Genomic DNA, 523534 nt, shown 5'->3' with positions numbered 1-523534 from the left:
CTTGAATCACCACCTTGCTCAATCGTTGGCTCGGGCTGCTTGGAATTGGGCAGACCCTGAAGGAGCTGCTAACTAGAGGCTGTGGGCTTACCACATTCTTTGTACCTGGGCGGCAAGAACTGTTTTGAAGGGAGCGGCGCATATCTGCGTCAGCCATGGTCTAGCCCTTGCAAATCCTTGCATCAGGCAAATCCTTCTCTGCATATGCCCAGCTCTGGTTACCGTCCATCACTGCAGTTGGTGCTGGGCCGACAAGGACCCATAGCCTCCCTTCTCCACCATCCATTCTAAACTCCCCTTGCCCTCAGCTACCACCTCTGCTGGTCTGGTGGCTTAGCCAGTGATATGACCCAAACTTTCATCATTGAGGTATCTTAGCCCCTAGTAATCCTAGCCTTCTCAGGTCAGAGTTGCTCCACTTGTCTGTTCACGGTTACAGTGGATCAAAGGAGCACCAAGAACAAAGGAGTGCTCACACAGATCCTCTGAGTTCCGCAGATATGCCTCCCTGTTCCTCTTGTGTGAAATCAGCCTTACCTCCCACTGTTGATCAGAGGCAACCCATCTTCTTATCTGCTGGTCCCTGGCCACAAGGAGCTCAAGGTGCCCAGATGGCAGCCATAGTTTGTAATTCAACTGGACCTTCGCTGTGTCCTCTGGTGAGATCATGCTCCTATTAACAACCAGAAGCTCTAATGATTGAGGTGCAGCTCCAACTCAACCCCTAGCCCTGGGAACTTCCATATGCTGCAAGCATGGCCATAAAAAGACAGACAAACAAAAAACATCTTCACAAAGCATTGCCTCCAACTTTGTACTTCAGCAAGAATACACACACACACACACACATATATATAGCAAGAATATATATATATATATGAAACTAGAGGTAAGAATCATAATATATAATAGATTTTTAAAATAAGCAGTATTTCATCCATCAAAAACAAATCCATAAAGCGTATGAGCATAAAATCTAAACCTCTCAAAGTCACATTCACAGACCAAGCGATTATTATTAGTCCCTCTCTTCAAATAAAAATGAAGCCTATATCACAAAATCAAGATCAGGGCTCTCAGGAGCTGTAGTTTCAGGTTCAAAATATAATAAAATACATGGAAGTGTCAAAAATGAGAGTTCATTTCCTGACAGAAGAACATTTTTATTCGAACTCTTGACACGTCTGAAAAAGAAAAATGTTAGCGGTTTATAGACGATGACCTAGCACTTCTAATGTTCTTTGGCCAGGTCAAGCTTTAATGGTTTTCCTCTGCCACTTCTTTCTTTCTGTCCACTTTTCAACTTTTCAAAAATGTTCCTTTTCACTCCTCTTTCCATGTTTCTTTCAGTTTGTCTCTACTTCATTCACTTTTTTTTCTCCTTGGCACTCCCTTTGGTTTTCTTAGCTGCTGGGTGCCTTGGTTTCCTCATCTGTAAAATAGGGATGACAATAATAACTATTGCACAAGGGTGATGGGAAGATTAAAATGAGTTACTATAAGGTTGTTGAGGCTTCTCTAACAAAGGACCACAAACTAAAACAACAGAAATGTATGGTCTCACAGACCTGGAGGCTGGAAGTCCAAGATCAATGTGTTGGGAGGGTCAGACTCCCTCTGGCCTCTCTAGGAAAGGCTCTGTTCCAGGCTTCTCTCCTTATTGCAGATGGTTCCTTGGCTTGTGCCACATAACTCCAGCCTTCACATGGCATTCTCCCTGTGTGTATGTCCCCTGCCCAAATTTCCCCTTTTTATAAGGACACTAATCATATTGGATTAGAGGCTCACCCTACTCCAGTGTGACCTGATCTTAACTAACTCCATCTGGAGCTCTCCTGGTGCTAAGTAAGGTCACATGCTGAGATACAGGGACCTTAACATAGCAACTGGGGGCAGAGGACATAATTCAACCCATAATGATAGGGATAGAGTAGGCACAGGTAGTTGTAGAAGTCCCAGTAGGAGATCATAGATAAAGAGGGAAACCTGGGAGATGTTGGGAGACCACTAAAACCATCAGAACAAGGCAGGCTTGTTAACTAGTGGAGGTGCGAGAATTGCCTCAGATCACTGGGTGGGGGATGGGATGAGGCCTGCACTTAGATGCAGACCAAGGGCAAGTGTTTGAAGACTGCCCTTCAGCTGATTTGAATACACACCTTACTGGATACTAAGGAGGAGCTACTACTCCCAGAAAGAAAGAGGCGGGCCTTTCCAACCTCCACTCCCCTTGGAGAATAAAACTGGGGCCCACCAGATCCTCTGGCAGAGCTTTCTTGCCTGTCTGCTTGCACCTCTTACAAGTGTCCTATCCTAATAAATCTGTTTCTTGCCTATCACTTCGTCTCTTGCTGAATTTCTTCTGCCTGGTGGCATAAAGAACCTGAGCCTTGGGTGAGTCCAGACACAGGGTGAGTAACTTGAATTTAAAACCGTGGGTTCAAGTCCCAATCTGCGTTTAGGCTGGGTTTAAGTCCCGGCACATGGGTTCAAGCCCCAATCTGAGTTCAGGTGGTTAGTGCTGTCAGTTTCAACAACACAAATGTAAAGCACACAGAAAAATTCCTGACACATAAAAAGCACCATGTTAACACTTGCTATTACTGATTGCATGCTGTGTGTGGAGTACTGTGATAGGTACTAAGGCTGTAACTGTGAATCAGGTGCAGGTCTGTGCCTCAAGGAGCTCACAGTGTGATAGGATCTGTGGTAGAGGTGACATAGGAAGACTTGGTTTGCTTGCTCATGACTCAAGGCCGGGTGGGGGGAGTGAGAGGACATTCCTGAGACATAAGGGCTTTCAGTGCAAACGCCAAGAAAGTCTGAGTCAAACCAGGCTGAGTTATTCACCCTAAAGGTGAGTGAGATGGGAGGATACAGGATCAAAGAGGGAACAGAGGAGAGGCAGAGCCCTCTTCTTTCCCCCGGTGTCTGATATCTCCTGGTGTTTGGGGTCAGGAATAAAGACTACCTTCTCTAGTGTCCTCTGGCACTAGGCATGGCCATGTGACCAGATTCTGGCCAATGGAAAACAGTGTGTACAACATCAAAGAAATGTATTAAAGGGAAAGAACACAGCTCTCTTCACCCCTTTCCTTTCTTGACTAGAATTTGGATATAATGGCTGGAACTGGAGCAGCCATGTTTAACCACAGGTATTAAGGAACTAGAAGCCTGGACCCCTGATGATCATGGGGAAGGCATATACCTATCAGACTCATACATCTACACTTCATTTATGTCAGAAATAAACTTCCATTTTCTAAAGATGTGATTATTGAGGGTTTATGTCACAATGTAATTCCAACTGCTGCAGACATTAAACTTTGTCTTAAATAGTTATGAAAGGAGGTAAGAGGGAAGGAGAAGAAAGATCACAGGTAAGATCATAGGTTTGCAAGCAAAAGAGCCTAAAATAACTTCTGATGTCACAATAGAATGAACTAAATAATTGGGAAAAGATGTTTCTATTACAAAATACCTCTACAATTCTGCTCCCAGTTTTATCATGTGAGGGTTTTTCCCCCCACATCACCAAGCATTTCCCAGATATCACTTTGTGTCCTACAATTCAACTCAATTCTGATACTATCTACCTGGAAATGCATCTGATTGGAAATGCTCAACACCCTCATCCATACCCCACCCCCAGCTTGCTAGAGCAGCTCACAGAACTCAAAGATACATTTTACTTATTAGATTACTAGTTTATTACAAAAAGATACAGCTCAGGGGTAGCCAGATGGAAGAGATGCAGGGAGCAATGTTATAGGGAAGAGCGCCTCCATGCTCTCTCTGATGGTGTCACTCTCCCCAAATGTCCTTGTCTTCACCAACCTGGAAGGTCTCCAAACCCATTCCTTTTGGGTTCTTGTGGAGGCTTCATTGCATAGGCACAACTGATGAAATCACCAGCCATTGGTGATTGAGCCCAATCTCCTGGTCCTCTCCCCTCCCTGGAAATCAGGTGTGAAAGTCCTAACCCTCTACCCACAAGGTTGATTTCAGTGACAACCAGCCCCTATATTTTGATGGGGTCCAAAATATACCTCATTAACATAAAAAAAGACACCTTAATCACTTTCAGAAAGTTACCAAGATTTTAGGAGCTCTGTGCTAGATGTTGGATAAAGACCAAACATAGGAGTTCCCATCATGGCTCAACAGAAATGAATCTGACTAGTATCCATGAGGACTCAGGCTTGATGTCTGGCCTCACTCAGTGGGTCAAGGATCAGATGTTGCCATGAGCTGTGGTGTAGGTTGCAGACACAGACTGGATCTTCTGTGGCTGTGGCTGTGGCTGTGGCACAGGCTGGGGGCTACAGCTCCAATTTTACCCCTAGCCTGGGAACCTCCATACACCATGGGTGTGGCCCTGAAAAAAAAAAAGACAAAAAAACGCCCACAAAAAACTAAATACATATTTCCTATTATAAATCTCAATATCATTCCTTTTATAAATTAAGGGAACTCTCCAAGGGCTATAACCAGAGTGTTAATAATAGCTGACTGACACACATATGGTACTATTCTAAGTGTTTTAAATATCTTAACTCATTTAATCTTAACAATAACCCTTTGAGGTAGATACTCTATGTGTCCTTATTATCTAGGTAAGGAAGCTAAGTCACATAAAGATTATAGAAGATCTAATGACATCATCCAATAGATGTCCCTCCAGAATTCTAGAGTGGAAAAGAGAAAAGAATTGAGGAAAGGCAACACTTTAAAAGATAGTGACGGAAAATTATCCAGAATTAATAAAAATCATGTATCTTCAGATTAATGTTATACCAAATTCCAAGCATGTCTCTAAAACAATACCAATGTAAAAAATCATAGCTAACATTTATTAAGTACTTAAGAGTTAGGCACTATTCGAAGTCCATTATAAAAATATATCAGTTAGCCTTTCTAACAACCTCAGGAGATTGTTCTTACTATCTCACTTATTATCCCCAATTTGCAGAGAGGGAAACTGAGACACAGAGAGGTCAAGTAGCCCTCTTAATATCACAGATCCTGCAAATGGTGAAGTCAGGATTGAAACAGACAATTTGATTCCAAAGAATGTATTTTTCACATCACCCCATTGTGAAATCTTCTCTGGGGAAAGAGGTGAGTCTAGAATCTTTGAGTGGAACGCACGAGATGGCAGCAAAATGGAGGAACATTTCCAATGTCCAGAAGAGCTTGCTGTGATAATGGCAGGGCACTGTGTCCCATTGTCCAATATGGTAGATATGGGTAACACTGGCTATCGGACACTTGAAATGTGGCTGATGCAACGGAGAAAGTAAATTTTAAATATCGTGCAGTTTTACCTAATTAAAATTAAATTTTTTTTTGTCTTTTTGCTATTTCTTTGGGCTGCTCCCACAGCATATGGAGGGTCCCAGGCTAGGGGTCTAATCGGAGCTGTAGCCCCCAGCCTAAGCCAGAGCCACAGCAACGCAGGATCCGAGCCACATCTGCGACCTACACCACAGCTCACGGCAACGCCGGATCGTTAACCCACTGAGCAAGGGCAGGGACCAAACCCGCAACCTCATGGTTCCTAGTCGGATTCATTAACCACTGCACTACGACGGGAACTCCAATTAAAATTAAAATTTAAACACCCACCTGTGGCTAATGATTTCTATATTGCACAAATTAGGTTCAGAGATAATGAGAGATCCAACCTGAAGACAGGATAACTCATTAAACCTCAGCCAGAAATGACTGGGTGACTCGACTTTAGCTGAGAAGGTAGTGAAGTTGTTTCATGAACAAGAGATAGTCAAAATTACTCTTGAAGGAGTTCCCATCATAGCTCAGCAGAAATGAACCTAACTAGTATTCATGAGGACACAGGTTCGATCCCTGGCCTCACTCAGTGGGTTAAGGATCTGGCGTTGCTGTGAGCTGTGGTGTAGGTCACAGAAGCAGTTTGGATCTGGTTAAGGATCTGGCATTGCTGTGGCTGTGGTGTAGGTGGGCAGCTGTAACTCTGCTTTAACCCTTAGCCTGGGAACTTCCATATGCTGTGGGTGCAGCCCTAAAAAGATTAAAATAAAATAAAATAATAGTTAAAATTACCCTTGAATAGCTTTTAACTCCCTATAAAAAGCTGTATATATGTTTTGTTTATACCCCCTGTACGGTAGGACAATATGTCTGTGTAATATATTATGGAATATTTACAGTTAAGGAAGATGGAGAGAAACCTGCAAAAGGCCAAAAAGAGTTGTCTAGTAAACTGGGTGGAAAACCAAAAGGAAGATTGTCCAATAGGTTACAAGAAAGATGTGCTGCAAGAGTGCAACTCTATCAGATGTTGATAGCTGATCGCTCTAGTACCTACAGTGGAATACATACAAGGTAAATGCACATATTTTGTAAATATACTAAAAACATGTATATGTATGTGTGAATATACATTGCAAACTTCTTTGACAAATAAAATGTTTCATAGCTGCATAACAAATTACCACCAATTAGCTAAATACAACATCTATTTAATAGCTCTCAGTTCTTTATGTTAGATCCCCAGGCAGGCTCTCCTGGGTTTTGTGGTTGGGGTCTTTCAAGGCCAAAATCAAGGGGTGGGCTAGGCAGGGCTCTTATCTGAAGGCTCTGGAGAAGAATATGCTTCTAAGCTCATTCAAGTTGTTGGCAGAGTTTATTTCCTTATTGGTTATAGGACTGAAGTTGGCACTTTTTGTCTTTTTTTTGGGGGGGGGTTGCACCCTCAGCATATGGAAGTTCCCAGGCCAGGGCTTGAATCAGAGCTGTAGCTACCAGCCTATACCATAGCCACAGCAACATGGGATCCAAGCCATGTCTGTGACCTACACCACGCTCAGAACAACGCTGGATCCTTAACCAACTGAGAGAGGCCAGGGATCGAACCCACATCCTCATGGATACTAGTCAGCTTCATTACCACCGACCCACAATGGGAACTCCCTGAAGTCACCACTTTCTTGCTGGTTCTCAGCCCCTGGAAGCTACCATCAGGTCCTTTCCACATGACATCCTCCATCTTCAAGCCAGTAATGGGACATCAAGTCCTTCTTCTGCTTTGACTCTCTAGTTTCCTCTTCTGCAACCAGCCAAAGAAAATGCTCTGCTTTTAAAGGATTCATATAACAATAATAGATCCATCGAGAAAAATCTCCTTTTTTCCATACAGCATAGCATAATCATAAAAGTGATATCTCATTATATTCAGTTTCCACCCACATTCAAAGGATGAGGGTCATTAGAATTATGTCTCCCATAAGTATTATCTTATCTACCTTTAAAATGATATAAGATAGAAAATAATTGTGGGGTGAGAAGCCTAAAAATTTCCTAAATAGAATACTTTTTGAATCCATAATGTCTTGGAAATTAGACAGCTGAGATATGATTATACAGTATCTGTATTTATTTGTCTTTTTAGGGCCACACCCATGACATATGGAGGTTCCCAGGCTCGGGGTCAAATGGAAGCTGTATCTGCTGGCTTATGCCACAGCAATATGAGATGCAATGCATCTGCAACATAGACCACAGCTCATAGCAACTCCAGATCATTAACCCACTGAGCGAGGCCAGGGATCAAACTCGTGTCCTCATGGACACTAGTCAGGTTCATTAACCAATGAGCCATGATGGGGACTCCCAAAATCTATATTTAAAATTCAGCCAACATATGCTGAGCCTCATATGTATGGATTAAGATACAGAAGTAATTAAGGTGGACACAGCTCCTCATGCCTCCTCTTCACTATTCACTGCCCCCACTCCTTTGCCTTCATCCCTCATATTTAATCAGGCTGCAGCTTCAGATGCCTTCCAAAGATCAAGTAGGTAATATAAATGAGGAAGACAATAGGGGCTGGGAAGATGGAGGTGATTGGGAAACTTCATGTCCATCCAACAGGGACAGCAGGAACCCAGCTCCAGCAGGAAAGTGGGACTAGTCTTGCCACGTGTTCTGGTTATGAGAACAGAACCCATCCAAGTACCCAATGTAACAGTTCATGAAAAGGGATCTTAGGGCCAAGGCAAAGAAGTCTATTAATGGATATCCTCCCAAAAAACGGAGCCCAGAGCCATGTTGGAATTCTCTTGTGGTGCAGTGGGTTAAGGATCTGGTGTTGTCACTGCTATGGTGCGGGTTCAGTCCCTGGCCAAGGAACTTCCACATGCCATGGGCATGACTTGAAAAAAAAAAAAAGCAGAGCCATGCATAAAGAATAAAAAGCACTAAACTGGGAAATCATATGGGCAGGGAATGTATAGTCAGTGGCCAGAGAAGCTAAAACACAGGGATACCCAAATTAGACACCAGAAAAACCCTAAGCAATCCAGGTATTGTGTGCTATGTACACAGAGAAAATGAAGTAAAAAGAAAGGCCAGGTCTTCGGGATCAGTCTTAGAAAAGCTGGGGTTGGCCTTGTTGGGGGTGGTTTTCATCAGACCAGACTTCCTATGGACCTCATTTCTAGCTTTATCCTTCCTGCTTCCCTGCATAGAAAAGCTAACAAACAGGACCACCAGCTGGTCTCTGAAAAGAGCTCTGATCTGACCCTCAAAATCATCAAAGCCAACGCTCAGCCTGGGGCACCATGCTGCCCTCTCCACCAGCAGACATGCTCCACATCTTCCTGCCTCCATTAGAGATGCTACTTTTCTCACAAAGCATCCCCTGAACCCCCTCTCTCTAGTCTTCATGCTGTTTCTCCTTTACTTGTCTCCCAGGCAACTTTCTACTTCCCCTCAGAAACATTTCATATTTGTCTATAGATGCAGCTCATTCACCTGTATAGTCTTACCAAGAAAAGAAAAAAATTTAGTATCACTCTATGTCTTATATTTTAATATTACATGCCCCAAGAAAAGAAAAAAATTTAGTATCACTCTATGTCTTATATTTTAATATTACATGCCCCAAGAAAAGAAAAAAATTTAGTATCACTCTATGTCTTATATTTTAATATTACATCTTTTTTTTTTTTTTTTAGGGCTGCACCCAAGGCATATGGAACTTCTCAAGTCTAATCGGAGCTACAGCTGCTGACCTACACCACAGCCACAGCAAGGCCAGATCCCCAACCCACTGAGCAAGGCCAGGGATCGAACTCGCATCCTCATGGATACTAGTCGGATTTGTTTCCACTGTGCCACAACGGGAACTCTCTATCTTACATCTCAACAGTCTATGCCCTTGCTATGAAGTGTGGTCCATGGGCTAGTGGCATCATTATTATCTGACAGCACGTTTAAATACAGAATATCAGCTTTACGCTAGACCTACTGACCCAGAATCCATATTTCAATAAGTTCCCTGGATGATTCACATGTAAAGTTTGAGAAGCCCTGTTCTATGTACTCACAAGCCCAATCCTCTTGCAATATAGTCACATATATGTCTAACTGGAACCCTTTGATACGATTGCTTATAGTTTTTGGTATTATTAATTAGACCGTAAACTCCACAAGAGCAGGGGTTATGTCCGCCTTGGTTATGACTATGTTCTTAGTACCTGACACCAAGCTGGGTCCTTAGTAGATCCTTAATAATCAGTGTGGTTAAATAAGTCAACATGTATTGGCAGAAAATAGTTGTTTTTTTTTTTTAATGAGAACAAGAAATTATAGTAAAAGGACCTCCGTTGGTTTGCTTTCATCTAAGTCATACTTTAAAAATATATCAGATTTGGAGTTCCTGTCATGGCAGAGCAGAAAAGAATCTGACTAGGAACCACGAAGTTTCAGGTTCAGTCCCTGGCCTCACTCAGTGGGTTAAGGATCCGGCGTTGCTGTAGCTGTGGCGTAGTCCGGCAAATGTAGCTCTGATTTGACCCCTAGCCTGGGAACCTCCATATACACACTTTTTAGTGTGGCCCTAAAAAGCAAAATAAATAAATAAATAAAAATATATCAGATTAGCAGGTATTGATAATGTTCTTTAATTGTTCTGAATTGAAGTTCAATGCTAATGCCTTTTCCATTTTATTAAAATTAATGTCAAATATATTATTAAAAATAACTAGGCAGAAATTAATTTTCATTTTTTTCCCCCTGAAGAGTACAAACAGCATTTAGCTCTTTCAGTTTAAAGCATAGGCTGCTTTCAAGGGTATAGTAGAGATCAAAGGCAAATTTTCTACTTATTTCTATTTCTCAAATAAATAAGCCATCAGATGATAAAAGGAAATGCCCCCACAGGTAAGCGTTCCAACCATCAAGGGGGAAAGCAGATGGGTTGTCTGAAAGACTTGTACTCAGTCCATTTTAATTCTGTTTCCTGAAGTTTCTCTTCAAATTGGTGTTTATTTGCAAAACTTGTAGTGTATGAAATCTTGATTTACTGTGCTTCCCTCTAATTTTGCTTTCGGAAGACAAACATTTTTGCTTACCTTTGCTTGTGCGCTGTCTCAATAGCAATTGTCAGAACTCTCCCTGAGCAACAAACCCACCACACTGACCTCAGCAAGACCAAAAATGTCTTACACAGAGCTTGTCTTATTCTGTGCACGCCAACGGGAATGTTCAACTTCAGCAGTTCTCAGAGCTAAATATCATGAACAAATGAGCTAGACTGATGCATTTTATGAACTTTGGCACTTGGGAGCCCTTCGTAGCCTAACTGCCCAGCCTCCACTGCCCACTGCTCCTGTCCCTACCCTCTGTGCTCCAGTCACGCTTGTCAGTGTCCCGGACACACCATTCTCTTTAATGTCTCTACCTTGGACTATGATGTCACTTCTGCCAGGATCACCAAGACAGCAAGAATGAAGAGAAAATATTGCGTTGGGGCAATCCCAGATTCACTCCTTGATCTGTGATTTTGAGCAAGTTCATTACTCCAAACTATTTATTGATCAGAAAAATAAAGAGATTGCAATATGTAGGGGTCGGAACTGTTGTAAGGACCAAGTGAAATCGTAATAGTTAACATTTAATGAGAACGTTTTCCTTTTCTTTTGGCCATGCCTGAGGCGTGCAGAACTTCCAGGGCCAGGGATTGAACCAGCACCACAAGAGTGACCCAAGCCATAGCAGTGACAAAAACCAGATCCTTAACCTGCTATGCCACAAGGGAACTCTGAACGAGCACTTATTACATGGCATCATGGTGACAAGTGCGTACATTATCTGAATTAACACTTTTATCCATTTTACCCTTTGTTACCCTATTTTGGTAGCACTCTGCATAATGCGAAGTGACTAGTTTTTTTCAGATAACTTTCTTATGCATTAAACTATTAGTTCCTTGAAGACTAGGGAATTATTTTCTTATTAGACTTTGAATCAAGCAAACATCATGCCCAACACAAAGAAGGGGCTCAGTGAGTTTATTTAATGGCATTACTGATATTTTGGCTGTCTCTGCTCTCTCACCTTCCATCTTCAAGTGTCAGGTGTTCATCTACTGAAACAATCCTTACCTTGCAAAGTTTTTTTGAAAATTAAAAATAATAATATGGAGTTCCTGCCACGGCACAGTGGGCTGAAGGATCCGGCATTGCCGCAGCAGCAGCTTGAATCAACTATTTTTCAATAAAGCTTAACAAAAACTATAGGCTATACAACATGCAGTGTGATCCCTGATATAAACTGTAGGCTCTAGCTAATGATAATATATCAATACTGGCTCATCAATTGTAACGAAGATACCACATTAATGCAAGATATTAATTAGGGGATAGATTAGGCTGGGAGAGTAAGGGAAAAAATGTAGGAACACTATACTTTCCATTTAATTTTCCTATAAACCTAAAAATAGTTCTAGTAAATCAAGTATATTACTTTTAGGGAAAAATAAAAATAATAATGTGAACATAATATTTTAACATCTGATTGACTTTATAAGACTTAATATTACAGTCATCAAATATTTATTTATTTTAAAAGTTTTATTGAAGTATAGTTGATTTACAAGCTTGTGATAATTTCTGCTGTATGACAAAGTGATTCAATTATACATATACACACATCCATTCTTTTTCAGCTTCTTTTCCCACATAGATTATCACAGAATATTGGGTGGAGTTCCCTGTGCTGTACAGCAGGTTGCCATTGGCCAATCATTCCATATACTGCAGTGTGCATATGCCAATCCCAAGCCCCAGTCCATCCCTCCCCCAGCCTGTCCTCTTTAATAACCATATGTTTATTTTAAAAGTCTATGAGTCTGTTTCTGTTCTGAAAATGAGTTCATTTGTATCCCTTTTTTAGATTCCACATTTAAGTGGTATTCTATGGGGTTTGTCTTTCTCTGTTTGACTTGCTAAGTATAATAATCTCCAGCTCTATCCATATTGCTGCAGATGGCATTATTTCATTCTTTTTACAGCTAATATATTGTATATATGTACCATATCTTCTTTATCCATTCCTCTGTCGACAGACATGTAGGTTGCTTCCATGCCTTGGCCACTGTAAATAGCAGTAAATATTTGTTGAGCGCTTCTTCTATACTAGACACAGTGGTGGGCATTGGACTGCAGATGTGGAAGATCTCATCCCTATCTTCAAAGGACTTGATGTAATGAAAGACATAGAGAACAAGCACATGAAAAAATGCTCAACATCACTAATTATTAGAGAAATGCAAATCAAAACTACTACGAGCTACCACCTCACACCAGTCAGAATGGCCATCATTAATAAGATCACAAATAACAAATGCTGGAGAGGGTATGGAGAAAAGGGAACTCTCCTACATTGTTGGTGGGAATGTAAATTGGTACAACCACTATGGAGAACAGTACGGGGGTACCTCAGAAACCTAAATATAGAACTACCATATGACCCAGCAATCCCACTCTAGGGCATATATCCAAACAAAAAGGTCCTTGAAAAAGACACATGTACCTGCATGTTCATTGCAGCACTATTCACAATAGCCAAGACGTGAAAACAACCTATATGTCCATCGACAGATGAGTGGATTAAGAAGACGTGGTATATGTACACAATGGAATACCACTCATCCATTAAAAAGAACAAAATAATGTCATTTGCAGCCACATGGATGGAACTAGAGACTCTCATACTAAGTGAAGTCAGAAAGAGAAAGAAAAATACCATATGACATCATTTATATCTGGAATCTAATATAGGGCACAAACGAACCTATCTACAGAAAAGAAACAAACTCAAACTTGTGGTTGCCAAGGCGGGGGGATGGATTGGGAAGTTGGTGTTTGTAGATGGAAACTATTGCATTTAGAGTGGATAAGCAATGAGATCCTGCTGTATAGCACTGGGAACTGTATCTAGTCACTTATGATGGAGCATGATAATGTGAGAAAAAGAATGTATGTATGTATGTGTGACTGGATCACCTTGCTGTACAGTAGAAAATTGACAGAACACTGTAAACCAGCTATAATGGGGGAAAAAAAACTATAAAAATACAAAAGAAAAGAAAGACAGAGAGAGATAAACAGACAATTTTCAGGACAGTGTGAGATGTACAGGTATGCACAGAGAAAGCCCAGCCCACTCAATCTGGGGAAGAGTTCTTTCCCAGGGTGCGGGAGTTTTACTGCAGGAAGTTATGTCTGAACTGAGTCCTGAAAATAAGCAGGTAGAGGCAAGGCATGAGGGGAGGGGGTAAGAAGAGACTGCCAGGCATGATAAAAATAGTTGTGGACATGGTATTCAGGGAATTAGCAGTAGTTTATTTCTGCGGACAAGAGAAAAAAATGCTCTAAGGGACCAGAGGTGAAGCTGGCAAGGTAGGGAGAGGTGATATTATGAAAAGTCTTTGCATGCCCTGCTGCGAGATCCATTGATGAGCAGTCAGGATCCATGGAAGGAGTTTAAACAGCGGAGGGAAATGGTGGTCAGGAATGGCCTTGAGAATGGCTAGTATTTTGGGCACAGTTTCTTCTCTTTATTAGACCCTTAGTCTCTCTGCAACATTGCTGCTACCGCTTAGGTGTTTTATTTTGTTTTCCTGGCAAAGGTCTAGGTGCTGGCAGCAGGGGAAGATTTGGAATTGGAGATTTTAGCAGCCAAATGGAGATGACGAGGGGTGTGAAATGGAAATAGAGAAGATGGGTGTTTTTCAGCTTCTCAGGGCCCTTAGAGGCTGCTTCTCTATACCATGAGCTCTTTCCATTTCAATCCACTCTTCACTGTCTCAATCTTCAGGAAGGAAGTCATTGAACTATGTAAGGAATGATACAATCAAACATCCTTTTTTCCTTTAAATGTTTTTTCTTTTTCTTTCTTTTTTTTTATCATGTTAGAAGCATGTTTTATTTTTAAGATGATGAATCTTAAACCAAGTGGGTTTTAAGATTTATTTTTTATTTTTTATTTATTTTTTTAATTTTCCCACTGTACAGCAAGGGGATCAAGTTATCCTTACAAGTATACATTACATTTTTTTTTCCCCACCCTTTGTTCTGTTACAACATGAGTATCTAGACATAGTTCTCAATGCTACTCAGCAGGATCTCCTTGTAAATCTATTCTAAGTTGTGTCTGATAAGCCCAAGCTTCCGATCCCTCCCACTCCCTCCCTCTCCCATCAGGCAGCCACAAGTCTCTTCTCCAAGTCCATGATTTTCTTTTCTGTGGAGATGTTCATTTGTGCTGGGTATTAGATTCCAGTTATAAGTGATATCATATGGTATTTGCCTTTGTCTTTCTGGCTCATTTCACTCAGTATGAGAGTCTCTAGTTCCATCCATGTTGCTGCAAATGGCATTATGTCATTCTTTTTTATGGCTGAGTAGTATTCCATTGTGTATATATACCACCTCTTCCGAATCCAATCATCTGTCGATGGACATTTGGGTTGTTTCCATGTCCTGGCTATTGTGAATAGTGCTGCAATGAACATGCGGGTGCACGTGTCTCTTTTAAGTAGAGTTTTGTCCGGATAGATGCCCAAGAGTGGGATTGTGGGGTCATATGGAAGTTCTATGTATAGATTTCTAAGGTATCTCCAAACTGTTCTCCATAGTGGCTGTACCAGTTGACATTCCCACCAACAGTGCAGGAGCATTCCCTTTTCTCCACAACCCCTCCAACATTTGTTATTTGTGGACTTATTAATGATGCAAATATTTTTTCAACCTCTGTATGTGGTTAATATAAAACCAAGCAGCAAACAGGGACCCAGGTGTGTAAGTTTTTCTTACACACAGACCCTGTTAGCTGAAGATCTCAAAAAAGAGAAGCCGAACAGAATCTCTAGCCCAAAATCTGACTGCGGCTTCCTCAAAAGTGTTTAACAGCCTTTTCTGGAGAATTGAGTGGACAAGGTCATGAGTGAGACCTGGGAAAACCTAGGTCTTATTAGAGCTGGGACCATTGGCAGGTGGTCTGAGTGTAAGACATCCAGCAAGACTCTGGTTGGGAAGATGCTTTAAGTTCACTAAAGCCCATCTCCATTTCTGGAGTAGGTCAAACCAGAAAACTTCCATGGGGTTTAATGAGCTTCCTTAGCTTCTCCAGGCTGGAGGTCATGGGGATTGGAGGGGGGGGCCCACAGGTGGGCAGGAGAACAGAAACTCCATGACAACATGGGTAAGGAAATACAAATAACCTGGAACAGGCTTATCTATGCATTCCATCCTCGGGTATAACAACAGTATAATGATAGTCTATATCTTAGTGATAACCTGCATCAATTGTGCCTTCCTTCCTGAGTCACGTATCTCCTCTGTGTACTTGTAAGCCTTGGTATCTGGTACACAACTCATACATCATCGTCTTGAGGACGCACTTCACCTATCTTCTTACTTGCATTTTCTGTTTCCCTACAATCGGTATTGCACACCTGCTTATTTCTTAGTTTATTCTCCTCCCTCTCCCTCTCTCTCCTTCTCTCTTTCCTTGCTTCCCTCCCTCTCTTCAATTTAGCATGCCATCCCTTAACTTCTTTAGAAAGAATGCGTGAAAGGTAAGCTTTTTGAGAATTTACGTGTATTTTGCCTTTATTATGGATGGACAGTTTGTCTGAGTATAGAATTTTCAGTAGGAGATAATCTTCCTTCATTATTTTGGAGGCATTTCTCTACTGTCATCAGGGTTCAGGGTTATCCTTGAGAGGTCTGATGCCATTCAGATTCCTCCTCCTTTCTATAAGCTTCTTCTATTTAGAAGTTTGGAGCATTTTGTCTTTGTGTCTGGCGTTCTAAAATGTCTTGATAACATGCTCGGAATGGATCTGTTTCCATTCATTAAACTGGGTACTTGGGGGGGGGGCGCCTTTCAATCTGAAAAGGTGGGTCCTTCAGTTATTTTTCCTGTTAGGAGTTCATCTGATGTTTTGTAACTTTAGTTGCCTATTCATATTTAAAGGGAGGATAGCAAAAAAAAATGATGAGCAGCTCTGTGCTTTGGGGAGGGCTTGTTGAGCATAAACTTTACTGAGAGGTGATGTGAGTAAGCTCTTAGGGAATTCCACTCCTCACCCCATCCCACTTCATGTCACTATCTTTAGGAATTTTTTTTTTTAACTTGGGCTAGATATATTCCTTAGAGAAGTCTTCTCCAACCTTTTGTCTGGAGGGTAAGGCTTGATTTCTAGCCTATCAGGAATTGGGAGAAGATCTGAGTGTTTGGTGTGCCTACATTAATTAATCTCCATTTTCTCACTAGAGTCCCTAAGCTCCTTCAGCTTTAGAAAAAACACTGGGGGAGTTCCCATCGTGGCGCAGTGGTTAACGAATCCGACTAGGAACAATGAGTTTGCGGGTTCAATCCCTAGTCTTGCTCAGTGGGTCAAGGTTCCGACGTTGCTGTGAGCTGTGGTGTAGGTCGCAGATGCGGCTCGGATCCTGCGTTGCTGTGGCTCTGGCATAGGCTGGCAGCTACAGCTCCGATTCGACCCCTAGCCTGGGAACCTTCATATGCTGCGGGAGCGGCCCAAGAAATGGCAAAAAGACAAAAAAAAAAAAAAAAAAAAAAAAAAAAAACCACACTGGGTAAACCTCCACTTCTGTTAGGATGAGGGTAGGGCAGGCACCTAGGGAAAAGAGTGGGGAAGAGGGAATAAATGAGCTACTGCTCAAGTAGTTTCCAACACCCAGCCAGTTCTCTTATTTCAGCTTTTGTGTAATTTCACTTCACTTCTAGAGGATTTTGCAATGCCACTAACTTAGTGTTTGCTTTGATATTTGATACTCAGGTATCAAGTCCTTTATTGCTTCTTTCCAGCCTCCCAAATTCTGTTGGTATTGCTTCTTCTCCCCCTTTCCCTATCCTTATGAGTCTTAGTAGGATTTTAGAGGGAGTCAAATTAGGAACACATGCTTAATCCATCATTTCTACCTGAAACCAACTGTCGAACATTCTAAAAAACTGAGATTCATTTGTGTAATAAATATTGAATGCCTATGATATTTTGGGCACTTTGATAAATGCTGGAGATGAGCAATGATTTATCTGCCATTAGTATGACTGATGCTCTAAGGTAGTGGTTTGAAAGGAAAAGATCTTTTTCCTTGCTACCTTCCTAAAGTCAGAAATTTATTTTATAGAGGTTACTGTATGCTGGGGTTTCTTGGGCAGATTCATAACTGATCGTAATTTGAAACCACATAGTGAAGCCTTGTCATCATGTCTGATGTCACCCACCCATCTGCCTGACCCTGGTTGTGTTTCTGAGTGTCTCCAGGTTAATTGGCCTAATACCTAATTTTCAAACTGTGTGTGGTGTCAGGGCTGATTTGCCTTAAATAGCATTCGTTCTAAACACTGTAGAAGCAAAGATCAGGCGCCTCAGGCACTGGCTGAAGGATGAGTGTGCAGTTGTCTTAACAGAATCCTGACATGTCCCTGATTGTGTCTCTTCCTGGAGGCACTTTACTCTAGATTTTTGTCTTCAAAGTTTTGCAGTAAACTTCAATGATTACAATGGTTAAAAAGAGGCTAGGAGGGAGGCATAGCATTCATTTATTCATTCATTATTATTATTTTATGGAACTATAGTTGATGTACAATATTATGTTAGTTTCAGCTGTACTACATAGTGATTTGACATTTGCATATGTTATGAAATAATCACCATGGTAAGTCTAGTAAGCATCTGTCCCCATGCAACGTTACAGTATTATAACCTGTATTCCTGATGCTGTATATAACATCCCTGCAGCTTGTTTGTTTTATAAGAAAGGTTTGTACCTCTAAATCCCCTTCACCTCTTTTGCCAGCCCATCCCCCCTCCTCTTTGGCAACCACCCTTTTTTTCTCTGTGTCTCAGTCTGTTTTCATTTTTGATTTGTTGGTTTATTTTGTTTTTTTAGATTCCATATATGAGAGAGATCCATATGGAATTTATTTTTCTCTGACATATCTCACTTAGCATAATATCCTCTACATCTATCCATGTTGTTGTAAATGGCAAGATATCATTTTTTAGGACTAAGTAATAGTCCATTGTGAATATATACCACTTATTTAGTTAGAATTTTAGAATAGCTTTATTTATTTATGTTATAATTGATTCACAATGTTCTGTCAATTTCTGCTATACAGCAAAGTGACCCAGCTATATATATATGTGTGTGTGTGTGTATGTATATATATATACATATATACATTCTTTTTCTCACATTATCCTCCATCATGTTGCATCACAAGTGATTGGATATAGTTCCCTGTGCTGTACAGGAGGATCTCATTGCTTATTTCCTCCAAATGCAATAATTTGCATCTAATAACCCCAAATTCCCAGTCTATCCCACTTCCTCCCCCTCCCCCTTGGCAACCACAAGTCTTTTCTCCATGAGTTTGCTTCTTTTCTGTAGATAGGTTCTTTTGTGCCATATGTTAGATTCCAGATATAAGTGATATCTTATGGTATTTATCTTTCTCTTTCTGACTTCACTTAGTATGAGTCTCTAGTTCCATCCATGTGGCTGCAAATGGCATTATTTTGTTCGTTTTTATAGCTGAGTAGTATTCCACTGTGTATGTATACCACATCTTCTTAATCCATTCATCTGTCGATGGACATGTAGGTTGTTTTCATGTCTTGGCTATTGTGAATAGCGCTGCAATGAACATGGGGTGCATGTATATTTTGACTGAAAGTTTTGTCTGGATATATGCCCAGGAGTGAGATTGCTGGGTCATATGGTAGTTCTATATTTAGGTTTCTGAGGTACCCCCGTACTGTTCTCCATAGTGGTTGTACCAATTTACATTCCCACCAACAATGTAGGAGGTTTCCCTTTTCTCCACACCCTCTCCAGTATTTGTTATTTGTAGACTTGTTAGTGATGGCCATTCTGACTGGTGTGAGGTGGTAGCTCGTAGTAGTTTTGATTTGCATTTCTCTAATAGTTAGTGATGTTGAGCATTTTTTCCTGTGCCTGTTGGCCACCTGTATATCTTCTTTGGAGAAATGTCTATTCAGGTCTTCTACCCATCTTTCAATTGGGTTGTTTGATTTTTTTTGCTTGTTGAGTTGTATGAGTTGTTCGTATATTTTGGAGATTATGCCCTTGTTGGTTGCATCATTTGCAACTATTTTCCCCTATTCTGTAGGTTGTCTTTTTGTTTTTCCTTTTAATGATTTCCTTTACTGTGCAAAAGCTTGTAAGCACATCCTCTTTCCCATTTGTTTGTTGTTGGACACTCAGGTTGTTTCCATATCTTGGCTATTGTAAATAATGCTGCAATGAACATAGGAGTGTAGATATCTTTTCGAATTAGTGCTTTTACATTCTTTAGATAAGTACCCAGAAGTGCGTTAATTGGATAATGTCTTAAATTTTTGAGGGATTTCCATACTATTTTCCAAGGTGGCTGCATCAATTTACATTCCCATCAACAGCAATCAAGTGTTTACTTTTCTCCACATCCTTGCCAACAGTTGTTATTTCTTGTCTTTTTGATGATTGCCATTCTGACAGGTGTGAAGTAATAGCTCATTGTGTTCTTGATTTGCATTTCCCTGGTGATTAGCAAAGTTGACTATCTTTTTTTTTTTTTTTTTTGTCTTTTTGTCTTTTGTTGTTGTTGTTGTTGTTGCTATTTCTTGGGCTGCTCCCGCGGCATATGGAGGCTCCCAGGCTAGGGGTCTAATCAGAGCTGTAGCCACCGGCCTACGCCAGAGCCACAGCAACGCAGGATCCGAGCCACGTCTGCAACCTACACCACAGCTCACGGCAATGCCAGCTCCTTAACCCACTGAGCAAGGGCAGGGACCGAACCCGCAACCTCATGGTTCCTAGTCGGATTCGTTAACCACTACGCCACGACGGGAACTCCTATTGACTATCTTTTCATGTACCTGTTGGCCATCTGTATGTCCTCTTTGGAAAAATGTCTATTGAGATCCTCTGCCTAGTTTTAAAATCAGGGTGGTTTTTTGTTTGTTTGTTTTGTTTTGTTTTGATGTATGAGTTATTTGTATATTTTGACTATTAACCCCTTATCTGATACATCATTTGCAAATATCCTCTCATATTTCATAGGTCACCTTTTTGTTGATAATTTCCTTTGCTGTGGAAAAACTTTTTAATTTTGTTATCCCATATGTTTATTTTTGTTTTTGTTTCTCTTGCCTGAGGAGATATATACCAAAAAAAAAAAAAATTGCTAAGATTGATATCCAAGAGCATACTGCCTATGTTTTCTTTGAGAAGTTTTATGGTTTTAGGTCTAACACTTAAGTCTTTAAACCATTTTGAATGTATTTTTGTACATGGTGTAAGAAAGTAATCTAGTTTGATTCTTTTGCATGAAGCTCTTCAGTTTTCCCAGCTCCATTTATTGAAGAGGCTGTATATTCCCCACTGTATATTCTTCTTTCCTTTATCATAGATTAATTGCCCATACAAGTGTGGGTTCATTTCTGGGCTCTCGTTTCTGTTCCATTGATCTATGTGCCTGTTTTTGTGCAGGGGTATCACACTCTTTTGATTACTATAAATTTGTAATATAGTTTGAAATTAGGAAGCTTAATACCTCCAGGTTTGTTGTTGTTTCTCAAGATTGCTTGGCCGATTAGGGATCTTTTATGTTTCCATACCAATTTATTTATTTATTTATTTATAGTTGTATAATGATCATCACAATCCAATTCCATACCAATTTAATAATTATTTGTTCTACTTCTGTGAAAAGTGTCTTTGGTGATAGGGATTACACTGAAATCTGTAGACTGCCTTGGGTTGTATGGTTATTTTAACAATATTAATTCTTACAATCCATGAGCTAGGAATATCTTTCCATTTGTTTGGGTCCTTCATCAATGTCTTACAGTTTTCAGAGTAAAAGTCTTTTACTTCTTTAGTTAGATTTATTCCTATGTATTTTATTCTTTATAATGCACTTGCAAATGGGATTGTTTTCTTTCTCTTTCTGATAGTTCATTATTAGTATATAGAAATGCAACAAATTTCTGCAAATTAATTTTGAATCCAGTAACCTTATTGAATTTATTTGTTAGTTCTAATAGCTTTTTTTTTTTTGGTGATGTCTTTAGGATTTCTATATGTAATACCATCTCATCTGCAAACAGTAATGGTCTTACTTCTTTCTTTCAAATTTAGATGCTTTTTCTTTCTTTTTCTTGTCTGATTTCTGTGGCTAGGACTTCCAGTGCTATGTTGAATGAAAGTCGTCAGAGTTGGCATTCTTGTCCTGTTCCTGCTCTTAGAGAAAATGCTGTCAGTTTTTTTGCCATTGAGTATGATGATTGCTGTACATTTGTCTTATTTGGCATTTATTATGTTGAGGTTTGTTCCCTCTATACTCTCTTTGTTGAGAGTTTTTAATCACAAATGAAGGCTGAATTTTGTCCAAGGCTTTTTCTGCATCTATGATCATATGAGTTTTATTCTCCCATTTGTTAAAGTAGTACATCATGTTGACCAATTTGCAGATAGTGAAGAATCCTTGCATCCATGTGATAAATTCCACTTGCTCATTATGTATGATATTTTTAGTGTATTTTTAAATTTGGCTTGCTGATAATTTGTTGAGAATTTTTGCATCTATGTTCAGTGATACTGGTATATAATTTTATCTTTTTTTTTTTTTTGGTAGTATCTTTGTATGCTTTCTGTATCGGGATAATGCTGGCCTTGTAGAGTAAGAGTGGGTTTAGAAGCATCCCTTCCCCTGCCACTTTTTGGATTAGTTTGAGAAGTGCAGGGGTTAAGCCTTCTTTAAGTGTTTTGTAGAATTCACCTGTGAAGATGTCTAGTCCTGGACTTCTGTTTGTTTGGAGTTTTAAAAAATTTATTACCAGTTGAATTTCATTAATTGGTCTGTTCATACTTTGTATTTCTTCTTCATCTGATCTAACATGTCATTTAAAGCCAGCATTTTCCAGAAGTTCCCATCATGGCGCAGTGGAGGTGAATCTGACTAGGAACCATGAGGTTGCAGATTCAATCCCTGGCCTCACTCAGTGGGTTAAGGACCTGGCGTTGCTGTGGCTGTGGCATAGGCTGGAAGCTGTAGCTCTGATTTGCCTCCTAGCCTGGGAACCTCCTTATGCCATGGGTGTGGCCCTAAAAAAAGACAAAAAATAAAAATAAAAATAAAGCCAGCATTTTCATATTGATTTTCTGCCTGGATGATCTGCCCATTAATATAAGGGGGATGTTAATATTCCCTAATATTATTGTATTATTGTCCCTTTATTTTTGTTGATATTTACTTATGTATTTAAGTGCTCCTATGTTGGGTGTATTTGTAGCTACAATTATTATATTTTCTTGTTGGACTGATCCTTTATCATTATGTACAATTTTTCTTTGTCTATTGTTACATTCTTTGTTTTAAAGTCTATTATTTCTGATGTAAGTATTGCTACCTCAGCTTTCTTTTGATTCCCATTTACATGGAATACATTTTCCATCGCCCTCACTTTCAGCCTGTATGCATCTTTATATCTGAAGTGAATCTCTTATAGGAAACATATATATGGTTCTTTGTTAAAAATGCATTTAGCCACTCTAAATGTTTTGATTGGAGATTTTAGTCCATTTACTCTTAAAGTAGTTATTGATAGGTGTGAACTTATTGCCATTTTGTTCATTGTTTTCTGTGTTTGGTTTTGTTTTTGTTTTTGTTTCCTTGTTTCAGTCATGGCTCTTTTCCCTATAATTTGATGGTTGTATATATAACATTTATTGTCTTTTTTTTTTTTTTTTGGCCACACCCATGGCACATGGAGGTTCCCAGGCTAGGGGTTGAACCAGAGCTGCAGCTGCCAGCTACAGCCACAGCAACACCAGATCCAAGCCACGTCTTCCACCTACACCACAGCTCACAGCAATACCAGATCCTCAACCCACTGAGCGAGGCAAGGGATTGAACCCACATCCTCGTGGATGCTAGTCAGATTCATTTCTACTGAGCCACAATGGGAACTCCTGTATAACATTTATTGAGTGCTTACTCTGTGCAAGGCCTTAGCATGTCACATTTAAGCTCATTTAATTTAATGTAATTCCATAAGAAATTTATTAGCATGGCAAAATTCTCTCAGAACAAAGCAAGTTATTCAAGTACTTATCATTCTCTCTCTCTCTCTTTTTTTTTTTTTTTTTTTTTTTGTCTTTTTGCAACTGCGGCGTATGGAGGTTCCCAGGCTAGGGGTCTAATTGGAGCTATAGCTGCCAGCCTAAGCCACAGCCGAAGCCACACCAACACGGGATCCAAGCCACGTCTGCGACCTATATCACAGCTCACAGCAACGCTGGATCCTTAACCCAATGAGCAAGGCCAGGAATCGAACCTGCAACCTCATGGTTCCTAGTCAGATTTGTTAACCACTGCGCCACAACGGGAACTCCGTCATTCTCTTTTTGATCTCCTACTCATTCAGACTTTATACTCCTATTCTGCATTTCTGTGTTCTATTGTACAAAATCTCCAATCACATGTTTATGAGTGTGTGTTCTCAGGATGTATTGATTACCTTAGTCCCTCTTGTTTTTATATTTCCAAGAGAGGAACTTCATACATCTAGCAGCCCAACACATCTCAGCCACTTTGATGCAGGTGTGAGGTACCTGTGGAACAGGAAGAGGCCAGGCAGGATCACATCAGAACCAGCTTCTGTTTTTGCCTGAAAGGCCAGTGTCCACCAGTGATAACATTTTACTTGGAGAAAACTTTCTTTTGGCCACCAAATTTTGTTCTGACATTAAAAGAATGCACAGTCTCATTTGAAAGAATTGTGTCACTTGAAATTTCTGACCCTGACTATTGATCAGAGTCTAGGATGAACTGGGAAAAAGAGAAAGTTATTTCTGCTTATTATTGGTATCTTATATTAACAAGAAACAGAAAGACCTCTGGAGTGTTTTTTTTAAATATATATTGTGCATACATTAATTTAAGAAAACTACACAATTGAACAACTACAAGCAATAATGATAATAATAACAACCCCTTATTTTCCCATGGTACTCAGAGGTTACAAAGCATTGTTACTCACACTTTTGCCTCTAGATAGCTCTGAATTTGGTTTTCTTTGAGTTATTCCTGTATGACTCAAAGGCTACCTATGCATTTATTAATGACTAACACAATAAGCTTGCCCTATCAGCTAGCAATTTCCTAACCTCAATGGTTAAACATAAGGTTTATATGGAAAATCCTCCCCTCCTGCCCCACACCTTGTAATAATAGCACCTGAAAAAAATCGGTAGCACAGGAAGTGTGGCAAACAAGCTGCTTGAACCTTAGAAGCTGTACCTTAAGACAGAATCATAAAATTTCAGTGAGGGAAGAAATGCTAATGATGGACTAGTTCAAAACTCTGTTTAATCTTGTTCTACATTCCGATATTCTTCCTCATGGGGAGGCACTCTACTCTCCTGAAAACATTGCATTTCCTTGATAGCTGATTGCTCCCCAGGGCCAGAGGGAACTTCCTGTAGGAGAAAGGAAAAAAAGGGTTGATGGATAAGGAGTTGGAGGAAGAGAGGAGGGGAGAGATATGGGAACTGCCTTAGGGAGAGAAGAGAAAATAAAGTTTATTTTTTTAAGAGACGCTGACCCCTCACCATGAGTCTGGTGTAGTTAGTGCTGTGCTAGAGGAAGAAACCCACCATCATGGAGCTTATAGTCTGGTGAAAGAGGAGGAATTTTCACAGAAAGAAATTAAGTGTGGGGTGTACCACTGAAGTCACTGCTTGAACTCTAGAATTTTATTAATAAAATAAGGACAGGGAGTTCCTGTTGTGGCTCAATGGGTTACAAAACCAACCAGTATCCATGAGGATGCAAGTTCAATCCCTGACCTTGCTCAGTGCGTTAAGGATGCAACATTGCCTGAGCTGCAGTGTAGGTTGCAGATATGGCTCAGTTCTGGCATTGCTATGTCTTTGGTGCAGGCTGGCAGCTGCAGCTCTGATTTGACCTCTAGCCTGGAAACTTCCATATGCTATACCTTCGGTCCCAAAAAGCAAAAATAAATAAATAAATAAATTAATTAATTAATTAAAGACCAATCAGATAACTCTGGACACAGGCACTAAACAGAAGCCTACTGGTTAGCTTTGTGATTTGTCTAGGAAAGAACCGGCAATTTCACTTACGTGAACACATAATTTATTAACTGTTTGGAGGGGGTTGAAAATTAGGACCCCAAAAAAGTAAATCTGAGTGAGTCTTGAACTCCTGATCCCATTCTGAGAAAAGACCCAAACTCAGCCTCCAGAGTCCTCAGTTGAGAAGAAAGCCTCAAAGGGGCCTGGAAGTGCCAGACTCAGACCTGCCCTTCACCCTTTGCTGTGTGTCCACTCTTAACAACCTTCTAGGTGATACTTGGTTTTGAAGGCACATTTCCTCTGTGAAGTTTCCCTGAACACAGCCCCCCACCTTCTAGGTAGAGTCACCCACTCCCCCCTCGTCTCCACATTTACTGTGTACACACCTCTCTTATGTACCAAACATACCACACAGTGTTTGTAAATGCTCCATTTATACCTTCTCAGAGTTCCCATTGTGGCTCAATGGTAACAAACCCAACTAGCATCCGTGAGGTGACATGTTCGACCCTTGGCCTCACTCAATGGGTTAAGGATCCAGCGTTGCTGTGAGCTATGGTGTAGCCAATTTGACCTCTAGCCCATATGCTATGAGTGTGGCCCTGAAAAAAAGAAGCCCCCCCCCCAAATTTATACACTCCCTCTCCCCTACCCTATTGGAAGACATGGAGCCAGTCCTTGACCATTTTTGCATTCTTGGTGCTTCTGCACAGCAGCTAGCAGTCAATAGATGCTCAGGCAATTTTTGAGTGACAGGATGAATGATTGAGTGAATGAGTGAATAAACAAGTGAATGGATACATGATTGAGTAAATGAAAAGTTGCATAAAGTGGTAATATGAGCAAAAACTTCAAGTCAACAGAGTATAGCTGGGGAACAATGGCAAGAATGATGTGCTTGAAGCACATTTGGAAAGAGCCAAAAGCGAGAGGATTAGTGGAGTTAGGTTAATAATGGAGAGACTTGAGTGCCAGGAAACATGCCTTTATTTATTCATCTGGTCAACAAATATTTTTTGCAAAATTTTGCCAAATGGAGTTCCTGTTGTGGCTCAACTAGCATCCATGAGGATGAGGGTTCAATCCCTGGCCTCACTCATTTGGTTAAGGATCCCACTTTTCCATGAGCTGTGGTGTAGGTTGCAGACGCAGCTTGAATCCCGCATTGCTATGGCTGAGGTGTAGGCGGGCAGCTGTAGTTCTGATTGACCCCTAGCCTGGGAACCTCCATATGCTATGGGTGTGGCCATAAAAGGCCCCCCAAAAAAATTTTTTTTTTCCAAAAAATGTGATGTGGATCATATAAAGTTACAGTCTCTAGCCCAAGAGGGCACCCAGTCAAGGACAAAAAGGTGCCCTCACCAGCGCTAAGTGAAAAGCAAGACAGGCACAACCGAAGGGCACTCAGAGTTCAAAAATCAGTAAGTCACTTCTGGCTGTGCCCATAGTAAAGCACCCGAGCAGTCCTCCAAAGATAAGGAGACCAGCAGAAGGCTTGATATCAGCAAGGAAGCGGAGATGGGACCACACGAGGCATGGAAGGGGTATGGAGACTAGTTCCCCAAGGCTGAAACAAGTCAGAAAACAGTGGGGTGAGGTCAGAGTTAAGATGTAAGAAGAGGTTGGGTGAGACTGTGCAGGGTATTTGTCAGACAAAGGCAGTTGCACTCTATTCGAGAGGAATTAGAGAACGTGTGGTGACTCGCTGCCTGGGAGGGAAGGGCTAATTACTGTGAGCCCACAGAACTGTCAGCCCAAGCCTGGATAAAAAGGTGAGGTAAATTTTTCTGACAGGCCTACCTGAGGTTTTGAAAATCTTGACTCTGTAATTAAGCGTCCGATGCTGAGATTGTTTCTGAGGTTTTTACATGGTAACTTGGTCTTTGCCTGCTGCTCTTTCATTGCACCACGGATCCTGTCATTAGCATTGCTTGGTGTCCTAAGGCAGACCTCAGCTGAGACAGATAACCACTGACTGGAACGTGGTGGGTTACCTCCTCCTAGTTAGGACAGACTTGATCATGGGGTCAGCAAAGGGCTACAGTGAACTGACTACAGGAACTTTCAGTTCAAGTTCACGGTGCCTGGCGATGATTGCTGTTACTGTGAATAGCCATGGAGAGCTGTATTCAAATGTGGGAAAAACATTTCATTTTCCATAGTCTTGGAACAGAATCCAAGTATTTTTCAGGACTCTGTTGCTTGTAAGTGACAGAAGGTCCAAACCAGCTTAGTCTATACATTAAAGTTATTGGGTAGATACTAGGGGAGCTCGTGGAACTGAAAGAAAAGCCAGAACCAACTGAAGAGTCTGGGAAGATGGCTGAGTGGGGGGGCACCAGGAATCTGTCTCCTGACCTGGGCCATAATTGCACTGGTAGAATATATTTTCTTCTTCTTCTTCTTCTTCTTTTTTTTTTTTTTTTTTTTTTGTCTTTTTAGGGTCGTACCCACAGCATATGGAATTTCCCAGGCTAAGCGTCACATCAGAACTGCAGCTGCCAGCCTATACCACAGCCACAGCAACGTGGCGTCTGACCTGCTTTTGCAACTTACACCACAGCTCACAGCAACACTGGATTCTTAACCCACTGAGCAAGACTAGGGATTGAACCTGAGTCCTCATAGTTACTTGTCAGGTCTGTTACCAATGAGCCAGACAGGAACTCCTTGTAAAACATACCTGATGGAGCTATTTGTGAACTCTGGAGTCTTTTGAAGGCTAGCAACTTTCAGGGGAAGTTTGGAAGGTAAATTGTGACCACCTTTGGAGTTCCCGTCGTGGCGCAGTGGTTAATGAATCCGACTAGGAACCATGAGGTTTTGGGTTTGATCCCTGGCCTTGCTCAGTGGGTTAAGAATCTGGTGTTGCCGTGACCCGTGGTGTAGGTGGCAGATGCTGCTTGGATCCAGCGTTGCTGTGGCTCTGGTGTAGGCCGGCAGCTAACAGCTCCGATTAGACCCCTAGCCTGGGAACCTCCATGTGCCACAGGAGCAGTCCTAGAAAAGGAAAGGAAAAAAAAAATGTGTATATATATATATATATATATGTATATAGTGGCCAATTTCAGCTCCCAGCACACTGGTAGCTGCCCATCCCCCATTCCCAGTCCAGGGCAGGCAGCTGTGTATGTGTTCTTGGAGCAGTTTGCACACAGCTTTGGGAACCGGGATGGGCAAAAAGGACCTTGTCCTCCAAATAGCAAGGATCTGTTCCCTGACTTTTGATGCACCCTCTCATCACAAAGTGGTGGCAGCCATTGTTGTTGCACCTCCCCCATTGTTGCAAGACCCTCTCCCTCCAACCAAACTAACTTCTAGGCACTAGCCCTTTCCTTTCCCCTGTTTTTTTGTTTGTTTGTTTTTTGCCGTGCCTATAACTCGTAGAAGTTCCCAGGCCAGGGTTTGAACCGGCACCACAGCAGCAACCCAAGCCACTTCAGTGACAACGTCAGATCCTAATCTGCTGCACCTTAAGAGCACTCCTCCAGGCTTATTTTAACCTTTATCCCTTTTTAGGAGCCAGTTACTAAAGGCTAGGGCATTTAAAAGCACCTACGTAGAAGAGTCGCCACACATGCCCAGGGAAAGGTTTAGGCTCAGAAATGTCCTGAGAAGATCTTACATTTACACCTCAGGCTGATCCTTAGCACAGAGATAGCCTATGACAATTTACAAATCAAAAATAATTAGAAACAAAACAAAACAAAACAGCAAACCCCAGAGAAGGAGAAGAATCTTATTTCCAGAGTTAGCACACTATTAGGTTCTTATGTCCAATTTTCAACAAAAAAATTATGAGACCTACAAAGAAACAGGTGAGTATGGCCCATTTAAAGCAAAAATAATTTTTTCTTTTAAATTACAAAAAGGAAAGCCAGAATGAGGCAACTCTGGATTCTAGGAGATTACAACTAGGTTCAAGGCCACAGGGCTCTCTATTTATCCTTTCTTCATTCCTCCCACTGGTGGGGAGCACAGCTTCTAACAGCCCCAACCTCACATTGCTACATTTCTGCCCAGCAGGAAAACATGAGCTTCCTTCCCTTAGCGCCACCGCAAAATTCTGGATAAGAGCTTGAAATGACTTGGTTTGATTCATGTGTGCATCCTGGGCCAAATACTGCAATGGAGCCAGGATAGAGGAATTCAGCATGGGTTACCCAGACTCACTCCCCTGGGGGAAGGGGGCTGGGAATGTCGCCAGAAGCATTAGGGAAGAGGACGAGACAAAGACAACAGTTGCTTTGCAAAAGCAAAATGTCTTCTATAGATGCTCAGTTGATTTTAGCTCAAACCCTGAGAATTTCCTGATTCAAGATCCAAGGGCTCCAGTTTACGACTGGGTTCCACTCTACCCAGTATGAATTAACCCTGTCCCTACACTTCAGTGTGCCTTAATTATGTCTTAGTTACTTCTGGGTCACTGACACATAGTCCTTAAACTGTTTGGTTTAAAAAGTTGTTCCTTTTTGGAGTTCTCTTGAGGCACAGAAAGTTAAGTATCCAGTGTTGTCACTGCTGTGGCTTGGGTTGCTGCTATGGTGTGGATTTGATCCCTGGCCTGGGAACTTTGACATGCTGCAGGCATGGCCAAAAAGTTAAAAAAAAAAAACAAAAACCAAAACTTTATATCTATACATATAAAGGTATTCCTGTTTCTTTTTACCTCTAATACATTTTATCTTGAAAGACATCTATTTTTTAACTTTCTTAGCACAGAATAGAAACTTCAATATCTAAGAGCTAGGCTTAGGCTTTCAAAGACACCCCCAGTAGCTTTTATGAGGTTTTCCTGGGAATTGAGGCAGTAGCTTGGTTAGGATTCACTATCTGCTGGTCTGTAGCAGTCCCCCAGTGTCTGAACCTGGAGTGGGAGCACTGGGACCACTGCTGCTGGATCAGGGCTGAAGAGGGAACAGGGAGGAGAGTTTCATTGATCATTCTTAAGCATCCAATGTTACTTGGCTCCTGTTATGGGTTGAATTGTGTTTCTCCAAAAGTCATATGTTGAAGTCTTAACACCCAGTACATCACAATGTGGCTTTTATTTGGAGAGAGGGTTTGTATAGAGGTAATCAAGTTAAAATGAGATCTTTAAGGTAGACGCAAATCCAATAGGACTAGTGTCCTTGTAAAAGGAAATTTTGGGAGTTCCAGTCATGGCTCAGAGGAAACAAATCTGACTAGTATCCATGAGGACACAGTTTCGATCCCTGGCCTTGCTCAGTGGATTAAGGATCCAGCGTTGCTATGAGCTGTGGCGTAGGTCACATACGCAGCTTGGATCCCACTTTGCTGTGGCTGTGGTGTAGGCTGGCAGCTATAGCTCCAATTTGACCCCTAGCCTGGGAATCTCCATATGCTGCAGGTGCAGCCCTAAAAAGACAGAAAGAAAAAAAGAAAGAAATTTGGACACAGATGTACACACGGGGAGAACATGCTGTGAAGATGAAGGCAGAGATCAGGATGATGGTTCTATAAGCCAATGATCACCAAAGATTCACAACGAACTACCAGAAGCTAGGGGACAGGAATGGAACAGATTCTTCCTCATTGGTCCTGAGAAAGAACCAACTCTGCCAACACCTTGATCTCAGACTTCTTATCTCCAAAGTTGTAGGAAAATAAATTTCTGTTGTTTAAGCCCCCCTGGTCTATGGTACTATATTATGGCAGCCCTAGCAAACTAATAGAGATCCTTTGAAGCAAGAGTATAAACCTAACACCCTGCCCCTCCTCCCACTGTTGGAGAGCACACCCTCTCATTTGCCTCTTGCCCTATAAGCATGCCTCTCCCTGCCTTGTTTGGGCCTCCTCCATCCTTATTTTACTCCTACCTCACCTTCCAAGCCTTTATCTTCCCTTGCTAACCCTGTGATCCCACCATCCCCAGCCTCTCTTGACATCTGCTCTGGGAACCTGCCCCCACCCACCACTCCCTATCAGTCGCCATCCTGTATCAAAATCGGACCTGGAAGCTATCTGGTTCCCAGTGTGGGCTCAATCCCAGGTGTCTTTTTTTTCTTTTCTCTTTGCTTTTTAGGGCTGCACCTGTGGCACATGGAAGTTCCTAGGCTGGGGGGTCAAATCAGAGCTGTAGCTGCCGGCCTACACCACAGCCACAGCTGCAACCACACACCAACCGAGCCGCATCTGTGACCTACACCACAGCTCACGGCAATGTCATATCCTTAAACCAGTGAGCAAGGCCAGGGATCAAAGTCACATCCTCACAGAGTGTGTGGTTCTTAACCTGCTGAGCCACAATGGGAACTCCTGAACCCAGGTGTATTATGCACTTTCAATAGGCACTGAGAGGCAGAGCTCCTCGAAGGAGCAGTGATGGGGAGATAGTCCCATGGCCACAGTGGGTAAGGGTCCACCTGAGTGAGACAGGACTTTACATCACAGCATCATCATTCCTTGGCAACAACCACACTGGGATCACCAAAGCAATCCCTCTGGGATTTTGGGTAATTTATGTCTTCTCCTGGCTTTGGTCCCCTTAATATGGGAGGGAGTGAAAAAAAAATTATTAAAACAGGATTCAAGGCAGAAAGTTCTGGGATCTAGAGGTAGCTCGGATATATAGTGGTTGTGTGACCTTGCGGAATTCCTTCACTTCTTTGAGCCTCATTTGTAAAAGAAGAGTAATAAGTTTTTACCTCAAATGTTGTTATGAAGATTAAATAATATGATAATTATTCAAAGCTATTGAAAGCTGACATTTATGTACCAGATACTATGTTGCACAAATCGCTTCATTAAAAAGTGTTTTTTAGGAGTTACCATTGTGGCTCGGTAGTTAACGAATCTGACTAGGAACCATGAGGTTGTGGGTAGAATCCCTGGCCTTGCTCAGTGGGTTAAGGATCTGCTGTTGCCGTGAGCTGTGGTGTAGGTTGCAGATTCAACTCGGATCCTGTGTTGCTGTGGCTCTGGCGTAGGCGGGCAGCTACAGCTCTGATTAGACCCCTAGCCTGGGAACCTCCATATGCCGTGGGAGCGGCCCAAGAAATGGCAAAAAGACCAAAAAAAAAAAAAAAGTGTTTTTTAAGCACTTAGAATAGGATCTGGGTACGGTGGAGGCAAGAGATGGGCCACCCACGGAAACAGTTTTCTTCCTTATTCAGGTGTTTTGAATAAAACCCTAGTATATCAAATGTACTTGATTAAGAGCAACAAATTGCAACAAAATTTAAGGGTCCATTCAATTTTTCAATACTCTAACTATGCTGTATTTTATATTTCTTGAAATACAAATGACTCTCAGTTGGAAATATTTCAGAGCTAATGAATTTTCATATGATTGTACTTTGTTGTGGATTAAGCATATACTTGTAGAGTCCATCAAGACCTTAATTCAAATAATTCACTCAACATTATTCTATATCAGTGCTTCTCAATCAGGGACAATTTTCCCCACCAGGGAACATTTGGCAAAAGCTGGATACATTTGGGTTGTCATGATAGGACTGTCCCCCAAACAGAGAATTATCCAGCCCAAAATGTTAGCAGAGCCTGAGGCTGAGAAACCCTTGCTCTTTCTCTGTCTTTCATGTATGTATATAAAATAATATATTAATCATATAGTATTTATTATCATATACAATAATGTGTGATTATATTAATAATTTATAGAATATTATATAAGTAATCTATTGTATCATATTATACAATTAATATTGTATAATATACAGTGTTATACTGTATAATATTAATATAATTAATATTATAATATATAATATACTAACATTAAATACATAATTATTTACATTATATATACATCTTTTAAATATAAGATTTATAATATTATATATGAATCTTTACTATATAAGATTTATATTATATATAATCTTTTAAAATGTGTTATAGACAACAAAAATATATGTATATTTATAAAGTATGTATTATGTACCATATATAAAACATTATATATACATATATTTAGATATTTATATATTGTTATATATAACATAATTTAAAAGTTTATAATAATATGTAACATATATATTACATATTAATATAGGACATACAGTCATCCTAGAAACAGAAAGCAAGCCAGTTATAGAGTAAAACAACTTTTCCAAGGAAATCACTGAATGGGAGAGGAGGCGAGGAGACTGAGATTCAGTTCTGTGTCAGGAGAGTCTGAGTTGGGGCTGGAGACGACCGGGATGTCAGGTTTCTGAGCCAGTCAGCCAATTTTCCAATGCATCTGCCAAGAGCACAGCCCAGTGCGGCCTCAGCCGGGTGACCCATCTGCGAGCCTCGGCTGCTGAAGACAACAGAGTGCTCTCTCCTCGGAGAACTGGGCTCGATTTGCACACTAGCATTTTTGTTCGGAGTTGGCAAGTTCACAATTAGTGGGATTGTTTCAGAAAGCGTGCAAGTGCATGGTTGCTTCGTGTGGTTAATGTCTGCAGTGTGCTGAAAATAAAAGGATGGCTGGGGGAGGGGGCACAGAAGTTTGAATTATTCAAATCCATGCAGAGTTATACAGCCTGAAAGACTCCATTTCTGAGGCTCCTTCCTGCAGTGACACAATGTGTTAGATTCCACCAAGGACTCAAAAAATAACTCCCTTGCTTGGAGTTAGGAATTGAAAAGAGGTCTGTTACAGCTTGCAGGCTACTAGGTCATCATTTTTGTGATGGGCAAAAGGAAAAAATATCAGCAACGACACAGGATTGGACTCAAAAACATCCCTTGATCACTCCTCCACTTTCTTTTTTTTAAACATTGCATCCATCTTTCATTGTTAGTCCCACTTTTTATACAGTGTGTTTATCAGCAGTTGTTATCATTGCTTTTTCTTCTAATATTTTTAGCTAACATAAATATTGGGGTCCTGTCATGCCAGTATCAAAAGACTCACTCTGACAAGTTAAATTCTTTCTTTCTTTTTTTTTTTTTTTCTTTTTAGGGCCGCTCTTGCAGCATATGTAAGTTCCCAGGCTAGGGGTCAAATTGGAGCGGCATCTGCTGGCCTACACCACAGCCACAGCAACACCAGATCCAAGCACCAGCTTCAACCTGCAACACAGCTCACGGCAATGCCAGATCCTTCACCCGCTGAGCAAGGCCAGGGATTGAACTTGCATCCTTATGGATACTAGTCAGGTTCGTTACCATTGACCCACAACAGGAACTCTGACACGTTATATTCTTGTATCTCCAGAGAATGGTATCAAGGTCAGGCCACCAAGATGCTGTTTTGTGTTGGGCTTCCAGGTAGAGGGGGTGAATTGGAGTAAGATGCTTCTGGGTCCATGTGCTTGATCAACAAATATTTGATTGACTGTGCTCCCCACCTGGGACTCAACCCAGAGCTAGGTGCTATGAAATGTATGGATATATAAATAAAAAGCTAAGTATAAATATATAAAGGGAAATATCTGATATTTTTACTTTAGTGGGTTCAGAGGCAGTATTTATGGTGAAAGGGTGTTTGGCAGGAAGTGGATCACAAGAGTGTTCTATAGCAACCAGGAAACACGTTTCAGGCTTTCAGTTAATCAAGTTAGGAAGACAAATTACATTGATAGCAGAAAATTAAGGACTGCTAAATAGTTTGGTCTTAATTATCAGTGCAATGAAAATATATGAAAGGAAAAACCAGATTGGCTTGGGTAAAGGGGTACTCTGCGAAGCAGTTGAAAGTAAGACAGGATGAATAATTTATATTATGGAGACCTAGACAAGCTAAGAAGTCTGAAATTGATATCACACTCTCTCTCTCTCTCCATCACACACACACACACACACACACACACACACACACACGCTGAAGCAACTCCTCTGAGCAAGGAAAGGACCGTCAATAAAGAGCCGTAATTGTGCTGGGCACCATGCCAGGTGCTGGGGCCATGAGATGCCCGGTGTGTGGTACTTGCTCTGATGGAGCTCACAAAGAGGCGTTTTAGGAGCCCAATTCAGCTGCCATTCACAGGATGGATGGGAGGCCAGAGAGAAAGAGACCAACTATGAGGATGGCCAGGAGGAAGATGAGGACCTCGGCTGATGTGTTGGACTCAGGAGAGCAGAGGAAAAAGTGAGCCTGAGGTATCGAAGTGCCCGGAGCCTGGAAAAAGGGATCAAAAGAGAGGAAAGCAGTAAGGAAGGTGGGGATGTGGGGACAATGGCGGTGCCACCAACTGAAATGGGACACCTGGAAAGGCAGCCCATTGGAATGGAGGAGATTATGAGGTTTTGGAAGATATTGGAAGTGAGACTGTAGCAAGACGCACACTTTGAAATAAATAGTAGGAAGGTGAAATTATGAACTGATGCAAGATAGGTGAGAATGGATGACTTGTACAGGAACTGAGGGGGGAGAGGGGAGAGAGAGTTGGTGGAGGAGAGACAGACAGAAAAACAGAGAGACAGATCAGAGTTTTGGGAGCATCGTCTCTGGAGATAGGAGTTGAGAGGAAAGAGGAGAATCAAAAGTCAGAAAAAAGTCAAAAAGAAACAGGGAAATAAAGTGTTGCTGGATCTAAGGGAGAAAAGAATTTGAAGGAGTGGGTTGTCAGGGTGGTTAAATGCCAGAGAGGCCGAAAAGAATGAAAACTAAGATAAAGCCATTCATTGTGTAAGACTGCATTCTATAAAACAGTATGTGGGGGGTTTTGTTTTAAAATTAAATGACAAGTATCGGATATTAACAAGCTCTGAAAGAAAACATACATGCAAATGAACAACATCGAAGTCTCAGTGACCTGCAGTATCTTGTTTGGTAACAGTATCTTGTAATCACGTAGCATTTTTTGTTTCCAATGCCTCTTTGAATACGTCATTTCATCTGATCTTTTACAACATTCCTGGGATGATTGTAGCCTAAAAGGAGTCAAATTTCCTTTTCCCTCCCATCATTTACTTGCTCAGTTACAGTTTGCATTTGCACAGCTAAAAATAATACTAACAGTAAATTAACGCTCCAGCAACTTTACTGAGAAAAAAATAGGATGATAATGAGCATGAAACTCATAGTAATAATACCCAGCATTTATAGAGCATAAGGTGATTTCACAAATGTTATTTCGTTTTACCTTCAGCAGTTGTATAAGTCTCATTATCTCCATTCATTCATGTGGGCAGCTTTGAAAAGCCCATGCCAACACCAAAGACATTAAACAGGGCTAAACTAGACCAAATAAATGGGCTTTTCATGTTTAACAAACTTACGTTCTGCTAAGAACAATGAAGGAAATCTTATCAGAGAACAAGAAAAAAATCTAAACATAGCAGGACGCAGCAATTAACATATCCTCCTCTATAAGCAGACAGAATATAAAGGTGCTTATCTCATTGGAAAGCCTCATTTATGTTGGAAATTTTGTGGTCACAAATGACAAAACGCACCTTAAACTCATTTAAGGATAAAAAAGTGGCAGGCAATTTATTGGCTCAGTAATTGAAATTTTTAAGGGTAGAATTTCAGTATAAAGGCAGAATCCATATGCGGTTCACTTGAAAAAACAGCACATTCAGGACTTGGATGGGCTGTTTGTGCACCTACCACCTGTGTCTGTGCATGCATGTGTGTGCTGGGGAGTGGTGAGGGGCAATAATGAGAATAGCCCTACCTCAACTGCAAGGACTTAGAGAAGGGAAGGGCTGGTTCTCCAGAGGAAAATCCAAGGGCCTCCTAGAGGAAGAGAGAGGAATGGATACCAGGCAGACCACACCAACAGATCTCCAAATCACTCCTGACTCCAAATAGCATTCCACCACCCTCCTTGAAATTTTGCTATTTTTTTTTTTTTTTCCTCACTGTTGAAGACTTTGGGACCCAGGAGTTTCTTACAATGATACGGATACTCAAAGGTTAACAGCTATGCATTAGCATAATAGGGTGGCCAAAAAACACCTGCCTGAGCCTAACCTCTCTAGTGAGGTTCAGACGTTGGACCGCAACACCTCAAGCTTTGTTCACGAGGTGAGTGTTTGAAAGGAATAGCAAATGGTGCAGAGATAATAGCAGGAAATATCAGTTCCTCGCCTCGAAGCTTTTCTCTCCAGTCTTCTCTCCCCCCGCCCCCAGGCTGTCAGTCAGGACTCTTGGACAGAGTAGGTGTCCCGTCCATGTTAGCAGAATTGCATGCAGAACCGAATGGAGAGAATATACTGTACTATCCATGTTTGTGTGCTTTCCTCCTCTAAATATATGAGATTCCTTCTCCCTGTGATTAATTGTCTCCAAGGTGAGAAGAGTGGTGAGTCACGTGTGTACTCAAGGGCTCTGCAATCCAGTTGTGAAGAGAGAGATGAGTTTATGGGAATGACTGTTCCAAGCTGGGGGGAGCTCCTAGCACCACTCAACAGTCAACTCCAAAAAGGAGCCTAAGTCTTAGGGAGATTTAGCAGTCAGGCAGAGAGGGGTTGTGTAGCAGGTGTAAGATCTGATAAGTAAAAAGAAGCCTGACCCATTAGGAGATTTGCACGTAGTTCTTTAGGGCTAGAGAATAGTGCCTAAGGGCAGAGTGACCCAACTGAGGCTGGAGAAGAGAACAGGGGACAGGAGAGCTAAGCTTATTTTTATTCAAGAGCTTTAAAGAAATGTTCTAAAGAACTTTTAAAGGGCTCTAGAGAAATGTTTATTACAGACCGAATTCCCAAGCATTCTAGCATTTTGAGCTTGTGCATTTTCTGTTTGTGAGCTGAGAAAAAAATTACAATTTTAAATTGGATTTTAAAAATCTGTGGGAAAACTAATGCAAATTCCTCCCTGAAACCATTGCGCTCTGGTGCTCCTGGGCTGGCTGCAGTGTCGCGGCTTGGCCACAGGGGTGCAGTGCAGCTCAGCAGACAGTGGGCACCGGCGCTGACCGAGGAATGGTCTGGGGAGCAAGGTCCCAGGAAATCTGTCCGCAAAGGAGCGATTGCGGTTCCTTTTGAACTAGATGGAGGGCATTACACCCGCTTGCACCGCTCCAGGCTCCCTGCCTCCGCCATCCAACGCCCTTCCCCGCCAAAAAGAAAAACAAACAAACAAAAAAAGCTCCATTGTAAATAGTGTGTGTGTAGTACAAAAATGTTTGTAAATTGATGGCCCATTGCTTGCATGTTTTTCTGTAAACAGTAGCCTTGGCTTGTAAAAAACAAAACAAAACAAAAAACAAAAAACAAAAACCCCTGAAAATAACCAAAATGTCCAGTGGTTAAGGGCTGACAATATTTGCGGTATGTTTACACAAAGAAATATAATGCGCTTAAAAATTTTTATTGGAGTATAGTTAATTCACCATGCTCTACTGGTTCCAGGTTTACAGTAAATTGAATCAGCTATACATATACATATATCCATTTTTTTCCCGTATAGTTTATTACGGAACCTTGAGTAGACTCCCTGTACTATACAATAGGTCCTTGTTAGTACCTATTTTTTTTTTAAGTGAAGTTTTTTCCATTATTTTTTAAATTTTGAAGTTGAGTATTTATAGTAGTGTTCTCTAATTTGCGGATAGACTGATTTGAGTGTTTTTTTTGTCTTTCTGCCATTTCTAGGGCCGCTCCGGCAGCATGTGGAGGTTCCCAGGCTAGGGGTCCAATCGGAGCTGTAGATGCCAGCCTATGGCAGAGCCACAGCAACGCAGGGTCCAAGCAGCATCGGCAACCTACACCACAGCTCACGGCTGACCCTTAAACCACTGAGCAAGGCCAGGGCTTGAACCTGCAACCTCATGGTTACTAGTCGGATTCGTTAACCACTGCGCCACGGGCAGAAACTCCTGTTAGTACCTATTTTATATACAGTCGCATGTAGGTGTTAATCCCATCCTCCCAATTTATCCCTCCCCTCCTCCTAGAATGCACTTTTAACAGGTAGGAGAAATGATAATGAGAAAATGTTACATGAAAAAAAGCAAATTCCAAACATTATCTAGTGAATCCTAGTTTTATTCAAGTGTTTATATCATACATATTTGTGTAGAATTAAAACCCTGGAAGTTGATGGTAGAATCTCTGTTGATTTTTGTTTTCTTTTTTATATTGTTTGATATTTTATAAAATAGCAAATATGGATACTTTTATACTTAGAAGACAATATGGGAACTCCCCAAACCAGTAAGTAAATATTCATCTCACCATATGCAAAAGAAGAACAATTATTATATTATATTGTAAAATTATTGTAAAACATATGTATTCTAAAATTATTATAAAATAATTTTATCAGTTACATGAGGCGATGTTGCCTCATGGGTCTGATTCCATGTTTGCTTATTAACATTAAAGGATCTTTCACTGACACGGGCTAGGGACTGAGAAGTACACTCACAAGTCCTTAAAGGATAATGAGACCCAAAAACATACTAGTGGTGATCGTAGATAATTGTTTCTTTTCTTGAGAATGCTTTTCTGTATTTTCCATATTTTCTGTAGAAAGTATGTAAGATTTTATTTTAAACTATAAAAAGTAGAGACTGACTATAATATGAAAATAAACAGTTAAATGAATAGGAAGGGAGAAATACATCAGTTAGTCATTTAGAGAGACATTGTCCTTCTCCAGCATGAAAGAGATTTTACTTTGTCAGGTATAATTTGAGATATCCTTCATGCGAAAAAGGACGATTTTGATAAATATGTTTTTCCAATCATAAAACTTCAAAAATTCTAAACTTTGAAAACTTATTTTTGTCTTTTTAGGGCCACACCCACGGCGTACGGAGGTTCCCAGGCTAGGGGTGGAATAGGAGCTGTAGCTGCCGGCCCAGGCAGACCCACAGCAACACCAGATCCCAGCCGCATTTTCGATCTACACCACAGCTCATGGCAACACCGGATCCTTAACCCACTGGGCGAGACCAGGGATCCAACCTGCATCCTCACGAATAGTTGTTGGATTCATTTCCCTTGAGCCACAATGGGAACTCCTATAATGGTAAATATTTTGTTATAAATTCTTCCAGATAGATAAATACTTTTAAACAAAGTAGGAAACTATTGTTTTGTGACATGCTAAATTCACATAACTATATTACTGAACTCTCCCCCATGTCATTAAATACATGATTTTTGATGCCTGGGCTACGTACTTCTTTTAACATAAATGTACATCATAATTTATTTAACCAATTACCTTTTGTTAATAAGAGTAATGATGATTTTGGAGTTCCCATTGTGGCTTCACGGGTTAAGAATCCAACATACTGTCTCTGAGAATGCGGGTTTGATTCCTGGCCTTGCTAGGTGGGTTAAGGATCTGGCATTGCCACAAGCTGCGGTGTAGGTCACAGATGTAGCTTGGATCTGGTGTTACTGTGGCTGTGGCACAGGTCTGCAGCTACAGCTCTGATTCAACCCCTAGCCCAGGAACTTACATATGCTGCAAATGCAGCCTTAAAAAAAAAAAAAAGAATTAATATTTTAATATCTTTGTTCTTGTGTGTATTTGATTATTTTTCAGTAAATTTGCTAGAATTGACTTGCTGGGTCAAAGACTTTTAAGCTATTTGCCAAATGATACAGAGAAAATGTGTTCTAGAGGACCCGTTGTGGCTCAGTGGTAACGACCCCAACTAGTATCCATGAGGATGCGGGTTTGATTCCTGGCCTCCCTCAGTGGGTTAAGGATCAGTGTTGCTGTGAGCTATGGTACAGATAGCAGATTCAGCTCAGATCTGGTGTTGCTGTGGCTGTGGCGTAGGCTGGTAGCTGCAGCTCCGATTTGAGCCCTAGCCTAGAAACTTCCATGTGCTGTGGGTGCAGCCCTAAAAAGACCAAAAAAAAAAAAAAGAAAAGAAAAGAAAAAGAAAAAAGAAAATGTTTTCCAGTGTACACTTCCCTTAGTAGTATCTATGTTGAATATATAGTACCATAATAAGTCTTAAGCTAAAGTAGGGTTAGTTCAACTTTGTTCTTTTTTTCAAAGTTCTTTTCTTTTTTTTTTGCAATTTCTTGGGCCGCTCCTGTGGCATATGGAGGTTCCCAGGCTAGGGGTCCAATCAGAGCTGTAGCCACCAGCCTATGCCAGAGCCACAGCAACACTAGATCTGAGCCATGTCTGCGACCTACACCACAGCTCATGGCAATGCCAGATCCTTAACCCACTGAGTGAGGCCAGGGATCGAACCCACAACCTCATAGTTCCTAGTCGGTTTCGTTAACCACTGAGCCATGATGAGTGACTCTTCTAGGTCTTCTGCATTTCCATATGAATTTTATTTTATTTATTTATTTTCTTTTATTTTGTATTTTTTAATCTTTTCATGGCCGTGGGATCCAAGCTGCATCTGTGACCTACACCACAACTCACAGCAACACCAGTCCTTAACCCACTACCTGAGGCCAAGAATCAAACCCACATCCTCATGAATGCTAGTTGGGTTCGCTAACTGTTGAGCCACAACGGGAACTCCTCCATATGTATTTTAGAATCACCTGTCAATTTCTACCAAAAAAAAAAAAAAAAAAAAGACCTGCCATGATTTTGATTGGGATGCCATTGACTCCAGAAATCAATTTGTGAAGAATTGACATATTATTTAATTGTAAAGTTGTATAAGTTAGTTTTTAAAAATTAACAGTTTTTTTTAGAGCTGTGTTAGTTTTACAGGAAAATTAATAAGACAGTGTAGAGAGTTTCCATATACTCTCTCTACTCCTGTTTCTATATTATAATATAGTGTAATATATAACATGATATATTATAATTATAATTATATACTACATGATATTATTAATGATAGTAATTATATTATTTACATTATGAATTATTGTGGTACATTTGTTACCATTGATGAATCATTATTGATACATTATTATTCACTGAAGTTTATAGTTACATAGGATTCACTCTTTGTGTTGTAAATATATCCACCATTACAGTATCATACAGATTAGTTTCACACTATTGATTTTTGTGCATTGATCTTATATTCTAAAACCTTGGTAAAATCGCTTGTTAGTTATAGTAACTTTTTGGTAGATTCTATCGGATTTTCTATACCGATGATCATACTGTCTGATAATAAGAGCCGTTTTACTTCTTCCTTTCCAGAACCTGCAGTAGAATGTTAAAAAGAAATGTTGATCCATGCCTGCCTCCTGTTCTTAGGGGTTAATGCATTCAGTCTGTCACAGTTAAGAATGATGTTCGCTGTAGGTTTTTCATGGATGCCCTTTATGAAGCTGAGAAAGTTCCCTAGTTTGCTGAGAAAATGGATGTTGGATTTTGTCCAATGTCTTTCTGCATCTATTTGGATGATCTTACGATTTTTCTTTTTCACTTTAGGATGGTGGAATTACACTGGTTAAATTTCTGACATTAAGCTAGTTCTGTGTTTCTAGGGTAAACCCCTCTTGGTCATGATGATGTCTTATCCTTTTTATTGCTGAATTTAGTTTAGAATTTTTTCGCTTCTTTATTAATGGGGATATTCACCTACAGTGTTCTTGTAATGTGTTTATCTTGTTTTGCTGTTAAGGGAATGCTGGCTTCATGGAATGAATCAGTAATTAAATTTAAGTTTTCTGGAAAGTTTGTTGACAGTTGGTACTATTTCTTCCTTAAATGTTTGGTAGTCTTCAACCCGTAGAGCCGCCTGAGCCTGGAGTTGTCTTTGGGAGAGGATTCTTAACTCCATATTCAATTTTGGAAACAGATGTGTAAGGCAATCTAAGTTGCTTAGTTCTTCTTAGGTGAACTTTGACAGTGTGTGCCTTTCAAATAATTTTTCCTCTCGAGTTCCCGTTGTGGCTCAGCGATAACGATCCTAACTAGTATCCATGAGGATATAGGTTTGATCCCTGGCCTCACTCAGTGGGTTAAGGATCTGGCATTGCTGTGGCTGTGGTGTAGGCTGGCAGCTGCAGCTCCAATTCGATCCCTAGCCTGAGAACTTTCACATGCCACAGTGGCAGCCCTAAAAAAGCAAAAAAGTAAAGAAATTAATAAAAAATAATTTTTCCTCTCACTCACGTAGTTTCCTCACGTGCATATGCTAATCAATACTCGGTCCTCCCTCCCTGCAGCTCTCTCTTCTCTGCTACTCTGGCCTGGGAACTCTAATAACCATCTTGGTTTTCTTGGACTGTCAGCTCCATCTCAGTTCCAGGAGGTCCTCTGGGCTGTGCCCAGACCGTCTCCCTGCACAGCAGTCTGGAACCTGCTCCCAAAGCAGCCAGCTGCAGCGAGCATGGGCCTCCCTTTCCTTGTTTTCCATCCTCTAGGGATCAATTTCTTCATTGCCTGATGTCCATTGGCTTAGAAACTCTTGTCAAATTTTACCTTTTTTCTTTCTTTTGGGGGGTATCAGACTGAAGAATAAATCATGTCCCTGTTGCTCCATCTTGTATGGAAACAGAAACCCCTTATGTGTATTTATATATCTTCATGGCAAAACTTTTCCTTTTAACAGTCTAAAAATTCCTTATTTTTTTTTTTTTTTTGGTCTTTTTAGGGCTGCACGCCAGATTCTTAACCCAAAGAGTGAGGCCAGGGATCAAACCCTCAACCTCATGGTTACTAGTCAGATTCGTTTCCCCTGCACCACACTGGGAGCTTCTAAAAATTCTTAATTTACATTTGGTAGAGGTGACATATCTTTGAACAGCAATGAATTCTTTAAGAACTGCTTTCTTCTTCTTCTTCTTTTTTTTTTAAAACTGTTTGAGGGGTTCCCATTGTGGCTCAGTGGGTTAAGGACCCAACGTTGTCTCTGTGAGGATGTGGGTTCAATCCCTGGCCTTGCTCGGTGGGTTAAGGATCCAGTGTTGCTGCAAACTGTGGTGTGCTATACCTGCAGCCAGGATTTGTTTGACCACTGGCCTGGGAACTTCCATATGCCCCAGGTGTGGCCCTAAAAAGAACAAAAACTATTTGAGAATTTCTGATAAGTTCTTATTAGTTAATCTATGAAAGCACTACAAACTGTAGGGCTCTGTACAGTTATTAACTATTATTATTGTCATATATTCTATGCTATTTGAAACTTTATATTTTAGGCTTATGTTGTTCTGCTTTCACACAAGATTTAGAGGCAAATGAATAATGAAATTCAGGAAAACAGTATTATGAAATGCTTAATTTTGGTAACTTAACCAATTATGTTTAATGAGTTAAAATTTCTAGCTTAATGGTGAATCATTACACATGAGCATCCTGGTGAGGCCTATTTTAAAAGTTTATATTGAGGAAGATTTCTCTTAATATCTTGCCTTTACAAGTTCTAGAACTTTTGGAAATATTTAAATGAAAGGAAAGTTAGCAAAAATTATAGTAATTAGTGAACATTAAGGACAAAAATTAAAATACCCGTTCAGAGCTGCAAATGTAAAGCTGTATCTCTTATCGTGGTTTAAATTAAATATGCTCCAGTGAACACCAAAATCTATCAAGTTCAATTATTTTATAAATGGATGAAAAAATTACAAGTTTCCAAAAATGATGGCAGGAATCTCAGTAAGTGCTTTTGGAGTGTTGAACTCTATTCAGTTTTTTTTTTTTTTTAAACAATTGGTAATATCTCAGTGAATAGTTTAGCAAACTCTCAAAACTTTTTTCACCCATGGTAGATATTTTAAATGTGTCACATGAATGGGAAAAACAAACATGTTCATTCCTGAAGATAAGGTTAAGCCAGTGGGAAGAATTTCCCTTTCTAGAGAAATTCATTCACCCATTCTGCCACCCTTGGGCAGAATAGTGACAGCCAACCAGCCAATCAGCCAAAAAAAAAGAAAAGAAAGAAAAAAGAAAAAAAATTAACAACCAACTCTTTCAAGATCACCTCATTAGTATTCACAGGTAACTGTCTCCAAGGCTTTCAAGATAAATGAATTGACTATGACTCCTTACTTGAGAAAAATCCTATTCCTTTCATGATGAAAGAGGAAATAAAACTAGCCCTTTGATAGGTGAAAATTAATGCAATGCGTATTTTAAAAAAGTAAGTTTGCAAGTTGTCATAAACAAAATCAAACGTAGTAAAGGAACCAAGATTCTGAATCCAACCTCATTCTGTGTTTTGAGTCACAACCTAATACAGTTCCCACGTCCTATCAAATGCTATCAAATGCAGAAACCAGCGAGCAGGATCAATTGGACACCTGACAGCTTTCTGGTTAAGCAGTTGCAGACTCTCACACTGAAGCTATCAGGAAATTTCTACTTGACTTGAATAGACCTACAAGACTGACGTTTCTTCTAAGCAAAAATGATTACCGACTATTGTATCAATTTGGAGACTTCTGGGTTCAATGGAAACAAGCACAGTGTATTTCCTCCATGGGAAATGCATCACATCAGGCATAGAGTTTGTTCTAATCTTCTGCTTTTTCCAGACCCACATGTCTTGCTGCCACTGTGAGGGTGCTGGGCTCCATGAATTATTTTTTAGGAGGGAAACTTTAATCCTTTCCTTTAAAGAATTCAGTCATGATAATTCTATCACATGCTATGGCATGGATGAATCCGGAAGACATTATCCTAAGTGAAATAAGCCAGACACGAAAGGACAGATATTGTAGGATTCCACTTACATGAAGTTCCTAGAGAAGTAAAATTTGTAGAGACAGAAAGCAGAATAGAAGTTACCATGGGCTGTGGGGAGGTGGGGAACGTTGTTTAACTAATAGAGAGTTTAATTTTGCAAGATGAAAAGAATTCTGGTAACTGATCGCTGAATAGTGTGAACATACTTAACCCTACTGAGCTGTGCATGTAAAAATGGTTAAGATGGAAAACGTTGTCATGTGTATTTCACCCCAGTTTAGAATAAAAAAGTAAACATCAGTGGTTTCCTATTGCCCATAGCAATAATTCCCATTATTATTATTTAAATTCGCATTATTTTTTCATCAAGGCACACATAGAAATGATCACTAGCTCACTAAGGTAAATAAGCCAAGAAGTTCAAGGTCAGCGGTGACCTGCTGGGGTCTCTGTCCATCTCAGGCTTTATGTGTTTGCCCCAAAGGCTGAAAGGATCAATTGCTTGGCAACTCAATAACCTATTCACAGACCCCAGAAAATATTCACAGAATATTTTAATAGTCAAATATTAGAAATATTTTTATTTATTTTTTTCTTTTTATAGCCACACTTGTAGCATAGGAATTTCCCAGGCTAGGGGTCATATCAGAGCTGCAGCTGCCAGCCTACACCACAGCCATAGCAACAATGGAGCCCAGCTGTATCTGTGACCTACGCCATAGCTTGTGGCAATGTCAGATCCTTAACCCACTGAGCAAGACCAGGGATCGAACCTGCATTCTCACAGAGACTACATCAGGTCCTTAGCCCGCTGAGCCACAGTGGGACCTCCAGGAATATTTTAAACAAAAAAGTAGTGTATTGACTTATACGTCTAGATATTAACTTATCTATCCTATGGGCAAGTATGCTTTGAGAGGTGCAAACAATTTTGCTGGACTTGCACTTTTTTTTTTTTTTTTTTTGTCTTTTTGCTATTTCTTGGGCCGCTCCCGTGGCATATGGAGGTTCCCAGGCTAGGCGTCGAATCGGGGCTGTAGCTGCCAGCCTACGGCCTACGCCAGAGCCACAGCAACTCAGGATCTGAGCCGCGTCTGCGACCTACACCACAGCTCACGGCAACGCCGGATTGTTAACCCACTGAGCAAGGGCAGGGACCGAACCCGCAACCTCATGGTTCCTAGTCGGATTCGTTAACCACTGTGCCACAACGAGAACTCCCTGGACTTTCACTCTTGTACCATTTGACATTGCATCTCACCAGACGTCAGCTCCATGTTCCAGAAATTCTCTCTCAGCTACTCATGTTCAATGTGAAATAGAACTGCTTTGCAGAATGTCTAGCATTTCTAGTCCGAGCATTTTTGTCGTGTACACATAGGAAGAGTTCTTCTAGGGAAGTGGTTCCCAGCAGGTGGTCTCATGCTGCTTCTCAAGCTCTAATATGTTTATGAAACACTGGAGATCTTGTTCAAATGCGGTTTCAGTTTCCCTAGGTTTGGGTGGGCCCTACCTTTTGTGTCTTTAACAGTCTCTCTAACGTAGATGCTCTTAGTCCAAAGACCTTACTTTGAGTACCCAGGCATTAGGGGATGTTCAGAAGTGTGCAGAATCATTCCCCCCACCCCCTTTTCTGGTCACACCCACAGCATATGGAAGTTCCCTGAGCCAAATCTGCAACCTACACCACAGCTGATGCCACGCTGGATCCTTAACCCACTGCGCTGGGCTGGGGATAGAAGTCATGCCCCCACAGTGACCTGAGCCATGGCAGTTGGATCCTTAACCTGTTACACCACAGCAGGAACTCCTTCAGGAGTATGTTTTGGTTGATCAGGAACATGCCTAGCAACTCCCTCTGACAGGGAGCAGGGATGTAAACTTCTTGCAATGTGCAGGAGAGTTCTTCATAAGGAAGAGTTATTCCACCCAAAATATCAGTAGCTCCGCCTCCCGGTTCTCTAAATGAAGAAGCAGTGCTCTCAGGCCTGAGAGGATGAAAGCCTAATGTCAACCTAAATATTTTAGTTTTGGCTGCACCTATGGCGTGCAGAAGTTCCAGGGCCAGGGATTGAACCAATGCCACAGCAGCGACCCAAGCTGTGGCAGTGACCGTGCCAAATCCTTAACCTGCTGAGCCACCAAGGAACTCAAAAAGTCACTAACATTTTTGTAACACATCAGAATAGATTGTGACACAAGAAAAATTAAAACTACAGAAAAGGTTTAAAGATTATTATTTAGTTTTTCTCTTTCTTTTGGGAAGGTGAAAAATTACCGTTAATGTTTTTGCATCTATTTTTCATGTGCTTAGACCAGAAGACAACCTGATCGCAAATCCTGGGTTTAATCTTCAGAAAAGAGTTCAGAAGCCAGATTCTTCCTCCAAATTTTCTGGGGTGGTTCACGCTTCAGTGATACAAGTTTAAATGCTTGCGTATATGGCTGGAGCAGGTGCTCTGAGGTACTGGAGATAAATGTGAGTTCTCTGCTTGGTGGAAGCGTGCCAAATGTAGATCAGATTCCATCTTCACTGAACCCTTTTCTCTCATTCTCACATCGATTTTTGTTAGATGTTGGGATGCAGCAGTCATTATACTGGGCTCTGAACCTTAAGCCCAAATGGCATGGTCTGTGTTTCTGGGAGTATGTGTAACATTAAGGACGTGGGATATAGTCCCAGCCAGACTGGGTTCAAAACCTGGCTTAGACACACTCTTCATTGCGTGACCCTGAACACGCTGCTTAACCACTTAGATTCTCAGCTGTGAAATTGGACAACACTGGCTCCTTCTTCCTGGGTTTTATAAGTAATTAACAGGTGAAAAACATTTAGAATAATGTCAAGCACACAACCTGCATTCAGTAGGTGTTTATTGCTCCTGAAATACTCATTAGTGTTTGTTAAGGGCTAAGTTTTATATTGCAGAATAGGACGACAAAGGAGTGTCATAGTGCAGAGAACACCGTTTCATAATACATGTGAAATGGCTTCAGGATAAATTAATTGGGGGACTTCTACATAAGTGAATGCTGGCCAATAGTCTAGGTCAGCGGTTCGTACTTTGGTGTGCATTAAAATCACTTGGAGGGTTTGTTAAACCATAAATGCTGGGCTCCACCCCCTAAGTTTCTTTTTTTCTTTTTCCTTTTTTTTTTTCTTTTTAGGGCTGCACCTGCAGCGTACGGAGGTTCCCAAGCTAGGGGGTGGAATCGGAGCTGCAGCTGCTGTCCTACACAACAGCCACAGCAACGCAGGATCCGAGCTGCATCTGTGACCTACACTACTTATTGGAATGCAAATTCTAGGACTCTGCCCCTCACCCAGTGAATCAGAAACTTAGGGGGTGGGGGGATGGAGTCCCTCCCCCTTGTGGCTCAGCAGGTTAAGAACCCGACAAGTATCCATGAGGATGTGGGTTCAATCTGATCTACATTTGGCATGCTTCCACCAAGCAGAGAACTCATATATTATCTACAATACCTCAGAGCACCTGTTCCAGCCGTATACGCAAGCATTTAAACCCAGGATTTGCGATCAGGTTGTCTTCTGGTCTAAGTACATGAAAAATAGATGCAAAAACCTTAATGGTATTCTTTTGTTTGTTTGTTTTTAGGGCCACACCCGTGGCATATAGACGTTTCCAAGCTAGGGGTCAAGTAGGAGCTACAGCTGCTGGCTTACGCCACAGCCTCAGCAATGCAGGATCCAAGCCATGTCTTCGACCTACCCCACAGCTCAAGGCAACGCAGGATCCTTAACTCACTGAGCGAGGCCAGGGATCCAACCTACATCCACATGGATACTACTTGGATTCTTAACCCGCTGAGCCACAATGGGGACTCCATCTACTCTCTCTGATTCACTGGGTGAGGGGCAGAGAGTCCTAGAATTTGCATTCCAACAAGTTCCCAGGTGATGCTGATGCTGCTGGTCAGGGACCACACTTTGAGAGTCACTGGTTTAGATTAGTCCTCAACCTTGGCACGGCTGACATTTTAGACCAGATAGTTTTTTGCTATGGGGCTGTCCTGCGCATTACTGGACATCTCGCAGCATCCTGGCCTCCACCCACTTGCTGCCAGTTTTACCTCCTCCTCCTCCCCCATTTTGACAGCCAAAAACATCTCCCCGAATGTCCCTTGGAGGCAAAATTGCCTTCTCTTGAGAACCACTGGTTTAGAAGAATGAATTAGTAACACAGACCAATTTTTAAAATAGTTTAAAAAGTGAGCTGCAAAAAAGAATACAGACAGTAGGCATCCATGAATGCAAAATTTGGAAACACAAAATGATATATTTTTATAAATACAGAAAAGTATATATTAAAAGTATCAAAAACAGGAGTTCCTATCGTGGCTCAGTGGTTAACGTATCCAACCAGAAGCCATGAGGTTGTGGGTTCGATCCCTGGCCTTGATCAGTGGGTTGAGGATCCAGCATTGTCGTGAGCTGAGGTGTATGTCGCAGACTTGGCTTGGATCTGGGGTTGCTGTGGCTCTGGCTAGGCTGGCAGCTACAGCTCTGATTAGACTCCTAACCTGGGAACCTCCATATGCTGCAGGTGCGGCCCTGGAAAAAGACAAAAAAAAAAAAAAAAAGAGAGAAAAAAAAAGTATCATAAACATGGCATGGACACAGCAAAATCATGAAAATGGTTTCTTTGGGTAGAGAGGAAAGGAGATAGGCTGGATGCTCTGTCTGTACTGGTTGAGTGTGCTGTTTTATTGCTTAAACATTTAAAAAATTAGGAGCTCAGGGAGTTCCCGTTGTGGCTTAGCAGGTTACGAACCTGACTAGGTATCCATGAGGATGCAGGTTTGATCCTTGGCCTTGCTCAGTGGGTTAAGGATCTGGTGTTGCTGTGAGCTGTGGTGTAGGTCACAGATGTGGCTCGGGTCCCACATTGTTGTGGCTGTGGCATAGGCTGGCAGCTGCAGCTCCAATTTGACCCCTAGCCTGGGAACGTCCACGTGCTGCGGGTGCGGCCCTAAAAAAGAAAAAAAACAAAAAACAAAAAACAAAAACCAGGAGCTCATGTGAGAACCTGATCAGTTTTGTTAATTATGAGCCATAGGTATGTGGATATTTATTATACAATTCCCTGTATTTTCCTATATTTAGAACATTTTTTCCAAAGAAACACATACACACATTTGTAAGTTGAGGAACCGCCTCCATTACTATTTGTGTTTCTCATGTACTAATTGAAGTGCTAGATTTAGAGTCAGAAAGACCAGAGCTCAAATCCTAATTCCACCACTGATGAGTCTCTGACATGTCTAAACTTCAGTTTCCCTATAGCGGAGATGATGCGAGGACGATTGCTGTTTGAAGTCCTTGTTGACTGAAATTACACCCTTCTTGTGTTAGGTCCTGAGAGAAGCAGGATTAAAGACACAAGTGGTATGTTTTGGATTCTGCCTTGTGAGAGGAGATAGAGGGGGAGCTGGGAAGGGTGGGGAGCCCATCAGACCACAATGTCCAGTCTGATGGTGAACGAGCAAAGGAGGGCAGGTGGATGGAAGCATCCTAGACTGCTGTGTAGGCTGCGTAAGCTTTGGCAAGGCTGCTGGGGAGGCCTCCAGCCAGTTCCCTGCCTGCCTGAGGAGCCAGGTGTCTCTAGCAGTGGGCCTGCCTTTCTATCTCTATCACTCCCAGGCAGCCCAGGGATGCTTGGGCCAAACCATCGTCTCAGAGCTCGGGGGCCAAGTCCCAGATCAATGTGGTAGAGATCTGGGAGGAGCCCCGACCACGTGAATGCATCACATCATACTGACCATACAGCAAACCCTCAGTGAATAGGTACTACTAATGGCAGTACCTGAGTATACGGTAGTATACTAGTAGCATACTAATTAGTAATACAACAGTATATTAGTATATTACTAATAATGATATGCTTTTGAGTTTGCCTTGTCCTCAGAACAAACATGAGTACCTTTTCAGATTGGTACTTTTCCCGTTCATCCGTTGGTGGATATTTGGGTTTCTTCTACATTTTGGCTACTTTGAATAATGCTTCTTAGACCGTGCATGCTAAGACCATACAAATATCTTTTTAGGATACTGCTTTGAATTCTTTGGGGTCTATACCCAGATGTGGAATTGGCAGATTATAGGGTAACTATTTTTAATGTTTAAAATAATATTTTAACGTGTTTTCCATAGCAGCCGCACCATTTTACATTCTCACCACCAGTGTACAACGGCTCCAGTTTCTCCACATCCTCGCCAACACGTGTTATTTTCTGTTTTTTCATTTTTTACGATAGCGGTCCTAATGAGGGTGAGGTGGTATTCCATTGTGGTTTTGATTTGTATTTACCTAATGAATAGTGATGTTGAGCATCTTTTCATCTGCTTATTGGCTACTTTTACATCTTTTTTTTAGAGAAATGTCTAGTTGAGGTCTTGGCCCATTTTTTAATCAGGTTGAATTTCCACTGTTGCTCAGAGCAGTTCTTTTTATAGTCTGGATATTAAGCCTTTATCAGATACACAATTTGCAAATATTTTCTCCCTTTCTGTAGGTTGTCTTTCACTCTGTTGATTGTGCTCTTTGACACAATTTTAAATTTTGATGTAGTTCCATTTATCTATGTTCACATTTGTTCCCTGTCCTTTTGGTGTCATATCCAAGAAATCATTGCCAAATCCAATGTCATGAAGTTTTGTCCTGTTTTTTATGAGAGTCTTTTTTTTTTTTTTTTTTTTTTTTTGCCATGCCCACAGCATTGAGAAGTTCCCAGTCCAGGGACAGAACTCAAGACACAACAGTGACCTGAGCCACGGCAGTGACAATGCTGGGCCTGTAACAACTAGAACACCAGGGAACTCCTAAAATAGTTTTATACTCAGCTCCTATGTTTAGGTGTTGATCAGTTTTTGTTTTTGTTTTTTTGACAGTAAAATAAATCCAAATATATTGGTTACCATGATAAATGAAACCAGAGGAAACACACGTTTGATCATTTTTAATTAATTTTTTATAGTCATTGAAGATGTTTGAATAAATGAAGTGATGTGAAGTTTTTATGAGCGAAGGATTTAGTAACCAATAATAATCAGCAATAGGGGGCCTCATATATGTCACGTTCTATGTCGAGTGTTAGTCGCACTGAGTACAATCCTTTCTGTAAAAGGGCCTTGGTCAGCTTGAATAGTGGTTCTCATCTTTGATTGCCCTGGAATTAGGTGGAGAAGCTTTAGAAAATAGTGGTATCTGGTTTCTACCCCAGAGATTTTAATGTAATTGTTCTGGGATACAGCCTAAGCATTCACTGTTCGTTTTAAAAGCTCCCCGGGTAATTCTAATATGTAACACAGGATGAGAAGCACTGTGCTAGAGAGATTTCCACTGTTACAAAACGAAGCAACAGCTCATTGTGCGATGATCACTGTTTATTTGCTTTATAGTAAAAGACAGCTTGTAGATTTAAGAAAAGGGGAAAAAAAAGCATGTATCCCAATGTTTCTAATTCAGTGTATTGCCTGCCCCAGTATTCAGTGATATTAGAGAGACTTCAAGGATTTATACATTTTTAAAGAACTCTTAAATGATTAACTGCCTATGCTATTATTTTCATAACTGTATCATGCGCCTCTTTGATTCTGGCGATTACTTTTTCTTAAAGGCGTCATATTCTGTCTCCATGAAACACATTCAAAAGGAACAATACATGTAAACGAAATATGCTAAAGAACTGTAAACAAACCTAGAATAAAAAATGCAACTCTTTAGGGGCTCCTGTTGTGGCTCAGCAGGTTGACATAGTGCCCATGAAGATACGAGTTCTATCCCTGGCCTCACTCAGTGGGTTAAGGATCCACAAGCTGCAGTGTAAGTTGCAGATGCAGCTCCCAACCAATGCTGCTGTGGCTGTGGTATAGGTTGGCAGCTGCAGCTCTGATTCGACCCCTTGCCGGAGAACATCCATGTGCTGCAGGTGAGGCCCTTAAAGAAAAAGAAAAAAAAATGGAACTCTTTAGACTGCTGAGCTGAATGTCCAGACTACAGATAACACCCCCTTTTTTTGGGCATGTGAAAGTTCCCAGGCCAGGGATCAAAGCCTTGCCACAGCAGTGACAGAGCTGTGTCCTTAACCCACTAATCCACCAGGGAACTCAACACCTCTTATGATAAATTTTTAATTAGCTTTGGAAATGTCATCAATTATATTTTCATGAATTCTGTGAAACAGAAAGTGAAATTCATTGTCAAAGACCATGGACGTAGAGAAGCCTAAGGGAGGCAAGGGGAAGTCGAGGATAAAGGGAGGAATAAGAAGGGTTGCGTGTTTTTATGTCCTGTAAGTAAGCCCTAATGACTGAGATACAGAGCAGTGAACAGAACAGGCTTAGAGCAGGAAGTATTTTGATAACAGGACATCATACATGCCCTTACTTATGCTAGATCATTTAGTTTTCACTTTGCAAAATCATAGTGAACTGCAGGTGGCAAAATCCCACGACTATTGAGAATTAGAAGAATGTAAATTAGGTATGAGGAGGAGGCACCCTTTAAATATTTGCCCCTGTATTTCACACCAGTAGTCCGCAAACCTTACAGTATAGCAGAATCACCTGGCAGGCTTGTTAAAACACAAATTGCTGGGGCCTAACAGCCAAAGTTTCTGATTTGGTAGGTCTAGGGCAGGACCCAAGTATTTTCATTTCTGACAAGTTCACAATGAAGCTGCTGCTGCTTTGGGGACGGGGGAGGGGGGTGCACAATTTGTGAACCTCTATACTATAGGCTTCCTGAGAACTGTGTCTTCTACTCAACCTCATTCTTAAGATTTCAGCATATCTTTTAAACCAATTTTTGTGTTTGGCAGAAGGATTGCTTTAAAAAAAAACGCATTCCTTTGAACATGGTTTCAATCTGCTGCCTACTTTTATTTTTCAACAGAATAAAAATTCCTCCTGAATACATCCCAGGACTCACACACTTGGATACATGGCCAGGGTCTAATATGAGTTCCTGTAGTTCTTCGTATGGATGCATTTGATTTACAGTGATCCCTTTTCCAACTACAACAATGAGTTTTACAGGTTCTGCCACCTTTCCAAAATTTGGATGGTCAGAGCTGCAAATTACAGAAGTAGGAATTAAGGAGAAACAAAGGTGAATCGCAAAGAAGATGCTAGAATCTGAATGCATCCCTCCAAATGTTGCAACCTAATGAATGCCCTGGTGTTAGTGGGTGGAGCCTTTGAGAGGTGATTATGTCATGAGGGTAGAGCCCACATGAATGGGATTAGTGCCCTTATAAAAAGCCTGGGAGCACTCTTCTCCTCCATCCTGTGAAGCTGTGATGAGGTGTCTGCAACCCAGAAGAGGGCCTTCCCCAACCCTGCCGGCACCTTGATCTCAGACGCTCGGACTCCACAACGGTGAGAAACAGATCTGTTCTTTTCAGCCACCCTATCTGTGGTTATTTTGCGGTAGAGTCCAAAAGGACTAAGAGGGAAGCAGATTTTATTAGGATAACCTCTCGATTTCAATTATTCATGCACTTGTATCCTGTGAATAATCAAGAGTTCATGGTGGCTATAATTTTCTGTTGAAATTTTCTTTTTAAAAGCTCCACAGAGCAGCTTAATTATAATTTCTCTCTGCCTACTCAGAGAAAACTCTTGAAATTGGCTGTAGGTTTCCTAAGAATCTGAGTTTAATGTGTCATTTGGTTGCCTAGAACTGAGGATGAAGCATCCAGCGTCAAATTATGTACTGGGGCATGAAGAGAACCCAATTTGTGAGAAATCTGAAAGATAAACGGCAAGCGTTTTTAAGGCTATAGCCATAGATAAAGTAAGGAACAGAGGGAGTAGATGGCTTGGAAAATGCTAGTTTTTCCCCTTTATTTTTCAGAAAAAGGTTATTACCAACCAATTAGAATGGTAGCTCCTGGGAAGAGAAGAGAATAAAAACACCCTCAGATGTCATGAGAGCTTGAAGAATATGTTCAATGAAAGACTGAACTATTTCAGATTAGGAGGGGCTAGGAGCAGGGAACTTTTAACAAATATGCATGGACCCTCAACTAGAAAGAGGGTCCATGCAGTTTTCACGTGACAGGGTTTTGTGGCTGTCACGTGAAAACTGTGACCACATGGAAACAATCAGATATTTCACAAATCACACATTAAAAGCAATCTTATCAGTTTAGCTATTTACATCTGTACAGTCTAGACATGGTGATGTTACCGGATCTGTGGCTTGGTGTTCCAAGCCTATGGGAATTCTTGCAAAGCTGTTTTTTTGTTTGTTTGTTTGTTTTGTTTTTTTAAAAAACTTTTTGTCCAGCTAGACTAATTCCCATCCCTTGACTATAGCTAGCTAGCTCCATGTCATTGGTGATATCTTTTTCATAGGAGATGTTTTCTTTTCCAATTTTGACCTACCGAATATCTACAAACTCTATCAAGGTTTTGGTTAAATATTGTTCTTTGAAAAATTTTTAAATTGAGTATAACTGACATGTAACATTTTATTAGTTTCAGGTGTACCGCATAATGATTCAATATTTGCATACATCATGAAATGATCACAGTATGTGTACTTAACATCTATCCCCATAGGTAGTTATACATTTTTTTTTTTTTGTGAAGAGATCTTTTAAGACCTACTATCTGGAGTTTCTGGTGTGGCTCAGCAGAAATGAACCCGACTAGTGTCTATGAGGATGTGGGTTCGATCCCTGGCCTCACTCAGTGGGTTAAGGATCCAGCGTTGCTGTGAGCGTTGCTGTGGTGTAGATTGCAGATGTGGCTCCGACCTGGCTGTGGTGTAGGCTGGCAGCTGTAGCTCTGATTGGATCCCTAACCTGGGAACTTCCATATGCCACAGGTGCAGACCTAAAAAGCAAAAACCAAAACCAAACAAAAAACTACTTTCTCAGCAACTTTAAAATATGCAATACAGGTACTGTAAAACATAGTCACCATGCAGTATATTACATGCCCAGGATGTATTAATTTCATAAGTGGGAGTTTATACCTTTCAACCCCTTTTCACCCATTTCTCCCACCCCCAGCCCTTACTTTTGGCAACTCCTCATCTGTTCTCTATGAACTCAGAGTTTTTTTTTTTTTAATATATTCTACATGTAAGTGAGAATCATGTGATATTTGACTTTCACTGACTCTTTTCATTTAGCTTAGTGCCCTTGGTACATTCATGTTGTTGCAAATAGCAAGATTTCCTTTTTAATATATTCCATTGTGTGTGTGTGTGTATACACATATACATATGTATCATTTATATCATATTTTCTGTATCCATTAATCCTTTGATGGACACTTAGGCTGTTTTCATGTCTTTTCTACTGTAAATGTGGGAGGGCGTATATCTTTTTCGAGTTATTGTTTTCATTTTCTTTGGCTAAATACCTAGAAGTAGAATTGCTGAATCATGTGGTCATTCTATTTTTAATTTTTGAGGATGTTCCATACTGTTTTCCATATTGACTCAGCCAATTTACATTCCCACCAATATCGCACAAACGTTTACTTTTCTCCATATGCTCTCCAGTGCTTATTATTCCTTGTCTTTTTGATAGCTATCCTAATAGGTGGGAGGTGATAACTCATTGTGGTTTTGATTTGTATTTCTCTGATTAGTGATGTTGAGCATTATGTGATGGCCATTTGTAGGTCTTCTTTGGAAAAAAAGTCTATTCAAGTCTTTTACTCATTTAAATTTTCTTAATTTTAATTTTTTTAGTACTTTATTATTATTTTTAATTTTTTGACCTGTGGCACAGCTGTGGCAATGCTGGATATTTAACCTGCTGTGCCACACAGGAACTTCCTCCTTTATCAGTTTAAAGTCAAATTGTTTCTTTTCTTGCTATTGAGTCATATGGTTCTTTATATATTTTGGATATTAACCCCTTATCAGATATATGATTTGCAACTATTTTCTCCCATTTTGTTGGTTGCCATTTCATTTTGTTGATGGTATCCTTTGCTGCACAGAAGCTTTTTAGTTGATATACTCCCACTTGTTTATTTTTGCTTTTGTAGCCTTCAATTTTGTTGTCAAATCTACAGAATCATTGCCAAGACTGCTCTCAAAGAGCTTACTGTTCTTGTGTTATTCTAGGAGTTTTATGACTTCAGGCTTAAATTCAAGTCTTTGATCCATTTTTAGTTAATCCATTTTCATGCATGGTGTAAGATAGTGGTCCAGTTTCATTCTTATGTGTGTGGCTGTCCAGTTTTTCTCAATGTAATTTATTGACAAGACTGTCATTTTTCCCCACTGTATGTTCTTGGCTCATTTGTCATAATTAACTGAAGATAAATGTGTGGGTTTTTCTCTGGGCTCTCTGTTGTGTTCATTGATCTATGCATCTGTTTTAATGCTAATACCATACTCTTTTGATTACTATAGCTCTGTAATGTATTTTGAAATCAGGAAACATGATGTCTCCTGCTTTGTTCTTTTTTTCTCAAGATTGCTTTGGCTATACAGGGTCTTCTGCTATGAGCCACAAGGGAAGTCCTATAAGGGTCTTTTGTGATTTCATTTACATTTTGGGATTATTTGTTCTATTTTTCTAAAAAAATGCCATTGGAATTTTGATAAGAATTGTACTGAATCTGTAGATTGTTCTGATAGTATGAACATTTTAATGATATTAATTCTTCCAACACTTGATTACAGAATGTTTCCATTTGTTTTTGTTTTCTTCAATTACTTTCATCAATATATATAGATTTCAGATTCCTTTCACCTCCTTAGATAAATTTATTTCTAGGTATTTTGTTCTTTTTGATGCAATTGTAAATGGGATTGTTTCTTAATTTCTCTTCTGCTTGTTTTTCATTAGCATATAGAAATGCAACAAGTGTTTATATATTGATTTTACATCCTTCAACTTTACTGAATTTATTAGTTCTAACGGTTTTCTGGTGGAGTCTTTAGGATCCTCTACATATAGTATTATGTCATCTGCGGATAGTGACAGTTTTACTTCTTCCTTTCCAATTTGGAGGTTTTTATTTATTTTTCTTGCCTTACTGCTCTGACTAGGACTTCCAATATTAAGTTGAATAAAAGTGGAGAGAGTGAGCATCCTTGTCTTATTCCTGATCCTAGGAAAAGCTTTCAGCTTTTCACCATCAAGTGTGATGTTTGAGCTTCATTTTTTGTCACATATGACCTTTATTATGTTGAAGTACATTCCCTCTGTACCCACTTTGTTGAGAGTTTTTATCAAAAATGGATGTTGAATTTTGTCAAATACCTTTTCTGCATCTATTATATCTATTATTTATTATGTAATAGTTATATCTATTATATAACATCTGTTATATAACTTGAATTCTTCACTGTGTTCATGTCATGTACCACATTGATTTTTGTAAGTGTTGAACCATTCTTTAATCCCTAGAATAAATCCTACTTTATCATGGTGTTCAATTTGAGTTGGCTAATATTTTGTTGAGCTTTTTTGCATCAATGTTCATCAGGATTAATGGCCTGTAATTTTCTTTTCTTGTGACATCTTTGTCTGGTTTTGGTATCAGGGTAATGTTAGTTTCACAAATGAGTTTTGGTGTGTTCTCTCTTCTTCAATTTTTAATTTTTTTTGGAAAGATTTGAGAAGGATTGGCATTAATTCCTTTTTAAATGTTGTGGTAGAATTCACCAGTGAAGCCGTCTGCTCCTGGACTTGTCCTGTTGGGAGGTTTTTGATTCCTGATTCAATCTCCTTACTGGCAATCTGTCCTTACAGTCTGCAGATTTTCTGTTCATCATGATTCCATCAAGTAGGTTGTATATTCCTAGAAATTTGTCATTTCTTCTAGGTTGTCCAGTTTGTTGGTGTATAATTGTTCACTGGAGTCTCTTATGATAGTTTGCATTTCTCTGGTGTCAGTGTAATTCTCCCCTTTCATTTCTAATTTTTAAATTTGTATCCTCTCTTTTTCTTTTGATGAATTTAGCTAAAGGTTTGTCAATTTTGTTTTATTTTTTCAAAGAACTAGCTCTTAGTTTCATTGATCTTTCCTATTTCTTTTTAGTCTCTATTTCATTTATACACTGTCTGATCTTTATTATTTCTTCTCCTAAGTTTGAGCTTCATTCATTTTTCTTTTTCTGGCTCTTTGAGGTATAAAGTTGGGTTGTTTGAGATTTTTCTTCCTTCTTGTTGTAAGCATTTATTTGCTATGATCTTCCTTCTTAGAACTGTTTTTGTTGCATGTCATAAATTTTGATATGTTTTATTTCCATTTTCATTTGTATTGAGGTATTTTTTTATTTCTCTTTTCACTTCTTTGTTGACCCATTGGTGGTTCAGCACTGTGTTGTTTAATCTCCACATATGTGTGAATTTTTTAGTTTTCCTGTAATTTATGTCCAATTTCATACCATTGTGGTCAGAAAAGATGCTTTATATGGTTTCAATTTTCTTAAGTTTATTAAAACTTAATATTTGTAGCCTAATTTATGATCTATTCTGGAGAATTTACCATGTGGATTTGAAAAGTATTTGTATCTATTTTCTATGGAATGCTCTGTATGTATCTGTTAAGTCTATCTGGACTAATATATTTTTTATGGTTGATGTTTCCTTATTTATATTCTATTGAATGATCATCTATATCCATTGATAAAGTGGGATATTAAAGTTTCCTACTATTACTGTATTGTTGTCTGTTTCTCCCTTTAGGTCTGTTTATATTTACCTTCTATATTTAGGTGCTCCTATCTTGGGTGCATAAATATTTACAAATAACATATTTTCTTTTGGATTCATCCTTTTATCATGATGTAATGCCTCACTTTGTCTCTTATTGCTGTTTTTGTTTTAAGGTCTATTTTATTTAATATAAATATAGCTATCCCACTTTCTTTTGGTTTTTATTTCCAGGGACTATCTTTTTCTATTCCTTTACTTTCAGCTTGTATGTGTTCTTATATCTTAAGTGAATATCTTATAGGGAATGTATGGATGGATCTTGTTTTTCCTTATCACTTCAGACAGCTATGACTTTTGATTGGAGAATTTAGTCCATTTACCTTAAAAGTAACTATGGATAGGTGCACACTTATTGGCATTTTTTTTGACTTTTTTTGTTTTTTTTTTTTTTTTTTTTTTTTTTTTTTTTTTTTTTTTTTTTTTTTTTTTTTTTGGCATTTTGATGACTGTTTCTAGCTGTTTTGTAGAGCCTTTTTTCCTTTTTCTCTTGCCCTCTTCAGTGATTTGATGATTTTCCATGGTGGTACACTTAAATTTCTTTCTCTTTACCTTTTGTGTGTCAACTATAGGTTTTTGCTTTTTGGTTACCATAAGGCTTACAAATAACTTTTATTTATGATAGTCTATTTTAAGTTGATAACAACTTAAGTTTGGATACATTCTAAAATCCTATATTTTAACTCTCCCTCCACCCATACTTTATTTCATTTCATTGATCACATATTTTATGGCTGCACCCATGGCATGTGGAAGTTCCCAGACCTATGCTGCAGCTGTGGCAATGCTGGATTCTTTCCCACTGCCCTAGGCTGGGGATCAAACCCACATTGCAGTTAGATTCTTTTTTTTTTTTTTCTTTTTGTCTTTTTAGGGCTGCACCCATGGCATATGGAGGTTCCCAGGCTAGGAGTTGAATCAGGAGCTGTAGTCGCCAGCCTAAGCCACAGTTTACAGCAATGCCAGATCTGAGCCGCATCTGCAGCGTACACCAAGCTCATGGCAATGCCAGATCCTTAACCTCTGAGTGAGGCCAGGGGTCGAAACTGCATCCTCTTGGATGCAGGTCAGACTCATTTCCACTGAGCCAGGATGAGAACTCCTATAGCTGGATTCTTAACCCATTGCACCAGAGGGGGAACACCACACTTTTTATGTTTTTTTATTTTTTTTCTCTTTTGTCTATTTAGGGCCACACTAGCGGCATATGGAAGTTCCCAGACTAGGGGTCGAATCGAAGCTGTAGCTGATGGCCTATGCCACAGCCACAGCAACTCAGGATCTGAGCCACGTCTGCAACCTACACCGCAGCTCATGGCAACATCAGATCCTTAACCCACTGAGCAAGGCCAGGGATGGAACCTGTATCCTCATGGATACTTGTCGGGTTCGATAACCACTGAGCCATGATAGGAACTCCTTTTTATGTTTTTAACGTCACAGTTTACATCTTGTTATCTTTATCCCTTAACTGATTATTTTAGTTATAATTGTTACTACTTCTGTGTTTTGACTTACATACTAGCTTATAAATGATTGATCCAGGAACTTTACAACATGACATGATTCTGAATCATAATATATATTCACCTCAACAGTGAAATTTATACTTTCATGTGTTGTCTTAAACACTTAAGCATTCTTTCATTTTAGCATAAAGACATCTTTTTATCATTTCTTATAAGTCTAGTCTTGTGGTAATGAACTCCTTTAACTTTTTCTGCCTGGAAAACTTTATCTCTTCAGGTTTTTTTTTTAATTTTATTGATGTATGGTTGATTTACAATGTTATAATTTCTCCTGTACAGCAAAGTGATTCAGTTATACATGTACACACATCCATTCCCTTTCAGATTCTTTTCCCACATAGATTATCACAGAATATTGGGTAGAGTTCCCTGTGCCAAACAGCAGGTCCCCACTGGCCATTCATTCCATATTCACAGTGTGCACATGCCAATCCCAAATACCCAGTCCGTCCCTCCTCCCAACCTGTCCTCTTTGGTAACCATAAGTTTGTTGTCAAAGTCTGTGAATCTGTTTCTGTTCTGAAAGTAAGTTCATTTGTATCCTATTTTTAAGATTCCACGTATAAGTGATGTCATATGATGTTTTAACTTTCACTGTCTGACTAAATTCACTTAGTGTGATCATCTCTAGGTCTGTCTGTGTTGCTGCAAATGGCATTATTTCCTTCTTTTTCGTGGCTGAGTTATATTCCATTGTTTATAACTTCTTCTTTATCCTATGTCAGTGGACATTTAGATTGCTTCCATGTCTTGGCTATTTCAATAGTGCTGCAATGAATTCTGAGGTGGACGTATCTTTGCAAATTACAGTTTTCTTCAGATAGATGCCCAAAAGTGGGGCTGCTAGATCATATGGTACTTTTATTTTTAGTTTTTTGAGGAAACTCCACACTGTTTTCTATAGTGATTGTACCATTTACATTTCCACCAACAGTGTAAGAAGGTTTCCTTTCCTCTGCACCTCTCCAGCATTTATTGTTTGTAGACATTTAGGTTCATGTAAGGTGGTACCTCGTAGTTTTGATTTGCATTTCTCTAATAATTAGTGATGAGCATCTTTTCATGTGGTTTTTGGCCATTTGTGTGTCTTCTTTGGAGAAACGTCTATTTATTTATTTTATTTTATTTTATTAATTTAATTATTTATTAATTAATTTATTTTTTTGTCTTTTTGCCATTTCTTGGGCCACTCCTACGGCATATGGGAGGTTCCCAGGCTAGGGGTCTAATCGGAGCTGTAGCCGCCAGCCTAAGCCAGAGCCACAGCAACGCAGGATCCGAGCCGGATCCGAGCCGCGTCTGCAACCTACACCACAGCTCATGGCAACGCCGGATCGTTAACCCACTGAGCAAGGGCAGGGATCAAACCTGCAACCTCATGGTTCCTAGTCAGATTCGTTAACCACTGCACCACAACGGGAACTCCCGAAACGTCTGTTTAGATCCACCCATTTTTTTGCTTGAGTTGTTTTTTTTTTGATATCGAGCTGCAGGAGGTGTTGGTATATTTTGAAGATTAAACCCTTGTCAGTTGCTTCACTCGCAAATATATTCTCCAGCTTTGTATGTTGTCTTTTCAGTTTGTTTATAATTTCCTTTGCTATTGAAAAATTTATAAGATTAATTAGTCCCATTTGTTTATTTTTGTTTTTATTTTCATTGCTCTAGGAGATGGATCTGAGAAGATACTGCTGCAGGTCAGACAATATTTGGCCTCTTTTTCTCTAAGAATTTTATAGTGTCCAATATTATATTTAGGTCCTTGATCCATTTTGACTTTGTGTGTGTGTGTGTGTGTGTGTGTGTGTGGTGTGTGTGTGTGTATGGCATTAGAGAGTGTTCTTTTATGTATAGTTGTCCAGTTTTCCCAGCACCACTTACTGAAGAAACTTTCTTTTCTCCATGGTATAGTTGCCTCCTTTGTTGTAGGTTAATTGGCAATAGGGGTTTATTTTCTCTTACCTTAATCTGTTTTTGTACCAGTACCTACTATTTTGATGACTATAGCTTTGTGGTATAATCTGAAGCCAGGGAACCTGATTCCTCCAACTCCATGTTTCTTTCTTAGGATGGCTTTGGCTGTCTTTTCATGTTTCCCTACAAAATTTTTTTTTTTTTTTTTTTGGTCTTTTTGCCATTTCTTGGGCTGCTCGCACAGCATATGGAGGTTCCCAGGCTAGGGGTGGAATCGGAGCTGTAGCGGCTGGCCTGCACCAGAGCCATAGCAATGCGGGATCTGAGCCACACCTGCAACCTACACCACAGCTCACGCAACGCCAGATGGTTAACCCACTGAGCAAGGCCAGGGATCGAACCCGCAACCTCATGGTTCCTAGTCGGATTCATTAACCACTGAGCCATGACGGGATCTCCTTCCCTACAAATTTCATTTTTTGTTCTAGTTCTGTGACAAATGTCCTTGATAATTTGTTAGGGATTGCATTGAATCTATAAACTGCCATGGGTAGTACAGTTGACAATATTGATTCTTCTAATCCAAGAGCACAGTGTATCATTCCATTCGTTTGTGTCATCTTCAGTTTTTTTCATCAGCATCTTTAGTTTTCAATGAGCATGTCTTCTTTTAAGAAGGTTTGTTCTAGGTATTTTATTCTTTTTGATGTGATGATAAATGGGAATGTTTCCCTAATTTCTCTTTCTGATTTTTCATTGTTAAGTATATAGAAATGCATTTGATTTCTGTGCATTAATTTTGTATCCTGCAGTTTTACTAAATTCATTGATGAGCTCTAACAGTTTTCTGGTAGTGTCTTTAGGATTTTCTATGTATAGTACCATGTCATCTTCAAACAGTAATAGTTTTAAGTTCTTCCTTTCCAATTTGGATTCCTTTTATTTCTTTTTCTTCTCTGATTGCTGTGGCTGGGACTTCCAAAACTATGTTGAATGAAAGGACACAGAGTGGACGTCCTTGTCTTGTTCCTGATCATAGCTGGACTTGATAAGTTTGAATAGTTTTTGTGTGGAGTCCTTAGGGTTTTCTATATATAGTATCATGTTATCTGCATACTGTGACAATTTTATCTCTTCTCTTTCAATTTGGATACCCTCCCCCATTTGGATACCTTTTATTTCTGTTGTTTGATTGCTGTGGTTAGGACATCCAATACTATGTTGAATAAAAGTGGTGAGAGAGGGCATCCTTGTCTTGTTCCATATTGAAGCAGAAAGGCTTTCACCTTTCCTCTGTTGAGTATTACATGGCTGTGGGTTAATCATAAATGACTTTGATTATGTTAAAATATGTTCTCTTTATACCCACTTTGACAAGAGTTTTTATCATGGATGTTGGATTTTGTCAAATGCTTTTTCTGTATCTGTTGAAATGATCATGTGGTTTTAGACTATTCTTTTGTTAATGTGTTGTATTACATGGATTGACTTGCATATGTTGAACCGTCCTTTTGAACATGGGTTGAATCCCACTTGGTCATGATGTATCATCTTTTTCATATGTTGTTGAATTCAGCTGGCTAAAATTTTGTTGAGAATTTTTGCATCTGTATTCATCAGATATTGGCCTATAATTTTCTTTGTCTGGTTTTGGTATTAGAGTGATGGTGACTTCATAGAATGTCTTCAGGAGTGTTCCTTTTTCAATCTTTTGGAAAAGTTTAAGAAGGATGTATGTAAATTCTTCTTTATATGTTTGGCAGCATTCTCGTGTGAAGTCATCTGATCCTGGACGTTTGTTTGCAGGGAGTGTTTTCATTACATATTCAATTTCATTTCTATCGATTGCCTCTGTTCAATTGTTCTATTTTTCTTGATTCAGTTTTGGTGGGCTGTATGTTTGTTTCTAGAAAGTTGTCCACTTCTTCCAGGTTTTCAAATTTGTTGACATATAATTGTTCATTATATTCTCTTATTTTTTTTTAATTTCTGCATTATCCATTGAGATTTCACCTTTTTCATTTCTTATTTTGTTTATTTGAATTCTTTCTCTCCTCTTCTTGGTGGGTTTGTCTAGAGGTTTGTCATTTTTGTTTTCCCTTTCAAATAACCAGTTCTTGGTTTTATTGATTTTTTTTCTGTTGTTTTTTGATTCTCTATTTTATTGATTTCCTCTCTGATCTTATATGATTTTCTTCCTTCTGTGAACTTTAGCTTTTGTTTGTTCTTTTTCTATTTCATTTAGGTGGCAGATTAGGTTGTTGATCTGAGATTTTACTTCTTTTCTGAGGAAGGCCTGTATCACTATGAATGCCCTCTGAGAACTGCTTTTGTGGCATCCCATAGATTTTGAATGGTTGTGTTTTCATTATCATTTGTCTTGAGGTATTTTTAAATTTCCCTTTTGATTTCCTCATTGACCCATTGATTTCTTAGTAGCAAGTTGTTTAGTCTCCATGTAGTCAATTCTTTCCCTGTGGTTGATAGCTAGTTGCATGCCATTGTGGTCAGAGAAAATACTTTCTATCTTCTTAAATTCGTTGAGATTAGTTTTTTGCTCCAATATCTTGTCAGTCCTTGAGAATGTTCCATGCGTACTTGAAAAGAATGTATATTCTGATTTTTTTTAATGCAATGTCCTAAAAATGTAAATTAAGTCTAACTGTTCTATTCCATCATTTAGGATCTTTGTTGAATTATCAATTTTCTGTTAAAGGATCTGTCCATTGATGTTAGTGGGGTGTTAAAGTTGCCTACTATGATTGCATTTCCATCAACTCATTTTATGTCTGTTAGTATTTGTTGTATGTATTTGGATGCTCCTATGTTAGGGGCATATATATTGATGATTGTAATATCCTCTTCTTGAATGGATCCTTTTGTCATAAAATAGCGTCCTTCTTTGTCTCTTTTTTATGGCCTCCATTTTAAAGTCTTTTTTGTCTGATATGAATATTGCATATCCTGGTTTCCCGTCTTTTCCATTGGCATGAAATATCTTTTCCCATTCCCTTACTTTCAATTTATATGTGTCCTTTGCCCTAAGATGAGTCTCTTGTAGACAGCATATTGTAGGCTCTTGCTTTTTTTTTTTTTTTTTTAATCCAATCCTCCACTCTACCTCTTTTGATTGGGGCATTCAGTCCACTGACATTCAAGGTAATTATTGATAAATATGTATGTTTTACCATTTTAAACCTTGTTTTCTAGTTGATTCCATGTTTCTCCTTTTTTTTTTTTTTTTTTTTTTTTTTGGTTGGATGTTTTCCTTTTAATGTTGTGTCCTTTTTCTTTTTAGTTTTTGTGGATATAATCTTTGGTTTAGATTTGTGGTTGCCCTATTTTTCAATTATATTAACTTCTTCCTATATCTACTTGCTTTAGTCTGATAATCATATAGATTCAAACACATTCTAAAAAAAAAACTAGATTTTGCTTTCCTTCTCCACATTTTATGATTTTGAAGTCCCTTTTTAGCATCTTCATGTTTGTCTTTTACTGTTCCTTGTGTTTATTGTTGCTTTTACGATATGCCTTTTTTTCTTTTAGATCTGTATACTGGCTTATTTAAGTGACTGCTTTCCAATGTGACTTCTTCCATCCTATATCTTCTTACTTTTTTATTTAGAGGAGCACTTTCAGTACTTCTTTTAGAATGAGTTTAGTATTGCTCTGCTCTTTTAGTCTTTGTTTGTAGGAGAAATTATTTGTTGTTCTATTTTAAATGATATCCTTGCTGGGTAGAGTATTTTAGGCTGCAATTTTTTCCCTTTTAGAACTTTGACCATATCTTGCCACTCTCATCTGGCCTGTAGTGTTTCTGTAGAGAAATCAATCATAGCCTTACAGGGGTTCCCTTATAATTAACACTTTGTTTTTGTCTTGGTGCCTTTAGAATCCTCTTTTCCCCCTTTTTTATTATAATATGTCTTGGTTCAACATATTATATGGTTCAACATATTATATGGTTCAACATATTATATGGTTCAACATATTATGTCTTGGCTTGTTTGGGTTCAACTTGTTTGGGGCCCTCTGTGCTTCCTGTATCTTGATAACTGTTTTCAGCCATAATTTCCTCAAATATATTTTCAATCCCTGTCTCTTTTTCTTCTTCTGGAATCCCTATAATGCATAGGTTGACCTGTTTTATATTATCCCATAGCTCTCTTATATTGCTTTCATATTTTTTCATTGGTTTTCTGTTGCTGTCCTGATTGGGTGATTTCCATTATTTTATCTTCCAAGTCACTAATTCATTTCCCTGCATTATTCATTCTGCTCTTCAGTGCCCTTAACTCAGCCTACATCTCTGCAAGTGAATTTTTAAATTTTTCTTGGCTTTTCCTTATATTTTCTAGTTCCTTTCTAAAGTAACCTGCATTACTGTCATAGCTGCTCTTAATTCATTCATATTTGCTCTTAATTCCTTTAGCATTTTGACTATCTTCTTTTTGAACTTGGTGTCTGTTAGAATGCAGAGGTCTGTTTCATTGTTTGCTCCTTTAGGTAAATTCTCTTGTTTTATTAACTGGGAATGGTTCCTGAGCTTCTTCATTTTGCTTATATTTTTCTCATTCTGTGAGTTTAGGAAAAACAACTACTGTAGTCTTGGAGGGCTCTTTATATTTATGAGCACCCCTGGGTATTTTGTGAGTACTTACTGTCTATATTTAGGGTGCTATTTGTACTTGCAGGGAGATGGAGGCAGTGGGCAGGGCTAGTAGCCAGTGCCTGGTTGCTGGTCTCCTAACAGTGGCAATGAGCCATGGGAAGGTGGTGCAGGCTGCTCCTAGTTGCTGGGCTCTGGGAAGTGACAGTTATTTGTAGGTGACACCTGGAGAGTTTGGCAGTGGCAGCAGCAGAGTGAGTGTGTGTGTGTGTGTGTGTGTGTGTGTGTGTGTGTGCATGCGCACATTCCCAGGGAAGTGAGAACAGCAACAGGTGGTGCTTGGTTGCATTGCCTTCCTGTGTGCTGACCTCTGAGGTAACTGGGGCCACAGGTGTTACCTGTTCACAGACAGGTAGTGTCTGTGGTGTTCACCACAGTTAGTGGTGGTGAGCCACACCCACCTCTGGTGTCTGACATGACTGCCATGGTTTGCCCCTGTGGCCTATAGACCAGGCAAGAGACACCACTTTGTGCTTAGTCCCACTGCCCTTAGCCTTTGCAAGAGGTGCCCAGCCACCTGTAGCCCATACAAGAGGCATCCTGTTGCCAGTAGGCACTCTGCCCTCTGAGAGTCTGCGTGCACAGGGAAAGGTATTCCTATGGCAGTCTGCCCCTCATCCTCTCACCCTCCCCAGTTATGGTGCCTTGCTTCTCCTGTGGGCCCAGGCCTCCTCCTGGGTTCCCTTGGCTGTGGTGCTCTGCTCCCCAGCCCATGGTGTACAGCTCCCTAGCCTTTCAGGCTGTCTCTACCCAGAGAACCCCAGTCCTCTCCCTGGAACTGACCTCCAGAGCCTGAGTCTCAGCACTCAACCCCCCACCACTGTGGTGTCTCAGGCTGTGATGTCCAAAGAGGTGGTTCTGATGGTCTCCGTGGCTCTCTCTCTACTTTGTCTTCCTCAGTCCAGCTGCTGTGCTTTTCTCTGAGGCTTTGCGGTCCCTCTGGCTCAGCTGATCTCACCATCAGTTAGGTGGCTTCCCAGGGTATGGGTTCCTTTCTTCTTTCACAGCTCCCTCTCAGGAGTGCTAGTCCCATCCTGATTCCTTCTTCTTTTCTCTCTCTCTCTCCCCCCTCTTTTGTTTTATCCAGTTATGTGGAGGATTTCTTGCCCTTTTTGGAATTTTAAGGTGTTCTGCCAGTGTTCAGTAGATGTGCTCTGCAAATTGTTCTACATGTAGTTTTTTTGTTTTGTTTTGTTTTTTTTTGATGTGTTTGTGGGAGAAAGTGAGCGCCACGTCTTACTTCTCCACCATCTTTATCCCCCCTCCACTGGTTTTTAAAGGTAGTGTTTGGGGGGCTTTGTGTGTCTCAAAAGCAGGAGTTAAACATTGAAGTGCCTGATGTGGGATTCAAGCCCTTAGCTCCGTAGGGAGAAGCTCTGGTTTCAAGTCCCTTTCTGGTTGTGGGTTACCACACCAGGGTTGGTTTTAACTCTCTTCTACCTGCTTCAATCTGGGTTTTTTCCTCATTTGCCTGGTGTGTGGCATTTGCTTGCTAGTCTCCCGCTCCCCTGAGGAAATTATTCATGTATGGCTATAGATTTAGTGTGTCTGAGGGAGGAGGTGTGTTCAGGATCTTCCTAAGTCACTATTTGGCACTGAAATTTTCAAATACCAGTCTTTGAGACCTTCCCAGATATTCCTAGCTAAAATTACGACCCTTTAAGAAAGTCCTATAACTCTAATCATGTTATACCTTGTTTATAGTGATTCGGTCAGACAGTGTATTTTCTTTACTGAATTATGGTGGTGAAGAGGGTGGTTCTATGTTTATTTTTATGACTCCCTCAAGGATTAGAGGAATGTTTGGAATTTGGTGGGCTCTTGAGATGTGGGTAAAACATTGGAAGGAAGGCAGAAGAGGAAAATAAATCTGTACACCCATGGTATCTTCCTTACCCTTAAAGAATGTATTTATACTTAGAGATGTGTATTTACATTAATGTGTCATGCCATTAAACTGGGGACGTCTGGTGCTAGATAAGATGGTGAGCAAAGAATGGCTGCTGGCTCTTTCTCATGCACAACAATTCTGGAGACACCAGACAGGAGAGCTTCACAACCTGGAATATGTGGGAAATTTTCAACCTAATGAAAGACAACGGCCAAAAATCAACAGCAAATATCACTTTTAACAAAAACTTTAGATGTAGTATTATCTAGGCCTATGTTTGCTGCATGTCAATGAAACCCAAACAACAGTGTTTTAAACACCCAGGGCCTGGCTTTTCCACATAACAAGCAGGAAGTCAGAGGTGGCTGGTACAGCCCTGTGCATGGCCTCACAAAACTTCAGTGTTCTCGGCCCCTTCTCGCTCTCCACTCCACCATCTCACACCTTCACCTTTTCTTCTTATATTCCTAAGGTGGTTTCTGCCTTTTCAGGTACCATAGTCCAGGCAGGAAGAAGTGGGTGGAGAGAAGGGTAAAGAGATGTGGACCAAGCCAGCTGGGCTTGCTGGACAGATTTGTCTTCCTAACATTTCATTGGCTTGGACTGTGTTACACGACTTCTTTCAGTTGGTTCAAAGGCAGCTACATTTCATTTATATAAACAACATTGGTTTCTGTGAGAAAGGGAAAAATAAGAGACTTGAAAAGGAATGAATAACTAGTAGTGTCTGCTTTGTATTCACTTTGGGTTTGAGAAAAACGCAGTGATCCCAACCATGACCACTGCCTACTAAATTAGTACTTGATGTCTTGACTATTGCAAAAAAGTCAGAAATAAACTGGAGTTCCCGTCGTGGCTCAGTGGTAACGAATCCGACTAAGAACCACAAGGTTGTGGGTCCGATCCCTGCCTTGCTCAGTGGGTTAAGGACCCGGCGTTGCCGTGAGCTGTGGTGTAGGTTGCAGATGCGGCTTGGATCCCGTGTTGCTGTGGCTCTGGCGTAGGCCGGTGGCTACAGCTCTGATTCGACTCCTGGCCTGGGAACTTCTGTATGCCGCGGGAGCGGCCCAAGAAATGGCAAAAAGACAAAAAACAAAAGAAACAAACAAAAAAAAAACATGATATAACTTTGTCAAACTTCTGTGCCAGGCTGCAGAAACCATATCTAGTTGGTTTAAAAGAACGTAACTTCGGAGTTCCTGCTGTGGTGCAGTAGGATCGATGGCATCTTGGGAGCACAGGGATGCAGGTTTGATCCCCAGCCTAGCACAGTGGGTTAAGGATCTGGCGTTGCTGCAGCTGTGGCTTAGGTCACAACTGCGGCTTGAATCTGATGATCCCTGGCCCAAAAACTCCATATGCTATGGGGTGGTCAAAAGAAAAAAAAGTAGTGTGGAGTCTATGAAGCTGACCACATACAAATTTGGAATCTATGTATCTGGGAATAACACCCACAGGACACACCAGACACCTCTCCTGTGGAGAGGCCATGAGTGTCACCATTTGGTAGATGCTGTGTGGAAACTGACAATTCTACCAATCTAGGCACTGGGGATTATGGCCAGAATCTCTGCCACAGCCCAATCTCTGCCTTCTCTCTCCCTTTCAGAATGATTCTTCATGATGCTTTACCCTTTATTTCATTAATCTTCTTTTCAAAAGTCTGTGCTCTAGCTGCACAGGAGTCTGGAAAAAGCAAGTTTCTATCTTTTATCATGGGAGCTGGTGACTTAAAAGGAGAGAAATCTCTTTGAATATCTTGGAAGGATGTTTAAAGATGCTAGGTAGCCAGAAAGGGTGATACATGTCTGTTATAACAGAGAAGGATGGGCAAGAAAGGGACAAAATTCTCCTTTTTAGATGTTCATCATTTATATAGATACCTCTTCAAATTCAACCAGTTTTTAGAACTGAAAAGAGAGTTCTGCAAGACAGCCAGATGTGTGATCAATGTATAAAAATTCATTCTTCCTTACCGAAAATAACCTATTAGAAGTTTGTATAGAAAATATTTTAATAGCAACACAACATATAATATATTGAAATTAAGCTAATAAAGAATATAAAAATTATTATAGAAAATTTGACTATGAAAGAATTTTTTAAAAACCTGAATAAATGAAACAAAATATCATGCTAATGAATGAGATAATTTAACATTTTAAAAGTTTAATTCTCCCAAAATTAGTCTGTAAATTCAGTGCAATTTATTAAACAACTCCAAAAGGATTTTTTGAGGTAAATCAACAAAATGATTCTCAAATATATTTGAAAAAAAAGACCAAAAAAAAAAAAAAATGGAGTTCCTGTCGTGGCGCAGTGGTTAACGAATCCGACTAGGAACCATGAGGTTGCGGGTTCGGTCCCTGCCCTTGCTCAGTGGGTTGACGATCCGGCGTTGCCGTGAGCTGTGGTGTAGGTTGCAGACGCGGCTTGGATCTCGTGTTGCTGTGGCTCTGGTGTAGGCCGCGGCTACAGCTCCGATTGGACCCCTAGCCTGGGAATCTCCATATGCCGCGGGAGTGGCCCAAGAAATGGCAAAAAAAAAAAAAAAAAAAGACCAAATATATTTGGTGAATTTCTAAAGGCAATTTTGAAAAATAAGCCAGAGCAATTGAAATGGTGTCACAGGATCAAATCTTTAAACCACAAGGACAGGTTAGAAAGTCAAGAAACAGACCTGTGTGTATATGAGAATGTGTTATATGAGAGAGAAAACTGGAGGAGAAATGGATTATTTAGTAAATGGAACTAAGAAAATTCTCACCGTGGGGAGAAAAATACAATCAGATCCCTATTTATATAAAAGGAAATTCCAAATTTATTTTAAAAACCTAAAGATCAAATATAAGACAGAAGAAGAAAACAGAGGAGACAGTCAGGACAAGGAAAGATTTTTTTAATAAGAATTACAGGTTGGGAATTCCCGCTGTGGCTCTGTGGAAATGAATCTGACTAGTATCCATGAGGAAGCAGGTTCGATCCCTGGCCTTGCTCGGTGAATTGGGGATCCGCATTGCCATGAGCTGTGGTGGAGGCTGCAGACTTGGCTTGGATCCCACATGGCTGTGGCTGCGGCATAGGCCGGCAGCTGCAGCTCTGATTCGACCCCTAACCTGGGAACCTCCATATTCTGTGGGTGTGGCCCTAACCAAGCAAAAGAAAAAGTATTGCAGGTTGGGTCCTTTGAAACAAACTTAAGATAGAGATTTGTATGCCAGAAGTTTATTGGAGTATGCTTTCAGGCTAGACACACATGGTGAAGTGAAAGAAGCAGGATTCTGTTGATGGGGAAATTGAACTGGGGCAGTCTCAGCCCTTCTCATCTGGCCTGAGTAGACTCAACCACTATTTTTCTGCACAGGCCAGTCATTGGGTGCAGGCTGTTCCCCAAAAGTGGGCATGACCTAGGTTGAGGCAGCTAGTCAAGGGCAATGCCAGAATTTCCCACTTGCTCATCTTGGCTTATTGGATATAATGTGTAAATATCTCTTCTAGATTCTGCTTTCAATTCTTCTGGATGTGTAAAGATCTTTTCCAGATTCTGCTTTCAGTTCTTTTGGATATATACTCAGAAGTGGAATTGCTGGATCATATGATAATTCTATTTTTAATTTTTTGAGGAACTGTCTTATTCTTTTCCATCATGGCTTTACCATTTTACATTCCTACCAACAGTGCGCAAGGATTCCAATTTTTCCACACCCTCTCCAACATGCCTTATTTTGTTTTTTTTGAGAGCAGTCATCTAATGAGTACAAGGTAATACCCCATAGTTCTGATTCATGTTTTCTAAATTTATTTTTTAATTAAAGTGTAGTTGATTAACAGTGTTGTGCCAGTTTCTGCTGTACAGCTTGATTTGCATTTTTAAATAGAACTTGTTTTTTATGTCAAATTTTTATAATTATAAAAGCAACCCATATTCATTACAAAAAAGTTGGAAAATAGGGAAAATCATAGCGAAAAAAATCTCATGCTGTAGAGCAGAAATTTCTCACAACATTGTCCATCAACTATACTTTAATAAAAACATTTAAACAAAACCTCAGAATCCTGATAACTTTAAAATAATCAGTGTTGATACTTTGGTTTGTGTCTTTCCAGGTTTTTTCCTATCTGTATTTCCAGATGGCTGGTGCTAAGCCCTTCTGCCCCTTTGAGCAATTTAGAAAAAAATTATCTTCTTCTCTAGGTGAATACAGCCCTGTGCCAGGGTATGTGGCTTGGCAAGCAGAGCACAGCTAGATTTCAGATCTCACCTGCCCTTAGGGCAGGTACCTGATGCAGTGAAGAACTTGAAAAACTCTATGCTGTAGTACTTATCGTACCAAGGGATTTATTTCATATTTTTTATAAAGCTGAGATCATAGTATTAAACTATATTTGGATAGAATCTAACTTATTTATATTCATTCCTATTTATCAGTTAAATTGTTTCCAATGTTTTGATATTATAAACACTAGCTGAGATGACAATATTTGTAAAATATTCACATTTAGAATTATTTCTTTATGATAATATTTGTAGAAATTGCCTTGAAAACTAAATTCACTGAGTGTTTATTATGTGCCTGAGACTGTGCTCAGAAATATATGGAGAGACAGAAATATACAATCCTTATTCCAAACCAATGATGTAGGTACTATGGTTGCTATTTTTAGAGAGAAAGTAGAGGCACACTTAGAAATGTGTAAGAATACTTGGTTATTTCATCCAGGTCACAAAGCTGGAGAGCAGTAGAGCTGGGTTTTGAACACATGTCTATCAGCTGCACCTGCTCCAGAACCTGGGTCCTTAACATGCTCTGATGACTCACTTTAAAAGAGAAGAGAGATGGATTTGAGAGGAGTTCTAATATTAGGGAAGCCTTACATCATCAGTGGAGTAGACCCTGACCACTTGACAATTTCCATAGGAGTAAGAGACCACTCAAAAGCAGGAAGTTTTATGGAGTTCCCACTGTGGCTCAGTGGTAATGAACCCCACTAGTATCCATGAGGATGCAGGTTCGATCCCTGACCCTGCTCAGTGGGTTAAGGATCTGACATTGCAGTGAGAGTGACGTTGGTTGTAGATGCGACTCTGATCCTGTGTTGCTGTGGCTGTGGTGTAGGCCAGCAGCGGTACCTCTGATTCGACCCCTTGCCTAGGAACTTCCAGGATAATATTCTAACAGACTATATACATTATTTATTTCTGAGCTCTTTTTTAAGAAAAGCAACTTAAGAAGATAATTTAAATTTAGTTTTAATTGGACTACAAATGATAATGTTTTCATGATTTTTTTTTTTTAAATTTAGATTCCAAGCTATCTGGGTCAACAAAGAGATGTTTTGATGTTCCCCTCTCAGACCATTCACTTCGCTATGCTATAGCTTAACTTCCGTTTTCGTTAAGCAGAGGGTGATACTTTTTGTCCATTTTCTCAAAGAGATGTTAGGATATGGATTATAGTTTATGAGCTGTGTGAAAGAAGACTGTAAATATGTGTGTGTTAAGAAACTTCTCTCCTCTTTTCATGGATTTTGGGTCTTTTAAATATTGAATATTTTGAGAAATATATAATACAATTTAAGACATAATTACATTTCAAGTGGGATTATAGGAAGTAAAAAAAAAGGAAATCTTTTCTGGCTTCTGCACTAAAGAAATCTAATTAAAAAAAACAAATCTAATTTTAATTCTTCAACATGCAAATAACACACCTAAAGAGGGTACAAATAAATGAATGAGATAAATTAATGAAAAGTACAAGTTAGAAATGGTTGATATTATGTTATTAATATATGCATTCAAAACCAATGTACTTATTTCTAACTTCTTGATTAACTATTGTAACTTCTTAATTATTATAACTTCTAAAGTAGTAGGATTCAAATCAATGACTGTTTACTGGATGTGTGCTGTTAAAAATACACACATCTCCAAACCAGAACTCACATATTGCCAATGGGAGTGTAAATTGGTATAGCTACTTTGGAAAACTATTTGGCAGTATTAACTGAGTCCTATTGATGTATACAGCCTTGATTCTAGCAATTCCACTCCTAAGAGAATGGGATCCTGGTTATGCCAGAAATAGAGAAAAGCACCAAGAAGAGAATAAAAATACAGGGTCATTCTAGTATGGGTAACAATTATTAACATTTAAAAAAATTATTAATATTTTTAAAGTGAACCATATTTTTATGTACTGTTTTACAGCAAGCTTATTTTATACAATAATGAAAACATTTCCATTTATATCAATATTTTAAAAAAATCTGCCTATATTCTAACATGGCTAAACCATAACATATATTGCCTAATGCTTACCATAATTCTGTCTTGTGGGTACTTAGGATATTTCTAACATTTTACTACATTTATTTATTTTTATTTATTTTTTAATTTATTTTGGTCTTTTTAGAGCCGCTCCTGAGGCATGTGGAGGTTCCCAGGCTAGGGGTCCAATCAGAGCTGTAGCCGCCCACCTATGCCACAGCTACAGCCCTTGGGATCCAAGCTGTGTCTGCAGGCAACACCATAGCTTACAGCAACACCAGATCCTTAACCCACTGAGTGAGGCCAGGGATTGAACCCACAACCTCTTGGATGCTAGTCAGGTTCACTAACCACTGAGCCATGATGGGAACTCCCACATTTTACTGCATCTAAATAATATTGCTCGTAATGGACATTCTATATATAAACTTACAGTAAATATTTGAATATTAAATTCTTAGAAGTGAAATGTCTGGTTTAAAAAGTATGTACATTTTGGGAGTTCCCGTTGTGGCGCAGTGGTTAACGAATCCGACTAGGAACCATGAGGTTGCGGGTTCATCCCTGCCCTTGCTCAGTGGGTTAACAATCCGGCGTTGCCGTGAGCTGTGGTGTAGGTTGCAGACGCGGCTCGGATCCCGAGTTGCTGTGGCTCTGGCGTGGGCCGGTGGCTACAGCTCCGATTCGACCCCTGGACTGGGAACCTCCATATGCTGCGGGAGCGGCCCAAGAAATAGCAGCAACAACAACAACAACAACAACAAAAAAAGACAAAAAAAAAAAAAAGTATGTACATTTTAATTATTTGACATAAATTGCTAAAATTATTGTAATTTATACTCCTTTCAGCATGTAGTGATATTGTCCCAACATCCACAACAGGCAAAATTATTTTTTCTAATCCTTGCCAAATTTATTTAGTTGTTACTGTTACTTAGTTTTACTTAATATGGTTTGACTTTTTAAAAATACTGGCTTTTTAAAAAGAGACCTCTCTGGAGTTCCCCTCGTGGTTCAGTGGTTAACGAATCTGACTAGGAACCATGAGGTTGTGGGTTCGATCCCTGGCCTTGCTCAGTGGGTTAAGGATCTTGTGTTGCTGTGAGCTGTGGTGTAGGTTGCAGACGCGGCTTGGATCCCACGCTGCTGTGGCTGTGGCGTAGGCCGGTGGCTACAGCTCCAATTAGACCCCTAGCCTGGGAAGCTCCATATGCCTCGGGAGTGGCCCAAGAAATGGCAAAAAGACGAAAAAAATAAAAAAATAAAAAAAGACCTCTCTGTTCATCTCCTTTCGACTATTTTTTATTCTTATTCACTTATAAGAAGTAGCAACCAAAATTCTTTTATTATATATGTTGTAGATATTATTTTTCTGCTTTATTACAAGCTTTTCCTGTTTCAAACTCCTTTACCAAACTAGCAAAGTCTGATCATTTAATTTGTTACCTTGAGGAAGCAGAACTTAGGAGGAGAAACTTATCACAGACAGACGGCATTAGGTACTTTTGTTGAACTTTCTTATGTTTTCATTTCATGTCCTTTCTCTCCTTCTTTTCCTTCTCCTTCACTTTTAGTAAGACTTACTTCCTCTAAAACCATGACTCTGTTTCACTCCCAGAGGGTACAGTGGATGTATATGAAATTCATATTTGCAGAGAGGGAACTAACATTCTTAAGTGTCTGCCAGGCACTGTTCTAGACACTTCACTACATTAATTAACTTTGTGTGTAAAACAACCCGAATCAGAGTTCCTGTTATGGTTCAGCAGTAAGGAGCCTGACTAATATCCATGAGGATACAGGTTTGATCCCTGGCCTCACTCAGTGGGTCAAGGATCTGGCATTGCCGTGAGCTGCAGTGTAGGTCACAGGTGTAGCTCAGATCCTGCATTGCTGTGGTGTAGGCCAGTAGCTGCAGCTCCAATTCCACCCCGCCTGGGAACTTCCTTATGCTACAGGTATGGCCCTAAAAAGCAAAGAAAACAAACAAATAAGTCAGTATTATTTTCTTCATTTTATAAACTGAGGAATTTGAAGATCATTTGAATAAATCACATGTCCTTTCTTTACTGTCTTGAGCTTCTGGATTTCCCCTCAACCTGCTCCTTTTTTTTTTTTTTTTTTCCCTTTTAGCCTCACCCTTGGCATATGGAAATTTCCTGGCCAGGGATCCAATCTGAGCTGCAGCTGTGACCTATGCCATAGTTGCAGCAACACTGGATCCTTAACCTACTGTGCCACAGCAGGAACTCCCCAACCTGCTCCTTTTGAACTCCCATCTTTATTACAGTGAGATTCCATTCTTCCAGCAGCTCAGGCCAAAAACCTCAGCGTCATCCTTGTTTCCTTTCCTTTAGGCTCCTTATCCACAGAGGAATCCCTGTTAGCTCCTCACCACCACCCCTGTCTCCTGGTCCAATCACTACCCTCTTGCTCCTGGATTATTTCAATAGCCTTCTCCTTGGTCTCTGCTTCAGCCCTAACCCTTACCATTTATTCTCAACCCCATAGTGGAAGTGATCCATTTACAGTGTCAGAAGATGCCACTTTTCTACACATTGGGTTTTCTCCAATGGCTTCCAACTTGCTCAGAGTAAAAGCCTTGTTGATCTGTGTCACTCCTACCTCTTACTTCTCTGATTTCATCTCCACTCTCCTACCCTGGCCTCTTTGTTGCTCCCAGCACACATTCAGGCATATTCCTGCCACTGGGCTTTTGTACTTTCTGCGCTTTCTGCCTCAAAAATTGTCTGCCCAGATATCTTGTTTCCTAACCTCCTTCTGGCATTTGCTGAAATGTCACCTCCAGAAGTTTGCTTTGATCACCTATCTAAAAGAGTACTCCTCATACTCCTTATGTCCTGTCCCTGCCTACTTTTTCTCCATAGCATTTCTAACTATACGTCAGTCCACATATTTTTCTTCATCATCTGGAAGGTAAGCTCCATGAGAGCTAGGGTTTTTATGTTTTTGTTCTCTGCTGTGTCTGGAACTCCTAGAAGAATGCCTAGCATGTAAAAAGGACTCAGTAGTGACCGAATAAATGATACTCCTAAATTCCATTTGTTACAACAGGCCAAGGTGGCCTGCTGGGCAGAACTTCCCAGTTTCTACTCATCTCTCTATCTCCCTGTCCTTTCCCAGCTTTTACTTAGGAGCCACTTTTCCACATTTGTTATAGGTGGAAGGCTGGTGAATCCTGAGAGGTATTTGCCGCAAGTGCATTCCTGCTGCATCACCATGTATTGCTGGTACATAGATACGAAGAAGTGTGAAGCTTGCATCCTCTGATCACTGCAGTTGCAAGAGAGAATCTGAAACTACATATACTTGATTTTGGTTGTCTCCTGAAGCACTGAGAATTGAAGGAGGAAGTTACTTTCTCCAAAGGAGAATTTGGTGAGGCGCCAGCAGGATGCTGCTGCAGTGGGGGAAGCTCCATGTCCGCCTTTGTCCGCCTTTGTGGCCCAATGGGATCAGATTGAGGCTCACCTCAAGTTTCAGCCACACCAACCACAGGGCTCTGAAACTGCCAAGAGAGCCTCTAAGAATTTGTTTCCTGGATTTAACATTCAGAAAACAGAGTGCCACCCAAACACGCAGGGGGTGTGGGAGGCCAAGGAATGGGAAGGGGAGGTGGTGATGCCAGCTTGGCGTTGTTCAAGGTCTCTGAAGAAGAGCAGTAGGCAAATGTGGGGCTAGGACTTCCGAGGTCGGAGCTCTGGGAAGGATGGTGAGAGGACATGGGACAGTGCCAGAGGCTTTACCACCACACCCGGGCAGATTCCTAATCGGCTCTCCTCTTTTCTGGGAGTCCTGAGTTGGGGAAAATTCTTTTTGCTGTAGAACTGTCCAAATTAAAGAGCCCTTATTTTTAGGGGGAAAATTGCCATTGAACTGTGACACGTATGCATATACTCCAGGGTCCGTGTTGCATGAAGTCGTTTGACTTTCTTCTCTCAGCAGAACCCCCCAAATGAACGTGTTTTGGTTAGACTGTAAACCGTGTGTGTGTTCGTGAAGGGGTGACATTCTGAAACTGTAAAACGTGTGTGTATGTGTGTGTGTGTTCATGTATGTGAAAGGGCGAAGCTCCGAAGGGCGAGGTGCCCTCCATTCCTGGGCGGTTAAGTTTCGGTGGAAACTTTCCCTCCAAGGCTCCGCCTCCTTCACCTTGGCAACGGGGACTGGGGTGCAGGCAGCTCAAGCCCGCCCCACCCCCAGCACCTGGCGGCTGCGCGCCCCGGGGGCAGGGGCGGGGCTTGCGGAGGGGCGGGGTCTGGCGCAGGCTCCCTGGGCCACCCTGCAGGTTGGGCCCCGCCCCAGCTTGGCCCGCCGGGTGCTGCCCAGGGCGTGGGGTTGGGGGGGTGGAGGAGGCCGGAACGGCAAGGATCCACCACAGGGTGACGCGCCGGCGGAAAGTTGCGTTGAGACCTCCCGCCTGGCACTTTCTTCCCGGGACCCCGCTCCTGAGTTGGATCGGACACGAAGGAAACCGGGCCAAGAGCTGTGAACCACCACTGCCCCGGTGCCGACGACTGTCCAGGACTGGGCAAGGTGTCCGCTCCCCCTTCCTCGTGGTATCCAGCGCTGTTGGTGGCTCGGGGCCCCGCGTCCCCAGGACGTCGGCACAAACTTTCTGTCCCCGGACAGTTCTGGCGAGTCCCGCACCACGCGGGGAGGAGGAGCGGCGGCCCCTGTCAGGTACCTGGCGTGCGGATCTGAGATTTGCGCTGGAGGGATTCTTTTATTTTCGGGATTATGGGAAGGGGAGAGCAAAGGCGTACTTCCCTGCATTCTTCAAATGGGCGGGAGGAGCCGGAATTGGCATGGGGCCCCGCTGGGAATATCCCAAACAAGATCATTGTGTCGGCAAGGCGCTGCGACCCTCGAAGGTGGCTCCCAGAGTTTCGGACCGGGCGTTACTCGGTGACTAATGGGGGAGGGAGAGCTAGCTTGTTTTGACTGAGAAGGATAGCATCAGAGCTCTCCACCCCTTTCCTTGGTCCCTGGGGCCAGAGAGCTGGGTCCTACGGGACAAACTGGCAAAGGCGAAGAGATCTGGGGCTCAGTTTTCCTCTCCCAACCTCCTTGCTTTTCCACAAAAGGCAGAGGCGGTGCAAGCCTGAGGTTTGCAGCACTTTTCTGGCGTGAGGACTTACTTGTTGGGTGGCTCTTGCTCAATTTCATCCAGGTCTCTAATGAAACTGCGTTCAGGTTGTGGTTATTGATGATGTATGCGTGTGTGTGTGTCCAGCTCCGACCTTAACAAAGGTCCCTTGTTAATTCCACTTCTGCTAGGGAGTAGAGCTAGCTGCTGTCCTACTTCAAGCCCAGCCAGAGGAAGGTGTTGGTGGTAGCGGTAGCCTGTTTGTTGGGGACTTTGCGAATCACGTGGACAGATTCGATGAATTAGCCCAGCTCTGTCCCACCCACTTGAACCCATGCATTCTTAGTAGACCCGTCTTCCACCATTCAGCAGGAGGCCCAGCCTTAGCCTTCCAGGATGGGGGATGTTCCCAGTGGAGGAAGGAGCCCCAGACAGGAGAGACAGCCCTGAGGAGTAAACAGTGCTCACCAGTTGTTGCTTCCCTGTAGATTGGGTCCACTATCTGCCTTTTCTGGAAGGGTCCTGCTGTCACAATCATCTCTTTAGGAAGTCAGCTGTGCTGTGCTAATAGCTACAGCAGCTCTGATGAAATTATGTAGGTCATTGAAAAATAATTCCTGCCTAATCACCTTTATCCTGTTGATTAGCACGAGAAAAGATTTCCTCTCCTTAATGTACCATGCCTGGTTGGCAGGGTCACCTGCTTGACCTCAAGTTCACTCGTACCCTTGGCATCAGACAGGAAGTTTCCCCTGAAACTGCCCAAATGTAGCATCACACAGTCCAGGTCCACATTTGGAGAACTTAAGTGGTCTTTTCTGGACAGCGAGTAAGCAGAAGAGGCCATACATTTCCTCTTCAGTGCAGCATGCTTATTGGCTTTAGATAACTTTGCAGCTAGTTAAAGGCTGGTGTCTTTTAGTTCCAGTTAATCCCTTTCTGCAGAGCTCCTAAGAATTGTGTCGATGCTTGTCTTGAAATAAATTAAGTTTAGCTTCCCAACTGTCATTTGTCCTGTAGCCTTGGGGACAGGATTAAACTGTGTGGGGCAGGTGGAAAGAGCAAGAGAAACCGAGTGTCACTAAACAAAATTCAGCGAGAGATTTAGAGTGGTCTGATAATCTAGGCCTAACTACCCAGTTAGCTTCCTCTTTGCCTCTAAATAGAGACACTAATGGTTATGTCACTTTTAATATAGGACTATGAAGACCAGGAATGAAAGGACTGTTTTACTATAGTGTCAATAATGCATTGCTGGACAGTTCTTCACGATAAGTCCCAAATTTGATTTAAAACGCTTTCTTTTAAAGTTTTTTTTTTGCCATAATAGGAAGTCAGTAGATTATGTCTGCATGTCAAAAAGCAGATGTAAAAGTATGCAGAAATATAGAGGTACACCTTGGCAGAAGCCTGAGGAGTAACTTTTGAAATTATGTTCTTGTATTACTTTTAAAAAGAAAATTGGATAATGAAGCCCCTTCTCTCTGCAAATATAAAGCAGAATGGCTTTTTATGACTCCAGTTTAGATGTTCCATCTTTGTTCTATGTGCCTTTGTCTTGTAGGGCAATTTATAGGCCCTTTAAAGAGCTGGACCCTCAGAGTCTGGCCTTGGAACATGATTTACATCTGCTTCACTCTTACTCTGTCACTTCCAACTTTTCATTTTTAGCCTATGTAAGGAAAACAGCACTCAAGAGTGATCAGTAACTTCAAGGACTTCATTTATGAGGATCTCTTAGTGAAGAGAGTCACAGAAAGTAACATTTAAAAAAATTAAAAAAAATTTTTTTAGGGCTTCATCTGAGGCATATGGAGGTTCCTGGGCTAGGGGTTGAAACAGAGCTGCAGCTGCTGGGCAACACCATAGCCACAGCAATGTGGGATTCAAGCCTCGTCTGCGACCCACACCACAGCTCAAGGCAACGCTGGATCCTTAACCCACTGAGCAAGGCCAGAGATTGAACCCGCATCCTCGTGGGTCCTGGTCAGGTTCATTTCCACTGAGCTACAACAGGAATTCCTTTTTCATTTTATTTTATTTTTCATTTTTAGAAAGTAGCATTTTTATGGGAGTTCCCATCATAGCACAGCGGAAGCGAATCTGACTAGGAACCATGAGGTTGTAGGTTCGATCCCTGGCCTTGCTCAGTGGGTTAAGGAAAGGGGTTGCCTTGAGCTGTGGTGTAGGTGACAGATGTGGCTTAGATCTGGCGTTGCTGTGACTGTGGTGTAGGCCAGCACCTGTAGCTCTGATTAGACCCCTAGCCTGGAAACTTCCATATGCCTCAGGTGCGGCCCTAAAAAGCAAAAAAAAAAAAAAAAAAAAAAAGGGAAAAAAGAAAAGTATAGTGCTTTATGAGTAATGAAAGTGCTTTCACAGGTACCATATTTGTGCTTTGTGATGTTAACTGCCATTTTGTAGTTGGTGCTATTATATTCAGATTACAAAGGATGAAAACAGCTGAGATTATTCAGAGAAAATAAGGAATTTTAGGTGCGTTATGTTGTTTCTACATGTGGTGGACTCACACCTGAATTCAGGATTTCTGATTTAGAGGCCAGGCTTTTAATTTTTCTCTTGCATTTTGTGAAGTATTTGAATGTGAAATGGGATCTTATTTCTCATAAATTAAAATGTGTGCTCACTGAAAACAGGACTGTATAGAAACACATGCTGATACATACGTGTGTGTGTATGTAGTGTTTATATCCTTCACATCTCAACAGTATAGCTGCCGCCTGGGGGGTGGGATGGGGGAATAAATGCCCCAGTCGTTGGAATAAGGAACTTTTGATAGGGTCTATAATTGAAAAAAAAATCAGAAAATGGTAATTTAAACATGTACTTTACAAATATGGAAGTAATCATTAGATGAAACATCTCCAGGCGTTGAAAGCGCTTCTCTGGGGGAATGGAAATTAAGGGTGAAGAGGAGCCAGGCAGGAACCTGCTGTTTTTGCCCATGTACCTTATAACCAATTACCTTAAGCTTTATACTCTGTACATGTATATTATTTTTTTTAGATATCCTTTGGCAAGGAGAGAGTAAAGTTTTGTTCTCCAAATTTTAGAGCCGAAAGGGACCACAGAGATTCTTTATTCCCAGTTCTTTCATTTTGCAAGAGGACGTTGAGGTAGAGGAGTTGGATTGTTTCGCCAAGGTCACGGGACTGTGGAGAACAGACCTCTCCCCATGCAGGTTCACACTCTTCCCCAGGCAGGTGGAAATTTCCCCCCATCCTTGCTTGCGATTCCTCAGTATCTTTCCAGGCACTTCTCCCTTTCCCTCTAGTTTTTCCAAGTTTGAATAGGTTACAAAACTGTGGATTCAAGAGTAGGTAGTTATCTCTGATTCCTCATATTTCCATTATGAAAATGCTTCAAATAGTGTCCACATCTGCAGAATCTCTTGCTTTTTTAGGGGTGGTGGTGGTGTTCATTCTCCAATAGCTTTTAATTAGAGACAGAGACACTTGTGCAGTTTGTCTGCAACTCTCAGGAGTGGAGAGTGTTGCTCAGTTGAATCTGATGAATACAGGAGTTTGGGCTAAACCTTTATCCCTAGAAGCTATTACTAACTGGAGATGCTGAGGGGGCCCTTCCAATATCTATGTGTTGCTTGATTTTGAAATTTTGAGAATAAGGAAACAGTTTTCTTTCAAAGGATCAGTAGAGGCAGGTGATATTTTAGAACTATAATAGAAAAAATTTTACCACCCCGGGATTTCCCTTTTTATACATAAGGTTTTCTCCTACTTCCCTTCCGATTATAATAGTAACTTAAAACTTTATTTAAAAAATTTTTTTGGTCTTTTTTAGGATCATACCAGTGGCAAATGGAGATTCCCAGACTAGGGGTCGAATTGGAGTTTGAGCCACTGGCCTACACCACAGCCATAGCAACACCAGATCCAAGCCGCATTTGTGACCTACACCACAGCTTACGGCAACGGCAACGCCGGATCCTTAACCCACTGAGCAAGGCCAGGGATCAAATCCACATCCTCATGGATCCTAATTGGGTACATTAACCCTGAGCCACAATGAGAACTCCTAAACTTTATTTTTTCTGATTATGCACACAGTACATGTTATTCAACACTCAAACATTCCAGAGATACGTAATGTTGACAGTTAAAGTGCGCTGTGATCTTGTATTCTAGAGAATCTTCCCCCAACCTTCCCTATGTTAAAATATATTTACTATTGCCATTGTTAGTTGTGGGTGGGGTAATACGAAACACCTTTCTCCTTGGATTTTCTTTCTTTCTTCTTTTTTTTTTTTTTTTTTTTGTCTTTTTGCCTTATCTTGAGCCACTCCCATATGGAGGTTCCCAGGCTAGGGGTCCAATCGGAGCCTTAGCCACTGGCCTCCGCCAGAGCCACAGCAACATGGGATCCAAGCCGCGTCTGCGACCTACACTACAGTTCACGGCAACGCCGGATCCTTAACCCACTGAGCAAGGCAGGGATCGAACCCGCAACCTCATGGTTCCTAATTGGATTCGTTAACCACTGCACCACGACGGGAACTCCGGATTTTCTTTTTAACTTGATATATCTTGAAAATGTTTCCATGACCAAACATACAGAGCCTTCCGGCTGTCTAGTATTGCATCACAGGTTATGCAAACAATTTACTCTTGTTGGAAATTTGGATTGTTTCCCATTTTTCTTTAATAGGAACGGTGCTTTACAGAGCATCCTTTAAAATACCTTTGTGCACTTGTGTACATCTTTTGTGTCGGAAAGGTTTGGGAACGTGTCAGAGGTATGAAAGTGTTAAACTTCTCTAATTTACATGTCTTCCAGTTGTGTCTGTGCATTTTAAATTATATGAATAGCTTTTTTCTTTTTGAACGGATCAGACCGAAGATAGAAATTATCAATACATGGCAAGACTCTGAAACAAGAGGTCATGGTCACAAAAGGCCCTGAGCTTTTAGCTAAGGCTCACCCCATTTCTTCACATTTCAGGTTCTTTTTGGTTTTAATGGCTTCCCCAAGAGAAGATAGTAATTGATAACAGCTATAAAAATACTCTGCAGTTGTTGGATGAGCTGCTAATTACTTTTTATGGAACATAGTTTTAAAAAATTTTTTTCTTAGCATTATTCTAGGGCATGTCATTAAGGAATTCAGAGAATCAACTAGGTTTTGCCAAGTGAGTATATTTTAGTTCCTCTTCTTGTGTTAATACTTATCTCTGTTGAAATGTTGGTCATGGGTCAATTTTAAGATCTTTAGGCCTGTAGGAAGCCCCAGGAACCGATTTCACTCATCTGTGTGTGGAAAATGTGAAATAAGATACCTCGGCTAAATTTTGTAACTTGGGCTCCTTGAAAGCAGGAAAATTGCAGGAATTCCTGTGGCTAAGTACTTATTGACCATCATAGAGAGTTGATTAATATTTTCATGGAGTCTAAGCTCTGTTCATAACCATCCAATTAGATTATGCTTCGTTCTTCAAGATGAGTATCTTCTATTTTGTCTGTTTTCATGGAACTTGTACTTGGAGTTCATGATTTTCTTTGTAATATATAAAAATGAATATAAAAATATATTAAAAATATAAGTGTGCACACATACACAACCCTACCTGTACGTATTTGTATGTGTTTATATATATGTATATACACACACACATGAGTGTGTATGTGTTCATGCATAAGTGATATAAGCTATACTTTAAAAATATCATCATTAGGTCATTTGGCATGAATACTTTGTACATCCTCGAAAAGAGGATGATGTTTGCTGGTATTTATTAAGAAAAATGTTTCTTGGTATCTTTTTTTTGGCTGCACCCATGGCATGCAGAAGTTCCCGGGCAAGGAATTGAACCCAAGCCACAGCAGTTGACAACACCGAATCCTTAACCACTACGCCACCAGGAAACTCCTCTTGATACTTTTTGTATGAAAAAGTCCTTAATAAAATAAGAACTTGTTAGGATACAGGGGAAGCTTCATAGTTTGCATACAGTTCTTGAATATATATATATATTTTTTTTCTGTGGGAAGGTGCGGTGTATCTAATGTATTAGTTTTGACTATTGCCTATTCTCTAACATGGTCATTTTTTGGATAAGCTGAATATTTACAATCTCTCCTGTTTGTGTATGTTGTACAGTGGTTACACTTTTGCTTACTTTAAGCAAGCTGCAGGATTTAAATGCTTATGAAAAATGTGACAACAGGACTTTTTTTTTTAACTTTTTATTTATTTATTTATTTATTTTTCTTTTTTGGCAATTTCTTGGGCCTCCCTCGGCATATGGAGGTTCCCAGGCTAGGGTCTAATCGGAGCTGTAGCCATTGGCCTATGCCAGAGCCACAGCAATGTGGGATCCGAGCCACGTCTGCGACCTGCACCACAGCTCACAGCAACACCGGATCCTCAACCCACCGAGCAAAGCCAGGGATTGAACCCGCAACCTCATGGTCCCTAGTCGGATTTGTTAACCACTGCGCCACTATAGGAACTACGACAACAGGACTTTTATTGACCTTGATTCGCTTCAGGAAACACTGAACAATCTCTTTACTTGAGTTGTATTAAAAGCTTGATTGTTAGGAGTTCCCATTGTGGCTCAGTAATTAATGAACCTGACTAGTATCTTTAAACATGTGGGTTTGATCCCTGACCTTGCTCAGTGGGTTAAGGATCTGGCATGGCTGTGGTATAGACCAGCAGCTACAGCTCTAGCCTGGAAACTTCCATATGCTGCAGGTGCGGCCCTAAAAGACAAAAGACAAAAGACAAAACGAAACAAAACAAAACAAAACAAACCATAATGGTTAAGGCTAATTTCTTATCAGCTTGATTAAGTCAAACCTTCTCTGAGTTTCCTCCTTGTACTTCACTTCTCACTGTTGAGGACTTAGTATGTTTGATTTGGAAAGCGGACCCCACAGTTGCTCTTGATGAATCAGCTGGTAACTTGTTTAGGTGTCTGGGAACTGGTTGTGTTGCCCCCTCCCTCTTTTTCCCCCTAAAGTAATTCTACCTCTTTGTCATGTTTTAGGAGTGGTCATTCCTCCACAGTGAATCAGAAAACGAGTCAGTTTGATGAGGCTTTTTGACTCAAGCCTGGCTGACTCAACTGGCTGTGCTGCCAGCTTCTGTCAGGATGGGCATGCCAGGAACAAACTCTCAGCTTGGCTCCCTTCCTTACATGGGGAGTCCTCACATCTGCATCCTCGTTGCTGACCTTGGCAATCCTAGGCTTGCCCCTCCAGTTTGGATCCTGACGTCAAGTTAAACTGTAGGGTGACCAGAGTAACTCATCTTAATCACCTAGCCTGGTACCTTATTTTGAAGAGAATCCTGTACATGTGTTTCGTTGATGGTCTGCCTCTTACTATCACGTGAGCAGTTATAATGTTCTTCACCTTGTTTTTGTTTCCAGCTTTTCTTTCTGCAGTGCGTTTTCATGCCATTATCAGTTTGGTTTTATCCAGTACAGCCTTGCCACCTTCACTGGTTGTGGGCCTTGGTGCCTCCTAGGGTGAATCAGCTTAAGGTGTGATGGTTGAATTTAGGTGCCAACCTGATGGGCCTAGAGGTGCCCAGAGGTTTGGCAAGACATTCCTCTGGGTGTGCCTGTGAGGGTGTTTCTGGATGAGGTTAACGTTTGAGTTGCTAAACTGAGGAAAGCAGATTGCCTTTCCATTTGGGTGGGCCTAATTCAGACCATTGTAGACCGAAATTGAACAAAAAGGCTGAGGAAGGGAGAATTTGTCCTCTCTGCCTGCCTGTCTTAGAGCTGGGGCATCCATCTCTCTGTCTTTGGCCTCAGACTTGGACTTGAACTTGAACTATATAGTCATCTGTCCCACTTCTCCAGCGGCTGACTCCAAGTCTTGGGTCTTTTCAGCCTTCATAATCACTTGCTCCAATTCCTTATAATAAACCTTCTATCTGTTTCTCTGCTTCTGTCTCTATAAATACACACAGCCCTCCTTTATATATCTCTTTCCTGTTGGTTCTGTTTCTCTGGAGATTCTTGACTAATATGCAAGGCATCTAGCATCTGGTGCCCCGTGTACATCCTTTGCTCTGGCTGCTGTGCTGATCTGTTCTCCTTCTTAAGCACACTGCCCATTCTTTCTCCATTTCTGCTGGGCTCCTTCCCTTTCCAATTGCTTAAGTGAGTTCTTCGAGGCCCAGGTCAGAGCCTGTGGCCTCCATTAAGCCTTTCTTGGCTATCTTTTCTTGTAGAAATTTCCTGGCATCTGAATAATCTATACTGAAATTTTAGGAATTGAGTCATTTGCTGCCTTCTAGTGTTCTCTTTTATATGGTTGTTCATCCTCCCAGTTATAAACTCCATTAGGCCTTGGACCAAGCACTTCCAATCCTCCATAGTTCTTGCGTCGGCTCACGTTGCAGGTGGCCAGTGAGTGTTTACAGATTCTTTGTAAAAGCACTTAACTCTACCAGGGAAGGAAAGGCATGTGTGGGCCTTGTGTCTCAGCCCCCTGTCTTGAGCCCATGGCAGAAATGTCCAGTTCACTTCCCACTGGACCCAGAACTCTTTATCAGTGCAGTGCTCCAGGGAGACACTGCCAGTTGTTTGGAGTTGTTACCAGAAATGAAACATATATTATCCTTGACCTAGAACCAACTTTTCCTAAGAAAAAAAAGAGTCATATTTAAAGTCCTTTTGAATTAGCCCTTTCCTGAGGTACAGGTTTGTAACAGTTTTTGCTCTCATCTGCTTTGAGAGCGTATAATTCCCTTTGCCCTGCATCTGGCTGAGTCGTTTCATGTCTTCCTCTGTAAATATGTTACATAGCATATTTGCATCAATAATTTTGAACAAGGGTGAAGGGGATGAAATATGGAAAGTAAGCTGTATGTCCCTAGGCAGCTTGGATTTGTCGAATTTTATGCACATTTCCTTCAAGCTCTGTGTGATTTTCCTCATTTCTCCTGCAATCGATTGTAGTTTTTGAAGAACATCATTGGAAATCTGAGCTCATTTTGCTCTTTGGTCCTCCTTTTTTTTTTTTTTTTTTTTTTTTTTTTTTCCCTTTTTAAAGGGCCTCACGTGTGGCATACAGAAGTTCCCAGGCTAGAGGTTGAATCAGAGCTGTAGCTGCTGGCCTCCATCACAGCCACAGCAACTTGGAATATGAGCTGCATGTGCAACCCACACCACAGCCCATGGCAATGCCAGATCCTTAACCTACTGAGTGTGGTCAGGGATTGAACCTGCATCCTCAGTGGATACTAGTTGGGCTCGTGGCTCAACTCCCTCTTTGGCATGTCTTTCAGTCTCAGAGTAGTGCCAGCCCTCCGTGCTTTCCATCCCCCCACTCTGTTCTCCTGCACTTACCTTCTAACAGATTACAGTTTACTTATTTATTATGTGTGTTGTTGATCAACTGTCTCCCCAAATAAGGACATAAAGCTCCATGAGGGGGTAGGGATCTTGGCTGTATTAGTTTGGACTGTCTTTGGCTCTTTGTCGCAAGACGTAGTATCTGCTGCGCAGCGTTTGTTGAATTGAATAGGAATGTGCTAACCTGAAACCCTTCACCCCCACATCCTCTTTGTTGTCTAGGCTTTCTCATGAATCCTCTGGGCCCTCTCTTTCTTTTTTTCTCCTTGTTCCTGACGGTCCCTTCTATCCGGACCTACTTCCTAATGGCACAGCTACCTGTTCCCTAGGTCTGTGCCTTTGTAACAGCCACGTCAGTAGCAGGAGCACTTTATGTGATTATTTACAGCTACAGCTGCTGGTCTACACCACAGCCACAGCAACGTGGGATCCGAGCTGCATCTGCAACTTACCCCCAGATCCTTAATCCACTGAGTGATGCCGGGATCAAACCTACATCCTCATGGGTGCTAATCAGATTGGTTTCTGCCAAGCCACGACGGGAACTCCAATAGAGTGCTTTAGTATTCCTTGGCTGTTGGAATATGCACATCCATCGCTGTCCCATATCTGATCTCATCTGAAGTGCTTGTGAGTATGTGATGGCAATGAATTCTTTAGGGCCGGTCTGTCACCAGGGACTTCATGTTAGCAAAGTCTTGTCCCATCAGCGGAAGGTCTGGTCCTGTCAGTGGCCACAGTCCTTCAATGTGTGCTGGGCCTGCTCCCCCCCGCCCCCCCCCCCCGCCTTTGTGCTGCCGCCAAATTATAAATAAGGAGCATGCGTCATTGACAGTGGTTTCTGGCCTTCTACGAACAACCATATTTTCCAGAAAAGAGTGTGTATATGGTATCAGGTCCTCAAGTAATGTGGTAAAAATGAGAAAGGAAGAAAAAACAAAGAAACAGCCACCAGCCCCATCTATGGGACTTTTTAACGGAAAGTTCTTGGCTAGATGCCAAAACACTCTTGTCGTCTGAGCATTCATTGGGCAGCCGGGGTTCCATGTGGACCTGTTCAGCAGGAAGTGGAGACACAAACGTGGAATTGGAAAAGTTGGCCAGAAGGATGTAGACCAGGTAGAGATGAGAGCTGATGACTTGCAGGTTCTCTGCCAGTAAACTGTGTTACTGTCCTCCTGGCCCTTCTCGAGGAGCTAAGACGACAGAGCCATTTTCTTCCCAAAGGCCTACTGTTCTTGCCTCCAAGCCATGGGAGTGCTCAATAACCATTAGTGTCTAATGATGACACGGGAGTATTCCTCTGAGCACATGGAGAGCTGAAGACGTGTCACCCGTTGACAGGTGCTCACAAATCTCCTTTTGCTGTTTTGAATTATCCCCACCAGGGGAGATGTATACATCTTGTTCTGGCAGAGTGGTCTTAAATATTCATTCCTTTTACCCCTTACTCTAAGAGAAATGCCAGCATTTAGCCCTCAGGCTGCCAGGAGCAATTAGGGAGAAATTGTAGTATAACTTTTTAAAAGAAATTTTTATTACAGTTGATTTACAATGTTCTGTCAATTTCTGCTGTACAGCGAAGTAACCCAGAGTGCAACTTTGTAAAGACACTCATTTTCTGATAGCTCATGTATTTATGCATTAATTTATGACTTCTTTTTAATGGTAGACGGACATGTACTTTAAACATTTTATTTTTATTTTTCAATTTTTAATTTTATTCTTTTTATGGCCACACCTGTGGCATGAGGAGGTTCCCAGGCTAGGGGTCAAATTGGAGCTACAGCTGCCGGCCTACACCACAGCCACAGCAACACCAGAGCCAAGTTATGTCTGCAACCTACATGCAGCTAGAGGCAATGCTGGATCCTTAACCCACTGAGCGAGGCCAGGGATGGAACCTGCATCCTCACAGATGCTCCGTTGGGTTCTTTACCTGCTGAGCCACAGTTGGAACTCCCCATGTGCATTGAGGTTAGTGGAAAGTTAGGGGTTAAACGGAGGTCTTTGATCAGTTATACTCTCTGGGAAGTTAATTAGTAGTAAGTAGTTATTGTTGTAAGAGGCAACATGAGCATGGTGGAAAGAGGATGCAATGTGGACGCAAATCTTGTTCAAACGCCTGCTTTTCTATTTAGTAAATGGGTGTCATTGGACTACTTACTTTCCTACAATGAACCTTAGCTTCTTTATCTTTAAGCGGAGATAATAGTGCCCATCCCAGGAAGTTGCCGTGAGGGTTAAATAAGGTAAATAAGATAACACGTGTGAAATGTTTAACACAGACGTAATAATCCACACATGGTGGTTATTATTTATGTACTCATAGAGATTAGCACTGTTCTAGGGATTGTTTAGGAAAGAGTCTTTCAAAAGGTGTGTAAGATATTTGTCTGCAAGGCCTCAAAAGATGGTGACCTATTTGTATTTGGCGTGCAAAAAATCCAGGACTTGCGATGAAGCGTTATTTGTATTGAATGTAAGCACGAAAACCAGAAAGGTACAGGGCACGGTGGTTATGGTCTTTAAGAATCACGGTGGGGATTATATTAGGAGTCCTTTGGTTGTAAATTATAGAAATTGGAACTGTATGGCAGAAAGGGAATTCTTTGGCTGATAGGGCCATAGTGTGGGAGAAATGAGGAACTCTTGGAAGCCCAAACTAGCAACTCCTGTACCACCCAGACACCCTGTCTCTTATCCTGATTTCTCTCTGAGTCCGTTTCCCCTACATGGCCAGTGCCAGGGCTGCCAGCAAGCCAAGGATCACCCAGAGAGAGAGCCTGACCTTCTTTTTAGTCTCCATCTCGAAATCCCAGAAATGCCTCTGGCTGACCTTGGTCCCTCTGGTCAGGGGCACAAATGATTTGGTAAAAATTGATAGCCTCACATAGAAATACATAGATAGGATGGGGAAAAGGAACAGTCTCCTGAAAGAAAGACTGTGCCCTTCCCACAAGAAAGGAGGGCGCTGCACGCAGGAGCGGGAGGTGTGTTTACTTTTGAGGGGCAGAGGACAGCATAAACTGGTTTGAGGGTGAGACGCAGGTGTGCAGAGCACTGAACCAAAGGCTCAGAGTCCAGAATGAGAAGGTGGGGGTGTGTTAGGATCAGGAAGACTCACAGTGAGTGGTTTGAAGGGCTTGGTTGAGGAGTGTGCATTGATCAGATAGGGCATAAATCCTATGAAGGACATCAAATTGATACAGCCTTGTTGGATCCTGGCTCTTATTCTTCAAAAATAGGTTTCATATTGTGGCTGAGTATTTATTTATTTTTTAGATTTAAACTTTTTTTTTTTTTTTTATTACTTAAATGAATTTATCACATCTGTAGTTGTATAATGATCATAACAATCTGATTTCACAGGATTTCCATCCCACAGCCCAGGCACATCCCCCACCCCCCAAACTGTCTCCTCCGGAGACCATAAGTTTTTCAATGTCTGTGAGTCAGCATCTCTTCTGCAAAGAAGTTCCGTCTGTCCTTTTTTCAGATTCCACATGTCAGTGAAAGCATTTGATGTTGGTGTCTCATTGTATGGCTGACTTCACTTAGCATGATCGTTTCTAGGTCCATCCATGTTGCTAAAAATGCTGGTTATTTTGTTCTTTTTGATGGCTGAGTAATATTCCATTGTGTATATGTACCATATCTTCTGGATCCACTCCTCTGTCGATGGACATTTAGGTTGTTTCCATGTCTTGGCTATTGTAAATAGTGCTGCAATGAACATTGGAGTACATGTGTCTTTGCGAGTCGTGGTTTTCTCTGGGTAGATGCCCAGGAGTGGGATTGCTGGAACAAATGGTAGTTCTATGTTTAGTTTTCTGAGGAATCTCCATACTACTTTCCACAGTGGTTGCACCAATTTACAATCCCACCCACAGTGTACTAGGGTTCCTTTTTCTCCACACCCTCTCCAGCACGTATTGTTTGTAGACTTTTTGATGATGGCCATTCTGGCTGGTGTAAGGTGGTACCTCATCGTGGTTTTGATTTGCATTTCTCTAATAATGAGTGACGCTGAACATCTTTTCATGTGTTTTTTGGCCATCTGTATGTCTTCTTTGGAGAATTATCTGTTTAGATCTTCTGCCCATTTTTGGATGGGGTTGTTTGTTTTTTTGGTATGGAGCTGCAGAAGTTGTTTATAATAGGCTGAGTATTTAAATTGGTAACTTGAGGACTGAATTGAGTCCACTTGAGAAGTTACACTCATTTGAGTACAGACAAAGTAGTTTTGTAGACAAGAGGCGGATGCCCATCCTGGCCCTACCTTAAAAATGAGATGTTATCAAGAATTATCTTACTTTTCTTGTATATATTAAAAAACAAAACAAAACTGGGGAGTTCCTGTTGTGGATCAGCAAGTTAAGACCTAGACCAGTATCCATGAGGATTCGGGTTTGGTCCCTGGCCTTACTCAGTGGGTTAAGGATCTGGCGTTGCTGTGAGCTGTGATATAGGTCGCAGAAGCAGTTCAGAGCTGGCATTGCAGTGGCTTGTGGTGTAGGCTAGCAGCTGCAACTCGGATTTGACCCCTAGCCTGGGAACTTGCATATGCTGCAGGTGGGGCCCTAAAAAGAGCAAATAAACAAACAAAAAAACCAACTCTGTATTTCAGAGTAACCTGATAGATGGTTGGGACAAAAATCTCATTTTTAAGAAGATTTCCAGCTAATAATTACAGATGGAGTGATCTGAAGAAAATATTATCATTTTGTTACCCCTGATGAAATAATCTAGTGAATGATTATCAGTGACTCCTAAAACTATTAGGTCAAAGGCTGATGGAGAACGTGATAGTGATGGGTCAGGCTAATAACCCCTGAACCCACTGAGCGATCTTAACGTTATAAAAAGAGAAGTAAAAACATGCCCCCTAATTTGATGCTGTAGAGAAAATATAGAACTATCTCTGACATTTCTTTCCAAAAAAAACCTGAATGTGATTCTAATCAAGACGTTAGATCTAACTACTAGTTTATAGGAAACACAGGAAAAAGACGACACATGTCCAGCAACACCATAGAGATGCAATCAGCCAAATCCAGAATGTGGAAGTTTCTATAGGACGAGTTATTCAATTTGTTCAGTAAATGCAAGAAAAGCAAAGAAGGCAGAGGTACTGTTATTTTCCCCCCAAAGTCAGCGTCAGATAAGTGTTTTTATTTATTTATTATATTTTTATTTAGTATTTTTTTAAAGTGGCATTGGGACTTAAGTGACCTAACAATGTTTGAATCTTGGTTTGGCTAAATCATCATAAAGTTATGAATTATAAAATTATGAAACAATTTGGGAAATTTAAACTCCGGCTGTTAGGAGTTCCCGTCGTGGCTCAGCGGAAATGAATCTGACTGGCATCCTTGACATAGGTTTGATCCCTGGCCTTGCTCAGTGGATTAAGGATCCGGTGTTGCCATAAGCCGTGGTGTAGGTCGCAGACGTGGCTCGGATCCCGTATATGCTGTGGCTATGGTGTCCTACAGCTCCAATTCTACCCCTAGCCTGGAACCTCCACGTGCCGTGGGTTCAGCCCTAAAAAGACAAAACAAAAACAAACAAACAAATAAAATCTGGCTATTAGACAAATTAGAGGACTTTAAAAAAAGGGAATGATAATGGTATTATTTTAAAAAGAGTCATTCTTAAAGATACATACTAAAATGTTTTGCAGATTGCATGATAACGTATCAGTTTCCTATGACTATGGTAACAAAATTACCGTAGACTGGGTGGATTAAACAACATAAATTGATTCTCTCATGGTTCTGGAGGCTAGAAGTAGAAAATCAAGCCTTAGGCAAGACCTTGTGCCCCCTCTGAGATGCGAGGGGAGAATTCTTGCCTCTTCCAGATTATGGAAGCCGTCCTTGGCTTGTGGCTGCATCTCTGTGCCTCTCATACGGCCTTCTCCTCCTGGTAGGTCTGTGTCCCATCTCCCTCTGCCTCTCTCCTACACATGTGAGGGCTTACTTGGATAATCCAAGATAAATTCCTCCTTAAAAGTCCAAAGGTATTGTCACATTTTTTTGGCCCTCTAAAGTAATATTCACAGCTTCTGGGAATTAGAAAGTGATACATCTTTGCAAGCCATTTTTTGTCCTGCTCGTCTTAGCTGTGATAGATGAAATTTCTTGAAAATAATCCAGCAGAGGCAAGGAGTGGGAATGGAAGATTATGAATGGCTTTACATTGTTCATTCTTGAGCTGAGCGATGGCAGTTCATCATATTACCCTCTCCACTTTATGTTGAAAATTTCCGTAATAAAAAGTGAAAACCAACAAACAAAGGTGAACCAAAATGCCATAGTAATCAGTACCTTGCAGAATTGGAACATACCATATTAACCCCTGATAAATACGAACCTTAATTTTGTTCTGTTTATTAAATTTAGATATGAGGCATCTGATATTCATCCTGCAAGCATTCACCACTTTTTCAGACATACTTCTTTGTGCTTCTCAAGAAAAGTAAAGGATGGAGTTCCTGCTGTGGCACAGTGGGTTAAGAATCCCACTGCAGCAGCTTGGGTTGCTGCAGAGGGGCAGGTTCAATCCTGAATGGGTGCAGTGGGTTAAAGGATCCTGTGATAAGGATCAGGCATTGATGCAGCTGTGGTGTAAGTCACAGCTGTGGCTCTGAATCATTTCCTGGCCAGGGAACTTCCATGTGCCACGGGTGTGGCCATAAAACAAACAAACAAACAAAAAGTAAAGTGCGAATGAATGTCCCTTCACTTGGAATTTAGAGACTGAAGATGACCTGAGGCTGGGATAAGAACCCCCTTTTCTCTTCCTCACTAAGGTGCTGGTGAGCGGGTGAAGAAGTGTGGTTGACTTTGGAGACTCGTGGGCTGAAAAACTTATTACTGCATCTTTGTCAAGCAGATGAAATCATTTAAGGGTCAACATTTTTACTAGGTTTCAACTGTGTTTTCATGGGATCATAAACCGTCCAAATGAGCTGGAGCCTGGCACGTAGGTACACTCCCGGGTTCAGTAGTAATGAATATCTTCCTGTGAATTACTATTTTTCGTTTTATAAGGCTTGAGATTTTAATTCCTAGTTTTAATCTGTTTTTATTCTCTGTTTCCTTAAAAGCTCCCAATAATGAGATTTTTTCATGATTTCTCTTTCTCCCCTCTGTGCTGGAAAGATTTCAAGGCCCACATTTGAAAATAACCACCCAAGGCAGAGCACAGCATTTCTTAAAGAGCTATTGTCACCTATCAGAAGTATATTTCTTTTTTTTTTTTTTCTTAAGTAAAGGTGGGAACCGGGGGACTCAAGGTCTCAGGGACCAAGAGCCCTGCCTCAAGAAACCACACTGCTTTTATTGTGCTCTTGAGGATTATATCAAGCGTAAAGGGGGTTGTAGGTGCAGGATATAGGTTTTTTTTTTTTTATTATTATTTTAAAAGTCACTTAGCTGGTAAATGATTAAACTTTTTACTCTAAACTATAGGCATTTAAGAATCATTAGCATTTGAGTTAGCTATCTATGCATAGCATTTCAGAGAATCCTCACTGTGCTTCTGCAAATGGCATGCCTATTTGTGGCAACCCTGTGTGCCTAGGTTTGCACCATGGTTGTCTTTTCTAATGCATATTCTGTTAACAACCACTCATAAACCACTTCGTCATGAGGTTCCTCTTTCTCTTACTCTTTAGAGGACATATCATGCTTGTGCAAATGGCGTGCCAATCTGCACAGGTCCAGTGCACCTAGACCATTGTATTATGTCCTCATTCAGCTGACCCCCACGAATAACCCATGCCTTTAGGTCTTTGTTCTTAAGCTTAAGTCATTTACCATCACCATGACTGTTTCTCAAGCAGGAAGATGGGAAAAAGTAAGGAAGGATGAGATGGAGTTTTCAGCAAAGAGGCTAAGAAAATGTTATAAAAACATGTCTTGCAACAGAGACTCACCTGCAGGAGTGAGAGTTCTGAGCCTCACATCAAACTCCCACCTGTGGGGATCTGGCACTGGGAGAAAGAGCCCCTGGAGCATCTTGCATTGAAGGCCAGTGGGGCTTGTGCACAGGAGCTCCATGGGAATGGGGGAAATGGAGACCCCATTCTTAAAAGGCACACACAGACTTTCACGAGCACTGGGTCCCAGGGCAAAGAAAAGTCTCCTTAGGAATCTGGGTCAAACCTGACAGCAGTACTTGGAGGACATCCTGGGAAAACAGGGGTGAATGTGGTGAGTTGTGAGGGAAGGACATTGAAAGCAAAGCACTCTGGAATATGCAGCAGCCTTGCCTCTCTCTGGAGGTCAGAAGTATATTTCTTAAAATACCATCTTCTGGTGTTCCCGTCGGGGCTCGGTGGTTGATGAATCCGACTGGGAACCATGAGGTTGCAGGTTCGATCCCTGGCCTTGCTCAGTGGGTTGAGGATCTGGCGTTGCTGTGAGCTATGGTGTGGATTGTGGACGCGGCTTGGTCCCGAGTTGCTGTGGCTGTGGCGTAGGCCGGCGGCTACAGCTCCGATTCGACCCCTAGCCTGGGAACTTCCATATGCCTCGGGAGCAGCCCAAGAAATGGCAAAATCACAAAACAAACAAACAAACAAAAAAACCCCAAAAAACCCCTACCTTCTGCCCAAGTCAGGCTTAAGTATATATGTTATAAAGGGTGATGACTGCCAAGACACTGTTTTAGATGATTCACGTTACTTCACAGATACTTTAGTTCCTTAATGATTTTTGTTTTAAGGAAGGAAAACAAATTCATGTGCAGTCTCCGATAAAATACTATCTTAAGTCACCAAAAGCAGCATGTTGAAATGTGCATTTAGCCTTTAAAGTCAATTTATTAACATGTTGTGGTTTTATAGTCTTTCCTCAGTGATTTTCATACTGAATTTGTTTCTTTCCTAGTTAAAAGCTGCATTTTGAAGGGGTGGTATACATTCTCTTTGCAAAATCTCAGAATTAGACTGTCTTTTTTTAGCCCTGGTGTTAGAATGGAGCCGGTACATTTGTTGTTGATATCTGAGCCTCCTAAAACCTGGTGCCCTCCTTTGTGTTTGTTCTGAGTGTGATGCAGAATTGTCCTGGCTACATCAGACATGAGAACACTTGGCCAATTCAGTTTAGAATTCCACTTTTTGTGGTATATGGGTGTTCATAGAGTTTACAAGGCTGACTGTGTTTTGAGCTTCTCACTACATTGTTCTGACATCGTGACCTAGGCCTCCTGGAGAGCTGTATTTTTGGAAGGTATGGATTAGCGTGGTGCATTATAGTAATATAGATATAAAAATGACTTTTCCAAGTGGGCAGAGTCATTGGTGAAGTATAGATGTAAATCTGAGCCAGCCTCTTGGGCATTCTCGTTGCTTACTAAATGGCTTATTATAAAACTTGATGGAGATTATTAAATCTCTCAGCCATTCCCTCCTTTTAGAGTTGTAAAAATCACCTGATTTATGTACCTTGTAATAAAGGAGAAATAGGTCTGAAATAATTGAGAAAATTGTTTACATTTCACTTGATCTAGCATCATGAGAATCTGTTCTCCATTTTTTAGTGTGTTTCTGTGCAAGAAAGAAATATTTACTCAGTAATCATCTTTAAGATACAGGTTCTTTTATTACCTAGGTATCGCTCAATTTTTTTCAGGAATATACCTTTTTACATAAAAGGAGATACTTCTCTAGTTTTGTTTTTCTCTTTGTTACCTTTTCTTCTTCATCTGCCCGAAGATAAAATATGATGCAGAAATCCAACTGAAAAAGAAGTCTGACTTTTGTGTGATGTTTTTTATGTGTGCAAGTAATTAACCAATAAGGCATTCTTAGGCAAAACCAAAGCATTTCTTTGAGTAAATAACGAAGATAGGATACCATCCAGACCTTCACTGCTTTTACATCCTTAGTGCCTCTGAAATCCATGCATTTCTCTCATCTGGGTTAGCTCCATCCTCTCTTGTAGACAATAGCTTCTTAACCATTGGTCTTCTTGCATCTACCCCGTCCACTCTCCTATGTTGAGTGACATGTTGATTTCATGGTGCCCCTTTGCTTCTCCATCCTGTCTCTCATTGCTCTTAAAAAGTAAGTCAAGATCTTTAATGTGTACCAGGCTCTGTGAAGTCCTGCCTCTGACCTCAGCGACCTCATCTCTGACCATGCTCTCACCAGCTCTCAGGACCTCAGCTCCATGGTCTTCCTTTCATTTCTTACCACACCCATATTCTTTTAAAACGCCGCAGGGCCTTAGCATGTGCTATTTGCTCTCCTTGGAACGTCATCCTCCTCCACCCCCACCATCTTCATACCTCTCCCCCTCTAGTCCCTTTGCTTATTGAGTCAACTCCTTTTATCTCAAATTCAGGGAAGCCTCTTGACACCAGCTGGGTCTCACTCTTACAGGCTTGTTGAAATTAACTTTCTAGGCCCAAGACGGAACCTCTCTTGACCCGGAGGGGTCCCCACTAGCAACTGACATGTGGATGATGCTGGGGTCCCCAAAACTGCTCTACTTGACTAGAGACACAGTAAGTATATCCAATCAGCCAGTCCGCAAAGGCCAAGCCAGCTCTGGCCTGCTCACTCCAAACACGGTTGCCTGTGTGGCCCAGCCAATCAGATATGTTCTGTCTTTCTCCTCTTTGTTCTTTATTCTTTATTCCATCAAAGTTTTCTGCCTTCCGACCTGTTCTGCAGTTCTCCGAAAGGAGACTGTCCACTTCATGAAGTGTTAAATAAGCTTTATTTGTATCACCTACTTGTCTTCTTTAATCATTTAAAAATTTTTTTTTTTTGCCTTTTTTAGGGCTGTTCTTGGGGCATATTGAGGTTCCCAGGCTGGGGGTTGAATCAGAGCTACAGCTGCCGGCCTACACAGCCAAGCAACACCAGATCTGAGCCGAGTCTTCGACATACACCACGGCTCACAGCAACACCAGATCCTTAACCCACTGAGCAAGGCCAAGGATCGAATCTGCAACCTCATGGTTCCTAGACAGATTTGTTAACCACTGAACCACAACGGAACCCCCTTCTTTAATCATTTTTAATAGGCTTTTGCATCACCATATGTCTTTTCTTCCCATTGGACTGACTTATTAGCTATAATTTATGTGCTTACGTAAATCGTCTTCACGAGGGCAGGCAGTGGACCTGTTTTGCTCACTATTATCTCTCTAGGACTTAGTACAGTACCTAGCACATATCAAATGCCCCATAAAAATTTGTTGAATGAATGAATAACATGAAAAAATGGAATCCGATAGAGCTGTTCCCTAATTAACGCATAGTGCCTGCACCAAAGGCGGCATACGTGAAACGCTGAATGTGCCCTTCAGAGAGATCATGTATGGAGGTGGCCTGCTTGTTCCATAGCTGCTGCTGTTAGAGAGGGAGTTTGGAATAGTTTCAAAGAATTGTCTTTGGAAGTCATTTGCAAGCCACACAAGAAAAGCACTTGTCCTTTTGATTAAAAATAATACCCATCTTTCTGTTTCTCTTTATTTTCCAAATGGAGTTCCAACTCACAGATATCAAATTCCACTTTCAAAGAACCAAATTTGTCACAGTTGAATATTTCAAAAGAATGTTATGTACACGAAGGCAGCCTTGAAAGAGTTGCTCTAAGACATTGTGGGCATTGGCGGGCTTTTGGCTATGAGCAGGTAGTCTTTGAAGGGGCCAGTACTCACTCCCGTGGACGTGTGGGCTCTGCGGTTTCTGTGAAAATCTTGTACATAGTCACTCTTCACACTGTAAGGATGTCTCACGTTTGCTTCTGGCCATGAGGCAGAGGGATGCATATTACTTTGTGAAGTCAGTCATTCACTTCATCTCGGTGCTTTCTGTCCTCCATGGGCAAAATTCATCTTGCAATTTTTTTTTTTTAACCAGGAAAAAATGTAATAGGGACTTGAATAAACTATTATCAAGTGTTTAAAATCCTTTAGATGCCAAGTTCTGTGTTTAGGAAAAGTCCCTGTTAGTGTGAAAGATCACAGAACAGGGACCATGTCTGTCCACTGAAAATTACTAGGGATTCTTGCCAAGTTCTGCCATTCAAGATTATGTATTCAGTATTTTAGTTGATATATATATATTTTTTAGCCACTACTGCTTCACCTCTTTTGTAAAGTCTTTTTTTTTTTTTTTTTTTTTTTTTTTGTCTTTTGTCTTTTTTGTTGTTGTTGTTGTTGTTGTTGCTATTTCTTGGGCCGCTCCCTCGGCATATGGAGATTCCCAGGCTAGGGGTTGAATCGGAGCTGTAGCCACCGGCCTACGCCAGCGCCACAGCAACGCGGGATCCGAGCCGCGTCTGCGACCTACACCACAGCTCACGGCAACGCCGGATCGTTAACCCACTGAGCAAGGGCAGGGACCGAACCCGCAACCTCATGGTTCCTAGTCGGATTCGTTAACCACTGCGCCACGACGGGAACTCCTTGTAAAGTCTTTATTGCCCCTTTACCTCCTAATTTTGGAAGAAAGTTGCTTTGTGTACTCCCTCTCTCCTATACCTTAAATCAGCATTGATTTTAAGAGGGAATAACTGAAATTAAAATAACACATAGGAGTTTCTGTTGTGGCTCAGTGGGTTAGAAATCCCACTGGTGTCCCTGAAGATGTGGGTTTGATCCCTGGCCTCGATCAGTGGGTTAAGGATCTGGCATTGCTGTGAGCTGTGGTGTAGGCCGGCAGCTTTAGCTCCAATTCAACCCCTAGCCTGGGAACTTCATATATGCTGCAGTGAGGCGCTAAAAAGAAACACAAACACACATAAAACGTCTGTGCCTTTTAATCTATGGGAATGCCTTTGGAGATGCAGAACCGATAGCTGAACCGATGGCTGCAGCTATTGAGCAGCTCTTGAAGACTATGTTCAAGCAGGACGTTTGTCACAGATCCTTTCAGAACACCATGAGCACTGTGCTTTCCTTTCTCTCTCTCTTTTTGCTTTTCTTTTCAAGGTCACACCCATGGCTTATGGAAATTCCAGGCTAGGGGTGGAATTGGAGCTGCAGTTGCCAGCCTACACCACAGCCACAGCAACACCAGCCCCTCAACCCAATGAGTGAGGCCACATCCTCAAAGAGACAATGTCGAGTCCTTAACCCACACGGGTTCTTAACCTGCTGAACCACAACGGGAACTCCAAGCACCGTGCTTCTCTCTTGTTCACTTCTGGAAACATGCCCTCAACTCAGCAGGGTGTAGGTGCTCTGAGAATAGTAGGCAGCTCTGTAAGCTAATGAGGTGGGAAGCCTTAGCTAGGCAGCCGGGAACTTTTGAGTTCTCTTGACCTTTTATTCTCAAGTGTTCTTTTTCACCTGAGCAGCAGAGCTTTGGCTTTCATTGGCTTTTTGTTTGGTTTACTCCTTGCCAGTAAAGACTTCCATTTTCATATTGCTTCCATGCAGACAGTTCTTGCTTATGCAGATATATTTTCCTGCCCCCTTATGCAAATATTTTTTTATGCCTAGCAATAATATCAAGATTTGGGAGAGAAGGGTCTTTTGAATTTGGTCTTTTTAAGAGTGGTTCCATGCTAAATATCTTCTTTGTCAGGTCCCTGCTTTTTGTTGAATGAGGCTCTTAGAAAAAGATCTTGCCTTGTTTGTGGTGAAGCCTCATTGTGTCTTCTGCCTGTCTGCTGAACCTCTGTGACTCCTGTCGGTGACTGAGTCATAACCTCCTACCTGTTCAGTGACATTTCATCCATGTGAGTCCTGGCCAGACACTCCCTACCTCCCAGCAGAATTGTCCCCCAGAGGGATTTGAATGTGTTTTGAGTGACTCGCACTTACATGAGCACTGAGCCCTTGATTATTATTATTTTTAAATCATCCCGTCTTGAGCTGGGGTCATGTTATTTTGTAATGCACTTAATGGCTACAGTTCTTGTACTCATCACGTATCCGATGGTTGTGCTGTTTCCTGTGTGGGAAAGAGAATTGCCCTTCTGCTTGAGATAGTGCCATCTCGGGACATACTGCTCTGGTCCCAGGAAGTGTTAGGGATGGTGGCAGTCATATGCTCACGTCACCTGTGCTCACTGGATGAGTGCTTAAGGGCTGTAAGGTCATGAAAAGTTAGCGGAGAATTAATAGTGTAAACGTAATCCCCTACAGTTTTAAATAATGACCCTCTCGAGTTCAGGCAACATATATTAAAGCATTCTAACATGAGTGGGAACAATTTCAGACTGGTAAAGGAGGGGTAATAAAGGGTTTAGGACTGGCTCTTCACTTGGCTATGAAGTAAATAGGCTGCTTTGCGTGAGAGGAGGCTGAAGGGAGGAGAGGTTAACTAGCTGGCTCAAAAGTCACGTAGGTGGGCAGTGACAGAGCTGGCACTTGAACTGAGGCTCTGGGACAACACTACTTCATGCCACATGCTGCCTGTCCCTGGGCAGGGGGCATCGTGTGTCCTAAGACATGATACATATTCTTCTTTATTGACAAGATGAAACATAGTCAGATTTAGAAGATAAAAGCTCAAGTGGTTTATTCATTTATTGACCCACCAGTTCAACCTAATAGGAATTTGTCGAGGCGCCCACTTGTCCAGCACTATGCCGGGTGCCGGAGTGGGATGTCAAGATCACCAGGTATCAGGGCTTATAAAATACGTGTAAAAATACCTTCTCTACAAGATGGAATTCAATTTCCTGTTTATCAATTTATCCTAAGCTTTTGATCACCCATGTGCCAGGCACTGTTCTAGATGCTGGAGTATAGTTGAGATCAAAGCAAGCAAAGCCTGTGTTCTCACTGAGTGGACATTTAGTGGGAGGGAGACAATAAATAATTCCCCCGTTCCCAGGGGAATTAAGCGAGGGTGGGGTGGGAGAGTTGGCTGCGTTAGATTGCAGAGGTGAAGAAGGTTTGTTCCTCGCCCTGGAGGAGGTAGACATGTCAACAGCGAAGCACAGCAGGTGCCGTCTGTGCAGTGACTCCCGTGAACAAAATGACTGTGAACCTGAGGGCTGGCTGGAGTCACGTGCTGCCAGGACCAGGTGTGTGTAGGATCAGGGCCCTGGAGCACAGGCTGCACAGGGAGAGACTGATGGTAGGACTGTCTGGGGTTGCAGCCCCTTGGCAAGTGCGGGGGCAAGGCCAGAGGAGGAAGGAAGTGTTACTGCTCACAGCGAGGCTGGGGAGGCCTCCCAAGTGAGGTGGCACTTAAACTTGGTCTTGAAATGGGCAGAGATGAAGGAGAGGGCGTCTCCTGGCTCTACTCCCATGAACAAAAGGGGAAAGATCCAGCTCATTTCAGGAGTGGCTAGACCTACGGGCTTGCGCCCTGGCTAGAGGACAGGGTGTGCGACAGAAGAAGCTGTGGGTTGGGGGACGGGGATGGGGTGGGGGGCGGTTGGGTAGACTGGTTTGCTTCAGGTAAGCAGAGAGCACCTGCTAGAGGTTTTATGGTAGTAGAGCCTTAGAAATATTTCTCTTGCAGCAGGGTGTATAAGAAATTGGAGTGGGGAGAGAGGTGGTTGAGAGGGCACGCAGGAGGCTTGTTTGGCTGGCCCTGAAGTATTGGGGAGCTGATCCAGGAAGGTGGCCTTGGGGCTGGATTCAAGGACGAGGGGCAGTTGTGCAGGTAGAGATAGCCGGGCAGGTGTAGGATGTTAAGATCTGGTATGGGAGTGATGGAGGGGAAGGATGTCTGACCGCAAAAGGAAAAATGTGTTTGAGGAGTTCCTGTTGTGGCTCAGTAGTACCAAACCCGACTAGTATCCATGAGGATGCAGGTTCAATCCCTGGCCTTGCTCAGTGGGTCAGGGGTCCAGTACTGCCATGAGCTGGGGTGTAGGTTGCAGACGAGGCTCAGATTGGCATTGCTGTGGCTGGGGTATAGGCTGGCAGCTGTAGCTCCGATCCCACCCCTAGCCTGGGAACCTCCAAATGCCACAGGTGCAGCCCTAAAAAGACAAAAAAAAATGTGTTTGAGAGGACAGATTGCTTAGATTAGTTTAGGACTTGTGGGGTTTACGGTGCTGGTGGAACCTTGAGGTAAAAGCGTCAGATTAAGTAAAAGTCAAGGTGCTCTGGGTGGGAAGATGGAGATTGGGGTGATAAGTAAGTGGTTCCAGTAGTGGGATAGATGACATTGGCCAGGGACCGACTTGGTCAAAGAGAGAAAGGAGGGGAGGGTGGAAGCTTAGAAGCATCGTGACTGTGGCTCTTTAATTTTTGTTCTTGCACTTGAGTGCCAGTAATTTCTTAGTCAAACCGCACTGTTGGACTTCCAGCTCTTCACTCTCAGTTCCATCCACTGTGATGCTCAAACAATTGGGCTCCCAGGCTATATTATCTTGATTTCACTGTAGAATTTAGTTTTAATCTGGGGCAACATTAAAAAAAAAAAAGCCAGCTTTGTGACCTTCTGTGCTGTTGGGAGATTTTTTTCCATTACATTTGTGGCATTTCCATTACATTTGTGGCATACTCTTTCACAGTGAGTGATAGGAATCAGCTTGGCTTCCCTGGAGGCGTGCACATGTTTGTTCCTCATAGAAAATCATATAACTCATCACATTTACTTTTTTCACCTTGGCTGCTGGGAAGTCCAGTCTCAAATTCTCTGCTTAACTGTCATAACTGTGTTGGACTCAAATAGGTCTCCATATTTGAGTGCTATTCCAATCTCTTTTATGCCAGCCACAGTCTTTGTTTTCTTCTCTAATTTATGCTTTCATTTGTCATGATTTAAAAATATGCAGTGGTTCACAAATTTGCATGTCATCCTGTGCAGGGGCCATCTGATTGTCTCAGTATCGACTTAGTGTATGTGCTGCCCAAGTGAACCCTCCTTGGTCACGATTTTTACTTTTCTTCCCTAATAGACGCATTTCTCATAAGCCATCTCAGATTCTTTGTAGAATGAGATGAGGGCTAAATAAATAATGCCTCTATATTGTCCGCCGTATGAATGAGATATACCTAGACTGTTATATAGATCGGTACATAAATACAGGGATGCATCATATTTTAAATTCATACGTTCTTCATTCTCTATGAACTTTGTCTTCATTGATAGTTTTTAGGCAAATGGTACCTATGATCGCAGACTGTAAAACTAAATGAAAAATGATGCAACAGTAGGAACCAAGTTCCCGAGTAAATATTTGCACACTGACCCTGTCCACTCTGCCTCTTGATGAGTTATTCTTTTCCAGGTGTATGAATCTTTACAAAAGAATTAGAATTTTTTTTTTTTTTGTCATTCATACTGGCTGGTCCATTTGGAAACTTGGAGTTGATGTTATTAATGGCCTGGGACTAATCACTGGAATTTGAATTAATGTGATCTCAAAATGCTTTTATTTCCAATCAGTGTGTACAAATCCTTCCTCGGAAGACTGTCTAGTGTTTGTTCTTGAGCAATGAGTAGGCTGCTGGTTAGGTAAAAAGAATTGATTGCTTACTGCCAATCATTCCTAGATTCCATTGTCTAAAGAAAGATCTTTTCAGAGTTCCCTTAATGGTTCAGTGGTTAATGAATCCAACTAGGAACCATGAGGTTATGTTTTAGATCCCTGGCCTCGCTCAGTGGGTTAAGGATCCGTTGTTGCTGTGAGTTGTGTAGGTTGCAGACACAGCTCAGATCTGGCATTGCTGTGGCTGTGGCGTAGGCCGGCAGCTACATCTCAGATTGACCTCTAGCCTGGGAACCCCAATATGCAGCGGGTGTGGCCCTAAAAAGACAAAGACCAAAAAAAAGAAAGATCTTTTCTTTTTTTTAGAAGGAAACTTTAGCTTTCAGTGATCAAATGAAAACTAGACTCCTTTATAACAAAAGTCTTTTAAATTAAAATAGCCCAGAATTAATCTGTGATATCCCTGATTATTGGGTTTGCTCTGTGTAGCCTCCAGTAGAAATCCCCTCCCCCTCAAGTTTAAATTTGACAAAGTGTCAGCCTTTCTTCAGATGATCCTTTTGATTCTTATAAAGCCAGAGGACTGTGAACCTAAGCTGATATAAATTTAAGTGGTACAAAAACTTTGGCTATCAAATGAGATATTTTTAGGGACTTTGTTTTAAAAATAGTAATTCTTAGAAGTCACTTTTGTCTGTTTCAGACCAATGACCTACTTTCTGTTTATGTGAAGTGTTAAATGTTGGCATCAAAATACCTTTGTGTGGAGTTCCCTTTGTGGCTCAGCAGTAACGAATCTGACTAGTATCCATGAGGATGTGGGTTCGATCCCTGGCCTCGCTCAGTGGGTTAAGGATTCGGCGTTGCTGTGGCTGTGAAAAGAAGAGGTTACAGAAGAGGCTCATATCCTATGTTGCTGTGGTTGTGGCATAGGCTGCCAGCTGTAGCTCCCATTGGACTGCTAGCCTGGGAACTTCCATATGTTGCAGAGCAGCCCTAAAACAACAACAAAACACCCAAAAAACAAAATACCTTTGTGATTCTGTTTGTGTAAGGGTAAATGAATTCAGTTAAATACCACGGAGGAATTTACTTATTGGGACCTCATCACTTTCACCTGAAGAGATGCAGTTTTGCTAAATGTGTCCCTCATGCTTCAGGATCTTCTTTGTGAGCATTGCAGGTGTGGAGCTGGCAGTCAGGGTGGAACTGAGGCCTGCTTTTCTGCCTCGTATCCATGTTAGATGTATTGGTTTTCATTAGAGCTCCTCAGCCCTCCTCAAATTCACCATTGTTTACTGTAAAAAAAAAAAAAAAAAAAATCCTTAGGGTTTTTATTACGTTTAACAGAATCTTCTCTTAGGAACTATAGGTTAAATTGCTTTCTGATCGCAGTATCAAAAATAGTTGTTCTTTCTCTGAGCCACTGGTTTATTTTTACCCCAGAGACACTGACTCTTATAACAGATCATGTTTCCCTCCACATGGTGGCTGCAGCAAAGCCTAGAGTTCCTGCCCCACCCCTTTTTTTCTCCCTCCTCCCCCTGAAATGTCTACAGCACCTCACTTCTGGCTCTCACTCTACCTTGTGGCTACAGTCGTTCATACATTTTTATCTAATCCTACTAGTTTTAAAACCAGTCACAGTATCTTGTACCCATTTGGTGCTCAAGTAATAGCTGAATTGAGAATTGCTCGACCATTCAAAAATAGCTCCATGTTGGGCTCTCCATGGTGATAAGGAGACAGGAATATGTAGCGTGCCAGTGGACATATTGAAATGTGCTGACAGTCAGAGGGATTGTATGTCTGAAACTATGACACAATGAAACAGGATGCTCCCGAGGATGAGAAAGGGACTTTGATTAAGGGAGCCAACATGTGCCATTTTCCTCTGTGTGTCTTATCTGAACATACTGCTGTATCAAAGTTGGGAACCTGGCATCTCCTAACTTTACTCCAGTAAGAAAGATCAATCCTCCTCATCTCTGATAGGAAAAATGATAAGGAGTTTGTTAGGAAGGGACAACTTAATCAGTAAAGGTTTGGAGGTTGCTTTGAGTTCTATGCATACAAATAGTGTAGACCCACCTACTGTGTCATGCAGGTTGTATCACCTCCAGAACGGCTGTGAGCTGTGGCCAGTGATGCATGCACTCAGCTATTATTCTATATGATTAAATCCCAGCACAACTAAAGACTGTGGACAGATCCATGTGGTGCATTGTGATAATATGTGACATACAGTCAAAACTCTTTAATAGGAAAGTCCACTGAAATGAAATTGAACCTGGTTAACTGAAGGCAAAAGGATCATCAACTTTGGATACATAGGAACACTTTATAACTGAATTTACAAAATCCGTACCTGGTATGTTGAGAAAGGGAAGCTTTTTTTTTTTTTTTTTTTTGGTCTTTTTAGGGCCACACCTATGGCAAATGGAAGTTACCAGGCTAGGGGTCCAATTGGAGCTGTAGTTGCTGGCCAAGCAACGCTAGACCCTTAACCCACTGAGCAATACCAAGGATTGAACCTGCGTCCTCATGGGTGCTAGTTGGGTTCGTCAACCAGTGATCCATGAGAGGAACTCCAAGCTTTGTTTTTTAAAAATTAAAAATTTTCTATTTTATTATGATATTATATGTTACTGGTAAGCATCATGATTCTATTTTTCTAAATCTAATGTAAATTTTTAATTATCAGATGCTTAGAAAAAACTAAAGGAAGGAACTTTTTTTCATTGTATTTCCCTCTTCCTTCCCCTTCTCTGAAAACCAAAGCATAAAGTTTAAGTAAAACGAAAAAAAAAAAAAAAAACCCTGCCTTACCAGAATTTCATTTTTTAAAAACTTTGCCTAGGGTCTTGAAATAGTGTCTTTGAAGTAGTATTTAGTTGAGAACATACCTTTAAGGACTCTTCATTGAATTACTGAAATACCAATTACTCAGCATAATACTGATTATATAATTATAATAATTAATTATACTATGTAGTTTCAAATTTTCTTCTAAGGCACTTCCAGTGAAGCTTAAATAGTTGCATTTTTTTTACATACAAATATGATCCGATTCTCCTAGACCTAAGCAAAAAACCTAGACCTTAGTGTCCTATTTAGCATAAGGATTATGCTCTGTGGAGGTATGTATACTTACTCGAAGGGGGGTGAGAGGCTGTAAAACCACTCACTCTGGAGCCTGACTGCCTCACAGGGTTGCTGTGAGGCTTAAATGAACTTACTATTCATGACAAGGATTTAGAAGAGTGTCTGGCTCAAGTAAGTACTATAGTGAGTGTTTGCTCTTTTCATTATTGCCATATATGGCGAAGCTATTTATTGATGTAATAAAACTTTTTTTCATTGCCTCCAGTAGGGTTTGAAGTACTTTTGAAGTGACTAAAAGGGCTTCTGCTATTAAAAGTTACAAAAAGGAGTTCCTGCTGTGGTGCAGTGGGTTAAGAATGCGACTGGAGTGGCCTCTGTTGCTACAGAGGCGTAGGTTAGACTCCTCGCCTGGTTCGGGTTAAAGGATCAAGCATTGCTGCAGCTGCGACATAGGTCAAGGCTGCGGCTTGGAGTCCATCCCTGGCCGCTGACTTCCATGTGACCAGGGTTCAACCATTAAAAAGAGAAAGTTGCAAAAAGCTGGACAGTTCTGGAACTTCTGCCTTCAGTCCTGTTTTGCTCTGAAATGACCTTTCTTAAATTCTGTGGGCTTCTGTTTCTTTATCTGTAAGAGGACAGTCCCCTGGTGATGGGTTATTTCTTTAAGCCACAAGAATTCTGGGATGCTTTGATCTTACCTTCTGCTTAAACAAGGAAATTGAGGTTATATGCGTCAAATTCCTTTGACTTGGAGTGGTAGAATTTTAGCATAGTTTACTCTCTGGAATTCATACATTGTCTTAGCTTTAAGTAGTAGTTTTTTTTTTTTTTTTTAGATTTCTGTTTTATAACTTACATCTTTTTTTTTTTTTTCAAAAGCACTTTTTGCATACTTGTAGATGCTGTGTTTATTATGTTTACTGTTTGTGTCTGTATCCCTCCTTGAATGTAAATTTCACAAAGGCAGAGACCTTTATCCTTTTTTGTTCGAGTGTCTGGCCCACAGTAACCAGCCAGGTAAGGCCTTGATAAATATTGTTGGATCGATAAAGGAATCTTCAGTTGCCTAGTGGACGTTTCTATTATTATGATTTTCTTATTTCCACCAATGAATACTTTTCATGTTACCAAGAGCAAAATCCTAGAGAAGTTGACAGCCCTACTGGAGACAGCAAATTAGATGATTTTTCAGGCTATCCCCCTAATCCCCCAAGGCTTTCGGTGCAGAAGCAGTGCTGGAACATTTTCATACAAGGCAGGTGGGCCTGAATCTTCTCAAAAAGAACCTTTTGAGCCAGAGACAGAGGTAACTGCTCCCTGCCCAGGAAATGACTAAAGTTACCAAACCTTGCTGCTAAAAGCATAGCTTCTGCTGGGTTAACATTGCTGATGTGCTTCCTTTGTCATGAGAGTTCTGTTGGAGATTTCTTGTTGCTTCTAAACAAAGTCCTAGCTCTGCAGCCTGGCATTTGGTGGGCCTCCAATAACTTTGCATTTCTAGGTCACACCAGTACACCTTGTCATGTCTCTTCTCAGCTGAGGCCTCTTCCTGAGCATCTCCTAAGGCATTCCGGTTCCTGCTCTCACGTCCCTCTGTTGACGCTGCACAGTGTTCATCATTCACCAGGTTTTCCTCCTCCTTTATCTGTCCAAATCAGTCTTCCTTAATCAACTAGGGGAGCCTTTCAGCCCTTACTTCTGTGAAGCCATCTTTATCATACTCGGGGTGCCTAAATGTTGCATCATTCTTTGAACGTTCCATTTGCGTACTGATTGCTTTCCCTCCTTTGTGATATAACCATTTGAAGGAAGGGATTGATGGAGTAGTGGAGTTGGCAGTGAAGGTACGAATCACTGATCATAGCTAAGGCAACACCTGCTAAACTGGAACAGAGTTGACTTTGTCTAAGTGTATTTTCTAGCCTGTGATGATGTTTTCAAGGCCTTAGAAGATGCCAAGATCAAGACCTTCTTACTTTTTTTTGACACAAAGTGTCCTTTTATTTTTATTTTTTATCTTTTTAGGGCCACCCCCGTGGCATGTGGAGGTTCCTAGGCTAGGGGTCGAATCGGAGCTATAGTCACTGGCCTACACCACAGCCACAGCAATGCGAGATCCGAGCCATGTTTGTGACTTACACCACAGCTCACGGCAATGCTGGATCCTTAATCCACTGAGCAAGGCCAGGGATTGAACCCACAACCTCATGGATCCTAGTCACGATAGGAACTCTCAAGAATTTCTTTCTATTTCTTGAACCATCAAAGAACATTTTTTTTTTTTTCTTGCTCAGTTCAGATTAATCTAGATAATGGCATTCTTTGCCCTAAGTAAATCAGCTTTATTCATGCCATCAAAAGGGAATTTTTTGCATGGCTTTCTAATTTTTCAGGCTGATTGAAAAACTCAGCGGGGATACAAAGGACATTAATTTGTTCTTTTTCTTTCAAATCTTGCACCATTTGTTCCCTTGTTCCACATTGTAAGGCAAGTTAACATTCTCCTCCTTTTCCCCTTGTTCTGCAGTTTCGAGTTTACATTGAATACACTGTATGTTTACTTCTGGATTTTGACGTTTTAATTATTAGGAGCGCTTGATCACATGGAAGTGTAAGGGGTTCAGCGGTACCACACGGCCCCCATTTGTGCGGAATGTTGATGACAAGCCCTGGGAGCCCATTGTGTTCTGACAGACGATGGGTGATGGGAGAGGCAGGGTGTTCCCATGGCACAGCAGACGCAGCATGGTGGTGTCGCCTGGTTACCAGTTACGGTGCTGCTCCAGACAACAGATAGCTGCTGTTTCAGTCAAGTCTACTGCCTGCAAAGAACAGAGGCCCTCTCAAATTCACTTAAATAAAATAGAAAAAACCTTAAAGATGTAGGACTTAACACTCCATCTCCATGACCCCAGTGGACCCATTAGGGACTGTGAATGGCCTAAAAAGTCAGCAGTCCTGGTCACTTATCCGCCTCCCTCCTGCCTTTCCTGCTTCTGGTTTCCTTCTCTTTCACATGGGCCAGCGTACTGATACCTGCCATCATGGATGTGACCTTTTGGGTTTAGGCCTGTGTTAGCTACCTGTATTTCTCCTACATCAGATTCTTAAGAAAGACCGTTTGATTGGTTTCATTCAGCTTGTGGATCTGTTCCCCCTGGACTAGGCAGCTACCTTGGTTCTATGACCTGTTGGACTTGGGGTGGGAAGCATATAACACAGTACCAGTCAGGCAGCGTTTAGTGAGGTAGCACACCTCCTGCACTGGTTCTTTGTTTCTGATCTGTTCTTGCTGCTCTTCTATCCTTTTGTCTTTTGGTTATACATTTGGAGAGAGTTCCTCACTGTTACAGTACTTCTACTGAATTCTTATTTTGGTAATCATATTTTCAAAAATATTTTACGAAGTATTTTTCTCCATTTGTTTTATTTTCATGTGTCTCGTTCTTGTTTAATGGTTGTACTATCTTTTTTTTTTTTTTTTTTTTTTTTTTTTTTCTTTTTTAGGGCTGCATCTGTGGCACATGGAAGTTCCCAGGCTAGGGGTCAAATTGGAGCTGTAGCTACGCCACAGCCACAGCAATGCCAGATTCTTAACCCACTGATTGAGGCAAGGGATCTAACCTGTGTCCTCATGGATACTAGTCGAGTTTGTTACCGCTGAGCCATGACAGGAACTCCTTTCTTTCTGTCTGTCTGTCTGTCTTTCTGTCTGTCTGTCTGTCTGTCTTTCTGTCTGTCTGTCTTTCTGTCTGTCTGTCTTTCTTTCTGTCTGTCTTTCTTTCTGTCTGTCTTTCTTTCTGTCTTTCTTTCTTTCTGTCTGTCTTTCTTTCTTTCTGTCTGTCTTTCTTTCTTTCTGTCTGTCTGTCTTTCTGTCTGTCTGTCTGTCTTTCTGTCTGTCTGTCTTTCTTTCTGTCTTTCTGTCTTTCTTTCTGTCTTTCGCCTCATTTGGGACATGTGGAAGTTCCCAGGCCAGGGATGGAACCCATACTGCAGTTGTGACCTGTGCCACAACTGTGGCAATGCTGGATCCTTAACCCACCACACCACACAGGAACTTGGTTGTACTATCTTTTTGAATCTCTTTGAGTTGTAAAGCATTAACTTTTAAAAGTGCTCTTCTGTTTCCTGTATTGACTCTTTCTTCAGTGTCAGTTCTTCTCTCTCTAATGTTACTGATTTTCCTTGTAGGCCTAGTTGCCTCTAACTGATTAAGGATAAAGGACAGGGAAGAGTTTTCTCTACTGTCTTGAAAAGATCTTTATGTCGAGTCTTCCCCATCCCCTTGCTCCAACCTCTCCCTCAAGCAGGAATTCGCTCAGTGTGTACATGTGTGGGGGTGCGGCTGGAGTTAGTGAGTGGCCTTCTGGCCAGCTTTGCTTCACCCCAAAAATGCCCTAAGGGGTTTACTCCAAGGAACCAAAATTCACATTGAAGATCTCCGTAAGCCATCCCTCATTCCCTGCTGCCACAGTTGGTTCCATTCCTTTAGAGATGAACACCCAGATGTTTGTCTGTCCCTCCAGCTGGCCATGCGGCCTGCGGGCTGTGTTAGAGGGAGGGGGAGGGGAAGTGCTGACCGTCATCACTTCACCTTCCTGCTCACTACCTGGCATCATCCTGTGGACTCTGAGCCTGGAGCCTCCCTGGGACTTTCTGAATCAGGTGGTTTCCTTGGTGGCCTGTGAGTAGCAGCTCTGCCCTCACTGTTTCATCTGTCAGTACATTCCCCCCTCCTGTTTTGCTTTCCAGAATTTTGTTGAAATCTCTTGTCCATTTAAGGTTCTCTTGGAGTTCCCTTGTGCCTCAGTGGGTTAAGAACCTGACTAGTATCCATGAGGATGCTGGTTCTATATCTGGTCTCGCTCAGTGGGTTAAGGATCCGTTGTTGCCTCAGACTGTGGTGTAGGTCAAAGATGTGGCTCAGATCTGGCATTGCTGTGGCTGTGGTGTAGACTGGCAGCTGCAGCTCCAATTCGACCCCTAGCTTGGGAACCTCCATATGCCACAGGTGCATAAGAAAGGAAAAAAAAGTTCTCTCCCAGCAAACTCTTCAATCTTAGAGAATTCTTCTGTTTTATCTTCTGTTGCTTTTCCTTCATTAAGGATTTAGGTGGGACAACCCAGCTATCAACCATCTTGAAATGGAAACCTCAAGGTTATTCTTTTAAAAAATTGTATTTGGCTTTTATTTTATTTTTTAAACGAGAGATATGTTATACATATACACACATATATATGAAAGAATATAGATCAGTATATGTATAATTTAGAGAAAATGGAAAAAATGAACACTGGTACCTACTACATAGCTTAAGAAATGGAGCATCCCATTTTCAGTCCCTTAGAAACCCTTGTGTCCTTCCTTGATTGCATCTCCTTTATCCCCTCTTCCTCCTTTATTCATTATCCTTCATTTTTAAAGTTATTTCCTTGCCTTAAACAATGAATTTGGGAGTTCTGTGGTAGCACAGCTGGAGAAGAAGGGTCTGGTGTTGTCACTGCTGTGGCTCGGGTTGCTGCTGCTGTGTGGATGTGACCCCTGGCCTGGGGACTTGTGTATTCAGAGGTGTGGCCAAAAAAAGAAACAATATAAAGTGTTTAAAAACTGGATTTGGGAGTTCACGTTGTGGCTCAGTGGGTTAAGAATCTGACTAGATCCATGAAGATGTGGGTTTGATCCCTGGCCTCACTCAGTGGGTTAAGGATTTGGCATTGTCGTGAACTGCAGTGCAGACGGCAGATGCTGCTCAGATCCTGTGTTGTTGTGGCTGTGGTGAAGGGCGGCAGCTGCAGCTCCAATTTGACCCCTAGCCTGGGAACTTCTATATGCCATAGATGTGGTCCTAAAAAGAAAAAAAATGGATTAGTCTTATATATTTATCTCTAAACAATATGTTGTTTAATTTTAGCTTCTTTTACTCTTTGTATGAGTGGAATCATATAACTTGTACTTTTCTGTACCTTGCTGTTTTACTCAGTATTGTTTTTGAAATTCATCCATGTTTATTCATGAAGCTTTTTAAAATTTTACTGCTGTATAGCATTGCTCTTGCACAAATATACCATATTTTTATTAAAAAAAGAATATACCACATTTAATTCTCTTTTCTGCTACTAATGGATGTTTGTATTGTTTGTGTCATTTTTTGCAATCATGAGAAAGATTGATATGAACATAGTTCCTGTTGTGTATATGTTGAGTTTCTGTCTCTAAATGTATAATCCTGGGGTAGAATTGATGGGTCATAGAGTATATGCATGTTTAATTTTTAAAAAATTTTATTGAGGTATAGTTGATTTACAATGTGTTAATTACTCTCGTATAGCAAAGTGACTCAGTTATCCATGTATATATATTCTTTTTCATATTCTGTTCCATTATGATTTATCACAGGATATTGAATATAGTTCCCTTGTGCTATGTAGTAGGACCGTGTTGCTTATCCATCCTATATATACCAGTTTGCCTCTGCTAATCTCAAACTCCAATCCTTCTCTCCCCCATCCCCCTACCCCCTTGGCAATCACAAGCCTGTTCTCTGTGTCTGTGAGTCTGTTTTTGTTTCATAGATTTGTTGGTTTGTGTTGTATTTTATTTTATTTTATTTTTTTAAATTTATTTATTTTTTGTCCCTTTAGGGCCGCACCCATGGCACATGGAGGTTCCCAGGCTAGGGGTCAAATTGGAGCTGCAGCTGCTGGCCTATACCACAGCCACAGCAACTTGGGATCCGAGCCGTGTCTGTGACCCACACCATAGCTCATGGCAATGCTGGATCCTCAACCCACTGAGCAAGGCCAGGGATCGAACCCACAACCCCGTGGTTCCTAGTAGGATTCGTTAACCACTGAGCCACGATGGGAACTCCGGTTTGTGTTGTATTTTAGATTCCACAGATAAGTGATGTCATATGGTATTTCTTTATCTTTTTGACTTACCTCACCTAGTATGATAATCTGTAGGTCCATCTATGTTGCTGCAAATGGCATTATTTCACTCTTTTTAATGGCTGAGTAATATTCCATTGTGTGTATGTTGCATATATCATCTGTAAATCATCTGTATTTGTCCATCTGTTGATGAACATTTTGGTTGTTTCCATGTCTTGGCTATTGTTACATGTATCTTTTCGAATTACAGTTTTGTCTGGGTAAAGGCCCAGGAATACAATTGCTGGATTATATGGCAACTCCATTTTTAAGGAACATCCATACTGTTTTCCAGAGTGGCTGCACCAATTTACATTCCCACCAACAGTGTAGGAGGGTTCCCTTTTCTCCACACCCTCTCCAGCATTTATTATTTGTAGACTTGTTAATTATGGCCATTCTGACTGGTGTAGGTGGTACCTCATTGTAGTTTTAATTTTAATTTCTCTAGTATTAGCCATATTGAGCATCTTTTCATGTGCTTTTTGACCATCTGTATGTCTTCTTTGGAGAAATGTCTGATTAGATCTTCTGCCCATTTTTTAATTGGGTTCTTTTTTTTTTTTCTGAGTTGTATGAGCTGTTTATATATTTTGGAAATTAAGCCCTCATGTTTAATTTCACTAGATGATGACAACTCTTGGCCAGAGTGGTTGTACCAAAATAGACTACACTGGTGTGTGAAATTGCCTGTGGCTCATGATCTTAGTGTCATCAGATTTTAAATATTTTGGCCTATTTGGTGGGTATAGAATCATGTCTTATTGTGTATAATTTATGTGTATTCTAATGTACCTTATTTTTATTTTCATTTTCCTGGTTATTAATGAGTTTAAAGATATGTTATCATGGCCCTTAACCTTTCAGGCTTTCTCTTCTATGAAAGTTTGCTATGTTTTCCCTGTTTTCTCATATTGATGGCGGATGTTCCTTGTTTATCCTGAATATATAAGAGAGCATGCGTGTGTGTATCTATAATATGTGATGAAATTTATTTATTTTTGTGTGTGGGGGCAGGGTCCATTGCACCAGGAGGAGAGTGCAGTGCTTATGTCCAGTAGTCAATTTTCTTGCAAATAAGATTTTGGCATTCTCTCTTCTTTTCCTGTTTTTGGTTGTGATTCATCTTTAACAAAATTGAGAAGTACGTTTTGGCACTTTAAAAATTTTGGAGTATTTCTTTCATCCCTCCTCCTAATCTACCCCTATTGTGAAACAATTTTGGTTGGAAAAATATCCTTGATATTCAGTAACTCATAATGTCTCCTATGGAGTGCATACTATTCAAGTGGGAGTCTAGCACTTAAGATGCTTGATGCCTACAGATCCACTGGTTTCAGTGGCATCAAATGCAGGCTGGTAGTACCTGGCTAATAGAGGAGTTGGGTTGTGGATGCTGATACAGATCTCTGGTGCATTTTTTTTTCTTTTCTTTTTAAGGCTGAACTGCAGCATATGGAATTTCCTGGACCAGGTCACAGATGCATCTTGGATCCCAAGTTGCTGTGGCTGTGGTGTAAACTGGCAGCTGCGGCTCCAATTTGACCCCTAGGCTGGGAACCTCCATATGTTACGGGGCTGGGGGGGGGTGTGGCCCTAAAAAGTTTATAAAAAAAAAAAAAAAAGCTGTGGCCCTACACCACAGCTCACGGCAACACCCGATCCTTAACCCACTTATCGGGGCCAGGGATCGAACCTGAATCCTCATGGATTTGGTTCGTTACTGCTAAGCCACGATGAGAACTCCTGCTTTCAGTTCTTCAGGGTATATGTCCAGAAGTCGAATTGCTGGATCATGATTCTATTAACAAATTTTTTGAAGAACCACTGTCCTGTTCTCCATAGTGGCTGCACCATTTTTCATTCCTAGCAGCAGTGCATAAGGGTTCTAGTTTCTCCATAGCCTCACCAACACTTGTTATTTTCTTTTATATATATAGTAGAAATGGTGTTACTGGTATCAAAGCTTTCAGGTATAATGCAGTGACCTTCTTCTGTTGTTGGGAAGAGGTGATAAAATACGGCTTTTTGATTATCACTGGCTTAAGTCAAAGAGCTGAATCTCAAATGGTTGTGATGTGGCATTCTTTTTTTTTTTTTTTTGGCTTTGTAGGGCCACGCCCTTGGCATATGGACGTTCCCAGGCTAGGAGTTGAATGGAAGCCACAGCTGCAGGCCTACACCACAGCCACAGCAACTTGGGATCCAAGCCATGTCTGTAACCTACACCGCAGCTCACGGCAACGCCAGATCCCCAACCTACTGAGCCGTGGATACTAGTCAGATTTGTTTCAGATGTGCCACGATGGGAGCTCCTCTTGATTCAGGTGTGACATCCTGGAGGAAGCAGTGGAGTTACTGGTATGAAAGACTGGCCGCTGTTTTTTTTCCTATTTGGTCCAGAAACTTTGCTCCTGTAGTAACTTTGGGTTGGCTTGTGTGACAAAGGACCAGATACCCAAAAAGCAGGCGTTTCTCACTACAGAGACTGTGAAATAGCTCTTTAACCGAACCAGAGAGGCCAGCAAGTTTGTTACTTTTTCCTCCAGGGCAGGGTTTCATTTTCCTAAGTGTTTACAGCTGTGTTTATTTAAAACACTCCTGTACCTAACAATTACAGCCCTGTGAAGAAAACAGAGCAAGTTAGGCAAATTAGGCCTGAAAAATCTCAAGCAGAGGTTGTAGTAAAACACAGGAGGCCAGAGAGAAGCACAGAGACTTCTTCAGGGCATTTTTGAGATCATGAGGGTTGTGTTTGACTGCAGATGGTGCATTGCCCCCACCTGAAAGGTTATACTCAAAGAGGTGATGAATATTTATAAATACAGGCCTGAACTCGTGAAAAATGTGTGAAAAATGGAAAATTTTTGTGGGTTGATTTTTTTTTTTCTTTCTTTTTTTTTTCTTTTCTCGCCCACTTGTGTGGATATCTCAACTCCAGCAGCGTTTGTTGGCTTATAGTGGCAGAACAAAAAATCATTCTTTGCTGTGGTTTGGGACAGACAGAGCCAGCCAGTCTCTTTGGGAGGTCAGGTCTCAGTCACCGCTCCTGCTCCACTTTGCCATTCTAAACTCCAGTTTGCAGAGGTGATCATTTGACTCGGAAGCAGCCCAGTTTAATAATCACCAAGTTAACCCAGCATTAAGGGTTAACAGTAGCATCACAGAACCCAGTAAGTCAATTTTACACACACAACACATATTTTTCTTTGCAGTTTGTACACCCACTGGTTTGAGAATTCGCACTAAATATAATTAGAGCTATTGAAGCTAAAGAATAAAATGATGTTTCCTCTCCCATTAGCCAGTCGTATGCGTCACTGCAATAATAAGCACTTTGTCTAAGAACCCTGAAAACTCTGGCAGTGCCTGATAGGCTGTGTAAACTGAGATAACCGCTGCTGTCATTAAAGGCGGCAGGTCACCCGCCAGCAGGGATCAGCCCCTGGTGCTGGAATAGTAAAGCTGGATCAGGAGCCCACAGCTGATGTCACGTGCCCTGGCCTGGGGACGATGCCAGGAGCAGGCGTTGATTGCATTGCTTTCCAGGTCTGTTCCCCTTACTCTGGAAGTTCAGGGCCGACCCAGGGAGAAGCCATTTCTTCCTTCAGTGCTGTGGGCGTTTCCTGAAAGCCTTCTCAGTCATCCTGATCTGGGTCAGTGGGACTGCTGCTCCGTCTTTGTTACTGCACATAACAGCGCGCTGCCTCTGAAGGCCAAGAAGCTGAGGCCTGGGTCAGCTTTACTGTTAATTAATGGATTGAAGAGTTATTTCATTTATGTTTAGCAAATAGATGGGTGAACGCCTCTGTGTGTTGAGATCTGTGCTAGGCTCTGTTGAGGTCCACTGAACAAATGTGAAACTCAGTTGCTATTGCAAGGAGCCTGGGGTGTAAACACCATTGAGCCCTGGAGAGCTGGCCCAGGACCACCGGGAGGTGGGCATGTTGGGCTTGGAGGTCCATGCTCAGGAACCCTGGGGGAGCTGGTCGCTCAGCCTCCCCGGAGGTCAGATGAAGGCAGAGCAGCTGAGCAAGCCTGAGGGAGATGCCTTGTGCACGTGACACCGCCGCCTCCTTTAGGGAATATACCCTGGCCCTCTAATTGTCGTCAGGTACAGCATTGTTAAAATAACTGGGTCACTTTGCTGTACAGCAGAAATTGACAGAATATTGTAAATTCACGATAATAAAAATTTTTTTTTTAAAAAGAAGGGGAGTGTATATATGTATGACTGGGTCACTTTGCTGTATAGGAGAATTTTGGCACAGCATTGTAAACCAGTTATATACTTCAATAAAACTTTAAAAAGTGAAAATAAATAAATAAGTAAATAAATAAAGGCCTCCGTTGAAGAATGAGAGGCACAAAAGAGAAAAAGAGAAACCAGACCTGGATCAAGATTCTCTAAAGGAAATTAGCTTCTTCTTCTTTTTTTTTTTAATAATGATTTTTATTTTTTCCGTTATAGCTGGTTTACAGTGTTCTGTCCATTTTCTACTGTAGAGCAAGATGACCCAGTTACACATACATGTATACATTCTTTTTTTCCCACATTATGCAATTAGCTTTTAAAATGCTTAAATACATGTGTTAATAAATTCAATTTTGCTTAAACTAAAATATGTGTATATATATGACATTTTCCATCTGATAATGAACATAACACCTTTTTTTTGTAGAGCCGAAGACTTGGAAAACACACATTATAGACTACACAAAAGAAAAATGAATCGCCTATAATCCAGCTCCCTAGAAATAGTCACTGTTAACGTTATGACATCTGGGACCTTTTTTCCCTGTCATTGACTTTATATTTATTTAGATTCTCAGCCCAGAGGATGGACAGATTCCATAAAGGACAAATAGGAGGTGGATTCATACATGAGCAGTGTGTTGGTTACTGTGATGATGATTTTGACCTTGCCCACCTTTTATTTTACAATATTTTGCAAATTTTATATAAGCCTTGAAAGAAAGCCCATGTGACTTCATTTTAAAGTATTTTAAAGCAAATGACCTTGTTTCTGGAGAGAAGAAAAGACAGTTAACTAGAGCTGTGAGGCCCCCAGCAAGTTTTATTGACCAGAGAGATGGCCGGGAGCACTGAGAAAGAACTCAGGTCCCCCACCGTTTAGGGAGAGTTCAGTTTTATAGGGCAGGGGTCGTGTGTTGAGTCACGTAGTCATGCGATAGTGGTTGGGGTCTGGTCCAGGTGGGAGTTTTCATTTTTTAGCTGGCCAAAATTTAAATAGAAATGTCCGATAATGTGCTGAGGTGCTGGCAAGTACGGGCTGGAGCGGACCTGTAGCTCAGGATGACACTTTTATGGCTGGTTTGTTGTTGAGTTTCCACCTAAGAGACCTTATATTAAAGGGAACAATTTTCAGTGGACACACTTGTGGGAGTGATAGAAGGAGTTGGAGATTTTCTAGTGAAGAGATTTATGGTTGTTTAACTTTATGGTAGTAATACATCTCTGACGTGGATAAATATTTTTATATTCTTATTTTTTTTTAATGCTTTATTTATTTATTATTTTTTTGGTCTTCTTGCCGTGTCTAGGGCCGCTCCTGCAACAGATGGAGGTTCCCAGGCTAGGGGTCTAATCAGAGCTGTAGCTGCCGGCCTACACCACAGCCACAGCAACATGGGATCCAAGCCTTGTCTGCAACCTACACCACAGCTCACAGCAATGCGTGATCCTCAACCCACTGAGGAAGGCCAGGGATCGAACTTGCAACCTCATGGTTCCTAGTTGGATTTGTTAACCACTGCGCCACGATGGGAACTCCCATAAATATTTTTATATTCTTATAATGTTTAGTTTTCTTTGTCCTTTTATTTTTTTTAAAATTTTTTTGTTTATTTATTTTTTCTTTTTTGGCCATCCTGTGGTGTATGGAGTTCCTGGGCCAGGGATTCAATCTGAGCTGTACTTGAGATCTGTGCCGGATCTATGCTAGCAGTGCCGGATCCTTAACCCACTGTGCCAGGCTGAGGATCGAACCTGTGTCCCCACACTGCAGAGACGTGGCCAATCCTGTTGTGCCACAGCAGGAACTCTTTTTTGTCCTTTTTATAATAGTATTTTTTTTCCCAAACTGATGTGTATTATTAATAAGCTGTGTATCTCTTAATTATTAGCTGTATCTTTTTATCATTCGTGGAAACTTTATGTGGGCTAAGTTAGTAAGAAAAGTAAAATATCAAAGGCCAGGCAACTTAATTTTTTAATATGTGCAAAGCAGTTGATGAATTTAAGACTCGATATCTGACAGGAACATTTGGAACAAGAAATTGCCTGGGCAGTGCCCTTCACACTGGGAGGAGCCTGGCTTTTGAGGTCTGTTATCCAATCTGCCATTATTATCTTTTTTCTGTCCATTTTGTGCCAGACCAGGAAAGCTAACAGTGGGATTCCATGTTTTGTAAGAAGCTTGTGAATTCTCCATGTTTTGGGGGTTGTTACTGACGATAATACTTTGCAGAGTAGAGTTGATTCCTTTGTTTCTCCCACCTGGCCTGTATGTGTCTTTGACTGCTTGAGAAGTCTTGATCTTCTTGGAAATGGGTGACTGACTCCTTGCTCTGGTTTTTAAAAAGGCATTGTTTTTAGTATAGTGTCTGCTCTGGTTCTCTACTGTCTTTACTAGAAAAATCCCTTATAGTTCTGAGACCTTTTGTTTGAGGTAGAAAGGATGTCACAAACTCAGGGTATATAATGAAAATATAAGTATACAATATATAATGAGAATATAAGTGTATTATATATAGTAGTATATATAATATACAAGTATATATAATATATATAATACTATATATAAGTATACTATGTAATTATAATATACAAGTATATAAGTATATATAATATAAATAGTATATATAAGTATATAATATACATAATATAGTATATATAGGTATATAAGTATAATATACAAGCAAATATCAGTATATTATATATAGCATTTATATTATATATATAGCATATAATATGTAGACTATATATGTATAATATATAAGTACATAATATACAAGTATATATAAGTATATAATATGTAGTATATATACTATGTGATCTATATCATACTACATAATATATATAAGTATATACAAGTATAATATAAAGTATACAAGTATATTACATATAAGTATATTATATATAAGTATATAATATACAAGTATGTTATGCAAGTATAAGTATGTAAGTATATAATATATGAATATATTATACAAGTATGTTATATAAGTATATAATACACAAGTATATAATAAATATATTATATACAAGTATTTAATGAGAATATAAGATTCCAAGGAGTATGAGGACGGTGACAGGCTGGAGGATGCTCATCTCTTCAAAGGCAATAAGACAAAAAACATCCCAACAGAAAGTCCAGATTTGGCTCGAAGCCTACCAGTTTATGCCTGGTTATGCCAGTTGCCCCTGTAGTAATAATAGTGGTCGAGAAATTGTATAATGATAACAGAAATAGCCAACATTTTTTGAGTGCTTACTCTGTGCTGGGCATGTGTCATCTTATCCTGTCCTCATAGGAAAGGTAAGTACTATTATTATCCCCATCTTAGAGATAAAAGTGAGGTTTGGAGAGATCTTTAGCTCATGCCCCAGAGGTAGTAAGTAGCAGAGTCCAAACCAGCTTTGTCTGACTCTGGGTCTGAGTTCTGTGATGGATTCTGATTTCAGGCCAGAGAACTATGACTTATAGTCACTGGGTAGGGAAAATGGTGGCCGTCAGGTGGCTGAGCTACCTAAGGTGTTGGCAGTGGCCAGCTTTGTGGCCTTGGAAGAAGCAGCCAGGCCTGGGAGAAAGGGCAGTGTTCCTGGTCTCAGAGGAGGAGGAAACAGCAGGATTAGGGGTGCCAGGTGAAGGCTGTGCCAGGTGAAGCCTTCCCCAGGTGCCCAGGGAGCCGAGGCCTCGGGCTTAGGCTCTGGCAGCTGTGAGTAGGCTCTACCCTCTGGGGTGTATATTTCGTAGCATCGGCTTCCTAACTGTGAATGAGGGAATAGCTCAAGCTGGGAAGGAAGAGCTGAAATGTAGAGGTTGAGATGGAACCCAGGGCTTCCTGGCACAATACACCTTAAAACTAAGTGAGATTTTCCTAGGGTGGAGCGGGCTGATTTCTCTCACTGCCTTTTGTCCGACATCTCAGCAGCTCCTACTCATACCTACAGCTGGCTTTTGTGGGACAGGGTGGGTCTCTACCTCGACCACTGGCCTTTCCCATGGTTCTTAGTGGAAAGAACACATCCTTGCAAACCTCTGGCTGTTGTGTGAACCACAAATGAAAGGTGTGTTAACACAGCACCCTGAAACAAACAAGTCACTGACCTGTCGCATGTTGTAACTCTCAAAGCCTCTCTATGTGCCCAAGTGCCTGCAGCTCAAGGAAGTGAAAAGTAGAGCCCAGCTATTCCTAACCGGCCTCATGTGAACATGAACCAGAGGAAACAGAGCGGCCTCTGTGTGTAAACCTCACAGAGCCCTAAGGAGAAATGAAAAAAAAGTACGTGCGCGCGCGCACACACACACACACACACACACACACGGAAAAGTTAAAGGGCTGTATCTTGACATTTTTTTTTTCCCTAAGCAATGTGAATATACTACAGAAATGAGTATGTGAGAAGGTAGGATTGATGAATGGAGTTTGCTTTCTGTAGCCTAAGACTTTTAAATAGACACTGAAGGAGGAGGAAGCAAACTGAGAGGCAAGAAACCTGATAGGGCTGGGAAGAAGGGGGGCAGCGGTAGCACCAAAAATAGAGCATGAGCAGGTCTTAGGGAAGCCTTCCTGTCGAATTGTTTGATTGGTTTAAAGAGATGGCTTTCCTAGAAGCAACAGGAAAAACTGGTCCAGTTTGTTTTCAGAGTTGGAAGAAAACACTTTCGTAAGCAGCTCCCAGCTTTGCAGTGTTTCCATCGGGATATCATTTAAGAATTTGGCCAGATCTCAAGTGATTTATGTTTAGTACATAAGATTATCTTTCTGCTTCCTATGGTGAACGAGCAAATGGTTTGGGGTTTAGTTGCTGCTTTTCAGCCTCTTTTAATTGCTTGTTCAACGTAATACTACATTAATCTCTGTTATTTATTTCTAGAGTTGGTTTTGTGGTAGTGGTTGCTTTTTTTGCCTTTTGTCTTTATAGGGCCGCACCTGCAGCATATGGAGGTTCCCGGACTAGGGGTCTAATTGGAGCTGTCGTCGCTGCCGGTCTACATCATAGCCACAGCAATACCAGATCCGAGCCACGTCTGCAATCTACACCACAGCTCATGGCAATGCTGGATCCTTAACCCAGTGATGGAGGCCAGGGATCGAACCTGAAACCTCATGGTTCCTAGTTGGATTCTTTTCTACTGTGCCACGATGGGAACACTTGTGGCAGTGGTTTCTGAAGCAAGAAACCAGGACAGTGGTTGAAGCAAGAGTGGCTTAAGATGTTAGTCCCCTTGTTGTAGCTATACCCAAACTGTAGCTTCCTTAATGTTGTTGTTGGTAGGATGTGTGTTTGGGGGGTAGGGGAGAAGAGGGGGATGAGAAAATTCAGCTTTTGATGTTTTTCCATATTACAGGACACATGCTCAATTAATTATGGGACAAATGAAATAAAGGGAATCTTGTATCAGCTACTTGGAATGCTTAGGATTTTTCACATTTTCAGAGTTTGCTACCCCCCTCCCCCTTCCTAATATGGAAAGATAATTCTTTTTGAAATTGTGGATATCTAGTGAAAAATGACATTTCTTTCTTTTTCTTTTTCTTTTTTTCTTTTATAGCTGCACCTATGGCATATGGAAGTTCCTGGGCAAGGGGCTGAATCCAAGCCACAGCCATGCCCTAGGTTGTCCCTGCAGCACTGCTGGACCTTTAACCCACTGTGCTGGGCAGGGAATCAAGCTTGCACCTCTGCAGCAACCCCAGCCACTACAGTTGGGTTCTTAACCCAGCGCACCACAGTGGGAATGCCTGACATTTCTTTTTGGTGTTTGAGAATACATTTTTATGAAAATGTGAATGCTGACATACTGTTATTTCAAATGTGGATATGATTTTAATGTTTTAAATTTAAATAGTTTCTATAGGTCCCATGTTAAAGTCTTGTAAATATTAGGTTTCAGTATTTGTGTAAGAGAGGCAAGCATTTTAGAAATGATTGTTTCATTCTGCAGGACAGAAAAAAAATGTTAAAGTAATTCTGAGCCGAACATTTAGGAAAACAGTACATTATATATTTCATATTCACTGTGGATAAAAATAGTTACATCTAGTTAGAAAGTATTCTGCTGTAGTAAGCTCCCCCCATCCAGCACCTCTTCCTAAATCTTGAATTGAAGGTCTCTTCTTAAACTGATATCTTAATATTTTGAGTTTTGTATCTTGCAAGCAGTGCAAACCAAGCAAAAGATAAAATATATGGGGGTCACTCTGTCTTTCAGATTCTATCAGCTATTTTGACTCTAATTCTTAGACTGCTTGTGATACCTTGGCAGCAAGCCATGCACTTGTCATTTTATCTCATTACCATTAAGCCTAGTCCTGTCAAGAACAGGTTTACTAGTCTTTTTTTAATTGCCTGCTTAGAATTTTTCATTTCCAAAATCAGCCAAAGAATTTAAAATGGTGCTAAGTGTGGACCGAGGGTCAATTTAAAGTTCTGAGCAGACTAGGAACTCACTGAAGGAGGGAAGTGCAGAGGCGGATGGTTTAAGGCTATTGTGGACTGTTTGCATCCCAAAGAATGGACCGAGGCTTAGAAGGATGGGATATTGACTAGTACACAGTTTTCTTTTATGCATTTTTTGCATTTAAATGTGCCACCAGGGGTTCCTGTTGTGGCTCTGTGGGTTAAGGATTTGGTGTTGCCGCAAGCTGTGGTGTAGGACACAGATGTGGCTTAGATCTGGCGTTGCTGTGGCTGTGGTGTAGGCAGGAAGCTGCAGCTCCAATTTGACCCTTAGCCTGGGAACCTCCATAGGCTGCAGGTGCAGCCCTAAAAAGAAAAAAAAATGTGCCTCCTATTCTTCTGGGGAACTGAGGGCTGAGGGTTAGAGAATCAGAAGGTGGAGGAAGACCACCTCAAGATGAGTTGTCATCTGGAGGGGGCAGAAGGCAGAGGGATGTCCACCCAGAAAGCTAGAGAGAATGGAAGCTCCGGGGAGGGGGGACCATGGTCAGCGTGCACCTGCAGAATCAGAAGTGACCCAGCGAGGAAAGAAGGCGAGGAATAGGGCAAGTGGAGAGACGTTTCAGAAGTGGAAAGACTGAGAAAACAGGGCCGGTGACTGGAACAGCGTTGGGGTCTACGGCGGTGGGAGTGTCCGGATTTCCAGCACGTGGTCAGGAGCGTGGAGGCGCGGCAGTGGGCCGCTTGTTCTGGGCACTGTGTGAGGACAGAACTGGAAAAGCCCATGGGGACCAGGTTGTCCTTGGCGATGTATGGAGCCGCCAGCAGTGTGTGGGGCCTTGACGGGGATGGCAGACAGTGGCTGTGGAGACTCGTGTAACCCACCGGGCCGGTAGCTAGTCGAGTCAGATCCGAGTAGCCGGCAGGGTCGGTCTCTCTCTCTCTCTGTCTCTCTTCACCCCTCACCCAGGGAACGTTGGGAGTGGGGCTTACCTTGTAGTGCCTTGGGGAGGGGACTGATTCAGTGTTGTTCGACTCCCCCTCTTGCTGCCCTGGTCCTCTTGGGGGGAGGGGCAGCGTGGGGTCATGCTGTTCCTTGGCAGGGCCCAATTTGCTGGGCATGCATTTCATGTTCTGGATCTTTCTTGATTTTCTTTCCAGCTACCAAACGTTATGCTCACTCTCTCTGGTCTCTAGTCTCTCCAGATAACTGGGGCTACTTTAATGAAAACATCCCTCTTTCTCTGTTAATAATAGCATTCCTTCCCTGTTGGATGTTTGCATTCAAAAGAAGGCCTCACAGGATGTTGACTCAAAGAAATGGTGGCATTTGGGGCGAGTCTTTGGGTAAATATTCAGTGGAGCCATATGCATGTTTTACTCAGGGGAAGTAAACTTGAAGAAAAAAGGGCAAGAAATGACCATTGAATGTGACAAGGGTAGTCCTAGAGTGAACCAGGGCCCAGAGATGGGAGCCTGCAATTTGTCGGGAGCTTTCATTTCTGGTCAGGCTGTGAGCATTTGGGTTTAACAGCCTGGCTCACCAAGCATAAGCCAGAAGCTTCTTCTGATGTTTATCCAAAGGGATAATAGCCTTTCCCAAAGGGCAGGAAAAACCGGTCAGCTTGGGCTTTGTGAGAAGCAACATGGGATTGTATTTTATGAGGAATTTCAGGGAATTTTCAAGGGTAGTTTTGGTATTTGTAACTGCTGCCTTGAGTTTGACTTTGAACTCTCACTCAGTTCCCTGTGCCATTAGGTATGACTTAACAGCATTAATTGGCTGAGGGTAGGTCTTTCAGGGCCCCTCATGAGGTTCTTGAGATTTGAGGCTGTGTCACTCATCATTGGTAAAGGAACTCAGAAACTTTTTTTTTTTTTTTTTAAATAGCCACACCCATGACATATAGAAGTTCCTAGGCCAGGACTTGAATCCGAGCTACAGCTTCGACCTATGCTGCAGCTGTGGCAACACCAGATCCTTTAACTCACTGTGCCGGGCTGGGGATTGAACTCACGCCTCCACAGTGACCCGAGCCACTGCAGTTTGATTCTTAATCCACTGTGCCACAGCAGGAACTCCGCTCAGAAAACATTTTTTTGTTGAATGAAATAATGAACATAGAACATCTCTGCCTGCTGCCTTCTCCACCTGCCCCCCTCCTCTGTTGTCCCTAAAACAATAGTGATTGGTTGAAAGTAGGAAGGCAGTGGGTGTACGAGATCCTGATGGCTTTGAAGATGCTCTCACTGCCTTTTTTTTTTTTTAATACCAAATTGATATTTTCCGTTCCCTCAGGGCACCCCAGTCATTGAGGATAGTCCTGGCACCCCAGGAGTCGACGGCCCCCCCACTTAGAAGCTTCCATTTCCTCGTCTGCCCATTGAGGATGGTTTTGAACACCAGAATTATGAGTGACTTACAAGTTAAATCACATTAAAAGATATCTCCTCCCCAGAACCCCCCTCCCCCTTGCTTCATTCTGTCTTGCCAGCTGTGGTCCAGTTGCGGGCTGCAGCAATTAGCCTGTACTTTGTGCACAACTTGCCTGGAAGTTTACAAGTATGGGTTGGAAAGAAAAGTGCAGCAGGAGTTCCTGTCTCGGCTCAGTGGTAATGAACCCAGCTAGTATCAGTGAGGACTTGGGTTCGATCCCTGGCCTCGCTCAGTGGGTTAAAGGATCCGGTGTTGCTGTGAGCTGTGGTGTAGGCCAACAGTTACAGCTCCGATTCGGCCCCTAGCCTGGGAACTTCCATGTGCTACAGGTGTGGTCCTAAAAAGACAAAAAAAGGAAAAGTGCGGCCAGTTTAGCAGGTGGCCGTGTGGCTAACAGTCCTGAGCATGTGGCTTCTTGCTGTGTCTCTCACAGCATCACTGTGGACTCACTGAAAAGACCATGCTTTCTGCAGGGTGTCTGCTGGACAGGGCAAGTTTTCAGTTGAGATAATCACCACTGGAGTTGGTCTGTGTTTTATAGTCCATGTACAGAAGCTCATTTGCTGCCCACACTGAGCTGGGAAACTCCTGTGTATGACATCCAGACCTTCATACCAGACATAGATGTGATCTGACTGCTAAGCACTCATTCGGATCCTAATTTTAGGCTTTGGCCTGCCTCCTGGGCCTGCTTGATATTTTTATTTGTGTGATGTGCCTCTCAGTCTTTGTGATCGAAGACTCACAAAATGGAGGGACTCTGCGAGGTGATCAAATCTCGTGTACTTTAACCTTTTCCTTCCTTCCAAGGGACAGTAAAACCACTAATTTATGCCTCTCTGTAAATGAGAGAAAAGCTGAATTTCTAGTTCAGAGAAGGATGAAAGTGAGAGGCCAAAAGCCTCTGTCATTTCTCTGCTCCTTGCCCTCCCCAGCCCTTGAGGTATTTGGTTTTAACATCTGGGCTCTGTAGAGCTCAATTTGAAAACCACAGTTTCCCCCAGCCCGGGAACCTCCATGTGCCGCGAGTGAGGCCCTAAAAAGACCAAAAGAAAAAAAAAAAGAGAGCGAGAAAAGAAAACCATAGCTCTGGAACCATGGGTGTTTTGCTGAGTGTTAAGTGAATCTTCCTGGCACCAATTTGCTGTTTATTGCTTCCTGAAGGTAAAAATTTTAACACGTTACAGGTCCAAGTTCCTCCTTTGCAATTACCTGTAGTGCGAGTTCCCTGTAGACACTGGGTCATCAGGAAGCTTATTGTGTGTTGTGAACCTTCAGTCCAGCAACGTGCACCACTAAGTACCACAGATAAGAAGCTGGCCTGAGTGGTACTGTTTTAATTTATTTATTTTTAATTAATTTTTTCCCTTTTGATGCTGAGGATGGCATCTGCTTGAGACTATGCCTATGCCTAAGAAGTTGGGGGTGTCCTTCATGGGAGGGGCTCTAAGTTATAGATCAGTCGCTCTCAAAGTGTGGTCCCCTGACCAGCGGCCCTAGGATCCCCTAAAACTTGTTAGGATGGAAATTCTTGGCTACCCAGACCTGCTGAGTCAGGAACTTTTGAGGGTGCAGAGCAGAAATTTGTATTTAACAAGTTTTTCAGGTGATTCTCCTGGTCATTAAAGTCTGCGAGGCCCTCGTGTTGGAGAAGGCAGAGGTGCCCAGGGTTGGTTTGGGGGTGTTATAAGGCTGCTTCTCCCCCACCTACCCCTCATCCCTGTAAGCACTCTTCTTGCTTAGCTATGGAAATTTGCTGTTTTCTCAATCTTGTGTGAAATCCTGAATAACTATCTTCCAAACAAACACCCTAGCTCTGACTTCCAGTTAGAGTAGGTTACCACCCCTTGGTCCCTTTACGTGGACATTCTGAAGCAGCCGTTGGATGTGTGTGAACAGGGTTTTCTAGGTGTTAGCTGGAAGCTTGCTTGTTTATGAAAGGAAGTGATTTTCTGCTTGACAGGCCAGGGTCTCGTTTGTCTGAATGCCACTGAGAGGACTCGCAGCCCTTTCAGCTTCGTGTCTCCAGCGAGGCTCTGATGGAGGATTTCCTAAGTGCGGCACGCAGGTGGCTGCAGTCGTCCCGTCCACACTAGCAGCATCAACCTGCTCTTCTTCTCTCCTGTCTTTCTGATTAACTGGGCAGTCATTCCAGCCTGGAGCTAATCTCATTCCTAATCAGAGGCCAAGAACCAACTCCGATGTCAGAAAAATAAGCTTTTCTTGTGTGTATGGATATAACTTTTTGTGGATGGAGGGGCCATCTTTTCTATCACATTCTGGAGAGGATCTGTGTGCGCCCCTGCAACAGCCCCCACCCAAAAAAGGAGAGCTGATTAACTATTGCTTTAGCTGTCTTGAGATAAAAGTTTTAAGAAATCCTGGTAAGATTTGCAGCTGTTTGAGGTAAAAGACCTTTCATGGGATGGGTCCTACATCAGCCTGCCTGTGGGCTCCTCACATGTCCTCTGTGCAGAAGCAGAGGAAGCCTGGTTCCTTACCTGGTGGTGAGGGGAAGATTCACACTTGCTGCTGTCAACCACATGCTTGTCCAGGAGTTTCTTGTATAGTTTCTTGTAAAAATTCGATCCCGTGAGGTACGCAGAGCAAGAGGGCTATTGTGAATGACACTCAGGCTGAGAGAAAAGCATGACACAGCATCACTGGGTTTAATTGTCATCTGAAGCATCAGACACCCCAGCAGGCTTGTGCTCTGGTAACTTGTAAATACACCTGGGGGTTGCCTAGAGACATCTCCAGAGGGCCTTGTGGATAAAAGGCGGATCATTCATCTCACACCTGATGTCATCATGCCCTTTTTCTAAAGGGGATGGATCATGTTAAAATTGTGGGTTTCTTTTTGGCGGTTCCTCATTTTGAAACAAGATCTTATGGATATAATCTCTCCACTTCACAGTCAAATAAAAGCTGGCCCCAGCCCCTCTTCTTTTCTCCTCCCTGAGGATCATAGAAAACACCACCCGGTTGTATTTTTCAGCATGTTGGGTCAGGAGAGGGTGAGTACTTAGCAGCTGGTAGCATCACCTCATTTTCATTAGATTATTCTTGGGGTTTTAAAGACTAGTGCCCTTGTAGCTTATATTACATAGCCTTAAAATTGCACATAAAAGTTTGCTGTGGAAGGGTAGCAAATGTAAGATAAATTGGGAAGGTTAAGGGGAAAACTGTGCTAAGAGCTTCTCATAAATGAATTCCCATCATAAAAGCACAGCGATTTCTCCAAGTGACAAATTAACTTGAGATTGTGCTCTGCATTGTTAAGCAATGTGTGGTCGGGTAATTCCATTTGTGTTTAAGCCAGAGGTCGGTGCCTCACTTATTCCACTTGTGCTTTTTGTCTAATAGGGTAGAAAAGAGAGCTATATATATGTGGGTATTTAATTTACTCTTCCTTTGCAAATGCATTGTGTCATGATTCAGTCAGCACAGAGATTGTCGAGGTTAAGGCAGCCTGGCAGATGAAAGGTGCCGAGGGCTGGGGGCCAGCACATTTTCTGAAAGAAATATCTGTGCTTAGACCACTTCTTATAAAGATGCTTGTTGTGACTTGAATTATGCTTTCACTTCAGTTGGGGTCACTGAAAAGGACACCATGGTGTCAGTCATTCCTTTCACTTCCCGGGCACAGGGTGGGGATGAAAGGCATTAGCGAGTGGAGTGGTGGTTCTTTGTGTCAACAGGTCAGAGGTTCGATTATGAAAATTAACTTTGAGCAAGTGACTCTGTATTCCTGTCAAGAATATGCGTATTAATGTCATTTAGACTCTTTGGGGGGAAATAGAAGAGATCTGTATTCATTTTAGGGTTTGTACATCTGTGATTTGTTGAGCAGGAATGGGAATAAAGAGAAAGGGTTCCTGCCCTGCCTTCTTACAGTCTCTCTCGTGAAACCTGACAGATCATGTGAAAGCTCTTCATTTTTCAAGCCACTGGTATCAGAATTAGGAGTTCATTTTATTCCCCCCCGTCAAGATTCCTTGTATGTTATTTCTTCTTTTAGTGATTTTAATTTTTCTCCATTATAGCTGGTTTACAGTGTTCTGTCAATTTTCCACTGTACAGCAAGGTGACCCAGTCACACATACACATACACATCCTTGTATGTTATTTCCTCTTCTTCTTCTTCTTTTTTTTTTTTTTTTTTCTTTTTGGGGCCGCACCTGTAGCATGTGGAAATTCCCAGGATAGGGGTCGAATCAGAGCTGCAGCTGCAGGCCTACCCCCCAGCTACAGCCACAGCGGATCTGAGCCGCATTTGCCACCTACGCTGCTGCTTTGCAGCAAAGCGGAATCCCCAACCCGCTGAGTGAGGCCAGGGATCAAACCCACATCCTCACAGACACTACTTGGGTTCTTAAGCCACTAAGCCACGATGGAAACTCCTTCTTTTTTTTTTTTTTATTGAAGGATGGTTGATTTACAATATTAAATTACTTTCAGGTGTATAATATAGTGGTATGATATTTTTATAAATTACACACCATTAAAAAAAAAGGCATAATTTCTAACCCAAATCAGAAAAAATGCACTCCAGAGTGACCTTAATACAAGGAGGTCCATTGGTACTTAGCATTATTTAAAAAAGATGGAATGTGGCTGATGTATGTGCACTAAAAATAACAATTGGCATTTGAAGAGCGGTTTATAGCTGCAAAGAGCTTCCGCAAGCACCATACAGTTTCTAAATAATTGAGGTAGGTTCAGCCATCCCCATTTTATAGATGAGAAACAGCAAGATTAGGTATATCTTCCAGGGTTTTTCAACAGAGCCAGGACTCAAAAGCAAACTGAGATATACAAAATCCAGTGCTACTTTTGTTTTTATTTATTTGTATTTTATTGTTTATTTTTTATTGAAGTTTAGTTGATTTACAATGTTTGAGGTGTACAGCAAAGGACCTTCTTGTTTATTTTATATATAGTAGTGTGTATCTCCCTAATTTATCCTTCCCCCTCTTTCCCATTTGGTAACCATAAATTTCTTTTCTATGTCTGAGTTTATTTCTGTTTCATAAGTTCATTTGTATGATTTTTTTTAGATTCCACACATAAGTGATATCATATGGCATTTGCCTTTCTTTGTCTGACTTACTTCACTCAGTATGAGAATCTCCAGATCTATCCATCTTGCTGCAAATAGCATTGTTTCATTCTTTTTTAAGGCTGAGTAGTATTCCATTGTGTGTGTGTGTGTGTGTGTGTGTGTGTGTGTATCACATCTTTTTTTTTTTAATTTAATTTTATTATTATTATTATTTTTTCTTCTTGCCGTTTCGGGCGGCTCCCGTGGCATATGGAGGTTCCCAGGCTAGGGGTCGAATCGGAGCTGTAGCTGCCAGCCTACGCCAGAGCCACAGCAATGCGGGATCCGAGCCGCGTCTGCGACCTACACCACAGCTCACGGCAATGCCGGATCATTAACCCACCGAGCAAGGCCAGGGATCGAACCCGCAACCTCATGGTTCCTAGTTGGATTCGTTAACCACTGCGCCACGACAGGAACTGCTGTATCACATCTTTATCCATTAACCTGTTAATGGACATTTAGGTTGCTTCCATGTCTTGACTGTTGCAAATAGTGCTGCTATGAACACTGGGGTGCATATATATTTTTGAATTATAGTTTTGTTTGGATATATGCTGAGAAGTGGAATTGTTGAATCATAGGGTAACTCTAATTTTAGTTTTTTAAGGAACTGTCATACTATTTTCCATAGTGGTTGCACCAATTTACATTCCCACCAACAGTGTAGGAGGGTTCCTCTTTCTCCACACCCCTTTCAGCATTTGTTATTTGTAGACCTTTTGATGATGGCTATTCTGACTGGTGTGAGGTGATATCTCATTATAGTTTTGATTTGCATTTCTCTAACAATTAGCAATGTTGAGCATCTTTTTATGTACCTGTTGGCCATCTGTATGTCTTCTTTGGAGAAATGTCTGTTTAGGTCTCCTGCCCATTTTTTGATTGGGTTTTTTGATTTTTTGATATTGAGCTGTATGAGCTATTATATATTTTAGCAATTAATCCCTCATAAGTAGCATTATTCGCAAATTTTTTCTCTGATTTCCTAGGTTGTCTTTTCGTTTTGCTCACAGTTTCCTTTGCTGTGCAAAAGCTTTTAAATTTAATTAATTATTTATTTATTTATTTATTGCTTTTTAGGGCCACGGCCGAGGCATATGGAAGTTTCTAAGTTAGGAGTCAAATCGGAGCTACAGCTATTGGCCTACACCACAGCAACAACAGTACCAGATTTGAGCCACATCTGCAACCTATGCTGCAGTTTTCTGCAATGCTGCTTCCTTAACCTACTGAACAAGGCCAGGGATTGAACCTGCATGTTCTTGGTTACTAGTCGGGTTTGTAACCCACTGAGCCACAGTGAGAACTCTCCCATTTGTTTACTTTTGTTTTTATTGTTATTACTCCAGGAGATGGATCCAAAAAAATATTGCTGTGATTTATGTCTAAGAATCTATGTTTTCCTCTAAGAGTTTTATAGTATCTGGTTTTACATTTAGGTCTTTAATCCATTTTGAGTTTATTTATTTATTTATTTATTTATTTATTTTTTTGCTATTTCTTTGGGCCGCTCCCGCGGCATATGGAGGTTCCCAGGCTAGGGGTCGAATCGGAGCTGTAGCCACCGGCCTACGCCAGAGCCACAGCAACGGGGGATCTGAGCTGCGTCTGCAACCTACACCACAGCTCACGGCAACGCTGGATCATTAACCCACTGAGCAAGGGCAGGGACCGAACCCGCAACCTCATGGTTCCTAGTCGGATTTGTTAACCACTGCGCCATGACAGGAACTCCTGAGTTTATTTTTGTATATGGTATGAGGATGTCTTCTAATTTCATGCTTTTACATGTGCCTCTTCCATTTTCCCAGCATTGCTTATGCAAGAGATTATCTTTTATCCATTGTATATTCTTGCCTCCTTTGTTATAGATTAATTGACCGTAAGAGCATGGGTTTATTTCTGGGATTTCTATTCTGTTCCATTGATCTTTGTGTCTTTTTTGGTGCCACTGCCACACCGTTTTGATGACTATAGCTTTTGTAATATAGTCTGAAGCCAGGGATTGTTATTCCTGCAGCTCCGTTGTTCTTTCTCAAGATTGTTTTGGCTATTTGGGGGTCTTTTTATTTTATTTTTATTTTTATTTTTGACTTTTTAGGGACACATCTGCAGCATATGGAAGTTCCCAGGCCAGGGGTTGAATTGGAGCTACAGCTGCCAACCTGCATCACAGCCACAGCAATGTAGGATCCGAGCCGAGTCTGCAACCTACACCACAGCTCATGGCAGTGCTGGATTCTTAACCCATGAGTGAGGCCAGGGATCGAATGCACATCCCCATGGATACTAGTCAGGTTCATTACGACTGAGCCACAATGGGAACTCCCCAAATTTTAAAATTATTTTAGTTCTGTGAAAAATGCCATTGGTAATTTAATATGGACTTCACTGAATCTGTAGATTGCCTTAAAACAGTGTGGTCATTTTAACAATATTGATTCTTCCAATACAAGAACGTGGTATATCTTTCCAAATATTTTTTAAATTTTCAATTCAATTCAAATTTCTTTTATCAAAATCTTTTCTTTTTCTTTTTTTTTGGCTTTTCTAGGGCTGCTCCCATGGCATATGGAGGTTCCCAGGCTAGGGGTCTAATTGGAGCTGTAGCTACCAGCCTGCGCCAGAGCCACAGCAATCCCAGATCCGAGCCACGTCTGTGACCTACACCACAGTTCGTGGCAATGCCGGATCCTTAACCCACTGAGCGAGGCCATGGATTGAACCTGCAACCTCATGGTTCCTAGTCGGATTTGTTAACCACTGAGCCACGACAGAACTCCTCTTTTATCAAAATCTTATAGTTTTCAGAGTACAGGTCTTTTGCCTCCTTAGGTAGGTTTATTCCTATGTATTTCATTATTTTTGGTGCAATGGTAATTGGGGTTGTTTTCTTAATTTCAGTTTCTGATAGTTCATTATTACTGCATAGAAATGCAACATATTTCTCTGCATTAATTTTGTATTTTGAAACTGCTGAATTCATCGATGAGCTCTCGTAGTTTTCTGGTGGCACCTTTAGGATTTTCTATGTATGGTATCATGTCATCTGCAGACAGTGGTGGTTTTACTCCCTCCTTTCCAATTTGGACTCCTTTTATTTCCTTTTCTCTGTTGTCATGGCTAGGACTTCCAGAACTATGTTAAATAAAAGTGGCAAGAGTGGGAGTCCTTGTCTTGTTCCTGATCTTAGCGGAAATACTTTTAGCTTTTCACTGTTGAGTATGATGTTAGTTGTGGGTTTGTTGTATATGGTCTGTATTATGTTGAAGTATGTTTCCTCTGTGCCCACTTTCTGGAGAGGTTTTTGTTTTTTAAATCAGAAATGGGTGTTGGATTTTATCAAAAGCTTTTTGTGCATCCGTTGAGATGATCATCTGGATTCTATTCTTCAATTTGTTAATGTGGTATATCACACTGATTGATTTGCAGGTAGTGAAAAAATCCTTACATCTCTGGGATAAACCCCACTTGATCATGATGTGTGATCCTTTTAATGTATTCTTGAATTCAGTTTGCTATTTCGTTGAGGATTTTTACATCTCTGTTCATCAGTGACACTGGCCTGTGATTTTCTTTGTTTTGTGATGTCTTTGTCTGATTTTGGTGTCAAGGTGATGGTGGCCTCATGGAATGCATTTGGAAGTGTTCCTTCCTCTGTTTCTTTTGGAATAGTTTCAGAAGGATAGGTATTATTTCTTATCTTCATGTTTGGTAGAATTCACCTGTGAAGCTATCTGGTCCTGGACTGTTGTTTGCTGGGAATTTTTAAATCACACATTCAATTTCAGTTCTGGTAATTGGTCTGTTCATCTTTTCTATTTCGTCCTTGTTCAGTCTTGGGATTTCGTACCTTTCTAAGAATTCATACCTTTCCATTTCTTCTAGGTTGTCCATTTTACTGGCATATAGTCTGTTATGATCCTTTGTATTTCTATGGTGGTGTTTGTAACTTCCCCTTTTTCATTTCTGATTTTATTGATTTGGGCCCTCTCACCTTTTTTCCTTGATAAGTCTGGCTAAAAGTTTATCAATTCTATTTATCTTTTCAAAGAACCAGCTTTTATTTTCATTGATCTTTTCTATTGTTTTTTAAGTCTTTATTTATTTCTGCTCTGACTTCTTCTACTAACTTTGGAGTCTGTTTGTTTTTTCTCTAGTTGCTTTAAGTGTAAAGTTAGGTTGTTTATTTAAGGTTTTTCTTGTTTCCTGAGGTACACTTGTATTGCTATTAACTTCCCTCTTAAAACTGCTTATGGAGTTCCCTGGTGGTGCAGTGAGTTAAGGATCTGGTGTTGTCACTGAAACAGCTTGGGTTGCTGCTGTGGCACAGGGTCTATCCCTGACCAGGTGTGGACAAAACAAACAAACAAATAAACAACCCCCCCCCAAACCCCCCACTTTTGTTAGATAGGATTAGGAGTTTAGACTGGGTAATCTATAACAATTTCTTTGTTATGAATGCCTTCTGCCTTCTTCTACTGAAGTTTTCATTGTCTTCTTTGGTCTGTGGCCACATTGCATTTTTGCTCCAGAATTTTAATTTGTGGGGCAGAGACAGTGGGCATCTTGTTAGCTAATTGCCTCATAGACTGGCTGGTGTGGACTTGACCATTCAAAGTCAGAGCACAAGGCCAAAGATCCCAATTTCACTTTTTTTTTTTTTTTTTTTAATTGTTTTGATCCCAAGGGAATCAAAGGGTGCAGGTACAGAGGAGAATAAGGAGATGGAAGCATCTTGATTAAAGGTGCTTGATCAGGATCTCTGGGACCATATGCTAGTCAGTCCCCCAACTCATGGTGGTGGTCCTTACATTTCTTGGAAGAAGCAGTCTAGATTCAAATACTTGAGGCTAGGATAAGCCAGAAGCAAAGCAGGTCACTGCATTTTCCTAAAGTTAAAGTTCCTTTTATCTATGGGTCTCTGCTATCATTCTTTAAAAAACAAAAAACACTTCAGTGTGTTTTTTCCCATAAGGAAAAAAAAGCCAGCCCTCTGAATCCATGCTTTCTATGATGGTACCCAGTGTTATAGAATCTGTTTGGCTCTAAATAAAGAAGGTAAATTAGTTTCCACAGAATGTCAATCAGCTGTCCCAGTAAACACACATAAGTTAATGGGTGTTTTGAGGTGGTGTATTCACCTGTCTGGACAGTTGAGGACTGTGGACATATGTTGGGTTAGGAAATAACCTGAGTGATTATACGGCTTTTTGTTTATTGTAAAACATATTACCCTTATGTTAGAGTCCAGTGACCCATGATCTGACTTCAAAATACTTTTGCCTCAATAATTTTAAAAAGCCCTTTCCCTGCCATTTGGCTTTTAACATGTGTTCTAGGCCATGATTTTTTTTTTTTTTGGTGTCTTTTTAATTGAAATAAAATTTCCATAACACAAATGCCATGAATATTACTTGTCAAGAGAATTTAAGAAAGGTTAATTGACCCAACACTTGGTTCATTTATTTGAATTCAGTGGCTGATAGGCCAGGATGATATAAAGCCAGGTCTGTGCCTTGAAGGAGATCACAGCCTCCTAGGGGGATAAAAACTTAAACAGATATTAATAGAGACATGGACGAGGTGTCCTGTGAATGCAGAGGGCCTTGCCTGCCCTTTTCCTTTTTGAACCCACCTCTGAAAAGGGTGGATCTTTTCCTCTTGCTCTTTTTTTTTTTTTTTTTGTAGTAACTTGTCTTATTTCCCTATCTGAATATTATCTGTTAGGTTTCATATGAAAGTTTTAGCATTTTATCAGTGACTTTTATGCTTCTCCATATTTCTTGCTTCTAAGATTCAAAGGTGGAAATATAAGCAGTGATGCTCAATGTTAGTCTATTTGTTAGAATTCTAAAACATGCGCTTGAGATGAAATTTGATATAAAAAAGGTAATTTCAAATGTTGGAGGATAAACTGGGTTTCTGCCTTGTGTGTTTTTTCCTGCAAGTCTGTGGCAAGACTATTGGCCAGTAAACTCCTTAAGTCAGCCCTATATTGCACATATTTTTGTTGTTATTGTCTGTTTCACCACCACCTTCTTAACCCAAGCCCCCCAAAGTGTGATTCCTCTATTCTTTGCTTTGAAGTATCCTGACACTTCTTGTAAAATCTCTTGTGTGTTTGCAAATGATAATAGCAGTGCCTTTTCCTTTTATACTGGTAAATGAAGGATTAAGTGGGCAATATTTGTAGAGGGCTCTAGAATTCTTAGAAAAGGACTAAATAAAATGAAGCAGTATTATGCAACATTATTATATTTTCTTTATTATATTATTATATTTTCTTTTTCTTTATTTCTTTCTTTTTGTCTTTTTAGGGCCACACCTATGGCATGTAGAAGTTCTGGGGCTAGGGGTCGCATAGGAGCTCCAGCTGCCAGCCTACACCACACCCACAGCTATGTGGGATCCCTAACCTACTGACTGAGGCCAGGGATCGAACCCATGTCCTCCTAGATACTAGTCAGGTTCTTTACCACTGAGCCATGATGGGAACTCCAATAAGTTATTTTCTTGTATTAAGCTCAGTTTATTAAGGTGAATTTTTCGAAATACTAATCTTTTTTTTTTAAATTTAAGACATTAGCCTCCTTTTTTAATAATTAATGCTCTTTAGGTGCCCTAACTTCCCTATTTTAAGGCATTTCTGAATTGCCATTTTCTTCTCAATTTTGTAAAGTATGGTATCTTTTAAATGTTACTTCAAAAAACTCTCCTCTGAAGCCTCTTCCCTGGTTTATGAAATGTAAGAATTGACTTCAGTTGACTTCACTTTAATAATCTTGTTTTATTAAAATCTTGCAAAATGTTGGTCCAGTGCTAGAATATAATTTTTATAGCTAAATTTTAAACCGAGACCAGAGTTCTATTTTGCCTTTCTCCGTGTGAACTGCTTAAAGGGCAAACTTACCTGGTTACACTTTACAGTTTTACAGAAAGGTCCTCTTCCCCCTTTCACTATCTCGACAGCCGAGAAAGCCAAGGGAACAATCACAGACTGGCCTCGGAGAGTGGGAATTTGTTCAGTGCACTGGAATTTGCTTCCTGCCTGGTGTGAAAGCTTGTATTTGTTGCAGACAAAGTGACGTTGTGTAGAGAGGTGAAGAACAGGTGTTCACTCTGGCTTTGACCAAGGTGAGGGTTTGAGACAGGAGAGCTGGGCTCTGTAGGAGGTAACTGGGCACTTGACCAGTTTGGCAGTTTTGTTACCTGTCATTGAAACTAAGGGAGGGAGATAATACTTTCACAACTCATAATAGAGCTTTAAAATCTTTTTTTCTTTGGGTGGACGTATTTTAAGCCATTGAATACATTTTCCATACATTTTATTGCCTTCCATTTACCTTTGAAGAGAAGCCAGCAGAGAAATATTTAGAAGGTTATGAGCAACAATAAAAGGAACTGTTAGCAAAGTCCTTTTGTGGCATTCCTCAAGTGTGTGCTGGGAGAAAAATGACTGTAGTTTGATAGTAAAATGTTGGAAAATGATTTTATTTGCTGTTTAGAAATAACCTAAATGAGCCTTGCTTTTTCAATTCACAGGTTCAAAACATTTAGTTCTGCCTCACTAGCTCACATCTTTGCTCATTACTCTTTACACTGATGGAACTAAATGTGACACATTGCAGTGTTGGATCAGCCCCACAGTTTTAAAATACAGGATTTGATTGAATTCTGGGAAAAAAAAGACACTCTTCTTTAATGTCAGGAATGATTTGTGAAATTTTGTTTTTAGCCTGAAGTTGGTTCAAGAAAGTATCCCAATGATAGAAGAGGGAAAGATCATGAAGAATGTATAATTGTAAATTGCCCTACTGAAACCCCAAAAAGGAGTCTTAGTCTTTGAAGGAGCAAATAATTTTTCAAAGCCAAGTCCCTGGTGTCTGTCCTGGCCATAATTTGTCTAGTCCCTAGGGGAGTGTATTTCTGCTGCCTGTGTCTGCCAGCCCTGGTAGTAAACACATGTTTAATGGCCAGTCAGCCTTGCATCCAGTTTTATCCTCTGGTTTTCCAAGGACATGTGTGGATGAAGGTCAAAACTTTGTGATGCTTGCTGTGAGGCCCTTGGGTGTTGAGAGAAGAGAGCTGCCTTAACCTCATGCTCATATTTTCCAAGAAATTCTTTGAAGACCAGCTTTTTTATTTAAAACTTTTTTTAAATAAAAAATTATTTTAATTTAATTTTATTTATTTTACATTTTTCACTTTTTAAGGTTTACAATATTTGTGTTAGTTTCTGATATACAGCAGAGTGATTCACTTATCTATCCTTTTTCAGATTCTTTTCCATTATAGTTTAAATTATTTTTATTTTGTTTTTATTAGAGGATAGTTGATTTCCACTGTTGTGTCCATTTGTGCCGTACAGCATAGTGACCCAGTCATACCTATATATACATTCTTTTTCTCGTATTATCTTCCATTCTGTTCTATCCCAAGAGCTTGGATATAGTTCCCTGTGCTGTACAGTAAGATTCAGATTCTTTTTTGAAATTTAAATTTTAATAATGTATTTTATTTAACCAATCTATCCAAAATGTTATTTTTCCAACATAATATAACATGTCATGAAGTATCATTAATGAGATCTTTGGTATTCTTTTGTACTCAGTGTTTGAACCCTGATGAGGATTTTATATTTACGGTGCCTTTCAATTTGGATGACTACTTTTTTTTTTTTTTTTTCCTCTTTGCTTTTTAGGGCCACACCTTTGGCACATGGAAGTTCCAAGGCTAGGGGTCGAATCGGAGCTGCAGCTGCTGGCCTACACCACAGCCACAGCAGTGTAGGATCTGAGCCTTGTCTGTGACCTACACCACAGCTTATGCCAATGCCAGATCCTTAACCCACTGAGCGAGGCCAGGGATTGAACCCGCAACCTCATGGTTCCTAGTCAGATTCTTTAACTGCTGAGCCACGACGGGAACTCCTTTATCTTTATAAGCTGTAATAATATACTTTAACAAGTGAGAATTGTTTTAGGAATGCCAGAAGGGCTTAGTAGTGTGAAATTTATTAAAGACATTCTTCATCATGTTAAATATAAGTAGAAAAAAATCATATCATTTTATAGAAAAGGTATCTGATAAAATTCAGTATTGATTATTGATTTAAAAAAACTCTCAAAATATAGTGGGAAATATCCTTAGTAAAATATGTCCTTCTTAATCTAAAAACCATCTTGGGCTCAGTAGGAAATCTTAGACCATTGTCATTATTAAAGTCAGGAACAAAATAAAGATGTCTACAGTTTTCATTATTTATTTATGGTGTTTTAGAATCACAAGTTAATATAGGTGAACAGAGAGAAAAAAGTTATAAGGTATCATTTACAAGTAAATGATAAGAATATATAATGAGAATACCAATGAAAATCAAGTGAAAAACTGAATTGTAAAGAATAAGATGATTTAGGAGTTCCCTAGTGGCTCAGAGGGTTAAGGATTGTTGCTGCTGTGTCTCAGTCGCTGCTGTGGTGCTGGTTTGATCCCTGATCCAGGAACTTCCATATGCTGTGAGTGTGGCCAAAGCAAAACAAACAAAAAAGAATAAGGTAATTTATAAATGTGTCTGGATACCAAAATAACATGTTAACATTCATAGCTTTCATATGTCAACATAAAAAAAAAAAGCACAACCTGAAAGTTGAGAGTTAGGTTTTACTTGGGGGCAAAATAGGACTTAAGCCAGGGAACCAGCATCTCAGGTAGCCTGAGAAACCGCTCCAAGGCAGTGAGGTAGGAGCTAGGATATATAGGAGTTTTTGCAGCAAAGGGCAGGGAGCAGGAGCAAAAGAGGCCTTGGCTCCCTGAAATCATTGCTTTGATCTGCACCTCCCATATCAGGGCCAGGGTCCTGCATTTTCACAGCCTGCAGGACTCATTGGCTTTCGCCCTTGGAGGTGACTGCATTCACAGATGACCTTGACATTCTTTATCCTTGGCTACGGACCAGGCTGAAATACCACCCAAGGAGGAAAAGGGGGAATGTCAGGATATGATAAAGGTGCGGAGGGAGGGGTGCATGCAGCTTACACACGGTTTATAAGAGTTTGTTGCTGGTCTCGTGAAGGTCACTACCAGTCACAAGGAGCAGACATCGCCATAAAGGATTATAGTGTTTTTCGAGATAGGAGGAGGTGCAAGAATGGGGCACATAACATCTTTTCCTAAAAATATCTGACTCTCTGAAGGCTGGTTCTTTCAGTTTTCCCAGAGCACAGAGTGCCTCACTCCTGATGTTTACCCTGAGCTCGGCTCAAGGGGTGTTGTGGGTTGGCAGCTGCAGTGGATCATAATTTAATCCATGTAGAGGCTGATGGCAAGTGCCAAACTTCAGTTCACACATATATACCAACAACTAGTTTGAATATAGTAGAAGAAAAAAAGTTACGGTAAAAAAAAGTAATATACTTAAGAATAAACTTAAATATGTATGATGTGTGAGAAGGCATTTAAAAATGCTCCCCAGGAATACAAGAAAGATATTGAAAGGACCTGTCATATTCTTGGATATAGAGATGCCAGTTCTCTTTAAATTCATATTTATGTTTAATGTAATTCCAGTAAAAATAACAACAGGGATTTTGGGGACTAACCAAGCTTATTCTGTGTTCATATGGAAGAATAAGCATGAATGTTATTTTTTTTGATTCAGCAAAAGAGTAAAACATACTATGAGGCTACAATAACTGAAACATTTGTGTTACCGCATATCGTATTGAGTGTATGATAAAGATGGCATTTCAAGTTAGTTGGAGAAAGGTGCTCTGTTCAGTACATTGTAGTGGGATAACCAGGTGGCCAGCTGGGGGAAAAGAAAAAGCTATTTAGAGCAGTATCTCAAGTGTTAAGCCAAAATTGATCTATAATACACACAAATTTTGGAAATAAATTATAGAGGAAAGCATGGGAAAGTTATTTTATAATCTTGGAGTACATATGGCCTTTTTAAGTAAGACAGAAAAGAGAGAAGCCATAAAAGAGACTGATAAACTTGATTACATTAAAAAAAAAAAAAAAAAACTGGAGTTCCTGTTGTGGCGCAGTGGTTAACGAATCCGACTAGGAACCATGAGGTTGCGGGTTCGGTCCCTGCCCTTGCTCAGTGGGTTAACGATCCGGCGTTGCCGTGAGCTGTGGTGTAGGTTGCAGACGCAGCTCGGATCCCGCGTTGCTCTGGCTCTGGTGTAGGCCGGTGGCTCCAGCTCCAATTCGACCCCTAGCCTGGGAACCTCCATATGCCGCGGGAGCGGCCCAAGAAATAGCAACAACAACAATAACAACAAAAGACAAAAAGACAAAAAAAAAACAAAAAAAACAAAAAAAACAAACTAACTGAAAAAAAATCCTGCATAAGGAAAGACAAAGAACAAGAGAATTGGGGGAAAAAAATTGCTTCTCATGTCACAAAGGGATTAATTTTCCTAATAAAGAGCCTCTATACAAATCCATAAGAAAACACTTAGCAACCCAGTAGAAAGATGGGCAAAGGATGTAAATAGTCTTCAGAAGGAGAAGAAGAGGTGTGGTGTCTTTAAACACGAAGGCCTTGCTTAATTCTGCTCCTTTTAGGAGATCTGCACATTACAAGTAAACCGAGGTACCATTTATCACTATTAAATTGGCAGAGATTAAAGAGTCGTATTACCTACCCTGTAAAGAGGATGAGCACATAACAATAGTCTCTTTAGTAGGCAATTTGGCAAAATCTATAGTATGAAAAATCTTACATCCTTTGACTAAGAACTCCAGTTTTAGAAATTTATCCTAGATACCAATATATTCCTCTAGATGTACATACATTCGTTTATACTGTGTGTGTCCTAAATATATATACATATTACATGCATGAGGAAATGATTTATCTACAAAGATACTTAATGTAGTAGTATTTATAAAATGGCTGAAGATTGGAAACAACCAAAATATTCATCTGCGGGGAGACCGAATTAATAGATTGTGTTATCGCTGCTGTATATTAAAAAACTGTGCAGTCATTAAAAAACCCGAGTGAATCTCTTTATGTATCATTTTGGAAACATTGCCAGTCTATGTTGATTGGTGAAAAATGGAAAGTACAGAACAGTGTATATGATACGCTTATTTATCTGTTAAAAGATATTTGGCTAGTTTTAGAATAGATATAAGCTCTGGGGAGTATAATTGAAATTTGAAGATGCCCCACCCTTTCTCAAAAAAATCGTACTTAGCACAGTGTCTTGGACTTAGGACTTAACGCTTGGTGGGAGTGGTTGTTATTTTCATTTAAGCATAGAGTTCCTTTATCTCACGAGTTGATTTTTCTTTTGTGAGTTGATTTTTTTAAATTTAATTTTATTGGAGTAGAGTTGATTTACAATGTTATATTAAGTTTCAGGTGTATAGCAAAGTGAATCAGCCATACATATAAATATATCTGTTCTTTCTTCCCATATAGGGTATTACAAACTATTGAGTAGATTTTCCTGTGCTATACAGTAGGTTTTTGTTAATCATCTGTTTTATGCAATAGTATGCATATATTATTCTCATCCAGTTCTTACCTCCCCCCAGTGGTTTCACCTATGGTAACCATAAAAGTAGTTTTGTGACTTTGTTTCTGTTTTATAAATAAGTTCTTTTGGGAGTTCCCATCGTGGCTCAGTAGAAACAAATCACACTAGGAACCGTGAGGTTGCAGGTTTGATCCTGACCTCGCTCAGTGAGTTAAGGTTCTGGCATTACCATGAATTGCTGTGTAGGTCGAAGAGGCAGCTTGGATCCCATGTGGCTGTGGCTGTGGCATAGGCTGATTGGACCCCTAGCCTGGGCATCTCCACATGCCACAAGTGTGGCCCTAAAGAGCAAAAAAAAAAAAAAGATTCTTTTGTTTCATTTTTTATTAGATTCCACATATAAGTGGTATCGTTTGGTATCTGTCTTTCACTTACTTCACTCAGTATGATAATCTCTAGGTCCATCCATGTTTCTACAAATGACATTATTTCATTAATTTTTTTGGCTGAATAATATTCTATTGTATATATACTGCATATTCTTTATCCATTCCTCCGTTGATGGACATTTAGGTTGCTTCCATGTCTTGGCTATTGTACCTAAGGCCACAGTGAGCATTAGGGTGCATGTATCTTTTCGAATTATGGTTTCCTCTGTATATCTGGTCAGGAGTGGGATTGCTTTTTAACAAGTCCAGTAGAAGAAGCGTCTTGCTATAAATGTTGTTCAATGAGTGTTGTACTGACGTTATTCATCAAAAATGCTAGTTGTGGAGTTCCCGTCGTGGTGCAGTGGTTAACGAATCCGACTATGAACCATGAGGTTGCGGGTTCGGTCCCTGCCCCTTGCTCAGTGGGTTAACGATCCGGCGTTGCCGTGAGCTGTGGTGTAGGTTGCAGACGCGGCTCGGATCCTGCGTTGCTGTGGCTCTGGTGTAGGCCGGTGGCTCCAGCTCCAATTCGACCCCTAGCCTGGGAACCTCCATATGCCGCGGGAGCGGCCCAAAGAAATAGCAAAAAGACCAAAAAAAAAAAAAATGCTATTTGTGTTTCCTGGAGGATGATTCCCCCCTCCTTGCTCCTTTTTTGGCTGCACCCATGGCCTGTGGAAGTTTCCAAGGGGGCTAGGGATCGAATCTGAGGCACATCTGTGGCCCATGTCACAGCTGCCGCAAAACCAGATCTTTAACCCTCTGCACCAGGCTGGAATTGAGCCAGCAATGACATTAAGACGAGCTGGATCATTAACCCACCATGCCACAGCGGGAACTCCTAAAGGATGCTTTTGGAGAAGGTCATTATAGGCTCTGCAAACCAAAGATGTTAAGTAAGATTGGGAAACAGATTAAACAATGCTAAGCAGGCTTCTTTCCTCCAAGCATTCTTAGAGCCTTAATCCACATAATGCGCTTTGTGACTATTCAAGAAAGATATTTTATTATTTTCTTCTTTTTATGGCTGTACATGCTGCATATGGAAATTCCCAGGCTAGGGGCCGAATTGGAGCTGCGGCTGCCAGCTACACCAAAGCCATGGCATTGTGGGACCTGAGCAAGCTATACCATAGCTTGCTGCAATGCCAGATCCTTGACCCACTGAGTGAGGCCAGGGATCTAACATATATCCTCAAGGATACTAGTTGGGTTCTTAACCCGCTGGGCCACAATGGGAACCCCAAGAGGGTAATTTAGAATGGAACATTTTGCAGATCTATTTGAATATAGAACCTTAAACAACAATGACTACTTTGTTTCTTTAAGAAACATGAGTAGTTGTTGCATTAGGAAACATCACTTTAATACATAGACTTTGATTTTGTTAACCCTCAATATTTGTTTTAATCAGTCATTCTTCTGGGTTTTTTTTTTGTTTGTTTGTTTTTGCTTTTTAGAGCTGCACTCACAGCATATGAAAGTTCCCATACTAGGGGTCTAAAGGAAGCTATAGCTCCCGGGTTACACTGTAGCCACAGCAACATGGGATCTGAGCTGCATCTGCAGCCTACACCCCAGCTCACGGCAATGCCAAATCCTTAGCCTACTGAGTGAGGCCACGGATCGAACATGCATCCTTATGGATACGAGTTGGATTTGTTTCCGCTGTGCCACAACAAGAACTTCAATCAGTCATTATTCTTGATTCACTTCTAAGATGCCTGTAGTCTCTGCTGCCTGCTCTTCCTCCTCTGTCATATGCTGCAGCCCACTCATCTGTTTCCCAAAGTCATTCATATCACACTGGGTTTCTCGGGTGAAGAAGAGAATCTGTATAATTAATGTAAAATCTCAGGGATTGGTTGGATGGAAATTGAAGATTGAAGCTTCATCTGATTCCACTTTTCCCAGAGCTTTAAGAAGTTTTGCTATTCAAGAGAAGGAATGAAATCAACTTAATGGGTAGATAGATGAGGATTTGTGAATTGAAGGTGAGAATTTAAGGAGAATGTTGCATCATCGTGCATTAGAAGGTAAGGGTTCTATCTCTGTCCTTCCTCCTCCTCCTCCTCCCCTCCACCTCTTCTTCCTCCTCTTCCTTTGCTGCACTTGCAGCTTGCAGATGCAGCATGCAGAAGTTCCCAAGCCAGGGATTGAACCTGTGCCACAGCAGTGACCTGAGCCACAGCAGGGACAACGCTGGATCCTTAACCCGCTGAGCCGCCACGGAACGCCATCCTGGTGTTTCATTTTTGTCATCTGTAGAAGTCAGGGATTGGTTTATTAGGTCTATCCATTTTAAGACTCTGGAGTTATTATGAATGTGCTTAACTGGAATCAGTGAACGTCACGGGCCCAGGTAGAATATTTTGTTCTACTCTGTAAGTTTCCACGTATGAATATAACCTGTCTCAGTTCAGCTCTTTTGGAGAACGAAATTATTCAATAATTAGCTCCTATTCAACTCCATATATTTGAAAACTTGCTGAATTGTTCGAGACTTGTACTTGATTGATTGATTTGTTAATTACCCTCCAGGAAAGCACTTGATTATATCACGGGTCAATTAATACAGTGCTGTGGATAAATCTGCATCTCCTGTGTAAACGCCCCTCTGCATTCATTTCACCGATCTAGGGAGAAAACTGTGATGTGGTTATTAATTATCTTCCATACCCCACCGCCCACAACACACAGTGTTCATTTGGTGGTTTGCTCTGCTGTTGGTACACTGCCTGCCTATTAGCAGATTTCTGAACTCAGCACAGTAGAGGTCTGGATTCACTGAATTTATGCCATCTGGAAGTGAGGTTTAGATTTTGTTCCTCTGCTGAAATTAACAACGTGACATGGCTATTGCAGAGAAGGATTGTGAGCCTGAATTTGATTCTCTTTCGTGGAGGGAGCATGTTCTATTAGAAGGAAGGCATTTGCCTGGGCAGAGATTTGGGTGTGACTGAATTGTTAACTGCCTGCTTCCCCAACCCTGCTGCTTTTTAGCTGGAGACGTTATTTTGTTTTTAAAGGAGATGATGAGGTGGATTTTAAGAGAATCCTTTCTATTTACTTGGGTTCTGTTTCACCTTGCTCTCCATGTCAGTCTGAATTGCTGTCAAGGGACTCAGCTTCCTTTAAAGTCCCAAAGTGTAGCTACTGGTGGAATTATGATGGTAAAATAAGAGTGGTTCTCAGTAAAGCCCTTCCTGAGACACAGGAATGTCCTACTGCCTAAGTAAAAGCATATGTGTGTGGGTGCCTCTGATGCAGTGTTAAGAGGAGAATGTATGCTAATGGACGCTAAAGTGGGAGAAATATTTCTCATGAATTAGAGATGCCCTTTCATAATTCAAGAGTCAGGATGAGAAAAGGCTTGAAATCACCTGAAAAGCATCTGGAAGCAATCTGTAATTCTTAAGAGGCAGTAGGAGAGCCTGTCTTTCTCCAGTACATGATGATAAAACTGTTCATGGGGGATTATGGAAGAAGCAAAATTCTGTTCTTTGTAAAACTGCTTGTGAGGTAATGCCCAGAGATTTGATTATGAATTATAACCTGCAAGATCCCAAATGCTCGGTAATGGACTGGAGTGAAGAAGGCAGATTTGAAGTTACTGATGAAATTTTGATATGAAGAATTTGTTTATTTGCATATGAAATGCTACCCTTTGCTTTTCATGTCCCGTGTGCACACTTGCTGTGTCCAGGCTTTACCACCACTGTTGCCCAGTTTTGAAGGTTTAGATGTGCTGAGGTCCCTCCCTCCATTTTTTCCCTTTTCATGAAATAGTTGTAATACCTTTAAGAAAAGGTATTAACCCCAGCCTCCCAGTCTATCCCTCCCCTCCCCTTGGCAACCACAGGTATATTCACTTTGTCTTTTGAGTCTGTTTAAGAAAAGGTATTACATTCTAAGTCTTTGAGGCATCTATAGGTCAAACACACACATACAAAACCCTCTTACAGTGATTTCTGGGGAACCATCTTTTTGTAAATTGAAGTATAGTTGACTTATAATGTTGCATTAATTTCTGCTATATAGCAAAGTGATTCCGTTGTATATATATGTGTGTATATATATACATATATACACACACAGTATATATATGTATATGCATTCTTTTTCATAACTATTTACCTCAGGATATTAAATATAGTTTCCTGTGCTGTGCAGTATGTAGGACCTTGTTGTTTTTCCATCCCATATATACTAGTTTGCATCTGCTAACCCCAGCCTCCCAGTCTATCCCTCCCCTCCCCTTAGCAACCACAGGTATATTCGCTACATCTTTTGAGTCTGTTTCCATTTTGCAGATAGCTTCATTTATGTCATTTTTTTTTTTTTGGTCTTTTTGCTATTTCTTGGGCCACTCCCGAGGCATATGGAGGTTCCCAGGCTAGGGGTCGAATCGGAGCTGCAGCCACCGGCCTACGCCAGAGCCACAGCAACGCAGGATCCGAACCACATCTGCAACCTACACCACAGCTCGCGGCAATGCCGGATCGTTAACCCACTGAGCAAGGGCAGGGACCGAACCCTCAACCTCATGGTTCCTAGTCGGATTCATTAACCACTGCGCCATGACGGGAACTTCCTATGTCATATTTTAGATTCCGGAGTTGCCATCGTGGCTCAGTGGTTGACGAATCTGACTAGGAACCATGAGGCTGCAGGTTCGATCCCTGGCCTCGCTCAGTGGGTTAAGGATTTGGCCTTGCTGTGCCTGTGGTGTACGCTGGCGGCTGCAGCTCCGATTAGACCCCTAGCCTGGGAATCTCCATATGCCGCAGGTGCGGCCCTAGAAAAGACAAAAAAAAAAAAATTTAGATTCCACATATAAGTGACATCATATGGTATTTGTCTTTCTGACTTCACTTAGTATGATAATCTCTCTTTCCATCCATCTTGTTGCAAATGGCATTATTTTGGTTTTTTTAATGACTGAGTAGGAACCATCTTTTAATATACCAGACTATTGCAGAAAAATTATTAATGAGTGGCACCTCCTTGTTCAGCGATTTTGAAAACACCTATTTGTTGTACTAGACTCTGAATTGCTCACCTTAACCCATCTAAAGTTGGGGAAGTACTTATAACTAATACTTATCACCATATCAGAACAAATTTCTTCTTGCTTTGCATAAGTGGTTGTGATCACATGGAATTAGAGCATTTTGCTCTGGTCTTTCTTCTTTATATGACAAATGACATTTTCCCATTTTATTAAAGCAGAGAATTTTCTGATGGCTGACAAAACTGTGGTTAAGTAAATGATGTCATTTTGTCAGATTCACTTCACTCTTCTTCTCCATTCATTGGGCATTTAAATGGCTCCCATGCTTTAAATTTAAGTATAGTATTTACGTTTTTTTAAAAGATGTTTTTCCTTGGACATTTTCTCTAGCTTGTATCTGTTCCCATCTGGAATAGGGCTTCTCGTGGTGTGTTTAGGGTTTGCATTGGCTTCTGCCTCTGTGCTCTAAGTGCTTGGGGTGGTGAGTCCCTTTCCTCTGCTCTCTGGGACACCTCTGGGTGGTGTTCTCTGTACTGTTTCTCTCAGATGGGATAGATCCTCAGCCTCTTCAAGCTCTTGTTTTTCTGATTGGACAGTAGGGATTAACCATGCATTTGTGTGGTGAAACTTCTCTTCCCAGTTAGGCCTGATGATATGCGATGTGTGTCTAAGACCAAAGTAAACTTTGCCCATGGGACGGCAAAAAAACTGAACTTCCAGAATTCTCATTGTGTCACAGAAGGTTAAGGATCCGGGGTAGCTGCAACTCTGGGATAGGTTGCATCTGTGGCTAGGATTCAGTCTCTAGCCCAAGAACTTATGCCATGGGTGTGGCACAAAACCCCAAGCAAAACAAGTGAAAAAACCTCTGAACTTTCAACTTCCGATACCTAGATGAGTCAGAGGTACCAGGGAATGTTTTGGGAGTTGCGTATTTTTAAAATAGTAGGTGATGAAAGTTATTGGCGGTCCTTTCTTTGCCATTTTCTATTTTGTTGTCCTTATAATATGATGCAGCTGATGCATGGACATGAATTTATTTAGTTTCACATTTTTTTTTTCTAAAAGAAGTATGTAATTACTTACCGTCTCTGCGAGGGTGGAAGAGTCCTTCTCTACTTTCCGCTACCCAGCGGGAATCTCTCATTTTGGGCTAGCATTCAGATTACTAAATAAAGATTCATTTTTTGCTTATAACTTTTTTTAAAATGCAAAGTGCAACCCAAGGAGAACCCACTAAAATGCACAACAAATGGTTATAAACAGGAGGGGAGACAAACTAGAGAAACTTAGATTAGGTTTTTGTGGTTTATTAATGATTGTCAGACTTTTTTTCTTTTTTTAATTCCTTTCTACAGATTCTGGAAGCCTTTTTCTGGAAATTGCCGGCAGTGCCAAATGTTGGAGAAGTCTCTTCTGCTCCTCTGAGAGAGTGAAGTGAACAAAAGCAACTCAGCAGAAGGCTGTGGAAGAGACTGACCACAGGTAAGGTCTTCTTTTCTTATTACTGTTGTCAACTTTAAAAAAAAAAAAGCACAACCTGAAAGTTGAGACCTAAGTTTTATTTGGGGCAAAATTGGGACTTAAGCCCAGGAGACAGCATCTCAGGTAGCCCTGAGAAACCGCTCTGAGGAGGAGGCAAGGGGGAGCCAGGGTATATAGGGGTTTTTGCAACAAAGGGGAGGGAGCAGGAGCAAAAGAGGCCTGGGCTCCCTGAAATCATTCCTTTGATCTGCTTCTCAACTATGGAGCCAGTGTCCTGAGTTTTCACAGCCCTCAGGTCTCACCCTTTGGAGATGACTGTGTTCACAAATGACTGTGAAACACCGCCCCCAAGAGGCAGGGGTAATGGTGTCAGTATGTCTGATAAAGGTGAGGGGGAGGTGTGTGCAGCCTTGCACACACTTTACAAAAGTTGTTGCCGGTCTCGTGAAGTTCACTCCCAGCCACAAGGTGCAGACATCACCATAAAGGATTGTAGTGTTTTTTCTAGATATGAGGAGATGCAAGACGTGGGCACATAAAATCTTCTCCTAAAAATATCTGACTTTCTGAAGACCTGTTCTTCCAGTTTTCCCAGAACACAGAGCACCTCACTCCTGATTTTCACCCTAAGCTCTGCTCAGGGGGTTCTGCGGGGCCAGCGGCTGCAGTGGCTCCTGATTAAATGCATGTAGAGGCTGATGGCACTATTGATATGTGTTCAGTAATGATCAGTAATAAACTTTAAAAAAGAAACCTTCATGAATTTCCACATCCAAGTGTTGACAGAGAAAAAACACACAACCCGAAAGTTTCGGAGTAAGTTTTATTTGGGGACTTTACCAAGGATTATGGCCTGGGAGGTGGCCTCTCAGTTTGATGGACTGCTCCAAAGAGGTGGGGGCGGAGCCTGGATGTAAACATGTGTTTGGCTGGAAAACAAAACATGTAGTTGAACATTGAAAGATGACTTCTAGCCACAAAAAAGACATCGCAAGTTGATGATTTTAGTGCTTTTCCATGTATGGGAAGAGGTAAGAATCTGGGCTCAGTGAATTTATTCCTTATGTATGCATCTTAACTGCACATATATTCAAGCAAATAATGCTTCCTGCTTTTCTCTGTCTTGAATTCCCCTCATGGGGTGGGGGGCGGTGGGGGTGGGCTTTGGGAGGGGGTGATGCCGCAGTAGCTCTTGGCTTGACCCGTGCTTGCTGGAATGGCATGCAACATTCTCTCATCGCACAAGTGAACACTGTCTTGTTCAGAGTGAAACTGACAGCACTAATGGCCTGAACCTAGCCAAAACCCAGACTGGGACTTGAACCTACAGTTCTAAAGCAAGAAGGCTCTGCCCCCAGGATTTGGTGGGCTACAGTTTTATCACCCAAGGGGGTGGGGGTGGGAAAAGACCGCCTCTTCCTTTCTGGGAGTAGTAGCTCCTCCTCAGGTATCTGGTACTCAAACTCCTGCCCTTAGTCTGAACCTGAATGCAGGCCTCACCCCATCCCCCACCCAATGACCTGAGGCATCTCTCATGCCTCTACTAGTCAAACAAGCCTGCCTTGTTCTGATGGCTTTCTTGAGCAATTATTAAGGTACAGTGGTCTCCCAAAGCTCCCTAGGTTTCCCTCTCTATCTAAGGTCCCTTATTGGGACTCCTACAACTACCTGTGCCTACTCCATCCCTATCAAAATCAGTCTTTCTGAAAGGCTGACCTGTCCTACTCAAAACAGTAAAACATTTTTCTTTGGGAACCATTTCTTGATGCTCTGGTAACATTCTTTTAAACACCCTATTTTCAGTGATGGCAAATCTCAGCCCTATGAGGGTGGATTTGGCAAGTCCTCTTGTTCAAAGCTGTAGGATCTGGGGAGTTCTAATTTTGATCAAAACCCGGATGGAACAGTAAGGTAATGAAACTGGTTTCTCTTTTTGTAACTTGTATATATGTTTGAAGGCTTATACACTGTATTGAAAGTTAATTCTAAGGAGAGGTAACTCCAAGTCTCAAACAGTATTCTAAAATGGATAAGCAATGAGATCCTGCTGTACAGCACAGCAAACTATCCAGTCACTTGTGATGGAGCCTGATGGAGGATAATGTGAGAAAAAGAATGTATATATATGTGTGTGTGACTGGTTCACTTTGCTGCACAGTAGAAATCGATTGTAAATCAACTGTAATGGAAAAAATAGTCATAAAAAAGAAAAAGGAAAAAATAAGTGACGACTTGTAGCTTATAGAGAAGCATATGCTATTTATTTGTATGTATACTTTCTTATTAAAATCAATCAATCCGTCAGTATTTCAGAAAGGATTCCTGGGTTTATCAGGTTGAATAGGATGAGATTTAACTTTTTGTAAGGTATACCTCTGAGGCAGTGTAATTTGCATCTTATTGGAGGTGTATTTTGCATTGTTTCTTAAAGTGTTACTTAGAGTGCTTGTTAAAAAATTCAAATGACTAGGCCCCCAATCTCATAAATCAGGATCTAAATGAGAGTGTTAAGGGAAGGGTTTGGGAATCTGCATTTTACAAATGAATACCACCAAAGATTGTCATCCCCAGTGCAGTAAAAACACACTGCTACCTAATCTTTGTGGATTTTGATTTAAAGGTGTTGTGATCACCTTGCTTTTTGCTTTGAATAAAACAGTGTCAGTATTTTTAGTATACTGTCTTAAAAAATGTTATTGGGGAGTTCTGTCTTGGCACAGTAGAAACGAATCTGACTAGGAACCATGAGGTTGTGGGTTTGAACCCTGGCCTTGTTCAGTGGGTTAAGAATTTGGCGTTGCTGTGAGCTGTGGTGTAGGTCGAAGACATGACTTGGATTTGGCGTTGCTGTGGCTGTGGCGTAGGCTGGCAGCAACAGCTCTGTTTTGACCCCTAGCCTGGGAACCTCCATATGCCTCAGGTTTGGCCCTAAAAAAGACAAAAAAAATGTTATTGGAATATAGTGGACTTACAAAGTTGTGTTAATTTCATGTGTATAGCAAAGTAAATCAGTTACACACATATCTATTCCTTTTCAGCTTCTTTTCTCATAGAGGTCATTACATAGTATTGAGTAGATTTCCCTTTTCTAGACAGTAGGTCCTTGTTACCCATCTATTTTATATACAGTAATTTTAATCCCAAACCCCTAATTTATTTCCTTCCACCATGTTTCCTCTTTGGTAAACATGAGTCTGATTTTTGAAATCTTTGAGTATGTTTCTGTTTTGTAAATTCTATTGTATTATCCTATGATACTTGTCTTTCTCTGATTTACTTCACTTAGTGTGATAATTTCTAGGTCCATCCATGTTGCTGCAAATGGCATTATTTCATGCTTTTTATGGCTGAGTAATATTCCATTGAATATACTCACGAGATCTTTATCCAGTTCTCTGTTTATGGACATTTATGTTGCTTCCATGTCTTGGCTATTGTTAATAGTGCTTCAGGAACATTGGGGTGCATGTATCTTTTTGAATTAAGGTTTTCTTTGGATATATGCCCAGGAGTGGGATTGCTGGGTCATATATGGTAGTTCTATATTTAGTTTTGTAAGGAACCTCTGTACTGTTTTCCATAGTGGCTGTACCAATTTAATTCCCACCAGCAGTGTAGGAGGGTTCCCTTTTCTTGTGAAACCTCTCTGGCATTTATTGTTTGTAGACTTTTTGATGATGGCCGTTCCGACTGGTCTGAGGTGATACTTATTATAGTTTTGATTTGCATTTCTCTAATAATTACTGACATTGAGCATCTTTTCATGAGCTTTTTGGCCATCTCTCTTTGTCATATACTATTTTGACACAGGGCTATGTCTCAAGTAGCTTATTATTAGATCAAATTGATAATGTAACTGAATAAAACTGTACTTTGAACTCTATGTCTAAGTTCAGAACGGATATATTTTTCCTTGGATGCAAATGGATAAATCTGTCTTTAACATCTAGATGTGAAATACTAAGTTTTATGAAATATCTGCTCTACACATTTGCTATTAAGTTATATCTCAGGTATCTTATTCAGATCAAGAGTAAGGAGTAACAGGGTAGATGTTGGAGGCCGCTGGAGTTCGTGATATGCATTTTTCAGTAAACGCTGTGATGCAAGATTTGCTGTGTAATTCATGGCTTAAACAGACAAAAATCCTTTCATTGTAATGCTCTAAGTTTTTATGAAGCTCTTTTAATTCACCAAAGGAGAGTATGAACATTATGTACTAGACTTTTTTTTGTGTGTGTGTCTTTTGAGGGCCACACCCATGGCATATGGAGGTTCCCAGGCTGGGGGTTGAATCAGAGCTGTAGCTGTCAACCTACACCACAGCCACAGCAACTCAGGATCCATGCCGCGTCTGCGACCTACGCCACAGCTCACGGCAACGCCAGATCCTTAACCCACTGAGCAAGGCCAGGGACTGAACCTGTGTCCTCATGGATACTAGTCAGATTCGTTTTCACTGCGCCATGACAGGAACTCCTGTACTAGACTTTGATAGGACATCGTTTTCTTGACCACGTCCATTCTTTAGTAATCCTTCCTATAAGATTATTAATTTTACACCATGTAGGCTTTGTGTATAAGGTATGTTACTTTTCAGATATTTTCAATTCTACAAACAGATTATGCCTGTACTTTAAAACATGTACGCAATGGTATAGCATTCTGTGCATGTTACTGCTAAGAGATAACGTACTTTATGTAAAATAAAAATGTAACTATAGATTTATGTTAAGGCTATTACAATAAAATATTTCATTAAGGAGTTCCCACTGTGGCTCAGTGGAAACAAATCCAACTAGTATTCATGAGGCTGCAGGTTTGATCCCTGGCCTCGCTCAGTGGGTTAAGGATCTGGAGTTGCTGCGAGCTGTAGTGTAGGTGGCAGATGTGGCTCGGATCCTGAGTTGCTGTGGCTGTGGTGTAGGCCGGCAGCTGTAGCTCTGATTCAACCCCTGGCTGGGGAATTTCCATATGATGCAGGTGTGGCCCTATAAAAGAAAAAAAAAATTCAGTGAGCTTATACTTAAACATTGTGTTAAAGTACACCACACAAAATTTACCATTTTAACCATTTTTAAGCGTATAGTTTAGTATTAAGTGTATTCACATTGTTGTGCAACTCATTTCCAGAATAGTTTCATCTTGCACGCCTGAAACTCTCTACCCATTAAACAACTCTCCATTCTCCCCTCCCCGCCAGCCCCTGGAAACCACCATTCTACTTTCTGTCTCCATGAATTTAACTGTTCTACATACCTTATGGAAATGGAATCAAACAGTATTTGTTTTTTTGTGACTGGTTTATTTCACTTAGAGTAGTGTCCTCAAGGTTTATCCATGTTGTGGCATGTGTTAGAATTTCCTTCCCTTTAAAGCTGAATCATAATTCCACCCCACCCCCAACCACATTGTATCCATTCGTCCACTGATGAACATTTGGGTTGCTTCAGCTTTTTGACTATTATGAATAATGCTGCTTATACATATAAATATCTGTTTGGATTCCTGCTTTCACTTTGGGGTTATATCTAGAAGTAAAATAGCTGGGCCATATGGCAGTTCTGTTTATAACTTTTTTTTTTTTTTTTTGTCTTTTGTCTTTTTGTTGTTGTTGTTGCTATTTCTTGGGCCGCTCCCACGGCATATGGAGGTTCCCAGGCTAGGGGTTGAATCGGAGCTGTAGCCACCGACCTACGCCAGAGCCACAGCAACTCGGGATCCGAGTCGCGTCTGCAACCTACACCACAGCTCACGGCAACGCCGGATCATTAACCCATTAACCACTGCGCCATGACGGGAACTCCTGTGTTTAATTTTTTGAAGAACCACCATCCTGTTTTCTACAGCAGCTACACCATGTTATATGCCTACCAATAGTACACAGACATTCTAGTTTCTCCATTTCCTTACCAACACTTTTTTTTGGGTAATATCCTTCCTGATGTGTGTGAGGTACTATCCCATAGTTTTGATTTGCATTTCCATGATGATTAGTGATGTTAAACATCTTTCATAGTCAAACTCTTTGCCCATGTTTTAATTAGATCCTTTGTCTTTTTGTTGTTGAGTTGTAGGCATTCTTTATATATTCTAGATACTGACCCTTTATCAGCTATATGGTTTACAAATATTTCTTCCTGTTCTGTAGGCTACCTTTTCACTCTACTGCTGATGTTCTTTGATGCACACAAGTTTTCAATTTGGACATAGTCTAATTTATCTGTTTTCACTTTTGTTGCCTATGCTTTTGGTGTCATATCCAAGAAATCATAACCAAATCTAATGTTTTAGAGCATTTCTGTTACCAAAGGCAGGTCCCACTGCTCACTGCTCAAAAGCCAACACTTGAGAGAGGCAAATGTTGGTAGAAGGGAAAGTTGCTTTTAATCAGTATACTAGCAATCTGGGGGGATGGTGGAGTCAGTTTCTCCAAAAAACCATCTTTGTAGATCCCGCTCAGTCTTGAAAGTTTTTAAAGAGAAAAAGGGAAGTAATCCTAGGTCGTAATTGAGATGGGGGTCAGAGTCTTCACCAGCCCCCACAGCGTGCAGTCTTGTGTGCAGGCTTGTCAACTTCTTGTGATGTTTTCCTGGGTGCTGTCTTGTTTTACGTGGTTTGTTCATGAGAAGGGGAAGCTAGGGAAGAGACTGGTCATCTGTTAATCACTTATTCTTTATTTTTACTTCTTTGATCTATGGAAAGAACTGACAGATTAGGCAAAGTATTGTGTGAGCAAAAGAACTGAAATGTGTGCTACGGCCGGAGATGAATAGAACATGGGGTGTCTGGTTTAAGGTTAACGACCAGGCAAAAGGGTGCCTTCTGCAGAGAGCTCTTTCCTGCCAGAAGCTGCTTCCAAATCCTCACCTGGCAGAACATCACTCCATTTCTATGGGCTTGTGGGCAAATGTCAGGGAAACAAATCCAACTGGTATTCATGAGGATGCGGGTTCGATCCCTGGCCTCTCTCAGTTAAGGGTTAAGGATCTGGCCTTGCTGTGAACTGTGGTGTAGGTGGCAGATGCCTCTCAGATCCTGCGTTGCTGTGGCTGTGGCATAGGCTGGCAGCTGGTGTAAAGTAAAAGTTCAAATTCATCAAAGGTTCCAATTCATTCCTTTACATATGGATGCCTGGTTTTCTCAGCACTATTTGTTGAAGTGAAGATTGTATTTTTGAAGACCGTTTAGGACAAGGAAAGGACAAGCAGACAATCATAAATATCTCTGTTGCACCTGTGGAGCAGCTCCAGAGTCTCTTGCTTCTAACTAAGAATATAGGTCAGAAACGAAAAGGGATCGCACAGATTTGAAGCTCATCTTAGACTAAGATTTAATAATTGAAGTAGGTGTAGAGCCTGGGCTTAAGTTTTATGTCAGTAATTCTGTGGGCAGTGACTTCTTGTAATTGGGATTTGATAATGGTAACCTCTGAGTTTAGGCTTCAGGTAGCAGGTGTGTGTGTCTGTGTGTCGTTACAGGGCTTTGCCCAAGGAACTCCAGCCAGTGGGAGAGCCTCTTATGTCTTAGGAAGCTTTAGTTTCAAGGCCATGAGTAGAATCGACATTCTCATGGTAAAGAATAGCCAGTAATGAAGGAATCCTGGGAAAAACCTACCGCCAGCTCGAAGCATTCACCTGTCTGTGTCGGGGAAGTTACTTGGATCCTGTTTTTGCCTCTTAGCTCTAAAAAGCAGTATGTGTGTCAGCAGCCTGATATTTACACTTTCTGTGAAAAGGTCAGACAGTAGATATTGTGCTTTTGGAAGTGAGGTTACGTTGGGGAAGACGGGAGGGTGTTGGGTGGGGAGAGTTGAAGAGCCAATGGATGGAACAAAGAGGAAACCCTGGGCAAAGACACTTAGAAGGTGGAGGGGGCAGCTTAGTGGCAGGTCGAGAGAGAGTACCTTGAATAGTGAAAGGATCTACCCCTGAGGTGTGTTACTTTCTTCGGAGGAAATGACAGTGGGAATAGAGGGAGCGCAGCAAGAACCACAAGCGGAAAATGGGTTTGAAAAAGGTGGAAGGCAGTGCCATCCATGCTCCACGTGTGTGATGGTCCTGAGACGGTGCCCTCAGTGGAATTCATCCACTATGGATTTGGGATGTGTTCTCAGAACATGAGACAAAGAGCAGGCAGACCGAGGCCATTTATTCTGAGCTGTTGAGAGAACTAGATATTTGAATGTGGGGTTCAGGGCTGAGAACTTGCCTACATGAGAGAAGAGGGGCAGGCAGAGCAGCATTAGACGGTAACGTGCAAGTGTGTGAATTGGGCAGAAACTGGGTGGTAAGTGAGGAGCGTTCCAATGCAGCTTCTTCCCTGGCTTCGTGCAGAACCAGTGGGAAACCCTTTCCAAAAGTTGTTTTGAATAAAAATTTAGCCTCCAGACCACTTGGGGATTTGATTTTCCTGAGTAAATATAACCCAAAAGGTACCTAAAAATGACCATTTACCGTCCGATACTCAACCAGCTGCCTAATGCTAATTCTAAAATATGATCATTGTGTATCTTTTCATAATTTTATAGATTTTAAAATCGTGACCTGTCTCTACCTTGTTTTGTGATTTAGTTTTTTTATTTATTCAGTCATTTTGGTCTCTTGTCTTGTTCCCTGAGCCGTTATAATTTTATTCTAGCTTAGTCTTTTTTTTTTTTTTTTTTTTTTTGTCTTTTTGCTATTTCTTTGTGCTGCTCCAGCGGCATATGGTGGTTCCCAGGCTAGGGGTCGAATCGGAGCTGTAGCCACTGGCCAACACCAGAGCCACAGCAACGTGGGATCCGAGCCGCATCTGCAACCTACACCACAACTCATGGCAACGCCGGATCGTCAACCCACTGAGCAAGGGCAGGGACCGAACCCTCAACCTCATGGTCCCTAGTCGGATTCGTTAACCACTGCGCCACGATAGGAACTCCTAGCTTAGTCTTTTCCAGATTTCTGTGTCTCTTCCACTTGACCAGAATGGCTTAGAATACATATATGAAATTTATATATTGTCATTTTTTTTTCTTTTGACAGCTGTACCCGTGGCACATGGAAGTTCCTAGGCTAGGGGTTGAATCGGAGCTGCGGCTGCCGGCCTACACCACAGCCACAGCAAGGCCCCATTGAGCTGTTATCTGTGACCTATACCAGAGCTTGTGGCGATGCCGGATCCTTAACCCACTGAGGGAGGCCGGGGATTAAACCCACATCCTTATGGATATTAGTTGGGTTCTTAACCTGCTGAGCCACAATGGAAACTCCAAAAACAAGTCTTTTGTTAAGTCTTATATTTTCAGAAATAGCCTCATTGTTGACCCAGCTTACATCTTGGCTAACAGGTAACACGGTAACAGGTCAAATTGCTATGTCATGTTTTCTATTTCATTTTAAGAAGGATCCCTGAAATACCCAGCCGTTTAAAAAGGATACAGGCTGCACTGAGTTGCTGTGCTCAGAGAAAAGTCTGTAATTGACTAGTCCTGACCAGAGGTTCTCAAAGTGTGGTCCCCAGGTGAGCAGCAGAGGCCTCACCTGGACACTTGTTAGAAATGTGAATTCTTGGGCTGAATAAGAAACTCTGAGAGTAGAGCGCAAAAAATTTGTTTTTAACAAGTCCTCTGGGGGTTTCCGATGCATGTTAAAGTTTGAAAACTGCTCTAGACATTCTTGTTAGCTGTGTGCTATTGACCAAGCCATTCATTTTGTCCAGCCGTTGGCCCCTGATCAAACAGACCAGGGGTTCTCAAACATTGGCGCACACACAGATTTACCTGGTGAGTTTGTTTACATTTTTCCTAACCTCGTACCCTGAGATTCTGATTCAGTGGTCTTGGATGACTCAGTTATCTGCTGTTCAGCAAGCTTTCCAGAATAGTTCTCATAGCTAAGATCTGGACAAATGGATGTCTTTGTTTCTGCCAAGCCCAGAAGTAATGGGATTTAAAATGGCTTTTGGGGGTTTGGTAACTGAAAGCTTGGTGGACAGAACCTTCTTTTCTTTTTTTCTTTGTTTTATTTATTTATTTATTTCCCGCTGTACAGCATGGGGATCAAATTACTCTTACATGTATACCTTTTTTTCCCCACCCTTTGTTCTGTTGCTATATAAGTATCTAGACATAGTTCTCAATGCTACTCAGCAGAATCTCCTTGTAAAACTATTCTAAGTTGTATCTGATAACCCCAAGCTCCTGATCCCTCCCACTCCCTCCCTCTCCTGTTGGGCAGCCACAAGTCTATTCTCTAAGTCCATGATTTTCTTTTCTGTGGAGTTGTTCACTTATGCTGTATATTAGATTCCAGTTATAGGTGATATCATATGGTATTTGTCTTTGTCTTTCTGACTCATTCACTCAGTATGAGAGTCTCTAGTTCCATCCATGTTGCTGCAAATGGCATTATGTCATTGTTTTTTTATGGCTGAGTAGTATTCCATTGTGTATATATACCACATCTTCCGAATCCAATCATCTGTCGATGGACATTTGGGTTATTTCCATGTCCTGGCTATTGTGAATAGGGCTGCAATGAATGTGCAGGTGCATGTGTCTCTTTTAAGTAGAGTTTTGTCTGGATATATGCCCAAGAGTGGGATTGTGGGATCATATGGAAGTTCTATGTATAGATTTCTAAGGTATCTCCAAACTGTTCTCCATAGTGGCTGTACCAGCTTACATTCCCACCAACAGTGCAGGAGGGTTCCCTTTTCTCCATAGCCCCTCCAGCACTTGTTATTTGTGGACTTATTAATGATGGCCATTCTGACTGGTGTGAGGTGGTTCGTTTTTTTTTTTTTTTTACCTGCGGCATATGGAAGTTCCCAGGTAGGGGTTGAATCAGAACTGTAGCCACCGGCCTACACCACAGTCACAGCAACTTGGGATCCGAGCTGCATCTGTGACCTACATCACAGCTCACAGAAACGCCGGATCCTTAACCCACTGAGTGAGGCCAGGGATCGAACCTGTGTCCTCATGGATGCTAGTCAGATTCGTTTCAACTGAGCCACGACGGGAACTGCCAGAACCTTATTTTCAAAATGTCCTTTGGGTCATTTTCCAGTGAAGCCATTATGTTTCTTATTTCTTTCCTTGAAAAAGGTGATTCTTTCTTGCCTTCTCAGATTACTGTATGAGATTTTTCTGAGGCTTATCCTCATTGGTAAGACAGTCTCCTCATAAAAAGAGCCCTCTGATTCTTAGAAACTTAGAGATTTCACTATGTGGTTCTTCTAGGTAATTTATTAAAAAAAAAAAAAAAACTTTAAATGCTGTTTCTTAGAGAATACTGTTTTTTCATTGAGATCTTTTCGTCCCTACCCTTGGTTTCCAGTCTGTAAACTGGCTCTCCATGCGCAATGGTAGGTTTCCCTTGACTTGGTGTCATTTGTGTTTCTGTGTCTTTAATTTTCGCGGTCCAGCCTTATTAGAATTATTTTTTGTGAGTCTCCCTCTTGTCTCAGGGGCCGCTTATTCCTGGTCTTTTCCCCCTCTGTCTATCCCTGAAATGTCAGTGCCCCTAGAAATTGCGATTCTTTACATCTTCCCACACTCTGGCTCCCCCTGTCTGCCAGGTCTTTGATGTGTGTCATCCTAGGACTATCCTTTATAATGAAGTATCTAGGGGGTTCCAGGGTGGTGCAGTGGGTTAAGGATCCAGTGTTGCTGCAGCTATAGCATAGGTTGCAGCTCTGGCTTGGATTTGATCCCTGGCCCAGAAGCTTCCATATGCCCTGGGTACAGCTGAAAAAGGAAAAAAGCAAAAAGGGGGCATCTGACCCTCATGACTGTCCTCTAGGCTTTAGCCCCCCATAATTGGGCTGCCTCTTAGATGTCCCCTTGGCAGATCATGTTGGCATACCTGACATTGAACTCATCATTCTTCTCCCCTGGCGTTTGCATTTCCTCTCGTGTCCTCATCTTGGTGGCTGGCATCACCGTCACCCTTAAAGTGGCCGACATTTACCCAGCCTCTTTGACATGCCAGGCCCACTTCTGAGAACTTCCTTGGAACTCCTCATAAAATCCTTTGAGATAGATTTTACTACTATTCCCATAACACAGATGTGGAAACTGAAACATGGGGAGTTTAAGTAGCTTTCCCAAGGTCACAAAGCCATTCATTGGTGGAGACGGAATGAGTCCCAGCGAGGTGTCTTAATCGCTGTGCTCTGCTGCCTCCCTTTCTCTGGAGCCCAAGTAGACACCTAGGATCATCCCTCACCTTGTTCTCTTGCCTGTGCACCTGCTCCATCGCTCTTGAAAGCAATTCTATTTCCCTCCATTCTGTTGAAAGTATCCTAGTCCTGACCTCCTTCATCTCTGGCCCCCATGATTATAATGGTGTCCCCTTTCCATCCATTTCTTCTTATGGCCAGAGTGTTATCTCTCCTTCCCAGCACGAAATCTCATCACGACGCTTGCTTTCACCAGCTCACCCCTCCTTGATTGGTCAGCACGTGTTGGGCAAACCTTCTATCACCCACTGCATTGTCGAGCAAGCCCTACCAATTTTGATGAATAGGAAAACGCCAACATTTGAAGAATCTCATCATATGGCAGAGAGCTAGAAGAGTCCTTACCTCTTTTGGTCCTTAATTTCTGTTTATTTTAATAAAAGAACACTTGAAGAAAGTCCAGAGTCTAGTCTGGCCAGAGAGGGGTGGTGTCTGTAACTCTGGCGTTCCCTAGGAAGAGTGCCATCCCTCTCTGACCCCAGTTCCATGCTCCAGCCATAGTAAAGTGCCTGCGCTCCCTTTAGCATGGCCTGTTCTCACTCCTTCACTGAGCTCTTCTCTCCTCCTGGAGTGCTCTTCCCTCACTGCCCCATTTGCGTGGCTAACACTTCCATCTCCATTTTCAGGTCTCAACTGAGATTTCATTTCACCTGGAAGGCCTTCTCTGATCCCATTTGCCTTCCACCCAACAGGTTGGGTTAAATGCTTCTTATTCTTCTTCGTTTGTTTTTTCTTTTTCTTTTTTTGCTTTTTTAAGGCTGCACCTGCAACATATGGAGGTTTTCAGGCTAGGAGTTGAATTGGCTACAGATGCTGGCCTATACCACAGCCACAGCAGCACCAGATCCGAGCTGCATCTGCGACCTACACCACAGCTCACGGCAAAGCGGGATCCTTAACCCACTGAGCGAGGCCAGGGATCGAACCTGCAGCCTCATGGTTCCTAGTTGGATTTGTTTCCGCTGCGCCGCAACAGCGACTCCAAATGCTGCTTCTTGAGTGATATCACAGCATGCCATTCTTTTCCTACTGTGTCATTCGGTGAACTTTGTTGGGTTACTTCTTTTAGACTGTAAGCTACGTCTTATTTATTTCTGTGTTTCTACCACCCAGCATGAATGTTATAGATATTGATCTGCATGGAAGAATAAATGAGTATTGGTGTTTCCTGGTGGCTCAGTGGGTTAAGGATCTGATGTTTTTTACTGCTGTGATGTGGGCTTGACTCCTGGCCCAGGAACTTACACATGCCATCAGTATAGCCAAAAAAAAAAAAAAAAAAAAAAAAAAAGAAAAGAATGCTAATTGAGCTAATTGATTTTCGCCAATCAATTAAATGAGGTAAATGATTTTAGCCAATTCCATCTGCTTCTTACCTTTGTAAAATAACTCTAGCAGGCAATAGATCAGTTACGGTTAGGTTTACCCATAAGTAACTAGCAGAATCCGTGGCTTAAGCAAATTAGGGGATTATTATTTTCCACGTAAACTAAGTCTGGGACTAGGCTATCCAGGCTTAATAGACTGGTTTCTTGATTATCAGGGACCCAGCTCCCCTCTGTCTTTCTGCCCCACTCTCCTGCATGTGATCCCTGCCCCTGGGTTCTCTTCTCAGGTGGCTGCCAGGAATCTGGCATCTCCAAGTCCTCATTCTAGGAAAGAGGGAACGATCAAAAAGGCAAAAGGGGGCTCGCTGGCAGTCTGCTTGTGGCCCCCATGCCTTTTAGGGGCCTTCCTGAAAGGCCTTCCAGGGATTTCACCTTAAACCCTTTGATGAGACCCTGTCAGAATATTACCTCTGGCTGCAAGGAAGGCTAGGAAATTTTGGTTTTTGCCTTAGTTCTTTGCTGCTTGCTGCAAAACTGTGGTTCAGTCTCTGGCCTGGCACAGTGGGTTAAGGATTCAGCCTTGCCATAGCTGCAGCGTATGTATCATATGCCATGGGTATGGCCATTAAAAAAAAAAAAAAAAAAGAATAGGCACATGGCAGTATAACCTATAGGGTTATACATGTTTTCCTGCATTGGTTTAGCGATAATGTCTCCATTTTTCCTAGTAATTTAGACCTTGCCTACTGGAATCTAATAATTTGAAGTAGGCAAAAATTGCTGGGTCTTTTTTTTCTTTTTCTGTGTCATTTGTGGTAACTGCTAAAAACAAGAGCCTTACAATGCTTAAATTTTCACCTTCAGTAGCTGGATTGTAGCATAACCTCTAGACCTTCCCGGGGTCATTTTTAGCATGTCACCATCATTTCCAGGGTAATCCTGTTAATGTATGAGTCTGTATTTGTTTCTAGAGGCAAAAGCTGAGAAGACTGCATGTAGCATATGGGTTCACGTAACTGACCCTTAAGCAAGATAACGTACGGCTGTGACCTATTTCATATTCATAGACTCTGGAGCCAGGAATAGATTAATTTTAGAGATGCATTCCAGAATGTTAGATTAGGAGAGAGAGTGTGAAAAACATGTTAAATATAAACCAAAATAATGTCAGTTAAACAGCAAAAACAAACCCCTAAATCAACAATATGTAATTAGGGATTTAAAGACTTGAGGGATGGGATTGCAAGGTTTGGGTTAGGTTTAGAGGGAAAAGGGCAAATTAGTCCGAGCATTCTGAGCAGATTTCCCCAGGCTATGGAGAATTAGCATACCTTTCCTATGTGAAGAAATGTGGACTGCCCCAAGATTCCACCTAGTTCTCTTCTCCCTCATTTGAGAAAATAATATTGATAGAATGTTACTAAGACCCAAATCATAGTTTTCAGTAAATCTGTATTTTGTTAAATACAGTGTGATCTATAGCTGCTTGAAAAGCGGTATTGAGTCTAAAGTAGGGTTTGGCAAACAAGGACCAGATCTGGCCTGCTGCCCTTTTTTTTTTTTAAATTTTTATTATTTATTTATTTATTTATTTATTTATTTATTTATATATTTTATGATCTACCAGCTAAGAATAGTTTATACATTTTAAAATGGTTGAAAAAAGGCAAAGAAGAATATGTATGTGTATACTTTAAAGCTGAAAATATTTACTTACTGGCCCTTTACAGAAAAAGTTTGCCAACCCTTGGTCTCAGGGATTGGTTTCAGGAGTTCCCGTGTGGCTCAGTGGGTTAAGGATCAGCGTTGTCACTGCAGTGGTTCGGGTCAGTGGTGTGGCATGGGTTTGATCCTGGCCTGGGAACTTCTGTGTGCTGCAGGTGTGGCCAACCCCCACCCCCCACCAAAAAAAAAAAAAAAAAAAAAAAACCAAAACCACAGTGGTTTCTGTGTCTGAAGACATTTTTGATTGTCACAACTGGGCAACATGGGGAGTTGTGGTGGGGAATGGAGGTGCTACTGACAGTCAGTAAGGAGAGGCCAGAGATGCTGCTAAACATCTTAAAATGCGCAGAATAGCCTCTCAGGACAGAGCCTTAACTGACCCAGGATGTTGACAAAGACTCTTTCCTTGCCAAAGTTTAGTTGGGCACCTCTGAGCCTTCTTGACTAGGCTTCAGTCTTGGCCACATTCTGCCTTTGGCCTACTAGCCCAGTTTTAGCATGAATTCTGCTGATTTTCAATGAGTGAAAATCCCCACACATTTCACCCTTGATATCTGATCAGATTCCTCATCCCTCACCCTCTGTGTCTGATTGCCCGGGCCTTGTTCAGCAAGAATCATTTTAGGTCAGTTTGGTAAGAATCCCCCCACCCTTGAGGCCTTGTCGTGGTCGTTTTCCATCTACTGACCTCCTCACCTGCTTGTTAATTTAAATTCCCAGCTCCCTCTGCTGTGTTTATTTATTTTCTTTTTCTTTTCTTTTTTGGGCCATACCTATGGACGTTCTCAGGCTAAGGGTTGAATCAAAGCTGCAGTTGCTGGCCCATGCCAGAGACAGGGCAATACCAGATCCCAGCCACATCTGCAGCCTGTGCCGCAGCATGCCACAACACAGGATCCTTAACCCACTGAGTAAGGCCAGGGATTGAACCCACATCCTCGTGGATAGTAGTCAGATTCTTAACCCACTGAGCCACAACAGGAACTCCTCTACTGTATTTAGATTTGAACCTGACCTCTGTCCCCTATTGCAAGAGTCTTGACAACCATTGTTATAATCCTAAATAAAAACTTCCTTACCAGGTTTAACAAGTGTCAAGATATTTTTTCTTTAATGATGTCAATAGTGCAGGGGTTAAGGAGTTCCCATTGTGGCCCAATGCTAATGAACCTGACTAATATCTATGAGGACCCAGGTTCGATCCCTGGCCTTGCTTAGTGGGTTAGGGATCTGGCATTGCTGTGAGCTGTGGTGTAGGTCGCAGACAAGTCTTGGAGCCCGCATAGCTGTGGCTGTGGTGTAGGTCAGCAGCTGCAGCTCCGATTTGACCCCTAGCCTGGGAACTTCCATATGCCATGGGTGCAACCCTTAAAAAAAAAGACAAAAAAAAAAAAAATAGTGTAGAGGTTGAGAAACCCTGAGCTAAAATAATACATGGTAATATATGGTATGTGTCCGAATGGAGGGACCACCTCCGTGAATGATCCTGCAGCAGCCCCCTTCCCCTGTATTTGGCTCTGGGTGTTCTTAAGAGGGAAATAAATTTGACTCTGTCTAGAGGGATTTCATTATCAACATCTGTTCCTTCCCAATGCAGTTCCCCAACCAGGGATCAGATCCAAACTGTACCTGTGACCTAAGCCACAACTGCAGCAATGCCAGGTCCTATAACCCACTGTGCCAGGCAAAGGATCAAACCTGCATCCTAGTGCTGCAGAGATGCCACAGCAGGATCTTCTCCCCAGTAGTTTTTAACTGAATTATAATTGACGTAAAATGTTAGTTTCGTGTGTATGACATAGTGATTCAATACTTTCATACATTACAGAATGATCATGGTCATAGTTACCATAAGTTTAGTTACCATCTCCCAGAGTTATTACAGTATTATTAACTCTGTTCCCTATATTCCTGGGATTCCCCAGTATTTTTCTACTCTGTGGGAATCTTCATTAAAAGATGAAACCTTGCAACCTTCAAAGTAAAATGCAAAAAGGCAAATGTATGAACTTGTTAAAATAGTTCAGGGCACAGTGTAACTGCTATCCAAGCTGTAGCTATTAATAATAATATTTACTTTGGTCCTGGAGCTAATGATCTAATCTAGCCAAATTTATTTTTAGGGAATTCAAGGAAATATGTTCAGACAGTTCCAGAAAGTCTAAGGTTGGTTCTTTGAAATACCTTAAATCAGAGGAAGATAGATGAAGTAGTTGGAAGTGTTAAATTATATATTTTTCAAATAGGTTGCTCACCACAGACACACTGGTATATCCCTTTATGTTTAAGGTATTTTTAGCTGACAGAAGTGGCCAAGGTACTGAAACGTACCACTGCTGCCTGGGTATCTATCAGGGATGTTACAATGGCACTTGGTTACATAAATTTCACTGTGGAAATAATGATTTTCTGAGGAGCATGGAAATGCAGTTCCAAATGGGGTTTAGTTTTGGAGAGAATAGCAAAATACATGGAGTTTGAATGTTGGTGATATCAGCAGTAATAAAGGCAATTTAAACTTCTCACTTTGAAAGGCTAGGCGACAGAATAATTTGGCCACTTGTGAACTGGGCAGTTTTCCTTCATTTTCTTCAATAGAGATGCGTTCAGGAGATTAGACATTTTTTATAGCTATAGGGATGCGGAAACATTTCCAAATTATATTTTCTTTACTGAACTATCAAAGGAAATTCCTAAAGCTTTACCTTCATATTTTATGGCACTGACCTCAATTTTTCATGTGTGTATTTAAGATCAAGTGCACCCGTGTTGAGATATGTGTACACATAAATACATCATGTGTAATGATGACATAGAAAACACATTTAGGAAAGAGATTATGGCTTTCTTTTTCCAAATAAAAACATAGTTCCTTTCTCTGAAAATGGCTTTCTTTAAGCACACTAGAAAATCTGAGCAGCATTCTGCCAGTAGCTTTTTTAAGGAATGGAACAGATGCTGCGTTGATCCCCGATACGGTTATTTATGTGGCTGGTTTTCTACACGAAGGGAAAAAAGTTTGATTAATTACCATTAACTGTGACATATCCCGTAGGGAATGGATTTCTTGTGTGTGTGTCTATTTTCTCTCCTTTTCGAATAAATTGGTGGCTGTGAAATAGGTTCCAGTAACGCAGGCTGCTGGAACACTTAGTGGAGAATAAATGCAGCTCCTGCAAAAGCATAGAATGGCAGTGCTGTGGAGCACTTAGGTGGCGCCTGAGAGATGTGGTGGCCTGCCACTGTTTGCAGGATCTGAGTCTTCCATTTCCTTAGGAGTGTGTGCATCGGTCCTGGTGGTGTCTGTGCATCCTTGAGGTGGCTGCTTAAGGCTTGGAGCTGCAGTCTCTTGCCTTGAATACCGGTGTGAATTTGAGGCCCATCCAAGATAAGCCTGTGGCTTTGATTTTATTAACACCTACCTGTGACTCTTGTCACTCAGGGTATCATTGCTGCTGTTTGTTAAGTCAGTGCTTCCTAATTTGGAGTAACATGATAATTTGATGTGCTTCTGCATATTTTTATTCTCATTTGATTTCTTTAATACTGCATGGTAGGTAGGCAGGTGTCAATTATGATAAAGTAAGTTTTATTGACTTGCCCAAGGCCCTCAATGGTATATGATACCCTAATGCTCAAACCCAGGCCTTCTGAACCCAAGCTGTAACTCATCCTTCTGTACCCACATGATTTTTTGTACATTGTTGGATTTGATTTCCTAATATTTTGTTGAGGATTTTTGTGACTGTGTTCATGAGGATTGTTGGTATATAGCTTTCCTTTTTTTTTTTTTTTTTTTGTCTTTTTGCCATTTCTTGGGCCGTTCCTGCTGCATATGGAGGTTCCCAGACTAGGGGTCCAATCAGAGCTGCAGCCGCTGGCCTACACCACAGCCATAGCAACACCAGATCTGAGCCACGTCTGCAACCTGCACCACAGCTCACGGCAAAGCTGGATCCTTAACCCGCTGAGCAAGGCCAGGGATCGAATCCAAAACCTCATGGTTCCTAGTTGAATTCGTTAACCACTGAGCCACGATGGGAACTCCAGCTTTCCTTTTTTAATATTAAGGCAATTCTGGTTTTAATATTAAGGCAATTCTGATCTCTTAGAACAAGTTAATTATTCTCTCTGATTCTATCTTCTGGAAGGGATTGTAGAGAATTGATCTCTTTTCCTCCTTAAATGTTTGGTAGAATCTACCAGTGATCCCATCTGTTTTGGAAGGTAATTTATTATTGATTCAATTTCTTTAATGAATATGGGCCTATTCAAGTTATCTATATTTCCTTGTATGAGTTTTGGTAGATCGTGTCCTTCTAGATACTGGTCCATTTATATGTAGGTTATCAAATTTGTGGGCCTGGAGTTGTCTATAATATTCCTTTATTGTCTTTTTAAGATTCATGGGCTCAATAGTGATAGCCCCTTTTTCATTTCTGATGTTAATAATTTGTGTCTTCTTTTTTCTTAATCTGGCTAAGAGTCCCTCAGTTTTAGAGATATTTTCAAAGATGACTTTTGGTTTCATTGATTTTTTTTTTTCTCTATTGATTTTCTGTTTTCAGTTTCATTGATTTTTACTCTAATTTTTATTATTTTCCCTTTCTGCTTACTTTGGATTTAATTTGCTCTCTTTTTCTAGTTTCCTAAAGTGGAAGCTTATATTATTGATTATAGATGTTTTTTCCTTTTCTAATAGATGCACTTAGTGCTATAAAATTTTCTCTAAGCAGTGCTTTCTCTGCATCTCACAAATTTAAGTTGTATTTTTATTTTTGTTTAAAGTATTTTAAAGTTTCTTTTGAGATTTCTTCTTTGATGTGTTATTTAGAAGTGTTTAATCGATCATATTCTTTTTTGTTCATAAGCACTATTGTACATTTTCCAAGATACAACCAGAGAGGATCATGCTCACTGATAAAAATTGTATACATTAGGCTTCTAGTGGTGAAGGAAGGTAGAAAGAGAGAAAAGAAAGAAGCACTGACCATTGAGTTAGTTACTCTTTCATTCTCTGTTTAACTTTGCTTATTTTCAAAGTGGATTTGAAGCTGAAAAGAAAACGTACACACACACATACACATTGAACCATTATTACAAGGATGAATGTATGTTACAAGGATAAAATGAAGGAAACGATTGCATCAGAGACTAGTCCTCTCCAGTGTTAATAATTTTCCCTGGTTTAAGACAGGAACTGGACAGTAGGTAACTTTAGATTTAAGGTTTCCTTTTTTTTTTTTGTCTTTTTGCCATTTTTTGGGCTGCTTCTGCGGCATATGGAGGTTCCCAGGCTAGGGGTCTAATCGGAGCTGTAGCTGCTGACCTATGCCAGAGCCACAGCAACAAGGGATCCGAGCCGCATCTGCAACCTACACCACAGCTCATGGCAACGCTGGATCCTTAACCCACTGAGCAAGGGCAGGAATCGAACCTACAACCTCATGGTTCCTAGTCGGATTTGTTAACCACTACGCCACGACGGGAACTCCTAAGGTTTCTGATAAACTTTAGATTTAAGTCATTGATTGAAAAATGAGCTGATACTTTTGTAATGAACGTTAAGAAATTTATCTTAAATATTATAACCCAAATGGTGTGTCACCTCTCCACTGTGCTGAGGTGGATGGCTGTTATATTTGTAGACAGGTTTCTTTCCACAGAGATTGGTAACATGACACTTATTTTTATTTTTTTCTGTTATTTATGTTCCATCTTGTTCTAAAAAAAAAGATTGAGTGGTTAATAAAAACACAGGGGATAAAAGAAAGATAAAATTGTGAAGGCGAAAATAAGGGAATAGAGTGAGTTTAAAGGCTGCAGAAATGTGTTAACAAGGCCTGCCGAGGTTATTGAATGTGGACCATAAATTTGCATCTGAGCTTCATGGGAACAGCTGGCTCAGATTAAGGGGAGCCACAGGTTGAAACATCACATCGCTCTCAGAGCAGGTCTCTGGATGGGGGCTGAGCCCTCACGAAGCTGGATTTTGGTATTGAGGTCATGCTGTTTGCAGACCTCGGCTGCAGGAGTTTTCAGACTTTTACCTCAGTCTTCTGCCATCCGTGTGACTTAGTTTTGTTTATGTTTCCTGACTTGTTTCTTCTTCTCCCCACTCAGATACTTGAGAAGGTCTAAAGACTTGCTGCCCACTTTGGAGATTTGGGAGAAGGAACTGAGTGGAATAGTTCCCACTATACCCCTCAGTGCAATCCTTTCACGTTAGGCAGTGTTTTTAAGGTTTACAAATACAGTTTGTCCAGGAACCTTTTTAGGAATTGAGGCCTGAGAGGAATTCTGTGGGTCCTTGTGAAGAGGGTACCGGGGGACAGGGAAGATAGCCTTCTTTCATTAACATCCTTACAGTAGTTGCAATGATGATTTTCCTGTGGCTGATACTTGTAATGCCTCTCAGTTCAAGCCAAGTACATGATGCCAGAGTACAATTTAGTAGAAGTGATTCTTTGATGAGATAAAGCAGTTAACTTGAAATAGGAAGCTCTGAGGCTTTGGGTTGATTTAGAGGCATAATCGAAACCACAGCACAAGTTTTTGTCCTTTTTAAAATGAGGTGAAATTTGCACAACATACGGGTAACCATTTCAAAACATACAATTCAGTGGCCTTTAGAATATTCACAGTATTTACAACCACCATCTCTCTATAGTTTCAAAACCTTTTTTTTTTTTAAATCACCTCAGAAGAACACCTTATATCCATTATAAGTAACCACTCCCATTCCCCTCTTCTCCTCATCCCCCCCATCTCTGTGGATTTGCCTGTTCTGGATATTTCATATAAAAAGCATACAATAAGTAACCTTTTGTGTCTTGCTTCTTTCACTTAAGAAAATGTTTTCAAAGTACGTTCAGATTATAGCATAGATCAGTACTTCATTCCTTTTTATGGCTGAATAATAGTCCATTGTGCGTACATAGCACAATTTTGTTTATCTATTCATCTGTTGGGAGACATTTGGGCTGCTTATAGTTTTTGGCTATTGTGAATCATGCTACTATAAATGTTTGTGGAGTATTTGTTTGAGTATCTGTTTTCACTTCTTTGGGGCATAACCTAAGAGTGGAATTGCTAGACTATGTGGTAATTTCATGCATAGCTTTTTGAGGAACCATGTGCCTTTTTCACAGTGGCTACATTTTACATGTCCAATGGAATGTTTAAGGGTTCCTATTTCTCCACATCTTAAATACTTGTTATTTTCTGTTAAAAATTTTTATTATAATAATTCTAGTGGTATAGATTAGTCTCTCATTGTGGTTTCCATTTGTATGTCCTTGATAACCAATGATGTTGGACATTTGTTCTACATGCTCGTTAGCCAATTGAATGTCTACTTTGAAGAAATGTCTATTCAAGATTCTTTGCCCATTTTTTATTTGGGTTGTTTTTTGTTGTTGAATTGTAGGAGCTCTTTATATATATATTCTGAATATAAAACTCGTATCAGAATATTCAATTTTCAACAAAAAATTGCAGAGCATACAAAGGAAGAGGAAAGTCTGACCCATTGGTAAAGAAGAAAGAAACTGATAGGAGCCATCAATGAGGAAACCCAGACATTAGACTTAGTAAACAAAAGCATTACATTAACTATCTTATATGCTGAAAGAGATAAAGGAAACTATGAATAAACAACTAAAGGTAATCAGGAGAATGATGTATGACCAAGGGGGGAATATCCATATGGAGATAGGAATTATAAAAAGGAACCAAAATAGAAATTTTGGAGCTGAAAGTTACAATAGCTGAAATTAAAAACAAATAGGAAAGTCCCTCTGTGGCACAGTGGGTTAAGGATGTGGTGTTGCCTCAGCTGTGGAGCAGGTTGCAACTGTGGTGCAGTTCTCATCCCAGGCCCGGGAACTTCCACATGCTGTGGGTGCGGCCACAAACAAACAAACAAACAAACCATCAAAAACTAAAGGACTTCAACAGAAGATTTGAGCAGGCAAAACAAAGAATCAGCAAATGTGAAGATGAGTAAATTGAAATTACCCAGTCATGGAGTTCCTGTCCTGGCTCAGGAACTTGACTAGCATCCATGAGGACTTGGGTTCCACCCCTGGCCTCGCTCAGTGGGTTAAGGATCCGGCATTGCCGTGAGCTGTGGTGTAGGTAGCAGACGTGGCTTGGATCTGGCATTGCTGTGGCTGTGGCTGTGGCTGGCAGCTGTAGCTCTGATTTGACCCCTAGCCCGGGAGCCTCCATATGCTGCAGGTGTGACCCTAAAAAGACAAAAAAAAAAAAAAAAAATTACCCAGTTTGAGGAGCAGAAAGCAAAAAGAATGGAAAAAAAGGAGCAGAGTCTTGGAGACCTATAGGACACCAGCGAGCTTAGCAGTGCATGGGTTATGGCAGTACCAGAAGGAGAAGAGAGAAAGGCAAGGGCAGAAAGAGTGTTTGAATAAATAGTTTGCACCTTCCCAAATTTCGGGGAAGACATTAATTTCCACATCCAAGAAGCTCAACAAAATCCAAGTAAGATAAACCCAAAGAGATCCATACTTAGACACATTACAACAAACTGTTGGAAGCCAAAGAGAGAACTTTGTAAGCAGCTCCAGAGAGTCAGTTTGTCTCATACAAGGGTTTCTCAGTAAAATGAACTGCCAATTTCTCATCACGTCCATGAAGGCCACGAGGTGGTGGAATGATTATTTATTTATTGCTTTTTTTTCTTTAGGGCTTACCCACAGCATATGGAAGTTTCTACTCTAGGGGTCCAATTTGAGCTGTAGCTGCCAGCCTGCACCACAGCCACAGCAACGTGGAATTCAAGTTGTGTCTGTGACCTACACCACAGCTCATGGCAACACCGGATCCTTAACCCACTGAGCAAGGCCAGGGATCAAACCCAAGTCTTCATGGTTACTAGTCGGGTTTGTTGCTGAGCTACGATGGAAACTCCATGGGAAGATACATCTAAAGTGCTGAACATATTGTCAGCCAGTTCTGTACTTGGCAAAACTGTCCTTCCAAAATGAGGGAGAAATTAAGACATTCTCAGATTAAAGAAAAGCTGAGGGAGTTCATTGCTCGTAGACATGCCCTGCAAGAAATGCTAAAGTGAGTCCTTCAGATTGAAACAAAGGGACACCAGACAGTAACTCAAAACTATATGAGAGTTCCCGTAGTGGTGCAGCGGAAACGAATCTGACTAGGAACCATGAGGTTGCAGGTTCGATCCCTGGCCTTGCTCAGTGGGTTAAGAATCTGGCGTTGCCGTGAGCTGTGGAGTAGGTTGCAGACTCGGCTCAGATCTGGTGTTGCTGTGGCTCTGGTGCAGGCTGGCAGCAACAGCTCCGATTAGACCCCTAGTCCGGGAACCTCCATATGCTGCGGGTGCAGCCCTAAAAGGACAAAAAGACAAAAGACACACAAAGAAACCATATGAAGAAATAAATGTCACTGATAAAGATAACCATAGATATAAACCACTATCATAATTTTGTAATATAATTCCTCTTTGTGTTTCCTATATGGTTTAAAAAACAAATGTCTAAAACAATAGCTTTAAATCTATGTTAATGAGCATGCAATGTATAGAATGTAATTTGTGATGGTAACAACATAAAGTGGGTGTATGGAGCTGGATAGATTCAGGTTTAATGCATATGCTATTGAAACTAATTTGGTATCAGTTCAAACTAGTTTGTTATAAACTTAGGGTATTAACTATAATCCCATGGTAACCACTAAGAAAATCAATATAACATGCCACATTAATAGAACAAAGGGTAAAATATCCACATGATCATCTCAATAGATGCAGAAAAGAATATTTGATAAAATTAAATACCCTTTCAAAAGTGATAGGACCTAAATATGAGTTAAACTACGTACTTACTAGAAGAACCCACAGGGCTAAGTCTTCATCCTTTTGGGTTTTAAAATGGCTTCTTAGATTTGACATGAAAAGCATGAGCAACACAAGGAAAAAATAAATTAGACTTCATAAAAATTAAAAAATTTTTTGTCTATTAAAAGACATTATTGGGAAAGTGGAAATACAGCCTACAGAGTGAGAGAAAATATTTGCAAGTCTTATACCCGATAAGCCAGAAATTCACAGGTTTTCTTAATTGACCTTCACTTCCCCAAATTTCTTGATGTTCCAGGCTCCATTGTCTCTGCAAAGCATAGTGACTGCTGTCCACAGCATGCTGAGTTGTAGTAGTAGCAGCTAGTGGCCGCTTAAATAGCCTATGTACTTAGGTTTCCTCCAGTTGAATTTTATGTTTACCATCAGTCATTCGTGTCTATGTTTGTGCAAATTTTGCTTAATTTTTGGCCATGCCCATGGCATGCAAAAGTTCCCCAGGCCAGGGATTGAACTCAAGGCACAGCAGTGACAGTGCTCAATCCTTAACCAGCCAGGCAACTAGGGAACTCCTAAATATTATGATTAAATAACTTTGTTAAGTATTATGTAAACAAATATGAGAGCAAGAGGATATTTTTGAGAAAATACATTTTAATGCTTTAGAAAAACTCAATGAGTTTACAGATTGCTTTTATTTTTTTCTATTTTTATTTTTTATTTTATGATTTTTATTTTTCCATTATAACTGATTTACAGTGTTTTGCCAACAGATTGCTTTTAAATTTGGTGTAGATGAGACAACTGTAAAGGACTGTGAAAAAATTAATAAAAAACTCTATGAGGATTCTGCATTCAGATTGCTTAGCAAGTATCTTTATTAATCTAGATTAGAGAAACCAAAATTGGAGTATAACAATGCCTTATGGGATTGGATTATGTAAAAAACAAGGTTTGTGATCGCTGTCAGCAGAGTCCCTTACACAAGAAAATGCCTTGATCCTCCATCAAAAGATTGGTGAATGAATGTATGTTCATATGTTTGCATGAAAATGAAATAATATTTAGGTAATTTGAATGGTTCCATTTTTTAGCCAACCCTTTTCTCTTTAAACGTGCAGTTTGATCATTCTGTGCAAAGAGAAGTTTTTTCTATATCTGTTACTCTAAAGACAGAACACTCCGACTCTAAATCAGTTTGACTGCAAGGCATTTTGTTATATTTCTATGATGGATTTTTCCTCTCATAGCCGATATTTCTGTGATAGATTTCAGGACTAGTTGATTTTGGCAGCTTTACAGTGTTGTCAATGAGCTCTGTCTCTTTTCCTCTCTCTTCAGTGTGTCTGCCTTTAGACTGGCCCCTGTGTAGATTGCAAGGTGGCTGCAGTGTTGTTCACAACTAGAAAAGTTCCAGCCATTCTCCAGTCTTCTTTTTGGGAGCAGGGAATCCTACCCACAACATCCAAAGCAGACTCCTCACATGTCTCAGTGGCCAGAAATGGGTCACTTGCCTACCCATAAGCCAGTGCTAGCCAGGAGCACAGGACCATGGTAACTGGCTTAGAATTTAACTCCTCAGACATTCACCCTCAGGGTGATAATGCTGAGACACGTGGAGACGGGGGAGATGCCCAATAAGAAAAGACAGGCAGTGTGGCAGGTGGAAAGGCAACCGGTTGTTATAGAGGGACAGCCAGTCCTCCTTGGAATCTTTTTTTTTGTCTTTTTGCTATTTCTTGGGCCGCTTCTGCGGCACATGGAGGTTCCCAGGCTAGGGGTCCAATCGGAGCTATAGCCACCGGCCTACGCCAGAGCCACAGCAACTTGGGATCCGAGCCGCGTCTGCAACCTACACCACAGCTCACGGCAACGCCGGATCGTTAACCCACTGAGCAAGGGCAGGGACCGAACCCGCCACCTCATGGTTCCTAGTCGGATTCGTTAACCACTGCACCACAACGGGAACTCCTGGAATCTTTTTTGAATGTTATTTCCTCAAAGTAAGCTTTTGATAAGAACTAAGCAGCAGAGAATTCAAGGTTATTCTCTTTTGGGGAGCATCCAGAGCCCAGTTGTTCAGAATTATTGATCAAGAATATATCCAACAGATCATCTGAGTGGGTGACAGGTTGCTCTCCCTCTCTCAAAATATATAAGGAGTCTGGGAGTCACACCCGAATGGATGGCCACCGCGTCTTTGCTTGAAAGAGGCCAATGGCAGACTCTACATAGCTAACAGTTTTGGCTGCCCTGGATGTTTTTCTTTCATTGCCGTTTTGGTAATAACAGCCCCTTCCATTTGGAGGCCTCATTCCCATTTCGTGTGATTTTTGATAAGGACAGTAATCATGTTGATCTGTAACCTCCCCATTTCCAACTTCCTAACCTGGCCACATGTGCTAGTATGTGTGTAGTACACGTGTGAGCGAGCCCTATCTCCCAGGCTGCCCCATCTTCCAGGCTTCGGTGATGTGTTCAGGAGATGGCTATGATTTTTTTTTTTTTTTTAAGGGCCACATCCGTGGCATATGGAGGTTCTCAGGCTAGGGGTCCAATTGGAGCTGTAGCTGACAGCCTACACCACAGTTCACAGCAACGCTGGATCCTCGACCCACTGAGCAAGGCCAGGGATCGAACCCATAACCTCATGGTTCCTAGTCAGATTTGTTTCTGCTGCACCATGATTGGAACTCCCATGATTTAATCAGACAAATGTGAATCCTTTCTAAAGGATTTTGGGCTACAGCTGATGGGCAAGACATTCACATCTTTAGGATATAAGTGCAGTACAAATGGTGGCCTGGAGTTTATTTCCAGAGTCCCATGGAGTAGAGAGAGGGAGGCCATTAAACAAAGAGACACTGAGATAAGCAGAGACTTGGTCAGGTGGCTGGCGGCCGAGTATTGTCTCGACTCCAGTTTTCTTCTGTTCCAAGTGCTATCAGCTAGATGAGCTCATATTTCCTGTCTGGCCCAAGCAGATTTGAGTTAGGTTTCTATCACCTGTAACTTCAAACATCCTGATTAATATAGGTTTAAGGAAGTATCTGAGGACACAACCAGGCTTTGTGGGGGAAAAAAAAAAGTTCACTTTAATACCTTGCTCCACGCTGAAGGGCACACTCTCGTTAAATCTAACCAAGCTTTGGAAAAGATGACTAATTGCCAATCAGGACCATTGGGGGCGGGGTGGTGGGGGGAAGGAATCTCACTTTGGAAATGGCCACTGGCCAATTTTAAACACAGTAGCTTGTACCTGATAAATGTTTTAAAATAACTGAGTTGCAAAGATTTTCCCTAGGAGATCTTATTCCAATTATTTGTGGAAAGATATATACTTTAAAAATACATGGGAGAAGCACAGATCTAAACGGAATGGCATAGAATAGCTCATCTTATTTCTTTATTATTTTAAAAATGTTATTGTAATATAGTGGCTTTACAACGTGGTGTGAGTTTAAGGTGTACAGCAAAGTGATTCAACATATACATACATCCATTCACTTTTTCAGGTTATTTTCCCATGTAGGTTATTACAACATATGGACTATAGTTCCCTGTGCCCTACAGTAGGTCCTTGTTCTTTATCTCTTTTATATATAGTAGTGTGTATATGTTATTCCCTGATTTCTAATTTATCACTCCCCGCCTTTCCCCTTTGGTAACCATAAATTTGATTTCAAAATCTGAGTCTGTTTCTGTTTTGTAAATATGTTCATTTTTATCATTAAAAATTTTTTTTCAAGATTTTTATTTTTTCTATGATAATTGATTTACAAAGTTCTGTCGATTCATTTGTATCATTTAAAAAATTAGATTCCACATATAAGTAATAACCATATGATATCTGTCTTTCTCTGAACATGAGTTGCTTTTGGTGAGGCTAATCTATCAGCAGTTATGTCTTTCACAGTTTGTAAAAACACAACTATATAACCAGTGTAGAGAATGCGTCTCTTTAGTTTCTCTATAGATAGAGATTCATGCACCCAGGGGACATTTCTATTGTTTTGTCTTCAAAGCAAACCTGAGTGGAATTCTAGTTAGAAAGGAGAGAGGATGAGAACCAGAGATTGGAGATCCGAGGACAAAGGCTATGAGGTTAGGCTCTGCCCAAAGGTAGTCCATGCTGTGAAGAAAGCCTGGTGTTGTCACAGTGAGAGAGTTAGACGTTTGGAACATGGTGTGTCCTGACCCACCTGGGGAGAAGCACTGAACTGAGCAGAGCCTGGAAAGAATAAAGATGCCAAAAGAATCTAGCATTTTCCCACCTGTGGGATTGCAGTAGAGTTCGAACTCTTACTTCTACAAAGACAAATAAGGGGCAAGTAGAGAGAAACAACCTGGGCACAGTCTGATTGCAGAACAAGGAGACGAAGTTAATGTAGGAAAACAAATGTGTCAGCGCAGCAGTCGTTTGAATTCTTTAAGTATATTGAAGATGAGGGCTGGCGCCATCCTTGTCGCGGCTGCGGGAGGCAAGGGGATGGCACCACCCCATCTCTGCCGGGCGCGCACTCAGCAGAGCTTTTTTCGTTGTTTGAGTGTGCTGTGACCGACCACAGAATCAGGTTGTTGTTTAAGGCCATGAGTCATAAACCCAGTGGCCACAAACAGAAATCTTCTTCTGACTTAATGGCTAGCTGGTGCTGTAATTTGGGGTTTCTAAAAAAGGAAAGCAGTTTAATAGTCTTCTGAGCTGTGGACCATCTGCAAACCCGTTTTCACTTACCTAGAGCTAGATATTGAGAGAAATCAGGAATCAGCCATGAGGAGGCTTTCTTTATAAACTCGGGCAGATTATACTGTACCCAGGAGACGGATAGTCTGCCAGGATCTGGCCAGTGACTTACTTAAAGGTGTTTTGCAATATTGCTTTCTCAGAAAGCCACAGATCAGTTCCCAGATCCTAGCACATCTACATTAATAAATCATGTTCTTAAACTGAGGCAGGTGCCACTTATATTTTGGGCGTAGAATTCATATAGGGGTAGAATAGAATTTGGAAAATGGGGGTAAGGGATTGACCTGGGAAGGGAGTATGTAGAGAGTGGAGATTTTCTTTTGGACAGGACAGTTAATAAAATATTTACTGTGACTGCAAGGTTCTGCTGAGTTTTCTGTGACCTTTGCCGAGAAAGTATTTCCACTGAATTAAAAAAAAAAGATAAACCTTAAGAGAATGCTGACTTTTAGACCGTACAGATATGAAGCCAGTTATTTAAGACGGAAAGAGATTTAGAAGAGTGGTAGTTATTTCTTAAATTTATTTACAAATCAACTTTATTACCTAAGAGGATAAATTCTTGCATGTCTACAAAAGAGAAGTCAAACATGACATTGCGTGGCAAAAATGAGACTTTCTAATCTTCAACAGGAAGAACCTGTTTCTAGTTGAGATTTCCTACCCACAGCAGCACCCCTTTAATTCAGTGCCTCGTTACCACTGTCTCTGTTGATTATGTGATAGCTCTATCTAATTTTTAGATGATAAGGAGTGAGTTTGAAACTAGAAAGTAAGAAAAAGTTTTAAAAGAAGTTAAAGCACTTTAAGTATTCTTTTCTTTTCTTTTTTGTCTTTTGTCTTTTTAGGGCCACAAGAGGTTCCCAGGCTAGGGATCTAATCAAGAGCTGTGGCTGCCGGCCTACACCACAGCCACAGCCACGCCAGATCCAAGCTGCGTCAGCGACCTACACCACAGCTTATGGCAATGCCGGATCCTTAACCCATTGAGCGAGGCCAGGGATCGAACCAGTAACCTCATGGTTCCTAGTCCAATTCATTGACCACTGGGCCACGACGGGAACTCCATAAGTATTCTTTTAAACTCCAGTTCTCCACTTACTACTTCCTTCTAGTCAATATGTATATTTTTTAGCATTTGATAATTAAGGCATTATCTAATTTTTTTTTTTTTTTTTTTTTTTTGTCTTTTTAGGGCTGTGCCCACAGCATATGGAGGTTTCCCAGGCTAGGGGTCAAATTGGAGCTGCAGCTGCCGGCCTATGCCATAGCCACAGCAATGCAGGATCCAAGCTGGGTCTGCAAATTACACTACAGCTCACAGGAACACGGGATCCTTAACCCACTGAGCAAGGCCAAGGATTGAACCCTTGTCCTCATGAATGCTATTCAGATTCGTTTCTGCTGAGCCATGACAGGAACTCCCATTATCTAATATATTTTTATTTTCATAGCATTATACATTGTTCACTTGTGTGGCCGATGTTCTTAGATTCAAGTCCTATTTTGTAGGAAATGTTTTCTTAGACTATTAAATAAACAAGGGGCATCTCTGACCTTTTTATTATTTGTTTTCAAAGTTATCATGACCTGTAGAAAAGCTGCCCTTGCTCTCTCAGCCCCTCCCCTGCCCCCTGAATTAAACACCTTGCAAACTGCAGTTTTGACTCTGAGGGAGATGGAGCCGTTCACAAGGATACAGGTGAGCAGGAGCTGAAAAGGACCGTCTGGGCTAGTGTTTACCAGAGAGATGCTGTTATGTATTATTTAAACAGTGGCGTTAACTTGCGCTGGGAAGCAGAAGTAGTACTGAAATTAGAGTCTCTTTCCCCAGGCATTTCAGGTCTGAGAGATTCAGGAGGAAAAGAGAGACTATAGGATGAAAACGGGAAGGGCCATTTCAGGGTGAAGACAGAGGAGGTGCTGGGCCGTCGGGCAGGCCTTACCAAGCAGGTTTACCAAGCAGGTAGGCAAGAGGTACAAAATGGGAGGTGGGAAGAGAGGATTGTGTAACAGGATTGTGTAATTTTTTGTGGCTCCCGTGCTTTTGAGTGACTCAGTTTTTATTTTTTTATTTGTGTGCTTTTTAGGGCCTCACCCACAGCATATGGAGGTTCCCAGGCTAGAGGTTGAGTCAGAGCTGCAGATGACGGCCTATATCACAGCCACAGCAATGCAGGATCCATGCTGTGTCTGTGACCTATACCACAGCTCACGGCAACGCTTGCTCCTTAACCCACCGAGTGAGGCCAAGGATTAAACCTGCATCCTCATGTGTTCATTAACCACTGAGCTACGAAGGGAACTCCCTCAGTTTTTGTTTATTCTTCGATTATCTCAGAAAGGTGCAGCACTTACAAGGAAAAACATCCCCCTGGCAACTTAAGATCTAGGAAAGACCAAGGCAGGCCTAGTCCTTCAGGGGAGAAGATGCTGGCGACCTGAGTATGCGCAGTATAGTAACATTAAGGGTTCTGGGGTCTGATCACTGGCCAGCATTGTCCCCTTAGGTTGCTGGCTCAGGAATTGGTAGACTTGGCGGGTGGGATCTGGCCTATATAAAGGTTCTGTATCAGAGCATAAGAACTAAAAAGATGCGAATGGCTGTGTGTGACCCAGCTGGATATGCGTTGAAGGCTGAGGGTGAGAGAGAATAGGCCATCTTCTGCTTGCCTTCTGGGTTAACAGCCCACCACTGATCCACAGTCATTTGGTTGAACCAAAACATCACCTGTGTTCTTGTGTAGAAAGGGTCTCAGGATCAAGTTACGACTTTATTACTCTTGCAAAGCTTATAATTTGGCCCTGAACAAAAATCGGTTATTTGGAATTAGAACCCATTTTGAGTCTTGAAACCAGGTGACACCAATCTCTCGGGATATCTGCAGTCTGGCAAAGACAGAGCAGAATAAATAGGAAGCTCAAAAGTTGGAAAAGCCCACTTCTCTACCAGGCAGCTCTTGTCCACGCTACCCTTTCCCAGCCAGCATCCCCTCAAAATTACCTATAACTTTTTTTTTTTTTCTTTTTTCTTTTTTTTTGCTTTTTAGGGCCACCCATGGCACATAGAGGTTCCCAGTCCAGGAGTCAAATCGGAGCTTCAGCTGCCAGTCTATACCACAGCCATAGCAACGCAGGATTTGAGTCTCATCTGTGACCTACACCACAGTTCACGACAACAGTGAATCCTTAACCCACTGAGCAAAGGCCAGGGACCAAACCCACATCCTCTTGGATCCTAGTCGGATTCGTTAACCACTGAGCCATGAAGGGAACTCCCAGAATTACCTGTAACTTTGAAGGAACATTTGTTCCAAAACTTCTACTCCAACATAAACCCTAGAAATCCTTAAAGCAACAGTTTTTCCTCCTTTTGGATTGGATGAAATTCCTCTCTGAGAACAGTGTTAGGTGTTCTTTGGAAGGAAATACAAATAGCCCCTAGCCTGGGGCTAGCCTTGTATAAATGGGTATTTCATAAATATTACTAGAGGAGAGTAAATGAGATGGGAAGCAAATTCTTTCCTCCATTGGCACCAATGAAAGCATTTATTGAGCTCTTTACTTTCAGGGGGTAGTTAGTACAAAATACATAGCAGATGAGCCAGGGATCGTACAAAATACATTAGCAGATGTGACTTCTGCCCTCAGAGATGGAGAGCACCATTTGTGAGCTTATTCTGGTGTGAAATTTGCCTCTTTGTCATTCTCAGCTGACAAACAAGTCAACAGCAAGGAATTAACAAGGCAGCCAATGGAAGGCCAGGGCCTAGGTCTGCTGCACCCCAGGGCCCCGGCTTTGTTCCCACCAGGCTTCTCTCCCAGGGAGCTTCTGGAAGTGCTTTTTAACTTCTGTTCCTGGTGCAGTTACTCCTTATGTTTTGGGTAGGTATGACTACATTGCAAGAGATTTTTTTCCTCCCCACTGTACCTGTTGACATGTGGTGATCTGGATTGGACCCGCAGTCTGGTCAAGGATTGATTTCCCTTTCTTGGTTGGGCAGATACCCTTTGGGAGGCCCACATATTTTTCTTAACGATCGAAAGTATCGACAGCATGGCTGGTCCTGGACAAACTTGGGAACAGGAAGGAGAGATTTCCTTTTCTGTGGCCTGCATACCGCCTGCTTCCTTAGCTGCCCTGCTCCACACGTGGCTCGGAGCACCTGCATCAGCATTTGCAAAAAGTCTGTTTATTCTGAAATAATTTTCGATTTACAGAGAAGTTGCAGAAATAATGTGAAGTGTTCCCATATGCTCTTTACTCAGCCCTCCCTAAAGTTAACCTCTTACCTAACCTGTCAGCCGCTGGATGCACGGTTTCTGTCGAGCGTGTTTTCGGCCCCTCTCCTGTCCTAGGGACCTTGCTCTCAGGATCCAGCCATGACGTGATTCCTTCCTCTTACCTTCAAGGAGCTGGCCACCTGTGAGTGGGTTTTGGTGACTTCACGTTTTTTCTTCTCATAAGAGTTTTTACATTCTAAGACATTTTTCTGGTGACAGTAATAGTGAATCCAAAGGTAACAGTTTGTAGTGATAAAATTTCAGTGATAGTAGAGCCTGGGCGAAGGCATTTTTTTTTTGAATTGAGGACCTCTTGAAGTTGCTGTTTGCTCATTTGTTGATCCTCATATTCACTTAGCATTCATTGACTGTCCCGTGGTACTAAATACTGGGCTAATCTCTAGAGATACTTGAAATTCGGCAAGTAGGAATGGATGGTCTAGTGGAAATATATACAGTTGCAAAACAGTATGAAGATGCAGTGAGATGGTAGAGTTATATGTAGGAGGCCTGGAAACACGTGGAGAGAGACCCTGAAACCCAGCCTGATCTGACAGATTCTCATTTGGCTGCCCCAACTAGAAAGAGCACTCCCCCTGGAGACTGAAAAACATGTGCGCTGTTCAGTTCAAGATTATAGTTAAGATGGGCTAGGTAAATCCAGGGGACTGTGCTTTTTTTATTTTACAAATGGAAAATACCCTGTCTCTCTGTGGAGTAAAAATGTGTTATTAAATGCACCAATATGCTAATTATGGTTATCTTCCATGCCCTTCTTCTGTGGGTATGTTTACCTTTTAAAAACCTAGAATGCAACCATTTTAACGATGCTGTCATATCTTGCTTTTTGTATTTAACTATGTATGTATGTATATGTATTGTGTCTATATATATATGTCTCTCTCTCTCTATATATATGTACAAATAATCTTTCCATGTCAATAATATACATTTCTCACCATGTTTTTCAAAAATTTTATTGTGAAAAATTTCAAACATAGCCAAATTGAAGGAATTTAACAGTTAGGATCTGTAGGTATCCTCTAGACTCTGCATCACTCTGTACTGCCTTAGTCATCTTTATTATTCTCTTTATCCATTAAGCCATCTTAATTATTTGACACATTACAAAGTTGAATTGCTCCTATCAGGAAATTTTCTCTAAATACTTCAGCATGCTTATCATTAACTAGAATTCAATGTTTATTTACAGGTTTTCTTTTGATAAGAATTTGTGCTCAATGAGATGCATACATCTTAAATGTATATTTGCTGAGTTTTGACCAACATGTACGCCTGTGTAATTCAGATCCTATCATGACATAGATTATGCAATATCGTTATCACTCTAGAAAATGCCTCCATGGCCCTTTCCCACCCCCTAACCTTCCAGAAGCAACCACTGTTCTTTTTTTTTTTTTTTTGCTTTTCAGGGCCGCATCAATGGCATATGGAAGTTCCCAGGTTAAGGGTCAAGTTGGAGCTACAGCTGCCGGCCTATGCCAGAGCCACAGCAACGTGGGATCCTAGCCTCATCTGTGACCTACACCACAGTTCACGGCAATGCCCAATCCTTAACCCACTGAGCGAGGCCAGGGATCAAACCCGCAACCTCATGGTTCCTAGTTGGATTTGTTTCCACTGTGCCATGAAGGGAACTCCTGTTCTGATTTTTTTAATGACAGATTTATTTTGCTCGTTTTATGATTTCACATGAATGGAACCATACAGTATACATTTGACCCTTGAACGACATGGGGATTTGGGGCGCTGAACTCTCGCACAGTCGAAAATCCAAGTATAGTTTGGACTCTCTCCAAACTTAACTAATAGCCTATGTAATTGCCAATAACATAGTCAATCAACACATATTCTGTATATTTATTATATACTATGTTCTTACAACGAAGTAAGCTGGAGAAAAGAAAATGTCACTAAGAAATCATAAGGGACAGAAAATGCATTTACAGTACCTACATGTATTTACTGGAAAAAATCCTCGTATAAGTGGACCCATGCACTTCAAACCCATGTCGTTCAAGGGTCTTGTGTATACTTTTTTTGGTGCGGTCCTTCTTTCACTCAGTGTAATGTTTTTGAGATTCTTCCAGGCTCCTGTGTGCTTCAGTAGTTTCATTCCTTTTTATTGCTAAGCGGTTTTCCCTTGTATGAGTATTCCAGAGTTTTCCCCACTCTCCTATGTATTGGTGGACATCCAGAGTGTTTCTGTTTTTTAGCTATTGTGAAAAAGCTGCTATGAACATTCTTCTACAAGTCTTCTTGTGGATAGATGTGTGTTTATATTTATCTGTCTATAGATATAGGTATATGTGTGTATATTCACATGGGTGTGTGTGTGTGTATGTATATATATATATATATATATTATTTTTTTTCCTGTTTCTTTTGGGCAAATGCCTAGGAATAGACTAGCTAGCTCATAGGGTGAAGATGTGTTTCCCCTGTAAGAAACTGGCGGAGCTGTTTCCAAAGTGATTGTGCCCTTTTCCATTTCCACCAGTGAAATGTGAAAGCTCCTGTTACCGGCCATGCTTGAGTTAGTCCGTCTTTTACATTTTGGTCACTGGCTGGTATGTAGTGGTATAATGACACGGAGCCAATTGCATATCTTCTTTTGCGACATGTCCAAGTATTTTGTCCATTGAAAAAATTGGATTGTTCATCTTTTGATTATTAAGTTGGAGTTCTTTATGAATCTGAGTTCTTTATGGATCTGAGTACTAGTCCTTTGTCATACATGTGTCGTGGATTTTTACTCCCAGTCTGACTTGCGTCTTCATTTTCTTAATTGTGTCTTTCATGAGAATTTCTAAATTTTAAGTCATATTTATTACTATTTAAAAAATATTATTGGAGTTCCCTGCTGGCTCAGCAGGTTAAAGAGCTGGTATTGTCACTGCTGTGGTATGGGTTCAGTCCCTCGCCCAGGAACTTCTGCATGCTGTGGGTGAGGCCAAAATATATATATATATATATATATATATATATTATTGCTTTCTGTGACGTGAGCTTGCCGGCCCTCAAATCAGGAAGATAGTAGATATTTCCCTCTAAAAGCTTTATGATTTTAGCTTTTATGAGTGTATCAATATTATATCTCAAGTCAGTTTGCGTGAGGAATGTGAGGTAAGGGTCAAGGGTAATTTTTTTGCCATGTGGATATCCAGTTATTCCAGCACCATTTGTTGAAAAGATTTTTCTTCACCTATTGGATTGCTTTGGTGCATTCCTTTAAAATCATGACCATGTATGTGAGGGTCTACTTCTCAGGCCCTCTATTCCGTTCCTTCACTCTAGTTCAATTACTCTTGTCTTGAGCTGTTTTTAATGGCTGTGCATTGTGTGATATAATCGCATGGAATGACTTTGTCATTGTTGGGCATTTTGAAGTTTATAATTTTTTTTCTCTTAAAACCAAAGTTGTTGCTAAGTGAAATAAGTCAGAGAAAGACAAATACTGCATAATATCCTTTATGAGTGGAATCCCCAAAATACAACAAACCAGTGAATATCAAGAAAGAAATTGGCTCGCAGATACAGAGAACAACTCGTGGTTACCAGTGGGGAGAAGGAAGAGGGGGAGACAATGTTAGGGGTAGGGCGATTGAGAGTTATAAACTATTAGGTATAAAATAAGCCGTAAGGATATATTGTATGACACGGAGAATAGAGCCAATATTTTATGGCAACTGTAAATGGCATATATCCTTTAACAATCATGAATCATTATATTGTACACCTGTAACTTAGATAGTATTGTACATCAGCGATACTTCAGTTAATAAATTATTGTGATGCATAGGACTTCTGTTGTTTAAGCTTTGATTGTTTTCTGTAAGTGGCAGAGATAATTCATAAACAAAACTCAAGGCAAATATGTACAAGTGCAACATTATTTAGCTTTACATTGTAGATTGTGATTTTTAGTGCTGTGACAAATGAGAGTGCCTGCTCTTGGCAAGAAGGTAGAGTGAATAGCGTGACCAATAGCCGTGAAGTCCTCATCTCCTGGGAGAAGAAAATTCGCTTTGCTTCTAAATGGCATTTATGGATTGCTTCTATTATACGGCCAACAAAGTTGTTAAAGTGGAGAAGTAGAAAGACTGAAAAACCTTAGACTGGGAGTTTGGGGTTCGGAGATGCAAACTATTACATTTAGAATGGATAAGCAACCAGGTCCTGCTGTGCAGCATGGGGAACCATATCCAATCACTTGTGACAGAACACCATAGCAGAGAATATGAGAAAATGTCATGTGTATGTATAACCAGGTCCCTTTGCTATATAGCAGAAATTGACAGAACATTGTAAATCTAACTATAGTTTAATAAAACAAATTTAAAAAGAGAAAAAGAAGGAAAGACTGCAAACTTGCAAAGGGCTTTCTTAGAACACGCTGTGGTCCATGGCTCATGTAATATGTTGTAAACATGTGTTTGCATGTACGTCAAGTTATTGAAGTTGAGAGGAGCTGTATGACTTGAAGTTGAGAGGAGCGATCTGTCTAAAGGCATTCATCCCATTACAGAAACAGAACTGCAGTCATAAATCATGTCCCGTGTACTGTCAGATGTGAGAGGATATCTGCTGTAAACTTTTTTATATGGTTATCAGCAAGACGCTTAGTTGTGTAAATGATCCCCCAGGTGCATATTCTTATTTTATGTACATATATAAATAAAATCCTACCATGGTGTGAAGTGTCTCTAATCTTAGCTTCTTTTCTTGATAATGTATCCACTTAATAGGAGCAGTTTGTATTATACAGGCTACCCTAGACATCATCTGAGGTGTTTATGATAGGGAAGATAGAATTTTTTAAGGGAAAAAGAGTTATTTGGGGGTGAATATTTAATTTTTTCCATGTTCTCAAAAATTTTTTTTTCCCCAAATGGACAGTGACATAATTGTTGATGATGATCTTTTAAGAGGTTTTCTTGTGTTTACAGTAATAAAAATGAATTTCTGTGGTAGAAAGACTTACTACCCTACTGGAAAATTATAGTTTTCATAAATTATTAAGTCATCTCTGCAGTCTGTAATCAATGTTTGGTAGCTGCAGCTTGTGGCAAGCTGGATTTTGGCAAAGCAGAAAGACAGAGGACTGTATCTAGAAAAATATCATAGGAACTCTGTATATGAAGGGGCTCTTCAAACTTTTTGATACGCATTTTCATTTGTCAGTAACTAGGGTTTCCCTTTCTGGGTCATCTTGGTTATTTTTAACCAACTGTAAACTCTTGTCTGTGTGAAATCTTCATTATCAGACTATGGCCTTCTATAAAAAAATGAGACTCTTTCAGGGGGCTAGCCCCTTTTTCCATGTTTCCTCCTCTTTCCGAGGGGTGACAAGAAAGAGCACAACAGAGAGTTCCCACTGTGGCACAGTGGGTTAATGATCCAGCTTGTCTCTGTGGAGGCGCTGGTTTGATCCCCACCCTGGCGCAGTAGGTTAAGGATCCAGCATTGCTGTAGCTGTGGCTCTGATTCAAGGCCTGGCCCTGGAACATCCATATGGGGCGGCCAGAAAAGAAAAAGGAAGTAAGAAAAAGCACGACAAAGTGAGTCAAGAGCCATTTACCCTCTGTTCCAGCCACAGTGCTGACTGCAGCCTGCAGTGATCAGGCCGCAGTGACCATCCTACAGTGACCAGCCTGTTACTACTAGGTCATTGTGGGCAGAGAACACGGGGCCACCCTAACCCAGTGCCGTCTGGATTGAACTCACCCAAAGGCTTAAGATAGAGTTGTTGGGTATGGTTTTGAGGTGTGTCTGGCCTGATTGCAGGGGTCCTGCCCTGGCCCCCGTCTCTGGTCGTCCTTGTCAACCCTCCCCTTTCTCACGGACCAGGTGGCTGGCCTCAGCCTTCTCTACAGGCATGTCCCCAGGGGACATCCATGGAGATTTAACCAGGTTTGAGGGAGAGGACAGTCACAGCTGGCTGCTGGCTGCTGTACCCTCCCCTCACGATCCAATTTTCCAGTCCGCTGCCTGTTCTCCTAATGAGAAATAAACCAGACAGAACAAAAACCAAAACCAAAACCATGAGACCCATTGATGATGGATTTCATCCTCTCTCTCTCTGATCCTCTCATCTCATCAGCCTGTTTTTAGCAGCTTTTGATAACATGTGATAGGTATAAAGTCAGTTTATATGTTTCCCCTTTTTATTTATTTTGTTTATTATTTAAAATTTTATATATATATATATATATATTTTTGGCTGTGCCCCACGGCAGGTGCAAGTTCCCCGGCCTGGAGTCAAGCCACACCAGTGACCATGATGCATTCTTAACCGCTGGGCCACCAGGGAGCTCCGTGTTTCCCCTTTTTTAAAAATAATAAAAGCTGGGAGCTTTGTGTGCTCGTATCATTCAAAAGTGGAAGCTTAAAACCGAGAAGATTTTGTTCTCTCCCTCCTTCCCTTACACTGTGATCTCTCCCAGCACTGCCCAGATGTGTGTGCCTTTGGTTCGTGATCAGTTTGGCTGTCTGGTGTTTGTGGTTTTCTCAGAGCCGACTCTTGCTGCTAATGAGCACGATCATTTATGCAGTGTCACTGTAGTATGGGCATGTTAAATAATTGATCAGGTCGTGGCAGGTAGAGAACAGCAAATGTAGTCCCTTTGTTGCTATGGTAATACATTTGGTTTAAGGGAACCGTTTGTCATTGGGACGGCATGGATCTGGTGCAGGTGACATAACTGCCTGTGGTTGGGGCAGTTGGAGGGGAAAAATCAGCTTAAGAGGAAGTGGCATTCTGGAGCAAATTACTAGATATAGTTGTCCTCCCTTATCCCTGGAGGTCTGGTTCTAGGACCCCCGCGAATACCAAAACCCCGCAGATGCTTCAGTCCCTTTTATAAAATGGCCTTAGTACCGTCGCCCTCCCAACCAGGGGTTTGGCATCCACAGATTCGCCCGACTCTGGACTGATGATAGGGAGGGCGGGGTTCAGGCTCACCCCTGTGGAGGGTCTTATTACTCTTTTTCTAGTAAAGGCTCTTTCTTGGCTAACGCATCAGCACAGAGAATGAGGCGAGTGACAGATTTGTTTACTTGCTAACCTGGTGGGATTTGGTCATTTATTATATAATACGGTTATTATGTGAGGTTTACACGCCTCCCTCGGTTTTCCCTAGGAGGGCTCATTTCAAGTGAAATTGATGCCATATTTATTAGGGATCCTGATGGGAAAGGACAACATAGCCTCTCTCTCTTTTATTTTCCATTAAAAAACCCCATCCATCCTTAAAGGTGGGGGCTACATTTATGTCTTCTCCCAGTGGATATTTATTGGGCAGTCAGCGAGGTGCTCTCAGGCTTGGGGGCGCAGTGTGAGCAAAGCAGCTGTGGTCCCTGCCCTCGGGTTAGAAGCAGCTGCCACACCCGCTTACCTCTGGGTTCCGCCTTGGGCACTACCTTTTGCTTTACAGACCCTTTTCTCAATAACTGTTGGATGGATTTTTATTTATTTATTTTTGTCTTTTTAGGGCTGCACCTGTAGCATATGGAAGTTCCCAGGCTAGGGTTGAATCAGAGCTACAGCTGCCAGCCTACACCACAGCTCACAGCACCGCCAGATCTGAGCTACACCACAGCTCACAGCCATGCCAGATCTTTAACCCACTGAGCGAGGCCAGGAATCGAACACTATCCTCAAGGATACTAGTCATATTCTTTAGTGCTGAGCCACAACAGGAACTCCTGGATGGATTTTTAGAATCCTTTCTTCTTCCTTCCCAGGATGATCTCTTAATTTGTGCTTTTTCCTAAAGCCTTGCCAATACCAGGGGTCAATAACCAACACAAAAGTCAGTGACAGCTCGAGTGACATAAGCCCGCATCCTTCAACTGACCCTTCCTTTCCGTCTCCGCTTAGCTCAGGTCCTACCTCTGCCGAGACACCCGGCCACGCCAACAGCCATCTCTTTCTGGCTCTTTCAGTCAGGGAGCATGACCTATTTTATCTTGTTCTCTTATGTTACTGTGTACTTTTTCTTGTGTTCTGGCCACACCTCTTCAATGTGTTGAGGCAGAAAAAAAAAACTAAAAGCAATGGTCAAGTTCCCAGCAGCTCTATTTTGTAGAGAAGGGATCCAGCCTATAGACATGAAAAGATAGCTGGTTAATGGAAGAATCGTGACTGGTGTTGAAGTGCTCACACGCTGGGGCCCCTTATCTTTACATTTCTGAGAGGAAGCCCCAGCAGGTGTCCTGCTGTCCACTAAGTGGGTGTCTTGTGATCATGAGATGATGAACATGAGCCCTGACGGCAGCACTAGTCGTGAGTTTTAGGCATAGTGTGTTATGACAGTGGTTAGATAATGGAGAACTGATGGATGCCACACTTTATTGGGTGTTTTAATTTGACACGTCAAGCAGTTGGAAACTACTGCGGGCTTTGGAGAAGAAGGTTAGCTCGAGCAAATTAACACTCAAAGGAAGCTGCAAGAGGTACTGGCCACCGTGTGTCAGGATTGGGGGGGGCAGAGAGGACAGGGAGAAATGACCTTGGAAGGGGAGTGTCACCCATTTGACACAGAAACGTGAGGCTCTTTGATTTTGAACTGAGATGCTATGATAAATACAGGACAGAAATCAGAGTCAGACTCACAGATGGTATGTCAACTCCCTCTTTTTTGATCAAAGTCAGTTTTCTGCCTCTGAATTTTGATGATTATCTCATTTAATTTTTACTTGCTAAAGGATCCTTCCAGTAGTACTGAACTCTCAACCCAGGCGTGTGCTGCTCCAGTCCCAGCCCTGCCTGAAATAGGCTGAAAATCACAGGACTCCCTACCAGATAAAATAAAAAGGGAAATTTCTTGGAAGGACTGTGGTGTCTTAAGGAACTTGAGTTTGGCCTGTCCTCAGACTGGGAATTCAAATGCCAGCCCAGCACTTCCTGTCTTTCCCTCTCTCACTGAACTGGCTTTCTTTCCATGCAGCTCAGCTGGGCTGATTTATACCTCCCGAGTTTAGGTCCCAGTGAGTAAAGCAGCTAGAGAAATTCATTCCGCATTTTCCAATTCTGATTTAAATTCTTAGGGAGACAGTTTGAAGGGCTCTGCCCAGTCAGCATGGATGGGAGTCAGGACAGCCTGGCTCCTGTAAGGCCACAGTGGCTGAAGGTCTCTGCCTTGGTATGGAGGGGTGGGGGCCAGAAGGGAGAGCTCGGGCAGGTCCTCCCAACAAATGGAAAATCTCTACTTAAAGTTACCCAAGCCCCTAAAAAGTTATTTGCTGTTAGTTTCATCTTTTTTTTTTTTTTTTTCTTTTTGACTACCTCCAAGGCCCATGGAAGTTCCTGGGCCAGGGATCGAATCCAGGCCACAGCTGTGACCCACTCCACAGCTGCACCAATGCTGGATCATTAACTCACAGCACTGGGCTGGGAATCGAACCTGTGCTGCTGCAGAGACAGGAGCTGTGCCACAGAGGGAACTCCTGCATAAATGTTTTGATGTTTCTTTGAGGTGTAGTGAGGAATTGAATCTATTCAGCCCATTGTATCAACTTCATCATATCAAAATAATTTGGAATCCTAGCTTTTCCTTGCAGCTGCTGTTTTGCTGCTCATCTCTGTTACTTTCCAAACCCTGTTGGAAAATGAGCCTTTTGGGGTGACAGAGGGAGTAGGATGTTGGCGTCTGCAGTGCTTTAGTTTAGTGCCCCTGGCAATTAAAAATGGGAATTTTCATGCATTAAGAAATTTTTTTTGTTCATTGAGTTCCTTTGTAGCTTAATGGGTTAAGGATCCAGCATTGTCACTGCTGTGGCTCAGGTTTCACCCCCAGAGCCCGGGAGTGGGGAACTTCCGTATGCTTTGGAGGTAGCCAAAAAAAGAAATAAAAAGAAGTTTTGTTTGTTGTAAACCACATTTCTTTCGATTGTGTTTTTATCCTTCCTGGAAAGGTTTGGAAATGAATAACCTTGAGAGGTTCAGACCTCAGAAGGTTTACTGGCTTCAAAGATTCTGACTTTATTTATAGGCTGCAGCAAACACTCACTGAAGTCTCTTGTGATTCACTGCCTACCTTGAGCTATTGCCACTCAGTGTTGGGAAGGCATGAATCTCGAGCACTGAGAGGACAGAACAGAAACCATGTCCCTCGAAGCAGAAGCCCACGTGTTCTCTCAGGGATTTCTCATCACATATCGGATGGACCCAGGCCAGTGGCTTCAGAGCTGAATTTTCCTCTTCCTTCCCGCCCCTGTGAGAAGTGAATGCTTTGTCAAAACTGCAGCTGCTCTGAGCGAGCCCTGTTCTTTTGGTGGCTGGAAGAAAAGCGAACAGGAACAGCAGTTTTCAAGCTCAGCTGAGCAGTGGTCTGAGGCAAAGTAAATCTCGATAAATGATGCTGTGGCTTGTTGGGGTCCCCCTGTCTCCCTCCCCAGGTTTGATTTGTGTACAAGTGCTTGTCCGCTGCTTCTTTGAAATGAACAGCAAACAAATTTGCTGTGTTTCATACCCATTCGAGAGAGGCAGCGAAGCAGGTGGCTGTGAAACATCCATCAGGGACGTCTGTGGAAAACCCCTGTCCATTGCGTTGAAATACAGAACTCTCATATTTAAACCAGAAACATGTGGTGGAACAAACTGGCTTGCAGGCCAGATAATAAAATAAATGATAAATGGAAAGGGACCCCAAAGCTGCTCCAGAAAAGCTGGTGTGAGATTGGAGGCCAGGCTAGAAGAGGCGGGTGTCGGCACAGGCTTCGTATAAAGGCTCCTGCATGTTGACTGTCAGTTTCTAAATTATGTATTTGGGTGGGGAGAAGAGGGAGACTTTGCTTTAAAGGTTTCTTGTTTTTTTTTTTTTTGTCTTGAGGGGTCTTAGATGGTCTGTTTTTTTTTCATTCCTTAATGAAAATTTATCCCAAGGAGAAAACCTGCAACGTTGGTCTTTATTTCAATCCCAAGAAGTGTTAGAGTATTACTATTCCCCCTCCGCCTCCAAAGGACAGGTATGAGGTCTTCAGGCCTGGTATTTCCTTCCACGGAGCTTCTTGAAGACGTTCAATACCTATTATAACAGGGGATCCCCTCCCCTGGGTTGTTTTCTCCGCCAGCCTGGATCTCTGAAAGGCATTTTTTTTTTTTTTTGTCTTTTATCTTTTTAGGGCCGCACCTGTGGCATATGGAGATTCCCAGGTTAGGGGCTGAATCAGAGCTGTAGCCACCAGCCTACACCACAGCCACAGCAATGCCAGATCCAAGCTGCGTCTTCTACCTACACCACAGCTCACAGCAAGGCTGGATCCTTAACTTGCTGAGCGAGGCCAGGGATTGAACCCGCAACCTCATGGTTCCTAGTCAGATTCATTTCCGCCATGCCACGACAGGAACTCCCTGAAAGGCATCTTCAACCTTTCTTTGCCAGTTGGCTCCTATCCTTTCTCCTGGTCTGTTCAGGGAAGTCCAACAGAGCAGTCTGCTACCTGATTCTCAGCCCCTCTGCCTCTCTGACAGGTGGGTGCAGGCGCCTTACCTGCCTTACCTCTATTTCTAAGGAAGCTCAGGCCGTAGGAAGTTATTGTTAGACCCTAGGAGAAGGGAACAGCCAGGCGTCAGGACGGCCAGGGAGCTGGACACCTGGAGGCTGGAATTGGAAGGTGTTTGGATCCCCGCTGGCTCTGGAGCCTCAGCTGAAGGGCTGTGGAGGGTCGTTCCGGGCGTCTGCCCTCACTTTAGCTGAGCTACTGTCCAGGCTGCTATTCGGGCTTGTCTGTTGCACTTCTTGCTGCCTGCTGGCTTTACCTCTCAGTTCAAATCTTTAAGCGAATTTGAGTGGCTGAGCTAATTAACTGTCATCTCTGAGATTAAACCATGTCGTCATAGGTTCACTGCCAGCCTAGGGATTAGTTGCTTTTAGGCCAGGTTCCTGCTCTTTGGTCCTGTCAGATTATGTGACAAGCAGGTTGATGATGATGGCAGTGGTGATGATGATGATGGTGGGGTGTGTGTGTGTGTGTGTGGGTGTGTGTGGGGGTGGGTGTGTGTACAGGAAGTCATTGCCAAGGGCTGGCTCCAGACATTGGTTGGGAATGTTAACCATTTCCTTTAGAAGGGGCTGTGGCTGGGCAAGCACACCAAGAAGGTGAAAAGTCACCGTCATGTCATGCCCACAAGATGCCATAAGATGGAAGCTATCACCCCTGTTTTGAAGCAGAGGAAATTGCAGCCAAAAGAGGTTAAGTACTATGCTCAAAGTTGTTGTCTCTGTAGGTGGCTGGGCTGGGATCTGAAATTTGGCTTATTTGATCCCACTAGGCCATGATGTGCTTTTTACTTCTGAGTTCTTCAGAGATGAGGCAAGGCCATGGTGAAATGCAAGGAATAGTGCTGGACCTTTCTTACTCTTTTTAAAAAAAAATTTTTTTATGGCCACACCCAGGGCATATGGAAGTTTCGGGGCCAGGGATTGCTGTGGCAATGCCGGATCCTTTAACCCACAGCACCAAGCCAGGGATTGAACGTGCGCCTCTGGAGCCACCTGAGCTGCTGCAGTCAGGTTCTTAACCCACTGTGCCACAGCGGGAACTCCCCTTTCTTATTCTTGGAGGGGCTGCGGCTGTGAGTTTTTTTCCGAGGGCTTGATAACCAGGATACCTTCTCATTTTTGCATCCTAAGGAAAAGGGCTTCCAAAAAAAGAATGAGTTTTCTGTTATTGAAAAGAAAGAGTTAAAACTCAGTATTTGGAAGGAGGTGCTGTTCTCAGTGTAATATCCTGAACTAGGGGCTGGGTGGGGTGGGCCCTCAACCCGAGCGGACTTCCTCTGAGGTGAGGACCTGTGGAGGCCAGAGCTCCTGGAGAAGAGCCTGGGGGCCCCTCGCTTCCCCTTCACAGGTGCTGTGCACGGGTTCTCTTCCTCATGCAGGGGTTGGCATTTCTCTCCAGCATGGGGAGCCTGTGACCGTGACCAGGGCAGTAGCCTGGCGACTCGCACACAGTAGGCACACTGTCCCTGCTCACTCAACACCTTGTCTCCATTTTTTTTATGGCCACACCCAGGGCATAAAAAGGGAGGCGCCTTCTTAATGAATCACTTTTCTCTCATGAGCCTCACCATTTTATTTCTCTTTGTTCGAATTTTACCGGCCTTGGGCAAGAAGGTGGGTTTCCTTGTTTTCTTTAGAGCCGCACCCCCGGCATATGGAGGTTCCCAGCCTAGGGTTGAATTGGAGCTGTAGCCGCCGACCTACACCACAGCCACAGCAATGCAGGACCCAAGCCTTGTCTGTGACCTACCCCCACAGCTCATGGCAATGCTGGATCCTTAACCCACTGAGTCGGGCCAGGGATCGAACCCGAATCCTCATGGATGCTAATTGGGCTTGGTACCACTGAGCCACTGTCTTAACTCCAGTGACGGGTTTTCTGATACCTATTGGGGGACCGCTTTGGAGTTTTGTTTGGACTTCTCTAGTGGTTCCACATTCAACTTGTGTAGCTCTCATAGTTTTTAATCTTGTAGACTATGCTCTGGGAAGAGAAGGATGTTTACAGTTGTCAGTTCTTCTCTTTCCTGCCCCTTCCTTTCCCTTGACATTACTCTTTGGTGGCATGTTTGGATTCCTTATTCTGACACCTCCTGGCTGGGTGACCTTTGGCAAGTTAGTCTCTCTGAGCTCGGGGTATGTAACAAAGCACTTGGTAGAGGCATGGCACATAAGTAAGGACTCAAAAAAAATTAGGGGCTGCTAATAATAGCATCATGATAATCCTGATCATCATGCATTTTCTTTGGAGAACTGTTTTTTAAAGTTTTTAAAAAATTTTTTATTAAAGTATAATTGATTTACTGTTTCTGTCAATTTCTACTGTACAGCATAGTGACCCAGTCATACATATATACATGTATTCTTTTTCTCATATTATCTTCCATCATGTTTCATCCCAAGAGACTGGATGTAGTTCCCTGTGCCATACAGTAGGACCTCATTGCTTATCCATTCTAAATGTAATAGTTTGTATCTACCAACCCCAAACTTCCAATCAGTCCATCTCCCTACCCCTTGGCAACCACAAGTCTATTCTCCATGTCTGTGAGTCTGTTTCTTTTTTGTAGATAGATAGGTTAATTTGTGTTGTATTTTAGATTCCACATGTAAGTGATATCATATGGTCTTTCTCTTTCTGACTCACTTCAGTATGAGAATCTCTAGTTCCACCCATGTTGCTGCAAATGACATTATTTTGTTCTTTTTTATGGCTGAGTAGTATTCCTTTGTGTATATGTCTTAATCCCTCATATTCTTTATCCATTCATCTGTCGGTAGACATTTAGGTTGTTTCCATGTCTTGGCTATTGTGAATAGTGCTGCAATGAACATAGGGGTGCATGTTTCTTTTTGAATTATAATTTTGTTCAGATATGTACCCAGGAGTGGGATTGCTGGATTGTATGGTTTTTCTATATTTAGGTTTCTGAGGAACCTCCGTACTATTTTCCATAGTGGTTATAACAATTTGCACTCCCACCAGCAGTGTAGGAGGGTCCTCTTTATACAACCCTCTCCAGCATTTGTTATTTGTAGACTTGTTAAAACAGTGGCCATTCTCACTGTGGTTTTGCTTTGCATTAATGCTTGTTATTCCCAAAGGGGGAGCTCTTAACTTTGAGCTGTAGCAGCACAGTCACAGACGGGAGCCTTAACGAGTGGTCTTTTAGTTTGTATTCTGTTGTCATCCTAGGATTTGAAGCGTTTTAAGTGTTATACAGCAAATTTCAAACAAAGATAATTATCATGTTTCTAATGTAGCTGGGAGCTGAGGTGTTTTAATTACTGATGTGCCAGGAACCCTTTCAATAGGAGAAGTGTGTGTGTGTTTTTTTTAAAGGTCTTCCTCTAACTTGCTCATAATTAGGGACATTTGGAACACTCAGGCATCATATCTGGTGATTTGTACATTTTCATTAAGCAATCAGGATTGAATGACCCAATGATCAGACTCTCAGGGGGTCAGCTTCCAGTTTCTTTTTCTTTTTTTTTTTTTGTCTTTTTGCTATTTCTTTGGGGCTGCTCCCACAGCATATGGAGGTTCCCAGGCTAGGGGTCGAATCAGAACTGTAGCCACCGGCCTACGCCAGAGCCACAGCAACGCGGGATCCGAGCCTCGTCTGCAACCTACACCACAGCTCACGGCAACGCCGGATCCTTAACCCACTGAGCAAGGGCAGGGACCGAACCCGCAACCTCATGGTTTCTAGTCGGATTCATTAATCACTGTGCCACGACGGGAACTCCAGCTTCCAGTTTCTGAGGAGAAGGAGTCAGTTATATTTTCTCTTCTCTGTTGTTCGCCCCCCACCCCCCCGCCCCCAACCTTTTTTGGGGGTGGGGACTCACCCACCTCACCACGTGAAAGTTCCCAGGCCAGGGATCCAACCTGAGTCATAGCGGTGACAATGCCAAATCCTTAACTGCTGGGCCCCCAGGGAACTCCCCCCCCCCCATAACCTTTACTCACATCCCATGCTCAGCTACTCCAGTGCTGCTCTGCATTTTTTTGAGGCCTTGATTTTTATAGAATGCCTTTGCTGTGTTTTCCTCCTTGCCTCGTGAACCAATCTGGCGAATCCCTGTGCTAGAGAATAAAGTTTTTATATGGGGCTGTTAAAGGTGATTGATAATGGAAGTGAAAAAATTGAAGTGAGTGTCTTGAAAATCAGAGAAAGAAGGAAATAAGTCAAAAACTTGAGAACTTAAAGAGATGGTTGATTTCATATCTAACCCTCATGTTTAAATTTTTTGTCTGCCTATGGAGGTTCCCAGCCTAGGGGTCTAATTGGAGCTATAGCTGCTGGCCCATACCACAGCCACAGCAATGCAGGATCTGAGCTGCGTCTGCGACCTACACCACAGCTCACAGCAACGCCGGACCCCCAACCCACTGAGGGAGGCCAGGGATGGAACCCGCATCCTCATGGATACTTGTCGGGTTTTTTATCTCGGAGCCACAATAGGAACTTCCTAACCCTCATTTTTTAAGACGCTGCTTTCCTTAAGAATGGGGACACGTTTGACTTATTTGGTGTTTGTATGCTTTGTACTTAGCACTGAACTTGGGGCCTAGTAGAATTTGTTGAATAAATTAATTGGAAAATGGAGGCCCACTCACACTTACATAAATGACATTGATATCTACAGGGCCAGAACCTGGGCCAGAATCGATCTCCAGGGCCCAGCGAGTGATAAGTAAAGAAGGGAATGAGGTAAAAGGGCAAGAATTAAAAAAAAAAAAAAAGAAAAGAAAAAGACACAGGTGGACACTTAGGAATGCATCAGAAAGTTACCAAATAGGAAATATAGATTTCACTTGCTGGCAGTTCACATGGAAGGCGCAGAGGGGATGTGGCTGTGTGGCAGGGCTGATTCAGTGCTGATCCTGTTTTTCAGAAAGCGGAGGTTGTGCAGCTGCCTAACAATTGTGATATTGTTTTTTCTGTATCTTTTCTTGGTTTTGTCCTTTTATTGCTTAAACTAGGATGACTTTTCAAGCTGAGAGTCTTATTTTTTTCCCCTTTCCCCTTAGTTTATGGTTGCAGTGTGAAAGTGTCTTTAATTTCAAAACTCTTTTCCTTGCTATTTAATGCAAAATCATGGCGTTTTCAACCCCTTTTCATTTTTCTGATTCTTTATACATCAAGCAGATCAAAAGTTCACATAAGAAATGTTTTCCTTCAACAAGCTTTTGAGTTTTAAGCCAATTCTCCAAACACGCCCTCTATTGTGAGGGTTCCAGGGACCGGGTACTGTTCCTCGCCCTGCTCCCCTGGGTACCCCCACTGCAAACACACAGAACCGGCGCAGGGACCCCCTGGAGGAAGATGGGTAAACGCTCCTTAGGCAGTGGGGCACGTTCAGTTCAGCATAACAGGCAGTCGCCTATCCTCACATCCTGAAGCTACATAAGGATTCTAACTCCTAAATCAGGGCACAGAGGAGGCTGGTGGTGGCGTCTTTCCTGCATAGGGGTGCAGTGTGGGGGTGTGTTGGGGATGGGGCTATTTGCTGAGGAGCTGAAAATATCAGCCTCCTTCTGTCCTTCCTTTTTCAGCTCAGGAGCAAGTATTTGGTGAGTGGAGGTTTGCTTTGAGGACAGAGGTGAGAACCATCCATCTTGCCTTGTTTGTGGAGAGCACCTGCGAGTTCCCTGGTGGCTCAGAGGGTTAAGGATCTGGCTTGTCACGGCGGTGGCTCTGGTCATTGCTGTGGCATGGGAACTTCTGTGGACCACGAGTGCAGCTTAAAAAAAAAAAAAGCGGAGTTCCCGTTCTGGCGCAGTGGTTAACGAATCCGACGAGGAACCATGAGGTTGTGGGTTCAGTCCCTGCCCTTGCTCGGTGGGTTAACGATCCGGCGTTGCCGTGAGCTGTGGTGTAGGTTGCAGACGCGGCTCGGATCCCAAGTTGCTGTGGCTCTGGCATAGGCCAGTGGCTACAGCTCCGATTCGACCCCTAGCCTGGGAACCTCCATATGCCGCGGGAGCGGCCCAAAAAAATAGCAAAAAAAAAAAAAAAAGCAAGTACTTGTCAGTGTTTTGCCTTGGTGACGTTTTTCCTGGGAGAACACAACAGCCCTGCTGACTGTCAGATAAGCACTGTGGCCCTGAAGGGGTAGAGCGAGATCAGTACAAGCCACTTACTGTAGGGCTGGAGTGCACTAGAGAGGGAGCCCATATACAGGCTGTTCTTGGTGGCAAATGCATTTCCTTCTGCTCAAAGCAGCACACGCCGTGGCTTTCGGTGATGTAGGTGTTTAGAAAAATTAGTTTTGAGACAATCCCTACAGCATACCCACAGACCTGTTTACCAGTCCTTCTCTGCTTATTTATTGATCCTGCACCCCGTGACCAGACCTGGCCAGCCCCTGCTCGGAAAGAAGAGGCAAGTTTGGTCCAGGGTTTTGGGACTGCCATTCTGTGTGTGACTTAGGTGATTAGGGAAAGCCCATTTACCCCGAAATCAAAACACAGAGCCTCTGGGAGTGCCAAGTGGAAGTTCATCTGTTTCCGCTGTCATTTTTGAGAAGGCACTGCGCTTGTACTCTCAGCAGCGGATTATGCTTAATCAGCGGTGATGACTGTGCGAGCGTTTTTAATTAGTCCTCATCCCTCTGACTTGAGCAATCAGAAACCCTGGATCAGAGTAGAGATTTATAATCAATCATTCATCATCATCTGAGGTGGGCATAAACCCATTTGCTTTTAGCCTGCAGCTTAAAATACCTGCCTCAGAGAGTTGCAGCTATCTATAAGCCAAGTGTATTTTGAGCCTGTAGACCTAAGCCTCAGATTGGTCTGATTAAGTGTAATTGTGTGAATTGAGGTGTCTCTAGCCTTCACTCTGTACAGAGAAAGCCTGCCAACAGATCAAATAGTTTTAGAGAAAGAGTATCAGGCTGGCCTCAAGGAACCCTGCGTTCTAAGCTTAGCTTTGTGAACCCCAGTTTCCTCGTCTGTAAAAAAAGAGGATCAAAGCAGCTGGAATTTAAGTCCTCCTTATGTCATGTTGAAGTTGTGTTGCTTATAATAGAACACTGATAGTAAACCACATTTTGGGGGCCATTTAGTATGTGCCAGGTACCAGGCTACAGATAGCACTGTGTCTTAAGCAGGTACATGAAAAGGCCACAACTGTCTTAGCCTGAGAGTCCTTGGTGGGAGGCTGATCTCTGTAGGGGCTGTCAAATATGAATTTACAACAATTATCTCAATCAAGATCACTGAATTAAATAGAGTCCTGTAGAGGTGACCTTCTGTTTGCCTTAGTGGGTCTGACAGAATTCTGCGGTTCAAGTGAAACTAACAGAGTAAAAATTTCTAATTTAACTGACAGCCAGAAAATTCCTCTGTTTTGATCAGCTGTTGAAATGATTCCCCCCTGACCTCCAAAAGTGAAATTCTAGAGATTAGTCCAGGAAACAAGTTAATCCTCTTTCTGGTCAGTGGTGTTCGTGAGCCTGTAGAAACTGGATCCTTTTCATTCCCGAACTAATTGTTGGGAGTGTAAGTTGGTTTAGCTTTTTGGGAGCCTAGGTACATCAGCAGCCTTCAGGTGTGCACACCCCTTGAGTCAGCATTTCTGCTTCTGGGGTTCCAGCTGAAGAACAGGATCAAGGTTATGCTCAAATGTTCAGTTAAAAGGATGTTCCTTGTCCACTGTTTATAACCCTGAAACCTGGAAGGGAACTAGACATCTAGCCATTAGCAGATTGGTTAAATAAATGTATTTAATGTTAAAGCATGTCGTTAAAATGGCATCTGTTGCTCAGCACAAAAAAAAAAAAATGGCAAAAAAAACCCCAACTCCACCCAGTTTAAACAGCAGTATGTGCTGGGTGAGACATCTTGGTGTAACCACATGAACTAGCAAATGTGCACACGTAGCTGTTTAAAGTAGTATGTCTGGGGCTCAAAATGGTTGTTTTTGTCTGGTCGAGGGATATTACTTTTTTTTTTTGGGCATATGAATTTAAAATATTTTTTGTAAAGAACGTACTTTGTTTTGTATTAAGAAGAAGAAATTAGGAATTCCCGTTGTGGTGCAGTGGAAACAAATCTGACTAGTATCCATGAGGATTCGGGTTCGATCCCTGGCCTCGCTCAGTGGGTTGGGGGATCTGGCGTTGCCATGAGCTATGGTGTAGGTCACAGATGTGGCTCGGATCTCTCATGGCTTTGTCTGTGCCGTAGACCAGCAGCTGCAGTTCTGATTCGACCCCTAGCCTGGAAACTTCCATATGCCACGAGTGAGGCCCTGAAAAGTGTAAAAAAAAAAAAGAAAGAAAAGCAAACAGCACAATCTTTCTGACCTGGAAATCCCAGTTCAGAAATTGCTTACAAACCTGAATTTGTGAGGAAAGGCAATTGTTCCAGAGATACACAGCTCTTATCCTGAGGCCATCGAATTTGGTTTGCTTGCCTTTATTCACATGATCCCTGAAGAGGTCTTTGAGTTCTTTGAATCAAGATTGAGAAAAATTTCACTCTTCATTGTACCTTATTAGAAATCGAAAGAAACTAAAAAGAAAGGAAAAAAAGGCACTCCCAGGGGACTAGCCTTTTTCATCCCAATAGTTAAAATTAATGCCAGTGAACTTGTTAACTGTAGAGATTGAGAGTATACAGATATGCAAAACAAATCAAATTAAAGAAATAAACACACACATACAACCCTACTTTACAGAAATAACCACGGTTGACATTTTGGGTTATATTCATCCAGAATTTACATCTTATATGCATATATGTATGTGTATGTGTAGTCACCTACAGAGATAGATGTATAGTCCTTTGTCACCTGTTTCCTTAGCAGTAGAGGACAGTCTGTCAGACTGTATAGTTTAATGAGCACAGGGACCATGCCTTGTTGGGTGTCAGAGTTCCCAGTGCAACAACAGTGCTTGGCACTTAGCAGGAATTGAGTAAATATTCATAGAACACCTGCATATATCCTGACTGTCCTTCCAGCACAACTGTTTTGCTCCCAACGATTATTCTGATGATCTGGTAGGATCTCATAGTGTAGACAGAACCATGTTTAGTTGTTTCTAGTGTTTCACTATTAAGCCCTGCTGAAACGAGTACACTTGTGACTAAATACATGACATATAAATAATTCACTGCAGTTAATAGCCTAAAAATTAAATGGATGGAGCGAAAGCTCTGCACGTGTTTCTCACTTTTGATAACATTGACAAATGTCCCCTAGAAAGGTGGTGCCATTTTATGTTCTTGGCGAAAGGATAACAGTACCTGATTTCACCTGTACACTTGGAAACGGGGACCTTTTTGCACATCGAAATTTTTATTGAGATAATTATAAATTCTTAGGCTGTTACAAGAAATAATATAGAGCCATTCCTTGTACACTTTACCCATTTTCCCTCAAAGGAAACGTTTTTGCAGAAGTGGATTATAAGAGCATAACCAGGATGCTGACGCTGTGACAACGCTGAGGTCTCTCCCAGTTGTACTTGAACTCATTTGTGAGCAGGCGCCTGTATTACTGTATCAAGTTCTATTTAGGGGGACCACCGGTGTAGGTGTGTGGGTCTACCCCCACAGTCAAGACACTGTGCAGTTCCCACACTGCAAGGGTCCCTCCTGTTGCCCTTTCATAATCATGCCACTCCCCTCCTGCCCTCCAGCTTCTATCTTTCCAAACCTAACTCCTGGCAACTGGCTCACCCTCCATTCATAAAATGTGGTCGTTGCAAATATGTTACGGAAAAGGGATCCCACAGTATGTGACCGTGTGGAATTGGCTTTTTACTCAGCACAGTTCCCTGGTCATTTGTCTAAGTCGTTGATATATTAACAGTTCATTCCTTTTTATTGCCGAGTAGTATTTCATGGTGTGGGTGGGCCCATTTAATCATTTGTCTATTGAAGGAAATCTGGGCAGATTCTAGGTTTTGGCGACCACAGATAAAGCTGCCGTCAGCATTTGTGTGCAGTTTTCTGTGTGAAACGTAAAGTTTCATTTTCTGAGATAAATGTCCAGGGTCCTTTGCTGGGTTGTATGGTAGTTAGTTGCATGGGTCATTTTTAAAGAACTCGCCAAACTGTTTTCCAGCATGGCAGTACCATTTTACACCAGGCCTGTGTGAATGATGCAGTTGCTCTGCATCATCATCAATGTTTAGCATTGTTACTGTTTTATTTTAGCTTTTCCTGATAGGTGTGGAGTCAGGCAACCTTGTAGTTTTAATTTCTACTTCCCTAATAGCTAATGATAATTGAATTTTTTAAGTTTCATGATATTGAATTAATTAATTCTTTGTCTTTTCAGGGCTGTGCCTGCGGCATATGGAAGTTCCCAGGCTAGGGGTCCAATCGGAGCTACCACTTCTGGCCTACGCCACAGCCATAGCAATGTGGGATCTGAGCTTTGTTTGCAACCTACACCGCAGCTCATAGCAATGCCGGATCCTTAACCCACTGAGTGAGGCCAGGGATCACACCTGCATCCTCATGGATACTGGTCCGATTCGTTAACCACTGAGCCACGATGGGAACTCCTTGAACATCCATGTTCTTATCTCTGCCTTTGTATATCCTCTTTGGTGAAATGTCTGCTCATGTCTTTTGCCCACTTGCTAATTAAATTATTTGATTTTTTTAAGTGTTGAGTTTTTGAGGGTTCTTTAATATCCTAATACTAGTCCTTTGTTGGATATGTAATTTGTGGATTTTTTTGCCAGTCTTTAGTATGTCTTTTCATCTTCTTCAAATAGTCATTTATAGAGCAAAAGCTTTTGAATTTTGATGAGGTTCAGTTTGTTAGTTTTTCCTTTTAGTCATTGCACCTTTGGTATCACGTCTCAGAACTCTTTGCATACTCAGCATGGACTTTTTTTTTTTTTAGGGCCACACCCATGGTATATGCAAGTTCCAAGGCTAGGGGTTGAATCGGAGCTGCAGCCGCCAGCCTGCACCACAGCCACAGCAACACCAGATCCACGCTGTGTCTGCAGCCTACACCACGGCTACGCCAGATCCTTAGCCCATGGATCGAATCCATGTCCTCATGAGTACTAGTCAGGTTTGTTATGCTCAGCCACAACAGGAACTCCATCGGCATGGACTTTTGACCCGTTCCCCAGAGACCCTCTAATCCTGGCTCTGCCCCTTACTAGCTGAGCAAGTTTCTTAATCTCCTTCTGTTCCTCATTTGTAAAATGGGGTTGAGGGTAGTGTTTACCTCATAGGGCTGTTTCAAGGATGAAGGCATTACACGCAAAGTACCAGGAGCAGGGCCTGTTAAGCACCTATGGTTGTTAGCATTTTTCAATTTATTTTCTAAAGTTTTATTAAGGTCTAGTTGATTAAGAAGGTTGCGATCATTTCTGCGGTACAACAAAGTGATTCAGTTACTCTTCTACACACATGATTCTCTTTCAGCTTCTTTTCCCACATGGATTATCGCAGAACGTTGGGTAGAGTTCTGTGTGCTACACAGCAGGCTGTTGTTAGTATCTTTATTACACCTCTTGCATCAGTGTCACCTAGGGTGCCTGTTAAAAGATGTTTGACTCCTGACCTACCGAATCAGAATCTGCAGTTGAGCAAGCTTCCCACATGGTTCTTATGAAGGCTGCAGTTTCTGAACAGTTACTTAGGCTGTCGAGTCATTTTGCTTTCTTTGTGGCAAATGAACTCCCTGGTGTTTCTTTCATGGTGTGATTGGGTGCTGCTGCCAAGGCATGTGCCTCCTGAGAGCACGCCTTGTGCTGCCAGAGACTAACCCAAGTTTCCGTGGCATGGAGTCATGGCAGGACTCTAGCCTGCTAATTCACTGGCTCCCTGGGGTGGGGTGTGGCAGGTGTGAGACACAGGGCATGCTGGAGCCTGCAGTAAGTTGCAGCGTGAACACCAGCCACATCCAGAGGTCTCCAAATGAAGACAAGAGTCATTAAAATACAGGCCTGCGGGCTGGACTCACAGTTTGAATGGTCTTGCAATGGTATGGGGCAGTGTCTTTTGCGAAGGTGGGGGCTGTGTGGGAGATGCTATTTGCTCATCTGTGTGTCAGTTACAAGAATCTTCTTGTAAATGGGCTGCTCAAGGCCATTTTTCTACCAGCTCCTCTCTTACAGATTATCATCTGGTGTAAATACTGGAAGTTAAACTCCGGAGATAACCTTAGGCTGTATAGATAGCGGTGCGTGCTTCCTTTCTCAGAAAGAATGACTCTCTGGGACTTTTCCCACCAGAGATGTCACAGAAAGACATAGAAGTTCCTCTCCAGAGACTTCACTGACATTTCCTCTAAACAAGACGGAAATCTGCCTGGAGATGTCGTTTTAAGCTAGAAGCCAGCTCTTAAAAACACAACCGGCTTCTTTTTAAAACAGAGCAGGAGTTCTCCTTGCCAGTCTGAGTGGTTCCCTGGATTGCTCCCCTCTCAGGAGAACCCCCTGGCTTCTGCCCACACCCTGCCCAGGCTCTGGTCGCCTGGCTGATGGGGTGCTCTCGGGGTCCCAACCTCTCCTCATGCTGCCGGGGTATGGGTGTGGTTACAGGAACTGGATACTTTCATCAGGTAACATGTAACCTGATAAAACGGGTGTGTGTGTGAAAAGAAAGCCTTTTGCTTCTATGAAGCCGCATTCTTTGGAAAGACTTAAATTCAGGCAGAGTGGTATGAGACACGGCTGTCAAATTGGAGGGGGAAGAGATAACTGTTAAGGGATTGGGAAGATGTTTAAGAATGGGAATGCTTCTACACTCAGGTTGACTCACACGGAGATTTTTCTCAGCTTCAAGGAGACAAACTGGACATTGTATATTATACATTATGAGTATGGTGTGTGCAAGAGAGGCAGCTTTGAACTTCAAATACAGGTCAAAAGTACCTAGTGATTAAAGAAATAGCTTTGGCCTGTGTGAACATACTGGCAAATAAATTTGCTTCTTTTGGTTCATGATGAAATAAGGTATTTAAAATGTGTATGTATATCATTTTTAGTAATGCCCTGCCTTAAATGACATTTTTTTTTTCTTTTTTGTCATTTTAGGGCTGCACCCCTGGCATATGGAGGTTCCCAGGCTAGGGGTCAAATTGGAGCTGAAGCTGCTGGCCTATGCCAACCACAGCCACTGCACCTGGGGGTCTGAGCCGCATCTGTGACCTACACCACAACTCATGGCAACGCCGCATCTTAACTCACTGAGCGAGGCCAGGGATCAAACCTGCGTCCTCATGGTTACTAACCAGATTCATTTTTGTTGAGCCATGATGCGAACTCCTAAAATGACATTTTCTGTTCATCTACCCACCAGCACCTGAGTTGCAGTGGGATTTCCGAAGTCCCTCCAACTCTCTCTGTGCTGACGATGAAGTAGCTGATGGTTAATTGAGACTAGTCTGCAGCCAAGGGGCTACAGGAGGTTCTCTTTTCAGAGAAAACAATGCTGCAAAACAAAGTATTTATAAATACCTTTCAAAAAGTTCTCACTGAAATTTGAAGTTTGACTCATATTTTATATCATAGCTCATTCTAGTTTTAGTTTTTCAAATCCTGAAAGATCAGAAATTATACACTTGGTAGAATCCACATCGACATTCCTTTTTTTTGTCTTTTTGTCTTTTTGTCTTTTTGTCCTTTTCAGGGCTGCACCCGCGGCATATGGAGGGTCCCAAGCCAGGGGTCCAACCAGAGCTGTTGTTGCCGGCCTCCACCACAGCCACAGCAATGCCAGATCCGAGCCTTGTCCACAACCTACACCACAGCTCACGGAACGCAGGATCCTTAACCCACTGAGCAAGGCCAGGGATCGAACTCGCAACCTCATGGTTCCTAGTTGGATTCATTTCCACTGGGCCATGATGAGAACTCCGACATTCATTTTTTTCATCCTGTGAAAAATGTCTCACATAAAAATGCTCATGATTTAATATAAGATGATACAAAGTGATCCATTTTTCAAGTTCAAGGGTATTCAGGAAACCCTATAGCAGTGAAATTGGGTTTAATAAATTATCTTTAAACAGGAACAGACACCATGTTTTATGTAAGATCTTAGTGATAAAAATGAGATATCTAGAAAATAAAAAGTATCAACCATCTGTTTCTAAGTGACCAACCCTGTTCTCCCCCCTCCCCGGCCCCCGCCCCCGCCCCCACCCTGTAGCTGTGTCCTGCTTTCCCAAGCCCCAGCTGCTTAGGTCCTTAGGTCAGCTCACCTGTCCCAGGAGCATCATCAGCTTTCTGGACCAGGGGTCCTTCTAAGCAGTGATGCTGAAGGTAGAACGGGCAGGACAACTTGGATAAACAACTGCTTCCATTTGCCTTATACTGACTTTGGTCTGAGTCCATGGCAGAGCCACATGGAACACCATCCTCCTTGAAGGAGGTTTATTTTTTGGAGATAATACCGTACCCCCTCTAGGGGGAACCACTAAGGCAGCTGCCCTTATGACCTGCAGACTGTGCTAGGTGAAACTCGTGTTGTCATTTTTCGTTTCTCTACATTGTTCACCTCTAAACTTGAAGGGTTTTGTTTGTTTTAGCATATCGAACCGGGGTTTCGACCCTGTCTTGCCTTGGCAGCAAAGACTAGCCAGAGATAATCCCTTATTACCTGTGTGGGGTAAGGGCCCAAGTATGTTTGTTGAGTGTTGTGTGGATGAATGACTCTGCCAGCTTGGGTTTGCCGACAACCCCAAGTGGAGCCAGGCGTTGTCAGTTGGGTCGCTCGAAGCTGAGATTGGGAATGGGAACGCAGGCATCCTGTGGTCCAGTTGCCTGGCCTGAGCTGGTAAATGGACATCGCCACCACGCACACGTTTTTGCATCCCTTTAGGATCCCTCCTCTCTTCTTCTACGAGAGCTCATTCTTTGGAAGCTCTCGTCTGTGTCATCATCATCCCATAATATTCATTAAGCTCCTGCATGTGCTGAGTACGGCTGGGTTTGTCCCTTTTAATGAGCATGAACGCTTAGGTTAAAGGACAGGCTTTTTCTGTGACCCTGCTTTGTCCTGGGAGGGCTGATCTGTGAGTACAGATGATTTGGGCACGCTGTTTTCGCAATTCAGTCAGCTAATTAGATTAATCACATATTTTTGTTGGCAGGCGCTAGCTGCCACTTTAAAAGAAAAGGGGGTAAATCAGCTTGTCTTTGTGTTGGGAGATGTTATCAGATCCCGGCTCTTTGTCCATATTAGCCATTAGTGGGCTCTTTATCTTGATTTTCTAAATAGCCACTTCCTTTACACAAAAGAAGTTTATGCTCTATGATTTCGTGCTAATCACTTCTGTCACTTACCACAGTGTACCCCTTCAGTCAAGGTTGTCTATATAGAGAATCATGTGATGCTTTTTTTTTTTTAGATGCTGTTGGTTTTTTTGTTGTTGTTTTTTTGTTTTTTTTTAAAAATGCTTTACAGGAGTTCCCATCATGGCTCTCAATGGAAACGAATCTGACTAGTATCCATGAGGTCCTGCCCCTCAGTAGGTTGAGTATCCAGTGTTGCCATGAGTTGTGATGTAGGTCGCAAATGTGGCTCGGATCTGGCGTTGCTGTGACTGTGGTGTAGGCTGGCGGCTATAGCTCCGATTCGACTCCTAGCCTGGGAACCTCCATATGCTGCGGGTGCGGCCCTAAAAAAAAAAAAAAAAAAGACAAAATAAATAAATAAAATGCTTTTCACATATGTAAGTAATTGCACTAAATATTTCACAGAATTTACAGATGTCAAAGTAAAAGGAAGCACTTCTTATCTGGTCCTCCGTGGATTGTGGAACAGGATAGCTGTCCCTTTTTTGGCTTCTAGCACGCAGTGTTTCTGAGTTCTTTTTTTCCCTCCGAAGTGTCGCTTTGCTTTGCCGGCCCTACTCCCTCTCTGATGAGCTGTCGCCTTGGCCCAGTCCCTCAGCACCTCAGCTACAGCTTTGTCTACAGTATCTCTGTCAACAGCCTCCTTTTGCTCGCTCCCTGTTTACCTGCCACACTAATTTCCTTACATTCCTCTTTTGTCCTGTAACCACTTTGCTCAGATCTTCTTCCCAACCACCCAAGGCCCTGGAGCCCGGCGCCCTGCCTGGCTCTCACTGCCCAGTTCCAGGCCCTCTGCCTGCCTTGCTTCCTGTGCTCGTTGAAAGCAAACGACCGCTTGGGGTTTGCTTGCTCCCTGCTCCCTGCAGAATGGTGCAGGCACGCTGGGGTCAGATTAGCTTGGGATCTGCCCCTGACCTTGGACAGGTAACCTCTGTCAGCCTCAGTTTCTCCCCTGCAAACTGGGTGGAATGATGCTCCTTCCCTTACAGAGGTAAGGAGTTGTGGGTGTGCCTGACGTGGAGTAAGGGTTCGGCCAAAGGGTGACCATTAATCTGTGTGTTTACATGCTCTGAGCTGCCCTTCTAATAATTATGTTAGTATTTACACAATGCTGACTATCTCAGGTGCTGTCCTAAAACCCTTCCTTATATGCATGTGTTTCATCCTCACGAGAACTCTGTGAGGAAGGAGCTGCTACCACTCCCAGTTCAGAGATGAGAAAACAGATGCTGGAGAGTTTGAGTGACCTGCCTAAACTTGCAGAATCAGCATGTGGCAGGGCTAGGATTTGAACTTAGGAAATGCAGCTCTAGAATCAGTGCCCTTAAGAACTATTCTATAGGAGTTCCTGTTGTGGCTCAGTGGTAATGAACCTGACTAGTATCTGTGAATGTGTGTTCGATCCCTGGCCCCCCCTCAGTGGGTTAAGGATCTGGCATTGCTGTGAGCTGTGGTGTAGGTTGCAGACACGCCTGGGAGTTTCCATATGCTGCAGGTGCGGCCCTAAAAAGCAAAAAAAGAACTATTCTATAAACCTAAATCTGACTTGTGAATCCCTGGCAGGAATCTCGTGGGCTGTGAAGTCCCTAGTGATGCCTCCTATTCAGACTCATAAATTCCTAATTGCTTACATCCTTATAGTTTTATATTTTTCAGTCCTGTATGTATACTAAAAATTCCTGATTACAAAGTTTTTACATGTTAAAATGGGGACTCTGCACTATGGAAACAGCAACGAGCGAAATAAAAACACTTGGAGATAACTGCTATTCACATATTATCTATCCTCGTGTTATTTATAAATCTTATACATACACACATAACAATACAGGAGCTATATGTACATATTAGATATAACTATGGTCATGCCATGTATATAATTTTGAATCCTGCTTTTGCTTAACATTAGGGTTAATAACTAAAATAATATTTAAAGACGCATTTGCCTGTGTCTTTTTAATATGATTCTAGGTCACCATTATCATGAATACAAACAATGTAATTGTTTACTTACTTTGTCTATGGTGGACATTATGTTTACTTCCCAATTTTATGGGTTTATTGTTTTGTTTTTGTTTTTGTTTTTTGCTTTTTAGGCCCACACTGGAGGCATATGGATGTTCCCAGGCTAGGGGTTGAATCAGAGCTACAGCTGCCAGCCTCTACTACAGCCCCAGCAACGCTAGATCTGAGCTGGATCTGCAACCTACACCACAGCTCATGACAACACCAGATCCTTACCCCACTGAGCGAGGCCAGGGATCAAACCTGCAACCTCATGGTTCCTAGTCGGATTCGTTTCCGCTGTGCCACGACAGGAACTCCTGTTTGCTTCCCATTTTTAAAGGACTGATGAACATCTCTACAATTAAATGGGTCATAGGTCATGGCTTTCAAAAGGATTTTTGGTGTTTATGCAAAATTGCCTCTCAAGAGAGTGTACCAATTGTTACTTCCTCTTTTAATGTAATAAAATGATGTTTTATTAAGACTACTCGTGTTTCACTGTCCTTGTTGACTGCTTGTTCACTGTTCTTATTGACCAATAATGCTTTGATTAGTCATTCCTAAGGTGCTAGATGACCGAGGGCAAGGGTTATATGGTTCAAGTTGCACTGAACACAAAGCACTTTTAGTAACAAGCACATGTTCCACAAGGCTTACCTGATTGATTTTTCGTTACAGATGTGATGGGCTTTGCAAAATTCTAGGTTTTAAGAACTGGAGGAGATGGTACAAACCATTTAATAGAGCCTCATGGTTTGAAGATACAGAGTTAAGTCAGATCCAAGTTCTTACAACTGGTCAGGAGCAGAATGAGTAGTAGGTTTCAAACACCTTTTTTTTTTTGCTGTGTGACACTTTTTTCCATTTACCTTAATTAATCACCCACCAACCCTCCACCCGGTGTCCCTGGCCTGGCTGACCAAGCGTAGAGGTACCGCTGATGACCATAGCACAAGGAAATCCGTGCTTGCCACTCTTTGGGACTAAGATAAAGGATTCTGATTAACCACATCAGACAGTTCAGCTTTGCCACCACTCAATCTCTCCTTTTTGCACTTAGAGCTTCCCAGGGACCAGTGTTTAACACAGATGAAATGAAAGGTATGGGGACCTGAGATGTGGTCCCCAAATTTCCAAGGCAAAATATTTTCTCATTTTCTTAGTCTCAGAGTAACCTACCTTTATCACTCTGTCCTTAGCAAAGAACAAAGGATGATGTCGACATATTACTTACTTACCTATTATTCTGATTATCAAGAATTATCTGGATAGATTAAAAATTTCCTAGAAAAATAATCAAAAAAGAAACCAGCTTTGAAAGCCTTTGGGGAAAGGTCTATGTATGTCCTGATGCTAACTAATATGCTTTTGGATGAGAAGCTCAGAAAAGGAAACTTTATTTATTTATTTGTTGTCTTTTTAGGGCTGCACCTGTGGTATATGTAAGTTCCCAAGCTAGGGGTTGAATCGGAGCTACAGCTGCCGGCCTCCACCACAGCCACAGCAACGCCAGATTCGAGCTGCGTCTGCAAACTACACCACAGCTCATGGCACTGCCAGATCCTTAACCCACTGAGCGAGGCCAGGGATCTAATCTGTGTCCTCATGGATGCTAGTCTGGTTTGTTAACTGCTGAGCCATGACAGGAACTCTGAAAAGGAGCTTTTAAAAGATGATTATGTCCCATTTATCTTTTAGGAATATATTATAATTTTTTTTTATGGCCCCACATATGTAAGTGGCATATGGAAGTACCCAGGCTAGGGGTCAAATCAGAACTGCAGCTGCAGCCTATGCCACAGCCACAACAGCATGGGATCCTTAACTCACTGAGCGAGGCCAGAGATTGAACCCACAGCCTCACAGAGACAACACTGGGTCCTTAACCTACTGAAGTCACAATAGGAACTCCCTGATTTTTTTAAACATCATAGAAATGTTGTAAAAGGTAAAAGTGGGCTTACATTTTGGCACGACAACACACTTTCCCTTTCTTTTACTTTTTCATACATTGATTTCATTAATTCACTCAGCAAATATCTCTTAAAGGCTTGCTCTGTGTGAGGTACTGTGTAAGCATGGAGGATACAGCAGTGAACAAAATGTAGACTTTGTTTTCATGAGTTGATCTGGAGGCACCATGGGAGAGCAGGGGACCCATAGAACATGTTAAAGAAGGGGGGCCTTGAAAGTATTCAGGGATTTTTTTTTTTTTTTTTTTTTTTTTGGCTTTTTAGGGCCGCACCCACAGCATATGGAGATTCCCAGGCTAGGGGTCAAGTCAGAGCTGTAGCTGCCAGCCTATACCACAGCCACAGCAATGCGGGATCTAAGCTTGTCTTCGACCTACACCACAGCTCATAGCAACACCAGATCCTTAACCCACTGATCGAGGCCAGGGATTGAACCTACATCCTCACGGATATTAGTTGGGTTCAGTAACCCCTGAGCGATGACAGGAACTCCAGTATTCAGGTTTAATTACAGAGGCTTTATCTCAGAAACAAAAACCATTTGCTATTATTTTATTTTATTTTTGGCCGTGAAGTGCAGAGGCTTGCTGTGGGATCTCAGTTCTCAGACCAGGGATCGAACCTGGGCTGCAGCAGTGAAAAGTGTGAGTCCTAACCACCAGGCCACCAGGGAACTCCCATTTGCTGTCGTTTTCGAACCTATGTGTTGTTTTTTTCCAGGTGGCCAGGCCTCATGAGCCGGGGAGGGGTGTGTGGGATTCGAAGTTTGGGATTAGCATCAAGAAGACATTTATTCTTCTGCTCTGGTGGCCGCGGTTGCTCTGTGCCTTGCCAGTTGTTCCTTTAGTCTGAAACCTGCATGACAATTCTTTCTCTAGGTTGGCAGTTCTGATTAGAGTGGGTTCTTTCTACTCAGAAACCAGGAGGAAACAATCATGACATGCTCTGTGCCTCGGTGCCCTAGATTGGCCATCTCTGGTCCCCTGAAGAGCTGTTATGAAGGACCGAAGATGGGGGGTTGCATCATCCATGATGGGAGAATGGCAGGAGCCCTGCGGTCCCGGGGCTGGAGATGCAGCGGGGACAAGGTCTCTCTCCAGCTGTCAGGATGCACTCCCTTACTTCATGTGAAAATAGCAGCTCAGAGAAAAGCTGCCCTTTGGAACAGGCCACGGACTCACTCACAGAAGGAAAGGCTGAAGTTCCAGGTCACCTAGGACTCCCCTCGTGGCTTAGCAGGTAGCAGGTTGAAGACCTGGCATTGTCATAACTATGGCATGGCTTCGATCCCCGGCCTGGGAACTTCTAAAAGCTGAGGACACGGCCAAAGGAAGAAAAAAAAAGTCATCTAATCAGTATTCTTGCAACTTCCTTAGACACCTTTCTTTCCCTCAAGAAAATCTGTAGCCATTTAGAATATAAATCTGATGAAAAGCAATGGATCAACACCTCAGTTTTAATATTCATTATTGTTAAATGCCCGAAGTTCTGCTTTTCCCCAGAACTCTTGGGTTCTGGCAGGCACTGCCTCAAGAATGGCCAATAGTAAAGTCTCACTCTTTTACCACTGTTTGCGATGAGAGACACTGTGTGAGCGCTCCCTTGCAGTGTCACATCTAATCTCGCTGGCAGCCCTGTGAGGTAGGCACTGCTGTGATCATCTCTTCTTCCAGATGAGTCAGGAGGCTTAGAGAGGGTTGAGGTCCTGCCCAAGGTTGCATGGCTAGTAAGTGATAGGAGTCGGACTTGAACCAGGTCTGCCCGACTAACGACCCAGAGCCCTTAATCGTTGATATGGTGGGATCTCCACACCGGATGCTAGAATATGTTGTCATGCCCTTGCTGAGGTTGCATTTGTGGTCAGTGCCAGCACCGGGAGTGGCACCCAGGAATTCCGACCCCTGGTCCAGTGTTCCTTGTGTGGAAATAGCAAAGCGACAGTTAATAGATGAGCTAGTTTTCTGGAAACACAGTCCCTTAAAATGTAGTTATGACACCTGGCCTTCTCTTCATGTGGCTTAACGATGGTTTTTTTTTTTTTTTTTTTTTTTTTTTAAATAATGACTTTGACTTTTTGCATTATAGCTGGTTTAGTGGGGTTTTTGTGTTTGTTTGTTTTTTTGTAAAGGAGAGATCACGTGTTAAAGTAGAGGGGGCTGGGTTCCCGTTGTGACGCATCGGAAATGAATCTAACTAGTATCCACAAGGATGCAGATTTGATCCCTGGCCTCGCTCAGTGGGTTAAGGATCTGGAGTTGCTGTGAGCAAGTGGTGTAGGTCGCATATTCGGCTCAGATCCTGTGTTGCTCTGGCTGTGGTGTAGGCCAGCAGCTGTAGCTCCAATTTGACCCCTAGCCGGGGAACCTCTGTATGTCACAAGTATGGCCCTAAAAAAAGAAAAAAAGATAGAGGGGGAAATTTTTCCTTCCTTCGCTCTCTGCTCTTACTCTTTCTGCTGTAATCAGACAACTCAAAAATATTTGAAAAGGGTTTATTTTTTAATTTATTTTTAATTAAAAAAATTGAAGTATGGTTGATTTACAAAGTTGTGATAGTTTCTAATGTACAGCAAAATGATTTATATATATGTGTGTGCTTTTTCAGATTCTTTCCCATTGAAGGTTATTATGAGATCTTGAAAAACTTTTATTTTTGGAAGAAAAAGTTTGTAGCTGGGTTAATTTGTCTTATCTTCAGGTTGTTGGTGTGTGTGTGTGTGTGTGTGTAGGTATGTATTTAAAATTACTTAAATCACCTACCAGCCTAACATAAAGGTTGCATGTTTTTTACAATGGTAATCTAAGCACGCTGAGTAATAGCCACCACTTTTTGAATTAATTTTTTTTTTCTTTTAAGGGCTGCATCTGTGTGGCACATGGAGGTTCCCAGACTAGGAGTCTAATCAGAGTTATAGCCGCTGGCCTATGCCACAGCCACAGCAACACCAGATCCGAGTCTCGTCTTCAACCTACAGCACAGCTCAGGGCAATGCTGGATCCTTAATGCACTGAGCAATGCCAGGGATCGAACCCACAACCTCATGGTTCCTAGTTGGATTCATTTCTGTTGTACCACAATGGGAACTCCCTTGTGTTAATTCTTACTATTGGTTTGGGAATCATATAGAACTGTAATAGACTGAATATTGGAAAATGCTGACATAAGCAATTGAAACAGCCTTGGCATTGTTTCTGTTATTTGTCTAGTGTAAGTGATATTCTTTCTCTGAAGGCTTGTAACATTTTCAAGGATTCTTGTTTTCTAAAAATCTTTTTTTTTTCTATGTGTCTTTAATAACCCTGGATAGGTAGTTTCTTGTTGTTGACTGCTACTGGTGGTGATTGCTGTGGGGCAGCTCGGGAGGCAGATGCTGGGATGGAGACTGTGTGCTGGGGTTTGTTCCAGTGCCCTGGAAACCCATACCCATGGGGAGAGAAGGAGCCAGTGCTGGGCAGAGAGAGCTGGCAGAAGATGCTGCGAAGTGCCCTCTACGGAGGGCTCCAGAGCTGCCCTGCTTTGGGTGTGCACTGCCTTCAAGGGGAGGGTGCAGTCTTGGGCAGAGTGACTGTCGTCTGCAGAGGCTGATTTCCAGAGAGGGCTGACAGCCAGGGGCACTCCTAGCAGCTGGGAGGATAAATCTGTTGGTCCTGGGGAGACTGCGTGGATATCACAGCATCTAATCCAGTGCCGCTAGCTCTTCAAATTCAATCAAAGGGTAGAAAAGGTAGAGAGAGGTCATCAGCTAATCTTTGTGTGATGAATACGGTCTCAAGGTAGATGGGCAGCTATAAAAGATGTAATCTGTTAGGAAATCCAGTTTCCCTGTGTGTGTGCGTGCACACGTGCGTTCTCGTGTATGTGTAAGAAAGTTTATACATAAGCCTATAAAAATACAACCACTCTTTTTTTTCTTTTTTTGTCCACATCTGTGGCGTATGTAAGTTCCTGGGCCAGAGAGCGAATCTGAGCTGCAGCTGTGACCCATGCTGTAGCAATGCTGAATCCTTTGTGAACTGTGCAGGGTCAGGGATTGAACCCCAGCCTCCACAGAGACAACGCCAAATCCTTAACCTGTAGTGCCACAGTGAGAACTCCAATAGAACCACTTGTAAAACCCAATTTACCTAATTCATAGCGTGACTTATCCTGCATTGTATTCCAAATCTGGCTAAGTCACGGATCCTTAAATTGCTCTCAGAGGAATGTGCTTTGTGTTGTAATCACCTGAGGAAAAGTCTAGGATCATGCTGCATGTAGCAGATGAGCCTTCTCTACAGAAAGGTCGGAAAACCAGGAGCCAAATTGCAGAATCTGATCCATGGTAGCGGGTGGGACAGATTTTATGTTAGGACCAGTGATCTGAATTTTCCTTTAAAATATGGCATGGTTTTATATATTTCATAAACAATTATAGGAAAACACATACAGTTACATTTTCAATTCACTAATGTAAATTGTATACAAAAAGCTACTGTAGTTATATAGCTGAAATTATGAGGTATTCCTTGCAGTATTGACCAGTAGATACCATATGAAAGGGAAAACACAAGAAGTGTTTGGAATCAGCATTTTAGCATCTTTCAAGAGATGTTAACATACCTCTCAGAACAAAAGTGGTGAGTCAGGTTATATTAAATGGCTCATGTTTAACTTTTTTTTTTTTTCTTTTTACTGGTAGGATAGTAAGTTCTGTGAATCTTTTTTTTTTTTTTTTAATGGTTTTTTTTTTAAAGGTGGGGTGTTTTTTTATTTAAAAAAAATTTTTTTTTTGTCTTTTTGCCATTTCTTGAGCCACACCCACGGCATATGGAGGTTCCCAGGCTAGGGGTCGAATCGGAGCTGTGGCTGCCGGCCTACACCACAGCCATAGCAACGTGGGATCCGAGCCGCGTCTGCAACCTACACCACAGCTCACGGCAACACCGGATTGTTAACCCACTGAGCAAGGGCAGGGACTGAACCCGCAACCTCATGGTTCCTAGTCGGATTCATTAACCACAGTGCCACGACGGGAACTCCTGGGATGTTTTTTTAATGGTGGGTTTTTTTTTTTTTAATGATGGGGTGTTAAAGTCTCCTACTATTATCATAATACCATCAATTTCTCCTTTATGTCTGTTAGTATTTGTTATGTGTGTCTGGGTGCTCCTATATTAGGGACATATATATGAATGACTGTAATATCCTCTTCTTGAACAGATCCTTTTATCATTAAATAGTGTCCTTCTTTGTCTTTCTTTATGGCCTTCTTTATTAAAGTCTACTTTGTCTGATATGAGTATTGTAAGTCCTGCTTTACTCTCTTTTCCATTTGCATGAAATATCTCTTTTGTCTCCCCTCACTTTCAATTTATATGTGCCCTTTGCCCTAAGTTGAGTCTCCTGTAGGCAGCATGTTGTAGGCTTTTTTTTTTAAATCCAGTCTGCTACTCTGTCTTTTGATTGGAGCATTCAGTCCATTGACATTTAAGGCATTTATTGATAAATATGTATTTACTGCCATTTTAAAATTTGGTTCTGTTTCTCCTTTGTTCCTTTATTTATTTTTTTGTTGGATGATTTCCTTTTATTTTACTCGTGTGTCCTCTTCTTTTTAGTTTTTCTGTGAGTGTGTTTGGTTTTGATTTGGGTTGCTCTGTTTTTTCAAGTATGTTAACCCCTTCCTATATCTGCTTGCTTTAGCCTGATAGTCCTATAGGCTCAAACACCTTCTTAAAAAAAAGAGTCTAGATATTCTTACTTTCCTTCCCCACATTTTGTGACTTTGATGTCCTTTTTTAACTTCATGCTTATCTTTTTGCTGTTTCTAGTGTTTACCATCGCTTTTAAAATAGTTTTTTTTTTTTCTTTTTTCTTTTTAGCTCTGTATCCTGGCTTATTTAAGTGATTACCATTGTGATTTCCTCCATCCTATTTCTTTTTACTTCTTTTCTATTTAGAGGCGCCCTTTCAGTATTTCTTTCAGAATGGGCTTAGTGTTGCTGTACTCTTTCAGTTTTTGTTTGTTGGAGAAGTTCTTTGTTTCTCCTTCCATTTTAAATGATTATTCTTGCTGGGTAGAGTATTCGAGGCTGCAGATTTTTCTCTTTTAGTCCTTCGAGTATATCTTGCCACACTCTTCTGCCTTGTAGTGTTTCTGTAGAGAAATCAGCTCATAGCCTCATGGAGGTTCCCTTATAATTAACTCTTTGTTTTTCTCTTGCTGCCTTTAGAATCCTCTCTTTAACTTTTGCCATTTTCGTTATAATATGTCTTGGTGTGGACCTGTTTGGGGTTCAACTTGTTTGGGGCCCTCTGTGCTTCCTGTACCTTGTTATCTGTTTCCTTTAGATTTGGAAAGTATTCAGCCATAATTTCCTCAAATGTATTTTAACCCCCCTTTTTCTTCTCTTTCTGGAATCCCTATTATGTGTGGATTAGCCCACTTTACATTACCCCATAAATCTCTTTTATTTATTACTTTTTAGGTGTACACCCATGGCATATGGAGGTTCCCAGGCTAGGGGTCGAATTGGAGCTGTAGCTGCTGGCCAACACCACAGCCACTGCAACTTGGGATCTGAGCTGTGTCTGTGACCTACCCCACAGATCACAGCAGCACTGGATCCTTAACCCATGAGGCCTGGGATTGAACCTGCGTCCTCATGGGTTCTGGTCAGATTTGTTTCCACTGAGTCACGACGGGAACTTCTCCTATAAATCTTCTATATTGCTTTCATGTTTTTTTTTTTTAGTTTGGTTTTCTGTCTGTCTTCCTGATTGGGTGATTTCCGTTATCCTACCTTCCACGTTCTTCTGCATTATTCATTCTGCTCTTCAGTGCCTTTAATTCAGCTTGCATCTCTGGAAATGAATTTTCTAGTTTTTCTTGGCTCCTCCTTATAATTTCTAGTTCCTTTGTAAAGCAATCTGCTTTACTCTTCATAGCTGCTCTTAATTCATTCATATTTTTTCTTCAGTATTTTCCCTATCTCCTTTTTGAATTTTGGGTCTGTTAGATTGCAGAGATCTGTTTCCTTGTTTGGTCCTTCAGGTAAATTCTCCTGTTCTTTTAACTGGGAATGGCTCCTGAGTGTCTTCATTTTGCTTATATTTTTCTTAGGTTTTAAGTTTAGGGAAAATAGCTACTGTGGTCTTGGGGGGCTATTTATATGCACAAGTGTCTCTGTGTATTTTGTGGGGGCTTACTATTTATTTTTGGCATGGGAGTTTAGATGCTTGCTCTCCCTTTCTTCAGTGTGAGCAGGCTGTTATCCCCTTGATAAGGTGCTGCATGTGCTTCCATAGAGATGGAGGCAGTGGGCAGGGCCAGTAGCCAGTGCCTGGTTGCTGGGCCCTTGACAGTGGCTAGAACCTGCTGGAAGGTGGCACAGGCTGCTCCTTGTTGCAGGGCCCTGGGAAGTGACAGTTTTCTTCAGGCAGGGGTAAGGCAGTGCCTGGAGCATTTGGCAGCATCAGCAGGTGTGCACTCCCAGGGGAGTGACAGCAATACGGGATGGTGCTTGGTTTCAGTGCCCTCCTCTGTGCTGACCTCTCAGATGATGGGAGCCTTCTGGTGGTGCCTGTTCGTGGACCCCCAGTGGTGGCAGGCCACGTCCACCTCTGGAGTCTGAGATAACTGCTGTGGCTTGCCCCTGCCACCTGTAGAACACGCAAGAGGCACCACATCGTGCTTAGCCCATGCAGGAGGTGCCACCACCCTCTTAAAAGGGGCCTGTTGCCCGTAGCCCCTCCCTCCGAGAGTCTGCACATGTGCAGAGGAAGCTATTCCTGTGGAGGTGCACCCCTCCTCTCTCGACCTCCCCAACAATGGTGCCTTGCTTCTCCTGCAGGCCCAGAACTCCTTTCGGTTTCCCTCAGCTGTGGTTTTCCACTCCCCTGCCCCGGCACACCATCCCCTAGTGCCTCAGGCTGTCTCCACACAGCCAACCCAAGTCCTCTCCCCAGAACTGACGTCCAGAGCCTGAGTCTCAGTGCCCAGCCCCCTCTTGAGCGTTTCAGGCTGTGGTATCTGGGTTGGTGGCACTGATGGTCTTTGTGGCTCTTTCTCTGCTTTGCCCTCCTCAGTCCACCTGCTGTGCTTTTCTCTGAGGCTTTGAGGTCCCTCTGTCTTGGCTGACCTCCACATCAGTTAGGTGGCTTCCCAGAGTATGGGTTCCTTTCCTCTTTCACAGCTCCCTCTCTGGAGTGCTAGTCCTGTCCTGATTCCTTCTCTTTCTCTCTTTTTCCCCTTTGGTTCTCCCCAATTATGTGGAGGGTTTTTTTTCTGCTTTTTTTTTTTTGCCATTTTTGGAGGTTTAAGGTGTTCTGCCAGCATTCAGTAGATGTTCTATGTGAATCATTCCACATGAAGATTTTTTTTTTTTCCTGATGTGTTCGTGGGAGAAGAAGACTGTCGCACCTTATCTTCTGCCATCTTGATCCCGCCTTTGAAGCTTCAGTTTCTTCATCTATAAAATGAGCAGGGCAGTTCCTACCTCATGGGGCGGTTGTGAGAATTAGTTTAATGTGGTGCCTGGCACAGAGTAAGCGCCCAATAGATGGCGGCCCTTCCCACAGGTGGCTGTTACTCTCTCTTGCCAGGGCAAACATCACCCCTTATCCTCCCGAGGTGAGCTGCTTAATCCCCGAGGCTGAGGCTGGATCTTACTCACAAGCTCCACACCTCACATCTTGGGCAGTGGACAAATGCTTCTCAGTTACCCGTGAATAACAGAAGATGCCATCTGTACCCTCAAGGAGACCAGAGTCTGGTTCTGAAAGAACTGCAACACAAGGCAGAAACCACATCACCATAGGGAGATATAATTGAACTAAGAGGTTTGGAGCAGAAAAGATATTAATATGATAGGTTTAAGGCAGGGCTTAATAGGTTTTGAGCATAATGTTTTTCATCCTGGCAACCAAAGGTTTGAGGATGCTGAAAAATTTTGCTCGATTTTACGTTACATTTCTGCTCTGAATTCTACCCCTGCATTTTTAGTGACCACTTGTTCTTTGAATTGTACATGTGATGGGGATAGACAGAGCCCTCTTTTTTTTTTGGCCCAAGGAGGTGCAGTTCGATCTGAGGGCATCAGTGAAATGCATCCAGGTCCTTTTCACACTCTTGCAACCATTTACTATATATATTTGTCATCATTGGTACTGGGTGTGCCGTTACGCTGAGCGTGTGCTTATTTCATACGCTGGGTTATAGTTAGGGTGTAGATAATTTGGGCAATTTGCTTTTTAAAAATTTTAAATATATGCTTTTTCCATTTCATGGCTTTGAAAGGTTCTTTCTCCAGAGAGAGAGCCAAACTAGGATTATTTTTGATCACAGTTTTTTTGGCTGGAATGTTCTGTGTTATGCCCTCCCACAGCCCACCCCTTACCCACTCATATCAGCTAGATTTGGGAGAGAAATCACCAGGGGCTCTGTTGAGATACTTGCTTGTTTGATTCCCCCAGAGGCACTGGTTCTTTGATCCTCATACTAGTGTAACTCCTCTGATCTTTTATTCTGTGAGGTGTTTGTGTCTCTGTATGATGGATGTTTCACTGACCAAGTAAATGGAAGAAAATTTTCTCCTGCCTTTAAATGTATTGCTTTTCCTTGTTCTTTCAAAAAACACACTTTTCTCTAGTAAGGACATTCGAGAGGCGTTTGGCATCCAGTCAACAGAATTGCAGCCTTTAATGGAATTTGAAGCACTGAAAGGTGGTTTGATTGGTGAGAATCCATTTTTGTTTCTTTCTCCTTGGCTGTACTCCTCTCACACAACAAGGAAACAAGCCTTCTCCTCCTCCTCCTCTGCTTTATGTTTTTGAAACAAGAGTATCTGATTTTACTGACTTTTGTACTTTGGCTCTTCCTGTCACTTTCCTTTTTCCCTTAAGGAGAGGAAAAATTCTCAACTGTGTATAAAGTAAATTAAATTATGAGGAAAACAGACTTGGAGTTAAATAGGATGAACTGAATCCAAGCCTTGCTGTGATGTTGTGGAGAGCCTACCCAGGATTCAGAAACAGATCCGTCACTTTGATGCACTGTGGATTTGACTAATTACCCCAAAGGCTGGCAAGCAGTCTGCCTTGCTCAAGTCAGTGAGTAATTTTGATCAAATCAACCAGTAATTATAGTTTTGTGCAGGCACCACATAGAGAATGCTGATCATGTTAGACCAAAGAAGATGCTATTGTGATATCATTTTATAAACTATTTAATTCTAGCATTAGAGCCGTCCTTTACCTTTTTCTTCCTTTAAGGCTTAAGTTCTCTGTTTCTCACATTAACAAAAGGTTGTGGCCACAGTGAATGTTTGGTGAGAATCCTTTTATTCTCTCAGTAATCAATTTGTAAACAGGTGAAAGATCCTTTGATAATAAGGTGCTTGTATTTTAAATGAACTTTGATGATCATAAGCATGTTTTTAGAAGTTCTCAGAACTAAATGTGATCAGATTTTTTTTTTACAGGGGGAAAGGGCCTTTTTATTTTTATTTTTTAGGCCTGCATTTGTGGCATATGGAAATTCCCAGGCTAGAGTTTGAATCACAGCTGTAGCTGCTGGCCTACACCATAGCCACAGCAACACAGGATCGGAGCCTTGTCTGCGACCTACACCACAGCTCATAGCAACATAGCAACACTGGATCCTTAACCCACTGAGCAAGGCCGGAGATTGAACCTGCATCCTCATGGATACTGGTCAGGTTCTTAACCCGCTGAGCCTCAGTGGGAACTCCAGCATGATTAGATTTAAAGCCCAGGATTCTCTTTAGCTTTCTTACAGGAAGAACAGTGGTTCTGGCAGAGCCAGGTGTTACTGCTGATTTCCCCATCGGTTTGTTACATGAATACTAATATCAACATGACCAGGTCTGCCTGAAACCCAGATGTTTATATTTGATTCCCATTAGATCATCATGCTTTTCCTCACTTTTGAGGACTCTTCCTCCAGAGTGTGATGTTTCTTACTGATTTGCTAAGTGGCAGTGTTTGATGCTCGATTTGAGGGTGTCCATTTAAAATATCTTATAAAGACCTATTTTACTTAATGGAAAAAAATATCTGTCTTTAATTTAACTTGAGTTGTTTCCTGGATGGTTTATTAGAGCCCTTTTCTGTGAAAGCAGGAAATACAATTTACTTGGAACTTAGTGCAGATTTGCTGTCTAATTAATGTTTGTGAAACTCCTCCAGGACAGTCGTTCTGAAGGCTTGCATGTTGTGTAGTAACTACATCCACTGTATAGATATTTGACCACCCCCCTCCCCGAAATATCAGAGATGGAGAGTAATTTAAAAGGTTCGGCTACTTCAGATTTTATTCTTGGAGAGCTGCAGAGGTAGGTACCTGCTGTTTCTTTGCTTTGTCCCAGTTTCTACTTGCCTCTCATTGTTCTGAAAATAATTCTTGCCATTGAATATACACCTTATTATTTGCACAACCTGACTCCAGATGCCTACTGCTTTGTTAGATACTCAGCTGTTTCTCAAACTTAATGAGAAAATGTATGTTGATTTCCAACCAGTGCCTCGCTAAGGGGTGTTCAGGAGTAATTTTGAGTATTTCCATGTCTTTCTTTATGTACTGACATTAGAACCTATTGGCCAGATAAGTTCTTTTCCATCAGTATTGAGTATTGAGTCAGATTATCAATGTTTGATAATCCCGCAAAGGCATAGAATGGGAGTGAATTCTTATGCGTACACATTAACATTGTATAGCATTATTCTTGCAAAAAAAAAAAAAAAGGAGCTGGCCAAATTCCTTTCTTGCTTCCATACGCTCTTCACAACTCTTGATTTTAAGTGGTTAATTAGCTCTAAAGTGCAGGACGCTTTTCAGGGGAAAGTTGGAACCCTTACTTATGCTTCTTGTTCATAATTTTTTATTACAAGCACCAAGTCTAGGGAGAACTAGTGCCAAATGCAAAGTTTATCTGAAGCAAATGTCAATTTAAAACACTGTCTTTGAGTTTCCTCTTCTTGCTTTTGCTTTCTCTCTCTCTCTCCTCTTTGTACAAAAGACATTGATACCCACATGTTAATTTAGTGGAGAAGAGTTTTAATTAACGAAGTATAGATAGCCTGAAACCATTCTAGTCTGTGCCAGTCACTCTAGAGGCAAGTATGGATAAATAGAAGCAGAATATGGAAGAGTTGCAATCTACCCATTTGCTTCTGGAGGCTTATAGATAAATTAATGCCTTTCTGCCCCTGAGGACAGCCTCTCTGCAGATCTTCTTAGGGGACTGGCAGCCATCCATTCAGTAAGCCACTCTTGCTGCAACAGAGGACCTGTGTAATATAAGTCGTTTTACTTCTTACTTCTGTTTCTTGGAAAGGCATCCCAGTAAGCTGAAATGCTGGACCCGAAAGCAGAAATTAGAGCCTTCATTACCCTTTGTTAATTGCAGATGACACATGGCTTTTCTATTGTGGAGTCTTTCTATTGCTGAAAAGGCAGCAATTAATGATTAGTATTTATATCTGTGTGCAGAACTAGACTCTGTGTCTGCATGTCTGTGCACAATGAGGCTTCAGAGTAAGATCTGCGGTTACTGAGTACAATGCTTTTATTTATTTATTTATTTATTTTTGTCTTTTTGCCTTTTCTAGGGCCGCTCCCGGGGCACATGAACGTTCCCAGGCTAGGGGTTGAATCGGAGCTGTAGCCACCAGCCTACACTAGAGGCATAGCGATGTGGGATCCTAGCCACATCTGCAACCTACACCACAGCTCACAGCAACACCAGATCCTTAACCCACTGAGCAAGGCCAGGGATTGAACCTGCAACGTCATAGTTCCTAGTCAGATTCGTTAACCACTGCGCCACGACGGGAACTCCTATTTATTTATTTTTTATTTTAAATATTTATTTATTTGTTTTGCTTTTTATGGCTACACCTGTGACATATGGAAGTTCCCAGGCTAGGGGTTGAATTGAAGCTGCAGCTGCTGGCTCATGCCACAGCCATAGCAACACAGTATCCAAGCTGTGTCTACACCCTACACCACAGCTTACAGAAATGCCAGATCCTTAAGCCACTGAGTGAGGCCAGGGATCAAACCCACATGCTCATGGATCCTGGTCGGGTTCATTATCACTGAGCCGTGATGGGAAGTCCTATTTGATTTTAAAAATTTTATTCATGTATAGTTGATTTACAGTTGCAGAGACCTGAGCAGCTGCAGACTACTTAACCCACTGTGCCACATTGGGAACTCCTAGTACAATATTTTTAAAAGAGAAAGTTTAAGAAACTTATTTAAATGTGCGTAACAATTTTTGGTTTTCAGGGCAAATGTCAGTTTGAAAGAACAGACTTTGTACAAGTAGAAAAAATTCTATAAAAAAAGCTAAGTAGGAGTTCTCGTCGTGGTGCAGTGGTTAACGAATCCGACTAGGAACCATGAGGTTTCGGGTTCGATCCCTGCCCTTGCTCAGTGGGTTAACGATCTGGCATTGCCGTGAGCTGTGGTGTAGGTTGCAGACGTGGCTCGGATCCCGTGTTGCTGTAGCTCTGGCGTAGGCTGGCAGCTACAGCTCCGATTCGACCCCTAGCTTGGGAAACTCCATATGCCGTGGGAGCAGCCTAAGAAATGGCAAAAAGACAAAAAAAAAAAAAAAGCTAAGTAATTTTTTAAAAAGTTGTAGTGAATAGTAGTCTTGCTGCTGAGGTATAATATAACTACAGCAAATTGCCGTGCTAGAAGCTGTTTTGGATATAAGAAATATGCGTGGTGAGCTATATTTACTTTAATTTTTTTTTTTTTTCTTGAAAAGAGGTCTTCTTGGAGTTCCCATTGTGGCTCAGCAGAAAAATACCTTCTAGTAACCATGAGGTTTTGGGTTCGATCCCTTGCCTTGCTCAGTGGGTTAAGGATCTGGCACTGCCGTGAGCTGTGGTATAGGTCACAGATGTGGCTCAGATCCCGTGTTGCTGTGGCTGTGCCACAGGCCAGCAGCTCCAGCTCCAGCTCTGAGTTGACCCCTATCCTGGGAACCTCCATATGCTGCAGGCGCAGCCCTTAAAAAAAAAAAAAAAAAAAAGAGGCCATCTTCTTTTTCTTAAAAGAGATCCTTAAAAATTACAGACATCCTTGCAAACCCTGGAAAGGTCGTATGGAAATCCAGGTTCCTCTGACTACATTTGGAGAACTACTCATCTAGACTGAGCAATATTTTGGTGGGACATTAACTTTCCAGATTCCTAGAGCTGTGAACCTCATTAGCTGAAGGTAAACCGCATACATTTCCTTCAGTAAGTTTTATTGCACAATAATAATTTAAAAAGAATTTTAAAAAGTGATCCTTAAATAGAAAAGTACCACTCTTCTGAATTCTTGATGCTTTCCTAACATGTCATTTTCATCTGTGTTTATTCCATTGCAGTTAACAATGTGCATGCTATGGATGGAGTTGGTTTTCATTTGCTTGTTTTCTGTCCAGTACTGTCCAGACATTGTGAGGTCATTATAATTGATTCAAATAGCAGATGACGTTAATGTGCTCTTTTTGTCCCTACTCATACCCATCAGGCTAATACCATTGTGAAGATTTTTTCCTTTCCCAGGGAGATGAAGTAAAGGCTTCAAGTCCACTGTAGTTGCTATACTTAAGCTGGGCTTAGGTACTTTTCTTTTGCATAGGGTGTTCTTTTGCTTTTATTTTGTTAAATGGAAAAACTGTTTTTACTAAGAAGTACATAATCATGGTACCAAATTCCAAAAGGGAAGAAGGGTGCACCAGCTACCCAGTACCCTCTGCTGAGGCAGCCACCCCTGAGTCCTTGTGTATCTTCACAGAGGTGGGCTGTGCATTTACAAGCCCACAGAATAACACATTCTAATATACTTGCTGTCTTGTTCTTACCGTGGAAGCCTTTCCATATCAGTACATTCAGAACGCTATCTTTTTTTTTTTTTTTGCTTTTTTAGGGCCACACCTGCAGCTTATAGAAGTTCCCTGGCTAGGGGGGTCGAATCAGAGCTATAGCTGCCAGCCACAGCAACGTGGGAACCGAGCCACATCTGTGACCTACACCACAGCTCACAGCAATGCCTGATCCTTAACCCACTGAGCAAGGCCAGGGATGAAACCTACAACCTCATGGGTCCTAGTCTGGTTCATTAACTGCTGAGCCACAGAGGAAACTCCCAGAACTCTATCCTTTTTTTAAAAAAAAAATTAAAATAGTTTTTAATTGGAGTATAGCTCATGTACAATATTATGTTACAGGTGTACAGTGTAGTAATTCCAAATTTTAAAAGGCGATACATCATGTATAGTTATCGTCAAATATTGGCTATATTCCCTGTGTTGTACAGTATATCCTGATAGCTTATTTTACATGTAATAGTTTGTACCTCTTAGTCTCCTATCCCAAATTGTCCCCCCTTCCCTCTCCCCACTGGTAGCCACTAGTTTATTCCCTCTATTTGTGAGTTGGCTTCTTTTTTTTTTTTTTTTTTGTTATATTCACTAGTTTGTTGTATTTTTAGATTCCATATGTAAGCGATATCACACAGTATTTGTCTGTCTTTGTCAGACTTATTTCACTCAGCATAATGCCCTCCAAGTCCATCCATGTTGCTGCAAATGGCAAAATTTCATTCTTTCTAATGGCTGAATAGTAGTCCATTGTACATATGTACCACATCTTCTTTATCTATTCATCCACTGAGGGAAACTTAGGTTGCTTCCATTATCTTGGCAATTGTATGTAATGCTGCTATGAACGTTGCTGTATATAAATCTTTTTTGAATTAGTGTTTTTTTTTGTTTGTCTGTTTGTTTTTGGATATATACCCAGGAGCAGAATTGCTGGATCATATGGTAGTTCTGCTTTTAGATTTTCGAGGAACTTCCACTCTTTTCCACAGTGGCTGCACCAATTTACATTCCCATCAACAGTGCAGGAGGGTTTCCTTTTTTCCCACATCCTCACCAACATTTTTTATTTGTGATCTTTTGGATGATAGCCATTCTGACAGGTGTGAGGTGTTATCTCATTGTAGTTTTGATTTGCATTTCCCTGATGATTAGTGATCATCAGGGAAATGCATCTTTCATGTGCCTGTTGGCCATTTACATTTCCTCTTTGCAAAAATGTCTAGTCAGCTTCTGGCCATTTTTAATTGGGTTGTTTGTTTACTTGTTTTTGATATTGAGTTGTATGGGCAGTATTTTGAATATTAACCCCTTGTTGGTTATATAATTTGCAAATATTCTCTCCCATTTATAAATTGCCTTTTTGTTTTGTTGGTGGTTTCCTTTGCTGTGCAAAAGCTTTTAAGTTTAATTAGGTCCCATTTGTTTATTTTTGCTTTTATTTATTTTGCTTTAGGAGACAGATCCAAAAACTATTGCTACAGTTTATGTTAAAGAGTGCTCTGCCTATGTTTTCCTCTAGGAGTTTTATGGATTCTGCTCTTACATTTAGGTTTATAATCCATTTCGAGTTTATTTAATATATGGTGTTAGAGAATGTTCTGAGTATCCTTTTACATGTAGCTGTCCAGTTTACCCAGCACCGCTTATTGAAGAGACTGTCTTTTTTCCCCATTGTATATTTTCACTTTCTTTGTCATAGGTTAATTGGCCATAGTGTTTAGGTTTATTTCTGGGATTTCTATCCTGTTTCATTCAACTTTGTGTCTGCCTTTTGTGCCAGTACCATACTGTTTTGATTACGGTAGTTTTATGGTATAGTCTGATGCCAGTTACCCTGATTCCTCCATCTCCATTCTTCTTTTTCAAGATTGTTTTGGCTGTTTGGGGTCTCTTGTGTTTCCATACAGATTTTAAAATTATTTGTTCTAGTTCCTAAAAAATGCCATTGGTAATTTGATAAAGATTTCATTGCATCTGTAGATTGCCTTGAGTGGTATGGTCATTTTTAACAATATTGATTCTTCCAGTACAAGAACATGGTATATCTTTCCACCTGTTTGTGTTGTCTTTAATTTCTTTTATTGGTGTCTTATAGTTTTCTGAGTATAGGTTTTATACCTCCTTGGGTAGCTTTACTCCTATGTATTTTATTCTTTTTGATGCTGTGGAAAAGAGTGGAAGTTTCTTGAAAATCATATTCTCATATTTCATATTTATCTTAGTTTCTCTTTCTGATATTTCCTTTTTGCTTTATAGAAGTGCAACAGATTTTGGTATATTAGTTTTTTTATCCCGCATTTTTACTGAATTCATTGATGAGCTCTAACAGTTTTCTGGCAGCACCTTTAGGATTTTCTGTGTATAGTAGCATGTCACCAGCAAAGAGTGCTTGTTTTGCTTCTTCCTTTCCAGTTTGGGTTCCTTTTATTTCCTTTTCTTCTCTGATTGCCGTGGCTAGGACGTCCAACACTATGTTAAATAAAATTGGTGAGAATGGGCTTCCTTGTCTTGTTCCTGATCTTAGCAGAAAGGCTTTCAGCTTTTCACCATTGAGCATGATGTTAGCTTTGGGTTTGTTGTATATGGCCTTTATTATGTTCTGATAAGTCCCCTCTATGTCCATTTTCTGAAGAGTTTTTAATAATGAATGGATATAGAAATTTATCAAATGCATTTTCGATATCTATTTAGATGATCATTTGTTTTTATTCCTCAGTTTGCTAATGTGGTGTGTCACACTGCTTGATTTGTAGATACTGTAAAGTCTTTGCATCTCTGGGAAAAATCTACCTTGATTATGGTGTAAATGATCCTTTCAGTGTATTCTTGATTTCGGTTTCCCAGTATTTTGTTGAGGATTTTTGCTTTTATGTTCATCAGTGATACTGGTGTATAATTTTCTTTTTTTTGTGGTGTCTGGTTTTGGTATCAGGGTGCTGGTGGCCTGATAGAATGGGTTTGGAAGTGTTCCTTCTTCCGCAATTTTTTTGGAATAGTTTCTGAAAGATAGATGTTAACTTCTCTAAATGTTCAGTAGAATTCACCTGTGAAGCCATCTGGCCCTAGATTTTTGTTTGCTGGGAATTTTTAGATTACTGATTCAATTTCATTATTGGAAATTAGCTTGTTTATATTTTCTGTTTCTCCCTGGTTCAGTCTTGGGAGATTGCACCTTTCTAAGAATTTGTCCATTTCTTCTAAGTTGTCCATTTTATTGGCTTATGGTTACCTGTAGTAGTCTCTTGTGGTCCTTTGTACTTCTGTGATGTTGGTTGTAACTTCTCCTTTATCATTTCTGATTTTATTGATTTGGGCCCTCTCACTTTTTTTCTTGGTAAGTCTGGCTAAAAGTTTATCAAATTTTTGTATCTTTTCAAAGAACCAGGTTTTAGTTTCATTGATCTTTTCCATTGTTTTTTGCCCTCTATTCTATTTGTTTTTGCTATGATTTTTATTTCTTTGCTTCTACTAACTTTGAGGTTTTGTTTGTTCTTGTTTCTCTAGTTGCTTTAGGTGTAGGGTTAGGTTGTTTATTTAAGATTTTTCTTGTTTCCTGAGGTAAACTTATATTGCTATAAACGTCTCTCTTAGAACTGCTTTTGCTGCATCCCAAAAGTTTTGGATTGTTGTGTTTTCATTTTAATTTACCTCTAAGTAGTGTTTATTTCTTCTTTGATTTCTTCAGTGATCTTTTGGTTGTTTGGTAGCATATTGTTTAGCCTCCACACATTTGTGTTTTTTGTAGTATTTTTCCTGTAGTTGATTTCTGGACTTACAGTGTCATGGTCAGCAAAGATGCTTGATATGATTTCAGTTTTCTTTTTTCTGTTTTCTTAAGTTTATTGAGACTTCTTTTGTACCCTAGCATGTGATGTATCCTGGAGAATGTTTCATGTGCACTAGAAAAGAATGTGTGTTCTTCTGCTTTTGGATGGAATACTTCCTATATATATCAGTTAATTTAACTTGGTCTAATGTGTGTGTCATTTAAGGCCAGTGTTTCCTTACTGATTTTCTGTATGGATGATCTGTCTATTGATATAAGTAGGGTGTTAAGGTCCTCAACTATTTGGGCATTCCTACAGCACGCAGAAATTCCCAGGCCTGGGATTAAACCCAAGCCATGCAGTGACAATGCAAAATCCTTAACTGTTAAACTACCAGGGAACTCCTAAATTCTCCCACTATTATTGTGTTACTGTCAACTTCTCCTTTTCTGTCTGTTAACATTTGTGTTACATATTGAAGTACTTCTATGTTGGGTGCAATATATTTACAATTGTTATAGCTTCTTTCTGGATTGTTTCCTTCATCATTATGTGGTGGCTTTCTTTCTTTGTCTCTTGTAACAATCTTTATTTTATTTTACTTTTTTGTCTCTTTTTTCTTTTTTTGGGGGGCTGCCCCCACAGCATCTGGAAGTTCCCAGCCTAGGGGTTGAATAAGAGTGGTGGCTGACAGCCTACGCCACAGCCACAGCAACATGGGATTCAAGCCATGTCTGCAACCTACAGCACAGCTCATGGCAATGCTGCATCCTTAACTCACTGAGCAAGGCCAGGAATTGAACCCGCATCCTCATGGATACTAGTTGGATTTGTTACTGCTGAGCCATGTTGGGAACTCCACAGTCTTTCTTTTAAAGTCTGTTTTGTCTGATATAAGTATTGATAGTCTGGCTTCCTTTTGATTTCCATTGGTATGGAATACCTTTGTCCATTCTCTCGCTTTCAGTCTGCGTGTGTCTTCAGATCTAAAGTGAGTCCCTTGTAAGCAGCATATATATGGGTCTTGTTTGTGTATTCATTCAACTGCTCTCTTGATTGAAGCATTTAGTCCATTTACATTTATGGTAATATTCAATATAAATGGTATAATTGTCATTTTATTGATTATTTTGGGTTTGGGGGAATTTTTTTCCCCTTTCTTCTTCTTTTGTTCTGTGATTTGATGACTGCCTTTAGTGTTATGCTATATTCCTTTTTTGTGTGTGTGTAATCTATTATAGATTTTCGTTTTGTTTTTACCGTGTAATTTTATATGGAAATCCATATATGTATACATAATTCTTTTAAATTTCTGATTTCTTAGTTTCAAATGCACTTTAAAAACCCTGCATTTGTACTCTTCTCTTCTCATGTTTTTGATATCATATTTTATATCTGATTGTTTTGTGTAACTCTTATCTGCTTGTTATAGATATGGAGCATTTTACTACTTTTGTCTTTTAACCTTCCTACTAGCTTTGTGTATGGATGATTTTGTACCTTTACTGTTTGTTTGCCTTTACTGGTGAGCTTTATCATTTCATAATTTTCTTTTTTCTACTTGAGGCCTTTTCTTTTCCACCTAGAGAAGTTACTTTAATATTTGTTGTAAATCTGGTGTGGTGGTGGTGAATTCTTTTAGCTTTTGCTTGTCTGTAAAACTTCTGATCTCTCCATCAAATCTGAATGAGAGTCTTGCTGGGTAGCATATTCTCCGTTGGTAGGTTTTTCCCTTTAAATAAATCATGCCACTCCCTTGTGGGCCTGCAGAGTTTCTGCTAAAGAATCAGCTCATAGCTTTAGGGGAGTTCCCTTGTATGTTATTTGTTGCTTTTATTTATTTGTTTATTTATTTATGTATTTAATCTTTTATTTTTTAGCTGTGCCTACAGCATGTGAAAGCCAGGGATCAAACCTGAGTCACTGCTGTTACAGTGCCAGATCCTTAACCCACTATGCCACAAGGGAACTCCAACTTGCTGCTTTTAATATTCTTTCTTCATTTTTTTCTCATTTTAATTTCAGTGTGTCTTGGTATGTTCCTCTTTGAGTTAATCCTTTATGGGATTACATGTTTCCTAGACTTGGATGACTGTTTCTTTTCCCATGTTATGGAAATTTTCAGCTATTATGTCTTCAAATATCTTCTCAGCCCCTTTTTCTTTCCTCCTTCTGAGACCTCTGTAATGTGAATATTACTGCATTTGATGTTTTCCCAGAGGTCTCTTTAACTCATTCTTTTTTCTTTTCATTCTTTTTTTTCCTTTTTTTCTCTTCTGTGGCATTGATTTCCACTATCTATCTTCCAGCTTGCTGATCCATTCCTCTGTATCATTTAGTCTACTGTTGAATCCTTCTGGAGTATTTTTTCATTTCAGTTATTATATTCTTTGTCTCTGTTCATTGTTCTTTACATTTTCTAAGGCTTTGCTAAAAACTTCTAACTTCTCACTCTGTGCATCCACTTTTCTCCTGAGTTCTTTGATCATCTTTATGATTATTGCCTTGTACTCTTCTTGGTAATAGCCAAGGCTGTCTTGACTTCACTTAGTTCTTCTTCTGAGGTTTTATCTTGTCCCTTCATCTGGAGCACCTTTCTCTGCCACTTCATTTTGTCTAAGATACTATTTGTATTTTATGTTTCCCTACCTTGGTGAAGCGGCCTTCATAGGAGATGTTCTGTGCATCCCAGCAGCACATGCCTCTCTTGTTCCCCAAGCTCTATGCTCTAGGGTTTTCTGCTAGGGGGACTGCTTACGTCCTTCTCTTTGCGGGGTCTGGCAGGCTTATTTGGTCCCTTGCCTGTTTGGTTGCCTGGCCCTGCCTTGTGTGAAGGCTGCTGGCTGCTAGTTAGTGGGACCTAGTTAAGAAGTTGCTGATGCAGAACCCAAGGTGGCCCTCAGGCCAGTGCTCACTCACTGGTGGACAAAGTCAGGGTCCAGAAGACTCTGGGGCTGTCTCCCTTCCACTGGTGGGTTAAGCCAAGTCCTAAGGCTAGTGTCGGACTACCGGCAGGCAAAGCCTAGTCCCAGAGTCTGGCCATGGAGCCCAGGAATCCTAGAACTGGTGTCAGATTGATGGTGGTGGTGGGATGATTCCTGACCCAACTGAGTATGTGGTCCGGGGTGTTGTGAAGCTTGTGTCAGCCTGCTGGTTGCCAGGGTCACGGCCCAGGTGGCCTCAGGGTGGGTCTCCCCTGTGGTGGGCTGCCTGGGTCGGTAGGCTCCAGGACTGTCTTCTTGCATCTAATGTCTGCCTCCAATGGGTGGAGCTGCATTTTGGCCCTTTAGTTAGTGGACTGGGCCATTTCTAGAGGCATGGCTAGAGGCAGCTCTGGGCTGAGGAAGTGTTTAGGCAGCTTGTCTGCTAATGAGTGAGGCTGTGTCTCTCTGCCCAGTTAGTTGCTTAGCCTGAGGCATCCCAGCAGTGGTGCCTGCAGGCTGTTGAGTGGGGCCAAGTCTTGGTGCTGATGAGCTAGAGGGAGGACACCGCAATGGTGCCTGCAAACACTAGTGTTTACCTGGAAGAAGAGGCTCCCAATAACACCTGCTGCCAGTGTATCTGTCCCCAGAGTGAGCTGCAGGTGCCTTTTGCCTTTCTAGGAGTCCCTGCAAGACCAGCAAGTAGATCAGGCTCAGACTCCTATTCAAATTACTGCTTTTACCCTGATCCTGGTGTATTTGAGATTTCGTGTGTGTCCTTTCAGAGGAAGTATGTATTACCCTGAGTCCTTTGGGACTCCCCAAACTAAGCTGTGCTGACTTTCAAGGCCAAATGCTCTGGGGTTCGTATTCCTGGTTCTAAACCCCCGGGATAGGCAGCACAGAGTATGGCTCAGAACTCTCACTCCTGTGGGAGGATTTCTGCAATATACACTATTCTTCAGTTTGTGGGTTGCCCAGGGTATTATTGATCATATCACAAGGGTGCTCCTCCTACCCACCTCATTGTGGTACCTTGTTTATGTTTTTGTTTTTTGTTTTTTCTTTTTTCTTCATAGGGTCACACTCGCAACATATGGAAGTTCCCAGGCTAGGGGTTGAATCGGAGCTGCAGCTGCCAGCCTATGCCACGGGCACAGCCACACAGGATCTGAGCTGCTTCTGTGACCTATGCCACAGCTCATGGCAACACCAGATCCCTAACCCACTTAGTGAGGCCAGGGATCGAACCTGCATCCTCATGGATACTAGATGGGTTCTTAACTTGCTAACCACAGTGGGAACTCTGGTACCTTCTTCGTGTCTTTAATTGTAGAAGATCTTTCCTGGTAAATTTTGATCTTTTTCTTCAGTGGTCGTTCTGCAAATGGTTGTGATTTTGGTATGCTTGTGAGAGGAAGTGAGCTTGGGGTCTTTCTACTCTGTCACTTTGGCCAATCCCTTGCATCCTTTTTAAAATTGTGACATAGTGTTTTATTGTATAGGAATGCCATAATTTCTATAAGCAGACCATTAATGATGGATATTTGAGAGCTTTCCAATTGTTTCCTATCTAAACAATGTTACAGAGGCTATCACTGTAGCCAGAGAGGTGCTAGTGGGTAAGAGAATGTGCCTGGGCCAGACCTCAGGACATTTGTGTGACCTTGTTTAGACCAGCTCCTTTACCTCTCTGACCCTCAGTTTCCTTGTTGGCGGAAGAGGGAAATGTGCTTCACAGGATTTTTGAGAAGATTTAATGAGTTAATGGTGTAATTTCTTTCGACTAGAACCTGGCACAGAGAAGGCCTTAGTTAAGTGTCCTCTTGGAGTTCCCGTTGTGACTCAGTGGTAACCAACATGACTAGTATCCACAAGGATGCAAATTTGATCCCTGGCCCTGCTCAGTGGGTTAAGGATTCAGTGCTGCCATGAGCTGTGCTGTAGGTCACAGATGTGACTTGGATCCTGCATTGCTGTGCCTGTGGTGTGGGCCGGAAGCTGCAGCTCCAATTGGATCCCTAGCCTGAGAATTTCCATATGCCACAGGTGTGGCCCTAAAAAGCAAAAAACAAACAAAAAAAAGTGTCAACTCTTTGCCGTTATTCAGTATGTCATTTTAAGAGGAAAGGGTATTCATTGGATCCATGCACAGATGTGGTTTTACTGTTCGAGTTCTCTTTTGAGGACTCTTGACCAGTGGCACTTTGCAGGTAGAACACCTGTTTATGTTGTCACCCATGAGAACCCACTGTCCGAGAGGGACCCATTTTTATTCCTCCTGAGGCACTTCTTCTTATGAGTAAATCTGGATACTACTGAGTACCATGTAATTTTTGGTCAGGAGAGAGAGATTTCAAGTCAAAATCTTCTTCCCCCTGAATTTTTTTAGTGATTCTAAATGTTGCTGATCCTGCTTTTTATCCATGTGACATCTTGATGATAAGCTCATCATGGCAATAATTATATATGTGAGTGGTGAGCTCCTTAAAACCCTTAGATTTTCATTATGACCTTCTCTACTCTTGGATAAGAAAAGTGTAGTTTTTAAATCTTGGTACACAGTGGTACCATTTGTTAGATTGTTATATTTACATGTGAGGAAGTCTTTCATTATTTTGTGGTCATAAAAAGTAAAGAAATGTGGACTTAGACCTTTGGGGTCTCTGTTTACCACCTAGGTGCTAATATTATTCTGCTTACCTGAAGTCTAGATACCTATATCATAGAGTTCAAGTACCAGTGCTTTACTCCATTTCTGTCATGTTTATATGCACGAAAGACACATTGCATGGACTGGTGAAGAAAGATGCTTTGTCCTAATTGGCACAGGGCCATGTTTTTTGAGCATGTTGCTAACATGATAATAAATGCTAATCAGGTTGTACCTCTGATGCCACACCTTGCAGTGTTTTGAGTCAGAGTGAAAGCATCTAACCAGCCGTGAAATTTGTAAGGCACTGGGGCCTGAAATGATTATTACTTAAGAGCGTGGTTACTCATAGACTGGAACAGCCCCCAAGCTGCCAAAACGGAACTTTCTGTATCACTGATCACAAAATTTTTCTTGACCATCTCTTCAGTAATACCTTTAGAATTTGACCTGGTGTTTTTGTTTTGTTTCGTTTTTTAAATCTCTGTTTGTGGACTCTTCATGGTTTTACCATGAATATATCTTTAAAGTGGCTTTTACACTTTTTTGGGGGGGCATTCATGAACCCCTTTTAGAATTGGCTGAAAACTATAGCCATCTCTTTACAAAGAAATGTGCCCACAATTCAGGAGATTCCTCAATATATTTGGAATTTTATTGTTGTGACACTCATTTCATTTAGCATGTCTTCAACTGTGCATGGATGAAAGACATTTTTGAAAATGTCGTGTTGCTGTTCCCAAAGATAATCATCACATCATCTTAGTTACACCACAGGTTGCATATCTGAAATTTTTTACATAAAGGTGTTTAGAGACTGCTGGTAGGGAACTAATTCCGATTGCTAGAGCTATCGGGGAAGGTGACCAAGACGTGTTGGTCAACAGCTCACCTATTTTTTTTCCAGGAACATTTGTTGAGAAGAACTTGATCCGTATCACAGGATTCTTCTTAGAGACTCAGAGCATCTACCTCAAATCTCTGCTTTAAAATACTATCCCATAGAGTTTGTCAGACAATCATACTTCTGAATTTACCTTAGCTATATTTTAGGGGTTTATAGTACCAAGTTATATTGATAGGATGAATTGTTGAGGAGACTTTGCCCAAGAAGGGTCCAGTTTTCATGTTTGAGCAAATCATTCCATGTGTATAAGAGACTTCCCTGTTCAGTCACCAATGAGCTGATGTCTCAACACTTGCTGTAATTTTCACATTCCAAATCCTTGCCACTAGGGGTTTAGTTTCTTAAACAGCCTTAGCCATAACCAATTTTAGGTATGAATTTGAATATTGATTTTAATTTCTCATCTCCCTTTATTCTGCTTATCAGTCACTTGCATGGCACTTGGATATGACCTAGTTGGCAGCTTGTTCTAGTGAAATTCAGATGTAAAACATGGTGGAATTAGTTCATGGCATTATGAATATGAATAGTTTTCTGCAATCTCATTACTATTGTGAGGCATGCATTTATCAAAGCCTGGAATCACTTGGAAGGTACATATGGCAGGACTTTTCTCAGGGTACATGCTCTGTATTACCTGGTGACCTACCACTCGGGGAACAAAACAAGGAAGGGCTCACTGGAATGATGGATAGGGAACAGTGACTAAGCCACAAACCATGGGAAGCTGAAGGATGCTTAGAACAAGGTCCTGGAGAGTCAGAGGCAAGTAGATTCTTGCTTTGTTTCCTGCAACCAGCATTGCCATGTGATATGCCTGCAAGAGAGAAAAGGAAACTGGGCCAGAGGATTAGAGCACAGGGAGGATTTAGTTTTAATAGGATTTTATTAAGTAGAGGTTGTCTGATGTAGCTGGACCCAAAATGAATCCGCCCCACCACTGCTGTTAGTTATAATTGAGGGCACAGGGTTCCCCTCTTTTCAGGTTTTCCCAATATTTGGAGTCTCCACCCTTAGATGGAACTTTACATGATAAGCACATTGAGAGTGACAGATGGTTTATGTATTTAATAGCAGCCAATTCAGAGCCTTCCAAAGTGCATTATAAAACAATGTGTTTTTCTACTAAGCCTCTCAAAATATCAAACCAACCAACCATAAATTATATTTGAGATGGTTGGTTTCTGTGCTAAGGGTTCCTTAAGTGAAATATGCTTCAATCATAAAAAAGAATATGGATAGAATCCCTTTTACAATCAGAATTTTCACAGAGATTTTGTGCCGTGGCCATCACACTTCTGTCATGATTTTCTGATGAGCCTGCCCCATTGGGTATAACAGTTACAATAAAGCATGTCAGATAATGACTTTTGAGGTGGGAGAGTCCTAAGAAATGACCATCTCGTCCTAACTACTCCCCTAAACAAGTTCAAAACCAAAAGTCTCCCGCTGGTTTGAGCTGATGAGTCTAGAGTCCTGGGCCCTGTCTCCCTGTCAGAGCCAAAGTCCCCAGTAGGGATGTTTGGTTTTCTGACTTCCATGCTTTGAAAACTGAACTAAAAACTCTTAGCCCTGATACCTTGTTCCCCACTTTAAATCCATCTAAACTCTCTGACCATTTCCACAAACCAAGCAGAGGAATATCAGGAGGGAAGGTGGGAGGGGAGTTCAAGCTCAAGGCTTGGTGACTCGCTGTGAAAAGGTTGCCTCTGCTTCTCTGTCTCCAGGCCTCTCCTGCCTCTGCCCTTGACCTCACCTGTCTTCTGCTTCTCTTGCTCCATCAGAATCCTTTTGGTTGCTTGTTTGCATCTTCAGATTCTCCATGTTTGTCAATTCCTTCTCATTAGATCTGCAAATATCATTGCCTTTCCCTTAATAAAAATGTCCCTTGGCTGTGTCTGCCCTTAAGGTGGTCATCCATTTCTTCTCCTTCAAGAATTTTTATAATCCATTACAGAAGATATTTAAATATGTAAAAGAATGGAAGGATGATATGAGATAATACATAATTAAATGCCAAAATGTGTACATTGTAAGTTCAGCCTGATAGTGAAAGAGGGCTATATTAAAATATAGTCATGGATTGTTCAGGGATAAAATGTGGTTTTGACACATTTATAGCTTTCCTAAGTATTGTGGTTTTTGCAAGAGCCCGAAATTAGATAAGGTGGGAATGAGGTTGAAGGAATTTTTACATTGGGAAGAGATATGATCTAGATGACAGGACCCAGGCTTTTACGATTATATATTATAGTTTATAATTCTGTGGTGCGGAAGCATTTACATGTGCTTTTTCCCTAGTCAAATAAAAGATATCACATGCAGAGTTCCTGTTGTGGTGCAGCGGAGATGAATCCAACTAGGAACCATGAGGATGTGGGTTTGATCCCTGGCCTCGCTCAGAGGGTTAAAGATCCAGCATTGCCGTGAGCTGTGGTGTGGGTCACAGACACGGCTCCGATCTGGTGTTGCTGTGGCTGTGGCTGGCAGCTGTAGCTCCGATTCTACCCCTAGCCTGGGAACCTCCATATGCAGTGGGTGTGGCCCTACAAAGGAAAAAAAAAAAGATATCACATGCTTTCAAAAAAGGGCAAATAAAAATACATTAGTTATCTCTATCTTCAACAATATTTAATAGTTTTCATTTCCTACTGATGGAAAAATTTCTATATGCAATATTAATGAGGTATATAAATGTGATTACTCAGTAATGTCTTTGGAAATATTACAGTCCCTTCTGTCTTTGCAGTATTGAACCTGTGCTAATGTATCATCATACATACGTACATACATATGTACACAGTACATATACACACACGTACACACTAAACACACATATACACATGTAATATACACACACGTAATATACACATTTACACACATATATCTATATAGCACACACGTGTACATACATGTGTGACACGCACATATGTACACACATACATATTACATAGCAACACACATACACATACTTAGACAAATACCTACACACGTACATATATACTTATGTACACAGTGCACACATATATGCAAGTCATATGTACACACATACCATACGTATGTACATACATATGTACATAACATTAATATGCACATACATATATACACACGCACACACACGTACATACACATTACACAGTATATCACAGCACACATTTGTACACCCATATGTATATACATATACACATACATACACATACATGCATAGCACATACATATATGTAGATAGCACACGTACACATTAGTACATATGTACATACACATGCACGCACATATGTGTACATATGTGCAGACATATATGTGGATAGCACACACCTGTAATACACATGTATATACATATATACCTTCGTATATACACAGTACATGCATATATTAGATAGCACACACATACATTCATACGTACATACATACATACATTTTGATGTTCATCTCTTCCCTCCAAGACCAAAAAAACTCAACGATCACACCACAACACCACGTGCAGTCACTGTTGGTAAAAGAGCCCTTTGGGTATTTTTTGTTGGTGGTGGTTTGTTCGAAGAAAGGGGAAGAAATCGCTCATTAGGGGCTGAGTGATTTCTAGAGCTTTTTCTCAGGCATGAGCTTCGAGTCGACGTGCATGTGTGTATTGATGGGAGGAACCAGTTGCACGTGTGTCAAATGTGGCAGCTGTGCTGTAGCCCTTCCCAGCCTCAGATGCCTCAGGCTGGGAGAGCAGAGGGTGACATCTGTCCAGCAATATTACCTCCCCTACCTGTTCTCGCCTTTTGCTTAGTTTTGTCCTCTGTCCTCTTCACTGGGGGCTTTTAGCTATTGTCTAAGAGTTCAATAAAAAGCTTGGAATTGGGAATTCCTGCCGTGGCTCATTGGAAATGAATCTGACTAGCATCCATGAGGATGCAGGTTCGATCCCTGGCCTCGCTCGGTGGGTTAAGGATCCGGCGTTGCCGTGAGCTCTGGTGTAGGTCCAAGATGCAGCTTGGATCTGGCATTGCTGTGGCTGTGGTGTAGGCCAGCGGAACAGCTCCCATTTGACCTCTAGCCTGGGAACCTCCATATGCTGCAGGTGTGGCCCTAAAAAAAAAGACCAAAAAAAAAAAGGTTGGAATTGGACAAAGGAAAGGCTGATAACAGGAAAATGCAGAAATATGTTGGAAACCTTGATGCTTGAGGAAATTCATCTTTAAACATTGTTCGCTTCGTAAATGCGCTTTCCACTGCCCTGGGGACATGCCCGTGCTGCAGCACTTTAAGCTGGGAGTGACAGAGACAGTGCAAAGAGCCGCCTGGCCTCTGGGCCGTTGACAGGGTCTCCTGGCCTGGCCTTTCCCTGCCCAGACGTGGCTTGCTGGACGGACTTCACCCTCTCCTTTCTCTCCCAAGTTCTTTGATGTTGTGGTTTCTGTGCTCCCAGAATATGTAGATATTTCAGGCATCTGCCTCAAGAGTGTGATTGGATAAACGTCTGCCAAGTGATGCATGTGAGATGTGCTTTTCTCAGAGAAGATACATATTCCTTAAGGGACTAGGGCCAGAGATTAGGAGAAAGGAGAAGATAGTTTTGTAGAAAGCACACTGCTGGGAACCAAGAGACGCTCCATTTCCATCAAAACTAGCTTGTAATTTTATGGCCTTGGCTAAGATTTTTATCCTGTCTGTACTTCATTCTCACTATCTGAAAAAACTGCACCTGAAGTCCCTTTGAGAACTAACCTAAAGGCTCTTAGAAAGTCTGTTTCTATTTTGGATTTGGAAGCAATTGACATGATTTAAGTTCCCTTCATACCTTCAAAGAAGAATCTGAGGGAGTTCCTGTCCCGGCTCAGTGGAAACAAATCTGATTAGCATCCATGAGGATGCAAATTCCATCTCTGGCCTCGCTCAGTGGGTTAAGGATCTGGCATCTGGCGTTGCTGAGAGCTGTGGTATAAGTCGCAGATGAGGCTTGGATCCCGAGTTGCTATGGCTGTGGTGTCAGCCAGCGGCTCCAGCTCCGATTTGACCCTTAGCCTAGGAACCTCCATATACTGTGGGTACAGCCCTAAAAAAGACAAAAAAAAAAAAAAAAAAAAAAAAAAAAAGAGAGAGAGAGAGAGAGAGAGAGAGAGAAGAAGAAGAGGAATCTGAGATTCCCAGAACTGGAAGGAATCTCAGAGTCTTCTGTTTTTTTTCATTCTCCGAAATAAACCAAACACTCTGATTTTCCTCATTACTATCATTATGCCACCTGGATAAGAGCCCTTGACATTTTCAAAGAAACAGAGTGTTTAGGACGACAGGACGTTGAATAGGAACTTGTTCTATCTCTTATCACCTAAAACAACACCGAGATGTCTGTAAAGGTCAGCCTGCTACCCAAAGTGAGGTGATGAGAATGGCTGTGGGATCCTAGGGAGTGTGTGTGTGTGTGTGTCTGGCAACACATACCCTGCCTGCCTAGATTGACCACTCCAGTGAAACACACCTCTTGGTGGCAGTGGGCTCTAGTTGGCAGTAGATGATGTCTTATTGAAAACAACTTCCACAAAAAAGAAACTCATGGACTTGGAGAACTGACTGTGGGGGCCGAGGGGGAGGGAGTTGGAAGGATTGGGAATCTGGGGTTGATAGATGCAAACTATTGCATTTGGAGTAGATAAGCAATGAGACCCTGCTGTATAGGGAACTATATCTTGTCGCTTATGATGGAGCTTGATGGAGAATAATGTGAGAAAAAGAATGTATATGTGTATGTGTGACTGGGTCACTTTGCTACACAGCAGAAAATTGACGGAACACTGTAAACCAGCTATAATGGAAAAAATAAAAATCATTTAAAAAAATGCAAATAAAACAACACTTTTTATGTTATTAAGGTCCATCCATTGGGGAATTTAGTAATTTACGTAATAAAACATAGCCCATTCCCTTGGGTGTACAATTTGTGCAGGCTGCCAGCAGGCCCCTCTCTCGCTCATCCCTTAACCCTCTTACATTCTCCTTAAGAAAGGTTTTTCTGGAGTTCAGGTTTGCTCCCTGGCCTCGCTCAGTGGGTTAAGGATCCGGCGTTGCCATGAACTGTGGTATATAGGTCACAGACGCAGCTCGGATCCCGAGTTGCTGTGGCTGTGGTGTAGGCTGGCGGCTACAGCTCTGATTAGACCTCTAGCCTTAGAGCCCCATATGCTGTGGCCCTAAAAAGACCCCCCCCCAAAAAAAAAAAGAAAAAAAAGAAAAAAGAAAGGTTTTTCTCCTCAGAATGATTCATTCTTCAAGTTTTCTATTCTTAAGTCGTAAAATTTATTTTCAGGATCCTTTAATGTAGACTGGTTCGTCTTCTACCCCACCCCCACAGAAGTACTTGTTTTGAATATTCCTTTAACCACTTTCCAGTGTTTAACCCCACTTCCCACCAAGAACTTGAACCATGCATCTCACCTGGATCATCACCCAAGCCCCCTTTCACACACTTTCTTGTTTGTAGGAGAAGCGTTGACCCGTTTCATCCTCTTTATGTTCCTCAGTTGGGAATAACCTCATTTTTTTTTTTCTTTTGGTTTTTATATTTTGACACTACAAGTCTCTGTTTTCCAGCACTCTGGTAATTATAATGTAATTACTTTTCTCTGACCCTCTATCTAGGTGTCCAGTAAAAAATCCTATTTTGAACTGTACCCGGTCCTTTTGTGGGGGCTGGTGAGACTGATGAGATAAGCCCGGGCTCTTCTGCTTGTGTCCGAGTTAGCACCTCCCGCCCGGTCGCCGTCCCTCTGTGCTCCGTGACCACAGTGTCTCTCCTCCCCGATGGCTCTGTAGGAGTCAGGTTTTCTTCGTATTTGATCCCCACTATTCATTTTTCATCTATAGGTGTGCTACCAAGTCAGCAGTATCTAGTTTCTGATGGATCGTTTCTGATTTGTCAAGCTTACTGGGGATCCTTTGTCGGGAAAGCTAGAAACCTTAACTTAGTTTTCAGCCACCAAATGATTGAGAATGCTTTCAATTCCACTGGGACAGTCACCGATGAAGACGAAATTGGCTATTGCTGGACCCAGGAGTCTGGGTGCTGTTGTAACTCACCTAAGTTACATCAGGCCATTTATTTCAGTTGCTATTAACTAATGGTTTTCCTGTTTCTGGGTGTTTTAAAACCCCAACACTGATATCATAGTTTGCTGCTTCTTGAAACTAGGAGGGTGTGGTTGGTGGTAGTGAAGAGAATAAACCCAATAATTGTTTAATTTATTCATATAGTTTTGGTAGCATCTTTTTTTTTTTTTTTTAATGCCTGCACTTGGGGCACATGGAAGTTCCTGGGCCAGAGATTGAATCTGAGCTGCAGCTGTGACCTACATGGCAGCTGTGGCAATGCTTTAACCCACTGCACCAGGCTGGGAATGAAACCTGTGCCTCTGCAGCAACCTGATCTGCTGCAGTCAGATTCTTAACCCACCACACCACAGCAGGAACTCCAGAAGAAAGGCTTTAGATTGAGTGTAAATGTCTATTTTGTAGATATTTTGTTCAGCATTGGACATGGAGAATGTCAGTGCTTCGATTTTAATTTAATAACATTCTATTTAAAATGTGAACATAATGCGGATGTGTTTTTTGTTATTGTCATTCCAGGCTTTGAAAGGTGACAATGAAGCGTGAAGAAGTTACATTTCTACTGTGACGCTTGAAAGTTAGTGACTGCTTACCGAGTTTTCGTGAAAATCAAATATGACTTAGAAGCATCTGGCTTATGAAGGCTTATGATGACATCAGTTGCGACAGAAAGCAAACTCCAGCAGGCTGTGAGCCTGCAGGGGGTTGACCCAGAAACATGCATGATTGTATTTAAAAACCACTGGGCTCAGGTAATGTATGAATTCCACCTTCTCTGCTGTTTAGGGAGCCCTAAAGTCCTCTATTGCCCACACAGGTTCCCTACCTGTGTGACAGGTTACTAGGCTTCCAGAAACACAGGGAGGAAACCCTTTTAGGTAGGAAGAGAAGCACACCTCTCTTGCTTTCCTTGAATAGGTAGCTGGTTAAAAACCTTGGTTTTCACAAAAGCGATTAGGAGACATGCATTTTCCTCAGGTCCTTTTTATAAGAAGTAGCATTTGGCCTTTACTTTGCAATATTCTTGAACATGATTACATCTTCTTTCCTTCCCTGCTCCCTGCAAATTTCCATTCAGCCTTTAAACTCCCAACAATACTGAAATACATATTTATTAACAATGTGCCAAGTGCGGTTCCGAATACTTCAAATGCCTTATTTAATCTTCTCCACAAACCCGTGAGGCACTTAGTTGTAGCTTTCTCATTTTACAGATGAGGGAATGGAAAATTATGGGGGTGAAATGACTTGCTTGAGGTTATACGACTAGTGAGTTTCCAGTCAAGTTCTTAGCTCTTGGTCCCGTGACTCTGAGACCAGCGGATTTGACCTCTCTGCTCTACCATTTTTCAAGCTGGTGGTCCCGGTATCATTTAAGGAAAGGTGATGCCTGGAAGTGTCTGAATTCATTACAAAGATGATTTTGAAAGTTTTTTGACTTTTTATTTTTGACTTCGCTGTGATGCTGATCTGCTTGTTCGGATAATTAAGGGTGGAATGTTCAGGAAATTTATGAGCTCACCTCTTTCCTCAGGGAGAGGACAAGTAGTAAAATAAATAAAACTGGCATTCTTTACTGCTTGTCCAACATTACACTGCCCAGGTGAGCTGGTAAGTGGCTATTTATGTGACAGTTTTTTAATGACTACCCAGAGTTCCTTCCTGTGGCCGGAAACAGCACATGGGTTAAAGCCCTGAGCCTGTAAATCACAGCAATTATAGAGGACACAGTTTAGATCAAAAACAAAATCAATTCTGCTTCTGGGTCATTTACACTGTGTGGCTTCTTGTCACTCTCCCCAGCGTAAAGCTTCCAAGATTTTTTTTATGCATTTCCCACTCTCTGACTTTTTACTGTCATAATTTTAATGGGTTTTCTCTGGATATTAACGGCACATCTGCTTTAGCAAATGGGAGAAAGCAGTTCAGTTTTCCAGATAATTAGGGTAATGACTTCTGGCCTTGCACTCCAGCGCTGGTGTTTAGCACGCTCTGTTTAGTGCAGAAAAATATTGACTTGAGGGTGAGGCTACCTTTATCAGAGGTTAAGGGGGTTAGATTATTAAACACTTCCTTTTGCAAAGTGGGCACACTCTTGGTGTCGTTGTTTCTGCCGTGTCTTTAATATTGGCCAACTTTCTTACCTCCTTAGTCTTAACTTTTCCTCTTAAATAAATCTCGAAAATGCCCTCAGTCTCTATTTGCAAAAGCTCTTGAGGGTCACACTGGGGCCTTTATGAATAAAAGTGCTGGTTGAAGAAATCCACATAGCTGTCAGTGTGATTACACTCATCCCTTGGTCTCATCCCTTGGTATCCATGGGGATGGGTTCCAGGACATGAGCAGGTACCAGAACCTGCAGATTCTCAAGTCCTGTATATAAAATAATATTTGCATATAACCTGCACACATCTGCACATCTGGATTACTTATGATACCTGATACGGCGTAAATGCTATGTGAGTAGTTGGAAGTATGATGTAAATGTCACGTAAATAGTTGCCAGTGTGCAGCAAATTCGAGTTAAATCTTTTGGAACTTTCTGGAAGTTTTTTCCGAATGTTTTCGATCCGTGACTGGTTGAATCTGTAGACTCAGAACTGCAGACACGGAACCCACAGAGACGGAGGGCTGACTGCTTGTTACACGTAGATGCACTGAACCTACCCTTCAGCTCTGTCATGGTGGGTGTCACCGTGTACATGGAACTGTACCAGGCTTGGTCTGGGCTTGGAGAGAATGGAGAAGCTAGTTTGGATGACAGTGTGAGCTATGTTATTATAAAATGAATAATAGTGATTATGGGAAATAAGTCCGGGGATGGGACTGATATGGGTGGACCTGGGCTGTGAAATGGAGGGAGTGAGGTTTTGTTAGCTTGACTGTAGAAAAAGAAGGTTCTGATGACAGAAAGGAAGAGAATATTTTAGAGAAGGGATATCGGGAACAAATGTTCAGCCTTGGTTTTTGGAATGGTTAAAAAAAAAAAAAGGCTGAGGACATCAGGGCAAGGCAGGGATGGGGGCTGAGTGTGAGGTAAGGATGAGACCTTCCGGTGCTAGGAACAAATGCTGCGTTTCATTGTTTCTGGAGTTTCGTGCACTCGTGCTGTGCTGTGGGCTCTTTGGGCTGGGGTGGCGGGTGAAGAGCAGTTGCAGAGGATCAGGAAATGAGCTAAAATCCATAAACTCCAATGACTAGTGTGATGTAGCTCCTGGGTTCCCCTGAGGTCACCCAAGAAAACCTATAAGGCTGGTAGGAGATGTGGGCCCGTGGTCTGTTTACTGAAGCGTCCTGTTAGCTGCAAGCAGGATGCTTTTGCACATGTTAAGTGAGGGAAAATGAAGGCAACAAAAGTCAGTGGTGTCCAGGGTTCTGTTTGTTAGGAGAGCTCAATGCAAATTCAGCATAGTTAACACAAATTTGACAGGTTGTGTCCTACTGTTTACTAGCAGCGTCTATGCCAGACCTCGAGTGCAGATCAAAGACAGCCACTTGACCCCCTACACTGTGCAGTCTGTCAGGGACAGCTGCTTCTACAACCATCACTCAAGGCAGTCTGTGATTCCAGGGGTTGGGATGACTTCAGGGAGAGACCTTGCGTGCACTTGAGTTTCTCAAGTGGTCCCTGGGTTTCCTGCTCTCACATCCTCAGGATAGTTCTCTAGTGGGTGTGCAAGGAGGGTTGCCTTCGTCTTAGTGAGACTGCAGAATCCAGGCCTGAGCCCTTTCTTATCTTCTGAGATGCCATCCTGGGCTGTAGAAGCCAGAACAGTGGACCTAAACCTCAGATCTGCCTTGGGCATTCCCGAAGTTGGACATTTCAGTGGCATCTGGCCACCTACAGTCTCCTGGCCGCTTTCATTCCTCATTTAGTCTCCAGAAAGGTGAAATGACCTAGAGTGTGACTTTGCCATCCCCTCTCCTGGCAGCGCACAGGTCAGGCTGTTGCATGCTCCTCTGCCTTAGGTACTTCCTCTTCTTTCTGCCTGGATGTCTCTCCCCCAGGTTAACGCCGCTCCTTCCACTTGACCCATCTGGGGCTTCATTCCCTCCAGGAAACCTTCTCTGCCCTCTTTCATACCCCCACTCTGTGCTCCAGCAACAGCGTGAGTGTTCTTTCACTGCAACCCCGGCTGCTTTTCACCTTTCATTAAAATTACACATACGTCTTCTTGCCAATGTCATTGGAAGCTCCTCATGGTCAGAGACCATTTGTTGCCGAGAGTATTGTAGGCATATTGTCACTGTGCAATAAACTGTTCAGCCGAAAGACAGAAAATAGGAAATACAACTTTGGAAGAGCTAGAAGACTTGGAAAACAGTTTTGAACGTACACTAATAGTGAAACAATTTGCTACCAGTAAGCTCTTTAGACCTGCATTTAATGATCATTTATCTGGAAGAGGGAGAGGGAGACGGGAGGATGGGGAGGGGGAAGGGGTGGGAAGGGGGAGGGAGGAAGGGAGGGGAAAGGTGGGGGCAGGGGGAGGGGGACAGAGGGGAGAAGGCTGGCGGAAGGGAGAGGGAGAGAGGGAGTTTGATTTTTCTAGGAGTCTACAAGAACAGTTTATAGTCTAGCAGATTGTCATTTTTATCTCTTGCCTTTGCTTCTTTGCATCTTTGCTTCTTCTGAATGGAAGAGAGAGCAAAAAGTAAGAGGCGTTGGTCCAAAAGATAATGAACTATTAGACTGTGTGGCCATGTGAACCAATTCCCGCCACCCCCCCAACACACACTAGTTATTCTTAATGGCACATTTTTACTGGGAAGCCTCATGGCCCTTGCTCTCTGCCCTCTCCTTTCACGTATTGAATCAGTGCTATGTACTAAATGGGTCTTAAAGCCAGGAGAACAGAGGTTGAAAAAGAATCAGTTGGATTTCAGGGGCCCATTTCCGTGTGCTAACAGCACCAAACTTACCACCCTCAGCCTTGTCAATAACTGCTATTTACAATAACTGCTTTACAACTTTTTAAGAAGCTATGAACATTTCAGAGCTCAGAGTAATGGTGACAGATGAAAAGCTAGTGGATTTCGTAGCCTTTTTCTCCTTGGAGGGGATGTGTTTGGGAAAAAGCTGAATCACCTAGATGAATTAACTTAAATGTCTTCCCACAATAATGAAAAACAGCCAACAGCTTCTAAGTATGATAACTTGTATGAAGCTCCAAGTAGCCTGACTCCATTAGAAAACTGAGCACTTTCACATGGCTTTGAGATTGGCTTTCTGGTTCCCTATGAAACACATTATTTTGTTCTGTTCATTTTACCCTTTTGGTCTGTGCCTTGTCATCAACCAAATGACAGAGAGAAATTACTTGAAGTCTTTGAGGGATGAAAAGTCGGAGACTATTAGAGAACCTTGCCTGCTTGTCTCCAGGTCTTGGTATGTTTGCTAACATTTTAAAAATTTACATCTCTCTTCTCAGCTTTTCAAGTAGCTCTCCACAGTAGCAAGTAAAGCAGAACAAGAGCTATGCTGCTTGAGAGGGCCCGCCCACCGATAGCCTCTATTAGTCCCTAAAGGGGTTGAACATGTTGAAATGTCAGCATCTCTCCCGCTTATGCTCCGCGATACGTCTGTGTTTGCTGTGCTTGGAATTACAGTGGTCTCTGGGATGTTATCACATAGATCATTACTCTTAAATTAAAAAAAAATTAACTCAAAAAATTTACATACACCTAACTTAAAGGCTCATTTACTATTTTATTTTTTTAACGGAAGCGCCTACCATATTTCTCTATTACTGCAATTACTAGATTATCTTGGTTCTAAGGAGGTATGGAGTGTGGGTATAGTTTCTGCTTTATCCTGTTTAATTCAAGATTTAGTTACGTCTCTGGAGTTCAGAACCAGAGCAGATGCCAACCTCCTTGTGCAAGGATGCATGTGTTACAGGCTGCTCTCTTGTTATAAAAAGAAATGATGGGAGTTCCCTGGTGGCCTAGTCGGTTCAGGATCCAGTATTGTTGCTTCTGTGGCTTAGGTTGATGCTGTGGCACAAGTTTGATCCCTGCTCTGGGAACTTCTACATGCTATGGATGTGGCCAAAACTTAAAAAAAATGACCCTGTAAAGATCTCCCAAGGAGCAGCTATGTAAGAAATACCCTAACTTGCAAGACACAGCTGCTAAATAATGAATAAGGATTGGATGGAAATTTACTTTGGTTGTGGTTAATTTGGTCCATTAAGTGGAATTTGGCTTAAGATCACTAAATCCTATCTTTCTTCTTTGTGATGGAAAATATTGCTTAGTAACTTAGTTTTTTCCACAATGTCACTTTAAATTAGCATTCCAAAGGACTTGGAAGTATAGGTTGTACTCCTGTGACTTTCTTTTTTTTTTCCTTTTTTTTTTTTTTTTTTTTTTTTAAAACAGCTGCACCTGCCACACATGGAAGTTCTTGGGCCAGGGCTTGAATCAGAGCTGCAGTTGAGGCCTACACTGTAGCCACGGCAACACCAGATCTGAGCCTCATCTTTGACTAGGCCAAAGATTCTGGCAGTGCAGGATCCTTAACCCACTGAGTGAGGTCAGGGATCAAACCCGCATCCTCACAGAGACAATGTCAGGTTCTTAACCGGCTGAGCCACGATGGGAACTCCCCTGTGATTTTCTTGAAATAACTAGGCTCTAACCAAAGTAGCATAAATAGTCATCTGTTCATACATGCATGTCTATGGGACACAGAATACCATTAAGATGGAGTAAAAGCTATTCTCCTGACAGAGAAACACTGTGTTTATCATGAAGAATAATCATTTGTTAGCTTGAGTGTGACTATGTGATTCATGCATATCTTTCTAAATAGGAAACATTTGGGCTTCCTATTTAGAATTTGTGAATATTTAAAATTCAGGCCCATTGTCACTGCCTGATGGGGGCCATTATTAGAGCTAAGGATAGGAGCTGCTGATACTCCTTATTGCAGAGATTCATTATTTGTTCATCTTATTGAGCTCCAGTAATCCTCATACTTAAAGGTCAGATGACTTTGAAGTGAAGTTAAAATTCAGCTATTTGGGGCAGATGAAAATTTGTATGCCATTGTTCACACTATTGATTGTGTATTTGTTTCTTTTTTAGAATTGTGATATGTGATTCAGGCTCCTCATCCACACATCTATAGACCAGCTTGTATATGTTAACGTTTGTAGATCAACAGATGCCTAGCTACGATCCGCAGAACATTTACCATTCTGAGTCGATCTCAGTTGGCTTACCTACCTAATGAGCTTGGGCTTGATCAGGGTTTGATCAGTCGATTAAATGGCATTTAACCTGATGAAGTAAACTTGTTAAGTGAATGTTTGCAAAGTGTATCTTCCTACTTGGATTCCTCCAGCCCCCATAATGGTGCTTTTCCCCCTGTACTGAATCCCTGAGATGCAGAGTATGTAGCGGAGAGGCAGCTGGGGCTGGGGAATCAGAGGCAAGGTTGAAAGTATAAGATGGGGGTAATCAGAGGAGTGGGCCAGGCCTGGAGAAGCCACTGTGAGCAGCGTGTGGTCGTGGGTCCATGGGAGATAACTAGGTGAGACTGGACAGCAGTGAGGAATATTGGAGTGTGGTGGGAGTGGTTTGGGAAGCGCACACAGAAGGAAAGAGTAAGGAAGAGTCAAGGTCACACCAGGAGTCAGCCTCCAGAAACTGAATAAACTGTGACACCGTCTGGGCAGCTAACCTGAGGCCTCAGAACAGAAGGTCTTGGAGATTCAGTCTTGCTGTGCTCTAGCTAAGAAGCTTCTTAGGCATATATGCCCTGTCAGGTGGGAACCAGGCGGAGGGTGTGGGCCGAGCCCATTTGCAGAAGCAGGTCACAGGTGTGTCTGCCTGGAAGGGAAAGGGAGGTGGCCTGGGAGGGTCCCTGCACCTAAGGAGGGACGTTAAGGACAAGTGGCAACAGCATCAGCACTTTACTGCTCTTTGGCTATTGCATGACTCACAGGCCTGGTTGGAACACCCGTTTTCCAGGCAGTAAAACACTGGGCCAGGCCTGGGAGTGAGCAGAGGGCTTGGTTCCAGATGATCAACAAAGCTTCTCTCTCTGTGGGTTATTACAGCCCCTTTCCCATGTTTCCTTGCCCTTGAACCCAGAAGGTGGTGGAAAGGAGCTGCTCTAAGGAGAGATGCTTCAGTTTAAAAGCTGGAAAATAGTTTGTAGTCTGTCCAAAGATCTAGTTTTCTTTTTTAGGATTTTCACCACACCTTCCACCCCAAAGTAGGAATTTGCAGAGGAGAGCATTGGACTAAGTAATACAAATGAAGATTAATTCATGAGAAAAATATGGAGTTCCCGTCGTGGCGCAGTGGTTAACGAATCTGACTAGGAACCATGAGGTTGTGGGTTCGGTCCCTGGCCTTGCTCAATGGGTTAAGGATCCGGCATTGCGGTGAGCTGTGGTGTAGGTCGCAGACGAGGCTTGGATATGGCATTGCTGTGGCTCTGGCATAGGCCGGCGGCTACAGCTCCGATTCGGCCCCTAGCCTGGGAACCTCCATATGCCGAGGGAGTGGCCCAAGAAATGGCAAAAAGACAAAAAAAAAATAAAATAAAATAAAAATTCATGAGAAAAATGTTAAATTGAGATCATGTAAATAGCTTTGCTTTATATTACATACATACATTTAGATATGAAATAAATATTTACAGGCAGGCATATAGTATAAATACAAATGCATATATAAAAATGTAGGTTGCTTAGGAATTTCTGAGAATTTTTTAACTCTGTGTTTTGGTCCTTTTTGTAGACATGAGTACAAAATTACTTTGCTTTAAAATTTTTACTTGTGTTATGAGATTAGATCAATTTGTAGGAAAGAAGAACTAATTAACCTTAAAATCTCCTTTATATCTTTCCTTTTCTTTTTTTTTTTTTTTGTCTTTTAGGCCCACACTCGTGGCATATGTAGGTTCCCAGGCTAGGAGTTGAATAGGATCTATGGCTGATGGCCTATACCACAGCTACAGCTATGCCAGATCTGACTCGCATCTGTGACCTACCTGACAGCTCATGGCAACGCCAGATCCTTAACCTACTGAGCGGGGCCAGGGATAGAACCTGCGTCCTCATGAATGCTAGTCAGATTTGTTTCCACTGAGCCACAACAGGATCTCTGCCTTTATATCTTTTCAGACTCACTTCTCATCATGAGTCTATTTGTCAATATATTTAGTTTTTAAATTATTTCATGTATAAATTGTCATGTAACAATACGATTCACTTACTGTTTATTTTTAATAGCTTTAGAGTATGGTGATATAACAATATGATTATAATTCTCTTATTTTTGACTGTGTGGGTCAGTAATATGTTTATTTTTCATTACGGAAAATATCATTGGTGTGAACATTTTTAAACAAATTATTTTTGGGTTGTTTACTTGGAGCATTTTCCCCAAAGTGAGATTAACAAGTCAAAGGGCAGGAACAGTTTCATAGCTTCTGTTACATATTGCCAGATTGTTTTCCAGAAACATTGAGCTAATTTGCTGTGCTGCTATCGGTATATAAGGCACAGTCCCAATTTTAGACAGTTTAGAACAGTCTGAGCACACATGAGAAGTATAATTACATTTCTACCCTGAGGCCTAGTTGTGTAGATAGCTCTCATAAGTAAACTCACCGTGTGGACTTTGAGATTATAGAACTGATAACCTGTAGAGCTAATTTGTTCTTCAGAATGTGGAACCTTGAAGTTAGGGCTTTGGGGTTGGAGAGTGAGCTGTGCTCAGGTGGAGCCCCCTTTTGGACGAATATGGTACTGCAGTCCAGCGCTCTGAGCTGTTGTCAAGGCCAGAGCAAAGGGAAAGGATGTTAGGTCCCAGTGAGGTCCTTAAGTCTCTGAGGAGTTCTAGAGGCTTGGGGAGGGTGGGGAAGGGGAGGGGGAGTCTGGAGTCTGGCATGCAGTGAAGGAGATGGGTGGCCGCTGGGTAGACTTGGGCCAGCAGTCATTGAACTGGGCACCTTCTGGGTAGCTGCTCACCAAGGCCTTCCTTGTTGCAAGTGTCAGCTCAAGAGTGTTGGGTATTTTTTCCTGGTAGTACTGTAAATTTTATAATGGCAATTGGTGAAGATTACAGATTCTGTGGAAATCTATTCATTCCTAAGGATATACTAGCCAGGTCGCTAAAGGTTCCTTTACCCTGCTTCTGCCAGGGGAAAAGCTTAGACTTTTCCCTGAGAAATAAAGTTCCCTCATTGCTCACGCATGCTGACGTAGCATTGTCCTTTTGTGGCCTCCGCAGTGACTTGCAAAAATTCTATAACCTAAATACCAAAACATGCAGCGGCATGTCTTAGAGCTGGGCTGGGAGGGTAGGGCAGAAGTTAACCATAGTCCATGTAGCGTGCAGTTCAGAAAGGCAAAAAGGAGCAAGTTAAATTCATGGATAAAATGTTTGTTCAAAAATTAACATGTGTACACACTCTAAAGGAAGTAAATTGAACAGATATTATCATAGAAATTCCAAGTCATAAAGTTAAACGGAGGTTGAGATACAAAATTGTTTCAATTTTCAAGCCCCAGAGCAGAAGTTCAGTATTGATGGGCGAAGAAGGGGTAGAAAGCACTCGAATACCAGCGGTGGTAAGAGAAACACCCGGGCTGTCATGTGACCTAACTAGGGTGTTTTTTTTTTTTTTTTTAACTGTCAATTGATTTTTTTAAAAATGTTGATGGTGTATGTAATATACATACACACACACACACGAAGTTTACTCTCCTAATCATTTTTGGTATATAATTCAATGACATTAACCACATTCATGTCATGCAACCATCACACTACTATTTCCAAAACAATTTCATCACCCCAAACAGAAACCCTGTGCTTTTAGAGATTTATTTTGTAATTGATTATCTCAGCATTTTTTTTTTTTTCTGGCTTAAAGAAATGCATACTTCAGACCTTTCATTTTTTTTGGAGTTCCCTCCTCCTTCAGCAGGTTAAGGGTCTGGTGTTATCACTGCTGTGGGCTCAGGTTCAGTCCTTGGGTTGGGAACTTACGCATGCTGCAGGCCACACACACACACACACACACACCCCTCCCCAAACAAAAAAACTTAAAAAAAATTTTTTTATACCATGAGATACCAGCTCACACCAGTCAGAATTGCCATCATTAATAAGTCCACAAATAACAAGTGCTGGAGGGGGTGTGGAGAAAAGGGAACCCTCCTGCACTGTTGGTGGGAATGTAAGCTGGTACAGCCACTATGGAGAACAGTTTGGAGATACCTTAGAAATCTATACATAGAACTACCGTATGACCCCACAATCCCACTCTTGGGCATATATCCGAACAAAAGTTTCCTTGAAAAAGACACATACACCTGCATCTTCATTGGAGCACTGTTCACAATAGCCAGGACATGGAAACAATCCAAATGTCCATCCACAGATGATTGGATTAGGAAGATGTGGTATATATACACAATGGAATACTACTCAGCCATAAAAAAGAACGACATACTGCCATTTACAGCAACATGGATGGAACTAGAGACTCTCATACTGAGTGAAATAAGTCAGAAAGACAAAGACAAATACCATATGATGTCACTTATAACTGGAATCTAATATACAGCACAAATGAACCTTTCCGCAGAAAAGAAAGTCATGGATCTGGAGAATAGACCTGTGGCTGCCCTGGGGGAGAGGGAGGGAGTGGGAGGGATCGGGAGCTTGGGGTTAATGGATGCAAACTATTGTTCTTGGAATGGATTTATAATGAAATCCTGCTGTGTAGCATTGAGAACTATGTCTAGATACTTATATCGCAATAGAACAAAGGGTGGAAAAAAAATGTATACATGTAAGTGTAACTTGGTCCCCATGCTGTACAGTAGAAAAAAATAAATAAAATAAAAAATAAAAAAAGAAAATAAAATTTTATTGATGTATAGTTGATTTACAATGTTGTGATAATTTCTGCTGTATAGCAAAGTGACTCAGTTTATACATATATTCTTTTTCATATTCTTTTCCATTACGGTCTATCACAGAATGTTGAATATAGTTCCCTGTGCTCTACAGTAGGACCTTGTTGTTTATCCATCATATATATATATATATATATATATATATATATATATATATATATACTTTGCAATATCCTATATATACACACACACACAGTTTGCAAACCATTTAAAAAATTTCAACATATGTTATATGATTCTGGTAGGTGGCATCTCTTGTCTGTCAGTTTCCTTTCATCCTTCCTAATGATGCATGCTTGGTTGAAGAGGGTACCGATCCATGTGGAGGGAAGGATATTGTTCTGTCAAGGGCATTTGAGGAGCTGTGTTCCATTGTTGAAATCTCCAAATCGAGTCTGTTTATATGTGAATACTGGTAGTCTTAATTATTTAATGTATTTTAAAATTTAAAAGCACTATTATATCCTTGACAGTTAGGGAAAATTTAAGATCTTGTCACTTTGAACACAAAAATGATGACTATTGTTCCATATTGTTTTCAGTTTTCTTTGACTTGCATTTTTTTTGACATAGTTTTGATAATGATGGGTCTAACTATATACAAGTAACTTATTTTTTATTTAACATATCATTTAGAGGTTTTTACATTTTTTTTATTATTGATTTACAATGTTCTGTCAATTCCTGGTTCCCTTAGAGTTTTTTTTAATTTTGCTCAATAGTCTTCATAATAATGGACCCAGAAATGCATGCAGGCTAATTTACATAACCATTCTACTTTCTTTGAGATTTTAGATTGCCAACATTTTTTAACTATTGTAATCCAACAATGTCAAATGCCTTCTTTCTGTGGTTTAACGCCTTCATTTTAGTCTCATGAGAGGGAGACACAGAGCTCTCATGTCTGTCTTACTGGGGGGCCCTGGTTCCTGCTTTTTCTTTGAATATGTGGTACAGTTAGTGTTGGTGTGTCTTCATAGTTATGGTAAGCTACAGATGGATGATAGATGTTTGATTTGGTTACAGGTTGTGAAGATCTTAGAGAAGCATGACCCCTTGAAGAACACCCAGGCAAAGTATGGGTCCATCCCTTCAGATGAGGCCAGTGCTGTGCAGAACTATGTAGAACACATGCTCTTCTTGCTGATTGAAGAGCAGGCCAAGGATGCTGCCATGGGGCCAATCCTGGAATTTGTGGTCTCGGAGAACATCATGGAGAAGCTCTTCCTTTGGAGCCTGAGGCGGGAATTTACCGATGAGACTAAAATGGAGCAGCTGAAGATGTACGAGATGCTGGTCACCCAGTCACACCAGCCTCTGCTGCACCACAAGCCCATCCTGAAGCCCCTGATGATGCTGCTGAGCTCTTGCTCGGGAACGGCCACCCCTGCCGTGGAGGGGAAGCTAGTTGTCCTGCTCAGTCAGCTCTGTTCTATTCTTGCCAAAGACCCGTCCATCCTGGAGCTCTTCTTCCACACCAGTGAGGACCAAGGGGCTGCCAACTTCCTCATCTTCTCCCTCCTGATTCCCTTCATCCATCGGGAGGGGACCGTAGGCCAGCAGGCCCGGGATGCTCTGCTCTTCATCATGTCTCTCTCTGCCGAGAACAGCATGGTGGCCCAACATATCGTGGAGAACACCTACTTCTGTCCAGTAAGGCCTTCTCCTTCAGTTCTTGTCCACCCAGTCCTCTTCTCCTCTCCCGAGCTACCGATAAATACTTTTTTATTCCTTTCTTTTCCGCAAGCTGTGCTTGGCACCTTCGATGGAAAGATGTTTAGAGGAAATCTTTTGGAGGGAGCAGAGGAATCTAAGTTGAGGGGCTAATTGGATGAGCAGTCTCAGCTCAAAATAAGCCAACAGAGGAAACTGTAGGAGTTCCCTGGTGGCTCAGCAGGTTAAGGGTCTGGCATTGTCACTGCTGTGGCTCTGTGTACTGCTGTGGCATGGGTTTGATCCCTGGCCCAGGAACGTCTGCATGACATGGGTGTGGCCACCCCCCCCCAAAAAAAATGTGTGTTACAGTTTCTTGGTTCACTTCTGTTGGGTTAGGAACTGTTTCAGTTTTTTTCTAAGAGCATATCCTGAGCAGTTGGTAAAAGCTGCTCTTTCTGTATTCTTAGCTTTTCTTTGAGCCAGTGAATCATGACATATGGTGAGACCTCTCACAGCTGGTTTCACAAATGAATTTGTTTCCCAGTGAGATAATGACCATAATTATATATCCAAAGCACTGATTTTATTTTTAAAAAATACATATTTACAGTGTGAGGTACCAAGAAATACTCTACTCTGTATAGTTTCTTAAATCATTGGTTTAGTGTGAAATAGCCAGGCCCAGTCATAGTTCTAAAAAGTAATGGGTGCTATCTGCGACTCTTAAGATGCCACACGGCTCTGATGATTTTTTGGTGTTAATGTCATCTTTGGAAGGGGGATTTAAATGACAGATTTATACATTTATATCTTCTTCGGGTTTGTCAGATGTTGGGCAACAGCGATTTTTATTTTCCCAACTCAGTGAACATTTCCAGTTTGTTTCCATTTCTGTTCTTTTTACCAAGCATCTCATTGTGTTTCTTTATATTGCCTTAAATATTCCGATTCTGCTGGAATAGTGTGGAAAACCATCAGTGAGTTTTATTGTAACAGGCCAGGCAAGTTGCCATTAGTAGATTAGATTCATTGTTAATTACACTGTGTGGGTAGTTCTTGACCAAGGGCGAGGGCGTTTGGAGGGCATTTAGAAATGTGCGTGGGGTGTATTTGGTTGTCAAGGGACATGGGGTGGCCTGGGAGGGAGGTCAGCTGGCATTTAGCATGCAGGGGCCAGGGATATTTAATGTCCAGTGGTTTGTGGAACAGTCACCTACAGTAAAGAAGTGACCTGCCCCAAATGCTAACAGCAATCCTTGTGAGTAACACACTGTATTTTGCTTTGAGGTTCAAAAGCAGTGATCTTCTGTGTCCTACTAAATGCCTATTTTGACGAATAAACCAGGGTCACCTAGGGTCTGGTGAATATTTATTTCTGGGGAAACAAATGGATTAAAAAAAATGTAAAAACAGAATTTCTGTTAAGTTCAGGGCACCATGTGTCTCTTCTCTTCTGGCTTCTGACCAGTGGAATAAGAGATTGAGCAAAGGTGGAGAGTCAGATGGGGAGCAGAGAACTGATTCCCTTCTGTGCCAATAAATTAAATCTCCCTCCTTATCTCCTTCAACAGGATTATAAACTCCATTATAAGCTCTTTCTAAAGACTATATCTTAAGATAAAAATGTGACTTCTCACCCTGAATCAGAGCATGTTTGAAACACATTGCTGTATTGATTTTCTTTTCTTTGTGTGTGTTTTTTAGGGCCACACCCAGGCTAAGGGTCGAATCAGAGCTGTAGCCACCACCCTAACCACAGCCATAGCAACTCGGGATCCAAGTGGCAACTGTGACCTACACCATAGCTCATGGCAATGCCGGCTCCTTAACCCACTGAGCAAGGCCGGGGATCGAACCTGTGTCCTCATGGATGCCAGTCAGATTTATTTCTGCTGAGCCATGACAGGAACTCCTGTATTAGTTTTCTATTGCTGCTGTAACACATTACCGAAAGCTTTGGCTTTGAACAATACAAATTATTAGAGTAGAATTGTCTCACTGTAGGCCAGCAGGTCTCATGGGGCTAAAGTCAAGATGTTGGTAGGGCTGCACTCCTTTCTTGGGACTCTCCCATTTCCTTGCTCTCCCCAGCTTCTAGAGGCCACCCACATTCCTTACCTCGTGCCCCTCTCCCCCGATGTCACAGTCAAGGTTGTCGCATCTCTCTGGCCATCCTTCTGTCGTAGAGCCTCCGTCTTGATGCTGCTCTTCTGTTTCCCTCTTCCACCTTTGAGGACCCTGTGATTGCACTGAGCTTACCCAGCTCATTCAGGAGACTCTCTCTATTGAACCATCAGCTGATGAGCACCCTTCATTCCATCTGCAAATTCAATATTCCTTTATCACGTAACCTAATTAGTTCACAGGCCCAGGAATTAGGATGTAGACAGCTTTGGGGGGACCATTATTCTGCTGACCACTGTGGCCACAGTCATGCAGTTTGGAGAGTTCTTAAAGAAATATGATCAAGAACAGAATGTAATCAGAATTCCTGTAGGCATTTAATGTATGTAAGTCTGGGAGTTGCTCAGGAAGCTGGGACACACATTAGGGAAAGAAAAAAGGGGTTGGAAGAGCTGGGTCTGAGTGGTGTTGGAGAGGCAGAAACTTATTAAACAATGAACCATTCCATGAAGAAGCTGCACAAAGGGCTGCTTTGAATTGCTTTGGGTACTTCTGCTATTAAAGAAGGGTGTAGGTATTGAAACAAATCATCAAAATATTTGGGTAGATCACCTGTTCAATATGCACAGTGATTTTAAAAAGATACCTTAAAAAAAAAAACCCCACAATTCTAAGGTAGCCTGAATAAATCTAATGAATATGTTAAAAAAAAGGGGGGGGGGAGAATTTATATAACTTTATTGAAGGGCATAAAAGAAGATCATAATAAATAAAAATCCCTGTAGTTTGTAGATAATGTGTAGATGAGACTTTCCTATAAATCCCCATCAAGTTAATGCAATTTATATTAAACAACTTTTTGTTATGAAAAAAGCAACATACAGGAGTTGCTGTTGTGGCTCAGTGGTTAACGAACCCGGCCAGCATCCATGAAGATGAGGGTTCGATCCCTAGCCTCGCTCAGTGGGTTAAGGATCCGGCGTAGCCGTGAGCTGTGGTGTAGGTCACAGACACGGCTTGGATCCCGTATTGCTGTGGCTGTGGTGTAGGCTGGCAGTTGTGGCTCCTATTGGACCCCTAGCCTGGGAACCTCCATATGCCACGGGTTCGGCCCTAAAAAGACAAAAAAAAAAAAAAAAAAAAAGCAAAATACAGAAAACTTGGAAGGTTACTGAAATGGACACCATATATGCACCACATAAATTCAAAATTGTCGATATTTTGTCATACTTTGGCATATTTATCATCTACCCTTTTTATTTGTTTTTCACTGGACCGTTTGAAATTAAATTATAGACATTTGAAATTAAGTTACAGACATAAGATACTTTAGTATGTAGCTCCCACAATAAGCACCTACTCCTATAATCGCAATGTTACTATACCGAAGAAAATTATACAATAATTATATAATATAATCTAATATTCAGTTCAGTTATGCCCCAAATGACTTATACAGATTTTTTCCCCTCAAAACTGAAGTCCAATACAGGGTACATTTCTGACTGTCATATTTATTTTTTAAATCTTTTTAATATTGCCATACAATTGATTTACAATGTTATGTTGATATCTTCTGTATAGCCAAGTGAGTAAGATATACATATGTATACATTCATTTTCATATTTTTTTCCCTTATGGTTTATCACAGGATATTGATAAAGTTCCCTGTCAGTATAGTGGGACCTTGTTGTTTATCCATCCTGCATACACTAGTTTATATCTGCCAAACTCCCACTCCGTCCCCACCCCATCCCACCTCCCTTTTGGCAACCACAAGTCTGTTCTCTGTGTCTGTGAGTCTGTTTCTGTTTCATAAATGTCCATTTGTGTCATATTTTGATTCCCACATATAAATGATATCATATGGTATTTATCTTTCTCTTTCTGACTTACTTTGCTTAGTATGATCATCTGTATTCCATGCATGTTGCTGCAAGTGGCAGTATTTTGTTCTTTTTATGGCTGAGTAGTATTCCATTGTATATATGTACCACATCCTTGCCCGTTTGTATGGTGGACATCTAGGTTGTTGCCATGTCTTGGCTCTTGTGAATAGTGCTGCTATGAACATAGAGGTGCATGTACCATTTTGAATTACAGTTTTGTGTAGACATGTGCCCAGGAGTGGGATTGTTGGATCATATGACAGCTCTATTTTTAGTTTTTGAGGAACCTCTATACTATTTTCTAAAGTGGCCACACCAATTTACATTCCCACCAATAATGTAGGATGGTTCCTTTTTCTCTACACCCTTGCCAGCATTTGTTTGTCAACTTATTAATGATGCCTATTCTGACTGGTGTGAGGTGGTACCTCATTATAGTTTTGATTTGCATTTCTCTAATAATCAGCTATGTTGAGCATCTTTTCATATCCCTGTTGGCCATCCATATATCTTCTTTGGAGATATGTCTATTTAGTCCTTCTGCCCATTTTTGGATTGGCTTGTTTGCTTTTTTGTTGTTGAGTTGTATGAGCTGTTTGCATATTTTGGAAATTAAGCCCCTATGAGTTGCGTTGTTTGCAAATATTTCTGACGTCGTATCTCTTTAGTCCCTATTAATCTATAACAGCCTGCCACTCCTCCCCACCCCCTGCCATGACAGTGGACTTTTTAAGAGATCAGCCATTGTTGGTAGAAGCCCCACATGCTGAGTTTCTTTGTTGTGTAGCTTGACTTATCCCTATGACTTGTATTTCTGACAAATTGGGAGCTGGGTCTAAATGCTTGATTAAATTCAGGTTAAAAACATTTGGTAAGAATACAGGTGACACATCAAGAAGCAAGTGTTAGGTTATCCTGCTGTGGGTGATGCCATGCCTGATCACTTGGGTCATATAAGGTGATGACCCTTAGATCCCTCTGCTGTACAGGTAAAATTTTCCCTTTCTTAATTATAAGGTGCATTTTGTGAGGTGTTAATGAGAGTTAAAATCCAAAGAGAGTTTTTTTTTTTTCCACGGAATGTGACAAATTGATGCTGAAAGTCATATAAAAGTGTAAAAAAGGTCAAAAATGGCCGAAATAATTATGAATAATATTATTGGTAACAACAATATATTTGTTGAGCACTTACTATGTTTCAGACGGTGTTCTTAGTGCTTTATTTGTATCAACTCATCTAATCCTCACAACTGTAGGTACTAGTATTATTCCCTTTTTATAGATGAAGAAATCCAGGCACAATATTCTTAAGTAAAATCATTCAAGGCCACATGGCTGGTAAGACAAAGGGTCAAGATTTGAACGTGGCAGGTCTGACTCAAGGAACAAGTGCTTAATACAACCTTGTGCATTAAGTAGTGAAATGTTAAGACTTCCTCTAAAGCACAAATCATAAAGAAAAGACTAGAGTTAAGAACAAAAACACAGAGTTCCCATTGTGGCTCAGTGGGTAACGAATCCAACTAGGAACCATGGGGTTGCGGGTTTGATCCCTGGCCTTGCTCAGTGGGTTAAGGATCCGACATTGCCGTGATCTGTGGTGTAGGTTGCAGACACGGCTCAGATCCCGCATTGCTGTGGCTCTGGCGGCCAGTGGCTACAGCTCCGATTTGACCCCTAGCCTGGGAACCTCCATATGCCGTGGGAGCGGCCCAAGAAAAGGCAAAAAGACAAAAAAAAAAAAAAAAAAAAAAAAAGAACAAAAGCACACATTGGGAGAAGATATTTGCACCACACATAACTACAAATGGTTGGTACCCCAAGTATATGAAAATATTTGTAATACTACACATTAATAAGAAAATGATGAAACATGGGCAAAAATATGAATGGATAATTCTCAGAAGACGCCCAAAGCTGATAAATGTATGAAAATGTGGTCATCTTACCTAACATCAGGGACATATAAATTGAATCCACAATGAGACACCAGATAACAGCATCCGAGTGACTAATGATTAGACATCTGATAATACCAAGTACTGTCAAGGGGGTGGAAAAACAGGAACTCTTGAGAATATAAATTGGTACAGTAACTCAGAGAAGCAATACGGCGATATTTAATGCAATGAATATTTGCATACCATGTGATCCTGTGCCTTCACTTCTAGATAACTGTCCTAGGAGAATCTGGCACATGTTTACAAGGATGCAGGCAAAAAGATATTCTATAGAATAGTGATCTGAGGAAAAGAACAAAAAGGAACTATATTAAGGGTAAGATAAACTGGTTTATTCTATGTCAGTGGGCATTCAAAAATGAATGAATCACTGAGCAATATTACACTGTATGTGTATATATGTATACACACACATATTTTATATGTATGTATGTATACACACACATGTATGTATATGACATCTTTCTCTATTCATCTGTTGGATGCTAGGTTGCTTCCATATCTTGGCAATTATAAATAATGCTGCTGTAAGCTTTGGGGCGCATATGTCTTTTTCAAATTAAAGTTTTGTTTTCTTTGGATAAAAATGGAATACTGCTCAGCCATAAAAAGAATGACATTTTGCCATTGGAATGGCATGGATAGACCTGGAGGCTATTATGCTTGGTGAAATAAATCAGGAGAAAGACAAATACTGTATGTTTTCAGTTATATGTGGTATATAAAAAATAAAGCAAATGAACAAATATGACAACAGTAACAGACTCAGATACAGAGAAAAAAACTCCTGGTTATCGAAGGGAAGGGGGGTCAAGATCAGGGCAAAATAGGTGAAGGGGATTAAGAGGCACAAACTACTAGGATAAAATAAATAAATTACAAGAACATAATGTACAGCACGGGGAATACAGTCAATATTTTATAATAACTTTGAACAGAGTATAATCTATAAAAATGGCAAATTCCTATCTGAGTTGTGTTGAAACTAATAGAAGTCAATTATACTTGAATTAATTAATGAATCACATTTATTAGCATGTAACTGCATTTATATTTGTAAGCGCCGACAAACCTAAAAACAAAAAATATAAAATCTAAAAACAAAGGAGCAGAAGGTTACATATAATGTTAATATTTACATACTAAATGTAATACATATGTAATTAAATTTCCATGCAATTTTCAGACAAAATCTTCATGTATACTATTTTTTTGGAGCATATGAATGCAGGAGAAATACAAAAACCAGCACGGGGAGTTCCCACTGTGGGGCAGTGGGTTCAGTGGCATCTCTGCCATGCAAAGATGCATATTCAACCCCCAGATTAGTGCAGTAGGTTAAAGGATCTGGTGTTGCTGCCACCATGACATAGGTCACAGATGTGGTATAGGTCACAACTGCGGCTTGGAGCTGACCCCTGGCCCAGGAGCTTCATATGCTGTGGGGCAGCCAAAAAAAGAAAAACAAACAGACAAAAAACAAGCATAGGAATACTATGTACTAAGTTGTTCAGGACTGTGGGTGCTTTGGGGGGCAAAGGAAGGAGCAGGGATGGCAACTGAATTGGAATAGGCTTTAGCTCTATTTGTAATGTTTTATTTTTGAAAAAACAAAGAGTGCTCTGAAGAAAGCATGACAATTTGTTACAAGTCTGTTAAAATCTTGGGGGTGGTTTTCTGTTCTATTCTGTTTTACATGTTTGTAATATTTCATATTTTAAAAACTTAAATATACGAGGTCTAGGATAGAATGTGTTTTTAATATTCAGATTTCCGCTTCTTCAGTTCTAGGCAGATTTCATTGAGTAATTGTTGCTTTTATAAAAACATGTTTTAAAACACTGTACAGTTCATTAAAGTTGGAGAAAAAACATACTCAGCTGACCTTATTTGCTAGAATGGAACACAGAGTTTCGTTGTGTTAAGTTGCCCCTCAGGATAGATCCCATAATCTCATTTGTACCTAGTTTCCTATAATTACATCTGACAACATAATTAAAAAAAAAAAAGAGCTCTTTATGTTGAAGATAAAAGCATACTCTATTAACCATCCGGCTAAGGATCACAACTGGCAAAAAGCTTTCTCTAATTAGTATGATTGTCAAGCAGTGTTAGCATCAGGCTTTGGGAAGAGTGGTGACTTTTTCAGGAAACCGGATCACTTTTGGAAACTTCTGTTCTGTGGTTGATCTGAAGACCTTACAGGTTCTGCCGCCTCCTCTCATGCCCCTGGCATGCAGAAGTTCCCAGGCCAGGGTTTGAACCTGCGCCACAATAGTGACATGAGCCACAGCAGTGACAGTGCCAGGTCCTCAACCCACTGTGCCACCCTTCTTTTGATTTTTTTTTTTAAACCAAGTATTGATGATTAAGCCCTTGTCACTTGTTACATGTTGACAAAAGTAGAAAACAGCCTATCTGCACGCTAGGAAATGCAAATTGAAATGAGCAACCTTTAGGTACACAGCCGTAGGTGGAAAGTTATGTATCCCCTATCTGAAATTTATGAGGCTTTTTATTTTGGCAAGTTGTCTCAAATGGTCCCCACCAGGTGTTTTGCTGCTAGCTTCAGACTAAAGCCATCTGCTGAAAATCTTTCTGTTTTTGCTGAAATTAACTGGGTCCTATTAGATGTTTATGGATGGTCCTTTCCTGACCTGTTCCCTGCGCTGTGCATGCCGTCTTGACTCCCTCCATTCCAGACTGCTGTGTCTAAGCCAGGATGCTCACCTCTTTACCTGCACTCTTTCCTTTCATCGTTGTAGCGACTCAGTGAAGAAACTGCCCTTTAGAGGACTTTGATACCTGCCTGTAAATGGCAGAGTCAGGTTCAAAACCACGTGCGTCTGATATTGAAATCCACAGTCTCAACCATTACCATGCTATACTGCTAGCGGGCAAGCGGTCTGTCGTCCTCATCGTTATATATGGTGATTAGTTTTCTTTTTCTTTTTCGGCTGCCCCTTAGCACATGGAGTTCCTGGGCCAGGGATTGAATCTGAGCTGCAGTTGCCAGATACACCACAGCTGTGGTAATGCTGGACTAACCCACTGTGCCGGGCAGAGGATCAAACCTGCCTCCCAGGAGTTCCCATTGTGGTGCAGCAGAAATGCATCTGACTAGTAATCATGAGGTTGCGGGTTCGATCCCTGGGCTCACTTGGTGGGTTAAGGATCCAGCATTGCTGTGAGCTGTGGTGTAGGTTGCAGACACGGCTTGGATCCTGCATTGCTGTGGCAGTGGCGTGGGCTGGCAGTTGTAGCTTGGATTCGACCCCTAGCCTGGGAACATCCATATGCCATGGGTGCGGCCCTAAAAAACAACAACAACAACAAAATGCTGCCTCCCAGTGCTCCAGAGACACTGCCAGTCCCTTGCACCACAGCAAGAACTCCTGGTGATTGGTTTTTTTTAAGACTCTTGAGAGACGAGAAATAAAAAATACTGGGTCCATACTTAAAGTGTTGGGAATAAATATAATGTTTTATAATGACTATTTTTGTGGTAAGGTGAAAGGTTAAAATAGTGGATGAGCATTTTTTAAAAAAATTAGCTGTTGAATGGTCTATATATTTTTAAGTTAAAAATGAAACTGAAAAGTAAATAGATTACAGATGATTTTCCAAGTGTTTGATGGCACAGACCTATTGTTGCCCTGCCTTTCTGCACTTCCTGTTCCCCAGGGCCCCCTGCAACTCTCTGAGGAGTAATGGGCTCTCTTGCGTTTATTAGTTTATTAGCAGCCTCTTCCTTCTGAGCTTGTCTTACTTGTTCAGTGTTCTGGCTGGTCTCTAGATGGTGTTCTAGAAATGTTATGTGGATTGGTTGAAGGAATCTGATCTCTGAGCACACTTTTGGAAAGGATGATATAAACATTAGCAGTAAAGCTTTGGAATCTTAAGACTGCGTAGTACCCTTTATTCTGCAGAATGTTTTTAAAAAAAATTTTTTTTTTATTAAAGTTGATTTACAATTTTCTGTCAATTTCTGCTGGACAGCAACGTGACCCAGTCATACGAATATATATATTCTTTTTCTCGTATTATGTTCCATCATGTTCTATCACAAGTGATCGATTATAGTTTCCTGTTCTCTACAGCAGAACCTCATTGCTTATCCATTCTCAATGTAATAGTTTGCATCTATTAATCCCAAACTCCTTGTCCAACCCAATTGCTCCCACCTCGCCCTGTGCAACCACAAGTCTGTTCTCTATGCCTTTGAGTCTGTTTCTGTTCTGTAGTTAGGTTCATCTGTGCCATATTTTAGATTCCACATATAGGTGATATCATATGGTATTTGTCTTTCTCTTTCTGACTTACTTCACTTACTAGAAAATCTCTAATTCTACCCATGTTACTGAAAATGGCATTATTTTGTTCTTTTTTGTTTAATTTTTTTTTTTTTCTGCAACCATGGCATCTGGAAGTTCCCAGGCTAGGGGTTGAATTGGAGCTACAGCTGCTGGCCTACACCACAGCCACAGCAATGCCAGATATGAGCTGGATCTGTATCCTACACCACAGATCACGGCAACTCCAGATCCTTAACCCACTGAGTGAGACCAGGGATTGAACCTGTATCCTGGTCAGGTTCATTACCTCTAAGCCATGATGGGAATACCTATTTTGTTCTTGTTTAGGGCTGACTAGTATTCCATTGTGTATATATACCATTTCTTCTTAATCCATTCATCCGTTGCTGGACATTTAGATTGTTTCCATGTCTTGGATCTTGTGAATAGTGCTGCAGGTACCTGGGGGTGCATGTATCTTTTTGAATGAAAGTTTTGTCCATATGTATATGCCCTGGAGTGTGATTGCTGGGTCATATGGTAGTTTGATTTTTAGTTTCTTTTTTCTTTTTTTTTTTTTTTTTTTGTCTTTTTGCTATTTCTTGGGCCACTCCCATGGCATATGGAGGTTCCCAGGCTAGGGGTTGAATCGGAGCTGTAGCCACCGGCCTACACCAGAGCCACAGCAACGCCGGATCGTTAACCCACCGAGCAAGGGCAGGGACTGAACCCGCAACCTCATGGTTCCTAGTCGGATTCGTTAACTACTGAGCCACGATGGGAACTCCGATTTTTAGTTTCTTAAGGAACCTTCATATTGTTTTCTGTAGTGCCTGCACCAACTTACATTCCCACCAACAGTGTAGGAGGGTTCCCTTTTCTCTACACCCTCTCCAGCAGTTGTTACCTGTAGACTTATTAATGATGGCTCCTCTGACAGGTGTGAGGTGGTACCTCATTGTCGTTTTGATTTGCGTTTCTCTAATAATTAGTGATGCAGAGTATTTCTTCATGTGCCTTTGGCCATCCATATGTCTTCTTTGGAGAAGTGTCTATTTAGGTCTGCAGAATGTTTTCTTCCATGCTTCTTCCATGCTTTCTTTCTGTGCTCAAGACTGTCACAGAGACATTCTCTGGCTCCACTTCTAGTGGTGAGAACATGAAACATCTCCGTGTCCAGTTGGCCCACGACCCTGTCCTTCTGTACAGGCAGGCCCTGTGTGCATCTCAGCCACGCCCTTTTCAGAGCATCCTTTTAAAAAGAAGAATATTAGGTATGTGATATTTTTAATTACTGTCACCGATGTATGTAATTTGAAAATTAATGTTGCTGTAATTATATTGATATACTGAATAGTTATTCCCAGCTTTTTAGGCAGGCAAATTAAGCCTGTCTTTATGAATTCATCTTCAAAGCCTCAAAGTGGTTAAGGAATCGGTAGTATGCAGAATTAAAGCCTTTGTTCTGTGGTTAATTTAGCATGAATTAGCGAATGTAATTGATTTTAAAAATGTGGCATCAAGTTTAGATTTCCCTTCAAGGAGAACTTTTGGTCTCTGTTCTTTCTGCCAGAGGTTTCTAATTATAACAGGCAACTCACCGGGGTCACATTCAAAACTGGAATTAAAATGATTTGTTTGGATGTGAAGACAAGGAGTTAAATGCTTTAAATAGGGGACATTTTCCTTTGGGACCACAGATACCCTTATTTTGAAAAAGAGATAAGCTCACTACACTGTTTCCTTTTGTACATCCTGTACTTAACACAGTACCTGTCCTGGAGGTGCTCAGTGATTTTTTTTTTTTTAATGAGTCAATGAATGAAGGAATAATAAAGGCCACTGGGAAAGAGAACAGTGGAGTTCTCATTGTGGTACAGCAGAAACAAATCTGACTAGGAACCACGAGGTTGCGGGTTTGATCCCTGGCCTCGCTCAGTGGGTTAAGGATCTGGCGTTGCCGTGCACTGTGGTGTAGGTGGCAGCTGAGGCTCAGATCCTGCATTGCTGTGGCTGTGGTGTAGCTCTGATTAGACGCCCTAGCCTGGGAACCTCCATATGCCTCGGGTGTGGCCCTAAAAGGCAAAAAAAAAAAAAAAAAAAAAAGAGAGAGAGAGAGAAATGTATCTAATCTTTTGATTTTTCCAGTATTGAAAGGTCTCATCTCTTTATCTCACTGCCCTCAGCCTCTGCTGTGGGCTCCTAGTCCATACCCCTACCCCTACCCTGTCTCCCTCCTGCTCCTCTGCACTGAGGCCTCAGGTGCTCAAGCCCCAAGCCTGTCCTTTGCCGCTGGCGGGATGGGAACTCCTGGGAAGAGCTGCTGGCTTCTGATTGGACAGGGGGTGAACAGGTCAGGCTGGGCGAGATGGAGGAGACAGCTGATAAAGTAATAAAGGCAAGGCAGACAGTTGCTACACGGAGGGAATTGGAGGGTGTGGTTGGGAGCAAGGCAGGGTTTCTAGGTGACTCTTCCAGGTTCAGCATACTGGATCCACACGTCCTTTTATTTATTTAATTTTTGTCTCTTTTGTCTTTTTTAGGGCTGACCCCCAAGGCATATGGAGGTTCCCAGGCTAGAGGTCAAATTGGAGCTCTAGCCACTGGCCTACACCACAGCCACAGAAACGGGGATTCTGAGCTGCATCTGTGACCTACACCACAGCTCATGGCAACAGCAGAGCCCTAACCCACTGAGCAAGGCTGGGGATTGAATGTGCGTCCTCGTGGATACTAATTGGATTCGTTTCCCCTGAGCCACGGTGGGAACTCTCAAAGTCCCCTTTAAAATGAGGTTTGATTTGGTGTCAACCACCACTGAACCATGTCGGGAACTCCCATGCATCCTTCTGACTTTCTGTATCTGGTGCCAGGCACTACGGATTATTCTCTCATGGCTCATCTGACTAATCCTCCCTCCCCACTCCCTCTGGTCTGTATGGCTTCAGGTACCATCTACATGTGATGGCTCCAGACCTCTGTCTCTAACCCGGATCCCTCTCCTCAGCTTCGGACCCACACATCCGGCCCCTGGGCTGCCCCTCTAGCTCTTCATCTGTCCTGCAGAACCCTGCAGGATCTGACTCCTGTGCGCCCTCCTGCTCCGCCCACCTCTGGTTCTTCACTCCAGAAATGCACTTCACTTCCACCAGGGAAAACCAAGAGGCACTCCGTCTGTGTGTGTTCCTTTTCTACAGTTCTCTCTTGATTTAAGGCATCCCTATTTCTTTTCAAAAATTTTTTTTATTAATGATTTTATTTTTCATTATAGCTGGTTTGGCACAAATGAACCTTTCCACAGAAAGGCATCCCTGTTTCTTAATGACCAAGCTGGATAGTGTGACAATTTGGCGTCCTCACTCACCCTCAGTTACTGAGCCCAAACGCTGTGGGTGTCATTTAGGGACGGAGCACTGAGGGAGGAGATGAACCTTGAGAGCCTTGGCTTAATGCCTGGATTGCTGGCATGATGGATGCTGTAGTGAGAACGCCCTCACACCCACTCCACATGTGATACTCACTTTTCTCCATTCTTTTTCCTGCTGCTGAGGCTTCAGTTTAGACCCACTTTAGCTCTCTTTGAAGTGTTGTCACATCTACCTGACCCGTGACCGCCAGTTTCTTCTTTCTGTGCTTTGTGGAGATGAGATGAAAGCGCTTTGCTAAAGTGTAAACATGCACGTGTCCGCCACCAGCTCTGACAGGTCTGTGGGAATCCTTCTCATAAAGCTGCTCCTGGGTCTTAGGTGAGATCTTCTGTCCTGGCCGCGGCCAGGGGCCGGGGCCCCCCTCTGTATCTGCCCTCAGCGTTCTATAATATAGCCCATCGCTTATGAGCTTGCCCCTCTCCTGAGCACCTTGGGGGCCAGAATCCGGGTTTCTTCATCTTGCGGTCCCCCCGCCCCCCGCCGCCCCCCACCCCCGGCCCTGCGTGGGTCTGGCACAGGAGAAAGAAACAACCTGTGGCCTCCGCAGGTGTGTTTGCCCATGACGTGTGTGCCCTGCCCCTCTGCTGGAGTGGTCCTTCCCAGCCAGCCGGTGTCCTCTGTTTCTAGGAGACCCCCCCAACTAAAGTATGGTCTTTGGACCAGCGGCGGCGGTCGCATTTTCTGGGAGCTGTTGGTTGCCGCGTAAGACCTTGGGGAAAGAGCTTATCCCATTTGTGTTTCTGGACCCAGGTGCTGGCGACCGGGCTCAGTGGCCTCTACTCTTCCCTGCCGACGAAGCTGGAAGAGAAAGGCGAGGAGTGGCACTGCCTTCTCAAGGACGACTGGCTCCTGCTCCCGCCCCTGGTCCAGTTCATGAACTCGCTGGAGTTCTGCAACGCCGTCATCCAGGTCAGCTCGGTGCCGACACGTTGTGAGGGATTCCTTTATAAACACTTCTTCTCTTGTTTTAATAAATGTTTATGAAATACTGATGCTTTAAGCATACTGAATGTCCTTGAATGAGTAAAAATGTTAGTTTATCGTTTTCTGAGAAGTTTTAATGGAGGAAAAAATGAGTAGATTTTCTGTATCTTCCTTAGAAAAAGTGTTATTTCTGTTTTGATTATCCACTTAGCCACCAAAAATAAATTTAATGCCTGACTCATTAAATAGATATTTTTAGGCTTCTAAGTACTCCCAATGACACCACTTTCACGTCAAGGTCTTCTTGGGAAGGAAAAGGAAAAACACTTTATTTTGCTTAATGGTGCATACTACATAAAGAATATTGTTATCCCAATTGAATTTAGAAGAAGTTAAGCATCTTCTTAGCAACACAAATTAAATTTGCTTTGAAATTGGCCGGCTTCAGGGAAAAAACAACCACTGAACCCTAGTATACTTAGCTTCTTGATTAGATTTTTACCTTCAGATTTCTTGTTACTATTTTCAATAAAAACCAGATTTTATATATACTTAAGGGCGTAGTCGGTTTTCATAAAAAAAATGTTGTATTTCTGTATAGCACAGACATTACCTTAATGTTGGATTTATTAGGAAATCAAATTTTCCTTATGGTAATTGTAAGGTGAAAAATGTTAGTTATAATCTGTTTATCTACCAAGTAAAGAAATGGCTTCTGGAAGAAAATGCAAGTAAATTACTTTCGTTCCCATCTCATTTTTATTACTAAGTCAAAGGAAATATTATTTATGTATAAGATAAATGGATTACATCTTAAGTTATTTTTTCCTTTAATATTATAGTTTATCAACGTTTTCTTTGCAGAAATGTGTGGAAATAAAAACGGTGGAACTATTAGTTTCTCCCCAAATGTATGCACAGAAGAGAGATTATCAGTAATTTAATGATCGAGCCTCACTTCCCTAGAAATTGCTTTTTACTTTATTGTTTGACTCTATTGTTTTTTTTTTTTTTAAAGAAAGAATAGTGACGCTACCAGGCCTGTTTAAGAATAGAGAAATGATATATTTCATGTCATATTTTGAGATGGAGGCCAGTATACCTAACGATTTTTTTCTTTGCTGGTACTCCCGAAATGATCCCAGTCGGCCCTCTATACTTTCAGGTTCCACATCTGTGGATTCACCCAACAGAGGATCTGAACATATTTCCAAAAAAATTCAGAAAATCCAAAAAGGCAAAACTTGAATGTGCTGTGCGCCAACAACTCTTTACCTAGCGTGTACATTATATTTACAACGATTTATCTTTATTCGGTACTCTAAGTAGGTTAGAGATGATTTACTTGTAGGGGAGGATGTGTGTGGATTATATGCAAATACTAATACCATACAAGGGATTTGAATATCTGCAGGTTTTGGTATCCTGGTAGGGCAGGAGCATGCTGGAATCAATTCCCCAGAGATACTGTGGAACAGTTGTAATTATAAAAGATATTAGGGAGTTCCCTGGTGGCTCAGTGGGTTAAGAATCTGGCATTGTCAGGTAAGGATCTGAATTGTCAGCTCAGGTCACTGCTGTGGCTCGGATTTGATGCCTGGCTCAGGGACTAAACAAAAAAGGCTAAAAAAAAGAGGATATTAGTAAGGCTTATCCATGCTAAATATGTATTGAAAATTAGATATAGGAAGTGTTGTACCTCTGAGAATGTTTTCTGCTTCTTAACAGTATCCACTTTTTATGCAAATATTTTCTAAATGCCTTCCTCCCTGATGTAAATGATGATCAGAAAATATATTTCAAAATGAGAAATTTTTTTCCTGCCAGCAAAACGAATGAATTCCCTTGTCCATTTTGACAGTTATTATTTTTTTAAATTAGTCACAAGTTGAGATAGGACATAGATGAAGTTACAGAGCAAAAATTATATTTTCCCATCTGTGGACTATAGTTTATGAGTCCATATACATATTCAGTCTATTTATTGTCTGTTTTTTTCAAATAGAAACTTAAAATTACCCATTTTAAAATTTGAAGGTCCAGGCTCTTTACACTGGCATAAACCACCTGCAAAAATTGGATGGTGGTTTGAAAAATTAATCTTTAGCCATGGAATAAATGGCCAACATTTGGGTTTCCTTTTTGAATTCAGGGTGCACCCAGACATGTTTGATTTAAAGAAGACCTAAAGACTGAGCTCTCTGTCCTTTCCATGACTATCTGTTTCTCTCGTAGGTGGCGCACCCCTTGATTCGTAATCAGCTTGTCAATTATATTTACAATGGATTCTTGGTCCCAGTCTTGGCTCCTGCTCTCCATAAGGTTGGTGATTGGTGAATGGACTCTCTCCTCTGTAGCTCAATGGATGGAAACTGAGGAAGGCAAACACAGTGTAACTGACTTGATGGTGACTTGCACCTTATTTTCCTTCTCATTCCATCCGTATTTCTTACCATTATCAAACACAGGTCTCAAAGATGACAACAGCTTAAGTCCAATGGGATCCGTTTGGTGTCATGGAGCAGGACCTTGTGAATGTGGGGTAAGGTGGTCTAAATGAGCCTTGGCAGCTCTTGTGTCCACCTGAGCCCGCAGGTGGTGGCTGCTAGGACCTCACTGTTAAGCTGTCCTCTGAGCCTAACAAGTCTGTCATAGAGACTGTGAGCTTTACTGTGGACAAAGAGGGGGGTGCTGGTGCCACAAGTGCCATGGGAATTGCCATCTCCTTAATAGAACATTATTTTTTATTCTAACAGTTTTGTGACAGCAAGAATTAAAGGAAAGCCAAGTTAAGGTTAGCCATCTCATTAGCATCACTCTGAGTTCCTTGCAATGCCCTCATTTTGTATAATAAATCAGCTGATGTCTTTTCTATTATGAGCTGATAGATGTCCATGGACCTAGAATTTGGATTTTAAGGAGCTGTGTTTTTTTGGTTTTGTTTTTTCTTCACTAAGTAAAGAGACATGTATGGTCTTTAGTTCAGAGAATCTTTGTCAAATTATTGGAGTTGCCAGCCCTGGCAAGGAGAGAAGCAGGAAGCAGGGGACACTGTCATGTCTTTTGATGGAATGCCCACCTTGATCTACCTGAAAGGCCTGTTTCCACGTGCTCTTATTTTATGGAATCCAAGAACACCTGATGAGGGCACCTTTGAAGCCTGGCATAATGCTGATGGGCATTCTCCTCTAGAGCAGCAGGTCTGGATGGAAGATGGTTGGCCACCTCTTAGCATTTAGTGCCTTTTAAGCACAGCAGTGGTATTTTCCATGACAGGCAGGTTACTTGGTCAGACTAAGATTTTTGTGTTACTTCTAGGTTCAGGAGGTCACCTTGGACCTCAAAATACTGAGGATTCCATGTTATTTTGGTGGCTTATGGGCACAAGGGAACCAAGTCTCGGATACTAAGTTTGTCTTGGAAAATTCAGGACATGTCTTTGGAAAACACAAACCTTGCCTTGGTTTCTAGGTTGTCCTTGTGTTAGTACGTTGCTGTCCTGGAGGAAGGGTGGGTATCCTGTATTGAAAGTCTTTAAGCCTCTGCGTGGAGGAATTTTCCTTTCTGGGGGAATAGAACAGGGTCCTGGAAATTCTTAGGCAGTTGTTATCCATATAGTTCCCTGTACATGTAGACTTTCTTCCTTATTTATTCCCATCCATATTCTCATTGGTTGACATAAAACAGTTTCCCAAGTTATATCATAATAGTGATCATTGTGATTATTCTTTGCTCAGGATATTTTATGTTATTATAATTAGTGTACTCCAAGGTTACAGGTATTACTCATGCTTTATCCATAATCGAGGGTGAGATCCACCTCGAGAGCTGTCATGAGGCTCTGCCTGGTCACTGAGTCCTTTCCTACACAGCACTTGGCACAAGTGGAAGTGAATCATTCGATGCAGAGGGCTTTGGGCAGTGTCTCTGCAGCGCTTTGCCTGCTCCTTGGGGTTAGGGTTCACACGTGTTTTGTTCCCTGGGGACGAAGTCCCTTAAACTTGGGGGCGCTGAATAAGCAGCACACACATGGACTGGTGTTTGTTAAAATGCCAGGGAGAGTGTTGGCGTTCAGTACATCCCCAGACAGTGCTTCACAGAGAAAAATAATAGCACTTATATATATGAACTAATATTGTTCTCAATTACGCTGTAATTAAAATATGAGGTTGAAAAAATTGGGTGAGGTTATTAATACCTGCTTATTGTGGGGCAAAAACAGTCAATTCTGAATAGATAAAATACAAAAGTAATATCATAATATTAGATGTGAAGTTCCCATCCCTATTTAGGATTCCTTACCTTTTTTCCATGGTAGACCGTTTCTCCCTGGGCTGTTTAGTGACTGGGAGAACATTTCCTTCTTAATTTATTTTTCTCCCTGCTCTTGATCGTTTATTGTTTGTGTTTCTACCACTTGGAATGAAAAGGTTTAGGGAGAAGCAGGGCAGGGGGAGTGAAAGGCCCCCCCTTTCCAGCTCTGGGCTCCCAGCTTGGCTGCTGAGAAGAGCCTCTGACATGTGCAGGACGAGGGGCTCAGGCAGAGGAGGGCGTCCAGAACTGGATGTTTCTTGATGAGCTCCGGGTGGAGCAGACACAACCCTGTGTCCTCCCCTGGAGTCTCAGGTCTTCTCAGGTCGACTGGAGGGGATCCTGTCGGTATCTCCCACTTTTGTGTCCTTTGCCTTGAGCCTTATTTAACATCGTAAATACATTTTCTTTGTGGACCGTGTCAGCCCCGAGTTGATGTCTCATATGGTCATTGCCTGCTGTCAATGGAGGCTGTGTGCAGAGGTGAACTTTCTCTGTCTCATAAGATAAATAAATTCAGGCTTAAAAATTTTCCCACATCATGACCAATACGCATAAACAATGTTTGCACAGCATTTCTGAACCAGAGATGAAGTTGTTACAGAGGGCTGTGGGTAGTGAAAGGCGGGGAGTGGGGTCTTGACGGGGAAGGTCGCCTCTGCTGTGTGCCCCCCACTCTGTGTCCTTGGACTAGGGCCCTGCCCTCTCTGCATGGTGTCCACCCCGCACCGGGGGACGGTTGTTTTCTCTTCTCTATTGGCATAAAGGAGTAGCTGGTGTCTTTTAAGGGGCTGCAGAGTTTTCTGTAATGGGGACATAAGGTCCTCAGTCCCCTACTTGTAGCTCAGAAATTCTAAACACTCTGAAAACTGAATTTTTAGAAAATAATTAATATACGGCAGTATAGTCTACCCTTGCGGAACTCAACTTGGTGGCAAAACCATACCTGAAACTGTCCTGAGGTTATTTGTTTATTTATTTACTTATTTATTTTAATTTTATTTTTCCTAGGGCCACACCTGCGGCACACGGAGGTTCCCAGGCTAGGGGACTAATCGGAGCTGTAGCTGGAGCAAGGTCAGGGATCGAACCTGAAACCTCATGGCTCCTAGTCGGGTTCATTAACCACTGAGCAACGACGGGAACTCCGAGGTTGTTTGTTTTTATACCACTTATGTTACTGTTTGTATGTTTCGTGAAAGAACTATCCGTATATTTGATTATAGAGTTCTGCCCAGACCTGCTGGTTGATTATGTCAGATATGGCAGATGTACCTATTCCTTTCTGAAAAGTTTGGAATTCCAAAATACTCATGGTCTTCAGGGTTTTGAATAAGGGATTTAGGAGCCTATTTGGACATTGTAGGGAAGGGCGTGTGTTTGGAAATAGGTCAGAATCATACTTTGTGAAAGTCACATTAAAGAAGATGATACGGTGTTAATATACATCATTTAGGAGCTAGACCTAGACATAGATATAAACGTCGCATTGTATACAACTGGTTTTATGTATTCATATATAAAATAGATAAATATATAAATTTGTATTATATATATAAATTTTTGTGTATCTATATATAAATATAAACATATGTACATATTGTGATTACTCTATAATATGTATGTTATACATTATGTATTTACATATACACTAGTTAATGGTGTGGTCGTATCAGTGTGGGTCCTCAGAGGAGAGGATGCCAAGATAGAATAAAGTGCGCAGGGTTTCATGAGGGAAACGCTTGTCAGAGAGAAAGAGTGAAGTGCGGCGGGGAAGGCAGGTGGGCTGTGGGGCTGCGATGCACACTGGACCCCAGGTGATGGGTGTGGAGAGGGGGGCTGCAGTGTCCAAGCCCTCTGTGCCATCTGAGGGAGGCTGTTCCTATTCTTCCAGGAACAGGTCCACCTGAGTGTCCCTTAGTACAAGCTCCGGTCTGGACGCTGGAACAGTGTCCCTTCTGCCATATTTTGTTCACAGTAGTCACAGAGCTTTCAAGGCTCTTTTTTAATTTTGTTGGGAGTTCCCATTGTGGCTCAGTGGGTTAAGAACCCGACATAGTATCTGTGAGGATGGGGGTTCAATCCCTGGCCTCGCTCACTGGGGGAAGGATCTGGCATTGCCACAAGCTGCGGTGTAGGTCTCAGATGTAGCTCGGATCCCGTGTTGCAGTGGCTGTGGAGTAGGCCGACAGCTACAGCTCTGATTCGATCCCTAGCCTGGGAACTTCCATATGCTGCAGGTATGGCCCTAAAAAAAAAAAAGAGAAAAAAGAAAAAAAATTTTTATTGGATTGTAGTTGACTCACAAAGTTGTGTTCATCTCAGGTGTACAGCAGAGTAAATCAGTTATGCATATACATACATCCAGTCCTTTTCAGATTCTCTTCCCGTTTCTCTTCCCATACCAGCTACCACACAGACGGAACAGGTTTCCCTGTGCTGGACCGTAGGTCCCGGCTACCCATCTATTCCGTATATAGTATTGATTGCCCACCTCTTGGTGGTTGGAGTGTCAGAGAGTTTGTGGCCATATTCTGGGCAGGTTACCAGCCTGGGACGGAATGTGTCAAGAGTCAGAGAGCTGGGTGGACCGGGTCACCTGATGAGAACCAGGAACTTCAGACATGGTTACAACCATGTGAGAGGGAGTCAGGGGAATACCTAGCCAAACCTCATTCTCTTCCCTTCCTCTGACCGCCTCCTGGGCTCCCACCGGGTGAACCCAAGTGGAATCCAGGTGGCTGGGGAACCGTGGAGAAAAAGTGCTCCAGGTGGGTGACCTGGGGCTCCAGGCAGGGTGGAGAGGACCGAGAGCGGCTGGAGCTGGGCACGTGGAAGCCGTCAGCACCCGTCCGCACTTGTTTCAGTGCGGTGGCGTGTTCATCAGCAGGGAGATACGGCCCCCGCGACCCTGTGCTGGGGTTTGGTGCTTACGTAAATTGAGGCTTAAAATTTTCTAGAAACCCATAGGAAAGTATGGTTCACACTTACTGCCTGACTCAATGTGTTGATATCCTTATCCTCTGGAACCTAACACATAGTTTTATTGTGATGGGCAGATATGATGCTAACAATATCCGAGACATGAATAAACAGCAAAGAAATATGTCAGGCACAGGCAGGCTATCAGCAGGTCAAGCTTATTATTACACGGATTCACACAGGGGCAGGGCGTGTGGAGAAACGGTGCTAGACCATGAGTCAGAAGATCTGGGTACTGGAGTTCCCATTGTGGCTCAGTGGTTAACGAACCCGACTAGTATCCATGAGGACACAGGTTCAATCCCTGGCCTTGCTCAGTGGGTTAGGGATATGGTGCTGCCATGAGCTGTGGTGTAGGTCACAGGCATGGCTTGGATCCCGCGTTGCTGTGGCTGTGGTGTAGGCTAGCAGTTGTAGCTCCTATTCAACCCCTAGCCTGGAAACTTCCATATGCTGTGGGTGTGGCCCTAAAAAGACCAAAAATAAATAAATAAATAAAATAAAATCTGGGTTCTAATCCCTGCTCTTGTATTTGCTGCTATGTGACCTCCTTGTGCCAAGCTTTTACCCTGAGTCTTTTTCCCTCAGCTGCACAGGGGGAATAGCATATTCATCTTTCCTCAAACTCGAGAGCATTCTTGTTTTGTGTTGTATGGCCGCCCCCATGGCATATGGATGTCCCCCCAGCCAGGAGCTGAATCTGAGCTGTAGCTGCAACCTACCCCACAGCTATGGCAATGCCAGATCCTTTAACCCACTCTGTGGGGCTGGGGATGGAACCCAAGCCTCTGCAGTGACCTGAGCCACTGCAGTTAGATTCTTCACCCACTGCACCACAGTGGAAACTTCCAAACATGAGAGCATTCTGAAAACTATACTGTAATGGGCAGAGGTATTCTCAGACCTCTTCCAGGGCAGATCCTGCCATCCTGTATGCATCAGAGGATAGTAGTGTTTGTTCAGGGACCCCTTCGTGAGCATGCAACAGACGAAGGGTGTGCTCGCAGCCCCCGTGGGGAGATGGAGGCCATGGAAAAACCCTCTTGACTCTGTGAAGTTTGTGATCTGGGACCCATGAGAGTGACAGGTCAACCACAAACTTAAAATAAGATGGGCTAAGATAAGTGCTGGAGCAGGGAAGGGAGCTGGGGGTTGGGGGTGGGGGAGGCAGTGGTGAGGGGCTTGGCCACACAGCGTGGGTACTTAGGGAGGGTGACTCGGGGCTGAGCCTGGAAGGGGTGCCCGTGGGGCAGAATGGCTGAGCACAGAGCTCAAGGGTACGCATTTTGATAAAAGCCCCCCACCCCCGCCCCCGGAGCGTGAGGGCTGAGGAGAGGCCCCAGCTGGATGCCCAGGGCAGGGGAGCCTTTCTGTTCATAGCAGGGAGTTTGCGTGCAGAGGGGTGTCTGCTGATAAGGGTCTCAAGAACAATGAGGTGGGGACAAGAGAAGGCCAGCAGGTGGACTGGCATTTTGAGAAGTGGTGGGGAACAGCAACAACAGCAAAATCAGAAAGTAAGGAGGTTCAAGAGCAGGGAAGACTGGAGTTCCCTTGTGATGCAGTGGGTTAAGGCATTGTCACCGCAGGGGCTCGAGTCGCTGTTGTGACTCAGGTTCGATCCTTGGCCCTCGAACTTCCACATGCCACGGGCATGGCAGGAAAAAAAAAGGGAAGGTTGCCCTCCTACCCGCCTGTGTACAGCTGCCGGTTTCCCCTCATCAGATCATCAGATGCACTTTCAACACTGGTTTAAAAATAGTGGGATTTCAGTGAATGGCTTTATGTACAAGCCTGAGGCTTCAACTGGAATTGCCTGTTTTCTCCATGGCCTCCACCCTCTGGGCTCCCCTGTTCTTTTCAGTCTGTCGCTCCCCTGATCTGATGCCCTCCTTTCCTGCCCAAAGTGGGGGCAGCCCCTGGGCTCTGCCTTCAGCCTGGGATCAGCTACCAGCTGGGTTTCTTCATCTGAGAGGCCGGCCTGCAGATGTAGGTCACCAAAGCCGCGCTTGATATCTTCTGTTTCCAGGACACCTTAGCCTCTGCACACCTCCCCGCCCCCAGTTACCTGGTCCAGAGCCTGGCTTGTTCTCGAGTCTCTGCTTATGCTCTCCCCTCATGTAGGGCCAGCTTTTCCCCATACAGGTGTTTAGTTTGGTCCTTTTTGTTTCTCTCCTGATGATGTCCATGCTCCCATCTCACACGGACTAGGGTTAGTTTCGCTGATGGGTTTCACCGCTGCATCTTCTTTCCTCAGGTGGCTGCACGCACAGCTGCTGGATTAAGTTTCTCTTTTTAATTTTTAATTTTATTTCTTTATTTCTTTTTCTCTTTTTACAGCTGCACCTGCAGCATATGGAAGTTCCCAGGCTAGGGGTCAAATTGGAGCTACAGCTACCAGCCTACACCACAGCCACAGCCACACCAGATCCAAGCCACATATTCAGTGTACACTACAGCTCTTGGAAATGCTGGATCCTTAAGCCACTGAACAAGGTCAGGGATCGAACCCGCATCCTCACAGACATGATGCCAGGTTCTTAGCCCGATGAGCCACAGTGGGAACTCCTGGATTAAGTTTTCTAAACACGTGTTTACATGCACCCCCTTCCTCTGAAACCTTGAGGGGTGTGTCTCCTGGGTCCCCTCAGCTTGCACACTGCTCCACACCCTCCTCCCTAGGCCTCCCTGGCTCTTGGTTCAGGGCCTCTTCTGCACTGAGTCCATCTGCTTGGCTTGCTTTTCTCCCACGGGGCCTTACTGTCTCTTCAGGGGGCGGCCTTAATCCCATTCCACCCGACACCTGTCCCTGACCATGGGAGCTCTCGGCTCATCTCTTCTGGAATCAGTGGCTCAGTGTCCCTGTCAGCCATTTAGCACTGAGCGAGTGTTCCCTTCCTTCATGTGGCATGTTCTTGGTATTTGACCCTGTTGCCCTGACTATCTGAAACCGGCGCTATCTGCAGTTCCCAGGCAGTGTACCGAGGAACCCTGGGCTTCCCCAGGGAACTCCGAGAAAAGCGCCTGCATTTATGAGGGAAGTACGATGACGACACCTGTTGGACACCATGTGAATTAACTAACTTGAAGTGAGTCCCTTTCAGCTTGAAATAGACATTCCCTTCAATATGATCATTCTTATGCAAAACTGAGTTTTTGGTGGGTCCTGTGCTTAAAAGTTAGTATCACTTGAAAATCCGTCTTGGAGTTCCCGTTGTGGCTCAGTGTTAACGAATCTGACTAGGAACCATGAGGTTGCGGGTTCGATCCCTGGCTTTGCTCAGTGGGTTAAGGATCCGGCATTGCTGTCAGCTGTGGTGTAGGTCACAGACACTGCTCGGATCCCGTGTTGCTGTGGCTCTGGCATAGGCTGGAGGCTACAGCTCCGATTGGACCCCTAGCCTGGGAACCTCCATATGCCGCAGGAGCAGCCCTACAAGAGGCAAAAAGACAAAAAAAAAAAAAAAAAAAAAAAAAAAATCCCTGTGGAACAGGGACAGAGGTTGGCAGTGTCCAGCCTGATTCTGAGGTTCCAGTGCCCCACAGAGGTTAAGTTGTTAGGACTTAACCACATGTTAAGCTCTTTGGGCTTAAATGCTTAATAAATGTGAAAACACTACTGATGTACTGAAGGTGCCAGGGACTGAGAAAATTTTAGAACCTCTGGTCTGTGTGATATTTTTTGATGCCTCTCTGAAAGGATTGGCAGCTATGATTTGTGGGGTAGATCCAGCCCGTGGCCTCTTTTTGGATATCCAGAGAGTAAGAATGGTTTCTACCTGCTGTATAGCACAGGGAACTATACCTAGTCATTTCGTTTTTGTTTGTTTTTTTGTTTTTTTCTTTGTTGGTTAGGGCTGCACCTGCGGCATATGGAGGTTCCCAGGCTAGGGGTCCAGTCGGAGCTGTAGCCACCGGCCTACGCCAGAGCCACAGCAATGCAGGATCCGAGCCACGTCTGCAACCTACACCACAGCTCACGGCAACACCGGATCCTTAACCCACTGAGCAAGGCCAGGGATCGAACCCGTATCCTCATGATGCTAGTCGGGTTCGCTAACAACTTAGCCATGATGGGAACTCCCCCTATCTAGTCACCTCTGATGGAACATGATGGAGGATAAGGTGAGAAAAAGAGTACACACACACACACACACACACACATACACATATACATGACTAGGTCACTTTGCTGTACACTAGAAATTGATAGAACATTGTAAATCAAGTATAATAGAAAAAAATCTTAAAAAATTAAACTTTCATCATCAAATAAAAAATAGAATTGTTTTTACATCCATCTGTAGTTGAATGGCTAAAGAGAAATGTGGTATATACATACAGCGGATTATCATTTAGCTTTAAAAAGGAAGGAAATTCTAACATCTGCTACAATGTGGATGAACCTTGAGGACACTGAGTGAAATAAGCCTGTCATAAAAAGACAAATGTTGTTTGATTCCATCTCCATGAGGTATCTGCAACAGTTAAATTCGTGCAGACATAAGTAGATTGGTGGTTGCCAGGGGCTGGGGGAGGGGAGAGCATGGAGTTGTTTATTGGGTAGAGAGTTTCAGTTTTGGTAAGATGCAAAGAGTTCTGGTGATGTTGGTTGTATAACAGTGTGAATGTACACAATACCGTTAAAACGTACATTTAAAAATGGTCAGGATGGGGAGTTCCCGTTGTGGCTCAGCAGAAACAAATCTGACTGGTATCTCTGAGGATGCTGGTTTGATCCTTGGCCTGGCTCAGTGGGTTAAGGATCTGGAGTTGCCGTGAACTGTGGTGTAGGTCACAGAGGTGGCTCTGATCTGGTGTTGCTGAGGCTGTGGTGTAGGCCAGCAGCTATAGCTCCAATTTGACCCCTAGCCCGGGAACTTCCATATGCTACTAGTGTGGCCCTAAAAAAGCAAAAAAAAAAAAAAGATAATAATAATAAAAAACCCCTACACTGGGAGCGTGACACTTTCTCTTTAATATAAAAGAAAGATTTTATATAAAGCTATTGGCTAAAAATTCCTTTAGAAAGTAAGTTCACTTAGGAGTTCCCATCATGGCATAGCGGAAACGAATCTGACTAGGAACCATGAGGTTGCAGGTTCGATCCCTGGCCTCTCACAATGGGTTAAGGATCTGGTGTTGCTGTGAGCTGTGGTATAGGTTGCAGTTGCGGATTGGATCCCCGATTGCTGTGGCTGTGGTGTAGGCCGGCAGCTGCGGCTGCAGCTTGATTCAGCCCCTAGCTTGGAAACTTCCGTATGCCATGGGTGCGGACCTAAAAAAAAAGAAAAAAAAATTAGGATAGCAAATTTTGTGTCATGTATATTTTACTGCAATTAAGAATTTTTTATGCTTTTTGAAGATTTTTTTTTTAAAAGGAGTTTACAACAGAGACTAGCTGTGACTCCCAAAGCCTGAAATATTGTCTGGCAGAAAAGTTTGCTGCTCCCGACCCTCGTGGGTACCATGGTGTGCTGTATATTTTAGGTGATGAATCCATGTCTGAGGATGATGATGGTTCTGAAGGAAGGTCCCCAGGTAGAGAGAGATGCGCACCCCCCCGCCCACTGTATTTGTAGTGACCAGGCTGATCGGGTGCAGACAGGAACAGAAGTGGAGTGGACTGACTGGCTTTGTCACCATCTTGGAGAAATCTGTGTTCAGGGACCCCAGGCTGGTGGGATTCCCTCACACAGTAGGCAGTAGCAGCCAGAGATGGCTTTAGGGCTGCCCTGGTCCCAGGAGGGTTAGAAGAGGGACCCAGGTTGTGTAAATGGCCCCCTGGGCTCCATCACATCATTTCTGTCAGGTGCCTCATGGATTAGGATGGTCTGTTTTGTGGGCTGTTTGGCTCCCTTCTTTGGAGACCATTGGGAAATTAGGGCAGACGGTGGGGCTGTGTGGGGTAGCTGGAGGCAGAGACCTGGAGGCAAGTGAGCTGAAGTCAAGGATGGATGGAGGGAAACATAATGACACACCATCCTTTTCTGCAGGCAGCTCACAGACCGTCGCGGTAATGACCGTGACCTCAGAGAAAGCCTGTACCTTTGCGTTTGGGGAAGAGCAGCCAGCTGTGTTTCATTCAGCAAACTATTCCATTCAAGTGCCCTTGGAAACACAGCAAAGAACCCACCAGAAAGACGGTTTTCTTCCCCCCCATCCCTATGTGAGGAAACTTATTTGAACAAAATACATAGCTAGGATGATCTTAGCCATTTCCTTAAAGGCACATGTGCTGCTGGCCTCTTAAAAGCCTCCATGGAGGCCATTTGTTTTACAGTCTCGTTTTCCAAACACACTCATACATATTCATGATCCATCTCCTGCGAGCTCAGTAATTCATGGCTTATCGACTTAGGTTGATGGATGGAAGTTTTGGGGGGAACTGGAGAAAAAGCAGTGGAAATTTTTGAGAGGCTGGGAAGAGCCACGTGGGTGAGTCGCCCACGTGCTTAGTGAATCTGTGGGTGGGGTGGGCGGGGACCCCTTTAGAGCCACTGGGCCTCTCACCAGCTAGGGGTGTTTTTGATGTTCCTGCCCAGTGACACTAGCGACTGGAGATTTGAAGAGCAGTCAAGCGCCCTCTTCAGCGAACACTGATCACCGTTAATAAGTGTTCATGAGCGATAACTGGGTGCTGAGTGTGGAGGAGGCGATACGGACCCCTTAACACCAGAGCTTTGGGTCTCCAGCAAGGAGTGGGCAGAGCAGCCTGTCCCTTAACTGTCGCTTGTGTCTGTCCTTCATGCATCTCTAGTCTGGGAGATGGTGGAGGGAGTGCAGGGTGGCAGGAGGGTAGGGACAGGCCCTGGTGCCTTGGGGGACACCTGGCAAGTCGATGCCCCTCTGCTGTCACGTGCGTCACTTCCTGAAGACCGACACCTGGACATTGTAGGTCTGGTTTCCAGTAATGCTGAGAAATGGGAAGAGAGGGGAGATTAGCCCTGGAAACTGGAGATTTAAGGTTTCCAACTTGGTGGTTCTTTGCCAAATCTTTTATAGTTTTCGCATGAGTCATGGCGCTCCACACTAAGACTCCAGCTCCAGGAGAAACCATACAAAAAACTGGACCGTGAGCACATTGGGGTCGCTCCACTTCTGTCCCTATTTGTGCCTTTCGATGATTTGCTTTTTAAAATGCGTTCTCTACCTCATTGACCCAACTTGTCCAACTGCGAACAGTTTCCAAATGCTGTCCTGCTCCTCTTTTTTTTTTTTTTTTTTTTTTTCCTTTTCCCGCTGCGTCCTTATTCTCTCCCTGTCAGGACGTTGAGCTGTACTTGTTCATCTGGAACTTTGTTTCTCCCCATGCCTGGAGGAAACCAGGCACCTGATTCTTTTCTCTGCCGAGCTGAAGGCATTCTGTGCACCCACCTGGGCCCACAGAGGGCTGGTCTGGGTGAAGTGGGGGCGTCTCAGGATGTCCTGGACAAGTGAGGTTGTTCTTCTTGGCAGCTGCTGCCATCCCTCACAGCCTCCGAGGGGCAGGCTCCAGGGCGGGGAAGTGGCCCTCTGAGGGGCAGCACAGGTGGCAGCCTGGGGCAGCTGTGTGCTGCTCTGTGTGAGCTCAGCAGGGAGGCCTGAGGCGCCCAGTGCCACCTGCAGCTTGTATCAGTGCATTGTTGTCCCTCCTGGATGCTGGGGACCCCAGTGTGACCGAGGATCTGGGATGGTGGTGGCCAGGCCCAGGTAATCACTCTGTCTCCTCGGTGACCCTGGACTTCACGGAAGAGCCCTGGGGAAGTAGAGAGGCCAGAGGTGATGATCACTGTCGCCTTGTCAGTGAAGACACTTGAATGAGGTAATTAAAAGGCCCAGTCCCGCCATGGGCTCGCAGCTGTGTGACCTGGATTGGCAGCTCGCTGTTAAACTTGGATTGAAAAAAAAACCATACCAAGCAGGCCAGCTCTAGAAAGCCTAAATTAATAATTGGTCTATCCAATGAGAGCCAGCTATTAAATGGACCTAGAAGATTTCAGTGACAGTTATAAGAGGCTTTGACTTAGAAATATTTGATTTATTAATTGAAAACTGAAAGTGGGTGCCATCTAATACATCCTATTAATGCATTATATTTGATTAATACAATTCAGGGAAGCAGTCTAGCTTAGCATTGCACAAAATGGCTTCTGAGTTTAGATGGGCCTTTGTTTGAGTTCTAGCTCTTTGTTTTTTAACCAGCAATGTGACTGTGGCAGGTACCTTCGTCTATATGTGTGTGTGTGTGTGTATAAACCTATGGATAATAATATTTACCTTATTGGGTTCTTGTGAAGAATAGATGAGATACTGCATTAATATGCATATAGTCTTTGGCACTTAGTACTCAGTACGTATTACCTAGTAACCAGCCGAAGCTGTGAATGAAGCATCCTTCCCAATAACATTGTATGTTACTAGACACTGAATTTTTTAAAGCCATTTTTAGTGCTATAGTGTTTTGATTTCATTAGATAATATGCTTATTGTTCCTTAACACATTTTCACGTTATTTCATGGACAGCATGACTTTGGATCTACTCTTCCCTGACTTCCCTCAGAATGCGATCAGTTCAGTTGTTCCCAGAGTTATCTTCCTATTCATTCTGGTTCATTCAGGTCACACGTTCTCAAACTTCGGTGTGCAAAGACAGTTCCCTGAGAAGCTCCTTCAGGCCAGTGCTAGAGTTTCATAGGTTGGGCTGAGGCCCAGGAGTCAGCACCTCAGCCAACACCCAGCTGCCCTAAGGGCCATGCTCAGGGGATCCTACTGATCTACTTATGCTCTTTTACCCAACCAGGATGCAGAAGACACGGGCTCTAGTTTTATGTGTGATCGCAAGGGTCTTGACTCGGTAAGGATTCACTTTCTTCATGGGTTGTATTCTTACCCTGTCAGCCTCCCGAGACTTTGGGGAACATCAGACAAAAGCTGCCTGACAGCACCTTGGGAAGCCATGAGGCCTCTTCCAAATGAGCAAGGCGTTAAAATGGGGATCAAGGTCAGCTCTGCCCCCCGCCCCCCCAGAGCTGTTCAACCAGCAAAGCAGATAACATAGGTGAAAGTACTTGCATAATTTGGAGTTCCAGTCATGGCACAGCGGAAGCAAATCCAACTAGGAACCATGAGGTTTTGGGTTCGATCCCTGGCCTCACTCCATGGGTTAAGGATCTAGCTGGCATTGCCGTGAGCTGTGGTGTAGGTCACAGACCTGACTTGGATCTGGTGTTGCTGTAGCTCTGGTGTAGGCTGGCGGCTACAGCTCCAATTAGACCCCGAGCCTGGGAACCTCCATATGCCAAGGTGTGGCCCTAAAAACAAACAAACAACAGCAACAACAACAAAAAACTTGCATAATTTAAAGACTTAGTAGTATCTAAAGGTGAACAGTGAAAGAAGACTGTTGGGTTCCAATGTGTTTGCCTCTGATGTGTATGGTGTGTGATGAGGGAAGGGCCTCTCATTGGTCAGGATGCTGGGCAGGTGCCATTATTCATTACCCTGAACTCACCTGTGCTCCTGTGTGATGCTGTTTAAGATATGCAGACAGGGATGTCAATACCAAAAAATTCCTTTCTGATGGAAATGTTATCAGCTTGGCAGTGGGAATACTGGCCACTCCCTGATGTCATGTGTCTGTCTCAGAATATCGCAAGGCGTCACCGTTCCACTGCCAACCTGGTCTTGGTGCCTTGGTGCTGTGGGTGGAAGGGAGCAGAATTGCTCCTTGAAGCCAAGACGGGATGGGCAGATTTTCTCTGGTTGACTGTGACCATTTTTGCTTTTTCACTTCCTACATTCTACATAATTAAGTAGAAAGGTGATGCATACAGATTTTGAGATCCATATACAAATATACTTTCCTCTTTATCAACATATAGAAAAGCCTGAGTGAGTCCATTGTTTATCCTAGAGCTCTCACTTGCGGACCAACCATGGAGCAACATGAAATGTCTAGTATTCACTGTGGAAAGCATCTGAGAATGCAGAAATAGATGATAATAGAAGCTATCAGATCAGTCACCTCTTTTTTTTCTTTCCTAAAGAAAATATTGTAATTCATATCTAAGGTCCTGAGCTAAGATTCCAGCCTACCTAAGCACTGTATCTTGGGGTGTTTTGTAGACACAGAAGTTCCAGGTAAGGCACAGAGTGTGTCTGCAGCTAAGTACATTCAATGAAAACCCAAGTCTTTCCTCTCGTTTTGCTTATTCACAGAACAAGCAGTGAACTAACTGGCCCTAAGACTCATGACGTCATCACCTCGGCTTTGACAGCTTTCATGGTGTCTTGGGGGCATTCCCGTCTCTGTACTGCTGTACCTAGTGCTGCAGCAAAACAAATAAAAGCAAAACCCCCAAAACATTGGTCTGAGTAAATAGACTTAAGATTGGGAGCAAGGAGGAGGCACATTTATTCACTCACTGGCTTAAACTGCAAAGTCATGGTATCTGGTGAGGACAAAGGATTTCATTGGGTATAGATTTTAGAGTCAGGCCTCCAGCGTGGACATCTCAGGTCTGTATGCCCTTGGGCAGAACCTTTAACCTCTCTTAGCTGCTTTCCTCATTTCCTTTGTAAAACGCAGGTGATGGGAAGGGTGCCTACCTTGCAGGATTTGTGAGGATTGACTGACTTTGAGATGATGCCTGGCACAGAGTGTAAGTGCTCTGTATGCATTAACTCTTTTATAACTCTTTCTGTATTTATTATGTACTGGTTGGAAAATCATAATTTTAGAAGACCCAGCAGTGCTCTCATCGACCTACAATACTACTGTTATTATCTGTTTGTGAATGAAATCTGGTGCATTTGCCAGGAGGAAATGGGTAGAGAGCTGGGGGCGGTGGTGAGGTACTGGGGAAATAACTGAGACGTAGACCGGGCAGAGCCCGACTCTGTGAACCTTCCCAGGCCAATCCCAGACGTCCGCCTGCTTCTGTCTCCGCACACCCTCTTCTCCAGCTCTCCTGGACCATATGCCTCACGTTGAGCGTGAGCTAGCCTTTGAGTCAGACGCCCCTGCTTCCACCTCCCTGCTGCTCACGACCCCTTTGTCCTACAGGTGTGCTTACCCCAACCCCAAGGTGCAGACCACATGCCACCTGCCCCCCAACGTCTTCATGGTCAACCCAGAAGTTGGAAGTCACTCCTCACTTCTTTTGAGTTTGGCTGGTATCCCTCACGTGGCCCTTACAGATCATTACATGCCATCATACGGGTTTAATACATTTGACTGGTCCTACCGGGAGGTAGACGCCCCAAGCATAGAGACCACACATGGGTAATGACTCATCTACGTGCTGAGCAGGTGTTATGGCCACGTAAGCAGCACATGGGCGTGTATATAATAGGCACTGTGCTGTTAATGGAATAAATGAGTGAATGTGTGGACATGACTATGGTGAGTAGGTCGAGGTATGTACGTGTGGAGCAAAGGGAGGGGAGCGAGAGCAGATGCCAAGGACTGATTGAATAGTTTAGAGCTGTCGAGGTGACGTCAAGTGGGCAAACAGTCTCGCTGTCAGCTGGCCCCCCAGGGTGGCGTGGGGCGGGGAGAAGTGAGGAGCCTAGGTGTTTAGGATGGGCTAGAGGAGGTTTTCGCTGAAAGCGAGACAATGCTTACTGGGGAGGTAGGTGCAAAAGGGAAGGGACCAGATTTGAGACAGATATTGCCGGAAATATGTAAAAGAAGATAGATGCTATAGAAAGAAGCACAAGGAAAGTGCACAAAAATATTATTGAAGAATCAGCAACAACTCTAAGACTGATGTCTGAAATGTGCTCTCCTTAAAATGAAGCTGTATGAAGTGGGAAACCATCACAGTTCTTGGCCTGAGTTGCCTATGAGATATCAAGTTTAAAATAATTGACAGCATCCTGTTGCCATGGTTATTTATCAAGACATCAAACCATCTGGGTAAGAACGTATAGTATTTATATTTGTATTTAAATGCTTTAATAGAACAGATAGAGTGGGGCAGCTTTTTCTTAGAACTTTGAAGTTCAGAGCTTTGAGGTCCATTAGGTTTCGGTTTCATGGAGGAGCTGTGTGCGGAGCAGAGGTGAGAGGCTTTCTGATTTGTTGCCATGTCCTTACTCCCTGACCACGTAGCCCAGCTTGGCACCCAGTAGGTGCTCTATAAATGTTTTTCAATAAATGAATTAATAACTCTCAGTTTTTTTTCAATAAGTGAACTAAAGTCTAATTTAAACAAATTTCAGACTGCATGGATTTCATGAAATATATCCTTTGTGTTTAAAGCCTTTGCCAAATCAGGGAGTTCCCTTCATGGTTCAGTAGGTTAAGAACCCCACTAGTATCCATGAGGACTTGGGTTTGATCCCTGGCCTCGATCACTGGGTTAAGGATGTGGCGTTGCCATGAGCTGTGGTGTAGATCACAGATGTGCCTCAGATCCTGCATTGCTGTGGCTGTGGTGTAGGCCGGCAGCTGCAACTCCAATTTGACCCTTAGCCTAGAAACTTCCATATGTTGTGGGTGTGGCCCCAAACAGCAAAAAAATAAAGTCCTTGCCCAATCTAAAATGCAGAGATTAAGGGAGAGCAAAATGATGTATAGATGATAGATGATACACACTCATGGGGTTTTAGCGCTAGACGTTAACTCCAGGGATGGTCTAGTCCCAGCTCCTCATTTTTCAGATAAGGACACAGCACCGGAGAGAAGTCGCTCAGGCTCACACAGCCAATGATGGTCAAGCTTGGACCGAACCCAGGTCTCCAGGTCTCAAGCTTCAGTGTCATCATCTCTTTCTGTTTTTCTACGAAGAACATGAAGTCTTGATTTCATGACTCCTTCCATGATAAGAACTAACGCCTGAGCTCCTAATGTAGAATTTAGAAAAAATTCTCCGTATGTTTTTGTTAATTGCAAAGTAGGAAGCTTTTTTAGATGGCAGGCCCTCTTGCCATCCAGACTCCTGTGCTGTGCAGGCGTGGCTTGGGTGCGCCCGTGGTAATTTTTAGATGTCCTGCTCAAGTTTCTTCCCCCGATAAGTCTATTCCAAAAGGAGAGCTTGCACCATCTAGTGGATCTAAAAAGAGGCTCCTGGGTTTAATTTTTTGGTGGCCTTGTTTTAAAAAGAAGAAAGGAACAATATTTTTTGTTTCATTAATCTACAGATTCTCACATGGAACCCTCTGTTCTGACCACAAGAGGGAGGGTGGCAGCCCAGATCGATGGTTGGGTCACTTTGTACCCTCACCGTGCTCACAACAAGCACATGAGGACCAGGCTCTGGCTGCAGCTGATTCAGTGGCGGAGGGAGGGAAGGAAGTGGGTAGTTTGCCAACCCGTTTTTTTCAACCAGTGCGTGGATTCTTTTACTCATTAATTCAAAACCTTAACTCTTCCACAGTGGGTCTTCCCACAATAGTTGGGAATTAGTCAAATCCTGCTATTATTCCTGGGAAATCCCCTAGCACTCATTTGGGCAATTAACTTTTTCAATAATGCAAAATACTCTACTACCCAGTTGGATAAATGAAGTTTTGGGATACTTCCAAATTACTCTTTTGTTTCCTTCAATAGAGATTTAAGTCTTTTCTCTAGCTCTGCAAAATACCTATCTCCATGGCCAGTGGCAGAAGGTGGTATCTGTCAAGCAGGCTAACTTGATGACAGAGTGGGCAACCCAAGACTGGAGGCTGGGGGCTCCTCATCACTGACTTTGCTCCGTGATCCAAAGAGCTCCTTACCTTCTGGGCCTGAGTTCTTTGAAAAGAATGTAATTGGTCATCTTTATATTTACAGACCATGGCTCAGCAAAAGCCGCTTAAAAGTCTGGTTTCTTTCTTTTTTTTTAACTGGTGTTAGTCCATCAGCTGAAATATCTTAAGTGGTTCCCTGGCACCTGTGAAGTGTAGGGTCCTTCGTGAGAGAGGTTCCTCCCTCTGTGCACATCAGAACCAACAGGGGGAGCCTGGCCCCACCCCTGGAGAGGCTGCTTTACCTGGATCCAGGTGCTGTGTGAGTTTGGGGATAGTTCAAAAGCCCCCCGCCCCCAGGTGATTCCAACACGGAGCCAGGGTTAGGAACCACTTCTGGATGATAGCCTTGAAGGTGTGTTGTGGATCGCTAGATTCCAAATCAAGTTTGAATGTTGGAGAGCCGTGTTTAAAAGCCAGTGTTCTCTTTGGGGACCAGAAGATGTACTGTGTTGTGATGGAGTGATGAAATCATAACGGTGTCTCAGTGACTCGGTCCTCGCTGCTCTCCCTGGTGTTGGTGTCAGTCGTGCGTGATCCAGATCCAAGGAGCCAGAGGACTTTCGGGGAAAGCCAGGAGCAGTGGGGCCACACGTTAATGTTCGTGAGTGGCAGTTCAATGGATTATTATAATTGTCCTCAGCCGAGGGCATCAAGCCTCTATTACAGGCATTTGTCCCAGGGACAGTAGGAACGTTGGTGTCTCACATGAAATCTCTATTTTTTTTTTCCTTCTGTTAGTTATAAGAGCATTTTTCACTCTCGGTGGCTTAATGATGGGTTTCACCTCTCTGTGTGGTGTCCAGGAATAAGGGGCTTAGTGCGTTATTTGAAGAAACTGTTTCCTGGAGAAAAGTCCCGATCTGTCACTGGGAGCAGCTTGCTTTCAAGAAATGGACTGAATTGGTTGGAGGAGGGATGGGTGGTAAAGGGATGATGGGGTAAGTCCTGCAAAATGCCGTAACCTGAGCTCTTACGCTGGGCAATGGTGTCTTTGACCTTAATCAGTCCATGAGGTTGACACGGCAATCCCATTTCAAGGTGTTTCTGCTCTGCTTTCAGGGGTCAGGGGATGAGACCATCAAGGGATTATTAGAATTCTTGTCCTGGCTTCTTCAAGACCATGCAGTTGTATAAAAAACACGAAATCTGGTATCAGGCAGACCTGGTCTCTCGTGAATTTGGTCTCTGACGCCTAGTGTGTATTTTGGGGGGGCAGTTGTGAATCTCAGTTTTCATCTCTGTAAGATGCGAACCCTAGTACTAGCCTGCAGGGCCAAGGTGGATTAGCTCAGAGAGTGAATAGGAAGCACCTGACGCAGTGCTCGGCACAGAGCTGGGACTCCGTAAAGGGGAGCTCTCTCTGGAACTGCTCTAAATAATGGTAATAAGAGCAACAGCAACTACTATTAATCATAGTAAACTACTACTACTAATATGATCATGAACCACTTTCCCCCTCTCCTTTGGGAATGGCCCCTGAGAAGTGAGTAGCTTTGTGTCCGGTTGTCCTCTGGGTGGGCTGAGGAGAGGGATGTTAAGACGGGGTCCTAGCTGGGAAGGGTGGACTCAGACTGCTCATCCTCGCGTAACCAATGTGTTATAATTTAGTTTCGTCACATACTAATCCCTAAAATGTAGTTGCTCCCTAGAAGAGTTCATTTCACAAACCATTTGTCTTGTGTCTGTCCTGCTTGTTTCTGCCTCAGAGGGGGCAGAATATTGATTTTTATTTCAGCAGTGTAGCAGGGGGTTACTAGGGAGGAAGGTTTCTGGGGATGACTTTAATATAAGCCCTACCTGGTGCCGTAGGGTGGTGTGGGCCCTGGACCACTGGGAAGCTGCGAGGAGGAGATGCCAGGAGGGGGGCCTGGAGGGAGATCAGGGCCCAGACCCCGCAGCCAGCTGATTTGAATTGCTGTACCGAGTCCCTGTCAGGACTGCCCGGGTTCGCGTCGCCTCCACCTTGGTCATTTGCCGTGGGGTGGCCTGTTTCTCTAAATCGCCAGGTCCAGAGAAGAAGGCACTTACCTGAGTCAGTGTAAACCAAATCGGTGTAGAAATTTCAGAGAAGTCCATCTCCCTGTGTACAAAGGGCCTTCTTCGCCATCTGGGTTCTAACGCAGGGAGAAGAAAGGAGCGAGGCAGATGGTGCGCCAAGACGGCCCTTTTGTCATCAGTGACATTGATGCTGGAGAATAGGGTTTGTACCTGTAGCTAAAACTTCCTTGTTCCGAGCCCTGGCATTAGACAGACTCTCCCATGCAGAGAAGGATGTGTACCTCCTGCTGGCAGCCTGGCTTCCAGAAGAAAGGCGAGGGAGAGGGACAGGCTCATCCAGATGACAGACAAGTGACTGCCCCCCGCCCCCAAAAGTTATTGAGGGAGGTGGAGAAAGGCCAGAAGTACTCAAACGTTAGGATGGGAGACATCGGGTCTTTCTATCAGGTTTATGGAATCCAGCCGTACTAAACTCTAGCAAATTTGGAAGTAGTAAATCATATTTTAAAAAAAAATAGGGGCAGTTTAAATGTCTTTCCCACGCCCAAGAACCTACAATGGGCCGCTTTTACCTGCAGAAGATAATCCAGGTTCCTTTGCTTTTTTGGGGGGGTCTTTTTATGTTCTCACCAAAATCTGTGGGCTGCGCCCGCGGCATATGGAGGTTCCCAGGATAGGGGTCAAATCAGAGCTACAGTTGCCAGCCTATACCACAGCTCACGGCAGCGCTGGTCCTTAAGCCACTGAGTGGAGCCAGGGATTGAACCCAAATCCTCATGGGTACTAGTCAGGTTGATTACCACTGAGCTATGAAGGGAACTCCTAATCCTTCACTTGTTTTTGAAGACCAGTCCTAATCTGACCCCCATCCTGCCCACTGATCTTCCTTCCCCCATGACTGTCAAGGGCAAATCTGAAGTCAGAGCTGTGCCCTGTGGTCCTCTGTTCTTATCACCGTGTTCTGGCTGGATTATTCTTCCTGCTTCCTGCCTGCCAAGTCCCAGGACAGTCCCCATAGAATGCCTCGCACTTGAGCACACACTGCTTCCTTTCAGCCCTAACTGCTGCTACGCTTTCTGCTTTCCACCAGGGACCGTGCTGTTTGGCACTTGTCTCATCATGTGAATTTTACCAGCCAGCTGCTGTGAGTGTCATGAAGGGACAGGATGTTTCTTCCTCTTTTTCTGTGTATCCTCAGCTGCTGGTGTATCGTACACATGAAAAGCACTCAGTGAATATGCAGTTGGTTAAATAAATGCATCAAAAGACAGAGGCTAGCATCCTGATCACGACACCAGCACAGAGTGACATGTTGGCTATGCCAGAAGGTAAAATGACCAAGGCAATGAACTGAAATTAGCCCTTGTTTCATGCCATAGACATGGACTCAGAGAATCGCAGATTTGGGGGAAGGGTGAGGATAGATCTAGTTCACCACCACCATTTTACAGCCGAGAAGACGAAGGCTCCTGGTTGGAAAAGAGCAGTGTCTGTGAGCTTGGTATTTGGTATTCTCCAGCATCGGTTTCATCAATAGCAAAAGTGCAGAGGATACGGAATGGAGGATGTGGCCCTTCCTTACAGCTAGCGCCTCCACGGAAGGGTTACGCTTATGTTGGGGACACCTCTGAGGGGTCCACAGTACTTTTCTCTTCCCCGTGGAGCCTCACTGCTTTATGTTCTCACCAAAATCTGTGGAGGACGGCACATCTCATCACTGACCTTCTCTGTTGACTTATGGAAGCATCCCAGGCGAGGTCACACAGCAGGTCAGAGGGCACCGTGCTTTAGCTCTCTGGCAGTCAATATGCTGAAAGATGCCGTGATTTGCCCGGGGTCCCCGATACTAAGGGTTAAAATGCAAGCACTTTGTATTCCCATTGCTGCCCACTTGAAACTACCCCTGATGCCTTTTTCTGTCTGTCTGTCTTTCTGTTTTTTAAGGGCCGCACCCGTGGCATATGAAGATTCCCAGGCTAGGGGTCAAATCAGAGCTGTCATCACCAGCCTACACCACAGCCACAGCCACACAAGATCTGAGCTGCATCTGTGACCTACACCACAGCTCACAGCAACACAGGATCCTTTAACCCACTGAGTGAGGACAGGGATCAAGCCTGTGTTCTCATGGAAGCTAGTCAGATTCATTTCCACTGAGCCACGGTGGGAACTTCCCTTTTTCCTTCTTAAATTATTATCTCCAGACTTGGAGAATTTCAGCTCAGAAAGGAAGCACCTTTTTGATTTTCTCCTCAGCAAAGGGAAAGAACAGCTAACACAAGTACTTCACCATCCCGGGTAACAGGTTAGGAACCAAGCTTGGCACAAGGATAGCCTGGCTTTGCTGAGTGTAGAGGGTGCTGCCTGTTGCCAGTGAGGAACGGAAAGTAGGAGTCGTGACAGGACAGGTCACCGAGCCAGCTCTCCGCTCCGCCTCTGTCCCAGGTGGGTTGTCCCGTGCAGAGTCAATATTTGGCTTAAGCTGCAGAGGCCCCAAGACATCAGTGATTGTATTTACGTATCGTAGAAAAGTGGCAAATAAACTATGAACAATCTTTTGGGTATTTCTACCACTGTTTCTTGCCATTAAATCTTAAGTATTTGGGGGTTTTAATTTACAAATATACTTTAGTGTTGGTTCTTATTTGTAAGCTAACAGAAAATTTAACAGATAAATATCTACATATATTTTACATAGTTTTCAAACACTTGAGTCTTGTCACAATTAGCACTTCAAAACAGAATAAAATAGAAAATGTCAGTGTGTTATATTTAGTAATGGTAAAAATCATATACTATTGTAAAATATTCTTATGATGAGTCATGGTTTTAAAAAGTTTGAAAAAGACCCTTCCTATGTTTTAGAGGATTATCTGGAGAATGGGTTGTGAAATTAGTCTTGACACAATATTTCTGCTTTATCATGGGCTGCAAATGTTCATTGGTGTTCTCTTGGTATAAAACGTATTTGGAATACCCAGTATATGCCAAGGATGCTCTTTAGCAGTTTACTTACCAAGCCAGTCATCTTATTTTCAGAGAAGATGCTGTATCGGTTTGCATAGGGTTTAGCTGTAGATAACAGAAAACTCCCTTTAATAATCTTCCTTTACTCCACACTCCAATTCTATGTATACCTCGCTGGCTGGGACATGTACAGCCATGCCAAGATGCAAAGGAAGAAGGGACGTGTCATCTTTAAGCTATAAAGTTAAGGTTGGAGTTCCCTGGTGGCTCAGTGGGTTAAGAATCTTGCATTGTCACTGCTGTGGCTTGGATCACTGTTGTGCCTCAGGTTTAATCCCTGACCCAGGCACTTCCACATGCCATGGGTGCAGCTACAAATTAAAAAAAAAAAATGAAACTAGTAAAGGTAGGGTCTGTTCCCAAGGAAGAAAGGAAGAGTAGTGGGGGACATTTAGAAGTACCTACCCCAAACCTCCAGCTTTCTTACATGTTAACAAAATTTGGTTTCTATCGATGGGCAGCTGGAAGTCTCTGTAATCGTAGTTCCTGGAGGAGCCCTGGCTGGGCGGGGCTGGGCGTGTGTGGGCTCCATCTGTGAGCAGGTGCACAGGGGAGAGAAAGTGAACATCCTGCCTGACCGTGTGGCCTCACGTGGGGCCGGGTCCACAGGCAGCAAAGGCGCCTTGATCTAATCAACAGGAGCACTTTCTGCTCTAGCAGGGCCACCTTCCAAACTGTGGCCCCTTGCCCTCCTCTCCTGGGGCTGGAGGTGGGGGTAGGGCGCTTTCCCACTTCGCAGACACCTCCTATAGGGACAGGTTTTGGCTCCGAGGTTGGGTCGATCCCAGGTAGCCTAGAGGTAGCCTTAAACATGTGACCTGAGATATACCTGCACCTGTCCCTCTTCCTAGAACAGCTCCTCTCACCTAGATTTGCTACTTTAAAAATTAGAGAAGTTAGTAAGCAGCAAAGATACACTGTACAGCACCAGGAATTATACCTATCAGCTGGTAATAACCCATAATGGAGTCTAATCTGCAAAAACACTGAGTCACTACACCATACACCTGAAATCAGCACAAAATTATGGATCAACTGTACTTTAATAAAAAAGTTACAAAAGTTAGGAGACCAATCTGTATTCACTGTCTACACGCGCGCACACACACACACACACCCACCCCCCGTACATTTTCAGCGTTCAGGCAGGTCCCAGGTCCAGGGAAGCCTCGTCATCTGTGACTGCCCTGTCATACTTCATGTCACGTCTCTCCCATTGCAGGAGAGGGAAATTAGGGCTATAAATGAAGCTTACATTTATTTTTTGATTTGAAACAGAAAATTAGATGTCTTTCTTTTTCAACAAGTGCAGGAGGGCGATAATGCAGTACGGGAGGATTCTGCTCTTAAGCATCGGAAGTATGAGAAGATAGGGAGGGCCCCACCCACTTGTCACAGAGAAATACAAAAAATAACTCACACAAAACCCCATCTTATCTAAGGCGTCCAGGTGCTATTCGTTTTGGAAACTCGCGTGGAGAGGGGAGGGAGAGGCTGGCCTGGAAGATGGTGTAAATCTTTTGTTCCCTCCCTGCACGTCCCTAAGTGATCATTAAAAATTTATCAGCCACAAATGCCCTGCAAGTTGTTCTTCGAGTAGTTGTGAGAAAACCCAAAAGCAAGGAAAAGAGAAGGCAGGTTTGTCGTCTCCTTATTTTACTTCTTGGTATAATTTTCTTTGGCCCTATGCTAAGTTTTTTTAAAAATTGCATATATTTTATATTATTTATTCACTTCCTTGTTGTAAAAGTGACTCAGAGTTACATGGTGTACAAATTAAGAGAGGGGCAATTCCCTTCGTGGTTTAGTGGTTAATGAACCCGACTAGGATCCATGAGGATTCGGATTCGATCCCAGGACTTGCTTGGTTGGTTGAGGATCCGGTGTTGCCGTGAGCTGTGGTGTAGGTCACAGACACACCTTGGATCCCTCATTGCTGTGGCTGTGGTGTAGGCTGGGAACTTCCATATGCCAAAGATGCGGCCCTAAAAGGAAAGAAAAAAGAAAAGAGAAATTAAGAGATATTCACTCAATGGACTCTTCCAGTAAAAGGGAAAGATTACATAATAGCAAAGAACGTTGTAACTTTACACATTTATGCCAGCTCCTTTTGAGGGCCCGCCCTCCCGTTGTTTTTTGGGCTTTTTTTTTTTTTTTTTTTTTTTTGTCTTTTTTGCCTTTTCTAGGGCCGTTCCCGTGGCATATATGGAGGTTCCCAGGCTAGGGGTCTAATCGGAGCTACAGCTGCTGGCCTACGCCAGAGCCACAGCAACTCGGGATCCGAGCTTCGTCTGTGACCTACACCACAGCTCACAGCAATGCTGGATCCTGAGCAAGGCCAGGGATCAAACCTGCAGCCTCATGGTTCCTAGTCGGATTCATTAACCACTGCGCCATGACGGGAACTCCAGAGCTCTGTATTTTCAATGAAACGTTATTCCCTGTAGAGGAAGATTTCCTCTGCTATTCATGCATCGTCAAACTAAATACCTTGCATCCCCAACATGGGCTGTGAAAACCACTTTTTTTTTTTAGTATCAGGGCAGCCGATTTCCACCTGGTCATGTTTATTGATTATCCGTTGGGTACTTGCCAGTACACTGGGCCTTTTGAGAAGTCATGCTGTAGGTATCACACGCCTGCAGTAAGTTTGCAATCTAAAAGGATGGATACATGCATTAAGAAAACTGAGAAAGTAGAGTTCCTGTCGTGGCTCAGTGGTTAACAAATCTAGCTAGGAACCATGAGGTTGTGGGTTTGATCCTTGGCCTCGCTCAGTGGGTTAAGGATCTGGCGTTGCCATGAGCTGTGGTGTAGGTCGCAGACACAGCTTGGATCCCGAGTTGCTGTGGCTGTGGTGTAGGCCAGTGGCTGAAGCTCTGATTAGACCCTTAGCCTGGGAAACTCCATATGCCGAGGGACCCGCCTTAGAAAAGGCAAAAAGACGGGGGAGAAAAAAAAAAAAAACCGAGAAAGAGAGTAGCCTTATTTAGCCTCGAAAAGAGGAAACTGAGGAGTTTCTTCCTGCAGTATTCTTACTACAAAGAAGAATTTTTAATTCCTGCAAGAGGAGGGAAAGTTGAGTTTGGTCAGGAACAGCATTTCTCCATCACCAGTTCTTAATGTCAGGACAGAGTCCTGCTGGGGGCTCCCCCTTCACACTCAGAAAGGCCTTCTCTGCTGCAGAGGCTCCCGAGCTGTGTTGCCAAAGAAAGCTCTGTGATGCCTGGCTGGTTGTGTTTCCTTCTTTTCTGAGCTCACTCCTCAGCTTCTGGTCGTTCTGTGAGCTCATCCCAGGCTGCTTCCAGTAAGGATGTTTTCTGCTCAGGTCAGTTCAGTTCTTCTAAGATGGTGTGGACACAGAGCTGAAACGATGTGCTGAGAATCGTCCTTAAGTACACGTAGGCGCTCAGCAGTGGATCAGCGATACCGTTGTTGTGTCCATAGTTCCTTATTTTGTGTCTCAGAAGAAACTTCCTGGAAAAATTAGTGAACAGGAGAGAGATGGATCCAGTGATTTTTGGAACATTCTTCAGATCTTTGCTTCTGAGCTAAAACATATTTCCTGCAGAGTTTCCTTGTTCATTCTGACCTCAGAGCCATACTATGAAATACCTTTTTTTGCAGCAACATGGATGGAACGAGAGACTGTAATACTAAGTGAAGTAAGTCAGAGAGAGAAAAACAAATACCGCATAATAGCACTTATATCTGCAATCTAATATACAGTACAAATGAGCCTTTCCATGGAAAAGAAAATCATGGACGTGGAGAATAGACTCATGGTTGCCAAGGGGGAGGGAGAGGGAGCGGGATGGATTGGGAATTTGGGGCTAATAGATGCAGACTATTGCCTTTGGAATGGATGAGCAATGAGATCCTGCTGTGTCGCACCGGGAACTGTATCTAGTCACTTATGATGGAGCATGATAATGTGAGAACAAAGAATCTATACATGTATGTGTAACTGGGTCACCATGCTGTACAGTAGAAAATGGACAGAACCAGCTATAATGAAAAAAATAAAAATCATTTAAAAATTTTTTAAAAATTAAAAAAATGAAATACTTTCCTTGGTGATATTTCAAGTATTTCAATTCTGTGGGATGTGGTTCAAATATAATGGCTCCTATATTGAATTATCCTCTGCTCAGTTATGTTATAATGCCTTGATAGGGTACACATTATACACATGGAAAATAGGAAAAAAGGCTTTAGACATAATTTGCTGACTTCTCTGGGGAGAGGTTTATCATGGGCAAGAGGAAGTTGATTCTGTTGAATTAATTAGTCAATCAATGTTTAATTGATTTAATTAATTATTATCTTTAATGTATTACAGATCCGTTGAGGAAAGGCTGAGGGAAAGAGGCAGAGGCTGGCTTTATTTTGCCATCTTTTCCTTAAAAGATGCTGAAGTCACTGTAGCCATCATTTTACTTTCCTCCTTCCTCAATTATTTTAGAAATAAATAGCCTCCCTTACTGACTTTGGCTGTCACCTCCACTCACGTCCCCTGCCTGCCCCCAGCCGTGGTGTCAATGAAGTGAGTGCCTAGAGGTGGAGGCACAGAAGGGAGCCAGGTGGGGGGTGGGGGAGCCAGAATCATCAACCACAGACTCTTTTCAGACTTGGAATAGCTGAATGCGCTCTGTCCTGGGTTTTTGGCAGAAACGGTGGGGCCGATTGCTGAGGACCAGGTGTCTGTCTCCCCTTCTGTGCGTGGATGTTCTTTGTGCTGTGTCCTTGGAGGGAGGCAGGTAGCTGTGAAGAGCCTGTCCAGCCACTGCCTTGGCCGCACTCAGATGAACCTGCCTCCTGCCTGTCCCTTTGCTTGTCTCTCTCAGGCCCTTTGCTTGTCTCTCTCGGGCAGCAATGAGCAGGGTCTTAGCCTGTGTTCCCTGGAAAGACCCTTCCACACTTGCTTCCCGAGACCCAGCTTCCGCTTCCTCTTTCGCTGCTGCTTTCAGTGGGCAGGGCACCCGCTCTTATGGTTTCGGACTCTCCAGGTGGAGCCACGGGGGCCGAGGGCTCACAGGGGACCCCGAAGGACGCTTGCTCAGCTAGTTTTCTCCTCTCTACCCAGAGAAAAGCCAAGGAAGGGTGGCTTCTACCTTGGAGAGGGTGTGGCAGTCACCTGATCCCACTGCTTACCACCTGCCTGTGTGACAGAAGGTAGGACCTGTCTGTTTGTTCCAATGTGACTGGAACACACTCACACAGAAAAACAATTAGCAGGCGTGAAAGGTATTTTTTCGGGACACACATAAACCTGCCATTACAGAGAAGATTCCAGTGCTAGTTTAGATGCAAATGGAATTGCCCGATTAGAGCTGATGGCAGAAAGGTCAGAAAGTCTGTGTGCTCCGTTTCTCTCCTACGCTACGTGTTAAGTGCTGCCGTGACTGTGGGCGTGCTGCCTGGACTTGGTTCTGCCTTCTCTTTTGAGAGAGTTTTGACTTTGTAGAAGTGAGATGTGATATGCGGTGTCAACGCCTCCCTTCCCACTCACCCCCTTTTTAAAAGAAAACAAACCCCCTATTTTATCTTATTTCTGAGAAACTTGACATTTTAATTTTTAAAAGTGCACTGTTGGCACTTTTAGGCCCAGCTAAAAAGAAGTAGACTGGGAGTTTCCATTGTGGCTCAGTGGGTTAAGAACCTGACATAGTGTCCATGAGGATGCAGGTTCGATCCCTGGCCTCCCTTGGGTTAAGGATTCAGCATTGCCACAAGCTATGGTGTAGGTTGCAGACTCACAGATGCGGCTCAGATCCCGAGTTGCTGTGGCTATGGTGTAGGCCAGTACCTGCAGCTCTGTTTCGACCTCTAGCCTGGGAACTTCCATATGCCGCAGGTACAGCCATTAAAAGGAACAAAAAAAAAAAAAAAAAAAAAAGAGAGAGAGAGAGAGAGAGAGAGAGAAAGGCTGTAAATTCAGTTACCATCCTGTTTAGGAACCAATGTCAACTCTACAGGCCGTCTGCCCAGATTCACGTGGTGCTGGGTGATGACCTGGAGTGTAGGCAGCTGGTGGGGAAAGGCTGGCAGGAAGGGTGGCAGATTGGTTTGGTTACTGCAGTCCTACTTTAGTGTTTTTCAGATGTTTTTGACTGTAGTGCATTGCCAGAAATTTATTTGATAGATTTGCATGTGTATATTTGTTTTATTTGTGCATTTGTATTTTTTATTGAGTATATGAGGCACATATAACGTCGTATTACATGTACAAAATACGTGTACAAAAGTTTCACAGAATACTACTTACTCTTACACCATGAAGCATGCTCTGCTATTTGCTGTTTGAATCTGGTCTAAACCACTAGCGAACCAAGAAACCAATGTTACCACCCACTTCTGGGTCTCACACTGTAGTTTGAAAAGCCTCTGGTTAAGGGATTGGCGAAGGATGCTTGGCATGAAAGAGAAGTCAGGTAAGGGCTGGAGGGGGTGCAGGAGGTGGGCGAAGAAGGAGATTTATTTCAAAGGATAGACTAAACCAGACCTGACAGCAGTAAAATGTAAATGCCTGCGCCAGGGCTTCATTCTGGAACGTGGGCTGATAATTTCCCACCTACAAGGGCCTAAGCAGACACACTGCTTGGGTTCATGGTGGTACCTCTCTCGGCAAGGCTAAGTATTTGTTTGTGGGCGCTGAGTTTTCCTGAGGTCATTGCCGGCCCTGTGGTCTCCCTTTAGTAAGAAATAACATCCCTAAGCTTTAGAATCCATAAGCTTTATTGTTGTATATTATGCAGTAGAACCTCATTTACCATTTCTGCTAGAATTTCTATGGAAATTTGTAGCTACCTGCAGTTCTTTATAGAACAAGGTCGGTAAATATTGACAGTCAGCTACAAGGCAAAAGGTCTTCCTTACAGCAACAGCCAATTGTCCTTCAAAACCGGACCATGAAGGAGACGCTGCTCTCCCGTTTTGCTAGAACTTGCGCCAGTGGAAGCCTCAGTGTTACATTCTTCACAGCAGAGCTGCTCTGCCCTGGTGGTTTGTCCTTAGCTTACGTTCTTTTTTCTTTTTTCCTTCTTTGGGCTGCAGGAGCAGCACATGGAATCAAACCTATGCCACAGCAGCCACCCAAGCTGCTGCAGTGAAATACCGGACCCTTAACCCACTGCTCCACAGGAGAACTCCCGTCATTAGCTTTCAAGCAATCAAACTTAGGCTCTGGTTTCATCCTCCTTAAGGAGGTTCCTTTTGGGGAGATTAGAGAAAGCCTCTGAGAAGTGAGATAATGGGGCAGGAGAAGATTTTCTGGGATAAAAGGCTTCTAAGGGCTCTGAGAGTATGGAGAGGGGAAGAGAAGGAAGGAGACGGGAACCAGATTTTTGTGGTTTGGGTATTAGCCTAAGGTGAGTGTGACCTCGATTTTTAAAGACTTTGCAACTTGAGGCTTAATAGAATTGAGTTTTTAATATTTATAGCACGTTATGTAAATGCCGCCCCCTCCAAGTACTTTTCTTAAATCCTCTTAGCTTATAAATGACAGCTTTGATTTCTTTTTTTTAAAAAAAGATCTTTTCATTTATCCAGCCTAAGAGTAGTAAACAATAGATGCTTAATGCTCTCCTTTCATGTCAGCCCCCAAAGACTGAGACTTATATTCTAAAGAGTATCGCTGTGCTTTTGAGCTTATTAAGGTCATGCATAACTTAAGGGGTGAGGGGGTGGAGCTGATGTTGCATCATCGGTGCAGAGGCAGCTCCTGAAGTTCTTTGTGACACACGGGCTCAGTAGAGTTCAGTGGATAAGTTGAAAACACGGTATTGCAGAAACTACATGCAAGACCCCTTTGGAACGATTCATGCTACTTTCCTCTAGTGACCAGGATTGTTAGGGCATTAGAGATTTGCCCAAATGACGGTGAGTGAAATTTTTGCTAGAGGGCCCCGAGATCGCCTTTGTGGAATGGACATGGGCTAATGAAGCTCCCATGCTCAGGTGTCGTGCATCCCTTCCCCCTTAGCTAGACTGGGTGACATCAGTTATTCTGTAGACCATTATAAAAATGTCCCCACTCTCTAGGGCCCTTAGTGCACACGCAGAGAAGAGGGAGCAATGAAAAACTTAAGCTCAGCCCTGGTAGAGGTCAATTACTAAGTCCTTGGGGGCTGCCATTTATTCAGTTTATCAGGTACCTTCTATGCCCCAGGCTCTTTCCGTCGCACTGGAACAATAAAGAAAAAGTCACAGCTTGTGTCCCAACACAGGGTCATGAGTGCCACGAGCTTGGGACTTGGCGAACACGGGAACACACGGAGACAGAAGCAGTTTGTTTCAGAAGCAGGGCAGCCCGTGAGATGTGCTCTTCTCAAGGCCATTTAGCTGGCAAGTGGTCAAAGCTTAACCTGCTTCCTTTGCCATATTTGGGCCACCGAGAGCCCTTTCCAGTGGGTCAGTCAGATGACACGGGGTGTGTTGAGTGTTTTGAGGGCTCCCGAGATTGGTGCTGTGCAGGAAATGGAAGGGCTCCTCAGCCTGCTGCCGCGTGGCTCGTCAGTAGGTTCTGAGAGAGTAGATGCTGATGCGCTGTAGAGGCCTTGCCTAAAAGAAAGAAAGCAGACAGAATTGATTTGGTGACATCTATCCGGACTCATCGATCTAGGACAGTCCAAAGAACCAAGCAGCTTCTAAAAGTTAATTGAAGCCTTTTTGCACAGATGCATCCACAACAGGCCTGTCTGTACTTACTTAGCAGGTTTAGAGATCGGGTTTTTAAACTGATTTGTGGATTTTGAAGCCAGGAAAGGAGAAGACACATGTATTGAAAAGGGAACGGCCCAGTAATAGTAGAATAAAGTGACAGTTAACACTTCTAAAGGGAGGAAACAAGAAGATGAAAGACTGGAAAAGAAAAGCTATGAGCCTGCAAGAATTATCACCATTTCATTTAACATCAAGTATATTAGACTTAGGGCAGGGGAGATTTCTAAGATTTCCGGTGTAGGGTTGGGGTCTGAAAATTTGTACTGTTTCCCTGGCAAACAGTACAAAATTTACCAAGAAAAAAAAAGTACAAAAATTTACAAAAAAAAAATTACACAAAAATTTACAAAAAAAAAATTACACAAAAATTTACAAAAAAAAATTACATAAAAATTTACAAAAAAAAAAAATACAGCCGCATTTGAGTCTTTCTACATTACAGACAGTAAGGAGTTGATGAACCCCTATTGTGCTTTTAGGAGAACACAGAAATGTGTATTATTGCTTAAAATATTCCCAATCGAAATGTTAATCAAATTAACATTTTGATGCTTTAAGCATCAAATCCTCAGCTCTTGGGAAAACCTGACTTTTGAGAGTATTCTGTTTCCTGAAAGATCGACGTTTTACTGCATGGGATAATCAAACCACAAAGACAGTGGTAAATCTGTATTATTTAAAAAGTCACAGTTAATTCATAAGCAGTAAACTCTTATCACACTTTATAAATAATTCTTTATGTGTATTATTGTTACGAAAATTTGACTTGCAACTTTCCAGAAACATATCTGAACATCTGCATCAGTTTGTGTCTGTAACTGTCACTTGCTATTTATTAAATTATTCTTTTTTTGTGTGAAGCCTTAAAAAGACTAAAAGTCTTTTTAGGAGGGCCGAACCCATGTCATATGGAAGGGGTTGAATCAGAGCTGTAGCCACTGGCCACTGCTACAGCAACGCCAGATCCGAGCTGTTTCTGCGACCTACACTGCCACTCATGGCAATGCTAGATCCTTAACCCACTGAGCAAGCCCAGGGATCAAACCCATGTCCCCATGGATACCAGTCGGGTTTGTTATTGCTGAGCTATGACGGGAACTCCGATCATGTTTATAACGCATCTCCCTGGACAGAAAATGCGTACTTAGTTTCCAGTGCCTTGTACATAGCAGGTCCCAATAAAGGTTTATTGAATGACTAATAATGAAACAAGTTATATTGAGCTTTCTAATTAATCCTTTACTGACTGTGGAGATGCTTTCTATTATCTTTTTTCCCCTTAGTGATTACACACTAAAATCTTTATGGCATTTGAACTGCATCTGATGATTAGAGTTGTCAGAAACTTGAATTGCTTCTTTATGCCTTTGCTGTTCCTTTACTGAATTAAAGGGTGGAAGCAGCATGAGGTATTGTGGAATGTGAATAGGTTATGGGCTTCAGATGGAGCTCTGAAGTGTGTTCTCGTGGCAGGCGTGTTCGTGCCTTGATGGGGTCACTACGGTGAGGCCAGGGACCGCTGGGGAGGCACGAATCACAGCATCCCTCTGTCGTTGGTCCCAGGTGACTGTGGAGGAGGTCATGACCACAACTGCCTATCTGGACCTTTTTCTGCGTAGCATCTCCGAGCCTGCGCTACTTGAGATCTTCCTCCGTTTTATCCTGTTGCACCAGCATGAGAATGTCCACATCCTAGATACTCTCACGAGCCGAATCAATACTCCATTTCGGGTAAGGAGAGCCCCTCAAGGAAGGGGACTTCTAACTCAAAACAGATTTCAGGAAGGTTTGCTTTTGGAATCAAATTATGAGTATTCTCTTGTCTCCCCCCACCCCTTTTTCCTTTCAGCCATTACTTTCTGATTTTGGAAGAGTCGAACTAGATCTTTTTTTTTTTTTTTTCTGTCAGGAGCCCTTCTGTCAGGGAGGTGGCACTTCCTGCCCTTCATAGGATGTTTTTCTCAGATTGTCTGGGTTAGCACTTTCTTCTGTAGAACCAGCAGAGTGTGCTTCTGACAAGATGCAGGGGAACATCAGAGATTAAGTGCACGTAAAGTCAGGGAACCAAAGTGTATCCAGTCTGGGTGTAGGAGACCATATTTCTGTCCACGAGTGTTTTGAAATCCAAGTCTGGGCAGTTGTGGATTTAGATAGTCATTCTTTAGTTTGGAGTCCTGGTTAACTTTGAAAATCCTCTTACACCATTAGTGTAACCCTTTGCAGCCCTCTCCCCCAAGCTCTGTCTATTTAATGTCAATTATTGTTTTAAAAGCAAAGGTATGTCTAAAGAAAATGAAAAAATGAATTCAAAAAGATACATACACCCCATATTCATAGGAGCATTGTTTACAAAAACCAGAATATGGAAGCAACCTAAGTGTCCATTAACAGATGAACAGATAGAGAAGATGTGGTAGGGGGTTTGTGTGTGTGTGTTTGTGTGTGTACACAATGAATTATTAGCCATTAAAAATGAAATTCTGCCTTTTTTAACAATGTGGATGGAACTAGAGGGTATTATACTTAATGAAATAAGTCAAAGACAGATACTGTATGTTATCATTTATATGTGGAATCTAAAAAATAAAACAAATGAATGAATATAGCCAAACAAAAACAGATTCCCAGATACAGTAGGCAGTGGTGGGGAGAGGGAAGTGGGGAGGGGCAAGATGGGGGTAGAGGAGTAGGGGATACAAACTGCTATGTATAGGAATTCCCGTTGTGGCTCAGTGGAAACGAATCTGACTAGTATCCATGAGGACGCAGGTTCAATCCCTGGCCTCGCTCAGTGGGTTCAGGATATGGCGTTGCTGTGACCTGTGGTATAGGTCGCATACATGTCTTGGATCTGGCATTGCTGTGGCTGTGTGTAGGCTGGCAGCTACAGCTCCAATTCGACCCCTAGCCTGGGAACCTCCATATGCTGAGGGTGTGGCCCTAAGAAGACCAAAAAACAAAAAAACAACAAAAAAACCCCTACTATATATAAAAGAAATAAGCGACAGAGGTATATTGTACAACACGGAATAGAGCCAATATTTTAGAATAAATTTAAAAGGAGTATAACCTATAAAAATAATGAGTCATTTTATGTACACCAGAAACTAATATAATATAAATCAACTATACTTCAAAAAAAAAGCTCCATTAAAAATGCAAAAAAGCAAAAGAATAATTAAGTGTTTGCAACATTTTTAGATTAATATATATAACAGTAATAGTGCAAAGGGGAGTAAAAGGAATAGAGTTGTATAGGAGTCGTATTTCTGTATTTCACTGGGACTAGTTTAGTATAAATCTAAGTTAGAATTTGATAAGAGATATATGGTAATGGTAGAGCAACCACTTATAACCCAAAAAATAGAGTGAAAAAAATCTTTAAAGGTTAAAATGTTACAGTGGGAGAAATACTCACTTAAAGTAATAGGAGACAGTAAAATAGGAATAGAGGAGCCAAAAGACATCAGACATATAGAAAAAGCAAAATGGCAGACATAAATCCAACTATAATGATAATATTAAATGTAAATAGAATTTAAAAAATAAATCAAAAAGCAGAGATTGTCAGACTGAGTGAAAAACAAGATCCAACTATATGCTGCCAACCAGAGATAGACCTTAGATTCACAGAAAACAGTAGGTTGAAAGTTAAGATGTTAAAAGATAGGTTATGCAAACAGCCACCCCAGTAAAGCTATACTAATAAGCCACAAAATAGACTTTAAAACAAGAAATGTTGGGAGTTCCCATTGTGAGGAAGTGGAAACAAATCCGACTAGGAACCATGAGGTTTCGAGTTCGATCCCTGGCATTGCTCTGTGGGTTAAGGATCTGGCTTTGCTGTGAGCTGTGGTGTAGGTCGAAGATGTGGCTCAGATCCCTAGTAGCTATGGTTGTGGCCGGCAGCTGGCGGCTGTAGCTCCGATTGGACCCCTAGCCTGAGAACCTCCACATGCCTCGGGTGTGGCCCTAAAAAGCAAAAAAAGCAAAAAAAAAAAAAAAGAAATGTTGGAGTTTCTGCTGTGGCACAACCATATTGGCAGCATCTCTACAGTGCCAGGATGCAGGTTCGATCCCTGGCCTAGCACAGTGGGCTAAAGGATCTGATGTTACTGCACTATGTAGGTCACTTCTGCAGCTGGGATCTGATCCCTGGCCTGGAAACTCCATATGCCATGGTTGTGGCCATTGAAAAAACAAAACAAACAAAAAACAAGAAATGTTTCTATCGAGAAAGAGGGACATTTTATGATAAAAGTTTAACTCATCAGGAAGACATAACAGTTATATATGCATCCAAATTTATGAGGAACCCCCAAATTTATGAAGCCAAACCTGATGGAATTTAAGGGAGAAATAGAAGTTACAACAATAGTTGTCGGATATTTCAACACCTTACTTTCCGTAATGGATAGAACAACTTGGCAGAAGACGAACAAGGAAATGGGAGACTTGAACAATGCTATAAACAGACGAGACCTAGTAGACTCTTCTGTAAAACACTCCACCAAACAGCAGCAGAATGCACACTTCTGGACAAGAGTTCATGGACCGAGCACTCTCCAGGATAGAGCATCTTGATTCACCATAGAACCACCTCAGTGAATTTAAAGGCATTGAAATTATACAAAGTATGTTTCCTGACCACAGTGGATTGAAATTAAAATTTATTGACTGGAAGAAGATTCACAAATACATGGAAATTAAGCAATACTTGTAAATAACCACTGGGTCAAAGAAGAAATCTCAAGGGAAATGAGAATACACTTTGAAGATAAATGAGAATGAAGAGACAACGTACTAAAATTTATGGGGGGCAGGATAGCACTGCTTAGAGGGAAATCTATAGCCATAAACACCTATGTCAAAAGGAAGAAAGATCTCAAATCAGTAACCTAACCTTCTACTTTAAGATATAGGAAAAAGAAGAGCAAACTGAAACCAAGCAACAAGGAAGGAAATAAGGATTAGAGCAGAAATTAATGAAATAGGGACTAGAAAAACTACAAAATCAATGGACTGTCAACAAAACCGAAAGCTGGTTCTTTGATCCTTCTACACTGTTGCTAGGAATTTAAAGCTACTGTGGAAAACAGTATGGAGGGTTCTCAAAAAACTGAAAAATAGAACTATTGTATAACCTAGCAATTCCATCCCTGGGTATAAATATCCAAAAAAACCAAAAACACTAATTCCAAAAGATATGTATACCTCAATGTTCACAGCAACATTATTTACAATTGCCAAGACATGGAAGAAACTTGTGTCCATCAGCAGATGAATGGATAAAGATGTGGTACCTATACAATGGAATATTACTCTGCCGCCAACAGAATGAAATAATGCCATTTGCAGCAAATCGGATGGACTTAGAAGATATCGTGCTTAGCGAAATAAGTCAGAGAAAGACAAATACTGGTGTAGAATCTAAAAAATCCAAAAACTAGTGAATAAAACACAAAAGCAGCAGACCCACAGATACAGAGAACAAACTAGTTACCAGTGAAGAGAGGGAAGGGAGAAGGGACAACATGGGGTGGGGAGGGGAGAGATATTACAGGATTATATGAAATTATGTGTGTGAAACTTTTAAACACTGTAAACACTATGGAATTTAAAGAATCTTTCTTTCAATAAAACCAAACAAGAAACCTCAAAAAAAGTTGGTTCTTTGAAAAGATTCACGACATTGACAAACTTTTGGCTAGACTGCCAAGAAAAAGGTGAGAAGACTCAAACGAGTAAGATCCAGAATAAAAGAGAAGTTATTACTTTTGACCTTACAGAACTAAAAAGGATTATAAGGGAATACTGTGAAAAACTGTATGCCAAAATATTGGGTAAATATTTGATGAATGTTTAGATGAAACCGGCACATTCTAGAAAGGCATAAACTTCTGAAACTAATTAAAGAAGAAATAAAAATTCTGTAAACAAGTAAGAACTTTTGTGTTTCAAAGGATACCGCTAAGAAATTGAAAAGACAGTCTACAAAATGGGAGGAAATCATTGCAAGTCATGTCTTTGATAAGATATTTGTAGGTAGAATAATGAACTCCTGCCACTGACTCAGTAATAAAAAGGCAGATATAGGATGCTGAGCACCCCCGACAGTGATTTGCAGGGATTACTATGGCAACATACAGACTGGGGAAGGGAGGTGAGGAGCACTAATCCTGGGAGAAAGAGAAGAGAGATTTCCTAGGGGAAGTGATACCCAGGGTCAGTCTTTAGGAATAAGTGGGGTTTATTCTACGGAGGAGACAGGGAAAGGCATTCCAGGCAGAGGAACAGCATATGCAAAGGCATGGAATGAATGGGATGACGTTTGTTGCTTCTGCCTAACTGCAAAGGTGTGACCAAGCAAGGCATAGCTCTTCCTTTACCACACCATTATGGGTTTCATTGATGGGGTTGTAAACCGGTCCTGCCTAGAAGACTAACTAGCACTTTTTCTCTGCGAAGAATGAGAGCCTGAGTAACTTAAGTGGCCCAATGGAGCATGAACGGCTTACTCCCAAATGGGCACAGTGATTTTATAATGCACCTTGAAACTGTCTCTGTTGGGCTGTTTGTCTTTCCTTTTTGGAAATCAGAGCTGGCAAGCATTCTTGCTTTTTAATGAATTTCTCAGAAAAGTATAGGATCACACCCTCGACACGATGGGCAATGGTACCAAGGAGAATGTTTGTCAAGAGGAGCAGAGGCCTGCGGATGAGGGCTCTAGAGAGACTTGGCCCAGGGTATGTGCAATGTCATAACTGAAAATGACCTTGGAGAGCAAACAACAAAGAGAGGGGAGTGTGTGTGTGTGTGTGTGTGTGTGTGTGTGTGTGTGTGTGTGTGTGTGTGTTGGGAAGTTGTAAGGCCATATTTATCTGGATCTTTACAAGTGGAAAGTATGAGCTTAGGCATTTTGTAGGAGGGTAATTCTGTGCAAAGTAATTTCGGTCATAGGGTGTCACATCAAATCCTATAGGAGAACCATTGCCTGAATACACATTCTCTCTGGCAGCAGCATGGTTTTTTTTTTCCCCAATCAAAACTGCTTAAAAAAAAAAAAGAGAGACCATTTTATTGTATAATTCTGATTTATTTACTGTCTTAGGGATTAGAGCTATCTTTTCAATATCTGATATAGAACGTGTGTTTATCGCTTCCCAGCTTTGTGTGGTGTCCTTGGCGTTATTTAGAACTCTCATCGGTTTACATTGTGAAGATGTGATGTTGCAGCTAGTTCTAAGGTGAGTTGCCATCTTTTGTTCCCTTTTTTTTTTTCGTTTTTTAATTATAGTTGATTTACAATGTTCTGTCAATTTCTGCTGTACAAAAGCCTAACCCAAAGTGACCCAGTTATACATATATACATATTCTTTTTTTCACATTATCTTCCATCATGTTCCATCATAAGTGATTAGATGTAGTTCCCTGTGGTCATTTTTTGTTCCCTTTCAAGAAAAGCCTCTGTATTATTGCTACTGTGTTTTTCTTTGGTAATATAAGCTAAGTAAGGGCCAAGCTTCTAAGAAAGAAAATCATCAAGAAAATCAGTTTAATTTCTGCATTATTCCCCATGGCCAATTTTAGTTTTCCTGTTCAAAGTTTTTAGGAGGCCAAATGCATTCTATTATATGTATAGAATAAATAGAATGTTTGGAAACTTTCAGAAGTATTATGCAAGCTCTTCTGGTCTGTAGCTGAATGTCTTTCTCAAAAAGTGCATTTTTAGGGGACTGATGTTACTGAAAACAACTTTTCTAAACTATGTTGTTGGCATATAATTTCTGTGAGTCTTGCTTTAGTTATGTTACACCTGCAGTGTGTGCTGTCTGACCCGTGTGTATGTTTCAGTTAAATTTGGTAAGTATTTAATGAGTACATTCTGCATACAATTCAGAAGGGAGCAAGGCTTGCAATGGTGTGGACGAATTGAAAAAAAAACCTGTATGTCTACAAAGCAGAAAAGGTGTATCCTTCAGAAGTTCAAGTGGAAAAGGTTTCATGAAATGTCTGGTATTTGAAGACAGACGTTGGCAGTCCAAGTGGACTGCTAGTAAGATGGCTAGTTAGTGTGGTCATTTGGCAGGAGGCTCAGGAATACCAGATCATGCCTTGGCCCGGCCTCTCCTCCTCAGGGTCCCCCAGGGTAGCCTCTGCTCTTGTGGAAGAATTGAGAGCAGGTTGGCTAGGCTTTGTGCTTCCACACTCCCCCTGGTGGTGTGGAAGCGAAAAGGAGGGAGCCAGATGGGTCCCCGCCTCCTTCTTCCGTGGCAGGCGTGCTGTCCCTCCTTTGATCCCTCCTTGGGCAGAAGTCCAGAGAGCAGGGCAAGAGGGAGGAGCCTTGGCTGCCCCTGGTCCCTGCGGGGGTTTAGACGTGATGGGAGTGGAGTTCCCGAGGAGGTGGCATTCCAAGTGGACGTCCATCACTCCCACGGAGGTGGCTGCGGAAGAGTAAGGGGACGGCACAGTGTGACCCTGGCACCGCAGCGGAGGCATCACCCAGGAGCTGGATCCGAAACTCCGGCGGCGGTGGGGGGCGCCGGGCAAGCTGCACTGAGCAAACTCTCCCGGGGATGCTGGTGCAGGGCCAAGTGTGAGAAGCACGGCCTGAGGAGCGGCGCAGTGCTGATGGGACGTACTGCGGAAGGGAGCGGTATGGACACACACACCCACGCCTGGAGTCGGTGGTGGCAGGATGGTGGAGGCTTCCCAGGTCTTCGTTTCATGGGGGAGTAGCATATATATATATATATATACATACATATATATATATGTATATGTATATATATATATATATATATGTATATATATATATATTTATATATATATATGTATGTATGTATATATATATATATTTATATATATATATTTATATATATGTATTTATATATATATATATATGTTTTTTCCCCCCCTAGTTTAAAGAGTGCTTTTGGGAGTTTTGGCAGTGGCACAACAGGATCAGCAGCGTCTCTGGCGCACAGGTTCGCTCCCCTGCCAGCACAGTGGGTTAAAGGATCTGGTGTAGGTAGGTCACAACTGTGGCTTGGATCTGCTCCCTGGCCGGGGAACTTATGTATGCTGAGCCTCCCTGCAGGAAAAAGTAAAGAGAGAGCTTTTGGACTCTGTAGGGGTTTAGGTCAGGTCATCAGTGACTAATCCTAGGGCATTAGCAAAGAACAAATCCACTCATAAAGCCAAACCCCGGGTAGTTTGGAGAGAACATTAGTTATCTGTCCTAAAAGGATTACTTTAGGTTCCCATCTAGTCTCTGCTGATGTGACAGTGCATTAGCAGGGCCTGCATGAGATCCATCAGAGCAACTTGTTAAAGCCTTTTTTTTTTTTTTTTTTTTGCTGCCAAAACCCAGCCTTTGCCTCCAACAAGGGTAAATCCTGGTTATATTTAAACATTAGATTTTCGAATGCAGCTGCTTTGATGGTACTGAAAGCAGCTGTCTTTTCAGTGGACCTGGAAGCCCAGGCCCTCGGCCCCATGCCGGGTCACTGAGGAGCCAGGGCTCAGGGGGTGCATGCTTCTTTTCAGTGGCTTTTCTCTACTCCTAAAGTGGTGCCGCTTGTGTAAAAACTGTCCTCAGAGGCTGTGGGAGTCACAGGTCCTTGTGAGACCCAGACCTGATCCTTAGGAAAGTGAAGACATCAGCTTGTGGTTGACATGCTTGCCCATCCACGTCAGGGCCAGTCACTTCCAGGCGAGCGAGGACTTGTCATTTCCCAGGAAAGTGCCTGAAGGAAACGTGGTTGCAAGTCCTGAATAGAGTCACCACCTGGTCCAAGCGCTCCGAGTCTGAATTTCTTCTTTGTTTCCTCAATGAAGAAGATGATGAAAACATGATCATAGTCGTTGCCCTTTATTTGATACTTTCTCTATTTCTGATTCTTTTTTTTTTTTTTTTCCCGGCCACACCCACGGCATGTGGAAGTTCCTGAGCCAGGGAACAAACCCAGACCATGGCAGCAACCCGGGCTGCTGCAGTGACAACACCAGATCCTTAACCTGCTGTGCCACAAGGAAACGCCTCTATTTCACATTCTGCTGCCCTGCCCTGGAGAGTCTGAAAAGAGCCAGTGATGGAACAGACGCAGAGCTCAGCCTCTGCTTCTTGCCTCTGTCCTTGGAACCGCTGATGCCCCCCCCACCAAGTTTAAGTGTTTTTAATTGTAGTAAAATACACAGAACCTAAAATTGACCAGGTTAATCATACAGTTCAGTGGTATTAAATACATTCACATTATGGTGCAGCCATTGCTTCCACCAGTGTCCAGAAGCAAAAACTTGCAAATGCTGCAAAATGAATGCTCTACCCCCATTAAATACTACCTTCCCATTTCTCCCTCCCCTAGCCCCTGGCAGCCACCCTTCAACTTTCTGTCTATAAATTTATTTCTCCAGGGACCTCATGTAGGTGGAATCATAACAGTGTTTGCCTTTTTGTGCCTCACTTACTTCACTTAGCAGTGTCTTCACGGTTCATCCATATTGTAGCAGGTATCACAATTTCCTTCCTTTTGAAGGCTGAATAATATTCCCTCATTGATACCACATTTTGTTTATCCATTTATTTATCAATATACATTTGGGGTTGCTTCCCTTTTTGGCTATTGTGAATAACATTATGAACATGGATGTACAAATGTCTTTCTTCAAGGCTCTGCTTTCGAAGGTCCTATTGTGGCTCAGTGGGTTAAGAACCTAGCTATTATCCGTGAGGATGTAGGTTAGATCCTTGACCTTGCTCACTGGGTTAAGGATCATTGCCAAAAACTGCATTGGAGGTCGCAGAGGTGGCTGGGGTCCAGTGTTACTGTGGCTGTGGTGTAGGCTGGCAGCTGCAGCTCCTATTTGACCCCTAGCCTGGCAACTTCCATATGCTGTAGGTATGGCCTTAAAAAAAAAAAGAAAGAAAGAAAGAAAAAGAAAAACAGACCCTGCTTTCACTTCTTTTGTGTATATATCCAGAAGTGGAATTTCTGAATCATTTGGTAATTCTATTTAATTTTTTTGATTTGTGTCCCATAACAGCTGCACATTTCACATGTCCACCAACAGTGCACAGGGGTCTAGTTTCTCCACATCCTCACTAGTACTTGTTATTTCTGTTAAAATAAAAATAGCATTTTGATAATCAAGCAAAAGTGTAAGGCGCATTTGAAGAGCCGTTTATTTTTTTGTCTTTTTAGGGCTATACCCATGGCATATGGAGGTTCCCAGGCTAGGGGTCAAATCAGAGCCATAGCTGCTGGCCTACACCACAGCCACAGTAAAACCAGATCCAAGCCACGTCTGTGACCTACACTACAGCTCACGGCAACGCCGGATCCTTAACCCACTGAGAGCGGGACCAGGGATCGAACCCGCATCGTTATGGAACCTAGTTGGGTTCATTACCACTGAGCCATAACAGGAACTCCCTAATTGTTTGATTTTATTTCTAGCTATTTTTAATCTTATACTGAGCTCACTTTATACATTAAACATATTATATATGAATTAATCATATATGTTTATGTATAAATTAAACATATCGTAGGTATGTATGTCTAGGAAAAAAGTAGCGTATATAGGGTTCAGTACTCTCCATGGTTTCAGGCATTACTGGGAATATTTTACTGTAATGAAAACAGTATCTTTCCTGATTTAGAATCTAAATGAAAGCAACGAGAATGAAAAATTTCTTATTTTTCTGTCACTTAAAAGTTTATCTTAAGGGAGATAAAAAACAGATTTATAATCTGCCTTCTTTGTGGTTGTCACTGTAGTCATTTGAATGTACATGATAAACTTGTAGATCTGAGAGGCAGTAGAGCACTGAAGATTATGTGAATCCTTTTAATGAAGTTATTTGTTACATGATAAATAAATAATACCTGCATGCATCCATTTTATTGCAACCCAAATACTCTTAATCATTGACGCTTCAAAGTGATAATCCATTTGTACCTGACCTGTTTATTTCCTTTAGCAAAATATTAGAGAAGTTCATTGAAAGAAGGTACCCCAAAGGTGAGGCTGTTTGAGCGAGCAGAAAACCAAGGAGAAGTTGCCCACCTCCAGGGATGTCCCATACGATGGGCCAAAGGCAGGTGAAGTGACAGCTCACCTCCACGTTCTGGGCACTTCTCAGTTGAGGCAAAATTCAGTTGCTCAATACCCCGAATGCCATTTTTGAATATTCTGCTTTGGGTGTTTTCTTCAGAAGCGCCTTTCCTTTGTCAGGTTCTTGAACTTCACTGCCTGTCGTGTTCAGGTGAGGCTGCTTTGCTCCGGGAGAAGCTGCATGCACACCTCAGGACTGTTTCCATCTTGCCTGGGCGTTAGGTGTCTGGAAGAGAGAGAGAAAAAAAGCCAGCCTAGGGTAAAGGGAATAGGAGAAAGATGGCTAGGATGTCACTGGAAAAACAAGCAAGCTTTCTGAAATTCACTGACGTTGCTTTTTAGATGATTTTTGCCTCCAGGTACATTACTGAGTTTATCATCATCTCGTAGGAAGCACCCTGCTTACTTCCTCAATACTTCTCAGCTTTGTTTTGTTTGTTTTTGTTGTCAGCGTAGCACTAGGCAGTGTGTGTGCTTTGTTATTGATTGCTTGTCACTGAACTGCTTCAGAAGTGATGGTGATTTATTTCAATGGGTGATATCCAAGAGAATAGAAAATGGACTCCGGATTGCGGAAAGTTGGGGAAATAATGAGAAAAGGGGGTACAACGTGGGGAATATTTTTCCCCCTGCTCTCCTGGGATGGCGTCAAGTAATTTGAGCCTCAAATGCCATTTTTCAGTCTCTGATTGATTTTACTACTTGCTGAATTTAAATATTCTGACTCCTGGCAAATGAAATTGAAATGAAAAGATAGTTTGATAACTGACATCTACACTAAATTCCTAAGTGATTTTTCTGCTATTGAGGAGCTACTTCAGTTTTTTTTTTTTTTTCTTTTTTGGTCTTTTTTGTCTTTGAAGGGGCGCATTCGTGGCATATAGAAGTTCCCAGGCTAAGAGTTGAATAGGAGCTATAGCTGTGACCTACACCACAGCTCACGGCAACGCCAGATCCTTAACCTACTGATTGAGGCCAGGGATCAAACCCACGTCTTCATGGATGCTAGTCGGGTTTGCTAACCACTGAACCATGATGGAAACTCCCTACTTCAGTTTTTTTTTTCAGGGACATGTGGAAGTTCCTGGAACAGGAATTGAACCTGCACCACAGCAGAGACCTGAGCCCCTGAAGTGACAATGCTGGATCCTCAACTCACTGTACCACAAACTCCAACAGTCACTTCATTTTTGATGTTTGACATTTGGGGAGCTTCTGACTTGATTCAGCCTCTCATCTTTCCCTGTAAGGTTGGAGAGTCTGAGGGTCAGTGTGTGGTTTACTCACTCTTTCCCTGGGGGACGGTCCTTCATTATAAAGGCACAGTAATAGAGGCGCTGCTTTGAATACAGAGGTGTTATTTATTTGAACTGGCTCTCCAGTTTCCAATTTTCTAGAACCCCCTCCTGCAACCTATGGGGGAATCTCCCTTTATTTGATTTACCCAGAAGCAAATTCTTCATTTCTACTGAAAGCGTGTATTTGCAAAGTTGCAAATTCCCCAGACCTCTTTATTCTGATGTAATTTCAAGCAACCCACTGGTGATATTAGATAAACAGCTTTATTAGGTTTGATCCAGTGTTCCATTTTTTTTTAGTGCTTCAGACAGTAGAAATCTATGTTATCAACTTAAATCTTGAAATATATTTGGTTTGAGCTAGAAGTAGTCCTTGAGTTCCAGCAGTATATAAAAGCATTGAAGCCATTTATTTTTTAAATAATTAATGATGAAAATAAGGATACAATAAATCCTGTGTAATCTGAATCTCCCCGGGGCCTCACTAGCCTGTGAGAGCAGAAGACTTCACATCGACAACCTTGGGGAAGGTTCTGGCTCTGGCCCCCTGTGAGGTGATGGCCCTCACTTCTGGGGGGTGCCAAGGCAGGGGTTCCACATGTGTTCATGGACAAGTCTGTGTCCTGGCACTGTTGCCATGGCAGCGTCTGCCGAGGTCCCTCACCTGCTGAGCCCCTTGGTTGGAGCTGCCTGACCTCTGTCCCCACTGTTCCCGGTGAGGGTCGGGGGGACTGGATGTCAGATAGCACTGCCTCCATGTGTGTCCTTGGGGGCCTGAGCTGTGCTGGGTTCGGACGGGGGGCAGAAGGCCTCTCTCCTCTGCATAATTCTTGATCAACAAAGCATCTCTGCTCAGAGGTTCTCATGCCAAGAGCTCCTTCATCCAACAGTTACCTGGTTCTTCTCCCATAGGGCTCAGGTATGAGTCCCCAAAGCTGGGCCAAGAATTAGAACAGACCCGGCCCCTTTCTCAGACCACCCCCCCCCCCAATTTCTCCTCTTTGTTCTTATAACCTTTGACTTCCACGCACCCAAGCTTACGCAGATAGATGCCGCCACTTCAGACACGTGGGGTGTCTGGATCTCAGTGATGAAAGTTTAAGCTCAGGTGTGTGTGTGTGTTGTATGCCTGTGAGTACGGGGAGTGGAGACAAGGAGTCGCTTCCCTGGTACCTGGCTAAGGTTAGGATTGATTGAGGCTCAGTTTGATCTTTTACTTTTGTTCATGAGAACAGAAAATGAAGTGGAAGTTTGTCATTTTATACCTTGGAAGTTATTAAGACCTTAATTGTAAAATGTTCTGAAGAGAATGAAATCTCTTTTCCTCCTTGACCCAGGCACTTGCAGTGGGACAGTCATTAACGCAAATATAAATGTTCTTCTTTTTTTTAAAGGCCGCATCCTCAGCATATGGCAGGTCCCAGCCCAAGGACTGAACTGAAGCTGCAGCTGTGGCGTAGGTTGCAGCTGTGGCAACGCCGGATCCTTTAATCTCCTGCACCTGGCCGAGGATGAAACAGGGGGCTCCCCAGTGACCGAGCTGTTGCAGTCAGATTCTTTTTTTTCCTTTCTAAGCCTGCGCCTTCAGCATATGGAAATTCTCAGGGTTAGAGGTAGAATTGGCGCTGAAGCTGTGGTCTACACCACAGCCATGGCAACACTGGATCCTTAACCCACTGAGTGAGGCCAGGAATCGAACCCGCATCCTCACAAACACTATGTCTGATTCTTAACCCACTCCAGTTCTCCTCCTTTGACTCCACAGGAGCTGTGGGGGCTTGTTCACCGGACCCAAGGCACCCTCTGGACGTTGTGCTTTTATCTTTTTCACTGAACCCTTGATCATAGCTTGTGTTCCTCGGTTCTGCCTCTCTGTTGAAAGCTAGCTGCGGAAACAAAACCACTGCGGTTTATTGAAGATTGTGGATGTTCACACAAGGGCTCAGGGTCTCTGGAATCGGCTGCTGCACAAACATGGGCCGCCCGGCTCTGGCTGTGAGACCTCCATCCTGTCAGTTCCATTTGGTTGAAATAAACAGTATGGTCCTTCTCCCTATTAAGAAAGTAAGCCACTTAAGAGTTCCCTTGTGCCTCATTGGGTTAAGGATCTGTCATTGTCACTCCTGCAGTTTGGGTCACTGCTGTGACTCGGGTTTGATTCCTGGCCTAGAAATGTGCACATGCTGTGAGTGTGACCAAAAAAAAAAAAAAAAAAAAAAAAAAGATAAGCCATTTAAACACACTTTATTCTGTGCATGAAGCCCGCTGATGTGTTCCAAGTGTGTCAGAAGCAGTTGCCCAGATTTTCTTCTTTCCAGGTTCAAAATGATACCGAGATGCTTTGATCACCCACCAAAGGTGTTTTGTGTGGAATGGGGCCCAGTGCCCCCTGGGAAGCCCCTAGCCACTGTGAAATTGTGATTTATAACAAGAAAGAAATATTTGGTGTTTGCACTGTTTCTTTTTAGTCCCACCCCCCGGGTATCTGGGGAGGGGCAGAGGGCTAGGGGTTGAATTCATGGCCAGTGAAGAACAGACTTGTGGTTGCCAAGAGGGAGGGGGAGAGAGTGGGAGGGACTGGGAGTTTGGGGTTAATAGATGCAAAGTATTGCATTTGGAGTGGATAGGCAGTGAGATCCCGCACAGGGAACTATATCTGGTCACTTGTGATGAAACATGATGGAGAATAATATGAGAAAAAGAATGTAGATATATGTATGACTGGCTCACTTTGCTGTACAGTAGAAATTGACAGAACACTGTAAATCAACTATGATGGAAAAAATAAAAATCTTAAATAAAAAGAAAATGGCCAGTGGCCAATGATTCAATCAACCATGACCGTATAAGGAAACCTCCATCAAAACCCCACAACTGGGTTTTGAGAGCCTCTGGTTTGGGGGGCACCGTGGAGGTGCTTGGAGAATGGACACCTTGTGGGGGGCTCCTCAGCGCTCCCCCACACCTTGCCCCGTGCCCCTCTCCATCTGGCTGTTCCTGAGTTCTGTCTTTTCACGATAAACCAGTGAGGGAGTAAAAGTAAAATGTCTCGAGGTTTGTGAGCCGCTCTAGCAGATTAATCCAACCCAAGGACGAGGGTCCTTGGAACCTCTGACTTCTAGCCGGTTGGTCAGAAGCACAGGTGACAACGTGGACTTGGGATCGGCCTCCGAAGTATGTGTATGTTTGCCTGGGGGATGGGAGGGGGACAGTCTCGTGGGACTGAGCTCTTGACCTGTGGGCTGTGCTGCTGCCTGTGGGTAGGCAGGGTCAGAACTGAGTTGAGCGGAAGGACCAGCTGGTGAGTGTCGCCTGCTTGCGGCGTGGACCCCTCCCTTTATCCCCACCCCCTTTGGAACTGATGACAGACACCTGAGCCACAGTATGTTGTCATAACCACTTCCGAGAATCTGAGGGGAGGTTTGCACAGGACAGGCTCTTTGCTTTTTTGTGTGACTGCTGTCATTCGGTACCCATTCTGAACCAGAGTTTCTGGAATTAGGAGACAAAACCATTGAGAGAGCTGCTCTGATAGCACATTGTGTTGAGAAGGCAGACACAGAAGTAACTGGGATTCTGAGGGTAGCGCCTAAGTAGAGGGCCGTGAGCAGAGTGGAGGGAGAGAGTAGCTCTATCTTGGAGTAGGAAGCCTGGAAGCCTTCCTGGAGAAGGTGACACCGCAGCTGTGCTTTGTAGGATCTCACGGTGTGTGACAGGCACGGGGAGAGGAAAGCACACTGCAGGAGAAGGTTTCAGGAGGGGCAAAGGCCCAGAGGCCCAGAGGGATAGCAGATCCATTAAGGGATGGGGGAGTTTGTGGAGGCTAAATTGTGAATGCCCTTAAATCCACTGTCAGAAGAAAGAAGCTTTGGCAAGTTTAAAGCAGAGCAGTGAGCCCTGGGGGCGAGTAAGATGAATGGAGTGGGGAGGCGATGAGCCGTGCGTCCTGATCATGGCCAGTGCGATGGCTTGCTGGGAACAGACCTGCAGATACTGAACACCGCTCCCCCCCACCCCCCCGCCTTTGTCCTCCCAGGTATCTCATCCCCTGCAACCACATGATGCTGAGTCAGAGGTGGGCCGTGAAAGAGAGAGACTGTTACTCTGTTTCTGCGGCCAAGCTGCTCGCCTTGACCCCGGTCTGCTGCTCCAGCGGGATCACCCTGACGCTCGGAAACCAAGAGAGGGATTATATTCTCTGGTCCAAGTGCACGCAGGACAGTCCAGGTAAGATTGTTCCCCACCTGGGTCCTTGGACTCCTTAATCAATAGAAATTGATGAGGCCCGGACAAGGAATTCAGGCAGTTATTGGTGCTGCAGCCCAAGAGAGCGAGGGCAAGAAACAGGTTGCCTTGCTGGCTTCCCAGGGAGGGGTGAGCGGGTCCCTTAAATGAGGTGAGGGTGGGGATGGGGCCAGAGGGGTGGCTTAGGGGGTCTGCCCACCCCCTTGGCGATGCCGTGTGCAGGGATCATGCACATAGAATGCAAAATGCCCTGCCTTTGCTCCTGGCACTTGGAAGTGGCCCTTGGGTTATGGCCTTTTTGTCCCTTGTGGTCCATAATTTGCCCCAGCTGCACATGCATGCAGTTACTTTTAGTCCTTGATGTTTCTTTGGAGATATTTGTCCCAGTGCAAGCATGGCAGCAAAGGGTCCCGGGGCCCAGCCTATCTCTGAAGGATGTCTCCAGTGATCATCTTTAAACGAAAGGATGCCAAATGCCATCTTGCCTCAGAATGTGTGTGTCTCTAGGTAGATAGGCAATGAAGCAGTGAGTCCCCTTTCTTTTAAGACCAACCAGATGGGGGTCCTTTTCTGCTTTGTAAAGAGTTATGGACCCTTTGTAATCAGTGCTCACTGAAGCGCCCAGCTCTCACCCAGCTGCCATTCCCAGACCTTTATTTTCACGAGGCCCTCTAGCATGCTTGGAGTCCAAAGACGCACTCGCCTGTCCTTTTAAACAACGTGGGTCTGGGGGTGTGTAGAGGTGGCTGTTGCTGAGATGGAATTAGCCCTTATTTGAATTTCCAAAGTGACCTAATTGTGGATGCTGGCCTGCCAATAATACATCATTCTAAAACCTGAAATTTGTGACATGGCAGTAGTATGTGATTCATTTGATTGTGAGGGGATTTTCATCAATACTGGTTGCTCCAGGAGTCACAGGACCATGTCGTATTTGCCAGCTGTGGTTGGGTTGATCTCATACCAGTCAAATTTAAATGGCCACCTGTGCCCGCCTTGGCCCTCCTCTGGCAGCAGCTGCAGCAAGGGGGCACTTGTGCGTCTTCCTGCTCCAGCTCAGGAAGATACTGCCTGTCCTGTGAACAGTAGGAAACAGCCCTGGCCCGGTGCTGAGTGCAATGTATCCAGTCCACATTCTTTTTCTTTTTCCTTTTTAGGGCCACACCTGCAGCATATGGATGTTCCCAGGCTAGGGATCGAGTCAGATCTGCAGCTGAGGCCTAAGCTACAGCCACAGCAACACCAGATCCAAGCCGCATCTTCCACCTACACCACAGCTCACGGCAACCCTGGATCCTTAACCCACTGAGCAAGGCCAGGGATTGAACCCACATCCTCACAGAGACAATGACGGGTCCTTAGCCTGCTGAGCCACAACAGGAACTGCTCCAGTCTATATTCTGATAGCCCCTGCCCCCAAAGCAATGCCAAACAATGGCATTCTGTCCACCCAGCTGTAGCCCTCTTAGATTAAATGTATTTTGTCTAAGAACAAGAAAGAAAATATTGGCAAAGAAATATTGCCATATTGACTAAGAAAATATTGGCATGTTTCCAAAAATGTAATTTTTCGAAATTAAGGTTGTCTACTAACTCTTAGTTTTTAAATAAAGATAGTGTGTATTATGGAAGTGAATACTTTATGTGGTAGTCTAAAGTTGTACTTGGAGTGTGTTTCCCTGTTAGGTGAACTAGTTTGGATAGCTTATATTTTCCTACCCTCTTGTCATTTTAAAAAACATAGTTAAAAATTGAGGTCTTTTTGGTTGACTAAAAATTTGGCTTAAGAATGATTTTGGGGAGATCCCTGTGGCCTAGCAAGTTAAGGATCCTGTGTTGTCACTGCTGTGGCGTGAGTTTGATCCCTGGCCCAGGAACTTCTGCATGCCTTGGGTGTGGCCAAAAAAAAAAAGATTCAGTGGCTGACTCTGCTGCTGGTAGAGCCTCCAATTCCAAAATCCATCTCTTTCCACTCTCCTCCTCTGGGGTTGCCTTGTGGTGGCTAAGTGCCCTGATGGGTGGTTCCCTAGGTAGGTGGGTAGGTGGGTAGCTAGATAATGGAATTATGGTGCGGTAGTTGAGAGCTTGGATTCTGGATCTCCGGTCTGCTACCACCTTGAGCCATTTCTTGATCTTCCTAAGTTTTTTTCCTCATCTGTAAAACAGTGCTTTCGCCAGAGTGCTGTTCCAAGGATAAGTGACGTAGGACCTATAACGCTGTGAGAAAACGCCTTGGTATGTAGTGAGCGCCAAATAAATATTACCGATAGTCAGAGTGGGTAAGAGAAATTTTTAACAGTAGGGCTGTGAAAAATAGATTATGTCTACCCTGAGGACCTGAAACTCTGTATTCTTAAAGGCTGAATCTAGCTCAGTCTGGTAAAGAATTTAGATAATGAAAGTCTTGGAAGGTATGATATCAAATGAAAATAAGGGGAGAGGTTGATGTGAGGCAGCTTTTGCTTGACATGTGGCTCTGCCACTGACTCCCTAAGTGATCTTTGTCTCTGAACATTGATTTCTTCATCTGTAAATGGAGGGAACCGTATCCCCATATAGGGCTGTTGTGAGGATAAAATTCAGTAGCACTGATAAAGCACCTGCCATGTAGGAGATGTTTAGGAAATGGTAGCATCTGTGCTTTTCCTTGTTCGAGTTTTTTTTTTTCCCCCCAAGGGAAAAATGTAAACTTAAACGCAGATATTTTCACAGCTATTTCAGTTACACAGTTGAGATCTTTTAACATCAAAGGTGGTCAGAATATCATTCTTAGGTTAAAAGGGCTATTTTGGTAGTGAATGTGACTTTGTCATAAGACAGTATTTGGTACATATAATTCCCGGGAAGGCAGAATGAATTAATAGGCTTATCGAAAAACCCAGGGTTTTCAAGAGAAAATCTGTTTCCCAAATTCATGGATTACATAGGCTTTCCACTTTAGCGTCAAAATAAAAAATCTTTCTAATTATTACCTACTCTGTGGCAGGCACCATATTCAATATATTAGGAACGTAATCCTCTCAGCAACTTGAGAGGTTGCCATTATTAGCTCTTGTTTCTCTAAAGACCGATAGTAAGTAACAGACTGGGGTCTGTGCTAGCCAGGATCTGACCTGCCAGATGGGTTTAGCATGTTCCAGGAGGCTAGAGTTTCTGTTCTTATTTTTCCTTCTTAAACATCACACTGTTATTATTTGGAAATCCTTTAGTTGGGAATTAGCAGAACCCAAGTAGCTGGTGGCCCAAAGCCTTGGCAGTGTGATGAGTCGCATGTGCATCCGCCCCCCCCCCCCCGCCCCCGCCCCTCACCTCACCTTGAGCATCAGAGGGGTCGGTTCAGATCTGTGTGTCTCCCCTGCAGGGCCCATGGAGCAGCGGCTCCCTGAAACGCTCTCGCCATCCGCCTGCATCGTGGAGGCCGGCAGAGCCCTGGACATCAGCTACCTGCAGTACCTCTGGGAGGCCCACACCAACATCCTGCGCTGCATGAGGGACTGCCGCGTGTGGTCTGCCCGCTACGACGGAGACTCCCCCGATCCCGAGGCGCTTGGCCCTGGACCGCCGGTTCCGCTGGAGGAGAGGGCGCCCCGCTCCACCTCCCCTGCGCTCAGCCAGCGGCCCGTCCTCAGGACGCCCGGGCCCCCCCTGGCTCTGGGCAAGGACAGGAGCCACGTGGAGCTGGAGTGGGACGATAGCTATGACACCGGCATCTCCTCGGGGGCAGACGGGGGCTCCCCTGGGCCATCCGAGGATGCAGAGAACTCGGGCCCCCCGGCCCCAGTGGAGCCCCCCAAGCACATCCAGGAGATGAAGAAGAATGCCATCCTGCTTTTCAAAGGGGCCTACATCGAAGAGGCCGATTTCCAGGACGATGTGATGGTGTACAGGTTGTGCTCTGAGAAGGACGCAGAGGAGGCCAGGAGCTCCCAGGAGGGCGGCGCGAGGCCCCCAACCCAGGCCCAGACCGAGGTGCAGAGCCCCACCGCGCACAACGGCCCCCTGCCCGGCGCTCAGCCAGAGACAGATTCGGAAGAGGAACGCGGCAGGGATGAATCAGACGCGTTGCAGAGCGTAGCCAAGGAACCCGAGCGAGACCAAGTGCCTGAGGTCGTCCCAGGACCAGATCCCGAGTTAGTGCCCCACTCTCCCCAGGCAGAGCACGATGCACACCTGGCGACCACCAACCCCGAGGGCGAAGATTTCATTGCCCAGTATGACCAGATCATTAAAGAACTGGATTCTGGCACGGAGGGCTCGATGGAGCAGTGCTTCTCCTCTCCTGATCCCCTGCTTCTCACAAAGGAGCCAGAGGGGGAGCAGGACCAGAGGAAAGGAGACGAGGAGGAGGGGCCAAGGGAACCCGAGGAGGAGGAGGAGGACGACGACTTTGACTCTTTCATAGCGGAGACTCCAGCTGCAGAGACCCAGCCGTTCCCATTTGGGGCGAGAGATGAGGCCACCGGTGGCAGTCACCGTCCATTGAGGACTCAGAGCACCCCGTTCACAGGTGATGCTCTTAGATCGCTTTTGGTTATTGCACCAGCAAAGCCGGGTAGATGCAGGTAAAGGATTGTCAGTTTATCTACCACAAGGGCAGAAGTATTTTTCTAAGGAGCAGGGTGGGTGGTTTCATTTTTGTTTTATTTTGTCATTCTTGTAATCATTGCCTTATTTTCTTTCCACAGCAAATTAGAGGTTAAATTTTGCAGTTGAGTTAACATCTCTTGATATGTCTTTGATAAAAGGACTAAACCACACAAGAAGTCCAGTTTTATTAATACCCTTATTTCTTTTAGTCCAGTTAATTCTCCTTCTTAGCATTTGTCTTTATGTGTATTTTTATTTTTTTATTTTTTATTTTTTTTGATAGGCAAGAAATAGATTTAATAGGTTAGGACGCTTGTGAGAGGTGCAAGCGGGCAGGCAAGGAAGCTCTGCCACAAGGATCAGGTGGGCTACAGTTTGCTTTATGCGTATTTAAAAAAAAAAATTAGTTTCCTGGAGTTCCGATTGTGGCTCAGCAAGTTAAGAACCCAACCAGTATCCATGTGGATGTGGGGTCCATCCCTGGCCTTGCTCAGTGGGTTAAGGGTCTGGTGTTGCCATGAGCTGTAGTGTAGGTCACAGATGCAGCTTGGATCTGGTGTTGCTGTGGCTGTGGTGTAGGCCTGCAGCTGCAGCTGCAATTTGATCCCTAGCCTGGGAACTTCCATAGGTGGGGGGTGTGGCCCTAAAAAGACAAAAAAAAAAAAAAAATTAGCATCCCCCACTGGAAGTGTACTTCATTAGGCACAGGTGTTGGCTTGTTCTCTGCTCTATCTCTAGTCCTAAACAGTGGACAGAGCACACAGTAGGTTTTCAGAACACCTCTTGAATCAGTGTGGCTGTGTGCACAGCCACACAGAAGAGGCCATTGGGGTTAGTTGTGCCTTTGCCTGGAAGCTCATTTCAATTAATCACAAAATCTCCATCCAAAAATAAGCAGAGTAAACCCACAAAAAATCATCACTCTACTGAGGAAAGGGTGTGTTTAGGTGATACACCTCTAACAGCAGGTAGAGATCATGGAAGAGGCAAATGGATAGGATGGGGTATCAGTTAAGTGGATTGAGGTGAGGAACTATGGTAGAATTATTATCATTAAATTATCAGCCAAGGAAAAGTGTTACCGAATGCAGGTCTGGCTGCTTGCTTGCTGCTCGAAAGCTGGGTCTCAAAAGGAAAGTGTTGGTAGGAAAGGAAAGGTTGCTTTATTCAGAGGGCCAACAACCTGGGGAAAAGTTGGACTCATGTCCAAAGGCCAACTCCCCACTGCTAATCAGAGAAGAGTTTTTAAAGGGGAATTTCAGGGGTGTGCAAGTCGAGGGGAGGGCTACGTGCTCTGATAGCTGTCTTGAAATTAGTCATGCAGTGGTCTGATCAGCGTCATCTTGATTGTTTCAAGTACAGTTAATCTTCTATGACAGGATCAGTTTGTTCCCATTTTCTTGAGGCCAGTTTTTGGAATGCTGCAAGATGGAGCAGCTTATGTCATGGCTACAGTCTGCTCATCTTGCAGTTAACCTCTTCGACCTGGTGGGGGTTTCATTATCTACAAAACAGCTCACAGGTTCTGGCTCAGAATATCATCTGTAGCCCTTGAGGAAGAATTGAAGGTCCTTGACTTTGTTTAATGGCTAAACTATTATTATTTTGTCTTGCTTGACTGTTTTCCTTTGCCTTCGTATTTTCTCATTTCTCTGATTAAATTGATTTCTTTGGCTAAAGTTTTTCTACAGACAAGAGGCAGGTGGAGGACCTGGGGGGACGGGGGAGGGGCAGCATGCGGAGGCCCCCGAAGGCTCTTGCGCTCCTACAAAATCTGAATCCACAAATCATGGCACAAAGGGAACTGGCGAGGAGGAGGAGGAGGAGGAGGAGGAGGAGGAGGAGGAGGAGGAGGATTCCTCTGTCTCGGGGCAGCTGGGTGGGCCCCTGAGTGGTGTTCAGTTAGAGGAGACATCCTGAAGGAGCCAGCATCTCACAGGGACAGACTGGTCTTGCGTCAGGCCTGTAGGGGATCCTGGCTCTGGCACTTCCAGCCATGTGGCCTTGGTGTCTTAATCCTGGGGTGATCAAATGTGATACTAGGGTTGCGTGGGGTGGGCTGGGTCACTACTGTTATTACAGGCAGCTCCTGGCAGCTGAAGCTTGTCCTTCCCCAGCCTGCTTGGTGGGGAGAGACTAAGCCCCTGAGTCCTTGGGTCATCCTGAATCACGACATCAGCCAGGCAGTCTTAACATCCACTCAAGGAGCTCTTCTATGCTCTTCCTGTATTTATTCATCTGTTTCCACTGATGCCTGAAAATTTATTTAAACAGGGAGAAACCTTTTAATTCCACAATTAAAAGGCTTGAGGTTCTAACTTGAGATAACATTTCAGTGTGAATGGGTTTTAATTAAAATTCAATCAGTCAATCATAAGTAAAAAGGATTAGAAAATCTGGCTTTTCCCAGTTGCTAGGGGAGGGGAGGTGGCAGGAGAACGGGGTGACTGAAGGCCTGAAGCAGGGCAGTGAGAGGCGAGGAAGCAGAAGTGACCTAGCTCCGCCCCAAGTTCTGCACCATTAACTCTCGCTCAGCAGGAATCTCAACTTTGTCTGCAGGGTTCTCCAGGACACCAGGACTACCCACTGATAATGAAGATTGTTCTTTAGAATGTCAGCTTTTTTTTTTTTTTTTTTTTGTCTTTTTGCTATTTCTTTGGGCCGCTCTCGCGGCATATGGACGTTCCCAGGCCAGGGGTCTAATCGGAGCTGTAGCCTCTGGCCTATGCCAGAGCCACAGCATTGCCAGATCCGAGCCACGTCTGCGACCTACACCACAGCTCACGGCAACGCCAGATCCTTAACCCACTGAGCGAGGCCAGGGAGCGAACCTGCAACCTCATGGTTCCTAGTTGGATTCATTAACCACTGAGCCACGACAGGAACTCCTTAAATTTTTTTTTAAAATGGCCATACTCACAGCATATGGAAGTTCCTGGGCCAGGGATTGAATCTGCGCTGCAGCTGCAACCTATGCTACAGCTGCAGCAGTGCTGGATCCTTTAACCCACTGTGCTGGGCTGAGGATCAAGCCTGCACCTCTGCAGGATCCTCAGCTGCTGCAGTCAAATTCTTAACCCACTGTGCCACAGCAGGAACTCCAGAATGTTAGCTTTCTTACAAAGGAGCTTCATCCTTTGGGCAGTATATAAACTGAGGAAACAAAATATGGCTTAGGAAAAAAAAATGCTAATACACCACCTGTTAAATAAGATCAATATTTTGAATATGATACACCTGAAAACCAGCAGAACATAGTCTGAGTTTTTTGATACATACAGGTCATTTTAACTACGACCTCACCTTTTTCCTCCTTTGACACTTGTACACATATGTGTACTTTGCAGTGTCCAAAGTTTGGCCTGTGTTCTGCAGCAGCTGGCTTAACTCCCACACAATTTTGATTGCCGCTGAAATGAATAAACTTCTCAGCACAAAGGCTTCCATTTCATTTACCTAATGAAATTTATTTATTTGTTTTGTCTATTTGTCATTTTAGGGCCGCACATTTGGCATATGGATGGAGGTTCCCAGGCCAGGGGTCCAATGGGAGCTATAGCCGCTGGCCTACATCACTGCCACAGCGATGTGGGATCCGAACCACATCTGCCACCTACACCACAGCTCACAGCAGTGCTGGATCCTTAACGCACTGAGTGAGGCCAGGGATCGAACCCAGGTCCTCATGGATACTAGTCGGGTTCCTTAACTGCCTAGCCATGACGGGAACTCCATGAATTTTATTTTTTCATGCATTCAGCAGCCCTAATACTAAGGACACAAAAATGAAGGGATTTGCAGACTTCCGAGGAAACATCAAGAGAGAACAACTGTACTCTCTGGGTGGGAACTATGTTATTTGTCCCAAGTAACCCTGTAGAAGCCCAGCATGGGAGTGGGAAAGGCTTCACAGAGGAGGGACAGTGACCAGAAGCTTCTGGTGAAAGCAGTTGAGAAAGACAGTCCAGGTAGGGGAAACAACAGGTGGAAAAAAGGAGCCAGACAGAGCTCCTAGTTGGGTGTGTGTGTGTGTGTGTGTGTGTGAGATAGGGCATGGGTGGTGGGAGGCAGAGAGGAACCTGCAAAGCCGGTCTGGCCAAGCCAAGAACAGAAGATGCCCTAGTGAGAGATGCCAGCAGATCCGTGTTTAGCCAGGCCAGCCTGGGAGAGTGTGGAGAGAGTGCTGGAGTGGGGAGAGGTTGGTGCCAGGACGAGCAAAGTAAGACACCTCTTGTCAACACGTCAGAATTCAGAACCGCACCAGTGATGATGTTTCTAGAAGCCTTTTCACAGCTGTACTCATGCGGGTGTGCCAAGATGTATACACAAAGATGGTCACTGCAGCGTTGTTTATAACAGAAAATGACTAGAAATAGCCTCAGTGTCTCCCAGAAGGGGACTGGTTTGCTCATGTAACTCCTGAGGCAACTATTTTGTGAATGAATTTCATCTCTGTGTGTGCTGAGGTGAAGTGGCCTCCAGATATATTGTTCAGTGGAAAAGCAAGTGTAGATAGACAATGTTGTCATTTTATCATTTGTTAAAAAAAAAAACAACAAAAACACCACCAGGAGACACACATACACACACCACACATACTCTGGGAGGCAAGACAGTGCACTGGTTAAGAGTACCAGCGCTGGGAATTCCCTCCGTAGCACAGCAGAAACAAGTCTGATTAGAGTTCAAGAGGATGCAGGTTCGATCCCTGGCCTCACTCAGTGGATTAAAGATCCAGCATTGCCGTGAGCTGTGGTGTAGGTCACAGATGCGGCTGGGATCCTGCGTTGTGGTGGCCGTGGTGTAGGCGGGTGGCTGTAGCTGATTGGACCCCTAGCCTGAGAACCTCCATATGCCGTGGGTGTGGCCCTAAAAAGCAAAAAACAAAAACAAAAACAAAAAAACCCAAAAAACCCAGCACTGGGAACAGATGACCTGAGCTAAAACTATGACTCCATTTACTAACTGTGCACTTAGCATTCAGCCTCTTCTTTAAATGGGGATAAATAATAAACATACTTTGTAGGGTGTTGTGAATATTCAAGCAAGCTGAAACATGAAGACTGCTTAGAACACTGCCTGGTACATATTGAGTGATTAATAAATATTTTAAATGTAAATTTCTTTTTTTTTTTTTTTTTTTGGCTCTTTTAGAGCTGTACCTGCAGATTCCAAGGCTAGAGGTTGAATCAGAGCTGTAGCTGCTGGCCTACACCACAGCCACAGCAACAGGGGATCTAAGCCGCATATGAGACCCATACCACACTCACAGCAATGCCGGATCCTTAACCCCCTGAGCGAGGCCAGGGATCGAACCCATGTCCTCATGGATGCTAGTTGGGTTCGTAGACCTCTGAGTCATGATGGAAACTCCTATATTCCAATTATTATCTTATCCTATACGTAAAACATTTCTGGTGGCTACACTCAAATCTGTTAACAGAGGTCAGCCTCCAGTATACTCCTATTATGTTTGAAGAACAAACAACATGAAACCATTTTAATCTTTGCTAAAATAGAAAAACTGTCACTGAAGTCCAGACAAGAAAGGAGGAGACTCTGGCCTCAGGTGGTGCTGCGGGGGAGGCGGAGGTGAAGGTCACCATTCAGGAGCTGGTTCCCAGGCCGAGGCACAGAATCGAGGCAGCCCCTCTCGAGTTAGGGGAACATGGGGTGGGCAGGGGTTGGGGCACACGAGGACAGGGGAAGCGGGCTTGAGGGGAGAGAGGGGAAGGACAGACTCAGCCGTCCTGAAAATTCAGTATCTTATGGGCGGGGGATTTATCTGTCTTCCTAGAAGAAAGGGGGGAAGATGCAGCCTCACCCCCATACACACCTGTGGCTTTCTGAATTGCAGCTGAGTTTTCTCGTTTTCAGTGGTTCTCTAGTTTCTCCTAGCAACTGCCTTTTGCTAAGGAGGTTTGTTGTCGTGGTTGTTTTAAGTGCTAGAAATCAGCTCTGAATAAAACAGGAACTTAAAGGGTTTAATATATGTTTCTTATTCATCAGGTCCAAGAAACTGTAATGAATGTTGTTAGTGGATTATAATGATGGCCTGCTGACCTTGACCTAATATTCTATTGTTTAAGGGAAATAACGATGACACTTTCTCTCAGAGGGTGGGTTTTTTCTTCCCTACTGTAGTGACAGGCTGTCCCCTGTCCCCGCTCAGTGCAGCTTTCTTGTTTGTGGGATGGCCACATGAGGCTGAGTATAGTCTGGAAATGTGGTGGAGAAGCTGAGGGCTTCTCTTAACGAGACATCTCTTTTTTAAAATTTTTGTAATTTTTTGCTTTTTAGGGCCACACGTGTGGCATGTGGAAGTTCTCAGGCTAATGGTCCAGTCGGAGCTGCAGCTGCCAGCCTACACCACAGCCGAAGCAATGCCAGATCTGAGCCGAGTCTGCCACCTACACCACAGCTCACAGCAATGCCGGATCCTTGACCCACTGAGTGAGGACAGGGATCGAACCCATGTCCTCATGGTTCGTCGTTGGGTTCATTAGCCACTGAGCCACAAAGGGAACTCCCAAGATGTCTTTTTTTTTGTTTTTTTGTTTTTTTGTTTTTTTTTTTTTTGGCTACACCGCATCATATGTAAGTTTCCCGGCCAGGGATCAAATCCAAGCCACACCTGCCACCTGCAACCACAGATGTGGCAATGCTGGATCCATAACCCACTGTGCCACAGCAGGAGATGCTTTTTTATAGGAGGCTCTCCCTACCCAAGTATCACTGATTCATCTGTCTTTGCTCCTCTGGAAGGAAGCAGATGCTGAACCCTGGGAACTGCAGAGGAGCAGGCGAGAGGGGATGGGGAAAGCCTGGATCAGGGTTGAGGCGTGAGGACAGCCTTCCCCTTGTGGGGTTCCCTAGAAGGCTAGAATTAAGAAGAGCTCCTGGTGATGTTTCTGAGGTTCTTGATGCAATCCCATCAAGTTGCTTTCAAAGTGGGGTTCCAATCCAGAGTTTCTGAGTGCGTTTGGCCAACTCTCCCCGTCTTGTTTTGTAAGAGGGGCTCCCTCTTCATTCACCTCCCGTGTGATGGAAAGTTGCTCAGGAGCTCTGTCCCCTCCCTAGGATGGAGCAGTTGGGGCTAATCTCGACACACAGGGGAGGGTCTCTTCTGAGTTCCAAGGCCCTTTAGGGACATCCTCTGTGTTCAGCACACAGCCCTGTTACTTGCCTGCATGCATTAGAAGCTTAGGTTTGATGTTTCCATTTCTCACGGACAGCTTCTGCTTCCTCCCTCCGCACCTGCAGCATATGGAGGTTCCCAGGCTAGGGGTCAAATTGAAGCTACAGCTGCTGGCCCACACCATAGCCACAGCAATGCAGGATTCAAGCCGTGTCTGTGACCTACACCGCAGCTCATGGCAACACTGGATCCTTAACCCATGGAGGGAGGCCAGGGGTCGAACTCGTGTCCTCATGGATATCAGTCAGGTTCATTACCACTGAGCCACAATGGGAATTCCACCTTCTGCTTTCTTACAAAGGGTTTACCCTCTTATACTACTGAGGCTTCTGATTGAAGCATCTTGCGATGAAGTATGGTTTTGTTAAACTCACATTAATGTTGGTGTTGTCTTCATAAGGCATATTTATTCATCAAGGGTTATGTGCTATTGTTATACATAGGCCACGATTTAGTGGCGCATTATCAATAGCTCCACAGGGAAAATAGAGAATTCTCATTGATTTTGCCTAATGGACCACAGTTACAGTGAAAATGGAAAACATCGTCAAGTAATGTTTATTAATGCCAGATTTATTTTCTTGATTTTCCCTGTCTTCAGTGAATTCAAACAGAAAGCATATTCTTTTTCTAGTGGCCCAGATTAGTCAAAGCGCTTCTTTTTTTTTGCCTACATTTTTAATGAACTGCTCTTATAGTCTTACATAGAGATTTTCATTTTTTAAGAAAAGAAACTCTAGCTCCCCAAATGAGGCCCTTCTCTCTCTCTCCAGCCCCCTCTCTCTCTCTCCTCTGAAAAAATAAAGTGTGGCTCTAAAGTTACAGCTCAGGCCTCACTCACCCCTCATCTTCTTTTGGTTTTACATGCTGTGCTTTTCCATGTTATGCCACTGACAAGACAGTCTTTCTCAGGTGTTTTGCTGGGGATGGACAGTTGGTGTCCACAGTGTAGACGTCTGGTAAACAGAGTTCGTATATGTGTTTCCTACTCTTGAACAATACAAAGGTTTTTTGTTACTAAAACTTCTGATGGCCTCTCATGTTTGCAGAAGCCCTCCAGCACAGCAGCATCATAGGATGAATGGCCTGTTTTTGAGCACTGGCAGCCCCCACAGATACAGAAATAGCATGGAAAAGTATCTTTTGATTTTAAAGTGAAAATTGTTCCCCCCAAGGTTTAGGATAATTTTCAAAGTATTAAGACCGCCCACAGGGTCAAAAATAGTAGCCCCCACGCCCAGGTATCTGCTTGCTTTCTGTGGCTGTGGTTGGTTTCGTGGTTTGGTTTTGAGGCCGGAGACCGCCCAGCCGTGTCTGCGGCGTTTCTGAGTCTGATCTGCACGTGGTGGGTCGTCTGGCGAGGCGGCCCGCGTGCCCAGGGGAACCTGAAGCCTCGTGTCCTTCTCCAGGGCCCTTCATCAGTGTGGTGCTGTCCAAGCTGGAGAACATGCTGGAGAACTCGCTGCACGTGAACTTGCTGCTTATCGGCATCATCACGCAGCTGGCCAGCTACCCGCAGCCCCTCCTGCGCTCGTTCCTGCTCAACACCAACATGGTCTTCCAGCCCAGCGTGCGCTCCCTCTACCAGGTATGCCGGTCCGCGCATGCGCGTGCGCCCCGCTGCGGGGCTGATGCGCTGCATCCCGCCCCCCACCCCGCCCCGCCTGGTGGGCTTTCCATAACCCCTCAGTCAGTTCTCATTCCCTTGCTCTCCTCCCCTTCCTGTTCCGCTGGTTGTGTCGATTATTCTGGACAAACTGCGAAGCCTCGTCTAGCCTGATGTTTCTAGGGGACCTTCCCCAGAACACCCTGGCAGTTAAAAACCCATCATCCTGCAGCCCGGGCTGGGCCTGACAGATGTACGGATAAGGTAGGCTGGAGCTCGGCAGTGAAGCGCTAACGTCAAGAGTGCTGACTTTGACAGGTCCTCGCGTCTGTGAAAAACAAGATTGAGCAGTTTGCCTCCATGGAGAGAGACTTCGCGGGCCTCCTCATCCAAGCGCAGCAGTACCTGCTCTTCCGCGTGGACCTGTCTGACCCAAGCCCCGAGGCACCCACCAAAGGTCAGCTGGGGTCCTTCCCCGGGTGCCCCCCCAAATCCGCTCCTTGCTCCCCAGCTTCCGGACTTAGGATAGTGGGTGCTACACCAATTCCTGAACCCTAAAACATCTAAATAGATTCCTGTAGAGTTCCCTGGTGGCTCAACAGCTTAAGGACCCAGCGTTGTCACTTCTGTGGCTTGGGTCTCTGCTGCGGGGTGCGTTAGATCCCTGGCCTAGAACTTCTGCATGCCAAGAGTGCAGCCAAAAAAAAGAAAAAGAAAAAAAAATTTTTTTTTGCTCTTACCCAACAGGGAGGAGCCTCCTTTGAGTGTCTTCAAACCAAAAGGAAGGTCTGCCCTGCCCTCACCTGGCCTGGTTTGGGAGGGTCCAGTGGGGCATTTGTTTTCCTAAGTGAAAGTAGTTCGGGAAGGAATGATGTGTGGGGTGTTGCCAGGCTGAAATAAATAACAGAGCACAAGCGGGCCAGAAAAGAAGTATTATGTCTGCACACTGAGCCATTTTTTGGCCAGTCCTACCCAAGGAGGGCATTCATTCTCTTTATTATGTTGTCAGAGACTCGCGGGCCCCAAATAAATGTGCTTTAGGGCTCTGGAAGGTAAAATCCTTTCTGGGACCCGGAGAAGTAAGGTTAATGTGCCCCTCAAACCACCTGAGCGAGCCTTTTCATTGGCTCTAAAGGCGTGTTTGGGGGGTGGGGAACAGATAAGGGCGAGGCTGCAGCAGGAGGCGGCCTGGGGGCGGGGCTGCCTGGCTCAGGTTGCATGGATTTGACAACTGTCTTCTGAGCTGTGGCTTCCCCCTGGGTAGGTGCAGACCAGGGAATGGCCCATCTTGCCCTGGCTTTTGCTTTTCTCCCCCAGGCCACACCAGGCTTCTTTGTGGCAGGTGAACAGTAGAGAGAGCTGGGCTAAAGCCTGTGATGGGAATCAAGATTTGGCCTGAGAGCCAGAAGTGTAACTCAGGGCACTGTGAAACCTCTGAGGGAAGCTGAGAAGATGCCAGCCCGCTGAAGGCTTGACCTTGCCGCTGTGTAACTATTTGATCTTGGTCGTTTTGCCCCACTGGGCCTCGTGTTCCTTGACTCTTAAGTGAAGTGTCTGTCTTCCATCTCTTGAGTCCTTTCTGGCTGTAGGTGAAGGGCATTAGGGCACTGCAAGGCTGACTCAGAAAGAAAGGGGGGTCTTTGCCACCAGGGAAGTGAAGGGGCAGCTGCAAGCACCGACCCTGCAGGTGGGCCATACTTGGAGGGAGAGATGCCCCACACCTGTGGGAAGGCAGCCTGCGAGCCCCAGGTGGCCTCTCTAGGCCGTGGACAGGCGGCCTGTTGGGTCTGTCCCTCCTGAGCAAGGGGCACCGATGCCAGGAGGGACAATGCATCCATTAGCTTTGTGTATAGCAAACCACTACAGAAGCTCAGGGGCGCAAAACCAAGCCATTGCCAGTGTGCGTGAGTCTGCGTGGTTTTCCAGGAGATCTAATGGTCTGAGTGGGTGTGGCAGGACTGACTTGGGCAGGTGGCTGGGCATCTGGGATAGCTCGCTCTGGTAGGTGGCTGCTGGCCAGGGTGATGGGACTGGCGGGGTCTGTGCCTCTCATCATCCAGCAGGTTAGCCCTGGCCTGTCAACTTCATGGCTATAGTGTGGCGAGAGCGAGGGCAGAAGCACACACAGTCCCTTGAGGCTCCAGCTTGGAACCCCGCAAGGTCGATTCTGTGGTGTTCTGTTAGCCCAACCCATGGGTCAGCCCAGATTCAAGAATGGGCAAGCCCCACCTCTTGCGGCGAAGAGCTGCAAGGGATTATGGGCATTTTTGTAGCCTTCCAGACAGAGGGCAACTTGAGCCTCACACTGCACTTCCAGGATTGGTCTTTACTTCTGTTTTGCAGTTGGTGATGTGCTTTTCTGGACAAGTTTAGTTTTCAGACAGCACTGTGCAGTGGGCAAGAAGGGTAGTGTCAGCTTCACTTTCAGGGAAGGAAGCTGAAATTAGAGGCCCGGGGTGGTCAGCCAGGAACACGAAGCCCAGGTGCCTCGTTCACAGAGCCGAGGGTGCACATGTTCAGGTTAGGGTGGGGGTGGTGGGAGTCACTGGCATTGTACACTGTCCTGGCTTCAGACCATCTGAGGGCTGGGCTGCCAGCCATGTGCCCAGGAGATCTTGTTCCCATCGCATAAGGCTGTCAGGCAGCTGTGGTGGGTGAGTCCTAAGGTCTGTGACACTCAGGCCACGTGCACTTGTGGGAAGCTGCTCTCGGGAGAGAGGACTTCCTTTTTTAAAAAATACATTTTTATTTTTTATTATAATTGATTTACAGTGTCTTGTCAATTTCTGCTATATAGCAAAGTGACCCAGCCATACACACACACACACACATAGACAGACAGACAGACACACACACACACACACACACACACGTTCTTTTTTCACATTATCCTCCATCATGTGCCATTGCAAGTGATTAGATATAAGTTCCCTGTGGGGACGGAGAGGCAGTGGATGGACCGGGAGTTTGGGGTTAGGAGATGCAAACTATTGCATTTGGAGTGGATAAGCAATGAAGACTTCCCTTTGATGGAGTTTTTCAGATTAACCTCCCAACTTCTTTCAGGTTAGCAAAGTGACACCCTCCCCGCTGACTTTTAAAACATCTAAACTCGCAGAACGAGAAAGGCTCACGTCCTCTTGAACTAAGCTGACTCAGAAAGCAGGTTTGACCTGGTTGCCTGGATTGAGGTGAAAGTGGGAGCCTCACTCTCACTGGAACTCAGAGCAGAGAACGATTAGAATCCAGGGCATCCGAGGTCTGTGTGCTGCTCGCCTTGTCTGATGCGGCCGACAGCTGAGGTGGGGCGGGCGGGCGGGGGGGGGTCCCACTCCTCCCTGAGCTTCTCGAGTCTTCCCAGCAGTCATCTTGAAAACCCTCTTGTGTGCCTTTTCAGAGCCAGGGTCACGTTTCAGGAAACCAGTCCTGCTCTGACGTTGACTTGGATTCCTGGCCCCCCGCCTCTTCTCTTTGGGCCCTTTCCTCAGGTCGAAGCCACCCACTCCTCCCCCCAATTCCCTCGGCCTCCTGCTGCCCTGGTGGAAAAGAAGCCTCCTCACTCACGCTGCACACAGAAGTCGGAGTCTGGGCGGACTTTGTCCCCCATCACATGGTCACTCTCGAGACCATGAGCCCATGGGTCTCTGAGGCGCAGCCCCGTGCCAGACTTCATCTTCCTCTCAAATACCTTCCAAACCACAGAGGATGTATTTACTTATTTCCAGGGTCCTTTCACGGGCCTCCAGTCCTGGGAGGGGGTAGGAAGGCCCTCTCCCCCATTACGTGGAAAAGGAAACTGAGGCCTCATATGATGGCTGCCACACGGGGATTTGAGTCTGACTCACAGAGGGGCCGGCCCCGTGCCGACGGGCCAGAACCACCGCCAGGACTTGCCTGCTGGTCTCGTCCCCTTTGCTGGGTGCGCTCCTGCCTTCGTTAGTGAAGATGGTTTAGAGGCTTGGATTCAAGCCAGGTAGATGAGCCTTGGCCGTGACACTTTTTACATTCCTGGATCAAGCTAGATAAAATGCGCCACCAAAGCCCTTCAGGGGGAGAAGAGAAGTGACTGTGAAAGAGAAAGATGGGGATGAGGACATGAACCAGGGAGGCAGGGGCCAGTGGCCCTGCTGCAGTCCGTTCCTTCCCTCAATGACTCAGGTGTCCCTCGGCTGCCGCTCTGAATGAGGAAGTGTGCTGGGGACACTTCGGGTGGGGCTCCGCCCTCAGAAACCCCAAGGTCAAGTAGAAGAGAACACACACCGCAGTGTAAGGTGGAAGGGCCTTGCGGGTCCCCTTTGGTAAATAAAATGAGTGGGAGGCTAGGACAGGGGGTCTCTTCCGGACAGGAAGTGGAAATGGTTTTATAAAGTCCCTGGTGACTGTATTGATGGGGACGTGATGGCTGACACTTACCAAGAGGTCCTTTTGGACCTATTGACTGGTTTAATCTTTACAGCCGTGAGCTTTTGACACAGGAGGACATGAATGTACAGAGAGGGAAAGCAACTTGTCTGAGGTCACTCAGCCAGTGAGTGGCAGAGGCTGGGCTCTTAACCATTCTGCTGGTTCCTCTTAGGCCTGCTGAGGGTCTAGGGGCGCAGATGCAGGTCTTGGTCTGGGGCTAGTGCCCCTTCCCCTTGATCTCCAGGCTGGTGTCCTTGGGGAGCCTTGCTGGGCCCTTTGGAAAGCTGCAGTGCTGGAGGGCTGGGGTGGGGGCGCTCAGGTGAGGTCCCCCGGGGCTGGCAGTGTCCTTGGGGACATCAACACTTAGGTCCTCACTCCTTTGTCAAGACATATTGTGAATTTCTGCTACAAGGTAGCAGCAGATTCTCAGCAAGTTTCCAGTTCTTTATGGCAAGAACTGTGATCAGCTTTAATCTAAAAGGATATTTAAAGCAGTAAAGTGGAGGACATTTTTTTACACTGAAGACTATAGTAGTGAGATGTGAGAAAGTGCTATAAATGTCAAGAATTTTTAGTACTGTAGTTAAGCGACACCCTGAGAAGAGTGGTAAAAAATGGGACTGAATCCTAAAAAGCAGCCAAAGTAATGGAGAGCTTGAATATCATGATTTATATGGAGTAATGAGTCTGTTTGAGTTGGGGGCAGAGAAGGCATAAATAATTTCCATCAGTATGAAGGCTGGAGATGTTCAGGAATTAAACAGTCAGGAAAGTTGAACCATTTTAATTGGTAGGACTGATTTGCTAGGAAAATGCAAATTACTTGCATATATTAAAGTCTGGTTCATATCATCTTCCATCTACGTTATTGAACCTGAGACGACGGCAAGCCCTGGAAACTTTCCTTGACTGAAGTCATCTGGCCACTTCCCTAGATGCTCACGGCTGCAGGAAGTGCCCAGTGCCCAGGTCCCTCTCCATCATTTCCAAGCTTTAAAAGGCTTCTTCCATTGTATCCTCCACAAAGGCTGGGAGTCCCGGCCTGGAGGCGCTGGGGTCCTCGACGCTGGCACCCTGAGGCCGTGTGCTCGGGGCTTGGCTGGCAGAGGACAGATGGCCACCCCACACGGGGAGGCACTGAGGTGAGCTGTCTGCACTTGGCTGATGCAGAGGCAGGAGCACCCCCCCGCCCCTCCCCCCGGCCATGTCCTGGGCCTGGAGGATTCGTGATAAACTGTATTGCCAGAATTTCTGCATGAAGTTCCTCACACAGGCCTTGGGAAAAACCCCTCATGTCACATGCCCAGTGCTGGATTGGATCTGCTGGGCCGATCTGTGTGCCTCTGAGTGGAATCAGGGGTGGGCTGGGGAGTCCAGTCGGTGCGGGAACTGAACCTGAACGAGACAGTCTCCGCCAACACCCCTGCCCCCCGCCACTCACACTTCACTCGCAGCCGGACGGATAGGCCTCTGGAGGGTCACAATGCCGTCTTCTTTCTGCTTTCAGATCCTGTTCAGGATGCCTCCAGGACAGCAAGTGGCAAGAACTTTTTGGATGGCCCCCCAAGAGTGCTTCAGCCCTTCCTGACACACAGAGCCAAGCTGGCAGGGGCACCCCCCAGCCTGCCTGGGCCAGTGAGGAACACCATGCTGGCCGCCGCCCTCTTCCCCGAGTTCCTGAAGGAGCTCGCTGCCTTGGCCCAGGAACACTCTATCCTCTGCTGCAAGGTCCTGGGCGACCTGGACGACTCCTGCTGTTAGCTTTGTTGTAGTTGTTGTTTTTAATAGAGGTTTTTGTTTTGTTTTGTTTTGTTTTTAAGGTTTTAGTGTCCTGACTGAATGTTAAAGGCAAAGCTGCTTACAGAAATCTCTATTTTGAGATTTCCTGCCGATACTTGATTGGTGGGGAAGGAGGTTTTCTGGGCACCTCCCCTCTCTCCAGCCGGGTCTTTCCACCGTGTGTCCCTGAGAACGTAGGTCTCAGCAGCCGGTTGCTCCCCTGGCCAGGCTTTCTTGGCTTCCTTTTTCCTGAGTTTTTGGTCCTTATTCTTCCGTCCCTTTGAGTCATCCCTCGGCTGGTAGCTGGGATCACAGCAAGCGAATACTGGGGGGTCAGTGATTTCTGGAGGTGCCTGGGTCAGAAGGCGGGCCCTTCAGCACGTGGAGATTGCACATCTGCCCCTGCAACCTGCATCTGGGATTCCGTTTTATAAAAGGGAAGAACATGGGTGGCGCCCCTCTTGCCTTCGCCACGTAAACACATATCATCCATCCCTTTGCATTTTACTTCCAAGACGGCTATTCTGCCAGACACGTGTTGCCTTATGGTGCGGGCAGATCCACTGGTCTCAGCACTCTGCCTGGCAAGTGGGATGTCACTGGAGAGAATTTGGAATGCAGAGCTTTCTTTACTCAGTATATCGCTACCTAAACACTGAAAACAGCCTTATTTTAGTAAGATTTGCACAAGATGAAACATACCTATGCAAACTGTTACTTTGGTTTTTAGGACTTTGATCACCCTGATGAAGAAAAGCATGGTATCATATAAGATGACAACCATTGTTATTTTTTTAAGTATTTTATGAAGAACAAAATGATTCATTTGTGGAACTATTTCATGGTTTGGGGTGTGTGTGTGTGTGTGTGTGTGGAGGGGTGGGGAGGATAAAGGTAAACTAAATACAATCTGTGCAAACACTGGTAATTATTTAAAATTGTTTTTTCTACTATGTTGCAATTTGTAGAGAAAGAGGAACTGTACAGCCACTTTGGGAACTGGGCTGTTAAGCCAAACACGTCACAGGGAGCCCTGCAAGCCGGGGGCCTGCTGGGGGCTCGCTGCCTTCTGAGGAACAGACTTCATCAGAAGGTTCCCCCAGCACGATGTATGAGCACCTCTGCGCTCTAATTACACTTAGAGCCATGGTCTCCTTAAACCACGAGGGTGGTGGAGGGACATGCAAAATAACTGAGGGGGCTAAAAAAACGAGACCCATCAGCAACTGGTATTTATGGATGTTGGATTCCGCTCCCCTCTGCTGCGGACAGGTGAGAAGCACATAAGCAGGAAAAGCCTCGCTGTCTGGAGGGAAACTGGAAACCCAGCTCTCCCTGTTCTCTCTGTGGGTGTCTCGCTGAGACCACCTGGGCCACAGGGCTGGTAGTTGTGCCTCGGGAGCGCTGGTCTGGTTTTCATCAGGCCCCGGGTACAGAAGGCGGGTGGGAGAGAGCAGCGCAGCTGAGATGCTGCAGACCGGAGGCTGCCTTTTGTGTTTCAGGGATCCTGAGGCAGCTCTGGGAGAGGAGCAGCCCCCCAGCCCCTCGAATAAAAGCCCCAGGAGGTCCAGGCGGGGCCTGGTGGCTCTCAGGAGGTGGCCTCTCAGTGTATCCAAGTGTAAGTGGGAAACCAAAGAGCCCAATTCACTGGACAACTTGGACTTCAAGTTGGTCTGTCTTGAAAGATGGCTCGCCTGGCTGTGGCACGGCAGACCGGCCTGCCTTTGCTTCCCAGTGCCCGCCCATATCTGCATATGTCGCTCTGAAGAGCAGGTGGCTCAGAGCACAGAAGGATGGAGTTCAGCTGTAATTTAGAGTCCTCCACCTTTGTTTTGCACAAGTATTCACCTTCCGGTTTGGACTCACCAGGTATATCAGATGCTAAAGTTGCGTCTGGAAGCTGTATTCTTTAGCTTTCTTGTCTGATTTACACTTCTCTCCATTATCTGGTGACGGTGTCAGTTCTTCTCGAGTCTGTGTTGCTGTATTATAGACACCATAGCCCCCTTTGTGGAAGGCAGCCTAAGGGGAAGAGTATCTTTTAAAGTTGGTACTGAAGTATATCTGATTTAAAGGAGGAAGGAGATGACCAGCGTCTGGGGCGGGAGGCAGGTTCACTCCCGCAGAGGAATGCTGGCAGCCGATCAACACAGAACCCTTTCCACCTGGAGCTGGATGCTGGTCAGCTTTGTGAGTCCACTGCAGCCCTCCTCTAGAGGACTGCGTCCTGGGCTTTTCAACATGAGGTCAGAAAACTGACCTGGAAGTACACAGGGAACTGGCGCTCTGGTGAACCCCTAGAGGTTTGGGGGGTGGCAGGGACATGCCAGAGGGAAGAAAGCAGAAACCTGAAGCTAAAATAGGAGAAGAGCACATCTTGGGGGCTTTGGCAGAATGAACACTGACCCAGGCAGGCAGGAAGATACTGCTCAGCAAGTGGGTGATGATGGGTGGTCCTTGGTGGGAAAAATCACCGTAATGAACTAGAAGTCAAATACCCTAGTCACCAAATGACAGGAGACACCCTTAGAAATCTGTTTTACAATGAGCTTGGGAGACAATTTTAACAATACTTGGCATATTTTATTTTTTTATTTTTTGCCGCACCCGCAGCATGTTGGAGGTTCCCAGGCTAGGGGTCGAATCGGAGCTATAGCTGCCAGCCTACACCACGGCCACAGAAACATGGGATCTGAGCTGTACCTGCAACCTTCACCACAGCTCACGGCAATGTAAGATCCTGATCGCGGCCAGGGATCGAACCTGCATCCTCATGGATACTAGTCAGATTTGCTTCCACTGCACGACGGGAACTCCACCTTCAAAACGTCCAGGTGTGTGGGTGCTTTTCCATGAACAGCCTTCCACGTCAGATGCTGAGCCACTTGCGGGAGGACACGATGGACACAGGCTCTGCTGCAGCCCGTGAGCTGGCGTCGTGTCCAGCCTGATGGTCCTGGGCAGTGGAGGTGAGTCAAGATCCTGGAACATCCTGTTCTTCACCTCGATTCACAATTCAGGGTCCGATGTGATGTTCCAGCTGGAGTGTGTTTTGCGGTTCCAAGTGTATGAGAGCACCGGGATACTTAAGATTGATTTTTGGAGATGGCCAAGTACAGGTTTTTAAAGTTTTCAACAGATTCCAGGTTGAGGTTAGTCCAAAATACAATTTCACAGGGTAAATTAGTTTCCCAGACAGGAAAAGGAAACGCTGGAGTAACCCATCAGAAATGTGGTTTTATTAATAGAGACTTCCTTTCCCTGGCATTTAGAGGAATTACAAAATGGTCCCCATTTTACTTAGTAGTACTTTGGAAAAAGAACTCTGACGTGCTGGGGTTGGAGTTCTTGCCTCCATCACATGAAGAAGGTGTATTCAGTTCAGCGGGTTGTGGGGTATCTTCTTCTCAGCAAGTGGCTTTTATTTAGGCTGATGTAGCTGTTGACTTTGAGCCCGGTGTGTTGTCAGGAGAGCATCCTTTTGTGAGCAGATCCTAGAAACAGGATATGTGAATGTGAGCATTGCCTGTTCAGTTTGGGCAGCTGTGGGCCTCAGAGTTGAAAATCATTTTTGGTGTCTCTGAATTGGCTTGGTTGCCATGGTCAGGGCAGGTGGGTTTCCAGATGTGTTGAGGCTCCAGGTTGTGGGTAGGCAGCTGGTTCTGCACGTGGATTGGTATGGGCTGCTGTCCTGTTGGTGAGCACCCTGGCAGGGGTGGGACACGTCATCAGGGTGATGGTGATTGTCCCCAGGGGCAGGTCAGTGTAATTGCTAATTACCAGCCCTGCATTTACTGGCACGACTGGCATGCTCTGCCATTTTTATGGAACACTTTATTGCAGGACAGTTATTACTGCTTGTGCTCCTTGGAGGCACTGGCCGGGCTGGGGTAATTTGTGGTTTTGCTGCGCGTCTCTGCCAGCCTTGCAGTATTAGCTCTTCCTGGACCAGCAGGCCTCTGTACCTGAGGCCACAAGGCTTTAAGTCATAAAGAATTTATTCTCGGCCCCCTCTCGCTTCAACCATCCGTCTGTAAATCACGCAACGCTAATTCTCCATCATCCATAACAGCTTAAAACAGCACCATCACGCTAGTTTATACTCCATTCTTCAACTGCATCGTGGAGGAAACATTTTAAGAAAATGGAGTTGATTTTTTTTTTTTTTCGCATTCTGAATGACCATCATAAACCTAATGCTTTAGAAAGAGGTCTCGGAAGACTAGGAATTGTTTTCAGGATAATTTTGCCTCAGTAAATCGTCTCTGTGTTCAGGCATTTACTGGGCCGTCGGTTTCGTGGAGGACAGTTTATCTTCATAGCTTGTGAACTGGGAACACAGGGCTTCGGTCAAAGATTTTTGTGGAGGTTTTCTCTAAGGACAGGGACAAAGTTCTTGGGCCTCTGCATTTGGAATCCTAAGACGGGACCTGATTTAGCTGGACAGCCCCTCCCTGTGAATTTTCTTCCTGTCCCACAGCACAGGAGCCCGACTCACTGTGACCACCCAAGTAACAGGGCTGCCAAGACCATCTGCCTGCATGCCTTCTACACGCATTCAGGCATCTTTGGGGGACCTAAGATTGACTCATTTCAGAACCTGACCAGGGCGATGGGAGCTCTTAGTCCAGACTGTGAATTTCGTGGAGCTGAGGCTATGCTTCTTGGCATGTCAGCTTTTTCTTGGGACAAGTCTGAAAAGGCCCACCTATATCTTGCCTGGCAGATATTTTAAAAGAATTTGGTGTTGACGATATTAGGGAAGTGATTTTTGCTAGGCTGTTTGACTAAGGGAGGCAGTGAGACAGGATTTCAATGGAATGAGGGTCCTGCTGTCTGCCCAAATAATCCATGAATGCATTTGTCTAAAATCTGCTCAAGAGGAATGGCAGCCATTTCCATGTTGCTTTTGGTACTGGGTAAATTACACTTCTAGACAGATTTGTCGTGTTTTTTAAAATAGTCCCCATTTATCTCTAAATCTCTGAAATGATGCGGCTAAATTCAATCTCTGAAATGATGCGGCTAAGTTCAACAGACATGAAAAATACAATCTAGATTGTAGGCCCCTGGCCATGTCTTGAATCAACCAACTCAAAGCTCCAGGAGGGTGTTTAAGAAAATTCACAGCCTTCCTCCAAATTAGCAATAGTTACAAAAAGGGGAGAGGGGGAAGCTCAGCGAAAGCATCCTTAATTTGGTGTAAATAATGGCAGCACCCCTGCAAACCATGTACACCTTAAAAGATGGGCACAGAAGTTCGCCTTGATGCGTAAGCCTAGACAAAGGCAAGGAGCCCCTTCCTAGACCCTGACTCCCAGACTAGTGGTTGGGGGCCCCCATAAGAGGCTGTGCGTTCATTTCATTGTATAAACTTAATGAACTTGGACTAAAGACTGGTTGTGTGCCAGGCAGCATGCTGAGCTCTGCAGCTCATTCCTTTCCTCCCCCTGGAACCAGCCAACCAGCCAGCCTCCTCCTCAAGCAACAGTGCACATGGTTTGGGCCTGACCAGGTAGAGCTGGTCCAGGCCCACCTGGGGAGCCAGTTTTCCAGCAGGTCCCTTCCCATACTGCAGGTGGGTGGATTCCAATGACAGAGGGCAGGGGCTTCACCAACTATGGTGCCACTTCATGCACTTGAATGAGATTTCCCCCTGAAGAGCAACCAGAGAACCACACTCATGTAAAAATATATTTAAAATTGTATTGCACGGAGGCCCATGTACAAGTAGAGGCATACTTTGTGAATTTCTTAGGGTGTTATATAAACATATATTTCAAATATTCAGTCAGGTTCCAAGAAGTAAGATATCTGAGCTGTGTTGTTTTTTTTTGTTTTGTTTTGTTTTGACTATCAGCAGTTGTTAACTGTCTGATTTTGGGGATTTCAGAAGTGGGCATTGAAGACCACAGGCAGTTGTGCAACTGGACGACAGTTACCATTGTAAAGATCAAGCGCTTTTTTGTTGTTAATTGAGGGAACACAGGTTTGTAAGTTTCACAGGTACATTATTCTATTTTGACTTCTGTACACACTATAGTATGTTCCCCAAAAGCTGAGTTTCCTTCAGTCGACCCCCTTCACCCATGTCACCCTCCCCTCAGCGGTGGCAATTTTCTCTGGGAACTGTCAGTCCATATGACAGAATACTGTTGGTGATTGATCTTCATCCTGCTGCCCACTCCCCTTCCCCGCCCCCCTTTAAGTAAGCCCTTGATTTAAAATCGTCTGCAAAGATCATCCAGTGCTTTCTGTGAGGTTTGATGACCAAGAAGCCAGATCTTTGGTGAAAATGGAGTTTGTTTTTAAAACAAAACCAAACCTTATCATTTCTTATAAAATCACGATCCCGCCCGATTCCAGTCTCAGGCAGCCTTAGCTGGTTTGTAAATGAAACTTGTGGAGCGATGCGGGGGAGGGGGTGGGACTGACTCTGCCTTTCTCTCCAGAAAAGACAGTGCATGAAAACTTCTTACTCTTAGGCCCAGTAGTTTTGGGTACTGCAGCAGGCTGTGTGAGCAGCACACGGCTTCCTGGGTATTCTCTTAACAATTCTAAGTCACTTTTTTTTTTTTTTTTTTTTTTTTTTTTTTTGTCTTTTTTAGGGCCGCATCCACAGCATATGGAGGTTTCCAGGCTAGGGGTTCAATCGGAGCTGCAGCTGCCCGCCTACACCACAGCCACAGCAACGTGGGATCCTAGCCGGGTCTTTGACCTACACCACAGCTCACAGCAACGCCAGATCCTTAACCCAACTGAGCGAGGCCAGGGATCGAACCTGCAAACCTCATCGTTCCTAGTCAGATTCGTTTTTGCCGTGCCACGACGGGAACTCCTCCAGTCACTCATTTTTTAAAAAGTTAATTAAAAAAAAAAAGAAACAAAACCTTACCTCTTCATGCTTGTCTAAAATAAACCACAGGAGCGGTTTGCTTACCCTCCATGCTTTTCTCCCTGAGTGAGGGAAGGTCCCCTCTCCCCTGGCCCTCCATCTGCTCCTGCAGGACCACTTACGACCCACATGTTTGCCCTCTTCTTACACCAGAGTTCAGTGCAAAATCAGGGCCTCCAAAGACTGTTCTCTTGTGTCACCGTTTGTTTGACATGTGCTTTGGCAAAACTGGTCTTTGAGCCTGTGAGACACAGGTGACAAAGGCACACAGCAACAAAGGGGCACCCCACTGCAACACACAAATAGTATTATTGTCATGAGAACAGGGGTGAGGGCGACCTGGCCGCCACGGACACACTGTTAACTGCAGCACCGCTACTGATAAAGGTCAACTTTTTGATTTACTAGTTTACCATCTTATTCTTTGCAGACAAAACAAATCAGTTCAATGTTACAGCTTTTCTCTGGGAGGGGGGGTATCAACTGCACAATCTCTGAAGTGTAAGTTTATTTTTTATGTGATACTTCAGCATATATTTTATTCATTAAATTTATTTGAAAATGTCTGTTGTCTTTTTCGCACCCCCCCCCAACGTCCCCCAAATCACTTCTCAGACCCTCTGCCTCCTGGGCTCCCTGGGGAGTCAAATGGGCAACATTCCTTTTACTTGGTGGATGGGTAACTACAACTAGTTCCTGGTATGGAGATGAATGTCCTGAGAGGTCCCCAAACCCGATCCTGCATCCAGATCCCGGTCTCTCTTGTCACTGCTAAACTCCGGCACCTAGAACAACCCCCGGCCCTTAGGGTGGGCTTCAAAATATTTGTTGAGAGACCTACCAAAGGAAACGTTTCCTTAGGATGTGACAGAATTTGAAACAGTACGTCTGCCTGATCGCAGCACTGGAACAAGCTGTTCTGCATCTTAGGGAGCCGTGTGATGCCAGTGAAGCGACAGGGCGAAGCCTGGTCTTCGTGGAGCCAGAACGTCAAGGTGCAGCTTGGGCAGGGCTGTCCGGCTGGGCTGGGACGTCAGCTTGCAGGCCCTGGCTTGGCCGAGGAGGGGACCTGGGACCGTCACGATGACAGCTGCCTCTCTAGCACCTCCTTGATCACAGCTGGATCTGCTCGGCCGAGAGTCGTTTTTCGGACCAATCCAATCAGCTTGTTGATTGCTCTGGGGTTTCCCTTCTTCAGATCCATCACCTTTGGAGACAGAAATTTCAGAGAAAAGAGACTCACCTAAAGATTCTAAATCAATTTTATGTTCAGTGAACCAAACTGTTTGTTTTCCGTATTAGATAAAAAATAAGAAAAGGAAAAAAGGGGAGGGAGTGGACTTCTGAGGAGGTTTCTGGGCTCTTGGCAAAGCAGATGTTTGCTACCCTGCCTCCTAACTAAAGGGGACCGAGGAGGACCGTGACCTGTCATGGCTGAGGACCTGGATGCACTCCTCAGGGCCCGTGAGCAAGGCCCCCTGACCCTGCAGTGGCCCCCATCCCCTTGCCAAGAAGCTTGTTGGAAGACAAATCCACAAGATGCCAACTCTCCCTGGGGGTGCTGGTGGACAGGCTGGCCTGGCTGGGGCAGGGGCTCTGGTGCCTGTCAAACAGCCACCGGCCCAGCGTCCTGATCCACAGAAGCGCGTGCGAGTGTCTGTGCTCAGTGCCGCAGAACGAGCCAGGAACTACGTGTGTCTTTATCAGTCACTGCAGATGAGGCAGGAAGATGGAGATCGCCGGGACCGGTGCAAGCTCATTTTCCTTATCGAGAGCTCTTTACAGGGCTGTTAGTGTCCCCGCAAGCTGATGGGTGGGTGGTATCATTCTGAAAGGATGCCAGCAATTTCCTTCCCCTCTGAAAAATATCTCTGGACGATATGATTAGACTTGGGAAGGAAGCGATGCTCCTCATTTGGGCTTTTCTATTTGGTTCTATGCTCGGAACACAAAATGACTTGATTGCCAGCCATGTTCCTGTCAAGGATTTTCTCCATAATTTACAAATAATTTTCCTTTCTGCCTTTCTTCGCAGATCTCAAAGGCACAGAACTGAAGTGTGTCCTTATCTTTTTCCCCCTGTGTACCCCTGCCTGCTGCTTTGCCATAGAGAGCACCTCCTATAAAGCAGACCTTGCAACCCTGGAAGAGGGCAACAGACCTGGGAAGCCAAAGCTCCATGAAGATTAAACTCTGAGGGTGGCTTTCCCTTCTAGGAAAAGCCATATTTTTCCAACATTCACCTAATTTCATCTCTTGACTTTAGCTAAAATCTGATAAAAATAATTCTGGGATTACTGATGAAACGGGGCCAACTGTCATTAGGAAGTGCCTCTGGGCTGCAAGGGGAGGCCTTGACCCCGGGCCCCCACCTGCAGGAGGGCTGCCCTGCCCTGCGCCCCGCTGAGCATGAAGCCCTGCCCCCTAGTGCAAGTACCACTCCAGGATGCGCCTCCAGCGTGGCACGGCAGAGCTGCTCCAGCTCCTCCGGGTCCTGCATCAGTTCAAGCTTCTTTTCCGCAACGATCTGTGTTGGGGTCTTGCCTTCGCTCCTCCACAGTTCCTCAAACACCTGCGGGCCAGAGCAGGGGAGAGAGGAGTAGAGAGGGCAGTATGCTGTCACATCTGTAGCCTCCAGCGCTGAGCTGCGCCCTCAAATCAGTGCGAGACCTGCACCAGTGGAGACGGGTCCTCCCCACTCAACACAGTAGGGCGGGGCGGCAGGTGAGAGATGATTACTCACAGGGCCCCTGCCAACAGGAGTTCCACTGAATTAATTAATGGAGGTGACATTTTAGTGAAGGATGGGGCCACACAGGCTGCACTTAGACCGTCATGAAAACTCAGCCTGCTGGAAAAAGTGATTTTAGGGGGGCAAGGTCATGACCCCAAATGAAGATACAAAATGCAAAGTAACTAAAAGCATGAATTGCAATCCACCGCCTGTAGGCAGAGCTGGACCCAAATGTGGCTAGGATAATTAGCAGTTAACAGCAAGGGTATTTTTCTACTTAAAAATGCTAACTAATCCCAAACCTACTAAAGGTGGGGAAAAGGCAGATATTTTCAAAGAAGGGGGTTCCTGGGCAGTTTTCCACATTCCCCGTTTCTCTGGTGTGAGCTCGGAGGGGAGGGGACCCCGGTCGCCCCCCTGGGGCTCCCCCTCCAGCTCAGCCAGCGGTCAGGGGTCAGGACTCAGCACTGTGACCTTTCCCTGGAGGATGGGCCAGCCAGGAGCCACTGGGCCTGAGAAGACAGGCTGTGTGCTCTCAGCTCGGCAGTCAGACGCCCACAGTGACCGTGACCCAGGAGTGTCTGGTGAGTCCTTCCGGAAGCTCTCCTCCCGCTACCAATGCACAGCCCCAGTCCACAGGGAGACCGGTCCTTGCTGTTAGGAAAGCACCGAACATACGTGGCTCCAGCTCAATTCTTTGTTTATTCAGCTGACCACGAATACTACACTGAGGAGAGAGGAATGTAAGCAGCTAAGAGCTTCCCCTGCTCTCAAGAGACTTATTGATGGCATGTCAGCAGCACAGGAAGTGGAGGACAGCACAACCTACTATGCGGATTAGACTCTGGAGCCACCGCAAGCAAGTCTGAAGGGTTTCTCACCCCCTTTCCCTGATATATTTATTTCTCTTGAATTAAGACTTAGAATTTTAGGAGTTCCCATTGTGTCTCAGTGGTTAACAAACCTGACTAGCATCCATGAGGATGTGGGTTGGATCCCTCGCCTTGCTCAGTGGGTTAAGGATCCGGTGTTGCCATGAGCTGTGGTGTAGTCCGCAGATGCGGATCCTGTGTTGCTGTGGCTGTGGTGTAGGCCAGCAGCTACAGCTCCGATTCGACTCTTAGCCTGGAAACCTCCATATGCCACCAGTGCATCCCTAAAAGACCAAAAAAAAAGACTTAGAATTTCAAAATGTTATTTTCTAACTTTAAAAATTACATGTTCACTGTAGAAAATAAGGAAATATAGAAAAGTTTAAGAGAACTCATCTGACCCCCATTCCTTCAAGATAATCAATGTTATTAGTATTCTGGTGTTTTCCCTTTTCTGTTTTGTGACACAGCTGTGACCACAGTACATACACAGTGTCTCACCTGCTTCTGTTTCACTTACCATAGAAATCCTTTCTTATATTAGGGAAAAAGCCTAATATCCAGCAAATGTGTTTATCATAAGTCAGTGAAATGACTCCCTACTGGTAGGTATTTAGACTTTGACCCATGTTATTTTATTCATTTGCAGAGTTCCTTTTAAAAAAGTTCCTAGTTGAAAAGGTCCAATACTCAGGAAGTGAGAATGAAGATCTCAAGAGAGATTTGATCCCTGGCCCATAAAAGAAATCACGTGCAAGGACTTGCTTATAAGAATCTCCGCATCAACCCTTTCCAGGAAAGCAGTGGAAAGCCTGGAGGACGTGGACGCTGCCTGTGGCCCTGGCCCGGGAGCTGGCAGGCCTGGCAGTCCTGGCCCCTGCAGCCTCTGTGGCCCACAGCGCGGAGCTGACCTGTACGGCTGCCCAGGGGTCAGCCTTGACCTGGCACCCAGTACAGCTGCCCCAACACTGGCTGGATCTGCCCGAGCCAAGGTAATGAACAGAGATGAGATGAGGCAGCTCAGGGATCATGGCCAAGCCACACTGTTCAGCAGGAAAAGCAGGACAATGCTGGGATGGATGCTTTAAGTGCAGATAAGCTGGCTGAGCCCTGGGCTGGGGGTGGGGAGTGGGTGCCAAGGAGTGACACTAGGGAAGCAGACCCAACGGCCTCCCGGAACAAACGCCCGGACGCTAGAATGTTCTCAAGTCAGCCAAGCAGTGTCAGCCCCACCCGAGCCCCACCGGACTGACACAGTGGAATCCAGCAGCTAATCTGCTCATTCCTATTTAAGACACAGACTGTGCAGCCCTGGCTGGAGCCCAGCAATGTGGGGGTCCCTGAAGGGGGCTGGCCGCCTCCAGGCCAGACTCTGCAGGGCTCCTCTGGCCATCGTGCTGCAAACATAACAGCTCTGTGGTCACCAGCCTTGTGCTGCAACATAAATCCTCAGCTTCTGTCTATGTTTAGTCACCAATCCAGGAAGTGCTATGAAAGTGCAATTGTTTCTGGTCAGGTGTGCAGCTCACCCAAGAAAAGCAAATGTAACGAGGACTTCCTGGGATAGCGTTGGTCATTGACGTTAATAAGTGGCCGCCAAGGGTAGTAGGGGTAATGCAAGCTGGGGACCTCTGACACGTGGGAGCAGAAACAGCCTTCAGTTCCAGGGCGCTGAATGCACACGGTCTAACTAACTACTACCCAACTAACAACTACCTACTACCCAACCTGCAACTACTACCCAACTGTTTCTCTAGCTGGTGTTTTTTGTTTTTTGTTTTGGCTGCATCAGTGGCATGCAAAAGTTCCCAGGCCAGGGATCGAACCCACACTACAGCAGTCATCAGAGCCACAGCAGTGACAACGCTGGGTCCTTCGCCTGCTGCACCAGCAGGGAAATTCCCAGCTAGAGCTACTTTTAAAGGATGTGGAAGGAAGGGTGAGAGGAAAGTACACAGGCCACTGGCCTGTCCCAGAGAGGGCAGGGAGCTAGTGGTGCGAGTCACAGAGAGGAGGTCCCCTCTGGTAAAAGGCAAGGATCAAGAAAGGTCACTCTTCTGGAAAGGCACAGGCATCAATCCAGGCCCCAAAGAGAAGCAGGGTGCAGTAAAATGTGCAAAGGACCAAAGCACTAAAAGGAAGAAAAAGATACCCAATTATCTATTACAGCTTTACTGCATGACACAGTATTTTCTACATTAAAAGGTTTTTGGTGATTTCTATTTAAAGCAGACTCCAAGGCAGAGAAGAAGAAAATTGCTCAAGTGGCGCACTTGCATGTGAAAATTCAATTTCTATCTCTGCAGAATCCCAGGGCAGTGTAGTCCCACTCACTGGACAATCCTCAGGATGCAGGAGACTCACCCAAAGGAAATGCACATCTCGCCTGACTTTCCATGGGGCTGCCCAGGGCCTCTGAGTCACTGGAGGCTCGGGATCCTGGGAAGCTGGCTGCAGGTGAGGTGTGACTGCAGCAGCCAGGAGTCTGGTGGGCCCTGTCCTCAGGGAGGGGAGATGTGGCTGTTGTCTACTTCACTAGAGAGAACCGGCTTCTGTCACAGGAGCCCATATGCTTCTGCCTATGGTTAACCAAGAGGTTGCTCATGATGATAAATAGTCTGTGAGTTTCTGTTTCTGAAAGACAGCGCTGCCTCGTGGCAGCAACCTCTTAACTCCCCAGGTCCTGAGGAGCTGAGGCACCAAGGCTTGTAAATCTCAGAAGCACTGCTGGGACACCTGGAGCAATGTGCAGAGAAATGTTTAAGGGCTGAAATAATGGGGGGTAATTTAAGGGAGAGAGAGCTGGACAGAGACAGCTTAACCATACTTTACACATACAGTGGTAGGGTCTTTGGAGTTCAGAGTGTTCACAGGGCAGGAAGACCCCTTCTGCATATCTGTCACCTTTCGGAGTCACTCTCAGTCAGCTTTCTTCCTCATCCCCTGGTTACCCATCAATAGTGGAACCTCTTCCAGTTCTGTCAGAGCAAACACCAGTAACCAGTGGGAGCAGAGTCCTTCTATGCTGCTGCAGCACTCTCTGACTCACAGGGGTTCTGAAAACTAAGGCCTACTTGGATTCGTTTGTTAAATCAGTAAAAATTAATTGCAACACATTTTTTTCACTGTCAAATATAACACACTGTAAGGTACATTAGAAAAATAAGACACAAAAAGATGTTCAATGTAATTACTCATTAGGGAAACAAATCGAATCCACCATGAGCTATTGTTTTATATCTAATAAGATAACTATCATCAAAAAGAACAACAGGAGTTCCCGTCATGGCTCAGTGGAACCAAATCTGACTAGCATTCATGAGGACGCAGGTTCAATCCCTGGCCTGGCTCAGTGGGTTAAGGATCCAGTGTTGCCACGAGCTTCGGTGTAGGTTGCAGCCACAGCTCGGATCTGGCATTGCTATAGTTGTGTAGGCCAGCAGCTGTAGTTCTGATTCCACCCCTAGCCTGGGAACTTCCATATGCTATGGGTATGGCCCTAAAAAGACCAAAAAAAAAAAAAAAAAAAAAAAAAAGTGCTGGCATGAATGTGGAGAGACTGGAACAGACTGCTGATGGGACCCGTACAATAGGGCAGACCATCTGGAAAACACTCTGGCACGTCCTCAAAATGTTTAACATACAATCACCACATAACCCAGAAATTCCATTCCTAGTCGGACTTTGAGCTCACCACCTCCTCTCATGAGCACATCAAAAACACAACTAAATGCAGAACAATCATTGCTTAAAAGGATGAGAACTCCCCCTAAAGATAGTCTACACCCAAGTGTAGAAGGAAGAAACCACAAGAGGATAGGAGGAGGGATGCCCCCTGGTGGCTGGTCCACTAACTGGAGAATAATTGTATCACAAAAGTTCCTCCACAGGAGTGAGGGTTTTAAGTCTGACGTCAGACTCCTAAGCCAGGAAGCCTAGCACTGGGGGAAGGAGTCTCAAAAGAGTTTGGCTTTAAAGACCAGCAGGGCTTAAATGCAGGCATTCCACAGGACTACGGGAAACAGAGACTCTACTCTGGGAGAGTGTACAGCAACTGGAACCCAAGGCAAAGGCAGCAACTTCATAGGAGTCTGGGCCAAACCTCCCCAGACTGGTCTTGGAGGGTCTCCTGAGGGGTAGGGTGGGAAAGGAGTGGCTATGTCTATCCCTGGGAATTGGGACACTGGTGGTGGAAACTGTGAGGAGTGTTCAGCCATGTGAATTCTCAGGAAGGGCAAACATCTTTATTGGATCATTAGTACCAAGACCTGCCCCCACCCAACAGCCTGCAGCCTATATGGCTGAGATGCCTCAAGCCAAACAACCAACAGTGTGGGAACACAGCTCCACCCATCAGCAGACAGGCTGCCTTAAAGACTTCCTGAGCCACTTCTGGACACACCACTTGACATGGCCCTGGCCACCAGAGGGTCAAGTCCCAGTTCTACCCACCAATGGGCAGGCACTGGCCCTTCCCACCAGGAAGCCTGCACATGCCTCTAGACCAGCCTCACCTACCAGGGGAAGACACCAGGAACAAGATTACTGCAATCTGGCAGCCAGTGGAAAAGTCCACAAAAAGAACTTTAGACAAAATGAGACGGTAAAGGAATATGCTCCGAGCAAAGGAGCAAGATAAAACTGTAGGACAATAACTAAGTGACATGGAGACAGGAATTTACCAGAGAAAGACCCCAGAGTAATAATTAACAAAGAATTAGAAGATATAAAGAACAGAGTTGAAGAGTAAAATAACTGAAATGAAAAATACACTAGAAGGAATCAATACCAATATAAATGAGGCAGAATAATAGTGAGCTGGAAGACAGAATGGGGGAATCACTGTCATGGAACAGAATAAAGAAAAAACAATGAAAAGAAGTGAGAACAGTTTAAGAGACCTCTCAGACAACATTAAATACACCAACATTCGTGTTATAGGGGTCCCTGAAGGAGAAGAAAGACCCTGAGAGGGAGTTCCCACTGTGGCTCAGCTTACTGGTAAGGAACCCAACTAGGATCCATGACGATGTGGGCTGACTCCTGGCCTTGCTCAGTGGATTGGGGATCTAGTTCTGCCGTGAGCTGTGGTGTAGGTTGCAGACACAGGTTGGATGCTGCGTTGCTGTGGCTGTGGTGTAGGCCAGCAGCTGTAGCTCCGATTCAACCCCTAGCCTGGGAACTTCCATATGCTGTGGGTGCAGCCCTAAAAAGCAAAAAAAAAAAAAAAAAAAAAAAGGCCTGAGCATGGAGAAGGAAACAGTCACCCAAGTCCAAGAATCACAAAGAGTCTCAGGCAGGATTAACCCAAGCAGAAACATTCCAAGACACACAGTAATCAAATTGACAAAAATTAAAGGCAAAGAAAAAAATATTGAAATCAACAAGGGAAGAAGCAATAAATAACATACAAGGCAATCCCCATAAGGTTATCATCTGATTTTTCAGCAGGAAGTGCACAGGCCAAAAGGCAGTGGCACCATCTGAAAGTGATGAAAGGGAAAACAACAACCAAGAATAATCTACATAGCAAGGATATCATTCATATTTGACAGAGAAATCAAAAGCTTTACAGACAAGCAAAAGCTAAAAGAATTCAGCACCACCAAACTAGTTTTACAACAAATACTAAAGGATCTTTTCTAGGAGGAAAAGAGAAGGCCACAACTAGAAACAAGAAAATTACAAAATGGGAAAGCTCACTGGTAAAGGCAAACATACAATAAAGATATGAAATCATCCACATACAAATATATTACCAACCAATAATCAGAAGAGTACAAATGCAGGATATCTGAAATCTATTTGAAATTAAGAGATCAGCAACTTAAAGCAATCATATATTTATACAGACTGCTATATCAAAACCTCATGGTAACCACAAACCAAAAATCTATAATATATACACACAAAAAAGAAGAAGGAAGCCAAAATAACAATAAAGACTGTCATCAAACCACAAGAGTAGACAACAAAAGAGGAAGGGAAGAATAAAGACCTAGAAAAACAAATATAAAACAATTAATAAAATGACAAAAAGAACATATAGATTGATAATTACTTTAAATGTAAATGCGCCAAGCAAAGGATATAGACTAGCCAAATGGATACAAAACAAGACTCGTACATACGCTATTTACAAGAGACCCACTTCAGATCTAGAGACACGTAAAAGACTTAAACTGAGAGGATGGAAAACAAAGTATTCCATGCAAATAGAAGTAAAAAAAAAAAAAAAAAAAAAGCCAAAGCGGCAATACTTGTATCAGACAAAACAGACTTTCAAATAAAGACTGTTACAAGAGGCAAAGAAGGACATTACATAATGATCAAGGGATCAATCCAAGAAGAAGACGTAACAATTGTAAATATATATGCACTCAATAGAGGGAACACCTCAATATATAAGGCAAATGTTAACAGATATAAAAGTAGAAACTGACAGTAACACACTAATAGTAGGGGACTTTAACACCACACTTACATTAATGGACAGATCATCCAGACAGAAAATCAATAAGGAAATACAGGCCTTAAATGATACAGTAGACCAGATGGACTTAAGTGAATCTACACAGCATTCCATCTGAAAGCAGCAAAATATACATTCTTCTCAAGTGCACATGGAATATTTTCTAGGATATTTATCCCATGTTGGACCACAAACCAAGACTTGATACACCTAAGGAAAATGAAATCATATCAGGCATCTTTTCCAACCATAACACTATGCTATGAAATTAGAAATTAGCTATAAGGAAAAAAAATGCAAAAAACACAAACAAGGGAAGACTAAACAATATGCTACCAAACAACCAATGAATCACTGAAAAAATCAAAGAGGAAATCAATATATACATAGAGACAACTGAAAATGAAAGCATGATGATCCAAAACTTACAGGATGCAGCAAAAGCAGTTCTAAGAGGCAAGTTTATAGCAATAGAATCATACCTCAGGAAACAAAAATCTCAAATAAAAAACCTAAAAGCAGCTAGAGAAGGAAGAACCAAAAACCCTCAAAGACAGTAGAAAGAAAGAAATCATAAAGATCAAAGCAGAAATAAATGAAAGAGATTTTAAAAAAAAGAGAAAAGACTAATGAAACTAAAAGCTAATTCTCTGAAAAAATAAACAAAATTGATAAATCTTTAGTGAGATTCACCAACTTAAAATGGGGCGGGGGGGGAAGATGGTGGAGTAGAAGGACTGCAGCTCACTGTCTTGCATAAAAGCAAGAAAACTAAAACCAACTGCTGAATGACCTTCAACCAAATAGACTACAAAATGTCAAGATATCCTACTCCAGAAGACAAAGAGGAGGCCACATCAAGATGGCAGAAGGGGTGCTTATGCAATATGAGCAACCCCATGCCTGCTGGGTAGGCAGCCCACAGACTGGAGGGTAACTGTATCACAGAGATTCACCTATGGGAGAGTTCCGAGTCCCATGTCAGGTCTCTATGCCTGGGGATCTGGAATTGGGAGAAAGAGCCTCCAGAGCACTTGGCATTGAGGGCCAATGGGGCTTGTGTGAAGGAGCTTCAAGGGACTGGAGGAAATGGAGACTGCATTCTTGAAAGGCACACACAGGCTTTCATGTCCACTGGGTCCCAGGGCAAAGCAGAGATTCCAGAGGAATCTGGGTCATGCCTACCTGCAGTTCTTGGAGGATGTCCTGGGAAAACAAGTGGTGACTGTGGCTTGTTGTGGGGGAAGGACATTGGAGACAAAGGTCTCAGGAATAATCATCAGCGTGTACTCCTATAGAGGTGGCCATTTTGGAAAAATCTGGCACCACTCATTAGGGCTGAGAAACTCCAGGCAAAACAATAATCCAGGTGGGAACATCAGCAAATGGCTGCCTAAAGACCCCTCCCCGGCACACAGCCACTTTTAGTCTTGCCCAGAGACAAAGGCCCACCCACCAGAGGGATAAGAATCAGCTCCACCTACCAGTGGGCAGGCACCAGTCCCTCCCCTCAGGAAGCCTGCAGCAAGCCCACAAGGGGGGCAGCATCAGAAGACATCTCCAATAAGGAGATCACACCAAAAATCTATACAAAATGAAAAGGCAGAGAATTATGATTTGGATAAGGAAACGAAAAAAAAAAAAAAAAAAAAGAAAGAAAAACAGCTAAGTGATCTGGAGATTACCAAACTCAATGAAAAAGACTTTAGAGTGATGATAGTAAAGATGATTCAAGATCTTAGAAATAAACTGGAGCCAAAGACTGATAAATTACAAGAGACAATGCGCTAAGAAATAGAAGATTTAAGGATTAAGCAAGCAGAGGTGCAAAATACAGTAACTGAAATAAAAAATTCACTAGAAGCAACCAACATCAGAATACAGTAGGCAAAAGAACGAATAAGTGAGATAGAGGACAGACTAGTGGAAATCACTGATGCAGAACAGAAAAAAGAAAAAAGACTGAAAAGAAATGAAGACAGACAGTCTAAGAGAAGTCTGGGACAACATTAAACATACTAATATCTGTAATACAGGGGTGCCAGAAGAGAGAGAGAGAAAGGGCCAGAGAAAATATTTGAGGATAATAGCCAAAAACTTCTCTAACATGGGAAAGGAATCACTCACTCAAATCCAGGAAACACAATGGAGTACATATAAAATAAACCCAAGAAGGAACACCCTGAGACTCATATTAATCAAACTGACCAAAATTAAAAATGAAGAGAAAATATTGAAGGCAGCTAGGGAAAATAAACAAATAATATACAAAGGAACCCTGATAAGATTATCAGCAGATCTTTCATCAGAAACTCTGCAGGCCAGAAGGGAATGGCACATGATATACCTAGAGTGATGAAAGGAAAAAACTCCACCAGGGTTACTCTATCCAGCAAGGCTCTCATTCAGATTTGAAGAAGAAATCAAAAACTTTACAGACAAGCAAAAGCTAAGAGAATTCAGCACTACTAAACCAGCTTTACAACAGATACTAAAGGAACTTCTCTAGACGGAAAAAAAAAGGCCATAACTAGAAACAAAAATATTACAAATGACAAGGCTCACCAGTAAAAGCATATATATAGTAAAGGTAGGAAATCATCCACACACAAATATGCTACCAAAAGCAGAAATCGTGAGAAAAGAGGGGTTCAAATGCAGGACACTGGCGATGCATTCACAATTAAGAGACCAACAACTTAAAACAATCTTGTATATACAGACTCCTTTATCAAAACTTCAGGGTAACTGCAAACCAAAAGTCTCCAATAGATACACACACAAATAAGAAAATACAACACTAAAGATAGTCATCAAACCACAAGAGAACAAGAGAAGAAAGGAAGAAAAAAGACCAACAAAAACAAATCCAAAACAGTTAATAAAATGGCAGTAAGAACATACATATCAATAATTACCTTAAATATAAATGGACTAAATGCCCCAACCAAAAGACACAGAGTGGCTGAATGGATACAAAACAAGACCCATATATATATATATGCTGTCTTCAAGAGACCCACCTAAGTTCTAGGGACACATACAAATTGAAAGTGAGAGGATGGAAAAATATAATCCATGTAAACAAATAATAATAATAATAATAATAAAGCTGGAGTAGCAATTCTCTTATCAGACAAAATAGACCTTAAAATAAAGAATATTATAAGAGACAAAGAAGGAGATTACATAATGATCAAAGGATCAATCCAAGAAGAAGATATAACAATTCTAAATATATATGCACCCAACATAGGATCACTTCAGTATATAAGGCAACTGCTAACAACCTTTAAAGGAGAAATTGTCAATAACACATATTAGCTGGGGACTTTAATATTCCATTTACAGCAACAAAAAGATAATCCAGACAGAAAAATCAAAAAGGACACTCAGGCCTAAAATGATGCATTAGACCAGATGGACTTAGTAGATATTTATAGAACATTCCATCCAAAAGCAACAGAATACACATTCTTCTCAAGTGCACATGGAAAATTCTCTAGCATAGATCACATTCTAGGCCACAAATCAAGACTCGATAATTTTAAGAAAATTGAAATAATATCAAGCAACTTGTTCAACCACAATGCTATACAACTGGAAATCAACAAGAAAAAAATAGCAAAAAACACAAACATGTAGAAACTAAACAACATGCCACTAAACAACCAATGAATCACTTAAGAAGTCAAAGAGGGAGTTAATCTCCAGAAGCAAATGACAACAAAGACATCATAATCCAAAACTTATGGGATGCAGTAAAAGCAGTTCTAAGAGGGAAGTTTATAGCAATACAAGCCTACCTCAGGAAACAAGAATTAAGTCTACAACTAAAGCAACTAGAAAGAAGCACAGACAAAACTCAAAGTTAGCAGAAGGAAAGAAACCATAAAGACCAGAACAGAAATAAATGAAATAGAAATGAAGAAAACCACAGAAAAGATCAATGAAACTAAAAGCTGGTTCTTTGGAAAGATCAACAAAATTGATAAACCCTTAAGACTTACACCTCCTAGAGTAATGACAATAAAAACAAAAACAAACAAATGAGACCTGATTAAAGTTTTTACACAGCAAAGGAAATCCTAAACAAAACAAAAAGACAACCTATGGAATGGGAGAAAATATTTGCAAATGAAGCAATTGACAAGGGATTAATCTCCAAAATATGTAAATACCTCCTGCAGCTCAATCCCCCCAAAATAAACAACCCCAACAAAAAATGGGCAGAAAATCTAAATGGAAAATTCTCCAAAGAAGACATACCTGAGAAGATGTTCAACATCACCAATTATTAGAGTATTGCAAATTCAAACTACAATGAGGTACCACCTTGCACCAGCCAGAATGGCCATCATCAAAAAGTCTACAAATAATAAATGCCATAGAGGAAGTGGAGAAAAGGGAACCTCTTATACTCGTGGTGGGAATGTAAATTGGTACAACCCTTAGGGAAAACAGTACAGAGATACTTCAAAAAAACTAAAAATAGAATCACCATTTGATCCAGCAATCCCACTCCTGGGCATCTATCCAGAGAAAACCATGATTCAAAAAGATACATGCACCCCAATGTTCACCGCAGCATGATACACAATAGTCAATACATGGAACAATCTAAATGTCCATCATTAGAGGAGTGGATAAAGATGTGGTACATATACATAATGGAGTATTACTCAGCCATAAAAAGGAATGAAATAATGGCATTTGCAGCAACATGGATGAACCCAGAAATTATCATGCTCGATGAAGTTAGACAGGGAGATATAAACATCATATGCTATCACTTATACGTGGAATCTAAAAAAAGGATACAATGAACTTCTTTCAAGAACAGATACTGACTCACAGACTTTGAAAAACTTATGTTACCAAAGGAGACAGGCTGTGGGGGGAGGGATTGAAATGCTGTAAAATTGGGTTATGATGATCATTGTACAACTATAAATATAATGAAATTTATTGAGTTTAACAAAAAAAAAAGGGGGGGGAGGGGGAGAGGGCCTAAATCAATAAAATTAGAAATGAAAAAGGAGACGCTACAACTGACAACACAGAAATAAAAGGAGACTAATACAGGCAACTGTATGCTAATAAAATGGACAACCAAAAAGAAATAGAAAAATTCTTAGAAAGGTACAATCTCTGAAGACTGTACCAGGAAGAAATAGAAGATAAGAACAGCCCAATTAAAAGTACAGAAATTGAATATGTGATTTAAAAATTCCCAACAAACAAAAGTCCAGGACTAGGTAGCTTCACAGGTGAATTCTACCAAATGGGTAGTTAGAGATAGTTGTTAGAGAAGAGTTAACAACTATCCTTCCAAAACTACTCCGAAATACTGCAGAGGAAAGATCTCTTCCAAACTCATTCTATGAAACCACCATCACCCTCATACCAAAACCAAAGATACTATAAAAAAATAAAATAACAGGCCAATATCACAATGAACACATACGTAAAAATCTTCAGCACAATACTAGCAAGTCAAATCCATAATCCATTAAAAGGAGCACACACCATGATCAAGTGGGATTTATCCCAGGGATGCAAATAAATCAATGCTGATGCACCAAGTTAACAAATTAAGAATAAAAGCCATACAATCATCTCAATACATGCATAAAAACTGGAGATTAAAAACTCTATAGTAAGTGGACATAAAAGGAACATATCTCAACATAATAAAGGTCATATATGACACACACACAATGAACATCATATGCAATAGTGGAAAGCTGAAAGCATTTCTTTTAAGATTAGGAACAAGAGAAAAATGTCTACTCTTACCCCTTTTATTCAACATGGTATTGGAAGTCCTAGCCACAGAAATCAGAGGAGAAATAAAAGGGATCCAAATTGGAAAAGAAGAAATAAGACAATCACTGTTTACAGATGACATGATACTATACACAGAAAATCCTAAAGATGCTACCAGAAAAAAGTTAAGAGTTCATCAATGAATTCAGTAAAGTTGAAGCACATAAAATGAATGCAGCAAAATCTGCTGCATTTCTATACACTAACAATGAAATATCAGAAAGGGAAATTAGGAAAACAATCTCATTTAACATCAAAGAGAATAAAATATCTAGGAATAAACCTACCTAAGGAGGCAAAAGTCCTGTACTTCAAAAACTGTAAGATGCTGATGAAAAAACTGAAGGTGACACAAACAGATGGAAAGATACCATGTTCTTGGATTGGAAGAATCAATATTGTCAAAACAGCTATACTACTCAAGGTAATCTACAGATTCAATGCAATCCCTATCAAATTACCAATGACATTTTTCACAGAATAGAAAAAATAATTTTAAAATTTGTATGGAAACACAAAAGACCCCAAATAGCCAAAACAATCTTGAGAAAGAAAAACAGAGCTTGAGGAATCAGGCTCGCTGGCCTGAGACTATACTACAAAGCTATGATCACCAAAACAGTATGGTACTGGCACAAAGACAGACATATAGCTCAATGAACAGCACAGAATACCCAGAAATAAACCCACACACGTATGGCCATTAGTCTTCAATGAAAAAGGCAAGAATACACAATGGAGAGAAGACAGTCTCTTCAATAAGTGGTGCTGGGAAAACATGTAAAAGAATGAAATTAGAATGTTTTCTAACATTGAGTATAAAAATAAACTCAAAATAGATTAAAAGGCTAAATGTAAGACTGAATACTATAAAACTACTAGAGGAAACCATAGGCAAGACACTCTGACATAAACTGCAGCAATTTATTTTGGATCCATCTCCTAGAGTAATGGAAACAAAACCAAATACAAGCAGATGGAACCTAATTAAACCTAGAAGCTTTCGCACAGCAAAGGAAACCATAAATAAAAAGACAACCTATGAAATGGGACAAAATATGTGCAAAGGACTCTAGTGACAAGAGATTAATTTCCCAAACATGCAGACAGCTCAGTATTAAAAAAACAAAACCCACTCAAAAAATGGGCACAAGATCTAAACAGACACTTCTCCAAAGAAGATAGTAGATGCCCAAAAGCACATGAAAAGATACTCGACATCACGAATTATTAGACAAATGCAAATCAAAACTACAATGAGAGATCACTTCATACCAGTCAGAATGACCAGCATGGAAAAGTCTACAAACAATAAATGGTGGAGAGGGTGTGGAGAAAGGGAACCCTCCTACACTGGTGGTAGGAATGTAAACTGGTGCAGCCACTATGGAAAAGAGTATGGAGGTCCCTTAAAAAGCTAAAAATAAAGCTACTATATGATCCAGCAATCCCACTCCTAGGCATGTATCTGGAGCAAACCGTAACTTGAAAATATACTTGCACCCCAATGTTCACTGCAGCACTATTTATAATAGCCAAGACATGGAAGCAACATAAAGGTCCATCAACAGAGGAACAGATAAAGAAGATATGGTGTGTTTGTGTGTGTGTGTGTGTGTGTGTGTGTGTGTGTGTGTGTGTATGCATATGTACACATATACACATATATAGCGGAGTACTACTCAGTCATAAAAAAGAATGAAATAATGCCATTTGAGTCATAGAAAGACAAATATATCACTTATATGTGGAATCTAATGAAATGATACAAATGAACTTATTTACAAAATAGAAACAGACTCACACAGAAAAACAAACTTATGGATACCAAAGGGGAAAGGTGGGGGGAGGGATAAATTAGGAGTTTAGGATTAACATATACACACTACTACACATAAAATAGATAAACAACAAGGACCTACCATATAGTACAGAGAACTCTACTCAATATTTGGTAATGACCTATAAAGGAAAATGATCTGGAAAAGAATATTTGTACAACTGAATACATGTATAACTGAATCACTGTGCTATATACACCTGAAATTAATCCAACATTGTCAACCAACTATACGTCAACAAAAAAAGATTTTAAAAAAGAAATTCCATTCCTATAGGTATAGGAAATTTGAAAGCATGCACACACACACACACACACAAACCCTGTACATACATGTTCATAGCAGTATTACTCAAAAAAGCCAAAAACTTGATGAACAGCAGACACACTGTGTTTGTGTCCACACAATGGAATATTCTTTAGCCATAAAAAGAATGACACATGTTACGACATAGATGGCCTTTGATAACACCATACTAAATGAAAGAAGCCACGCACAAAAGGCCACATATTGTAGGAGTCCATTTATATACATATATATATATATATATATATATATTTTTTTTTTTTTTTTTTTTTTTTTTTGCTATTTTAGGGCCACACCCTTGGCATATGGAGGTTCCCAGGCTAGAGGTCAAATCAGAGCTGCAGCTGCCGACCTACACCACAGCCACAGCAATTCGGGATCCTTAACCCACTGAGTGAGACCAGGGATCAAACCCACATCCTCATGGATCTTAGCCGGGTTTATTAACCACTGGGCCACAAAGGGAACTCCGAGTCCATTTATATTAAATGTCCAGAACAGGCAAACCCATAGAGACAGACAGCAGATACCATAGTTGCCTAGGGCAGGGTATTAATGGGGAGAGACTGCCAGCGGGGGAGGGTTTGTTTTTTGGGGTGATGAAAATGTTCTGAAATTAGACGGTAGTGACAGTTATACAACTTTGTGCCTACATTAAAAGCCAGTGGGGAAAAAAACCTAACTAAAAAAACAGTACACTAAAACCTCTTTTTTCCAAAGTCCTTGCATCTCTAACCTTCTGTCCACCCACCCATCTATCCATCTTTATGACGCGTGTGTGGGGGTGCAGAGATGCCTGGGATGATGTTCACCCAGGACTGGGGGGAGTTATTTTGAGGTGACAGAACTGGAAAACCTTCCTATTTTTCTGTGTTACTTAAGTTCTTTATAATGAACAAATACCATTTTTTTTTCCCCAGCAGAAAAATCAGTGAGTGATTTCTCAAAAGAAAAACAAACCCTAAAAAACAGAATTGAAAAGTAAACACCCGCCTGCCAGGCAATGGTATATCAGGGAGATTCTATCACCTGACATACATCTCACACGTCGCCCGCCAGTAAAACTTTTATTTTGGTTCTCTGATTCCCTCACAGAGGCCAGGACTTACCCCACCTCCTTTAAACACACGGGGAAGTTGACAGAATCCACAAGCATCTCTACCTGTATCTGAGCCTGGCTGTCAGCACCCCCAGCACTTCCATCTCCTCCCTCTGAACCTATGCTATTTGGTGTACTGCATCTTCTTTGGTGGGGCAGAAGTGGGAAGGGGAAGGGTTTGTTTGGTTTTTTTCCCTCTTTGGTTTCAAATGCTACAATTCATCTGATCTTCTGTGGGTATATATAGTTTCTTTCTGCCCTCAGGCCATCTAATCTTTCTGCTACTGCTGAGTACTGTCATAAACATTTGTCTGCCTCTGACATCCAGGCAACCCAAATCTTTTCCTAAATGCGGTACACTCTCTGTACTTGACAGCCTCACTTGGTGGTGGGTAAATAGAGCCTTTATTAGTTCCTGTCTCCAGTTTCACAGCACAGAGCCAGGCATATGCTCCATGGCGCCTTGTAATTAGCCAAATGCAGCCTATTTTCCAAAGCCTCACTTTGTAACCTGCCACTACTGTTGATGTGTGTAAGTATTAAATGCGAAAGGCGCCATTAAAATAACATTAAGTTCCTGGCTGAAGCACTGACACCTGTGATACCTGAAGCCAAACTGGGGCAGCCCCCTTGGTGTTACCTTCCCAAGGGCTTGTTAAATTTGCTGAATGTCAGGAATCCTGCACCCACCCGGGACTGTCTCGTGGAGGCAGGGATGGGGCAGAAGGCCACCTTTGAAGAGGATGTTATTTTTCTGAGTTTTTACGCACAGGGCACATGTATCAAGTGTCATCTAAGTGGGAGGCAGTGTGTCTAACATCACCCTCCTTGCCGGAAGACTGACTTTCAGGGGCCACCATGTGACAAGCCCAGAGGGGAGAGAGGAGGAGGGCCAGAGCTGGCCTTGAGGGCCCAAGGGCAAGGGCAGGGTCTGATGCCCCCAGGGGCTGCAGGGCCCCCAGCTCTCACATGAACAGATGTCTAGGAGATGTTCCAGGCAAAGCCAAGCAATAACCATTCCCTCTGGTTTAGAAAGGATGAGAAGCCAATGACCTACGTCGCACTGGCTTTATGTCATATGCTAAATGTTTCTACCTCAGTATAAAAACAGTACTTAGAAGCATTTATTTGTTTGTTTGTTTGCTTTTTAGGGCCACACCCTTGTCATATGGAGGTTTCCAGGCTAGGGGTTGAATCAGAGCTACAGCTGCCGGCCTACACCACAGCCACAGCCATGTGGAATCCGAACTGCATCTGCAAGCTACACCACAGCTCATGGCAGCACCGCATCTCCCACCCACTGAGCAAGGCCAGGGGTCGAACCCATATCCTCATGGATCCCACTTGGGTTTGTTTCCGCTGAGCCACAATGGGAGCTCCCAGTACTCAGAAGCATTTAATATGCCGATGACAAAACTGACTTAGTAATGGCATCTGAGTCACACATAAAGCATGCGCTGGGCTGGCAGGGCAGTCAGGAGCTTCAGAAAGTGGGGACATACCTTTTTAGCTGCAGACGAAGAGATGGCTTTCCTGTCCAGCAGGTCGAGCAGCTCGGCCAGGGCAGCTGGGGTGACAGGACTAGCAGTCCCCAAAAGGAGAGAAGAAACATGGACATTTCACTCTGTCAGCCGAGCCACTGCTGGTTATTCCAAATCAAAGAACCTGATCCAGTTGGAATACTTAAAATCCACCCCCAGGATATGAAAAGAACAGGCCAGTTGGGCTCTGTTTGATTGTTTTGTATCTTAGGATATAACACATTTTGGTGACTTGCATTGCTTTTATTTTCATACCGCCCAACAATAACCGCTGTTTGGCAGAAGTTGGAGCAACAGACAACCGCTCAGTTTAATTAGTCAAAAAAAGGAAGTGGCTGCAAAATTCATGAACCATGATGAGAAAATAAAAAAACAAAACCAAACCAGTAATTAGATATTTTCAACTGAAAGATCAGCCTAAAAATTACTTCAAACAAAAGCCACTTTCCTGAGTATTTCTGTGCAAACATAAATTCTTTTTAACCATATGAGCTTTTCTTTTAGGAACGCAGTGTGTACTAGCCACGTCGTCAGCCATCCTCACAGCCATCCACACACTCTGTTCTCTTCTGAAGGCTCTCAACAGCTCTCTGGGCACAGAAAGGTCCATAATCCAATACATCCAAACTTGCAGGAAGTGACTTACTTGACAAGGTCTATGATACAAAGGTCAAGAGGCGACTAAACACATCAAATGTCATTAATGCACATTCAGGGTTAGGAGTGAAATAGGGGGAGCCTAGGATTAGTGAAAAGACAAGACTGAATTACAGGCTATTTCTTTTAAAAGATGTGGTTTTGGAGTTCCCACTGTGGGGCAGCAGAAAAGAATCCGACTAGGAACCATAAGGTTGCGGGTTCAATCTCTGGCCTCGCTCAGTGGGTTAAGGATCCAGTATTGCCATGAGCTGTGGTGTAGTCACAGACGTGACTCGGATCCTCCGTTGCTGTGGCTGTGATATAGGCCAGCAGCTGCAGCTCTGATTCAACCCCTAGGCTGGGAATCTCCATATGCCGTGAGTGCGGTCCTCACAAAAAGCCAAAAAAATTAAAACAAAAAAACAAAAAAACATGGTTTTGCTACTTTTAAACACATGCAGCCACTAGGCTAATGAAACACTATCTGAGGTGGTCGGGGACTGGTTTTAAATAGACTAGAATGACTTATAAATAGCACATTAGTGTGTCTGTATAAACGCAAGTTTCTAAAACACCTAATGCTACTTGAAAACACCTGCTGTTTAAGTCTCCACTCCCATCATTCACTATTAAGTTCCTTGTAAGCTCTTAGATAACAGAAAGGAAACTACGGCTTAGCCTTGATGCCAATTCCTGAACTTCCGGACCGAGGGCAAGCTCCCCAGGTCTGCCTTGTGGACAGTGAGAGCTCTCAGGGCTGAGCACTGATGTGCACACATGGACGCTAACCACTGTCCTGCAAGGGTGTTTATCCAAAGAGTGGAAATCGGGTTTGGAGAGTGTCCAGTATTCGGCTGTGAACCACCCTGATTAAACCTCATCAGGACGAGGGGCAGAGGGCTGGGAAATACACGGATGCCCCTTTTCCAGCCTCCCACCCTTACTGACAGATAACAAGGAATCCAGCTTGTCTCAAGAAATCAGGTTTCTTGGATATTTTAGGATCCCAGTAAAGACAAAGGCCGGTCAGAGTGGGGACTGTGTTGAACCCGTAACAAGCGCTGAGGCTGAACTAGATTTCTCGAGCCTGCAAAAGAAAGGGTCCCTGCTCCCATGTGAGCTGATGATAAAGGGATGTGGCGACAGAGAAGGACAGAAATAGAACACAGCGTAACTAAAAATACCTCGCCTTCATCCAACGACCTTAATTCACTATAAAATACCTCCACTCACCTCGTGGCACCTGCGGTTTCTCAATTGCCCTTTTGTGCCCACAGTGCTCGACGCATAGTAGGTCAACAGTACCTGTGCTGTGGTTTCCTCCATCCCCACCCCCGACAGACACTGCTAATTCTGGTGGTGCCACGGCCAGCCTTGAGGAAGACAAAGATCAAGTCCTGCCCCCTACCCCGACCCTGAAAGGCACCCCTGGTCAGTTATGTGAATAGACCATCTGACTGGGCCCATAATGGCAGCAGAAGCACAAGCTACTGATCAGCTGCTGTCAGACAATGCTGGTTTCTGGGCCCTGAGTGTGTCTCCACCCAGAAACCTGCCAGGGAAGGGTGGGGCCTTGTGTGCACGGACCCCTGAGCCCGGCACACCTACAGGCCAGGAGAAGGGGCATCTCAAGGCTTCCAGCTTCACCCTGTCCCTTAGAACTCTTCTGGGATCCCGACTCCATCTGCAGCCTGGATTCCGGAAGCAGACCCTCTGACACCTCTATGGCCATCCTGTTCCTATGAAACACGCTGCCCATCTCCACCCCGAGCTTGTTTTAGCCCAAACCAGGGGGCACAGAGGCTGGGGGAGAAGGACACCCCGGGGGCTCCTGCTGCTTGTAATCCTGCCCATCTCACTAGTCTCCCAGCGCCCCTAGCTGGTGCCCGCCCCCCCAAGCCTCCTCTTCACACCCCTTCTCAGCACGCACCCTCCTCTCCCCTCATAAGGACCCTGGCTGACGCAAGACCCAGAATCCTCTAGGGTGCCCTCCTCCTCCATCAAACACCGCCCTGGACCCCATCACCTTCCACTCCTGCAAATCCTACCTGGATGCCAGGTCCCTCTCTCGGTGGCTCTGATCCCACACCTTCACAAATGCTCCCACCTTTCCCATCTGGAAAATGCTTCCAAGTGATCTTACAATCAGGCGCTGGCTTCCACCTGGCTTCTCACCTCATGGTCCCAGAGGCAGAGCCTGAGTGGTGGCCATCTGCCCTTGTCTGGGTTCCAACCCCATCCTCTGCAGATGTTCCCTTAAAAGCCACCTCCCCTCACCTGTTATCAAAGAGCCTCCGCATCCCTCTGGGTCCCCTTGGGAAAATCCCTCCTTCTGGGTGTCCAGAGGCTCTTCCTCCTCCTTGGCCGCCCTCTTCTGCTTCCTTACCCCCTAGCAATGGGGCGGCCTGGGGGCTCTTTCCTGTGTTCTCTGCCTTCACCTTGCCTCCTTCCTCTGGCAAAGGAGGAGAGCACGCCTGTCCCCAAGGTCCGCCTCCCCAACGCTGTCAGGCCCAGATCTCACAGCCAGGCCAGGCAGCCACCTCTCAGAGGGCCCCATCTCCCAACACGAGTTCTAAGCCAGGGGGTGGCAAGCTTCTTCTGGAAAGGGCCAGAGAGTACCTATTTGAGGCTCTATGGGACACAACTGGTCTCTGGCACATGCGCTTCTTTGCTCTGGTTTATATAAGAGGAGACAACCAGCCTCAGCTTCTAGGCTGTGTGCCAACAGGCCTGTGGCAGTGACCTGTGACAAGCTCACCTCCTGCAGCCCCATTCTCCACCCTGCCTGGCCCATCACACTGCTGGACCTGTCCCTCCTGTCAGCATCGGTCCCTTCTCAGCTCGAAAGCCTTCCGTGGTTTCTGAGCACCTCTAGAACTGCAACCCACAGCTGGCCTGTAAGTTCGGGTCCTCAGCTGGCGTGGACAATCAGGCAGCTGCACCAGCCTGACTTTACCAGGCAGTGTTTGGTCAGGTTATCTGGAATTTCCGCTTTCTTAACTAAGTCAAACGTGTCATTAATAGTTATTTGTAAGTTAATTAAGCAAAATACTGCTTTCAGAGCAACAAATATACTCAAATAATGAAAGAGCCAAGTTCAACAAGAGCTGTTCTGGCTGGACCCTTGAAACACCAGTCTTCGGAGACATCTGGAAAGGTGAACGCTTATTTGCAAAACCAGTTCCTGCCAACATGATCTCTGGCGTGCCCCTTGCCTGGTGTCACCACGAGGTGTGAATGGCGTGAAGGAATTCCCATGACTTTCCACACCCTCCATACTCTGGCTCAGCCCCAATTATACGGTTAACTGTACTTTTCTGCCATTTTCACACTCTGCTCCTACCAGCCACACGCCTCCTGGTCCCCAAGGCTGCTGGTTCTTTGCCTCCCAGGCCCTGGTTCCCCACAGGCATTACCTGGCCCTGCCTATCCCCATCCTTTAAGGCTGTGGCACAGCTGGACCTCTCCATCGTCTCTCCTGGGCAGCTCCAGCCTGTCCTGAGTGGACCCTGGCTTTTCAGGGTAAAGACTGGACTTTCTCAACAGAGGCCACACCGGAAAGGACAGGAAGGAAAGACACAGAGGCCACAGGGGGTGATGGACCTGGTGTGGGTGGGACACTGTTTTGGTACTTAACACACTGGCATGCAAAAGAGAAGGAAAGTGACACTGGGGGGCCCATGGGCACTGTGCGCTTCCCTCTCAAAAACCCATGGAGGCAGGTGTCGTCATTGCCATCTTACAGTGAAGACACTGAGGCTGAGAGGGATGCCCATCTGAGGTCAGAGCGGGTTAGTAGCCATGTGAGGGAGAGAACAGCCACGTGGCACCTACATGCTTCAAGCAAGAGACTAGTGTGCAGCCACTGCACAGGGGAACTGCTCTGAATAAACAACACTTCGTACTCGTGGATCAGCACACGCTTGTCTCCTCCACACCTCGGGCACTGCTGCGGTGGCTCGCTCACCCAGACTGGGCCCTGCCACCTGCCTGTGTGTCCCAGACAACACCCCCAATGCTTAAACCTGCTGCTGCATGCTCACTCCTTGACAATGTCCTTTCCTTTATCTTCTGTGATGTCCAGGCTCCTCGGGTGAAGTCTGAGGGCTCTCAGGCCCCTTCTGCAGCTACTGGCCATGCTGTTCCCGCCTTGATGCACTCATCTGCCCAAACAGCTTTGAGTAGCATCTACACACTGCCAGGTCCATGATCCACTTATAACCGACAGGGCACTGCCTTCCCCTTAATGTCATGCCAGCTCCCCTTGAACCTTCTGCACATGCTGTCCCCATGCTTGGGGGCTCTTACCCCTGGACTTGGCCCCTCACTCACATGGGAGCGTACCTGTGCCCGCCCCCTTCTCAGGGCACCTGATGAGCTGCTTCGTCACCACCGGCCTCTAGGCCACCAGCCCTGAGAGCAGGGACCCCACGCTCAGCACAGGGCTCAGCTCAGGACAGTCTCATGAACACGTGCTAAGGAAGGATTAGGTGGGGGCTCGCTCGGCTCAACCCCCAGACACCTCTCAGCAGCTGGGGACCCGCATATCTGCCTTCCTGTGGGTCACTCCGGGAGAGGGACGTCGGTCCCACAGGTGGCTTGAACCCGGTGCGTCCAGGAGGAACGCAGCATCAGCCTGTGCCTCTTCCTTTGCCTCCCCTCCGGTGGAAAGGCGCTGCCCCCCTCACTCCACTGCCAGCGCAAGGGATGTAGAAGTGGTGCGGGGTGCATCACCGGCCTCACCTCCGTCCTCCTCACTCAGCTCAGACCCCGGCTCGGGCCTTTCCCACGGGCGCCCCCAGAAGCAGTGCCAACCTGGGCTGCCTGCCTCTGGCCCGTCTTCCATCCCTCCTTCTGGAGGGAAAGTCAGGTGAGCACGTGCTCTCAGGCCTTTGACAGCTGCTGACAAAGGCGAGTGCAACCCGTGGTGGGCCATGCCCATCCCTGCAGCTCCCCCCTCCCAGCCCAAGTGCCCTGGGCCTTCAGGGTCTCCTGTGCCCCCCAGGCCTCTCGTCTCCGAGCATCAGGGTCCGGAATGCCCTACCCCTCCCACCTCTTGGTGATTCCCGCTAGTTGCTTAGGGCTTGGCTTCTGAGGGACCCCTGCCTCGGTGCCGCCCTGGTGGCCTGTGCACACCTGTGCTGTAACAGGTCATATGGAGGCCACTGCTCTCCTCACTCTGTAGCCCCCAAGTAGGAACCTCCTTGTCTTACTCTCCACAGGCCCTCAGTCCAGCACACGACAAAGGACAGTCAGACATTTGAAAAATAAACGAGCTTTCAGTTGTAATGGCAGAAAGCTTCAGAATCTGGGATTCCTGGGAGGGGGGCACGTCTCTCTCATCAGGAGACCCTGAGGGGCAAGGCAGAGCAGGGCACTGGCCTGGCCCTGTGTCCACTGCCTGTGCGCAGAGCTCATCACCCAGGGGAATGAGCCCCGAATCTCACTCACCTCTCACTGACTGCAAGGTTCTGTTGCTTCAAAAAACCCAGAAAAGTGTTGAGAACCCAGCTCGTCACTCTTTTTGGCTCTGCCCTAGTTTCTTTCATCACATTTTGGAAGAATTCCAAAAGACCAACTTCATTCTGTAAAGAGAAAAAAAATTATATAAAGCCTCCAAAAAATGAAAGATCAGCATTCTGAAACTGTCACCCTCTGCCTCCTCCGAGACATCAACTGGTACTTCCCCGACACCGAGATGTCACCAGAAAGTTCTGATCACTTCCAGTAAACATGCACCTTTTTCAACATGCACCTTTTTCTGCTACTGTCCTAGTGCCTTTGTACAGCATTCTGTCAAAGGACTGGACACACTGCAGACAGCCTGGACTTTGTGGACCCGGTGAGGGTGAAGGCAGCCGTCCCCAGACTCGCCTTCTCAGGGTTATCTGCCAGCTGCATGTCTGGCCTGAGTTTACTCTCCTGTCCTTCCTGGACGTCCTAGAATATCCTAGAATTGCCAGAATAAGAAGGCAAGAAGGAGTTTCTGGGGTTGCATCAGGTTAAGGATCTGGTCTTATTACTGCAGTGGCTCAGGTTGCTGCTGTGGTGGTGCAGGTTCAATCCCTGTCCCAGGAACTTGCTCAGGAAGAAGAGGACGAAGAGGAGGAAGTAGAAGAGGAGAAGGAAGAAGAGGAAGAGGAAGAAGGAGGAAGAGAAGAAGGCAAGAACAGAGAGAAGTCAAGAAGGAACAAACGGTCTACTTCTGTGAAAAATCAAAAGTGGATCGTAAGTGCATTTATCCTTGCATCATTCCCAGAGGTAAGAGAAGTGCTTTTCATGTCTTTTCAAAATGAGGAGGAACAGGGGCACATGGCCCACTTAGACCACGCAGCTGGCAGAAGGGAGCTGCCAAGCCTCCGAGCCCAGGGGCCGGCTGACCCTGGCTCCCATCCTGCTCCATGAAAACCACCCGCCCTGCTGGCTCATCAGGGAGATGTGTTTGAAGAGACTGCTACTATCCCCCCCGTCACCCTCTGGACCATAAGCTCCGTGACGCAGGGGCCACACTGCCCTGAGGGTTGAGCTACGTCAGGTCTGGGTTGCGGCGGCTGCCTGGCTAGCCCCAGTGGGTTGGTGGATGGAATCAATGTTGCCCATGATTTTTTTTTTTCTTTTTTTTGAAATCACGCGTGAATGCTCGTCTTTTATCATACCAGGTTCACCTCTAAATACTGGAACTGCCATGGTTATGCACAAGAGTGATGAAAAGCACTTATCAAGTTATACACAGTGGCTAACTGCCCACTCAGGTGGATTTGACAAAACCAAGACATCTGGCTAAGTCCATCCCGTGTTTTTCAATGAGGAAAATAAAAACATGTCCCCTCACTTCTGGGAGGCTGAAGTTTCCAAACGCAGAGGGAACACATTCTATGTCGTAAACAACCCCCATCTGCTGAAATTCAAATCGAACTGCACTGTTCTTGACATATTCCCTTTTAGCTTTATAGTGCACCCTCACCTCTTTCAGAGGACCTTCCTTAACCAAAAGTACATTCTGGAAAAATATGATACTAAGAAGAAGCAAGACATACTGACAAGAGTGCTCTTGATGTTTCTCTATTGCAGACGCTGTAAATACACATAGGCTCACAGCTGCTGAAGTAGAAATTCCATAATAACAATTACAAAAAAAAAAATCTACCTTTCCTTTATAGCAGATGCCTTCTCTGGTGACAAGCCTACTGAATAATCCCATAATTATCTCTTGAATCTCTTTTCAAGCCAATGCTATTATTCCACAAATGCTAAACCAGGGCAAAGGCCAACTCAGCAGCCAAAGCCTGACTATAGATAAAGGCGAAACATGAAGACAAAGTTCTGCTTAACTTATGGAAAAGTATTCGAACTTGCACAATGGCCCACAAACCGCTGGAGAGGGAGAAAACCGCTATCTGGCCCGAATCAGACAGGCAGGATTCCCTTTGTTCTCACGCAGACAGGCTGGCCCACTGGTGAACAGAGCTGTCAGGAGGAGGACTCTGCTTTGCCAAGGAAAGGTTTTCTAAATCCACCTAGAAATATTGCGCTTGAACTCGCAGGCTTGGCTGAGTTGCTGAGACGTGATAAATATCTATTCCTCTACCCTTGGGTGGTTTTTTTATTGGATGGATAACATGGCAGGTCAGATTTCTGTTTGTCTTTTCGTGGCAGTGCTGTGATGAGCCTCTCCAGGCAGGAGCCGGGCTTCACTGGGGGATTCGTGGCTTCAGTACACAATCTGCAGTGGCCAGGGATGTCTGCTATCCTGACTGGGTGAGTTGTGGGTGGTGGGGCTGCACGAAGCTGAGCTGCCACCTGGACAGTGATGGATCAATGGAAGGCCACACGTGGGCTGCCCACTTGGGCTCTTCACATCAGAGGCCCACTTTTCAGGGAAAAAAACAACCACGACACAGCATTCTAGGCCAGGCCTTCTTTGTTTTTCTGTGAGATCAGCAAATGCTACTAAGCTTGGCACACATCTGAGAGATCTCCGTGCACGTGGCAGTTGCAGCCATCTGGTTTTCTCAGGCAAACAGTGGACCAGTGATCCCCTTACATGAAAATCACATTAAGAGCAACACAGGAAGGCCACGGCCCGAGGGACCCTCAACATCCTTCTCAAAGGCAGCGGGCCAGCTCTAATCTAGCCCACATCCGACAGAGCTGAACCTCAGCTACACAGGGCGTCAAGCCTCCCGGCCACGTGTAACTTAAACTGTTCCTTCAGAAGAGCCAGACGGCCTGGCCAACTGTCTAATACCATACACTCTCCACAGCTCTGCAATTGGAAGCATCCTTTTCTCATTTCAACCAAATTTCCCAAAGCATTCCATAGCACCCAGAGCCAGTGTTGGGCCCGCCTCTCAGAGGCTGACAGGAACCCTCCAGCTCCCTGGGTCTATCAGCTGGTCACTGCCGGGGTTGTGGCCACAGGGGTCACCTTGCCTTCCCTGCTGCTCTGGGGAGGAGCCCGCTGCGAGATGCCCCCAAGCTGACTTCTCCATTCTATCTGCAGAGATGACAAAATGCCGGAAGGCAGGGCTGTTTTCTCAAGTGCCGTTCCTGTCCCGAGTCACATGCCCTGGGAACAGGAGGGATGGCAGAACGAGGCTGGGCTATATTTACAGGAAGAATGAAACCCGATAGAGACAGCTGCCTGGTGGCAGACTCAGAAGAAAAAGGCCACAGAGCACACGCTAGGGAATAGCTGGTTATGTGGCAGGCAGGGACCCGGTGGCCATGGGGACCCTGGCTTTATTGCCTGAACACCTGCCACATGGAGATCAGCCCGTGGGGGCTGCCACTGCAGCTAATGATAATAATAGTTCCAACAGCAGTAACAGCAGATGCCGGCACCGCCCAGGGCTCTCTCTGCATTAACTCACCTAATCTCCACGCTGACTCTGGGGCTACAGACCTGCGAATTCGCTCGTTCAGATGAGGACACTGAACCCTGACTTGCTTGAGGTCACCCACCTAGAAGGCAGTAGAGCCGGGACCTGACCTCTGCAGCCTGTGCTCTTCTGCTCCGTGTCCCGCTGCCTCTGACGAAGGACAGTCACATCCCCTCCGTCCTGGGGACCAAAGCTGAGCCCCCAAGGGCATGACGCGAAGTGACCAGCCCATCAAAAGAATGCGCCTGCTCACACTTCCAATTTTATTTGAAAGCTGCCAGCCGTTCAAAGTTTCTTAACATATGACAAATGCTGCCAAGGCCCTCAGCAATTAGCTTAGAAATTAGGAGGAGAAAACACCAAATTCAAGTTCTGCCACTGCCAAGATACGCCTGTACCACGTGGCCCTTACACCCGTTCCCAGACCAGGGTGGGCGGGTGTCGAGTGATGGTGGCAACCCCCCTCCTGAGCCCAGAGCTTTTGGGGACAGGCCCTGACCTCTCTCCTGCATCCTGTCACAGTGAAGTTAGGGGGCAAGCCTGCACCAGGACGCTGTCCAACCTGCGGCACCCCTGACACTACAGAACAAGCCTCAGCATCACTCACAGAACTCTGGTACCAAGCACACTGCATTTCATCATACCCCGACTTCTGTGATGTAGGTAACTGCCTAACCGGGCAGGTCATGCTGTGGGTGGCAGCAGGTGACAGTTCAGGCGACTGCATCTGTGACAGAACGACAGCAGCTCCAACACCCAGCAGCCAGTAAATGGGCCCTGCATCTGTGTTATCGATGGTGGCTCTGTGGTTGCCCCTCACTCCTGTGAGTTTCGTCATTCTTACAGGAGTTCCCATCATGGCACAGTGGAAACAAATCTGACTAGCATCCATGACGACGCAGGTTCAATCCCAGGCCTCGGTCAGTGGGTTAAGGATCTGGCATTGCCGTGAGCTGTGGTGTAGGCCAGCAGCTATAGCGTCGATTAGACCCCTAGCCTGGAACCTCCATATGCCATAGGTACAGCCCTAATAAAAACAAACTAACAAACAAATCATTCTTACAAAGTGAGAAAAACAGAATGCAGATGCAACAGCTTTGGAAAAGACGGCCCTGAAAATACATTGATGGGGTGGAAATGGAAATTAGACAAGGGGGCTGAGGGAGACAGTGGTGGTCCTAGGGCAGAAAGCTCAAGGTCCGGCCACGGGAAGGAACACTCAATGGGGCCGGGGTTTGGGTCTATGATGTGAAAAGGGCCACTCTCTGCTTTTCACAGAAACAAGGAGTGGCTGTGGAAATCCTTCTGTGAATGAGCAAAAATTTAAAATAAATAAATAAATAAAGGGCTCACTCAGAGACATCATCAGTGGGGAAAGACAAAAAGTGGTTAATTGCTGGTGTGAGGCCGGCAGGGGAAAGGGTGTCAGGAGGAGCCAGAATCTAGATCCATCCTGGGCATCTGCAGAAGCGCTGAAATGGACCCCAAACACCAAGGGTAAGCTTTCTAGTCTGACTCAGGGATGACGTGATTACAAGGGTCTATAGTTCTGTTTTTCTCCTGAAAACTTCCACCTCTGGGTGAGAGGGCTCGGAGCCCCTAAAATCTGAGCAAATCTCTGGTCCCGACAATTTCACCTGTGCTCTGTCCCTGGCAAAGCCAGGAGGCCCCCCATGCGGGCTGGACTCAGGGAGGGAGTGTCTTCCCAACAGCTGGCTTAGACTCAAGGCAATGCACTTACGTTCTCTGCCACACATTCCCTCTAGGAGACAATCCGGGGGAGCGCCTTCCCCTGGACGATCAAAACCCAAATAGTTTCACTGACAGCAGACAGGCCTCATCAGAGGCTGCAAGAACGGGACAGAAAAAGGATGTTGACAAGAAATCAATTTTGATGACATTCGCATTTTAATGAGCCTAAAGCCACCACTGTCTATCCGTGCAAACACCAAGGGAAGCTGTGTTAGCCAAGAACAGCTTTCCATTCACTGTCCCCAAAGGAAACCATCCCACAGGCAGGAAATGATGCTGCAGGAGGGGTTAAGGCACAAAGTCCCTGGGAGCCCCCAAGCCTGGGGCTCAGACTGCACCCTTCCCAGTGGACAGGTGCCTGAGTGGATGGCTCTGAGCCCAAAGGACACTCACCTTGGAAAGTCTCCAGGCACTTGCACCCGAAATGAACAAACTGGGGGTTTTGCAGAAGTTAAGTCAGAAGATGTGTCTTCTGATTCAACTATGCTAGAACAAAATATTATTTTTCCAGCGCACAGACCAACTGTGAAAGCATCCTTAAGCTGGCCAGCACTGGGTGCAATTTTATAAAATGAAAAAGAAAATCAATTCTGAAAATTGCATGGAGCTGAAAAACGGTGAGTGATGATGTTGACCACGTGGCTTTTTCTTGGGCTGTTGTTAGACGGCGAGTCCTCCGCCAGCAGTTACATCTGGGCGATTTACGCTCAGTTAATAAGGTTTCAGATGCTTTTTAAACTATACCCTTTAAAGCAGTATTACTTATGGGATATACAGATATCTACCATGAGAAGTAACTTTACAGGCCATGTATCCAGATAGAAAACCAGGCCATTTCAAGCTAACGAGAGACTCAGAGCCAAACTCATAGAAAACAATCCATTTGATATCCAGCCATAGTCAAGCTATCCTTCCCGTGTCTCTGTTCCCTGGAGACACTTTAACCTTTTCCACAACGTCAGAAACAAAAGATTATGACTTTACGTGGAGAACGACCAGCTGGGGAAATGAAGTTATTCAGAGACGACCGCACGCCTTGAGGCTGCCCAGAAAGACGCACGGCAGCACGAGGCACTGGCCCAGAGCGTTGCCATCACACGTGTCTCAGCCGCCCTGGTAACTCTTGGGAGGGGATGATGGGGAAGGTTTAAGGGATGAAATCAGAGTACAGATTTAATTTCCTAAAGAAATCAGGAAACAAGACCCAGAGAGACCACGTGACTTGCGGCCTATCAAGGCACAGCGCGGTTGAGGCGGAAATCCCAGGCTTCTGCCCCAGGGCCCAGCCACACACCTGCCACCCTGTGATCTGCCGGGCTGTCCAAAGGGTGGTTTATGGACCTGACCTCTGGACCCAGGGATGCTGCCTCAGGAAGGCGGCTGCTCCCAGGAATCCGGGAGTGTTGTGACAGTGCCCCACTCATCCACTTCTGTGTCCATCTGTTCACTCACGCCTCCTGTGCACCAGACACTGTGCTGGATGCATCTGAGTTCCATAAACACCAGAGATGAATTATCAACATGCAGTCGTGCGGTCACTGCACAGTAGGATGACAAGGAATTAAAGATTAGAGCTGGGCCTCACAGGGAATCCAGCCAGTATGTTTTTTTTTTGTCTTTATTTTTTTTTTTTTTAGGGCCGCACCCGTGGCATATGGAGGTTCCCAGGCTAGGGGTCAAATCGGAGCTGTAGCCACTGGCCTCCGCCACAGCCACAGCCAATATTTTATAACAACTATAAATGGAGGATAACTGTGAAAAAGTGTGAGTCACTATACTGTACACCTGTAGCTTATATAATATTGTGTGATACTGTTGTCAACTATACTTCAATTAAAAAAAGTGAAAGACAAAAGTTCAGTTCTACAGTTTGTTATGGCTTGTGGGTAAGGCCTGTGTTGGGGGGTGGGTATGTGCTGACTGTCTAATTTAATAAGCGACCCAAAGGAGGCAGGAGCATGGAGTTGGGGCTCTGCAGAGCACACCTCCACCACGGCTAAGGGCTTAATGAATACTCCTGGGCACTCTTTACATTGAAAGATGCTTCATTAGATTTATGCATCTGCCCTTCTCAGCAATCTGCTGTGTTTCTGACGAAGGCAGTCAAAAACAGCAACGTACCATTTGGGGTATGCTACGAGTAACTCAGCTTCCAATGATCACCAAGAACTCAGGAGGCCTGCTTTCAGGAAAACAATTTGTCTGAATCGTTCTCTTTCCATTCCTACTAAGTTCTCTTCTCATCCATCTTGGAAATTTCAAGTCCTAACCAGTAAAGAAAGAACCCCAAACCAATCACCTAATACACTATCTGCAAGCTATGAAAATAAACATACTTTTAACATATCCAAAAAAAAAAAAAAAAAAAAAAAAAAAAAACACCTCCCTGTAAAATGGCTCAAAAACCACCTTGTTCTTGACAGTTTTCCCCTCTTGTCCCATCAAGGTAATGAGTACTTCCTCTGGGCCTACAGTATACATCTACCTACTGCAACTGGCCCTGGGACTGGTGAGCTCGAGTGTCATATACGTGTGTGCGCACGTACACACACACACAGGAAAGCAAAAGAAAACATATAAAAAAAGTCTGTTGGATTTCCCTGGTGACTCAACGGCTTAAGGATCCAGCATCATTGCCACCGTGGCATGGGTTCGATCCCTGGCCCAGGAATTTCCACATACCATGGAAGTGGCAAAAAAAATTTTTAAAAGCATCCACTCCTGTCTCAGTTCCTGCTACGCAGGAGATGCTAATAAAAGTGCTGAACCAAAGAGATCAAACATAAGTTTCCTTAAGAACAGGGCCTTAAGCTATGAAAGCAAACTCACCCGACCTGCCTATCAGGGAACATCTACTGAAGGCCTCAGGCTGTGGCGCTTGAAGGACACAGGAGTGGAGCCTGGGACTCGGCCCAGAGCAGAACATGCCTCTGCCTCAGGGAACTCAGTCAGGGTGAGGACTCTACCTCTGAGGCTGAGAAGCCTCAGTCTGCATTCTCCTGTCTCTTCTCTAATCTGCCAATCATGGAACGCAGGACTGGAACTCAGTGCTGTGTATTTAGTCCAAGTGTATTTCAAGGGGGCTGCAAATTCAGGATGGTGGGGAAAATGTGTAAGACTAAGGCTCGGTTTTGTTACATCAACTTAGGAAAAATCCATGAGCTGTAAGAACTTTGAGGTTAAAAGGTGTTCTGAGAGGATGCTGACTGATTCTTACGACGACCTGGCATTAAGCACTGCCGAGGTGCTAATCTGCCCGAGTAACAGAGTGGGAGAATCCAACAGTCCTTGCCTTCAAGGCACTCAACAAAATACACGAAGAAAGAATTAAAACACAGCAATGCCATCGCCACAGAGGTGTGAATAAGATACAACAGCAGGAGTTCCCGTTGTGGCTCAGAGGTAATGAACCTAATTAGCATCCATGAAGATGCGGGTTCGATCCCTGGCCTCGCTCAGTGCATTAAGGATCCGGTGTTGCCGTGAGCTGTGGTGTAGGTCACAGATCCTGCGTGGCTGTGGCTGTGGTGTAGGTTGGCAGCTGTAGCTCCAATCCAGCCCCTAGCCTGGAAGTTCCATATGCCGCAGGTGCGGCCCTAGGTAAAAAAAAAGATAAAACAGCAGCCCAAGGAAGAGGGTGACTCTCTGCCTAAAGTATGAGATGATAACCAGTCGCGTCTGATCACCCGTGGTGAGTTTTCATGAGCACCCCATAGGGAACACCTTCTAACCTGGAGCCTCTTAGGACTCCTGTGTTCTTCTGAGGTTGATATAACAAAACCGAGTTAGGGATAGTTTTCAAAATAGCCAATTTACAGGGGATAAAGGGAAACTCAGCCACTCAATACTGGCTCACCTGTCTTGCACCAGCAATGGCTGGGCTCGGCACTGAAGTGTGAATTTCCTCACATCTGCGGATAGTTATTCCCAGGTGGTTATAACACAAAAGTGTTTCCAGGGAGTCTGTGCTCCACGTGAGCGTGGCAGACACCTCGTCCCCGAGAGATGCAGTGGCAGGACGTCCCACATGCGCCCTGACAGACAAGCAGAAGACAACTGTGACAAAATGCCACTCTCATGGATGCTGTCGATTTAATGCTGTCAGCAAAGAGGCAACCACAGAGCCTTGAAAAGGATGGAAAAGCCCTGAGGGCATCTCCACAGTGTCAGAATCTCTAACGGCCCCTCTGGATGCATCCTCAGAGGACCGGCACTTTCGGCATCAGTGTTTTGGGTGGAATAGATGTTTTCTTCTACAACCAGTACAACAACGGGCTGACTTGGTGAAAGCCCAACTTCCTGCCAGCCGCTGGTGTGGTTCAGTTCTGCCAGACGTCTAGAAAGCCCACCCCTGGACCAGATTTTGTCTCCAAAACACAGGAAAACGCTCATCTGTAACATCTGGACGGGCTGCAGATGAGAAATGACTGGCACACTATGAGCAGCTCTTTGTTTCCCCAGACGAGAAATGACTGGCACACTTCTGGTTTTCGGGGGAGCATCTACCATCAAGGCTGGTGAGGACTGTTGTCACGCCTCGTCCTAGGGGAGGCCAGGAGTGGCTCTAGCCCGACGTCCCCCCACCCCCACCCCAAGCATCCCTAGCTGCTGGGCCAGGCTCACTGCTCTGCTTAGTACCCACCAGCAAGGCAACGCTGTGCTCCGGCAGCATCCCATACTGTCGCACAAGCTTCTCCCGGGTCACGCTGGGCAGCTCGGGGAGCCGCTCCCGGAGCCAGTCGATGTTGATCACCTGCTGCGGGTCGACACCGGCAGGCAGAGACCCCGAGTCATAGAGCAGCAGTGGGGGAAGGTTGGGCTCCGGCATGAACCTGGGTGGAGAGACAGACCTGCCGTCAGCACGAAAGCCTTGGTCCAGATGCCCTTTTACTGGCAAATATTTCCTAACGTCCCATAATAGCAAGTCTTCCGGTTTCCCAGGAACGAGTCCTTGTACAAGGGTAAAGTCCAGGTCGAAAAGCCCAAACCCACTTATTCTCTGCACTTATAAACTAGCATTGAGTGAAAAAGGCACAGCAGAGAACGATGCCACACAGTGATTCGTAATTGTGAGTAAAGTACAGACATTCATAAAGATGGAGGCTGAAAAAATACGACCAGGTAAGAATCTACTTTTTAGGAAAAAGATGACTTCACTCATTTTACAATTTTCACTGGCCTAGCAGTTAAGAACTTGGCATTGTCACTGTTGTGGCTCAGGTCACCACTATGGTGCAGGTTTGAGCCCTGGCCAGGGAACTTTTGTGTGCTGTGGGCAAGGCTGAAAAACACAAAAGAAAAAGGAGTTCCGTTATGGCACAGTGGTTAATAAATCCGACTAGGAACCATGAGGTTGCAGGTTCGATCCATGGCCTTGCTCAGTGGGTTAAGGATCCGGCGTTGCCGTGAGCTGTGGTACAGGTTGCAGATGCGGCGCGGATCCCGCGTTGCTATGGCTCTGGTATAAGCCAGTGGTTACAGCTCCGATGAGACCCCTGGCCTGGGAACCTCCATATGCTGCAGGAAGTGACCCTAGAAAAGGCAAAAAGACCCCCCCCAAAAAAAGAGAGAGAGAGAGAAATTTCTTTCTTGAAAAGTGGAAGAAAAAATGCATTTTGTTTAAATAAAATGTTAGCTGAGGGAAGCACAGGGGATTTTGGAGGCAGTGAAACCATACTGTGTGACACTAATGACGGGTACATGTCATTACACATCTGTCAAAACCCGCAAAATGTGTAACATAGAGAGCAAACCCTGGTGTAAACCATGGACTCTAGTTACTAATAAGCTATCAATACTGGTTCATCAACTTTAACAAATGTACCACGCTTTACCCTAACGCAAGATATTATTAGGGGAAACTGTGTGTGTGGTGGGGGGAAGGGGAGTACATGAAATACACCAAGGAGTATATAGGAACTCTTATGATTTGCCCTCAGTTCTGCTATAAACCTAAAACTGGTCTAAAAAGTCAATTTTTAAAAAAAAAATGTGGAAGCCGCACCACTGCACATGCTCTTCTGAAACAAGGACGTCCTTCCCTTCATTCTCTTCAGCATGTAGAGTTTCTTCTCCACCCACATCTTGTCAAGGAGCTTGTGCAGAAGCTGGATAATGCAGAATAAATGGTGGCCCCAAGGTAACAGATCAGAAGTGCAAGCAACCCACTGCCTCAAAGCCCAATCTGTGCCATGAATCAGTCTGGCTTCTGAAGGCAAGAGGAAACCAAAGGGAGGCTTCCTGAATCCCATCTATTTGCCTGGGGGACTGAGCTGAAGCCACTGGCTGAGTTCAAAAGCCAACTCCATGCTCAGTGAGAAGGCAGCATAAACAGAGCAGGGGCAGCACTGGAGAACAAAGACCTTCTTGGGAAGAAGAGACTGAATTAGAAGATCACAGGAATTAGGACAGTGGTGACTCTGACAGAGGAGTCCTTGAGGAGACGTCACTCTGAGGGTTGAAGAGTTTCCTGGTTCCCACATCACGTGAATGCCATGTGTGCTCCTCACTGACAGCAATGGCTACTCTTACCTCTTCCTGCACTTGATAAAAGAATGTGCTAACCTCTATCACTTTGTTGCTTGAAACTTTAATTTTTGAAGTCTGCTAAACTCCATGGGGAAGAAACAAAAGGTTCACTTGATTTTAAACTAAACCTCATTATTTGCTTTCATTCTGGCTCTCGTATCAAGTCTAGCTTGTTTAAATTAAATCAATTAAATAGCATCACCTGAGATTCAATGGGAACTGTGAATAATACATAAATCTTTCTTCCTTCTTCTCACAGAACCTCAGTGTGTTACTGAATTTGTTAGTGAATAAAATAAGAACAGCCTAGGCTCCACCCCTCACCTGCCACTCTCTCAGCTCAATTATAACAACTGTGACACAGAGGTGAGTGAACATGGCTTTTCCAACCACTGAATCAAGCCAAATAAAGTACTCCATGGCTACCAAATCAAGAAAATATTCACTCAGTATACATATAAAACAGGAAGTCTGGATTTTCCATTATACAGTAACAAGTAAAGTGGTTCCTAAAATATACCCAGGGTCATTATGTTGGTCTATAAGTGGATTTGGAACATGCCCCAACCCCAAATAGTGAAAGGTGTTTTGACAAGAGGAATAACCACCTGTAGTCTTGTTTTCCTTCTTTATCTCTCATCGGCACGGTGCACCTGTGACAGTTAAACAAGAAAACATCAAAAAATGTTGCATGTAGCGTGGGCTAGTGCCTATGCAGACAGGGACTCCCCTACCAAGAGGCGACCCATGAGATTCCAGCTCCTTAGCCTTCTTTGGAAGACACTTATGTGAATACATTTCAGAAAAGATAAGTAAAAAATGTTTAGCATGATAATTAAAAATAAAAAGAAACTGCTTCAATGTTTCCAACATTTAACCAACTCAACTCTAAGCTTTTGAGCTTTTTTCCACTCTGTCTTCGGCTAAGTGGAAAAAATCCTCAAAATCAGACTCAGAAAATTAGACTCAAAGTTATCTCAACAGAAAAAGGCACCTCTACAATCAGCTCTAAGCTGCCTTCCATCTCTAGCTTCAGTTGGCAGAACTAAGGTATGAAAGAATTTAAGGAAGTAAAAGTTCTTGCCCCAAGGAGGAAAGCTGGAAGCCAGGGAAAGGCCAGCCTGAGCAGGTCTGGTTCAGCCAGGTTAAACCTCTTACAAGCCCTAGAGAGTAAATCACCTCTCTGTAGGATACAGTGTTTTTCTAATTTTACTAATGAGGAAACAGAAGGGTGGAGAGGCTACGTCCCTCCTTCAAGGTGACATGGCTGGAGTGTGGCCAGCCCAGGCCACAGCCCCACCTACCTGTGTTCAAGATGCTGCAACACAAACTCACCCCAGCTTGTAATCAAACGAACGAGTTTCATTCAGAATTTCACCTCCATTCTCAAGTTCACTGATTTGCCTCTGAATTTCATAGTCTAAAAAAAAAAATTTGTCGTGTATCATATTTTGATTCCTTTCATCCAGTTAAGCAATAATTAGAATTCTTTTTTCAATCTTTATGTCAAAAAAAAAAAAAAGCTGTTTATGACAATTCTTCCTACATATGCTACATTTTTGTCTTGATGCCATCATAGAATAAAGGTGCTGGAAAGGGCCTTGTATGAAGCTCTGCTCTCTCAATTTTTGAGAAAACTCAGGTACAGAGAGGTTAAGGGACCCAGCGGAGACTACACAACTTGGCGAAAGAAGGGCTCGGACCATTATCTAGGCTGAGTGACTCCAGATCTAGGATTGTTGTTTATCAAGAGTCCTTATCCCAGGACCCATGGACGGGCAAGGGGTCCTGGTACCTTCTGAAACTATATAAAACGTGGTATGTGCATACGCACGTTTTTTGGAAAGAGGGCCCAGAACTATCATCACATTTTCAAAGGGATCTACGACCCCAAATGATTAAGAGCCACTGCTGTGCTCCCTCACCATCAAACAAAGCAGCTGTGGAAAGCAAAACACAGCTATAGCTGCTAAGCTTCTTTATGAAAAGAGCTTTAGCCTCTGTCCTGCTAACTCCCCACCCCAGCACGCACCCCCTTCTCTTGCCCAAATCCACACTCTTAATCTGAGCCGATAAAAAAGCATCAGCACCAGGAGGATGGCTAAAAGGCCTGACAGAGGGAGAAAAAGGAGGTGGAAAAATTCCAGGCTTGGAGGACTAAGTCCATAACAGTAAAGCTGCAGTTGTTCTGGGCCAAGGCAGACCCCAGGGAAAATTCTGTCTCAGGCTTGCTGCTCCAAAGGGGACTTTATAGGACAATAGAAGGTTGGGTTTACCCCGAAACAGGCAGGGTCTCCGTAACTCAAAAGAGATGAATCTACCTAAAACCTTATTTGGTTTTTAAGGTTACCATCTCCTCTCAGAATAATGAGGTGGAGAACATGCACCACCTACAAGGTGAGATGGAACTTTCTTCCGTTCTTCCCAAGCTTCGCCTTCACGAACCTGGGCCGGAAGGGTTTTCACAGCCTCAGAAACATGGACTGCATCTCCTTTGATGGACAGAGTCCACCCTCTTTAATCTGTCTTCACACGGGAGTCTCCCTCAGACACCTTCCCTTCCTGTAAGTTATTCCCTTGGCCAAATTCATGCAGTTTTCCTGAAACTTGGCAGACTCGGAGTGTCTTCACTGAGGATGGTTGATCATTTCAGGTTCAGGAGAATAAGGTTTTATACAAGACTAGAAAATCTTTTTTTGTGCTATTTTGAATACTTTCTTGACAAGACCCAGGACTCTACTAAGCCTTCTGCCTGTGATGACACATCCGTGTGGGCCATGTTCTGTGCACCTTGCAGGGTGTGCTTCAGACTCCACCCCTCCTTCCTGCCTCTCTTTCTCTCTAGAGACCTCTGGTTTTCAAGAATATTTTCATTCCTGAGATGTCTTCCTCTCACATTCACAGGCATCAACTTCTACGGACCGCCCCCAGATGTTGATCTTACCCAGCTGTTCTAGTTTAATTATTGGTATATGCTTGACAACATGGAAATATCCACAGCATGTTCTCCAATAAGACCAATACTTGACTGCACAGGCCCAATCTATTAGTTAAAACAGTAAAAAGCAGAAAAGCATACTGACCACTTAGGTCAAGTGGTGGCCAATCTAAAATGAACAAAGAGGACTTCACTCAATTCAGGCTGGTCAGAAGGAACATGGTATGTGGAAAACAGAGTTGTGGGATTTTGCAGATCCTTTCATAGAGGTGACGTCTGTTTCACCTCACTTGAATCTGCTTTGAATGCAATGTGCTGAAAGAGATCCTGCAAGTTCTAAAACTAAGGACTCAAGAGGCCTCGAGGCGTCTGCCTTCATCCTCCTGGCATGACCCCTCCACCAAATAAGGCCATGGCTCAGCAAATGAAGGAAGAGAGCCCATGTGGGTAAAGAAGCCTGGTGGGCACCCAGCACCAATGTCCCAACATGGGGGTGAGGTCATCTTGGACTCTTTGTCTGAGCTGAGTTGCTGGCTCCCCACAGCCACACTCATCACACTCTTTCCACTGAGGAAGGGCAGCAGAAAACCCACTCAACCCATAGAACTGTGAAAGTGGAAATGTTACTGTGGGAACCATTAAGTTTGATGGACAGGGATGCTTGTTACACAGCAACAGATAACGGATACAAGGAGGTACATGGGAATAACAGCTGATATTCACCTATAGCTTTGGCCAAAAACCTGGCACTGTTGAGATTCTTCACTTCAGTTCGAATGCCCAAAGGCTCCCCAGGGTGATGCACAGATATATTGGCATCCACTCTCAACTGGCCCTCTGGAAGGAGAGAAAGAAGACACTTCAGACTTGCTGAGGCAATGAGGTCTTTTGAAGGCAAGAGATTGCAGAGTTCCCATGGTGGCTCAGGGATAACAAACTCAATCAGTACCCTTGAGGATGCAGGTTCAATCCCTGGCCTTGCTCAGTGGGTTAAGGATCTAGTGTTGCCATGAGCTGTGGTGTAGGTCGCAGATGCGGCTTGGATCTATGTTGCTCTGGTTTTTGTGTAGGCCGGCAGCTATAGCTCTGATTCTACCTCTGGCTTAGGAACTTCCACATGCAGCAGGTGCGGCCCTAAATAGACAAAAAAAAAAAAAAAAAAAAAAAAAAAAAGAGAGAGAGAGAGAGAGAGTGCAAACAACATCTAACTCTAGTCATTGTTTAGTTATGGCAGCCTAACTTCAGTGAAGGCAAGGTTGGTGCTGAGGTACAAGGCTGGTACTTCTGTCCACTTATGAGGAGGACAGTCCAGAGGCTTCTGAGGGGCGTGCATGTGCCGTGCACACACACCTGAGCCCTGGGCACTTGTAGAAGACACAAGAAATCCTGGATATACCAGCTCAGGAAATCTAATGTCTTTCATGCCAAGTAAGAAAAACAACACTGTGAAAATGGAGATTTACTCTGCAGTTTTACTCTGAAGTTTTTTCGAAGCATCAGGGCTGGGCTGAGGGGAAGGCCTCAGAAATGACTATCTGGTAACCCCGCCCTGCTCACCAATGGAATGTGAATTTCCAGCACTGATTCCAGGAGATTTAGAAGAGAGTCCTTGAGAATGCACAGCTCAAGGGCAGGAGCCAGCCGGAAACCTCGGCTTTCTCCCTCCAGGTACCATAAGGATCTCTTCCTTCTGCAAACACGCCTCTGCCTCCTTCCTGATCGCTGTCAGGGTCTGTTACCGTGGACAGCGCTGTTAGGAAGGGACAGCAGGAATCAGAGGGCGCTGTCCCCATCACGGAGGACCTTCTCTGACCCTGAACGATTGGGAGCAGCAACCCCCAGGGAAGCAGGTGGTGTGTAGAGAGGAGGAGAGGGAGGCAAACTCCCGAGACGGACAGAGATGGAGATAAGAACTCACCACACTTTACACCCTGCAAAGTAGAGCTTGGGTTCTCTATTTCCCAACTTCATTTATAATATTTCAAACAAAACCAAAAGAGAAGACAAAATGCAGGATTTTTATTTTCTTGGGGAAGTCTGAACTAAAACAACAAAATCTGCCAAGCCTGAAATGTTCTGATGGGCTCAATAAGGAAAAGCATTTTCTAAGATTTCACAGCAAAAGCATATTAAAATAATAAAATAGGGGGTTCCCGTTGTGGCTCAGTGGTTAATGAATCCAACTAGGAACCATAAAGTTGTGGGTTCGATCCCTGGCCTTGCACAGTAAGTTAAGGATCCAGCGTTGCTAAGATCTGTGCTGTAGGTTGCAGACGCAGCCCGGATCCCGTGTTGCTGTAGTTCTGGTATAGGCCGGCAGCTACAGCTCCAATTAGACCCCTAGCCTGGGATCCTCCATGGGAACCTCCATATGCCATGGGTGCGGCCCTAGAAAAAGACAAAAAATAAAATAATAAAATAGCATAAATAAATTCCATGCTAAGAAAAAGAGACTCTTGGAACTGGTCTTTGTCACTTCCACTCGGTGGCTCCAACGGCTGCCCACATTGACAGGCAGAGAGAAAAGGTACCTCTCAGCCCAGAAATTATTCTAACTATGTCTCGGGCACGGAGTTCTCACATTTTTACAAAGCCCGGGAGCCCGTTTCAGACAACTTTGAACCTCAAAGTGTCCCGGTGACACGTGGTATCATGAGAGCCTGGGTGTAGGAGCCTCAATCAGCCATCCTCTGCTGCTCTGCTTTCTTCACCCTTTGTAGTCAAACTGGCTAGCTTTCATCAGTGCCTCCCCGCAAATGTCCCTCCTGTCTGTCACTTCCTCCCCATTTCCACGGCCACCTTCCTTGCCTGAGGACCTGCACCCCAACCAGCCCTTCAACACGGCCTTGCCTGGACACCCCAGTGTGGCTCTGACCTCACCCGCTGAAGGATGGTCTCATCACCCCCAGGGGCTTGCTCAAGGGCACAGCCACCTCCTCTGGGTTCACCCTGTCTCCTACTCCTGGTTTTCCAGATTTTGAACCCAGTCCTGGCTGACGTCTGGTCCTTTCCACTGTTCAATCCCTGAGAAAGCCTCAGGACAGCGTGTGCATATAACCCCTGTCTGCTCGCTGGTTCCCACACTCCGGTCATCATGGTTACAGTCTCATCTAAGGGGCACCACCTTCTCCTCTGGTCACCCTCACCAGTAAGCCGGCCTCTACCAGTGGTTGCTCTGAGTTATGAGAAGATGTGCAATCAGTACCACAGAACTTCCCGACTGCAGTCCATTCTGAACGAATCTCATTTTTCAGATCAGAATGGAAGATCTCTGAGGAGGAGGCCCAGACTGAAGGTCCTCACACCTCTCGCCTTTCAAGGACAGCACTCCTTCAGTTATCTCCTCGCCCCCACATCTGTCAGCAACCCCCTCGATCAGCATCCCCTCTCTGGACCCACAGCCACAGCCCCAAACCCAAAGACCACTCACTTGCTGGAACCCAACTCTTTCTCCACCATTCAGCTATCATTTCCCCGCTTTCCTTTTCAGCAAATGCTCGCAAGCAAGTGTTGTTTGTGTGTTGAATATTCTCTCCAGGATCTCACCTCTCATTCACTTGGAAACTCACTTCAGTCTGGCTTCCATCCCCAACTCACTAAAAACGCCTGGCAGGGTCATCCGTAGCCCCTGGTGGCTGGATCCCCCAGACACAGGACACACTGTGCTCACCTCACTGGACAGCGTGTGACGTACCGACCCACGCTGCCTTCCTAACCTATCTTCCTCTCTCTGCTGCTGGGGTCTTACGCTCTCCGAGGCCCCTCCCAGCTCCTGGACACTCGTTTCCATGTCCCTGTCACGTGCAGATGCTTCCTTCCCATCCAAGCTCAGGACCGCCTTCTTGCCTTGCCATCTCTTTGGGGTGTGGTTTGAAATACTGTCTTTGTTCTGACGACTCCTAAATGCTCCCTTCTGCTCAGACCCCTCCTCTGAGCTCCATCCACGTGATCTACTTCACCTCCAGGAAGAAGTGTCTCAGGATTTTCAGTTTCTAAGATTAAGGCATCTGCCTGTCCCCACAGCCATCCTTGTCCTCATCTTCCCTGTGTCAGCAAATGGCACCACCTAGTTGCTCCTCAAGCATCCTTGATTTCTTCCTGCTTCTTGTCTTCTATCCTGGCCTGTTAACAAATCCTGTTATTTCTCCAAACCACCCTGGATCTACCCATCTTGACCTCTCCATGTTCACTGACACCAGTCCTGCCTGCAGGAGCATCACCTTCCACCTGAAGTACCGCCAAACTCTTGGCTTTTGTCTTTTCCCTTCTGAAAGCCTCGCTCCAGAGGGCAGTCGTGGTGGCTTCCTAAAACACTAGGTCATTCCTTTGTTTAAAAGCCCTTCAACGACTCCCACTGCCCCTGGAATGAAATCCAAGCTCCCCGCCATTGTCAGTGATCCAGCCCTTGCCCACCTTTTCAAAAGTCTTACCTGATGCCCCCTTCCCCTGCTCCTTGTGCCCTCCCTGCAGTGGATTACTGCCACCTCTGTGTTGTCTCCAAGCTCATTCTACGCTTTTCCTCAGGGACGCTACCCTGGCAGTTTCTTGGACACTCCTCCTCCAGCTTGATGCTGGCTGGGGCACTGAGTCATTCTGCAGAGGCCTTCACCTTCCAATGCTATTCACTTTTGTCTTTAGGGCCGCACCCGTGCATATGGAGGTTCCCAGGCTAGGGGTCCAATCGGAGCTGTAGTCGCTGGCCTACGCCACAGCCACAGCAATATGGGATCCGAGCTGCGTGTGTGACCTTCACCACAGCTCACAGCAACACCGGATCCTGAACCTGCTGAGCGAGGCCAGGGATTGAACCTGTGTCCTCATGCATGCCAGTCAGATTCGTTTCTGCTGATCCATGATGGGAACTCCCGCAATGTTCTTCTTTATCATGACACCCTCTTTAATTCCTTAAAGCACTTGTCACTATAACTGTTTTGTTCTACTTATTAACGTGTTTGTCCCCATCTAGGGAGCAGGAACAATGTCTTTTTCACTGCTCTATTCAGAACCTAGAGCTGGTTTCGGCACGTGATAATTGCTCAATAAATTAATACCTAGGTATTTTCCTGAGCGATGAGTAAACAGACTGCTCCCTGTCTCACAGTAGGTTCCTAATAAGTTCGAAAAGTTCTGTCTGAACAAGACTAAAATCTAACGGAATCATCTGAAAAGTCCATTCAACTCAAAGGAAAACTTCTGAAATGTGGTGAGCTCTGCCCAACCAAATTTCAGTACTTGGGAGAAAGCCTTTTTTGAGCACAGAGAACCCTGCACGGGGTTTTAAAAAGGAAACTAGCACAATTTAGAGTTTTAATTTGGAAAAGGAATAAAAGAACAAGGTTCAGCCTCCCCCAGAGAAGACCGTGCTCCCCAGATTTCCATGAGGACTCACTCAGTGTCCTGCGGTGCTCAAAGACAGTTCACCTGCCTGGATTGAGATGCAGTATCCAACAGTAACAAAGGGCCTTTTACCCAGGGGAAGACAAAAGACCTTTTAAACAAATTAAGTTAAATTGCCACAAATCCACAAAAGCCACACCCGTCCGGTTTGCTCGCTGCATTCTGGAATGCCAAGGGAGGCCTTCATGCCCACTTCATGAGAACATTACCAAGTGCCGCTTCTACTTTCCAGAGCGGAGGTTTGTGACAGTAAATGAAAAACCTATAGCACTGGGCACAGGAATATGGTGCAGTTACATTTTTTTTTTTTCCTAAAATACATTCCCACATCGGAAATATAACAATGGGACGGAAAACTGCTGGTGTACAAACAGCAGGGGCCTGAGGATATAGTGAGGAGATCTGTTACGCTGCCTCACTCTGACCACTGAACACTCTCCAGAACTTAAAAGAACAGGGTTTGACAGAAAACAAGATAATAAGGTGGCCAAATTTTATTAAATCTATTTCACAAAGCTTGTTCATCCAAAGTGAGCGGCAAGTCTGTAAAGCTACTTATTACTGTTACTGCCAGCATCTTGCATTTAATGAGCGCAGGCTATCTGCCAGGACCCAGGGAATGTTCTGTGTACATTACCACGTTCATTCCCGACGATACAGCTTGATGGGCCATGGAGACATCTTTCGGGCAACGCACACTCTTTATTTCCAAAGCAGAATTCCAGCTCTTCTCCACCAAGGCCACTCCTCTCGTGCCCCTCCTGCCCAGCCATGGGCTGGGATCGCCTCTTTGGCGTCTCCCTTTCTCCTTCCATATCCAATTATTTAGGGACTCGTGGTACAAGGTAGTAAGGGAGGCTCAGTGAGGTCAAATACTTTGCCCAATTTCCATAGCTGGAAGCAGAGGGATAGGATGCCAGGCCAGTCCTGAGATGACAGTGTCAGCACCCACCCCTCCTACACCATCTAAGTTGTTACCTGCAGCAGGTGTGACCCTGTTGTGGCTGGCAGGGTGATGCAGTGCTTAAAAAGGAAGGGCACCTGGAGTGGGACACACGTGGGCTCACATCCCAGTGCCCAACCTCTCTAAGCCTCAACTCCTCACCTGTACCACAGGCAGAGTAATACCCACCTCTCGGAAATGTCATAAAGTTGACAGGAGACAACAAATCAATTTAAAAAAACCACTTCGTGGGAGTTCCCGTCGTGGCGCAGTGGTTAATGAATCTGACTAGGAACCATGAGGTTGCGGGTTCGATCCCTGGCCTTGCTCAGTGGGTTAAGGATCCGGCGTTGCTGTGAGCTGTGGTGTAGGTCGCAGACGCAGCTCGGATCCTGCGTTGCTGTGGCTCTTGCGTAGGCTGGGGGCTATGGCTCCAATTCGACCCCTAGCCTGGGAACCTCCATATATGCCGCGGGAGTGGTCCAAGAAATGGCAAAAAGACAAAAAAAAAAAAAAAAAAAAAAAAAAACCACTTCATGAACTGACGAGCACACACTCCATGTCCAAACCGGCAGAAGCTATCATCTCTGGAATGTTAACTACTTTGGTACGCGTTCAACTTGGCAGACTGCTTTAAGGGTCTCGAAGGCACCAATGTCCACCAGGAAGGAAATGACTTCTGGAACCCAGGATGAGCTAGTCCTTGCTCAAAACTATCAGGAACTCACTGAATCACAGCCCAGAACAACAGAGGCCTCATTCCAAAAGCACATGAAAAAGCCACTGGTGCTCGTCAGGGGCGGCCTTGGCTCCCGGGCAGTGGTCTCCATTGCCTCCACTGCCAACACAGCGGTCCTAGGACACTGAGAGAGAAGGATGGGCAAGGGCTCTGGGCTGATAAAATGATGACGGTGCAACAAGCTGGATTCCTACTATTTCAAGGCAGACCTTCGCTCTCCACAGCATTCAGAACCACCTCAGTCACTCTGCTACTATGCTGGGGCAATGCCATTGGATTGGGGTTTTTTTTTTTAATAATGTTTTATTTATTTTTTGTCTTTTAGGGCCGCACCCACGGCATATGGAGGTTCCCAAGCTAGGGATCGAATCAGAGCTGGAGCTGCCGGCCTAGGCCACAGCTGCAGCAATGCAGGATCCAAATCATGTCTGCAACCTACACTGGATCCTTAACCCACTGAGCAAGGCCAGGGATCAAACCTGTGTCCTCATGGACACTAGTTGGGTTCATTAGCCACTGAGCCACGACGGGAACTCCCTGGATTGGTATTTAAAAGCAACACAAAGTGACACAACAAATGAGATTTAATGCACTCTCTCAGCTGTCACTGCCTGAAGAGTTCTTGCTGTTTGTGGTTTATCTCTAGGCAAGGACCCAGATGGGACTATTTCTCAGCAAACAGGTGGCCTGTTTATTACTCCATAGGCTGTGTAGAAAGAAGGGAATAACAAAAAAAAAAAAACCTCTTTTTTTTTTAAAGCAAGAGAGAATCAACACTTAGCGCGTAAATGGATAACCATCCACCCTACCCATAGTTCATTTCTGTTCTGTGGGGAAAAGAGCAGAATGAACCATACATCTAAAATGGAGAGTTCTCTCGTGGAGCAGCCGGTTAAGGATCCAGCATTGTCACTGCAGCAGCCTGGGTTGCTACCGTGGCACGGGTTTGATCCCTGGCCCAGGAACTTTCACATGCTGCTCCCACAGACAAAAATAAACAAATTTTAAAAATGTAAATAAAGTGGAGAGTTCTCTCACTCTAAAACAGAGCCTCATTTCTATAAAGCAAACTTGTAGGTAGCTAACCTTTACGCCACTCAAATTCATATGGCTGTGCTTTTCCAGCCTTTAGCTTAGGGATAGCAAACTGGCAGGCTGTCTCCAGACTCAACTGGTACCAGCGCTCTGATGTTACAATCTGTGGCCCATAAGCTGTCCTATGTGACAAATGTGGCATTACCAATTAAAGTCCCTCTGTAACATGCAAACGAGTGTATGCCAAGATGGCTGGTAAACGCTATTATAAACTGACACAGAATGAGCCTTCACCATTAGTCCTACTTACTGGCACCCCCTGGGACCACTTGTGATGGGTAATTTTTTGTGCCAATTTGACAGGGTCAAGGGGTGCCCTGATACTTGGTTTGAACATTATGCTGGATGTGTCTTTGAGGGTGTTTCTGGATGAGATGGACACTGGAATTGATAGACCGAGCAAGGAGACTGCCTTCCCCCGGGGGACCAGCCTCATTCAATCCGCTGAAAACCCTGAAGAGGACAAAAGGCAGCGTGAGGGGAAACATACTGCCTCCGCCTGACTGCCTTGGAGCTGCGGTATCGGACTTGCCTTGGAATCTGGCTCAGACAAGCACTAATCCCCTCTACTGTCCTGGTTCTGGGGCTTCAGACCCAGCCTGGGACTAAACCACAGCTCACTAAGCTTGCTGACTGCAGATCTTAGGACTTCTCAGCCTCCACAATTACAGCTGCCAATTCCTTGTAATAAATCTCTTTATGTAACACACACACACACACAAATGTGTTTGTTCTGTTTCTCTGGAAAATCCTGCCTAATACAGCAATGTACTGAACTATGGATTAACCACTTCAGATGCAGAACCTGTGTCCTTTCGCCACACGGTCAGGAAATGATCTGAGTGGCAGAAGTTTTTTAAAAGCCCCTTGGGAAAAGAAAAGAGAAAAAAACCAGAGGAAAGACCAGCACTCAGGGATGTAAGGGGCGGGCAAAGCGGGGCTAGGATAAGGCCATAAAGAAACTGCATTTGACCAAAACATGTAATCCTTCTGTCCAATTTGCAAACACTTAAAACGTAGTTTGCTTGGCCCCAACTTTGCACAGTGTTTCTTTTCTTTAAGTCTCTATTATATTTCCATTGAATTTAAGAGTTTATCTCAAAGTTAAAATTTTATAAAATCGTAACCTTGGTGTATAGTCAATATAATTTGACTTTGCTGTTCCTGGCTGAAAATTCTATCAAAGAAGGAAAAGAAAGAGACCCAAAAGAAAAGCATCAACTAGCGACGAAGTGCTACCCAAATGGAACTCACAAACTAAGAGCCACTCTGGAGAGACATGGTGTTTTCTCTAAACTGAGGGCAATGAAGCAGTTCAAACAATTATTGTATTAATTCTCACAACACTGTGATGCAAAAAGCCAAGAGAAAGCCTCCAGTCCCTGACCCCTAATATCACTCTTGGCTGGGAGTTCCTGTCATGGCTCATCAGTAACGAACCCGAATAGTATCCATGAGGACTCGGGTTCGATCCCTGGCCTCACTCAGTGGGTGAAGGATCTGGCGTTGCCATGAGCTGCAGTATAGGTCACAGATGTGGCTCAGGTCCCGAGCTGCTGTAGCCGTGGCGCAGGCCGGTGGCTGTAGCTCCAATTCGACCCCTAGCCTGTGAACTTCCATATGCCACAGGTGCAGCCCTTTAAAAAAAAAGAAAAAAAAATCATACTCTTGGGCCTGGCACCTCCTACTGCCACTGTTCTGTATGTTCATTTTTGGTCAGGGGCTCAGAAAAGAACGGCAGGACTATTCTAAGGAGAAAAAATCCTGGCAACAGAAAAGGCTGAGAATAGAGGGTGGACAAGGCCGCTGTGGCCAACGCAGAGAGCAACACTCCACCGAGGAGAGAGCCCGGGTGTAGAGAGGGCGAAGGAGAAGAGGAGGTGCCGCTTCTGTGGCTTCTACCTGCCATGTTGGCCTGGCTGGTCCCCAGGGCCTGAAGAATCAGCTGCAGCTCCCTGACGGCGGTGGCCGCCTCTTCTCCACAGGACATGTCGGGCTCCAGGACCACCTCCAGCAGGCCAACCCCTACCAGAGAGAGGCAGAGTCAGTGTGACCGGGTACTCGAGCCTGCACTTCAGATGATCAGGCTGCAGTGTGGGAAACCCCACCTCACGCATGGGCTCTGAACCGCTCCCCCTGTTGCTTTTTGGGTTTTTAGTGGTGGTTCTTTTCCTCAGTGTCGGCTTCAGGCATCAAGCTGCTGGGTCGGTGACTAGGTGACGACGTTGGTCTCACCTCAGGGTGGGTTAGTAGCAAGCCCGTAATAACTGCAGTTCAAGCCATGCTTCCCTATCAGCTACGCCCACAGCGATGCCGATATTCTGATCTTCGATCTGTCAGGCGCCTGGACCTGTTTCCTCAATTGGTTTGGGAAAACTCTGGAGGGGAACAGAGGGGGCAGGAAGGAAGAGGGAAAATCTCCAAGCCTACCTGCCCTGTTCAAGTCAATGAGCGTCTGGGACCGCAGGTCATCGTGGAGGCTTTTGCCGCTGTCCTGCTCCAGCTGGATCTGCTTGACCCTCACTGTCCTGGGGACCACCTGCGCCGGCTTCTTCCCCACACAGATGCTGTACGCCAGGCTCCCGTTCACGGCGATCGGCAGCCTTTGCTGGGTGATCTGGTAGCCGGCCTGGACCCAAACAGGAGTCACAGAGTCACCAGTCCGTCCATAAAAGCTGGGATCCAGCTTACCCTTCCTTCTAATGTCACAAAACTACTATCAGCTTATGTAAAAATACAACACAACCAAAAAGAGAAAAAAAAAAAGAGTGGGGGGGAATAAGTTTGTGCCCTGCAGCTGTAACTTAGCCTGGCTTTTCTGGAACCCCTCTTCGGCACCCCCCTCCCGCCCCCTAACGAAGCAATGAGCAACATAACTCCCATCTTCCCTACGGAGTGCCCTGTGGGGGAGCAACAATAAGCTCTTTGTCTGAGGTCTCTAAGAAAAGAACGCATCATCCCCCTTAGCCCAGCACTAAGCCCTGCCTCTGATTCCTGGGCCCGACAGGCCCTGTTGCAGAGCTGGCTAAGCCTCCTGCCGTCTACTCTCATCCCAGGGACAGCACTGCTCATTTGGGGACTCTGGACTTGCTCCTGCTCTTTAAGCTCACCAATCCTGTGGGCTGCCCTCCCTGACCTGACCTCCCTTCCTCCTCCAGCTAGAAACACGGTGACACTCAGGCTCAGCTGATGGACAGCGAGGAGCTCTGATGGACGCTGCACAGTTGCCTGGCCTCCTTCTGCTCGGGGAGGAAGCGTTACTCACAACTGCACAGGTTAACATGTACCAAGGAGAGTGGAGGTCAGAACAGAGAACTGGGGCACGGCAAACAACAGTGACCCCGTTCTCAGTACCTCACACCATGTAATCCTCAGCACAACCCTAGGAGGGAGGTACAGGGCACGGCGGGGTTAGGGCCTTGCCCAAAGCCGCAAAACTAGCATCAATGGCAGGATGTGAACTCTCGGAGTTTGGAGTCTGTGTTCCTAGATACCCAGTGGGCATTGCTCAAACTTTAGCTGCATCAGAAACTTCTGGCAGTGTGGTCAAAACACAGACCTTTTTGGAGTTCCCACTGTGGCGCAGTGGAAATGAATCCGATTAGTATCCACGAGAACTGGAGTTCGATGTCTGGCCTTGCTCAGTGGGTTAAGGATCCAGCGTGGCCGTGGCTGTGGTGAAGGCCGGCAGCTGTAGCTCTGATTCAACCCCTAGCCGGGTAACTTCCATATGCCATGGGTGCCACAGACCTTTTGGCCCCATCTGAAGATTTCTGAATGTGCAAGTCTGGGTGGTGCCTGGGAATGTGTATTTCTAATGAGTTTCTAGGTGATGCTGATGCTAGTGGCCTGGGGAACACACTTTGAGAACCACTGCATGAGGCCAGCTTGCTCTCTGTGCTGACACAAGAAGTCTCAATTCATAAACACTGAATTCTGGGTAGGGTTTCCAAATAAAATACAGATGCTCGGTGACACTGGAATAATCTGAATATACTGTTTATTTAGATAATAACCAGTACGTTTTTAGTAAAAGTGTATCTCCTGTAATATTTGGCAACACCAACTCCAGATCATCTGAGTTACTTGGGCCAGAAAGACCAGAAAGCCAGAGATAGTAAAACACCTCATTTTAGTCACATATTGTTAGTTAACCTTGACCAAACTGGTTATCACTCTCAAAAGATAGGGAAAAAAAAAAATGAAGTTTAATTCTCTCCACTGTACCAAGTGGTAGAATTGGCTAAAAGGCTGGCAGCCAGAGGGGAAAAGCAGCAGCAAGTGGAGAACTCTGGTTCTAATCGTATTTTTTATTTAATTCTAAATAAAACAGACTTTTATTTTATTTAGAATTACATAAATTCTGCCCTCACCCACTGAAATCAGCTCACCCCCACCTTCAGTTCAAGGAGAATTACGTGAGGCCGTATCATGACCATTCTCCTAAAATTCAAGAAGGGCCATATTTACTCTCAGAGGCTCTGATCAAATGCAGCATTATTTTGGGAAACTCACTCGACATGAGAGGTCTGGTTCAGTTCAACATTATGAAAAACTGGCTCTAGTTCACACAATAGCTGCTGTTTGCCGGGCTTCTGGTTCGTGTTCCTGCTCACTGCTGTCCACTTACATGGTCCTTGGGGGTGACAGGAATGCTTTCAAAGGACATGGTCCTATTACTGGGAACTGCAACTTAAAGGAGGGACCGAGCCACAGAATGCATTGACCGGTGCAGCAGCCCCAGAGGTGGCTTCTGTCCTAACAGGCAATTAGCATCAAAGCTGGGCTGAGCCTGGCAACACGGGCTGCTTCCCCTCCTCACTTAATTACGAGCGAGAGGCCAGAAGCACGAGGCCCGGCCAGGAGCCAGAAGTCAGGACCAGCAGACGTGGGGGTAGGGGGCGCTGGCTTCATCATTGGGCAGAGCCCCGCCGGGATGGATGGAGCTCCCACTGAAGATATGAGGCCCCCCTCCCGACTCAAAGCCCCAGTTCTGAGGACACCTGCAGCCGCAGGGCTTGCTCACCGGGAGATCTGCGTAGAAGTAATGCTTCCTGTCGAACAAGGACTTCCTATTTATACGGCAGCCCAGGGCCAGGCCAGTCATCACGGCCGCTTCCACACATCGTCTGTTGAGGACCTGTGGGGACAGGATGTGTGGTCTGAACAAACACTGCTCTGCAAGTACACGCCATGCCCTCGGAGCTCTGGTGGCCTGTGTGAGCAGCTCCAGCTCACAAGCAGGCTCAGTGCGGCTGGAATCAGGGAAGGTTCACGTGAAAAAGAAGATGCGGTGGTGGGTCCCTCTGGGCACTTAATGACTGTCACATCGGGGGGTCCCTCCCCCTGACACCTGACTTCAGATTAATAGGGAAGGTCCGGGAAAAGCCCAGTAGAGTGGTGACTACACGGAATGAGTGTGATCTCACTCCCTCTGTGAGCAGAAACGAGGAGCCGGTCAGGACACACGAGAGCACTGCTTCCCGAGAGGAGGATTCGAGAAGCAGCTCTCCAAACAACCCCGTGAGGCCAGGAAACACTTCGAGGGAGAAAGAATGAACTTCTGGAAACGACAGGGCCGCAGCCAACTCCTCCAGGGCTGGGAAACGCTGCAGGCATGCCTCCTGCTTTCAGTCCAGGCCTGGCCGGCTCCCTAAAAGTGGGAGCTGGGCATGCCCCCCTCCCCCGCTGCTGGTCCCTCTGGGCTCCTAGGGCTCAGAGTTCCCCCTGGAGCCCACCCTCAGAACAGGCAAACAAAGCCAGCTGGAGAGCCCACATGTACACATGTGTAGGACAAACAGAGTCCCTGGGATGTAGGACTGGCCCCTCCAGACACCTGGACCCAGGCGTGACTTGTTGAACAAACATGCAAACTTTCAAAAACACATCTGTAAAGAAAATGTTAGAGGCTTTTCTACTCACTGCAACATACACCCCCCCAGAGAACATGACAACAGCCAATCTCCCTCCTAAATAATATCACATGCTTGGTTTTGGAAGCCGGGTTACAAAACAGAGCATCACACGCTTGATTTTGGAAGCCGGGTTACAATACAGAGCCATCACACAGAGTCTAGTTGGAGCTCTTCATTCCGGGCCAAATGACATTGTCAGAGCTGCAGTAATAATGGTTTTCATGAAATGATGTGGGGGGAGGAGTGGGGGGGAGCAGGATGCTCTAATTATTGATGTTTCCACTTGCTAATGTTTCACACTTTACTGAGCAGTCGTTGCTGCAATACGAATAGAGCTGGTGGAGAACCCTGCCAAATCCAAGCCTGATGATCCCATCCAGGCCAGGGTGCACGAGAGCCTGAAGCTGGTGTCCCGGCCCAAACCCCACTCTTCCCAGGCTGGGCCGTGGCAGGGGTGCGCCTGGAAACTGCCAGTCTGGTTCTTGCTCTATCATTCCCACTGTTTCCCGACCGACTGCCGCTTCCTCGCTCATCTCCATTCAGTCTGCCCCTTTGAGGCCGACCTGGTCCCTCCTCCTGGGCATGAAGAGAACCCTGGACTGTCGTGCTCCCCAGTTTCTGAGGCTGCATGGCTAATAAACATGCCAGGGAGTGGGAGTTGTGGGTGATCACAGACTCTCACCACCGTTTGCACATGAGAACACGGGCACTTGATAAACCGTCGCCTTCTGAAGACTAAGAAGGCAGGGAAGCACACGCACATTACAGCAATACTGAATCTACTTTAATCTTTCTCTGATGATTTAGAAGGCTTGGAGTACTTCAGGGTCAGAATTATAAGCATCGATCATCACCACGCTGCAGTTGCACAGAGGCACTGGTAAACAGAGTGCCAGTTAAAAGAATGCCAGGCACAAAGAATTTATTACGATCCCAGTCAAGCTGCTTATGACAGATGGGGTCCAGGTCAGCATGTTCTGAGGAGAGGGTGCAGAATTGGAAAATTCAACTTGGGCTGTCTTTCTTCTAGTCCATGTCTTAAATGTCTAACAAAGTTCTAGGCTTTTGGAATGCAGAAGGACCTAGGACTCTGTTGCTGGCCTCGATGTGTGTGCCGCAGGGCCATGAGCCTGCCAGCATGCCCGACCTCCTTTTCAAGTTCATCTTCCACAGGAAGAAGATCCTGCTAAAAAATGCACACCTGACAGCACTGTTGCCTAAAATCATTCAGTGGCCCCCATGTCCACATGATAGAGGCCAAGCTTGCACACGACCCAGTTCCTGCCTCCATCTTTAATCCCATCTCCATCCCATCCTCTTCCCCCACCCCACGGTCCAGTTCTGTACAAGCCATGTTGGCTACGGACTTTCCTATTCTTACTCACAATCTACCATGATGTTACCTAATCTGTGCAGCTTTCCTTACTCTTCTTCTTAGGCATCTCTCTGAGCGTCTCCACACTTCCTTTGCACTTGTAATCACAAAAAAAATCACAGTGGAATAGAGGTATTTACATGTTTCCACTAGACTAAGGTGCATGAGAATGGAAGCTGTCTCTTCATTCTGGACCCCTGGAGCCTAGTATAGAACTGAGAAGCAGTGGTGCTCGATTAATGTGTGTGGCCCTCGAACTAACAGGGAGGTGAGGGATAGCAAGGGAGGCTCTCAGAGAGGCAGCGATGGCAGAATCTCCTCTGAGGTGTTACCTGCCACCTGGCTGCTTCAGACGTACTCCTGGGTGTGCCCTGAATTGATGCCCAATCAGGTATGATACCATCCAGGAGGGCACTTGAAAACTTCAAAGCTGCTTGTCCTGAAGAAGCATGCTCCAGAATTTTCTTTGCAATTAGCATGAAGTGCCTGTAACGGAGTTTGGGGTTAAACACAACAGCTTCCGGAAAGCAATGGTCCTTGGAACTCACAAAGCACAACTCTCTCAACGGAGCCCGGACACCTCGCTCTGGCTTCAGGACCTGACTGCACACTGCTCGTGGCAGGAGGTATGCTGTGCACAATGCACATGTCTGCCATTTAACCCCGGGCGCTCCTAGAGCAGATGCTGCTGTGATCCTCCTCTTACAGATAATGAAGTCACTCCGCCAAGGTGACCCCTCCCCAAGCTCCCAGGATCTCAACTGTACTCTTACCTGAAACTCCAAAGAATGAAATGCATCAGTGTCAGCTCTCATGACTACTAATGCCGGGCCATGACTTTGGAGCAGCAGCTCAAACCAAACCCTTCTGCAGACTTTAAGGTGGATATTGTTTCTAGCATTTCTCCCCCCCCCTTTTTTTTTTTTACTTTTTAGGGCCACACCCATGGCATATGGAAGTTCCCAGGCTAGGGGTCAAATCAGAGTTGTAGCCACTGGCCTACACCACAGCCACAGCAACACTGGATCCAAGCCCCATCTGTGATCTACAACACAGCTCACAGCAACTCGGGATCCTTAACCCACTGAGTGAGGCCAGGGATTGGACCTGCATCCTCATGGATACTAGTCGGGTTCATCACTGCTCAGCCACAACAGGAACTCCCTGTTTCTAACATTTTCTTCTTGCCAGTTTCTACCTGCACAGGTTTGCTTTCAGCTGCTGAGCTCTGAGAGGGCAAGCATCATGCTCTTTTAACTTTGCAAAGCACTCAGTACATAGGCTCTGGCATGTGGAGGGTTGGATAATGAGGGGACTTTTCTCAATTAACAGGGGATGTTTCATCGCCAGATTCTGAAACCTTCAGACACAAGGACCAGCTGTGCGATGATTTGCCAAATAGATGAAGGGCTAATTCTTAATCAGAAGTTAAGAGAGGTATGAGAGGCAGAGGCAGGAGATGAGACAGTCAATAAATGTCACAAGCAGCAGAGAGACTGAGCAGATCACGGCCAGAAAAAGGATACCGTGTAGGGGAGTGGGGCGGGTAATGAATGGTTTTGACAAAGAATCGCTTGTTTGGCTTGCTTGTTAAATATGACTAGTGCTGCAACCATAACTTGTCTGGAAGCTGAAATCAACCAGAGCAAAGCGGAATGAACAGCCCAGAAACATCATGACTCCAATATAAGAAGCAGTCTTCTAGTTTTAAGACTGACTTAGCCCAACCAAACACTTCCTGATCTCTGCATACAACCAACATTTTAAGCAACAAGTCCAAACATATCTCAAAAAAAAAAAAACAACAAAACAAAAAATCAGGTAATACACATTCTACATCCTTAGCATGTCTTGATTTTTTTTTTTTTAACACCTCCTCTTCAATCCTTTGATTCAGGCCTCCATTCAAACATCCCTGCCTCCAACCAAGAATTCTACACTAACCACCTGGCCAGAGTTCTCCATGTCCACGCTCAGCCCTCCCATCTCTCTTCCACACCCATTCCATGAGGACTCTCTAAAGGATAAATCCATTCGTGTAATTCCCCTGTTGAAAATCTGCCTCCCTCCACTCCAAGTGCTGCTCTTGGGGATTCAGGCCCTGACTGAATTTCTGGCTCCCTCTCCCTCCACTACCCCGAACCCAGCAGACTCTCGGGCAGCCAAGCACCTGACAAGCTTTTGTACCAACTGCTGCCTCTGCTGGTAACGCCCTTCCTCCTCAGCGCCCTGAGCAGGATCTCTGCATCTGGCAAGCCTCCGGGGAGGGGTGAGGCAGCACTTCACCAGCACAGGTGTTCCTCTTTCTGGCTCCTGGGCACTCTGAAAAGGCAGGTCTCCCCAGCCAGACCGAGGGCCCTGAGGGCAGTTAAGTCATTTTATCCTCTTTGCCCCATTACCTAAATGCAATACCAAGCTGATTAAACATTAACTGAGGTAATGAATAATTGAGCACTCCCTTTTATCAACACCCCAAACTCCATAAGCAATGAAATAAAAGCAAAACTCTTCTATAAAACATGTGTCCGGAAGAAGCAGCCACTCTGAGTATGTAAAACAGAACAGATTTAATGCAGACTTTATTACACAGATGACAGAAGAGCTGGGACATCAAAGTCAAAGAGGCAACTTCTGATCCACAATAGCAGGAACGCACTCCTACCCTCGGGCCAGAAGGATGGGTGGGGGAGAAAGAGCACCAGTGTCGCTGGAAACCCAGTGGGCCCATCCCCCAGGAGCAGGAACCCCAGACAAGACCTCTCCACTACCAGAGATTCTGCCGGAGGAAGAGGGAGGGAGAAATACCCTGTGGCTTCTCTCCTCCCAGCTTTATCTTTCATAAGAAACTCCCCCGGCCTAACCAGCCAGAAGCCAGCTGATGGGGGAGGGGGAGAGGGACACCAGGAAAGGCAGCCTGTGGGAGGCCCCTCCCACACCCAGTGAAAGCTGAGGGGAGGATGATAAGGCAAGGATCTGAGGAATGCAGGCCAGGGCCACACAGCAAATCACATCCATTTTTATTTTTATTTTTATTTTTATCTGCCTTTTAGGGCTGCACCCGCAGCACACAGATGTTCCCAGGCTAGGGGGTCGAAACTGAGCTGCAGCTACTGGCCTACGCCAGAGCCACAGCAATGCGGGAACAGAGCCGTGTCTGTGACCTACACCACAGCCTACGGAAATGCCAGATCCTTAACCCACCAAGCGAGGCCAGGGATCAAACCCGCAACTTCATGGTTCCTAGTTGGATTCATTTCCACTGCGCCACAAGGGGAACTCTAAATCACATCCATTTTTATATTCACTTCTGGGCCTTTTTCCTTTGATAAGTATCTAACTGATGAAATGACACCACTCTCAACATAAAAATGAAAATGTTGTGCACTCCCTGTACGCATACTGGGAGCCAAGAATGAACAAATGCTACTAATTCCTAAGCTCACCTTGGGTTGGACAAAACTCCAAGGGCTATGTTAACCATTAGGACAGGATTTGCTAAGTTGAGTGAATGGAATGAGGAAGACTACGTAACTTCCTAAGTTGACAAAATATTCCCTAGGATTTTGGCACATTTATGTGAGATTCTACTAATTACAAATCAATCTATTCTCCAAAGTCAGTCTTGGGGACTTCTGCCAGGAAACATTTTGAGATATACTTCGAAGGAGTAACAATGAATGTCTTTCTTCTTTCTCTTTTGGTTGTACCTGTGGCATACGGCAGAGTTCCGGGCCAGGGATGCAACCCGAGTTGTAGTTGCGACCTACGCCACAGCTGCAACAATGCTGGATCCCTAACCCATTATGCCACAGGGGGAACTCCTGCATGTCTTTCAAACTAGTCTGTAATTTACACCACTTCTTTCCCTTCCCTACTCTGCCCTCGACTGGCGAGCCCACGATGGTATGCTGTTCAAAGTAAGTTCAATGCGTGTCAGTACCTCCTTAAAAAACTGAGGCAACATGGCAAGACTAGTCTACTCACTGAAAATCCAGTTAGTGATTCCTCTGGAACATTCAAACAGAGACTATGAGGTGATGTTTTACAAAAAGCCCCAGCAGCAATTATTCTATGAAATTAATGCTCGATGTGACAAACCTGATGATTAAGATATAGCATGGTAAATGCTTTAATTTATGGAGAGAAAGTAATTAAGATTTATTAAGTAAAAATAAGGCAGTAAAACAGACCTTTATTTTACTGCTAACCATAAATTTGTTTCAAAGCATGAACTCCCTCTGATTCATATGCAAAGCAAAAGTTACCATGCAGATAAATTTTCGTTATGGTAGAGAAAGTTGTTCCCCCATCTCCTCACCCCCACATCCCTTTCACCATTTAGCTCTTTTATCATCACCCAAAGCAAATACAAACACTTTGAGCCTTGATGATTAAGCTTGCTAAAACTACTGTTAAGAAAAAATTTTTTCAAGTAGAATTTTAGCATCAAAAGTTACCGGCTTTATGCAGATATTAAGTATGCATATAGATATATACCCACATCAATAAATACATTCAATATGTATGTTCTCTAAACATGGGCTTTGCTGGGGAAAAGGAGAAAGTGAATGCTATGATTTCACTTTTGTTTAAATACCTCTTTTACAAAAGGGAAAAAAAGAGCCATTTCACAGGCAACAGTTCTTGTTCAGAGAAGGGGTGTGGTTTGGCAGTTTTAGCTCCAATATGCTCCTCTATTCGCAGCCCTCCTGCACCAGTTCGACTCCCCATGACTGGGCACGTCAAGGGCAAAGATATTCCCTTGGTCTCAAGTGCCAGAGGCACTTGGGGTTCCTGACAAGGTCAGGCGGTCCAGGGCTGGTGCCATAGTCACCACCAGGAAGGGCTGGAGAGGGCAGTCTAGACCGGCTGGGCCCTTGACACCAGAGCACTCTCTCTTGCTTCTCCGTGGAGCTCTGGAATACTAAGGCCTGACGTTCACCTCTGGGCCTCTAGGCAAAGAAAGGAAAGCTCTAGGTCTGCCTCTGGCCTAGGTAAAAAGAGTTCTCACACAACAGAGCCTGGTTTGCTTGGCCCTCATTCTGGGGATGGAGGCCGATCCAACTACTACAGGGCTCATCTGAGGAGCCTCACATGTGGCTGTGAGCCATCAGAGAGGAAGGTCTGAGAGTGGTCAGCAGTGGGTGAAAAAACAAGACTGGGTGTGCAGGTTAACTGCTCTCTGTCCCTCGTCCCCGACAACACTCCCAACAATCACTGATCTGCCTCTTACTCAACAGCAATGAACCTGATCCCAAGAAGACATTCAGAAGTTGAGAAACTGGGGCAAAACAAAGTCAGAAAGACCTGAGCCTCCATCTTATCTCCACTCATGAGCTGTGTGACCGTCACAATCACTCTCTCAGCCTCGGTTTCCTTATCTGTTACGGGAAAGCTATTTTGCAAGACTATTCTGTGAATTAAACGAAATGACTGGACATACAGTAGACATTTTAGTAAATACTAGCTTCATAATGGAAATGTTATTAAATGCAAAATGCCCAAATCAATCGACTCTTTCATGTGTAAGCTTTTCCACGAGGCAAGGGCATCCAATGAGAAGAGGTCTAAACAGTTCCAGATCCCTCAGTCTGGATTACAACCTACAGTCAGGCAGGACAGATGCTGAATAACTTACTATGTCAACAGAGTATTTCCTCCTTAAATGATAACCAACATCTTTTGTGATAATTAGTGTGCTTTCTGCAGCAGAATAGAGACTGTACTTGTTTTTTATTTTTTCTTTTTAGGGCCACACTTCCAGCATATGGAAGTTCCCAGGCTGTGGGTCGAATCGGAGCTGCAGCTGCTGGCCTACACCACAGTCATAGCGACGCTAGATCTGAGCCACGTCTGCGATCTAGCAGTGCCAAATCCTTAACCCACTGATCGAGGCCAGGGATCAAACTCACAACCTCATGGATACTAGTCGGATTCATTTCTGCTGCACCACAACACAAACTCCAAGACTGTACTTCTTAATGTCTCAGGAAGCTTCTATTATTTCCTTTTCTCTGTTTCACTGTGAACAAAATTTTTCTGGATAAATTGGATGCTTGCCTGTGGCTGGAAAAAGCTCCCATTCTTAAGTGAAAATAACTACCTTCTGACAAGTTGAACAGTTTAAACCAGTTAACAACTGAGTCAATTTTTACCGCCATCTCATTGCTGCCCACCACACACACATCTGCAGCTTGCTGTCTTCTAAGACAGTGGCTATGTTTGAAATTCAAGGAGAGTCTGTGGAGAAGAGATGCATGAAGGTATGAAGTAAACGTGGGAATCAAGATAATAAAAACCACTGCTGGAGTTCCCTTAGTGGCTCAGCAGTTAGCAAACCTGACTAGGATCCATGAGGATGCAAGTTCGATTCCTGGCCTGTGAATACCAAAAGCAATTCCTAGAGACACATGCTGTTCCATCAAAAGTGCACCAGCTCTGTTCTTCAGTCCTAGGAATGCCCTGAGGAGTGAGCCTTTGGAAGAGTCTATTAGGATGGAGATTTTTAGGAGAAAAAAAATACCCTGGATTTTATGCATCCAATATGTACACAGCATCTTGTTAGAGGCTTCATGGCAAGCCATGAAATCGTGGAGGCTAAAAAGAAAAAGAAAAAAGCCAAATCAAAGGACAAAAACACCTACTTCCTTAGCTATATTCACTTCAAGAGAATAAAAAGACTTGACTTTAAAAAGACTGTTGGAGTTCCCGCCGTGGCTCAGTGGTTAATGGATCTGACTAGGAACCATGAGGTTTCAGGTTCGATCCCTGGCCTTGCTCAGTGGGTTAAGGATCTGGCACTGCCGGGAGCTGTGGTGTAGGTCGCAGAGGCAGCTTGGATCCCGAGTTGCTGTGGCTGTGGTGTAGCCCGGCAGCTACAGCTGATTAGACCCCTAGCCTGGGAAGCTCCATATGCCACAGGTGTGGCCTTAGAAAAGACAAAAAGACAAAAATAAATAAATAAATAAATAAAATGAAATAAAAAGATTGTCAATGTCATAAAAGGAAAAAAGGGAAAGAGGGAAGAAGAGAAGAAAGAGAAAGGAAAAAGAAAACATGATACCAAAGAGTCTGACAACTAAATGATCTCTGACTGCATCCCAGGGTGGGGAGAAGAATATGAACACTGATGCCAGGACAACTGGAAGCCTGAGTAGGAACTGTGTCCTGGGGAACAATATTGTAACCATGTTAGCTTTCTTGAGGGTGATGATCGATCATACAGCGATCAATGAGAGAATGTTTTTGTTCCTAGGAGACAGGCGCTGAATATCTGGGGATGAAGGGCCATGCTATCTGCAACTTCCTCCCAAACGGCTCATCCACCGAGAAACAGTCTCGGTGCAGGATGGGGGGTTCAATGTACTATTCTTTCAACTTTTCTACAAGTTCGAATTTTTCCAAAAGAAAAAGGTTAGGAGAGGTAGAAAGGAGTAGATGATCCTCCTACCTAAGAGGACGGTGAGATGTTACAAGCCTCAAGTTGGGGAGAGAGCCTAGAGGAGGCTGGACGGTTTAAACTGATTCTAAGGTGTAAACCATACATGTGTATCAGAGGCTGCCATTCCCTGCTGCTGAGAATGAGCTGAGGAAAGGAAACATTCTATATACTCTGCCTAATCTTACCTACGCCATAGTTAAGTAATGGAACACATTAAGTTTCTTGTGTAGATAATGAAGTACCGTGCAACTCTCTCAGGACTACCATTTCATTTTACCTGCGAAAAACCTGTTAGCAGGGAATTCGGTAGCATCTGCATATAAGCTGCATATATAAATCCTGAATATACAGAATTAATATAATTACATACACACACACACACACACATAAAAAATATCAAGAGGAGTTCCCGTCGTGGCGCAGTGGTTAACAAATCCGACTAGGAACCATGAGGTTGCGGGTTCGGTCCCTGCCCTTGCTCAGTGGGTTAACGATCCCGCGTTGCCGTGAGCTGTGGTGTAGGTTGCAGACGCGGCTCGGATCCCGCGTTGCTGTGGCTCTGGCGTAGGCCGGTGGCTACAGCTCCGATTGGACCCCTAGCCTGGGAACCTCCATATGCCGCGGGAACGGCCCAAGAAATAGCAACAACAACAACAACAGACAAAAGACAAAAGACAAAAAAAAAAAAAAAATCAAGAATATGAAGGAAAAACATGTTCTTTTATCTGGTAGGAAAATAAGTTTCCCCAATTATATCTTTGCTAGTTGAAAATACTTTTTAGTTTCCCCCAAACTTACATGGGTATTTTCTGTTCATGCGACCATTCTGTTGCCTCACATACATGTAATACGTAACATCACGTAATATGTAAACATAGATGTCATTTCTCTACTTGTGCTTCTCTGACCGACATCTGTGATGGAGAACTTGCTATTAATTGTTATTCATGCTGTTGTGAGCTGTGCCATTTTAAGTGTTGACTCCTACTGGCCACTATAAAATGGAAGCACTCTCGTATTATTGTTTTCATGACGCAAAGTTAAGAATATGAGGAATGTCGAGTTCCCGTAGTGGCGCAGTGGTTAACAAATCCGACTAGGAACCATGAGGTTGCGGGTTCGGTCCCTGCCCTTGCTCAGTGGGTTAACGATCCGGCGTTGCCGTGAGCTGTGGTGTAGGTTGCAGACGCAGCTCGGATCCCGAGTTGCTGTGGCTCTGGCGTAGGCTGGTGGCTACAGCTCCAATTCGACCCCTAGCCTGGGAACCTCCATATGCCGCGGGAGCGGCCCAAGAGATAACAACAACAACAACAAAGACAAAAAAAAAAAAAAAAAAAAGAATGTGAGGAATGTAATAACACCAAGTAACTCTTCATAGCTGCTACTCGGGAGCTATGAAGTGCATTCACATACACTAACCTCTCTGCATAAAAGTAAAAACGCAAGAGAACACGAAACATGTAAATAAGAGCACTAGCTAGTGGTGATAAGTAAACAAAGGTTCTGGGTGACGACAGGCATCTTAAATGTTTACAAGCAGCTGTAAAGGCAAAATTCCCTGTTGGATTTTGTCGGAAATGACCACTTAGCAAATACCTCGGAAGGAGATGTAGCCGGGTGCTTTATGCTGAGGATGGGAACCAGGCAATTCTCACTTCTACTTTTAACTGGGCTCCTGACCTGCTTGTGTCCTTGGGCAAGTCGAAAAGGCCCTCAATTTCGTCTCTTATCAATTGGGGTTGGAGCCTCTGACCTTGCTCAATGGGGTGGCCAAGAAGTTGGAAATCTCGTATTACTGCTTGTGTGCATCTCCTAAGAAAGCTGCAGAGGTGGCAAAGACTCTAGATGGATTATGCTTCCTGCTTTTATACTTGTAAAAGGAGATGCATGCATCAAAATTTGGAAGAGAGCATTTTTGAGGCTCCTGGGAACATTAACGTTTCTGATTCCTACTTACTCTCCCTGCCCAGCTCCAGACCTTATGACAACAATGTAACCAGGGTGGAAAGCATGAAAGCTCAAGAGCACCGACCCTCTGCTGTGACTAACAGAATGCTCTTCAGAGGAGCCCAGCCGGATGACACTAACAATGCCAGTGTCACCAGGCCTCTGTTTGCCACATCTGAGATGCCAATGGCAAATGACTTCCTTCCTTGGCTGGGATTTTTTTAAAAAGCTAAAGAAAAACATTCCTCAAGATGCTGCACCTAATAGCCAACTCCTCCACCCACACTAAACATGAAGCCGAAAAGACAACTGAAAATGACCAAGAAAGAAAGGCCCATCCCAGTGGCCTCAGGTGACAAGTGTATACACCTGTCACGTGGAGAAAGAATTCCACAGAACCCACCCAGGAAGAGTGTCTCACTTCCAGATGCAATGCAGATGCAGTAAAACCAGCTCAGGATTTTTTTTGTTTGTTTGTTTTGTTTTTGTTTTTTTGGGGCTGCACCCACGGCAAACAGAGGTTCCTAGGCTAGGGATCAAATCTGAGCTGCAACTGCCAGTCTACACCACAGCCATGCCAGATCAAAGCTATGTCTGCAACCTACACCACAACTCACGGCAATGCTGGATCCTTAACCCACTGAGCAAGGCCAGGGATCAAACCCTCATCTTCACGGATACTAGTCAGATTCGTTGCTGCTGTGCCATGACGGGAACTCCCTGGCTCAGGATTTTGAGGGCAGAACTGGGCATCCTCATTCTCCTGTCCCCATGTGTCCATGGGGCTGGATTTTGCCCTCTATTCAATTATTCTTTTGTCCCCAAAAGACGAGTGATCTGACTCATGACTTTGGAAAAAGGAACGGAATACCTGTGGTTGGCTCCTTATAGCTGGGCATTTTTATTACAGGATTTAGTATAAATCAGCAGAACAAAGCCTGTCTCAGCTCTTTCTGATCAGCATGCCCACTGAGATGGTATATCCTGGTCCACTCTGGCCACATGATAAGCTTTCTGCAAGTCAAAGGCCTATGCTTTTGGGGAGCTGAGTTTGACTTAGGCAGAAGATACTAGAAGCCATCTGGATAATAACCAAGCTATTATTGGTTATTAAAAAAAAAAAAAAAGCTGGTAGGTTTGGAGTTCTCTGGTGGCTCAGGAGGTTAAAGACTCAGAGCATTCACTACTATGGCTCTGGTTATAGCCATGGCACGGATTCAAGCCCTGGTCCAGGAACTTCCACACACTGTAAGCATGGCCACAAAAAACAAAACAAAACAAAACAAAACAAAAACCCCCACACACACACAAAAAAAAACCCGAGAACAAACAAAAAGCTGGTGAGTTCACCTCATCTGTCCAAATTCTACTCTGACTTCTCAAATGGTTCTGACTCACGAGGGGAAGGGAGTGTTATTTTTACTGACTCTCTAAAACCGCACATCATCATCCTGGAAACTCTTTTCTAGTCCTCATTAAACCAACCCAGAACCCCTCCACCCCAGCATCACCAATGACTCCAAAGAGCAGGAGAAACTCCGAAGGGCAGCTGCAGTGGCCAGGCATGCACTTCCTGTGAGCAAAGAGCTTTTACAGGTCTGCTGCAATTTTTTAAGCCCTGGAACTGTCCATGGAAGAAAAATGAATGGTACCCAGCTGCATGATTTCAGGCTGCATTTTTATTATAGGCTTCTAATATAAATCACCAGAACAAAAACCCATATGAGCCACTTCAATGGCAGAGACAAAAGCTGTGTCACAGAACACTGTTAGGTAATTTTTTTAACTACTATATATTTATATCAACAAAAGACCTTTAAGCTTTCAACTCCTGGGCATCTTTGTTTGTATTTAATTTTCTACATGTTCCCACCTCATTTTCTACTACTACAGACTTTTGGGTGCAGTCGTGTACCAAATTCATTTTAAACAGCTAAGAATTCTAAGTACAGCCCTTTCTCCCCCTGCTTGATGTTTTTTTTGCTCCATCTCTCACCCAAGTGCATATTTTGAGGGGAAAATAACCCCATGTAAGGGGATGTGGAAATGGAAAAAAAAAAAAAGCCCCTTCTAAGCCTAATCCTGAGGTTTCTTACTCTGAAATGAATCTCTGGGGAGATAGGCATGCTGTCTGGTGCCAGAACAGGGACGAGTCTGAAGATCACCTGGAGAGAATGCCACACAAGGTGTCCAGGGTGCCCCAAGGGGAAGACAAACCCTCAGCTTCAGGCAGGTTCTCTCTGCCACAGCCGGCTCTTCCTCCCAACTCCACTGTCTTACTTTTTTTGTCTGGCTGCACCCATGGCATGTGGAAGTTCCCGGGCCAGGGATCGAACCTGGGCTGCTGCAGTGCCGACGCCAGATCCTTAACCTGCTGCACCACAAGAGAACTCCTACTCTCCAGCTTTCTGTTGTTCCTTGAGAGGAACAAGATGGCACTGCCACTTCCACACAGAGGTGAAGGGGACAATTTACTAAGGCTGAACTGCTTTTGGAAAGTGAAGACCTCTTTTTTTTTGTCTTTTGAGGGCCGCACCCGCAGCATATGGAGGTTCCCAGACTGGGAGTCCAACTGGAGCTGGAGCTGCCAGCCTAAGCCACAGCCACAGCAACACTAGATCCAAGCCACATCTGCAATCTACAACACAGCTCATGGCAACGCTAGATCCTTAACTCACTGAGCGAGGCCAAGGATCGAACCTGCATCCTCATGAATGCTAGTTGGGTTCACTAATGTGGAAAGTAACATAATGTCTTTTCTATCAAAGGAAATCTTGGTTACTCCATTTTGCTCCAGTTTCGCCTTCCTGCAACCCCCACCCCTCCCCTTTCCCGCTTCTCCCAGTAACAATTTGTTTCAAATTAGCCAACCGGGAAGAGTGTGCGCCCTGACCTGACCAATGGGAAGGGGACAGGTACATCACCTGCATTACGGATAAATAGGGAAGGGTCCTTTGTTCGGTGCGCATACTTTTTGGAGTGCCCACGCCCTTCTGCAGAAGTAAAGAACCTTGCCGAGATTTCTCCTTGTCCATGTGTCTCACTTTCTGACACTGACGACCCGAGCCAGAGTTATTGTGATTTCCAACACTAACCAGTGAGCCACAACAGGAACTCCAGAAAGTGATGGTGTTTAAAGGCAGTGGGTGAGTGTGCATCCTTGCACAACTCAGGAGAGTCTAGAAAGAGCACCATCACTTGATCTCTGTCTGTGACAAGAGGACAGATAAGAGGAGCTGGGAGGCGTACAGAACCCAGCCTCAACTGCCACCAGAGAGGAGGTATATCTTAGTGGCGGAGGAAGTGAAGCCAGAGAGAAATGTAAAGAGGCCTTTCCTGCCCTATTCTGGGTCCAAGTCACCCATCCTCACAGCCCTGGCTATGTGGTCAAACCCTCTGTTCCTTCCTGCCAAGTTTCAATCTTAGCAAAGACTCAGCCCAGACTTCAGTTAAAACTAAATGAAAAAGTCTGCTTAAGAATTGTCACAATCCACCCTCAGGCAAACCTAGGGTTCAAATTTACTAATTCTCTGGTCCAGGAAACTTTCTAAGAGATAGATGTGAAAAATGGCTTAGACCTGGGTGACCTGGCAAAAGCCAAAGTCAAAGCTCTTTGGAGAGACTTGTTCTCAACCCAGCCACAGGATTCTCATGAATAAAACCCTGTCGGAGATGACTTCATGACACAAAGTTACAAAATATACAAGATCATCTACCATTGGCCAGAATCAGCAGACACATAAAAAGCAGAGCAAGATAGCATAAGAATTTCAGGTAATAGGATTTCTGAACATAGAATATAAAATAAATAGATTTAAAATTACTACAGAAATAAAGAACTGGGAGCTCCAGATGTGGCGCAGGGGAAACAAATACAACTAAGAACTATGAGGTTGCGGGTTTGATCCCTGGCCTGGCTCAGTGGGTTAAGGATCCAGCACTGCAGTGAACTATGGTGTAGGTCGAAGATGGGGCTCAGATCCTGTGTTGCTGTTGCTGTGGCCGTGGTGCAGGCTAGCAGATGTACCTTCGATTCGACTCCTAGCCTGGGAACCTCCACATGCCAAGGGTGTGGCCCTAAAAAAAGAAAAAGAGAGAAAAAGAAATAAAGAACTGAATACAGGAGTTCCCGTCATGGCTCAGTGGTTAACGAATCCAACTAAAAACCATGAGGTTACAGGTTCGGTCCCTGGCCTTGCTCAGTGGGTTAAGGATCCAGTGTTGCCCTGAGCTGTGGTGTAGGTCACAGACTCGGCTCAGATCCTGTGTTGCTGTGGCATAGGCCAGCAGCTACAGCTCTGATTAGACCCCTAGCCTGGGAACCTCCATATGCCACTGGTGCAGCCCTAGAAAAGGCAAAAAGCCAAAAAGCCAAGAAAAAAAAAAAAAAAAGAACTGAATACATGAAAAAGGAACAAAGTATTTCAAAAAGACAGGAGAGAAATTAAAAGAGAAAAACAGAATTCTGTAAACGAAAGATACTCTCAGTGAAATAAAAAACTTAATGAATATATCAAAGAGAAGAGCATATATAGCAAAGAGAATTAGTGGACAGGAAGACACCATAGAGAAAATTTCCCAGGCTGAAGCATAGATAAAAGATCCTAAAAGAATTTTCTATTATGACCAGTATTTGCAAGGTGCAATGTACAGCTGGGAGCCAGAGTCAGGGCTGCTCTTTTAGTGGAAGGTCAGGAAAAACCCAGAGCCCAGGGCACTGAGCTGGTAGCTTATTAGGTTAGATCTCCTTTCGCCCTTTCCTCCTTCTGAAGCAGCACTCTTTTGGTCTTTTCTCTCTCCCCGTATTGAGATCTCTCAGCTAGTGGACATTGTAATGAACAGCACATACAATCAGCATCAAGACCGAACAGTCATGCCTCTGTGTGTATAAACAAGAGGACAGACGTCTATTAATGTATCACAGAGACATGTAAATGGTATTCACGTTTTGCAACATTGACACACCGGCAAAATAATAGCACCTACATAAATCAGACTGACAGCACGTATGGTAGAACAGAGACTGGAGGCTGAGCGTTAAATTGAGATCAGAAACATGAGCTCAAATCTGATTGGTACATGAAGTGACTGAGTGACAAGTGGACAAGTCACTACAACAGTTCTCTTGTCTAAGTTAAAAGGACAAAACTGAATGATTTCCAGGATCTCTTCCAGGAAGAAAAGCTAACTAGCCTCATACCATTCATGGGCTTTCTTCTTTTTCTTTTTGGAGCCACACCTGTGGCATTAGGAAGTTCCAGGCTTGGGGTTAAACAGGAGCTGCAGCTGCTAGCCTACACCACAGCCACAGCAACACCAGATCCAAGCCATACCTGCGACCTACAACCCAGCTCGTGGCAACGCCAGATCCTTAACCCACTGATCAAGGCCAGGGATTAAACCCGCATCCTCATGAAGACCAATCAGGTTCCTAACCTGCTAAGTCACAATGGGAGCTCCCAGACTTTTTTTTTTTTTTTGGTAGGACAGGTCTGAGTCTGGTCTTATTTACAGAAAACCGGAAGTAATAACTGAGAAGTGAAAAATGAGCAAGAAGGGGTTTCTAGGATCAAATATACTGATGGTAGTTTAACAAAGGAGGTGGGGGTAGATGACTGCAGTCACAAGGGAACAGACTATAATATGAAATCTAAAAAGAATGGCTCTCTTGCCTTTTCCTGTAGGATCAGGTAACTTAAGACATCTCAACAGACCTTGAAGGTACCTTTATACTACAACAATATGTTGCTGATATTCTTGAGTAATCAAGAAAAGTTTAGCTTATGTTTAGTTTATGTTCCATATACCCTATTCAAAAGCAGAAAAGTAGAGAAGGCATTTTAGAAAGATTCCCATAAAGAAGTTAAAAAATATCAAAAGGCTTTTAGATACCTGGAGAATGCTCTCATGTGGCCTCACGTATGTGCACTTAAGTGTCTGTGATTACACAGAGAAATGCTTATCACGGGTGTTATATGCATGTTCTGTGGAAGGTACCACAGATCTTTTGCGAGTGGCCCAAAAAAGACCCATGAACTGCTTTTTAGAACCTATTCATCAAACACAGGACTCCCCATACACAACACACATTAATGGATGGTCAGTCAGCTGTCTGAAAGCTGCACGTTTACGACAAGAAAGCACTACGATTCGTTAGATTTCGTCTGAGGAAAACTGCACATGAGACTAGCAGAGGTGGGGGTGGGGAGGAGGGCTGTGAAGAGGGAGGTTTTCGAGAACCCCCTAAACCTAAATGCTGGGAAGAGATCTGTGGCAGCAAAGGAATCAACGCCTCCTGAGAGGAGGGGAGGAGGGGTCAGGCTGCCTCCTGGATGTGGAGGCCCATCACGGCAGTGAGTCATCGAGTCCATGGGGACAGCAAGCAGATGACATCAGTGGGCAAGCATGGACCATCCAAAGAGATTATGGGCTGACTGGGAGCCTCTCTGCATCCGCGTGCATGAGCTCACAGACACCTCGTCTCCGAGGCTGGGGTCACAGAGCAGAATACTGCACCCCTGGAACAACGCCACTGGACAGAGGAACAGGGGGGAGGGGGGAACTGTGACAGTAGCTCAGGGAGTGGCAAGATGAGCGGCTAAAAACACCATGTAATTATGAGTTCCAAAGATTACATTAAAGCAAATCACTGAAATGGAAAAACATTTTAATAGGAAACTGTCACATTTTGTCTTCTTAGTCAAATAACTAAACGTCATTTAAAGTGTGATTGGACCAAGAGGTAAGTATAGATCTGATTATAAAGGTATGCATTCAAACACTTTTCCTGAATGCTGTTTTCTTGAATTTCTATTTCATTTCAAAGTTTTGAGTTGAAAACAACTTTCATAATTACATTGAGAATTAAGGGTCAGAAAAGCTTCAGCTTAACCCTCACTAGAACTAGTTATTTCTAAATCTATTAGACGCTTCAAAACAAAAGTCATAACTGATACCTGTTAATATTCAGAAAGCTAGAAGAGTGTAGATTGACCATCTTTAAGTAAGTCTGCCATAAGAAATTTTAAAAATAAATTCATCTAGAGTACTTTATAAAAGCATTCACATGGTCCTTGCTTAAAGGGGTAAGAGCCCTTTCAGAGCGATTTGCATACACATTCAAGAAGGAATCTCCAGTGAAAAGCATGGTAACTGCATTGTTTGTTAGTCCCCAGAAGGCAGGCATCATATCAGATTTATTCACATCAGATCTTCCTCCCTCTTCATCCCCCCCCTTTGTTTGCTAATCCCAGTAATACTCTTGCGAATAAAAGCAAGCTTTGTAAAATGGGGTGAACAATATCCCAGGCCCAGTTTTCGGGCCATCACTGCCAGGGCCAATCTCAAACACCCCTGCTATAGAAACCCTCAATGCTTTTACAGACAGGCCCATCCTGAAAAAAGGAGAGACTATTCTTGCATGCACATGGGGGAAACAGCTTCTGCAGCCCTGTCCTCAGGTCTGGATGTAAGAAAAGGTCATGGGGACTAACTAGGTGGGGTTTCATGTTAGGTACAGATTATTACTTCCAAACAAGCACCAAAAGAGCAGAGCTATTAGTTCCGTTCTTTTTTGAAATGAAATCAACCAGTTTCTCAGCCTGACCATGACCTTCAGGTACCCCTGGCACAGATGGACAAGCCACCCAACAGCTGCCACCCACTATGGCATCAGCAGAGCAACTGTGTTCCCTTCTTTTTCTCCTGCACAGGGATGGACACCAGAGTGAGTGTGTGTGTGTGTGTGTGTGAGAGAGAGAGAGAGAGAGAGCATGCAGGCTGCAAGGCCATCAATTTCCAAGAGACCTGATGCCTTGCTGAGGCGCCGTTTCTGGCAACATTAGCACACAAAGAGATGTAAATCTCATGACATTTTATCAAACAAATATATCTTCTTTCCTATTTTTCTTCCCATTTCACACCTCACATACAAAATATTATGACAGTTGGAATGACATTAATAGGAAATAACTGACTTGAAGTAAATAACCTAAGAATCTGTCTCTAAGTCTATTGACAAATAATTATTTAATTAAGAAAGACTCTGTACCAGAGGAAGAGGTCTTACGAGGTCAAAATAATGAGTGAGGCTGAAGGCCCACTAATGAAAACAAAGAATGCCGTCCTTCATTTGGCTGTAATCCTGCCTATAAGCCAAAAAATAGGCCAAGTGACCTTTTCAGTCTCAAGATTTATGATGGGATTCTACCTAATTCTGAAACTAAAGGTAAAATAAGAAGATAAAATGCCTGGAGTCCTAAGAAACATTCAGAAGGGTCACTAATCAGAAAGGGGGTGGGGACTGTCACCACTGGTGCAGATCCAGAGCTGGTGGTACAGACATGCTGGGAGGCACAGGCTGGAGACGGGAGTGACAAGAGGCATTGCGTCTGAACGCACAGTCACTACATGCACAGCCAACCTCCAAAACAAGAGAGGAAACCTCCCCGGGCCCATGACAGAAGTGGGAGTTTAAAGCCACGCCTTGTCCAGGGGTAACTGCAAGAGGCAGGACGGCAAAGGCGTTAAGAGTATGAACTTGGAGGCCAGGATGCTGGGTTCGAATCTGGCTTCTCCACTTACTTTCTAACAGGGATAATGATGGGAGCTGCCTCACAGTATTTAAGAGGTTAAAATAAGGTCACACACGTAAAGAGAAGTACTTGGTGTTAGTTGATTTTATTACTAACATTGGTAACCAAGCTGAAGACACACCAGATGTTGGTGATTTAAAGCACCTATGGCATAAAAGTCAAGGCTGGGATTCCATCGGGGCGGGGACCTGGGAGCCACAAAATCCTGGTCCAGCCAGAAAAATCTTAGGCCACCCACAGAGAAGGTGACATGGAGGGGCCCCCACCTCAAGCCATGGGTGAAAAGCCTTGAGCAATCAGAGCCAGTGGCCCTGTTCCTGGAGGTGACGTGGGGCTTGAAGGGTGGCACTATCTGTGCTTTTTGAGAGCTGGGAGCTGATAAATGAACTCAGAGATGATGGTTCAATAAAACCCACTGGGTCCCAAGAGAGCCACCGTGAATTCATTCCAAAGACATGACCTCAGTCCAGGGTCAAGTCCTCAAGTGGAGGAATCACACCGAGTACTGAGCGGAATAAATTAAAACAAACCTGAACCTGGACATACCCTGGCTACGGCTATCAGAGAGGACAAAGGGCTTTCCTAAAAGGCTGCCGACCTCTCATCAACTGTACCAGGGGCCTCAGGACAATGGAATCACATCTTCACAGTGGATAGAACCATCAGCCTGGGACTCCACACTGCGGCTAAGGAGCCAGGGAGAAACAGTGACTGGAGGCGCAGAAAAGCTGAGAGAGTGGCCCCACAGACCCAGAAGGCAGGGGCTGCCAACAGAGGCAGGAAAGAGCACCAGAAAGGAGGCTGAGATGCAAGACACAGTGTTGGCTAGAGAAGGAGAGAACAGACGCGAGCATCCTCAAGCTTCCAGCACCCAGCCCCCAAAGCTGCTATGAGCTGCCGGTGGAGGGACCCCCACCTTCCCTGAGGTTCCAGTGGGAGAGCCTCTTTCTCCCTGTGTTCCAGGGACACCACTCACTTTCTAGGGTATGTCGCTCCTCTAAACCTAACTTTGAATTGTTTAACAAAGTACTACCAGCATGTATTTTGAAATAATTTATAATGAAAAGCAATAGTTCCCACCAACTCCACCCCCACCCCGACACACACACCCAAATCCTAAACCACGTTCCCATCTTTGAGCTGCCATGTCTGGTATTTATCTTCCTATTTTTAAGTAATACACTGTGCCAGGGGAGCTTTGGAAAATCCATCACTTTCTGGCCAAGGCTCTTGGCCATCTGCCATGTTACAATCCTTCTTTAATCTGGGGAAAAGACAGAACTTTACAAACTGATCCAGAGTTCTTGTTTTTAGGACACAGAGCTACCAGATTTGGCCCCTGCCATTTGCAAGAGATAATTTATATGTTACAAGGTGAACTGCTTTGCAATTCTTTTCTATCTTATTCTGTCCCATGGACTTTACCTGTGCTTGCTACTTGATCATATTTCTATTCAAGAACAAAACAGGCTGCCCCTCAGCACAAGCCTTCCATGACCTGAATGACAATGAAGTGGAGAAAGCAGGGACTCAGGCCACATGCTTGAACTTGGGTGTGAATCATCAGAAATGCGGATGAGCCTGTTCCTCCTAAAAGCGGGGTAACCATGGGAGCTACAGGTGGTGGATGGCGGTGGGGTGGGTTGCTGTCACTGTTCAAACTTGGGGAACAAAAAGAGAGATACTGCACCCGCAGAAGGCTTGAGAAGCCAGTAGAGGTAATATCATTACTTGATACTATCTTTATACAAAAAATTTTTTAAACTTTTTGTTGAAAAATCTTTTGCCTAATAATCTATCTTTTAAGAGCTCTAAATCTTTCACTCATTGCCTTATTTTTTTAAAAAAAAAATTTAAAAATAAAAGAAATAACAGCCATAGAACAATACCAAAAACCAATCAATCAACTTAGGGCCTGAAAAGGGAAAAGGGGCTTGCCTAATCTGTGCATTTTTTATTCCTAAAGCATATTCTTACATTATTTTTTTCTTTCTTTGTCAATTTAGGGAATGACCTCCAATTAAGACCTCCAGATAAGAATTTAGTTCTTTTACTTGTCAATATCCCAATTATATCACAGTTTTTGTTAAACCAGCATTGGTGTTTCAATTATTATGTAAATATGTTTCCCTGCTGATCTGTTTGTCAGGTAGACTTTGATTAGTCTTCCTTTCTTGAACGTTCTGTTTTTTTCCTGGAGTTGATAGGTCTTTTCTTTTAGCTCTTGCTTCATTTTTATTGCCAATTGCAGATTATTCTCAAAGACTCCAGTTTCTATGTAAAATCTCTTTTCTACACAAGCATTAGGTATCTGCTATTCCCACTCCACTTTCCTTTTTTTCTTGAAACCTCTCTGTTCTGAAGCCATCTCCTCTCCCACCAGGCCCTCTGAGCCTGTTGCACAGCTGGCAACCCGGAACCTCTCCACGACTCCAGCAGGTTTCTGTTTATTGGAAGGAAAATTTTTTGAGAACCTGCCAGTCCGAAAATATCATTCTACTATCATTCTTGATTTAGACTGCTGGATACAGAACTCTAAGTTAGAATGTTATCTTTTCCCTAAGATTTTTAAAGTCACCATTCCATCGTCTTCCAGCTTTAAGCGCTGCTTTTAGATGTCTAATGCCTCTCCAACTGCCAGTTCTTTGGGTGACTTTTCCACTCTGAGTTCTAGTATCTCATCTTTACCCTTGGCGTTCTAACACTTCATGACAAGCCTCCATGAGAGGCTATTTTTATTCCTTGCACCAGGTCACTGGCAGACCCTTCTAATTTGGAAACTTGTGTCCTTCAGTTCTGGGAAATTAATCTGTGTTATCTGATAGTTTCCTCTTGTCTATTTTCTCTCTTCTGGAACTCCTACTAATTAGATGTTGAATATCCTGGTAGGGATCGAATCCAAGCTGCACCAACACTAGATCCTCCATCACTGTACTGGGCTCGGGATCAAAACCAAGCTTCAGCAGAGATCCAAGCTGCTGTAGAGACAACACCACATCCTCAGCCCACTGTGCCACAGCAGGAACTCCTAAAAGCTTTTGATTTTCAAAGTATTCTTTTACCCTGTGCATTACCTGTTGTCTCCTATTTCAGTTTTCTTTTTAATTTTGGGCTCTGTCCATTACGTTGGAGAATTTCTTCAAATGTCTGCTCATTTTTAGCTGTTGATTTGTATTTTAGAGTAAGGTACTGGAGCTCCCTGCTGGCCCAGCAGATTAAGGATCTGGTGTTGTCACTGCTGTAGCTCAGGTTACTGCTGTGGTGCAAGTTCGGTTCGATCCCTGGCCCAGGAACTTCCACATACCACAGGCACAGCCGAAAAACGTTTTTTTTTTTTTTTAAAAAAGTAAGGTACTAAAATGCTGACTAAAAGTTCTGTGTAAATATCCAGGGCTTGTAGTTTGGTGGGTGGCCCTCCCTCTAGGATAGTCAGTGAGGTGGCAAGGTAGCCTTTTTTAAATTAATAAGATTCCTCCCAACTGTCAATATCTGAAGTTCTTCCCTCTGGGAACATATAATCTCCAAACAAGTTCCTGTGGACTTCTGCTTGGGGGAGGAAGGAAAAGGACAGATGACTGTACCAGGTCACTTAAGCTCTCAAGCAGGGCAGGGAAGGGACAAGGCAGGCCCTGGGGTTCAGGGCACAGACACTGTCTAACACCAGTGCCTCTTACTCTGTCTGGGTGTTAACACACCAGCTGAATTTCTCCTCAAACCATAGATCCTGTGGCAGGTAGAGCAGCTGCCAATGGACAGGGAGAGGGCCTCAGGTCTGCTGTATCCACATTCTGAATTCATCCCTTCGTCTCCACCTCCCCCGGCCTTCCTTCCACAGTACCTTCCGATCTCACATCTGGACCCCTCCTGAGGTTGCAGAGGGCACACCACCTCAATTCTGACTAGTGTCTCCCGCAGGCTTTCTGCCTCTCTCTTGGGCTATAATTAACTCTGTTCTGTGAAGTTGGGCCTTCCTCCATCTACCTTCTTTCATGCACTCTGGGCTCTCCTATTCTCTTATGGATTTATGACTTTTGGATTCTTTCACCACCATTTCAGTGAGGTTTCTTTGGAGTGGGGCAAGAGAGACAGATTGAAATGTATATGTTTAATTTGTCATATTAATCAAAAGCCTCAACTGCCCCTTCGTCATTGGCTCCTTCTCATCAGCATTAAAAAATTTTTAATTGTATTTTATTGCAGTAAGAACACTTAACATGAGATCTACCCTCTTAACATATTTTAAGTGGATGATACATAATTATTGACTATAACTCAGCAGCATTTTTGTCTACACCCACTGCATGTGGAAGTGCCAGGGCCAGGGATCGAACCTGTGCTACAGCACTGACCCAAGCCACAGCAGTGACAATACCAGATCCTTAAACCACTGTGCCACCAGGGACCTCTGGCATTTAAACATTCTCAAATTTCCCAATATTAAGGAAAATGAGATTAATAAAAAAAGATTCCATGTCTCCTTTCCCCTATTGCAATCTCTTTTACTGCCAAGCCAAACTGCTCAAAATAGTTGCCCATACGCTTCAACATTCCCGAGTTTCTCAATCTTTGCCATCTCCCTTCTATTCCCATCACTCAACTGAAGCTGTTCTTGCAAAGGATACACCCCTTAATAACTCTAATGGCCACTGCCCGTCCTCCCCTCACCTGAATCTGAGTTTGTTCAACACCATTGTACTCCTTCCTTCTCAAAACACTCCATTCCCTGGAGTTTTTAACCCTGTACTCTCCTTACATCTTCCCACTTCTTTGCAAATGGGATGCACACTCCTTTATGGGACTTATATGGTACAGACCGTGCTTTCCACGCCAGACTCACCTCTCTCCATGCCATATTCAAGTTATGCTACAAAGCATGAAACTTCTTTCAGTTTCTATAGCAAGCCAATTCTATTTTTCTTCTGGTCTTTGTACATCTTATTAACTTTTATTTGGCTGAATTTGGCAAATTTCCTATATCTGTGTTCAATGTCCCTCCTATAGCACCTTGTATTTCTACTACCAACAGGTTCACTGAAAGCTACTGCAATTGCCCACTCACTTGTCCAAGGTCCATGAGGACAAGACTCACACTTATCTTCTACCTTGTTCAAAGCTGTGTCACCAGGGCTTCTAGGATGGCTAGTGCATGGCAGGCATCCAATAAATGTCAGCTAAGCAAATGAATAAAGGCACAATGGAGGGAGAGGGAGGATCAATGCCTACAGAGAGATACGCTTTATCATATTTTCTCTTTAACGGGCCAAGAAAGCAAATGAATTTGGTCTCCAGAAAAAGAATCTACATTATAATTTCTTTGGCTGCCTTTTTCTATCAGTGCATGTGACAAATGGTCACCATTTTTTGTACAAGAATAACAAAATGCAGAGTCAGAATAATAGAGCATCAAAACACCATCTCCACAAGCTTAGAGAAAGACAAATGTCTAAATGTTCCAGTATATTTAAAATCTACGTGTAGGTAAATCACAGGGTTCTAAAGAGGCATGGGAGTTACAGTATTTTATTCTGGTAGTTTTGGTATAATTAGGCTCACATACTAAAATAGGTCTTTTAAAGACAGAAACATTTCTGGAAAAGAGGCAGATTAGCTCTGTTGAGAGAATAACCCATCAGTTTGCTCAAGCCACGAGAGTGGTAGGCTCTGAAGAGGAAAAACAAATCCGAGCTCAAGAAAAACTGGATTTCTAGCCTTTGGCTGTCATTTAATTAATGGAGGCAAAGCTCTCAATGCTCCAATGTCCCACGCGCCTTCACTGTGATGTGGATATGCTTATCACCGGGCAAGTCCCTTCCCCTTGGGGCATAACAAGAAGTCTTTCAAAGCATGTTGACAACTGAGTAACTTTGATTTGTCTTTAATATTTGACCACATTTAGCCACAACTAAAGAGCCTATCTATAGAAAACACGCCAATCTGCAAATAGATATTTTAAATGTGAATTATAATCAGTACCTTGCTAGATACTCCATCCCCAGCTGGGAAAACCTAGAAAGAACTCAGAGGTTTTGTCTAGTCTCTTGATAAGGAGCCACCTTGTGGAAAAATAAATGTTCTGAGCTAAGAAGAAAGGAGAGGAGCTATGACAAACTGCTTTCCATTTACTTGTCTCAATAGATATTACTTTATTTCTACCATATTTGAGTCTCAGAATTCATACATTTAAAACTGAAAAACTGTCTCTTTTCAAACAAAAGCACTCTCTCCATAAACAGATGCTCTAAGTCAGAGGGATGGACATGCCTATCCTTGTCTTCTCCTAGGAAGACCCAACAGCAAATCAAAGGTGACCTTAGATGTGGTCTGCAGGAAGAGGAGTCCTCCACGACAGAAAGCAAAGGAAAAAGGTCCAAGACAGAGACTCTCCCAGTACGACCCAAGCGCTGGGTACGGCAAGTACATTGGAGGTGCTGCCCATGACCTTCTGTCTGGTCAGTGACTGGGGAAAGTACACCCCTTCCCCTGCATGCCTGCCAGTGCTCAGTTCAATCAGTTTTCACTTGTATTTCAATGTTAGAGGGTGTGGATTTCACCTGGGACATGACTGCCCTTCCCCCACATCACCACCACACACACATTCCCTGCAAGGATGGCAGGAAACCCCATACCTAGGTGATACCATATGTTCTAGACAGACTATGAGCCATTTATTAGCCACATGTTCCTTCCATCCTTTTCTTCAAAAATCCAGCCTTCCATATGAAAACACTACATGCTAAAAATACTGAAATGCTAAAAATCTGGCTGATGAGCATACTAGACCCAGGAAGTCCTTCTTTTTCTGTGAACATGAGTAGATCAATGAACAGTTAACTTATTATGAAGTTGACTTTTTTCCCCATTATTGACCACCTAATTTTCACAAAGCACAATTATTATTGACCTTATACTGTAATATAATGTGACATACACTGCTTCCTTTGACTAGATGCCGCCTCCTCTTCCTTGTATCCACCTGACCTGGACCTAGCTTCTTGGCTAGCTCAGACACCACCTCTTCCAACAACCCTCCTTTAGCAACCAGACCCCTTCCCCAATTTCTCACAACAGTCCTTCTCTTGCTATATTAGGTGTCCCTCCTCAGGGCTCCAGAGCCATACTCTGCACTTGACCTTCACAGGAGCAAGCAGATGGCACTCTATGTATAAGACCCATCTTCCCAACTAGTCTTTCAACTCCTCAAAGGCAAGGATTGCCATTCACCTTTCTGTTTCAGTTCATAGCACAAACCAGATACTCCAGTATTAAGCGGACATTCTAAAGTGTGTGTGAAATGAGTAAATGCACACATGAATAAACAGATGACGTTTAGACTTAAAATTACAGAGATGGGTCTTTAAAAAGCACTCAGTCCATCCCACCTAATCCAAAGTTTTCTAAACTTTGTATTAGAGAATAAGTATCTCTAAACAAGTATTTCCTAAGAGTTGATTGTGTTCAATAAAACATGACTGTTTTCTAATGAAAACAGCATGGAATAAAAACCTTACCGGCAAAGTTCCAGGCAGAGATGCATCAAAAAAAGATACCAAAGAATTGGGAGGTGCTGCAAAGTGGACTTGAGATCCAGAGAAGAGTTTGGAGTTGGAAGAAATCTGGGCATGGATTTCCAAACCTACCACAGCAGCCCATTTACGTTCACTACAGTGGAAGACATAATGGTTAAGAAGTAGTTAGATATGTCACTATGTGTGAATTTCTATGAGCCTAAACCACAATGTTAATTTCCTATTTGTTTTTAACTTAGTAAAATTTTATATCCTACTTAAAAAAAAAAGCATCCTATTGTCTTAGTGACTAAATTGAAAGCAATTCATAATGAATACCTATGAGACCAGCAAAACAAAACTCATTTACAACATGAACAAACAGGAAGGTAACAGAAAGGAACAATCTGGCATGTTAAAACAATTTAGCAATGGGTATCACGTGGCGAATGCTTGGCTGACTTTAATGAAAAGCAGCATCTCCTAAATTAACTGTCCTTTATCAAGGGATCACTCAGGAAATGAAAACAGCTGAGCTGGTGAATGTTTTTAGAATAACACAAACATTAAGATTTTACTACCAGAGAAATTATAGTTAAAAAAATAGTTGCACACCTCACTATTTAAAAAGGTAATTCTCAGTCATGTTTTGAATTCATTTTCTAACAATGGCTTACAAGTAAAGTAACCAGAGTGACACAGATATTAAAAAAAAACCACTAAATGAAACTTTTCTAGGGAACTTTGTGCAAAGGAAACCATTAAACCATTAAACTATCACATGTGGCTTATGTTTTTTTTTTCGTTTGTTTGTTCCCCCAAATCACTTTAAATTCCAGAGATCTAGTGTCAGGTTCTTCTCTTTTACACTTGACTGCCATCAAACCTAAGAAGCTACAATACTTTAGTATAAATGCTACAATCATCTCCTCTGGCCACTCTTACTCTGTTGGGTCTGTATGAACATTCCAGACAGGTCTCTCCAGGTTCCTGTAAGTGTGCTTAGTCCCTCTGAAACCCATGTATCCTGCACAATATGTAGATGGCTTGGTGCACACATACTCCCTATTCTGTCTCTTCCTATCCTGCTCTTCCCCCAGAAATTTTCTATATTATCTTAATTTTTGTCAACATGCATTTAGTTTTATTTCAATTATTGCAACACATGAGATTCCACATCTATAGTATTGATGAATTCCTTCTTTTTAAAGACTGGAAGCACAACTTGTAACTGAGAAGAATTAAAGAACTTCTCAAATTCTGCATTCACAAAAACCTTATTCAATGTATTTTTGCAGTTTCATTATAGGAGAGAAAAAAATACTTTCCATTCACTGTGAGACAATCTCATTTATGAAAAGAATAGAAACAATGTGTCCGGACATTTTCCCTCTGTTCCAACATAAAAGCAAAAAAAAAAAAAAAAGCAACTTAATCTCAGGAAAAACTGAGTATCAGACACATGTCTTTTTCTGTAGTTAAAAAGAACCTATTTAGGTCTTAAATAGTCAAATATAAACAGCGGTTCAGAGAATACTGAAAAAGAAGGAAGATCTCTTGTATTGGCTGCATCCTACTAGGTCTAAACACACATGTTCAACATAAAACATCTCCACAAATAGGTGGTGATTTCTGGCCAATAACATTAAGCCACCGCCATTCAGAGTTTGCAGGCAAAAGCTTCTTTTAACCTTTAGAACACTGCTGGCCCATAGTAGCGCTAAATTAGTGTCAGCTAACTAAGATCCCACTTCTACTGCTACGGACCCTGCTAATAGCCACTGCTGCTATTAGTTAAGGTGACTGAGTCCACTCTTCAGTCTTGTGCAGCCCTCGATTCAAGAAAACCCTATTTTACACTCGCGAACTACCCCAAAATGCCCGTGTGTCTTAAGACTGTGGTTTCTGTGTGGGGCGGGGCTGATAGAGAACCAGCATCGAGCTCCCACTTAGCTTTCAGGGCTGCAACTTACAGCCCAACACCCTCCCGCCGACCAAAACGTCTCGAGTGAAGACTGGACTGTAGTGGGCATCATTTTCCTAGCCTCGCAGTTCCACCTCACACTTAAGTGTGCAGTAAAGGTATGAAATAGTATATATACCCTTTCCTTGGCTTCTGGGCCGTGATGAGGGGCTGCTGAGCCACTGAGCTCTGTCCCCTTTTCCCGCTGGCCGTGGACCCAGCTGGAAACCGTTTCTCGTGGCGAGAACAGTCGCCAATCCGAGGGAAAGCCCAACGCCTTCCAGGACAGCACCAGCGTAGCATGGGCGCCGCCATTGCCGCGCCAAGGTCCTGGTCAGGTGACACAGCCGCCCTCTGCCGCAAGGCTGTCTGGGAAGCGTAGTTCTGGAAATGGATCAAATGTTATAGGCTCAGACCGGAAGACTACTATTCCCAGGAGCACTGCGATTCAAAAGCTTCCGGAACCGGGCGGGGAGGGGACGGAAGGGAGGAAGAAATAGAGAAGACAGGGGGAGGGTTTATGGGTCGGAAGGTGTGACTCCTCCTAGTGGGGAGTTGGAGAGCTTTGTATCTCTGAGCACCTGTTTGAGTGAGAACAGGTGGTGCCAAAGCACTAAAGTTGAGAAAGCTGGTGAGGATTTTATACCCCAGTTAACCTTTGGGGCTGAAGTAAATGACCTTGACATCTCCGGGAAGACTTTCCAAACCCCCCAAACCCACTGAGTTATTTTTTTCTGTTTACTTTTCCACTTCACATACTAATCTGTACATTCCTGCAACAATTACTTATTTGCATGCCTACTAGTTGGGCTGCACCCCACAGGCTTACAAGCCCGGTGCTTGCCAAGCTTCAGGACAGAATGCAGAGCTGAGAGTCAGCAACAGAGATATCAATGGTTTAATGGATGGGGGAGCTTACCCATTTGAAGCAAGGTCCTGGAGCGACACCCCACCGTGTGTGGTGATGTGGCCAGCCAACTTCACTCCTAGAGGGAAGGGAGATTGCCAGTTATAGGGAAAATTACCACAGATTGGATCATTAGTTACCAGGGAAACTGGCCGAGGGGCACGCCCCTCACTGTGCCTTTGATAAGAACAATCACCAGCTGGAGCCTGGGGAGAGTATGTAGGAAGTTCAGTCCTGTGAGTGGGTGTGGATGAAGCAGGCACTGGTCGGCAGGGGATGTATAGAGAGTAAGAGGACAACCATCTTGAGTGGCCTGACCATACACACTACTCTATGCCAGGCACAGTTCTTAGAATTCAGCAGTGAGCAAGGTGGTTATGGCCTCTGTGCTCATGGAGCTTACATACTTGGCAGATGAGATGACAGAAAAGTGAACAAAAATAGTATACTTTCACAAAAGAAGGGTTATATTTCAGCATGTTACCAGAAAGATGTTACCGGAATCCAGGTTCTTGTTCACAGAGCTAAAGAATGAACTTCACGAACACACAGGCAGCAAGCAAGCAATCAAAAGTCTTTATTACAGGAAAGCAAACAGCTCCCAGCACAGACACTGGGAAGGGGAGGAAGAGTCCCCCTTTCTATTGTTCTATGGAGGTTTTTATCTCTTAAAGACAGGGGTACCAATGTGGGGTCCAGATACCAGTTCTTTTTCCCATTAGCCTTGCCCAGTTTACCTATATCAGGCCTCATCCCATAGGCACTTGAGAGTTAGAGTATGCTCCATAAGTTTTATGGTTCCTTTCTTCCTCTCTCCCCTAAACTGAGAGTCACCATTCCTCTCATTCCTCTTCTACCAGTTGAGGAGATTAAGGTCCACCTGTACATATAACAGATACACTCCCTGTAGTAAACAAGGCCTGTGGAGATGTTACTCTCTGGAACCCTTAAGTCACGGATGTTAATCAATGACCATGTCAAAGAATATATTGAAGCCCATGTTCCTACACTAACTACCTGAATTATTCTGCCTCGAGCAGAGGTGCTCGGAGACAAACAGACCTAGATTAAAGCTTCAGGTACATATTAACTTAATCATTTTATTCTTGGCCAGCATTTGAAACACTTTCCTTATAAATGAGGAAATCTTGATAGCAGATACCATCATTCCAGCAGACTTTTGTTTTCCTGCTTCAAGACTCATCCCTTTCCTGGAGTTCCCATTATGGCTCAGTGGGTTGAGAACCTGACACGGTGTCTGTGAGGATGCTGGTTTAATCCCTGGACTCGTTCAGTGCGTTAAGGATCTGGCATTGCCACAAGCTGCGGGGTAAGTCATAGATGGGGCTTGGATCCTGAGTTCCTGTGGCTGTGGTATATTCCTCAGCTGAAGCTCTGATTCAACCCCTAGCCCAGGAACTTCCATATGCCGCAGCTGTGACCATAAAAAGCAAAAAAAAAAAAAAAAAAAAAAAAGGAGACAAAACAACAACAAAACAAACTCATCCCCTTCCTGAAACTCCCACAGATTTCTTGTATTTGAACACACAATTTAAAATAGCCATTTGACCATTCTCTATTACATCACCCTATTTAATACTCTCCTTAGTGCTTATGACTATCTGATATTTATCGTCTGTCTCCACAAGCTCCTTGAGAATGGGGAATTGATGGGCTTTATTCAGCACAGTATTACCAGAGTCCAAGCAGATCCCTCAAAAATATTTGTTGAATGAAGGAGTGCGGTGTGAAGAATGCATTTGACAAGAGATGGAGTAGGATGCCCTTTGGAGTAGTAGTTGTGTAGGAGGTAGATGATGAAATAGTGTGGTGGTGGAAAGGAATTGACAGAGAGAAACTGACCTCTCTGAGATATATTAAGAGGTAAGATTGAAGGACTTGGTGATGGATTGGATACAATGGTGGAAGACGAGTTGGGGGTCAGGTAACTCCTAAATTTTTGGCTTGTACAACTGGATGGCTGATGAATGTATGGAGATAAGGAAACTAGAAAAGACACAGGTTTGCAGCAAAATATGACTTTGGTTGCCTTGGGGACATATAAGACAAGAAGTCAAATAAGCATCACTGATGCCTAACTGAGTATGGAGCAGGGGGAAAAGCTGCATACTTGGCATACTTCACACTGAGAGATTTGCCATTATTGATCAGTAACCTATTGAGTAGACATATGTAACCTGTGGTCTATTTCCATTACTACTCTTGTACAGTTATGATACTATGCAATTTAATCTAGCCACATAGGCAACTGTAGTTACTTTCCTTGAAACTGGCATTATTTACTTCTTCTATCCTTTCTATTTTTTCATCCACTACTACTGATCCAAATTGCTACACCAGAAGTATTTTCACATGACCAAAAATGCAAATGAGAAAAGACAGAGATGCAAAGTAGAAGTGGAGATCTGTTCCAAAATTTATCTCCAATTGTTGCTCTTTCTGTCAGGTTCAGATCACTCTTTAGATCCTTTAGATCTCCTCTGAGTTTCCATATTTCCCACCTTTACTCTGAGTGAGCTTGTTTTCGCTTAGCTCCTCAGGTTTACCTGGCCCAGCCTTGGGGTCAAGGGAGTTGCCTCTGATCACATCGTAGTTCCACCTTTGATAGGTCTACAGAGGAGACAGGAAGTGAGCACGGGCATCCTTTAGCCAAAAGAAGAGGGAGATCCTTGCTCCCTTCCCACTGGTAATCAGCCTACTTAGGAGGCAATTCACTCCCTAACATGAAGGGTTAGGGGTGTTTGGAAACCAGTGGAAGAGAGAGCAGCCCACCTACTGAAAAATCCTTATTTCATGGGCAAAGCGGGTACAATGGAAACTCCTCTTTGTTCACGAGGTAGTATTATGCAGCGATAGTACATCCCACCCCACCACTAGAGGGAGAGAAAATCCGAGGCATGTAAGTGTATTTGATTTCTTTCACGAAAGGAAACCTTCCAGTTGGATGCAAATTACGTCATCCTTCAAAATCCCACAGGACCAAATGGCTCCCTTCTCCCCCAAGATTATCTAGCATTTCCAGACTTGCTGTCTTGTGCTCGATCTGGTGTCTAGCAGTGCACTGTTCTCCTCCTACCTTGTGCCTCAGCGAGTCAGTGGCTCCCACCAAACCTCCTACCATGGGACCATTTCTCTTGCCTCCCTCCTGCATGCCAACTCTGATATCTGTCAGAACTCCTACTGACAGCTCTCTAGCTGAGAGAGCTATTTTGGTTCCATCGAAAAGGTGGCTGTCATCTGGAAGACACAGAGATTTTCATTTTCCAGAAGCTCAGAAGGTTATGGGACAGGGTTCCCAGCAAAAATATTTTCTTAGGGAGATTTTCTCAGCTCTTATTTTATTCACGTAATTGACACAGTACAAATAAATTTAGAACAGGTTCTTAAAAAGATATGTAAGCCAGAACAGAATTATAAGTTGTTACTTATAAATGGCGAGAGTTGGGAAGTATATTTGAAATAACACGCCTGGTTTTGTTTGATATTCTTTTTTTTTTTTTTTTTTTTGGTCTTTTTGCCTTTTCTAGGGCTGCTCCCGCAGCATATGGAGGTTCCCAGGCTAGGGGTCTAATTGGAGCTGGAGCCACCAGCCTACGTCAGAGCCACAGCAACATGGGATCCGAGCCATGTCTGCAACCCACACCGAAGCTCACTGCAACGCCGGATCCCCAACCCAATGAGCAAGGCCAGGGATTGAACCCACAATCTCATGGTTCCTAGTCGGATTCGTTAACCACTGAGCCGCGACGGGAATTGCTGTTTGGTATTCTTTATAGTCTTTGAATGTCAAAGCTGGAACAGACTGGTTTACCTCTGTGTTTGCCTCAAAATCCCCAGGTATCTGTATAAACACAATGATTCCCTCCCAATCTAAGGCGTGTTTAATTGTAATCTCTTTCTCACCTTCTCACTAATTTGAGATGGGGGGGATGACGTGTGAAAACATGGTATTCTAGGACTTAAAACCTTCAGTGTCATGGGCACAATGTGAGGAAATGACACAAGTGGCTGTAAGTTTCCATTTTAAAAAAATAGTTTTGCAGTTCCCATTGTGACTCAGGGGAAATGAATCCAACCAGTATCCATGAGGACTCAGGTTCGATCCCTGGTCTAGTTCAGTGGGTTAAGGATCCGGCATTGCCGTGAGCTGTGGAGTAGGTTGCAGATGCAGCTCAGATCCCACATTGCCGTGACTGTGGTGTAGGCCAGTGGCTACAGCTCTGATTAGGCCCCTAGCCTGGGAATCTCCATATGCCTCAGGTGCGGCCCTAAGAAGACTAAATAAATAAATAAATAAATGGTTTTAATGGAAACCTTAAAATTTCAAGTAAAATTAAAAGGAGATAGTTTCCACTATGCATTTTAATAATGTATCATGGCAGTGTATCTTGATTGTATACAAAATCAATTTGTATATGATTTTGAATCTGAAAATTGTGTTAATGAACCTATTCTTTGATGAACAACTTTTGTTTTATGGAAACAATGACAGCCCTTCAAAGTATGTAATCTGCAGACTACAAATGCCCCTTGCCATCTAACAGAGCTGGAGATGGATGGCTCTTAGTATTTCGGAATGTAGCTATGAGCTTAGTTCTTCAGTGTGACAGTTGGTTCCTGTCTGTTTTATGGCTATAGCACTCAGCCTGCTCTCTTGAGTGTTACATCAAATGGGGAGGGAGGAGGGTCAGTATAAATTTCCTAAAAAAAGAAAAATGCCCACTTAAGATGATGTACACATGAGACATTGTTAGCATCATTTTAAGGTGGGAGGATCACTGGCACTAAAGGAAGCACTGGGGTTTTTCGCTGTTGTTGTTTTGGGCAGCACTTGTGCTGTGCAGAAGTTCCTGAGTGAGGGCCCAAGCCTGAGCCACAGCAGTAACCAGAGTCACAGCAGTGACAACGCCAGAGTCTTAACTGCTAGGCCACCAGGGATCTCCCAGGAAATCTTGTTTTTGAAAAAGCATTCTGAAAACACAAAGTGCCTTTTTAGAAAAACCGCATTGTAAGACCCAGTTGAGTGTCATCAGGGGAAGAAGAAAGGCCGGGAACCAGTGCGTGCTGGGAGAATGGGATGCATTTCCTTTTATTTTACCATTAAGTCTTGATTCTGGTAAAATACTGATGTGGTGGGAACAATTGCTTTTTCTGGAAGATTGCTCTGAGGCAAAGAAATTGATAACTTTTCGTTCTTTCCAAAGCAGAGAAATAGAACACCCTGTCCAATGTCTTTGTAGAGGTGAAGTGCTGTCTGGGGAAGATGTGGCCCTTGCATTCTGTGAGCTATAATCTCTCCATGCCCTTCCTTCTTCTCTATGGTCCAAGGAATGGCTTGCTCTCTTCCTGGGGCCTTTGTCTCCCCCTAGAAATCTGACTAACCCTTAATGATGTGTAAGAAAGAGGCTCTACCTCTGTACATCTCCATGACTCAGCATACTTGGAAGAAGATACTCTTGAGCTGCTAGTAACGGGCAGGAGAGCAAGTTAAACTCTGTGTGCCTGAAGCTCTGTGGTTAGGTCCCTGCTCTGCCCCAAGATGCTCTTTCTCTTGTGTTTTGGAACTGCTATCTGGGCTTTAAAGTTACAGTTTACACACACACACACACACACACACACACACTTCTAAGCAGGATCTTATTTCAGGGTCATGCACTGATCTTGACCAGAAGCTTTTCCATCCCCAAAGAGCTGATATTTTCTGCATGTCAGATGGTTCTCTTGATTTTTAAGGCTACAGATTATGAGGGGCACATGTATGATGTTAAAGAACCATGCCACCAAGATCCACGAGCTTTGATGATGCTCTTCCCTCAGAGAGTGAATGCCTAGTTTGTAATCAGAGGGAAGAGTCCACCAGGGTGGTACAGAAGAGAACAGATAGGCTTATCTTCACATCCTGCCAGGTAACCGGTGTCATTTCCTGTGAGTATCGGAACTGGGATCTCTGTATCTAGGCTGCCCTTGAACCAAGAATGGATGGGCTGCACAGAGCAATAAAGGCTGCAATCTTGGTGGTGGCAGGCATGCCAGGGCTCCCCACAGTTTTAATGCATGGCCAGCAAGAAGAAATTCAGTACTCCATGAAGAGGTGCCAGATTGAGTGAAAATCAAGCAGCTCCATTCAAACACAGTAGCAATCAAATGATACAACTACCAAGACAAATGCAAAGAGAGACAGAAAAAAAACTCTCCAGCAATTCATGAATATTAATTAGGGAGGGAAACACCAGATACAGACATTACTCACATCTCCTTGGAGCCCGATTCTAGACTCTAGTTCACAAACAAGACTTGATAACTTGACTCAACAGTGGGATTTCAAGTTGATGTTGACTCTACACTTAGACCAGCTTTCCTGCTAAAAGGCATTCACCCTTTCCCCATGTAGTAAAAATGAAAAGAAATGATGGTGAGAATGGGACTGGATACCATGTTTTTCAAAAGGCAAGAGAAAGGAAGATTGTATAAAATGCTGCTCGAATAAATAACAAGAACCCATCTAGCCTAATATTCTGTGTTCATTCTCTAAAGCTGTTGTCTTTATTTTGGCTGCCACAGGACGTTGGTAAAGTATCTCTGGGAAACATTTCACAGTGATTCAGAGCCCATGATTTTTAAATTTTTATGTAGATTAAGGAAATGCATTACCCTCTTCTTGGCACACAAACTCGCACATTCTCATGAAATGTTCTCACAATTTATGAGGCTCAGTTTGACACTGCACAATCTCTCAGAGTCTAGTGTCCACAGCAGATGTCAAAATGAAGAATCTTGCATTTAGGAAAGCAAATACTTTGTCTTACTTAGTTCTTTAAACCAACAACCATCTTAGGTGCCCAAGGCCTTTCTCTCAGCATCTATGATGGGAGAACATTAGTGGCTATGTAACAACCTTCCTTAGAGCAATTCTGTTGCCTGGAAGAGTTCACTTCTCTAAGGAAGACCAGAAATATTTTGCTGTTGGCCTACATCATTTATTATCTCTTTCCAGAAACTCCAACTAGGCTTATCCTTATGCCCTTCTGTTCTCTTCGCCAACACAGATCTAAGGTGTCCCTTATTTCAAAGCAATAATATCCCTTTGCATTGGTTCTGTTGTGCAATAGGTGTTTCTCATTGTCTAATAGCCAATAGTTAATAGTTGTTGTCCATGGAGTTGGAAAATAAAATTAAGTATGTATTTTTGGTTGGATTTCTATGGCACTATTGCATCAAATGTTGTCTCTACTCTTCTTTCAAAAAATGCTATAATGGGAGTTCCCGTCATGGCTCAGTGGTTAACGAATCTGACTAGGAACCATGATGTTGCAGGTTTGATCCCTGGCCTCACTCAGTGGGTTAAGGATCCGGCATTGCCATGAGCTGTGGTATAGGTTGCAGATGCAGCTCGGATCTGGCGTTGCTGTGGCTCTGGCGTAGGCTGACAGCAACAGCTCTGATTAGACCCCTAGCCTGGGAACCTCCATAAGCCCCAGGTGCAGCCTTAAAAAGACAAAAAAAAAAATAAATAAATAAACAAAAAATGCTGTTATGAATTTCCAGTTGTGAAGAAACAAGCTTGGAAGAAGGAATTTTCACTCTGAAATGGAATGTGGCAAGACAGGCCAAATTTCGGAAAATCAATTCATCCCTGTTGCTGGAGTCACGTATCAAAGGGTCTGCTCTGAGTCTGGTTACTACGGCTAATAGCTGCTGATTACTCCTCGCCAAGGGGACTCTTAGAAGAAAACCACTCAAAGATGGCTTCTCTCGCGCAAAACCAGGTAAGACCTAGGCATTTAATCTGTGTTAAACAAGATAGAGGCAGAAATAACCACCTTTCTTTCTATACTTTCAAAAATCACATGCTCTTGAAAGAGCGGTGAACATGTACTTTCTGACGCCCCAAATGTCCCAATACCACAACTATATTACATACCTACACCTTTCGATGTAAGGAAAGGCTACACTGTCTCCCAGGCATGTAGCTTCACCTAAGTCTCATCTATGTCAAGAACTCTTGTCTGAAATGGGACCTACTCAAACTTCAAAGTTTCTGCACAGCAAAGGAAACCCTAAACAACACAAAAAGACAACCCACAGAATGGGAGAAAAATCTTTGCAAGTGAATCGACTGATAAGGGATTAATCTCCAAAATTTATAAACAACTTCTGCAGCTCCATACCAAAACAACAAACAACCCCATCCAAAAATGGGCGGAAGATCTAAACAGACAAGTCTCCAAAGAAGACATACAGATGGCCGAGAAACACATGAAAAGATGTTCAGCATCACTCATTATTAGAGAAATGCAAATCAAAACCACAATGAGGTACCACCTTACACCAGCCAGAATGGCCATCATCCAAAAGTCTACAAACAATAAGTGCTGGAGAGGGTGTGGAGAAAAAGGAACCCTAGTACACTGTGGGTGGGATTGTAAATTGGTGCAACCACTGTGGAAAGCACTATGGAGATTCCTCAGAAAACTACACATAGAACTACCATTTGATCCAGCAATCCCACTTCTGGGCATCTATCCAGAGAAAACCACGACTCGCAAAGACACATGTATTCCAATGTTCATTGCAGCACTATTTACAATAGCCAAGACATGGAAACAACCTAAATGTCCATCGACAGAGGAGTGGATCCAGAAGATATGGTACATATACACAATGGAATATTACTCAGCCATTAAAAAGAACTAAATACCAGCATTTTTTGCAACATGGATGGACCTAGAAACTATCATGCTAAGTGAAGTCAGCCATACAATGAGACACCAACATCAAATGCTTTCACTGACATATGGAATCTGAAAAAAGGACAGACGGAACTTCTTTGCAGAACAGATGCTGACTCACAGACATTGAAAAACTTATGGTCTCCGGAGGAGACAGTTTGGGGGGTGGGGGGATGTGCCTGGGCTGTGGGATGGAAATCCTGTGAAATTAGATTGTTATGATCATTATACAACTACAGATGTGATAAATTCGAGTAATAAAAAAATGAAAATAAATAAATAAATAAATAAAATCATTAAATGTGGGGAAAAAAAGAAAAAAAAAAAACCTCTTGTCTGTTATCCCCTGATATAGAGTCAACTAACAAGTTCAAGTGGAAAAATATATTTAGGCCAAAAGGTTTCATTATTTCATAATGGTATTTTGGTCATAAATTGAAAGTTGAACATGCCTTTCTGCCTAGAGGAACAGTGCCTCAAAACTTTTTTGCTTTTATATGTTTTTAATGGAAGGGCTTTTGTTTCAATGATTCATTCTGGTGTCAAATAGGTTATTTTACCTAGGGAAAACAAAGAGATTTCAAAATGGGAGCCATATATATATAAAATTTGGTATAATATTAATTACTGATTTCTGAATATTAGTGATTCCATTTTCTCTGCTGTAGAACAGGGCAGCTGTGATCAATGAAATCATCCAGTAACACCGACATGCACTTAAAGCACAGATGTAGGAGAATTGTTTTAAAGAGTTGTTAAGCAACACAAAACTTGTAGCAAGCCAACTTATAACTCCTGTGTTGTCCAGGGCCTATAATTAATTTAAAAAAACAAAACATTTTAAAAAATAGACTCATATATTAAATTCTAGCATAATGTTGCTTTGTGTAGGGCCATTTCTGGAAAATGCAAGTTTGTTTGCAGATCACAAGTGACTCAAAGATGTTACAATATAAAAGGAAATGACACTCTAGAGTCTTTGTTCAGGGCTGTTTGGAGCTCTCTTAGAATCCTCAATTCACTCAGAGGATTGCTTTTAATTTGTTGAGGCAAAAGGAATTTCATCAATTAGAATTGTTCGCCAGATGGAATTTCCTGATTAATTTTTTAGTGTTTGGTATTAAACATAATATTGAAAGGAAGAGTTCTGAGAGTAAACCCAATTAATATTTCATAAAATTTATTGCCCTAGGTACAGCTTACCCTTTATTTTTACGGTTTCCACACTCCATCTTCCTGGACAACCTATCTTAAAAAAAATGGAGCATGGCCAACTAACCTGCCTCTTTCCATCTTCTTCCTTTTTATTACTTTTCAGGGCTGTACCTGTGTCATATGGACGTTCCCAGGCTAGGGGTCAAATTGGAACTCCAGCTCCACAGCCACAGCAACGCAGGATCTAACCCTCATATGCGACCTACACTGCAGCTCACGGAAACACGGGATCCTTAACCCACTGAATGAGGCCAGGGATTGAACCCACATCCACATTGCTGAGCCACAATGGGAATTCCTCTTGTTTTTATTTCTTCACTCAACTTTCTTCTATTTATACTCCATCTATTCATTGAGTCCTTATTCAGTAGTCCTATAGGCACTATTTCAGGTCTTACTTTGTCCTGTTTTTCATGGATCTCAGTAGAAAGAATTTTTTTCAGACTCTTTTCCATTATAGTTCATTATAAGATATTGAATATAGTTCCCTATGTTATACAGTAGGTCCCAGTTGGTTACCTATTGTATATATAGTAGCTTGTATTTGCTAATCCCAAACTCCTAATTTATCCCTCCCTACTCTTTCTCCCTTCAGCAACCATAGGTTTGTTTTCTATGTCTGTGACTCTATTCCTGTTTCGTAACTAAGCTCATTCGTATATTGTTTTTTAAGTGATATCATATGATATTTGTCTTCTTCTGATTTACTTCACTCAATATGATAATTTCCAGGTCTATCCATGTTGCTGCAAATGGCATTATTTCATTCTTTTTAGGGCTGAGTAATATTCCCTTGTGTGTGTGTGTGTGTGTGTGCGCGTGCATGCGCGCGCACGCATGAGTGCACCTATATACAGACATAGGCATCGCCTTTATCCATTCCTCTGTTGATGGACATTTAGATTACTTGCATGTCTTAGCTACTATAAATACTGCCGCAGTGAACATTGGGGTGCATGGGTCTTTGGTAGGAAGAATATTTTTAACAGTCTGTAGTAAGGAACTGCTGCTTGAATGGTGTCGCTTTTGTAGAAGAGACCCTTACTTCCACCTGTAATCACAGACTAGCTTAGAGTTCTATAAAAACTAGTCTTTGTGACATTGAAAATAACAGTGGACATTCTCCATATGTTTTCTTTACATACAATTTTTTTAGCTTTTCTGAGGTATAAATTATAAGATATTTAAAGCGCACAACATAATGATTTGCTACACATATACCTTGTGAAAGGAGTCCTACAATTGAGTTATTTAACACAAGCATCCCTTACCTTTTTTCAGAGGGATGAGAACATTTCAGTTCTACACTATTGACAAATTTCAATGACACAATACAGTGTTATCAACTACAGTTACCAGGCCATATATTAGATCCTCAGACTGTACTCATCATATGAAATTTTGTACCCTTTTGCCAACCTCTTTTGTTTCCTCCATCCCCCTCCACAGTCCTCAGCAACCACTTCTCTACTCCTTGTTTCTATGAATTCAACCTTTCTTTTTTTTTCAGATTCCTCATATAAATAATACCATGATGCAGCATTTGTCTTTTTCTGGCCTATTTCATTTAGCATAGTGCCCTTATGTTTCATCCATATTGCCACAAATGACAGGATTTCCTTCTTATTTAAGGCTGAATAATATTCCACGTAATATTATTCATACATTAAATCTTTCTATTCCCTCTCTACACACACACACACACGTCACATTTTCTTTTATCTATTCATCTGTTGACAAACACTTAGACTACTTCCATATCTTGGCTACTGTGTGCTGCAATGAACGTAGTAGTACAGACGTCTTTTCAAGACAATGATTTTGTTTCCTTTAGGTATATACCCAGGATTGGAATACTGGATCCTATGGTGTTCTATTTTTAATTTCTTGAGGAGTCTCTGCTTTCCTACAGCAGTTGGATGTTCTCATTAACGCCAAGATAAATATATTCATTTGGATATGTGTGTATTGCAGAAATGAATTTTCAAAAAGAGAATCTGTCCTGCTAGACTGAGATTTTTGAGTACAGCGACTATATCTTTCATGTTTCCCATCCTTTTAGTTCTCAGAGCTATGCTAGCTGGACTGGCTATCATCTACCCATGGATCCTGGGATTTACTGCCCCTTCCCACCTATACCATCCTCAGGACTACGTTAGAGGTTGCCAAGCTGAGCTAGGACTCCATGCCAGGGTTGGCCACATAATTTATGGGGTCTAGTGCAAAAATAAAATGCAGAATCCATTGTTCAAACATTGTTAAGAACTTCCAGATGGCAACAGCGGAGTGCTAAGCCAAGCATGAGAGCCTTCTAAGCACAGATCCTTATACTGTACGAGCTGCATGCCCATGAAGCCAGGCCTGTATGTTCAAATACACATACACACACATACACGGTTTATTGGGTCCTGGAGGAAGGGAATATCTGACTCAAGACCAATCGGAGCACTTTCCTGTCTTGTTTTTTTCTATACATATACTGGAACTAAGAAGTTTGTCCCACTTAGGTAAGACCAAGGACCTAATGGAAGTCTTGTTTCCAGTCACGAAAAGACAGGCTTCAACGCGGTGAACACACGTCCCTCCATTCTATCTCAGACACATGCAGGGGAATTTTGTGTGTATGCACTCAAATGTCATCCCAGGTCCCCATAGCCTGCTAGTGTCCCTGCATCTCCACTAGCCCTGAGCATCAAGAGGCTGGATCAGATGCCCTCTTGAGCATTTTCCAGAGCTGTAATTCCATGGGTCTGTCATCAGATTTTATAAGATGCACCTCACGTATAAACCTGATGTGTAGAAATACAGAAGAGTGTGTGATCACTCATTTTTCTCAGCCAAGATTATTAAAAGAACAGTCATTTGCTTAGATCTTGATGGGAGAGTGACCACTGAGATTAAAAAAAAACAAAACACAAAAACCTATCCCTTTAAGGCTGGACCACAGCCAAGGCAATTTTTCAGCAAGGTGCCTGAGCACTTCTCCAGGGGAAAATCACAAGCAAAGATGACCTCATACCCCAGGGAACCTCTGTCTCCACGTTTCATTCCCTTTCTCCTTTTCCCAGTAGTACTACTCAAGAGAATTTTCTCAAAAAAGATTCACAAAACACTAGTGAATGAATAATTGGCATTCTTCTGGGAGTTAGTTTTAAGGGGCAACTTCAGGGGCAGACACAGTCATTTTCCATGGACTGGGTCTGAGCTTTGGTGTTTTCTGAGGTTTTTTTCCTATCACCATATTCATTGGACTTATCAAGGAAATAAATAAGGATCAGATTAAATGAAGGCTGTAAATGAGGTTTAAATTGAACGGGTAGTTACTTCCCAAACACACACACACAGAAACTTACGGAAAGCTCAGCTGACTTGTTGTGCTAACACACACACACACACACACACACACACACACACACACACACACACACACACACACACACACACACAGGAATTTCTGTTGCAGCTCAGCGGTACTAAACCCAACTAGTATCCATGAGGATGTGGGTTGAATCCCTGGCCTCGCTCAGTGGGTTGAGGATCTGGCGTTGCCTTGAGCTGTGGTGTAGGTCACAGATGTGGCTTGGATCCTGCATTGCTGTGGCTGTGGTGCAGGCTGGCAGCTGTAGCGTAGCTCCAATTTGATCCCTAGCCTGGGAACTTCCATAAGCCACATGTGCAACCCTAATAAGACAGACAGACAGACAGACAGACAGATAGACAGAAAGAAGGGAATCTGTCCCAATGAGAAATAAGTAATTCCTCCCATATACCTGATATGTAGGGTCCTACATTCAGAACAGCTTGTTGGAGAAGAACATTTAAGCAAGTTTTTATTCCTAGGAAGACTTTTGTTTTAAGCCACCTCACTGTAAATGTCTAGCTGAAGATGCTGGCTCCTAGCACGGTGACAGCACATTTTCACAGCATATACTAAGACCCACCAGACCTCTTTTTTCCTAATCCTAGCTGGGTTATTATCCAGAGCCCTGCTTCTGTGCATCGCCTCAGAGGTGAGAAATTGATATGTGTCATAATGATGACTTGCTCTTCCATTAATATTTTCAGTTCTTTCAACTGGATACAATTGAGTTTTTATCTCCTAAGTAAAAACAGAATAAAGCTAAAGTGAGAGCCATAGGACTGGGTGTGAACCTAAGCCTGCAAGGACCGTCCCTAAAGGAAGGCTCTTCTACAAATGTCTAGAAGATTATGTCCATATGTCTTTCTGGAACTTTTGCCAAGATCGTCACAGGATCAAAATTACTTCTTCATGGCCATTATGCGGTGTCACATCTTACAGAGCCAAAGGGATAAATTCCAGACATGCAGAAGACACATCCCTTCAGCCTCTCTCAGGCAGGCTGTCAACTCAACAGCATTCATGCACAAATCAGAAAGGGCAGCCAAAGCCTGAAGACTTCCTGCTAACCTCTCCCTCTCTGCCTTTCTAATGCAGTGGAGTGAAAAACCTACAGCCAGACCTTTGTCCACCACACCGCCTTCTCCCCCTCGGGGCTCCAGGCTAGAAAAAACAAGGCAAGAGAGAGAGAGAGTAGGAAGTGAGGGAAGAAATTTTGTCAGGCTGAGTAGGAGAAAGAAGGTGTATATTCAAGAACTTTCTAGAAAAGGACCTACCACAAAAGTTGTGACTGGCCCCACTCGTCCTTTAACTGGCCAGAGCAGCTTTCTCCCGACGGCACCTCCTTCTCAATGCTCTTTCTCTTCCTCCCTGCGGTCTGTCTTCCACAGCCGAATGCTTCAGAGTGTTTTTGCTCTTAGAAACAGTATGATTCCTGTCAAACCACAGCTTAAACTTTTCAGAAAAGCTCTTGAGCTTTCATTTCTGTAACCAAGATCAGCAATCTGTCATGTACAGAGGCATTTCCAACTGACTGCTGGAAATCTTCACCTGCCTTCCCTGCCAGCCCCTGGAAATCAACACCCCCAGGATCTCAGCATCTTCCCTCCTGAATGTAATGTACCAGCCCTGGATTTTTTTTTTTTCCCCTGTTAATAAGAAACCATCCTCTCAGTCAGTCTGGTTACAAACACTGATGTCGTAAGTGGACTTTGCCTCTCTTGGGCCATCACAGGCACTGGGTGATCACCCAGTTTCTGGCATGAGATGATATCTCCATAGAAAAATAAGCAGAGGGATGGGAGAGGATATCAAGAGCAGTTTTGGACATGAGTTTGAGGTGTCAGGGATGCATGCAGGGCTGGTGGAAAACCCCAGTCTGAGCCCCAAGAAGTCTAGACTAGAAATAGAAATTAGGAGTCATAAGGAGATAAGAGGGGATAAAGACCATGAGAGTGGTGGAGTACCTGGGGAGGGGGGGCATATAGTGTGATTTAAAAGTTTAAAAGTTTGTACGGAGTTCCCATTGTGGCGCAGTGGTTAACAAATCCAACTAGGAACCATGAGGTTTCGGGTTCGATCCCTGGCCTTGCTCAGTGGGTTAAGGATCCGGCCTTGCTGTGAGCTGTGCTGTAGGTCGCAGACATGGCTCAGATCCTGCGTTGCTGTGCTATGGCATAGGCTGGTAGCTACAGCTCCGAATCGACCCCTAGCCTGGGAAGCTCCATATGCCAAGGGAGCAGCCCTAGAAAAGGCAAAAAGAAAAAAATAAAAATAAAATAAAAGTTTAAAAGTTTGTAAAACATCTGTGTATATGTATGTGTGTATATGGGTGTATATATATAGTCCTGAAGATCAACATGAGGTTTCTGGACAAGAGGTAGAATTATAAGAGCTGTATGACTATTACATCCGACTGTCCCTTTTCAGAGCAGTGTGATACAGCCAACTGTCACACTGAATATGCAAAAGCATTTTTGCTTTGTAGACGAGGATTCCCTACTATGTATCTGGGAACCAGCTGCACAGATTTTCTCATGCATTTTCCTCTGGACATTTTATACTTCTTGATTTTACATCTAGTCCTCTGATACATTTTGAGTTGATTTTTGTGTAAAGTATGGATCACAGGTCTTTTTTTTTTTTTGATGGATATTCAATTGTTCCGGTACTGTTGAAGAAAAGACCATTATTTCTCTACTGAACTGCCTTTGCACTATTATTTTTTAAAAACCTGTACTTTAATAATAATAATAACAATAATAATAATGAAAAAAACCCAATTGTTCATGGATATGAAGTTCTATTTCTGGACTATTTTGTTCCATTGATTTATATGGTTATCTTGACACCTGTACCACACTGTGTTGATTATTATAGCTTTAGAATACATCTTGACAGTGGGAAAATAAAAAAAAAATTATAAAAATAAAAAAATAGAATACATCTTGAAATTGGTTAGTGTTCTCCAATTTTGTTCTTTTTCAGAGTTGTTCTGATTCTTCTAAGTTCTTTGTATTTCCATATAAATTTTAGAATCACTTTGTCAATCTTCACCAAAAAAGTTGCTGGGACTTTGAGATTGCGCTGAATCTGTCAATTAAGTTGGAGAGAGCTAACATTTAATAATTACTGAGTTTCGTTTATTTGGTGCTTTAATTTCTCTCAGCAATGTTTTATAGTTTTCAGTACATATGTCTGGCAGGATTTTGTCAGATTTCTCCCTAAGTATGTTATATTTGGTGTGATTATAAATTGTACTGTTTTTAATTTTTAATTTCTTTTTAAAGTATAAATTTTCCAATTTTTATTGAAAGGTGATTGACTTACAATATTAATTTCAGATGTATAAACAGTGGTTCAGTATTTTTATGTATTACAAAATGATCATGATAAATCTAATTACCACCCATTACCACACAAAGTTAATAATATTATTGACTATATTTCCTAGGTTGTACATTATATCCCTGTGACTTATTTACCTTGTAAATGGAAGTTTGTATTTCTTAATCTCCCTTACCTATCTCCCTCATCCCTCAACCTCTTCCACACTGGCAATCATCAGTTTGTTCTCTGTATCTATGATTCTGTTTGTTTTATTTGTTTTGCTTTTTTTAGATTCCGCATGTAAATGCAACCATATGGTGTTTGTTTTTCACTTAGCATAATACCCTCTAGGTCCATCCATGTTGTCACAAATGGTAAGAGTTTATTCTTCTTTTATGACTAATATTCCATCTTCTTTATCCATTCATCTATCAATGGAACTTAGGTTGCTTCTTCATTTTACGGCTGATGTAAACACTGCTACAATGAACATAGGGGTGCATATATCTTTTGGAATTAGTGTTTTTGTTTTCTTCAGAAAAATACCCAAAAGTGGAATTCCTGGATCATAGGGTAGTTCTATTTTTTAATTTTTTGAGGAACCTTTATACTGTTTTCCAGAGAGTCTGTACCAATGAACATTCCTATCAAAACTGCATGAGGGTTTTCTTTGTTCTACATTCTTGTCAACACTTGTCATTTGTTGTCTTCTAGAAAATAGCCATTCTGACAGGTGTGAGGTGATATTGTGGTTTTGATTTGCATTTCCCTGATGTGTTGAATATCTTTTTATGTGTCTATTGGTCATCTGTATGTCTTCTTTGGAAAAATGTCTATGCACTTACTCTGTCCTCTGTCTTCCATTTCCTCTGTCTCTGCTTTTAATCAGGTTTTTTTTGTTTCTTTGTTTTTTGATGTTGTGAGTTCAGTGTACCTTAACTCCTTTATGAATATACTGTTAACAATATCTTCTCCCAGGAGTTCCCGTCGTGGCTCAGTGATTAATGAATCTGACTAGGAACCATGAGGTTGTGGGTTCAATCCCCGGCCTTGTTCAGTGGGTTAAGGATCCGGTGTTGCCATGAGCTGTGGTATAGGTTGCAGACGTGGCTCAGATCCTGCGTTGCTGTGGCTCTGGCGTAGCCTGGTGGCTACAGCTCTGATTCGACCCCTAGCCTGGGAATCTCCATATGCGGCAGGAGCGGCCCAGGAAAATGGCAAAAAGACAAAAGACAAACAAACCAACAAACAAAAAACAGCTATCTTCTCCCATTTAGTAGGCTGCCTTTTCATTTTGTTGACAGTTTTCTTCATTGTACAAAAGTGTTTTAGTTTGATGTAGTCCCATTTATTTTTGCTCTTGTTTCCCTGTCATATTCAAAAAATATTGCTAAGACCGATGCCAATAGTGTATTGTTTATGCTTTATGGTTTCAGGACTTATATTTATGTCTTTAATCCATTTTGAATTTACTTTTGTATATGGTGAGAGAATGTAGTCTATTTGATTCTTTTGCATGCAGTTGTCCAGTTTTCCTAACACCATTTATTGAAGAGAATGTCTTTTCCCCTTGTGCAGTCTTGCCTTTGTTTTAGATTAACTCATCATAAAAGTGTGGGTTCATTTCTGGGTTCTATTTTCTGTTCCATTGATCTGTGTGTCTGTTTTTGTGCAAGAATTGGCCTATTTTGTTTACTGTAGCTTTGTAGCATAGTTTGAAATAAGGGAGCCTGTTACCTCCAGCTCTTTTCTTCTTTCTCAAAATTACTTTGGGTATTCAGGGTCCTTTGCATTTGCATACAAATTTTAGAATTACTTGTTCTGGTTCTGTAAAAAATGTCATTGGTATTTTGAAAAGGATTGTATTAAATGTGTAGATTGCCTTGAATTGTATGGTTATTTTAACAACATTCATTCTTCTGTTATTCATGATCTCAGAGAAAATGCTTTCAGCTTTTCATCAATGAGTATAATGTTAGCTGAAGTTTTGTCATGTATGGCCTTTATTATTATTATTATTTGCTTTTTAAGGCTGCATCTGCGGCACAAGGAGGTTCCCAGGCTGGGGGTCAAATCGGAGCTGTAGCTGTCAGCCTACACTAGAGCCACAGCAACTCAGGAGCCAATCCACGTCTGCAATCTACACCACAGCACATAGCAACGCCAGATCCTTAACCCACTGAACAAAGCCAGGGATTGAACCTGCATTCTCATGGATGCTAGTCAGATCAACTACTGAGCCATCACAGGGAACTCCTGGCCTTTATTATTTTGTACATAGCCATGTCTTTTTTCCCCTCCAGGTGATTTTAACATTTTCTTTTTATCATTGGCTTTGAGCAGTGTTATTGGATGTGATTTGTGCTTGAGACTTGTTTGCTTCTTAGATCTGTGAATATACAAATTTCACCAGATATAGAAAATGTTCACGCATTATTTTTTCAAATATTTTTTTTCATCCACCCCTTTCTTCTCCTGTCCTCTTCTTCAGGGACTCCAATTTCATAGATATTAGGTATCTTAAATATATCTCACAGCTTACTAAGGGTCTTTTCATTTTTAAAATTTTGTTTTTCCTCTGTGCAATTTTATTTAGTTTATATTACCATTTCTCCAAATCAGGAAACTTTTTATCCCCTGAATCTGTTAAAAGTTCCACCCAGTGTATTTTCATTTATTCATTTATTTATTTTTATTTTTTTGTCATTTTGCCATTTTCTTGGGCCACTCCCATGGCATATGGAGGTTCCCAGGCTAGGGGTCGATTTGGAGCTGTAGCTACCAGCCTACGCCAGAGCCACAAAAACGCAGGATCTGAGCCATGTCTGCGACCTACACCACAGCTCACAGCAAGGCCGGATCCTTAACCCACTGAGCAAGGCCAGGGATCGAACCCGCAACCCCATGGTTCCTAGTTGGATTCGTTAATCACTGAGCCACGACGGGAACTCCTTTCCAGTGTATTTTTAAAAAAAATCTCAGACATGCCCTTGGCAATAAGGTCTGTGAAGGAAGGAGCATCATTCTTCAGGTGGACATTCAGGGTCCTAAAGAACTTTTGCAAAGTAAATATTCAGCAATTCTTTTCTTCATGCATTTGCTGACTGTCCCTTCTTTCATTTTAATTTTTATCCAAGGTACACAAACATAGTTTAATAAGCCAGATACATACTTAAATTATATGGGTTACTTAGAATTAATTTCAGTTGCATTTAACAGAAACCCCCCAAATAACAGTGTCTTAAACATATAAGGCTTTTTTTTTTTTTCTCGTCTTTTTAGGGCCACACCCATGGCACATAGAAGTTCCCAGGCTAGGGGTTGAATTGGAGCTGCAGCTGCTGGCCTATGCCACAGCCACCAGCCTATGCCACAGCCACAGCAATGCCAGATCCGAGCTGCATCTGTGACCTACACCACAGCTCACGGCAATACCAGATCTTTAACCCACTGAGCAGGGGCAGGGATTGAATCCGCATCCTCATGGGTACTAGTTGGGTTCCTTACCACTGAGCCACAACAGGAACTACTATAAAGCTTATTCTTTATAGTGAAAGCTGATTCGTGCTACGTAGTTCAGGGCTTGTTTGGCAGTTCCTGATGTTACCAGAAACAAGCTCCTTCCAGTTTTCTACTTCTCTGAGCTTAGTCACAATAAGCTCCAGCCATTTTTATGCTTGCATTCCAGGAAGCAGAAAGGAAAAAGGAGAAGGACAAAAGCTGTCATCCCAACAACTTCTGCTTACATGTCCCTGGCCAGAATGAAGTACACATTGCCACATCTGGTTGCAAGGGTAATGGAGAAGCCCGGTATTTTATCTTGGCTTACTGCTCTCCTGAATAAAACTGAGATCCTATTACCAAGGAAAAAGCGAAGAATAGTCAACAACATTCCTTCCATAGTTTCGAGGAAGAACTTATAGCCTCTAGGCCATCTTCCTTCTCATTCTGATTACCATTTCCTAGAGGCAACTGTTTTCAACTCTTTGTTCTGTTTCTCCTAATATTTATCTTTGTTTTCAGATAAAAACAACACTGTGCTGCTCATCATTTTTTTGTTTTACATAGTTACTATTTATTTTACTATGGAAAACGAGTTTACTTCTCCTACACTCTTAAGCCTATGCCACTCCCAGTTCTCTCGACTCGTTCTTCCAATACAATTATGTCATAATTTTATTAACTCAGTACTCAATATTTATATTATTATGACTGTTAATATTCAAACCTGGGTATGCTGTATACTGTAGTTACATATTTAAACATTTAAAAAAATGTTACTGAAATATTTTTCCTTTGCTTAGTCTTATATTCCCCTCATTTATCCCTGGTGTATGATCTTTTTATGTGTTGTTGGATTCGGTTCACTAAAATTTTGTGGAGAATTTCTGCATCTATATTCATTAAAGATATTGGCCTGTACTTTTCTTTTTTGGTGGTATCTGTGTCTAATTTATTTCTAAGCTTTTATGTGTAAATTGCTTCTCAGTACAGCCAAACATCTATTTGCCTATCAGTTTCATCTTTGTTTTAGAGACATGCTTCTGGAACCTTCTGTTCCCTGTTGTTCCAATCTGGGCTTGTTCCTCTCCGCTCCTGATATACAACTTTCTTCCTGAATAATCCTGGGGATTCTCTTCACTTTGTGAATCTGTTGGATCTATTATTTCCTTGTTCCCATCCTATGTCTTCTTTCTTGGCTCATTTCCTTGTTTTGGTAAGACATATTTTCTGGTAGCTTCTTGAGAAGGGACCCACCGGCAGTAAATATTTTTCAGAAGCACATTTGACAGCATCTTTGTTTTAACCCCATATTTGCTTGATATTTTGAATGGGCTTACGATTCTAGTTAGAAATAATTTACCCCGGAAATTTTTTTTTCTTTTCCCGCTAGACTTTTTTTTTTTTTTTGCTTTGCTTTTGCTTTTTTAGGGCCACACCCATGGCATATGGAGGTTCCCAGGCTAGGGGCTGAATTGGAGCTACAGCTGCCAGCCTACACCACAGCCACAGAAACAGCAACATCAGACCCAAGCTGCGTCTGCAAACTACACCACAGCTCAGGGCATCACCAGATCCTTAACCCACTGGGCGAAGCCAGGGATCAAACCCACAACCTCACAGTTCCAAGTCGGATTTGTTTCCACTGCGCCATGAAGGGAACTCCCCGCTAGACTTTTTAAAGTCACGATTCTTTCTATTCTAGTTTTCAATGCTGCTATGGAGAAGTGCTATGCCATTTGCTTCTCAGTCTTTTTATGTCCCCTGTTTTTTTCCTCTGGATGCTTTTTGGGCCTTCTCTTTATCCCTAGAGTTCTTGAAATTTTATAACATTGTCTCTATTTTATAGAGGTCTTTCTTCCTCTCTTGAGCTGGGCTGTCTCAATCTGAAAATCTTTATCTTTCAGTTCTGCATAATACTTTTACATTATTTTCCTGGTAACTCCCCTCTATCTGTTCTTTCTTCCCAGGCCTCCTGTTTAGATGTTGGGTCTCCTAAATTGATTATCTGCTTTCATAATACCTTTGTTATTGCTTATGGTCTGTTTAGGTATCTTCCGTCATTTTTTTATAACTTCAAGAAGAAGTTATGGTGAATACAAGTGTTCAGTTCTCTGCATTTAACTGGAACCCTCTGCTTTCTTGTCTTTTTTTTTTTTTCTTTTTTCTTCTTAGGGTTGCACCTTTGGTATTTAGAAGTTCCCAGGCTAGAGGTCAAATCTGAGCTGTAGCTGCCGGCCTACACCACAGCCCCAGCAATGCCAGATCCAAGCTGCATCTGCAACCTACTCCACAGTTCACGACAATGCCAGATCCTTAACCCTCTGAGTGAGGCCAAGGATGGAACCCGCATCCTCATGGGTACTAGTTGGGTTCTTAACCCACTGAGCCTCAGTGGGAACTCCTCTTTTCTGTCATTTTTATTGGAGGTAGGGATGCTACTATAGAAATCCATATGGTCTCTCTGAGATGGGAGCAAGATTTCCTGTTGTTGTGCTGTTCTCCCACCTATGAAACTTTGCTTCAGGATGTTTACACGAAGTAGAAGCAACGGCATGTAAAGCAAAGGAGGGGAGCACTAGGTGCAAGGCCCCCTAACCCCGGGGCATGTTATTTACTATCTCATTAGGTTTATTGATTACAGAAATGAGGGGCGATAATGCCTGCCTATTGGGGTGTTATGAAGATCAAATAAGGGCACGTAAGGGAACATTATCGCAGAGGTAGATAGTGATATATTAGTGTGAAAGATCATGACTCTCAGAAAGGAACACAGGACCGCCTAATGAACACTTAATTAAACCTTGTTGTTGCTATTTTTGACCAGTGAAAACTAAATAAAGCAGGAATAGAAAAATCAAGACTCGGGTAAGACACACTGTTCAAGGTCAGTGGAAAGGAAGGTCACAGAGGAAGCTCTGAGCAGTGGATGGAGCAGAGGCCTGACAGACAGACAGACAGACAGGGTCCGCACCCTGATTTCAGAACTTTTTGAGCCATCCAGTGTCGTTGTCGGCAAAATGAGGAAAAGAATGCCTACCTTGCAGGGATGCTGTATGAAACAGATGTACAGAGATAAAAATAAAGTCTCTGGCATTCAAAAAATGGTAGCAATTTTCAGCAGTTAGGAGTTTGCTGGTTCTGGAGTCAGGCTGTCTGGATTCTGTCACCTCTTACTATTTATGATTTGTGTGACCTGGGGAAAATTACTCAAGCTCTCTGGGCCTGTCTGCTCATCTGTAAGATGGGATAGTAACAGTAGCCATCTCTAGGGTGGTGATGAATAGCGAATAAGTTAGTCAATAGAAAGTGTCTAGAGTGGAGCCCTGGACATAACCATTGTTCAATGAACCTTAGCTACTACGGTTGTTATTAGCTACTAAACAACAAAGCAACTGTTTCACCCATGCATTATCACTTGAGTCCAAATAAAGTCACAGACGTAATTTAATTTCTGTGCTAAAATAAATATGCACATAATAAACAGAGATGACTTGTCTTGGCACAAGTGGCTCATTATCTAAAGGGCTTCTAGTCCTATGTCCCTGGTCCCTCAGGTCCTGAAGCCAGGGGTGGTCGCAGTGAGAACATGTGAAGACATTCTGATGTTAGGGCCCTGGGCCAAGTCCTCCTGATTCTGTCCTGAAAAGCAGAAGGCTGACACTGTGACCCAGCAAGGGGAAGAGGTATGAATTACCTCCTAGCCAGTCTTCCTGTCTTCAGGGGCATCCCTGAATAGCTTCAGATGTCATGGACCTTCCATGTGATGCAAAACCTGAGACCCTAGAGAAATGACTGAACTTTGCCCTCCTGACTTTCAAAGATTCCAACCCTAGTTCCCTTTCTCAACCAATGGCTGGATTGACGGTGGAGACCTCCCTCACCACTCATCGGTCCTGACTTTACCCCAGCTTGCCTTTGACTCTAAGCTGCCTCTGCCCTGGGACTGCCAGCTTCATGCTCTGGCATGGCTCCAAATTATAAGGATGGCAGCAGCACCCAAGTCTTCAATGAATATTTGATGATTAAGTTATCAGGGGGGCAATAGAGTGAATATGTCTATGTTCATATCACAGCACATAGATGATGTGAAAATGTGTATGTTCATATTATAGCACATGTATGAAATATGAAGGTAATAAATTGCTCATATTTTTAAAAGGTAACATCCAGTGTTTGCTGCCCTCCACTAGACTCCCATACTTGGGTTCTAGTGGTTTGGTGTTTGTCTCCTCTAAAAGACTGAACCAGAGTTCCCACTGTGGCTCAGTGAGTTAAGAACCTGACATAATGTCTGTAAGGACACAGGCCTTGCTCAGTGGGTTAAGGATCTGGCAATGCTGCAAGCTATGTCGTAGGCCACAGATGTGGCTCAGATCCAGTGTTTCCCTGGCTGTGGCTCCACTCAACCCCTCAGCCGCAGCTCCCATTTGACCCCTAGCCTGGGAACTTCCATGTGCCACAGGTGTGGTGATAAAATAAAATAAAATAAAGATAAAAGACTGAACCTCTCAAAGGCAAGGGTCCTACTCATCTCTAACATCTGAGGAATGGATCAATGAATGAAGCTATATACTCAACAAATATTTGCTGAGCTCCAAGAAATGATCTGGAGACCCAGTAGTGCTCAAGGCAGATGAGGTCTGAGATTTCATGGGGCTTACATTTTGTAGGAGGAGATAACCCATCAATGAGTAAATGGATACGGTAATCTCAGAGAGGGAATGCAACAAACCCCTCATAAATTCCATCAGTGCAAATTTCTTTTTAAAAAAATTTTTTTATTTTTTGGTCTTTTTTTTAGGGCCATGTCTGCAGCATATGGAGGTTCCCAGGCTAGGAGTTGATTTGGAGTTGCAGCTGCTGGCCTATGCCACAGCCACAGCAACATGGGATCCTTAACCCACTGAGCGAGGACAGGGATCGAACCCATGTCCTCATGGATACTAATCGGGTATGTTAAGTATGGAGCCATGATGGGAACTCTCATCAGTGCAAATGTCTTTGGCATTTTTCTTATGTGTAATTTGGTCCTGAGTGCCTTCTTGGTGCAACAGATCTTTACAGAGGGAAGAAGTACAGACTGCAAGGATTGATCTAAATTACTAAACTGTAATGCTCTAGTCCTCCGGAACAAGACAAGCAGCAGCACTGCTTAAGTGTTTTAGCTTGGCCTGCAATTTGCTAATCAGAGCTGGAGGTGACATGCCATAAAACGATACAGGCTTTTAACTGATAGGTTTACAGAAGGTTCAGCTGCAAATCTGTGCTCTGTAGTTGGAAGTTTAAAGGCACAAATCTCAGGTCATTTAAATAAAAAGCTCAATATTCCTTCCACCTTATCCCTCTTCTAAAAACGGAAGGAAAACATCGCTGTCACAAATAATCTGATCTTGGAGTTCCCTTGTGGTTCAGTGGGTTAAGGATCCGGCGCTATCACTGCTATGGTTCTGGTTACAGCTGTGTGGGGTGGATCCCTGACTCAGGACCTTCCGTGTGCCGCAGGTATGGCCAAAAAAAGAGAAAGAAATAATCTTATCTGGGTCTATAACTCCCAGTGAGGAAACAATCAATAGTTATTGACAACTAAATCCTTCGCCACAGCACTCTTCACTTATAAGTGTATGTAAGAAAAAGTCTTTCTTAAAACCATGATAAACATATTTTGGGAATACCATTCTACATGTCTAAATGATAAAAGGAAAACAAACTTAATTAGCCTAGACCCAATTTCACCCTTCGATACACACTGCTAACTCCTGCGGAGATAATTGTACAAAAGCCAGGCTGTATTTGGATCTCGGAATACCATGTACTTTTCCAAGAGTAGACGGAGATCTCTGTCACGTGGGCAAGTGTCTTGTATTCAAATGGGGGGGTTGTGCATGTGTGTCGTATCTCTGTGTGGCTATCCACTACCTGGGAGGGAGGTTTGAGAACGGAATGACCAGATTAAGAGGGCTAAGACACTGAGTACGCACCTTCCTTCTGGTTAAATGATCTCTCATTGCGGCTTTCAGCAAACCTTGTACTCCAGGGGTTCGTGCGCGCGCGCGCTCATACACACGTGGGCATGGAGATCCTTTCCGATCCTCTGTGATTCGTCAGTGGTCTCTAGGTGGAAAGGAGATGGGATAAATAGGAAATGAAGCCATGAAACAGAAACGACAGCAACCAGGATACGATCCACCAGTTCTTCCCTCTGCCTGTGTAGCGTGTTTCTCCTCCCAGTCCCTGCTCTGTGGACGGCTGAGCCAAGAAGGTGGCAGAGGGCGACAAGAAGGGCTCCTGCTTTTTTTTTTTTTCATGGTCCTGTTTAATGCAAAGCTTTGGAACCTTGGAATGAAAAACACTGACATGGTGGGGAGGGGTGTATCTTTAAGTCTATATTAAGTCAAATTCGACAATATGCTTTAAAAAATTCTATTTCATGCCAAGCATCCATGAAAATTATGAGACAAATTACTCCAAAGAGATTACTCCTTAGAAAAGAGCTATTTTATAATTTCTACTCTTGCCCTTAATGTTTCACTGAGGTTGATATTCAGATGCTTATCAGAGCACATTACTCCAAGCCAGATATTTCCCAAGAATTTCAGTTATTATTTACGCTGTTACATCCATACACATGCATTTCTGGAGCTGAAGGAAGCAGAGGCATGCAAGTGGACAGACAGACAGACAGAGGAATACATGTACAGTGCAATCATTTGTGACAGGCTAATTTCTTTTTTCAAAAAAGTTTTTATTATAGTTGATTTACAATGTTCCGTCAATCTCTGCTGCACAGCAAAGTGACACACATTCTTTTTCTCATATTATCTTCCATCATGTTCCATCACAAGTGATTGGATATAGTTCCTCGTGCTCTACAGCAGGACCTGCCAGGCTAATTTCTAGTAGGTGCCCAGCCACTTGGTCTCACAGCTTAGTATTCCCCGTCAGACAGGGTGTCTGTGTTTCCCCCACACACTTGCAGTTTGCAGCAGAGTGCCAGACGGACATCTTGTCTTGTGACTTGATAACAGATTCCATTAATAGCACACCCAGTGGTACAAACATCCAGTCCCTCTCAGCTGGGGGGAATCTGGCAATGAGTGCCAGCCTGTGGAACTGCACAGGCTGGGGTCCGTGCCAGGTCGTGCAAAAGAGGGCGACTGGGAAGTCACACCCTCTGTGGGCACAGGGCATTGCAAAAGGGGAGCTTTGAGACCAAGACGATGATGGAGGATAATGGGTAAAGATGGGTTCCTGAGAGCTGCCATCCTCACTTGATGAAATCTGGGGTGAAACAAAAATCACCATTGTTTCACTAGGTTGGGGCCATGCCTGGGCTCTGTGCTCTATTTATCCCCAACACATTGCTGATTCTTAATGATTATCATTATCATTATTAATGATGGCAATAATTGACAACATGGTAAATAACTTGAAAAGAGCTAGTTTCCTGAAGGAAAAAAAAAAGTCACTGTAATAAGGGCTCTTTTACACAGAAATAAATAGCACATTTGTGTCTTGGTATTTTAAATTATGTCTTTGTTTGCTGAGGCTGGAGGGCATAGGGTGCAATTTTGAAATCCAATAAAAGAACAGACAAATTAGCATTACGAAAAGGGTACATGTTAATCAAAATCAGCCATTTGGACTTTGGGTCCTTAATTGCATCTGCATTTTCTGTTTGCGTCTTTCTTTCTAATATCACCTATTTCTGGATTTGCAGGGCTGACTTTATCCATAAGAGGAGGAAAATGTTGCTTGCTGGGTGCTGAGGTTTTAGGCTATGACACCTAAAATAATGCTTTCTGAAGGAAAGACCCTTTTTCTTTTCTTTTTTTAAAGGGCCTCACCTGTGACGTATGGGAGTTCCCAGGCTAGCGATCAAATAGGAGCTGCAGCTGCTGGCCTGTACCACAGCCACAGCAAGGCGGGATCTGGATCTTTAACCCACTGAGTGAGGCCAGATATCAATCCTGCATTCTTGTGGATACTAGTCAGGTTGTTAACCCACTGAGCCACCACAGGAACTGCCACAAATACCCTGTACCTCTATTAGAGGTAAAGCTTCAAATGCAAACATACCGGAAGCAAGGGCTAAGAAGGGCCTGCAAAGCTTCTGTGTCACTCAGCCTTGACTTTGAGCAGTTAGCAGTAGGAGAGGGTAGACAGCCCTTGGTAATCAGTGTCTGAAAAGCAGACGGTTAATACATTTCTTTAGAGGACTTGGCAAAGATCCTGCTCGACAGTCTGACTGGGGGAAAAAAAAGTGTCTTTCTACCTGTATTTTGAAGCATTTCCCTGCAAGGTAAATAATTGCAATTAAATTGGAATTAGGAAAAAAGAACATTTCCTGCGATGTGAAACAATAGCTCAAGCTTTTCCACCTTTACTCTTTCTGTGATTTTACAATGACATCTAATATGGGAATAAAAACTCAAAAATGATCTATGGTCCCTGATGTGCATGTCTTTTAGAAATGGTCTGGCATGAATGCATTTGTGCAACCGAACTCATATGTTTTAAAAGACGGCAGAGTAGGTTTTACCGAGAATACCCCTTGGAGTTCCAAATACACATTCTCTGGGGCATGAATTTATTCTCAGGAATGAGTAGACAAAGATAGGAATCCATTTGAACTAAGAAATGCTTTTTTGAAATACTAACTCTGTAGATAAAATACCAACTCGGTAGAATTAATAATAATAAAGGTGATAATATCTCATTGAGAAACAGCCTGAGCAACTGTTTTTTTTTTTTTTTTTTTTAATTTTTTCCATGGTTGCTCCCATGACATATGGAAGTTTCTGGGACCAGGGATTTAATCTGAGCTATAGATGCTGCAGTGATGCCAGATCCACTGCACAGGGCCAGGGATCGAGCCCATGCCTCTGCCGAGACCAGTGCCACTGAAGTTGGATTCTTAACCCACTGTGCCACAGAGGGAACTCCAGGCTGGGCAGCATTTCATCTGCCTTTCCCCACAGAGCACCAGCTAGTGGCCAGCTGCACTGCGCCCACGCATTGTCAATTTCCATTGCTCCCTGATGCCTCATTTCCTAGGGCTCCTTCACTTAAGGCTCTAAAGCAACTCATACATATTAGAGAATCACTGTTCAATCTTCTGCTGTTAAGCTTGGTCATCAATTCCTCATTTCCTTTGCTCTGCAACTGGGAACGTTCGTGCCCTGCACTTGGAGACTGAGTTCCATCTTGGACCACCATAGGCTTGGTTTTCCTCTGGGAGCAAGGAAACAGGTTCTGTGCCTGCAGAGGTCTCTTTTCTAGGTTTCCTGCATTGTTCTGGCTGAGCTGGCAACTTCATGCAGCTACTGCCTCTCTAGTCACCTCTGTACCTCGCCAATGAGACAGAATGTGCCACTTTCAATAGAAGAGGCTCTCTGCCCTCTGTCCCCAGTACTGTGTGACAGCCCTGTGGAGGCACTCCTCCCGTGCTAAGTCTTGCAGCAAAGGGTCCGCAGGGTTGATTCCCACTGGGGGTTCCAAGGGAGAACCCACTCCATGTCTCTCTCCCAGTTCCTCGTGGTGGCCTGTATCCCTGGTCATTCTTGGCTTGTAGCATCAGAACCCCAGGCTCTGTTTACTTCTCTACATGGCATTCTGCCCTGTGTGTGTCCACCACTCTTAATGTCTTATAAGGACACCAGCTACACTGTGTCATGCCTCCCCCCCCACCCCATAACTCTAGAACAACCTCATCTTCTTAACGTGTGTAGGAGAGGAAAAATAATTTTCTTCCTCCCCATCTGAGTTCTTAGCTGAGACCCCTGTAAGCAAAGACAGATTAAAACTTATGGTTACCATAGGGGAAACTGTGGAGGGGAAGGATAACTTAGAAGGGTGGAAATAACACATACACACTACTGTATATAAAAGCGATAATTCACAAGGACCTACTGTATTATCTACTCAATAGCCTGTTATAACCTATATAGGAAAAAAGAATAGATATATATGTATGTATAACTAATTATCTTTGCTGTACACCTGAAGCTGACACAACATTGTAAGTCAACTATACTCCAATCAACTTTTTAAAAAAGAAAAAATAGGGGTTCCTGCTGTGGCTCAATAGGCAAAGGATCCAGCATTGTCTCTGCAGTAGCTCTGGTCACTGCTGAGGCATGGGTTTGATTCCTGACCTGGTGCAGTGGGTTAAGGATCTAACATGGCCACAGCTGTGGTGTAGGTTACAGCTGCAGCTTGGATTCAATCCCTGGGCCGGGAACTTCCATATGCCATGAGTACAGCCAAAAAAGATTAATAAGAGAAAAACAAAGGAAAGTTTGTTAACATGTATACCTCATGGATAAAAGGGAGACTCAGGGAAAAATGAGAAACTCCCCAAGGTAGCTTAAAATGCAGGATTAAATACCATCTTAATAGAGACAGGGGCAGGGGGATGTGGCCTCTTAGGGGAGAGGAAGAGATTCCTGAAAAAGATAAGGGAGCCTCTGGAAGAAGAGATGGTGTGATGCTTTGTGATAAACTTTGTCTGGCTGGGAGGTCTCCCTCTAGAGCCTTCTCCTGAGATGACAGTCAACCTCCCCTGTTTCATGAAGCTCCTGGGGAGGGATTTATGACAATTGAGTTCCTTTCGGAGGATGTGTCTTTAGGTAGATAAGGGGAGTTCAGAGAAAGGCTCTCCCTGCAATTGCTGCTTCTCAAGTGCCTGCAGTTCAAAAATCATCAATCTACCAAAGGGGCATAATTAGAGGTGGCCTGTCCTGAACTCATATTTTGAGATGGTCTGTTCTGCAATCCATCACCTGATTTCATCTGCAAAGACATTATTTCCAAACAAGGCCCCATTCTGAGGTACTGGTGGTTGGGACTTCAACATGGCTTTCTGGGGGACACAACTCAAGTCACAGCAGTGTTATAATCGTTGTTTACACTGTCACTTTTCCTATTGCATCGTGAGCCTCTTGAGGCAGTTGTGTGTCAGACTTATGTATCCCAGCACCTGGGACACCGCTGTGCTCAGTAAGTGACGACTGATGAATGAGTAAACTCGCTATATATTCACTGTTACAGGGTGGGGAGTTGCAGAAAGGTTGGTACTTGATAGAAAAGGGCCTCCAATTCCTGCTTGAGGATCTAGAATTCATTACCCTTCAAGATATTTTCTGGAGTGGGTGCAAACACTACAGTTTCACTTTGTAAAACTAGTTTCACTCTTTCAATAAACCCAATGGAGATGGTACATGTTTCCACAGAAAGGCTGCACAGGCTCACCAAAACGTCTTCCTTCCTTGGCCGTGCCCAAGGCATAGGCAAGTTCCCTGGCCAGGAATGGAACCCACTCCACGACAGTGACCATACGAGATCCTTAACCCGCAGAGCCACCAGGCACTCCCAAAATGTCAGGTTTCTTTGTACTCAAGAGTTCCTATTGGATAGGAACGAGAGTGGCTCAGAGCCTTCTCGGCCCAGGGACACAGCAGGGCCAGCTTGCAGGAGCCAAGTTCAAAGTTGAATGGTTTTGTCCAGATCCCCAAACCGTCGTTAGGAGCACGAGCCCACACTTGCCCTTGGGGTTAACCTCACATCCTCATTATCCACAGCAACTTCCTTTGTCTGGTTCAAGGTGGGTCCACCAACGCTCTCTCCTCCTCTCTCCTTCCTCTTCACTCCCCAGGTCTTCCCCAGGCTATTGTTCCATAATATCCCCTTCCTTACATCCTGCTGCTATTGGGCAACAAGCCTCCCCAGCTTGCCTGTCTTAGGGGGAAAAGGATAGCTTCTCACCACAGCAGAAGAGGAGCCCTACCCCTGGCCCTTCCTAAAGTGCTTGTTAAAGGACTTGGGGAAATTCTCTCTACACAGATGCCTCGGTAGTAAAGCTATTGTTTTGCTGCCTAATCCTATCTTGCATTTGACAAGTGAATACCACCCTCATCCTTTTCCTTGATTGCTTCTATGGCAAATTCTAATCTCCCCCATGGCAGATGGACACCTTGGGCCTGCATGTACAAAAGCAAACAGGAAAAGCTAATTAAATAATTTTCAAAATATCACTTCTAATGTACGAAGTAATTACAAGTTACTCAGTGACAAGTGCCAAAGAAGAAATCAACGGGGGTGATGACAGAGAGAGAGTAACTGGGTGGGGAGGGTGCGGAGGGCTTTCCAGCTCTTCAGACAGCCTTGAAGGGGTGTAGGAGTTCAGAATATGCTGCTCCAAAATATGCCACTCTGGTATAAGGATTATTTTGCACTGAAGCAATTGGGGAAAAAAAAAAAAAGCAGATAAGAAAAACTGTCTGCCTTCACCTTCTCTACCAAGAAGAGTAAGACAACTGTTAATTACCGGAGATGATGCTAGATTCTTATCAGCCCAGGGGTGGCAGCATCAGTGGAATCTACAGAACAAACCCTGCTAGGACCACCTTTAGCTCTCACTGGTTTCCCCCATACACTAACCTTCCCACAGTTTGCCACCCCTAAAAGCCTAAAGCCCTTTCCCTTTGTCTCAATCACTTCTCTACAAAATGTATTGTTTCGTTAAGATGCCAGATCAGCTCAAGTTCTAACCACCCCTTCGAGTTACTTATGGCTAAGGACTTTTGCAGGTCTGTGTAATGCGTGTGTGAATAAAATTCTTTCTCTTATTAATCTGTTTTTGGTTTGTTTTTTGTTTTGTCAATCTAATTTGCAGGCCTCTTGTCAATGCACCTAAGATGGATAAAGGACAAGATTTTTTCCTCCCCTACAGGGGAAAACAACTTAGGGGAAAGACCCCAAAAGGTTCTGTGGTTGGTTCTCTTCCTTAAGGCAGAGACCACATTCACCACACTGCCTCCATCAATTAGTTACTTAATATGTTACTCTACACTTTTCCCTGTTTATTTCAGATCAACAGACATGCTCCTAAGGATTTAGTCTAGGGCAAGGCTTACTGTCACAAATACCCTTGTCTAATGATTTTAATGTTTTAAGAACCTGTCGTTTTCATGAAGGAGCCTGGAGGATGGAGAAGGAAGAATCAGAGCTCTTCTGATGCTGTGGTTCTTAACCTTGGCTGCTCACTGGGTCACCTGGGAGCCTTAAATACACACATATACAAACACACACACACGTCAAGATGTAAGAGTTTATTATTACTTAAGCTCTGGTTGTTTCTGGGACAGCATTGATCAGGCTGAATTCTGAAAGAACTCTCTCTCTCTTTTTTTTTTTTGTCTTCTTAGGGTCACACCTGCAGCATATGGAACGTCTCAGGCTAAGGGTCGAATCGGAGCTACAGCTGCCAGCCTACACCGCAGCCAAAGCAATGCAGAATCCAAGCCGCATCGTCAACCTACACCACAGCTCACATCAACACCGGATCTTAAACCCACTGAGGGAGGCCAGGGATCGAATCCCCATCCTCATGGATACTAGTCAGGTAGTCAGGTTCATTACTGCTGAGCCACAATGGGAACTCCTGGAAGAATTCCTTTTGTATTTCTGTAGTTAAGTTGGGTCTACGCTACGTCTCTTCCAGGGCTGGCCCTGTTGTGTGTTTCAGTGACACTCTTCAGCCTCTGGTATGTTTCTCTTCTCAACCTTTGGCATCACATACCTGATTTCAGTGGAGCCTGTGCTTCATTAGACCACTGGGGACAGCTGTATCAGACCTGCCATGTCACCCCAGCCAGGGTCACAGACACCTGTGATCACACTGTGCACACCGCCTGTCTCACTACAGCAGAAAGGCATGGGACCAAGCGCAAGGGCTCAGGGTAAGGGCACTTCTCTCTACAAGACACTAGAAGCATCTCATGAAGATACCCACTCTCTTTCTGGTATTTGGCAATGTAATACTTATATTTCCACTTTGCCCATGAGTGAATTCAGAATAAGATCATTAATCTTATTTCTTGGAATTCTACAGCCTGCCTTTGTTCAGATTCTTTAAAATTAATAAGACTAGATTCACTTGGGTTTACCTGGTTGGTTTGGCCTGTGAGGGTTTGAAGTCACAGTAACTGGGATCTCAGAGTCCTTATTAATGGGTAGGTGAGAAAGAGCCCCATGGGAGCCAAGGATAAAGAAGTATCTAGCAGGGGGCTATATGTGCTAAAGGACATGTGGATTTTCTGAACTACTGGCTTGATCATTCATTGTTTTCTTCATTATGGGTTGTAAAGTACGCATTGCATCCCACTGAGTTGAAGAGGCAATGTAGGTACTTGGTTCATAGTAGGTGACCTCAAATGTCTGTGGAATGAGTAAAAAGATGGTTTGTAAGGAGTTACCTGGTGGGCTAGCAGTTAAATGACCTGGTGCTGTCACTGCTGTGACTTGGGTCACCGCTATAGTTTGGGTTTGATTCCTGGCCAGGGAACTTTTGCATGCTGCAGGCGCTGCCAAAAAAAATTAAATTAAAGAAAATAGTTTGTAAAACCAACTTATGGTCACCCAAGGGGATAGCACGGATGGGGGAAGAGATAAATAAGGAGTTTGGGATTAACAGATATATACTACTATACATAAAATAGATAAACAACAAGGACCTACTGTATAGTACAGGGAAGTATATTTAATATTTTATAATAACCTATAAGGGAAAAGAATCTGAAAAAGAATCTGTAAATATGTTTCATATAATATACATACATACATATCTACCTAATACGTATTATATATACAAATATTATATATAAAATGACTTTGCTATACACCTGAAACACAGCATTGTAAATTCACTCTACCTCAATTAAAAAAAATGGTTTAACTTTCAAAAGGTTGAAGAAGAAGGAATACTCCCAAAGACATTCTATGATGCCACCATCACCCTAATCCCAAAACCAGACAAAGATACCACCAAAAAAGAAAACTATCGGCCAATATCTTTGATGAATATAGATGCAAAAATTCTCAACAAAATCTTAGCCAACTGAATCCAACAACATATCAAAAAAATCATACACCATGACCAGGTTGGGTTCATCCCAGGTTCACAAGGATGGTTCAACATATGCAAACCAATCAATGTCATACATCACATTAACAAAAGAAAAGTAAAAAATCATGTGATCATCTCAATAGATGCAGAAAAAGCATTTGACAAAGTCCAACATCCATTCATGATCAAGACCCTCGCCAAAGTGGGTATAGAGGGAACGTTCCTGAATATCATCAAAGCCATTTATGATAAACCCACAGCAAATATAATACTCAATGGGGAAAAACGGAAAGCCTTCTCACTCAAATCTGGAACAAGACAGGGATGCCCACTCTCACCACTGCTCTTCAACATAGTTTTGGAAGTCCTAGCCACAGCAATTAGACAAACAAAAGAAATCAAAGGCATCCATATAGGAAGAGAAGAGATAAAACTGTCACTGTACGCAGACGACATGATACTATACACAGAAAACCCTAAGGACTCAACCCCAAAACTACTTGAACTGATTAATAAATTCAGCAAAGTAGCAGGCTATAAGATTAACATTCAGAAGTCAGTTGCATTTCTGTACACCAGCAATGAAATATTAGAAAAGGAATACAAAAATACAATACCTTTTAAAATTGCACCTCACAAAATCAAATACCTCGGAATACACCTGACCAAGGAGGTAAAGGACCTATATGCCGAGAACTATAAAACTGTAATCAAAGAAATCAAAGAAGATGTAAAGAAATGGAAAGATATTCCATGTTCATGGACTAGAAAAATCAATATTGTAAAAATGGCCATACTACCCAAAGCAATCTACAGATTCAATGCAATCCCTATCAAATTACCCATGACATTTTTCGCAGAACTAGGACAAACAATCCAAAAATTTATATGGAACAACAAAAGACCCAGAATCACTAAAGCAATCCTGAGGAACAAAAACCAAGCAGGAGGCATAACTCTCCCAGACTTCAAGAAATACTACAAAGCCACAGTCATCAAAACAGTGTGGTACTGGTATCAAAACAGACAGACAGACCAATGGAACAGAACAGAGAATCCAGAAATAAACCCTGACACCTATGGTCAATTAATCTTTGACAAGGGAGGCAAGAACATAAAATGGGAAAAAGAAAGTCTATTCAGCAAGCATTGCTGGGAAACCTGGACAGCTGCATGCAAAGCAATGAAACTAGAACACACCCTCACACCATGCACAAAAATAAACTCAAAATGGCTGAAAGACTTAAATATACGACAGGACACCATCAAACTCCTAGAAGAAAACATAGGCAAAACACTCTCTGACATCAACATTATGAATGTTTTCTCAGGTCAGTCTCCCAAAGCAATAGAAATTAGAGCAAAAATAAACCCATGGGACCTAATCAAACTGAAAAGCTTTTGCACAGCAAAGGAAACCAAAAAGAAAACAAAAAGACAACTTACAGAATGGGAGAAAATAGTTTCAAATGATGCAACGGACAAGGGCTTAATCTCTAGAATATATAAGCAACTTAATACAACTCAACAGTGAAAAAGCCAATCACCCAATGGAAAAATGGGCAAAAGACCTGAATAGACTGTTCTCCAAGGAAGATACACAGATGGCCAGCAAACATATGAAAAAATGTTCAACATCGCCGATTATAAGAGAAATGCAAATCAAAACTACCATGAGATACCACCTCACACCAGTCAGAATGGCCCTCATTAATGAGTCCACAAATAACAAGTGCTAGAGGGGGTGTGGAGAAAAGGGAACCCTCCTGCACTGTTGGTGGGAATGTAAACTGGTACAGCCACTATGGAGAACAGTTTGGAGATACCTTAGAAATCTATACTTAGAACTTCCATATGACCCTGCAATTCCACTCTTGGCATATAACCAGACAAAACTCTACTTAAAAGAGACACATGCACCCGCATGTTCATTGCAGCACTATTCACAATAGTCAGGACATGGAAACAATCCAAATGTCCATCGACAGATGATTGGATTTGGAAGAAGTGGTATATATATACACAATGGAATACTACTCAGCCATAAAAAGGATGACATAATGCCATTTGCAGCAACATGGATGGAACTAGAGACTCTCATACTGAGTGAAATGAGCCAGAAAGACAAAGACAAATACCATATGATATCACTTATAACTGGAATCTAATATACAGCACAAGTGAACATCTCCACAGAAAAGAAAATCATGGACTTGGAAAATAGACTTGTGGCTGCCTGATGGGAGAGGGAGGGAGTGGGAGGGATCAGGAGCTTGGGCTTATCAGACACAACTTAGAATGGATTTACATGGAGATCCTGCTGAGTAGCATTGAGAACTATGTCTAGATACTCATATTGCAACAGAACAAAGGGTGGGGGAAAAATGTGTACATGTAAGGATAACTTGATCCCCTTGCTGTACAGTGGGAAAAAAATAAATTATAAAAAAAAATGGTTTAAAAAAAAAGTGTAGAAGGAATTCCTCATGATTGGCCCTGACCTGCTCCTTATGTCCTAGACTTCCTGACCTGTCACTTCCATAATGAATGTGGATGAGATGTTCCTCCTACTGACTTTTCCAGCTACCTTTCTTCCCAGCTCTTTGTTGGGATGGACATCATTTCTGTCCCACTCCCACTTCCTCTCCACATAATAAGCCTTTGGCTTGTCAATCATGACATTCGCCTTTATAAATCCATTTTTTATAGCTCTTCATCGGCTAGGAAAAATTGAGGTTAACTTCCATATGGTTCCTAAGTGAATTATACTCTGCTTCTCTATTTGTATCTTAATTTTCTATACACTTTGCTTTTTGCCTCATTTCTGTTCTTCCTCCATTTTCCCCCAGCTGCTATTTTCTTGTTCACACACAGATCAGGTATAAGAAGGAGAACTAGTGAAAAACTCTATTTTCGAGAAAGGCATTTTTTTTTCTTTTTATACACTTCTATTTATGCTCTGCATTTACTGAGGTGGTTAAGGGAAACAACTGAACTAAGTCTGTTATTATTAGGCACCTGGTCAGCCCTGTGCCCTGGTCTCTTCTCCTGGATGCCCTGTTGAGGGCCTGGCGTATCGGAGGCCCTTCCTGTATGATTATTAATGATCGGAAAGGAAACAGAGAGGTTTTTTAAAACTCAAATTTGTTCAATAAAAGACTGAATTGAGAATGAGATTTCAGAGTTCTCTGTGGGTTTTGTTTTTCATTTCTCTTTTCCATGAGCATTGATAATTGAAAATGGACTGCATTTAATTTCAAATTTATTAATTGATTCATAATTTATTTTTCCTGGAAAAGCAGTGTTGTTTGACTACTTATCAGATCAATTGATTCCATTAATTTTCAAACTGTTTACTCATTTTTATCTTAGAAGCCTCTTCTAGCCTTTTGAATGGTTCAAAGAAATTATACCTGTAAAACTACTGGAAAGTTAATAGTAAAGCTTAATGTAACAAAAATCTCAATTTATGGAACCCAGTTTTCTAGAGATGTAGGTTTTATGAAATGAAGATGACTGTTTCAATCTGTAGTGTTAAACCTGCCTTCTGCTCAAGGCGATGGCAGACACACTCGTATTAGTGTCTCAGGCAATGCTCTTCCAGGAATTGTCCTTTAAACACCTGCCATTATGTGCATTAGTTAGGATTTCTGCTTCTCAAGCTTACCCACTTGGTACAGTTTCCATGTTCATCTCGGCTTCTTTTACCCTCACACCATCACATCCGAGGCCTACGTCTCCCCTCTAGAGTCCCAGATGCCTCCCCTTCCTCAATTGATAAGAACTACTCAGGTGTTCTCTGGAGATGGCTTTTTCTCCTAGAGTGCTCTTTTTTTTTCTTTTCCTTTGTTGATGGATTTCCTCCGTGGTCAGCATTTGTTACCCCGGGGAAAATGCCAACACCTGCAAGTTTCCTTCTAAGCTTTGCAACCTTTCCCAAGAACAATGGGCTGATTTCCATATTTATAGAATATTACTTTTAATGGAAGTGCCCTTGACCCTGACCTGTTCTGTAAAAATGAAATTTTGTTTTATGTTCTCTCATTTGGGGGCTGGGCCTTGAAGATTTTTACAGTTGAAAGCGATGTTTTCTAGCTTTATTCCCCCTGATTCATCTCGGCAGTTTTCACTTGGATCTTGGGTTAATTTTAGCGTGGAAACGAGCATAACAAAGTGTAATCAGTTGGCTGAGAGCTTGCCACTAATGCCTGTGGATTTCTAACTACACAATCAATGAGCTGACTTCAGGTTGCGTGTCCTAAGGTAAAAGATAAACTCTTACTGCTTGGAAGACTGGAATTCGCCTATTGGAGGGCAGTAGTTACTTATAAACACATGAAATGCTTACTTAAAGTGATGAAAGGAATGGGAGAAGTTGTCAGAGTAGAGGTGGAAAAACCATTGCAGGCGCACAATTGCCCTTAAGTAATAAGATCGTTATAGAACCCACATGCAGCTTCTTTGAGTAGCAATCAATGACTATATCTTAGCCAGATTTTTTTCTAAATGTTCCAGTGAAGTTTGAATATGTCTCCCTTTTCATTGCTTTCTACAACCCAGGACAGGGGAACTTAATAACAATTTAATAGAACAGATTTTCTCCATCCCCTGCTGTGATGGAGGTAAGATTTCAGATCTGCTTCATAGTCCACTGCCACTTCTAGTTCTCAGGAAATAATGATTGTGTCTTCATTTCCTCTGCGTCCATGTCTCAAAATGTTAAATATGCTGTAAGCAATTGAAAATGGGTGCCTAGGGAGTTCCCTTTGTGGCTCGGAGGTAATGAACCTGACTAGGAAACATGAGTATGCAGGTTCAATTCCTGGCCTCGCTCAGTGGGTTAAGGATCCAGCATTGCCGTGAGCTATGGTATAGGTCGCAGACACAGCTCGGATCCCATGTTGCTGTGGCTGTGGTGTAGGCTGGCAGCTGCAGCTTTGATTTGACCCCCTAGGTTGGAAACTTCCATATGCCATGGGTATGGCCCTAAAATGCAAAAAGAAAAAAAAAAGGAAAAAAAAAAAAGAAAACGGGTGTCTATAATATGGTAAAAAAGCAGATAAGCAAACACCCTCTGCTTGAAGTGTCAAGGTGAACACAGGTCTCAGGCACCCACAGGACACGGCAGCCCCTAGCTAGTCCCAGCCACTCCCCCTCCCAGATAGAAATCTTGGTCAAACTCTAGTTGGCCGAATTTGCTGCAAGGTCACCTCAGAGGACAAAAGACAAGTGAGTGCACTGCACATGATTTTCTTGTTCCAAAGTGAAATTTTTGTTAAAGAGGCCACACTGCTTTCCTCAAACCACAGGTTTCCCAGAGCTTCCTTAATAGGAGTGTGCCATGGTCAAAAGACAGTGACCCATATTGGGGCTGCTGATCCCAAGGAGTGACTTTTTATTTTTGTTTTATTTTTTAATTTCAAAAATTAATTTATTTTTGGCCACGCCCATGGCAGGCAGAAGTTCCCGGGCCAGGGATGGAACCCCCACCACAGCAGTGATAATGCCGGATCCTCAACCACTAGGCCATCAGGAAACTCCGCAATGGGTGACTTTTTAGGGTTCTTTTTCTTGGATTTAAGTAGTGCATTTTTCTCCTGCTTAGCACCACAGGCTTTTAATGCAGTTTGAATACCAACTCAATCACCTAGCATCTCCCATGAGAATGTGCAAATGTATTTCTCTGAAAGTTGCATTCTTACAGAGAACGAATCCCTTTGGGTTTATTTATAAGAATGACTCATCCTGCAGAAAGCCAGAGGCACCCTGGGGGAGAAGGGGCAATTAGGACATCTGGGGAGACCCCGTCCAGAGGCCAAGATGGCCCCACATACCAGGCAGATTGGCAGTTCTGAGGTTATACCAACAAGAATCCAGTGCTTATGGAGTTCCCACTGTGGCTCAATGGAAACAAACCTGACTAGTATCCATGAGGATGCAGGTTCAATTCCTGGCCTTGCTCAGTTAAGGATTCGGTGTAGTCGAAAGCTGCAGCTCCGATTCGATCCCTATCCTGGGAACTTCCATATGCCACACCTGCAGCCCTGAAAAAAAAAAAAAGAACACAGTGCTTGCTGGAGCTAGAGTCAGAAGGGCCAGTAAGCTTAAGCGTTTGAACTAAGAGTCTGTGTTTGCAACATCGCATCTCTGCAGAGAAAGACATTTCCCAGGGTTTCTTCTAAGTGATATATAACAATTCAGAGAGATGCTGGTCTAAAGTGGGGTTCCTTGCAGAGTAATGATGATGGCAAAAAATAGCATGCCTACATCTGCTGAGAATTAAAGGTTGCTGGAATAAGGTTTGTCATAAATCGTTAATGAGGATTTCACAAAATTGTTCATTCAGAACCCCCCTTTTTGAACAAAAACAAGCCAACACCACCACCACCCACACCTGCATGTGAACAGAAAAAAGATCCAGAGGAAATTCAGGGAAATAGTTAGTCACAATGCTATTCGAACATGGTAGTGTCCTATTTTCCTTGTTTGAACTAATAATACACAGTCTAAAATTTCTGAGAGTACATACAATAATATTAAAAATTAAACATCATTTTTGTCTTTTAACATGGCACTTGGTTTTCAGGGCACTGAAGAAGAAAAAAGATAGAACTTTCTAGAACCCCAGGAAATGAAACGAGATTGGAAGAACAGAGTCAGATGGGAGGCTACAGCAGGTTAGTCAAATGTCTCAAGCCCTCCCCAAGGCCCCCATGCACAGAGCCGCCACGACAGCTAACAAACCAAAGAGAGGGAGAGGCTTTTATTCGAACTGTCAGCCTTAGCCTTGAGATAGAGCACAAGCGGTTTTAACAGCCAAATCACATCTTTGCGAACAATGTCACAAAGATAGAAAAGGAGCATTATATTTTTTATCTCACAGATGTCCTGAATAAAGTACACTTGGTTCCAATTTCATCTTGATAGCGCATCACAGATCACAGTGACAGCCTTGCTGGAAAATCGCTGATACTGGTTTCAGCTTGGGTTTTTTCCACTGAGTGGAGAAGCTCTGCATTTTCATTTGCACAGACCCAGGCCTGTTACTAACCATTTTACGATGTCTTTTGGTTTTGATGGATTTCTCAGCACAGGTACCAGGACGTCCCGGCCTATGGAGTATGGAGGTGGGTTGCATGGACGGTAGCAAGGATCCCATCTAACTAAACACGCCACGGTATCACCTACCATCTGTCAGGGCATATGTTGAAAAGACAAGCCTTACAACCAAGTAGGTGGTAAAACTTTGGATTCCTAGACCTTCGTGATTGCCAGTACAAAACCTTAGCTGTCTTTTCAAAGGCATCAGGAACCCAAACAATAATGACCTCCAACCCTTGGAGGGCTCCTTTAAAGAAAGATCCTGGGAGTTCCCATTGTGACTCAGTGGGTTAAGAACCTTACTTGTATCCATGAGGATGCTCATTAGATCCCTGGTCTTGCTCAGGGGTCAAGGACCCAGCATTGCTGCAAGTTGCAGTGTAGGTTGCAGGTGTGGCTGGGATCTGGTGTTGCTGTGGCTGTGGTGTAGGCTGGCAGCTGGAGCTCTGATTTGACCCTTAGCCCAGGAACTTCCAAATGCTGCAGGTGCAGCCCTAAAAAAAGTAACAGAAAGGTCAGAGTAACCTGGAAGATGGAACGCAGCTGCTCAGAAAGCCATGTTCTACCCTCCCTGCTTCCTGGCAGCAACAGATCCCTGAGCATCTAAGTTTAAAAAGGCCCATGGAAGGTCACACTGTCATTAATCTTAGGTTGATCCTGGAGTTTAAAGGGCCAGGTCCTGTTTGGTTTGAGGCTTTCTCTTATGAACTAAGAGCAGGTGAAAGAAACAGAAGGAAGTCAGAGACAAAGCCACCCCACTTCTGGGCGGAAGCTGGACACGAGTGGCCATTGGGCTTCAGACGAGAGCCAGAAGCAACAGGAGTGGTTTCCGTGGAGCTCACACTTGTCAGGAGTGAGTCAGGGAGCCTGGGCAGAGGCAGAGGGAGAGGAGAAAAACGGAGAGGAGTGGAGGGAGGAGGAGGAGGTAACCTTGTGTGCCTCCCCACCCAGACTGGGAATGTTGGGCACAGAAATAGTACCTCGTGGCTCTGTCAGTCACCGCCTCCAGCGTGGGGATGGGTCAGCCTGCCCCTCCTGCCTACATGTCCTTATGGAGCATGACGTCTTGTGTTGACTCAGGAACTCTTGAGTTCTAACGTGGTTCCTCATCTTCCAAAATAAGCCGCATTTCTGAGCTATCCTTCAAGTCTGTCATTAATGCCAGAGAATTTTTGACAGGTGAGCAATGACGCAAATTACACTAATCTGGACCTGTGATTCTGGAAGAGAATCACATGTATTTAAAGTGGCCATATGAGGAGTTCCCCGTTGTGGCTCAGCGGAAACGAATCTGACTAGGATCCATGAGGATGCAGGTTCAACCCCTGGCCTCGCTCAGTGGGTTAAGGATCCAGTGTTGCTATGAGCTGTGGTGTGGGTCTCAGATGCGGCTTGGATCCCATGTGGCTATGGCATAGACTGGTGGCTATAGCTCTGATTCGACTCCTAAGCTGGGAATCTCCATATGCTGTGGGTGCGGCAAAAAGACAAATAAATAAATAAATAAAGTGGCCATATGAGTCATTGGGAATGGCCCAATCCCATTGTTCTCATTCTATTTTGGCTGTGCCTCTGGCATGCAGAAGTTCACGGGGCAGAGATCAAATCTGCACCACGGCAGTGATGATGCTGGATCCTTAAATTGCTGAACCACCAGGGAACTTCATCATCCTATTATATATTTATATATCTTCAAAATATATTCAGTTTTTTTTTTTTTTTTTTAGGGCTGCACCTGCAGCATATGGAAGTTCACAGGCTAGGGGTTGAATCAGAGCTATAGCCGCTGGCCTACACCACAGCCACAGCAATGCCAGATCTGAGCGTGACCTACACCATGGCTCGTGGCAATGCTGGATCCTTAAGCCACTGAGCGAGGCCAGGTATTGAACCTGCATCCTCATGGCTACTAGAAGGATTTGTTTCCGCTGAGTTAACAATGGAAACTCCCAAAATATATCCACCATCTGACCACACTGTGTCATCGACATGGCTTCTTACTACCTTAGTCCAGGGGTGATGGCCGTCCCCTCCTAGCTACATCAATGCCACAGCTTTCTAGCTGGTCTCTCTGCCGGAGTGATGCTTTGAAGACACTGGTCACACGTCACCATGCTGCTCCCTGGTTCCCTCACTGGGGGAAAAGCCAATCATTATAGAACATGGCTCCCACTGCTTCCTTGACCTCATCCCTGCTCACCTCTCACTTACTCTGCCCCAGTCACAGGCCAGGCAAGCTTCCACCCCAGGGCCTTTGCACTTGCAGTTTTGCTTAGAAGGCTCTTCTCCTAGATGTTGGCATCCGTTAAGTCTTTGCTTAAATGTCTCCTTCCCAGGGAAGCCCACCCCAATTCTATTTAAAAAGGACGCTTAGCAGTTACGCCCTCCAAAATATATTATTTATTTTTTTTACTGTCTGTGCCCTCCTCCTTGACCCCCCAACACATACACTAGATGCTTCATTAAGGTAGGGGTTTAAAATCCTTTTGGTTCCCCCCTGTATTCTCAGTCCCTAGAACAGGGTTTTACACGTAGTAGGTGCTCCGAAGCATTTGTGAATTGAATTTGCTAAATTTTTCTAGACGTCTTGTGCGCAGTTCTCATGTGTACAGTTTTATACATTTGAAAGGTCACGTCTGATTAGAACAAGAAAAACATTTGTAGAATCTTATACACCATCTGGAGGCTGCTCGGCCTATATGAAATGGCTTCTAAGTGGCAGACAAACGCCCTGTGGATAAAGTCAATACCACGAGAACCTGCGAGGCCCTCTGCATTCCTTCTCGAGTGCCATTGGCGCTCACTGGCTGGAGAAAGTGTTTAGGTCTTATCTTTATTTAGGTTGTGTCTGGTACCTGAAAAATGCCATCTTTTCCCCATGTTTCTTCCCAACAAACCACTTTTGATTGCCCTACATAGCTTTAAAACGAAACAAAATTTAAAAATATAAGAGGCCTATTTGATTCCAGATTTCTCCAAGCCCATCTCTATACTTATTTTTCATGAGGTTTGTTTCCTTAGAAACCTTGGGCCTACATGATGAAGGCTTATTGGATCGTGTTTGGTCATGAAGTTGAACAATGCCTTTCAAGGATTTTATCCAAATACTTTTGCTGATCTTGTTCATATCTATCAGTCCTATTGGTTAAAAGCTGTCATTATTCTCTTGACTTTTGTGAATTGATATTGCTATTGAAAATAACATCCCTGAAGAAAGAGCGAGGTAATATTCATTTTTCAAAAGAGCTATTGTATTATGTACACCTTACTGCTAAGTGCATTTTGTAGTTGCTCTAGAAATGCTTGAGGATGGCAAAATATTGTATCTTATATAATGATTGTAATTTAAACATGAAAACCACTGGGTTTTCTTTTCTTCTTTGCTTTGGTTTTGCTGGCTGTGTGATTTGGGGGGGGGCTATCTGTAAACATATATAAAATGAATAACAGTAAATGAATTACAGAGGAATAATTTTATTGAGAGTTTCTGGAAACAGTTTTTAGCTTTGAGAGCCAAGCTCTTACACTTTGTGTCGGATCAGAATTGCAAGACAGAATTATAGCTCCGTTCCTCGGGGCTGGCTTGTTGTTAATTTTATGGAGGACATAAAAGCTAATGTAAAGCATCTGTCCCATCCTTGACCCCTTTAAGAAACTTGTATCCATGGCAGCTGATACCAGGTAGGAGGAGGCGGAGGCTTTGAATCCTCACAGGGCATTTCAAGAAAAAGAAATGCCTGTCTCTTGAATACGGCTTTGGCGTCAAATCTGTGTAGTGGTGAGATTGGGCTAAATTTCAGTCTATTCAGTTAACACAGTCATGGAGCTCATGCTACAGGGCAGGGCATGCTCTAGATGCTGGGTTATAGCAGTAAACAAGTCAGGCAAGTCCTGCCCTCTTAGAGCTTACTTATATTATAGCTAAACAACTAGAATATAAAATACATGAAGGTCGAGTTGTGGCTCAGTGGATTAAGAACCCGATGTGGTGTCCATGAGGACACAGGTTCGATCCCCGGTCTTGCTCAGGGGGCTAAAGATCCAGCATTGTCATGAGCTGCAGTGAGGGTTGCAGATGTAGCTTGGATCTGGCGTTGCTGTGGCTGTGGCATAGGCTGGCAGGTGCAGCTCCAATTTGACCCCTAGCCTGGGAACCTCCATAAACCGCAGGGGCTCCCATAAATAGCAATAAAAAATAATAATAAAATATGTTCCATGTAACAATTCACTTTGCAGAAAATAGGTTGAAAAAAGATAGCTGAGTGGGAATAGAGCCTTCAGGGCTGGAAACAGTGTGGCTCTCTAAGCAGAATGAGTAAGAAAGACCTCAGTGTTCTGACGGTATTTGAGCAGAGCCCCAAAGGAGGCTTGGGAACAAAGCTCGAGGCAGATCTCCGAGGGAAAGGCCTCCCAGGCAAAAAGCCTGTGCAAAGACCCAGAGGTGGAGGGCCTGGCAGAGGGAGCAGCGATGCTGGGGTAACCAAGGCTGGGGGAGTGAGGAAAGGGTGACAGGGATGAAGTCCCAGGAGATTCAAAGGATGGGCTCCTCCAGGGCTTTCAAGGGCAGGGGAAGGTCTCAGGATCCTATGAGTGGGTTGGGAAGACCTTGAGTTTGGAGCAGAGAACTGATTCTTCCAGAGGGTTATTCTGGCTGCTTCATAGAGAACAGATGTTCAGGAGGCTAGAGCTTAAAGCCAAGACCAGTTAGGAGGCTGCTGCAGAAACCCTGGCTCGAGATCAGAGTGGTTTGGTGGAAGTGCTAAGATGTATTCATTCTACTTTTAGTTAAGTGCTGAAGGGGGAGCTCACAGGATTGGCTGCCAGGTGGGAAGTGGCATCACCCCACAGGCCCCCTGGCCCTGAGCTACGGGCCGGGGGCACAGAGACCTCTGTGATTCCTGCCCACTCCTGCTCTGGCCCTGACGCTTGGTTACAACACTGCTTGGTTTACTTTAAAAAAATGCACAAGCTGAAAGTTGAGGTTCAGTTTTATTTGGGGCAAAATTAGGACTTCAGCCTGGGAGACAGCATCTCAGGTAGCCCTGAGAAACTGCTCTGAGGAGGAGGCAAGGGGGAGCCAGGGTATATAGAGGTTTTTGCAACAAAGGGGAGGGAGCAGGAACAAAAGAGGCCTGGACTCCCTGAAATCATTCCTTTGATCTGCTTCTCAGCTATGGAGCCAGTGTCCTGAGTTTTCACAACCCTCAGGTCACACCCTTTGGAGATGACTGTATTCACAAATGACTGTGAAACACCGCCCCCAAGAGGCAGGGGTAATGGTGTCAGTATGTCTGATAAAGGTGAGGGGGAGGTGTGTGCAGCCTTGCACACACTTTACAAAAGTTGTTGCTGGTAACGTGAAGTTCACTCCCAGTCACAAGGTGCAGACATCACCATAAAGGATTGTAGTGTTTTTTCTAGATATGAGGAGATGCAAGGCGTGGGCACATAAAATCTTCTCCTAAAACTATCTGACTTTCTGAAGACCTGTTCTTCCAGTTTTCCCAGAACACAGAGCACCTCACTCCCGGTTTCCATCCTGAGCTCCGCTCAGGGGGTGCTGCGGGGCCAGCAGCTGCAGTTGCTTGTGATTAAATGCATGCAGGGGCTGAGGGCAAGTGCCAAATTCCAGTTCATACCACCATGAGTCATACTTGAGGTTTGCTTTTGTTGGGGCCGGGTTCTGGCCTGGGCACGTGTCTAGCATGTGCTAGGGCATAAGAACATTATTTTGCAGCCCTTCTGTTTGTTGAAACTCTGCTTCTGGCTGCCCTTGCCAGGAGTTCCCAGATCCAGGGACAACAAGCATCTCCCTCCACTTCCCCACACCGCCATCCCATTGGGATGACGACTTTCTCCCTCCGAGCCTCAGATTCTGAGACCAGCTATCTCTTCCCTTCCACCTCTGTGCAAGCCCTCACTGCTGCACGTTAGACTGATGTTCAGCTTTTCACACTGGCATTTTGGGGATCATGCTTCCCCAAAGTGAGCAGCCGGCTACAAAAATTATCCTTGTCCAGCTGCATGTTCAGCACCCCTCAGTCCCTTTCAGATTTCTGTCTTGGCTTCCAATTCTTTCTACCCTGGCGCCCTTAAATTAAATGTAAATTGTTGGGGAGTTCCCTCTGTGGCTTAGTGGTAATGAACCCAACTAGGATCCATGAGGATGCAGGTTTGATCCCCGGCCTCGCTCAGTGGGTTAAGGATCTGGCATTGCCATAAGCTGTGGTGTAGGTCGCAGGTACAGCTTGAATCCTGTGTTGCTGTGGCTGTGATGTAGGGCCGGTGAATGCAGCTCCGATTTGACCCCTAGCCTGGGAACCTCCATATGCCACAGGTGCAGCCCTAAAATGAAAAAAAAAAAAGGGAAAATTGTTCAGCACTGTTTGGATCCACTGCTTACCACCTCCTTGTCATCGTCAGCGCATATTTATACAATGTTTGATTCACTCTGGGAAAGCACCTTCAGAACTAGGAGCAAGGCAAGCAAACACAGGGTCTGAACTGAGGAGCGGTTTGCCTCATTCCCATGATCGGGGGACCCCTCCGGGTCACTGGAGATGCGACCATGACAAGCATCGCTGTGCTAGTGAACACCACTGGGAGGGACAACTGTGCCTCTTCACTCTTCTTCTTAGTGAACGTTCATCAATTAGGATGTCCGTCATTTACGCCACGCTCCAAATATTTCTATTCTTCTGAGGCACAAAAGGGGATTGTTACTTCCTGGCCTCTTTTCTGGTTGGATGGGGCAGTGGGATTCATTCTGGTCAATGACTTGAGAGGAATATTTATAATTTCTAAGCCAGTGCATTTAATTGCCAGGCAAAGACCCTAGAGCCTTCTTTCCCTTGATGATGACTGCCACTTGGAGAGGGTGGCCTGGGTCACCTGTGATGGATGGGCAACAGGATTGAGAAACTCTTATTTTGGCCACTGCAATTTTAGTGTTGTTACTGTGGCATCTCGTAGCCTAACGTGCCTGCTATATTCAGGTCATCTCTGTGAGTTATCAGAGCTCAGAACCTCAGGCAAATAGACAGATGTAAAGGACAAACCTGAGTTAAAGGCCGGTCATGGTGTGCTAAGAAGGATGGTTCTAGAAAGGGGATGGGGTGGCACATGGAAAAAGTAGAAGGACCCTGGAGGCAAAAGAGAGCAATATCTAGGATTTGTCCATGGTTGGTGACAGGAGAACGATGGAGCAATCTCTGCCTAACACAGGGCCTAATGCTAGATGCCTGGCGGTTGGCACCTGTTTGGGCAGGAAGGGACCTCCATTAACCATGATGACAAGAAAGCAAGGCTGGGGGTCCGACTGCCTCTGTGTCTTCACCTCCAAAGAGGATGGCACCCCGCTCGCCCTGGGCCATGTGGTCCCGTACAAGAATACTCAAGCACAATGCCCTGCAGGAGGCACTACAAGGTCAGGAGAATTCAAAACGGCCAGATGCAGATGCTAAGTTTCCCAGCATGTCAAAGGAATGATTTCTAGCTTCCCGGAGGTACCATTAGTGAAATTGCAGTATCTTCCTCTAGGACTGCCTTTGCCAGCCAGGATCATTGATTCCTGGTTGGAACTTGGGAAGGGGGTGCTGAGGGGGAAGTAGGTGCCCTCTGCCTCCCGCCCTGTGGGTGGAGCATGGAGAAAGAAGCCGGCTGTTTAGAAATTTGCTTCGGGTTTTTTTTTTTTTTTTTTTTTTGTCTTTTTAGGGCTGCACCCACAGAATATGGAAGTTCCCAGGCCAGGGGTTGAATCAGAGCTGCAGCAGCCAGCCTATGCCACAGCAACATGGGATCTGAGCCACATCTGTGACCTATACCACAGCCCACAGCAACAGCGGATCCTTAACCTACTGAGGGAGGCCAGGGATCGAACCCACATCCTCATGGATGCTGGTCAGGTTCACTACCACTGAGCCACAATGGAAACTCCAGAAAGCTGCTTTGGTTTTAATTGGCAGGAGGAGGCTTGTGAGACTCTTTAGCTTTCTCCTTGTGTTATGTCTTCGTGACAGTGTGAAGTCAGTCTTAGAGCAGTTACAGCTCTTGCGACCTGTCAGAAACGCAGAGCCTTCAATGCTGATTAAAACCCACAACTGAAAAAAGAATTACCATAATCCAGTGACAGGCATGAAGAAAAAGCCATAATAATACCGATAACAAGGTGCCAGTTTAGAGGCTATTATATTTAGGGACTTACTTCAGCAAGAAAAGTCTCCTCAGGTTTCTGCTAGAAGCAGGCTTGTCAGGGGAGGTGGCAGGGCTGCAGAGCTGGGGGAGGGGGGAGTGAGCCACGCAACCACCTGGACACATATGTTTGCTAGAAGTTCTGTGGGTGGTGGCAGCAAATAGAAGTCACAGGTGTGTCCTCTGCTCTGAACCGGTGTTGTTAAGAGACCAGCAGGGTCTGGGACTCTAGGTTTAATCTGACAATCCAACAAGTCCAGGGACTTGCCTGAACCCCAATGAACACTCCCCTGAAGCCTCTGTCCTCAGGGCTCTCAAGAACACCCTAAGTTGTCCCTTTTGCCACCAGAGCCATCCTCTGTGCCCGGATCATCCCGGACATTTCTTAGCTACCCACTCTACCCTGATTTTGGCCTCTGCCTAATATCCTGCACTCCCATCTCATTTCCTTGGGGCCTTTCTAGGTGACTCCAGTTTCCGGATGAGCTCTTTTGCACTAAATTGTTAATGCAGCTTCTGGTTTAAGGTGTTAGCCCTTCCAGCATCTATTTGCATCCAGTCTATTTGCATCTTAACAGGGGCCTTTCAGCTCAAAGCCAAAGTGCTACTACTTCGGGTTTAGGGCACACACCAAAGGTGGGGTGGGGTGGCATTTGGGAGCAGGCATCTGTTTAGGGGACACTTTAATCTCACCAGGTGAGTAGTACCTTCCTTGTGTAGGGGAGCAGTCCAGCCCCCCTCTGCCTGCATCCTGGATTCTGTATCGCTGCAGAATCAGATAAAATGCCACTCCTTCCAGCCACCCTTCCTTGATCGAACTCTGCACACTGCACTGCTGGCTGACCCTCTCTCTCCAGACTTCACCGCACATAGGTTCCTCACAACATACTTGAATATGTTTGAGAGATGCACAGAAACCTGTCATTTAATCCATGTGGGTAGTCATGTGTCATATTGGCTGAAAGTCAATAGTGACCCCACTGTTGGGTTGTCAAGCTCCCCTGAGAAATGGAAGCTGCTCTATTGGAATAAAGATTTCCAGTCTAGGGAGCATCTCTATTTATCAATGATAGGTATCATGAAATACGAAATTTTGCTTGTACTGAGCATGGAAAGGACCTTGTGGGTGGCTTGGTCACACACCCTCAAACACACACACATGCACAGAGAGAACAATTCCTAGCGTTAAGTCGTTTTATGTTTAAAAACAAAGGGCTCTGTGCTAAGTGGGAATGGATACAACATTTGACAGATGAGTATAGATATAGAGAATAAACCAGTGGTTACCTGTGGGGAGAAGGGAGAGGGGAGGGGTAGTGAGTAAGAGTTACCAACTATTACGTATAAATAAGCTCCAAGGATATATTAAACAACACGGGGAATATAGCCAGTATTTTGTGCTAACATTTAAGGAAATATAACCTTTAAGAATTGTGAATGACTAGGTTGTACCCTCGTAACTCATGTAATAGTGTACGTCAACTATACTTCAATATATTTTTTTAAGTACCAAAAGTCTTACAAATGTGCACATGATATGGCTCAGCTATTCTAAATCTAGGAATTTATCCTAAGAGAGGTGTTCGATAAGAATTATACAGAAGGACATAGGATATCATTAATCAGAGCACCCTTGGAGTTCCCGTCGTGGCTCAGCAGAAACGAATCTGACCAGCATCCATGAGGATGCAGGTTCGATCCCTGGCCTCATTCAGTCACAGACACAGCTCAGATCTGATGTTGCTGTGGCTGTGGCATAGGCTGGCAGCTGTAGCTCCAATTTGACCCCAAGCCCGGGAACCTCCATATGCCACAGGTGTGGCCCTAAAAAGACAAAAATATAAAAATATCAATCAGAGCACTATTAATAGCAAAATATTAGCAATAATTCACATAACAGTGGAGGATTAATACACGGCTATAGTATTTCTAAACTAGGAAACTTGAAATTAGCCATTAAAAGTCCTATCTTAGGAGAATAATTAATGGCATGCTAAAATGCTCGCAATGTATTTCCAGGTTAAAAAAAAGTAGGTTATAAGAGATACTGAGTTTAATCTAAGTTTTATAAAATATATGCAAGACAGATGTGGAAAAAAGACTAAAAAGACATACATCAAAATATTAACAGTAGTTATCTCAGAGTGCTTATAGGAGTGACATAAAATTTCTTCTTTATATTTCAAATGATCAATGAGAGTTATTACTTTTACAATCAGAAAAGGGTGATTAAACAACAAGGATTTGCTGCATAGTACAGGGAACTATATTCAATATCTTGTAACAAACTATACGGGAAAAGAACAAAAAACGAATATAGACATACACATACATCTGTATAACCACATCACTTTGCTGGGCACCTGAAACTAGCAATACTGTAAATCAACTATACTTCAATTAAAAGAGAAAAGGGTAATTAAAGAAGACAAAACTCATTTGTTCAAAAATTCAACAGAGAAAACCTACCGAGGTGTCACATAACCTGCAGGAAGGCTTGGCGAACTATGGTGAGAAACTTGCCAAGGTTCTTAAGACAGCGTAGTAGGAGAAGAGCTAGGTTTTGATTCCAGAAAAAATGAGTTGGAATCCTAGTTCTGCCACTTAACTTGTGGTATGTTACTTAACCTAAGCTTTATTTTTTCTTTTTATGACTGCACCTGCAGCATATGGAAGTTCCTGGGCTGGGGTAGATTCAGAGCTGCGGCTGATCTGAGTCATATCTGCAACCTCCACCACAACTTGAGGCAATGCCGGATCCTTAGCCCCCTGAGTGAGGCCAGGGATTGAACCCACATCCTCACAGAGACAACATTGGGTCCTTAACCCTCTGAACCACAATGGGAACTCCTAATCTAAGCTTTAACTTTTCACTTCTGTTTTGATTACTATTACTTTGTAGTCCAGTCTGCAGTCTGGAAGAGTTATACTTTCAGCTTTGTTCTTTTTTTCCTTGGTATCGCTTTGGTAATTCTGGGTCTTTCTCAATTCCACATAAATTTTAGGATTTGTTTTAGTTCTGTGAAAAATGTCATAGGAATTTGATAGGTATTACATTAAATATGTAGACTGTTCTGGGTAGTATTTTTAATAATATTAATTCTTCCAACTCAAGAGTACTGTATACCTTTTGGTTTCTTTGAATCATCTTCAATTTCCTTTATCAATGTTTTATAGTTTTTAGCGTATAGGTCATTCACTTCCTTGGTCACCTTTTTTCCTACGCAATTGCTTTGGATATGATTTTAAAAGAGTTTTTTTTTTTTTTTTAAACTTCTCTTTCTGAAATTTCATTATTAGTATATAAAATACTATGGATTTTTTCTATATTAATCTTGTATCCTGCTATCCTTGTTGAAAAAATGAAGAGGTCAGGAATGAACTCATGCACTGATGATCAAAATCAATGACAAAGGAGGCAAAATATATACTGGAGAAAAGACAATCTTTTTAACAAGTGGAGTTGGAAAATCTGGACAGCCATATGTAAAATAATGAAATTAGAACAGTCCCTCACACCATAAACAAAAAAGAACTGGAAACGGTTTAAAGACCTAAAAGTAAGACAGGACACCATAAAACTCCTAGAAAAGAACATAAGCAACACATTCTTTGACCTCAATCACAGTAATATTTTCTTAGCTCAATCTCCCAAGGCAAAAGAAATAAAAGCAAAAATAAACACATGGGCCCTAATCAAACTTAAAAGCTCTTGCAAAGCAGAGGAAACCATCAACGAAAGGAAAAGACCACCTATAGAACAGGATAAAATATTTGCAGATGATGTGACCCACAAAGAGTTAAAATCCAAAATAATACAAACAGCTCATAAACTCGATATTAAAAAAAACAAATAACCCAGTCAAAAAATGTGCAGAAGACCTGAATAGACATTTCTCTCAAGAAGACACACAGATGGCTAAAAAGCACATAAAAAAGATGCTGAACATCTCTAATTATTAGAGAAATGCAAATCAAAACCACAATGAGGTATTATTTCATACAGCCTCAGAATGGCTGTATCATCAAAAATTCTACACATAACAACTGCTGGAGAGGGTGTGGAGAAAAGGGAATCCTCCTACATTGTTGGTGGAAATATACATTGGTGTAGTCACTGTGGAAAACAGTACGTAGTTGCCTTAAAAAACTGAAAATAAAACTACCATATGATCCAGCAATTCCACTCCTGGGTATATCTGAAAGAAGCAAAAACTGTAATTCAAAAAGAAACATGCACCCCAATGTTCACAGCAGCACTATTTAAGAATAGCTAAGACATGGAACTCAGTGCCCGTCAACAGATGACTGACTTAGGAAGATGTGGTGTACATTGTATACACACATAATGGAATATTACCTAGCCATAAAAGAATAAAATATTGCCATTTGCAGCAACATGGATGGATCTAGAGAATATCATGCTTTGTGAAATGTCAGACATATTATACGAAATCCCTTATATGTGGAATCTAAGAAATAATACAGATGAATATACATACAAAACAGACACAGACATAGAAAACAAACTCGTGGTTACCAAAGGGAGGGCGAGACAAATCAGGAATATGGGATTAACAGATACAAACTACCATATTAAAAAAAAAAAAAGATAAGCAACAAGGATATACTGTATAGCACAGGGAATTATACCCCATATCTTGTAATAACCTATAATGAAATATAATCTGCAAAAAAACCCAAATCACTATGCTGTACACCAGAAACTAATACAACATTGTAAATCAACTATACATCAATTAAAAAAAAAAAAAAAAGGTAGGGGCCAATTTTCAATGAGCCCAGAAAATGAGGTTTTGCTGTATTTTTCGACAAAGTATACTAGGTCACTACTGATCAAAGAGTCACTAGAAAGCCTTGATGGGAAGACCAGCCTACCACTTGTTTGAATTCAATCAGCCACTGGAAGGATGTTTCTTTTGATTTATGAGCTTTTAATAGAAGAAAGTATTTTGTGAAACTAAATAGTTTCCCTCTCAAGAAATTGGGAAGCAGTGAAATTCTTGAGTTTTGCTAAATGCCAAATTTCCTCCCAGATTTTATTTTTTCTAAAAAAAAAAAAAAAGTCACTGGACCACCATGACTGCTGTAAATCTCTAGACGGGAATTTAGACTCAGGGGAGTAGTTCGTTCAGTTGAAGTTCTGAGCACTTTCTTATGTAAATGGGTCCACTTTCTTCAAGAAGAACCAGCTCAGATTCTCTCAATACAACACCCCTAATTGGAAAGGAGAAGGATTCAGACACTTTGTAGTTCTAAATGTACCAGCAAACACATTTCCTTGAATTCTCCTTTTAATCTTTAAAATTTATGCTGATTTTCCCTTCTATTCCATGATATATTCATAGTTGTTTTAAAATGAAGGATAATGCTTTAGATTATTCATCACATATGCCAGGGAAGGCCAATGGTAATCTCTTCTCTTCTCTGGTTAGCCTCTAATTACTAGATAATCAACCCTTTTGTTTTCTTTTTTCTTTTCTGTTTGCACCTGTGGCACATGGAAGTTCCCAGGCCAGGGGTCAAATTGGAGCTGCCTCTGTGGCCTATGCCACAGCCATGGCAACACTTGGTTCAAGTTGCACCCGCAACCCATGCCACAGCTTGCGGCAATGCTGGATCCTCAACCCACTGAACCAGAACAGGGATTGAACCTCTATCCTCATGGAGACCACACTGAGTTCTCAACCTGCTGAGCCACAACAGGAACTCCGATCCCTTTTGTTTTAGATTAGATTATTACTTGGCAAGTATAAAATCCTTCTCCTTGACCTCCATGGAATAAGAATATGTTCCTACCTATATATTCTTCAATAACATCTGAATTCTACTTTTAAGTTTATCCCTCCTTTGTTTTAGGGTAAACCTTACAGTTCTCTATCTTTACGGCCACTCTCTCCCATCACTGCTTAATAATTCTTTCTATTCAACTTCTCCTTTTTGCATGTATGGTTTCTGTCTACTTGTTGGATACAGACTCAGAAGGCTTCTGCTATACCCATCTTACCTGTTTTTCTTTTATTTAACTGATTACTTATTTTTAGTTTCTTGGTGCTAACTTCTCCTGTCTCATTTGTCCCTTAAACAGTTATATATCCCAGGTTTCTGTTTTCAGCTTTCGTCATATTCTTCCTAGTTAATATTATCTACTCCCAAGAATTCTGTTATCAATTCTATTATTCTGGTGACTCCTAAATTTTATCTATAAAGAGCACCCCCCACCCCACCTTTTTTAGGGCTGCAGAATGTGGCATATGGAAATTCCTGGGCTAGGGGTGGAATCAGAGCTAGAGCTGCTGCCCTATACCACAGCCACAGCAACACCAAATCTGAGCCATGTCTGGGACCTACACCACAGTTCATGGCAACACTGGATCCTTAATCCACTGAGCAAGGCCAGGGAATGACCCCTGCATCCTCATGGATGCCAGTCGGGTTTGTTTCTGCTGAGCCACAATGGGAACGCCACAGTGGGAACGCCACAATCCCTTTTTGAGGGCTAGAAATATATTTCTATCAGCTCACTGGATATCTTCATGAAAATGCCATGACACCTAAAATTTAAATGAATTCATTTTGTCCTCCACGAAAGTCTGTTTCTCCTCCTGCTCCCCCCAGTCTTAATAGCATTATCTTCTCGGTCACCTAAGTTAGGAACTTTGAAGTTATATGTGACACCACCTTCTCATTTCCCAAGCCCAGTCACCAAAATCCTGTTGACTAGTCCTAAAATATACCAAAAAATCCCTCCCCTTTTCTCTAGTCCAGGACCATGCCATCTCTTGCTTAGGCTTTTTCTTAATTAGTTCGAGCTGCTACAGAAAAATCCCAAAGATTGGATGGCTGAAACAGCATACATTTATTTTTTATAGTTTTAGAAGTTAGGAAGTCCAAGATGAAGGTGCCAGCAGATTTGGTTCTTGGTGAGGGCCCCATTCCTGGTTTATAGGCGGCTGCCTTCTTGCTGTATCCTTACATCATGGAAAGAGCTCTGGTGTCTCTTCCTCCATCTACAAGGGCACTAATTCCATTAGAGGGGCTCTCCCCTTATTGTAAGCAGCTCTTTGCAGGAGATCCCTCAGCAGGAAACACCTTTGTCTTGTTACTGTAGCAGAGCTATACTGTTACTAACCTGAAACCAGGCACCCCTATGCTTTACTCATCTCCAGCCCTAGCACACCTTTCAAATCTTTTGATTACATAATACTTTGCCTAGCCTGTTGAATCTTTCCATAAACCAAAGAAGTAGAAGTGAAGAATAAGTAATTAACAAATGACCAGATTTCTTCCCTAGCTTCCCCCTTCAGTAATCTCATGAATAAACTGTGTGATCAAGACAGCATCTAAAGAAAGACCACAAAAAACAGGTCACAAGATGGTGGGGTATGAGGACTTTAAGCTCACCTCCTCTAAGGAGGATACCAGATCATAGCTAACTGCTGAACAGTCACTGATAAAGACTATAAACTATCAAAAAAAAGATACTCTACAACCAAAAACATAAGGAAGAAACAAACCCTAGGAGAGGGTAGGAGGGGTGTACTTATGATATAATCAAACCCCATACCCCACCCCACCCCTGGTGGGCAATCCTCAAACTGGAGAATAATTATATTGTAGAGGTTCTGCCACAGGAGTGAGAGTTCTGAGCCCAGCATCAGGCTTCCTAGCCTAGGGGTCTGCCACTGGGAGGAGGAGCCCCCAGAGATTTGGCTTTGAAGGCCAATGGGACTTGAGTGCAGGTGCTCCACAGCACTGGGGGAAGGAGAGGCACTGCTCTTGGAGGATACATACGAAGTCTTGTGAGCATGAGGGCCCAAGGCAAAAGAAATGATGTCATAGGAGCCTGGGCAAGACCTTCCTGCTGGCCTTGGAGGGTCTCTTGGGGATGCAGGGGGCGAATGTGGCTCACTGTGGGGATAAGGACACTGGTGGTAAAGGTACTGCAGAATATCTCTATAAGCTCTCTTGGAGGCCTCTATTTTGGCACCAAGATCTGGCCCCACCCAACTATCTATAGGCTTCAGTGCTTGGATGCCTCAGGTCAAACAAACAACAGGGCAGGAACACAACCACATCCATCAGCACAAAGGCTGCCTAAAGACTTCCTGAACCCACAGCCACCTCTAGACACACCCTTCGACAGGGTCCTGACCACCAGAGGGCCAAGACTCAGCTTCACCCAACAGTGGGCAGGCACCAGCCCTCCTACCAGGAAGCCTGCACAAGCCTCTAGACCAGCCTCACCTGCCAGGAGGCAAATAACAGAAGCAAGAAAAACATAATCCAGCAGCCTGTAGAACCAAGCCCACAAACACAGATCAGAACCTACCCTGAGACCAGATGGTCCCTGGCCCTTGGGTGATGAGAAGGGAGTGTACTGATGAGATACATAGGACACTACCTACAGAGGGCCACTTCTCCAAGATAAAAAAAAAAAAAACAGAAACAAAAACTAATCTTTTACATGCATAAAAATACATATATAAATAAATGGAAATTTAGACAGAATGAGACAGCAGAGGAATATATTCCAGAAGAAGGAACAAGGCAAAACCCCAGAAAAACAAGTAAAGTGAAAAAGCCAATCTACTCAAGAAAGAGTTCAGAGTAATGATCATAAAGATGATCCAAGAAATGAGGAAAAGAATGGATGCATAGAGTGAGAAGTTACAAGAAGTTTTTAACAAAGAGCTAGAAAATGTAAAGAACAACCAAATAGAGTTGAAGAATATGGTAAATGAAATGAAAAACACACTAGAAGGAATCAATACCAGAATAAATGAAGCAGAAGAATGGATCAGTGAGCTGAAAGACAGAGTGGTGGAAACCACTGCTGTGGAACAGAGTAAAGAAAAAAGAATGAAAAGAAATGAGGACAGTGTAAGATAACTCTGGGATAACATCAAACAGACCAACATTCACATTATAGAGGTCCTGGAAGGAGAAGAGAGAAAGTTCCTGAGAAGATATTTGAAGAGATAATAGCTGAAAATTTCCCTAACGTGGGACAGGAAGCAGTCACCCAAGTCCAGGAAGTGCAGAGAGCCCCATAGAGGATTAACCCAAGGATGAACATGCTGAGACATACAGTAATCAAATAGACAAAAATTAAACATAAAGAGAAAATATTAAAAGGAAAAAACACCACACAGAAAAGGGAAAAGCAACAAATAATGTACAAGGGAATTCCCATAAGGTTATCAGCTGATTTTTCAGCAGAAACTCTGATGGTCAGAAGGGAGTGGCACAGCACTTAAAGTGATGAAAAGGAAAAACTTATAACCAATAAAACACTACCCAGCAAGGCTCTCATTAAGATTTGATAGAGAAATCAAAAGCTTTACAGATAAGCAAAAGCTAAAAAATTCAGCACCTCCAAACCAGCTTTATAATGAATGCTAAAGGAACTTCTCTAGGTCAAAAAGAAAAGGCAACTAGAAACCAGAAACCTAGGTGATGGAAAAGCTTACTGGTAAAGTCAAACATACAGTAAAGGTAGGAAATCATCCATACACAAATATCTAAATCAGTAATTGTGAGAGGAGAAAAGTACAAATGCAGGATATTTGAGATGCACTTGAAAATAAGAGATCGGGAGTTCCCGTCATGGCTCAGTGTTTAACAAATCCAACTAGGAACCATGAGGTTGTGGGTTCAATCCCTGGTCTCGCTCAGTGGGTTAAGAATACAGCATTGCCATGAGCTGTGGTGTAGGTTGCAGACGTGGCTCAGATCCCACATTGCTGTGGCTCTGGCATAGGCTGGCGGCTACAGCTCTGATTAGACCCCTAGCCTGGGAACCTCCATATGCCACAAGAATGGCCCAAGAAATGGCAAAAAGACAAAAAAAAAAAAAAAAGAAAAAAAAGAAAAGAAAGCAATCACATCACAATCATGTGCATATATAGACTGCTATGCCAAAACCTCATGGCAATTGCAAACCAGAAATTTATAATAGATATACACACAAAAAAAGAAATCCAAACAACACTAAAGATAGTCATCAAATCACAAGAGGAAAGAGAATAGACCTACAAAAGCAATTCAAAACAATTAACCAATGGCAATAAGAACATACACATTGATGATTACCTTAAATGTAAATTGATGAAACTGTCCAAGCAAAATATACAGACTGGCTGAATGGATAAAAACAAGACCCATATACATGCTGTCTACAAGAGATCTTGTAGGATCTAGTGACACATACAGACTGAAAGTGAGAGGATGGAAAAAACAGTCCATACAAATGGAAATCAAAAGAAAGCCAGAGTAGCAATACTCATATCAGACAAAACAGACTTTCAAATAAAAATGATTACAAAAGACAAAGAAGGACATTACATAATGATCAAGAGATCAAACCAAGAAGAAGATATAACAGTTGTAAATATATAGGCACCCAACACAGGAGTACCTCAATAAGCTAACAGCCATAAAAAGGGAAATCAACAGAAACACAATAATAGTGGTGGACTTTAACACCCCATCCTCATCAATGGGAAGATCATTCAGACAGAAAAATCAATAAGAAAACACAGTCTTAAATGACACATTATACCTGATGGACTATAGAACATCTGAATGCAGTAGAATCCACATTAATAGAACAACATCAGAATGCAATAGAATATGCATTAATAGAACATCATCGGAATGCAGTAGAATACACATTCTTTTCAAGACTGCACGTGGAACATTCTCCAAGATGGATCACATGCTGAGCTACAAAGCAAGCCTTGGTAATTTTAAGAAAACTGAAATCATATCAAGCATCTTTTCTAATCACAATCGTCTGAGATTAGAAATCAACTCTAAGGAAAAAAAACCTGCAGGAGTTCCCTTCTGACACAGTAGGTTAAGGATCCAGGCTGTCACTGCAGTGGCCCAGATTTCCTTCTATGGCATAGGTTTGATCCCTGGCCTGGGAAATTCCACATGCTGCCAGCACAGCCAAAACAAACAAATAAATAAAGTTCAACACTTAAAAACCATGCAAAATCCACAAACTCATGGAGGCCAAAGAGTATGCTACCAACAACCAATGGATCACTGAAGAAATCAAAGAGGAAATCAAAATATACCTATAGACAAATCAAGACAAAAACAGGACAATCTAAAACCTATGGGATACAGCAAATGCAGTCCTAAAAGGGAGTTTATAGCAATACAAGCTTACCTCAGGAAATAATAAAAATTTCACATAAAACACCTAACCTTATACCTAAAGCAACAAAGGAAACCCAAAGTCAGTAGAAAGAAATCATAAAGACCAGAGCAGAAATAAATGAAATAGAAATGAAGAAAACAGTAGAAAAGATCAATGAAACTAAAAACTGCTTCTTTGAAAAGATAAAATTGATAAAACTTTTAGCTAGACTCATTAAGAAAAAGAGGGACATGTCCTAAAATCAGAAAAATTAGAAATGAAAAAGAAGTTACAACTGACACCACAGAAATACAAAGGACCATAAGAGACTACTACAGGCAACTATATACCAATAAAATGGACAACCTAGAAAAAATAGACAAATTCTTCTTCTTCTTCTTTTTTTTTTTGTCTTTTCGTCATTTCTTTGGCCGCTCCTGCGGCATATGGAGGTTCCCAGGCTAGGGGTCTAATGGGAGCTGTAGCCACCGACCTACGCCAGAGCCACAGCAACGCAGGATCCGCATCTGCGGCCTACACCACAGCTCATGGCAATGCCGGATTGTTAACCCACTGAGCGAGGCCAGGGATCGAACCCGCAACCTCATGGTTCCTAGTCAGATTCATTAACCATTGTGCCACGATGGGAACTCTGACAAATTCTTAGAAAGATACCATCTCCCAAGAATAAACTCCCAAGAATAAACTAGGAAGAAATAGAAAATATGAACAGCTCAATGATTTAAAAACTTTCACAAACAAAATTTCAGGACAGATGGCTTTACAGGTAAATTCTACCAAACATTTAGAGAAGAATTAATACCTATCCTTCTGAAATCATTCCAAAAAGTTGCAGAGGAAGGAGCACTTCCAAACTCATTGGCCACCACCACTCTAATACCAAAACCAGACAAAGCTACCATAAAGAAAATCACAGGTCAATACCACTGAGGAACATAGATGAAAAAAATCCTCAACAAAATACTATCAACCTGATTCCAACAATAAATAAAAGGATCATACACCATGATCAAGTGGGATTTATCCCAGTGATGCCAGAATTTTTCAGTATCCGCAAAGCAATCAGTTTGATACATGGCCTTAACAAATCCAAGAATAAAAGCAATATGATTTAACTCAATAGACGCAGAAAAAGCTTTTGCTAAAATTCAACCTCCATTTATGATAAAAACTCTTTGGAAAGTGGGTATAGAGGGAACATACCTCAACATACTAAAGGCCACATATGACAAACTCAGTTAACATCATACTCAATAGTGAAAAGCTGAAAGCATTTCCTCTAAGAACAGGAGCAAGACAAGGATGCCCATACTTGCCACTTTTATTCAACATAGTTTTGGAAGTCCTAGCTGTGGCAATGAGAGAGGAAAAAGAAAAAGGATCCAAATTGGAAAAGAAGTCAATCTGTCACAATCTGTCACTGTTCATAATGACATGATACTACACATAGAAAATCCTAAAGATGATATCAAACATTAATGGAGTCCATCAATGAATTCAGTGAAGTTGCAGGATACAATACACAGAAATCTGTTGCATTTCTTTACACTAACAACAAAAGATCAGAAAAAGAAATTAAAATAACAGTCCTCATTACCATTGCATCAAAAATAATAAAAATACACAGGAATAAACCTGCCAAAGAAGGCAAAAGGCCTATACTCCAAAAACTAGGATGATAATGAAAGAAGTCAAAGTGATACAGATGGAAAGATATATTATGTTCTTCACTGAAGAATTAATATTGTCAACATGACTATAAGGCATTTGATAGAGTCAATGCAACCCCCACCAAATTATCAATGGCATTTTCATAGAACCAGAACAATTTTTTTTAAATTTGTATGGAAACACAAAAGACTCCCAACCAACCAAAGCAATCTTGAGAAATTAAAACAGAGCTGCTGGAATCAAACTTTCTGACTTCAGACTATCCTCTAAAGCTAAAGTCATCAAAACAGTATGGTATTGGCACAAAAACCAGATATATCCATGGAACAGGATAGAGAGTCCAGAAGTGAATCCAAGCACCTATGGTTAATTAATCTGTGACAAAAGAGGCAAGAATATACAATGGAGGAGTTCCCATCGTGGCGTAGTGGTTAACGAATCCGACTAGGAACCATGAGGTTGGGGGTTCAATCCCTGCCCTCGCTCGGTGGGTTAACGATCCAGTGTTGCTGTGAGCTGTGGTGTAGGTCGCAGACGCAGCTCGGATCCTGCATTGCTGTAGCTCTGGCGTAGGCTGGTGGCTACAGCTCTGATTCGACCCCTAGCCTGGGAACCTCTGTATGCCATGGGAGTGGCCCAAGAAATGGCAAAAAGACAAAAAAAAAAAAAAAAAAAAAAAAAAAAGAATATACAATGGAGAAAAATACAATACAGTCTCTTCCCAGTGGTGCTGAGAAGACTGGACAGCTACATGAAGAGAATGAAATTAGAACACCCTCTAACATCAATACACAAAAATAAACTCAAGGTGGATTAAAGACCTAAATGTAAGACCAAATATCTACTACTCCTAGAGAAAAACATAGGCCAACCTCTGACACAAATTTCAATGGTATCTTTTCCCCAGATTAATGGAGATAAAACCAAAAATAAACAAATGAGACCTAATTAAAATTAAGAGCTTTTGCACAGCAAAGGAAATCATAAACAAAATGAAAAGACAACCTACGGAATGGGAGAAAACTATTTTCTAACAGTGCTACTGACAAGGGATTCATTTCCAAAATATACTAACAGCTTATACAGATCAATATCAAATAGCCCAATCAAAAAATTGGCTTAAGATATAAACAGACATTTCTCCAAAGAAGACATACAGGTGGCCCACAGGCACATAAAAAGATGCCCAACATCACTAATTATCAGAGAAATTAAAATCGAAACCACAATGAGGTATCACCTCATGCCAATCAGAATGGCCATCATCAGTTTACAAACAATAAATGCTGGAGAGGGTGTGGAGAAAAGGGAATCCTCCCACACTGCTGATGGAAACGTAAATTGGTACAGTCACTATGGAAAACAATATGGAGGTTCCTTAAAAAACTAAAAATAGAACTATCATATATCCATCAATTCTACTCCTGGGCATATACCCAGACAAAACTACAATTCAAAAAGATACTTTCACCCCAATGTTCAGTGCAGCACTATTTACAATAGCCAAGGTATGGAGTCAACCTAAATGTCCATCTACAGATGAATGGATAAAGAAGATGTTGTATATGTGTGTTTTACACATGGTATATTTTATTCAGCAATAAAAAGCATGAAATAATGCCATTTGCAATGACATGGATGGAGAGATTATCATACTAAGTGAAATAAGACAGAGAAAGACAATACCATATATCATTTATATATGGAATCTTAAATGATAGAAATGAACTTACAGATAAAACAGAAATAGACCCGCAGACACAGAAAACAAACTTATGGTTTCCAAAGGGGGGATGGATAAATTAGGAGTTTGGGATTAACATATACACACTACTATATATGAAATAGATAACCAACAAGGACTTACTATATAGCACATGGAACTATACTCAATATTTTGTAATAATCTATATGAAAAAAATCTGAAAAAGTAGGTATATATGTATAATGGAATCATTCTGCTCTATGCCTGAAACTAACACATTATAAATCAAATGTTATAAATAAAAAATAATCACAAGAAGTTGACAAGCCTGCATGCAGTGGGGGACGGTAGTGACTCTGACCCCCATCTCAAAGATTCACCGAGATCACTTCCCTTTTTCCTTTTAAAACTTTTACAGCTGAAGCAGAATCTCCGGAGTTGGCTTTGGGGGGACACGAGTCCACATTCTCCCCAGATTGCTGGTCTTCTGATTAAAAAGAACATTCCTTTCTATCAGCAACTGCCTCTCAGGTATTGATTTTCGAGTGATGAGCAGCCAGACCTGAGTTCAGTAACATCATGACCTCATCTAAACCTAATTACTCCCAAAGGCCCCACCTCCTAATGTCACCATTTGGGGGTAAAGAGTTTCATCAGGTCAGTTTGGAGGGACAGAAACATTCAGTCCACAGCAGGCTTTTCACTGGGGTCCTAAATGGATCCCTCACATTCAGTCTCTCCATCCCTCTTCACACAGTTTTCAGACTTGTCTTTCTACCCTCCCCCTTCTTTTTTTTTTTTTTTTTAGGGCAGCATCTGCATCATATACATGAAGTTCCCAGGCTAGGGGTCAAATCAGAGCTGCTGGCCTACCCCGCAGCCACAGCAATGTGGGATCCAAGCTGCATTTGCAACCTACTCCACAGCTCAGGGCAACACCAGGTCCTTAACCCACTGAGCGAGGCCAGGGATTGAACCTGCATCCTCATGGATCCTAGTCGGGTGCGTAAATCGCTGAGCCACAATGGGAACTCCGGATTGGTCTTGCTAAAATGCAGAGATGGTACATCACTCCCTCATGCAACACTTTTCAATCCTCTCTGTATTATTTAGCCATGGCACTTGCAGCAGGTCAGAATCAGATCCCAACCCTTCCATTTTAGCTTCCTCTCCAATTCCTCCTTCTTCCCACATTCTCTTCTTTGCCTCCCTTGCTATCACTCCTCTGCCTCCATCTGCTTGGCAAGGCAATAGGGCTCATTCTTTCTGGCCCAGCTCAGGTGCGATGGCTTTTATCAAGTCACCTCCCCAGGCAGATTTAATCCTTCCCTTGTCTATTACTTACAGGTCAGTGGTTCGGCATGCTGGTTGCATATTAAAATCACCTGATTCTATATATACACATATAAAAAATAAGAAATTTGCTCACATGACTATGGAGGCTAATAATCACCAACATCTGCAGTCAGCAATCTGGATGCAAAGCCAATGGTATAGTTCCAGTCCAAAGCAGACTCAAGGCCTAGAAAGAGCCAATAGTTCAAGTTCAAAGGCAGGAATAAAACCAACATTCCAGCATAAGGCAACCAGGCTAGAGGAATTTTCTCTTCAGGGGAGGGTGAGCCTTTTTATTTTATTCAGACCTTCAAACCTCACAGAAATACCAGAATAATGTTTGACCAAATATCCAGGTACCCTGTGACCCAATCATATTGATACATAAGATTAATCAGCACACCTGTGGACCTATTAAAATATGCTAATACTGGGAGTTCCCATTGTGACTCAGTGGTTAACGAACCCAACTCTGGCCTCAATCAGTGGGTTAAGGATCCAGTGTTGTCGTGAGCTGTGGTGTAGGTCGCAGACATGGCTCAGATCCCGCATTGCTGTGGCTGTGGTGTAGACTGACAGCTGCAGCTCGGATTAGACCCTTAGCCTGGGAACCTCCATGTGCTGCAGGTGTGGCCCTAAAAAAAAAAAAAAAAAAAAAAAGCCAAAAAATAAAATATACTAATACTTCTGGCCCCATCCCAGGGGTTCTGGTTTCATTGGTCAGTGGTAAAACCAAGGTATCAATATCTTTTTTTTTTCTTTTTGTCTTTTTTTTTGGCCATTTCTTGGGCCACTCCTGCGGCATATGGAGGTTCCCAGGCCAGGGGTCGAATCGGAGCTGTAGCCACTAGCCTACGCCAGAGCCACAGCAACGCGGGATCCGAGCCACCTCTGCAACCTACACCACAGCTCACGACAACACCAGCTCCTTAACCCACTGAGCAAGGCCAGGGATTGAACCTGCAACCTCATGGTTCCTAGTTGGATTTGTTAACCACTGAGCCACGAGGGGAACTCCAAGGCATCAATATCTTTTAAACTTTCACCTGCAGCCAGGATTGGAAAAGACAAGTCAATTATTCACATAGGTGCCTCCAATAGACGGTGAGATCTTTGAGGGCAGGGAATGGCCTTACCCATGGTTACATCAAAACCTGCCTCCACAGTACCTAATACCAGATGCTGACTTGATTCTTAATGTTTCTTTAAACAACATTGTAGTATAACTGTTACAGCTGGAATCATGGCTCCCCCCAACACCAACCCCCCCCACCCCCCGCAAAAGATCTGAGATCTTCCAGATCCAAGCAATCTTGTGATATACACTGACTCTCGAACAATTTTCTAGAGTGGATCATCTGAACTGGTCTCATTTCACCAGCCACCCATAGCTCCACTAGAAATTAGTAAGCAGGCGCCTGGCTCATCAACGTACCCTTTCTTCCCCAGAGCTTCATCCACTCAGGACTTGATGAACACAATTCAGGATGAGTCCGTGGGCTTGGGTGCCCCCGTCAAGGTCACTGAGAGCCACAGCCATCTGCCCTTCACTCTTTGAGGCCTCTTCAAATTAAACACCAGCACCCTGTGGTATAATTGTTCCTGCTCTATAAATAGCAGATTTGGCTGGAGTTGCCCTGAAAATGCAAGAGGAAGGGTGTCAAGGAGAAGAAAAAGGAAAAGCCACAGACTCAAGGGCATATTTCTTGGTTAGATGACTCCAGTCTCTAAAGAATCCCAACAGCTCTCTGTAAAGGAGGGGTTCCTAGTGGGCTTCTCCTGCCCCCTCCACCCCCATCCCTACCCCCACTCCCACCAATGCTCTTGTGACTTATTTTTCTAAGAGTTCATCCACTCAAATCAATGTCTGCTTTTTCCTTCTCCGTTTTTTGCCACTATTGACTTTCTTTACTTGGGGTCAGGAAATTGCTAGAAGGTTACTTTCTGTACACAGGCCCCTTTCTGTGGCCTGGTGGCGCGCTTCTAATTTCAATCACATTAGGGTGGAATTAAAATGGAAACCGGCCACAGGCAACACATTGTCACTGATGCTTTCTGCAGCCGCGTCGTTATAAGATCACAATGTGATTTCATGATCAGGCTGGCCTACAATTTTATAGGGCTGCTGCAAACCTCACATCTGCTCCCAGAGCCGGGCACCGTGAGCCTCGGAACTTCTCTCTCGGGTTCCCTGCACTATTTTCTCCTTCCTCCCACTGACCCACTCCTCACGGCTGTCACCAAGCCGCAGTCAGTCAGCTTCTACCAAAGCTTCTCGGTCTATTTCGCGCTCTAACGTCAGACCTTTGCCCACTGCCTGCCCGCCCCCCTGCTGGCTCATGCCGACTGCCTGCCCGCACAGTCCCCCTCCCCACCCTGCCCGCGCTGGCTGCCACGTGCTGCCTGCCACGTGCTGCTCCAGCCTTTCAATCCAGTTCCTCTCTGTGCCCCTTGGGGTCAAGTCAGAGAGGAAGGCTGTGCCTCGGGAAAGGGGTGCTCAGAGAAACCGAAAGGTTCACCTGGTTCCAGATCCTTCCATCTCCGGAAAAGCTGCAGGCCTTGCTGGAGGGCCAGGGCATCCCGCTCCACACGCCGGACGCAGGATGCAGAGAACCTGGCATGGTGATACCCCCTGTCTCAGCTCTCTCCGATGCTGGTTACCATCTCTGCTCCTTTCACCGAAGAGGACCCTTCCAGCACTTGGAGTGCCTCTGTTGTTCATTTCGATGTCTGCGTAACATACTGCTTATTTCTCATCGTCTCGAGTTCCCTGGGGGTTAGAAAAGCTGGGCAGACTCTCCCTGGCCCCCGCCACACCACCTGCGGGGGCTCTTGCGGGGGCTTCTGGATGATATTGCTTCGCCAGGTGAGGTCTGGGGCGGACCTTACCAGGAACGCAGACTCACAAGCCCACCCCACACCTACCCAATCCCAATCGCCTGTTAACAGGATCCCCAGGCGGTTCCCGCTGAGTGGTCTCACCCTCAGGTGTGCGTGTGCGTGGTCGCAGCGGCAGGAGGAGCCCGCGAGCGCTTGTGGTGCCCTGGAAGCCAAGCCTTCGAGAATATTCACAGGCTAAGTGCATTTACAGGTTATCAGTGTGTCAGGGCCGCAACCTCTTTATGGGAATTGTTTAATTAATGTTAATTGCTCTCGACCTATTGTGTGACTCAGGCAGGATTTATGGAAAATCAGCATAATCTACCACCCTATAAAAGAGGCCTTGTAACTCTTGCCAGGAAACCCCTTCGATTCTTGACATGTCACCGCAGTGTGTAAATACTGCCTGCTTTTGCACAATTCCCAGAGGCCTCCAGGTACTTCATGTTTCGGGGGGCAGGTGTGTCCAGGTGAAGCGGAACGCTGCTCACAGGTTATCTGGGTGGCAGCTGGCGAGGATTTGCTTTATAAACAGGGAAGATTTACTACCCAATTCTGTGCTTTCATGGGTTACATAAATTTCGTTGTTGTTGCTGTTGCCTTCAGGTCAGTGGGTGCGTAAAGTTGTTTCCACATCGGAGTCGCCCATCACTCCTCCTCTTAGTCCTCCACGGGGCGGGGAAAGAAAGGGGCAGGCTTGAAATAAAAGTGACAGGGATGGTCCCTGAAGGGGCGTGGCACCATCCAAGGAAGCCTGCAGAGCACTTTCCTAGGGCAGGTACCAGGAACCAGGAACCCTTGGAAAGGGACGGGGAGCTGTGAGGCTGAGACTCGACTGCCGGTCCCCTCCCGCCCCGCACCCCCCCAACTAAGATCTTGACCATTTGAGAAAAAGAGAGTACGTTTTTCTTTTCAACGCTGGTCTTTGGCCTCCTTACCTCTTCTCTCACCTCCCACCTTGACCTTTTTTCTTAATCTATTTCCTTTCATTTGAAAGGGTTACAGGTGTGTTTTGGATGCATCCACACTCTGCTTCCACTATCCTCACTAGTAATTTATTTCCCACACTTACTCCTCTCCCGAGAGGAGCACAGCCTCTGAAACTTTCACTCTTCCAGCTTTGGAAAATCATTCCTCATGGTTTCTTTCTCCTCAGTAAGTCCTGTCTTACTTTCAACATTGGAAACTGTCTCTTGCATGGTTCTTACCATCTTCTTATCCCCCTGCCTTCTGTCCCCTCCCGCACCGGGAGCAGCATGGCCTTGCTCAAGACAAGAGGGCAAGTGGAACGCATGTTCCCTGAATGGAGCTTTTTGGGGGTTATTTTTACACTTGCTGTTTCTTCTAGTCTTGCTAAAACCCTGTGACACAGTAGGGCGGGTATTGTGATGCCCGAGTCACTGATAAAGGAATGGAAGATTTTTTTCAGGAGCAGAGCTGGGCTGGGATGAAGACCTGGCTCCCTGTCCCCATCCATTGTGGGCACCCAGGGCCTCCCCAGTGTGTCGCAGCCAGGTCCTCGGCAGGCTCTCGCTTTCAGGCACCATGGTGGCAGTGGCACCTTGCCTTCTAGCCATCCTCGCCCTTAGTGTAGCCAGGTGGAGGAGGAGAAGGTCAAGAGCCTTCTAGAGCACAGCACCCCTGCTCCCTTGAACTTGGTTTGCCACCCTGCAGTGAGCACATGGGCCCCCATGCACCTGCACCTGGGCTCCCCACAATCCACACTCTTCTGCCACCAGCCATTGGCACAAAAGGCTCTGTTCATCCCGCAGCTATCTGCAGCCGTGTACTGATTGGTCTGGGAGCAATGACCCATTTTTCTACACTGAGCAGGCATGTGCCATCTGCGGGCTCTCTCGCCCAGATGATTCAAATTCTCCTAAATCCCGTTCCACTGTCACTTGTCATTTGTTCTGCATCCCAGCTTTGCCTCGTCTGCTAATCTGGAGATCTGAATGTCTGTCATTTTACTCATTGCGATCGGTAGATGAATTGACGTGAGATTGGGTAATTCCCAGAAAACAGAGAGAAAAAAATCCCCCTTCCCCCTCTTGGTAGTGAGCATTTGCCTTGCCTCAAGCCCAGGGCTGGGTGCTTGGAGACACAAAGCTGGCCAAGGCTAGATGATTCCTGCCCTGTATGGGTGCAGCCATGCCCATGGGCTCATCCCCCAGTGACACAAAACAAAACAGACAAGAAGGAGGAAACAGGGACTGTGAAATCCCTTCCATATCCCTCTAGAATGAAGCTTCCGCACAGGGAGAACCTCAGTCTTGCCTGCTGGTTGATCCCTGGCACAGAGGAGGGCCTGGTGTGTGTTGGTGATCAGTATCAGTGAACTGAGTCTCCCTCTGCATTAGCGGCCCTGGTTCTCAGCATCCCTAATTTGCATCCTTTCCTGAGATTAGGCAGCTCCTCTTAGAGAGGACGCTATCTCCCTGCCGCTTTGCTGTGACCGATGGTCGGCCCCCAGGAAGTGACAATGTGCGAGTTCCCAGTTGAAGCCCTGAAGAGCTGTTACATATCTCCGCTCTCCTTTGGGCGCTGTCACTGCCATGAGAATAGCATGTCCTGGTTATCCACCTCGTCTAAGGAGGGTGAGAGCATGCAGTGGAGATCCAGATGTGCAGACTCACAGAGTGGAGCCCACGGCCCCGGCCTATCCTTGCCTGCTCATTCCACTACCTACAGATGCACGAGGAGTCCAGCCAAGATCAGCAGAGCTGCTGCCACGGAGCCTGACCCACCCACAGTCCAGAAAGCTCTGATACTGCTATTTCAGTCATGGATATTTGGAATGGTTTGTTAGGCAGCATGAAAATGGCTAATTGATACCCTCTCATCTGCTCTACCTGATTTCTTTCAGGGCCTGGATCTATAAGGCTTTATTTACCCTCTCGGTTGTTCCAAAACCAGGGGTTGGCATACTTGTCCATAAAGGCTCAGATGATAACTGCTCCTGGCTTTGTGGGCCTGTGCATGGTCTCTGCTGAATGCTTTCTTTCTCTCTTTCTCCCTTCCCCTCCCTCCCCCTTCCTCTTTCCTTCTTCCCTCCTTCTCAGGCACATTTAATAAGAGGGCCTCTAGCTGATGAAAGGCACTCTGGGAATCATTGCCTCTCCATCAATTCGTCTACAGATCACATTGAGTAAAAGATGAAATTCAAATCTCCAGCTTAGCAGGCGATGCAAAGCTGGGATGCAGAACAAATGACAAGTGATGCTGAAAATGAGTTTAAGAGAATTCGAATTTGAATCATTTGGGCCAGGACTTTCATTTGTACTCTTGCTCTGGGCCCCTTTTAATTGGAAGGATATTAAGTACTGACTTCAGGATTCCTCCAGTCATTCCTTGCAGCACTTACTATTAAAAAAAAATTAATGCATTCTTTAAAAAATAGGTTCATTTGAATACTAACCAACCATTTAAAAAAAATGAAATTTTGCCACTTACAACAACACAGATGGACTTGGAGGGCATCATGCTACATGAAATAAGTCAGAGAAAGACAGATACGGTGTGGTATCATTTACATGCAGACTCTAGAAAATACACCAAATTAGTGAATATCACAAAAAAGAAGCCCAGCCATAGATAACAAATTAGTGGGTACCAGTGGGGAGCTACAGACTATTGAGTGTAAGATATGCTCAAGAATATATTGTGCAACATGAAGCATATAGCCCTGTTTTCTAATAACTGTAAATGGAAAGTAACCTTAAAATTTTGTAAATTTTTTTAAAAAGAAAAATGAAAAACAGTCTCAGTTAAATGGTATAAAATCCGAATGGTGCGAAATACAGTTAAAATTAAGTCACCCTCTCACTCTTATGCTCCTTTGTCCTCAAATTCTGCTCAATGGAGGCAACTGTTAAAAATTTCTGGTATACCCACCTGTGGGGTCTTCTTTGTATACAGATGTATTTGTGTGTCTGTAGTTTTCCCCCCCTTTTTTTTTTTGGGCTGCATCCTCCGTATGTGGAAGTTCCCAGGCTGTAGCTGCCAGCCTATACCACAGCCACAGCAATGCCAGATCCGAGCCATTTCTGCGACCTACACCACAGCTCATGGCAACTCACAGCAGCTGGATCTTTAACTTACTGAGTGAGGCTAGGGATCGAACCCATGTCCTCATGGATGCTAGTTGGGTTCATTACTGCTGAGCCATGACAGGAACTCCATTTTTCCTTTTTAAACACAAAGGAGAGCCTAGTCCATGTGTGTGCTGGGAAAGCATCCAAGATGAGCATATCCAGCCACATCCTTCTTTTAACTGAATGTGTATCATAACTTGAAAGAATTTGGACTTGAATTATGTAAGATATGGCAAAGCCTGGGCTTCAACAAAAGTGAAAATTTCTCAAGAATTTCCTCTGCAAATCCCCTTAAGTGGAGGTCAGCAACAGAACCTGCTGGCTAAACAGGGCCCACCATCTGTTCCATACGGCCCATGAGCTAGGACTATTTCATATCACATGATAATTATATGAAATTCAAATCTCACTGTTTATAAATAAAGTTTTATTGGGACACAGCCACACTCAGTCATTAATATATTGTCTACAGCTGATTTGTGCTACAATGGCAGAGTTGAGAGGTTGTGACAGAGATCATATGACATGAAGCTTAAAATACTTTACCTTCTGGGTTTTTACCGAATGACTCTTGACCTCATCACAAATATAGTTCCCTACTTTGACCATTTAAAATTTAGTGGATTTCCTGCTGTGGTGAAATGGGATTGGAGTGTCTCTGCAGCACCAGGATGCAGGTTCAATCCTTGGCCCGGCACAGTGGGTTAAAGGATCCTGCGTTGCCACAGCTCTGGTGTAGGTCAACACTGTGGCTTAGATCTGATTCCTGGCCTGGGAACTCCATTTGCTGTGGGGCGGCCAGAAAAGGAAAAAAAAGGAAAGAAAATTGATGGGTGTATATAATCAGCACGTATATTCCTTATGAGAATTTAAGGAATTCCCCAAAGTGTTTCATTGGGAGAAACTCCGGAATCTTTTGACTGGGCTGAATCTACTGTAATTTTAAATCAAAAAGAAAACAGACTCTTTCATCTTATTTGAAATGCAAAAGCCAAGATGCAAAAATTATCAGAAATTCTTTAAAATTCCAATAAAAACCAGACCTGCTAATGGATCGGAGTGAATAACTTCCTAACCTTTCTTGTAAGCATGCTCTTAATTTTAGAAATTGGATGTACATTAGCAAATAAAATACGAAAGCAAGTTTGTACCTGAGGGAACTGACTTTTGGTTCTTTTCATTCTCAGAGATGAATCAAACAGGGCAGCAAATGGCCTTTTTCAGATCTGGAGCCGAATAGAAATTTTCAGCGACAGTATATTCTTATTCATGTGTTAGTTAGGGATGTACTGTGGCTAAGTGTTTTTGCACTTAAGATTTAAAAATGGAAAGATAGTGTATATAAGAGAGGAAATTTCCCCCTTTTTTTGTAAAGCATTAGCAATACACATTTACAGTTATTTGCATCCAAGGGTCTCAAAGTGACCTCTCAATTAAATAAATAATGTCAGAAGCTTTAGAAAGCCAAAGGAGTAGCAAAAATCATTTCACTCATGAGGAAGTTTATGTTTCAGATCCCCTATCTTCTAATAATGGAGAAAAGCAGTGAATTCATCAGAAAAAATGTTACCACTAAGAAATATAGCTTGAGGAGTTCCCGTCGTGGCGCAGTGGTTAACGAATCCGACTAGGAACCATGAGGTTGCGGGTTCGGTCCCTGCCCTTGCTCAGTGGGTTAACGATCCGGCGTTGCCGTGAGCTGTGGTGTAGGTTGCAGACACGGCTTGGATCCCGAGTTGCTGTGGCTCTGGTGTACGCCGGTGGCTACAGCTCCGATTCGACCCCTAGCCTGGGAACCTCCATATGCCGCGGGAGCGGCCCAAGAAATAGCAACAACAACAACAACAACAACAACAAGACAAAAGACAAAAAAAAAAAAAAAAAAGAAATATAGCTTGAGAAGAAATACTTCTGACCAGCCTCACTCATTTTTGACCGGTCTTTCAGCACTGGATATAGGAGTGGCAGATGGAAATTGGGAACAGTAAGGACTGCTTATAAGAGAGGAAAGGCGTTCCTGTCATGGCTCAGTGGTAATAAACCCGACTAGGATCCATGAGGATGCATGTTCAATCCCTGGCCTTGCTCAGTGGGTTAAGGAGCTGGAGTTCCCATCAGTTGTGGTGTAGGTCGAAGACGCGGCTGGATTCTGGTGTTGCTGTGGCTGTGGTGTAGGCTGGCAGCTACAACTCTGATTCGATCCCTAGCCTGGAAACCTCCATATGCTGTGGGTGCAGCCCTAAAAAGACAAAACCAAAAGAGGAGGAGGAGTGGTACGCATTCTGGAAAGCTGCCCATCTGTGAACTTAAGAACTGTCACCTAGTACCTGTTTCATCGCACCTGAAATCATATTTGCTGTTATGTGAGGTTAGGGGGCAGTTGGCAGTATAAGGGTACTTGCTCTTCTAAAGGAACGGAAACTGAGGAACAGGGAGATTATTTTATCTAAGCTAGTGCTCAAAGCTGAAACAGATACCAGACATTTCAAAACAGTGACCCAGCAAGTTAAGTTTCTTCCTCAATCACGAATTGATAGCCTTCTATATTCAAAGCCCTGAACTGGGCGTAGTAAGACCCAAAGATGCGTAAAACAAGGCCCTTGCCCAACTGGAACCTGTGATGTGGTGGGAACTCAATCCAAAGCACTCGGTCACCCTTGGTGACATCATCTACAAGGCTGGCTGGTGAGGCTAAGAAAGACTTGTCTAAGATAGGCATGTGGTAAGTTATTTTAACATTTTATTTTCAGTAAATAAAAGCAGAAGCTTTCCAGGTGGGGGTCAAATGCAAAATTAAGAGTGGGGCACAGGGGGCTGGTTCCAAGAGGCAGGAAGAGAAACCTCTTTCTCTCCTCTGTTCTCATGAGAAAACTTTCTTGGTTTTCCTAAACCTCTTTCCAGGGTGTGTCGGGGCTGCACTGATGGGCATAGTGGGATGCGTGATGTTTTATCAAGTGGTTTCTTTTTTTGATCTTTGATCCAATGGGAATTTATTTTGGCTGTTTGAATATTTTTTCTCCCAGATAACGAAGAATTTCTGCACCATTTATTGAATAATGGATTGTTCCTTTTTCCCACTAATTAAGGAAAATATTCATAGTCACCACTTACTGGATGTCTTTTATGTGTCAGGAACTTTGATATATTTTGTAATGGTCTTGCACCTCTTCTAGGTGGCTCAGAATCTGGAGTTCTAGAGTTCCCGTTGTGGCTTAGCAGGTTATGAACCTGACTAGTATCTATGAAGGTGCAGGGTTTTTTTTTTTTTGTTTTTTTTGTTTTTTGTTTTTTTTTTTGGTCTTTTTTTGGCCATTTCTTGGGCCGCTCCAGTGGCATACGGAGGTTCCCAGGCTAGGGGTCCAGTCGGAGCTGTAACTTCTGGCCTACGCCGGAGCCACAGCAACTCGGGATCCGAGCTGCGTCTATGACCTACACCAGAGCTCATGGCAATGCTGGATCCTTAACCCACTGAGCAAGGCCAGGGATCGAACCCGAAACCTCATGGTTCCTAGTCAGGTTCGTTAACCACTGAGACATGACGGGAACTCCCCTGAAGGTGCAGGTTTGATCCTTGGCCTTTCTCAGTGGGTTAAGGATCCTGCGTTACTGTGAGATGTAGCGCAGGTCGCAGATGTGGCTGGGATCCTGTGTTGCTGTGGCTGTGGCTGTGGCAGTAGCTAGAGCTTTGCTTACACCCCTCGCCTGGGAACTTCCATATGCCATGAGTATAGCCCTGAAAAGGCGAAAAAAAAAAAAAAATCTGAAGTTCCTTCCTTTCTATGGTAAATTCTCTATCTTATCTTGTGCATTTTACTGAGAGAGCTTGGCTTGAAAATAAAACTTGACAATGCCAGAAGTTTATTTTCTCTTCCTTTGCACTTTGCTGAGAAGCGAGCATATGATTTCGGCTCAACCAATCAATGGACTCACTCAGGCTTCACAACTGGATTTATTGATCCCATAAGGTGACTGAGCAAAGGCCATCTTGGTGTGTCATGTCATCTATTTCTGCTTTCCAGGAGCCTGTGGGGCTGGGATCCCATGGCAGCCCAGTGTTCAGAGCCGGGGCAGGGGTTCTCTGCTTGCGCTTTGGTGCCATAAGTTTCTGCCGTCCTGGCTGCTGCCCAGTCATCCTTGATTTTTCCTTTTCCTAAGTCTGGTTCTCCAACCATCTCAGAAATTGTGGAAGCAACATAACAGCTTTGAATAAATTTCTCCTCTGCCTCAGTTGGCCTGAGTATGTCTCTGTACTCGGAACTGAAATTTTTGATTGATACATGCGTGGTATACCATTTGATTCTCAAATCCTCTCGCCATTTGAGATACATGTCATCACCCCC

At 43.2% G+C, this 523534-nt stretch overlaps 2 protein-coding genes and 1 long non-coding RNA gene across 10 annotated transcripts; 1 reads left to right on the top strand and 2 right to left on the bottom strand.

Annotated features, from left to right (window-relative positions):
• Positions 55247–354732, top strand: FAM160A1 (family with sequence similarity 160 member A1). 5 transcript variants are annotated; one of them, XM_021101513.1, is made up of 14 exons: positions 55247–55319; positions 80093–80310; positions 156285–156411; positions 254111–254343; positions 266569–267195; positions 281647–281805; positions 284056–284142; positions 318140–318307; positions 323744–323823; positions 334031–334221; positions 337601–338746; positions 347434–347612; positions 347949–348087; positions 353542–354732. In XM_021101513.1, the coding sequence occupies exons 4-14, from the start codon at positions 254239–254241 to the stop codon at positions 353793–353795; spliced, it is 3135 nt and encodes a 1044-aa protein (XP_020957172.1). In that variant the 5' UTR covers positions 55247–55319; positions 80093–80310; positions 156285–156411; positions 254111–254238; the 3' UTR covers positions 353796–354732. The 5 variants fall into 5 exon arrangements, with proteins under 5 accessions (XP_020957172.1, XP_020957176.1, XP_020957174.1 ...); XM_021101515.1 differs by lacking the exons at positions 55247–55319; positions 80093–80310 and adding exons at positions 81225–81615; positions 158215–158322; XM_021101517.1 differs by lacking the exons at positions 55247–55319; positions 80093–80310 and adding an exon at positions 81224–81615.
• On the bottom strand, positions 359638–460901 carry GATB (glutamyl-tRNA amidotransferase subunit B). 4 transcript variants are annotated; one of them, XM_021101518.1, is made up of 15 exons: positions 460563–460900; positions 445975–446041; positions 445195–445439; positions 443096–443246; positions 415342–415455; positions 412746–412944; positions 412218–412340; positions 402865–402978; positions 400539–400623; positions 399812–399856; positions 397318–397507; positions 387493–387626; positions 381364–381442; positions 363146–363280; positions 359638–361915 (listed from the first exon to the last, which is right to left on the bottom strand). In XM_021101518.1, the coding sequence occupies exons 3-15, from the start codon at positions 445368–445370 to the stop codon at positions 361787–361789; spliced, it is 1674 nt and encodes a 557-aa protein (XP_020957177.1). In that variant the 5' UTR covers positions 445371–445439; positions 445975–446041; positions 460563–460900; the 3' UTR covers positions 359638–361786. The 4 variants fall into 4 exon arrangements, with proteins under 4 accessions (XP_020957177.1, XP_020957180.1, XP_020957179.1 ...); XM_021101521.1 differs by lacking the exon at positions 445195–445439 and adding an exon at positions 417938–418091 and having other exon boundaries at positions 359646–361915; positions 460563–460901; XM_021101520.1 differs by lacking the exon at positions 399812–399856 and having other exon boundaries at positions 359646–361915; positions 460563–460901.
• On the bottom strand, positions 471888–514106 carry LOC110262141. Its single transcript, XR_002346739.1, has 3 exons — positions 513656–514106; positions 512315–512407; positions 471888–472230 (listed from the first exon to the last, which is right to left on the bottom strand). It is a non-coding gene; the product is annotated as an uncharacterized LOC110262141 (long non-coding RNA).

Source organism: Sus scrofa, chromosome 8 (assembly GCF_000003025.6).
Source record: "Sus scrofa isolate TJ Tabasco breed Duroc chromosome 8, Sscrofa11.1, whole genome shotgun sequence".
NCBI classification, from domain to species: Eukaryota; Metazoa; Chordata; class Mammalia; order Artiodactyla; family Suidae; genus Sus; species Sus scrofa.
The sequence above is the reverse complement of the archived record's forward strand: the minus strand, read 5'-3'. Positions and strand labels throughout refer to the sequence as shown.

Excerpts from the sequence above, each read along its gene's own strand:
- FAM160A1 (XM_021101513.1), top strand. The coding sequence starts at position 254,239 with ATGATGACATCAGTTGCGACAGAAAGCAAACTCCAGCAGGCTGTGAGC. Across the intron at positions 318,308-323,743 it reads GAATCAATACTCCATTTCGG|CTTTGTGTGGTGTCCTTGGC; the intron begins GTAAGGAGAGCC and ends ATCGCTTCCCAG. Across the intron at positions 348,088-353,541 it reads CCCCGAGGCACCCACCAAAG|ATCCTGTTCAGGATGCCTCC; the intron begins GTCAGCTGGGGT and ends TTCTGCTTTCAG.
- GATB (XM_021101518.1), bottom strand. The coding sequence starts at position 445,370 with ATGGCGGCGCCCATGCTACGCTGGTGCTGTCCTGGAAGGCGTTGGGCT. Across the intron at positions 399,857-400,538 it reads TCGTTTGATTACAAGCTGGG|GTGCACCGTGCCGATGAGAG; the intron begins GTGAGTTTGTGT and ends TAACTGTCACAG. Across the intron at positions 397,508-399,811 it reads GAAGGAAAACAAGACTACAG|GTTCATGCCGGAGCCCAACC; the intron begins GTGGTTATTCCT and ends CTCTCCACCCAG.